The sequence below is a fragment of the Tachysurus fulvidraco genome, chromosome 1 (genome assembly GCF_022655615.1).
Source record: "Tachysurus fulvidraco isolate hzauxx_2018 chromosome 1, HZAU_PFXX_2.0, whole genome shotgun sequence".
NCBI classification, from domain to species: domain Eukaryota; kingdom Metazoa; phylum Chordata; class Actinopteri; order Siluriformes; family Bagridae; genus Tachysurus; species Tachysurus fulvidraco.
Genome location: NC_062518.1, coordinates 31,781,140 through 32,261,139, shown reverse-complemented (window position 1 = coordinate 32,261,139; position 480,000 = coordinate 31,781,140). Strand labels below are relative to the sequence as shown.

General features: G+C 38.2%; 26 protein-coding genes, 4 long non-coding RNA genes, 2 other non-coding genes and 1 pseudogene across 63 annotated transcripts in view; 19 read left to right on the top strand and 14 right to left on the bottom strand.

The window, feature by feature from the left end:
- Positions 1 to 32,394, top strand: part of si:ch73-211e3.1 (mastermind-like domain-containing protein 1) — a 64,396-nt gene extending 32,002 nt beyond the window's left edge. For 2 of the 3 annotated variants that reach the window (XM_027134400.2, XM_047816744.1), the window contains exons 2-5: positions 7,728 to 9,377; positions 29,510 to 29,620; positions 29,825 to 29,897; positions 30,053 to 32,394. In XM_027134400.2, the coding sequence (XP_026990201.2) occupies positions 7,728 to 9,377; positions 29,510 to 29,620; positions 29,825 to 29,897; positions 30,053 to 31,050 (2,832 nt within the window). In that variant the 3' untranslated portion in view covers positions 31,051 to 32,394. Of the gene's footprint in view, positions 1 to 6,577; positions 6,643 to 7,727; positions 9,378 to 29,509; positions 29,621 to 29,824; positions 29,898 to 30,052 lie in introns of those variants that run through there. The other variant, XM_027134401.2, reaches the window with a different exon arrangement.
- A 3,639-nt stretch (positions 32,395 to 36,033) lies between these two features.
- Positions 36,034 to 62,640, top strand: mtm1 (myotubularin 1). Of its 4 annotated transcripts, none has more exons than XM_027134366.2 (15): positions 36,034 to 36,153; positions 40,885 to 40,976; positions 47,089 to 47,161; positions 48,742 to 48,836; positions 50,175 to 50,285; positions 50,538 to 50,639; positions 50,831 to 50,914; positions 52,644 to 52,793; positions 53,334 to 53,519; positions 55,769 to 55,954; positions 57,216 to 57,419; positions 57,567 to 57,659; positions 58,350 to 58,463; positions 59,305 to 59,481; positions 60,662 to 62,640. In XM_027134366.2, exons 2-15 carry the CDS (start codon positions 40,908 to 40,910, stop codon positions 60,839 to 60,841), a joined length of 1,824 nt encoding a protein of 607 aa, XP_026990167.1. In that variant the 5' UTR covers positions 36,034 to 36,153; positions 40,885 to 40,907; the 3' UTR covers positions 60,842 to 62,640. The 4 variants fall into 4 exon arrangements, with proteins under 4 accessions (XP_026990167.1, XP_026990165.1, XP_047661912.1 ...); XM_027134364.2 differs by having other exon boundaries at positions 58,350 to 58,484; XM_047805956.1 differs by having other exon boundaries at positions 36,112 to 36,153; positions 40,882 to 40,976; positions 58,350 to 58,484.
- An 865-nt stretch (positions 62,641 to 63,505) lies between these two features.
- On the top strand, positions 63,506 to 78,456 carry mtmr1a (myotubularin related protein 1a). Of its 8 annotated transcripts, XM_027134354.2 has the most exons (18): positions 63,506 to 63,803; positions 66,430 to 66,535; positions 66,714 to 66,737; positions 68,326 to 68,349; positions 70,545 to 70,613; positions 72,402 to 72,480; positions 72,577 to 72,671; positions 72,765 to 72,872; positions 73,103 to 73,204; positions 73,311 to 73,394; positions 74,178 to 74,327; positions 74,607 to 74,795; positions 74,992 to 75,177; positions 76,070 to 76,276; positions 76,409 to 76,501; positions 76,866 to 76,979; positions 77,103 to 77,279; positions 77,710 to 78,456. In XM_027134354.2, exons 1-18 carry the CDS (start codon positions 63,685 to 63,687, stop codon positions 77,872 to 77,874), a joined length of 2,091 nt encoding a protein of 696 aa, XP_026990155.1. In that variant the 5' UTR covers positions 63,506 to 63,684; the 3' UTR covers positions 77,875 to 78,456. The 8 variants fall into 8 exon arrangements, with proteins under 8 accessions (XP_026990155.1, XP_026990157.1, XP_026990156.1 ...); XM_027134356.2 differs by lacking the exon at positions 66,714 to 66,737; XM_027134355.2 differs by lacking the exon at positions 68,326 to 68,349.
- A 2,709-nt stretch (positions 78,457 to 81,165) lies between these two features.
- On the bottom strand, positions 81,166 to 93,063 carry cd99l2 (CD99 molecule-like 2). Of its 4 annotated transcripts, XM_027134396.2 has the most exons (12): positions 92,817 to 93,063; positions 90,315 to 90,365; positions 90,046 to 90,084; positions 89,807 to 89,884; positions 89,006 to 89,107; positions 87,572 to 87,631; positions 86,075 to 86,125; positions 85,679 to 85,750; positions 84,791 to 84,871; positions 84,537 to 84,656; positions 84,377 to 84,442; positions 81,166 to 83,844 (listed from the first exon to the last, which is right to left on the bottom strand). In XM_027134396.2, the coding sequence occupies exons 1-12, from the start codon at positions 92,872 to 92,874 to the stop codon at positions 83,783 to 83,785; spliced, it is 840 nt and encodes a 279-aa protein (XP_026990197.1). In that variant the 5' UTR covers positions 92,875 to 93,063; the 3' UTR covers positions 81,166 to 83,782. The 4 variants fall into 4 exon arrangements, with proteins under 4 accessions (XP_026990197.1, XP_026990198.1, XP_026990199.1 ...); XM_027134397.2 differs by lacking the exon at positions 86,075 to 86,125 and having other exon boundaries at positions 92,817 to 93,062; XM_027134398.2 differs by lacking the exon at positions 89,006 to 89,107 and having other exon boundaries at positions 92,817 to 93,061.
- An 8,983-nt stretch (positions 93,064 to 102,046) lies between these two features.
- arrb2b (arrestin, beta 2b) lies at positions 102,047 to 143,101 on the top strand. The gene is made up of 15 exons (XM_027134413.2): positions 102,047 to 102,181; positions 130,836 to 130,866; positions 131,262 to 131,322; positions 132,702 to 132,746; positions 133,078 to 133,274; positions 133,977 to 134,036; positions 134,183 to 134,250; positions 134,416 to 134,551; positions 135,254 to 135,338; positions 135,903 to 135,975; positions 138,449 to 138,586; positions 140,031 to 140,114; positions 140,448 to 140,524; positions 140,700 to 140,754; positions 140,834 to 143,101. Exons 1-15 carry the CDS (start codon positions 102,159 to 102,161, stop codon positions 140,931 to 140,933), a joined length of 1,233 nt encoding a protein of 410 aa, XP_026990214.1. The 5' UTR covers positions 102,047 to 102,158; the 3' UTR covers positions 140,934 to 143,101.
- A 1,692-nt stretch (positions 143,102 to 144,793) lies between these two features.
- Positions 144,794 to 162,782, top strand: pelp1 (proline, glutamate and leucine rich protein 1). Of its 2 annotated transcripts, none has more exons than XM_047811655.1 (17): positions 144,794 to 145,032; positions 146,384 to 146,448; positions 147,264 to 147,369; positions 148,294 to 148,443; positions 149,045 to 149,116; positions 149,208 to 149,267; positions 149,400 to 149,556; positions 150,548 to 150,680; positions 150,965 to 151,052; positions 151,609 to 151,697; positions 151,814 to 151,927; positions 152,061 to 152,211; positions 152,419 to 152,581; positions 152,665 to 152,720; positions 153,187 to 153,414; positions 154,198 to 155,556; positions 162,663 to 162,782. In XM_047811655.1, the coding sequence occupies exons 1-17, from the start codon at positions 144,892 to 144,894 to the stop codon at positions 162,765 to 162,767; spliced, it is 3,237 nt and encodes a 1,078-aa protein (XP_047667611.1). In that variant the 5' UTR covers positions 144,794 to 144,891; the 3' UTR covers positions 162,768 to 162,782. The 2 variants fall into 2 exon arrangements, with proteins under 2 accessions (XP_047667611.1, XP_026990185.2); XM_027134384.2 differs by lacking the exon at positions 162,663 to 162,782 and adding an exon at positions 156,287 to 156,970 and having other exon boundaries at positions 144,803 to 145,032; positions 154,198 to 156,012.
- Positions 157,959 to 165,313, bottom strand: LOC125140899. Its single transcript, XR_007140216.1, has 5 exons — positions 165,175 to 165,313; positions 164,930 to 165,000; positions 164,354 to 164,859; positions 162,540 to 162,821; positions 157,959 to 158,707 (listed from the first exon to the last, which is right to left on the bottom strand). It is a non-coding gene; the product is annotated as an uncharacterized LOC125140899 (long non-coding RNA).
- A 90-nt stretch (positions 165,314 to 165,403) lies between these two features.
- Positions 165,404 to 174,026, top strand: alox12 (arachidonate 12-lipoxygenase). 4 transcript variants are annotated; one of them, XM_027134388.2, is made up of 16 exons: positions 165,508 to 165,526; positions 166,111 to 166,175; positions 167,046 to 167,189; positions 167,449 to 167,650; positions 167,753 to 167,834; positions 169,237 to 169,359; positions 169,508 to 169,614; positions 169,812 to 169,984; positions 171,068 to 171,211; positions 171,296 to 171,499; positions 171,579 to 171,665; positions 171,867 to 172,036; positions 172,174 to 172,295; positions 172,511 to 172,611; positions 173,089 to 173,259; positions 173,548 to 174,026. In XM_027134388.2, exons 3-16 carry the CDS (start codon positions 167,046 to 167,048, stop codon positions 173,725 to 173,727), a joined length of 2,010 nt encoding a protein of 669 aa, XP_026990189.1. In that variant the 5' UTR covers positions 165,508 to 165,526; positions 166,111 to 166,175; the 3' UTR covers positions 173,728 to 174,026. The 4 variants fall into 4 exon arrangements, with proteins under 4 accessions (XP_026990186.1, XP_026990189.1, XP_026990187.1 ...); XM_027134386.2 differs by lacking the exon at positions 165,508 to 165,526 and adding an exon at positions 166,560 to 166,614 and having other exon boundaries at positions 165,760 to 166,175; XM_027134385.2 differs by lacking the exon at positions 166,111 to 166,175 and having other exon boundaries at positions 165,404 to 165,526.
- Positions 173,959 to 175,880, bottom strand: rnaseka (ribonuclease, RNase K a). The gene is made up of 3 exons (XM_027134389.2): positions 175,669 to 175,880; positions 175,245 to 175,327; positions 173,959 to 174,560 (listed from the first exon to the last, which is right to left on the bottom strand). Exons 1-3 carry the CDS (start codon positions 175,744 to 175,746, stop codon positions 174,416 to 174,418), a joined length of 306 nt encoding a protein of 101 aa, XP_026990190.1. The 5' UTR covers positions 175,747 to 175,880; the 3' UTR covers positions 173,959 to 174,415.
- A 751-nt stretch (positions 175,881 to 176,631) lies between these two features.
- Positions 176,632 to 181,632, top strand: si:dkey-6n21.12 (schwannomin-interacting protein 1). Its single transcript, XM_027134508.2, has 7 exons — positions 176,632 to 177,225; positions 177,668 to 177,889; positions 178,962 to 179,068; positions 179,154 to 179,244; positions 179,379 to 179,528; positions 179,648 to 179,765; positions 180,883 to 181,632. Exons 2-7 carry the CDS (start codon positions 177,680 to 177,682, stop codon positions 180,981 to 180,983), a joined length of 777 nt encoding a protein of 258 aa, XP_026990309.1. The 5' UTR covers positions 176,632 to 177,225; positions 177,668 to 177,679; the 3' UTR covers positions 180,984 to 181,632.
- A 126-nt stretch (positions 181,633 to 181,758) lies between these two features.
- On the top strand, positions 181,759 to 184,734 carry si:dkey-6n21.13 (P2Y purinoceptor 3). The gene is made up of 2 exons (XM_027134507.2): positions 181,759 to 182,037; positions 182,854 to 184,734. Exon 2 carries the CDS (start codon positions 182,997 to 182,999, stop codon positions 184,281 to 184,283), a length of 1,287 nt encoding a protein of 428 aa, XP_026990308.1. The 5' UTR covers positions 181,759 to 182,037; positions 182,854 to 182,996; the 3' UTR covers positions 184,284 to 184,734.
- Positions 184,735 to 185,828: 1,094 nt separating this feature from the next.
- On the top strand, positions 185,829 to 191,139 carry LOC113635214. Its single transcript, XR_007144767.1, has 3 exons — positions 185,829 to 186,244; positions 189,887 to 189,997; positions 190,294 to 191,139. It is a non-coding gene; the product is annotated as an uncharacterized LOC113635214 (long non-coding RNA).
- Positions 191,140 to 193,083: 1,944 nt separating this feature from the next.
- On the bottom strand, positions 193,084 to 197,144 carry zgc:92664 (uncharacterized protein LOC436695 homolog). 2 transcript variants are annotated; one of them, XM_027134505.2, is made up of 6 exons: positions 196,659 to 197,144; positions 196,428 to 196,522; positions 195,925 to 196,026; positions 195,423 to 195,640; positions 195,188 to 195,292; positions 193,084 to 194,274 (listed from the first exon to the last, which is right to left on the bottom strand). In XM_027134505.2, exons 1-6 carry the CDS (start codon positions 196,677 to 196,679, stop codon positions 194,210 to 194,212), a joined length of 606 nt encoding a protein of 201 aa, XP_026990306.1. In that variant the 5' UTR covers positions 196,680 to 197,144; the 3' UTR covers positions 193,084 to 194,209. The 2 variants fall into 2 exon arrangements, with proteins under 2 accessions (XP_026990306.1, XP_026990307.1); XM_027134506.2 differs by lacking the exon at positions 195,925 to 196,026 and having other exon boundaries at positions 196,659 to 197,141.
- A 1,537-nt stretch (positions 197,145 to 198,681) lies between these two features.
- Positions 198,682 to 212,965, bottom strand: ache (acetylcholinesterase). 2 transcript variants are annotated; one of them, XM_027134455.2, is made up of 5 exons: positions 212,683 to 212,965; positions 203,027 to 204,484; positions 202,671 to 202,863; positions 202,369 to 202,547; positions 198,682 to 201,259 (listed from the first exon to the last, which is right to left on the bottom strand). In XM_027134455.2, exons 2-5 carry the CDS (start codon positions 204,414 to 204,416, stop codon positions 201,138 to 201,140), a joined length of 1,884 nt encoding a protein of 627 aa, XP_026990256.1. In that variant the 5' UTR covers positions 204,417 to 204,484; positions 212,683 to 212,965; the 3' UTR covers positions 198,682 to 201,137. The 2 variants fall into 2 exon arrangements, with proteins under 2 accessions (XP_026990256.1, XP_026990257.1); XM_027134456.2 differs by lacking the exon at positions 212,683 to 212,965 and adding an exon at positions 212,493 to 212,602.
- A 4,646-nt stretch (positions 212,966 to 217,611) lies between these two features.
- On the top strand, positions 217,612 to 272,159 carry LOC113635158 (mucin-5AC-like). The gene is made up of 11 exons (XM_047811874.1): positions 217,612 to 217,812; positions 219,905 to 221,088; positions 221,227 to 221,911; positions 249,284 to 249,555; positions 250,948 to 251,001; positions 270,307 to 270,368; positions 270,682 to 270,809; positions 270,997 to 271,203; positions 271,401 to 271,461; positions 271,691 to 271,782; positions 271,993 to 272,159. Exons 1-11 carry the CDS (start codon positions 217,734 to 217,736, stop codon positions 272,157 to 272,159), a joined length of 2,991 nt encoding a protein of 996 aa, XP_047667830.1. The 5' UTR covers positions 217,612 to 217,733.
- Positions 272,160 to 275,021: 2,862 nt separating this feature from the next.
- LOC125140929 lies at positions 275,022 to 280,259 on the bottom strand (annotated as a pseudogene).
- A 4,588-nt stretch (positions 280,260 to 284,847) lies between these two features.
- Positions 284,848 to 286,583, top strand: LOC125145671. The gene is made up of 3 exons (XR_007144100.1): positions 284,848 to 284,898; positions 285,221 to 285,336; positions 286,364 to 286,583. It is a non-coding gene; the product is annotated as an uncharacterized LOC125145671 (long non-coding RNA).
- Positions 286,584 to 286,960: 377 nt separating this feature from the next.
- Positions 286,961 to 288,217, top strand: LOC113657406 (mucin-17-like). The gene is made up of 5 exons (XM_047819444.1): positions 286,961 to 287,015; positions 287,120 to 287,294; positions 287,455 to 287,610; positions 287,744 to 287,835; positions 288,047 to 288,217. Exons 2-5 carry the CDS (start codon positions 287,143 to 287,145, stop codon positions 288,211 to 288,213), a joined length of 567 nt encoding a protein of 188 aa, XP_047675400.1. The 5' UTR covers positions 286,961 to 287,015; positions 287,120 to 287,142; the 3' UTR covers positions 288,214 to 288,217.
- A 2,794-nt stretch (positions 288,218 to 291,011) lies between these two features.
- LOC113657613 (snRNA-activating protein complex subunit 2-like) lies at positions 291,012 to 301,997 on the bottom strand. Of its 3 annotated transcripts, none has more exons than XM_027169538.2 (5): positions 301,846 to 301,997; positions 294,957 to 295,165; positions 294,695 to 294,868; positions 293,485 to 294,058; positions 291,012 to 291,599 (listed from the first exon to the last, which is right to left on the bottom strand). In XM_027169538.2, exons 2-5 carry the CDS (start codon positions 295,158 to 295,160, stop codon positions 291,175 to 291,177), a joined length of 1,377 nt encoding a protein of 458 aa, XP_027025339.2. In that variant the 5' UTR covers positions 295,161 to 295,165; positions 301,846 to 301,997; the 3' UTR covers positions 291,012 to 291,174. The 3 variants fall into 3 exon arrangements, with proteins under 3 accessions (XP_027025339.2, XP_047675392.1, XP_047675389.1); XM_047819436.1 differs by having other exon boundaries at positions 301,876 to 301,970; XM_047819433.1 differs by having other exon boundaries at positions 301,829 to 301,941.
- Positions 301,998 to 310,730: 8,733 nt separating this feature from the next.
- Positions 310,731 to 312,964, bottom strand: LOC113657480. Of its 3 annotated transcripts, none has more exons than XR_003444173.2 (3): positions 312,601 to 312,964; positions 312,319 to 312,424; positions 310,731 to 310,980 (listed from the first exon to the last, which is right to left on the bottom strand). It is a non-coding gene; the product is annotated as an uncharacterized LOC113657480 (long non-coding RNA). The 3 variants fall into 3 exon arrangements; XR_003444174.2 differs by having other exon boundaries at positions 312,675 to 312,964; XR_003444172.2 differs by lacking the exon at positions 312,601 to 312,964 and having other exon boundaries at positions 312,319 to 312,543.
- Positions 312,965 to 313,116: 152 nt separating this feature from the next.
- LOC113657479 (mucin-5AC-like) lies at positions 313,117 to 324,484 on the top strand. Its single transcript, XM_027169342.2, has 12 exons — positions 313,117 to 313,306; positions 316,211 to 319,861; positions 320,046 to 320,161; positions 321,381 to 321,442; positions 321,586 to 321,654; positions 321,790 to 321,917; positions 322,011 to 322,070; positions 322,188 to 322,362; positions 322,560 to 322,721; positions 322,855 to 322,946; positions 323,156 to 323,313; positions 323,923 to 324,484. Exons 1-12 carry the CDS (start codon positions 313,246 to 313,248, stop codon positions 323,971 to 323,973), a joined length of 4,785 nt encoding a protein of 1,594 aa, XP_027025143.2. The 5' UTR covers positions 313,117 to 313,245; the 3' UTR covers positions 323,974 to 324,484.
- A 1,555-nt stretch (positions 324,485 to 326,039) lies between these two features.
- LOC113657478 (snRNA-activating protein complex subunit 2-like) lies at positions 326,040 to 333,682 on the bottom strand. Its single transcript, XM_027169340.2, has 5 exons — positions 333,568 to 333,682; positions 329,593 to 329,801; positions 329,331 to 329,504; positions 328,133 to 328,706; positions 326,040 to 326,627 (listed from the first exon to the last, which is right to left on the bottom strand). Exons 1-5 carry the CDS (start codon positions 333,638 to 333,640, stop codon positions 326,203 to 326,205), a joined length of 1,455 nt encoding a protein of 484 aa, XP_027025141.2. The 5' UTR covers positions 333,641 to 333,682; the 3' UTR covers positions 326,040 to 326,202.
- A 2,059-nt stretch (positions 333,683 to 335,741) lies between these two features.
- Positions 335,742 to 345,594, top strand: nat16 (N-acetyltransferase 16). Of its 2 annotated transcripts, none has more exons than XM_027169562.2 (4): positions 335,742 to 335,984; positions 339,058 to 339,327; positions 339,571 to 339,795; positions 340,334 to 345,594. In XM_027169562.2, exons 2-4 carry the CDS (start codon positions 339,118 to 339,120, stop codon positions 340,898 to 340,900), a joined length of 1,002 nt encoding a protein of 333 aa, XP_027025363.1. In that variant the 5' UTR covers positions 335,742 to 335,984; positions 339,058 to 339,117; the 3' UTR covers positions 340,901 to 345,594. The 2 variants fall into 2 exon arrangements, with proteins under 2 accessions (XP_027025363.1, XP_047676894.1); XM_047820938.1 differs by having other exon boundaries at positions 335,745 to 335,984; positions 339,109 to 339,327; positions 340,334 to 345,593.
- A 9,132-nt stretch (positions 345,595 to 354,726) lies between these two features.
- On the top strand, positions 354,727 to 359,853 carry si:ch211-196f2.6 (immunoglobulin domain-containing protein). Its single transcript, XM_027169524.2, has 5 exons — positions 354,727 to 355,006; positions 356,486 to 356,845; positions 356,957 to 357,104; positions 357,712 to 357,766; positions 358,264 to 359,853. The coding sequence occupies exons 1-5, from the start codon at positions 354,955 to 354,957 to the stop codon at positions 358,519 to 358,521; spliced, it is 873 nt and encodes a 290-aa protein (XP_027025325.2). The 5' UTR covers positions 354,727 to 354,954; the 3' UTR covers positions 358,522 to 359,853.
- A 147-nt stretch (positions 359,854 to 360,000) lies between these two features.
- nat16l (N-acetyltransferase 16, like) lies at positions 360,001 to 363,097 on the top strand. The gene is made up of 4 exons (XM_047822866.1): positions 360,001 to 360,520; positions 360,983 to 361,178; positions 361,439 to 361,663; positions 361,848 to 363,097. Exons 2-4 carry the CDS (start codon positions 360,990 to 360,992, stop codon positions 362,427 to 362,429), a joined length of 996 nt encoding a protein of 331 aa, XP_047678822.1. The 5' UTR covers positions 360,001 to 360,520; positions 360,983 to 360,989; the 3' UTR covers positions 362,430 to 363,097.
- Positions 363,098 to 375,986: 12,889 nt separating this feature from the next.
- Positions 375,987 to 381,827, top strand: vgf (VGF nerve growth factor inducible). The gene is made up of 2 exons (XM_027169124.2): positions 375,987 to 376,232; positions 378,093 to 381,827. Exon 2 carries the CDS (start codon positions 378,125 to 378,127, stop codon positions 380,072 to 380,074), a length of 1,950 nt encoding a protein of 649 aa, XP_027024925.1. The 5' UTR covers positions 375,987 to 376,232; positions 378,093 to 378,124; the 3' UTR covers positions 380,075 to 381,827.
- Positions 381,828 to 389,848: 8,021 nt separating this feature from the next.
- Positions 389,849 to 396,882, bottom strand: ap1s1 (adaptor related protein complex 1 subunit sigma 1). 3 transcript variants are annotated; one of them, XM_027169391.2, is made up of 6 exons: positions 396,563 to 396,882; positions 395,263 to 395,294; positions 393,562 to 393,740; positions 391,934 to 392,042; positions 391,541 to 391,678; positions 389,849 to 391,017 (listed from the first exon to the last, which is right to left on the bottom strand). In XM_027169391.2, exons 3-6 carry the CDS (start codon positions 393,738 to 393,740, stop codon positions 390,970 to 390,972), a joined length of 474 nt encoding a protein of 157 aa, XP_027025192.1. In that variant the 5' UTR covers positions 395,263 to 395,294; positions 396,563 to 396,882; the 3' UTR covers positions 389,849 to 390,969. The 3 variants fall into 3 exon arrangements, with proteins under 3 accessions (XP_027025192.1, XP_027025191.1, XP_027025189.1); XM_027169390.2 differs by lacking the exon at positions 395,263 to 395,294 and having other exon boundaries at positions 396,563 to 396,861; XM_027169388.2 differs by lacking the exons at positions 395,263 to 395,294; positions 396,563 to 396,882 and adding an exon at positions 395,934 to 396,124.
- An 883-nt stretch (positions 396,883 to 397,765) lies between these two features.
- Positions 397,766 to 401,043, bottom strand: serpine1 (serpin peptidase inhibitor, clade E (nexin, plasminogen activator inhibitor type 1), member 1). The gene is made up of 9 exons (XM_027169387.2): positions 400,892 to 401,043; positions 400,042 to 400,283; positions 399,699 to 399,923; positions 399,388 to 399,582; positions 399,030 to 399,228; positions 398,844 to 398,941; positions 398,674 to 398,760; positions 398,493 to 398,576; positions 397,766 to 398,407 (listed from the first exon to the last, which is right to left on the bottom strand). The coding sequence occupies exons 2-9, from the start codon at positions 400,280 to 400,282 to the stop codon at positions 398,361 to 398,363; spliced, it is 1,176 nt and encodes a 391-aa protein (XP_027025188.1). The 5' UTR covers position 400,283; positions 400,892 to 401,043; the 3' UTR covers positions 397,766 to 398,360.
- Positions 401,044 to 412,838: 11,795 nt separating this feature from the next.
- trnat-agu lies at positions 412,839 to 412,912 on the top strand. Its single transcript has one exon. It is a non-coding gene; the product is annotated as a tRNA-Thr (tRNA).
- A 1,066-nt stretch (positions 412,913 to 413,978) lies between these two features.
- Positions 413,979 to 424,907, bottom strand: zgc:77439 (uncharacterized protein LOC378987 homolog). 3 transcript variants are annotated; one of them, XM_027169453.2, is made up of 9 exons: positions 424,889 to 424,907; positions 419,845 to 419,946; positions 417,532 to 417,750; positions 417,192 to 417,330; positions 416,814 to 416,956; positions 416,187 to 416,239; positions 415,538 to 415,662; positions 415,028 to 415,342; positions 413,979 to 414,732 (listed from the first exon to the last, which is right to left on the bottom strand). In XM_027169453.2, the coding sequence occupies exons 3-9, from the start codon at positions 417,744 to 417,746 to the stop codon at positions 414,379 to 414,381; spliced, it is 1,344 nt and encodes a 447-aa protein (XP_027025254.1). In that variant the 5' UTR covers positions 417,747 to 417,750; positions 419,845 to 419,946; positions 424,889 to 424,907; the 3' UTR covers positions 413,979 to 414,378. The 3 variants fall into 3 exon arrangements, with proteins under 3 accessions (XP_027025254.1, XP_027025253.1, XP_027025252.1); XM_027169452.2 differs by lacking the exon at positions 424,889 to 424,907 and adding an exon at positions 420,189 to 420,321; XM_027169451.2 differs by lacking the exons at positions 419,845 to 419,946; positions 424,889 to 424,907 and adding an exon at positions 418,326 to 418,450.
- trnas-uga lies at positions 419,457 to 419,538 on the bottom strand. The gene has a single exon. It is a non-coding gene; the product is annotated as a tRNA-Ser (tRNA).
- Positions 424,908 to 429,242: 4,335 nt separating the features above from the next.
- On the top strand, positions 429,243 to 470,579 carry zanl (zonadhesin, like). Its single transcript, XM_027169155.2, has 87 exons — positions 429,243 to 429,357; positions 430,202 to 430,227; positions 430,798 to 430,944; positions 432,229 to 432,494; positions 432,891 to 432,975; positions 433,072 to 433,224; positions 434,036 to 434,206; positions 434,338 to 434,435; positions 435,010 to 435,088; positions 435,201 to 435,389; positions 435,471 to 435,664; positions 435,757 to 435,898; positions 436,064 to 436,308; positions 436,420 to 436,568; positions 436,866 to 436,994; positions 437,119 to 437,257; positions 437,351 to 437,492; positions 437,678 to 437,874; positions 437,966 to 438,104; positions 438,236 to 438,352; positions 438,576 to 438,700; positions 438,922 to 439,067; positions 439,372 to 439,515; positions 439,670 to 439,777; positions 440,052 to 440,221; positions 440,355 to 440,557; positions 440,777 to 440,918; positions 441,040 to 441,195; positions 441,277 to 441,470; positions 441,561 to 441,702; positions 441,868 to 442,112; positions 442,223 to 442,371; positions 442,669 to 442,797; positions 442,922 to 443,060; positions 443,154 to 443,295; positions 443,481 to 443,677; positions 443,769 to 443,907; positions 444,039 to 444,155; positions 444,379 to 444,503; positions 444,725 to 444,870; positions 452,772 to 452,915; positions 453,075 to 453,182; positions 453,628 to 453,797; positions 453,931 to 454,133; positions 454,383 to 454,524; positions 454,646 to 454,801; positions 454,883 to 455,076; positions 455,167 to 455,308; positions 455,486 to 455,730; positions 455,842 to 455,990; positions 456,288 to 456,416; positions 456,541 to 456,679; positions 456,773 to 456,914; positions 457,073 to 457,269; positions 457,361 to 457,499; positions 457,631 to 457,747; positions 457,971 to 458,095; positions 458,338 to 458,483; positions 458,876 to 459,019; positions 459,174 to 459,281; positions 459,556 to 459,725; positions 459,857 to 460,059; positions 460,321 to 460,462; positions 460,559 to 460,815; positions 460,931 to 461,108; positions 461,246 to 461,354; positions 463,128 to 463,222; positions 463,327 to 463,503; positions 463,732 to 463,934; positions 464,171 to 464,315; positions 464,710 to 464,951; positions 465,112 to 465,276; positions 465,462 to 465,589; positions 465,833 to 466,104; positions 466,291 to 466,499; positions 466,710 to 466,854; positions 466,983 to 467,230; positions 467,315 to 467,444; positions 467,532 to 467,733; positions 467,919 to 468,080; positions 468,255 to 468,385; positions 468,968 to 469,170; positions 469,271 to 469,406; positions 469,581 to 469,706; positions 469,849 to 469,939; positions 470,154 to 470,212; positions 470,296 to 470,579. Exons 1-87 carry the CDS (start codon positions 429,284 to 429,286, stop codon positions 470,367 to 470,369), a joined length of 13,380 nt encoding a protein of 4,459 aa, XP_027024956.2. The 5' UTR covers positions 429,243 to 429,283; the 3' UTR covers positions 470,370 to 470,579.
- Positions 470,580 to 470,614: 35 nt separating this feature from the next.
- Positions 470,615 to 480,000, bottom strand: part of trappc14 (trafficking protein particle complex subunit 14) — a 14,272-nt gene continuing 4,886 nt past the window's right edge. Inside the window, exons 2-11 of one of the 2 annotated variants that reach the window (XM_047810545.1) lie at positions 479,280 to 479,375; positions 478,386 to 478,515; positions 477,887 to 477,973; positions 475,901 to 476,021; positions 475,441 to 475,588; positions 475,019 to 475,253; positions 473,822 to 473,958; positions 473,497 to 473,696; positions 472,607 to 472,774; positions 470,615 to 471,544 (exon numbers count right to left, since the gene is read on the bottom strand). In XM_047810545.1, coding sequence (XP_047666501.1) covers positions 472,621 to 472,774; positions 473,497 to 473,696; positions 473,822 to 473,958; positions 475,019 to 475,253; positions 475,441 to 475,588; positions 475,901 to 476,021; positions 477,887 to 477,973; positions 478,386 to 478,515; positions 479,280 to 479,375 — 1,308 coding nt within the window. In that variant the 3' untranslated portion in view covers positions 470,615 to 471,544; positions 472,607 to 472,620. Of the gene's footprint in view, positions 472,775 to 473,496; positions 473,697 to 473,821; positions 473,959 to 475,018; positions 475,254 to 475,440; positions 475,589 to 475,900; positions 476,022 to 477,886; positions 477,974 to 478,385; positions 478,516 to 479,279; positions 479,376 to 480,000 lie in introns of both variants that reach the window. The other variant, XM_027169156.2, reaches the window with a different exon arrangement.

The window sequence follows — 480,000 nt, the reverse complement described above, 5'->3', positions numbered from 1 at the left end:
CATACACGGAACAGACTTATTTATAAAAATGTCGGTGTGTCTGTTAAAAACCTAGTGAGCTCAAAGTGAACAGTAAAGTTGACTATGACTAAAATTGACCTGTTAATTGCTAACACAGGAAATGAAAAACAGGGCAAAAACATGAATTAAATTTTTACCGTCTCTATAGACTGTCAAAACCAACCGTACACACACACACACAGAAACCCAAGCACACTCACAAAGCCACAAAGCCCAATGTTGTCATCCTTTTCATTCTTTCTTTGTCTTAGTCCTGTATTTATTGACTGTTATGCAAAGGCCACACATCCGACTAACAAACCATCCCCCCCCCCACCCAACACACATATACAAACACCCCACCACCACCACCACCACCACCACTCTTTCTCTGCAAAGTTCATTGACATTCATTGAACACAGCGCATAGAGATTCAGACCTTCCGGCACTCTTCACCCATAAGCAGTGTGTGTGTGTGTCTCTCTGTGTGTGTGTGTGTGTGTGTCTCTGTGTGTGTGTGTGTGTGTGTGTGTGTGTGTGTGTGTGTGTGTGTGTGTGTGTGTGTGTGTGTCTGTGTGTGTGTCTGTGTGTCTGTGTGTGTCTGTGTGTGCACCTATCTTTATGTGTGCTTGGGGTTTTACTGTTTTTTCTCACTTAATATAATACATATAAAGAAATGTGATAACTCATCACCCTGCTTGAAGCAAACTCATTCTTTTTGACTTGCATGTGCATAGTGTGTGTGTGTGTGTGTGTGTGTGTGTGTGTGTGTGTGTGTGTGTGTACACTCGTGCAGGAGATCCCCTCAGTTTAGATCTCTTTCTCTTACCTAGGAAATGTCAGTTTCTGAAATCAAACCAGAAAAAAAAACCCAAACTCCACTCCCACACAAACACACATGTGAGAGTACTTGACGAGAACAGAAAGCTAAGTCGAAAGTAAGAGCAGTGAACTTATCTAAACACTACACATCCCTCTCTACACAACTCTCTCCCTTTCTCTCGCTCATGCTTTTCTTCTCTTCTTCCTCTGCTCGACGAAAAGAGCAGCAGAAGAGAGAAGGTCAGTGTTGAGACATCAATAAACTAAGAAAAGCAGAGTATGCCACAAAGACTGTCTATTGATTTTGGAGCTGTTTTAAACTGTTATTTAAAATCTACATTGCTTTACTGTCGTCCTAGAAGCTTAAGGGAAAACAAGGGGTGGGGGGGGGGTGAAGTATGAGTTCAGCTTGCTTAGAAATGATGATAGAGGCGCTCCTTCTTTAGACCTAAATAACTGTCACAAATAATTAGAGCACACCTGATGTGAGAAAATCCCTCTGACTCGTTACATCAGCACAGTAATCACTCCTATCAAATGTTTTCATTCCATCCTGCCGTCAAAAAAGTACAGAAGTCGAAGTGAATGAGTGTATATGTAGCTGGCCTCAGTGTGTCAGCGTGTTTTCCTAACTCTGATTAGAGCAGTACAGATGTCCTGCAGTGATGATTTCCAGTACACTCAGCGGAGGGGGCGGATGACGGGGAGTGATGACGTAGCCGCTGAGGAAAAAGTGAGGCTGCCGTGTGTGGTCAGCAGTCACACTGTGTGCTGACGACTAGAGCCGAATCCGACTTCGCCTAACTTTTAGTTCCTAAAAACAGTAATCTGATCTCTCACATCTAAATCAGCTTCATTTGTTTTGTGGTTGCAAAGGCACTGCTTGGGTTTAGACTTTTAGTCATTCAGAGGAAAAATATAACCATTGAGGGCCTCTCCATCTTTCTGTCAGGATCTCATTTTAGTGGTGTCTTAAATAGTATACTACAGATTTTCTTTCAGTCTGTGGTGTCTTCACACCGAGAAATACTACACGTCATCTTCAACTTGTCTCGGTGTGAATTATTTCTAACTGCTGTATTTATTTTATGAACATAATACGCTACTATTCAAATATTAATCATGTTCAGGAAATATGCAGTATCATATTTATTTATTGGGGACATTTGGGATTTTTATTTCTAAATATTTCATCTGTGGACACACAGCACTGTAATACAATATACTCTTGAAACATTTTTGAGGCGGCATATAAACCACTTTATTTATTTATTTATTTTTATAGTTTTATTCAAATTCCAGGAGATTCAGGTTTCTATACTTAATCAAGATATACTTGCTTTTCAATTTTTGAGCTTTATTATTCAAAAGTATGTTGAATGATAAAAGCATGTTTCTTTAATACTGAACTGTAATAACTTAATAATAACTATACTATAATAATAGGGAAAAAAACAACATAATGGACTAACAGCAGGATGGCACATAACCTAGGAAAGTCTCCTCCTAAAATAAAAGCACAGATGTAATGTATTTGATGAAGAAGTGCTGTGTGTTGGTGATCACTTATTTTCCTGTATGCAGCAGAAGGAAAAAGGCTTGTAGCAGATAACAGCTAGTGCTAAACGTCTGCCAGTGTATTAGGTGGAACATTTCGGTTCGGTTGCGGCTCTTCTGTCTCCGTCTCGAGTTTAATTGTGATTGTTAACGAATCGTGTCAAAATAAAAACACAACAATGTTGGATCAGTTAGACAAGCTAACAGTCTGGAATTTTTTGCGTGTGTCATTGATGCAAACTTGCTATTAATTGAATTGAATTAATCTCATAAACAAACCAATATGTTCTATGTTTCAGATATGAGGTTATTGTACAGCTTTTCAGACAGATTTCCTTTGTTCCTCTGTGGTGGTGCAGGCTGGAGGCGTGCGTCTAAATCTTCTTTAGCCTGTCCGAGACCTGTTCCATGTCAGCTCACATCTGTGCTCGCACACATGATTACACACACATACACACACACAGACATCTTCATTTTCCAACACAGACACTCACTACCCTACCTACCATCTAAGTATGACTCGAGCACTGACCAGGTAAAGCCTAAAAACACATTATTACATGTTTTAAATGGCCTTTCTTATAAATAAAAATGCCATACATATGAAGGAATATTCATCAATTTAATCCAGAGCATCAACGCATATGTTTTAACATCAGAGTCAGCTTTATTCTTCTTTTTCTAAGAACCTTTAAGATTTAAAGGCCAGGTTTCAGCATAATCTCCCTAATATTTTAAAGCCACATTATACATTAAAATAAAGGCAAGTAATATTATATATACTATGGTAGTAATCCTGTGTAAAACTGATGAAGATGATGATGAAGAACAGCATTTCAACTGAAGGCTCCTGAAGATACAGCTCCCACATAGAGTACAGTGGCAGATGACTGTTTTTTTTAGCATAGCTCCATTGTCTGAAGCAGGGAGAATATTTTTAGAGCCAGTTGTACTGTGTTCCTCGCAAGTGGTTAAGGCTGTTCTGTCCTTCTCTCTCGCTTCCCTGCTCCCGTGTGAAAGCCATCACTCCAAACTGCTGTCTTGTGTGTGTGTGTATGCATGGATGCATGTGTGTGAGAGTGTGGTGAGTGTATGTGTAGCACGTGGCTGGCGGGCGGCTCTTTGTTTATTAGCATATCGAAATGACAGTGGCAGCATAGAGACTGAAGTAATTAAGGGCACAACAATGGTGCTCCTAATGATGATTGACACACCATTACATGCCATGGGGTGGGTGAGAGAGAGACAGAAAGAGAGAGATTACAGTGGAGTTTAAAGAGAAAGGTTTTGCTCTCTAAAGTATAAAAGCTTTTGCAAACATGATCTCATGAAATTTTGTGTGTGTGTGTGTGTGTGTGTGTGTGTGTGTGTGTGTGTGTGTGTGTGTGTGTGTGTGTGTGTGTGTGAGAGAGAGAGAGAGAGAGAGAGAGAGAGAGAGAGAGAGAGAGAGAGAGAGAGAAAGGGTGGGGGGAAGAGCTTTTGTGTATATTCCTAATGGCGACTGTTTTCTTTGTACATGTTACACCAGTGTATAGACTAATTGCTGTTTGCTTGGACCTACTGAAGAGTGTGTGTGGGTTAAAACCCTCCCTTACTGTTTCTTTTGGCTCAAACTTCCTCCTACCTCTCTTTCTTTCCTTTACACACATACATAAACAGACACACACACACACACACACACACACACACACACACACAAACACACACACACACACACACACACACACACACACACACATACACACACACACACACACACACACACACACACACACACACAGCCCTCATCCTGTTGCTGTGTTCTCTGAGGGAGTGGCTTTGTCCTCAGTTGCCCGTTCTGTACAGCAAAAAATATGAACCACCAAAGCCCATACTCTCTATCATTTCTCAAATACACAGCTTAATGCCCCCAGGGGAGGCAACAGGATCTAAGGTCTAGCTATCCACCTACAGTGAAGGCACTGTTGTGGCCATAATTGAACACAACTTCATTTATATAATTAAAAAATTACAGGTATAAAATTGGGCTCAGGAAGATTATTTCATCTTCTGCTTTTTCATGAGGGATCAGAAAAGACCATTTTTGTTGTAACATACTTCTCTATATTTGAAAAATAGAAAGTATTTACTTCTCAGTTTAAATTACCTAATCACCTGACCATATAATTTGAGCTCAAAACTACAGCTGTTACATTCATCCTTTCATTCATCTTCAGGACCTTCAGGACCCTTTAACCTTGAGGCAGTTTAGAACAGTCATTCCACTTATCAGCATGTTTTTTGGAAAGTAGGAGGAGTCAGATAACCTAAAGGAAACCATGTGATCACAGCAAGAACATGTGAACTGCACACTGACAGTAACCTGAGGTCCCCAGTATTGAAGTGGAGACCTAAGAGCAGTGAGGCAGCTACACTCACTGTGCCACCCAACAGCTAGCAACAAAGTATGAAGCGGTTTTGAGAGAAAGTCTTACCAAAGCTTTTCTTAAACATAGTTTTTTTTCCAGCAATATGGTTTAATCCAGTAATATGGTAAAAAGTAGCAACTGACAAACTTACTTACTTACTTTTCTTAACGTATCCAGGTATAAGCTGTTTAAAGACTCTCTGTTTATAATGCACAACCACAAATCCTTATCACCAGTGCCATCTCTTATAGGAGGATTTATATATAGAATAAGAACTTAAATAACACATACACTGAAATATTTTCATATTTAATATTTATTGTCTGCCTCCAACAACTGCCCTTCTATTAAAATTTAATACTAAGGACATATTTAGCATTGTTAGCATTTTGAGTAAAATCACATATTTAGAGATTATTGCCAATGGTGTTCATACATGCACTGCATTAGCATTTGTTTGGAAAACAAAAATTTTAAATAAAGATGCAAACACTGACAGGCTTTAGGTTGGGTCGCCACCTGGTAGTGTTCAAAAAGCCTTCAGCAAGTAAATTGATTTGATTTAGTTCACATAGCAGAGAAGGACACATTGGTCTGCACTGAGCTGGATCAATAAAAGCTTTTATGGAAGGTCCACTTGTAAGAGTAATAATAGGATCTAGGCTATAACTAAGATTAATAGCTATGGAATGATGAGGAGAAAACACCAGATATAAATCATTAAATGCCCCTATTATGTTTGAAATATCTTCATGACAAGAATATACAAATCCAGATGCGTCTATATTGAGATTATTAGACGTTATATTAGAAGCACAGAAATGCAATTTAAACCCAAATGTTATTACATTAATAATTGAATTGCATGATATAGGCATGCATTGGTGGTATGTTGTGCACATGCTGCCATTTTCTGATACATTATATAATCCGATTAACAGTAACTGTAGTGGGGTGTGTGGTTTATACATTAATTATTTGGATTAACATACAGATGCCAATCAGCATTCCAGACTGCTGGAAGGGAAATCAAAGATATACAAGAGTAAAAGTATTTGTTTGCATATTTTAAGACATTAGTGTAGACAGATAAAGTAGCCTTGAACTCATATAGCAAAAATGTTCATCAAAAAATGAACAGGAGCCAAACTCATTACTGACACCAAAATGGCAGTAAGCTGTTGCTTACATATGAGGTGGTATGTGTTTATGTGTGTTTTCCTACATAATAATGGAACTCACAACAACCTCTCTGCACCATCTCTCAAGAGCCATAATTATGAAGTATATGCATAGGATCATAAGGTTTGGATGACAGGTCTATGTACTGTCTCTTTTCTTATAATGTGCTCACACACACACACACACACACACATGCCTGCTCTCGGCGGTGACAGATGGTGGTGTCAGTCATAATGAGATAAATCCGATTGCTGCCGAATGAAAGATGTCCCTCCAATGCAGAAGGAGGGGGGATGAAGAGGGGAGGAGAGAGAGCATCGATGTGTCTGTGTCTGTATTGATGTGTTTGCTTAGAGTAAAATTGGCATGGAGGAAAAATGTGTGTGTGTGTGTGTATGTGTGTGTGTGTGTGAGAGAGAGAGAGAGAGAGAGAGAGAGAGAGAGAGAGAGAGAGAGAGAGAGAGAGAGAGAGAGAGAGAGAGAGAGAGAGAAAGAACAGCAACACTGAAATGATGGTTGAAGTAATTCATATTCTGTTACACATGCAGACACCCTTCCCCTTTGTCACATGTCTAGCTTGCACAATCCTACTCGTCTCTCAACTCACACACATACACAATACACGCAGCACAGCAGGGTGGACACTGCAGACAGCTTGGCGATACAGGGAAGGTGTGTCGACTGAATTCTATTGTTTTAGAATCTATAAGAAAACACATCTTGAGGGAAAATAAAAGAAACAGTGTGATGAGAGGTGGAGGAGGAAGAGTGGAACGGAAAGAGTGTGCGTGTGTTTAGGAAGTTGATTACATGGGTCACACCTCTTCCATTTAGACAAATATACTGTGCATGTACAAACACACTGTATCTTGCATTTGTATAAAGTAAACATATTTCTGTCAAGGAGATGACTAAAAATGTCTTTTAATATTTGTGTGCTTTTTCTTGGAGACACTTTTTGAATGAGTTCTAAGACATTGAGGTGTAATGGTATCATGTTGTTACTATTATTAAAGAAACTCATCCACTGTGCTTCTCTCTTTCCTACACACTGGATTATGTCTCTGTAAAGACACCACTTTTTTCCCTGACATTCTAAACGTATCCTTAGGCCATTTTTTTCAATTTCACACATATTTAACTGGTCTTCAGCTTACTTTATCCACTATCACAGTTTTGACCTCTCAACTTTTCTTTTCAATGTGTACAATGTCTACATCTTTATCTATGCCAGTAGGCATCTTCACCAGCCTGTATGGCTGCAATACTATAGTTAGTTCCTGGTATGCATGGTTGCAAACATCTTGACATCACTGAATGTCAGCAAGTGCTTTATGACTTGGTGGCACTGTAGTCTTAATCCACCATGAGGGCTGTTTAAAGATCTGGGATGTGGAACTTGGGTAAATGTGGTAGACTGACAAAGTGATGAGTGAAGCAGTAATGTAAATGATTTGATGAATTATCTCTCTTCTGAGACACCTAGAAAGGCAGCTTAGTTACTGTGATAGGTTTCTATTCATCGGTGATTATACCTCACATACATATAAACTGTAAATGTGGAATATTACATGTTTAAATTCTGTGATTAAATCAGATTCTCCACTTTTGAGTACCATAGCATTTTGTGCTCATCCAGTTCCTTGTCAGATTTTCAGGTGTAATTTCATGCTTCTATAGAAATTATAATTGGAAGTATAATAGATGGCAATAAAATAGATGTGGTTTCTAACAGTGTTATCTCTCTCTTCCCTAAGCTGCCAGGAGTGAAGAGGAAGCTAACTGGTGCTGTGGATGGTGCTGCTTCAGTAAACGGGGTATCTGATACCTCAATGACCCAGAGCAGTGCCAAGCGTCTATGCCTTGATGATGTTACCTTGGCCATGGGGCCAAACTATCCCCAACACCCATTTCCTTCTGGACCTGGAATGGGCAATCAGGGAAGTGGTCTAGAAGGAAACAGACTGAACAGTAACAATAATGGTTTGGGTTCTCCTTACACTATGCCTCCTAAGCCCAACCCTGGATCAACAGCTGTAGGTTCAGGAAGTCTGGCATCTACCTATAATCCAAATGGGAACTCAGCAGCTCCTTCTGTAGAACAGGAGCTTCAAGAGATTCTTGATGAACTTACAAAGAACCCCGACCCTTCTTTATCTGAGCTTGACATTGAGAAGATCTTAGGAAACAAGGTAGATGAGCAAACACGTAGTGCTGGAAGCTTTTCCCACCTAGAGGGGAGTGGAACTCCCAAACGTTCCCCACAAAGAGCTTCTCACCTGGAAGCCCACCTTACACAATCCCCTGGTTTTCCACAGGCAGGCTCTCCCCAAATGGGGCCTAGTCCAACTGGCGCACCTTATACCCTACCACTTCCATCCAAACCAGTCCCTTCCCCACTTTCAGCATCACCCCTTTCATCTTCTTCCTCCCAGGGCCAGAATCAAGCTCGATCACCAATGCTTTCAGCTGCACTTTCCAACCGATCCACTTCTATCTATACTTCTCGTGCTCAGCAGCTTCAGCAGTTGGCATCCAACAGTAAGCACCATTCCACCAGCAGTGGAGGGCCACCACCTGCTCAGCCAGGTTTGCCCTCACTGGGCCAGCAGGGATCCTCCTGGGCTGGTCCATCTCCCCCTTATCGGCCAGGGGACAAGCTTCCCAATTCATCCCCCCACCAGCAGCCCTTCAGCCCAGCCAGCAGCATTCAGAGTCCTCAAAGCTCTCTCATCTCCAGCATAACTCCAGCTCAATCTGCAGGACCTTCTCCACCATATAGACCAGAAAAGCTTGCCAGTCCAGCTCTTGCTCAGCCACCATTTAGTCCACAAAACCCAATTCATCCAGGAAGTACTCCATCTGTAGGCTCAAATTCTGCTGTCCAAGGCTCCCAAGCAAATTATCTGAGTGGTATACCCCAAACATCAGGTTCCACAAGACCGTCGCCCCCTTACCGTACAGAAAAACAACACCCTAGCCCAGCTGGTCCAACTCAGCCTGGAACCCAGCCTTCCACACAAGGATGTCCCTTCAATTCACAGAACAGTCAAGCACCCAACATGTCAAGTCAGCTCTACAAAGCCATCACAGCCAGCCAGCCTTCTAGCAACAGTCTTAAAATGCTCATGCAACAGTCACAGCCAAAAGCTGCTCAGATGCAGCTCAGCAAAGGCACCCCCTGCAACATGGGTCCAGAAACTTTCTCTTTGAACAACACCAAGCCTTTACGACATTTTGATCCTGAACCTCATGCTTCCAAAATGGGGACCATTCCTTTGGGTGGATTCCACAATGGAAGCATGCAGTCCATAGCACCCACATCAGCAACAAGTCACGTACATTTGCTTCAGCAACGCATGCAGAGAGGGATGCAGGCAGATAGCATGTTACCCCATTGTGGAGAGGTGAGTACTTTCTAGTTTCTTTGTTCATTATTTTGTTTATTGAGGTAAAGATAACAGGCACATTAGGCTAGCTAATAGAGTAGCTTACCAGTACCTGTGCAACATCTATGTGTGAAAAACAAATCCTGATCATCTTGTAGAATCTTGGAACCTAGATATTTTGTTTGTCAGAAACTATAGCAATATTTTAAAAGGTCTACAGACTAAAGCAAATTGTTGATGCCCATGATAAAAACATTTCATTTGACTGGTAGTAGTTAATGAATAATCCAAGGACATCATAAGAAGAGTGTGAGAGAGAAAGCAATATGTCTCAGTGCTATTCCACGTGCTTGCTAAGGTTTAGGTATGCCTGTTTAATGCATACTCACCAGGAAAGGTCATTTGAAATGAGGCGGTTAGGAAAGGAGGGAGGGAAAGTCTGGCACCACGCAGCGTGTCTTGCTCTTGTGCAATCGTCATTAAAGAATGTTTATATAGAAGTATGTGTGCAAATGGGGGACTGGTGGACTAGGAAGCATCAGTGGTTAATTGAACGGACAACGGAATAGAGAGAAGAGGAATGTGAGTCTTTGTATGGAATGCACATGCACAGTGCATCTATGTTAATTAGGACTGGTCCAACAGTGCTTCATATAACAGTTTTTGGTCTCTAAAGAGAAAAAAGATTTGATTAGAACAGGGGTGGAATTAGAGAACAGAAAGAGGATGAAATACTCAACATTTTTAATGTACACTGACTCAGTTCATTAATGACTTAAGAAAAACTTGGACTAGCTTGTCCGAGTTGCTTAGCTTATTTGTCTGTCTACATTGTTAGCTTATTTATCTGTCTACATTGTTTGTGTGTTTCTCTTTAGCGAGAATTATGTCTTACCTCTGTGTGTGTGTGTGTGTGTGTGTGTGTGTGTGTGTGTGTGTGTGTGTGTGTGTGTGTGTGTGTGTGTGTGTGTGAGAGAGAGAGAGAGTTCATGTGTGAGAGTTCGTGTGGCGGTATGTGTGTGTTCGTGCCTGCGCGTGTGCTTGCACAGGCTAATGGGAGAAATTATGTGATAATCTGTGTGCATTAAAGAGAGAATGAGAGGGTGCCTCTTGATGGGTGTGTGTGTTGGACAGACACTAAAAAGAGAAAGAGCGTGTGTGTGTGTGTGTGTGTGTGTGTGTGTGTGTGTGTGTGTGTGTGTGTGTGTGTATATAGAGTTTCAAAGTACCGCCACAGCATTGTCTGTCGCAGGCTGGCGCTCTGTTTGAAGACACAGTCCACCTCTTTGAGCCCAGTAACACTCTTTCATCACTCCAATAAAAGATAATGAATTTTAGAGGAGGCGGGGGCCGCACTTTGGCAAGCATAGCCACAAGCTTAAAGAGGCCCCTCTGACATGTGGGAGAACAAACCTGTTAAGTCTAAATACACATATACACATATGTACACTGATGGAACTTCTATACTTTAGCTGCTTATATAAATTGGTATATTTGATTAACCTTTTGGTTGTGAACATTATAAATCAGGATAGTCATCAGCTGATTATATATTTACAGTACAGATATGTTGTTAATGTTTATATGTTTATACCTCCTTTGAACACTGTATCGATACAGCAGTACAATCTTATTATAATAGTCAGTTTATATATATATACCAAATATAGTAATTGTAGTGTGACAGCTTTTACTTCCTATTATGGATATCTGAGGCAGACATTGTTTTTGCCGGATGCTTTTTGGTAATGTGGCCAATTTCACTGCCCACAAGACAATGTTTGCATGAAATCAAGACACACTGATAATTAATATTATCACTTGTTTTTCAGTGAGAAAAAAGTACACAAACAACAGTGATTAGAGGTTTAAAACCCAACACAAAGGGTGAAATTATGATTGGCGGAAGTAAGTAGGTCACCTTATATAAAGCATGTATTGCATACATAAACCTGTGTAAACACAGCCCAGTATTTTGCCTGTAAAAAGTGAAAAAGATGAATCTGTTTACAGTAAAATGAGGACATGAAGAAGAAGTGAACCGTTATTGAGGTGTTTTTGTGAAAGCTCTACAAGAATGCAGTCGTTTTCCCAGCAGGAGATGCTTTCTCGGATTTGTTTACTGAAGTGGGGATCCCCTCCTCCCTCCCTTCCTCCCTACGTCTTTGTCTGCATTTCTCTCTCTCTCTCTCTCTCTCTCTCTCTCTCTCTCTCTCTCTCTCTCTCTCTCTCTCTCACACAGTCGTGTACTCTAGCTGAGGTTTGCATGTCAAGCCAGGCGGTTTGTAAAGGAAGTCTGTGCCTCTGTGTGAACAGAACAGAGGTGAGCTTGTCTTTATCTGTTCTATTTATCTCTGCCTGTTCATTTTCATCCCTTCAGGCTGAGTGGAATCATAAAGTGTGCATTTTCACTCACATGCAGAAAACAACAGTTTGTTGCTTTTTAATATTTGCCATCCATCTTTCACCTGTGCTGCCTTATTAGTTCTTCTTTCCATAATTTATTGCTGTCCTTTCTGCCATGTTATGATATATTAGCCTGTGTGTGTGTGTGTGTGTGTGTGTGTGTGTGTGTGTGTGTGTGTGTGTGTGTGTGTGTGTGTGTGTTGTGTTTCGTTGTGATTAATACTGTTTATGAAGCTTCCCAAGAATATTTTTGCCCCTTCCTACCCTTGACCACACACACACTGTCAGCTGGTCTGCTTGTATCCCTCACGTATGTTCAGTCAGAGTGGGAACAATTCCACCACCAGCAACTGTAATCCAACTATCAGTGAAGAACAGTTGCACTGGATAAAAGCTGGCACTGAGTGTGTTTATGTGTTAGGCAGTGAAAGTGAAGCTAACTCGTGTGCAGAGAGGATAGAAGTTAGAAGAGGAAGGAAACAAGGGGACACACACACAAACTTTGACCTCAAGTTTCTTTCACCATTTCTAATGCCTTGTCCCCCACCCACTTACAATCCAGTGATTCTTCTCTCTCTCTCTCTCTCTCTCTCTCTCTCTCTCTCTCTCTCTCTCTCTCTCACTCATTCTGTGTTGATGTCCTTCCTCCAAGGCTAAAAGGGGGAGGGTTTGAGACATGGAGACAGCACAGGAAGAAAAAATATTGCATGCCTGTACCCTCTCCTAACAGACACATGCACGCTCGCACACCCATGCTTGTACACAGACAGACATACAGCACACACACATATTTAAGGGTAATCTCAGCAGGGAGCTGAGAGAGTAAAATTGTTCTTATGCTTTAAACATCTCTGTGTCTGAAAAGTGATTTGAGGACCTGTAACTTGAATGTATGTGAGAGAGAAAGACAGACAGACAGACAGACAAAGGATTCTATATGTTCTTCATGGTGTCTCTCCTGTCCTAAAGCACATGTAATAAGTAGTTAGCAAACTAACTGCCAAGACTGCATTATAGTTTAAACCTTGGCTTAAGGTCACGTCATAAAGAACAAGCGGAAATAGGTAAAAGTGCATGTTTTATTGTTGTCAGTCCAAACAAAATAGCATCCTTGTTTCAGCTGAGACAAGGATATCATCAAGATAGAGCAAAGTTCACCATGAACACTTCTGTATCAATATTTAGAATTAATATATGATTTCCAATACTGTACAAAATGTCAAACTATTGTTCTGGTTTCATTTGTTCACTATTAGTTTAGTAAGTAAGCCACCATGCTGTGAGACTCACTTCATCTCTACATAAAGGTGCTCTGATGCAGCAGAGCTTTATTCCTTTAGTACACTCTGCTCAATCATCTGATAATACCATCGTCCTCCATCAGCATTGTGCTCAATATTCCGTATATCACTAACTAGCCGAGCAGATTTGCTCTGCAAAATCTCCTTAATTTCTGTTGGATTTCTCGATTATTATAACATTGAATATCACTGAGCGGGACAAGAAGCTGATGCTCATGTTTCCTTGGTCGCTAACAATTTTACTGTTAACACTTATTTTTGTGATCGCTTATATTTTCTCCTGTTAACACCACTGTAACTGAATTAGCAATAGCTCCCCAGTGGTCTAATGGAGAAAGAACTCACCGCTAGAGCCTCAGCTCGATTCCCAGCCACTGGGGGATGCACAAGCCAGTGCAAAATAAAAAAACCTAAACCCAGATAAAAACATGAGGGTTACAGATCAGATGATCCTCTGTGGCCATCCATAACAGGAGCAGCTGAAAGAATAAGATGTTACTGAGCTAGCAGTGTCGTCGTCCACCCAGGACATCAGAGCAAATCAAAACAGCTAGCTTTCCAAGGGATTAACAAAAATGCAGCATCAACTAATACAATCAACTGTCTACAATTATGCCAATATGAACATATTCAATGTGATTTAGGGTGGAGATTTTCTTGAAGTTCATTTGAAACAGCAAAATGACTCAAACCATCTGATAAGTTTGTTCCGTCAGCATCTTTCCTCATGACAGAATAGAAGCTCCTCCTAATTTCCCTCCGCTATACGTCATTACTAACCGATGACTGTTCAGGAAGTCAGCTCATTTAGACATTTCCTGAACTGCCATGTGTCTGCTTTATTTCCGCACCATTTCCTTTTGATGTCATTTATCTTATCATCAGGACTTACATCAATATCGTACGTCATTGTCGTATCTCACAGCGCAGCAGATCGGGCAGGTGGACACTGTAGGTCAGTATATCAGAAATCAGAGAGAGAATTCTCATTACAAGGAGAGAAGATCGTGTGAAGGAAAAGACTGAGAGAGGGACAGAGAGGGGGCGACTGTGCAGAGACAGACTAGGTGCAATTCACTAGGGTCCTATTATTTTATGATCTGGATAAGAAAGATTGCTTTACCGTTACAAATTCTGTGCTTTCTTTTTGATATAGAAATGTGAAAATATGAAAAGATTAAAAACACAAAGTAAGAGTTAAAACTGCAATACAGAAATCATTTCTCAACACTACAATATATCACTCTCTCACACTCTCTCTCTCTCTCTCTGTCTCTCTCTCTCTCTCTCTCTCTCTCTCTCTCTCTCTCTCTCTCTCTCTCTCTCTCTCTCTCTCTCTCTCTCTCTCTGTTGTCATCATACTACAAATTCCTGTTTTAGTCTAGACTCCAGACTCCAACAGTGGAGTCACTCTGCTGGGTTTAGTACCTTTCAGACAATTACTCACTGCATTTGAGTGTTTGTGTGTGTGGGGTGTGTGTGTGTGTGGGGGGGGGGTATGAGTGTGTGTGTGTGTGTGTGTGTGAGTGTGTGTGTGTGTGTGTGGTGTGTGTGTGTATGAGTGTGTGTGTGTGTGTGTGTGTGTGTGTGTGTGTGTGTGTGTGTGTGTGTGTGTGTGTGTGTGTGTGTGTGTGTGTGTGAACAGAACAAACATTAACAGCAGAGCTCATGTAGCATGCACATTTGATGAACTACAGAAGCTAAAAACATTTTTCATTTCTTCCTAAACTTCATTATGTCTAACTAATACAGTTTTATTTCCTTAGCAAGATTCTGTTTTGATTTTCTGCAGCTGCAGGTTTCCTGCATTTTGACCTTGTGTTTCTCAAAGTATGTTAAAAAATACTTTAAAAGTATCTAAAAATAAATTTGAGTTTGTATTCTATAAGTTTGTCTTCTCTCACATGACTCAGTATCCTAAAGTAATGATTAGATCGAACCGTAAAACACAGGTAGATGAGCCAGTGTGGCTGAATCTCACATGGTGTTGTATTCACTGTGTACTGTATAATCACTACCTAGAGTATAAGGTAGTAAATATGTAGAACCTTTACACATGTGGATCCTACATAGAACATACATCTGACACAATATCTGCATCAAATCTGACACAATATTTAATAAGAACTGAATTTATTATGAGACAAAATGTTTAGGACCATCACATGTGACAGTAGATCTGAAATTAAAAATAAATTAAAGATAGTGTGTGAATGTGCATGTGTGAGGGTGTGTGTGCGTGTGTATGTATGAAGTATTATTACACTGTTTTGATTTAATCACTGATGTGGTAGTTTGGACATTAGTTTCCCTTATAATGGATTTTTTTCATAAATGTAGAGAAAATATATGGTATTTTCTCTCTCTCTCTCTCTCTCTCTCTCTCTCTCTCTCTCTCTCTCTCTCTCTCTCTCTCTCTCTGTGTGTGTGTGTGTGTCCTTGATACTTATGAGGCCATCCATCAGAGAGCTGAGATTGCTCTACTGCTGCATTTGTTCTGCACGAAGGCACTTTCCTGACAGGAGCCATCCAGTATTCAAAGACACACACACACACACACACACACACATCCATAACACACACACGAAATACCAACACACACACATCCATATCACACTCACACACACACACACACACACACACACACACACACACACACACACACACACACACACACACACACACACACACACACACACATGCAGTTTCTCCTGTTACCTCCTGATTCAGTCTCTTTTCTGCATGCTTCATTGGACTTCTGCAGGTTTGTTTCATCTCTCTCTCTCTTTCTGTCATATTTTCTACTCTCCCTTTATTCTGCCTGACAGGCACTCATTTCTTGTTGTCTTTCCTTGCTTTCCATCAGAAGCCTTTTCTGAGGCATCCCACAGAGAGAATGATGGATAGAGGGCACAGAGAGAGTGAAAGAAAAGGAGAGATTGTGAAAGTAAATGAGTTTTCAGTCTCTTGTTGCTCATTTTTACTGAATGTATTTATTTTTCAAAATTCATGCAGGACTGGGGATGATTAGAATTTTTACACATTTGTGTGTGTGTGTGTGTGTGTGTGTGTGTGTGTGTGTGTGTGTGTGTGTGTGTGTGTGTGTGTGTGTGTGTGTGTGTGTGTGTGTGTGTGCTCAAATTTGCTCTGGCCAGTTAAAATAAAAACATAGAGTATTATAAGTGTTATAGAGTATTATCTATATAAAAAGATAATAAATAAATTGCTATCTTCAAAATATTCTATAACACTTCCAGAGTGTTCTGAAATCAGATAAAAGAATCTTTTCAGGTTGTGTTTTTCTCCTCATATTGTGACACTGTAAAGTAGATATCTAATGCTGGTGCACATAACACACACACACACAGCCTGCTCTGTAGGTCAATACACAAAGTGTTCACCCGCACAAGTATGTATTGTTCTGAAAGACTACAGTCTACAAGTGTTGAAAGAGTGTGTGTGTGTGAGAGAGAGAGAGAGAGAGAGAGCGAGAGAGAGAGAGAGAGAGAGAGAGAAGGACATGTGCAGTGTGGCGAAGGTTCAGTCATAACATCGTGGTTAGTGTTTGGCAGTTCTGAGTGTGAGGTCATTGACTGTGGGTAGTTTCCATCCTGTAAGCTCATTGGTTCAGAGGGAGACAGGGGTGTGTCTGTGGTCTGGGAGTCAAACACAGGACTGTGTGTGTGTGTCTGTATGTATGTATGTATGTATGTATGCGTGTGTGTGTTTTTGTGTGTGTGTGTGTGTGTGTGTGTGTGTGTGTGTGTGTGTGTGTGTGTGTGTGTGTGTGTGTGTGTGTGTGTGTGTGTAAAGGAATCACACGACCATGTTCATTTCTCACACCCTTGTTATATGAGCATATGGACAAAAGTAGGCCATGCATAATTAACGAGTTTCAAACCAAAAAAAAAAGGTTTTATCCTTCAGAGAAATTGATTGATTCATCCAACACTCCTGATGTTTGCTCTCCAGTAAAGCACTGGCACTTCTCTTTAATAATTGTTGTAACGACCTATTTAGTCATTAAATTGCTGTATTCAAGATGAGAGTGCTAATAAGTGCATATTTTATTGTCTGTGAGTGCCTGCTGAGTTGTCGCGATGTGTTCTGGCGCTCAGTATGAGGATCTAATACAATAATGGGCTGGAGAGAGAAAATAAACTGACAGAGATACAGTACCTATCCTTTTCTGCTTGACGAGAGAAACGTGTCATAAAGTGGAGTGAGGACGGAGTGTGTTGTGTGTTTATGTGTATGGACATCTGTCAGTCCTCACCCTGTGGGCGCAAAAACCTCAGGCTTTGGCATGCAAAATCTCCCAACCAATTTAGCAAATGAGAGCGTGTGTGAGTCCTGAATCACACGGAGAGAGAGAGAGAGAGAGAGAGAGAGAGAGAGAGAGAGAGAGAGAGAGAGAGAGAGAGAGAGAGGAATCACACATTCTTCACAATGAAGCTAATTCATTAAAGACTGCTATGCTGAATACTAAAGGAACAATGGAGGCGAAAAGGGGAAAGAGAAAGGAAATGGGAGGGAAGGTGAAAACGCACTCAAAACAGACAGAGAGAGCGAGCAGGGAAAAAAGAGAAGGGGGGTCTTGATGGGGCAGTTGGAGCTACAGGGCTGGCTTTGGTCTTTTTATTCTCTTTCAAACAGAGGGGTCCAGGATTTCCTCGTCGTCTCTTTACTAATTAGACAGAGGTGTCAAGCAGAGATTTGTGTGCCTGCTGAATCTGCTGGCTATGGAAAACACACACACGCACACACGCACACACACACACACGCACACACACACACACACACAGACAGAGAAAGAGAGAGAAAGAGAGAGAGATCTACAATGGAGTGCTTGTGTTTTTTTATAGTGCTTCCTTCCTACACTACACAGCAAAAAAGTGTTGGATTAATGGCTAGTGAGTTAAATTAACAGCTAGAGTGTTGAATCCAGTCTTTGCAGTTCACACAGAGAAGTGTTTGTGAAGCATCCTAAGGTCATCTGTCTCACAAAACAGATTCTGTTTGAACTAAAGCAGCATTTCTGTTCTATTTATTCAGACAGAGAATAAGTACACATTGTAGGTACTCATTATTACTGATACTGATGTAACCTATTTAGTAATTAAAAAAAAATCAGAGGTGTCATTGAACATTCGATTTAGCTGCAGGCTTCTTCTTCGTTTTAATCTTGACTAATTCCCACCCACCCACCAGCCAGCCAACTCTGCTGTCATATGACAGGCTACAAACTGAAGAAGGCTGAAACATGCTTCCTTCGAGACACATGAAGCCAGTCATCTACATCTTGGCAGGATGGTACACTCAGAGGAAAGCTTTCTATCCTCTTCTACCAACTGCCTACCGTCAGGAGAGAGAACTCCGTCCTTTCCCACCCTGATGAAAAGGCGAACGTGTTTCTGTTGCGCCACTCGGGAGCCTGTAGTTTAGTGCTGTGTGTGTTCCTTGTGTTAAGTTTTATGTTTCAGATGTTATGATGTAGAAGTCTTTAAAAGCGAGCGTAAGGGGTGGTGAGGTGAGCTGAGCACTCAGAGCGGTATCAGTAAAAGGGGGCATTAAAAAAACAAAAAAAATAGCACATGGTGCTGTGAAGTTCACTTTGAATTAAGAGTCTGTTCAGTATACACCAGTTTTATAGTTGTAGTAGCACATGGTACTGGATGCTGATATTGGAGTAGTTTTTTACAATAACATGTAAATAAGCATAATATCAGACTTCTCTACTCTAATATCTGTATCGATGCTTCCCAAAAGTTTATTGTTCAAGTCCACAGCAGCTCTGTGAGACGCACACTCATTATCTCCTGCTGTGTGAGCATGTTGTGAGATCCATTTAAATCACACACTCCCACCCACTCTCCAGATTATTTTTAAATCAAGATTTATTACCGTGAGATTATAATAATTCATTACACCGACATGGGTAATGAGAATAAAGACTTTATTTACTGTTCAACTGTCTTTTATCTATGTGCTAGTGTACTTCTTATGTATTCTAACTCTTTTGGTGGGGCATATGTGTGGATTGTGGGATTAGATTGTGTGTGTGTGTGTGTGTGTGTGTGTGTGTGTGTGTGTGTGTGTGTGTGTGTGTGTGAGAGAGAGAGAGAGAGAGAGAGAGAGAGAGAGAGAGAGAGAGAGAATTGGATGATAATAAAATGCATAATGTGTGTTATATGCTCAGAAACATGCAGGACTTCTGAAATACTGGCATCCCTCCGGTGGACTGTGTGTGTGTGTGTGTGTGTGTGTGTGTGTGTGTGTGTGTGTGTGTGTGTGTGTGTGTGTCTCTACAGAAGTGATTTATTTTGGCAGCTTTAATCCTAACACACTTTCACAACATCTGCATGTGTGTGTACACAAGGTCATGACAGGAGCATGACAGCAACAGAAAGAGGAGTGGGGGAGGGGGAAGGGGGTAGTGAGTTTGGTTGGTGGTAGTTTTGGTGTTGGTAGTGATGGTGGTCTGGGGACCAACAGAAACTAGCTAAAAACAAATATTGGAAATAGAAAGCAAAATAGGTCTTTATAGGTTCTTAATAGGTTTTTTTATGTACATTAAATTGTTGCACTGATGTTATTGATATTGATGATTGTATCAGTCATTTTTTTTCTCAGATCAGTGAAAAATTGATTGTAATTTTCCTCAATCAATCAATCAATCAATGTAGTAACAATTTAAATCGTGTAGCGACAATGTCTTATATATCACAGCTCATAATCTACAAATGATTCTCAAATTCAGTTGCAGCATGTATTTATGTGTGTGTGTGTGTGTGTGTGTGTGTGTGTGCGTGTGTGTGTGTGTGTGTGTGTGTGTGTGTGTGTGTGTGTGTGTGTGTGTACATAAGTGCGTGTGAATATACTCTTGGGAAAACATGCTGCATGTCACACTGTAGCTGTGAGTGATGTTTAGCCCTTACCCCCATCATTGTGTGCTAGTTTACACACACACACACACACACACACACACACACACACACACACACACACACACACACACACACACACACACACACACACACACACGGTTTAGAGGAAGGAAGTGCTGGAGTGCTGCTGATACGTTCCTGCAGGGTGCGAACCAGAGGAGGATTGAGTGTAGATCACCACATTGTAAAAAGTATGTTCTAAACAACTCATTGTCTCTGGAGAGAGAGAGAGAAAATAGAGATGGAGCTGTTGTGATCTGCTGTCGGATGTGTAAATGTATTATGTTATCATGTTATTCCATTAGTAACAAAACAGGCAGCGTTGCTCAATCATAATCTCACACATGAGGAATGTGAAAAGAGTGTTTATAAAAAGGTGAACTGGCCTTTGTTTAAACCAGACTTCATCACTGTCAAGCTCCATAAATCCTCTGATATCTCTATGATTACAGTGTAAACACATCTGTGCTTATATTCTAGCTATATTACTGTTATGTCACTTTGCACATATTATATTCTTGTGTTTACACTTCAGCAGCAATTTTTGTGTTGTGGTGTAATCAATATTTATTTTATTTTAGTTATAATCCTTTGTGTGCGTGTGTGCGTGTGTGCGTGTGTAGAGTAGCTGTTGTTTTTTTTTTTTACCTGCAGCAAAAATGTCTCAGTGTATTAATCTTTCTGTTGACATCAGAGAAGTGTGTGTGTGTGTGTGTGTGTGTGTGTGTGTGTGTGTGTGTGTGTGTGTGTGTGTGTGTGTGTGTGTGTGTGTGTGTGTGTGTGTGTGTGTGTGTGTGTGATACATAGATCATATGGATTTAGAGGAGAAAAGCACTGAAACACCCTGTATAGCTACAGTGAAATACGGTACAAATGAGATTATAAAGATACATTATTATATCTACTGAAATTATTACTTAATAGAAAAGGTTCACATGCAGGTAACTTGCTGCTTAAATTCTCTCAGACCCCAATTTTGATTTACTGCTCAAATCCTTTTTTGTACATTTCAAATCGTCTTTTAAACAATGGCGATATTTTCAAAAAAAAAGATCATGAGCCAGCTCATCGTCCCATGTGTCTATGTGTCTCATTCCTTGGCTCTTTTGTGTTTAAATGTTTTTTCCCTGTATGATTACAGATGATAAAGGTGTTTAATGTCTGCGGCCTTGTATTAATTTCCCAGGGAAACTGGATATGGTTAACCGAAGTTTATCCTAACTGTATGTCTAGTAGATATTTCAGCCTAAAGCAGAAAAACGTTACAACTTAAAACAGATGTGAATAAAATCTACAGGGAGATGAAAGCCAATTCACTATACATCCTCGAACCAAACCTATCCAACCATCTTGGAAGCATGCACCAATAGATATCATGATTCTTGGGTGTGGTCATGTCTTTTTGGAAGACTAAACATGGAGTAACTGCTCATTAGTACAGTCTCAGAACTTTGTCACAGCAGACTGCATTTATTTTAACATTGTTTAATGTGATCCAGTACACTAATGAGCTAAACGATCCAGCTAATAATATTTGATTTAACCAGATAACATGCTATAGTACATTTAGCAGTCTACAAAGATTACTCAACATATTCACTCACAACCAGCAAGCTAGCTCTCTGGAAGTGAACTGAACCAGTAGCAACCACGACCAAATCACGAACAAGTGAAATCAAGCTAATCTGTTTAACGACAAGCTTTGAAGGTTTCATGGTGACTGTGAGGGTATTACAGTGATTGTGGAGCTGTAAAAGAAGTAGTTGCTGCAAATTTCCAGTCAATTTCTGCTTTAGTCAGCTGCAGAAACGAATGAATGTTTAATTCATTACTACAATATGGAAATGAGCATTCTTGTTAATATATGACATCACACGCTTATGTTGAAAGTCATTTGGTTAGCTTTTGCTTCATGCATTAATTCAGTGAACTTTCATTCTGTGCTGTTTTGCAACATGTGATCAGAACCTACTATGCTGGTGTACTGGAATTTAAATGTAGGAGTTTTACCATAAGCCACTAGCACATCAGCCAATCACCGCCGCTGTTCAGGCATGAATCCATGGCAACGGGGTCAATCAGGCCCTCTTTCTTAGCTTAAGAATTCCTTAGTAAATGTTTCTTTAGCAGTTTCTTGAATAGGTTTTAAGAGAAGGAATCTCTTAGTTAAGAACTTTCAGTGCCACTTAGGAAAATTCTTAGTGGTAAGATTTCTTTCTGTATTTCTCTTGAAGCCTAAACCATTCAGTGTCCCATATTCTGGTCCACATAAACACACACACACACACACACACACACACACACACACACACACACACACACACACACACACACACACACACACACACACACACATCCTACTGCGACATATCCAATTCTAACCCTCAGGAGGGCTTCATGGGAACGACGCTCCTCGTCTCCTCTGTAGGTGGTCACCCTTGAACACAAAGGCTGGCTGCCTAAGCTGTCACACTGATGTGTGTGTGTGTGTGTGTGTGTGTGTGTGTGTGTGTGTGTGTGTGTGTGTGTGTGTGTGTGTGTGTGTGTGTGTGTGTGTGTGTGTGTGTGTGTGTGTGTGTGTGTGTGTGTGTGTGTGTGTGAATCAGACCAGCAGACAGAGTTTAAGGGGAAGAAGATCAATAATGATAAAGAACACGCCATTAAACCATAAATAAAGTAAACCTGAACAGTTAAACTTCAGTTATTGTAGAATAATAGATTATTTTCCTTTAAAAAAAAAGATAGAAAACTAATAAATTTTAAGCTATATAAAATCATGGAAGCCCCATAACTATTTTTGTTTTTTTGCTAGTGAGCTAGCTAACAGCTAGCACACTTGTGTCACAGCTAGCAACATGGGGTTTCATTAGCTGAGTTTTTAAGAGTATGGTGCATATTTCTGTATATTTATGTAACAATAGTTTAACCTGTCAAAGATATCATAACACATTTAACTAAATTAGCTAGCACACAATCTCTGTGTCTAAATTCTTTCAGGTAGCACATGCTTCTCTGTTAATTAGCCTGTAGAACACTGAGCTTGAGGATATGACATTCTAAGAATCACTAATTACTGACAAGCATCTGAATACGTTTACACTGTGTTATCTGAGCAACATTATGAACATCATTCTGTCATCCAGAATGAGTTAGCCATTTACAAATGAAAAAATCTTGAGTTATTGAGTTCAGGGTACTTTATTATTTTGTTACTTAAAACCACAGGCACAGTTGAGGCCAGCAGATGAGACTGTCTCTCTCTCTCTCTCTCTCTCTCTCTCTCTCTCTCTCTCTCTCTCTCTCTCTCTCTCTCTCTGTGTGTGTGTGTGTGTGTGTGTGTGTGTGTGTGTGTGTGTGTGTGTGTGTGTGTGTGTGTGTGTGTGTGTGTGTGTGTGTGTGTGTGTGTGTGTATCCCTGCTGACCTTGCCCTGAGGAGAGGGGGAGGAATACAGATGGCATGAGAGATGGTTCCAGGATGATGAAGGGGCTTTTTTAGGAGCAGCACAACCAAACTAGCATCCAGTGGGGAAACAAGGATAAATCCATTAGATTAGTAGCAGTACTCTGCTGTACTAAACTCATACACTAAGATAAATTGATCTCCAGTGTGTGAAACCATAGTAGTTTTTCTTATAGCAGTGTTAATCAGTGCTTTGCCAAATACTCTGTTAAGCCTGAGCTCAGTAAGCTGCACTAATAGGATGAAGGCACTGCTAATGGTATGAATGTTTAGTGTTGGACTGATGATATGAGTGTGTGGGTACTGTTCAAGTTCTGTTAGTTTGGATTCCCAGCACTGCGTGCCTGAACCCAGCTGCAGCTCCAATGAATAGTGAATAAACCAACTGCGCTGCCAAGTTAACACTGGCCTGGCACCAACACTATCAGGTGTGTTTGTGTATGTTTGAGAGAGAGTTAGAGATGGTGCAGGGTTAGTATTCTAACCATGCTGAGAAACAGGAATTATTATATGGTTCTAGCTGGATTTTTCATCAAGGAAATGCTTCTAGCAGAATTTTTTTATGTATAATAAATTGTCTGTCTATTTTTTCAGCTCCACTTTTTCTTTTTCACCTCGTTCATTTTTTTAAAGATGCATTCCGTCCCAATTTCTGGGTTAATAAATTCACACTGGCTTTTGCTGCACGTGATTCTGTATACATCTGTGCGTGTGTGTGTGTGTGTGTGTGTGTGTGTGTGTGTGTGTGTGTGTGTGTGTGTGTGTGTGTGTGTGTGTGTGTGTGCGTCTGTCTGTCGGCCTGTGTTAGACAGAATGTGGTTGGGCAGCAGTGGATAGTTGGCATAAAGGATGGCACAAACTGCCAACTTCAGGCTACACAGACAGGCAGTATTAAACACACACACACACACACATACACAGATTGAGGGTTGATGTGTGTTGTTTTGGAAGTAGGTCAAGTACAAATAAATATTTATTAACATCCCCTTACGCCCAAATTGACCCCATTCCCTGTCTTGTGCTTTCTCTCTCTCTGTCTCTGTCTCTGTCTCTCTCTCTCTTACTACTTCTTGCCCTTTCTTACATACATCCATGCTCAAACAAAGTGTAACTTACTAGATAAATATGCTTCTTCTAGTCATTACACACACACACACACACACACACACACACACACACACACACACACACACACACACACACACACACACACACACATTGTATTTGCTACCAGGCAAAGCAAATAAAAAATGTAAAATCCTACATCAACGAATGTGAAGATTATAATGCAATTATCATCAGGTTTAAAAGTCTTTCTAGACTCACAAACTCCCTCTTAGACTAACTGTGATTCTAAATATTATTATACATTAAAATGAACCGTTTCTTTACTTCAGTTTTTTTTTCTGGCCCTGAAATTTGTCTCAACCCCATAAAGTCTTTTTCCCTAAAAAGCAACCCATGCAGGAGACATATAGCTGTTTGTTTTTTTTCACAAGAGTAAGTGGTGTTGGTTCAGCAGAATGGGATGAGGTGTCGATGCTTTCACTGCTCTGGCAATACTCAAGCAGCAGAGGGCTCTAAAAATGACAAACTGCTCCTTTAACCTTATTAAACTAAAAATTTCATGTTGTCTTCAGAGCATTATCATTCTTTCAAGGACAGTAATGACATTTATTTCCCATGAAACTAGATATACTGGTATAACTAACAATCTGAAAGGATGTTTATATAGAGTAATATTAAAATCACCAAGCTACTGGGAAAACAAATGGAAAAAATACAGTTTGTCTTGCTGTCTGATTTATGATGTTTTCATTCACTTTGTTTGTTGATGACAATTATAACCTGATGATTTCAGTGGGAAAATATGCAAATGACAAATATAAGAGATTACATTTCGTTTGTGTGGAAGGATTTTTTTGTGTGTCTGTGTGTTTGTAACCAACATTTACAAATTAAGTGCACACAAATATTTAGTGAAGAGCTACAGTGATGCACTGGGGAGCTCATGTTACTGTCTCTTTGGAAGTTCTCGGCATGTTCTCTCAGTGTCTGCGTGGGTTTCCTCCTTGTTCTCCGGTTTCCTCCTACCTCCCCAAAAAACATGTGTAGGTGTGTTGTCTTTATGTTCGGACGTTTGTGTGTTTGTCAGATGTTCTGTGATGAACAGGTATCTCATCCGGAGTGTATTCCTGCCTCACGCCCAGTGTTCCTGGCTCTGAATCCATCTTGACCCTGACCAGGATAAAGTGCTTACAAGTGCTTAAAAGCTTAAAGTGCAAGGCTGTGTCGAATCTGATTTATAATGGTTGATGTTACTGTCAAAATTGAGCATGCAATAATCTATTTACTAAGACTACACTTTTGGTCAGTCAGTAGTTATTAGCTGTAGCATTATGCTTGCGCTGCTGCTCATCATTTTATTACAGTCTCTCCATTAAGCATGGTTACTGTGGAGATAAAAGCCTGTTTGCTGTGGCAATCAGTGTGTTTAGTATCTGCTTCTGTTCCAACAGCTGGACCTATGCCAATCCACATACACTCACAAATGCAAGTGCACTGCTCCAGTGCATTATTCTGTCCTACTTTCTCTCTCTCTCTCTCGCTCTCTCTCTCTCTCTCTCTCTCTCTCTCTCTCTCTCTCTCTCTCTCTCTCTCTCTCTCTTTTTCATGTTTTGTTTCCTTTTGTCTTTTTTATAACTGCCTTTATTTCCTCTGCTCCCTTAATTCTATACTGTCACACACTCTCACACCTGCCTGTAAGGAGGTTACAGAAAGACAGTCTCTGTTTGTCTGTCCTTTCCTCTGTCTTCTTCATCACTGTCGCTCACTGTTTCCAATGACAGTTCAACTTTAGCTCGGCCTATGTTTAGCACTACTGGGTATGTGAGTGTGTATGAGCGTGAGCTTCCATGGTGGGATGCAAGAATCGTGCAGATGGCTTACCACTGTATTTTAGCATGCCTCAACAAATGTGTCAGACACACACGTGTGCGCACACACACACACACATACACACACACACACACATACACACACACACACACACACACACACACACACACACACACACACACACACACACACACACACACACACACACACACACACACTGATTCGTCAGTGATTTCATTTAGATCCACTCCAGGATAAGGGGAGTGATGTGGTCAAAAGGGAAAAAAATCTGCCATAAAAAAACACTACATTGTAAAAAAAACAAACAAAAAAGGGGCAAAAACACAATCTTTTCAGAAGGAGAAACGTGAGGCTTTAATGGGTGTCTCAGTGGGTCCATTAAGCTTTTTTGCTCGATCAGCCTCATATGTTTGGTGCAATTAAGGTCTGTCGTCAGTGAGTGGACGTGAGGATAGGTGCATCTACATGGTCACTGCACAATACACAGCGCTGGGAGCAAGGTCAAACACAGGAGGTCAGGGCTACACAAAAGCAAAATGCCTTTAGCTGCCAAACAGCATACAAATGAAGAGAGTAAATGCTACGATTCAATATGTGAACACAATACTGTAAAATAATAAAATAAAAATGTAAATTGTAATGTTCTGTTTGGTTATATAGCTTCAAGTGTATTTCTCCTTAGCTGTTTCATTTCTTAATCTGAATGCCAGCTTTAAGAGAATAACAGCCCTCACACTTGATCAGTTCAGCTTGTTATCTGTACTGTATTGATGGTATACAATCGCTGAATGACAGGGCAGTGTGCTGGTAAAACGATGGCTTTGAGAAAGACACACTATTTAAATTCAAGATTTTCTTCGCTCTACTGGATGCCACAGGGGGGAACTTATCTCTCCCTTTGTTCCTTTTTTATACACACGCACACACACTCTGCCATGGTTGCTTTGTGCCTGCCAGCTAAAGGAGCGGATTGCTTCGATAACCTCCATCGTGATGTCTAACCTATTAAATGCACCCTGAATGCAATGAATGAAAAGCTCAGTGTTATGCATAAAACAGAAGGGGTGTGTGTGTGTGTGTGTGTGTGTGTGTGTGTGTGTGTGTGTGTGTGTGTGTGTGTGTGTGTGTGTGTGTGTGTGTGTGTGTGTGTGTGTGTGTGTTTCATAGGAAAGGTGGTTGCCAGAGGTTGTCATGAGTAAGAAATAGGGAAATTTTTATGTTCCAGTACTGCAACAACAGGAACATAAGTCATCTTCATATGAAGGACCGTCGCTTTTTTCTCCTTCCCTCCTTTTAGCATATATTTCAACAGCTTAGAATAATGAAGCTGAACCTTTTGTGCAAGCAGGAAATGCTTTCTATTGCCTGTAAGTAGGCAGGAAGCAATATGAAAAATTCACAATACAATAACCATACAAACAAAAAGTATCATAGTATTTGTTTACAACTTCACATTATCAAAGTAATGACAGAAAACCGCAGGAGCAGGGCATTTACTGAATTATTTAATAGGGGAAAATAATAGGGTTAAAATGGTTGTTCCTACCCCTACGGCATATTTCAAGGAACGTGTACTTAGAAATAATGTTTATATTGTGGGGTCATTATTGCACAAATGTGATGCATTTATTATGAAAAACTATTAAGTGCTGTAGCATTAACATTGCTGTTTATGAGCTTATAATAGATCAGGATGTGTTCCAATATATCTTATAGATGTCTAACTCTTCTATACAACAAGTGACAGGGATTATGCATGCTTGTCTGCACATAAAAAACTGATGAGTTGTAGTAACTAATGACTCTTGTAGCAACATTTTTCAAGGAACTCATTTCTGAGGTATGCCAAAATCCCTCTCACATATAAATGTGCAATGTGAGTTGATTGCAGAGGAAACTGTTTTTTGGTGATATCAGATAAAGGATTGCCAAATGACTCTTCCGGCCAAATGCCAAAATCTTTTTTATAAAGCACATTTGATTGCAAAAAGCCTAAGTGGGTGGTAAATCATGTAATCTGGAAACATTACCTTCCAAGGCATGTGCTGCTTTATTTGTTTGAAATGGTGCACCTAATGCCATCTAGTGTTCATACAGGAATAAACTGCATATTTCTTGCAGACGCATAAATATCATTCTACTACTATACTATGTATTTAGTACAATTTGTATAGAAGCCCATTAGACAACTATATTGTAAGTAACTGCTTCAGGACTTGGTTGGTAGCCGTTACTCTAACGAGAGGATTTGTCCATTCTTTGTTGTAGCTGCATATTGCCAGGAGTGAGGTGTAAAATCAATAGCAATTATCAGCAGTGCTGCTGCAGACACAGGCCATTCATTTCCCCAACACAAGCAACAAAACTGCTATTCCCTCCCCTCCCCTCCCCTTCATTCCCACACACAAGGCCATTTTAAAGATACCTTAAAGATATTTTAAAGGCACCTTGAAAGGTAACATGCATGGTGGTATTCAGACTGGTGTTTTGGTATTGATTAGAATATAAGAATAGTTAGAAATCAACTGTAAGTTAATTGATTGAGCTAAGTCTATGACTATGGTTAACCAGCCTAGATGAGGCATGGCAGGATGAAAAGAAGGGAGGAGATGTGCTGGAAGTTTGTTTGTTTAGTTGGGGGAACCTGAGTATGGGAATATGGGAATGCCTGCTCAGACTGAAAGACTGGATGGGTGCAGCATTCAAGCAGAGCCAATGCAAACAACAGTCCACTGCTCTGGGAAATGATGGCTGGTTTGAATCCTCTGTCATTATTTACATATATTTGTGGCACAAACATCTGGGAGAAGATGATGAACATGCACGCATGATTGAGGTGTTGTGTGGTGGCAAGAACAGAGATCTTGCTCATTGGCAATTCTTTTGAGATATGAGCTCAGATATAACGTTCATTTGTACATGATTGCCTTTTGAAAATGAAATGAGCAAGCAGAGTGTGATAGACACTGTATTGTACTTCTGCCATCGGAGCATGCATACTTTAGACATTATCAGATGTTTTCCTGTGAGACTGATAACCAAGTATGGAAATGGAATGTAAGCTGACTCTCTCTCTCTCTCTCTCTCTCTCTCTCTCTCTCTCTCTCTCTCATGCAGGAACAGAATGTAGGGATGGTGCCGCATCTTCAAGATCCCTCTGCAGGGCCTCGTCCAGGGCAGGCCAGTAACTACAACATGTTGCTTAGGACTCAACTAATGAGGAAGCAGGTCAGTGCAAACCACAATCCTAAACCAAAAGTGGATATTCTGTAACTCCTTATAGCATTTGCTAAACATTATGCTTAGATTCTGATGATGTGCTATGCTAAATTGTTATCTTACTGCCTTTTTTCAATCTGTGTGAATCTACAGCATCTGATTTTTGCTCTGCTGTTTTTGTGCCGTATTGGTAAAACTTTCTGTCTTGTGTAGGAAAAGCAAAGGCAGATAGAGCAAATGAATGGAGGACAGATGTCAGATTGCCAGCAGGTGGCACCATTTCAAGGTAGTGATACAACAAAGCTAGTAATTGTTTTCATTTTTATTTAAAATTGTGCAGTTCAGATTAAAAAAAAAGGAAGGAAATAAAATAAAGATGTAGAGATGATAGTGGTCTTAAGGCTTTTTTCAAGATTTTGTTTGCTCTTTATTGTCTCACAGGTCAAGGTAGAACTATACCCCCTGAATGTGGTGGTTACCCTATGGGTGCACCCCAGCATCCCAACCCCGCCATGATGGGCCACAGTGGCTCAATACTACCCAATCGCATGAATCTTCCCCCTGGATCCTTATCCCAGGTGGGCCACTCTGGTCCATACATGGGTGGAACTGGCCCCAAGCAACCATTCTACCATTCCTCACAAGACTTAGGGATGCCCATGCGCCCAAGCCAGAGCTTAATGGGAGTGGGAGGTGCTCCAAGGCAGCCTACCCACCCAGGGCATATTGTAGCTCGACCAGTGATGCCTGGACCAAGCTTGGGAGGGGGTCCAACTAACCACCTCCGGCAGGCATTGCATCAAGGCACTGCTATTCCTCCACGTATGATGTGTGCTTCTCAACAGCAACCACACTCACAATCACAGCTCTGGCAGAGCCAACAAGGGGCACACCCACACATGGACCCTGTGAACCACCAGCACCTCTTCCCCAGTGGAGGAGCACCTCCAGTCTGTGGAGCACCTCAGTTCCCACAGAGACCAGGTATGCCAGCCAACTTTACGGTTGGTCAACCTCCACCAAACCAGCTAGCTCCAGGCATGGTAAGCAGACACCTGCAAAAGATGCCCCCTGGGCAAACTCTTCCCACAATGAGCCAGCAGAGCCTTAGGATGCGGGTTCCTCTGACTGCCATGGAAATCATGAAGCCTGGAGCCCCTCTGACTATGATGGACCCAGCTCATGGCATGGCACCCCCAAGCTATCCCTCAGTAGACAAACATAGTCTGACACAAGGCTATAGTTCTGGACCAACTCCAGGAAGTAAACTACCCTCCTATGACTATCCACCCCAGCACCACAGTAATGGAAGCATGGCTGTAGGATCTCAAGGAGTTGGAGGAAGCGAAGTGGACTTCATAGACACTTTAGTGGGTTCAAATGATGACTGGCTCAACAACCTTAATATGATTGATGAATACCTAGAGCAGAACTCATAGGGGAAAGCAAGAAATTATTGGGCAGCTAGAAATCCATCATTTGAGAAGGTACCAAACCAAGCCTGTATAATTGTCCTTTCCAATTGAGAGCTGATAGGTTAGAATCAGACACTGCCATGTGTCTGTAACAAAGACACTGAGATCAGGGCTTTTTTAAGATTTTGCAGTTGTGGCTAGGGTCATTAAACAGTGCCCCTGAAAGGCATTTAAAGTCAACACCTAGTATGCTGGCTGCCCTAAAGTTCTCACATCAAAGATTGCTGTAAAGTTCTCTCTAAATAAATGTACTTTAACTGTCTTTAAGGACAGTTAATAATCTGCTTCCACTGGACTTGGACACTGTGTAATGAGCTGATCAGTGTTTTCACAGCAAAGCAAATGAGGGCATTCATTCATGAAATATAATAACCTGGTGCAGTTCACTTGGTTGAACCACATCAAAAAGGTTGATGGCTTGCTTATCATGGTGGAAATACACATGATGTAGTCGTTTCTAATGTGAGATGTTTGGTGGTATTTCAAAAGGGGCTTAATAATGTACATGGTGAACTATTTTGTAAAATATGTTTTCGTATACTGTAACATATAAAAGGGAAGTACACATATTTATACTTCTTTTGTGCAAATACATTCTTTAGATTTCCTTTGTAAATAATCAAAATGCTAAATATATGAAGAAGACGAAAACAATGTTAAAACAATTCAACTGATCTTGTAAACTCTATTGTAATTTGTAATACGCAAGACAATATTGTTAGTTTTTGCAGTAATACTATGTATTACAGTGTTGAAATATTTGTTATGGTTTTGACATAACTGGACTTCTGGTACTCCTGTGTGGCTAAAAAAAATTGTGAGGTCAATTTCTGACACTACTTGCACTACAAAAGTCCAGTGGTCCCCTATCTTTGTCTTCTGTTCCAACACATTTTGCACTAGACAAATGTCTTTGTCTTTGTCATAATATGTACCATGTGGGGGAATCTGTCTGACAGAGGGGTCACATTATATAGGGATTTTATATCTTTAGGCGCAAGTACATATACATGATCTCATCTATATGTCGACATTAGTGTACAAAATCTACACTAAGACTATTATTTTTTTCAGCATTTGGTAAATACTATACCACCATCCATTATGTAAGAGACCTGCCACAAATACCACTTAAAACAGCATACACTAGCCCCAGTGTTTTGTGCCAGAGTCCTGAGTTTTCCTTTGTTTGTGGTCTTTTGGCTAAGGGCATGATCTTTAGGCCATTCTGATTTGTGTTTTCTCTGTGATTATTCAATTTTGTCTTATTTTTTAGATTGAACAATAAACTGTGTAAATGCAAAAAAACATGATGGGTAATTCTTTCATATTTATTACAGCTTGCTAATTTAGCTTTAGTTATCTATACTTGCACACATCCTGCTTTTGATCCAAAGCTATAGGTGTTTGTCTCCCTACAGGCATTTCACATAGCAGGGAAACAAAGCTCCGACTAACTAATAAATGAGACTGGAATCAAATGCTCCAAGTGATGTGCTTTGCATTATCATTGAGTGATGCATTTTATATTTGTACAAGGCAATGTGTCCTGTAATATCATTCCTTTTCTTACAGCATTACTACTGAACCAAAGATTTAGGCTACGTATATACAGTACTGTGTTTGGAGTAATATTTGGGGACAAAAATTCTACTTACATGTGCTTTGTTATTATTATTGACATTTTCCATTTAATGTTCCCATTCTGAGTAATTGCTAAATTCACAAATCTATTATTTATTTATTTAATAACAAGTAAAGTGAGCAGCTTTTCTGGGTTACTAATCCATCATGATTCCAAATAAAAGATTTTAAATTAAGTCAGAACCTTGTTCTGTGGATAACAACAACTCCCAAATATCTACAGCAAACAGAATCTGCGTGTTTTACATCAGCCAGGTTTCTAGGAAACTTAATTTCTGCCCAAAATATTTTACATGGGCAGTATTGTCATGCAGAGGGTAGCAATGCCACCACAGAGTCACAGCAGTCCTGGTTTGATCTTGTGCTGGGTTTAGGTCTGTGCGGTTAGGTCTAGTGTTGGTTATGTATGTACTTGTTGCACTGTAATGGATCAGTGTTCTAAGGATAGTCTCCAGATTCATCATTACCTTGACAATGACTATCTAAAACATGTCCTTTTATGTACTGTTTAATGTGTATTACAATTAAAATCAATAAAATTGTAAGACCAGCTGTGATGCACTATATGGTGAGAAGCAAGTGGACACCTGACATCAACCCATATATGATTGTTGAACATCCGACTCCATATTTTGTCCCCTTATGCTGTTACATTATATTTTGCCTTCTGTGATGGCTTTGTGGATTTGTTCTCATTCGACCACACAAGCATTAGTGAGGTCAGGCACTGATATAAGGTGAGGAGGCCTGGGGTGCAATCAACAATTTATCCCAAAAGTGTTCAGTGGGGTTCAGGCCAAGACTATGACATTCTATACAAGTGTGTGCTTTCAACTTTGTGGCAATAGTTTAGCAAAGATCCACATATGGGTGTAATTGTCAGGTGTTCGAATACATTTGGCCTTGAAGGGTTTATCTTTGTCAGGGGTGTGTGGATTCAGGAGCATATCCTGGGAACACTAGAAGTGAGGTGAAATTACACGCTGGATGTAACAACTGTCAAAAACAACAACTACAAAAACACACTCACAATCTCATAACATGATCATGTATGGACACGAACTTCATGCATCAAAGTAAAACAGTGCTGGATATTTAGGTTGTACTGAGCTGAATTTAGCATAATTTATAGGAAACACACAGGAACTGCTAGTGAGATCTTTCTTGCCAGCATTCTGGTCACTCAACCACATCTCAGTTCTTTATTTTTGTTTTATCTGTTTCACTTTGAGATAAAATTATTGTTTTGCTTCTACATTTTTGCTGATACATCATTGCACCTGCAGTTGTTCCTTTAAAACTGAGAAATATAGATATACAAACAGTAATGTATGTAAAATGATCTATAATACTGTGTTATTATTAACTACAAACACAATGAATTTACACGCTCAATTGCATAGTGTACAAAGCAAGTCAAAGGCAAAGTGTTCTTTTAGTAATGACAGCAGCTCTGCACAGCTTCACAACTGAGACAGGAAGGAAGTCAGTAATGGCAATGAGACAGCCCATTAACACCTTCTAAAATATCTTGTGATTTGTATATTAAAAAAAGATCCCAACTGTGTGCAAGCAGAAATGAAAGAAAGCAGGCTCAGGGTGTTGCCTAGATCCTGTGTTATTCAGGAAATACAAAATACTTCATGAACTCATATTTGGGAAGAAGTCACTATTACTGCCTCTGTTCTTTGTTTAAGGAGCTTGACACTAAATCACTGACTATAATTTCCTACTGACCATTTTGTGTGTGTGTATGTCTGTGTCTGTGTGTGTTTGTGTGTGTGTGTGTGTGTGTGTGTGTGTGTGTGTGTGTGTGTGTGTGTGTGTGTGTGTGTGTGTGTGTGTGTGTGTGTGTGTGCTTTGCTTTGCTTTGCTTTGTATAACAGACTTTAATTTTAACAAGCTTCGTTGCAACAAACTGACCCAGGTGGAAGGCAAGGCAGATTGTGCTGTGTAGACATAGGAACTTACTTTATGGTTTCCCAGGTGTCACTTTTATGAGACTTAGTACTCTAAACCTGTCCTCTGTTGAGCCATTTGCTTGAGTGTGTAATGTAATGCAATGCAAGTGAGCAGAGCTCTGCTTCCTTTGGTTTATATAAACAAGCAGTCGAGCTGAATTCGACTTTTACTACAGCTAGCTATAAATGTAAACCATACCCTGGCATGATGGAGATAATAACAACAATAATAATGATAATATAATACAGCTTCACACTGCTTTATGGATAATAAGCTTTCATTCAAAAGTTTTAGTTTTTTGGCAGGATTAGATTAGATTAGATTTAACTTTATTGTCACTACACATGTACAAGTACAAGGCAACAAAATGCAGTTTAGGTCTAACCAGAGTACAATAGTAGCAAGTGCAGGATATACTGTTTGTACAAGATTTTAAATAAGTTAAATAAAATGGTAATATGGAAGTAATTTACAGATGTGTATGTACTATGAACATAATATACAGATGGCTATAATTATAACTGAAATTTACAGGGATGTAACAAAATATATGGCTATTACTATAAACAGTAATTTACAGATATGTATGTACTATGAATATAATATACAGATGAATATATATGTACTATGAATATAATATGCAGATGGCTATTAGTATAAACTGAAATTTATACTAATTTATACTTTGTTTTGTTTTGCTATTTTATGTGTACTCCATGTTATACTGTATCATGTATCGTTACCAAAAAAAGATCCAAATGATATACTGATATCATCTTCATACCCAAACTGATTGTGTAGTTACACTATAATATAACGCTATTAATTGATTAAGGAAATAGCCAAGTGGCTAAAGTGTTGGCTACTGATTGGAAGGTTGTGAGTTTGAATCCCAGGTCCACCAAGCTGCCCCTGTTGGGCCCATAAACAAGACTTTTAATTGTTAATTTTAGATCAAATGTAAGTTGCTCTGGATGAGGGTGTCTCATGCAGTAAATAACAAAACTTTTTTTTAAAGTTTCATTAGATGAAGATATAGAGATTTATACTGTATAATAACACATTATAATAATATATTATTATATATAATATATATATAATAATATATATATAATATAATATATATATATAATATATATATTATAATATATATATATATAATAATATATATATGGCTGTAAATATAGTTGCATGCATTAGTATATAACATCTGGATCCACTTCCGAGCTGGGTTTATTTTTACATGTAAACATCAGTCACAAGTTATTACTATTATTATTTTACTCCATACTGATATTTATATTCCGGTCAAAAATCCATCTCCTTTAAATTGTCGGAGTGGCCGTCTTGACAAGCAGCCAATCAGGGTGCTGAGCGCGGTCACGTGACTCGGGCAGAGCGCTTCCTGCGGCGGTGCTAAACAGACTGGCCATTTCAGCAACGGACAATTACACTTATCGGGTGAGTACATGGGTTAGCAAGCGAGAACTAGCGTCCGGCTCACGATCTGTACTTTATACTTGCTTTTATTTCACAATCTTGGTCTGCTGATTTTAAGAGCCTGATTAAACTGTTCACTTGAGAGCAGTCTTTCGGATAGGCCCGAGCTATTTCCTGGTAACAACACTAAACCTACGGGTTTTTTTCTCAACCCGTATTCTGACAAGTCCCGCTTACTTGTTAGAGCTTGACTAACACTTTGTGCTTAGATGCGTCCCATTGATTGGTCAGTGAAATAACAACAAATCACAGCGCAGGGGGCGGGACATGACAAGCCAATAGAAGCTCAGAAGGTTTGGTTTGTCGGAATGTGGATAGGAAAACAACACTGTGCTTCTTTCAAGCTAAATAGTGTTCCATGTATTAACTCGGAATGTTCGCAAACTGTGTTGACGGAACAGTGAGAAGTTGTAAAAGTTCCGTTTTTACACGTGTGCACACTTTGTTGTCATGTTGTTATACTCGGCTTTCTGAGTATTTCGTGTTAAATAGAGTTTTAGGGTTTTATTTTGACCCTAAAAATAGGGGTCCAATATAGTCCGATTTTCCATAGTTAAGGTGTGTGTGTTTGTGTCTGTGTGTTTTGTTTGTGTCTGTGTGTGTGTGTGTGTGTGTGTGTGTGTGTGTGTGTGTGTGTGTGTGTGTGTGTGTGTGTGAGAGAGAGAGAGAGTGTGTGTGTGAATTAGTCAGAACGAACAAGGCAAAGTTTCACTTTTGGAGGATTTTTTCTTATTATAGACTCCCACAGCTAACTTTACTTTGTCGTGCTGTTTTATGACTTGTTTTATCCGGAACAGAAAGTTTAGGTCTAATCCTGTTTTCCTGTTTAAAGAGTTTTACACTTTACTGTGTTAATGGCAGCCAGCTTTCTTTTCCAAGCCACAGTTCATTGCATAGTTAAACTTTCAATTAGGACAAAATAACAAATTACTTCATCCATCAGTGACCCATAATGAAATGACCCATAATCCTCTGACATCCTATTTCTTATGTTCAGTATAAAAATCTCTGATTGTTCTGTCTGTATTGTTTACTTGCAACATTTTGATCTAGGGCCTTTTTTAACGTAAGCAATAATCTGAGTTACAACCGCTATAACAAGCTACTTACATTGGTTCCTTTTTTAAAAGCAAACCTTCCAAAGATTTTGCTATTGAGATCAAAAATAGACCCTGCTGATTGCCCTGACTAATGAACTAGAAAGCTAACTGGGATGCACCCAAAGAATATAAACCCAACATCATAGTGAATTTTTCAATATTTCCACATGGCGTATATGTTTAAATGTACCAAGCTGCTGGATCTGCTCCATACTACACATGGGGTCAACGTGCAGTCATGCTGATTAAACTCTAAGCTGTGGTAATAACTCTCCTGTTACACAGCAAACAGCCACCTCATGGTTAAGCAAAGCAACAAGAAAAAAGTAGACTCTAGCCAGGTAGAATTACCTTTTTTTTTGCGGTGAAAGGAGAGAGAACCACAGTTTGTAGATGATCTTTGGTTGTAAGATCAGTCATGAGGTGCTACACAAGTTGGTGTGCTTCTCCTCTCCTGATAAAGCATCACCCACTTCCTGGGAATCATTAAACATGTTCCTTGCCTTGATGAATACATTTGCTTTGTTATTATTATTATTATTATTATTATTATGGCAAATTATTATTTGTTCACGTCTATGTCTACCCATAAGCCTTTATAACAACATCCATCCTCTTTTTAGTTCCTGTGAGCAGCTTTTAGATCATATGATGCAATAGCTTCTCCAACGATGTCATCTATATAAATAACTATTGCCAGACACTATCAGTGTCCTCACTCTAAGTTACCATCTCAGAATCAGAATAGGCTGTGTGATCTATAGTGTATATATAAAGACAATGACAGTAGTCATGTAGTTACGTTAATGCAGCGAAGCACGCGAGCACAGAGCAGATGGCTGTTTTGGTTGGTGTCGAGTTGTTTTGCATTTGCTCTTAATTACAGACACTGTAAGCTAAATTCAGCATTAGGGGTGACTTCAGGCTTTTAGGCGTTGGTGAAGACTGTTTACTTCTATGGTAAGAAAGCTGCGAGTTGTTTTCTTTGCTACACTCAGGATTTGGTGTCCTGTTCAAATTTCACTACTGAATGTGTTTTACTTTTATATGTTTGGTAGACACTTTCTTTAATCCAGACCTTTTTTTTTTTGCATTTGGGACAGGATATAATGCAAGCTGCTTGAAGCGTTATATCCTGCTCAAGCGTTCAGCCAGCAGCAGCTCTTTATTTGACCGATAAGCACATTTCAGTGTGATTTTGTGAAATATGCCACCTTTAGGGGAAAAAAAGTGGGCAACAATACAGTTGGTAGAGTAATTTCTGAGAGTTTTCAACCTTTTTGTGAAGCGGAAAACCATTTGGGTGATGAACCTATTTTTCAGAGTATAAAATAAACAAAATTTGGTATTTTTTTTACTATACAGTGTGTCAACTAATCACACAAGCATACATGCTTACACATGAAAGGCAATTTAGAGATTCCAGTCAGCCTCCAACACATCTTAGGATCTGGGGAGAAAACCTTCAAAGGACAGGAGAACATGTAAGCTCTTTGTACACAGGGATGAGGCTGAAATCACCTAACCTTGGAGGTGTGAGACAAATGTGCTAAGCCACTATGCCCCTTCACAGAAGAACTAATAATAAACTGATTAGCAGTAGATTTGCTGAAGGGTTCCGTAAAGAGAGGATTATTTTACGTGTACAGAAGGAGTCTCCAGTGTCAGCATTTTGCGTAACGGTTTTCCACCACAAGAATGTGTTCAGGACAGTAAGCTATGCAATTTCTGGTTACTTGGTAACCCGATAAGCTGCATTTGTAGGTCTAAATAACTTCCGCTGAGAGATAAGAGACACTGGTGAAGGAATGCCTGTTGAAGAAAACCTGATAACACGAACTACCTTGTCTTGTGGACATTTCTAGTATAAATGGTTGATAAAATGTGTGATGGGTCGTTCATTAAAAACATTCAAGTTGTAATTGTTGGCAAATGTTTGTGGTGTAAGAGGAATCCATTACTTTGGGACATACTGTGTGTAGGTAAATAATGCAGTTTGGTGTGGTCATGCTACTCCTTACTACATCTCATATTTATTTAATTAAATACATCTAAAAATAAATACATTTTATAAATCCGTTTTATTTATTGAATTAATTTTTACACAGAGTATGTGAAGGATTTCAAGTGAACACAATTTGAACCCTGCGGCACACTTAGACAGAAACTTTCTGGAAGAGCAGACCCTACAAGTAAATGGAGGGACTTGCAGCAAAACTGTACACAGTGTACACATTGTAAGTCCTGAACACAAGGGAAAATCCCACAGGTCAGGACTCTGCCTACACCTAAAGGACAAGGAGCACTTTCTTTACAGAGAAGATGGTAACGACATATTAAACTGGAGTACTCCCATCATGTGTTCTCTGCAACGCTTTCATACTAATTCACACCTCTGGACCCTTCTGTCACTTCACACTCATTAGGTTTGAACTGTGAATCACAATGGGGACTTTTTTTTTTTTTTAAACTGAAAAATGTCATAGTTTCTGCAAACACAGAATCTTTTCATTATTGCTGCCTGAAAGAAAAAACTTTCTACGTCATGTTCAGCTGTCTAACATGGATATGTCTAAGACAGACCAGCAGCTATGTGATATTGAGCAGTAACATCAAATTGCAGTCATCAAGAGCTGAAGTAAGCACTGGTTTGTGATTCCTTTCTCCCCCAAAGCACCTGAAACTCTGGCAAGAAACTGAGGTGTGGAATAAGGGCTGTTGGTGCTCTAAACTCTTCTGACATCTCTGGAACTAGAGTTTTCATTTTCTGTATTTGTCAATGTATATGATCAAGCAGCTACCTCACTGCTAAATCTTTTACTTATTTCTGTCTGTTACAGTTTTTTTTTTTACCTGATCAATTTCCTTCCCTAATTGGTCACCTGCCAGTTCCTGCCACTCTACCAGCCAACTGTCCCATATCGTGCCTAAACCACCGCACAGGGAGTGTGAAGGTTAGCACAGGCTTCACGGAGTCATGTGCAGCCAGCTCAGTCACCTCGGTCACCTTAGGCTTGCTCATTGGAGATAAATATAAACACAGTTAAATACAAGTCTAATATTAATCTTGAACTTTTCTATATTATTAATCATTGTATAACATTAAACTAGTAGCACTGTGATTAACATGGGACAGGGAGTAAACTTTCCCTCATGTCCAGTTTTGTTCACTTGGCTCCAGGTAACAGATGGTTGTGACGTCGTTACCATTCGAACTCATGATCCTCACGTAGGATGTGTCTGGTGTGTTTTAAATGGCTGAGTATTTCTGTGATATTTTTTTGACTTAGGGCAGCATAGAGTGAAAAAGTTTTACTGTAACACCTAGAACTATGACTCATGGATATCAGATATGATGTTCTACATAGTCCCAAACCCACCCATTTCCGCCCTTGTCTCATGCTTGGCTATATTTGGCTGTGTTGAAGACCTCAAATGTGTGTGGCATCAAAACAAAAAATTGGCTCAATAACGCTTTGCTCTGCTTACATTTTGGCCTATTTATCAAACATGTGTCATGTCTTGTATTGGGTTGGATTTTAGCTTATTTGATTTGTAGCTCTGAGGTTCTTTGTTTTTTATTTCGCACTAGTGGTGGAAGCAGAAGTCCCAGCAATGGCCTCAGCTCCAGCTCCTATACCGGGTTACAGCTCCAGCTCTCTGGAGAACAGCTCCAGTCCAAACGTGAGTGCATACTGTTACTATGTTTTCTCAATGTCTCAGTGTCTCTCCGTCACAATGCACAGATATCTACACCTTCTTTCTGTTGGGGCTTAAATTCACTTTTATATTCCCGTGGCTTTTTCAAAGCACATTTCAAAAATACAGGTTACATTTGTTGTCATGTGCAGTGTGAACAATGCTCGTGGTTTTCGCTTTACTCAGTTATAGATGAAGGTGGGCTTGACTTTCTCTGCTCGCATTAATAAAAGATGCTTTTCAGTGTTATCCTGTGCTGTATAGTATCCGCTGTTGCACTGTACAGTAGCAAAATGCATTACCCTGTACCACTCATTCAGACAGGTGTACATATACATTACACTTAATGAAGTGTCCATATTGTATATTCTATAGTGCATGTGCAGAAATACTGTAATTAACACTTAATGTAGTAGCAGCAGTTATATGAGGTATTGTAATGTATTGTGCAAAACAGTAAGTGTTTATTGTACGAGTAATCCGAACTTGTCTTGTGATGTAAAAACGGAAGTAATCATTGGTACATGTGCATCTCACTTACAGTAGAGTTGCGGGAATTAATATTGTGAGAAAAACAGTAGTTGCCTCTCATGATATCTGTCAGCAGATAAAGTTTAGCCTGTGAAAGCACTAGTTTGATTCCTGACTATGCCACAGGCCTGGCTGTGAGCACTGGAGAGCATAATTTGCCGTGATGTCTGGGTTTGAGGGATGGCATTACCATCTCTCTCTGCTGTCAGTCACAATGACACTTAGTCCCTTCAGGATTCTGCAATTTTGCGCTCGCAGAAATGAACTCCAAATCAAGCAAACTCTGACATATTTGGAGCAATTGACAGTTTCTCAAATATTCCGCAGATCTGGGCCAAGACACGTCATGTAGCGTCATCACAACGCACATTTAGTCAAAGAACTCTTTGTTTCACCTGTGTCAAACATGAGTACGACTATTACAGACTGTAATTACATACATGTCTTCACTGCTAGTAGTTTTATAGAAGAATCCCGTGCTTGCGTTTTTGCCCGTTCAAGTAGATTTTTTGCTCATTTTTGGCTGCAACAATCACAAAAAACTAACCAATCACGTACATCTTCTGGCTCACGTATGAGGAAGAAGGTAGACAACACTCTTCTCGGTGTGTTCAGCTGCTTTGGGAAGTAACATGAGCAGCAATACAAAGATATGCAGTAGTTAGCAGGAATTTTATACAATTCTAGTGGGTGGCAGGTAGAAAATCGGAAAGAAAATCTAATCAGGGGAAATCTAAAAACAAACAAAAAATATGAAGATTTAAGATGTCTGCTGGTGAAAGTGATTTTAATGCCTCATGCCTCACGATGGCATTTTTTTTTTCAAAGATTTTATATTGACTTGATATGATGTGATAATACTACATCATTTACGAATGAGCATAACAAGCACAAATCTTACAAGTTTATTCCTTTGAAGATTTTTGATGCTTTTTAGTGAGATTCTGCTCATTCCCATTCCATGTCAAGCATTGAATACGGTTAAAACAATTAGTGCTTTAAGATTTTAATAATGAATTTATTAGTAAACGTGCAAAAATGTAATACAGGTCTGTATCATTGCAATGAAAAATATGATAATAGATAGTCAAGGAAAGATTGGGTTTCAAGATGTTCTAGCTTCACATATACTTATTTGTTTGTTTGTTTGTTTGTTTGTTTGAACAAATATAGCATTATAATTTGTATATAGTAGCCATGTAAATGAACAACTGACTGACTAAATAAATACCAGCTCTTAAGTGGAAATGTCACCTAATCCTACAGAGTAAAACGAATGGGATTTTTAGTTAAACAGGCCTAATTATCTTTCTACTTCATTTAACATGCTTGATTCTCCTCTTCAGCAGATTAACAAAGCTTTACTTGAAGAAGGCATGTTAGTGTTGTACAAAGCAGTACAAATTTGTATAGAAGTGCAACTTACAGGACATATCCGTTTTACACGGAAAAGGATGAACGTTTATACTATATTAGACTTTTCATTTGAATGTGACTCAAGCAGTATTACAATTGAATAGAGCTTGCTGAGCATGAGCACACACACACACACACACACACACACACACACACACACACACACACACACACACACACACACACACACACACACAATGGCATTGTTGGCAGGAGGTGATTTCTTGGCTGAATGTGGAGGGCAGACAGGAAGTTGGCATGCTGGTACACTTTTAGCTGGACCACTGCTGGACTATACATATGTTAGTGCTGCTTCTAACACCTGGCAGGTGAGAGTGACGGTTCTCTGTAGTGCCAGGGTGTGTGTGTGTGTGTGTGTGTATGTATGTATAGTGTGTGTGTGTGTGTCAGTGTCACCTCTGTCACTATTATAATTGCACCCATCCAGCCACCCATGGCTGACTGTCTCTCTCTCTCTCTCTCTCTCGCTTTCTCTTTTCCACACTCCTCCCCACTCACTCTCCTTCTCCCCCTTACCTCCCTCCCTTACTCTCTCTATGTTCAGTAGAAGAGGAAGAACCTTTCTTTACAGCAGAATCAGAGTAATTATCACAAATAAAATCTCTTCATTGTTATGCTTTGTCTGATGTTTTGAAGCAGTTTTTGGTATTTACTTATGTAGTCACCCTGATTATATGTATGATATTACTTTTAAATAAAGGCTAGTAAAAGTTTAAATTCTCTCTCTCTCTCGTTCTCCCTCTCTCATTTTCCTTCTCTCTCCCTCTCGTTCTCGTTCTCTCGCTCTCTCTCGTCTCTCTCTCTCTCTTCTCACTTTCCCCCTTATTCTCTTTTGTCTTTTTCCACTTTTCAATTTTTCAAGCTTTTTTGGGCAAATGCTATTTTACATGGGAAATTTATGTGAAAATCATTTTTTTCATGTGTTTTGCTACCACTTGGTATTAACCTCAGTCTCTGAATACAAGGGCACAGATAAAGGTGTGAACAGGGTCAGATACGTCTTGCGAGTTGCACATGACAGCATTATATTTGTATTATCAGAATCAGAAAGATCTTTATTGCCAAGTATGTTTTCACATTTGCTGATATCAAAAAGTCATCATGGTTTTCTGGTATGACGTCTGGTATGACTGACCCATTTCAAACGTCCAGCTATACCACTGATTCACAGCTTGCAGCAAGAAAGCTCTACCACATACACACCAGAAATCTAACTTTATAATCATTTCATATTGTTACATCCCAACCATACCCCTAAATGTCTTTTGGGGTCGTAACAAATGGGGGCTCGTCCGGGATACATGAACAGTCTCACATACTAAAACCGACTGAACAGCAATAGCCCTCTAACAAATTAGCACACGTCGTCTTTCTCTTTCTGTTTCTTTTTCTGTTTGTGATTCCAATCCTGATTCTGATTCTGGTTGATTGATGGATCGATGGGTAATGTCACGCAGGATAATGAAGACTGACAGATGTCCAATGGTAGGGATCTGCAAAGGTATATAGCGGAGCAAGGAGAGAGGGAGAGAGAGAGAAAGAACAAACAAAACAGCGAACCCACAAACATAGAATGTAACATCACATTAATTAAACCTCATTTATTATTACTTGCATATTGAAGTTTGCGCCTGTCATGTTGTTACCGTTCTCAGCATGAGCTCTGCTTGATTTACTGGATCAAGACTTGTTGTTTCACTAATTGTTCTCTTAATCACAAAGCTATTCTTTGTTCAGGACAATATATGCATGAAAACAGGACACATTTATCACCTTAATGAAATGAAATAGTTATTGAAAGATTTTAAGAATGCTGTATTTGTGCGTAGATGGTCGAATGCTGGAGTGGATTTTCTCTTTGACAGCCCAGATCAGAATCAGAATCAGGTTTATTGGCCGTGTTGACACACACGGGGAATTTGGTTCCAGCTGTTTGTGACTCTCAAAAGTACAGGCATAAATAAGACTATACTATACAAACTATACAAGACAATGCAGACGATGAGATACAATATACACAGAATGAGTATTAAATATGAATATAGAATATGAACATAAAGTAGGGGAGTGCAAATAACAATATTGTGCAATATTATGCTTTTTGTACAATATACAGCAGCAGTAGTGTGTGTAACATATACTGATGATGTGATGACTGACAGTCCTGATAATGCAGTGCTTATAGATATGAAGCAGGGAATATAATTATGGTGAGTTTTTAATCAGGGTGATAAGGGACCTGGGGAAAGAAACTGTTCCTGTGTCTGGCAGTTTTAGTAAGCAAAGTTCTGTAGCGCCTGCCAGAAGGGAGGAGCTGAAAGAGTTTGTGTCCAGGGTGCGAAGAGTCAGTGGTGATTTTTCCTGCCCGGTTTCTGGTTCTGAAGTGTTCATATTGAATTATTCAGAAGTGTGGTGGTGAAGTTAAAGGATGTCTCGCTGTAAAGCTGTTGAGAGCTATAAATGTTCAGAAAGCATGAAAATAAATCACCCTCTTCATGTTTCTGATTGTCGAAACGAAATACGAGTAGATGAGCCAAGACGCACAAGCCGAGAGACAACAGAGATTTTACAGGGCGACGTTGAGCGCCTGATGATTTAATAAAGAAATGCCGCCCAACAGCTAAAGATAAACACTGTGAGTGTTTGGTTTGGTTTTTGGTTCGCACGTTGGTGTTTGGTTTTGAATTACATTCCGGTTGCTCTTGGCAGATTTGGCAGTGTTGCCGTTAATGAAATGTGATCACAAACGTTCTTGTGGAGACGCATCCAAGACTCATGAAAATACCAAGTGTTAACACTTAACTATTTTAGTCATATTCGTGTGCTTGTGAACACTCATCATACATCGCCATGCAAAAGTCTGAACAGAGCCTAAGAAAAACATCAACTGTTCAATTAAAGCAGTTTCTGCACTTCTGTGGTTCAAAATTGTTGCTGTTTTCACCAGGTGTGTAACATCACTGAATTGTTTTGTACATCTCTCATACGGCCCATGTTTATAGTGTAACGTAACACACTGGGAGGAAATCTGCTCTCTTCGACATCTACGAGCTCACAAATGTGTCGCTGTGATTGACAGGAGAGAGAATAAGCCATCCCTAACACCCGGGTCCACAGGTGGCCGTGTCATTGTGACCATCTGAACTCGTAACCCTCAGACTTTTCCTTTTGCTTTTTAGAAAAAATCATTTAAATTTCCATGTCACAAAAGTAAGATGTAAGAAGCAGCACAGTTAAGAACTGGTCATTTTACAGCAACCAGTTTAACAGAGGACTCCACTGTAATCATTATACCAGTCCATTCCAGTCTAAGGTGTGATCCTGATGTCATTACGAGTGTGGATTTGGGTGTGAAAACACTATCAGCTTCTGTTCACAGTCGTTCTTCTGTTGTTTGATAATCCAGTTCCTCTGTGTTCTGAAGAGAGGAACTGCATGTTTGTGTATGTTTGCCTGGTTTATTAGTAATCTCTGTAAAGTAGAGCTCAGAACCCTGGAGCTCTCATGTGATAATGCTTTTCGGTGTATGTGTGTGTGTGTGCATGAGTATGTGTGTGTTTCCTCTTCACTGAGCTTGAACTTCCAACAGGAAAGTGACCAAGAGAAAGGCGATCTGGATCTGTGTCCACATGTGTACACACACACACACACACACATACGGATGCTGGAGTGAAAAAGATCTGTTCTGCTTTGTTCTCGCCCTCCACTACTCTCACTGTCCTGCTTTGACTCTTGCGTTCTCGTTTGCTGAGAACTGTAGCCGTGTTTTTTTTTCTTCCCACCAAATTTAAATTCAAATTTATTTGTAAAGCGCTTTTAACAATGGACATCGTGTCAAAGCAGCTTTACAGAACATAAACATAAAACAAAAGGTTAATATAAAGAATAATATGAAGATTAATAGAATACAAAAATTAAAGATTAATATTAGATATACTTAAATGTATTTGTATTTATCCCCAATGAGCAAGTCCAACACGGCTCCAGAACAGGTTACGCCTCAGGCTGGTCACCGCTTTACAATGCACTGTCACTGTGTAGTGGAGAACCTCTTATAGCATCACTGTAAGATATACACAGAAAGACACACACACCCATGTCAGGCTGATTTTCCTCTGTGTGTTGACAGGAATCCAGGGAAAGTCTGAAGATGGAGCCACTCGCAGATGTTGTTTTACTGCCAGGAGAGGAGAGAGTTATAGGTGAGTGTGTGTGTGTTTGTGTTTGTATATGTTAGCATAACATCTTAATTGCTTTTGCAATTTTATTTAAATTTTACTATGTGTATGTAGATGTTTGGTACTATATCTAAGGATGGTATGTACCTTACATGAGATAATGTACATTATGCAATGCTAGGGATGGAACCATATTTGAATACATTGTTCATGCTAATTATATAACATGCTCTAAACAGTTACAAATACAGATCTGAATAGGGGAACAATGTTTATTTAGTGCTTGCCGGATGCAACAAAAAGTCCCACAAATGAGAGGGTTTTTAATTTCAGGCAGTTTGTAAAGTCGGGTATGAAGCTCAGACAGACAAAGCCCTTGTTCATTGACATGAGCATGCAGCGGTCCTTAGTAACTACATGTCTCTGTGTTACTCTGCTTTATATTGGGCTACCAGTTTATTTATCTTCTGCCAAATAAAACCAACTAAATTTGTCAGTTCTATAATAGAACATCTTAAAAGATATTACGGGCAGATACAAACAAAACCAACTGTGAGTTGGATTAAAAAGTAGAGTAGGCTTTATATTTAATAAAAAAAATATATTTATTTTCAGATTTAAATCTGAATCTCGATCCGGATATTTGGTGCACTAAACGGATGCAGTCGGATACAGTTAGTTCCAGCACTAATACATTTATAAATGATCTTATACAAGTAAAATATCTACTCATAACAAGAATTTCAGCCCATTACTTACTATATTTTGCGATGTTGACTTTAAATATTGGGCATGATTTTGTTTAAGAGGGTTAATATCATTGCACCATGTGATTTGGAAATCGAATCCCATTTCATTAAATAAATGCTTGATTTTTGTAGGTTTTGTGTGTATCTTTCAGCAGGAACTTGAGCTAAGCAAAAACTACCTGTGTGTACATGTGTAACATTCAGCATGTAAAAAAAAACAACAAAAAAAAAACTTTTTTTTTTTTTTGAATAGTATCGAATTGAAGTTTATTGAATAGTATCAAGGAATAATATACAGGGTGTTAAAAAAATTGTCAACATCTAGTGATCTGATTTTGTTAAAGATATGTTTAAGATACCAAGTTCTACTTTTAGTCTGATGCACATCTGAAGTCTTAAAATGTAACGTGTCTGAATAAGTAAATTATTTTACAGTATACAGTTATGGATTAAAAATTATTTATTTACCAACACAAGCCAAGTGACCTTACAGTATTGTTACATGCAGCTAGGAAATGGACCTCAAATGACCTCAAATATAAAGTTAAAACTGGATGGATCCCAGCTAGATGCAGTTATTCTCTAATCAGCCAATCACGTGGAAGCTGCTGATGTTCAGATTTTCACATAAAAGTCTCTAGATAAAAATAAAGTTGTCAGTTGGTGTGTCAAAAGGTCATCGACTAAACAAGGTGTGTAAAATTATGGAAGGAATTCGTTCAAACACTTAATGTAGAATTATTAGACGCAGCTTTAAACGCAAGACTGCATTCTCTAAAACGTTTGCTGAAATATAACGTGACTGTGTATATCTGTGCTACTCCATTTTTACGAGCCTTTTATGTTTTCTCTCAGACAAAGACCTCATCTACATGTGCCCGTTCAATGGAGCGCTCAAAGGGAAAGTGTTCATCACCAATTACAGACTGTACTTCAAGAGCACTGATGCGGTGAGAAGCTGTCACAGAGTTTTATTGAAAGATAGGCACACTTCTCTCAGAGCAGCTCTCAGACACTCCAGATTTCCTATTTGAGGTAAATGTGCTCAGCAGACAGTTTCAGACACTGTGAGTCAGATTGCCTCCCTTCACCTCGCTCCACCTCTTCAGCAGGGTAACATCCAACAGCTTCCCGTCTTTCTGATCACCTGCCAGCTCCGACTGCAAGGTTTTTCTCAGAGCTCTGTCGCTCTCTTCTGTCCTGTTTTTTTTTTTTTTTTCCTTTTTCTCTTTTTACATGTGTCTCTGTCTTAAGAAGGTTTCTGTCTTCGTCCTTTTAGTTAATGCTCTCTTAGCCAGACAGCACGTCATGTTTGTCCTTGTGCTGCAACAGAAAACAAAAGGATAGGCATGGGTAGAAAAAAAAAAGGGAGGGCTGAACGAAGATCTTATGAGGGAGTCTTTCGTTTGTGTGTTGGCACGGTCTGTGGTTGGCACAGGCCAAGACACACCTGCAAGTTTCAGCTGTTAGCTCGATCTGTCGGAGTTCGAACCAGAAAAAGGTGGAACAAAAGAGCTGGATTTTCTAGAGAAATACTTTTAGTGATATTTCCTTTCTCACTGTATGTAGCAATGCTTAAATATGTACAGTTGCCCGAATCAGCTACTGTGCTGAAAACGTATTTGCTGGTTTGTGGCACACTCTGCTATAATAAAGATAAGATTTCTGAGTTTTATGCTACAGGAAGTAATATAAGACTAATAATAGTGTAATAATGCACATATGCCTTATGCAGAACAGCCGTTTAACCATGAACATGTAATTACATTTCTTTCTGTTTTGGATTTGTACAAATGGCAAAGAAGCGACAATAGACAAGGAGATTAATAAACAGTAAACATCGTTCTATAGGATACATTTCCGCTTTTCAAATAGACTCCAGGTTCACCGTATCCTTGACTAGAGATAGATAAAACACGTACTGAAGATGAATGACCATGAATAAAAAGCAGCATTTCTGTCAGTTTTGAGGATAATCCATGCATCTGGCAACCCAGAGCATCATCATGTAAATCTCAGAACAGCTCACATGCAACTGCTTTCCACCTAGTTTGGACAGTGGACAAGGTCATGTGCAGGTTTGCTTTTAATTACCTGATATTTAGTACATTAAACAGTACATTAAACAGAATATGTCTATATCGACCACACCTTCCTTTACATCATGGTTTTGTGTAATCCTCACTCAAATAAATACCCCAACAGGCAGGGTAGTAGATCAGACACTTGGTTTAGGTGATTGGATAGAACACTAGTTGTACTGATTAATGTTGCTGTCTGTATCACAGGACGTCACGGTTGCGCTGGATGTCCCGCTTGGTGTCATAAGCAGGATAGAGAAGATGGGCGGAGCCTCCAGCCGAGGGGAGAATTCTTATGGGCTGGACATCACCTGCAAGGTAGCACACTCTGCTTCAGAACAGTAATCTCACTGATCAGACATATTAGCTGAACAAAATCATCAAAACAGTATAAGTGTAGAGTCTTGCACTGACATTTAAGTGTTTAATTATTAATTTGGAAATGCTCGTTTCTTTCAGTCCTTGTACTCCAGGTGGAATTTGTGTGTAGTGGCTTTACTTTTTGCTGTTAATAAAATCTAGAAGATAACGTGTTCAGCAACTTACATCTTAGAATGTGTGTGTTTGTAGGACATGAGGAACTTGAGGTTTGCTCTGAAGCAAGAGGGTCACAGTCGTCGAGACATTTTCGGGGAGCTCTTTAAATACGCATTCCCTCTCTCTCACGGACTGGTCAGTTCAAGCACACCGCCGTTCGTTCACATTCATAATACATATTATTATTTTTATTATTGTGGTGGTTGTTTATAGTATGCAGGATTCTTGCATAACTTCTAAAGGCTGTGTCCAAAATCCACTCAGTAGAATGTAATTCCATTTTTTTTGTGTGTGTGTGTCTCTCTCTTTCCCACCAAACACCATAGCCACTCTTTTCATATTTGAGCCAGGAGAAATTTGACGAGAACGGCTGGGAAGTTTACAAAGCCCTGGATGAATACAGACGTCAGGTGAGGAACTGAGAAAACCTCCATCCGTTTTCTCAACGATCGGGAAACAGCACACTGTTTTTGCTTTGACGACACGGTCTCTGCTGCACAGCGTTTAATTCACCTCTGGTCTTAGACACATTTTTGTATTAACCTAGATTGTGCAGATTTTACCCCAGACTCGGATCCTAGTATGAGGAGATAGAAACAGTCATGGTCAGGGGTAGGAGCAGGTCTTGTGATTTATTCAGCAAATCCTCTCTTATCCTCTTTTCTATTTATTTATTTATTTATTTATTTATTTATTTATTTATTTATGAACTTGGGCTGATGAATTGGTTTGAATTGATTGCAGTTTTTGCCGTTCCCTGCAGATTTGACAACACATCGTGGCTGGTCTGTAATGCTCTTAGTGGCCATCAGACTTGTCACAGTAAAGCTGCTGAACGAGGTGTAATCTTTTTATTTATTTATTTATTATTTAATTTATTTATTTTTTTATTCCAGTGCAGTTTGGTCAAAATTATCAGGCTTTTCATGACTGAATGCTGATATGGGATTAGTTATTGCTTTTATAAATATGATGAGTTGGACAAGCATGGCTGCTCTTCAACCTGCAACTTTACCAACATGTTTAAGAAATTCAGCTTCAAGATCTCTGTTCATTCACGTTTCAGCAGCTAGTACTGATTCTAGAAACGTTGCAAGTGTCAGTGCACAACTTGCAATATTGTAGCACCGAGATATAAATGTACTTAAGAATATTGCTAAAAGTGTTAATCTCCATAAGTGGTGCAATTCATCATTTTAACTGCAGACAAGCACAGAATGTAAAGGGCAATTTCATGCTTATTTTGTGAGATGCAAAGATGTTCATTCATTTTTTTTGACTTTTAAACTCCAGATTTTTGCCAGATAATTTTTCGTCTGCCTCCAAAATGTCTGTTTCTATTCTTAATTAATCCCCTAGGCTAGTTTTGCATGTATCATCTGCGCAAGGTCTGTCACTTTCACGGTTTAATGTCATTTTAATTGTATAGTGCGTTCAGCAATAGACTCAATAGATGTCTCAGAAATCAGAAACCTGGATGGAGATTTTGATGCCTAATGACCAGAGATGATAACTGAAAGGAAAGATTTACTGAGATGACATGAGGAAGAAACCTGGTGAGAAACTAGACTCAAACTATGGTGCTTTATTTTTTTTTCTTTCCTTCTTTTCGCTCTTCCACTACTGAATAGTGGGATGTGGTAGCTCAGTGGTTAAGGTGTTGGACTACTGTTTGGAAAATTATGAGTTTGAATCCCAGGTCCACCAAGCTGGCACTGCTGGGCCCTTGAGAAGAGACTTAACCCTCAATTGCTCAGTTGTGTAAATTGAAATAAAAAAATGTAAGTCACTCTGGAAAAAGGTGTCTGATAAATGCAAGAAATGTAAATGAATACGAACAGTGCTGTTTGTTCAGATGTGTGTAACTGTGTGTTTACAGAATATATGAAATTATTTTACTGACTCACTATTACAGAAAAAAAAAATTTCATTTAGGAAATTTTATTTTACTTTCATTAAATATACTTACAGTGAGCACTATAGAGGTCCTTACACTTTGTGTGAGATTTCAGTGTGAAATATTTGTGCGATATATTTCAGCATTCATTGATAAAGTTCACAGATTGCATATTTGGCTACAATGAGAACTGTATACACATGCACTAAACACACTCAAATGATCTCCTCTGCTTTTCCTAGGGTCTACCTAACGATAGGTGGAGGATTTCTTTTATCAACTCTAACTATGATCTGTGCGACACTTATCCCACTATCCTTGTTGTCCCGTTCCAAACCACGGAAGAGGATCTGCGGCGAGTGGCCACGTTCCGCTCCCGTTGTCGTATACCGGTGAGCTTAGACCTCAAGTCCTTATTGCATAGACCATCAACCAGACCAGACATACAATATACATCCATATGTACAGTAGCACCCATATTAAACTGTTTACATGCAGGTTCTGTCTCATACACTCCCTTGCTGTTTTGCACACCACATTTCAATACCTTATCCAACTGCTGTTATTACACAAGTGTATATCTGTTTACTAGAACTGTCTTTGTTCAGATTACTCTATTGTTCCACAATGTACACGATATAGAGTACTGTATGTACGCTGGCCGGCGCTATTTTGTGTATTTGTCCCTGTAGTGTTTCGTATTGTCTGTCTTTTCTCTCGCACTGTTTGCACTAGTTTGCACACGATGCACTTAATGTGGCTATGACAACCTACTTTAAGTCCTTAGCTCTGTGTTGTTTTATGTAGCACCAGGGTTCTAAAGAAACGTTGTTTCATATCACTATGTACTGCGTCAGCTATATATGGTTGAAATGACGACAAAAAGCTACTTGACTTGATGCAGTGTGAGTGAGCTTTACCTGTGTGTACAGGTGCTGTCATGGATCCACAGGGAGAAGCAGGCGGTGATAATGCGCTGTAGTCAGCCCCTGGTAGGAATGAGCGGCAAGCGCAATAAAGACGACGAACGCTACCTCGACATCATCCGGGAGACCAACAACACGCCCAAACTCACCATCTATGATGCCAGGCCGAATGTTAATGCTGTGGCCAATAAGGTGAGCGGGTTATTGACAAACTGTGCATGATTGTAGAACTCGACACCTTTTATATTTTCTGTGATATATATATATATATGTACTTTTGTAATAGTTCAAACAGTAATTTCGGCTTCACTTTGGCTTGCAGAAAAATCTTTGCTTTCACAGCTTAGGTTTCTGATAATGATAAGTAGTAACAACCTACAGTGTTTAATCAGCTCTAATTCACTGACAACTGCTAATAATTAAGATGATGTGAAGCTAACCAAGTAGCCACAGAATTAAGGAAAGTCCCTTAAGTCTGTGTAAGAAAACATTTTCCACTGTCTGAGCTGCACGAGAACATCAGGAGTAACAGCAGGCCTTTAATAAATCCATCATCAGAAAACTAACAGGAGAATAAATATTCATCACAGTTACACAAAGTAACAACACCACGTAGAGCTTTGGAGCTGATCATTCTGTGCTCTGTGGTTCCTGCAAAGTGACCACTGCCTAAAAATGTCACTAACTAGGTTTTTTTTTCTCCTACAAATTGCTGGATCTCAAAGCAATTCAGCATCTCTGTACCACCTCGCAAAACCTATTGCTCTCTGTTTTTATTCAATGCAGAAAAAAAATGTTTTTTTTTTCCTACTAGAACTTACCAGATGATGCTGAGTATTTTAATTTAATGCCTCATAAATGTAAGTAACTGAAAAGCATGGCAGATCACCACAGTGTAATGACTCTTACAGCTGTGTTTTGTATATTAGATTTTCTCTTTCATAAGTTATTAGTCAGATTTTAGCCAGTTGATTAATGGCAGTACTTAGTGGGGGATAACCGAGGAGGGAAAAAAAAAATCTCATTTTCATCAAACTTCATACAGTTCCAATATGTTACTTTTATGCAGTAAAATAGGAGAGCAGATTTATTTTTGAATTGCATGCTGTCATTAAAGGAAGCCTTACTAAAGATGTAATGTGCTAAATTCTAAGTTCTGCAGTAGTTGGAAGTGGGTGTGTGTTTATAGGTAAGCTCATTAGTCTACAGATTATGACAGCATGTTTTTCCAGCTGCAAAGCTTTAACATTAGCATATAGCCCATACCAGAGAAGACCGTTAACTGGGTTAACCTAGCAGCCAAGGGGGGCACTCCCAGCAAGTGTATAGCGCTTACACGTTGCCGGTGTGTCTTCGGAGGCATTCATACCTTAGTTTAGTAAACAAAGCACAGTTTGCACGAACAAACTGGTCACATGATAGCGCTCAAGTGCACCATGTTACTGAACCTGAGGCCTGTGGGCCTTGCAGGATGTGGTGTGAGTTCAACTGCACTGGAACTGTGCTACGATTCCTGTGAATGGGTCTGCACTTGTTCAGGAAGTAAAGTTTCCACTACACACATGCACCATAAGTGACTCAGGAGTGGTGAGGTGCCCAAAATAATATTAAAAATCAGACCACAGCAAATGTACCCAGCTTTGCAAAGTATAGGTGCAAAGATAAGAGGACAAACATTTCACCTTAGTCCTTGTTTATTTGCAGACAGATATTATATTTCATTATATTCTGACTTACATTTTGAGGAGAATTTTTGTTTACTTCTATAATTAGCTTGGTCATGTGGAGGTTATGAAAGCATGCACTAGTTTCTCAGGTTTATGTGGGTCAGCATATTTAGGACACATTTTTTTTAAGTGATGATATTGTGCAGGTTTAAATGCGTTACTCATGTGGAAGTCAAATACTATAACAGAACATCTTTTGTATTAAAAGATTCATTTTATATTTGTTTGTTCAAGTTCGGGATCATTGCAGCACTGTTTCTTGTTCACTGGAATATATCTCCATCTTTGACCTGTGAGTGTATGGGGCATTTGCAGGATTGCTGATTAGACATGGACTGCCTGTGTTCTGTTCTGTTCTGATCCTGTTTGTAGGCGTGTTGGTTTTGTCCGCTCGATCCGTTACTCATCATGCCGACTGACATAACAAATGAGGTAGAGTTTAGCAAACAGAAGACGGAACTGTGTGTGTGTGTGTGTGTGCGTGTGTGTGTGTGTGTGCGTGTGGCACAAACTGCCTGAATTGAAACAAGTAGAGCACTAATATTGCACTGATGTATTTAATCTGCGGACAGCATTTTGTAAAAAATCTGCGCTGATTCACTCGTGTTGCTCACTCAGCTGTGCAGAGTCTTGTTGATGGTGGTAAGCATGGTGTCACCTCTCAAATATGCAATGTCCACTTCTTGTTTTGACCTTTAACTTGTTACCTCCTAGGCCACAGGAGGAGGTTATGAGGGTGAAGATGCCTATCAGAATGCAGAACTGGTCTTCCTCGACATCCACAACATTCACGTGATGAGAGAGTCACTAAAGAAGCTCAAGGACATTGTTTACCCCAATGTAGAGGAGTCCCACTGGCTGTCCAGCCTGGAGTCCACTCACTGGCTGGAGCACATAAAGGTAAAACATGGATAAGCTTTAAGTTTATTGCCACTGTTGGAAAGTTTTGAATAATCATGTGGCATAAACCGCATTGTAAATGTGAAGGGCTGAATTCTGGCAAATGACCAAAAAAAGAGCAAAAGTAGGTCTTTTCAGAGACGTTTCAGAAAGGATTTTCACACAAACAGAATCCTGGTTTATCTCGTTTTATCTCATTTCACATTTCACACTGCTCATACATAACCCGGGGTTAAGACTTAATCATGGTTAGTCATAAACTGACATTTCACACTAAACATTCATAAATCCTGGGTTAATTACTCACTTATTCCCATATCTCTGGTGTTTACAGGCAGGAAGCCGAATTTTTTGCTGCTCAGATAAAAAGCGGTATTAACCCCACTTCTTAGAGTTTGGAAGGGCAATAGGGGCAATGTGAAAAGCCGTAGAGAAGGATGTTTTTTTCTTCTTATAACAAACTGCACTCGGGGACACAAAGCCATGAATGTATTTCACCAGAAACTTGCCTAGGTTGTTTTCCTGCAAACATTATGCTGGTTAAGGAGCCAGTTAAACCAGCGTAGCAGTAATCACAGACTGTTGCCTTTAGATGTTTAAACCTTTACTAGCTAGGTGTGATTTCCTCAAACAGTGGACTTGAATATACAAGTATATATATCGCTACCTGTGTGTGCTGTAGTGACATCTACATGAGTCTAATAAATTCAGATCAGATTCGAGATGTCTGAATATCTACGATGCTCTGGCTTGAAAGTCAGAATGAAATTTTTACAATACAAATTCCCCTCCACTCACATTCGAAGGTACTTAGATTTTACAACGAACAAACAACGTAACCTGTGGGTAAAAATAGCATCAAATTATTTCACTATTCATTGCCCTTCTTCGCTGCCATCACACTATTTTACATATTTATAGAAATAATGCTTAAAGCTTAATAACAAAATTGCAATAGATATAGAATGTATTATATAGAGGATTAGCCGTTAGATTTGTTCTTAATGCAGTCTAAAACAAGCATTTCCATTTTTAAAAAGAATTGTCTTAGTGTTTCCTAACGTTTTTAATTGCATTATGTACGATCACTGTTCACGTTGTAACAAAAGAAGCTTTGTGACATTGGACCAATCACATTCAATATGCAAATTAGATTCAAACTGCTACTGCTACAGAGAGATAATGGATGCAGTTAGTTAGTAGTTAGTTGTAATGTTAATATTTTCCTGATTTTCTCTGGTCTGTTCTCATCCTGCTGTAGCTGGTGCTGTCAGGAGCGATTCAGGTAGCAGATAAAGTGTGTTCGGGCAGCTCGGTGGTGGTGCACTGCAGTGACGGCTGGGACCGCACGGCTCAGCTCACCTCTCTGGCCATGCTGATGCTAGACTCATACTACCGCTCATTCAGGGGCTTCCAGGTGCTGATCGAGAAGGAATGGATCAGCTTCGGACACAAGTTCGCCTCGGTGCGTCTACGTTCTCTACACACTTTAACCTGTACTGTTGCTTGTGGTGCATTCTGTATAACCACAAGGTTTATTAGAAAAGTTTATTATTAAACTTTATTACTGTAGCTTCACAAGATCACTTAAGATTAAGGTGTGTGTTTTCAGAGAATCGGCCACGGAGACAAAAATCATGCGGATCAGGACAGGTCGCCTATATTCTTACAGTTCATAGACTGTGTGTGGCAGATGACCAAACAAGTAAGTGGTATTGTGATGTCAGAAATAAAGGTTATTAGTTTATCAGCTAGCACGTAAACCTTATATCAGGAAATGTTACCTTTATCATTCAATTATTTACTTAATTTGAGTTATTATAGCATTATTAATAGTCTGTCAGCACAGTCAGTACTGCTTTACATTCACATTTCCTAATTTACAGCCATTTTTATCACGTGACATACAGTATGATTGAGCTGAACAGATGGAGTACAGGTTAAGGGTTTTGCTTAAGCAGTACACTGGCAGCTCAACAATATCAGGAATTGAATCTTATGATCAGTATTTCAGAGCTCTAAATGACAACAGGTTCGTAGGGTATCTCGTGAGAAATGTAGTGTAATTAATAAGAGTGAATCTGTTCGAACTGATATCAATATTCTAATGTATTATGCCACAATCTCATTTACCTGCTATGCCAGTAAAACAATGAGCAACACCATTACTGCAGTAACAAGTAGCTGGTGGGACAATCAATCCTATTTTAATAATAAATGCTTCTTTTCACCTAGTTTTAATACACGTGTGTATTGTTCTATTGCAGCACTGCCGTTTAGCTGTGAAAGTAATTTGATCATGATGTTTATCTTAAATGTAATCACAACTATCATGACTTTCTACATATCCCCTAGTGTTAATGAAATGCATTTGACCCTTCTGTTCTTCCTGCAGTTCCCAACAGCCTTTGAGTTCAACGAGCATTTTCTCATAACGATCCTGGATCACTTGTACAGCTGTCGCTTTGGCACGTTCCTCTACAACTGCGAGAATGTCCGTGAAAACCTTGTAAGAAACACAAACAGTAATGTGGGTCTCATCAATCCTCTCTCTTGTTCTGGTGGTGTTTTTTTGTTTGTTTGTTTGTTTGTTTGTTTCAGTGTCATGCCTAAGTATTTACCTGCTTAACACTGCATTTTACTTGCGTTAAAACTTGCAACTAAAATGAACTTATTTTGCATTACATATCATGAATCTACACAAAATAGTAATAAATATTTAGTAGGGGATTTAGTGAGAGAGATTTTATGATGGTCATCGACCAGAGATTTATCACTCTAATAAAGAGATCATTGCAGTGGCTGTCCATCACAAGCCTGGTTTGAAATGAGAAATATCGGTTTTTGTCTCTCTCTCTCTCTCTCTCTCTCTCTATCTATCTCTCTCTCTCTCTCTCTCTCTCTCTCTCTCTGTGTGTGTCAGTCTGTCTGTCTCTCTCTCTCTCTCTCTCTCTCTCTCTCTCTCTCTCTCTCTCTCTGTGTCTCTCTCTGTCTGCTGCTCATTGTGTGAAGTAGAGCATGTGATGCGCTTCAGTGCATCTAAATCGGAGCAGGGTGCACTTAAGGGAGATGAAACATTGATTGTGTGGCCCACAGAGCCAAGTGCAACAACAACTGTGTTACCGAATGCAGTCACACTTCACACTCGCACACCTCAGCTCCTCAGAAATGCTTTCCATGTCTAAGTGATGGATTTCTCTCTCATTGCTCATAAATGCCCTCAGTTGTATTTTACCTGATTATGGTTTGACTTATATCACAGTGCACATGTTATTGCATTGATCATGTTAACACAAAGCTGTGGAGGTTGTATTAAATGTGATCTTTTTGTTTAACTTTTTTCCCAACAGAAAGTCAGGCAAAAGACGGTGTCCCTGTGGTCTGTGATAAACAGTGACATGTCATCTTATGTGAACCCCTTTTACACACGCGAAGCCAGCCGTGTGCTTTACCCTGTAGCCAGCATGCGCCACCTAGAGCTCTGGGTGAATTACTACATCCGCTGGAACCCTCGCATACGCCACCAGGTAAGAAGATATTAAGATGATAATTCAGCTTTGGTAGCTGAAGGGCTGCTCAGGTGCATTTGCATGTTAATGTGTTTTTCTGAGTCTACAAGGTGCTTTTAGTGTGCAGACTTCGTGTTTGTGTGTGTGCTTATTCTTGTCCTTATTTCTGTGTCTTTGTTATTGCCTTTGGGTGTGTGTGTGTGAGGGGGAGAGAGAGAGAGAGACAGACTGAATGTGTGTGTGTGTGTGTGTGTGTGTGTGTGTGTGTGTGTGTGTGTGTGTGTGTGTGTTTCAACCTCTCAGCTTCACTGGTGCAGAAAATCCTCTTTCCCTAGTTTAATTACGTCCTGACTGGCACGACAGAGAGCTGCCGCTCACACTGCCTTATCTCCACAACAGACATGCACGCACACACACTCACATGCACAATGTCTCAAAGTTCTCGTGCTCACTGTACAATCACTAATATAAATATAAACCTCAAACAAGCAACACAAATACTCCTTTCCATCATGTTCACTCATTTCTTAAGTATTTTCTTTCGGCCATTTAAAGTATTATGAATTATAAAGTAATTTTTTATAGAAAGCTGAACCGTAATTAAATTTTTGAAATTGCTGAGTTTTAGAAATAGCTTGTGCTGCAGCACAACTTCTTTGGCAACAGAAAGGAGCCGTGATGTGATGGATTGTGTTTTTCTGCACTATTGTTGTCTGTTTCGCCCTCTGGTGGATGAAGGGTGTATTGCAGCCATTATATGTAAACACTTCCACTATAGCAGAGATACATGGTGTAGCAGGACGAATAAGACGGAAGTAGAAAACTTCTAATGCTGTTGCCTTAAAACATCATAATCTGTTGCATGTGGTTATAGATGGTGGACATTCACACAGCCTTAATTCAGCTTCATATTTTCAGTATTATCTGCCACGTAGAAAATTGGATATGGGCAACATGACACAAAAAGGTTACTATTTTATTTAGACAGTGACTGAGATGCTTGATAATAATTTCCACAAGTTCTGTATCTTTCTAGCTCAGAATTATGAAAAGTTGAAATATCTGTCAGTGATGAAGAGCTAGATTACTAGCGTAAATCCAATGCAAATAGTAATACTGTATACTACTACTGTTTAGAGGTTCCAAAATATTGGGGTCCAATTGTGATTCAAGATTTGGTGTTTGTGTATGTGTGCAGCAAAGCCCGGTTGAGCAGCGCTACAAGGAGCTCCTAGCACTCCGTGATCAGTACCTGAAGAAACTGGAGGAACTGCAGCTGTCTGATTCCACTCCTTCCTCCACCCACTTGACTAACAGCTCCACCCCGAACGCTGCCTCTCCCAATCAGCACCTCACGCACCTGCAGACGCCCTTCTGATGTCACAGACACACCTCAACACGCAGGACGTTTTGTACATAGCAATAGTAATAATTATAACGCTGTTAGTAGTGATGTCAGTGATAACCAGTAACAGAAAAATATGCGATTATGCAATAATTATGTCACAGCATGGCCTTCATAGCGCAAAAGTCAGTCAGGGGGGAGCAAGAAGCCTTAATGACGCAGCGGTGTGTTTTTTTTGTTTGTTTGTTTGTTTTGTGTGTGTGTTGCTGGTAAAAGCTCTTCCTGAATTGTAAATACGGTGAAGTTAAGTTCATGAAGGATCAAAATTAAGAATGTGATGTATGCTGGAGTTGTCAGTTTGTCTGTTATGGTCACAAGGCCTTAAGTGTGTGAGGCAGAGTTGGGAAAAGTGTGGTGATGCTTAACGACAGGGTATGAGTATGAGCTAGCTTTATTACGGAGAGAGAGTTTTGGGAAATGGATTAAGGTTCAGGAAGAGCTGTTTACGTTTGCATGTCTGATTTCCGCTCAGTCCGGTATCATCCAGAGATTGTGATTTGTCTGTGTCATAGACTTGGTCGAATTTGTGACTTAAACTCAAAGGTGTTTGAGGGCATAGCATTCGTCTTGAGTTAGATAAGACATGTGCGTGTGCTATTTCAACATTTCAAGCATCCAGGGTATTGTTTGCTCAAAATTCTCATGCAGACTGGGAGGAAAATGTCCTAAAATGCTTTGGATGCGCTTATAATACAGAACCCGGGTTTTGGGGCTACAAAGACCAGTTCTGTGCCTTTTCTATCTGAGGTGCTCTGCAACCTCACATAGACATTTTATAAGCAAAACGATTGTTTTTCTGCAGGCGGCATCGGTGGCAATGAAGGAGAAATTTCTTCTTCCTTCCATTTCTGATCTACAGGGTCACTCTCCAGTCCAGCATCAATGACTTTGGGTTAAGATTTAAGATGCATAAAGTATACTGAGTCTTCAACTCGCATTCAGGTTACTTCCTGTGGACAGAAGCTGCGTGGTCCTTTAGAGCTGAAACTAAAGCTAGTGATTTGGGAGAAGCTGCCCTCTTGAGCTGTTCTAGTGTCAGTACTATCAGACACAAAAACCTGGCATTAAGACTGAACACGTGTAGGAGCAGCTCATCAGGGCACCTGGGTGCCAAAACTAATGCTGCCTCAGAAGAGCTGACCTATTGAAGTCTTTGGCCTCAATGAGGAGATGAAGTTTAAACCATATTGTAAGAAGAATAAGAAAAAAAAACACGAAACACTTTGCTGTTAGTTGTGTTTTTTTGGGGGGAGAATCTATTTTTTATTTTGTACAAGCACCATAATGATGTAATTACCTCAACAAAAGCCTATTTTACTGTTGAAACTTTGTTGTAAAATATAATTATTTTATTCAGTGTAAAATTTGACAGTTTTATAAAAAGGAGAGTAATAAGAAAAACCTGTTTTGATTGAGCTGTTGCTAATTAGTGGACTTCATATTTCTTTGCTGGGCATTTAGATTTTCTTTATACCATTTTTAGAGATGTGAGAGAAATGTCAGAATTGTGTTCAACTATAGGGATGTTTCATTCTCCATCCATTTGCTGTGAGTGTAAAACTGAGTGAAGGAGTGTATGTTGTTTCTTTCTTTCTCGTGGCAATGGGGATATTAATGGGGATAGTATCTGACATTTGGCCTTTTTTTTTTTTTTTTTTTTGGGATCCATCATTTCTGTTTCTGTTTTCTCTCATGTATACTCCACTGTTTGATGACCGCCTCTTGTTCTGTAAATAATGCTGATTAAATTAATTTAAAGATTTTTACACGTCTAAAGATGTCCTGCACATGACTTTCAGTTCTTACAGATTTAAATCCATAAGTGATGATTTTATTGTTTTATTAACGTAACAATTACGGTGAATTTCATTTGTACATTTGGTGTGTTTAAAAGATTTTCATTCTCAAACAACATCCATATCCCAGCATGGAAACTTCACCAGATTTCACCTCACCATTTTAGCAAGATATAGTGCTAATTTTATTTTGTTTTATATATACTGTATAGTGAAATAATATTTAAAACAGTGGGTTACAGAGACCAACAGGAGTCCATGGTACATGACCTGTCCACTTTTGAAATGTATTTTCTCTTTTAAGCCTTCATAACCACAACCTACCATTACCAGTTACATTTACTAATCAGCCCTTATATTTCTTTGGCTGTTTGACTTGTAACTTGACTAAGACCACAGCAGGGGTTCTGTAAAAATATCTGCTCGCCTCCAAAAGTATTGGCACCACAGCATATTGGGAATACTTGCTCCGACAGGCCAACATTTACAGCATTTAGCAGACACTCTTATCCAGAGTGACTTACATTGTCTTATTTCAGTTTATACACCTGATCAATTGAGGGTTAAGGGCCTTGCTCAGGGGCCCTGTAGTGGCAACTTGGTGGATCATGGATTTGAACCAATGACCTTCTGATCAGTAGTCAAAAGCCTTAACCACTGAGCTACCAAATCCCAACATCAAAGTTTGTCATGAATCTAGCTGATAATAACACATCAATGAGGGAGACAAAGACAGAGTGCGAGAGAGAGAGAGAGACCGAGAAAGAGAGACAGAAAGAGACAGAGACACACAGGGAGGGAGAGAGAGAGAGAGAGAGAGAGAGAGATGATTTCCTCGCTCTAAGTAAACAGACGCTATTTGTCACCGGTATAAAAGCAGAAGCGCTTCAGGAAGCGATGACGGCGTTTCCTTTATAAGGGAGGGGAAGAAGCGCGAACACACTGATACACAACTGCCTCGATTTCTGTATAGAGATAAAGCGATAGCGACAAGTATTCAGGAGACAGGAAGCGGAAAACATGGAGAAACAGGCGTGTTCTGGCTCCGAGAATCCCGCGATACCGCCGGTACCGAGAAAACCGCGGACTCTTTCAGTAAACACATCGGGTCTGCAAGACAGCCAAGACTCAGGAGACAGGTGAATATGGCTTCCTCTTTTACACACACTTTATAACAACATACGGGGGCTCGATTATAGGTCGTTTAGATGCACGATGCACAATCGACAGAGCCTGTGATCCTACAACCCGGAAAGGTCTGTGCATCCCTCCGTTTACCATCTGTCTATCATCTATTTGTCTTTTCTTTACCGGCTTTCTGTTTTTACGCTGTTTTTATTTTGAACTTCAGCGCCTCACTTGTCCAGAAATGTAGTGCTTGCATTGTAATGTAATTATAAATGTGTTACAGGACGTTCTGTGTTATCTCTGCTAATAATGGCTCATCACTGTTATCGATGCATGTAGGCCTGTGTGTAACAAATAACCCGAGACATCAGATTCTCACTCATGAAGAAAGAAAACACTCGTATTTCAGTCTGTCAGCTAAAGAGCCTCAATGAAACCAGCTCACATCACATAATATCACCATCACACATCACATCACATCAGATCACCATCACACATCACATCAGATCACCATAACACATCACATCAACATAACACATCACACATCACATCAGATCACCATAACACATCACATATCACATTACCATAACACACAACACATCTTACCACACATGACACCCACATCACTTATCACATCACAAATCACATCACACCTCACCATAACACATCACACCACACATAACATCACAGTCACATCAACATCACACATCACAGTCACATCACAACAACATCACAGTCACATCAACATCACCATCACATCACAAACACATAACACACATCACACATAATACAACACACTCAGACCCACAAGACAGCAGCCTGTTATCCGGGGACACTTAGTCTAAACATGTTATTCGTAGCATTAGTGATATTCATTAGCATTACTATCCGTGATGGTGGTGGCTTTGGATATTTTATCATTTGTTGTCTTTATCTTTTTATTTGGTAGCTTGCTGATTTCCCCAAGAAAATTGTATAATACAAATAAAATAATAAAGTTTGTTTTTGTGAAATCATGTAGCTTTACTTTAGCCAATTTTAAATTTCTAGCATTTAAGGTTACTGACAATTTCACCCAGAAATTAAAACATCCAAATGACATCAATATCAGCTTGATTTTGTTGGTTTTTATTTTTATGTTAAATTTTTATTTGGTAACTTGCTGATTTCACCAAGAAAATGGAAATATCCAAATGAATTCAGTACCATCTTGTTGTTGTTTTTGTTGTTGTATTGTTATTTTTATGTTTAAGTAGGTTTAGTCAAGCCATTCTGAATTACATATCCATATGCACAACCACATAACTGCATCCCTCATCTCTGCTAATTCAGTATTGGATTACATCATTTGTGACAAGTCTGCATACATTTACAGTACATTTACATTTACAGCATTTGGCAGATGGCATTATCCAGACCGACGTACAAAAGTGCTTAAGTCTTTATCATTGGATACATTCACTCTGGTTCACTAGGTTACCATGAGTCTAAAAACATTGTTGACATTTTTTTATTTATTTGTCTTTATAAACATATATGCAACAAACAGGGAAGGAAGTGCTAGTTGAATGTATGTTTCTTGCTACTTAGCAGTTTATTCGTACCACATTACTTTACTAAGCATTGGTTCTCTGTGCTTAGTCTGTGTCTTTGTTCTTTTCTGCTGTTTATTGTACTAACAACAAAACCGTTACTTAAAGGGATCAATAAATTAACCTATCTACAATTTCTGAGCACTTTATTAGGAACCTGGACACCTACTCATTCATGCATTTCTGTTATTTACTCAGTCAAACATGTAGCAGCAGTGCAGCACATAAAATATGAGCAGAAACTTCAGGTAAATTTCACGTCAACCATCAGAATAGGGAAAAATGCGACGTGAGTGATTTGGAACTTGGCATGATTGTTGGTGCCAGTTTGACTGATGATCTCCTGGCATGTGCACTACGGTCTTTAAAGTTTACGCAGAATGGTATATAAAGTAAAAATAGTTAATGAGTGGCAGGACATTGAACCAGATGTGCTACAGCTGCAGAAGACCACATCAGTTTCTGCTTCTTTCAAGCAAGTACAGAAAGGTGAGGTTGCAGTGGACACCAAAACTGGACACTTTAAGACTGTTGTAGCCTGGTCTGATGAATCTCGAATGGTCTGATTAGAATTTGGCATCAACAGCATGAATGTTTAAACCCAACCTACCTTGTGTCAACAGTGCAAGCTGGTTTTTATTGGTGTAACAGTTTGGGGAATGTTTTCTTAGCAGACTTTGGGCGTTTAATACCAATCAATCACTTGAAAGCAACAGACTATGTGAGTATTGTTGTTGATCATGTGCATCCCTTCACATCCAAAATCTTCTAATGGCTTCTTCCAGCATGATAATGTACCATGTCACAAAGCAACAATGAGTTCTTCCCAGTCATCAGATATGAATCTAATAGAGCATATTTGGGATGAAAGCTGTTTTCTGTAGAGCGGAGGCTATTTGAAGAGCAGTGGGATGCACTACCCAGTATTAGTATAATATTCCTAATAAAATGCCTGCATGATATATGCAGGCATATAATGGAAAGTCACTATGCGGCATATTTTGACATTTTTCACTAAGGTGGTGTCTGTGTGTGTGTGTATCAGCCCCACAGGCTCTCATGTTGAATGGTGTAAACAGCTGATCGCTGCCACAATCTCCAGCCAGATCTCAGGCTCCACTATACCTGAGATCGTGACTCGTGACTGCAAGGTGAGCAGCTCCAGTATAGAGTTTTATTTAATATATTAAATGATATGAATGATTTATTATAATTTATGCCATTATTCAAACCTGTTACATGATTTGTAATCTCTGGTTCAAAACAGAGATACAAAATCCTTTTTTTTTACTTTGTGTCATTGTGTGCATGCGTTGTTTTGACCAACAGACTGGGTGGAAGATAGATCATAGGGTAAGACATGATTGTTGATAAGTGTGCTGCTGTATCTGTGTGCTTCTTTAAACTACAAATAGAGTGCATAATATAAAATTGATTAATAGAATAATTCTGAAATCTGATGTTAGGAATGACTCAAATTTGACTTTTTGCTTTTGCTTTGCTTGTGTCTGTTCAACAAATGCTTTACACTCTCTTATTGGTCTAACTGTGCTGTGATCTGATTTGAGTTTTCTGATTGCTTATGACAGATAGGAGTGAAGATGCTTTGTCTGATCATTTGAAAGGATAGTTTGAAGAAAAAACTTTTACACAATGTTCACTTTATTTAGATTTATATTGTAGTTGATTTATTGTTATTATTATTATTAATAATAAAAAAAAATTATAAAATAATAATAATAATAATAATAATGAGGCCTGTATGCTACTATTCAGCACTCATTGCATTGAAGCACTATTGTAGTACAGAAAAATATAATAAAAAAAATCAAAGTTTGTTTTTATCATGCTGCTAAAACATTACAGTTAAGAGCTTACCTGTCTATGTTACTGCACAAAAAATCTCGTCAAACAAAACACTGCATTTGATTCTCATTACTAGATTATTCAGGGGATATCTTTTAGCCCCACAGTGTTATATCTGTATTATTATGAAGCCTTTATTTGATTTTAAAGGCTGAGAGGATTGTCTGTGTAGACATGACATCAGCTCTGTGTGAGAGTTAATCCTCCTGCAATCCTAAAAGCAACCACAGAAATACAAGTAACGTAATACATAAATATCTGCCTCTACTTGCCCAGTTAAAGCTTTTAACTACAAAGTGGCATAACAACCTTTTATTCATATGTAAGCTTGTATTGTAGGAAAAATGTGCTCTGCAAGCCATGCAGGTTATAATCATGCAAACAGTTGTTGAAGTTGTTCCTTGTTAAAACTCTCTAGCAGAGTTACTTAGAACTCAGAAAAGAAATCATTGAATTAAGTTTATATGCTGTATATCAATCACCACTTTGTTTATCATGAAATGATTATCAAAATCATACCAGACATGCCATGGAAATATACAGATATGACCTAAATATAAATGAACAGAGTTAATCCTTGGGTGTGTTAACCCAAGTCATGTAACTGATCCACATTTCTCTGTGCATTATTCTGATCAGAGCAGTTTCAAATTACTGCTTATAATTACATCTTAAAGAAGTCTGCTACGTCAAATCTTCCTTTTCATTGCCTCTTGCCTCCGTTTTCTACCTCAAATTTTTTTTTCTTCAAACCTGACATGGACGAGCCAAGCGGAATTGTACTCTTGTTGCACGTACAGTACAATACAGTACAGTTCAGTGAGGCTCATAATGATAAAACTTTACACAGTCTGAATTTTTCATTGTGTGATGAATATTGTTATACTATACAGCCATGAATCATTCAATGTCAAATTCTCAATTATTTTTAATGTACAATTACACCTTCAAACGCCATTCCACGCATCTGTAGCTCTGTGCTGAGAAAGAAACCTAGTCCACCTTTGTCCCCACTAGTGACTGCATGTTCATCTACCTGTGTATGTGTGTGTCCATGTTTGTCTCTGATTGACAGGTATCCAGGAGGCCTAATTTGAGGGTAAGATAGTCTTTGAGAACTGGCTGTGTCTAATGACTCCTCTTTAAGCTGGACATTGGTTTCTTAAGGACCTCCGCTTTTTATACACTATTTGGCCAAAAGTTTGTAGAGACGTCACTCTCATATGTGAGCCTTATTGAGATAGTTGCCACAATATTCAAGCACAAAATTTTCGAGAATGTCTTTGTATGCTGTAGAATTATAATTTACTTTCACTGAAAATAAAGGGTGGCTCCGACACCTGTACCAGCGTGACAATGCCCCTGTGCACAAAGCAAAATACATAAGGAAATGTTTTGCCTTGTACTTAAATGTCCTGCATGGAGCTCTGACCTGGATGAACTGCACCCTAGGTCTCCTCATGCAATATCAGCCTGACCTCACTGGTGCTCCAAAATCTAGTCTTTCCAGAGGAAAGAGGAGGTTATCACAGCAGACAGGGACTAATATGAATGTGATGGTCAAGTGTCCACAAACCTTTGGCCTTATAGTATGAATTAACACTTAAAACTCTTATTCCCCTGCATGACTTTAGCCATGCAGCCTCTGGTCTTTATACTCACTCACTTACTACTGGCTTTTAGTAATAAATCTGCATGTGATAACTGAATTTGAAGAGGAAAAGCCTACCTTATAGCTGCCACCATTTTCCCAGCCTGGGATGTGTTCATCTGCAAGAGGTATTTAATGTGTGTTGAGCTCTATCTCTTCTTTCTTTCTTTCTTTCTTTCTTTCTTTCTTTCTTTCTTTCTTTCTTTCTTTCTTTCTTTCTTTCTTAATGTATTTGTTTGTTTTAGATTTAGTGCACAGTAGGGGAAAGCGGTGCATTAATTGGAGTGCTGTTTCCCATACAAATACGGAAAACTTAACTTAATTGCATAGGAAGTAGTCTCTACATACTATCCTGGTAAAAGGGATTCAACTCTTTCTTCAAATCGCAGTGGAGATGTAGTCAGAAATCAGCAGGATTGTTGGCAGAAGAACTGGACCGATTCTTCTTATTATTATTATTGTTGTTGTAAAGAAGCTGTGGTGAAGAAATTTGTGGGATTGTGGGAAGTATGCGACCTTTGACTTTTCTGTGCTTTGCTAGAGAACTAGTACCGGGAAATGACAAGTTAAGACAGACCAACCTCCAGCATTGTGATGTTTGTCTGAAGTACAAGGAATAATTGCAATAACTCTGAATGTATTTATTATAGTCAGCTTGATTTATTCTGTTTACACTCTTCCATAGAAGGTCACAAGGTCACATACCTTTTAAGCTTCTTGTATTAATAATGTATAATAAGTTAAATATAGTAAATAATAAGTCAAGCAAAAATGTTTATTATCTTTATTTGATGAACTGCTGTGGAAAGAACAGAATTTATTAGACACTGATTTAGAGTATCTCCAGTATACAGAAATAAAATGCTAAAAAAATGGTTAAACTGAAGGTGGGAAAATATAACATACAGAAATAAAACATGCAAATACTAATGTTATACAATAACATTACATATTGTTTAAAATGAGTTTTTTCTTCATCTCTGGCAGGTTTAATTGTTGATACAGTGGCTTTCAGCTTGCTGCTTAAATCAGTAATGCCTTTAATGTCTGTCAGAGTCTAATAATTTCACTGCAGCCTCTCATTTGTACATTAAACCATCTCAGAAAACAAGACTGAATGGCAGTCCTTTGAAAGCATTTAAAACATTGTTTAAAATCAAGAATATTCTAATAATTTGTGCATATGAATCAGTAGATGAGAATAATAATCACACATACAGTATAAACATTGTATTGTACTATATACTGACTGTAACTATAGTATAATGTAGTTGATATAGCTTCATATCAGTCTCTGTTAACTTTCACCTGCCCATATGATAAACACAGAGTTATGTGCTTTAAAATCGGAAGTAAATTACTGAATAACCTTGGTAGAATCAAAATAACTCATGCGTCATTAACCCCCTAGTGTGGTATGTGTGCTGTCTACTTCCTCCTATCACACTTCCTGTCTCTGTATGTACGTTTGAACTTTTGGCCCGAACAGGGCTCTGTTTACACTGCTGCATTCATCCTTTCTTCTGCACTCTCAGATTTGACTCTTGCACACAATGTTAACTTGTTTTAATTCTCTGTTCTTTTTTCTTGCTCTGTTTTCTTCCTCTGCTGCTCTTTCTATTCCTGCTTGGCTTTCTGTCTAGTCTCAGGACTCTATAGAGGAATATGGCTATGATGGTGACAGTGACACTGAGTTGCCTCCTTATGCTCTGGCAAGTCTCTGTTTAACCCCTAATCATCCTTCTACAACAGCTTCTCTCATCACCTACTGGATATTTACTTTCTGTTACACACACTGACTGACATTATTGCTGTTGTGTGCGTTAATAACAGTCCACTATTGCTTGCTGCATCTCTTGCATCTTAGTGTATCTGCGTTCACTCTTGTCTGAATATTTCACTCTGACTATTTAGAATTACCTTTTATAGCATCCACTATACAGGAAAACAGAATGTACTTGAATACTATCATAGTTTTAAAAAAAATAATTGTATGATCCCAACCATAAAGTGTTACACTGTTCAGCCTGACAGGTGACATAAATAGCATTAGTATCTGGCAAGGTTTGGGATATATCAGGCAGAAAATGATCAGTCAATGATTTTCAAGTGAAAAGTGATATGTTGAAAGCAGGAAAAACGGGAAGAATAAAGACCAAATTGTGACAGCCAGACAGATCTGACAGATCTTTGACTAGATCTGAGGATTAAAAAAAATGCAGGTTTTGTGGTGTTCCCAATGTGTAGAGTGGTTAGAACCAAAGCAAAAGATCCAAGGAAGAAGAACCAGTGAACAAATGAAAGGGTCATGGACACCCAGATCTCACTGCTGGTCGTGTGGTGTGAAGTAGAGGTCTTCACGGGTCCACTTAGATCCGAAAACCCGAGGTCCGACCCGAGACCCGAGCGGGTTCGGGTCTAAAAGTTTCACGTGTATCTCGGACACGGGTTGGGTATAATAATAGCGGCATCGGGTCTCGGGTAATTTAAAATGAATGTGTTTTTACCGAACGGACCCGAGAAGACCCGAACTACTGTATCTCTCGTGTGTGCATCGACTCGAGTCCTTTTCCAACCTCTCTTCTGTTTGCCAAGACCGCTTGCGACATGTGGCTGGTGACGTGTGGCTGGCGGTAAGCTAATTTTCGTTGAAACAGACCTGTCAATCAATTTTGAATCCATGCTGTAGCAGTTACTTTAGTGTAGAGTTGCGCAACATTTGGGTCCAGTCAGGTTTAAAAAAAAAATGCCAACGGGTCGGCTCAGTCTCGGGTCTATTTTTTTTCGGGTTTGTCTCGGGTCAGGTCTTTCTTAAAAAAAAAAAAAAAGATGCACGTCGGGTTCGGGTAAAAAGTGCTTCGGGTCATTTCAGATCGGGAAGCATTTCTTTAGACCCGAGAAGACCTCTAGTGTGAAGAACTGTTTTTTATTATGTATTTTTAATGAATTAGTAATTAGCACAGTTTAAGGTGCAAGTTAACACATCAAAACAACAAAAGCCATAGAAGAATTATGATTTGCTTTTCATGGAAACGGCACACTATTGAGTTCACGGTGCACTATTATCGGGAGCCATTTGTAGCCTTTCCTGAAAGCAAAGTTAAGGATTGTTATAGACTTTCCACAATGCATTGCTTAGTGTCCTCTAAAGGGTATAGAATGGTTAAACACCCGTGTTAGCACTATGTTGGATACAAGGGTGAATAGACACAGGAAGATTCATGTGGTCAATATTAAACTACACAGATTTTTGAAAGCATCATGCTTAGATTAGGGCTGCACTAAATTTATATAAAACATTACAGTGTACTGCAAATTATATGGATACAAGTTCAACATTAGAAAGCAATCACAGATTTAAATTCCCTCAGACTTTAAATGATAGTGTTGTTTTCGTTTAAATTATTGGTTATATGAAAATGTTCTTTTTTGTATTTCTGTGTCAAGGGGAGTCGTATCATTAGACTTTGTTCTAATGGATTTTGGTTATTTTTCTGCAGCAGGCATTTAAAGACATGCAGAGGCCAGTTCCCATGGACGAACTTCCACTAGTCCCTGGGGAGAGTATTAAAATAACTGGTGAGTGTTTTCCTGAACACACTACACAGCATGATATTTCTCATGAGCTGCTTCTTATCTAACACCCAGAAATCTCAGACTGTTCTTTATCTGTAGCTAAAGATGTGATGTACATCTGTCCGTTCACTGGAGCCGTGACAGGCACGCTCACGATCACCGACTACAAGCTTTACTTCATCAGTCTAGAGAGGGTGAGTGCGATGGTTTTAATGCTGTGACAATTAAAACTAATCAGCAAAATCATTTGTGGTTTGAATCATCTTATAATCATGTGCTGTATTTAGGATCATCCCTTCGTTCTGAATGTGAATTTGGGTGTGATAAGCCGGCTGGAGACCATCAGTGTTCAGACTCATGGGGAGAACACACAAGGTTTGGAGATCGTCTGCAAGGTGAAAGATTTTTCTAGAATGTCGACACTGCGTTGCTGTGTGTTTCTAGTGCAAACGACTTGAGGGTGATTTTGTTAAATATTGATGAAGTACAAAAGAGAAAAGTTTGAGTGTTCAGATGGCGATGCACCACATGGACTGGCTTCAACCGTAGCAACATCGTGACAAATCATACCTCCATGTAGTTGTTTCTTTTAGAGATTTGAACTCATACCATTTTTCTCTATCAGGACATGAGAAGTCCTAGGTTTGCCTATAAGAAGGAGGAACAGGGTAAAATGGAAATTGTGGAGACGCTAACCAAGTGCACCTTTCCACTATCCAATGATCTGGTAAGTAAATGTGTCATTGATAATATGCTGACTGTTTCTTTTCTTTTTTTTTTTGGTGCTTGTTCGAGGAGTTGTAAATAATTGATTTCATATTATTTTATTCTAGCCCCTGTTTGCGTTCCAATACAAGGAGAAGTATCCTGTAGACGGATGGAAAGTTTATGACCCAGTATCAGAGTACAAGAGAATGGTGAGACAAGTTCTACATTTTGGTGAACAATGTAAATAGTGCAGAACAGTAAGTAAGAAATCCAAATAAGAAATAGGTTTAATTACACTAAGAAATTGTTTTTCTTTTCTTTGAATCTGTATCTAATTGGAACAATCTAATCCGGATCACTCCTTTTTTTTATTAAACACTTGTAGCACATACTGTACAATATAATCCCTTTCTCATACAGACCTTTCTCCTACTGTCTCTCCGAAAAATAATGGTGTGTTCAACTTTGTGTGAATGTGGATGTGTGAACATAGTATTCTGTAATATTCGTGTTACAAATATAATATTCCAACTAACAGATTTACTAAGTTTATGATATATTTATTTTCTCAAAACTGCAGATTGCACAGATTGTTATAGAGTGTTATAGCTTGGCCAACTATTGTGTCTGTGTTAATTGGCATAAAGTAAATACAGCTGTGATATTTTTGCTCTTGACTGATCGCAGCATTGTTGACTTGGTTAAACGCTGAACTTGGGGTTGATGAAACTTTCCTGACTTTTCGAATTTGTATTCAAAACCGTGTGGTTTTCTAGGTTAAAGGTCGGCAATTCCCAGTTACAAGCTTTAGTCCAATGAAGAACTTTTATATACAAATTAGGCTAACAGACATTTAGGTATTTGATTGGTTTTATGACATAACCAATTTATTTGCCAGTGCTTAAACAAAGTAATTCAGTGTGTTTAAAACCTTTGGACTCATAATGTATTTATATTTATTAGGTTCTTATTGTTTGTTGTCTCCTGTAAAGGGTCTGCCCAATGAAAGCTGGACTATCAGTAAGATAAACAGTAATTATGAAGTGTGCGATACGTATCCTGCTCTCCTGGTCATCCCGACTAGTATCAAAGACGACGAGCTTAAAAGAGTGGCGGCTTTTAGGGCCAAGCATCGTGTACCGGTAAGTAAGTGTATGTGCACAAGTGTGTGTTCTTTAACGATTAAGATACTAATAACACTGGCTTTTTTGTTAGTGGTGTTAATGCTGGTACCTGCAGTAATGACATAGTTTAATCCTACCAGACTGCCCATCCTGTCTTTCTCAATCTGTCTCAAAGATGATCTTTCCTAAAATAAAAACTTCGCCAGCATGCCAGTATATACCATTATTCCTTCATAATGTCTTGCTGTCGCATCTCATTTCTGCTCTACATTATTTTTGGTGCTTGCTCTTTTTCAGGTCCTCTCTTGGATCCATCCTGAGAGTCAGGCCACAATTGTGCGCTGTAGTCAGCCACTGGTGGGTCCCTCAGACCGCCGCTGCAAAGAGGATGAGCGTTACCTGCAGACCATCATGGACGCCAACGCACAGTCACACAAGCTGACTATATTTGACGCAAGGCAGAACAGTGTTGCTGACACAAATAAGGTAAACAGAGATGTTCAGTTTACGATTTCATATAGAAAGAGTTTTAAGTGTGTAAAAATGAAATGCATACATATGTCAACATAGATATACATAAATCTCTATGAAACCCATAGATCTGTACGTGTGACATGTTTTGTGTTGAGATTATTCTAACATTACATTATCAATCACTTCTCTTCTCACTTTTCTTCTCCAGGCTAAAGATGGTGGCTATGAGTGCGAAGGTTTTTATCCCAACGTGGAACTAACTTTCCTGGAAATTCCTAACATCCATGTGATGCGGGAGTCTCTGCGCAAGCTGAAGGATGTGGTCTACCCAACCATTGATGAACCACACTGGCACTCTGCCATAGATGCCACACACTGGCTGGAGTATATCCGGGTAAACACACACACAACTACCTCCTATGAAATAAGCCTTACAGAAGCTGCTTTATAGGAATTCCGGTACACCTGGTGGCAGTACAATGCACAAAATCATGCAGATACAGGTCCAGAGCTTCAGGTAATGTTCACATCAAACATGTGATATCTGTGACTGTAACTGTGGCTGATTTGAGTATTTCAGAAACTATTGTGATTTTCATACACAACAGTCTGTAAAGTTTAAACAGAATGATGCAGAAAAACAAAAAGCATTGAGCGAGAGACAGCCCTGTGTGCTGGAAACTCTTTGATGATAAGGGAGGTCAGGGGAAAATGCGAAGTCTATAGTAATTACTCTTTATATCCAAGGGGAAAAGCATCTCAACATGCACAACACATCCAAACACGAGGTATGTAAGGTAGAACAGCAGAACACCACATCAGGTTTCACTCCTGTCATCCAGAAACAGGAATCCAAGGCTATCACAGATACAGACTCACTGAAATTATTAAAGTGGACAGTGCGAGTGTTTTAGAATTGGTTTCATTTCTAATCTGTATGAATGTATTTTTAATGCTATATACATGCAGAGAGCAGCAATGGCTAGCATTTGTTTTTGTTTTTTAAACAAATATTTAACTACAATTTGTATTGTAGTTAAATATTATGTCTTGAACATAAATCCTTAATAATTATTATTACACTTCTGTTATTATTGACTTTACGTAATTATTCATGGTTTTACTTAATTAATTGTTATTTTCTACATTCCATTTTAGAAAACATTTGTGAATTGAAGATAATGTGCTGTGTGACCCTCAAAGGACAAAGCAGAACTTTTTTTAATCAGTCAGAGTTTTTTTTGACCTGACTGTGTGTGTTTGTGTGAATGTGTACGTGTGTGTAGCTGTTATTAGCAGGTGCAGTGCGTATAGCAGATAAGGCTGAATGCAGTAAGAGCTCGGTGGTGGTGCACTGCAGTGACGGCTGGGATCGCACGGCTCAGCTCACCTCTCTGGCCATGCTGATGCTAGACTCGTACTACCGCTCACTCAGGGGCTTCCAGGTGCTGATTGAGAAGGAATGGATCAGCTTCGGACACAAGTTCGCCTCGGTGCGTCTGAGCAGTGTGTGTGTGCGTACGAGCAGTGAGGGTGTTTGCGTGTGTTTGTGTATGTATGTATGTGTGTGTGTGTAAATGCATGTTTATTTAACCCCATCTTCTCTCTGTGTGTGTGTTTCACAGCGTGTTGGCCACGGAGATGAGAATCATGCCAACTCTGAACGATCTCCTCTCTTTGTGCAGTTCATCGACTGTGTGTGGCAGATGATGAGACAGGTCCGCTATTAATACTTTACACCACAACGCTGTTGAATTCTCCAGTCAGATTAGTCAGAGATGTTCTACTGATGTTCTAAAAAAGGCTTTTTTTTTATTAATTTTGAGAGTGAATTTAGGAAGTTTGTTGAGGAGATGATTGGTTTTTTTTTTATAAAGTAAGAGTAACATATAACCAGGAACTCTATTTTCTCTCAGATGTTGTCAAATATTTTATGTAGTAAAGTAGTGCAATTAAATGTTTTTGAGGTTGAGCAAAATATTCTATGATTATATGTTCGTGTTATTGTGCAGAATCACATTTAAGTAATCATGCAACACCATTAAACTAATAAATCCCACTGTTTTCTGTGTTCTTTTTCAGTTTCCTTCTGCTTTTGAGTTCAATGAACTTTTTCTTATTACCATCCTGGATCATCTCTACAGCTGCCTGTTTGGAACATTCCTCTACAACAACGAGCAAGAGAGAATGGAAAAGGTGTGCTGGACAATAGAAGGCTGTTTGAATTTCCTGAACTGAAATTAACTTGTGAAAGTGTATTATGACTTAGTGTTAGTCTCTCTCTCTCTCTCTCTCTCTCTCTCTCCTTTTCTCATTTAGGAAGTACAGAGTACAACAATATCGCTGTGGTCCTACGTTAACAGTCAGCCAGAGGACTTTATTAACCCTTTATATGTGGACTATAAAAACCAGGTGCTTTATCCATTAGCCAGTCTCCGACATCTGGAGCTTTGGGTGGGTTACTATGTGCGCTGGAACCCACGCATGAGACCACAGGTAATTACTGAAAACACAATGTATGAAACTATGAAGAAATGCTAAAATAGTGCTTCTGAAATGCACTGAACAGCCATAACATTAAACCCATTGACGGGTGAAGTGAATATCATTGATTATCTTGTTACACTGGGCATCTGTCTAGGGGTGGGATAATATTAGACCCCAAGGGAACAATCGGTTTACAGGAAAACATAAAGATTTAAGCAGTTATGACAACGGCCAGATTGCAGGTCAGAACATCTCCAAATCTGCTCACTGATGTGCAGCAGGAGAATTAAACACTTCAGGAATAGCTAGTGATAAAGATTAAACTTAAACCAGTTGGATTACTGAAATTGAATAATGATAAATAAATGTAATGATTTTAAGTCTCAGTGTATCAAAGCTACATTTTAACTGCTTGTGTGCTTTGCCGATTTCGACGTAGGTGCCGGTCCATCAGAATTTGAAGGAGTTATTATTTTTGCGTTCTGAGCTGCAGAAGAAAGTGGAGGAGCTTCAGAGAGAGGCCACATCACGGTCTGTCTCCTCATCCTCAGAACATGCTTCCTCCTCCTCACATGGTGGTACTCCACTTCATACTGCCGTCTGAACACACACTCGCACAACATGTATTTAAGAGCACATACTGCGTTTACTTAGTGAACACACTCTCATGCAAAAGTAGGGAGTGGATGAGAATGAAGAGGTCAACACACACATTCCTGTTTGCATATTTTTAACTATAGTGAAGTAACCTTGTCACGTTTTATAAATCCATTGTTTTTAATCAACTGTGAAAAATGTATCTCGTGATGATACAGTCAGCATGTCTGCAGCATCACTTCATAGTATTCTCTCCCTAGTGTTTGATGTGTAAATATGAGGAAAAATGTATTAATATATTTGTACATACATGTTCATCTGTTGTCTCACATGCTCCTCTGTGCCAACTTGACCTTTTTCATGTTAACATTCAAATGCAGTTCTTAGCTACTTGAAGTTACTTATTTTTATGTGAATAATTCTTCAATTTTTGTATTTTATCATTTTCTTTTCATTTTACGTCCACTTCATCATCACACTGAAGCTTGATTAGTTCTTTCAGTATTATTTTTCCATAGGTCTGTCTTTCACCTTGTTAATACAGAGAAGCACTGAATAAATAATGCATTGTGTCATGTTTCAGTAAGAATGTGTTTCAGCGTAATGTTGTACTGTTCAGTACATGCCCATCATTCCTCCCTGAATTTTCACTGGTATGGTTTGAATAAATTTAACTGGTAATAAAAAATGATGTCACTGACGGGGAAGCAAAGCAGACCTGAACAGATTTGAACATTAAAATCTATTGAATTTGGTAATGAAATTTATGCACCAGTGAATTCACAGCATCATAGCAGTAAGTATAAGTATTTTTGTTGCTGACTTTTTAATTAACCTTTAAATTCAAAGCTCATGTATTCAGACTGCTCATTCCTGTGCTCAGATTTAATGCAGCAAAATTCATTTTGGGAAAAAAAAAAAATAACCCATTCAAAAGTATTTAAACCTGGAATAAGAGACACTGCTGTGCTCTGCGGTCCAGGTATGAGTTCTGCCGTGAGAAACCTAAACATAGTTTTTTGGAATATCTGATTTAATGAAAGTGCTTGTATTTGCATGAACACAAGTGCTTGTATTTGCATGAACACAGAAAAAAATTTGATGAAAGAATGATGATAAAAAAAAATAGATAAACAGTTAAATGTATTATTATTCATTGCTATAAATCCACTGGTGTTGAAATTTGATGCTTTATCAATTAGACTCTGTTTTTCTTCCATATATGCTGCTCTCTAAATGGTTGTGAAGGTCCACTGATGATTCAGAATAAAACATTGGCTGTAATGAAGAGCTGCAAATCATCAGTGCAGGGATAAAACTGGAATGTTACATTTTTCTCCTACCAGCTAACAGATTTTAATCTAAGATAATGTCCCAGTTTCTCAGTGCACACAGGGAGAAAGACAAAATAAAATTATTTTTATATATATATATATATATATATATATATATATATATATATATATATATATATATATATATAAACATATACACACACACACACACGCACAGTGCCTTGCGAAAGTATTCGGCCCCCTTCAACTTTGCGACCTTTTGCCACATTTCAGGCTTCAAACATAAAGATATAAAACTGTAATTTTTTGTGAATAATCAACAACAAGTGGGACACAATCATGAAGTGGAATGAAATTTATTGGATATTTCTAACTTTTTTAACAAATCAAAAACTGAAAAATTGGGCGTGCAAAATTATTCGGCCCCTTTACATTCAGTGCAGCAAACTCTCTCCAGAAGTTCAGTGAGGATCTCTGAATGATCCAATGTCATGATGCCAGAGAGCATCATGAAGAACAAGGAACACACCAGGCAGGTCCGATATACTGTTGTGGAGAAGTTTAAAGCTGGATTTGGATACAAAAACATTTTCCCAAGCTTTAAACATCCCAAGGAGCACTGTGCAAGCAATGATATTGAAATGGAAGGAGTATCAGACCACTGCAAATCTACCAAGACCTGGCCGTCCCTCTAAACTTTCAGCTCATATGAGGAGAAGACTGATCAAGAGATGCAGCCAAGAGGCCCATGATCACTCTGGATGAACTGCAGAGATCTAGAGCTGAGGTGGGAGACTCTGTCCATAGGACAACAATCAGTCGTATACTGCACAAAAATTTGTCTCTCGATGTGCAAAACTGATGGAGACATACCCCAAGCAACTTACAGCTGTATTCGCAGCAAAAGGTGGCGCTACAATGTATTAACTTATGGGGCCGAATAATTTTGCACGCCCAATTTTTCAGTTTTTGATTTGTTAAAGTTTGAAATATCCAATAAATTTCGTTCCACTTCATGATTGTGTCCCACTTGTTGATTCTTCACAAAAAATTACAGTTTCATATCATTGTTTGAAGCCTGAAATGTGGCAAAAGGTCGCAAAGTTCAAGGGGGCCGAATACTTTCGCAAGGCACTGTGTGTGTGTGTGTGTGTGTATATATATATATATAGTACATCCAAATGGTGACCGTAATCCTTCTAAAAGTTTCTGCCAAATCCTGCATCTGATGAGCATACTAATTAGATCCACCCGTCCTTCACAACCTTTGCACTTTGTGTATTTTTTATCCTGTTTATTCATGGATTTATCCAATCAACCAATCATGTAACAGTAGCACAGTGTATGAGCTTCACAGAAGCTGAACCTGCTCTTTTCAGAGTCTGGTTTCGGTGTCTGTAGCCTCACATTACTGTTCTTGGGCAACAGGAGTAGAATAAGATTGTCAAGGTTTGGCTTGTAGTGTATTGTGAGATGCTTTTCTGCTCACCGTGTTAGTTATGAGAGTTTATTTGAGGTTATCATGGCCTTCCTATGAACTCAATCCAGTTTGCCCATTCTCTTTTATCTGTTTCATCAACGTGTTTCTACTCCCAGAACTTCAACTTAGTGGATGTTTTGTATTCGGTTAGAAACGGTTGATCTGAGATTTCCACACACAACACTGTCATAACCAACCCCAGTACATCTGGCAACAACAATCATGACACAGTATTTGGATTACATGTTTTCCCCATTCTGGTGTTTGATGTGAACATTTACTGAAGCTCTTGGTCTGTTCCTGCTGAGCTGCTGCCACTAGATTGACTGATTGGATAAGTGCATGAATGAGCAGATGTAAAAGTTCATAGTCAAGTGATCAGCGAGCAACATCCTCTCTTATCCACCACCGAGGTATTTTAGGATGATGTACCTGACTTTGTCAGAATTGTGGCCAAGCAAAGCTTCTGACATGCCAGTGGAAATAAATAAATAAATGAATGAATGAAACAATCCAAGTCAAATTCATTTTCAGTCTTTTATTGTTGATTTTTCTTCATGTTACTCTCTTTCTATCAGGTATTGCCAGTGAGAGTTGAAACAGATCTTTAGTGACCTATACAAGTAGAAAACTGACTATTGAAGCAGTAAAGATTGTCAGTGGATCTTAATGTCTTGCCTTCACATGATGGGGAGTCTATGACTCAGCGATAAGTCCAGACTGAAGGGAACAGACACTGGTAAGAAAATACAAAGTCCTACTGTATAACGTTTTAATTTGATCTGTGGTGTTGGCGGTAAATGTGTCACTTCACTGGCAGTGCAAATCCAAAAACACTTCAGAAAGGTCTCTCTACAGAACTTGTCCAAACTTCATACGTCAATGCGGTAAGCAAGAAAAAACTGGCTACAGCTAAAGAATCTAAGCATGCATCTGTTTTCACCCTTATAGAAAATGTTTTGCAGTTCCTATCCAAAAGACACAAAGAGCTCAAAATTCCTTCGAAACCAAATGCAACCTCCAACTTGTGGCCTTTTCAATAACTTGATACAGAAGTACCCACACTGATCACAGTACATCTTTAAAATCCACCACATGGCAAAATTAACAGTCAATTACAGTTAATGCATTTTTTGATCAATTGTTCAAAATCTGTTTTCTCAAGGCATTTGTGATTTTAAAATTTCGCTACAAATCAACTCGAAACAGTCGCCAGGTTCTGAGGCAGAAAAAACACAAAGGAACAAGATCATGTCTTCACTGCCTTGTCTTTGGTGTTTGACATTTTTGCCAAAAGTAACACCAGAGATGCTACGTTAAAGTGGTCAAAAAATTGCAGCAGAATAAAAAAAATCTACATTCGGTTAGATTAGAAGCATCAACTGGAACTCTCGATAGGACGTGACGGCGTCGATGTGTTGCGCGTAAGCGGACATTCAACTATATTTAGTAGAAGCGTTGTGGATGTTTGGTCTGTGTTCTTCTGTTATACAGTGGACTGTCCTACCAAGAGTCCTACCTACATACAGATTTAGCTGGAGCTGATACAGTCAGCATACTTAACTCTCTTTTGCGATAGTGCGGCCGCTTAACAGGATAAGGCCTAAGAAGTGAAGCACCAGTGGCGTGTTGCTGAAAAGATAGAGAAGGTACAGCAGGATTGAGCTCAGCAAGGAGGCGACATGTGACAGAAAAGGCTGGGGAACCTCAGGAAGGAAAGCAGGGCTGTGTTCCAAATCTTTTATTGCCACCTCTTCAAACTCCAAACATCTCCAGGCCCTACAGCTAAATCCAAACCTGAGGAACTAAGCAACCATTCACACAGCACGTCTAAGAAAGCCTGCTCAAACACACACCAACTGGAACACAGCCAACACAGCAAAACTGTGAAGGGGTGAAAAGCTTAAGTGGATCAAAAAGACAAAAATCTAAGCCCATACACTTAATATGACTATTAATATGACTGCTAACAAAATCTATTGTACTGTAGCTACACTGCCATAAGTGTATATAAAGATACACCAATACAACCATTTGAGTACAAACATGAATAACACACAAAGCACGTGGAATAAGCACAATATCTTCAAAAACCTTCAAAACGGCAAATTCCCTAATAAGGAAAAAAAGGTACCGTGTTTGTGCTAACATGTAAGACTTCAGTTTCTACATATGCCAGAACAAATAAACCTGGGCGTCTTCGTTACAGTAAGCTCACCTCTGAAAATCTGCTACCAATGTTGTACCAGTAAACACTCACACTCACACACAAAAGAAAGCGAGTTAGCAAAGCGCCATCAACAAGGTTTCTTCAACACAACCACCTTCTGATACACCTAAGCTCACTCACTTTTTTTTTTTTTTTTAAAGCAAATTAAAGCAGTGAGCAGCTATCTTCAGTTTCAATCCAGTTAAGTCCAGATGAATTTCAGGGCACAAAAAACTATATACAATTATTAATTCACTCGGCTATGAAAAAACAGCAGGGCACAAACGTACAAATCATTTTTTTTTTTTTTTTATGAAAAGGGTGCTTGTAAAAAGATAAATCTTCAGCAACCAGGAAGTTTAACTTCAAGGTCACCTTGATCAACATTCAATTTATAAATCAGGGGAAGCTGGCTCTGATCCTGACTTCTTGTAATCAAGCACAGTGTGATGGTGTCTCTCATCTAACACTCTTAAGCCAATGATCCAGACAGTTCAGTCAGGTGTGATTGAGGAAAGTGTACTGGACTGTAATCGTACAGGAACACAGTCAGGTTTCCCTGCTCTAAAGCGCTCCCTATAGACGTACTTCATTTACCGTTATGTGGATAATCCAATGATGGACTGTGGAATAATGATACACGCTAGTTACACAGTGATGCTTTCCCATCAGAGGGTCAAAAAGCTGGAGCAGCACGAATGCATGAACAGCTTGTTCTTTCAATGAGCAACACGTTAAACTTTTTTTCACAATTTCCATCTTCCTAGGAATAATATTGTAAACTGTAGGATTGGTGAAAATGAAGGTAAACACTTAAATAAATATTCACAGATTGGTTGATTTCATGACAAAGCAGATGTTTTTCTCCCCGTTGAGAGCAAGTACGTGTCGAGCACTGCTCCCTCTTCAGGTTGGAAGGCGCAATCAAACGTTACACCGCATTGTCTTCTGTGGGCGGCTCAGCGTTGGGGGGCTGGAGAAGAGTCTGCTGAACTGGAAAAATGAAAACACTTTCATTAGACACCAGTTGGTTTATCACATAGAACAGCAACAACTTCAACAAATTGATCTATACGTAACAAAACATCTGGACACGTGCAGATATCCTGTGTGTTGATTACCCATAATCCCCTGTGTGCATTTCATTAACTGTGCTGTATTTGTTCTTAGAACTATAACTATTAGCACATTATTTTGTCCTGTGTATTCTGTCTTTATGGAGTGACACCTCCACATGGAAAGATTACATGTTCATAGGACACATCATGACTAGATTATTTTGTCTGTGATTGCATTCCTTGCTATAGGCACATTTCAAAAAGGTATAAGTGACGGATTTGTTGATGTCTCAACCTTCATTGATTGAACACACTTAAGAGTGTGTGCATAATACCACATCGTTGTCCACTGATGTGCACCATATATGTGTCTAATGAATTCTTTCAGCATGTCTGTCTGTCTTTCATAAAGTAGTTTAAACCATCTTTCTAACAAAGGAAGGAAAAGAAAGTGACCAAAGCTTCACCTTGAGGCTCTTGAGCCACGACGGCTTCTGGATTCTCTGCTTTAACCATATCTGCATTCAGACTCTCTGTGAAGGAAGACCGGGTCAGTGAGGTACACTGAAAAAGCCAGGACAAATGGACCCTGACAATAAATTGCTAGTTAGACCTCAAAGTCCTTACGCTGTATGCTGAAGCAGAACTTTTTCTTCTGGTAAGAGATATAGCTGCTGACTGCACCAACCAGCGCCATGGCAACAGCACTCACAATGCCAGCGATGGTGCCCGTTTCTGCCATGCTGTCTAAAAACAGTGATCGATTTGGGAAAATTTGTGATCTGTGGAAACTGTTCTGGCTTGACACATTTTCCACTGAAACAATAGACAAGCTGTTCAGTTTTTAATGGATTTAACCAAAATTATGCTATGATTCTTACCATAATCGCCATCATCAGCAGGTTCCACAGGACCGTTCGAACCCCCTGAACCTCCAGAACCTCCTGAACCTTTTTTCCCTCCTACCATGTAGAAATTAGCAGTATGATTACTTGAAAATTTGTAAAACCACATAATTGATTCTATAAAAATGTAATTTATAAAAAGACGTTTTCCCTCACATAGAAAATGAACATTTCCCCTTATAGCCTGCAACAGCATTGCTTTAAGATGGATTATAGACGTCAGACATTTGGTTCTTAAAATAGAGATTGATTAACACAATTAATAACATTGATTGATTAGCTATAAATAGCACTCCGGACTAATTCACTGTAACATTGTTGGGAACACTTCACATTAGACTTCTTGTAAGTAACACTATTTATTTAACACAGCACTTAACATAAACAAAGCATGTACTTCAGCATTAATATGTCACAAGCTATTATTAACCAAGTATATCACACTTGTAATATCTGACATATTTTAAATAATAAACAAATAACCAATGTTTACACTCTGACTAAAAAAATGAGCAGTATGAAACTCTTAATGCTTAATAGGAACCAATACCATAATTACCATAATAATGCATGTTTGACAAAATTCTAAATTAAAGTTAATTTACATGGATTTTTAGTCATGAACTGAATAAACATTCGAGTCAATGCGAGTGTTTGTACAAATAATTTCAAGACTACCGATTTCTTTTTTGAACATTTGTAAATATTGACTCGTCTGACTCATTGACTATTACCACGCAGTTTGTTAGTAGTGTGATAAAGGCAACGAAGATACGACAGAGCTCTGATTTTTTTTTAGTTTTTTACTGTTCCTCTAGAATAATTGGTGTTAAAAAGGGAAAGTGGTCTAATGCACTACTGTACCTGTCCCTTTGTCTGGATGATAGCTGCCATCCTTGTTCAAATCATCCAGATCGTCATCGGTTAAAACTTTTCCTGTAAAATTTGACAAATTCTTAGTCTTGAAGCACCAGATAAATGTTTCTCACATACAGAAAGCTCCCAAAACCATAGAAAACTGTAATAGGCGGCAGGACAAAATCAAAGTGGAGGTTTATTAGTAAGAAGTGCGTCCTACAATGTGCAAGACTATTATCAGGGCCAGACTGCTAATTAGACCTTAGAAATGGCAAAGGTGGATTGCAAATCTCATGCAATAGAAAACCCTTTTAACATCATAGCAGACAGATGACAGAAAGTTGTTAAAGATTTTATTCCCATTACGGAAAACATCACTCAGAAGCGGTGTGTGTTCCTTACCGCCATGGCCACCTGCGATACTGGGGTTGTCACCTCCTCCAAAGTCTTTATCTGAGGAACATGAGAGTCCCTCTAATTTTATTTTCACATTTCTCTCTCATACAAGTCACTTCACTGGAATTAACATATCAAATAATTTTCTTCGTATACCAATCTGCATCACACACACAAGGCAGAGCAGTGTAACACACGTAGTGGAATATCTGCCCTGCCATACAAGAGCCTCTTTAGAAGAAGAGTTGATAATGAATTTGTTTTTTCACATATCTCAGCTTTTTCACATATCCCAACTTGTTAGGAATTTGGCGTCAGCTATGATACAGCGCCCATGGAGTAGAAAGGGTTAAGGTTACCGCAGGGGCTTGAACCTTCACCTTCTAATAAACCTTTTCCCCCTAGTGTCACTGTGATTGACAGGAGAGAGAATGTCATCCCTCTCATCCACATAGTATGGGCAATATTTCTTAGTGAGAGATGGCTGTGGCATTACATTACTTTTACTGCAATTTTTTTTTACCTAATTTTTATTCAACTGAGCAAGTTAAGGGTCATGCTAAGGGGCCCGGCAGTGGTCCTGGGGTCTCTGGTATCTGGGATCTCTGGCTTCTTACAGAGATCACTTGTTTTAGCCCAAATGCTTTTCTGTGACACCATTTGACAACCTTACGTGCTGCTGTTAAAATGTAAAAGCTTTAGCTGGCCTTTAAAGGGCTGTTCTGTCAGGCACTGTTGAGCTCCTGCCACAGAACCCATTACACACTGAGTGAGAATTCTCTGTCTGAAAAAAAGCCCACTGTTTAGCTGATGTTTGAGAAATGATACCTGGTAGGGCAGTAGAATAAGACCACAGAATAAAGAACTGGAGACCTACAGTGTATTTATTCTACTCAGCCACATTACACTCACAGTCCACTTTATTAGGAACACTTGTACACTTATGCAGATAGACCAAACATTAGAATGGTGGAAAAGTGTGATCTCTGTGATTCTGGCAAAGTTTCAGAAGACCAGAAAAAGTCCCAAAGCAGTGGTTTTATATACATAAAGGGAACAAATATAAGAAAAATCTCAAAATTGTTTGAAGACTTTTGAAGGTTGAAGTGTCTTGCTGGCACTGAGATCAACACTAATGGCACTAATCCATAAGCACCACAATCACTGCACCACAATATTTAACCCGAGGCACTGATGTCCTTCCACAGATCTAAATGCACTGGTTGGTTTATTGCCTACTCAACCATTTATACATGCAACAAAGCATGATCCGATGTTAACCTCTTAACCGTATCAAGCATTATCCTTGTGGAGAAGGAAAAGCCAAGCTAGCTGGTTCTAGCTTTCTCTAGCATCGTTGTATAAAATGTGAACTGAATTGGATTTTCTGTTCTTTCTTGTGACTAAGCAGATTTTGGATACAAGATATGTTACAGCATTGCTAATTGCCTAACTGGCAGTATGCTCTCCAATATAGTGAGAATTAATTAAATAAATACTCACCGTTTTGATTTTTCTTGTTATTTTCAGGCAGTGCATCAGCAAGGTCAAAATTAAGCGGATCTAAAAGATAAGGGTTAGATGTTATTGTGTGTAAATATCTTGTTTAACACAGAAGTATATTATGACAATAAATAATATTATGACTGTATCAGTTAAAGGGGGCGTGCACGATCTCTGAAAGCCAATGTTGACATTTGAAATCACCTAAACAAACATGCCCCTAACCCAAATGGGTGTCACCCCTGTTTTTAATAGCTCCGCCACACACATACATACGCAACCCAGGCAACTATTATGGCGGAACCTGTTGGGGCAGCTTGCCGAGGGTATATTTTTTATCAATAAATGAACTCAATGAGTAATACTATGGTAATACAGGTCAAATGTGTTTTTGTAGTACTGTGTGTTGTACCGTGAAAGGTTTAGCTCCGTTTCACGACATTCAACACCTAGAACCTGAGGCAGAGATAACGGCAGAGGTAACGGCAGAGGCAGAGGTAACGGCAGAGGTATCCGCCATGTCAATGTTTCAATCGTTTTTGGCTAATGTCAGACATGCGCACTGAACACTCTCCGCCACATATTGAGAAGACACACCCCTCTCTACTAAATAGCTACACATTTGTTTTGTTAGTCGGCCCGACTCAGTTTTCTGAAGCGTTTTTGAAACATTGTGCACCCCGCCTTTAAGTCTGAATTATGTCACAATGGCACAATATACACGTTTAAACCACAGCACTGCTGAATTCTCATATTCAGAAGAGGCTGACTAATTTTTGCAGAACTGCATGTCTCATGTTTTTTGTTTCTATAGAAACCGCTCATTCACAGCATGGACACTCACATAATTTAAGCCTAACAAATCATTGCTCTGGTAAAGCTTTCTGTAACAAGATGTTATTTAACAGAAAAGCCACCAGAATTTTGTATTTGACAAGCTGTGTTTGTTGTCTTATTTGCTTTAAGAAAGAGAGAGAGAGACAAAAAGCTAAAAGCTGGTGAGAAAAACAACTTTAGACATGTTATAACCAAAATAATAACAAGAACTAACAAAATGTTAGTTAGAATTAGTAGCAATAACTGCTGTGCTATGAAAGGAATAAAACACTTGGAGATTGAGTTGGCACACTGATTGTTTTCCTAGAACTGCTCTCTCTTTCATATGTTTTATATACATACAGGTTATGTACAATGGGAAACAGGGAGTACAACTGGATACAGTGGATGATATAAAAGACTTGAACGGACATATAAAAACATACATACAGGCAACATGCGTGTGACTTTACATGTAGTGAATGAAGAAACATTGGGAAATGGGCAATGGACAAAAAAACAATCTCAGCACTGTGACTCTGCCTCTACAAATAGACACACACAGACTCAGGGACTATGAGTGGCTCCAGTAAGGGACATGGACAACACAATACACACCGGTCTTGTCAGATGGGGCAAAGGGACGAAGGGGTCTGGCGGATGTGCGGGGCAACAAAGCAGACCGCACGGTTGGCCCAAAGAAATCAGCAAGGATCTCCTCTGTCAGTAAAGGCTAGCAGGTTAGTAAGATTAAACACACACAAGAGTTGCTTTATAGATGAACTGAGAAGTTTAAAAATGACTCAGCATTAGTGAAGAGACCCACTGTGTACAAACAACACAAAAGTTGCGCTGAACTTTTTATGCAAGTCCCTTTAAAACAGACATGATTAATGGCTACGACTATTATCATAAAACCCTAATCTCTAGAGTGCCTTTTACAGTCCAATTCTATGAGAATAATACTATCATAGTGCTTATCACAATAGGGTATTGGACAATGCACTACCTGTGTATTCAGGGACACTAATTTGCATTTGATGCCTGATATGAGTGGGACAAGGTGACATTGGTTTCAGTTTAAGACTAACTTCACTTACGCTATGGATCTACTTTTCCTAACACTGTTGGTTTCTGCAAGGTACTTAAGGGTTTCTGGGTTGTTTATGTGCAAGTTACTTTCTATAACCATGCACCACATGGCAACAAAAAAAAATCAATGCACGTGTCAGACAGAGCGTGTTAGTCATAACATAAGATCTGTATTTACGCAAGAACAACACGCTGATTTCTAGGAAATGTGCATAAATTATACAGGCCAAGCTTGAGAAGAAGCAGTGAGAAATAAGCAATTGGAAAATGCCCTCCTATGTTTATCTATATAAAAAAATTAAACTGGTTCATACTGATCACTCTCACCTTTGGGTTTGGTTGTGGGCTTGACAGGCTCTTTGGGCTTGACAGGAGGTCTTTGGGTAGGTTTTTCAGGATTAAATCCTACAGAGAAACACAAATGCCTGTGTTAGAAAAACCACTGTGGAGTATTAATGATCAGTTATCAGACAGTCCTTTAGGACATCAGAGATTTATTACAGTGCAGATAATTCATATAAAATTTAAAGCTATTTATTTAATATAAACAGCTTAGCTCTGATTACCTCCTCCAGGTTTTTCATTTTCCTTTTGCTTTGGAGTAGCTGGAGAAAGCAAAACATCACAGATGTCAATCCTGATCAGATTCTACACTTTGTTTTCTATTTAATTTAAACACAATATGTGTCTCTCTGACAGTAAAGAAATATTATTCTAATTTATTTCTAGCAGATTAATCTTTTTGAGTCTTATCAACATGATCTTTTTTTTAATCCTGTTGATTCTAAAAATGTAATCCAGTGCAAAGAAATATTAAGGAGAAAACTTTGCTTACGAGAAGTTGGACCGTCAAAAGCATCAGACAGATTAATATCATCTGCAAGACCTGAAACACCAAACATGATACGTTTTCTTTTCAATCATGAACAAAAGACAGATTGCTGATAATATTCACTTGCAACACTGACATAAAAATAACCACAGGACAAGAATTTATTTAGATTTATATTAAATCTCCCAAACAAACCAAATCCAAAAATATGTATTCATATTTTTAGCATAATATCCTGAAATTATTCCATTTGAGGACATGTCTCACAGCATGACAAACATTCCAGAGTCTCTCCATCAAAACAATGTGTGCATTGACTGTGCATTGTGTGCATTGACTCTGTGCAAAAGGGCAATATTCATAATGCATAAAAACCCTTTTGTGTTCATATAATTCACAAAGACGATATTCCAAAGAGGATTTTCCTTGTGCTATTTTGATTAAAGAGCTTAAAGTTTAAAGTCTGGGACATCTGGACATTTGTCAGGAAAAAGTGCAAGTCCAAGAATTCATTTTAAATTAAACAAGGCATTTGTCCGTGTGCTGTTTAAATTTAAACTTCACTGGTCTTCATTATATTTAACTTAACATTTTATACACCCTTCAAGAAGCCTTCTATATCTTTCTAACCTGGCTGAAGCTCTTATCTCAAGTCACTCTCTCTGCTGCTATTTTGTTCTGGACAGAGACCTTTGCACTCCATGCCAGGATTAGTAACAGCATTAAAAAACACCATACACTGTGTGCGCTGCTGCCAGACCAGCTCAGCATGTTACTACTGTGTCACATGTCACCAAAACCAAGCGCCTATTGCTTACTCTAGATTTTCCTGCCACAGAAGAGAATTCAATGACTTTTAATTAACAAATGCTCATGGCTGCATTCTATATGTCTCAATACAATAAAAAGCAGCTCTAATTTTTTTGCAATAAATTTCAAATTTGGTATCAAATCTATGGGCTGACCTAATATTTTCCAGTATATCAGTATATTACAATTCTATTAACCGTTCTTGAATAGTTATTGCGTCTGTTTTTGCATCTGCATTGTATTTTTGGTATTAATGTGTATTGTCTTGTTTGCACTGTCTTGTTTGTCTTGTCCTGCACTGTCTTTTGTCCTGCACTGTCTCTTGTTTGCCTTTTGTCCTGCACGGTCTCTTGTTTGTCTTTTGTCCTGCACTGTTTGCACCAGGTTGCACAGTTGCACTTTACGTATCTAGGACTTATTTCCTAAGTCCTTAGCCCTGTCTTTGTTCTATGTAGCACCATGATCCTGGAGAAATGTTGTCTCATCTCACTGTGTACTGCAACAGCTTTATATGGATGAAATGACAATAAAAGCTTCTTGACTTGACTTTTTCCATGTCATTGAGTCAAAGCAGTAATACAGTCAAGTAATAATGACTGGTTGCAGATCTATACGCATCCTTACATAAATAATGAATTCAATAAGATGGGTTTAAAGCACATGGCTTCTAGCATGGCTCTGATTACACACACAGCAGAGGGTGTGGCTGATGGAGCAGAGGAGACAGAAGGCAGATGAGTCCTTACATTAGCTGCAACTTGGGTGGGTAGGACTACTGCAAAATATTAGAGGGGGAAACTAAATCAAGCATATTATCTCCCTACTAACAAGATAAATGTCACTTGCTCTTTACATGTAAATTATCTCCATGGCACCATGTTGGTGGTAGGAAATAAGAAATAGCATTGGAAAGGTTTTTGCCCTTATAAAATAAGGTTAGTGTAGATACACCACCCCTTGACAAAATGCGATGGTATCTTCCCGTATTCCGCAGTCCCCAAAACCCATGTTACTCTCATGTTGCACCTGGTTGAGCAGCGGTACAGCATGCGCATGCGCATTGAGCTCCACCTGCACGCTTCTAGAGAGCACAAGACCGGCGACACCGCTATTGTTAATATGGGCGTGTATCCAGTACAAACCCCATAGGGCTGATTTCATATAGCTTGTAAGCGCATCTTCACATTTTAGCATCTATTCTTTGCGTTATATTGCGGATTTCGAACGTCGGAATAAAAAATCTTCTAAATTGATGTGATGATTAACTGAAAAATATGGGAAGGTGACAAAAACATCACTAGTTTACTGCAATATGACATAAATATCATCATGAATATGTCGCATTGCATAATGTACAACTTTACAGAGGACATATGCTATAAGGAATAAGCTTTGATTTGTAATATTCCCAGACCATGAAGGCAGACAGTCTCGTGTGAAGCCAAACAGTCAAAAGCCAAGCTCAGATATGTCTGATGTGCTACAAACCCGTTACAGAATGTAAACTATGTAACAGACAGACACAGAGAGAGACAGACAAACAGAAAGAGGGAGACAGAGAGAGCGAGAAACAGAGAGAAACATACAGAGAGAGAGAGAGAGAGAGAGAGAGAGAGAGAGAGAGAGAGAGAGAGAAACATGGAGTATTGAAGCGCCGGGGGTTTCAACAAAAGAGGGCCGACGGGCTTCACTCACCTCCCAGTACTAACAGCGAAAAAAGGGCAAAAAAAGCCCACACCGGAAACCCCCTCATGGTTCAAAGTCCGGACGTGTTTTTTATCGGCTTTCGCGTCTAAACGGTTTCTTTCTAAAGCACCGAGTTCGAGAAGCTCTGAGACTGAACAACAGCAGAGAGTCCAAACCTCTGCACCAAACCGCTGCAGTGTGACTGAGCGAGAGGTGGCGAGATTCACGTTACTGCCGCTCACAGGGCGGATCCTCTGCTTTACCCACTGCATAGCTACCAAAATCATTTACATCACATTCATCATTTATACACGTAAGTGGAATGGGACACGTGGGTCTACTTGAGATGCAAAATGGACTCCATATATCCAAAATACATATATACCAGACAGAAGATGTTGAGGTTAAGGCACATTTTCCTATTTATTATAACAGCAATGGCAGCAAGAACAATCATTATAATGATTCTTCAAGAAGCTTAAATCCATACAGCCTTCTATACAAGTAGAGACCAATACTGCATTTATATTAGATTTAGTCACATCCTTAGTCTGATAAGCTGTTAAAACATAGGATGAGCTGTTTAACTTTCATCTTTAGACCATTTTTGTTTATTTTAGATCATTACTTGACTAAACCAAGCATCAGTTTTTCAAGATATGTAAATTTTCTTGCTGTTCATCCAATCATCTAATGTAAAAACTTTATCAGACCAGACTACACACACATTAATTCAGTCCTAATGGAGCATGTTCACCTTCTGGTTTGTTCTTGGACAGTGGAAACCAGAGAACTCCAAAGAAACCCACATGGACACATGGAGAGTAACCTGGGTCATGATCAAACTGCAGGCCATAGAGTTTTGAGGAGGCAACACTAACTGAACATGCCACCCAGCCTTTCTAGTGTATTAACGTTAGAAAAAAATATAATGTCTATGATGTTGCACTAGTGGTAGTAATCCAGTTTAACTTTGTACAGTCGTATGCAAAAGTTTAGAAACCCCAGCAAGTTCCATGATTTTCATTTATAAATATTTGAGTGTTTGGATCAGCAATTTCATTTTGATCTATCAAATAATTAAAGGACACAGTAATATTTCAGTAGTGAAATGAGGTTTATTGGATTAACAGAAAATGAGCAATATGCATCAAAATTAAATTTGACAGTTGCATAAATTTGGGCACCCCAACAGAAAAATCACATCAATATTTAGTAGAGCCTCTTTTAGCAGAAATAACAGCCTCTAGATGCTTCCTATAGCCTGTAATGAGTGTCTGGATTCTGGATGAATGTATTTTGGACCATTCCTTACAAAACATCTCCAGTTGAGTTAGGTTTGATGGTTGAAATGGTTGGTTCAATGGAAATGGATGGTTCAAATCACCCCACAGATGTTCAGTGATATTCAGGTCTGGTAACTTGGATGGCCATTCCAGAACATTGTACTTGTTCCTCTACAGATTTTGAGCAGTGTTTTGGGTCGTTGTCTTATTGAAATATCCAGCCCTAGCATAACTTCAACTTTGTGACTGATTCCTCAACATTATTCTCAAGAATCTGCTTATATTGAGTGGAATCCATGCAACCCTCAACTTTAACCAGATTCCCAGTACCAGCACTGGCTCCACAGCATGATGGAACCTCCACCAAATTTTACTGTGGGTAGCAAGTGTTTTACTTGGAATGCTGTGTTCTTTTGCCGCCATGCATAACGTCCCTTGTTATGACTAAATAACTGTGTTCCAATTAATCAGTGCTAAGTAGTTAAAGTAGTTACAGGTATTCAAATCAACAAAATGGCAAGGGTGCCCAGATTTATGCACCTGTCTAATTTTGTTTTGATGCATATTGCACATTTTCTGTTAATCCAATAAAACTCATTTACTGAACTACTTTAATATTACTGTGTCCTTCAGTTATTTGATAGAATAAAGTTTAAACCATAACACAGAATGGGTTTATTAAGAAGTACAAAAATCTTTTGCAAACCATTAATCTTACAAAAAAATCAATTACCAGACACGGAAATCTCAAATTTATGTGTAGAACTGAATACTACTACTAAATATATACTACTACTAGTGAAGCTATTACTGATAGACATAAATCACTAATATATTTGAATATATTTACTCCATAAATTAATTAAACATATCACACTTTCTTGTAGGAGAGTTTATGTAATTAATCTGTTATACTGTATAGCTTCAGGCATTATGTGTTATTTCAAATAACTCGTGCACAATGTGAAGCAAAATAAATAAATAAACACACCTGTTTCCAAAAACATGATATCCAGTCACTTCAATTTAATTTTATTCATATAGCATTTTTAATTTTAAATTAATCAGAATATAAAATGTAAAAACTCCCTGAGATGACATGAAGGGAAGGGAACCTATATCGTGCGATTGTTAATCACTCCTTTTCTATAACTGTGTAGTGTGAAAAAAATCTAATTCTAAAAAACTAATTGTGTAAAATAAACTTGTTAGAGATTTAAATCTATCCTATCAAACTGAAGTTCAACTCTTAACTCTTCATTGATGGATACCTGAGAGTAAACCATGCTTCATACCATTCATACACACATACATATCATGAAATATATAAATATATTATAATCTGTGTGTGTGCTTGTGTGTGTGTGTGTGTGTGTGTGTGTTATATTTTCTGCTTGGTAAGTATATACAGATTCATTTCACTGTACATAACACTGAGATCTGTAAATGGAATTGAAGTTTTCAATTGGCCTCATCACCATTTATTCCTCAAAGTGGAGGAACAAGGCTTTTAATAGTTGTGGCATCGAGGTTATCTACACAGATCAGCCGGAACTTAGTTGAACAACACATAACCTTTGTTTATTGAACAAGTGTGGGACTCATCTCCTAAACACGGTAAGAGAGAGAAGTGTGTATTCACATCACGCATGTGCAGCAGTCGTTCATGTCAATTTAAATAAAATCAAATCAGATTTTATTTGTCACATACACATACATACAAAGTACGACATTCAGTGAAATAAAAGGAAAAAGGAATGCAATTTGGGATAAAGAATAAAACCAAAAAGAGGTAGAAAAATAAAGTATAAACTATATTTAAAAAACTATATAAAATATGAAAAATATAAAAATATATGTGAAAAATAGTGTATATACATAAATGCGTTTTTATGATTGTCCTTAAAGTGTCCGTATGCAGTATGGTGTGTATAAAGTGTACTGTGCTGTGCAAGTCCAGTGTTAAAGTGACAGTCCAGATTTAAAGTGACATTGTCAAAAGATGGTTGTCCGGTACTAGATCCTGGGTGTTTCCTGGTTTAAACTCTGAATGGCCTATGGGAAGAAGCTTCTCCTCATTATCTCTGTGTTTGCTTTCAAGGAGCAGAAGCACTTCCCTGAACGCAACAAAGAAAAGAGACCATTGTTGGGATGGCTGACATCCTGTGCAATCTTCCTGGCCCTGTCCTGCAGGTCAGGGAGCTCGGTGTGGATGGTGCGTTCAGCTGACTGCACCACCCTCTTGAGGGCTCGTCTGTCCTGCATGGTGCTGTTCCCAGACCAGGAAGTGATCCTACCCATCAGGACGCTCTCAATGGTGCAGGTGTAGAAAGTCTTTAGCACCTGAGAAGGTAGTTTGAAGTCTCGTAAGCATCTCAGATGGTACAGATGCTGCTGGGCCTTCTTCACCAGGGTGTTGATGTGACAAGGCCAAGACAGCTCCTGTGTGATGTGAACACCTAGGAACCGGAAACTGTCCACTCCATCCACTGGGGTCCCGTTGATGTTTAGTGGTTGGTATGACCGCTCCTGCTTTGTGCTGAAGTCCACTATCAACTCCTTGGTCTTGCTGACGTTCAGGAGAAGATTGTTCTCCTGGCACCATCTCTCCAGGTATTTAATCTCCTGTAGGTAGGCCGTCTCGTCGTTGTTCGAGATCTGGCCAAGATCTGGGATCAGTGTCGTCAGCAAACGATGATGGTGGTGGAGTTAGAAGTGGCCACACAGTCATATGTGTACAGTTAGTACAGCAGGGGGCTCAGAACACAACCCTGGGAAGCTCCAGTGCTGAAGGTGAGGGTGGATGAGGTTCGTTTGCCCCCTGTACGGCTTGTGGTCTGTCTGTCATGAAGATGGAGATCCATTGACACAGTGGCAGGCTGAGTCCCGGGACCTCCAACTTAGAGGTGAGCGAGGAGGGAATTATGGTGTTAAATGCTGAACTGTAGTCCACAAACAGCATTTTTGCATAATTCCCTATTTTTCTGGCTCATAGTGTGGAGAAGATGAGAAATGGCATCCTCAGTAGAGCGGTTCTGGCAGTATGCGGAAATGTAAATTCAAACGTTTCCATTTCACATGACAAAAGTGATACTTTTGTTTCAGTAGATGGAGTCAGTCAGTCTTTTTGCAATGAGAGGATTTTGAACGCAAATCTGGATAATCCACAGAGATTATCAACCTAGAATAAAGACATAGCGTTACTGATATGTGACAATCGTCGGCTCTTGTTTCATATAAACCAATTAAACACGTATCTTATTGTTCATTTGTTGATCTTATAAAGTGTATTACTCCTTCACTACTATTAATTATTCAGAAACTACAGTAAAACAAGCAGGAAAGCTATGTAGTTATGACAGTGAGATGCCACCGGTGGTTCCAGAACGTTTAAGAGTTAAGACAATGATTAAGATGATTAAGATGATTTAATTTCTAAACAAAAGCATCACAGACAAAACTTGACCAAAACATTGGTCAGAGTCCAACGTCCTAACCATTACACCAGTTGGTTACTTCTTTAGTAAATGGCTAATAAGTTTATTTTGATCTATGTTTATTTCTCTCTTACAAACCTAAACAAATTTTGAAATTTCATTGTACAGCCATGAGTGGGAATCAAACTTCTCCCATTTCCCTCTAAGGGAATAGAACTCAGGGTTTTGTGGTCAGAGTCCAATGTCCTAACGATTACACCAGATGGTTACTTCTTTAGCAAATGGTGACAGGTAAGCAGGTTATATTAACCTTGTTAATCTGAATATCATGTGCAAGGGGAATGCACAGCAAACTGAAGCATGCAAGACGGCATTAGCCTGAGAAAGGAAAGGGTATTAATATGTGTATTCTTTTTATTTCATAAATGTTGAAATTTCATTCACATGACAAATTGTCTTTAAAAGTAATCCATCCACACAGTCCACAAACCTGTTTTATGAACGATATAAGAAGTCAAAATTAGATATTCTACTGATGCGATGCACAGCGAATCATACATTGAACAATTATTTACATGCTCAAAGTGTAGCACAGACTAGTGTTGTAAACATAAGGCGAAGGCCGGTAACATATAATAGGTTTACTTATATAAACTTAAAAATCTCATACTACACTGCAAAGGAGCAAGGATGAGATATGTATAGTACTTGGATCATGAAAAGAAACAGAAAGTCGAAACTGTCAATGAGAGGAAAAGAAAAGACCTGCAGCAAGAATGTCAATGCAAAAAGACAAAATATAATGCATAGCATAGAAACCATGCAAAAAGAGGCAGATGAAATGGCAATCAGGGCAGAGAGAAAGCATGACTTCACCTTACTGTCAAAATCAAATGCCTATTGAAAAAGTGTCACAGAGAAAAGTGAGGAGTTAGCAGCTCTAGAACAAAGTTTGGAAAACATTGAGTTTGAAACTAAAAAGTTCAAAAGGATACAGCTTAATGCAGTGAATGTTTTGGACAGACAATTAAATGTTGTTTATTCCGTTTGGTAATGCTTCTGCAGTTATTTTATTTATTTATTTATTTATTTGAGAATGCAGTTGGGTGAAGAGGGAAGGGAAAGTTTAACAAGAAGGGCCTTGGCAGTTGTTATAATGTGTTCATTATAATAAAGTGAAGAGTTTAAAGTCAGAAGCCCTGTGGGTGTATATGGTGTTTTTCTAATTTTATAGTTAAGTAATAGCCATAAAGTGTACGTTGTTTTTAAGACTTCTGGAGAGAAGAACAACTTCAGGCTGTGAATCTGTGATCCTTGTCTTTTTTCCTAAATTTGAAATGTCCTGGAAAAGTCCTGGAAATTGATCTCTGAAAAAGAGTGGGAACCCTGACTTCATGTAAGTACATTTTTAGCTGGATACTTTAACTTTTATTTTATTAACAAGTTTATCTATACTTTTATACTTAAAGTATAAACACTTTATGTATAAAAGTATAGATAAACTTTTATTTTATTAACAAGTTTATCTATACTTTTATACTTAAAGTATAAATACTTTATAAATAAATACTCTCTCAATACTTTGTACATACACTAGACACTGTAGGATTTTGACAACACCATAAGCACACACATTAATCCACATTAACAAGCTATCATTACTGTAGAACAAGCATATAAAGTGTGTGAATGTTTTCAGCTTTTGGTAGGTTATGAATTTTATGCTAACTTATCTCATGGCTTTTTCTTGTTTTGTTTGGAAAACATTGTGAAAAAAGCAAGACAGTAAATGTTACCAGACCGATGACCAGGAATTTGAATATAGACAACACTACTAGATACAAACATGCATGTTTATCTGATTAAACCAGCAGAAAAATTAAGAGGTACAATCTAATACCAATTTACTCTCAAAAACCAATTCCTCAGCCTCTTAGACTATTTCCTGTTTTTGTTTTTGAGCAGTAGGAATACACAGAAAGACAGGAACCAGGTGTTTGTGAGAATAAAGGTCAGTTACTCTGAATGAGACTTGAATAGATGCAGCTGCCTACACATGTGTACATGCTCTCTCTCTCTCTCTCTCTCTCTCTCTCTCTCTCTCTCTCTCTCTCTCTCTCTCTCTCTCTCACACACACACACACACACACACACACACACACACACACACTCTCTCTCTCTCTCTCTCTCTCTCTCACTCTCACTCTCGCTCTAATGCAGTTCTGCCTTTTTCTGTGTTCATTGCTTATATAAAGTGTTTCTTTTTACAGAAGTTGTGTTATAAATTAAAATATTATGAACTTTCTGTTTTTTGCTATAACTCTATATATAAATGTTCAGATTCTTTTTTGAGTTGTATATATTAATGCATACTTGGAGACTGCACATTCCAATTGTGGTTATTAATGCAGAGATCAGTTTTTTAGTGCTGATACAGGACAAGCTTGTGTTTTCTATGTTATTAATGAATCATTATGGGAAAACCTGCAACCTTTCTTGAAACAGAGGGGTCATAATGAGGTCATGTTTTCTTGAAAGGAAAATGGGGAAAAGTTCATCTATATGTGCCTATATTGTTATTGAAAATTGGATTTTACTAATAAAGAAAGCAGATTAAAATCATTGCAATGCTTCAACAAAACTATTTTTTACATTCCAATCAATATTACATCAGTGTATATATTTAAAGGAATTCAAATGCAAAATGCCACCACAGTGTATTGCTACTGCCAAATTTTCCTTGTTAGCCAAGAATCTAGCCCTTGTTCAGTTGTACGAGCAGGAGTCCTTTAAACACTAATTCTTTGTCAGCATATTTGACTAATGCTGTGTCTGATGTCAAGGGTTCATGTAGAAGCATCTGATCTAATTTTGCCATTGATATCTGTTGAAGTCAGAAAAAAAATGTGATTCATTATTGACAATTTCAGCATAATATTTCCCTGATCCAGCTAACTGTAGAGAATTCAAACAAAACAGTTCAGGACAGCTCACTTGGTGATATCCCTGTCCCACAAAAACAGTATTCTAGTTTCTCCATGACAATGTAAAGGCTTTCCAGCTTTTGTAGTAGACTGAACATTTTCCCCAAGGCCTAGTTCAGTGATATTTAGATGGTGTAGAGAACTACAAGTTACAAAGCAAAGTTAAATATCAATAGAGATCAGATCAAATGAGAATGGCCAGACAGATTTGAGCTGTCAGGATGCCTATGTTTAACAGAAAAGCATCTCATGAGGCACAACAGTAGCCTTGAGGTGGAAGACCTCATCAGGTTCTGTTCCTGTCAGCCAAGTTCAAGAATCTAAGGCTACAGTGAACACATGCTCAGACATTGGAAGAACATTTTTATTTTTGATGTTTTTTCTTGTTTTTTACTTGCAGCATTCTGTAAACTATAGTACTAGTTTTATGTGGAAAAAAATCCCAGGAGATCAGTAATTGCTAAAATATTCAGACCAGCTGGTAACATCAACCTTGTCAAGGTCACACTCATCAAGATCACATATTTTCCCCATTCTGTTGTTTGATGTGAGCATTATCTGAAACTCTTGATCTGTATCTGCTTGATTTTATTCATTGCACAGCTTCCACATGATTGGCTTACTGGATAATTGCAAGACTGAGCGGTTGTACAGATGTTCTTCAGATCAGTATGTGCCGTTACACTAAATCGCTTCGACAAGAGACTTTTCCTTGAAAACGTTTCCCGAAAAACATCACCGAGCATCTCGTCTCACTGAGTAATTTTGCCATATTACTACAAACCTTCTTCCAAATCATACCAACCCTGAAGCACATGTATAGTATCACAAGCTATGACCAAGCAAAAACGTTTTCTACATGTCAATAAAATCAGAAAATATTTCATTCATTATAGAACAATAAAAATCTAAATACTTTCAGAAAATAATGCCTTTAGGGTAAAAGGGAAAAATGGGAGGAATTAAATAAGCTCTACCAAATACAATATAAATGTATTGTTCACATCCGAACACTAGGTGGCAGCAGATAGCATTTTCAGTCACACTGCAAGTCTATGGGCCTGTTATATAATCCTGATAGATTATTTGCGTAGCAAAAACGTATGAGAAATTAACTTTTATTTGAGGATTTTAAAACTGCAATATTCTAAGAAGGTTCACAATCATAGACGTCAATTATCGTCATTTACGTGGTAGAAAAACACAAGAAGCAAATCATGAGAAAAATAGATCCTATGATCTATCACGTTTTCCCGTCTAAAATCAGAGCAGTCTGTAATGTTTGAGCACGCTCTTGGACATAGTATAGCAATTATTATTATTATTTCCTTTACAGGCCACGCCTACTTCTTAAATTGACGCAAATGAGTTATTTAATCTTATTGGATAATAGAAATGCCAATCACAGGAAAGGGGGCCGGCCTTTGGAGGCTGCTGTCACAAGAGGTAGTGAAACAGAGGTGGAAGTGTCGGGACTGCGGGAAACTACCCTGCGAGGAAAGGAGCAGTGACGACGGGGGAGAGGCAGTAGAAGGGGACCGGAAGGTGTGACTACTTTCGCACTGTTTTTTTTTTTTTTTTTTTTTTTAAATATATATATAAGGCAGCTTTTCAGTTTTCGGTTGAAGAAACAGGCCTTTTGAGATGGGCGACAAAGCGGGGACCAGGTAAGCAGTGTGTTTAGTTTCAGGGTCTCAGGGTTAGAGGTGAGACAGACTTTGATGTCTGTTACATTTCTGACTCGGTATCTAAAGCTCGATACATTGTCTCGGGTGCGGTTACACACCGCCGACCTGCTCTCTCTCTCTCTCTCTCTCTCTCTCTCTCTCTCTCTCTCTCTCTCTCTCTCTCTCTCTCTCTCACACACACTCACACACACAGATACTAAAGTAACGAGATGTTTCTTGCAAGCCGACCGACAAGCAACAGCAGCACCGACTGCTCCGTTTTTACAGCCTTTTAGCTTTTATAGGGAGCCGTCGTGAAGTCAGAGCAACTTGTTTTTGATTACACTGACACTGTTTGTTTGTTTATTTTAGATTATTTTTTAAAACAAAACAAAAATCAGGGCGTTACAATACAAAGACTGGTTAAACAGCATGCAGACTGAGGTCTGGTCCACACTGTGTGACTAGCAACAGACTAAAAGGTGTATTTGTTTTGTTTATTTATAAGGTTTTTGCTGCTGTTGTATTTGTAAAGGGGAAAGAAAGCGGATGCTGCAGGCAGCGTGAGAATCATGTCGATCACTTCCTCAGCTTAGAGAAAAGGCCTTGGTGTTTCCTGTGTAAAAACAATGTGGTTTGGGTTAAAGACCCATTGGCTTTTTTTTATTATTTGCGTGTGCGTGTGCGTGTGTGTGTGTGTGTGTGTGTGTGTGTGTGTGTGTGTGTATACATATATATTTTTTCCCCAACCCCCAGATGTGCTGCATTAGACGTGGGCGAAGGTGTACGTGTACAGTTTGATGAGTAACTGAGCCACCCTTAGTTTAACTCCTACATCTGAGCTCCTTTATTACAAGGATCGGTATTATAACTCCATTCTGTACCCATGCAGTATTACAAAACTAGGTATTCCTCTTTTTTTCGTGTTTTGACGTCACTTTATGACGTATGACGCACAAAGACACGGCCCTCGCTCTGCATTTTTAAAATCCTACAGCTGTATAACTCTATAATAACTTTTATTTTTAATGATAATCGTTTGTTTATTTATTTATTTTTGTATTGAAGAAGGAGCTCTCTAATGCCAGACTTTCGTGTGAGGTCGTTTAAATTGTCCCATGGGGAGATGTGGCTTAAGTGTTGCTAGACTGAGTGTATTGTCCTGACCAGCTGTGTTATTGTTCATCATGAAGGGTTGGAATAACAGAATAAAACACATGCTTGTTGTTATAGGAACGTAATCAAGGGCACGGCGGTGTAATGAGCTTACCGATCATTGTGAAGTGTTTATATTCCTAACATTATATCACAACTTTTGTTTATTTTTATTTATTTTATTAAAGGACATCCTGCATGTATAATCGCTCAGAGGTACACAAGACAAGATTTTTCTGTTATCACTTATGTTATCGCTACTAGGAACAGTTTCAGACACCAGCGTCTTTTTCCTTTCGCTAGTATAAGAGCACCAAGCCCAATTTGCTCAGCCTGTCCTGAATATAAATCCAGGGCTTAAACTCACTCTTTTACAAATCTCTGACAACATTCACTCGTTCCTAAATATCTTCTTAGAGATAGCTTCAAACCGTATCAAAAACTTTGATGTATTGTGCTGTTAAATATCAACATGTTGGTTTGAAATCTGTTAACAGACTTGGATTATGATGTGCCTGTGAATGAGCTGTTACTATAGAAGTTATAACATTTTATTGTGTATAAAATAAACTTGGGATTGAATTAGAGCCAGACTGCTGAAGAACTGAGGGGGGTGGTTTAATAATGAGCACCTTTTGACCTATCAGATTAGCAATGCTGCAAATGGTCTAGTAAGATGTAGGGATGCAACGATGGCCTTCAGTGCTGGAACAGATGGGATCTGATGGATTTCCCCATCTAGTTCACTGACATATTTTATGCTGTGAACACTTGCAATGTTAAATCTAATAAAGTTCTTGCGTGTTGAACCCAGTGAATGTTTCAGCGAGTCCATTTAATCACAGTTGAAGATACCAGTATCAGGTCTCGGGTGTTATTTAAAGCTCTATCTGCTTCGAATTGAACATAGAAAATAGACAGCAGGTTTCCATTGAAACTGGCCTTGATTGAGTAAGGTGAGGTGAGTGGAGTGAGCGTTCTAAAAGAGGATTTTCTGTATAAAGTGTGATTTATTAATTAGAATATAATTATTGAGGAGTTTTCTTTATTTTTGATGGTGTACAAAGTTACACTTACACAATTGGGTACGATTTATTAACCCCTCATTGTAAATATGTTACATAGGTGCCAACATCCACAGTGTAGTCATGTTAATGATTTTTGTTCCTGAAATATAAATTGGATTTTTTTTTTCTTTTTTCCAACAGCAGTCAGAAAAAATAAGAATTAAAAAAAAAAATCCTAACAGAAAGCCAATTCACTAAAGGGGAAAGGACACTGCACATGCAAGACACACTGTTATGGTTGATTTTGCTTTATGACCACATTATGTAGGTGAGCTTTACCTTAGAATTCTTAAGCCTTGATCTTAAGCCAATAGAAACTAAGTGAGCGAGAGCATAGTCTCTTTTTGTTGGTAAAATAAAATAAAAACTAAATTAAAACTGGACATTTTATGGAGCTTCCTATTATTATGTAACAGACACCTCAGTCTGGATATTATTCTTCTTAATATAATTTAAAAACGCACAAACCAAGAAACGCTAGTGTTCTGTGGTAAAATTCTGCTTTCTTTTCTCTCAGCCTGCTTGGATTTTCATGTTTGCCATGTTGGCACCTGCAGTTAATCTAACATGGCAAGCCTGCATGACTGATCGTACAATAAAATCATTTCGCCTTTGTGTGCAGGGGAGCTGTTGTTCATCACCACCCCCGACCAAAGCATCCAGTGCAGAACCAACTTTGTTTGAGCCCCTATTGATTGACACACTTTCATAGCACATTGCATGTTGGAGGTGGAAGTGTCATCACCTCATCTGTGCCTCCGAATTAGATTCACCGACAACTAAATCTGTACCCATCACAAGTCATGCTAGTGCTTCGAACTTTAAAAGATCTGTTTTGAAACCCACTTACAGCATCATGGTATTAGCCATTTGATGCACTGTTAGTGTTTTAGTTTACACACACGAGCTCTCTCCTTTTCTCATGCTTGAAGGTTGTGGGTGCAGTGAAGTGTGGGTGTAGAGTGCATCTGGCTTACTTAACAATGGAGAATGCCTGTAGGCTACAGGAGATTTGGTTGGTTTGCTTTTCTAAACATGCTAAGCTGTCCACTTAACCTCTTTCCACCACAACAAAATCCTTCTTTCAGCTCCCCGATTCATCATCTTTCCCCATCTCATTTATCATGGCTCAGTACTATCTCTCATAATTCTTAACCAGTCTTCTGTATAAGAAGATTCATCAGTGTAAGACGTCCTGTGCTCCTGGGATACATCAGTATGCCTTCTGCAAAGCAAATCTGTAACTTATTAGATATTGAACTTGTCACACCTGAGTGCTCATTGAACTTTAAGTCTGGTTGTATCATTCCCAGGCAGTGGAGGAGCAAAGCTCACTACACGCCTTCATGTTTTGTCTTTAACTAACACAAATATCAGCTATGAAAGGTCATGGGATTTAGCAGAGGTGTATCCGATGTTAGACTCAAGACAGTGTTTGTCTAATCTTAATCTGTACAGGTAGCTTCCTCCCACTGTTTCGTCAGATTCCTGTTTTGCCTCAATGCTCAAGGTCTTGCATGTGCCGAGATGCTTATTTGACTTACCATAGGCTTCCTGTCCACTTGAACCAGACTGGACATTCAAATCTGTTATTTAAGGCATTTAAGATGTTCTTCTTGCAGATCTGCTGCTCAATAGGTGTTTTTTTTTCCCCTGAAGCATCCTATTTAACCTCTAAAATCCCAGAAGATCAACAGTGTCTGGAAATGTTAAACCAGCTTGTTTAGCACACAATCAGCCATGCCATGGTGTACCTGCATGTTTTGATGTATTGTGCTGCTGCAACTTGATTGGCTGATCAGTAATGGCATGAATGTGTGTAAGTGTTCCTAATAAAATTGATGATGAGTTTATATAATTAATGTCTATAAATTACATGTTACAAGTGTTCTAATACACATGGCTGAACACTGTTATCTCCAAGACTGATGAGCTGCCAGTAGGATAATACAGTCCTCAGTGTGTCACACTACAGGATTAGTTTTCTGTCCAGTCATTCAGCATGTTAAAAAGATAGTGATGTCTAGTCACATTTTACAGTCTATAAGAAGCTCACTTCATAGTCTATTTTTTAGTCAGAATAAGGAAGAATTCGCTTTGTTGTCAAAAGTCTGGCCTGTCACGTATCACCTGAACAGGAAGATTTATGACCCGATGCTGATGATTTTAAAAAACTGGCAAATATCGGCTGATGGGTCGGCCTTGACGATGCATCAGTCTACCACTAATAACAATACAGTGAAAATTATTATAAAGTGAAATCCTCTAGCCCCTTGCTTTGTTCAGTCATTCATGGAGATGCAGGAAATGAGAGATGACCAAGACTGATGGTTGCAAAGCAATAAAGATGTAGAGATCTGCTTTAATCTTTTTGGAATTTATATTAAATGTTGCTTAAATGCAAGATGCAATTCAATTACAGTGGATTATTATAGCAGTCAGTCTGGGTTTTAGTGTGTGTGTGTGTGTGTGTGTGTGTGGAGTCACTGGGTTGGGGAAGGAGGTGATCAGAAGCGGTTATCACTCATCCGCATTCAGCCGGTGTGGCTTTAGGTTTTGTTTCCAGCCTGACTCCACTCCTTTAGGCTGTTGATCTTGGTGTGGCTTTAATTTGGATGGAATGAAAAATCTCTAGTCACAACAGGCCTCTGTGGATACAGTTGCTGACCTCTGCTCTGAAAGATACAAAAAACAGCTCTAAATACCAAAGGGAATGTCCACATTTTATAGAGATGTTGCAGTTATACTGTATTTGTAATAGCACCATGCAACAATATACCAGCATTATTTTGTTTATACACTGCTGATATGTTTACAGCATTTTTTACACATTTTTGAGACTTCCAAGATGCCATGGAATACCAGTCTGAGGTATATATTGTGCAGATTTATAGTGTAATGTATAAGTTGCTTATGTCTTTAATAAACTTTACTGAGCTTCTGCCGCAGTTCTTCTGGAGACTTTGGTGCACTTGCTTGTATTTTTTAACACAAAACCCAGCATTCTTTATCAAGTGCGTCACCTGAAAATGGACTGTGACTTTGTATTGTGTGTTCTTTACTCATACAATCATTTTTCTACAATAATGTTTACATGTAATTAAAACCAGAAATCAATTAAATTATTATTTGGGGTTAAGGTATTACATTGTAATGTGGTGTTTTTTTAATGCTAAAAACATTCTCTCACTCTATAACTATTTATTTTTAAATAGTCGTGCTAAAGGACGAATGACGTGCTTGGAATAGAAGAAATGAGATGATTTTAAGCTTGTCTTACACCACTGTAAATCATTAGGCAAAACTTCAAAATCAGAATTGGAAGAATATGAATGTCATACCTGGCTACTTGTGTTAGCATTGCCTGGTCTTACTGCTTGAACGGTGCACGACTGAAATTCTCAAATTTGTACAAATATATTTTTTTGCTTCTCTTTGTTTCACTTTTTTCGCCATGCTCTCCTCTGTCTCCAGTATAAACAGCCCTTTCTCTGTCTCTCTGTAAGTAGATGACCCTCCTAACCTCTGAGGCTTCATCACTCATCACCATAGTAACCGGCTTGTCCACCACCAGTAAAAGGCTGCATACTCATATTGTGTTGTGAAAAAGTGTTTGCTCCCATCTGCTTTTTAGCAAGTGTAAAGCATGGAATGGAATAGCTGATGGAAAGACTTTATGGCAACAATGTTTTCTTACACACCTTAATGCAGTCATGCACGTGCTTCAGAACATAGAAATCACTCCTGCTTTGCTTCACACCAGTCACACGCACTCATGAAAGTATATATTGCTCACATATCTGTCTAATAAAGATGTTGTCGGGTGCAAACAACATTTCCTGGGATGCATCTCTTATACAAAAGCTTTCATTGCTTTAGTTTAACGGGCCTCGATCATGAGAGCTCTCATTGTGTTCAATAACACCACAAGGAAATGCAACTTTGTTTATTTGAATGAGGTTATGTCAGTAAACTTTAGATGTTATGGTTAGTATCCCTGGCAGCTAGTAGTGCAAATATATTCACACATGCAGCTGGAACTGTCACTACATTTTCTCTTAACACTGTATATGGGAGTGTAGTGAGGGGGAATTTATTTTTATTTTAAAGATATGGGTTTTTTTTTGGCCAGAATAATCTACATGCTTTCAAATAATCCACACAATATTGAGTCCTGCTTTTTTTTTCACTGGGAGTTTGATATCTTTTTTTTCTTATTTGTTTTTTACTCACCCGACTTTTTACTTAAATATTACATGGGTATAGTTTGGCCATCAGTGGTCTCTTAGACATGAGGTGAAGATTGTGTTTTCACACTTGACCATGAGCTTTTCTCACACACTGCAGATATTGAGTCAAATATTGTATGTTGCATTTTTTTTACACCAGGAAAGTCACGACTGGACTGGGAGAAGATTAGATGGTGTAATTTTATACACCCCATACTAAGGATAATTGTTTTAGGCCAACCTAAATTCAGGACACGTTGTGGGACTCGACCTGAAGATTGACTTTTTATTTTATTTATTTATTTTATTTTTTTATTATTTGTCCAAGCATAGTCTAGATACGGTGCTGTGGCCTTTTCTTATCAAGCGTGCACAGTGTTGGAACAGCCTGAAATAAGGTTTTCAGCAATGATCATGGAGTCATGTGATAACATAATGATAGCATGTTGAGAAAAAATGTAGGTTGTGTGAACATGAGCTGTTTTTACAGGATGTATTTTTTTTTTTTTTTAAAGTTTGATGTGTGGGTGGAGAAGTGGTAGCTCAGTGGTTAAATTTTTTTGACGACATATCGAAAGGTCATAAATGAGAGAAATGTAAGTTGCTCTGGATAAGGACATCTGTCAAATGCGTAAATGTGTGAAGGCCGTTTAAAAAAATAAAATAAATAATAAAAAAAATCGTATAGTCATGGGTAAAGATTTACATTGTAGAATAACTGTAAACTGTATGCTTGCTATATTTAAAGCAAGAGTTCAACACTTACAATAGTGTGCGACTGTGGAGTCAAGTTTAACACAGAGTCATCGCCATTCTTACACCAAACAATATTAAAATCAGAAAATGGAGCTGTCGTGTGTTTTTAGTTTACTCAGCGCATCTATAACGGAAAAGATGTGAAAAGTTCTGCCTATCCCTGTCAAACCAAAATAGTTTTAAGGTCAACTTGCACCTCGTTCCAGTTGTTTGTTGAATGACTTGTTAACCCCAGAAATTTTGCGCTATACTAGAGAAAGCCCTGCAGGGTTAACTGTTCAACAAAAATCTCCCCAAAAACTAAATTAGCCCACAGAAAAAAAAACACCCACGTTAATACTGTTGCTGTCCCACTGCTCAGAGTCACTTTTGTAAAAAGGAGTAGCAAATTACAAGAAACTGCATGAATGTGTGCATGATTGACGCGTTTATGAGGAAGATGAAATCAAACATCCCTTTTTTTTTTTAAAGAAAAATTTTAAATTAGAAATACTGATGTCATTAAATCTCTCTCTCTCTCACTATTGATTGATTTTTGTATTTGCACTTTTTTGACTGACTGCAACCTTCTTGAAGACTTTAATGTTACTAGTGTCTTTCACAGATACAAAGGTTGAGCCTGGGACAATCTTAGGTCTTTAGTGAGTCACTTTATTGCAAATAGGTGACAGTATCTTAGTGTTGCAGTGTTTAGGTTAAAGATTTCATTCACGATTTAACAAGATTGCCTGCCAGCTTCAGGAAAATGTTAGTGTTTATAAGTTGGTGTCAATCACATGGCACATTTCTCTCAAAGTAGGTGGGCGCGTTTAGTGACGAAAAAGTTCCAGTTCAAGCTAAAAGTCTGTTTTATTCATTTAAATACTGAAATCAACTAGTTTTGGTCGTAATCCCTGCATCATAGGAACCACATAAATCAGACCGCTTTGAAACCTTTTATAGTTTATTCACGAGCCATTTTCCTACTAGTAGTATGAAAAATGTTGGATGAAGTAATAGTCTATTAGTCAGTCACGTGGTACAGTCTCCACTCTGTTTATGATCACTGAGTGAAATCACCTGAATACGTGCAGCCGATTGTTCTGTTTAATGAAGTGAAGCCACTTCAAAGCCTTCGCTCCCACGTACGCTCACAAACACATCGATCGACTACAGTAAGTGTTAAGTGCAGGATTAGTTTTCATACACGCCGCATGGGGTGCTGCGAATCTTCCTTTCATTAAGCCTGACAAAATTATTAATAATAAAATAGTTTTGCTTGTTCAGGTCCCTGGGGGTCTAGTAATGATTACACTAGCAAGCATATTGAGGAAGATGCCTTTATAGAGCAGTATGTTCTACATCAGCAAATCCACTGACTCGCATACATGTGCTTGTGTGCTGATTGCTTTTGATGCAGTTTACCCTTCACAATTTTGGGTATACTGCATCAAATTCAAAGTTTGAGGCTTGCTGTGATTGACTGATTAGGTTAGAGACTGACTGACTGACTGTATGCACGTGTATACACATTCATGAAAATGCATTTAAATGTCTAATTTCATCACTGTAATACATCTGTACTCTTCAAACAGCTACTTAATATTATAAATTCATCTCATTTCTTAAACCATGTGCAGTGGACTCGCGTGGATCTTTGGCTTAATCTCCAATGACTTCCTATTTACTTTTAAGTGTCAAGAGAAATTTTGGCAGTGTCATGAGCTGAAAGTAGAGAATCGTGTCTCAGACTTGAAGGTTAATTCTCACATTATGGAAAGCAGAAGCCCAAAAGAATGGGTCTGTCAGAAATATTTGTCCACAGTGGGAAGCAGCTATGGAAAAACCCATTTATCAGTGCAGCACATCACTGATGTAAAAAGATTTGTTGCTAAGGAGAAAAGGTTTTTAAGTTGAGGCAAGTTGTATAAATGTCCAATTAAAGGGCTGACATTTTCAGGTAGTTTGCAGATGTTCCTCTTGTGTGCCACAACACGTCAGTCTATTCAAATGTGAGAAAATGAGATGTTTGGGTAGATTTCACACAGCACTTTAGGTCAAAAGGTAAAAGTTGACTGTTCAGAGGTGATCACACAGTACTGATGATGTATGTACATCTGCTTAGAGGTGAATAGATCTGTTGCTACTGGCAACCTAGGATTTTGTATGTGTGATAACAGTAAGTGATAATACCCAGAGATCCGCAGCATTTCAGGGATCATTTCTGTGTCTGGAAAACATTTGAATCTCTTACTGAAGCTTGTCTTGCTAATAGCTTATGAACCAACCCATGTTTGACATGGACACAAACTTCAAGTGACCTGAGCAGATTTTCTCTTCATTGTTTGAATGCAGGATCAAGCAGGCTATGCACAGGACAGCTAATCACTACTGAGTTACAAACCTTTTAGAATTATTGCAAAATTGCCTTGTATTGCATCTTCATTCAATTCATCAGACAGCCATTAAATGCCACTTAAAGTACTTCATTTTGACCACCAGCAGCAGCCCAGTGACCTTTTAGTGAACTTTTCTGATCTTTCTGGAACATAACAAAGCCAAAACTTATTACATCTTTTAAATTATTATTAGGTGATTATTGTTCATCAATTATAATGAATTCTCTAACTTACTCGGTCTTCTTAGCTAGAAAGTTTGACAGAAGTATGAGCAGGAATGAACTTGATGGATGAGGAACTACTGAGCATAAGAACAATATACAGAGACTTAAACAACTTTAAGTCCAGTGACGGATACGTTTGTGTATTTGTCTGAAAAAAAAAAAAATGCCGTGGCAGAAATCAATGCATCATTACTCCAGGCCCTTACCTTTTTATGCTGATTTTCATCCACGTTGTTCTTTTTGCAAATTTCTGACGTCAAGAAACGTCACAAACCGAACACGCCATCTGATTTTAATGCAATTTGAAACCACACGAGATGTGGCTTGGAAAACGTCTGATTTCATGTCCTTTATTTTTGTACCATCTGCAGAAAATATTTTCTTTTCAAATTAGCTATTCAAAAGAAATCAGAATTGAGCACAATTCACTTTTTTTATTTTTTATTTTTAGTTATTTTTTTTTAACCATTCTTTTTTTTCTTTTTCTTTCCTGTCTAACTCATGCTTTCGGCACATTTACTACTCTTATCCATCATAATCTTCTTCTTTTGTACATCTTTTTTCCTCATCCGTCTTCCTTATAGGCACACTTTTTTTTTTTGCCTTGTGGCTTGCTGGAATTTGCATGCACTGTGACTTTACATCCTAATTATATGCTTTTATAGTCTGATTTGACTGCATGTTGTTCTACAGTATCTTGTGGTTCTGGGACGATGCTTGTTTTTCCTTTTTTACCTGATTTAGTTTTTTTCCTGCATTGGTAGATCCACTGGTCCCTATTTTGCTGATGGAGACATAAACATATGTAGAAGACATCAGTTTCTTTTGCATCATTTCTCCTGACATTTAAAGTTTAATACTTTTGTTCCTGTTTATAAGAGGCTAAATTTTAAGATTGTGCTAATCTGTTGATAAAGACCTGATGGCTTAACAGTTTTTGTATTATTAATGAAGACCATAATTCAATCAAGGAATAGGAATTAAAATGGCAATATAAGGAATCTTTTCTGCAGTTTGTATTATTGCAGAGTTGTCAAGTAAGTAGCATTGCTGCTTATTGTCCTGGTAGGGTCCTAGTTACTGTATCGCAGTTTAATATGGGTTTATATGGGGTTTTTACAGGTTCTTCATTTTCTTTCTACCTCCTTAAGAACATGTTGGAAGTAGATTTGGTGTGTGTATGATAACAGGCACATTCATTCAACTTCAGTAAAAGGATCTGGACAGGAATATACACACCAAATCTATGCACAGTTATTGTCATTGCTAGTGATGTGCAGAATTGTGTACTGTGGAGTCTAATCAGTACACAGCACACTATGTTCTTATTGTTTTTAAATATTCTTCTAGCTTGCACTGACTTGTCAGTGTTGGGCCAAGTAGGCATTTGGTTATGTTGCACTAAAGGATTGTGGAAGTTTGGTTTAAAAAGATTCTTTTTTTCATGCTCCGTGGAGAGCAACCATTTGAGTCACTGTGTCAGTGTTGGTCAATCAATCAAGCTCTTGCCCAGGCCATCAAGTGATGAGTTAAAATGTTTTTTTTTTCATTGATAAAAGACAGCATTTCTTTATTACAAGTGTTTAACATCTCATTCCAAATCCATGGCTATTAATGCTGAGTTGAGTTTTTTTTTTTTTTCTCCTTTGCAGTTCTAAAAGCCTTTGTGCTTCTGAAAAGTCTTTTTCGGTAGATTTTGAATGTACGAGAGCAGGGGTGTCAAACTCGATGTAATTATATTTGGCCCGCAAGATCATATCAAATGTGCATTACAGCTGGCTAGCTGCATGCTCTGCTAATACTACATATCCCAGAATGCCTTGCCACTGTATTGATGCATAGTCACGAACAGCAAGCGCCCCTCATTCTCTGTTGACAGTCATTAACAAACGTTACAGTCACATCGGGCAAGTTAATTCCACCCTCCACAAAAATGGCCAAACGAAAGATGGACAATAGGAGCTTTCAAGACAGGTGGGAGGCAGATTATCTGTTCACGAATATAAAGGACAGACCTGTTTGTCTTGTGTGCGGCGCTAACTTCTGTAATGAAAGAATATAGCATAAGAAGACACTATGAAACGAAACATTATGAGAAGTATAAGGACGTAAAGCAGAAGCTCCAGAACTCGGAGGAGATGAAAAAAAGTCTGGTTTCCCGGCAGACTATGTTCATGAAAGCAAAATTAAAAATTGAAGCTGCTGTAAAGGAGAGTTTTATTGTGGCAGCAGAGATCGCAAAATCTTCCCAGCCCTTTAATGAGGGACAGTTTGTCAAAAAGTGTATGGTCAAAGTTTGCGAAATGAACACCAGTGATGTGTCCTATTTCAAATTTAATTTCTTATGTGTTTGTAATATCAAGCTCTGGTTGTTCCAAATCCTGTATTTAAGCAAAACTAAAGTTTGTTTCCATATGAAAAAGGTTGAACATTACATAACAGTTGCAGTAAATATTCAGTTTGGCCCGTGACTTTCTCAGTTTTATATTTTGGCCCACTGTGAATTTGAGTTTGACACCCCTGGTCTAGAGGTTGGACATTAATATTTGGAAAGGAAGCTTGATGTAAAGATTTCCAGTTTGTGCCAAAGGTATTCATTGGGGTAAAGTTCAGGGATCTGTGCAGGCCATTCAAGTTGTTCCACTCCAACATTGTGACAACAATGAAGACATGGTGTGCTTCCAACTTTGTGACAACAGCTTGTGGGGGACTCGCATATATTTGCTCAATTGTAGGTGTTAAATCCTCCAAACTACTTCTTGAGATGCATAAGAAGTTCAGCTCTCCATGGGTTGAAAATTTCTACTGAAGTAGCTCCATACAGTAGCTAACAAACATACTGGCTAGTCCAGGGGTCGGCAACCTTAAACACTCAAAGAGCCATTTGGACCCGTTTACCACAGAAAAAATACCACAGGGAGCCACAAAATTCTTTTGACATCTAAAATGAAGAGAACACTGCATATATCGTTTTTTACCTTTATGGAAAGTATAGAAAAAACTGTAGTGTGTTGCATTTATGAAATCAATTAACTGCTACCGAGTAAGCACAATTTTATTTCTGCAAGCAAACAAAAATAGGTTACTTTCAAATAAAATGTTTAATGTATAATTGAGTCCTTCGTATTCATGACCAAGGCTCTCAAGTTTTGAAGACAGGCAAGCATGACATCTCCAACCCCTCGCTTTTTTTCATTGGATGTTGCGTTAAATCTTTCCCAGATAGTGCTATTTTCTGATTGGCTATTGTGTAGCTTCTTTTTCGATTGGCTGTTAAGTGTCAGGCTCGACTAAGAACTGAGATGCGCTTGATTCCTGCCCGGTTCCACAGAGACAATAGTGCGGACTGATACATTTTGGGCGCTGCGGCTTATTAAATATATGAGTTTTTCTGCGTGAGAATACGATGGGCGGCGAGAGAGCGTGAGAAAAGACCGAAATGCGTGACTGTCACTCTCAATGTGTGGCACTTGGCAGACCTGCATGACACAAAAAATTAAACTTGCCGGCTGCAGCAAACCAAAAATGCGCCTGCTTCTGTGTGTCAGATTTCGCAAGTCGGCGGTTATGACGCATATTTTTGTAAAAAAAAAATAATAATAATTAAACACGGTTTACGTTAATGTTACAAGAGCATCATGATCTTAGAATTTATAATTACATTTTTTAAAAACTAGCTAACAAAAATAAAAAATTTAAATTAAATATTTATTTTCCAAATCTACAGGGAGCCGCAGCAGAGGGATGAAAGAGCCACTTGTGGCTCCGGAGCCGCGGGTTGCCGACCCCTGGGCTAGACAGAGTGAAAATACCCTGAGATAAATAATTGCTATTGTACTGATGATAAGCTGAATCCATGGCACAAAACTAAGAAAATTTCTGAAAAGGGGTGAAAATATTTTTGTGGGATGTTTTTTATTCAAACCAGCTTTAGCCCTATGGCTTTTAGTCCCAGTTCTACTTGGAAACACATGCTGATGAGTAGCTGATAAGTTGAATTGCTTTACAAATGAGAAGCATAAAATATGGCATGCAGTGACTGAAAGCTTTAGTCCCAAAGTGCTCAGTGTTTATATGCATAAGCATATTGGTGTGGAAAGCTGATTATGTGCTGCATAGTGATTCATCTTCAACACTTGTCTCTGTAGAACATGTGATAGAAATTTTACCGGAATCTGACAGAACAGTTGTAGTCTACCAGTCTGTAAAGGATGAACACCATTCCTCTAAATAGCATTCACTCCATAGGTGTGTTGAGTGTTGTCTCTCCAAAATAATGATATACAGTACAAGGGATTAAACAATGTTGTCTTTTTTTTTTTTTAAGCTTTATTACCTATAAACAGTTTTTAGACTGACTGTATTCTCGGTCTGGGACCTAGTGAACCAGCATTGATGTATTTATTGATAGAGACTTGTAAGCAGTGCTGTAAGCCTTTCTGGATAAAGGCATCTACCAAGTATTGTTTAATGTAAATGAGTATAAAAGCCTCTATTAAAATGACCGGTTTTTGTCAAGTGATTAAAAAAAACATGATGAACATGTAATCGGTCACCTTGAATATGATTTATTGCATCCAACAAATAAAGACAAAGATTTTAGTAAGTTAAAGAAAAGGGAAATGTCCTTGTTGCATAATTAGCTTATACTGCCTTAAAGCAATTTTTGCTTGTAATACAGCACTGTCTTGATTTGCCAATAGCAAGGGGATCTCCTTTACACTGCCTTCTTAAAACCGTTCCACAGGTTTTTATATCTGACCGAGCCATCCTAAAAAGGTGTTCTTATTCTTCTGAAGATATTTCTTTGTGAACTTCGATATGTGCTTTTTTTTTATGATTCATACTCCATTTTCAGCTGCCTAACGAAGATCTGCAGGTTTTTTTTCTACAATCGATCGGTATTTAGAGACAACCATGATTCTTTCTCTTTACTCTCTCGCTTGCACTCTCCTTACTCTCTCCCACTCTCTCTCTCTCTTTACTCCTAACTAGAGCCTTAGCTTTGAGAATTCTGCCAAATAGTTTCCCCTTGGTCTCATTAGACCAGAACACATTTCATCACCTGGTTTGGGGTGTTTTAAGTTTGTTTTTTTTGTTTTTCTGTTCTTTTGTCCCTTAAGTGTTTTGATTTGTTTTCCACTTGTTGGCTCCCATGTCACATTTAATTAATAATGATTTTGTTTGTTTTAACGTGTGTAGGATTTTTTTTTTATCATTTATTCTTTTTATAAAGCCTGTACATAATTTTTAATACTAACTAAATTGTGACGTTGCATCTAGAAGAGGTTCAGAAAGCTACAGCACAATGTTTAACAGAATTTGCTGAGTGTGCAAACTGTTTTTTTCTGTCCTGCATTATAGAACATATATAATGGTCCTTTCTGTATCTCCTCTCACGCGCACACGCACACAACAGGCTACAGGAACATACACACAGCTTTGGTGACGCAGGCAGTATATTTGGAAAGGAAAGCAACGGATGGCTGACCTGACCTCCTACCCCCATATTCACACTACGCGTGTGTGTGTGTGTGTGTGTGTGTGTGTGTGTGTGTGTGTGTGTGTGTGTGTGTGTGTGTGTGTGTGTGTGTGTGTGTGTGTGTGTGTGTGTGTGTGTGTGTGTGTGTGTGTGTGTGTGTGTGTGTGTGTGTGTGCGCTGTTTCTGTGATTTGTGCTGCTCTTGTGAGTGAAGTATATAGAAAAGTCTATTCATGCTAGCTCTATTTTTCTAACTATGCTCTGTCTGTTAATTATATGTACAGTATAAGTATGAGAACTGTCTTGAAATGTGGGATAGGACTGGACTTAATGGGGAAGCTGCAAAATCCACAAATGTTCTCTTAGTGGTTGGGCTATTTGATTATTATGAAATGGGTTTATAATGTGAGGGAAGTAACCTCAGCCCTAAGACCTTTTTTTAATCATGATTCTTTTAGGATTAATCCTGTCTGTCATTAATGCAGTGCAGTAAATGCTGTGTGTCCATCAATCTACATCTGTGGAAATTTGAACACTTTACATTAAGTTCTTAGCTCATATACAGTATATGTAAGGGTCAAGAATTATAAGCAGACATCAGTATTGTACACTTAAATGTACACTTAAATGTACACTTTCTGGAAGCTCTCCTAAGACCTTGCTGTCTAAGATTTCAGCCTGTTATCGATAATCAAGGTTCAAAGTCTGATTATGCCCCACTGATCTGCAGTCAGCTCGGAGAGCAAAAAAGATTACAGATGAACTGCATGTCCTTTAAAAAAAATAGTGATTAACTCCTCTGATACCTTACTGCATGCTTCATGAATTCAGTTTTCATTTGTAATGGGGTGAGAGTAAGCGAGCTGTATTCTTACTGTATCCAGGGATCAATTCCCCCAAAAAAGTAGTGTTGATGAAAGTGAAAAATGGCAGTCATGGCAAATTAGATGTTTTTGCCCAGAAGCTCTGTAGCTGTCATCTTCTGTAGCTGATATGTGAAATTGTATGTTGCCTAAGGAGTCTACTTATATCAAGTTTTGGCTTCTAAGACAAAGATCATAAAAAGAATAGAAAGGAATCCAATATAGATAAACAGAGGACATTTAAAGGGGGTTTGCTTGCTACTTAATAGTGTTACCTGGAAATTTTCATATTTTTGTAAATTCCTGCAACTTCTATTATGTACTACTGTCACAGTCTATTCAGTTACTGCATTCAAAACTGTGACGGCATACCAACAAAAACCAATAAACATGTGCCAAATGCATTCCAGGTAATCAAAAGAAATTGTAAAAAAAAAAAAAATGTATGAAGTCAGGTTTATAGTTTAAAAGATGAGCTTGACTCTGTACTCTCTGAGCATCTTAGTAGGTACACTTTACTGATGCTGGGTAGTGTTTCACTTTGTTCTCAAAACAGCCTCATTTCTTCATGGCATGGATTCCACAAGATGTTGGAAATATCTGGCACAATAATAATCCCTAACATTACATTCATGCCTATTCATGATGGTGGATGTGAACATGGTTGATGTGGGCAGTCGTGGCCTAATGGTTAGAGAGTCTGACTCGTAACCTCAAGGTTGTGGGTATGAGTCTCGGGCCGGCCACGACTGAGGTGCCCTTGAGCAAGGCACGAACCCCCCAACTGCTCCCCGGGTGCCGTAGCATAAATGGCTGCCCACTGCTTCGGGTGTTTGTGTTCACAGTGTGTGTATTCAATGCTTTGTGTGTGCATTTTGGATGGGTTAAATGCAGAGAACGAATTCTGAGTATGGGTCGCCGTAGGTCACGTCACTTTTAAACATTACCTGAATCTTCTGGCCGTATCTCCATGATTTATTGCATTGTGCTGCTGCCACACGACTGGCTGATTAGATACTTTATTAGATGTTCCTAAAAAGTGCTTGTTATTGTGGAAATTAACTTGCTGGGTCTGGAGCATAAATCTCCAGTGTTCAGCATAAATGGTCCTGATTTACACGAATACAAGCTGTAGCATGACCTCGCCAGTGGCCATGGCAGTTTCTCTATGACACACTGCCTAATGTCTAGGCCTCACGTAACCCTGTGATCGGTTTTAATGACCAGTATTAGGACAAGGATGTATCTGTATGCTTTAGAACTAGGAGAAAACTGAAGATACTTCCATGGGTCATGTGCTCCTATATTAACAGTAGTAATAACATAATTTTTTTTTTTATCAGTTAGCTATAGAAAATAGGCTTTAAATATGTAACCGTTTTATTTCCCTCTCATTTTTCATTGTCACTGTTCATTATTTCTACAAAGTGGAAATCTGCAGTTAAAACAAAGATTTATTTGCTAACATCTCATTTAATGTTCTGAAACCAGTTTGAAACAGAATGTGTATGTGAACTTCATCTTAGACCAATATTCTCATCAATACGTTATCGTACCCAACAAGATGGCGGCGGTGCCGTTCTTTAGTCTCTGACACACTGATGTCATCAAGCTTCTGACACATTTCACAAGTCTTAACAAATGTGTGTGTGTGTGTGTGTGTGTGTGCGCGCGCGTGTGCAGGATTTTGCAGAAGATTTGCTATTTGCATTTAAAAAAAATAAAAATCAAAAAAATCAAATTAAACCAATTAAGGTGCAGTTTGAAAATCACTATTGTATCGTTCACTCGGACTAACATTTAAGGAGTTGTTTTGAGTGTGTGTGGTGCGTATGTGTTTTGTGTGGTATACGCAAACACCTTTTTTATATTTGGAGTTTTCTCACCTATACAATAAGAGCAGGAAATGAGTGGGCTGAAAAGAGGAAGTGTGACCAGCGCGTGATTAAGCAAGTGCACTGACTCTCTTTTACTCTTCCTTCCTCTCGTTCATTCTGTTTCTAAAGTGCTGTCCTTCTATTTTCCAGCCTTTTTTATTGTACGTTTTCTTTTGTCGTCGTTTTCTTGTCGTTGCATCCATTCGTTATTTTGTGTTCATGCCTGCAGCTTTGTATTGTGTTTTTAATGTTTTATGAACAGAGAAATTACATCTTGCACTTTTTCTCCTTCTTGAAGTACTCTGAAGGGAATGTGCTTCAAATGAATTTCTGAACTCTCAGGCTAATCGTTTCCTATATTAAAGGCAATAATTCAGTAACCGCACAAACCAGTAGCAGACTGGACTCTGAAAGGTTGTGGACTCGACATCAACCGGACCTTGTGTTGTTTTTTTGTTTGTTTGTTTTTTTATAAAATCATGTTTTGAACCTCATCTAAGCTGAAGTCAGCATTTTCCTTCCTACCTTCCGTCACATTCTGACACACAGAGTAAAAAAAATATGGTGTAGTATGTGTGAGAGAGAACTAAGGAGGCAGGGCTGGGTTTCCTTGGTTGAACAAGAGAGGAAGTGGGGGATGCAAATGTTTTTGATTATTCTGCAAAAGCACAGGAAATCTCCCATCTAACAGAAAGAAGGAGAAAAATGGCAGAGGGCTTTGCTATTGTTCCACTTTGTGTCGTTCTTTACAGACTTTACAGCTTTCTTGTAGATCAGTAGCTACGATTAAACATAATTGGTAATGGTTTTCCTGCCACATACCAGCACAGCTTTTTCACAGCATGAGAAATGATAATAGCATGTCAGCATATTTCAGTATGAATTGGTGGAAGTAAGTTGACAATGTTTGACTCGCGTCCCTCAATTTATTTTATTCATCTCATGTGGGACAAATAAAGGCAGTCATTTGCAAGTTGGGTTTTTATGAGAAAGCTAATAGGTCAGTTTGAATTTACAAGCTATATTTGAAGTGTGTGTGTGTGTATGACTCTATAATTTTCCCAGCAACATCAGCTCTTTTTGTTAATTTTTTTTTCAATCTGTAACAGCTTCATGTGTTTCTCCAGAATTTCCCTCCATTTTCCAATCTCAGCTGATTTGTGCTCCTTCTCTTAAATGGCAGCACATTTCAACCATATCCGGAGACAAAGTAAATTAGGAAAGTGGAATGAAGATTTGAAGTAAGGCCAACATAGACAAGTGTGCTGTGAAAATGTGGCCTGCTCTGTCAGGATAGGTCATTCATGCGAGGAGAAAGATGTGAGAGACACAGAGAGGAAGAAAGGGATGTAGAGTAAGAGAGTTAGAAAGATGGATCTGTGCAGACAGACAGACCTAGCAAGTGAAAGAGAGGGAAATGGACATAGTGAGCGATGGAAAGAGGGATGAAGACCAGCTCTGTTCCCAACAGGACTTATTAAAGTGATGTGGCTCCATTTTGTGAATCTCACATCACCACAGACTCTTGTTAAAAATGCTACTCATCAAACTCTGTCCCCTTTTAACCCTTCAGTTTTTTGTTCTGCTTCCAGAGAGGAAGAGTTTGAGCAAGATTCAGATCTTTAGTATGGATAATTGTACTGGTTGATTATATTTTTGCTTTTTTTTTGCATTCTTACTGCTGAGTCAGAACTTCAGAGGTTGTTACATCACACCAAGTTACCAACAGCAACATAAATAATGGAATGCTTTCAGAAAGCATTTTTTTTTCTTTCTTAAATTTCTTTAAAGTTTTCAGAATATTTTCTGCCTGTACTAACAGTGTAGGTGTTGGACAATTGCACGGTCAGCTACTTTTATACATGTCTACAAGTTTCCCAGCAAAAAAAAATGAGCCACATACTTCATGTTTCTAACACTCGCTTACATCTTTTCCTCACCTTAATACCAACACTGGTCATGCCTGGTAAAGGTGCCACCATTGTCTCCAATTTTTCTGTTCGTTTTCCTTTCATTTCTTCCACAGGCTGCGGGCAGGGCCGTATTCAAAGTCGGCAAATTTAGTTCAAATGTTACGTCAGTATTTACGTGAGGATTTGGCATTCAGAGCTGGCTTACGCAGGTGCTATATACAAATTTCTGGGCAGCTCACTGAGATTATTAAAATGACCTTTGTCCTACCTATTTACCTGTTATTAAAATTACATGTAGTTGGGCATAAAAAACTAACCAGACATGTCAGGAACAGACTCGCACACACCACAGACAATTTTGAGACAATCAGTCTCAATCTGCCTACAACCCGTGTCATGTACTTGTGGAGGAAACCCAGATAACCTCTACACACGGCGCACAGGGTGGAGTTAGGGTACTGAACCCCCAGCCCCTGGAGGTGTTAGACATACTTGTTAACCGTTACCCTCCATGCTCCAGGTGGGTTGTTTCGTGTGTCAACTGTCCACAATCATACGTAGAAAGTGGTGCTGGATTTAATACAATTCCAATGATTTAGTTTAAGAAAATATGTAGACATATTTAGAGACTCACCTCTGTTAGGTAACTCTGAAAATGTTACTTGATAAGCTTGAACTGGGATTAATACTTCATCTTGGGTTATGTGATCCCAAATGCTCTGGATCACTCAGCCCACACTTTGTATGGGACACACGTGAGCACGTCTTGTGTTCAGAATGTCCAGCCATGCTCTCGGCAAGTCTTAACCTTAAGAATCCTCGGTCTTATACTTACAGAGCAGCTTCAGCAATTCTTCTCTTGTATACAAATTGTATGTTAACATTGAAATAAATATTCTATTGTTTCAGCTGATTTGGCTTATTTATTATTACCGTGTGTTATGACTGTATACAGACTGAACAGTGTGCATGCAGTAATATGAAGTAGTAACAGCCACGGATTTTGGTTTTTAGAACAAATCTTTTCATTTAGAAGTGAAGATAAATGTTGTACGTTACTGAATTAATTTCTTGCAACATTTCCTGTGCTGCTCAAGATTATAGCCTTTCCTCCAAATGAATGGTTTTATTAATAGTAAATGCTTTATAATTAGAGTGAGGTTTTTTTCCATCTCTTTTATTACGTGGGGATAGAAAAGGATTTACTATTAATATGGCAGAATGCACAATTGTCCTGCTGCTTTTAGTTGTAATCGTCTATAACCCTGGTGAAGGCATTATGAGCAATTATAAGAGGTATTTATAGCAAATTGTATCTAAATAATTGATGGGGTTTTTGCTTCTATCGATTAAAAGCCTTTGTTTAAATCTATAGCTGGTGTCAGGATCAAGGTCAGTTTCAAATAATTTCACATTCGGAAACCGGTTCTCTCTCTTTTTTTTTTTTTTTTTTTCTTTTTTTTTTTTCTTTTCTTTTCTGAAATTCATTTTGCTGGTCCTGGTGCTAACCGGAACTGTTTTGTACACATCTCTGTTTAAAGATATAAATATGGTAAAGGTGAAATAAGGGTATAAAATCAAGGTTAAACGTATTGACAAATGTGTAAAAAAAATATAAGGGGAAGTTATAGCTTGTGTGCAGAGATAAACAGAAATGATCTAGCTTATGGCTGTAGAATAATCCAAGCTGGATATGATTACATAAACGATTTAGAGTAAGATGAGAGAAAAGCATAATACATGTAAATCGCTTAGATATATTTAGTATGGTCATTTTCTTAAAAAAAAAAACCTTCTGTATAGTTAATGTGTCCAACTCTAGGTTTATTATTCAATTCGTTATTTTAAAGCTTATTAATCACAAACTCCAGTAAACTAATATGACATGTTATGTAGCTGCAATCCCAGGCACACATACCTCACCCTTGTATAGATAACAAATAATGATGTAGATATGAAATGTAAAATGGTTAGTGTGTGTGTGTGTCTGTGTGCACGGGAGAGATTTACATAAAGGCATCATAAATCAGGAAATGCTTTCTAACAGTTTATAAATTTCTTTTAGCTTAGGCTTTATTGTATAAAGAATTGTACTGGCATTGGTAAACAAGCAAAGTGGGAGTCTAGGACACACACAGTGTGCTCCTAATGTACATGTATGTGTAACATTGCAACACCGCATGCAATAAAACAAGTCATGCACACAATGTGCTCATGGGTTTTTTGACATCTCTCTCTCACTCACACTCACACTCACACACACACACATGCACACACACACTCACATAAAGGTTCTAATGCATGCTCCTTGCCCTGAAAGTTGATGGCGTTTCTTCACTCTGCAGTTTCCAACAGTCTGTCAGCTTCCCTCTCGCTCACACTTCACACTTTTTTTTTGTGTGCATGTGTGCATGCAAGAGCTTGGGTTTATTTTTGTGTGCACGCCTATCAGATGTGGTCAGAAGAGTTTCAGAGGAATGTTAGCAGCCAGAACATGCAGCTATTTTAGGATAATTCTGCTTCAGTGCTTTTAGCTCTGTGTTCTCATAATCAATATTAAAAATTGCAGTCAGCTGCAATGCAAATCCCCTTAATACTTAATGACAACTTGTGTGTGTGTTTGTATATCCTTCATTGGAAAGACCAAATCTCTCCTGACGCAGTAAATAATCACCTATAATAATCTTCAGAACATTGGTGAGTTTTGTTAGGAGGTCTTGGCTGTGTAGTTGGCATAAGAGGAGAACAGACGTGGACGCACATGCACACACTCTCTCTCTCTCTCTCTGTTTCTTTAATCACCTTTGTTTGAACACAGAGAAAATGAACTTGATGGTGTGTTGCTAGTCTAAATCCTCCGTTAATAAGAAGCGTATGCATGGACATGTGTACAGCTGATTGTGGTGGAAGCCGGACGCTTGAAGCATTCACATATGTAAAGGGAATTCTGGGGAACTCTATTATAGAACTGTACAAGCTGACCTAAAAGACTTGATAACTGTAGATATTTTCACTTTGACATGGCTTATTTTAGAAGGAACTGAGAGCTATTGCTAATGCTAACAACTGTTCCATTGGGCATCTTTGACACTTACAAACATAACAGATGTTCAAGACTGTGTAATGTGTTTACATGCTGATGGAAGTGAAGAGAAAAGTGCAAGCTGTACAATGGTCAGCATCGGTTACTTTTCTGCTGTCTGTTGAGATATGCACACTGGTTGCACTCTGCTTTGAGAGTCATGATCTGATACACAGAATGACACCTGATCAGAGTCTCTGATTCACTGGAGAAGAGATGAGATGTTCTGTAGATCATAAGCAATTTATAACCAGTGTGTTAGTGTTTTTTTTTCCTCCCTGCTTCTGAAGAAAGTCCATGTTTTAGTTAATTTCAACTTAAGGCTACTGCTGTTGCTGCTTTGTTCGGGTTCCGATGTCATGGTGGATTTCTTGCATTACAAACATTTACTGTTTTTAGTCGCAGTGAAATAGCAGCTATGCTCAAATGTCCCTCTGTGCTGCTCTAAACAGAGACACTGCACAGAGGTGCTGAGTGGTGCTGCTTACACACACTGCAGAGTGTGTGTGTGTGTGTGTGTGTGTGTGTTTTTAAAACCAGTTATAGAGATGACCTTTTCACCTACATAATGACTGGGTTTTAGTGTTTTGATGTACATCACCTAGTTTCTTTCTTTTGTTCTTTCTCTCTCTCGATTTGACTGTCTGTCGGTTTCATTCTACCTGTCTTTCATTCTGTCTGTCTTTAATCTGTCTTTCTCACTCTGTGTTCTGTCTGTCTACATGTATCTCTCTTTCTCTGTCTCACACTCAATCGTTCCCTCTCTAGTTCTAGCTCTTTCTGTCTGCAGGGGTCTCTCTCTCTCTCTCTCTCTCACAGCCTTGATAAATGGATCTTCATTTGGCTCCTCATCACCCTACTCCGATTAAATTAAGAAAATGAGACCCTGATTGATTTTCTTGCACACAGATGAGTCTTGCTGTTAGCTCTGTGTCTGTCTGTGTGTGTGTGCACTGCAAGTGATGTACATGGACATTGACTAGTCTGGGGCAGGACAGGGATGAAGAAAGGAGTAAAATGTGTAAGTACAGACAGGAGCAGATGGGAAGAATCTAATAGTGTGTAATTACTATAGCATCAGTACTGAAGTACTGGAATAATCTCTTTAGATTTGTAAAGGAAAACAGCACTAGGCAGTGCTAAGAGATAACGACATGAAAATAATGATGCACATAATTTACACAGTTTCCTCCTTTACTCATTTGAATTTACAGCATTTAGCAGATGCTCTAACCCAGAGGGACATTTTTATACAACTGGGCAATTGGGGGTTAAGGGCCTTGTTTAGGGGCCCAGCCGTGGCTCCTCACTGGACCTGGGATTCAACTCACAACCTTCTGATCAATAGTCTAACACTTTAACCACTAGGCTACCACATCCCCAATTAGCTCAAATTATAATCAATCTACCAAGCTGTTTCAGAAGTTATTGAATGTTTGGAGCTAATGAATAAGGGAAGTGTATAGGTTGTAGTTTAACCCTTATTCAGGCTAAATGCTTGAATCTCTGCTGTCTACATGAACATAACTACCCAATTGTGGGTTTTTGTGAGCTCATGTATGTGGACGCATAGCTCTTTCCTCTGTGAGTGATGCAACGGCTGGCTTCATGTGTTATGGAGGACACACAAGCTCGTCTTCATGCTCCCTGGTGGCTGTTGTGCGATAGTGATAGAAAATGCAAGTGGGTGGGAACTGACAGACTGCAAACTGCGAGAAAACTGGTGTACAAATAGATACGAAAAAGTTATTGTGGTGGCAATGTAGTTCCAGTTAACATGCTTTTGTTCTGTTCTTTTATTCAACAGGCAGATATTATTTCTTATCTAAATTATAGTTGATCTTTTAAGTTTAGTTTGATGTAAGCATGCAGCTGATGCTGGTTTGATTGGATGTAAGCGATACATACTCGGCTACTTAGCTGATTTATCCTCAAAGCTTGTGTGCAAATCACATCTTCACTGATCAACTCGACGAATCCTGATTGTGAGGTTAAATCCTCCGCTGTTTCACTGAATACTTGGCTTGTGTTTTGTCTCAATTGTAAATTACTTTGGATTATGAGACAATCTAATCTAAGTCCACTAGGATAAGTCACACTTTGTGATTTCACCCCCTCATTATTCCTTCATGTGCACATGAGAGAGAGAGAGAGTGTCCGAGAGCGTGAGAGAGAGTGTGTCCCAGAGAGAGTGAGTGAGAGTGGGGCTCTGGTGAATGAAGACCCTCTGAGCGCTGTGTACTATCTCTGATCTTCTGTTTGACAGGTCATTCATCACAGCAGAGGAACTGTACATTCAGTGGTGGCTGAGTATCTGTGTGTATTTGAACTCGCTAATATTTGTATTCCTGTTTGGCAGATACACAGTTCTGTACATGCTTGTGTACGTTATCAGTCTGCATTTGTAAATCACAGAACCAGGCTTTTGGCCAGCCTGCACAAAAACGCACGTCACGTTGATTCCTTGTTGTGCCACCACCAAGCAGGGTTCAGAATAGTGCTGCACAGGATATTTGCAGGTTGACGATGAAGAACGTGCAGCTACTTGTTCAGTGATACTTAGGCATCCATGCAAGCGCGCGTGCGCACACGTGTGCACACACAGTCTGAAATCTGGGACTTTAGGCCAGGTTTTATTTGTCCATCTGTGATGTGTGTGTGTGTGTTCAGCTGATTCAGGATACAGGACAGGCTGAGTAAACAAAGCAGACATGGCTTTAATGTAAACTGCACAGTTATTCTGCCAACAGAGGTGTGTAGTAATGTGCGGGTAATAAAGGTGTTTGGGTAAATAAGAGAAACTGCAGGTCTCTGTGTTTCATAATGAAGGATTTTATCCTGCATTATAATATATGATTTACTATACTCTCTTTATCAGTGCTGAATGTACACCCCAAACTGAACAACACGCACACGCACGGGCGTGCACACACACGCTTAGATTGGACAAAATGTTTTGCTCTCTCACTGTCCGTTCGCTCTTGTAGTTTTGGTTTACGTTGTTGTCAAAGGGACGCAAGAAAACCCCCTAGCTGCTATGATCACAAAGTGTGTTTAGATGAATTAAAAAAAAAAAAATCAGAAAGTGGATAAAACAAAAGCTTTTGTTCTGTCTCTCTCCTCTCTCTCACTCTTCTCATGCTTAAGGTATCACTTTAAGTCTCACACTTTTGATTGATTGATTTATTAAATTATTTATACACTTGTTACAGCTGTGAATAATCTATTTGTATATTGTCCGTCTATATGTACATGGAAATAAGCTGAAATTTATTTGTACAAGTCAGGAATTTAAAAATTCACTTGCAATGGCTGAAGAGTGAAACAATTCCCTGAATCCCACTAGCACACTTTCCTGACCCCAATGCAGGATTTCTCTATATTGTATTGTAGAACACGAACCTATTTTCAAGAATAAACAAAGGGGAAAAAAGAAACCAAAATCTAACTAAACCCACCCACCCTCACAGGTTTATCCAGTATGTGCTTATGTAGACGAATTGTAACATGGAACGTGTACAGATAGAAGCATTCCAACATTCTTTCACTTTCTCTCTCTCTCTCTCTCTCTCTCTCTCTCTCTCTCTCTCTCTCTCTCTCTCTCTCTCTCTCTCTCTTTTAAGTAGATGCTTAACTCCTGTCATTAGGGTCCCCCTCTATCTAATAACTTTCTCTCATTTTCCTTTTTCTCTCCCATCATCCTCTCCCACTCACCTCTTTTATCTCTTTCATTATCTCTTTAGATCTTTTTATAAATCCTCTTTTCATTTGTTTGTTAAATCAGATCCCTCTTTTGTAGCTTTTCCACAGTTAATGATATCTCTTTGTTAGCACTCTGTGTCTCTATCTCTTGTTCCCTATTTCTCACAGCGCTGATGAAAGTTTAAAGTGCTATTAAAGTCTGTCGATCTGCCGGCATTCACTAATGAATACATTCTCATTAATATTGAATTTACAACAACAGCCTTAGAGCAAGGGCACCATGCCTGGACGTACACAAACGCATACACACACACACACACACACACACACACATTAATAACAGTAGTGTGTGTGTGTGTGTGTTTTAACAGTATTATTCATTTTGTCTGTTGGTCAAATATTACGTTTTAGGAAACCACACCCATTTGTAGTCATTTCAAAACATGGGCTGTATTTTATATTTATTCACTCACTTAACTGTCTTGTATTCTGCATTCATTGTCCTAAAGATTTCTAGCCATAGCCTTTCATATAAATGATGTTTCATTTCATTTCAAACCACACAACAATGATAGCTTTCATTTAAAAAAATTAAAAAGCTTTAAATACTTTAACACAGAATATATTGCTAAGGTGATAGCAGGCTAATAACATTAGGAAGAAAGGTAACTATTCAACCAGCTATGATTTATGACTAGCCTCCCAAATCTTACCAGGTACATGTTAAAACTGATGAAAAAGTAGAGTGTTTTATAAGTAAGACAACATTTGAAACCATCACAAAATATTCTGTGTATTATAATGTTTTAAAGCTAAAGGAATTGTTTAGAATGACTTTCAGTACATCACAGCTTCACTCCTGTTAGAAATGCGCATTACTAACACACATTACTTGTAGGTACAATAGCACAGTGTCAAAAAAATGCAAATTGTTGTATTTTTATTCATGTACATAACCAGTAGCTAAATATACTGTAACAATCATGATGTTGTTTAGCATTAGTACTGGCTGATGTAACTAACTAGCTTAGCTTGCAGGTTCTGTGTTCAGAACATTGAACCCGTTTCATGTTATCATGCTTTATGAATCATTTTGTTTCCACAAAGTTAAGGGTGTCATCCACAGTCTTCCTCTTTTTTTAACTGTAGACTAGCAGTAGCGTATGAATAAAACTGTAGCTTTTATAATTCACCCGAGTCATGCTGCATTAATGGCACCTTGTGGACAGGGCTAAGAAGTGCACAAGTATTAGAAATGCTTATAGTTGAAATCTTCCCTGTGTTTATTTTGGCAAAATATCACCCATTATACTACCCACTAATAAAACCCATTACTTGAGGGCGATATGATGATTTCACGTATTCTGTCTCTAGCACAAAGTTAGCAACCACATACACCCATTAGTTATTTCTCTTTTTCAGTAGGGCCATGCATGTAGATAGGTTCTCAGTCAGACCACAATGCCTCTATGAACTGCAATAAGGAAAATTATACAGACTGAGACCGAGATCTCTCGGACAGCTCTTTTATCTAAGAAGGGAAAAGAATAAAGATGTTAAGATAAGACCTTGTGAGAGATGTCAGAGGAGAGTGCAGAAGAGACAGGAAAATGTTCTGGAGTGTTAGGGGGAGACCGACGGTGTTATTTTCTCACTCGTTTAATGTGGATAGCTTGGCATGTGAATATGAATGTGAAGTTTCTCACCACAGCTATTTCTACCCCTTACACTGCATTACAATCAGACACGTTGCAACACATACATACGCACACCTCTCTCTCTCTCTTTGCCAAATTTCACTGTCATGCTTTATTTAGAAAATCAGTGTTTAGCTTTAAACCCAGCAACTTTTTTTTCCTCATATTTCCATGGTACTGGAAATCCAATAAGTATACGTAATAATGCATCTTTCTGTTCTCTCTTCCAGAGTCTTTAAGAAGTCCAGCCCCAACTGCAAGGTAATTTTCCTGAATGTATATGTGTACGCATGAAAGCCTCTTTCCTTCTTCTCTCTGTGGACCATCTCATTTTCTGTTGCTTTCTCTTTCTTTCTCCATTATTCAGTCTTTTTGTGCATTCCATTTATTCTCTGTCTCAGTGTTTGTGACTCTGTGTGTTATGGAGAGCTGTGTGTGGGGAAGATGTGTTTTGTGATCTCACTCAATCTGGCAGGGTCCTCTAAAGGAAGGGTGGGGAACAACTTAGGGTCATAATGATTTAGACTTTTTGTTGTATAATCCTGTTGTGTGTTTTATTGTGTGCATGTGTGTGTGGATGTGGTAAATAATACCCAAAAGGAATATTAAGCAGTCTGATTTACATCCTACTTTTGCTTGTGTTTTTCTCCCCTTAGCTTACAGTCTACTTGGGCAAAAGGGACTTTGTGGATCATCTAGATCATGTGGATCCAGTTGGTGAGTCTGAAGAGCTTGAAGACAAATTAATTTCTCATGAATTCAAACTCAATTATTGACATAATTTAACTGAAGTCTTCACTAATTATTAACAATGAATGAAAAAATAAGATAATGGTTATAATGGTTTTCTCAACCCATTTAGTTCATGCTATGGCACAGAAAATAAATAGGAGACTCCCATTCACTTACTTACTCAGTAGCTGTTTTATCCTGGTCAGGGTCTTAGTGAATCTGGAGCCAGGAGTGTGAGGTTAGAGTAAAACCTGCATATATGATTCTCACTGTATGATAGATACTGGAGTATTGAAATGTTTGTCTGGGTTTGTCTTTTGAGTTTGAATCCCAAAGACTCCATCTGTGTGAGTCCAAGAAAGCAAAAAACAGTGACAGTCACTGAGGTCTGTGAGACAACACTTTTCTGAGGGTGTGTTACACTGCCTAGTTCATGAGCAGCAGTTCAAGTAAATTGGTTTGGAAGATCCTTTGGGATAAGCAGTTTCGTTTTATTTTCCACAACGCCTCTTCTTATTACTGATGTGTATGTGTCTCACTGTTGCCATAGCAGCAAATTCTAAGAAGAAACCAGTTTTGTTGCATTTTAGAGAGCGAGAGATGGGATTTTCAGTAATGAAGGTGATTTATAATGTATCTGAATGTGCTATGAAGTTTTGTAATTATCACCTGATTGTTGTAACTGTTCCCTCCTTCTGAAACCATGTGTGTGTGCATTTAAGGAGAGCAGAGAAACAGCATGTTATTGTTGTTGGATTAAGTTGTATTAAAACCGATGTATTAAGACAATTAGGGAGAATTCAAGCATTGCTTAGACTTCAAATGTGTTTAATGTAAGTTCTTTCAGTGTAGTGGTGGTGTGTAAATTAATTACCGACTTTATCGGCTTGATGTTTGGATTGCAGCCTGTCTGGAAGAGTATTAGGATAAAAGGGTTCACTGTATTTATGCAGCCAATCATTTTCCAATCAAGAAAAATGTTCTAGTATGATGAAAACTATGATGAAGACCTATTTCTGAAATTGTGATGGACAAATTGACCTTCATTTGATTTAAAGGAACAGTTTGTAATATTGGTGGATATCATGTTTTGTGAATGTAAATGTAACTAAATTATATCCTTATTTCAGGGCCCAGTTTACAAGACTGAAAATAAATAACGATTATTACATTCTTATTACTTTGATCAAGGACATGAGTATATTACAATAAATAAATAAACAGAGGGATTTTTATGTTTACAATAAATTTTGTAAAAGAAGGTCATTTTGATTCACTTTGTGATTGATGTTTTTAGTAGAGTGTTCCTCAGACTAGCACAGCTGCGCTCACTCCTTCCCTTTTCTTCTCTTTTCTGAGTTTAGATGGAGTACTTTTGGTCGACCCAGAATACCTTAAAGACAGAAAAGGTTGGTGACGATTCGTTTCAATCCTTGTCATTTCAAGGATTCAAACATGCATTAGCCTAGGGGTGTTTGGTTTTATCCACAAAGTGTGCAGGTTTTATTCCAACCCAGCAGGAGCCACATCTTATTCCACCTGTTTAATCAAAGGGTCTTGACTTTCATTAGACTCAGGTGTAGCTTCTGCTCAGATGGATTATAAACCTGTGCTTACACCAGTCCTTACCGGGTTAATACCGGACACGCATGATTTGCCTAAAGCTATCTCATGACTATATCTAAATTTGCATCTTGCATTTTTTTCACATGTCCATTTTTTTCCTCATTTCCTGGTCAGTGTTTGTGACCCTGACGTGTGCATTTCGGTATGGCCGAGAGGATCTGGATGTTTTAGGATTGTCCTTCAGAAAGGACCTTTACATCTCCACCTTCCAGGCTTTTCCTCCACTGCCTGAGGAGCGCAAACCCCTCAGCCGCCTGCAGGAGCGCCTGCTCAAAAAGCTAGGCCAGCAAGCACACCCCTTCAACTTCACTGTAATTACTACTCTCATTCATCTTATTTAACTTTATTCAACAGCCTGCTGTGCAATCTAACATATAAACCTACAACTGCTTATTATTCTTGAAGGATTAGTGCAGTTCACTATCCAATAGTTATTATCCAATACTATAAATGTATTGTATCACTAAATAGAAAGCAAATAAATATAAAGAATATATGTATAATGTAGTGGAACATTTCTGAAGCTAGTAGTTTCCTTTTTATCCGTTTCTTTTTCTCCCTGTCTTTTTAATTGAATAAATTTATGTAGTTTGTCATTTTACTGTGAAACATGATCAAAACAAATCCTGTTAAAGCTGCTACAAACTGCTGACCTCAGCAAAATCAGATTAACAGATTTAAACTATTGAATTAGCTTAAGTATAAAATTGATGACATTGATGACAACTAAATTACAACTGATTCTCCAGTCCTCTGGCGGAAAGTCAAAAACTATGTGGTTGACGTCAGGGCTTTTGCTGCGCCAACCGCTTTTGCATAAATAAAATTTACATTGTTTTTTTTTTTTTTTTACAAGGAAATTCTTATCTATGTTAATCACATTACACTACACTAAAAATACTACCCAAAAAATTTGTATTCAATGTAATGTGTGTGTTCAGTGTCAATGACGAATGTGTAATCTGTCTGTTTTTTTTGTTTATTTTATTTATTTATTTATTTATTTTTTTTAGATTCCTCAAAATCTTCCTTGTTCCGTCACTTTACAGCCAGGACCAGAGGACACAGGCAAGGTAAAGACACAAACACACACACTCTCTCTCTCTCCCTCCCCCCCTCTCTCTCCCTCCCTCACTCACTCACTCACTCACTCACATGGGCTTTCTGACCTTACACATTGGTCACTACTAATATATCTTCAACACATTTCCTCCTTCAGGCATGTGGTGTAGATTTTGAGATCAGAGCTTTCTGTGCCAAAACAGTGGAGGAGAAGATTCACAAGAGGTACGTGTGGGTGTGTGTGTGTGTGTGTGTGTCCTGCTGCCTGTATGTGTATCTGGGTGTCCATGCAGATGTCCCTGTAAATACTAGCATGGGTGTAATGTGTAGGTTTAGATTTAAGATTTCCTGATGTGTAGTGACTGTCGTGCTCCCTTTGTGTTTGTGTAGAAACTCTGTGCGACTGGTGATCCGTAAGGTGCAGTATGCTCCAGAGAAGCCAGGACCACAGCCTATGGTGGAGACCACACGCAGCTTCCTCATGTCTGACCGCTCACTCCACCTGGAGGCTTCTCTCGACAAAGAGGTGTATACAGCATGCAAATACACACACACACACACACTGCCATTCACACACTTATCACTGCTTAACAGTGTTTTACCAGATGATTAATATACAGCATGGAAAAAATCCATTTATTATTCAAATTACACAAGGAAACAACTCGCACCTATGCAAAAGAATACGTCTTTAGCTAAAATGTTTGTGTCCCATGGCAGAATTCAGATTCAGAAAGAATGCTTTCCTCATCTGGGTGACACACACTGGAGAGTGTTATTTAATAATGTCCTTTCTACAACTGTATATAGTCAAGCAGAGTTGTGTTCACTCATGTGCCACTCTAAAGCACAGACATTTCTTTTCCCATGCTGCTCTTAGCAAGCGCTGTGAGTGCCTGTTCAATTTCAAGCTTTGATCAAGCAGTTAATGGGTTTGACATGGAGAACACTGGCTTTACTGTAATTATGGCCCGACAACGTAGCATTGTTCGGGTGCTCATATTCTTTGTAGTCGAATAAAATCTTGGATATTCTCTGCTATGTTTCCTCCCCTATAAACATTTCCTGTAAAATCACAATGCTAATTATTTAAAAAACATTTTATTTTCAACTTTTCTCGTACCAGTGTTATTAACATACAGCCCTGTGTATTTGTTTTGTTATTAGTATTTTTTTTTTCTTTTCTTTTTCCTAAGCAACTTTTCTCACTTTTACTTCTCTCATTTAGCTCTACTACCATGGAGAACCCATCAGCGTCAATGTCCACGTCACCAACAACTCCACCAAAACTGTCAAGCGAATCAAAATCTCAGGTAAAACCCAGTGTCAACCAGTTCTCACTGCTTCCTGATGTCAGATATTTTACTTGTGTGAAGCTGTATACTGTGCTTTGTTTTACAGACCCATGCTTTCTTGCTTTGTGTCTACACTCTTTTTCTCCATGCCTTTTGCTTCCTCTGTTTTTCTCCTACCAAAAGGAATGTTGTTTATCTGTTCAGGGAAGGTCTTGAGTTAATAATTATGTGCATTAAAACAGAAACATCTGTTGGTCAGTGTGTTATTGAGGACGGTATCGAGTTATTCAAGTACTTGAATAGGCGTTTGCTTCTGTTATTGATGGCACCGCGACAGCGTTTTAGATAAGTCTGTTTGTGTTTCCGTGTTAATGGAAATCTCCAGGCATTCAGGTGAATTAGCAGAGAGGGATATTGATAACTTCTGTTATGAGGATGTACAAATATATTGCTGTTAATATCTAGAATATACAGTAGGATGTTTTTATGAACTTCAATGATATTTGCCATTCGTGCGTGTGCGAGCGAGTGTTCTGTCCAGCTTTGCTAACCCTGCTGTGTGTCCCTGTTTTCTCCCTACAGTGCGACAGTATGCTGATATCTGTCTGTTCAGTACTGCACAGTACAAATGCCCCGTGGCTCAGGTAGAAGCCGAGTGAGTACCCCTTCATCTCCCTTTATCCCTCCGTTCAACCCACCTGCCACTCTTCTCTCTACATCAAACTTTATTTCCCGACCTCATATTCCTTTTATTAGGAAGTGATAAACATAACATCCTGATCAACATTCAGTATTTTTTTCTCTTTTTCTTTTCTTCAGCTTCTTACCCTCTGTGTTTTGTGCTTTGAGAATATATAGGGTGTCTATTGCATTTGTGTCCGCCAAACAGGACTTTTTATTTGCAGCTTTCATACATTAATTTAGAGAAGCAGTGCTGAATTAAATCACGTTCGTTCTGAGACTCCAGGCCTTGGAGACTGTCCCAAGGTTCTTCTTTGATTGCTTTTGATGGCCAGGCAGCTCTCTGTCACCGACCCAAAAACCCTGGCAGCAAGCTCACAGCTCTAGCAGCTCTCTCCTACCTTCTTTCACTCTAAACAAGATCAAAACAACCCACAGCCCTATGGCTTCTATATCAGTTACCCAGTTACACCAAACCCTGTGCCCTTATGCTGAAAAAACAGCAGATCCTCTAGTTTTATTCGCACAGCAGAGCATGTTTGTTTATGATTTATTATACAAGAAGGTACATTTTAAATAGCTTGATCAAACTGTAGTCACATTTGCTCAGTTAAATGAAGTTGGTTGTTACGGTAACTAAGAACTAGTTACGGTTAAATGAGGCTAGTATTTTTCAGCCTATGATCTGCTTATATCTTAAAAGAAATCTCTGGTCATGGGTTGAGGTTCATGGTGACGATGCTTGTATAAATTTCGCTGCTAGGAAGACAACACTGGATCGAACAAAACTAATTGAAGAGCTACAAATACAGAAATGACTGCTGAAACTTTAACAAAACTTGATGGACAGAAAACATACCCTTGTTCCATCAGGATAATTTTAAACAATGAGTAAAAACAATGTCTCTAGGATAAGCCCCTTACCTCTCCACATGAGTCACTATACTTTTTAAGCATTTATCTTCCTTTGCATAATTTTGCATATTCAAAGGAACATTCCGGTGGTTTTCAGCCCAATCTCTGTACAGTATGTGTTTACCACAGACAAGCTTTTACACACATTTGCATGTTGTATGTTGAAACACACAGGCAGGATTCTGGGAGTAAATGGTTAAAACCCAAAACCATCCTTATTACACTAACTGTACAGATGTCGGGGCTCAACCAGAAATGACAGAATGTCTACCCAAAGCTGCTGTTATGTGGTTTTATCCAACTTTCAAACACTGGAGCAATACAGTAAACAACTCTTCAGGCTAAACAGTTACTCACACTTTCCTTGAGGTTTTATGGTATCTGCGTTTGATAAAAACTAATGAAATCTGAGTTTGGTTTGTAACACATAACCACACATTCTTCTTTCTGGAAAATTCTCATCTATGAAAGAATTACAAAGCTTTATTCACAAAAGGCATTTCACAAGAAATGCTTTCTTGAAAAAATATTATTGCCTGTCCCAAATGTTGCTTTTTATGCCTACATTAAAATTATTTTAATACTAGTAGTAATAATAATAATAATAATAATAATAATTTCCCTGGTCTTTTCCCACTCTTCTTGACTGATGGGAGAAAAACCTGATGTGGTTTACTACTCGAGGATTGACATTCTGTGTGTTCTTAGAGGCTTTTCTGTGTGCCACATTTGTAAAAGGGTGATTATTTACATTAGTCTTAGGCTTCCTGTAAGTCAGGCTATTCTACTCTTGACTTCTCTCATCAACAAGCTGTTTCTTTCTGCAGAACAGTTTCCTTTCTCAGTGTCCATAGTGTTTGTGCTGATCATATACACACTACAGAAGCAACAGACAGAGATTATGTTGAAGAACGCTAGCCTGTGCCTTGAATTAAAATGATGACTGATGCAGGGAATTCCTGTAAGTTGGTGTAAGATGAAAGGTAGCCCCCGTTTGCTACTGTACATTGCTACTATTTGTCACAGGCTAAAATGATAAAAGACATCAGACCAGACACTTCATGTCTCTCCACGTCTGTGTGAACCCTGTAGATATGAGACCATTATTAGTTTCTCATGGCTTACTTACTGCATCATATTTATACAATTAAATGGCAGGCTGTGTGAAGGAGCCTTTGTTCATCACTATGTCCTTTCTCACTCTCGCTTTCTTTTTCTTTCTCTCTTGCTCTCACCCTCAATCCTCTCGCTTCCTTTCTTCAATGGTTGCATAATTCAATGCTCTGAAAATGCTGCGATTAATCCAGACTTCTTCATAAACACTTAATTTTTTTATTTTTTTTAAACCTAACTCTTTAAGATCTATAGTATTAAAACTAGGCTACCTTTTGTGTGCATCAAGAAATGAGAACGTTCAGCTTTTTGCATGGGTCCCCTAGAACTATAAACAGCTGTGAGGGTGTCCTGGGCAGATAAGGATATGGTCAGAGTGTACAGTATCGCTGACTAATGGCTGTATTACTCATCTTCAGTGATCAGGTGTCCTCCAGCTCCACGTTCTGTAAGGTGTACACGCTCACCCCGACGCTGACCAACAACCGAGAGAAGAGGGGTCTAGCACTGGATGGCAAGCTCAAGCACGAGGACACAAACTTGGCCTCCAGTACTATGTGAGCACTCATCATACACTGACTCGCACATCATACACATGTGTCTCTCACTCACACACACACTCCTTATTTTACTACTTTATCTCAGACTCTAGATTGATTTGAGTGTTTGCATTGGCCAATTTTACAGTGTTACTGGTTAAAAAAGTGGAAATCTCCAAGTGCCATACAGTTATATTGATTCAGAGTGGCAAGATACTAAATAAGTTACTAAACCTTTTAATGTGACCCCCCCTGTATAGCTCATGTTATGTTTGACTGTTTCCCCCCCTGTATAACCTTTTAAAAATAGCTTAGACTTTTTGTTAAAATTTTTTTTGGTAGTTTTAGTTTAGATCTAATTGGTAGTACATCTGCAGTTATATTGTACAGCTAAACTGTTTTATTCAAGAAATACTCAGGAAAGTTAATTTTTTGGGGGTAAAAAATCTTACTTAACTGAACTCTCAATATACTACAAATGCTCTGTATATGCTGCAGGTTCATCCACACCAGAAAACAGGTTCTTTGTCGCTCCATAAACACTCATGTTTGTTACTATTACTCTGTTATCTAACTTAGCGTTCAGTGAAGAACAAGCGACTTCAGCTGTTTGCATACTGCAAGTCCAGCAGCTATGATCAACATAATCCTTATGGAACTAAGACTTTCTATTCGTGCTTTTTTGATGTGCATTGTGGCTGATGTTGTTATATTGCTCAGAGTCTCTACTTTGCAGGTATACTATCTTCTATGTGTAGGCTCATTGAATAACTTTACCCTAATATGCACAATAATTTTTAATTCACATGCATTTAATTAAAGTGAATTAATTTCTTTAAGGTGTTTTTAGGTGTGTTTGTTACACTCTAACCAGTAAAAGGTCTAACCAGGAATGAAAATGTGGTCAAACAAGTGAGGAGTATGACAGCATTTTTTTCATATAGCGTGTAATGAGGCTTAAATATCTTTTATAATGCGCACTTGTTTCATCGTAGTTCAGGTTTGTAATTGCATTTAACACTGTGTGTCTGTGTGTGTGTCTGTTTGTGTGACGGGATTGATAAATCAAACATTTGTTTAGTTAAACATTATAAATGTTTATATTAACATTATAAATTAATGGGTACTATTTATGGTATGCATACGTTTTTGGCAGTTTGAAAATCAGTTATCAAATTCAATATATACTCAAATAAAATACAACACATCATTATGTACTCTAAGTTCAAGGTGCAGTTTACATTCAGGCCTAATGAGAGGAAAATACTGCTATGGGAAAATACATTTAAAATACGTACTGTAATGTTTGCTAAATATCATAAACATTCCAGTTGGCTCTGTTTGTACCGTTTGTGTTAGATTTATATTCCATTCTTATATTCAAATTGAATACCACAATGTTTTGTGTATTGATGCAGAATCTGTTGAAGACTATTAGTGATTCATTCTGTTTCCTTTACAGTGTGAAGGATGCCTCCAATAAAGAGGTTCTGGGTATCCTGGTGTCCTACAGAGTTAAAGTTAAACTGGTTGTCTCTCGTGGAGGGTAAGCACAGGGCACAGGACACACACACGTGTACAGACACTTAAGGATAATTATATAAGTGCTTAGGAAGGCTGGTGTTTATCTGGGAAGACGTTTAGGGAGTACTCTAGGAAAAGGCACAGTAAAACGGCCATGGCACAGTAAAACTTCACAGAGACACTTTTTTCAACTTGACTAATTTTCCTATTCTAATGTCTAAACTGAACTTCAACTGAAGTTCTAGACCTGTATCTGGATAAATGCATGAACACACAGGTTTACAGGTGTACTATTACTATACCAAATATATATACACATACTACATTTACTAAGCTGTTTCTTTTCCCTGTGCAGTGATGTGGCAGTAGAGCTTCCCTTTGTTCTGATGCACCCTAAGCCCTCTGTCAACGATGACTCAAGACCACAGTCAAGTATGTACACTACCTAAGCCACTCGCACACACACCCACTAAATTCACCATCTGGGGTTTGATCCAGCCAAACATAGGAATATCACTTCTGTATAATATTTCTAGCTGCATTTTATTTCACATTCTCTTTTAAAATGTGTCCTAATGAAAGAATATTTATTGCCTCATCCACACAGCTGTGCCAGAGACGGACGCTCCTGTGGACACTAACCTGATAGAGTTCGAGACAAAGTGAGTCTGCTGTTTCTGTGCAGGTGTGTATGACCAAGACTGTCCTTCATATTACTGACCTCTCTATGTGCCTCCGCAGTAACTTCTCTCAGGATGACGACTTTGTGTTTGAGGACTTTGCACGGCTGAGGCTGAAGGGAATGAAAGATGATAAAGATGAGGATGACCACTTCTGCTAACCCTGTGTGGAGAGAGCTGGATCGAAGGGGCTCTGAGTGTCAGTACTACTACACCACCATTCCACTGGGCCGATCTGAAAGAGCAGGACGCTCACCTGAGCATCTTGTCTCCATTTATTAGAAACCTTTTTTGTCCCTTGCCCCTCTCCCTGTACCTTTGCCTATGTGATGCTGTTGTCTTTTAGTTTTTAAGTAAAGGAGCTAATTTGTTCTTTTGAAACCCTGTGAGAAAGGAAAGCTATCAGGCTAAATTAAACTGGTTAGGAAGGTCTATGAACCATCTTTGAACAGAGGATCCATTAATTCAGGGGTGTTTTTTTATCTAGTTTATACCCCCTCCCCTTCCCCACTGCAAATTGAGTGGGCATTACATGCTTTGTAATAATAATGTAATAACAGGTAAAATGTTACTTATAGGGAAGATGAACTTGAGAATTGTATTTCTTTCTCACATTCAGTGTAGACCACAGAGACTTTTTCTTTCAATGTTTTAGCGTATGATTTTATAGTTATGTAAAACATACATATCGCACCAACATATTGAAGAAATGACTGTGTGAATAGGAGAGCATTCAATAGTCGGCCATTAGTTATGGCACCTTCGTGTGAATTGAGCTTGTGTGTGTGTGTTTTAAATAAACACAGACAGACAGTGAAAGCTCTGGTTCCTGAGGCTTATTGCTGTTACATGCAGCATAGTTAACCCATCATCTGGAGCTGCTATGTGTGCTAAAGCCTCTCTAGTTTTAAATTGCCAAATTTAGCACCTAATTGAGTTTGTTGTTCAGGTGTCATTTGTAGCTGCTTCTTTTACCTTTTATTCAAATTCATTTAGTGCCAATCCCTCAATTTAATCTCAGCCCAGTAAAGAGTGCCAGATTTAGATTTTTTTTTAAAACATTTCAATGTTTTAATATTTAACCTACTGATTTAAAGCACTTTTTTTTATTACTTCTGTTGGGATTCATTGTCCGTGAAGACGAACTGTTACACAGGTGTAATCACATGCTGACTCTTCTGCTCCACCTTGTGTCTAATAGAAATGCTCTGCTGTGTTTTCAAGCAACAAGCATCATTCTCCAATTCCTGCTCAGCTGTGTACTCACCCATGATCAACTATTAACCAGCATCTATTATTGATTACTATTTTTATATATAACCTCCATTATTATTGTTCGTTACACTCTCTTTAGTTGAAGAAATATTTTCACTGAAGACATGACCACTGCTAATGAATCTTAAGTCCACATATGTTTTGTTTTCAGTTTTGCTCTTCAAACCTTTTCTTGTTTGAGGAAGTGAGAAACTACTGAGTTGACCACTTATTATTATGTTAAATTCTGGTAAAATAGTTTTTGTTTGTTTTTTGTTGAATGTTTCATTTAAAAAAAAATCAACATCATTAAACTAACCAGAAATTGCTGTATGCCCCATTTTGCTTAGAGCAGAGCAGGTCACAGAAATCATGTACATGATTGTCCATTAAGGCCTGTTATGTTGTATTGTGTTATGTTGTGGTTTTGCCTCCAGACCTGTTCAGTGTTGTGTGAATTATTTTCTTCATTCGTTAGTTCAGCCAACAACACGACAGGAACCTACTTGTGTAACCTCATTTTGAAAAGATTTTTCAAGCTTTTTAGGACTTGTTTTTTAACAGATGTCACAGAATGGTGCTGTACAGAATTAAATAAACAGAAAGTTAGAGATCAGGAGAAGAATGTTTCTTTACCAGACTCGAGCCAGAATCTAGGGCTACACAATTTCTATTGAGATTTCGAGAAGAGTTAGTGGATCTAAGGATATAAGCTCCAGGTCACACAAGAGCACACTGTATGTCACACAATGTTATTTATAGTCACAATAGGAGTTGAAATATGCCATGAAAAACAAATGATTGATTCATGTAATGATGTTTGCATATGTGTAAATTTTGTTGATTGTCTGCTGTCAAATTTTAAAGGCTTTTTAATTTTATCATTTATGTTATAAAATGGCAGGGAGAATATTATCAGATGGACGAAAATATCTTTGTCCTTATGTGAGTGCTTTGCTAGAATGCCATGCATGCATTCAAAGGCAGCAGTAGATTTTGGGAACGTTGTGTTCTTGTGATAGAGCGTGCTCTTAAACCATCTTCATGTATAACCTTTTTTTTTTTTTTTTTTTTACTCCAAATGGAGCCTCATATGTCTGTGAACCAGTCGAGCGTATAAAAGAAATATACTGTATATCTTCCCTTGGATTCTGTAGGGTTTATCTAAGGAAAATGCACGCAGATGTGAGTTTGTAGACTAATAATTTACCATGTCACATCTTTTTGTATTTTATTTTACTCCTCACTACTACTAAAAATTGATATTCTGAAAAATACATACATGAAACCTGGTAATTTAATTCATGGTAAATTAAGATGAGATATATTAATATGAATTCCAAGATACTATATAAGCAATATGTTATTTTAGTCAATAAAATTATGTTAAAAAAATCACTGAAAAAAATGCAAAAGCTTAAAAAAAAAACATGAAAAGATTGAGAAATATATGTTGCTTCTTTATTTTGTACGCCGTTTTAGAAAATAAAAAAAAAATGTAAAAAAAGGAAATTCAGTATGTTGTCATTTTGTTTGTGTGTGTGTAAAAGAAGGACCGATATCAGGGGCTTCCTCGGTTATCAGACCTGTGGCCAACACTGTTTGATGGTGTATACCAATTAATTTGTAATACTACACAAGTCCAGATTTTTTTTCATTTGTAGTATTATCTCTTGTTTTTACTGATTTTTTTTTTCTTTTTTCATCTTATCATCTGTTACCTTAGTATTTTGTGATTCTGTAGAGTTTGTTGTGTCGTACTGATATGGGGCATTGTAAATTATTTTCATCCCCTTCCCCACTGCAAATTGAGTGGGCATTACATGCTTTGTAATAATAATGTAATAACAGGTAAAATGTTACTTATAGGGAAGATGAACTTGAGAATTGTATTTCTTTCTCACATTCAGTGTAGACCACAGAGAGACTTTTTCTTTCAATGTTTTAGCGTATGATTTTATAGTTATGTAAAACATACATATCGCACCAACATATTGAAGAAATGACCGTGTGAATAGAAGAGCACTCAATAGTCGGCCATTAGTTATGGCACCTTCGTGTGAATTGAGCAGTGTGTGTGTGTGTGAGAGAGAGAGAGAGAGAGAGAGAGAGTGTGTGTGTGCGAGAGAGAGCGTGAGTGTGTGTGTATGAGAGAGAGAGAGTGTGTGTGTGTGTGAGAGAGAGAGATTATTTTAAATAAACACAGACAGACAGTGAAAGCTCTGCTTCCTGAGGTTTATTGCTGTTACATGCAGCACATTTGACCCATCATCTGGAGCTGCTATGTGTGCTGAAGCTTCTCTAGTTTTAAATTGCCAAATTTAGCATCTGAGTTTGTTGTTCAGGTGTCATTTGTAGCTGCTTCTTTTACCTTTTATTCAAATTCATTTAGTGCCAATACCTCAGTTTAATCTCAGCCCAGATTTAGATTTATTTTTTTTTAATTCACTTAAGTGAAGGTCACGCCCTGTTACGCGAAACCAAATGGGGGCCGTTATAAGTGCACTTAAATATCCCCACACAGGCATTCACTAAATTCCAGGGGTTTCGTTACCACGACGTAAAGTGGGCGTGTTTCCGAGGGCTTGGAAAAACGTCCTCTTTCAAAATAAAACAGGATACTACGAAGGACAAAACAGTTATACAGGTAGAAAACAAATAAACAACCAAAAACTACGGTTAGGGTTAGATTATCAAATAGGCCACGCCTAGCCGATGACGCAATATCTGTTACGCTGAAATCCCTGGAAATAAGTGCCTGCTATATCACACATACACGTGATTGACTTCGCGTCGCGGACTAATCACGTCATGCGCTCCAAACTCTTCTGTCGAGTGACTTTGACGTAATTGAGAGGCGGCAAGATGGCTACGGCGGCTTTGCTGCATGTCCCTAAGAATATGCGGCTCACTGAAGGTTTAGTGTCCGCGCTGAAAGAAGAGCGACCCGAATATGTACCTGCTCTTTTATCGAATTATCGGGAGCATGGCGTGGTCGGGACGCAGGTGAGTCACCCGATAGTGCTGTTTAGGTCGCAGTGGCTACTGGAGCTGCGATGAAGATGAATATGAGGATGAGGTGTGCTCTTTGTGTGCTCGCTTCACATTCACTTCAGAAATGTTGTGTAGTTGCAGACATACAAGATATAGTTTACATTCCACCTAAAATAATGTTAACATCTTAATCACATAAACACGACCCGGGTGTGAGTAACATCACTGATCTATACAGGGTCCAAATCCTGCTCCTGGTGTAACATCACTGATCTATACAGGGTCCAAATCCTGCTCCTGGTGTGTGTAACATCACTGATCTATACAGGGTCCAAATCCTGCTCCTGGTGTAACATCACTGATCTATACAGGGTCCAAATCCTGCTCCTGGTGTAACATCACTGATCTATACAGGGTCCAAATCCTGCTCCTGGTGTAACATCACTGATCTATACAGGGTCCAAATCCTGCTCCTGGTGTGTGTAACATCACTGATCTATACAGGGTCCAAATCCTGCTCCTGGTGTGTGTAACATCACTGATCTATACAGGGTCCAAATCCTGCTCCTGGTGTAACACCACTGATCTATACAGGGTCCAAATCCTGCTCCTGGTGTGTGTAACACCACTGATCTATACAGGGTCCAAATCCTGCTCCTGGTGTGTGTAACACCACTGATCTATACAGGGTCCAAATCCTGCTCCTGGTGTGTGTAACACCACTGATCTATACAGGGTCCAAATCCTGCTCCTGGTGTAACACCACTGATCTATACAGGGTCCAAATCCTGCTCCTGGTGTGTGTAACACCACTGATCTATACAGGGTCCAAATCCTGCTCCTGGTGTAACACCACTGATCTATACAGGGTCCAAATCCTGCTCCTGGTGTAACACCACTGATCTATACAGGGTCCAAATCCTGCTCCTGGTGTGTGTAACACCACTGATCTATACAGGGTCCAAATCTTGCTCCTGGTGTAACACCACTGATCTATACAGGGTCCAAATCCTGCTCCTGGTGTAACACCACTGATCACAGGGTCCAAATCCTGCTCCTGGTGTGTGTAACACCACTGATCACTGATCTACACAGGGTCCAAATCCTGCTCCTGGTGTAACAGGCACCTGCCCTGAACATTTTACTGTGTTCCTGCTCCACCACACTCACTACAACTAAACAGCTAATTGAGTGACATTGCAGTGCTAAATGGGTGCGTGAGAGGAATAAAAACACTCAACTGTGTTTACTCCAGGACTGCGGTTACAAAGCTGTGTTGTTTTGTGTAGTGTGAAAATGCAGACGTTTCCTCATCACAACTATCTCTCATGTAACTTCTTTGTATTGTTTCTCTATACTGCAGAACTGTGGGACAGTGGGAGGACTTGTAGGCATCAGCAACTCACGCCTTGGCTCCAGCAAAACAAGGTGAGCAGTGAACATCAGTGTCACACACAAACACATCCCTCTTTTCCACTCTGCTCCTGTAGCTCTGGTGTCTGTGCAGTAAAAAGCCCTGTACACAATGCAGTCGTGTTGCTGATGTGGGGACGTGTGGTAGCCTAGTGGTTGGTGTTGGGCTACCAATCGGAAGGTTGTGAGTTCAATCCCAGGTCCGCCAAGCCGCCACTGTTGGGCCCCTGTGCAAGGCACTTAACCCTCAATTACTCAGTTGTATAAAAATGAGATGATGTAAGTCGCTCTGGATAAGGGCGTCTGCCAAATTCTGTAAATGTAAACATAAATTTGTGCAGCTTAACATGTTTAAAGGTGCGATCAGTGATTTTTGAAATCCGAATTCATTGATTTATTCATTTATTTTTGCCAGATTAGGTGATGTTTTCCTTTTGCTGTAGCTGTCAATAAAATATCAGCAGAGAGGAAAATGATTGTGTCTATGTTGTGCCTCTTTGTAAACAAATAGTTAAAAAAAATCATTTGGACCGTTGCAACAACAGTGCTTTCTGTTCTGCTACTGTTTGTTTTGGATGCAAGTGTCCTTTGTCAGCAATGGCCCAGTGTTGTATTGGGAGAGGTGACATGCCCTAAACAAACTGTGCTGGATTTGTTCTCACGTTCATGAAAAATCACTTTTCCAGACGGTTATTTACTTCTGGGGTTTTGCCATGTCAACTAATGTTCTCATATGCTTTAGCATATATTTTTTTTGTTGAGCATACAGAATGCACTAAAAAAAACAAAATGGGTTCAGATATTTAATCAGAATGCCTTGTGTGTTTCAGGTTTGAGGGTCTGTGCCTGTTGTCTATGCTGGTGAAAGACAGCTCAAGTGAGGTGTTCCAGCAGCACTGTCTCTCATGGCTACGCTCTCTTCAGCAGATCATCCAGGTGAGATACTTTACACTTCTGGCAGTATGACACATGAGTGCTGCCCACAGGGTTTCAAGAACTTTGGTTAATTAGTCAAATGGTGTTAATAGTATTTTGTCATTATAATTAGAAGTAAAATATATATTTAATATTAAATATTAGAGTTTTTTTCCTCATCATTACTATTAGCAATACTATATTACACAATAATAAATAATATATTATTAGGTGTTTCGTCTTTTGTTAAATGTTTTCATCTTTTGTTAAATGTTTTGTATTTTTAGTTTGCACTGTCTTTTGTCCTGCACTGTCTTGTTTGTCTTTTCCTGCACTGTCTTGTTTGTCTTGTCCTGCACTGTTTGCACCAGGTTGCACAGATGCATTTTATGTATCTATGACTAACTTCCTAAGTCCTTATAACTTTGTCTTTGTTTTATGTAGCACCATGATCCTGGAGAAATGTTGTCTCATCTCACTATGTACTGCAACAGCTTTATATGGATGAAATGACAATAACCCTAACCCTAACCCTAACCCAGACATTTAATAAACAGACATACTTTTATTGCTTTTCTAGTTTTGCATTAATAATGTTTTTTATAATAATTATTTCTTTAACATCTTTTTATTCTGGTTACAAAATGTAAGAGGAACAATGCAGTTGCTTTAACTATCATCCCTGAGACTCTAGTTTAAACTGGATTCTGATTGACCCTTAAGTGCTGTCGTTGGCTAACAGCATGCTGTGTATAAAACGATTATGACAAACGTTGCAGCTACTTTTATTGGATTATGATGAATGCTAGACCTATTTTACTGTGCAATATAGTTTCTCAGTATGTTATGTCATATTAATAAATAATGATATATTAATGAAATTTTTTCCTCACTCTGTATCTTCTTCACTCTATCCACCTCCTGCTCTTGTAAACACACACACAGTCGCAAGCTCCTCTGCCCTCTGTGCAATTGGCAGTGAATGTGCTACAGGACGTGCTGCAATACTCGTCTCAGCTGCCCGAGCTGGCCAGAGAAGTGGGCCTTAACTCCATCCTGGGCATTCTCACATCTCTACTAGGGCTGAAGTCTGAGGTGAGTCTGTTACACTGCAATATTGTGCTTATGACTAAAAGAAAACAGCAGGTACGCAGAATAATAAGACTTGAGCTTGTATGGATTTAGGGTGTTTTGTTTGAGGGAACAGCTTTTAGTCTTGGTTGAAAATTGGACCATATGTTTGTAATTGTGGAGTCATTAAACAATCAGGAGAGTACAAAAAGCATACAGTGTATTAATCATAAAACCTGCTTGAGAATTATACTTGCTTTCTGTGTTGTAAGTTGTAGATGTGTTCAGTAATGTGGACATTGCCAGCTTGTCCTGTTTGTCTCTGACCAGTGTTTCAGTATCTCACATGCTGGTCTGCATTATAATGACAAGACGTTTAGGACAAATTTCCATTCCAGTTTTGAACAGAGGTTTAGTTTTTGGGTTGTTTTCTTGTTTATTTACATTTCATGCTAGTCCTGTTTTACCTGATGTAAACTTTTCATCCCTTTTTTTCTGTCTAATACATGCTACAGTCCTTGCATTGAATGGCTGGACAGTATAGAAACTATTGCGAAAGAGGAAATATGGACAGAGGTATAGTTTATATAATGCATCATCTGTATTTAATCTGTTTTTGTTTTAGTGCCACCTGGCTGCCATGGAGGGGATGATGGCGTGTATGACATATTACCCTCGTGCATGTGGCTCGCTTAAGGTGAGGGTTGTGCTGCGTATGTTTTCGAAAGTATTGATGTTATTACAGCATCTGGAAGATTTGTGATTACTGTAACCACTTACATGTGCAGGAAAAGCTGGGGGTTTATTTCCTGTCCAAGATGGACTCTGACAACCCTAAAGTGCAGGATGTAAGTGACATTTTTGTAATATGTGAAAAATGTATTTAACTTGTTTACTGAGACCTCTTTTTTTTCTTTGCAAAAAAAAATCGGCTGAGTAAAGTGTGTATTGTCTCTAAATTTGGATTTCTGGATTACTAGGTGGCTTGTAAGTGTTACGGGCGGCTGCCTTGCCTCGGAGGTGTGCTTGAGCGTGGAGGAGGGGGACGCCGGGCTGAGGGATGGACTAGTCAGTTTCACTGTCTTCTGGCATCCGCCAATAGCATTCTGGGACAGTTATACCAGGGAATAGAGACCGGTGAGATCTGTTTGCAGTTTGTCTGTTTTATTTTATTGAGTAGTTTAGTTACCCCAAGTCTGTACATGTTGAGCTTTGCTTGCCATCAGGTTTTATTCTTCTATGGTTTGTGGACTAAGTAGTTTACCCCTGTATACTGTATGTATGCATACTATTGTGCTGCATTGCTTCATAATCCTGGGTTTGTGTACATGTTGTACATTGATCCTAAAGGCATGGTATTTATTCTGTTTTTAAATCCTTCAATTTTCTCCAACAAATTCTGCTAGGTTTATTACAGACAACATTGCCTGTCAAGAAAAAAATGTTTTGTCAGACTGGACTTTTGCCATATTGTTGTCTTTACCAGTGGGAGAAATAAATCCAGGGGTTGTTGGCTGTCTGGTCTAATGTTATTTGCAGTAACACTGTAAAATGTTTAGTGCAAAGGGAAACGATTTGCTGGAATGCTGTGAATCATTATAATGAAATCATACTTCATGTATAATATAGCATTTATTTTTTATGTATTTATTTTGGATATAACATGAATATAAATGTAGGATTCTGTTAAATAAATGTCCAATTAACTGTTTGAGTCAGCAGGGTTTGAATGCTGAACTCACTCTTCTGATATTCATTATACTCCACTGACACATAATGTCAGTCCTAATTAAAGAGAAGTCAGGTCTAGCAATACTTTGATGCAGGAGGTGGCAGTGGTGTTCCATGAGAGGCTTTTAATTTTTTTTTCCCCAACTAATGTTTAAAATTTGTAATGACGACTAAAGAGAAATAGAAAATTAGATACTACAGGTTTATTTTAAACACTTAAAATGACTCAAAGAAGAAAATGAGCACAGCCCGTAGTCGCTGAAATATTTGACTCCAATCTACATTTAAAATCCTGTCAGAAACCTGTATTATAAACGTGTAGCTGTTAAATGCTGTGAAGTCGATGTTAGTTTGAGACAGCTAGGCTTTACATATTATACTGTATTTTGCTCTTCAGAAGAAACCATGCAGTACGAGGGTCCAGGTGTAGAGCTGCCCTTTCTTCCACTGGATGATGTCGATCCCCTGTTGATTCTTCAGCTGCGCCATCGCTACAGATCAGTGTGCCTGGCTCTTAAACATACACTCAGGTGTGTGTATGTGTGTGTGTGTGTGTGTGTGTGTGTGTGTGTGTGTGTGTGTCTTTCAAAACATGTACTCCTTAATATGCTGAGCTTAGCTAGAAATATTTTTTTTATTGCTCACAGGTTGACCAGGCTTCTTTGTCAGTAAATATAAACTATTATAAAATATTATAAAAAAATTATAACGAGTCTAAGTAATTAGAAATCATAAAATGTTGACAAACTTGAATGTACTTTGTCTATGAAAATTGTTCCAAAGATATATCTTTGTGTGTTTCTTTTGTTTGCAGTGTTGATCCAGCCACCTCAGTGCGTCTTCCCATTCAGCATGTCCTTAATCTAGTGTGCCGTGCCCTGGCTGTCGGCATTAAGAATATTGTACGTTTTTAAGATCAGTTTTTACAAATGTATACTGAGAAATAAGCCATAATATTATCATAACTTTCATAATCTTGTTACAGTGACATCTGCCAAGGGTTGGGATATATTAGACAGCAAGTGAACAGTCAGAGTAAATTAGGCTAGTGCCAAATTTTGATGGCTCGATGACTGGGTCAGTGGGTCTCTTTTCTGGTAATGTTCACATCAACTATCAGTGTAGGGGGATTAAGCGTGACCTACTTTTTCTCGTGACATGATTGCTGGTGCCAAATGGGCTGGTTTGAGTATTTCTATTACAAATCTCCAGAGATTTTCACACAAAGCAGTCTCTAGAGTTTATTCTCAATGGTGCAATAAAAACATTCTGGGGACAGAAACAACTTGTTGAAAGATACTGACTTAATATTTAAATGTATACGTACCTGTGAATGTCATTTTTGATTTTGTTTTATCACAGACTTAATTCACAACACTGCTTTTTATGATCAATTATTAATTATAGTGTAATTTTAGAAATGCACTCATTGCTTGTATTGTGTGTTTTACGTCACAGAACGTCACAAGTGAAGGTTGCTTGAAGCTGCTGGTTTTGCCATCAATACACAGTGATACTTTGGAGGTGCTCTCTGCTCTGATTAAAGTGTGAGTAAACACAAACCAGTTAATAAACATATTTCTATGTTTACTGAGTCATAGAATTGAATGGATGTTTGTTAACTAAGTGGATGTGCATAACGCTTCAGTCATGTGTGCTTCAGTGTGGGTGCTGGCCTGGTGCAGTATTGTAATGTGCTGTCCAGGCTTTTCTCTCAGGCACTTTGTGCATGGACGCCTCTGCCAGAGGCCAGCCTTGGCCAGCAAAGAGCATACAGGTAACAGATACAGTGAAGTGAATTGCCTGAAACTAAATTTGTTTTGTCCTTCCTGCAAGTGTGTTATACACAAGATTTAATCACTTCAAAGTCCAGGAGTGAAATAAATTGTAATCTCTTGCCCAATCCATAGTGCTGTACGGGTGGCCCTGTATCACACACTGGAACTGTGGGTATGTGTAGGCAGGGCCTCTTCTTCAGTACTGCAGGGAAGCTCGTCTCACTCAGAACTGCTCTTTGCTCATCTCATTGGTGACATTACACCAGGAACTGAGGCTGTTAAAGTGAGTCAAAAGCATATTTCCTCCTTCAGCATCCACCTTACAGTGTTTTTGTTTCAGACATGTAAAACTTCTAATGATGTTTAATCTGATTTTGAACTGCTTATGTATTTTAGTGTCCATTAGCCTAATGGAGAAGACACAGGGTATGGCATTGCCTTAAATCTGCTAGCTCCTGCTTTACATGGGCTTATTGTTCCCCTCCTCTAGCTCCGTGCCGGACAGACAGCAATGTCTGATCTAGTTTCTGCACCTGGAAAGACGGGACCTCGGCGAACAAAAGGAATGGGTATAGTAGATCCAGGTGGAGTCTCATTGCAAAGAAAGGGTGATGCATTAGCCAATCAGGATACCTGTTTTGCAGCTCTACGAGGTAAGTTGTGAGAAAACTGGGAATCTGTCTTTTTCAATTACTTTAGATTGAAATTATTAATGCTTCTACTTTTTTAATTGTAGTCCTTAGACAGATCGTATTGACCAGTGGCACATTGTTGAAAGAAGATCTACATAAGGTAAATTCATTATTAATTGTGATCAAGCTACAGTCATTAGATTTCCATTTCCAGAAGTCCTGCATTTTTTTATTTATTTATTTTGTGTGTGTGTGTTATACTGATATTGTCTATTTTCAAGCAAATATTGACAATCCCGTTACACTATTGTGCAGTACTGATAATAAAATAATGACTTGGGCACAAATTTTAGCCAAGTGGCTACACACAAATGTTTTTCTTTTCTATACTATTTAATGCTGCAGTATGCAGGTCTGCATGTAGCCACAACTAGTGGCCAGGCATCATCATAGTTTGCTCTTGTGGCTGCTTAATTCTTAATTCTGCTTAAATAAATTGTGCCTATGCTGGCACTTGGGTTTAATGTCACTATGCTTGGATGGAAATTTCTAGTAAATACAATGACATTATTGGTAATGCTTGCTCTCATGTCTCTAATTCCATGTCTCTCTTCTGTCTCTCTCAGAAACTGCAGGATCTGGTGGTGCCACTGTGCGTGAGACTCCAGCAGCAGGCTCAGTGCAGTAACTGGGATGTGGGAGGTGTTAGTGGTCAGTATGGCAGCGCTGCCCCACGTTGTGAGCTCTATGCCTTGCTGCTGGCTTTGGTGCTTGTACCATCTCCACGCTGGCCTGCTCCACTCTCCTGCGCTGTGTGCGTGTTCAGCCAAGGACGCAAAGACCGTAACATCACTGTGAGTGATCAGCACCTCAGATCTGCAATTTATTGTGATATTTGTTGCATCATGTAATATTCAGTGCAGTAAAGCTGCATCTCACAGGAGGGAGTTTTCAGCATTGTTCATGAGCAGTCACGCTGATATTCCTGTGTTTCGTTTGGTAAATCATTTGGATATAACATCCAAATATGCTAGAAGATACTAGATCAATACTAATACTAAATCACTAGAAAGTGTGCCTAATAATAATAACAATAAACAGTTCCCCGAAGCCTGTTATCCTTAATAACATTTTATTATATATCTTAGTCTATTAGCATAAGTCTAAATTAAAGGAACTGTCTCATTATGTACAGTAATAGTATAAAATGACAATTTGTAAGTCATGTTTAATGTATATGTAATCTGTGTTTGTTTATTTTTTGATTTTGACCCAGACATGGTAGGCTTTTTAGGGCTGAAAGGATTTAATGCCGTAACTCTATTATTTTTGCTAGAATTAATTTGATTCTGTCCCAAAACCAAATTGTGTAGACAAAAGCATAAATATACCGACCATATATAGAATATATCTGAAGTAATATAACTGGGGAAATGTTTCCCAGAAATGTTTGAATATCGAATATTGTTGATGATAATATTGTAAATGGCAGTCATAGAAAGAAGCAACACATAATTAGGCCTTTTGAGTTCTGCATGTCAGGATTGGTTTCTTGTGTTCAGGCTTGTGCTCATTCATATTTTTGCTTATTTTCTTATTTAAGATCTGACAGCTATTGTTGTGTTTGTCCTTATTAGGTTTCCTCATACTGTGCTGAGGCATTGACTATATGCAATGCTTTGCTTCATCCAAGGACACCGTCCATCTCCCTCCCTCTACCTCCGCTGGCTCTAAAGCCGACCCCAGCTGCATCTGTCCTCGCCCCTACTCAGAATCCCTCTCTCTCCCTCCCTACACTCCTGGGGGCCCCTGCACCAGGGCCTTCTTTTGCTCCCAGACACCCTCTAAGCTTAGACTCTGCTTCACTCCTGGGTTCTTTGGAGAACCACCTGCCCCTAGGTCCTCCTGTCCTTTCCACACCAGGGGGTGCCACTGGAGTCCAAGGTGAGTTGCTACTCTCCTCCCCTGCCCAGGCAGCTGAGTTGGCAGGATTGACAGCACCTCCTGAAACGCAGCGGCAGGTGTTTGTGCGCTATGACAAAGAGGAGCCAGAAGACGTGGAAATCTCCCTGGAAAGTGATTCGGATGACAGCGTGGTTATCATGCCCCAAGGCATGATGTTGGAGATGCAGGAAGGAGCTGGTAACACGCAGAGTCTTCCTCCACCCCCGGGCAGCACCATGCCTGTGGCAAATGCTGGTCTGGGTAGTGAAACAGGCCCTGTTGAAACCTCGCTCTCTAGCGATCACCCCACAACCATTGGGCATCAGATTCTGCCAGCTGATGGCAACAACATCAACTCCTTTCCAGGGACTAGTCAAACAGAGCAGCTGGTCTCTCTGGTGCCACCTCTAAACTCTAACGCTGTGCCTCTTACAGCATCTTCTAGTGCACTGGGTAATTCATTGCCTGCTGGTGCACAGCTTCAGCAAATGTTGATGCAGACTTCATCAGGTGGACAGCTGTCATTACACATACAACTCCAGAACCAACTAGTACAGTCCAGCCGCCAGCCAGCCGCCAATGAGCAGGACCAGAATGTTATCAACATCAACAGCACAGATGATGAAGAGGAGGAGGAAGAAGAGGAGGAGTTGGAGGATGAAGATGAACTGGGAGAGGAGGAGGAAGAGGAAGAAGGCCTGGAAGAAGATGAAGAGGAAGAAGAAGGCAGTGAATATCCTGAAGATGGGTTCCTCCCAGGAGATGACTTTGAGGGCTTTGATGATGAGGAGGATGAAGGAGAGGAAATAGAGGAAGAAGAAGATGAAGAGGAGGATGACGAGGAAGAGATCCAGGCCTTGGAGGCCGAAAGTCAGAGGGATGTGATTGGTGCAGAAGTGGGGGAAGTAATGATCGAAGAGCAAGAAGAGAGGAGAGTTGGCACATTCCCCATGGAGGGTGAAAGACCTGTAGAAGGAGGAATTGAGGAAATGAAAGCAGTGCAGAGCATCTTTGAGGAGGAGGGAGTAAAGGAGAAAGTGGGCATAGAAGAGATTGAGAACATCGGTGCTGTAGAGAGGAACGAAAGCGTGGTGGGAGAACAGCAAATAGAAACTCATGTAATTGGTGCAGAGGGTGAGCAAAGCGAAGTAAATGCCTCTACAGAAGCAGCTGATCAGGAAGTGCTGCCTCAAGAACAGGACGGCTCCAGACCAGAGTCATTGGTGACTCCAGAGGATTCTGGGATACCATCAGAGGGTCAGGAACAGGAAGTGGCTATAGGGGTCAGAGAAAATGAGCCAAGTGCGGAGGTAGAACAAGAGGAAGTACCTAATCCAAGCACAGCAACCACTTCAGAGGACACTGAAACGAAGCAAGGTGTGGAGACAACAGAGAAAGAGGTGGTTGAAGGGGTGCAGGTGGAGGAGGAAGAGACACGAGGGACAAAGAGGAAAATAGAGGAGATAGAAGAAGGAGAGGTATCTGAACAGAGCAGTGAGAAAAAAAAGGTAAATCTACCTAATTTCAAAGCACCAGTACTGAACTGAATGCTATCATTGTAGTCTTTTAGTATGTTTAAAAAAATAACCATAAATTCAAGTAAAGTAAAAAAACAGAAGTTATGTGGGAGTCAAAAAAATGTGAATGTGTTTATCCATGGGTTAAGTGTTGATACTCTGCAAAATATGTAAACTCTGGCTGCAGGCTCAGGCACAAGTAGTTTTGTAATGCTAATTCATCTTGCTGATATGTTTAGTAAAACTCTCCTACTCTGTCTCCCAGCTGGACGATGAGGCCATGGCTTCCATGTTGGCTGACTTTGTGGACTGCCCCCCAGACGATGAGGACCACGGTGCCTCTCACTCGCATTCTTAAAGTAAAAACTTCTCCAAGAGCCATAACTCATTTGTTGGTGTCATGGACCCCAGAAATTTCCCTCTTAATGTTCATGCATCAATAATTACATACAGATATAATTCATTTAAACCTAAAACCTTTTATCAAATGTAAGTTAACGGTTTTCTATCTGTGATGCAGTCATGATGTACCTTGTGATGTCATTTAAGATGCATCCTTAATGGTATCGTAAGTGTTTTTCTGACTTAAATGTTAGAATTTGTGTTACTATCCAAACAGCTGGTCAGTATTTTGTGTAAATTACTTTTCACTGAGCAACCAGTGGTCTTCCCAGTGTGAGGGAAGATGTACAGACAGGCTTCTTTGTTTTCTGAACATGGGTTGCATGCCTTCAGTCTTCTTACGTGACCGTACAATCGGAGTACTTTCCTTCTCTGTCACATTTACACTAAAGAACTTGGGGATCGCCATGTGGAAAATTATATGGTTATTGTAGTTCTTTATGATTTTTTTCTCCCTCATTTCAGGATTTTTTTCACTATCATTTGTTACATGTCTTTATTTTCTGTTAATTGAACACAAAAGACAATTAAAAGCAAAAAATTCTAATTGTTTTGGTGCCTTTATATAACTAAATACAGAGTTTGAAGTGTCCATCAGGACTGGGAGCCCTTTAGTCCCAACAAAAAAGTAGCTGGAATCTGCTGTTTATACTTGGGTAAGATGTCAAGCTTATAGGGCAAATACCTTGGGAGTATTGCATATTGGACCAGTAGGTTGATTGTGCATGCATGTTCACAAAGATTGGCATAGAGAAACTCTCATTTTGTCCAGAGATATTTATTTAATAATAAGTTCAGATTCCACATATAGTTGTTATTGACAATTAAATCACAGAAGAGAGTGAAAAGACTTTACATATTACCACTGCTCAAACCTCAGTTTGGTATATGGATTATCCTATGGAATCGGTCTCCCCATGTAAAGACCTTCACTCTTCTTCAAAGGCTTTCCACTAGCTTTTGGAGCCTGGCTGTGGAACTTTACCCCAAGAACTTTAGTAAGGCACTGTTGTCAGGCCGCTGGTACCGTCAGCATTCCAGTCTATCCGAAGGTGTTCAATTGGGTTGACGTGCAGGCCACTCTGTTTCTTCCACTCCAACCTTATCAAACCATGTCTTTATGGACCTCAATTTATGCACAGGGAGACTGTGATGCTGGAACAGGTTTGGGTCCCTTAGTTCTTATAAAGAGATTACTGCTACAGTGCAAGATCATTTTTGTACTTAATATTAATCAAAACAATGTTATGCCCATGCAGAGTAGACAGCATGTGTAAACTGAGAGAGTCTGTTAAGGGCACCATCTGTTTCTTCTAACCCATTGTCTTTGAGAATTGAAACACAGCAATCTGACTAAGATAACTGTGTTTTATTAAAATAAGAGATTTTAAAAAAAGAAAAGAAAAAAGTGCTTCAAAACCAGAGCTTCCCAAACTAGGGGTCAATTTATTTACAAATAGGGTCAGGAGTATCTCCTCTTATGCTTCAATCATTTATTTTATTAATGAATATTAGAAAGAATGCATTTTGTGTGCTGATATTTTGAAATGTTACTTGGAGGCACTGTCAGAAAAAAGCCATATTTAAATGAATAGTCTTAATGGGTTTCCAAAGTATTGGCCTAAATGCTGGTTTAATGTTTTTGTGAATTTTTATTTTGTTTGTTTTTTTGGGATGTTTATTTGTTTTTAGAAGTTAGTGAGGCCCATACAATTGTTATATAGGCTCTAATAAATAATAATTAAAAAAGTACTGAAGAAGGGTGTACTTTTTTCCCCAATAGCTTTAAAATCCAGTTGACACATACAGCCTGACCTTACGAGTCTAACTGCTTTTAAGACATTTATGATAAACTTGAATCAGTGATTACAAGACTGATTCAAGACAGATTTTTTTAACCATTTTTTTTTTATTGAATTCACATCTTTCTTTCTTGCATTAAAAATACAAACCAGAACGGCAATATCGGCATAAAGCAAAAAAAATAAATAAAATCACAATACAAATTAGGAGTATGATATTTACATGTTTTTTCCCATGTCACCCAAAACCAGATTTCTTACCAAGAAAAAGATAAACTGGTGAAGATAAACTATAGGTCTTGCAGTCACTAAACACTGCCTTTAATATGTTTGTCTATAGCTGATAGAGTCTTAATCACTGGAAGTGTGGAACCTGGCAACAGCATGTGAGTGTTGTCCTTTGGCTGCTCCCTGTTTGGGGTCACCACAGCAGATCCTCCAATTTGCATATTTGATTTTGGCACAGTTTTACTCCAGATGCTCTTTCATATATGTAAGAAAAATATGCGTAGTGTAAAAATAAGACGATGATGTTGAAGATCTTAATAAAGAACATGAAGTTTATTCCAGCATAGCAGTGACAAAATAGTGACATCATCACTACTTTCAAATTTGTGATGGTGCACATTCTGACCAGAATGCATTTTGTTTTTCTGACTTTGCCAAGTAGTTGAGTAGTTTGGTGAAAAATACCAGGCAAGGAGTTGCACAGATTTTTGAGCTCCTTTCTCAGTCTGTTTACTGTAGCCTGTAACTGGTTTAAATCTGTTTTGGGGCCTGATCTCTTAAGGGAAAATTTGCATTCCCTTGAAATATGTCCCTCTTTGCCACATGAATAACACACCAGGGGGTTATCAGGGTTACGAAGGGGTAGTCTTTCCTTTCTATCTTCAGTAGTGTAGTTCTCATTTTTCCAGGAAACCTGGCTGGCTCTATTCTTATTGAGATTTTTAACACCTACTGTTGAAACAGGATGGGATCTCTTTGAGTTAGCATTGTTGTTGAAAAACTGTGTCATTTGAGCAATGATGTCATTATAATCAGAAAGATGGGTTACAAACATCGACACAGCAGAACGGGTGAGTGAGTCACATTAGTTAATCAAAGCAGATTTAAAACTGACATCATTCGGTGTGATGTCAGGATTGCCACTGAAAGTTTTAAATGTCTCCAATAATCACTCTGAAAATGCTACTGGGTGCTCTCCTTTCCTCATTTGCACATCAGATATCTTATCCCAGTTAATGGACATCACACCTAGGACTTCAAGCAGTGCCTGCTTCCTCTCTAACTTATTGGCAGTTTTAGTTTTGACTTTCTGATTTAATGCTCCAGATAAAGTGCCAGGCAAACACACAGTTAACAACACACACGCATCACCATCTGTGAATTTGTAAATGTCAGCATATAGCTCGAAAACCTTTAGAAAGTCTAATGGATCTTGTTTGGCAGGATCAAATTTACCAATACTTTTAAATCACAGCTTCTAGCTCATTGGGTTTAAACCCTCTGACCATAGTAGTGGTCATTGGTTCCTCCGCTCTTTCACTAGCACGCATAGTCGTAGTCAAGTGAACTGGAGCCATGGGGAACTTAACTGTACAGTCAGAGTATTGACTCCTGACTGACTGAGAATCTCTTTGAGTTCTCATTACTGTCTAACATTTCAGGAACCTGATTACTCCACATGCCACATACAGATGTCTTACTGCTGCTAGTTTCAGATGTGCAATTTTTTATCAGGATTTGACAAGCAGACTTTGCTTCCTCTAAATCGTTGAACAATGTTTCCACAGATGAACTAAGCATGCTGTTGTTAGTTTTAAGGCATGCAATCTCCCTCTGCATCCTAATCTTTTCTTCTTTCCAGAGTATTTCACTCATCTGGTAATCTCTTTTAAATATTATCCCATCATCTAGTCTAGATTGCAGTTGCTCGTTTTCAGCCTTCAATGCATTTAAAGCCTTTCTAGTGACTTTGTACGATGCAAGACCTGCTTGCAGTGCATTGGCAATCTGTCCTTTTTTTTGTTCTTGGTCATTTTGGGATCATTTTCAAACTTAGAAATAGCCCAATCATACGGTTTATCAACCATGTTCTCTATTCCATCAAACATTCCCTGAGAACCGTGTTTAGCAATATACTTAATCAGCTGTTCCATTTTTACAAACTCACAGCTTTCCTTAAATCTGAGTCTTTAAACTTTACACAGTTTCTGTGACTACAAGCTATCTAGTTAACCGTTAGTCTATTTATTCACAGCTCCAGTAGCTACTTCGGACGCAAATGAACAAAACAGCCACAATACGTCGGGCTTTTAAACTCAAAAGTCTCACTGCTTCGGACAGACACACTCCGTCTGGCCTCGAGGTCAACTACAGTAACACTCACAACTCTCAAACTGTCACAAACAGTAACTCACAAACACTTTAAAATGCAACACATTCACAGTTCGTCGGACAAAACCACAGTACGTCAGGTTTTTGTTGTCTTTTAAAAAACAGTCTTCTCAGCCACTGCACTTTTGGACTTAAAACGTTAGTTTAACACTGTCACAGTACGTCGGGTTTCTTTGCATTAAGCCTAACCGTTTACTTAACCACAGTACATGGACTTAAAACGTAACTTTAAAACACTGTTACAGTCTGTCAGACGACAACACACTACCTCGGGTTATTGCTTTAAACTCCACAAAGCCGCGGTGCGTCGGGCTCTTTACACTATCACTGTTTCAGTTACTTTAGAAACACTTTTAGCTATAATTCAACTGCTTCGGTCTGATTCAGTTACTTTAGAATCTTAACAGAATTATAACAAACACACAAGTTTCAGTTACTTTAGAAACCTATCAGCTTAAGCACTTTGCTTCAGTTACTTTAGAAACAACGATTCACATACAACTGTCACCACACTGCGTCGGGTTAATTCAGTTTCGTTAGAATCTTAAACAGAAATGTACAGAATAGGCTTAACAATAACAACTCCACCTGCTTATGATCAGTAAACTATACTCTTATGTTCTATTCTACACTAACATTTCTTTTCCAGGTTTTTTTAAACGAAGGGGTTCCCTGAATAAAAAAAAAACAGCGTAAAAGAAGAAAATACCGCTTTTCTTACCTTTCCCCACTTTTTTTTTTTTTTTTGGAATCCGTCGCTGGGTGGCTCACCAATGTAAGAAAAATATGCGTAGTGTAAAAATAAGACGATGATGTTGAAGATCTTAATAAAGAACATGAAGTTTATTCCAGCATAGCAGTGACAAATACTTGGCGTACTTTGGGCTCGTCGGAGTCGGTAGGAACACGAACCCAGAGCAAATTCTGCTCAAACCTTATATACAGTTTTCCCTTTTGGTAATTTAAATGAAGTTTCTCTTTGAATGTGTATTGAGGGTAAGAACTGAATGTCTCCCAAATGGCTGGGCTACACCTTTTTGTCTAGCTGATGTCTTTAAATGTTAATCATGGTCACGTACACCTTGTCTTGGTATTGTTACAATTGCTAGCACACAAGTGGTCACTTTAAATGGCAATCGCAGCCACGTAGACCTTGGCTTGGTATTGCTATCAACCAAGTGGTCACTTCAAATGGTAATCGCAGTCACGTAGACCCTTTGTTTGTGGTGATCCCTAATGTCCTGCCACCGTCCCCATATTTATAATTGAATCACATTTATACGTTTAGAGTCCTAAACGTATTACCTTATGATACTTCTTAGGAATGAGCTCTTTTAGATGTGTACCTTGGAGTGGAATTTGGGTGCAATTTCTGTAATTTCTTACATACACAACCCTCCCATTTTATCCAGGCTTAGGACCAGCTCTGAGGGTTAATCACCTCAGTGGCTGGGTTGGATCCCTGCTCAGGAATCAAACCAAGGCCACAGTGGTAAGAGCACAGAATCCTGTTGCTGGACTACTCCATATGTATAAGAAATTACCTGTTCCAATGTGACCAAGCCAGTGAGTAAACCTGTAGCAAGTCGATCCAACTGGTTTAAATCCCAGTTATTATTTAGAAGTAATATAACTGGAGAAAGTGTACACTTGTTTTTAGGGCACCTTAAAGTAATACACACACACACAACCCTAAAATCTCTGAGCCTTGGCACAGTTATAGATCATGTACATGAAAGGTCACAGTACTCTGTAACCCTAATGGTCACTGATGCTAGTTTCACAAGATACATTTTGTGAAAGTGACGTACGGCTAAGTATGGTGACCCATACTCAGAATTTGTTCTCTGTGTTTAACCCATCCAAAGTGCACACACACACAGCAGTGAACACACACACACCGTGAACACACACCTGGAGCAGTGGGCAGCCATTTATGCTGCGGCGCCCGGGGAGCAGGGTTCAATTGAGGAAATGAAAGCAGTGCAGAGCATCTTTGAGGAGGAGGGAGTAAAGGAGAAAGTGGGCATAGAAGAGATTGAGAACATCGGTGCTGTAGAGAGGAACGAAAGCGTGGTGGGGGTGCCTTGCTCAAGTGTACCTCAGTCGTGGCCGGCCCGAGACTCGAACCCACATCCTTAGGAGTCAGACTCTCTAACCATTAGGCCACAACTTCCCCATGTGGTCCTCCATGTGCTGTGTGAGAATATAAACTGATTAAATGCAAAAATCTTTTCAGCAGTGTAACAAGTGACAAACCCATTTGTTAGAGGAAAACACTTAAATCTGCTAACAGTCTTTTAACAAAGATTCGATTGCTTACAAAATGACAAAAGGGACATCCATGGTTCTACAAAAACATTAACGATGCAGCTGTATAAGGGGAAAGGGTTGGGCCTTGCTCATCTTACAACCATTGTGAGATTTCAGAATGATGTGTTTCTAAATATTGTGTGGACCTATTGTATAACTGAAGGGTTGTTCCATATCCAGTCACTGTTTTCCATCTTATTGTGTAGTCTTAAGCATTAACATGCTTAGATATTTGCTAAGCAATTTGGACTCATTCAGTTGTGCTTTTTTTGGCACTTCTTTTTAATAGTGTGAAGTGAAGTGACATATGGCTAAGTATGGTGACCCATACTCAGAATTTGTTCTCTGTGTTTAACCCATTCAAAGTGCACACACACACACACCGGGGTTTTCGGTGTCTTGCTCACTGCCCCTTAATTAGGCCACGACTGTACCTTTTTTTAGGCACAGGTAAAAAATACGTCTTTCTGGTCACACTATCAGCAAACAGACTGCCTGGTTTCTTTGTGACGTAAGATTTTTTGTTTTGATTTCCACTGAAAGGTTTGTGTCACAGTAGTAAAATATGTCATGGACCTTACTATAGGACTTCACTGTGTGAGAACAAAGACTATGTTTACACAATGTAAAAGCTCTGATAAAATAGCTCACTTATGGGAAACAGGAGTTTAATGTAAGATGTTATACTAATATTCATTCATTTAGTTTTAGTAGCTGGCAAAGAGAGATATGACACAGCTGGGTGTTCCTAACAATGTGCTGCATTTCAGAACAGTCCGCCTAAACAGGTAATGCAAGTCATCTCTTGTGTGTTAATATTAACCATGATCATGGTTCATGGGACAATATTTTACTTCATTAACTTTTTTCACCAGATTAACAACGCAAGATTAGTGCCACATATTTAAAGAAAAAAAGTTAGTACAATTATATTTTAATTTAATTTAAATCTAAAGCATCTTACTTAAGCATCTTGAAAACACTAAATGCCTACTAGCATAAACAGTGTTTGATGGTGATCATAAAGCTCTTTAGGAAGCTGCTCTGGATAAGGATGTCTGCCAAATGCAAATGGAATTGTAAAATATGTAAATAATGAATATATAACATGCTTTCCATACTGGTACTGTATAACACATCACATGTAAATAACATTGTGTAGAAAATACAGCAGCCATGTGTGAGTATACACACAATATACACTTTAACTGAAACTAATGCGCCCAAACCTGTTTCAGCAATTGACAATCCCCCCCAAGTACAAAGTGAGATTCATAAGGACATGCTTTGCAGTGAATGGATTGGAGAAACCTGAGTGTCCTCCACACATCCCTGAGCTCATCCCCACTGAATACCTTTGGGATAAACTGGTATTACACACCAGGGGGGTATTCCAGAAAGCTTGGTTAACTTACCATTTGATAAATCATAACCTCTGGGTTGATTTACCCCAAACAGGCATACCATGAGTGTGTCGGTTCCAAAACACCTGAGAAGAGTTAGTTTAATCAACCTCCAACTGGTTACCCAGAGTTTATGCGCGTGCACGGTGCATGAATAAAGACATTTTCAATGGATCGCCGATTTCACGAGTCATACATGAAAAGAGTAACATGCCAGACTAAGATCACAGTAGCCTATACATCATATGCAGTTAAATAAAATAAGCCTACATAAAAATTAATCTTGTTCAAAAAGCCTTTAAGTACAATAATAATTAATAATAATTTATTAGGACAAAAAATGAAAACAAATCATAGAGGTAAACTTACATTTCACCATTTTTTCACCCTCACTTGTGGTGCATGGTGTGTGCCAGGAACTGCCCCCTGGAATGCCAGCAACCACTGATCAGATGGGGTGAGGGGAGGTGGTGGTGGGCCCCCGCCAGTTAGACGGGCTTCGGTCTTCTTTCTATTAGCTACATGACAGAATGAATATACTAAATCCTGTTATAATAATAGTTCAGTGATTGTGTAATCAAATATTACCTTTTTGCAGAATGTTTTTGTGTTTTATTTTGATTTGGCTTAAAGATCTTCTGGCTCCAGAAGGATTACACCTTATTAAATAAAAAATATACAGTATTATTTTAAACTAAAGAAATAAATGGCAGGAAAACAAAATGCTTTCATAGTGATAACATATTCAAAAGGATGTATAAGTCATACTTCATTATTTTGCATTATAATATAAAACGGGAGCCAATACCAAATTTGTCATTTAATACACTCACGTATTTACTCTGTCCGTTATTTTTTGCCAAGCCAACTCTCTTGCTTTAGCCGATGATGCTGTATTGCTTCTTTTTAATATTATTGGCTTAAACTCTTCATAAGCGTGCATTAAAACCTCCAACTCCGCCTCTGTGAAATACGCCGCTCTTTTTTTTCGTTTTGAGTTTCCATGGTGACTCGTGAAATCGGCGATCCATTGAAAATTTCTTTATATATGCACCGTGCACGCGCATAAACTCTGGGTAACCAGTTGGTGGTTGATTAAACTAACTCTTCTCAGGTGTTTTGGAACCGACATAATGGTATGCCTGTTTGGGGTAAATCAACCCAGAGGTTATGATTTACTAAATGGTAAGTTAACCAAGCTTTCTGGAATACCCCCCAGGTCTCCTCACCTAACCTCAGTTACTGAATTTCCTAATGCTCTTGTGGTAGAAATTTACACAGAAAATCTAGTGTAAAATCTAGTGGAAAGCCTTCCCAGAAGTCAGAACAATATATATATTGTATATATTTCCATTGTCATGTGTTTGGCCATGTTGTGTATGTAAGTCAGTAGGCTAATAGAGGTTATGTCTCTTATGCCAAATGCTGTAAATGTAAATATTAAAAATAGTGGTTTGCATAGGTCTAATCAAATTTACATATTGCTGAACCAGGGACAGTATACTTCCTTCAAAAGTAGATAGCATAGCTAAAAAAAAAGAAGGTCATTTACATAAATAAGAATGTGTAATGTAGATTGGGGGTTTGTAGATTTTCTGATAACACACATGAGAAAATGTGTTGACCCAGCTGTAGGGTGTAACCACAGAGAAAAAAGGGGAGGGCTGAAAAGAACAACTTCACATATGTGTGAGAGAGTGGGGGAAAAGCCAGTTTCTAGAGTTTGTTAGATAGCAGTGCACTGAGATAAACTTTGTTAAATCATATAGACAGCACAAAAGACAGAGGAAGGAAGCAGAGGAGACGAGATAACTCCACTAACAAGAATTACTAGGTAAAACTTTGCTTTCACTTATTAAACTATCTGCTATTACAATATAAATAACAAAAAGCAACTCATTTCATTCTATTCTCATTGTACAATGCGCATTGATTATTTTATAACAGCTGCTATAGCTTAAGGCACCAAACCATACGGATGTTACAAACCTGTGTAATATTTTACATGTATTTTACATGTGTAGATTAATGTAGATGAGATAAACAAAATAAAGTTGTGGTGAAGTAACAGCACATGAAAGAACAGCAAGTATTCACGTCTCATCACCTGAATCATTTCCTATATTTACTTTGCCTATTCAGTAGCGATGTGACTGTCACTGTCTATTTTAGCATCTGTGTGTTCTTACTTCAGCTTGGCTATCTTTTTAAATTATAGCTGATTTCTATTTAAAATATACCAACTGGGAACCTCAGAATCTCTCTACATATTGGTAAGTGTAAATAAATATGTAAATAAAACAATACATACAAAATCACATAAATATAAATGAGAGTGCTATATGAACAAATGCACAACTAGCACTATTTATTAAAAGCACTAACTGTTTTTGTTTCTGATACTAGCACTTTCAAAGAAATTGTTGCCTTTTACCAATTCATGAGTCAGTGATAAAAATACTTCCAGTATATCCTCCAATAATATGCTCTCAAGCATTTTAAGATTTTCCCTTAAACCTGTGTAAAGATGCAGCCAGGCATGAATAGACATGCTATTAATAGCCAGAGTGCACCTTTATGGTTTCTCTATGAGAAAAAACCTACATATAAAATTCAGAAATCAATCATTTACCATTTAAACAAGAAGCTGTGAGGTTTCGTGTTCAGTTTCTTATCCAAGAGTTGATGTGAATTGTGTGTGCAGATGGAGTACAAAGTAACTGTGGCTACAGGCACCTTAGAGTACTCAGGTACCAATAACTATGTGTATGTAACCCTGGTGGGGGAGAATGGAGAGAGTGAGAGAACACTGTTGGACAAACCAGGCCTGGATCTGTGTAGAGGCGCGGTAAGTAAGAGTATAGAGGCCTATCTATATCGGAAACGTACTTTTATATTTTTTGTCATATGTTATTAAAATGCCATTAACTTTGAACTGAGGATACAACCCAAGCATCTAACTTCGCAATCAGAACTTTCTCAAGGCCCTAATAACAGCCCTGTCATTCATGTTATACTGCATTATGAGACTGCTACTTTTTAACAGGCATTGCTTTCCATGAGAATACGCAAACTGTATTTTCATTCTATCTTATCTTGACTTACAGGTTGATGACTACATAGTCCAGAGCTCAGCTCCTCTGGGCCGTGTGCTTCTGGTACGCTTGGAGAAGCAGAGGTACTTTTTGGAAGATAACTGGTTTTGCAATTATGTGAAAGTCACACCACCTGGAGGGGAAAACATGCAGACATTCCCCTGCTATTGCTGGTTAGTGGGGGATATTAAAGTCGAAGTACGCGAAGGCACAGGTCAGTCCTAGCAAATGCCCCAGTGGTAGGATTTTATCTCAACCTAAATCAAGCTCAGGATTCCTAATGGTGGATGATTCATTCTCTCTTTTTCTTTTACAGCTAAAAAGCTGTCTGATGAGATCCTGCCCCAGGAGCTGGCTCATAGAAAGGCACAACTGAAGGAGAGACAGAATACTTTCCGGTGAGTTTGTCTTTTTGCATTTACATGACAGGAGGCACTACATTGTAAAATTTTAGTCCCATTTTAGCAGTATAGTTCCCATCTAAAGTAACTACACAAAATATAGGTTATGTAGCTATCGTTAAAATTTAAATAACAGCATAATGCTTACTCCTAGGCAAACAAATTATATCGGGCATAATGTTCTCTTTTCATTTATTTTACATGGATGGAAATAACAATTAGACATTTACAAAGAATACAATGTGGGAAATTTCACTAGTGCTGCCACAACTGCTGTAAATAAAAAAAGACTTGGTACAACAATATTCTCTCTCTCTCTCTCTCTCTCTCTCTCTCTCTCTCTCTCTCTCTCTCTCTCTCTCTCTCTCTCTCTCTCTCTCTCTCTCTTTCACACATACATACACTGTGTGTGTGTGTATGTATATATATATATATATATATATATATATATATATAATATATATATATATATATATATATATATATATATATAATATAATTTTTTTTTTTATTGTAAGAAATTACAGAAATTGCACCCAAATTCCACTCCAAGGTTTAGAGTCCTAAACGTATTACCTTATGATACTTCTTAGGAATGAGCTCTTTTTTTTGCCAGGGCTGCTGCAATCTGCAAGGGCATGCATTCTTGCACTGATAAGATCTATTGATGTTATATTAAATGATGATTTATTCACCTGAGGAGAACTAGTGTATAAACAAACCACACAATGTGCCCATTGTGAACCTGTCCTGTCATTGCCCTCTGGCATTTCTGATCATTGTATGTCAGCAGGCCATATGGTTTGCACTCTCAAAAAAGTTTTTTTATTTTATTTGAACATTGTCTCTCTTGACATTTCTACCTGCCCCAGCAGGTGTTGAAAGATAATACTGCTTTTGTTAATAAAGTTAATATTACTTTCTTGTTCTTGCAACTTTCAACATCTGTCTGAGCAGATCTGAGCATTAAGCAAGGGTATGTACTCCTATATGCCTAGACCAAAAGAAAAATGTTGGGGAAGGAGGCCCATTGAAACTGTTAGCATAGTTGTGAATGTTGTGAAAGTCCTGCCCGAAGAGGACTGTCTGTGTACATGAAATGAAAGTCAGTAAAAGCATCAGCAGTCTAAAGCAGTCTGAAGACTGTAACCTAAAAAAACTTCTTCTACTACAGCATGATTTCTGTTTTATTGAATGCCATTTATGTATAAGAAATATGTGATATATTTAATGTGTCAATGTTTAGTTTATTCTGACTGCATTAACTTTAGACAGAATTATGATTTGGAAACTTTTGTACAATTGTTGATCATTTCTTGGGCCTTAATGAAATATAGTTATTATACAGCCATTGTTTGATGTTTGTCTATATTACTGGTGTTTATTTGTGTTATCTTAGATGGCATGCATGGGCTCCAGGAATTCCCAAATGCATAGATGCCAAATCAGAGGCAGACCTACCCCAGGATGTTCGCTTTGCCAATGAGAAACGCAGTGACTTTGAAAGATCACTTCAGTTTGCGTGAGCAATGAATTATTTTTATTTTCTTTATTTTTTACTCTATAAAACCAGTTTTAATTAAATCCTACACATCTTAGTCTCAATAAAACATCTCAACAACGAACGTTTTTTTTTTATATATATATATAAAATGTCTGTACATTTGTAGGCTTTTGGAGCTATCTCTAAAGAAGCTGGTCATTTGGTTTGGAAGGTCATGGGAAGATCTGGATGATTTTAAACAAATATTTTGGAAATTACGGAGTCCCATTGCTGGTATAGTAGCTGTGAACTTAATGTTCCCCTCTTTCAAGTGATTTCTACATTTCTAACATTTTAGAATATTTGCAAAATATTTGCATTTACCTTACAGTGTATTTAATACATTTTGACTATAAATAGAATCATTTATTTATTGCACTGTATGCAACACTATAATATTTAGTAATTGTTCAATATTTTATGCATGATAGAATACACTATGGAACACTGGAAGGAGGACTGGTTTTTTGGCCATCAGTTCATGAATGGGTCAAACCCACGGATGATTCAGAGGTGCAGGCAACTGCCTTCCAACTTCCCTGTCCCTGGAGACATGGTACAGGCCTTCTTAAGCCCCAACACCACCCTGAATAAAGAGCTACAGGTGAGCAGTGGTGTAAAATGTCTGTAGTGATCTCACACTAACTTCAAAAAAATTATATTCATCTTCAGTACCTACTTTATCCTGGTCACCATGCATCCTCCAGTCCATCACAACACACATTCACACCTAGCGGTGTTTAAGGAACTGATTATATGCAGTAAATCAAATCAACAGTCATATAATTTATAATTGGTATCATAAGCTCAAAGAACCCTGGAGCTGTGAGGAGATTACCTATGGCACCACCAGGCCCAGACTGGCCATTTTGGGATCAGGAAATATCCAATTTTCATTTTGGCAAAATGGCTGGCAAATCTTGCATTTCTGATAGATTTTGATGCCCAGAGATTAGTTAAAAAACCAATGGCTAGCCACCACTTTCTTCATTTCTGTAATAATGAAAGAATATACATAAAAACATTAAAAACAAAGCTTTGTAGATGTGCTGAAGAATGGACAAGTAAAGGCACAGTGTAAAATGTCCTCAAGAACATGCGCCAAAATATAGCAAAATAACAGATTTAAAGGAGTAATATTATTTCAGACTATTATGCAACATAGTTATTGTACATAGTTAAACATTATCTAATGAAACTGTATTAACCACAATATCAAACAAGTATATAACAGCTAAGACATCTTAGATTCCACCACATTTGACATTAGTAGGCTGTACAGCTAAACTTGGGTCTACACAGACCAATGTACTGTAATGGCTGAGCTGATTGTTTCAGGAGTGACTCTGTTCTCCTTTTTAGTCAGTTTTATGGAGTTTTACGCTTGTCACTGTTTGTAATGCAAATCCACCAAGCCAGTATAAGTGATGGAAAAGGTTAGTGTGTGTGTCACAGAGGGACAGAATAAAAAGTGGAGATAGACAATGCACTAATTAACATATGATGTCCCTCACCTACACATTATTTGTTAATGTACTTCTGATATTAAGAATGATATTAAGATGTTACAGCATCTTTTGCTAAACCAGACGGTGAAATTAGCTATAATCCATATATTTAACAGTACAATTGTGAGTATATCCTGGTATTTAAAAGGCTTTAAGAATCTCTCTCTCTCTTTGTGAAGGCTGGGAATATATACCTTGTTGACTATGCTATAATGGACGGTATTCCAGAGAATGTGATCAGAGGGAAGAAGCAGTATATAGCAGCTCCTTTGTGTTTACTATATGAACATCCAGACAACGGTCTCATTCCCATTGCAATACAGGTAATGTTTTCAGCAAGTCTGTTCTAAAGAGGAAACATATAGCTAATGAAAAGGCTCATTCTTTCCCCTTTTCCGTTTTCTCAGCTTGAACAGAATCCTAATAAGGAAACACCCATCTTCCTCCCCAACGATCCGCCTCTGGCTTGGTTATTGGCTAAAATATGGGTCCGTCATGCTGAATTTCAGATCTTCCAGGTGCTGTCACACCTGCTGCGAACTCACCTTACAGTGGAGGTGTTCTGTGTGGCTACACTGCGTAACCTCCCTTCGGTCCACCCTATAAACAAGGTTAGTTTGAAAGTATGGAAAAGCTGTCTTTAACACTAAAAATATGAGGTATTACAACAAGTCTCTCTCTCTGCTACAGCTGCTCAATCCTCATCTGAAGTACACTCTGGAGATAAATTGCCGTGGACGCACACAGCTCCTCTCTAATAACGGAATCTTCAAAAGAGTGAGCTTAAGTAAAACAATATCTATTTAATTTAGCATTTTTTTTATTTATAACATTAGGTCTACACATTCACCCACAATCTCTACAACTTTTCTCTATATGTATTGTGTTCAACATATTTGTACTATGTAGTGCCTCCGACATTTCAGACACCCTGTAGATCAGTAGTAGATAATCAGCTACTGTATGCTTTCTCTGAAGGTAGTGTCCACAGGTGGTGATGGGCTGCTGGTGCTGGCCCAAAGGGAGTATAAGGTCCTGACCTATCGCTCGCTACAACCCCGCTACGACTTCATAGACCGTGGAGTTACTAAACTCAATAAATACTTCTACAGAGAGCACAGCCTGATGCTTTGGGATGCCATTGAGAAGTGAGAGTCCAGGCACAAGAGCAACTATTTCCTGTCATCATTAGGCACTGAAATAGTTTTCCATATTCAGTGTTTTGTTTGCATGAGCTTGGAGACAGAACAGGTACTGACATCTCCTCTTTCCTTTTCACTTTCAGATTTGTCTCCAGCATAGTGTCTCTGTATTACGGAAGTGACAATGATGTGGTGCAGGATTCAGAACTGCAGGCATGGATCAAGGACGTGGTTGAGGAAGGCTTTGTAAATGTTCCTCATTTTGGTTAGTTGCCTAAACAAAAATAAAACTACAGTACATGTCATAGCAATAACTGTGGAGCAGTGGTGACTCAGGGCTGCAGGGTCTGGGCTAATTATAAAAAAACAATTAATTACTAATTATTGCACAAGGCATTTCTTTATAAAAGCAGACATTAGTAGACATGTATCCTTATACAGGGTCATTAATATGGTATTTTTATAATTCGTATGTGACAGGGCTGCCTAATGTACTAAAGAATAAACAGGAGCTGGTCACTGTTTTGAGTGTGGTCATCTTTTGCAGCACTGCACAACATGCAGCAACCAACAATGGACAGGTAAGTGATGCATCATGATTGTATTTTTTTTCTCTAAAACCAAGTAGATATGTGTAATAAACCTTACAGGAAAGTTCCAACATAAAATTAAGATTTAATACAGTATGCTATTTGCCATTATTATGCAGTACTGCATTTCTCAGCCAGTGTGATTTGGCAAAATTCACGTTTGCATAATTATTGTATTCATACATCAATGTGCTGCTGCTATAGTATCCAGTTACTTCATAGTGTTATGGTGTAATTACTATGAGCCAATCATTATGCAGGAGGCACAATCAAACCAGCCTGCAAAGCAGTACCAAGTCTCTCAGTATCTAGTTCTAATTGCTGTAAGAAACAACAAAGCAAGTACCAATGTACCGATCATTAAATGTAACAGATTAAATTACATTTTTGCTAGTGTGTCCCTTATAACAACACACACTTCCAATACTGCTGAGAATGACTTTGTGTACTTTTCCCTCTATCTTCTAGTTTGACTTCTGTTCATGGGTGCCCAACACACCTTGCACCATGCGCCAGCCTCCACCCACAGACAAGGACGGTGTCACCATGGAGTTAATCATGAACACGCTTCCTGATATCAGCCAGTCATGTGTAGAGATGGCAATCACATGGCATTTAGGAAGAGCTCAGCCAGACGCAGTGAGTCAAAACGTCCATGAAACGCTCCAAGTGGCCTGCTCCTGTTTACACAATGTCATTTCAAAGCAGGCTAAAAAAATAAAAATAAAAAATAAAACAAGATGTTGGCTGAAAGATTCAAGTAAAATTGATGGCATCCAGCAGAAAATATTCCCATTTACTTACTTGCTTATTCAGTTTCAATTCTATAAGTTATGTCTACAGCTAAGTACTTTTTTTTCTGTCTTATTAGAATTTTATCTTTTTTTTATTTTTAACTTTATCTCCTTTCTGCCCTATCATGCTCAGATACCTCTGGCACAGTACGAGGAACAGTATTTCACTGAGCCAGCAGCCCAAAAGATGATTGATAACTTCAGACAGGATCTGAAGGACATTGAGGAGGAGATTCTGGAGCAGAATAAGGGTCTTGAACCACCATATCTCTATCTGTGTCCTAGTCGAATAGAAAATAGCATTACCATATAGAGAGAGTTGAGAACAATTCTGAATTTTATAATGTACTAGAAAGCTGTCCTAAATGCATTTTATAGACATTATGAAAGATTTGTTGAAAGATTGTTTGAAACAAGAAGAAAGGTATTTGTTGTAAATCTATGTGTTTCATTTTTTGTTGTACTAATTTTACAATCAGAAAAAAATACACTATAAACTGAAATGCATGTAACCACCAACAAAATATAAACAGACTATAGGAACTATAAGGACGACAAATTTATTTCTGTAATTACAAACTGTTAATACCAAATTAAATTAAATCATGAATACTTATGGACATGGACAAAGGTCATTTCTAATTTGTATTTATGTACAGTGCAAAACAGTGGCACTTTTTTAATTCTCAAAAATGTAAACGCATTTGGAATACAATAAACATGGTGAGAAAATGTGTAGAAGGCATTAAGGCACAATCATATAACTAAATACAGCAGTGATCCTTCCATAAATATCAATCCAACACAGAGGCTTTTTTTTGTTAAAGCTCTAAACCTGAGAATGCTTTATACAGAGAAAAGGCACAGTGAAAACGCTCAGACTACAGCTAAAATACCAACAGCAAGGTAATATTATAACACCGGTAAAACAATAAAATTCTTATAGGAAATACAGCAAAATCACTTTCAGGGAATTGGATTTTTCCACCCACCAGAGGGTATTAACGCACAAGATACTCGTTGCGCTTATTGAGTCGGACCTGAACGAAAGACACAAATCCAATCACCACATAGATTCCTGCAGCAATGAAGCAGTTGTAGCCAACTTGGTTGTAGACAGCATAAACGTTCTGCAGCGGGTTCTTACTGTAAAGAAGACACCAAAGCACATGTTTAATACTTTTCAGGAATGATTCAATTCATTTTTGTAAATTAGACAAGAAATGTCACTTACAAATTACAACCAGCCAAAAAAAAAAAAAAAAAGTGGGACAAAAGGAACACCAAGGGTATGTTTCTGTTGAAATCTACATGTCAGTGCAGGGTAAATTTCGGCTTTTGTGGGTGGATGTTTAGGATGAAAAAAAACAACTCATGGCTAAAAAATAAACATGGGGAAGCATCTTTGTCTAATCTTGACTAATTTGTATACTTAGATGGCATTACACTAGAACAATCTATAGCTAGAGAAGCCATGGATCAATGAGATGCATTGAATATAAACACTTTAAAACTTTATAGCGAATATTATTGTCTAACCGTTTTAATGAGAGAGAGAGAGAGAGAGAGAGAGAGAGAGAGAGAGAGAGAGAAAACCCAGTAAATGTTATAGCATTAAATCACTGAGTTGTATAACTTATGTACTTTATTTGGCACCAACTTGAGAGTGAACACTGATATTATCCAATGGCAATATCTTTGCTGCAAATTTGACCTAATAGTACTTGTATTCTATAAGCCACAGATGATGCCTCTGAAGCACTCCATTTTGGTATCTAGTGAGTGACACAATGATTATAACTTCTTTCCAAACATGTGAGATGAACTCACGTGTCTTCATAGTCGTCCTCCTTTAAAGGCACATCCTCAATCAGCACACCCGAATGTACGCTAAAGAAAATCCCCAGCATTGCCTAAAAGAGGAAACCAGATGGTAGAGTAACTAAGGACAGAAGAGGAAGAGTAACTTAGGAGAGAGGAGGAAGAGTAACTTAGGACAGAGGAGGAAGAGTAACACTGCTTGCTACATTTCACAATATCTCTATGTCTCTATACTCTATGTTGTTTACTTTGTGCTTAAAGTCTAAATAAACTTTAATAAAGGTAACCACAAGCAGTGACTTATAAGGCACTTAACAATTCAAAATCAAAATCAATACTTAACAAACAAATGTTAAAAGAACTTTACACAGTAAAGAGAAACTTGTTCAATCTAAAAAGTTACATTTCTTTAAAACAAGGAACATATTCTTACCAGCATAATAACTCCCCACATGCTCATCACCAACATACATGCTGCCAATTTAGGACCACAGATGATAAAAGAGCCCATGTTTAAAGTTATTTTCAAAGCAGTGCAGGCAAAAGCAACTTGGTCATTTATAGAGTTACAACTTTGTTTTCCCAAACCAAGCTTCTTCCTACTTCTGAGACTGTCAATCTGTGCAGGTCAGCTGACTTAGCAATGACTTCCGGTCGGAGAAACAAAGTATTTCACAATAAAAGCTCCCACGATGTTTTTGAAAGTAAATTAAGTTATTAAAGAAAAAAAAAAAGATTTGGTTCTTTAAATTTCACACTGAAGTGCTATAATTATAATGGAGGTTTTATGGAGGTGTTTTATATATATATATTTTTTTATATATTTATATATATATATATATATATAATATATATATATATATATATATAAATATCAGTATATATATATAACCCACTAAAAAACACTTACACACACACACACACACACACACACACACACATATATATATATATATATATATATATATATATATATATATAATTTTAGATACATTATACACTAAACTATAAATGAAATAAAATAGAATAGATAATATTATATTTCATTATAGTATATTGTAGTGTATTATAGTATAATCATTTTAATAGGCCTTTGGGAACATGTCCTTAGCTGCAAAACCCTTTCTTTAAGATAGTGATGCTTACATGGTGAGCAGTTTTACTGTACTGTATGTTATATGATTCACTTTACTGAGTCGAGTCTATAGATCTAGCCGTTCAAGGTGAACCGAACTTCGTCTTTGAGTTTATTTGAGTCTCAAATCACGGGGTGTAAAAAAGAAAAAAGAAAAAAGCTTCTTCATCTCCCAGCACCTATACTATAGTAAAGAGACGGCGATTTGATCAAAGCTGCTACGACTTAACTCAATAAATTGCCCAGAAACAAAGAACCAGGAACCTCCCATCGCTATTTAGTCGTAAATAAGGGGCATGTCCAGACGAGTCGGTTCAGCCTTTATGTACGATCTTTACATTTTATTACGTTTCCTGGCAACATAAATTGTTAGAGCTTGAATGTGATATTATATATCTGCAAATACTGAATCGGGATACATGTCTAAACTCCAGTTTTACTCTCGAACGAGTGAAATCGGACACCCAGTGATTCTTGCTCGGCTCTTTTTCTCCTCCCCAGACTGAAAGAAAACGTTGCGAAATTCCTGAAGTTTTTAAGGCGGTCGTGAGGAATTATTACTTTCCTGGTGTTATTAAAGTCGCACAAGGACTTCTGACCGATTTGTTTTTGTAGAGACGCACGGATTTTTGTTGAATAGACAGTTTTTATTTACAAAGAGGCATCGAAGAAACAAAACGAAAAAGAAAAAAACAAAAAGAAGTGTAAAAAAAAAAGTGAATGAAGACGTGTAACGGGACCAAAAAAGGAGGAGAAGACTAACTTCGGGAAAACTATGGGAACTTAGGCCTTTTTATCGACCAATTTGAAAGCATAAAGATCATTAAACTCTACTTTATTTACATAGACACATAGGTAGGAGACCTGACTTTTTGTGTTTTATTCCCAGAGCATTAACACAGCCTACGTGGCCGAACCTAAAACTAGTCAAGGTTGGGCCTGTTTAACTCTGTCAAAATAAAAACAAAACAGACAAACAAAAAAATCTAAAACAAAACTTATAGATTTTAAGATTTTTACAGTAGAATTGTTTGTTAATTTGGATGTTGTTTTTTGGGGGAAATGAACAGAAGTGTTGACTTTGTTCTTCTCTCAGGTTAAAGTCATGCTTTTTTCCCGTCTATTTTAATCCAAATACTGACTTTTTACTTGTTAGTATCAAAATCTCATAAGTATTGTTTGCTACTCCTTAGATTTATAATCAGATCTAGAGATGATTACATGTCACCTGTCTGTGAAATCTATGTTTCTGGTAGCATCAAAAACACATTGATGGCTTATAAATGTGTCTCTGAAGTGTTCCAGGCATATGATGGATGGAGAGAAGGAGAAAGAAAGGGAAAGGGGGGAGGAAAAGGAGAGTGATGAGACAGAGGAGGATGCCGAAGGTGCAGCCTTGCTGTGGCAAGAAGGATCTTCTGATGATGACCTAGGACTACCCATCATGCACTGGGAGGCTCTAAGCCTGCGTATTGCTCAACTTGAAAAACAAGAAGAAGAACAAAGAGAGAAGAATAAGGTCCGAGTTACAAAAACATACAAAACATGATGGCTTATAGCATATAGGAAGTCATACACGTAGGTATAAATTATGTGAAATTACTAAAATGCTGATTGGCAGTATGGAAAAAATATATATCATGCTCCTTTTTCATCATGTGCAAGTGCACATTTACTATATATGGTATCACTATTAAAGTACAAAGTTCTAAATACCATTTTAGCAAAATAGCATTTAAAAACTAATATCCAACTTGTAATTGACAGTGTGAAGAACAGAATTGACTGGTCTTCAGAAGTACTGACAATATCCACAACACTTTTAGAAAAGTGTCTTGAGATAAAATATAAATATGGCATACTATAGATAATTTCATTTCATTAATTCATTTACAGCCTTTGGTAGACCAAAGCTAATGTAGATCATTTGACTTTGAATCACCAAACCCTGATATTTGCACTTACTCATTTGGCAGATACTTTTTTCTTTCACAATGTGGTCATTTGTCACCAAGTAGCCCATATGTCCTATAACATAACAGCTTTCAAGCTGGAGGATGAAGGCTATCATGTGCTACCCTGAAGACAGGGTCCAGACTGTAGCTCATGCTACATCTCAGGGCAGTTGAAAACAACTGGAAGAAAGCTCTATCTTTTCTCTTCCACATACATAAGCTCATCGATGCCCACAATTGACTAGTGTATTTCTGCCAAGGGAGATAGTATAATGCTATCCCTCCCACCCAGAGATCCTGAAAAGACTTTGCAAGATTCAGACCTGTGATATCATGACAATAAGATCATGGAAATACATTTTTATCCATAATTGAAATTTACAGAAGGCATAATCCTTCTGTAGAGTTGAATGGTTTACATTTAAGGGCCTTGCTCCACAGCCAAGGCAGTATTTGGATTACCTCACAACCTTTGGGTCAGAACTTTAACACCCAAGAGAAGTAGGACATCAGTTTGAGTGATTTAGTAAAACTGGAAGAATACATCCACATCATTGTGTTGTTCAGAGATTGCATATATTGACACTCATATGAAGCAGTTAAAGTAGTGCCTGTATGTTTTCTGTATATTTCAAGGATGTTGTCCAGTGGACAGATAGTTGGCCAGAGTTATATAACCTTACCAGACATCAAGACACTTGTGAGGATGTGGAAGAAAGTCGTCTGAACGCCCTAACATCACGGTACTCATCAGATTGATTCCTTTCGGTTCTATTGTATACTTTGATGTGATATCTGATTATGACTGGATTTTTCTGGTTATTTTAGTCTTCAGAGTCAGATGAACCTGCAGCTCTGCTTCATCAACAACAGTGAGAGTGAGGAGGAGGAGGAGGAGGAGGACAAGGAGAAAAAAGAGGTTTCCAATGACATTTTGTTTTCATTCAATCTGTTACACTGCAGATTTTGGAATGTAACAAATAAATATATCTGTGTTTACCATGTACATAAAAACAAAAATGGTGTAATTCTAAAATGGTATTTCATTCACAGTTGAACAAAGGTTCTAGGAAACAGATGCAGCAGCCACAGCAGCATTCCAGCAATGCATCCAGTGCTAAAGCCAAATCTGGTGGATTTAAGAAAGAGGTCAAGGCCGCTCTCAGCATGCTAAGACACAAGCTGAGGTTGGAGCAAAAACAGGTAATCATACATCAAGATTTTGATTCCCCAAGTTCACAGTAATGTTTTGCTCTCATTTAAACCTGAATGCATACATGGTTGTGGAAAAAATATTAATCGGTTTGACCCTTCTCTTATAGACCAAACCCCCAAGTGATGCAGTTAAAGAGAGAACTCATTATAATCGCAGCGACTTGCAGAAGTTCAGTTTAAAGGAGTTGAATGCACTGAAGACCACACTAAGCAAAGATATTCATAGTAAGATTTTTCTACCTGAAACAGTATTAAATATTTTTTCTCCTAAATGAGTATTGCTCAGCATTTCATTATTGGTTTTTGCAATGTCTGCCAGCATGAGTTTGAAATAACTGGATCTGGATCTAATATCTTTGAACTCTGAAACAAAAATGGTGTAGATGTCAATGCATATTGAAATTCTGTATCATTTGTACAAGGCTTATTGTGATTATTTATACGGCCCTGTAAATGAGGCACAAACATTTAGGCACAGCTCAATTAAAATGACCCAACATGAGCAGTTTTCACATTTTTCAATTTTATTGTGTACATGAAACATACACATGGCTAAAACATACAGTTTGAATAATTTTTATAAATATTAATGGGCAAAGGTTTCTGGGCACTTCATTTTAACACTTACTGTATATGTGCTGGTTGAAACCAATCTAGATTTAGTGTTTTTTTTTTACTGTTCGAAAAACCTCCACACTTCTGCGAAGCAGAATTTCCAGGCTTCTTTCAGTTGTTGTTTGTTTTCGGGTTGTTCCCTTCAGTCTCCTCTTCAGGAGGTATAATTGAAGCCCAGTTGAGTTGAAGTCTGGTGACTGACTTGGCCAGTCTAAACCTACCACTTTTTTGTTGTGTTGCCATTGTGTTTTGTGTCATTGTCTTGCTGCATAACGAAGACCCTCTCAATTAGATTGGAAGTATTTCTTTGTCATTTGTCAGACAAAATGTTCCTTTAAACTTCTGAAGTTATTCTGCTTCTACCATGATGTATTCAAACATCTTTAAAGATCAGTGTTTTGGATCATGAGCAGGTCTTTTCTTTTTTCCACACTTTGGCCTTTCCATCCCTTTGGTAGAGGTTAACCTCTGTGTCTCTCTGCAAATTCCACTCTGGCCTTCTTATTCTTACTGTTGTGACTGTTGTTATGTCTCCAGAAATGATTTTCTAAAATGCCTAGAAAAACTTTACCTTTCAAAAAACAATCTTTTAAAATTGCACAAAATGTAATGCTCTTTATAGTTTATTGTTATTTACAGTACATTTATATACATCTTCTATGTGTGTGTGTGTGTGTGTGTGTGTGTGTGTGTGTGTGTGTGTGTGTGTGTGTGTGTGCGTGTGTAGACCTCAGCTCTGAGTTGGTGGGCCGACTTCTCACAAGAGACCAACTAAGAACTGAGCAGGATGCCATGTTATTGGAGATACAGGATATGACATCACTCTGAGAGAAGAAGTCAATTTCATTAAAGGGACAAAAAGATGCCTTAATAGCTTGAGAACTTATAAACCTGGGAGATCTGCCTGGAAGAATTAACTGTACTGTGAAATGTTTCTTCACACCAAAGGAGTGAATTTAGACTTAAATTGCACAGATTTGTTTCCAATTTAGCTTCTTAATAAGGGTTCTATCAGTATGTTAATATAAAGGTGTTGTAAGGCATTAGTAAGGCAGCACTTAGCTGTTATCACTGTCTAGGACCAACTCTTTTCAGTAATCAAATTGTTTTTGACAAATGAGTATTTTTACTGTTCCAGCCTCTTTTACGTTTGTGTCATTTTTACAACATTTTAGTGATGTACCTCATCCATAATTTAATATTGAATAGTTTACAGTCACATGCAGACACTTTTAGAGCTAATGGATAAAGTAATAATCCCTTGAAGGGATGACATGTTTCACACCTGTGCACACTAATGTAAATTATGTAAACTAGCAGTTATAGAATCAAAGCTGCCTAAAATATGCTCATTAAAGTCTACCTAGAATAAGTAATTTGTATTTGTATGTATACATTTTAGGTAATATTGAGTGGACTGGTGCTATTTGTGAAAGTTTTGCAGAATAAAGGTAGATTTTATTCATATTGCATTATATAGAGCTGGTGATCAGGTTCTCTTTTAAACTAGAACCTAGAATGTTTTCAGAATAAGTACTTTTTTTGCCATGCCTAGTCAGAGTTAGTATGTTCAAAAGGACAACTCAGCAGAAATAAAGGAAAGAAGAAAGACAGGGGGAGGGACAGATGAAGAGGTGAGAGGAGACCGAGAAGAAGAGAGTGATGCATAGAATGGTCCGCAATAGGTATGACAAACAGTCGAGCTGAAGTAGAGCAACAACGTATGGTTTTGAGTTGACCTAGAAAGAACAATAGTTTTGGTACTTTTTCATATCTAATTGCCTGTGCCTTCTTGTTCACACTAATGACGAATGGACAATGATCTATCGATTTTGACTGACATTTGGGATTCTGTTCAAATATTTTTCTTCTGTCCGAATTGGTAAGTTTTCCAGTTTGTAATAACACAAAAACCAGTTGTTAGTATTTATTTACCACTCTAATACATGCCACATGCCTCTTAGACCTTTTTCTTTAAGAACTGTAATCTATAAAGCTTTTTAATATGCAGTCAGCGATTACATTACAAATGTGTATATTCCCTGGAATTGTTTTTGTCCCCATTAAGCCACAAATAGATGATTTATCATAATATGGATGAGTGAACATATCACTGTGTTGACACAATGCCTTATATGTTTCACAAGTGCTGAACAATATAGTCTTTTGCCCTGTGGCTACTCAGCTTAATGCTCAGTCTACAAAAAGAGAAGATAACCATTGTATGACGTGGATAAATTTCAAAGCAATGCTTGATGTTTAAATATAGCCGCTCAACCATATAGAATGTTGTCATTCAGAAAGAGCTAAAATCTTGTAAACTTTGTCGGGTCAAAAGCAGGAAAGAGTTTGAATGGGGTAACAAGTGAGAGTAAGAAAGGGAGATGGATGATGGTACACAGAGGGTAAGTGTGGTTACTGATTGATTAGTTACTGAAGTGAAAAGAGTCTGAATCAGCAGCATATACTCATGCGGCAGGGCGGTAGGGCAAACAGCTTCACAGATTGTGAAAGAAAGGCTGTGGGTGGGGGAGAGGAATAGGCAAATGTGGCTGCCTGTTAGACCAGTAAATAGAAAAGAGCCATCTTGGAATCTTAAATGACTCCAAAATCAAATCAGTGCATCTATTTCTTGTGTAATGTGTGCAAATTTGTATGCTAAACTAAACATAGTGTCAATGCTGTTTAATTTTTACAGAAATTCACATTGAACCACCAGGCTGGAAAAACCAGAAACTTTGACAGTTCCCAGCTTTGAAATCAGCGGCTGTTTTAATGGAAACTCACTGTGATGATGACACCGAATAACATCCTTAATAAGAGATCCAGAAGCAATCAGAAATGGTGACAGACACTCCTACAGACCTGTCTGAAACAGGACAAGGTGCTGACACCCTTTTCCTCTATTCAACTAATTTTTCTAATGCCGCTTCCTGTAACATTGATGAGTCCTACAAGTACATCTTCCTTCCTATCTGTTATTCCTTCACATTTGTCTTTAGCATCAGCCTCAATTCTGTGGTGCTCTATCGCTCCTTTCGCCGTACCAAGCACTGGAATGTGTCCCTAATTTATATGGTAAACTTGGCTACTACAGACTTCATGTATGGTCTCTCTTTGCCATTCCTGGTGGCCAGTTACATCCTGCATGACAACTGGGTCTTTGGAGATTTCATGTGTCGCTTAGTGCGCTTCCTGTTCTACTTCAACCTTTATTGTAGCATTTTTTTCCTCACCTGCATCTCTGTGCATCGCTACCTGGGCATCTGTCATCCCATGAGAACCATCACTCTAGAGACCAAAAGGGCTGTAAAAGGCACTTGCATTTTGGTATGGCTTGCTGTCTTTGCACTTACATGCCCAATTTTTAGATTTGCACAAACAGAGCTTCTTCCTCGTCACAAGGATGGTGGAGCATTAGAGGTACATGAAATGAATAGTGATACACATAAGTCCAATACAACTCCAAGTACTCAGATGTTCCATAACTGCTGGGATGATGCTATTGATAAGGAGTTCCAGGACTATGTTCCTTATGGAATAACCCTCCATCTCTTGGGGTTCTTTGTGCCATTTAGTATTATTGCATGGTGTTACTCACGTGTAGTTATGACTATATTTCGAACACTTCATTCCCAACCTCCTGCTAATGGACCAAGGAAAAGACAAGGAAGCAAGGCAGGAACAGGAGGAGAAGGCATGTCTATTATTCTTGGGGCTCATTCCCCATATGTAAACAGGCGTCGCAAGTCCATCAAAACCATCATAACCATTACTCTCCTCTTTGCTCTCTGTTTCTTCCCCTTTCATGTTACCCGCACTATTTTTTTGGTGCTGAAAGTGACCAGCAGGGTGCACTGCCATACGATGCGGATGGTCTCCATTTGTTACAAAATTACTCGGCCACTAGCATCCTTCAATGCCTGGCTTAATGCTTTGCTCTATTTCCTCACCAAAGAAAAAAGTGGACCCTGCTGCAACAAACCACCACCTTCCCACCATGGGCTCCTTTGGCCTTTACGGATGCTGGGAAAAGGTGGGAATGAGGAGGAGGAAGCTGAAGAGGCAGTGAATCATAAAAACAATGAACTCAAGGCAGAAAACAGCATATTCACAGACTTACCTTGAGACAAAATCTAAAAATATGTAAAATGTATTTGGAATGTTAGTAATATAATTTACCTGTATGTATAGTCATATGTACTGGGGAAATCTTAAAACTGATATGTATACTTTTATTTCCTTGTGCATTCATATAAAAGGGAGGATTTTTCAATTGGTAAACTAATAATGTGACTAAATTGTTATCAGATTGCAATTATAAAATTTGATTAATGTGATTCAGTAATATATTAAATATGATCTGACTCTTGCCCTTTATGCCCAAATTATTTGACATAATACTACCAGCTGCTGGGACACAAAATGTAACTACATGAGGACATGCTTACCTCAATACTGGCCATGGGTTTTTTAATTATATTTTGATCATTTTGAACAGTGAGTGTGGTGTCATGTAAATGATTCGAATAATTAAAATTTCCATGTAATTTTAATCTCACTAAAATACATAAAAAGGTCTGTGTCTCTACTGTTTCTCTGTAACAAGCTTCTGTGTTTAATGGAACAAATTATAATGTATAATTTTTGTTCTTAGAAATGGTTCAGATATGAAAATGCAGAACATTTTAGCCAAAGAAATATCCGTCAAAGTCCATATTAAACCTCACATGCGAGAGGGACAGAGGTCATTTATTTAGCAGAGTTAATTATTTTCCATTTACTTATTGGTCAACTAACAATTAGGGACAATTTTTACCCATATTTATATGTTACTGTAAACACGTAAGATTTCTATTTCTAAAATAGTTTGCTTATTTCAGAAATAATCTATTATGCATATTCCTGTTTCTGAACTGTCTAGGGAGCTGAAGTGGACCTATGTAGAGCTTTCAAATGAGCAGGGAAATTACTAAACTCTGCTGGGCTCTGACCATTTACAGGTCCACAGCTGTGTCCCGGCTCTGAACACATAGATAACATGGAAAACAGACATACATTTCCTCCCATCATCACTGTTTCCTCCCATTAGTCAATGTAACACTGGGCTCCACACTGGGCTCCATCTTAGTTTCATGGTTTCTTTAGGATGTGAATAACCCTTGCTCTCTTGAAAGTAGTTGATACCTGACCAGATGCTATTGATCTAATGAGGTGATAGTGGTAATGAAGGGCAGAAGGTCTTGCGAGATGGTCTGGAGCTGCTCCATACTGGAGCAGATGTGGAATAGACCTCTACTACCTCCCACATTTTAACTAAAAGTTTGTCATTATGAAACCAACAACCTTTGTGCTGCTTTAGTTGAATTAAATGAAAGGCTCCTAGACCTCAACTCCATAATACTTAAAGTTTCTCGTAAAAAAGAACGTTTTATATAACAACACAGCCTGTCATTAATAATTTAAAGCCTTGTTAATGTATGAAAGATAAGATCCTCACTACTGGTGAAAACGGTGGTTTAAACCATGACATTCAGTGATTTATCTAACATGACCACAGCAAGTGTTGAAGCTCCACGGATGTAAGATGCCAGGTTTGTCCAACAGGTGGCGACATGGAGAACGTCCGTTATTTCCAGTTTGGAAATTCAAAACATAACCAGCTAGGCCAGTTCCCGACCTGCACCGCGGCAAAAATAAGCGTTGACCGTTAAAAAAAATGACAAAAAAAATAATTAAAAATTCCTAAAGCGAATATATGCATTAAAAATGGCTGGTTTCGTAAAGACTATTAAAAACTAAAGTTAGCGAGGTGTCGAAATTTAAAAAATTGTAGAGGATTTTTTTTATTTATTTTTTTCCCCCTCTGTGCTTCGTGTCATCACGGTGTAGAGGCGCTGCAGTGAACAGCCGTGGCGCCATTTTCAAAGTTCAGAGCTCGAGTGAATGGAACCTCTTGTTATAGACAAAACTCTTATTTCGCTCTGTTACTCATTTTTAATTTTCTAATCCGTCGTCGTTTTACACCCTGAAGCGAACATACGGACTCCGAGGACGAGGTTTTTTTTTATTTTAAAAAAGGAAAAAAGGTAAATGAATATTTTGTATTTTAAACTAAAAATGTTGAAGGATTGGGTTTTGTTTATTCCTCCTTTATATGATCGGTTTTTATTTGGTCTGTAGGTACTTTGAGTTATTTTTTGAGATGCTGCTGGCACAGCACTTCTTCAGCTCTCTTGGTCGTTTCTAGCTCGTTGGTGTAGACTGATATAAAATGATTTGTGTTGATTTTGTAACGTTGTTTTGTTGACACACAACAGTAGAGTTCGATAGTTGTGTAAGTAGAATAGCTTCAGCTTTGGTTTCTGGTTAAACTGACGAGTAACTCGTTAGGGATCTCTCTCTCTCTCTCTCTCTCTCTCTCTCTCTCTCTCTCTCTCTCTCTCGTGTGTGTGTCACCGGAGCTGTCCACTTACTCCTCTATTTTAACACCTGTGTGTCCTCCGTGTGTGATGAACAGAAATCCACAGCTAATCGTTATGTTTATTCCCATGATAGATTACTTACTTAGTCGATTTTTCGACACTCAACTCCACTTACAAGCAAGTAACTACGTCTAAAAGTGTAACTTTTTAGATCCGATTCTCTCTCTCTCTCTCTCTCTCTCTCTCTCTCTCTCTCTCTCTCTCTCTCGCACACACACGCGCGCACACTTACTTTCCGGTGACATTTTGGACACAATTATGAAGTGAATTTTCTCGCCCCTTCTCCATAGAACCGAAGTTCAAAACCCTCCACAAATGTAGTTTTCGTTGAACTTATGTGTGCACTTCCACATGCCAATCTTTTTTTTTATTTATTTATTTATTTATTTATTTATTTATTTATTTATTTATTTTATTTTACACCTCACAGCCACCACAAACTGTTTGTGCGAGACTGTCACCAATAACTCTGATCCAGTTACTCGGATATTTTTTAATGCGACTAACTTAGATGAACAAAGCTCGGTCATATATATAGTGCTAATATATAAAGTTATATAACCTCGATTTCTTCAGTTTATTGACTTGTAGTTTCACCTTTCCTTTTTAATAATTTTTTCCCCACTTTTATTAACAATCACTTGCTTACATCAGTGCATGACAGGTAAAATTAGTGTTATAAATTGCTATAAATAATGGTAGGTGCAGAAGAGACATTTAATGCATTAAGGTGATAAAATTGTTCTTTTAAAAAATATAGTTTATAAAGTGTGATGTGTGTGTGTGGGTGTGTGATGAGCTGTGTGTGTGTGATGAGCTGTCTGTCTGTGCACATTTGTGCACATGAATAATGTGAAGAGACATAGACCTGATGGTAGACTATCAGGTTGTTGACTTTGGGAGGGGGACCAGGAGAACACAGTGAGTGCTTGATCTTGGTTACTAGTTTGTCAGCAATATGGCATTCTGGTGCTGGTTTTGGAAAACTATTCTTTGCATGACTGACCAGTGAGAATTTTACCCAGGATTTTAATATATACATTTATTTATTTATTTATTTATTAAATGATATGATCAGGACTCATGCTTCAAGGTTTTCCTTCACCTCATTTTTTTTAACAGCACTGTTAGTCAAATGTCATACATTAGATTTGATGCACTGTAACTGATTTAATGTTTAACTTTCCAAATTCTTTAATTATATGGTTATTAGATTGAACAGTTATTAAATATAATCTCTTGGGCTGTGAAAAGGAAGTCTGGTGCTGTTTGAAATGTAGGTTTGTTCTCCATCACCATTTGAATGTACCACAGTGATTAAGTAGAATGTTTTTTGCATCATATTAAAACCAGTTTTGTTTGTTTTTGTGTGTTTTGGTTCATGGCAATTTTTTTAAATCATTTTATCTTCAAAGTTCAAGGTTATTCTTTTCATCCACATAATGCAACTCGGTTTGCTTGAATTTATCATGTTTAATTTTTATCCATGTCTCTTATGCTAGGCCCTGGGCCCGACACTGCTCCTTCTCTGGACTGTTTTTAGTCTTCCTGTTTTTGTGTGTGGTTACTGAGGCTTAGTGAAGACATGTTTTGTGCAGAATGAGCTGATGCATGAAATGTAAGAAAGTATAGTACTTATTTATACACTTGATCAAAAAATATCTAATCAGCATATTGGATCATATTTATATATATTTTTTTATAATCTTTCATATAGACAGGATTTTTTTTTTTTTTTTAGAAAATGTAGCTTTCAAATAATATGACAGTCATTTTATAAAACAACATGGTGTGTGTTGGTACAGTACTTATTTTTCACTTGCTGAGTCTTGTGTGCTGATCTTATAAATAGTGATAAAATCTTACAGGTCCGTCTGGGGCTCTTTCACAAAGTTAGATTGTGAATTTAATTTCATTTGGCTTTTGCTTTTTGGTCATGTATTATTCGCAGAGGTCTTTGTCTTGTCTGGCTGTGTGTGCGTGTGTGCGCGCATGCAACTGTTCAAGCCCAGTTGTCTTTCTCAGTAAACCTATCTGTGGAACCAGATCGACATTTTCTCCACTTTTTGTACCTAGTCTCTCGTTCTATGCACAGCCAACAGTGCCAGTACACACTGCCAAGCTCAGTGTTATGATGAAACTATGAAAACAACATTAAATAACAAGAACAACAGAAAAAGTATATGTTCAGGTTGTTTCTAGTATTTAGTTTGTCTTTCCCTGGTTGCACTTGTATTTTTATTTTAGTTATTGGTTTAAACTCATTCGAAACAAGGCCAAGATTAAAAACGCGTTTCTAAGACCCTCAAGAAAATTTAGGCATTGTAGTAAAAATTATACTGCATTATGGCAAAAAAAAAAAAAGGCACAAACACAACACTTTTTCTTGTTTCTTGTTCCTCTTTCCCTGTGTTTCTACAGTCAAGCCTGCTCCCTCTTTTGTTCCCTCCCTCCCTCCCTTTTCTCTCTGCTGGCTGTGTGAATGCTTTGGCATGGGTACAAGAAATCAAGCAAGCGCGAGCTGCTAGCACTGGCGCGCTGCACACATGAAGTCCCACAAATTAATTTTTTGCCTGGAAACGGTTAAAGCAACAGTCCCGAAATTTTACACCCTTTGAAAGAAACCCTAGGGTGACGCACTAATTTTTTTTGGTATTTTTTCAGTCCCCCAAAAATGTTCATTTTAATTGTAGAATGTGATGCCCCGGGAAAAAGGCTACAACCCCTGCTTTTTATGCCTACCAAGTTCCTCAGGCAGCCTCACTAGCTACAGCTAAGCAGAGGCTGCACACTGCATGGACTGCTGGTCTGGAAGGGAATAGGGGGAGAAAAAGGGTTTAGGGGCTGAAAATAGGTGGTGGGGGACAAAAGCTTTAGGGACTTATTTTACTCCTGGAACCCCCAGCCTGGAATGGGAGACCCAATCTTAGATGAGTGGGTGTATTTTTGATCTCAAATTAAGACTTGGAATGCCAATTGATAAGTGTATGTGAGGATTTCTTTCCTTTTTAAAATCTTTTTCCACAAATATGTTTTAATAGATTTTGCTCTTTTAGTTGATGGTTTTCCTGTTTATATTTCTAGAATTTGCATATTTGCATGTTACAGCCCTTGACTGGTGTCTTTTACCTAGTTTTAAGAAAGATAGTACTTAGAGTCTTAAAATAATTTTTTCTGCCTTTTTCAAAACTAAAACAAGTTAAACCTATTTTAAAGTAATTACTTTAAAGTATTTCCCCTCTCCAGGTGCAGAATTGAATTCAGAGGACGATTGGTGTTCAGTGAGTTCCTTTTGGGATTATCAGCCACCTTCACCTCTCCTCTGTTGCTTAAGAGGGTAAAGAAAAAAGGCTGGGGGTAAGTTAGTTCTTCTCTGTGTCTGCATCAAAGCTTAACCAAAATGGCCCCTGGTTTGAATGGGTAAGAAAAAGTTAGGCCAGGGTGTGTGAGTGTGGGCTTGTACTCCCGTGCTCTCTCTCTCTCACTCTCTCCCGCTCTCTCACTCTCTCCCGCTCTCTCACTCTCTCCCGCTCTCTGTCTGTCTGTCTGTCTGTCTGTCTGTCTGTCTGTCTCTCTCACTCCCTCTGTTCTTTATTGCCTCTTGATCTCCCATTTCTTATGCTTTTTTATTTGCTTTTTCTCTCTGTGAACAGCTGGCAAGAGTAGACAAAAATGAACGCGTTCTTCAGCTGTGCTGACGTGATCATTTGATTGAGACTGCAAATAGGCTGCTCTTTTATCTGATATAACTTCAATCTACAATCTTCTAGTAATACTGTAATGTTGTGTAGTTAGTTAACCTTGCAGAAGGTTATTAATTTTTTAATATTACTTTTTCAGTTAACCCTGAAACCAATATATATATATTTTTTTTATATAAAAACAATCCATTTAAGGTTTGATTACACTACATGGTGGTATATTTCTTAAGATTTATAAATTACACTACATTATCTGCAGTGTAAGTGTACTTTAAATAAATACAAATATTTTGCTGTAAGACTTATAATTTCCCCCATTAATTGAACTACTGCAGAGTTTTGATGTGGTGTGTTTCCTAATTCTTTGTGCTAGAGCCACCATGTAATGATAAAAAAAAAGTATTTCATAAAAGCATCCAAATTTTTCGTCATTGCAGTAATTAGTTTTGATTATCTAGTTACTCAAACATGTATTATTCAGAAGATGAATGTGTATTTGGTTTGTCTCTGTTCATTCACTGTCAAGGTCACACCTTCATGATTTTCAATGTTCTTTTTTTCTTCTTTTTTTTTCTACCTCACCTTCTGCAGTACCTTCAAAATTTGAAAAACCTTAGCAGTTAATTTGAATCATTTACTACAAATCACTATGTCCTGTTAAATATTCCTTTTTATTTTTTAGTTTGGATTTAAAGTTTAGAATTTTTCCATTTTGTGTAGTGTTTTTTTTTATTTCACTATAATTTTTAGTTTTGATCTTTCTTTTTAAAGCATTATTAAAATTGTGCATTTACTCTATTACAGGCTCGGATGTAATTTTATAAAGTAACAGTGTGAATGCTACCAGAGAAGTAAATTAATAAAATAAATTATAATTATATTCAATAGTGGGATCAAAATAATTTTGAAATATCACATATGTATGAATAAGTACAGTTTTAATTAGTTTTTTTTATAGCTACAAAAATAAATGAATTCTACAATTTACATTTTCAATTGTAGCATTTTAACATCACATCAGAAATACATTTTTAAGGAAAAAAACCCTATTTTTGTAAAGATCTCAGAATTCATAGGATCTGTCACAAAAGTGCATTGTATTTTATGATGATTTCAAGAAGTCATATTTCCCCCAGTCTCACTGCATTTTAAATGCGACATTTGCTCATTTAGTAGACTACTGTTTTGTAGTTAACAGACATTTGCTTTCTTCTTGTTCTGCCCTTCATATCCACCATTTTGTTTTTAATTTTCATCATCCAGTTTAAGACACTTGTTTGCTGTTAGTGTGGCATGAAAATATTCGTTTTTTTTATATGATCATATTTTTTATGTACGGATTTTCCCATTTCATATTAAATGCTTTTTCCTTTTTCCCAGTAAAGCAGATATGTTTAAAATCTGAATTGTTTTTTTGTCCAAATCCCAGATTTATGGATGGAGCTCATTTAGTACAGCTTGGTACAGCTAAAGAAACAAAAATAAACAGTGATGCTGATTATAATAGGCTGCTCTTTCTTGAAAAAATGTTTTTTCCGGATGTTTTAAAGGAGCGTCAGCATCTCCCTTGACTCTCATGAGCAAGCCAGAGGGCTCTGTAGCAGCACATCATGGTTTGTAGGTTCCCAGGTTGATTTCCAGATTATTATGTGCTGTTACTGGGAACACTGGTGATACTGCCACTAACAACATTTGCACATTCTTCATGGTCTGGATGGACTCATCACTGTGTGACATTTTTCTAATATTGGCAAAAATATTTCTTTATAGTTCATTATAGAGGTCAGACTGTTATCACATTAACCATAAGTTGCACACTGGCTTCTAGGCCCAGGGAAATTTTTATTTTGCTAAATAACACAGGATGTTTTAATGATTATGTAAACTGCCACACTGGTCACCTTCAGTCTATTTCTAAAGGAAATATAAAGTACTGTATTATTATTAGTAATCTGTGAGGGATCACTAGATATATTCCACTGTGAATTTCTTGCACACTTTTACTGAAGTGGTACAAGGAACAAATCCTTTGTGCATCTCTCTATCCCTTCTCCAGACCACACACTCATGACGGCAGCTTTGTTTCTGTGTGCCTGACATTAGCAGCACATCAATATTGGCAGCTGCCCTCTCCCTGGGTTGCCAGTATGTTTTGTGCTGCTCCCGTCAGACAGACACACTCTTCATCTGTCTAGAATGCAGATCGACTGGACAAAAGCATGTCCTTGAAATCTGATATAGTATGTGCTTTATGCGCCTGTATATAGTCTCAATATTATAAATCATGTAGATACTCTTAATTAGTATTAAAAAAAGATATAATAACTTCGGTGTACATTTGCAATTTGTAATAAGTCTGTTTAACAGGAATTAAAATGTATATTTAAACCTTATTGAAGTTTCATTTTATTTACACACACACCACAAAATGTGAATTCCATGGTTATGTAATGGTCAGATGATTACTCTATGCAGGATATAAGAAATGGGTTTTCATGGAAAATTAAGATGGAATTTGAAATAATGTTCACTTCCTTGTATAAATCATGGCTTTGTGTGCTACAGAAACAGCACTAATGTTTTTGTATAACTGACATTTTACACACAGTAAGTGTACAGACAACTTTGTTGTCTGTCATTCAACATTTGTCACACAGCTGCTTTTAGCAAGTACTTTGGGTTCTGGTTTATTTTATTGGGTTATCAGTGGTACTCAGCTGAAATAATTAGAGCTCAGTGGGCTACGATAAATTGACTTTCTTTATACATGACAGATTTGTCTGATGCCAATTTTTTGCACATTATCTGGATCTACACTTGAATTCATAATATGAATCCAAAAATATGTATCCACTTTCCACATTAATAGGAAAAAAAGGAACATTCTTTGGATATAATGGTGGTCCTTTTCAGATATTGTATTGAAACCAATTAAGCATAGTTTAGAATACACTGTAATACAAGCAACACTAATACTTAATTAGGATGTTTATTTTCGTTCCCCACTAGCTTCTCTGAAGAAAGTGTAAAGCTGTTTTTTTTTTTTTTTTTTTTTAAATTCATATACAATACTTACACATTGGAAAGTAAACCAGACCAGTGTTTAAAGGTGCTGTCACAGAATCTGTTCAGGAATAAATGAACTTGACCCTTTGTTAAATTACTTATGTATAATTGATCAGAAACACAATTATTGACTGTCCCCTGTGAGATTAGACCACCCTACCAAAAGTAAACTAAACATTTTATAATTTCACAAAAAACACTTCAGACTGTATTAGTCATTTTATACATGCGATGGTGACCTTATGCAATCAAGCAAAGAGTACACAAGTGTTGTACTTAGTCACATGCAGAATGCATGCAGATTGCTCTCAATCTGACATAATGGGCAAACTCAAATTAAGTTACATAAGCTGACACCAGTTAAACTGACAAACAGTACAGGAAAATTGCATTATTGTGTATTTATACACATTTGATGGGAACATATTCAAAATATAACAAAAATGAATCGATTTACATGAAACCAAAATATAAAATTTTATTTAAAATGAATGTCGACATAATAATTTTAAGTATTGGTGTCATATGATAAAAACTGTTTAAGACACTAATGCTCTGTTTTAGGCCATTTTTGAACAGACCCAAAGAATGATTATAAAACGAGACACATTTCATCTGCCTTACAAATTTGACCTTGCATGAAAACAATACCTGTTTCAGAATCCATCAATATAGTAGAAACATAGTGACCGGTTCCTGGACTGGGCTGTTTTGAGAAGGTTCAGCCCAGTCTGATGTAATATTCCTTATTTTTTCTTTACAGTTTTTTGTTTTGTTTTGTTTTGTACAGATTCAGCCACGTTCAGCGGGAGAGAAGAGGCAGGTCACTGGAGTTCATGATGAGACTTGAGTCAAGGTTCAGACTTTCTGTGAGACAAATACATGTGGAACAAAACCTTTAAACATTGGTTCCAGTGAACAAAATAACACTCAACAATACACTCAAACTGAAGGTCCCATAAGTCTAACTGTGCTGAAATCATACATTCAAAATATCCAAAGAAAGAGTTTATTTACTACTCTTTTATTCCATTATGTTCTTTAGAACTGAGCACCTGGCTCACTAGAACAAGTAGGGTCAAGAGACCACCAGGGATTTGTGAAGCATGTGGGTACATGCTTTTATTATTATTATTATTATTATTATTATTATTATTATTATGTTTTTTGTTACAGTGGTGGACAGTTAAAGGGGCCACTGGATTGAAAAATATTTAGAACCACTGAACATAGAATACCATAGTTTGGATGCAGACCCTGCAACGTATTTTAGTGGCTCAAACCAAGATCTCGAAAAAAAATACTGCAGCAAACCCGATTAGAGTATGAGGATAAAATAGCTTATCAAGAAAGCTTTCAAGACTTTCAGAATTTTTTCTCCACTCAAAGAGGTGGTGGTGGTGGGGGATCTATGAAAGTCTTACAAAGCTTTCTTGATGAGCCTACCACTCCTTATTTTCTCCTCATATGTTGAGCATGAGGGAGCATGATGAACAGAATATTTAAGAGGAAGAGACAGGAAATTTTTGTACTATTATATAAAAGAGGCAAAGAGAAGTGCCAATGTAAAATAAAACCAATTCAAAATAATGGTTCTTATTTATAGCCATCAACAGAATCAATAATGGTTTAGCTTGAAAAGGTAACCGGCCATGTTAGTATCTCAGTAAGCAATGGATTATATGTAGCTGGACTTTCACAGATTTTAGTGGAATACCCTGCTTTAGAAGTTCTAAACCTTCTCTGTAATAATTATCAAGCATCTTTTCCAGGTTTGTACCTTGATCAAAGTTGAGCTTTTTTGTTGCAGAGCTGTCACCGAGTCCCTCGATGTCTACAAGATCGCTGTTTACATCTGAATCATTCAGAGCACTGAGAGTAACATCTGTGAAATAGGCAATTAATTCATTAATTCATTTTAATTCTGTTGTAAGAAAACTTCATCATAACACCTCCTTTAATGATAATTTACCCGAATGTGATTCATGAAATGTCTTCTGCGTGGTGATACTCACCTGCAGTTTTTGGCTTCTTGATGCTACCAGAACCTGTAGAAGGACCCTGTAATCCTGTTGACACCACGACCTGAGATGGCACGGTTAGGATTGTGGGTGGTAGAGGGGTTGCCGTGGCAGCTGGGACCTTTTTGGTGCTTTTCTTTGGTGAGTCAGAAGATAAAGGAACTCCACTGTCTTCATAAAGCTTCCGCTTGACTGTGGTCTTGATTTGTGCCCTAATCATAAAAAGTTAATTCAAATATCTAGCTAGCCATAAATTAACCTTTACATCTTTTGGTTTACAGATTTATATATATATATATATATAAATAAAAATATAAATACTGTTTTGTTTCTCTTGAATTTTCACAAAGCGTATTCGAATTCCAAGAGGACCGCTAGCGTTTCCATGCAAATCTTTAGCATATATTACAAAATGAAGATCCAAGCACACATCCTGGGATGAGCATTCAGGCCTGGTATAGGTAGTAAAACAAAGTAGAGAGACCTGAGTGCTTACACTGTGCGCTTCTTGATGACCGAGCTGAGTGTGTTCAAGTCGTCACCAAAACGCCTAACAGCTGACCGGAGCATCTCAATCTCTGTGTCCGTCCATTTAGCTCTGCAAGGAGAGACAGGCCTCATGGTGTGACTATACTTCAGGCTGATTATCGGTCTACCTTATGAATTGGTTTACAATGCACAAAATCAATTGGAGTAAAAAAATAACCCATTGTTGTTATTATTATTATTATTATTGAGACAGGATTGGCACTTTGCACATGATCTTTGAAAAATTCAAGAGAAATAAAAACTTGGGAGTTAAGATAAATTGACAAATGTGTGTCAATGTGTGAAATTGAGTGTGTGCTGTAAAACACCCATGTTCAGTTCAGGCAGTGCGTCATTGGTATAACAGGGAAAGGGAAGAAGACCACAAGTAAAAGAAACAGGATTTTTTTTCTGACCACCACCAACAACAAACACGCTTTAGAGAGCAGCAGAACCTTCAGCACTTCTCACCCTGCTGGACTCGAGTCTGCCACCGGGTGCAGCTGCATGGTGAGTTCTCCTAGTTTAGTAAAAGCAGCTCCTGCTGCAGAGAAGATCTCACCAACCTGTGGGTGTGAAGATAAATACACGACTGGGTGATTTATTTTCAACAAGAAAATAAATCATGCAGACATCGCAGCGAATAATAATAATAATAATAATAACATTGCGTTAATGTGTTGCAGCCTGTATATAAAGTACCTTTGTTGATGCCGAGGTCATTGTTCCGTCTGATCTAAACAGCGAAATAAATTAGCGTCCCAGCGTTTGTGGTTTAGTTCACTTATACACAAGGGATGTTTTAGAAACGCTTAATGTTTACTTTTGTCCTGCATAAAATAAAATAATGTTTTGAACCGAATAATAGTATTAGTGCGCCATAAAGGTTCCGCTCGTGTTCTCCGACGTTCATTGGTCAAAATCCTACCTCTGTACGCGATTGGTCGGCTCTTTAAAAGTATTCAAAACAACCAACGTTGCGCTAAAAACGCGCAGGTTGTGGGATTTCTATATATCTCGCCCTTTTCGGTCAGGAGGCAGAAAGCAGTGTTATGATGCAGTGTGATTGGTCTGAATTCTGTTTAACGTTGTATGTCATTTTAAATACTTTGTAGTCAGTAAAAAAAAAACAATTTTTAACAACGTGTGAATGCGACGTTTTATTTTACTTGTGCAAAGCGCCATCTGCAGGACAAAAGGTGCACTGCAGTGTACTAGAATTTAATTGTATTATGTACGAATTTCATTAGTGTCGAAATCAATGTATATACTGAACTATAGCAGCATATGAAGTATATTGTGCTAATATATTTCAGTACATAAATCGATTAAGAAAAATAAATATTTGTAAATAACAAACTCTATTCAAAGCCACAACCAGAACAGCATAGTCTCAGCACAGGCTATTATTTATATACATGCAATAATTTGTTCAGATCTGACTAGAGTCAAAGTGTCACTCTTTTATCTCTTTATTTTTAAACATAATTGTTCATTAAAGTTGTCATTAGATTCTGAATAAAACCCTTTCTATTCAAGTGACCTGGCTAATTAATATAATAACCTAATAATTCATTCATTCATTCATTCATTCATTCATTCATTCTCTACCGCTTATCCGAACTACCTCAGGTCACGGGGAGCCTGTGCCTATCTCAGGCGTGATCGGGCATCAAGGCAGGATACACCCTGGACGGAACCCATCGCAGGGTACACACACTCTCATTCACTACGGGCAATTTTCCAGAGATGCCAATCAACCTACCATGCATGTCTTTGGACCGGGGGAGAAAGGAAACCCGAAGGAAACCCCCGAGGCACGGGGAGAACATGCAAACTCCACACACACAAGGCGGAGGCGGGAATCGAACCCCTAACCCTGGAGGTGTGAGGCAAGCGTGCTAACCACTAAGCCACCGTGCCCCCCTTATAACCTAATAATGAATATATCAGATTTAATGGTTTCTCTAATACTTCCAGTGCCCATTGGTCTGTGGATTCACTGCTCTCCACTATGAGAACCATGAGTCTAAACTATATGAGAGATGATACTGAAATACTCAGAGTTTCTAAATACAAGACCCATCACTTACATGAAACAGACACCATCTCCTGCATAATGTTTAATCATTTGATTACATCAGATGTGCAAGGGCTACAATTTGTGTTGAAATGCAACTGATTAATTAGATAAATTACAGGATTTTTTAAAATAAATCTGAGATAAGCTAATTAATGACAGTGACATTGCACACACACACACACACACACACACACACACACACACACACACACACACACACACACACACTCCGACTGAATGTAATTATTGAGCATAAATATGATTTATTTGACTTATGGAATCATTCCTTTTATTGATTGCAGTACTTATTGTAGGCTTTATTTGCTGGGTTAGTATGCTTTCTACCTTTCCAATAAAGGGGAGTGATACCCTTTATTGAGTTGTGTGGTTGTGTTTTTGTAGTTCCCTTTAATGAAATGATTATAGACTCTTGGCAGAGTGGATTTTACTGCTTTCCTTCTACTTGCATGTGGTGCATGTAAACAGCCTCTGTGCTTCCTTTGTCAGTGAAATGAGCCCATAATTGCTGTGACAGACCACACAAGACAGTATCAACTGGTTTGTGATTATTTAAAAAATGCATTCCATTTCTCTTGAATTTGAATTTTGTTGTTGTTTGTCATCTGCAAAAAAGGGACACAATTTTAGGGTAGTTAGACCTTTTTTTAATGAGGTTTTGTTGGAGGACTTCAAATACAATGGCAAATACAATGCCCAAGAGGCAGCAGTAGTACCATGCAGAGTAGTAGCACAATGCTGTCACCACACAAGTTTGGCACAATGAGCAATGTCTGGACCAAAAAGAATAACGATGAGAATGAAAAATGAAAAAACTCACACTTAAACATAATCACACAATGTTGTGTTCACATTAATTACAGTATATGAGTGATTTCAACAGCACATGAACCAGTAAAGACTCCCAGAATAGTTTTTACTGGAAAAAAACAAAAAAGCCACACATACAACACTTTGTCCAGATAAGATGATTTATCAATCACAATATCACTACCATGTTTAATACCAATGAAATTACTGTCAATTCCAATATATTTCACTGCAAGTATAACCTATTATTGCTAACCTCAATCTCAGGGCTAATAATAATATTTAGTAGATATAAATGTATGATATAATAACATCAGCACTGGAGTATTGTCACAAGGTTTATCAGTCAAATTTGTAAGTACAGAATCTATTGGGGAGGAGATTTAGGACATGCAAAGGTCTTGTCACTGGACAGAAGATAAGGAAAAATTGTCATGAGCAAAAGATGCAAGAGCAGCAACAGACAAGCTTATGCCCCAGCCACAATGCTGGCACATGCATTTAATTCACTTATCTGATTTTATCTCATATCAAAACAATTCCATACAGAATTTTTTCCAGATGATATCTTTTCCATGTACATCTCCCTTGTCCTGTCAGCTTTTGAGGTTACATTTAATTACAGCTAATTGTAATACATGCTGGTGCACGTGCTCTTCCACAGTGTTAAGAACTGATTAAGAGATAAACTATACTGAAATAACAAGTGAATAACTCAGTGGTGTGACTCAAAGCATCTCTAAGCATCCAAATAAACACACTTTAAAATATACAAATATAGTGAGCTAGATACGGTCAGAAGACAAGAGCAAAGAAAATTGTACATTAAATGAGGATAGAGAAAGTGTCCAACAAGTATGTTATAAATATTGTACATAATAATTGAACCAGACAAGAGCAAAGTGAATACACTCTGTGTGCTCTTCTACATTTCATAATAAGTGCAAGCATGCGACTGAAAAGGAAAAAAGGACATACTAAACCATGAGAATGAGTAGAGAACTCTAGCTGGCTCTTGTAAATGTCTGCTCTCTAAGCACTCCCATTTAAACACTCTGCTTTTCTGCATCATCTACCAAATGCATAAGTTGAGTGATGGCAAAGTTGGGGTTAAGATGGCTGACACAGCAGACCATCATTTCAAATGAGCACTAACTAAATTACACTCCTTCCATTACCGTAATGAAAATTCTTTCCTACTGGGAGGGGAGCCAGTAGTGGAAAAAAAGTTATTGACTCTTTGGCACACAGGCATGACACAGTAGTTACAGAGCTCTCTTTTAAGGACTTGCACAGATGCACAAAGTGCCTGCGTAAATATAATGAAAGTGGAGGTGACTTTCACAAGTGGTGTGCTACATATAGACAGGAGATAATGGATACTGACCCGTGGAGGCGCTCAATTCAGATATACTCTTACACAGTCACTTTTTAGCTTGCACACCCTCACAAACACACATAAATAGAGGTGGAACATGCTGTGAGCACCCGTATGCATGCAATAGGTGTATCAAACAAGATGTAAATTCTTTACATATGAGTATAGTACACAGACATGGCATACACAAATATTTCTGGAAGCCAGAACAAAAACATCAGTGCAGTATAGAGCCAGCACATTGAGCATGTTCTGAAATGATTCCCTTATATGTGATATCAAAGAATTGTTCTGGACCCACATAGACAGCAGACAACTGCACATAACCATAGGCCACACATAAAATTTAAACAGTGGAGAGTGTTGACATTATAGAAGAGGAATATAGACAAATGCACATATGGTCAAGCAGCAATTATAGCTTAAGCAAATCAAAGTAAAAAGGAAAACGGGATCCTGAGGACAAGAGTGAACTGTTATAGGTATACTGACACACAAAGACAAAATTATCAGAGGTAATATCGCACTTTTAACATGTTCTCTCATACACCTTCAATGATGACCGTAACTTTTAATAGTCTCTTCCTGCAGTTAACATGCAGTGCAGTCAAACCACTGTCTAGGGTAATTGTAATAATATTTAAATGCAAAATAATACAACAGCTAACAATATACTGGTAAATCATATACTACATAGCTTATAACTGTAACCTTCCCATGTTAAATCTTCTACCTACTCAGCGGAACCCATCAATAAAGGGCATAATCTACAGTGGCTCAGAGACATTCTAACAGATGGCTCCTCAGACTATAGAGTAATATGGTCATCACTCTTCTCTAATTTTTATTTTCTTGCATTCTCTCCAATGCTCCACATTCTCCGCATGTCTATCTACAGATCTGTACAACGCTCTTGCTTGCTGTAGTGGTCGAACTGGCTCTTCCAATGCATCATGTAGGAGCTCCAGCGGTGGAATTCTGCCTTCCATTGCCGTTCAGCATCATCAATGTTGTCTGAGTATAAAGAGAGGAGGAAATAGATAGGGAGAAAGAAATAGCAGTCATTATGTCTAATTTTGCTTAAAAATGTAAAAAGCTCCATGAAAATGAGATGCATACTCAATACTGTGATTAAATAACTACACAATTAGCTTATATAGAGAAAAAATAGCTTATGACTATAAATGACAAATTAAATACATTTCACAAAATGAAAAAACAAACAAACACCAGAATGGAAAAGCAACAAACAGTGCAGAGACCTTCCAGAGATACACCAAGTAATGCCATTAAACAAATTACTTGACAGCACACCCAAACCCCATCCTTTTATTAGAGCAAAGACTCACTATGAAGGATTTGCAGTTTATGAGTTCAGGTCACGGCAGCCAAATTACCTTACACTCTTGGGAAAAATAAGTGGTACATCTTCAGCTTCATGTTCTGGTTCACATCCAGTAGAAGATGACCAGTTGTTTTGTTTTCTTCCAAGATAAACATAAAATGACAAGGCATTTCCTTATGAACTGAAATTCCTTTTGTACTGTGCGGTCTATACGTTATGTTCTCATACACTCTGAAGCAGTTTCATTGCACAATGCCTGCTGTATACAAATAATATATGTGTCAATTATCTTATTTAATTTTAACCTAAACTGAACCGTATTACCTAAGAAAGGAAGGATAAATAAAAACAAAATAGTAGAACCATTTTTGTTTTTCTTATCCCATTTATTTTACTCAGCCCTTCTTGTCTAAACAACATTAAACATAAGTGAGCCATTTCAAACATTACCACATAGGTTGTTTCTCTATCCACTAGTGCTTAACATTCCCAATTTCTCATTTCACTGTTTCCTGTGTCCATGCTCTAAAGGTGAATATCTGTAAGTTAATAAGATGGCAACATTTCAAAGTTTATGGCCTCTGATGATGAAAATTGCACATATAAAATGCATCTAGGAGTTTCAGCATTGGGACAGATATAATCTCAACAATGCACATCAAGTCAAGTCAAGTCAAGTCACTTTTATTGTCACATCACCGCAGCACATGTGCCTTGGTGAGTGAAATTCTTATCATAACATAAATTGAAAAATGTTACTGTCAGTTCCATTAGTTACCAGTTATATTAAGGAGACGAGGCAGAAACCGGTTCCACAGGGCACAAAACTGTGTTTTCAGCCCTTTGTGCACCTTCATTGCATCTGTGTTTAGGCCCACATGCTTCTGCTCTGTTGCTGTGAAGAGAGGCCATCGCCGTCGGCTCTCTACGGATCCATCAATGTTGATATTGGGATTGCTAGGTAAAAGAATAGAAAAGTGAAAATAAAATTATCATCCCATGATTACACTATAGGGCACAGACCAATTTGTCCACATTTTTTCAAGCACACACAAGCTCACATAATTGTATTTCACTCACCCAGTACGAGCAAAATTAGCCCAGTATCTCATTATACGTCGACTGAGCTTCTCCTCTTCTGCAGTGTAGTTAAGCCTCTTCTCCAATGGCAGCCCAAACACAAATTCAATTTCATAGCCATGGATCACTCCCATCCATTCTGGCCAGGCCAGGTTTGAAGCGCGATGGTCAAAGAGGTAGAGGTACACAGAAACTGTGAACCACACAAAAAGGTGCTTGTTAAAAATAAGATGACATTTTAAATACATTTTTAGAACTTTATACCAGTTGGAGAATCTATCTAAATTGCACTAAACCAAAAATATAGAACCTAAATTGCAAATCAAAAGAACTGCATCTATCTACTAGTACCTTACCTTGTGAAGGGCCGCTGTTGCTTGCTGAGCCTGAATTGGCCCAACCAAGGTTTCCTTGAAATGTTGTTCCTGTCTGCTGGGCAGAGTTGGCGTAGGATCTTGCAAAGTGCTGCAGAGGGCAGATTACATTATGGTCCCCCACAATGTCATCCATTGCCTCGCGGTTTTTCAAAGGGTTGTCCTCATCCAACCAGTCTGTGTATTGAAGTATAACAGCCTCCAATCCAATATCATTAGCATGTGGAACACTCATCCTAACACCTTGTAGAAAATCCTCCCTTGATATCAGACTATCATTGTCCTTGCTGAAACCTGGTGCACCATAAATCAAGAAATATGATCCTTCATCCTGGTTTACACCCAAAAGAATTTGAGTATCCTTAAAGTTGCCTGAGCTCAACATGGCGTCAGGGGTATCAGGGAGCACCACACCATCAATCACAGGAACAAACGAAAAACGGAATAGGCTGCTATATGGGAGTACCCGGAACTCATGGTCAATAAGCTCCTGTGGTTGCTTGTTCCTAAGGCAGTCAACAAGCTCAGCATCATCATCATCAGGACAGCTTACAAATTTGGCCAGCTTGATGGCCCTTCTTCGAGCCTCATCAAAGCTGACTGTAGCCCAAGGGCTATTTGGCACACCACTTTGCATAATGGCACGAGTGAATTTGGGGCGACTCTCTGGAGACAGAAGATGCATGCCAACTGAGGCTCCACCAGCACTCTCCCCAAAAATGGTCACCTGCTTAGGATTTCCTCCAAAATATTGAATATTATCCTGGACCCATTGGAGTGCCATTCTCTGGTCTAACAGTCCCACATTTCCAGGAGCCTCAGAGGAGCCATTAAGGGCAAGAAACCCAAATGCACCCACACGATAGTTCATAGATACCACCACAACCTTCTCAGAATGTGCTAGATAGCGACCATCATAGACATCTAAAGAAGAAGAACCACTGTAGAAGCCTCCACCATATATCCATACCATAACTGTGAGGTTGTGTGGCCGAGGGGAAGCAGGAACCCACACGTTTAGGTATAAACAATCTTCACTCATTATCTTGTTGGGGTTCCACATTTCTGTGCCAGGAAAGCCGGGATATGAAGTGTCCACATACTGGTAGCAAGCATTGGAATAATCTGTGGCTTCAAACACATCATTCCATGGCTTTTTAGGCTCAGCTGGCTTAAAACGCTTTTTTCCTACAGGAGGCTCTGCAAATGGAATACCCAGAAAAGCAACAACATGGCTTCGATCTGGCATGGGCAAGCGTAAACCCTGTACACGACCTAACCTAGTTGTTACAATAAACTCAGAGTCGCTTTGTGTAAGGGAATGATGAATAAAGAAAATACAGAAAATAATCGAGAGGAGTAAGGTCTTCATTTTCACTTCTGCTTTTGGTTATTTGGTAAGGTGCTGATTTTTTTTCTGGGCTCAGCTCAGATTATAATCTGTGGAAGACAAAATATATATATATATATATATTACAATAAGAATAAAAACAAATATAAAAAAACAAATATTCTTACAACATAAGCATTCTAAAAGAATAGGAATATAATATATATTTACTACAAAACCACAGAATACTACAAAAATGTAACTACTGCTCTACATTAGTACTAGTAATCTCTCACTTAAGAACACTTGTTTGAAGGAAATGTCTTAACATTCTCATACACCTGTGAGGTTGTTTATATTTTATGTGTTGTTTGGTTGCCATGATGACTGGATTAGTTTGAGAGGCATGGGTAGGGGGAAGGTACGTGACTTTTTCTGCAGCTGTGTTGGGAAGATGCTATTTCTGTTCTTCTGTCCCTGTCGCTTGTCCTGGGTTTTGTGAACTATTCACATGGTTTGAAAGTTTTATGTGGAAGGTTTGGATTTTCTTGTCAATAATCATGTTATTTGTGTAAACAGCTACTACAGAAAACACAAAAAATATAATTTAGTAGTCAGGATTTCCACGTTATGCACTAGAATATATTTGCCTAATATCCATCCTCGATTTTCTAACACTACTTCATGTTTAGGTTTAGGTAAAAGCATTTTTCAGCATTTGTGGCAATAATAAAGCATAATGTAACCACTGATGGTTGGCTCCTAATGTTCTGTTTGTATGTACATGTAAATTACGTTTTATGCAAATTACAAACAAGGTTATAGAATTGGCTGAAATTAACTGTAAGTAATGTGCCATGTTTTTCTCATTTTACATCGGAGTAGATAAGGACGCACTGATTAAATTTTATTATATTTTTACTTTGTTTCTTAAATTAGTTATCTCTCTCTATCTTAGTTTTTTTTTGTTATTTTGTATAATTGTACAATTGTAGTTTTAAGAAGATTAGGTTGGGATAGTATCCATTCCACTCGGGAAGGTGCTGCTCTTATTTTTTGTAGTATAGCTCATAGTCACAGAACAGTCCAAGTTAATCTGTGACAATTCAAGGCCAGGAAGCAGACAAGCAGGCTAAATCAACCATCTGCTAGCTGCACCAAATTGGCTCCATTATATGTTGAGACAGAGTCTGTTCCCCAAACTAAACAAAATGTTCAGGAAAGTTTTAATAATCTAATTAACATAAAATTGTATCAGTCATAAGCACCATTGGCTGTGTATAGGACTGTTAAATATTAGATTGTTTTCATTTAAAGCACTTATTGTTAATGAAACTATTACTGATCATTGTACTTTGTTTAAAAGACACATGGATTAAACCAAATAAGTATGTATCATTAATGATCACACACACACACACACACACACACACACACACACACACACACACACACACACACACACACACACACACACATACCAAAATGACCACTCAAAAATGGTGAATGGTGTCAAACAAAATTGGTATTATTTTAAATAGCATGAAATATAGTTTTTTACTCTGTCAGTATCTTTCTTCATGTTTGTGCATGCTTCCCCCCAAATACTTTTTTATTTTTAGTATGTGAAACTACACACATACTCATTCACATACAGTTTTAAACATTTTTAGATCCTGTCCTTCTGTGTTATTCTTTAGTGTGTGAAATAACACCCAAACAACACAAAAGTATGCACAACTAATCAAATCTGCTAAAATCTTCAACTCAGAATCAGTTTACTCTCCTACAGTTGACTCTCCCAGTTGCATGTGCATCTAAAGATTTTCTCATAGGAACCTGCAAAATATAATTTCTGAGTATACACTCAGCAGCAAATTGTGGGAAGGACCTAAGATATAAATCGCTCTGTGTCACTTTGTATGCATCTCAGCACAATCAGTCCGTATCGCAAAAATAATCTTGGTTCAGAGAGCTTTAGAAAACATTTTAAAAGAGTGGGAAGCACATGTAGGAGTTCTCCTCTTTATAGCTGAAGAACTTTTTGTACATGAGCATGCATTGATGCATAAACGTTCTTAGCACCAGCTCAACAGTACTCTATTTCAAAACAAAGCTTTTTGTCTAAAAATGGTCTTTAATTCTAGGAATGAGCTAGCAAGAATGTACCAAGTTCAAGGTGTACATTTATAAAACAAGCAGAATAAAAATCTGTCCCTCATGTGGTGTGTACATATTTATCACATTTGTCACATGTACTCATTTATTTATTTTTTTAAATGTTTTTTGTGCATAGCTGAACTTCTGCAGTTTACAAATGGCCAAATTAGTAGTGATTAAAACCTTTTATCTTCAAAGTCAAAATAATGATTTGTACCATCACTATCCTTTATAATAGGTTTAAAAGAAACAAGTTCATTTAAAAATATTCTGAGAAAAATAGATAATAACCAAATATAGTGCTTTTACTGCTAGTAAATGAGATTTGTTTATTTTATAAATAAATATAATGAGAATTATTTTTGAGTAATTCAATTCAATATTATTTTATTTGTATAGTGCTTTTAACAATGGACATTGTCACAAAGCAGCTTCACAGAAATAGATAAATTCCACATATTTGTGTTTCGTTATAATATAATTTTTGTTAATAATTCTGTCTTCAATTAGCAAACCAGATTTGGCATTGGCAAGAAAAAATACTAATAGAAAGCCTGTTCCATAAGGCTTTGTATAAGAAAGCTCCCACCCTGCTGTAGCGTGCAATATTGAAGTACTAAAAAATAGTCTTTACTTTTGCTCAATGCAGGCATGCTGGATCATAAAAAACTAGAAGTTTTCTCAGATACTGTGGTGCAAGACCATTCAGTGCTTTATAGGTCAATAGTAGCATTTTATAATTAATGCAAAGTCTGATTTGAAGTCAAAGCAGTTTGTATTAGACAGGAGTGATTTCATATCTTCTTGTTTGAGTAAAGATTCTTGCAGCAAACTTGAGTTTGTTTGAACCATCTGGATCATCTAGACCAGGAGTGTCAAACTCAAATTCACAGTGGGCCAAAATATTAAACTGAGATAAAGTCACAGGCCAAACTGAATATTTATTGAAAAATTAACTGCAACTGTTATGTAATGTTCAACCTTTTTCATATGGAAACAAACTTTAGTTTTGCTTAAATACAGGATTTGGAACAACCAGAGCTTGATATTACAAACACATAAGAAATTAAATTTGAAATAAGACACATCAGTGGTGTTCATTTCGCAAACTTTGACCATACACTTTTTGACAAACTGTCCCTCATTAAAGGGCCGGGAAGATTTTGCGATCTCTGCTGCCACAATAAAACTCGCCTTTACAGCAGCTTCAATTTTTTATTTTGCTTTCATGAACATAGTCTGCCGGGAAACCAGACTTTTTTCATCTCCTCCTTCTGCCTTACGGTTCGTATACTTCTCATAATGTTTCGTTTCAGTGTCTTCTTATGTTATATTCTTTCGTTACAGACACGTTAGCGCCGCACACAAGACAAACAGGTCTGTCCTTTATATTCGTGAACAGATAATCTGCCTCCCACCTGTCTTGAAAGCTTCTATTGTCCATCTTTCGTTTGGCCATTTTTTGTGGAGGGTGGAATTAACTTGCCCGATGTGACTGTAACATGTTTTTAACGACTGTCAACAGAAAATGAGGGGCGCTTGCTGTTCGTGACTACGCATCAATACAGTGGCAAGGCATTCTGGGATTTGTAGTATTAGCGGAGCATGCGGCTAGTCAGCTGTAATGCACATATGATCTCGCGGGCCAAATATAATTACAGAGTTTGACACCCCTGATAGAGATTAAAGTATTACAATAATCCAATAATCAATTTTATTTTATTATTATTTTTTTCCCTTTGTGTCATAGTGTTATATATAGCTCTTATCTTAGCAATATTTGGGAATAAAAGAAAGCCTAGTAATATTATTTAAAAGAGCTTCAATTGACAGATTGGAGTCAAGTGTCTCACCAAAGTCTTTTACTGCTGCACGTCTTTTGCTTGTTTGCTTCACAAACAAAAGGCAAGCCAGAGTTACTATGTAATCAGAAAGAAATATAATATAATCAATGTTGTCATAAACTGAACTACAGGCCAGCAACACAAGCAAAGCAATAGCAAAATCTAGCAATGTTTTAGGGAAAAGATACACAAAAACATGAAGAAAGTGGAGGGAGGATACAGACAGAGTAAAAGGTCAAGAGTCAACAATTTTATCATGGTTACTTCACTATCAACTTCTCTCTCTCTCTCTCTCTCTCTCTCTCTCTCATTTTCTACCGCTTATCCGAACTACCTCGGGTCACGGGGAGCCTGTGTCTATCTCAGGCACACACAGGGCACACACACTCTCATTCACTCACGCATTCACACACTACGGACAATGTTCCAGAGATGCCAATCAACCTACCATGCATGTCTTTGGACCGGGGGAGGAAACCGGAGTACCCGGAGGAAACCCCCGAGGCACGGGGAGAACATGCAAACTCCACACACACAAGGCAGAGGTGGGAATCGAAGCCCGACCCTGGAGGTGTGAGGCGAACGTGCTACCCACTAAGCCACCGTGCCCACCCCCATCAACTTCTCATTACCTCTAAATCCAAACACGCTAAATCTAAATCCATATGTCAGAAATGTTTAGGATGGGTGCAAGTTGAATTAATAATCATAGACTTTAGTATTTTTCATTTTCAAATAATTGAAAATTGGTTCCACAGAAATGAACACAAGGATTATTATACATGTCTAAAAACATGTTTAATAACTATTAATTTTTATTTCTAGTAATTTTATTTTCTTTCAGTTTGAGAACGACTTCTCTGCTTCTTAGAAAGGAATTTGCAAGTATTTTAATATACCTGGTGAATATCAGGGACTTTTATTTTCATGTAGCCCACTGTCTATATTTTGCAACATACATTGACTTGATATATAATCTGTGCTAGCAAATGTAGCTTAACTTTCTGGGACAGCAGTTTTCTTTAATTGAGATATGTTTACTTAGCTATTGTACTTTAAATGTTTAAATACAGGCACAAAAACAGAAGAATTCCTCAGAACATCCATGAAGCTTATTCTAATCCATTGTAAATGGATGATTATATGTTGGATCATTTACATTTACAGCATTTAGCAGACACTCTTATCCAGAGTGACTTACATTTTCTTATATCAGTTTATACACTTGAGCAATTGAGGGTTATGGGCCCTGCTCAGGGGCCCTGCAGAGGCAACTTGGTGGACCTGGGATTCGAACCAATGACCTACCAATCAGTGGTCAAACACCTTAACCACTGAGCTACCACATCTTGACAGCTGTTCAGGTAATTTAAGGAGCATGTGTACAGTGTTTCATATTTTCTACTTTTACTCATATGTTTTTTAATTGATATGTGATGTCCATAAAATAATTCTAAGACAAATTTGTACAGTATGTTCATGTTCTGGGACAATGACTAATCATTATTTAATGATGCCCCATTATAACTACCTAAGCCGCTGCTTAGAGCTAAATAAGCCATGTAGTAAGTACTATATCCATTTAAGAAAAATAGATTGTAGTGGCGCCCAAGTTACTGGGTAACAGGGGTGCCTGTCAGTGTGTCTCAATGGACTTATTAATATCCAAAAGAACAGCTGCAAGCCGGATACAAGGGTAAAGAAAAGGGGAATGAGCATAGGGGATAAACATGGTAGAGAGGCTCAAATTAGACCCTGGAATCTGTGTATGAAGTTCGCAGGGGGATTCATTTTCAACTTGGGATTAAATGTAGTAATATGCACTGTTATATCCTTATATACTCCTTCCCCTCTCCTACCTACTCTGCTTCATTATTTCCAAAATAAACACTTGCTCCCCAGTGAAACAAGTATACTCCTAATTACTGTAAGCTATCATAGTCAGATGATTTAATTAAGTCAAAGTCAAATAATGCACAGTTAGGCTACACAAGTTAAATAGTGACACTTTATGGATTTCTTTTCTACAAGAAATCTTATACCATGAAGTACTTGCACTTTGTTTTTTTCTTTCTCCAGCATTTGTAAAGAATTGTGTTACCACTACAGTGTGTGGTAGCTATAGAAATAGAAAATAAAAAGAGCCCATACTATTAACTGAATCATCTCTGCACACAGTCTTGACACTTGTATTAACATAAGCGCTATACTTGCAAGCTAAAAAGGGGGCAATAAGAGAGTATGATATTATCATGATTATTATAACAATATAAGTTATAATTGTGGCCTAATGGTTAGAGAGTCTGACTCCTAACCCTAAGGTTGTGGGTTCGAGTCTCGGGCTGGCCACAACTGAGGTGCCCTTAAGCAAGGCAACGAACCCCCCAACTGCTCCCCGGGCGCCGCAGCATGAAAATGGCTGCCCACTGCCCCGGGTGTGTGTTCACTGTGTGTGTGTTCAATGCTGTGTGTGTGTGCACTTTGGATGGGTTAAACGCAGAGAACGAATTCTGAGTATGGGTCACCATACTTAGCTGTTTGTAATGTCACTTATAATAAACGCTAATGAAAATATTGTGTCATTTTAAAAACAAAAAAAAAACCTCTCAGATCTTTAAAATTCAAATGTATCCACTTATTAGGTTTACACACAAGGGAACACAACATCCTAGGTTGCCCTCTGCTATCTTCATTTCTGTGGATGTCTGTTTGCTACCAAACATTTCAGTAAGCTCAAGTTAATGCAAGACATTTGTATTGTAGTTTGTATTAGACAGGAGTGATTTCATATCTTCTTGTTTGAGAAAAGATTCTTGCAGCAAACGAGTTCGTTTGTGAACCATCTGGATCATCTAGAGAGTAAAGTATTACAATAATGGTTTAATATCCATTTAGAGTAATCTGGTTTATCTGTTGGATGCAGTGAGTGTTTCTTTGCACTTTTGTGCAGTAATTATAATAGTTTGTTCATTCAGTCACACATAGGCTACACTCCCACATATGACTTACAGTTCACTGACCTACTGATCAACCCACAAATCACACAGATGTTTCCATTTTGCTCTTCCTCCCAAAGCTGGCTAGATGCCAGCAGTACAGAAGAGTGCTATTAGTAAAATGATCCATTGCTCTGACAGAATAAATTATAAAACAAATGTAATACCGACCGTAGCATTTGGTTATTATAATGGACAACTTTGAACAAAAACTGGTTTAGTTTATTTCTGAGTGTCTCAAATGGCCATTAAAAGATGTTGTGTTTCTTTTATATGTTTTAAATAAAACTCTGGATCTAGAATAATCTAGTGATTGCAAAAGGAAGAAATATATATGAGTGTAAAATTGTACACAGCTAATTAAGCAGTTCAGGACCAGACCAGCTGGAAAGGATGTGAGACAGGTGCTTGAGGTAAACAAGAGTTAATTATAGAGCGCACTGCCCCCGAGTGCGCGTGCGTTGGCGTGTGTTCACGAGCCGCCTTAATTCTCTCTCCATATCTGCACCAAGCCTCAACTACTTACATGCATCCAGTCATGCAAAATAATGAAATCACAGAGCGCACGCATATCCATCACCAGCTTCGTGCATGATTTCTGAAGCCTTGCTTTTCCTACGAACTAAACAGACTTACAGGTTGTTCTTTTTAGGTGAACGTTAACGTATTACTTCATATGCACAACCCAGTCAATCTTGTCAAGTTTAATCATAGTGGACAAATTGGCCTCAACAAAGACATACACTTGCAAGCGACACACAGTGTCCACTGCACTTTAGTGACAAAAATTTCCAGTGTTTATATACTGCTACAATTACTAATAGCCTACTACTACTACTACTACTACAACCATAAATAAATAAAATAATAATAGCACTAATATAATAATAATAATAACAATAATAATAATAATAATAAATAGCAAATATAAATAAATAGTTTTAATGACATTTATAAACCGATTATTGCAAGAGGAAATTTCCATCTCATGAAATATCTCGAATTAGTCCAAAGGTCATTAAACAAAACTAAGCATGTGCAGCATTTTCAAAGAGGAACTCAATCGCACCAATCAAATGACAACGTCGAAAAATGAACAAACGCAAATATGTGCAAACCTTAATAAACACACGCAACAGCGCGTGAAGACGCACCACAGGCGCGCACACGGATCCCCGCTTCCTCATATCACTGCGCTGGTCCTGTCTCTGCGCAGTGGTTACTTTCGATTGCAACGGGGTCGTTTTAGCATAACTTGAAAAGAAACAGAGCTCAATTGAAGGTTTAAAGTGGCTGAATGGACTGTACCTGGTAATTCCCGTTGGCGATGCGGCTTGACTCTATCCTTTTCTCTTCTTTCTCGTTCCTGTCCTTGAGCGGAACAAGCCGGAATGATGGCTGTTCGGCTGAATGTGGGTGTAGAAGAGGGCAGCTGGAAAGCACAGAGAATCTCTGCCTCGTCTGCCACGACCAAATTTACTGCCTCGGCCCTTTAAACGCTTGATGTCACCTCTCTCGCAGAGATTTCGACTTGGGGCGATTGGACGTACCGTCGCACTGCACTGCTGTGTCGATAGGGGGAGACTGATAATGAAAAAATGGACAGCATTGAATTCTCGCGAGAAAAAACACCCATTTCTCACATCCATAAGCTGTACTTCGAGATAGACGAAGCTGCATCTGCAACAAATGAACTAAGTGCAATTAGTTGATCCCATTTAGCCAATTGTTTTCTTTATCACACGCATTGACACATTAAACAATCAGTGAAACGCGTTCACAGACAAAACCAAGCGTTTTAAAAAGTGATTTTAGTGCATTTACTTTTATGAATGCTCTTCAATTTACATTTAAACCATGACGGAGAAACAATCCAATGCATCTTAGATCATTCATGAAGCACAAATGTCAGACACCTAAATTACTTTAATATCCTGAATATAAAGTATTGATCAGATTAAAAAGCAAACAAACAAACAAACAAACAAACAAACAAACAAACAAAAAAACCACAGTGTACCTTCTGTGAATTTTCCACTTTGTCATGAATGCTGTGTTATTGAGATAAAAAAAATAGCAGCAGATTAGTCAACCCACAAATCACACAAAACCTATAATTTCACTTGATAAAACGAAGATTTATAAAATTTTTTTAAACATATACTGCCGCATTTCCTAAAAGATAGTTACATTAAAATGTGTTACAACGGCCTTGTGTATGTACCACTCAAATAAAAGTATTATATTATTATTATTATTATTATTATTATTATTATTATTATTATTATTATTATTATTATTAGGTAACTATTATTATTAAATTAAAAAGAAATATTGACTTTAAGAATGTATAAAAAATATATAGGACCATAACCAAAGAAATAGAAATTAGAAATAACCTTTACAAGCAAAGTGCCTCAGATGCTGAAGGTGAAAATTTGTATGCCTCAGTTCAATTTTTATTCTGTCTACATAGCTACTTTATTATTTCATTACTGTTATACCCTTGTAAATACATACTTGTTTCTCACACAATTATGACTGTTTTTGCAAGACAAATGTTGAAAAGACAAAATATTGTGAATTGAATTCATTGCTATTAAATAATAACAAGACATTTCATTAACTGATCTTAATAAAACATGACATTTGAAAAGCATCAGCATGAGCAAGTAAATATATTTAAACAAAACCCACCAAAAGCACACTTATCTTGCAGAAAATTCAGGATAACTTGGTTGATTGCAATCACTCTCAGACTCAAAACACTTAGGACATTGATTATGTGCCTCTGTATATTCTGAATAATGGTGCCACCCAGAATTAATTCTGCTTGATCTAACCACCACCATTACCAATAACATTCAAAATAATGAAAGAGCTGAAGAATGATAAAATAAATAAATAAACAAACAGGATGTTTCTCCATAAACACAATTAAAAATCTTTAGACTGCAGGGGTAGTGTATCCTTAAAAGGCATTGTGTGGTTTTATTAGATTTTTGACAGAAATACTTAAATAAGCTGAAGTTAATAGATATTTGCAGGAATATTTGATTAGGTTTTACAAACTATTATTTTTTTTGTTCATGGACAATATGTTTGTTGCTTGAGTAATGGTGGCAGCCACATAGGACCAGTGTTTCATTAATATTTGTGTCATATATTTAAAGGTCCATGGCAACCTATACCAACAACAGATCCGGTGAAAGATCTGCCATATTAAAAAGCATGACTGTGCCTAGACTGTACTCTATTCCAGTGCTTTAAGCAGTGGACGATTTTATCTGCCTTATTGCATTTAGTAGTTCCTGCACCATCAGCACCAAAACAAATGACTACACATGCACACCCCAAAGAAAGAAAGAGAGAGAGAGAGAGAGAGAGAGAGAGAGAGAGAGAGAGAGAGAGAGAGAGAGAGAGAGAGAGAGAGCATGCATGATACCTGATGACAGAGGGGAGAAAAAAGCCTGCTCAAGGAGAAATCTATAATAGGGACGGTAAAAGTAGCTGTTTGCTGATCCAAAGCTATTATCTAATTGCTGGGCTATTAGTAATTTATTGGACACATCAATCTATCTCCTAGTCTGCTTCCAAGTAACAGGAAACATCCATTGCATGAGATAAAACAGTTATAACAAATTAAAGATTTTGTTGAAACAGAAAAAACAGGGCAAATTTATACATGTAATTCCAACACAGCAAGCAACAGAATGTTAAATCACCATTTTATTTAGCATTTATTATTATTTTTATCATTACATAATTCATATTCAGTATTTCAGTTTCACACACTAACTCAACACTCCCATCATGTGGTGGTCAGTGTGTCAGTGTGTATTTTTGATTTGGAATTAAATTATGTATGTTTTAAGCTAAGGTGCACTTTTCTTAAAGACATTATTTAGTAGTTCCTGCTATAACATAGCAAATTTTAAATAAATGTTTATTTTTCAACAGGGTAAACTTTAGCACGTTTTTAAAATTTCAAGGTACATTTTTACTGTTTAATATGCCCAGCATGTTGGATTAATTATGCATACTGTATATTGGTCTTTTTTTTACATTTACATTTACAGCATTTGGCAGATGCCCTTAAATCTCTATCATTGGATACAATCATTATTTTATAATTATAATAATTATAATAATTTAATAATATAATTATAGAATAATTATAATAATTTTTGTAGCCTAAAAAATCTGATGTTTTAAATGCATTTTCAAAATGTAACAATAAGCTTACCTAGATATTGGCATCGGATCATATTATAACATAATAGCATTTTTCTTCCAAATACAGGATGTACAAATGCAAGAATTATTTTCAGTGTCAAAAGCAGCACAGGACAGTACATTAACCAAATAATATGATACAATACATTCTAATACAATGCAATAAAGTGCAAAGCAGCATAACAAAGTCAGATACAATATACAAAATCTTCATGTGGATACTGCTGATACAGCAAACATGTAAGGGTTGTGTCGGTACCTGATTCACTTTGCCTTTTGTAGGTCACCTTAACTAACAATTTATCAAACATCACTCCTTCACAATCCTACACTTACTGGAGATACGTTTTTAGGCATATAACTTGATTTAAAACTTTGAATCCAGAGCATGCTTGAAAAGAGTTTAACATTTGGCAATCTGTCCAGAATTAAATAAGGTTAAAATCCCCCCTAAAAACCCTCTGTTGCTTCAAATGTTATTTCTGCCTGTTGCATGTGCTGAACTAGTCATCGACTCTCTTTCTATATTCATAATACACTCATTTTAGTTTTTCTATTGACCCACAGCACTGAAAAACATGCTCTATCCTAAATAATGCTGTGTGGAATCATTTTTTACATTTTTATATTTTTCTTTAATTTAATCTATAATTCCCAGGAGAAAAAGAGAGATATCCCTTTGTTTACCAGGTAAAACAATTGTTCAAACAAAATGATGTAGAAGCACTATATGTTTAAATATTCTTGTTTTTCTTATCTTATTATTATTATTATTATTATTATTATTATTATTATTATTATTATTATTATTAGCTTGAAAGGTACAAAAATAAAAATAAAGTCTTTCATCTTTTCCCCATATGCTCATAAGAAATTTTTTGACATTTGGTCCTTCCAATTGTTTTGACCCGATCTTAGGCCAAGGGCAGCATTTCTGGATCCTAAAAAAAAAACGCCAGCCCTGGGAGTTACTCTAACCTTAAATATAAAATAAACATTTTATACAAATTTGAGTTGTGTAAGTGATATAGTGAGTGACACGCGTGTGAGCAAATTGGATTGATTAGGCATTTGTTCCCCTAAATCTTGGTTGTATGATTTTGATTTTAATTTTATACAAAACAAATTAAAGTAGAAATACATGATAGATCCCTATCCCAGGAAAACCCTTAATGACATGCACATTCACAACTAGAAGCATGTATAAATTATATATTCAGACAGTCATACTCTTCTCTATCTATTTGTATGGCATGATAATACAATACTGGTATTCGTTTAGTTATACATTATGTCAAACATCTTGTACCGAATATAATTAAGACATTATATGATAAAATAATTCAGCTATTGCATAAACCACAATTTTTTTCCAACACAGTTTATTGGTGTCAAATATTCCTTTATCAGAATAACCAAAACAACAGAGGAATTTCCATATCTTGGTGTTGCTCTGTACTTTAGAAAAACAACTGATTGAATATGGGTTATCCATAGCAAATAGAGGCTGTTAGGTACTGATAGGTTAGACTATTATATCAACAAATTTAGTTTATGTTATTTTTACTGTATTGTGAGACTGTGTCTGTGTGTACAAAATCACTTTATGGTCAGATTACAGATATACTGTATGCCCTATACTTGAAGTGCAATGTAGTAATGTTCTGTTTATCATCATAGAAAGAGAGGATTTATGAGTCCAGAGGATTTGAGAGTTACGCAAAGATAAGTCACTAGAGATGAAGAAAATATTTGGTCTTATCAGGTACATTGGTTGAGTTATTTATGACTTCTTGTCTTATCTGCTTAAGTCTACATCCCTCTCCATCCTAGGTTCCATAAAATACAATGGTTGAACTGTCAACCATCAATAGCTGATGTGGCACATTTGCTAGTATGTAAAAAAAAAATCATAAGTCTGCCTATCTGTATGTATATGAATAAACGACACCCCCATTTTCTTCTGCTGTAAAGCATTTTCTACACTTACATATTTCAGCAAGAGTTTTAGAGTGAGCAGCCATGAGAAGTGCATAATGAGGGATGAGGAACTCTTTATCATGCTGAAAAACTCTTTATAAGAACCATATACTTTTATAGCACTGTGAATAATATTCATTAGTATGTTAGTATGCGCTACTATGTCTTTTACATGGAAAACTTATTTTATTATTTTGATCTTATTCCAGTTTCAAGTTTCAGGTAAGATAATAGTTTGGTAATTATCATTGTCTGGTAATAGTAGTACATTTTATTAAATGTCTGATTGACCAAATCAGTACATTTCTCTATTCTACCTCGTAAAATAGTGGCTTACCAGAAATTTCTTGTTATTGTTTTTATTAATTATTATTTAATTATTGTTCAATAGGAAAACTCAAGGCACACTAAAGGAATATATAATTTATATTTTATATTAAAAGGATTTCTGAATAATTAATAACATAGATAGACAATATCAAATGTATCTCAATTATATATACAACATTGTGATTTAGTAATGAAACCACTAACAGGCAATGTGGATATATTGGGTAGCAACTGACTGGTGGTTTCTAAGTTGTGTTGAAAGCAAGAACATTTATGAATTTGAACACCTTTGACAAGGGCCAAATTGTGATGGCTAGACAACTGGTTCAGAGCATCTGCAAGGTAGCAGGTATTTTGGAGGATTCCTGCTATGTAGGTAGTACCGACTTAAATAGTTAGTACCCACCAAAATAGTCCTAGGAAGCTCAGTCTGTAAACTGGCAACATTGCAACGGTATTATCTAATGGTATTGGCCTCTTTAAGCAGGATAATGCAACCTGTGACTGCCAATCAAAAAATATTCAGGAACAACCTTATGAGTTTAATGGAACATGGTGTCAAGGTGTTGACTTCCAAATTCCCCAGATCTCAATACAATTGTGTATCTGTGCTGAACAAACAACTACAATGAGTCCAACATTGCAACTTCTTGCAAATTTTAAGTATCTGCTGCAAATACCTTGGTGCCAGAAACATCAGCACAATTTTAGGCATATGGTTTTAATGTTATGGCAGATCAGAGTATAGATCTAATACACTCTGTATTATTAATTATCTTTTATACCAATAGTATGTGCCATTCAGCTTTTAAGTAATTCAATTACTATAGTACAATATATGTACCAAAATATGTACCAGCCCAGGAACAAGGAAAATTACAGTTGGGTAACCTGCAGCAAAAAAAAAAAAAAAACTGCATCAAAAAGTAGCATATAAATTATAAAATAATCTCATTACTTTTTAAAAATTTTTCTTACACTACAGTGCCCACCTCTGTTTTATTTTAATTATTTCTATTAACTTTCATATTATAAATATCAGGAACTAATAGCATCTGGTGTAATTACAGCAACATCATGTGCAATTAAAAAAGGTAGATAATAAGGACATGTTTTTTGGTGATGTGTAGCATATTTTTGGCCAGAGAGAGCATAATACATATAATATACAGAACAGAAACAGAGCCTTAATGGTCTATTTAGTATTTTAGCCTGCAACATGCCCCATTGGCAGCATTAATATATGCTTAGTTATTCTGCATGGATTATAAAAACCATAACCAGAGCAATCCAGTCCAAAGATTGCTGAATTCATCATTTGTAAAGAGAAACTCAAGACTAAGGATACTAAAGAAAATCTACTTAATGTGGAAAAATGTTTGTACCCTGAGAGCTCCTTAAGTAATTTTGCATATATACAGGCTCAATAATGTGTGTGTAGGTATCCAACTGTGTATAGATATTTTTTCAATTATTCCAATTGTATATACGGATTATGATGCAAAGTTTAATTTGCTTTTTTTTTAAAATTGCAAATATGAATTTTTAGAAACATTTGTGAAACTCAGTCACTTCATATGAATGACTTGAGATAAATGTAAAAAGCTGTAATAAAATAAAATATTTAAATATTTAATTCTCAGAAAACAAATGGCACAATGTAAAATGAGGGACTCTTGATGTGTGGCAATACATTTTCAATAGCTGAGCTGCATTAAATGAAGATTTAACACTATTTGCCTTTAGGAGATGCTTTGTTTGGAATTTGTGGAATGTGCATTATTGAATTGAAAAACAATTATGCAATAAATATGCTTTGCAGTCACCCATAGGTGATTGTCATATAATAAAAATATGCATGTGAGAGTAAAAATCATGAAAATAAAGAAAGACATTCTTAAAACGCTAAAGGACAGACTAAGTTTGTAACTGAACATATATAAATAAATGCTATAAAATGACAAAAAAATTTAATTTATTGCAGCTGAGAGTTCAGAATCAACAAGAGACAGTACTGTTACAACTACATCAGATACAACAATACTAATTATTGACTTTGCCACAAGAAGTGAAAGGTCAGAAACAACCACAGCCAACTCTCCGACAACAACTCAAAATGCAACTTTACAAACTAATGACTATGCCAAAACAACTGAGAGTTCAGAAAAAACAACAACCAACTCTCCTACAACTACACCAGATGCAACTAAACCAATAACTGACTCGGCCACAACAGCTGAGAGTTCAGACACAAATACAACCAACTCTCCTACAACTACACCAGATGCAACTATACCAACTACTGACACTGCCACAACAGCTGAGAGTTCAGAAACAACTACAGCCAACTCTCCTACAATTACACCAGATGAGACTATATCGACTACTGACTCTGCCACAACAGCTGAGAGCTCAGAAACAACTACAGCCACCTCTCCAACAACTAAACCAGATGCAATTTTACAAACAAGTGACTCTATTACAACAGCTGAGAATTCAGAAACAACCACATCCAACTCTCCTACAACTACACCAGATGCAACTATACCAACTACTTACTCTGCCCCAACAACTGAGAGATCAGACACAACTACAGCCAACTCTCCTACAACTACACCAGATGCAACTATACCAACAAGTGACACAATTACAACAGCTGAGAGTTCAGAAGCATCCACATCCAACTATCCTACAACTACAACAGATGCAACTATAACAACTAGTAACTCTGCCACACAAACTGAGAGTTCAGAAACAACCACAGGCAGCTCGTCTACAAGTACATCAGATACAGCTATACCAAATACTGACTCTGCCACACAAACTGAGAGTTCAGAAGCAGCTACCGCTATCTCTCCTACAACTACACTAGATGCAACTATACCAACTAGTGACACTATTACAACAGCTGAGAGTTCAGAAACAACCACAGGCAGCTCTTCTATAAGTACACCAGATGCAACTATACCAACTACTGACTCTGCCCCAACATCTGAGAGTTCAGAAACAACTACAGCCAACTCTCTTACAACTACACCAACTAATGACACTATTACAACAGCTGAGAGTTCAGAAACAACCAGCGGCAGCAATTCTATAAGTACACCAGATGCAACTATACCAATTAGTGACACTATTACAACAACTGAGAGTTCAGACACAACTACAGCCACCTGTCCTACAACTACACCAGATGCAACTATACCAACTACTGACTTTGCCCCAACAACTGAGAGTTTAGACACAACTACAGCCAACTCTCCTACAACTACACCAGATGCAACTATACCAACTGGTGAAACTATTACAACAGCTGAGAGTTCAGAAACAACCAGCGGCAGCACATCTACAACAACACCAGATGCAACTATACCAACTAGTGACATTATTACAACAGCCGAGACTTCAGAAACAACCACAGGCAGCTCTTCTACAACTACAGCAGATACAAGTATCCCAACTACTGACTCTGCCCCAACATCTGAGAGTTCAGAAACAACTACAACCACCTCTCCTACAACTACACCAGATGCAACTCTATCAACTAGTGACTCTGCCACAACATCTGAGAGTTCAGAAACAACTACAGCCACCTCTGCTACAACTACACCAGATGCAACTATTCCAACTGGTGACACTATTACAACAGCTGAGACTTCAGAAACAACCAGCGGCAGCGCATCTACAACTATACCAGATGGAACTATACCAACTACTGACTCTGCCCCAACATCTGAGAGTTCAGACACAACTACAACCACCTTTCCTACAACTACACCAGATGCACCTATACCAACTAGTGACTCTGCCACACAAACTGAGAGTCCAGAAACAACTACAGGCAACTCTTCTACAACTACACTAGATGCGACTATACCAACTACTGACTCTGTCCTAACAACTGAGAGTTCAGACACAACTACAGCCACCTCTCCTACAACTACACCAGATGCAACCATACCAACTAGTGACACTATTACAACAGCTGAGACTTTAGAAACAACTACAGCCAACTCTTCAACAACTACACTAGATGCAACTATACCAACTACTGACTCTGCCCAAACAACTACAGCCACCTCTCCTACAACTACATCAGATGCAACTATACCAACTAGTGACACTATTACAACAGCTGAGAGTTCAGAAACAACCACAGGCAGCTCTTCTACAACTACACCAGATGCAACTATACCAACTAGTGACACTATTACAACAGCTGAGAGTTCAGAAACAACCACAGGCAGCTCTTCTACAACTACACCAGATGCAACTATACCAACTACTGACTCTGCCCAAACAACTACAGCCACCTCTGCTACAACTACACCAGATGCAACTATTCCAACTGGTGACACTATTACAACAGCTGAGAGTTCAGAAACAACCATAGGCAGCTCTTCTAAAAGTACACCAGATGCAACTATACCAACTAGTCACTCAGCCCCAACATCTGAGAGTTCAGAAACAACCACAGGCAGCTCTTCTACTACTACACCAGATACAACTATACCAACTACTGACTCTGCCCAAACAACTACAGCCACCTCTGCTACCACTACACCAGATGCAATTATACCAACTGGTGACACTATTACAACAGCTGAGAGTTCAGAAACAACCACAGTCACCTTTCCTACAACTACACCAGATGCATCTATACCAACTACTGACTCTGCAACAACAGCTGAGAGTTCAGAAAGAACTACAGCCACCTCTCCTACAACGACACCAGATGCAACTATACCAACTAGTGACACTAGTATAACAGCTGAAACGTCAGAAACAACCAGTGGCAGCTCATCTACAACTACACCAGATGCAACTATACAAACTAGTGACTCTGCCACACAAACTGAGAGTTCAGAAACAACTACAGCCAACTCTCCTACAACTACACTAGATGCAACGATACCAACTACTGACTCTGCCCCAACATCTGAGAGTTCAGACACAACTACAGCCACCTCTCCTACAACTACACCAGATGCAACTACACCAACTAGTGACACTATTACAACTGCTGAGAGTTCAGAAACAACTACAGCCACCTCTCCTACAACTATACCAGATGCAACTGTACCAACTAGTCACACTATTACAACAGGTGAGAGTTCAGAAACAACCACAGGCAGCTCTTATACAACTACACCAGATACAACTATACCAACTACTGACTCTGCCCCAACATCTGAGACTTCAGATACAACTACAGCCACCTCTGCTACAACTACACCAGATGCAACTATACCAACTGGTGACACTATTACAACAGCTGAGAGTTCAGAAACAACTAGCGGCAGCACATCTACAACTACACCAGATGCAACTATACCAACTGGTGACACTATTACAACGGCTAAGACTTCAGAAACAAGCAGCGGCAGGGCATCTACAACTACACCAGATGCAACTATGCCAACTACTGACTCTGTCCCAACAACTGAGAGTTCAGACACAACTACAGCCACCTCTCCTACATCTACACAAGATGCAACTATACCAACTAGTGACTCTGCCACAACATCTGAGAGTTCAGAAACAACTACAGCCACCACTGCTACAACTACACCAGATGCAACTATTCCAACTGGTGACACTATTACAACAGCTGAGAGTTCAGAAACAAGCAGCGGCAGCACATCTACAACTACACCAGATGCAACTATAACAAGTAGTGACTCTGCCACACAAACTGAGAGTTCAGAAACAACTACAGCCAACTCTCCTACAACTACACTAGATGCAACTATACCAACTACTGACTCTGCCCCAACAACTGAGAGTTCAGACACAACTACAGCCACCTCTCCTACAACTACACCAGATGCAACTATACCAACTACTGACTCTGCCCCAACAACTGAGAGTTCAGACAAAACTACAGCCACCTCTCCTACAACTACACCAGATGCAACTATACCAACTAGTGACACTATCACAACAGCTGAGAGCTCAGAAACAACTATAGCCAACTCTCCTAAAACTACACCAGATGCAACTATACCATCAACTGACTCTGCCCCAACAACTGAGAGTTCAGACACAACTACAACCACCTCTCCTACAACTACAGCAGATGCAACGATACCAACTAGTGACTCTATCACAACAGCTGAGAGCTCAGAAACAACTATAACCAACTCTCCTAAAACTACACCAGATGCAACTATTCCAACTGGTGACACTATTACAACAGCTGAGAGTTCAGAAACAACCAGCGGCAGCACATCTACAACTACACCAGATGCAACTATACCAACTAGTGACACTATTCCAACAGCTGAGACTTCAGAAACAACCAGTGGCAGCGCATCTACAACTACACCAGATGCAACTATTCCAACTGGTGACACTATTACAACAGCTGAGAGTTCAGAAACAACCACAGGCAGCTCTTTTATAAGTACACCAGATGCAACTATACCAACTAGTGACACTTCTACAACAGCTGAGAGTTCAGAAACAACCACAGGCAGCTCTTCTACTACTACACCAGATGCAATTAAACCAACTACTGACTCTGCCCCAACATCTGAGAGTTCAGAAATAACTACAGCCAACTCTCTTACAACTACACCAGATGAAATTCTATCAAGTACTGGCTCTGCCACAACATCTGAGAGTTCAGAAACAACTACAGCCACCTCTTCTACAACTACACCAGATGCAACTATACCAACTAGTGACACTATTACAACAGCCGAGAGTTCAGAAACAACCAGCGGCAGCACATTGACAACGACACCAGATGCAACTATACCAACTGGTGACACTATTACAACAGCTGAGAGTTCAGAAACAACCAGCGGCAGCACATCTACAACTACACCAGATGCAACTATAACAAGTAGTGACTCTGCCACACAAACTGAGAGTTCAGAAACAACTACAGCCAACTCTCCTACAACTACACTAGATGCAACTATACCAACTACTGACTCTGCCCCAACAACTGAGAGTTCAGACACAACTACAGCCACCTCTCCTACAACTACACCAGATGCAACTATACCAACTACTGACTCTGCCCCAACAACTGAGAGTACAGACAAAACTACAGCCACCTCTCCTACAACTACACCAGATGCAACTATACCAACTAGTGACACTATCACAACAGCTGAGAGCTCAGAAACAACTATAGCCAACTCTCCTAAAACTACACCAGATGCAACTATACCATCAACTGACTCTGCCCCAACAACTGAGAGTTCAGACACAACTACAACCACCTCTCCTACAACTACAGCAGATGCAACGATACCAACTAGTGACTCTATCACAACAGCTGAGAGCTCAGAAACAACTATAACCAACTCTCCTAAAACTACACCAGATGCAACTATTCCAACTGGTGACACTATTACAACAGCTGAGAGTTCAGAAACAACCAGCGGCAGCACATCTACAACTACACCAGATGCAACTATACCAACTAGTGACACTATTCCAACAGCTGAGACTTCAGAAACAACCAGTGGCAGCGCATCTACAACTACACCAGATGCAACTATTCCAACTGGTGACACTATTACAACAGCTGAGAGTTCAGAAACAACCACAGGCAGCTCTTTTATAAGTACACCAGATGCAACTATACCAACTAGTGACACTTCTACAACAGCTGAGAGTTCAGAAACAACCACAGGCAGCTCTTCTACTACTACACCAGATGCAATTAAACCAACTACTGACTCTGCCCCAACATCTGAGAGTTCAGAAATAACTACAGCCAACTCTCTTACAACTACACCAGATGAAATTCTATCAAGTACTGGCTCTGCCACAACATCTGAGAGTTCAGAAACAACTACAGCCACCTCTTCTACAACTACACCAGATGCAACTATACCAACTAGTGACACTATTACAACAGCCGAGAGTTCAGAAACAACCAGCGGCAGCACATTGACAACGACACCAGATGCAACTATACCAACTGGTGACACTATTACAACAGCTGAGAGTTCAGAAACAACCAGCGCCAGCGCATCTACAACTCCACCAGATGCAACTATACCAACTACTGACTTTGGCCCAACATCTGAGAGTTCAGAAACAACTACAGCCAACTCTCCGACAACTACACCAGATGCAACTATACCAACTACTGACTCTGCCACAACAACTGAGAGTTCAGGCACAACTACAGGCACCTCTCCTACATCTACAGCAGATGCAACTATACCAACTACTGACTCTACCACAACATCTGAGAGTTCAGAAACAACTACAGCCACCTCTGTTACAACTAGACCAGATGCAACTATACCAGCTGGTGACACTTTTACAACAGCTGAGAGTTCAGAAACAACCACAGCCAACTCTCCTACAACTACAGCAGATGCAACTATACCAACTACTGACTCTGCAACAACAGCTGAGAGATCAGAAACAACTACAGCCACCTCTGATACAACTACACCAGATGCAAGTATACCAACTGGTGACACTATTCCAACAGCTAAGAGTTCAGAAACAACTACAGCCACCTTTCCTACAACTACACCAGATGCAACTATTCCAACTGGTGACACTATTACAACAGCTGAGACTTCAGAAACAACCAGCAGCAGCGCATCTACAACTACACCAGATGGACCTATACCAACTACTGACTCTGCCCCAACATCTGAGAGTTCAGACACAACTACAACCACCTCTCCTACAACTACACCAGATGCAACTATACCAACTAGTGACTCTGCCACACAAACTGAGAGTCCAGAAACAACTACAGCCAACTCTTCTACGACTACACTAGATGCGACTATACCAACTACTGACTCTGCCCTAACAACTGAGAGTTCAGACACAACTACAGCCACCTCTCCTACAACTACACCAGATGCAACCATACCAACTAGTGACACTATTACAACAGCTGAGACTTTAGAAACAACCAGTGGCAGCGCATATAAAACTACACCAGATGCAACTATACCAACTACTGACTCTACCCCAACATCTGAGAGTTCAGACACAACTACAGCCACCTCTCCTACAACTACACCAGATGCAACTACACCAACTAGTGACTCTGCCACACAAACTGAGAGTTCAGACACAACTACAGCCAACTCTTCTACAACTACACTAGATGCAACTATACCAACTATTGACACTGCCCAAACAACTACAGCCACCTCTCCTACAACTACATCAGATGCAACTATACCAACTAGTGACACTATTACAACAGCTGAGAGTTCAGAAACAACCACAGGCAGCTCTTCTACAACTACACCAGATGCAACTATACCAACTACTGACTCTGCCCAAACAACTACAGCCACCTCTCCTACAACTACATCAGATGCAACTATACCAACTAGTGGCACTATTACAACAGCTGAGAGTTCAGAAACAACCACAGGCAGCTCTTCTACAACTACACCAGATGCAACTATACCAACTAGTGACACTATTACAACAGCTGAGAGTTCAGAAACAACCACAGGCAGCTCTTCTACAACTACACCAGATACAACTATACCAACTACTGGCTCTGCCCAAACAACTACAGGCACCTCTGCTACCACTACACAAGATGCAATTATACCAACTGGTGACACTATTACAACAGCTGAGAGTTCAGAAACAACCATAGGCAGCTCTTCTACAACTACACCAGATGCAACTATACCAACTAGTGACACTATTACAACAGCTGAGAGTTCAGAAACAACCACAGGCAGCTATTATACTACTACACCAATTACAAATATACCAACTACTGACTCTGCCCAAACAACTACAGCCACCTCTGCTACAACTACACCAGATGCAACTATTCCAACTGGTGACACTATTACAATAGCTGAGAGTTCAGAAACAACCATAGGCAGCTCTTCTAAAAGTACACCAGATGCATCTATACCAACTAGTCACTCAGCCCCAACATCTGAGAGTTCAGAAACAACCACAGGCAGCTCTTCTACTACTACACCAGATACAACTATACCAACTACTGACTCTGCCCAAACAACTACAGCCACCTCTGCTACCACTACACCAGATGCAATTATACCAACTGGTGACACTATTACAACAGCTGAAAGTTCAGAAACAACCACAGCCACCTCTCCTACAACTACACCAGATGCATCTATACCAACTACTGACTCTGCAACAACAGCTGAGAGTTCAGAAACAACTACAGCCACCACTGCTACAACTACACCAGATGCAACTATACCAACTAGTGACACTAGTATAACAGCTGAAACGTCAGAAACAACCAGTGGCAGCTCATCTACAACTACACCAGATGCAACTATACAAACTAGTGACTCTGCCACACAAACTGAGAGTTCAGAAACAACTACAGCCAACTCTCCTACAACTACACCAGATGCAACTACACCAAGTAGTGACACTATTACAACTGCTGAGAGTTCAGAAACAACTACAGCCACCTCTCCTACAACTATACCAGATGCAACTGTACCAACTAGTCACACTATTACAACAGGTGAGAGTTCAGAAACAACCACAGGCAGCTCTTATACAACTACACCAGATACAACTATACCAACTACTGACTCTGCCCCAACATCTGAGACTTCAGATACAACTACAGCCACCTCTGCTACAACTACCCCAGATGCAACTATACCAACTGGTGACACTATTACAACAGCTGAGAGTTCAGAAACAACTAGCGGCAGCACATCTACAACTACACCAGATGCAACTATACCAACTGGTGACACTATTACAACGGCTAAGACTTCAGAAACAACCAGTGGCAGGGCATCTACAACTACACCAGATGCAACTATATCAACTACTGACTCTGCCACAACAACTGAGAGTTCAGACACAACTACAGCCACCTCTCCTACAACTTTACCAGATGCAACAACACCAACTAGTGACACTATCACAACAGCTGAGAGCTCAGAAACAACTATAGCCAACTCTCCTAAAACGACACCAGATGCAACTATACCAACTGGTGACACTATTACAACAGCTGAGAGTTCAGAAACAACCAGCGCCAGCGCATCTACAACTCCACCAGATGCAACTATACCAACTACTGACTTTGGCCCAACATCTGAGAGTTCAGAAACAACTACAGCCAACTCTCCTACAACTACACCAGATGCAACTATACCAACTACTGACTCTGCCACAACAACTGAGAGTTCAGGCAAAACTACAGGCACCTCTCCTACATCTACAGCAGATGCAACTATACCAACTACTGACTCTACCACAACATCTGAGAGTTCAGAAACAACTACAGCCACCTCTGCTACAACTACACCAGATGCAACTATACCAACTGGTGACACTTTTACAACAGCTGAGAGTTCAGAAACAACCACAGCCAACTCTCCTACAACTACAGCAGATGCAACTATACCAACTACTGACTCTGCAACAACAGCTGAGAGTTCAGAAACAACTACAGCAACCTCTGATACAACTACACCAGATGCAACTATACCAACTACTGACTCTGCCCCAACAACTGAGAGTTCAGACACAACTACAGCCACCTCTCCTACAACTACACCAGATGCAACTATACCAACTACTGACTCTGCCCCAACAACTGAGAGTTCAGACAAAACTACAGCCACCTCTCCTACAACTACACCAGATGCAACAATACCAACTAGTGACACTATCACAACAGCTGAGAGCTCAGAAACAACTATAGCCAACTCTCCTAAAACGACACCAGATGCAACTATACCAACTACTGACTCTGCCCCAACAACTGAGAGTTCAGACACAACTACAGCCACCTCTCCTACAACTACAGCAGATGCAACTATACCAACTAGTGACTCTATCACAACAGCTGGGAGCTCAGACACAACTATAGCCAACTCTCCTAAAACGACACCAGATGCAACTATACCAACTACTGACTCTGCCCCAACAACTGAGAGTTCAGACACAACTACAGCCACCTCTCCTACAACTACACCAGATGCAACTATTCCAACTGGTGACACTATTACAACAGCTGAGAGTTCAGAAACAACCAGCGGCAGCACATCTACAACTTCACCAGATGCAACTATACCAACTAGTGACACTATTCCAACAGCTGAGACTTCAGAAACAACCAGTGGCAGCGCATCTACAACTACACCAGATGCAACTATTCCAACTGGTGACACTATTACAACAGCTGAGAGTTCAAAAACAACCACAGGCAGCTCTTCTATAAGTACACCAGATGCAACTATACCAACTAGTGACACTTCTACAACAGCTGTGAGTTCAGAAACAACCACAGGCAGCTCTTCTACGACTACACCAGATGCAATTAAACCAACTACTGACTCTGCCCCAACATCTGAGAGTTCAGAAATAACTACAGCCAACTCTCTTACAACTACACCAGATGCAATTCTATCAAGTACTGTCTCTGCCACAACAGCTGAGAGTTCAGAAACAACTACAGCCAACTCTCTTACAACTACACCAGGCGCAATTCTATCAACTACTGACTCTGCCCCAACATCTGAGAGTTCAGAAACAACCACAGCCACCTCTCCTACAACTACACCAAATGCAACTGTACCAACTAGTGAGACTATTACAACAGCTGAGAGTTCGAAAACAACCACAGGCAGCTCTTCTACTACTACACCAGATGCAACTATACCAACTACTGAGTCTGCCCAAACAACTACAGCCACCTCTCCTACAACTACACCAGATGCAACTATACCAACTAGTGACACTATTACAACAGCTGAGAGTTCAGAAACAACCAGCGGCAGCGCATCTACAACTACACCAGATGGAACAATTCCTACTGGTGACACTATTACAACAGCTGAGAGTTCAGAAACAACCACAGGTAGCTCTTCTATAAGTACACCAGATGCAACTATATCAACTAGTGACACTATTACAACAGCTGAGAGTTCAGAAACAACCACAGGCAGCTCTTCTACTACTACACCAGATACAACTCTACCAACTACTGACTCTGCCCAAACAACTACAGCCACCTCTGCTACAACTACACCAGATGTAACTATACCAACTAGTGAAACTATTACCACAACTGAGAGTTCAGAAACAACTACAGCCAAATCTCCTACAACTACACTAGAGGCAACTATACCAACTACTGACTCTGCCCCAACAACTGAGATTACAGACACAACTACAGCCACCTCTCCTAAAACTACACCAGATGCAACTATACCAACTACTGACTCTGCCCCAACATCTGAGAGTTCAGAAACAACTACAGCCCCTTCTCCTACAACTACACCAGATGCAACTATACCAACTAGTGACACTATTACATCAGCTGAGAGTTCAGAAAAAACCAGCGGCAGAACATCTACAACTACACCAGATGCAACTATACCAACTACTGACTCTGCCCCAACAACTGAGAGTTCAGAAACAACTACAGCCACCTCTCCTACAACTACACCAAATGCAACTATACCAACTAGTGACACTATTACCACAGCTGAGAGCTCAGAAACAACTACAGCCACGTCTGCTACAACTACACCAGATGCAACTATACCAACTACTGACACTATTACAACGGCTTTGACTTCAGAAACAACCAGTGGCAGCGCATCTACAACTACACCAGATGCAACTATACCAACTACTGACTCTGCCCAAACAACTGAGATTTCAGACACAACTACAGCCACCTCTCCTACAACTACACCAGATGCAACTATACCAACTAGTGACACTGCCACAACATCTGAGAGTTCAGAAACAACTACAGCCACTTCTGCTACAACTACACCAGATGCAAATATACCAACTAGTGTGACTATTACAACAGCTGAGAGTTCAAAAACAACTACAGGCAGCACATCTACTACTACACCAGATGCAACTATACCAACTACTGAGTCTGCCCAAACAATTACAGCCACCTCTGCTACAACAACAACAGATGCAACTATTCCAACTGGTGACACTATTACAACAGCTGAGAGCTCAGAAACAACCACAGGCAGCTCTTCTAAAAGTACACCAGATGAAACTATACCAACTAGTGACACTATTACAACCACTGAGAGTTCAGAAACAACCACAGGCAGCTCTTCTACAACTTCACCGGATGCAACAATACCAACTACTGACTCTGCCCCAACATCTGAGAGTTCAGATACAACTACAGCCACCTCTGCTACAACTACACCAGATGCAACTATACCAACTAGTGAGACTATTACAACAGCTGAGAGTTCGAAAACAACCACAGGCAGCTCTTCTACTACTACACCTGATGCAACTATACCAACTACTGAGTCTGCCCAAACAACTACAGCCACCTCTGCTACAACTACACCAGATGCAACTATACCAACTAGTGAGACTATTACAACAGTTGAGAGTTTAGAAACAAGCACAGGCAGCTCTTCTATAAGGACACCAGATGCAACTATACCAACTAGTGAGTTTGCCACAACCCCTGAGAGTTTAGACACAACTACAGCCAACTTTCCTACAACTACAATAGATGCAACTATACCAACTACTGACTCTGCCCCAACAACTGAGATTTCAGACACAACTACAGCCACCTCTGCTACAACTACACCAGATGCAACTATTCCAACTGGTGACACTATTACAACAGCTGAGAGTTCAGAAACAACCAGCGGCAGCACATCTACAACTACACCAGATGCAACTATGACAACTAGTGACACTATTACAACAGCTGAGACTTCAGAAACAACCAGTGGCAGCGCATCTACAACTTCACCAGATGCAACTATACCAACTACTGACTCTGCCCCAACAACTGAGAGTTCAGACACAACTACAGCCACCTCTCCTACAACTACACCAGATGCAACTACACCATCTACTGACTCTGCAACAACAGCTGAGAGTTCAGAAACATCTACAGCCACCTCTCCTACAACTACACCAGATGCAACTATACCAACTAGTGACACTAGTACAACAGCTGAGACTTCAGAAACAACCAGTGGTAGAGCATCTACAACTACACCAGATGCAACTATACCAACTACTGACTCTGCCCCAACAACTGAGAGTTTAGACACAACTACAGCCAACTTTCCTACAACTACAATAGATGCAACTATACCAACTACTGACTCTGCCCCAACAACTGAGATTTTAGACACAACTACAGCCACCTCTGCTACAACTACACCAGATGCAACTATTCCAACTGGTGACACTATTACAACAGCTGAGAGTTCAGAAACAACCAGCGGCAGCACATCTACAACTACACCAGATGCAACTATGACAACTAGTGACACTATTACAACAGCTGAGACTTCAGAAACAACCAGTGGCAGCGCATCTACAACTTCACCAGATGCAACTATACCAACTACTGACTCTGCCCAAACAACTGAGAGTTCAGACACAACTACAGCCACCTCTCCTACAACTACACCAGATGCAACTACACCATCTACTGACTCTGCAACAACAGCTGAGAGTTCAGAATCATCTACAGCCACCTCTCCTACAACTACACCAGATGCAACTATACCAACTAGTGACATTAGTACAACAGCTGAGACTTCAGAAACAACCAGTGGTAGAGCATCTACAACTACACCAGATGCAACTATACCAACTACTGACTCTGCCCCAACAACTGAGAGTTCAGACACAACTACAGCCAACTCTCCTACAACTACAATAGATGCAACTATACCAACTACTGACTCTGCCCCAACAACTGAGATTTCAGACACAACTACAGCCACCTCTCCTACAACTACACCAGATGCAACTATACCAACTACTGACTCTGTCCCAACAACTGAGAGTTTAGACACAACTACAGCCACCTCTCCTACAAATACACCAGATGCAACTATACCAACTAGTGACTCTGCCACAACATCTGAGAGTTCAGAAACAACTACAACCACCTCTGCTACAACTACACCAGATGCAACTATTCCAACTGGTGACACTATTACAACAGCTGAGAGTTCAGAAACAACCAGCGGCAGCACATCTACAACTACACCAGATGAAACTATGACAACGAGTGACACTATTACAACAGCTGAGACTTCAGAAACAACCAGTGGCAGCGCATCTACAACTTCACCAGATGCAACTATACCAACTACTGACTCTGCCCCAACTGAGAGTTCAGACACAACTACAGCCACCTCTCCTACAACTACACCAGATGCTTCTATACCATCTACTGACTCTGCAACAACAGCTGAGAGTTCAGAAACATCTACAGCCACCTCTCCTACAACTACACCAGATGCAACTATACCAACTAGTGACACTAGTACAACAGCTGAGACTTCAGAAACAACCAGTGGTAGAGCATCTACAACTACACCAGATGCAACTATACCAACTACTGACTCTGCCCCAACATCTGAGAGTTCAGACACAACTACAGCCACCTCTCCTACAAATACACCAGATGCAACTATACCAACTAGTGACACTATTACAACAGCTGAGAGCTCAGAAACAACTACAGCCAACTCTCCTAAAACTACACCAGATTTAACTATACCAACTAGTGACACTATTACAACAGCTGAGAATTCAAAAACAACTACAGCCACTTCTTCTACAACTACACCAGATGCAACTATACCAACTAGTGACACTATTACAACAGCTGAGACTTCAGAAACAACCAGTGGCAGCGCATCTACAACTACAACACATGCAGCTATACCAACTACTGACTCTGCCCCAACATCTGAGAGTTCAGAAACCACTACAGCCACCTCTGCTACAACTACACCAGATGCAACTATTCCAACTGGTGACACTATAACAACAGCTCAGAGTTCAGAAACAACCAGCGGCAGCACATCTACAACTAAACCAGATGCATCTATACCAACTAGTGACACTATTACCACAGCTGAGAGTTTAGAAACAACCACAGGCAGCTCTTCTATAAGTACACCAGATGCAACTATACCAACTACTGACTCTGCCCCAACATCTGAGAGTTCAGAAACAACTACAGCCAACTCTCTTACAACTACACCAGGCGCAATTCTATCAACTACTGACTCTGCCCCAACATCTGAGAGTTCAGATACAACTACAGCCACCTCTCCTACAACTACACCATATGCAACTATACCAACTAGTGACTCCGCCACAACAGCTGAGAGTTCAGACACAACTACAGCCACCTCTCCTACAACTACACCAGATGCAACTTTTCCAACTGGTGACACTATTACAACAGCTGAGAGTTCAGAAACAACCACAGGCAGCTCTTCTATAAGTACAACAGCTGCAACTATACCAACTAGTGAGACTATTACCACAGCTGAGAGTTCAGAAACAACCACAGGTAGATCTTCTACTACTACACCAGATGCAACTATACCAACTACTGAGTCTGCCCAAACAAGTACAGCCACCTCTCCTTCAACTACACCAGATGCAACTATACCAACTAGTGACACTATTACAACTGCTGAGAGTTCAGAGACAACTACAGCCACCTCTCTTACAACTATACCAGATGCAACTATACCAACTAGTGACACTATTACAACAGCTGAGAGTTCAGAAACAACCAGTGGCAGCGCATCTACAACTACAACAGATGCAGCTATACCAACTACTGACTCTGCCCCAACATCTGAGAGTTCAGAAACCACTACAGCCACCTCTGCTACAACTACACCAGATGCAACTATTCCAACTACTGACTCTGCCCCAACAACTGAGAGTTCAGACACAACTACAACCACCTCTCCTACAACTACACCAGATGCAACTATACCAACTAGTGACACTATTACAACAGCTGAGAGCTCAGAAACAACTACAGCCAACTCTCCTAAAACTACACCAGATATAACTATACCAACTAGTGACACTATTACAACAGCTGAGAACTCAGAAACAACTACAGCCACTTCTTCTACAACTACACCAGATGCAACTATACCAACTAGTGACACTATTACAACAGCTGAGAGTTCAGAAACAACCCGTGGCAGCACATCTACAACTACACCAGATGCAACTATACCAACTAGTGACACTATTACAACAGCTGAGACTTCAGAAACAACCAGTGGCAGCGCATCTACAACTACAACAGATGCAGCTATACCAACTACTGACTCTGCCCCAACATCTGAGAGTTCAGAAACCACTACAGCCACCTCTGCTACAACTACACCAGATGCAACTATTCCAACTGGTGACACTATAACAACAGCTCAGAGTTCAGAAACAACCAGCGGCAGCACATCTACAACTAAACCAGATGCATCTATACCAACTAGTGACACTATTACCACAGCTGAGAGTTTAGAAACAACCACAGGCAGCTCTTCTATAAGTACACCAGATGCAACTATACCAACTACTGACTCTGCCCCAACATCTGAGAGTTCAGAAACAACTACAGCCAACTCTCTTACAACTACACCAGGCGCAATTCTATCAACTACTGACTCTGCCCCAACATCTGAGAGTTCAGATACAACTACAGCCACCTCTCCTACAACTACACCATATGCAACTATACCAACTAGTGACTCCGCCACAACAGCTGAGAGTTCAGACACAACTACAGCCACCTCTCCTACAACTACACCAGATGCAACTATTCCAACTGGTGACACTATTACAACAGCTGAGAGTTCAGAAACAACCATAGGCAGCTCTTCTAAAAGTACACCAGATGCATCTATACCAACTAGTCACTCAGCCCCAACATCTGAGAGTTCAGAAACAACCACAGGCAGCTCTTCTATTACTACACCAGATACAACTATACCAACTACTGACTCTGCCCAAACAACTACAGCCACCTCTGCTACCACTACACCAGATGCAATTATACCAACTGGTGACACTATTACAACAGCTGAAAGTTCAGAAACAACCACAGCCACCTCTCCTACAACTACACCAGATGCATCTATACCAACTACTGACTCTGCAACAACAGCTGAGAGTTCAGAAACAACTACAGCCAACTCTCCTACAACTACACCAGATGCAACTACACCAACTAGTGACACTATTACAACTGCTGAGAGTTCAGAAACAACTACAGCCACCTCTCCTACAACTATACCAGATGCAACTGTACCAACTAGTCACACTATTACAACAGGTGAGAGTTCAGAAACAACCACAGGCAGCTCTTATACAACTACACCAGATACAACTATGCCAACTACTGACTCTGCCCCAACATCTGAGACTTCAGATACAACTACAGCCACCTCTGCTACAACTACACCAGATGCAACTATACCAACTGGTGTCACTATTACAACAGCTGAGAGTTCAGAAACAACTAGCGGCAGCACATCTACAACTACACCAGATGCAACTCTACCAACTGGTGACACTATTACAACGGCTAAGACTTCAGAAACAACCAGTGGCAGGGCATCTACAACTACACCAGATGCAACTATATCAACTACTGACTCTGTCCCAACAACTGAGAGTTCAGACACAACTACAGCCACCTCTCCTACATCTACACCAGATGCAACTATACCAACTGGTGACACTATTACAACAGCTGAGAGTTCAGAAACAACCAGCGGCAGCACATCTACAACTACGCCAGATGCAACTATAACAAGTAGTGACTCTGCCACACAAACTGAGAGTTCAGAAACAACTACAGCCAACTCTCCTACAACTACACTAGATGCAACTATACCAACTACTGACTCTGCCCCAACAACTGAGAGTTCAGACACAACTACAGCCACCTCTCCTACAACTACACCAGATGCAACTATACCAACTACTGACTCTGCCCCAACAACTGAGAGTTCAGACAAAACTACAGCCACCTCTCCTACAACTACACCAGATGCAACTATACCAACTAGTGAATCGGCCCCAACAACTGAGAGTTCAGACACAACTACAGCCACCTCTCCTACAACTACAGCAGATGCAACTATACCAACTAGTGACTCTATCACAACAGCTGAGAGCTCAGAAACAACTATAACCAACTCTCCTAAAACTACACCAGATGCAACTATTCCAACTGGTGACACTATTACAACAGCTGAGAGTTCAGAAATAACCAGCGGCAGCACATCTACAACTACACCAGATGCAACTATACCAACTAGTGACACTATTCCAACAGCCGAGAGTTCAGAAACAGCCAGCGGCAGCACATTGACAACTACACCAGATGCAACTATACCAACTGGTGACACTATTACAACAGTTGAGAGTTCAGAAACAACCAGCGCCAGCGCATCTACAACTCCACCAGATGCAACTATACCAACTACTGACTTTGGCCCAACATCTGAGAGTTCAGAAACAACTACAGCCAACTCTCCTACAACTACACCAGATGCAACTATACCAACTACTGACTCTGCCACAACAACTGAGAGTTCAGGCACAACTACAGGCACCTCTCCTACATCTACAGCAGATGCAACTATACCAACTACTGACTCTACCACAACATCTGAGAGTTCAGAAACAACTACAGCCACCTCTGCTACAACTACACCAGATGCAACTATACCAACTGGTGACACTTTTACAACAGCTGAGAGTTCAGAAACAACCACAGCCAACTCTCCTACAACTACAGCAGATGCAACTATACCAACTACTGACTCTGCAACAACAGCTGAGAGTTCAGAAACAACTACAGCAACCTCTGATACAACTACACCAGATGCAACTATACCAACTACTGACTCTGCCCCAACAGCTGAGAGCTCAGAAACAACTATAGCCAACTCTCCTAAAACGACACCAGATGCAACTATACCAACTGGTGACACTATTACAACAGCTGAGAGTTCAGAAACAACCAGCGCCAGCGCATCTACAACTCCACCAGATGCAACTATACCAACTACTGACTATGGCCCAACATCTGAGAATTCAGAAACAACTACAGCCAACTCTCCTACAACTACAGCAGATGCAACTATACCAACTACTGACTCTACCACAACATCTGAAAGTTCAGAAACAACTACAGCCACCTCTCCTAAAACTACACCAGATATAACTATACCAACTAGTGACACTATTACAACAGCTGAGATCTCAGAAACAACTACAGCCACTTCTTCTACAACTACACCAGATGCAACTATACCAACTAGTGACACTATTACAACAGCTGAGAGTTCAGAAACAACCAGTGGCAGCACATCTACAACTACACCAGATGCAACTATACCAACTAGTGACACTATTACAACAGCTGAGACTTCAGAAACAACCAGTGGCAGCGCATCTACAACTACAACAGATGCAGCTATACCAACTACTGACTCTGCCCCAACATCTGAGAGTTCAGAAACCACTACAGCCACCTCTGCTACAACTACACCAGATGCAACTATTCCAACTGGTGACACTATAACAACAGCTCAGAGTTCAGAAACAACCAGCGGCAGCACATCTACAACTAAACCAGATGCATCTATACCAACTAGTGACACTATTACCACAGCTGAGAGTTTAGAAACAACCACAGGCAGCTCTTCTATAAGTACACCAGATGCAACTATACCAACTACTGACTCTGCCCCAACATCTGAGAGTTCAGAAACAACTACAGCCAACTCTCTTACAACTACACCAGGCGCAATTCTATCAACTACTGACTCTGCCCCAACATCTGAGAGTTCAGATACAACTACAGCCACCTCTCCTACAACTACACCATATGCAACTATACCAACTAGTGACTCCGCCACAACAGCTGAGAGTTCAGACACAACTACAGCCACCTCTCCTACAACTACACCAGATGCAACTATTCCAACTGGTGACACTATTACAACAGCTGAGAGTTCAGAATCAACCATAGGCAGCTCTTCTAAAAGTACACCAGATGCATCTATACCAACTAGTCACTCAGCCCCAACATCTGAGAGTTCAGAAACAACCACAGGCAGCTCTTCTATTACTACACCAGATACAACTATACCAACTACTGACGCTGCCCAAACAACTACAGCCACCTCTGCTACCACTACACCAGATGCAATTATACCAACTGGTGACACTATTACAACAGCTGAAAGTTCAGAAACAACCACAGCCACCTCTCCTACAACTACACCAGATGCATCTATACCAACTACTGACTCTGCAACAACAGCTGAGAGTTCAGAAACAACTACAGCCAACTCTCCTACAACTACACCAGATGCAACTACACCAACTAGTGACACTATTACAACTGCTGAGAGTTCAGAAACAACTACAGCCACCTCTCCTACAACTATACCAGATGCAACTGTACCAACTAGTCACACTATTACAACAGGTGAGAGTTCAGAAACAACCACAGGCAGCTCTTATACAACTACACCAGATACAACTATGCCAACTACTGACTCTGCCCCAACATCTGAGACTTCAGGTACAACTACAGCCACCTCTGCTACAACTACACCAGATGCAACTATACCAACTGGTGACACTATTACAACAGCTGAGAGTTCAGAAACAACTAGCGGCAGCACATCTACAACTACACCAGATGCAACTATACCAACTGGTGACACTATTACAACGGCTAAGACTTCAGAAACAACCAGTGGCAGGGCATCTACAACTACACCAGATGCAACTATATCAACTACTGACTCTGTCCCAACAACTGAGAGTTCAGACACAACTACAGCCACCTCTCCTACATCTACACCAGATGCAACTATACCAACTGGTGACACTATTTCAACAGCTGAGAGTTCAGAAACAACCAGCGGCAGCACATCTACAACTACGCCAGATGCAACTATAACAAGTAGTGACTCTGCCACACAAACTGAGAGTTCAGAAACAACTACAGCCAACTCTCCTACAACTACACTAGATGCAACTATACCAACTACTGACTCTGCCCCAACAACTGAGAGTTCAGACACAACTACAGCCACCTCTCCTACAACTACACCAGATGCAACTATACCAACTACTGACTCTGCCCCAACAACTGAGAGTTCAGACAAAACTACAGCCACCTCTCCTACAACTACACCAGATGCAACTATACCAACTAGTGAATCGGCCCCAACAACTGAGAGTTCAGACACAACTACAGCCACCTCTCCTACAACTACAGCAGATGCAACTATACCAACTAGTGACTCTATCACAACAGCTGAGAGCTCAGAAACAACTATAACCAACTCTCCTAAAACTACACCAGATGCAACTATTCCAACTGGTGACACTATTACAACAGCTGAGAGTTCAGAAATAACCAGCGGCAGCACATCTACAACTACACCAGATGCAACTATACCAACTAGTGACACTATTCCAACAGCCGAGAGTTCAGAAACAACCAGCGGCAGCACATTGACAACTACACCAGATGCAACTATACCAACTGGTGACACTATTACAACAGTTGAGAGTTCAGAAACAACCAGCGCCAGCGCATCTACAACTCCACCAGATGCAACTATACCAACTACTGACTTTGGCCCAACATCTGAGAGTTCAGAAACAACTACAGCCAACTCTCCTACAACTACACCAGATGCAACTATACCAACTACTGACTCTGCCAATACAACTGAGAGTTCAGGCACAACTACAGGCACCTCTCCTACATCTACAGCAGATGCAACTATACCAACTACTGACTCTACCACAACATCTGAGAGTTCAAAAACAACTACAGCCACCTCTGCTACAACTACACCAGATGCAACTATACCAACTGGTGACACTTTTACAACAGCTGAGAGTTCAGAAACAACCACAGCCAACTCTCCTACAACTACAGCAGATGCAACTATACCAACTACTGACTCTGCAACAACAGCTGAGAGTTCAGAAACAACTACAGCAACCTCTGATACAACTACACCAGATGCAACTATACCAACTACTGACTCTGCCCCAACAACTGAGAGTTCAGACACAACTACAGCCACCTCTCCTACAACTACACCAGATGCAACTATACCAACTACTGACTCTTCCCCAACAACTGAGAGTTCAGACAAAACTACAGCCACCTCTCCTACAACTTCACCAGATGCAACAATACCAACTAGTGACACTATCACAACAGCTGAGAGCTCAGAAACAACTATAGCCAACTCTCCTAAAACGACACCAGATGCAACTATACCAACTGGTGACACTATTACAACAGCTGAGAGTTCAGAAACAACCAGCGCCAGCGCATCTACAACTCCACCAGATGCAACTATACCAACTACTGACTATGGCCCAACATCTGAGAATTCAGAAACAACTACAGCCAACTCTCCTACAACTACAGCAGATGCAACTATACCAACTACTGACTCTACCACAACATCTGAAAGTTCAGAAACAACTACAGCCACCTCTCCTAAAACTACACCAGATATAACTATACCAACTAGTGACACTATTACAACAGCTGAGAACTCAGAAACAACTACAGCCACTTCTTCTACAACTACACCAGATGCAACTATACCAACTAGTGACACTATTACAACAGCTGAGAGTTCAGAAACAACCAGTGGCAGCACATCTACAACTACACCAGATGCAACTATACCAACTAGTGACACTATTACAACAGCTGAGACTTCAGAAACAACCAGTGGCAGCGCATCTACAACTACAACAGATGCAGCTATACCAACTACTGACTCTGCCCCAACATCTGAGAGTTCAGAAACCACTACAGCCACCTCTGCTACAACTACACCAGATGCAACTATTCCAACTGGTGACACTATAACAACAGCTCAGAGTTCAGAAACAACCAGCGGCAGCACATCTACAACTAAACCAGATGCATCTATACCAACTAGTGACACTATTACCACAGCTGAGAGTTTAGAAACAACCACAGGCAGCTCTTCTATAAGTACACCAGATGCAACTATACCAACTACTGACTCTGCCCCAACATCTGAGAGTTCAGAAACAACTACAGCCAACTCTCTTACAACTACACCAGGCGCAATTCTATCAACTACTGACTCTGCCCCAACATCTGAGAGTTCAGATACAACTACAGCCACCTCTCCTACAACTACACCATATGCAACTATACCAACTAGTGACTCCGCCACAACAGCTGAGAGTTCAGACACAACTACAGCCACCTCTCCTACAACTACACCAGATGCAACTATTCCAACTGGTGACACTATTACAACAGCTGAGAGTTCAGAAACAACCATAGGCAGCTCTTCTAAAAGTACACCAGATGCATCTATACCAACTAGTCACTCTGCCCCAACATCTGAGAGTTCAGAAACAACCACAGGCAGCTCTTCTATTACTACACCAGATACAACTATACCAACTACTGACTCTGCCCAAACAACTACAGCCACTTCTGCTACCACTACACCAGATGCAATTATACCAACTGGTGACACTATTACAACAGCTGAAAGTTCAGAAACAACCACAGCCACCTCTCCTACAACTACACCAGATGCATCTATACCAACTACTGACTCTGCAACAACAGCTGAGAGTTCAGAAACAACTACAGCCACCTCTCCTACAACGACACCAGATGCAACTATACCAACTAGTGACACTAGTATAACAGCTGAAACGTCAGAAACAACCAGTGGCAGCTCATCTACAACTACACCAGATGCAACTATACAAACTAGTGACTCTGCCACACAAACTGAGAGTTCAGAAACAACTACAGCCAACTCTCCTACAACTACACCAGATGCAACTACACCAACTAGTGACACTATTACAACTGCTGAGAGTTCAGAAACAACTACAGCCACCTCTCCTACAACTATACCAGATGCAACTGTACCAACTAGTCACACTATTACAACAGGTGAGAGTTCAGAAACAACCACAGGCAGCTCTTATACAACTACACCAGATACAACTATGCCAACTACTGACTCTGCCCCAACATCTGAGACTTCAGATACAACTACAGCCACCTCTGCTACAACTACACCAGATGCAACTATACCAACTGGTGACACTATTACAACAGCTGAGAGTTCAGAAACAACTAGCGGCAGCACATCTACAACTACACCAGATGCAACTATACCAACTGGTGACACTATTACAACAGCTAAGACTTCAGAAACAACCAGTGGCAGGGCATCTACAACTACACCAGATGCAACTATATCAACTACTGACTCTGTCCCAACAACTGAGAGTTCAGACACAACTACAGCCACCTCTCCTACATCTACACCAGATGCAACTATACCAACTAGTGACTCTGCCACAACATCTGAGAGTTCAGAAACAACTACAGCCACCACTGCTACAACTACACCAGCTGCAACTATTCCAACTGGTAACACTATTACAACAGCTGAGAGTTCAGAAACAACCAGCGGCAGCACATCTACAACTACACCAGATGCAACTATAACAAGTAGTGACTCTGCCACACAAACTGAGAGTTCAGAAACAACTACAGCCAACTCTCCTACAACTACACTAGATGCAACTATACCAACTACTGACTCTGCCCCAACAACTGAGAGTTCAGACACAACTACAGCCACCTCTCCTACAACTACACCAGATGCAACTATACCAACTACTGACTCTGCCCCAACAACTGAGAGTTCAGAAACAACTACAGCCAACTCTCCTACAACTACACCAGATGCAACTATACCAACTAGTGAATCGGCCCCAACAACTGAGAGTTCAGACACAACTACAGCCACCTCTCCTACAACTACAGCAGATGCAACTATACCAACTAGTGACTCTATCACAACAGCTGAGAGCTCAGAAACAACTATAACCAACTCTCCTAAAACTACAACAGATGCAACTATTCCAACTGGTGACACTATTACAACAGCTGAGAGTTCAGAAATAACCAGCGGCAGCACATCTACAACTACACCAGATGCAACTATACCAACTAGTGACACTATTCCAACAGCCGAGAGTTCAGAAACAACCAGCGGCAGCACATTGACAACTACACCAGATGCAACTATACCAACTGGTGACACTATTACAACAGTTGAGAGTTCAGAAACAACCAGCGCCAGCGCATCTACAACTCCACCAGATGCAACTATACCAACTACTGACTTTGGCCCAACATCTGAGAGTTCAGAAACAACTACAGCCAACTCTCCTACAACTACACCAGATGCAACTATACCAACTACTGACTCTGCCACAACAACTGAGAGTTCAGGCACAACTACAGGCACCTCTCCTACATCTACAGCAGATGCAACTATACCAACTACTGAGTCTACCACAACATCTGAGAGTTCAGAAACAACTACAGCCACCTCTGCTACAACTACACCAGATGCAACTATACCAACTGGTGACACTTTTACAACAGCTGAGAGTTCAGAAACAACCACAGCCAACTCTCCTACAACTACAGCAGATGCAACTATACCAACTACTGACTCTGCAACAACAGCTGAGAGTTCAGAAACAACTACAGCAACCTCTGATACAACTACACCAGATGCAACTATACCAACTACTGACTCTGCCCCAACAACTGAGAGTTCAGACACAACTACAGCCACCTCTCCTACAACTACACCAGATGCAACTATACCAACTACTGACTCTGCCCCAACAACTGAGAGTTCAGACAAAACTACAGCCACCTCTCCTACAACTACACCAGATGCAACAATACCAACTAGTGACACTATCACAACAGCTGAGAGCTCAGAAACAACTATAGCCAACTCTCCTAAAACGACACCAGATGCAACTATACCAACTACTGACTCTGCCACAACAACTGAGAGTTCAGGCACAACTACAGGCACCTCTCCTACATCTACAGCAGATGCAACTATACCAACTACTGACTCTACCACAACATCTGAGAGTTCAGAAACAACTACAGCCACCTCTGCTACAACTACACCAGATGCAACTATACCAACTGGTGACACTTTTACAACAGCTGAGAGTTCAGAAACAACCACAGCCAACTCTCCTACAACTACAGCAGATGCAACTATACCAACTACTGACTCTGCAACAACAGCTGAGAGTTCAGAAACAACTACAGCAACCTCTGATACAACTACACCAGATGCAACTATACCAACTACTGACTCTGCCCCAACAACTGAGAGTTCAGACAAAACTACAGCCACCTCTCCTACAACTACACCAGATGCAACAATACCAACTAGTGACACTATCACAACAGCTGAGAGCTCAGAAACAACTATAGCCAACTCTCCTAAAACGACACCAGATGCAACTATACCAACTACTGACTCTGCCCCAACAACTGAGAGTTCAGACACAACTACAGCCACCTCTCCTACAACTACAGCAGATGCAACTATACCAACTAGTGACTCTATCACAACAGCTGGGAGCTCAGAAACAACTATAGCCAACTCTCCTAAAACGACACCAGATGCAACTATACCAACTACTGACTCTGCCCCAACAACTGAGAGTTCAGACACAACTACAGCCACCTCTCCTACAACTACACCAGATGCAACTATTCCAACTGGTGACACTATTACAACAGCTGAGAGTTCAGAAACAACCAGCGGCAGCACATCTACAACTACACCAGATGCAACTGTACCAACTAGTGACTCTGCCACACAAACTGAGAGTTCAGACACAACTACAGCCACCTCTGCTGCAACTACACCAAATGCAACTATACCAACTACTGACTCTGGCCCAACAACTGAGAGTTCAGACACAACTACAGCCACCTCTCCTACAACTACACCAGATGCAACTACACGAACTAGTGACACAATTACAACTGCTGAGAGTTCAGAAACAACTACAGCCACCTCTCCTACAACTATACCAGATGCAACGGTACCAACTAGTGACAGTATTACAACAGGTGAGAGTTCAGAAACAACCACAGGCATTTCTTCTACAACTTCACCGGATGCAACAATACCAACTACTGACTCTGCCCCAACATCTGAGAGTTCAGATACAACTACAGCCACCTATGCTACAACTACACCAGATGCAACTATACCAACTAGTGAGACTATTACAACAGCTGAGAGTTCGAAAACAACCACAGGCAGCTCTTCTACTACTACACCTGATGCAACTATACCAACTACTGAGTCTGCCCAAACAACTACAGCCACCTCTGCTACAACTACACCAGATGCAACTATACCAACTAGTGAGACTATTACAACAGTTGAGAGTTTAGAAACAAGCACAGGCAGCTCTTCTATAAGTACACCAGATGCAACTATACCAACTAGTGAGTTTGCAACACAACCTGAGAGTTCAGAAACAACTACAGCCAAATCTCCTACAACTACACCAGATGCAACTATACCAACTACTGACTCTGCCCCAACAACTGAGATTTCAGACACAACTACAGCCACCTCTCCTACAACTACACCAGATGCAACTATACCAACTATTGACTCTGCCCCAACAACTGAGAGTTCAGACACAACTACAGCCACCTCTCCTACAACTACACCAGATGCAACTATACCAACTAGTGACACTATTACAACAGCTGAGAGTTCAGAAACAACCAGTGGCAGCACATCTACAACTACACCAGATGCAACTATACCAACTAGTGACACTATTACAACAGCTGAGACTTCAGAAACAACCAGTGGCAGCGCATCTACAACTAAAACAGATGCAACTATACCAACTACTGACTCTTCCCCAACATCTGAGAGTTCAGAAACCACTACAGCCACCTCTGCTACAACTACACCAGATGCAACTATTCCAACTGGTGACACTATAACAACAGCTCAGACTTCAGAAACAACCAGCGGCAGCACATCTACAACTAAACCAGATGCAACTATACCAACTAGTGACACTATTACCACAGCTGAGAGTTTAGAAACAACCACAGGCAGCTCTTCTATAAGTACACCAGATGCAACTATACCAACTTCTGACTCTGCCCCAACATCTGAGAGTTCAGATACAACTACAGCCACCTCTCCTACAACTACACCATATGCAACTATACCAACTAGTGACTCCGCCACAACAGCTGAGAGTTCAGACACAACTACAGCCACCTCTCCTACAACTACACCAGATGCAACTATTCCAACTGGTGACACTATTACAACAGCTGAGAGTTCAGAAACAACCACAGGCAGCTCTTCTATAAGTACACCAGATGCAACTATACCAACTAGTGAGACTATTACCACAGTTGAGAGTTCAGAAACCACCACAGGCAGATCTTCTACTACTACACCAGATGCAACTATACCAACTACTGAGTCTACCCAAACAACTACAGCCACCTCTCCTTCAACTACACCAGATGCAACTATACCAACTAGTGACACTATTACAACTGCTGAGAGTTCAGAAACAACTACAGCCACCTCTCGGACAACTATACCAGATGCAACTATACCAACTAGTGACACTATTACAACAGCTGAGAGTTCAGAAACAACCAGCGGCAGCACATCTACAACTACACCACATGGAACTATTCCTACTGGTGACACTATTACAACAGCTGAGAGTTCAGAAACAACCACAGGCAGCTCTTCTACTACTACATCAGATACAACTCTACCAACTACTGACTCTGCCCAAACAACTACAGCCACCTCTGCTACAACTACACCAGATGTAACTATACCAACTAGTGACACTATTACCACAGCTGAGAGTTCAAAAACAACCAGCGGCAGCACATCTACAACTAAACCAGATGCAACTATACCAACTACTGACTCTGCCACACAAACTGAGAGTTCAGAAACAACTACAGCCAAATCTCCTACAACTACAATAGATGCAACTAAACCAACTACTGACTCTGCCCCAACAACTGAGATTTCAGACACAACTACAGCCACCTCTCCTACAACTACACCAGATGCAACTATACCAACTACTGACTCTGCCCCAACAACTGAGAGTTCAGACACAACTACAGCCACCTCTCCTACAACTACACCAGATGCAACTATACCAACTAGTGACTCTGACACAACATCTGAGAGTTCAGAAACAACTACAACCACCTCTGCTACAACTACACCAGATGCAACTATTCCAACTGGTGACACTATTACCACAGCTGAGAGCTCAGAAACAACTACAGCCAACTCTCCTAAAACTACACCAGATGCAACTATATCAACTACTGACTCTGCCACAACATCTGAGAGTTCAGAAACAACTACAGCCACTTCTCCTACAACTACAGCAGATGCAACTATACCAACTAGTGACACTATTACAACAGCTGAGAGTTCAGAAACAACCAGCGGCAGCACATCTACAACTACAGCCACCTCTCCTACAACTACACCAAATGCAACTATACAGACTAGTGACACTATTACCACAGCTGAGAGCTCAGAAACAACTACAGCCACTTCTCCTACAACTACACCAGATGCAACTATACCAACTAGTGACACTATTACAACAGCTGAGAGTTCAGAAACAACCAGCGGCAGCACATCTACAACTACACCAGATGCAACTATATCAACTAGTGACACTACTACAACAGCTGAGACTTCAGAAACAACCAGTGGCAGCGCATCTACAACTGCAACAGATGCAACTATACCAACTACTGACTCTGCCCCAACATCTGAGAATTCAGAAACAACTACAGCCACTTCTCCTACAACTACACCAGCTGAAACTATACCAACTAGTGACACTATTACAACAGCTGAGAGTTCAGAAACAAACAGCGGCAGCACATCTACAACTACACCAGATGCAACTATACCAACTACTGACTCTGCTCAAACAACTACAGCCACGTCTGCTACAACTACACCAGATGTAACTATACCAACTAGTGACACTATTACCACAGCTGAGAGTTCAGAAACAACCAGCGGCAGCGCATCTACAACTAAACGAGATTCAACTATACCAACTACTGACTCTGCCCCAACAACTGAGATTTCAGACACAACTACAGCCACCTCTCCTACAACTACACCAAATGCAACTATACCAACTAGTGACACTATTACCACAGCTGAGAGTTCAGAAACAACTACAGCCACGTCTGCTACAACCACACCAGATGCAACTATACCAACTACTGACACTATTACAACGGCTGAGACTTCAGAAACAACCAGTGGCAGCGCATCTACAACTACACCAGATGCAACTATACCAACTACTGACTCTGCCCCAACAACTGAGAGTTCAGACACAACTACAGCCAACTCTCCTAAAACTACAATAGATGCAAATATACCAACTACTGACTCTGCCCCAACAATTGAGATTTCAGACACAACTACAGCCACCTCTCCTACAACTACACCAGATGCAACTATACCAACTAGTGACTCTGACACAACATCTGAGAGTTCAGAAACAACTACAACCACCTCTGCTACAACTACACCAGATGCAACTATTCCAACTGGTGACACTATTACAACAGCTGAGAGTTCAGAAAAAACCAGCGGCAGCACATCACCAACTACACCAGATGCAACTATGACAACTAGTGACACTATTACAACAGCTGAGACTTCAGAAACAACCAGAGGCAGCACATCTACAACTACACCAGATGCAACTATACCAACTACTGACTCTGCCCCAACAACTGAGAGTTCAGACACAACTACAGCCACCTCTCCTACAACTACAGCAGATGCAACTATACCATCTACTGACTCTGCAACAACAGCTGAGAGTTCAGAAACATCTACAGCCACCTCTCCTACAACTACACCAGATGCAACTATACCAACTAGTGACAATAGTACAACAGCTGAGACTTCAGAAACAACCAGTGGCAGAGCATCTACAACTACACCAGATGCAACTATACCAACTACTGACTCTGCCCCAACTTCTGAGAGTTCAGACACAACTACAGCCACCTCTTCTACAACTACACCAGATGCAACTATACCAACTAGTGACTCTGCCACACAAACTGAGAGTTCAGAAACAACTACAGCCACTTCTCCTTCAACTACACTAGATGCAACTATACCAACTACTGACTCTGCCCCAACAACTGAGAGTTCAGACACAACTACAGCCACCTCTCCTACAACTACACCAGATGCAACTATACCAACTAGTGACACTATTACAACAGCTGAGAGCTCAGAAACAACTACAGCCACTTCTCCTACAACTACACCAGATGCAACTATACCAACTAGTGACACTATTACAACAGCTGAGAGTTCAGAAACAACCAGCGGCAGCACATCTACAACTACACCAGATGCAACTATATCAACTAGTGACACTACTACAACAGCTGAGACTTCAGAAACAACCAGAGGCAGCGCATCTACAACTGCAACAGATGCAACTATACCAACTACTGACTCTGCCCCAACATCTGAGAGTTCAGAAACAACTACAGCCACTTCTCCTACAACTACACCAGATGCAACTATACCAACTAGTGACACTATTACAACAGCTGAGAGTTCAGAAACAACCAGCGGCAGCACATCTACAACTACACCAGATGCAACTATACCAACTACTGACTCTGCCCCAACAACTGAGAGTTCAGACACAACTACAGCCACCTCTCCTACAACTACAGCAGATGCAACTATACCATCTACTGACTCTGCAACAACAGCTGAGAGTTCAGAAACATCTACAGCCACCTCTCCTACAACTACACCAGATGCAACTATACCAACTAGTGACACTAGTACAACAGTTGAGACTTCAGAAACAACCAGTGGCAGAGCATCTACAACTACACCAGATGCAACTATACCAACTACTGACTCTGCCCCAACATCTGAGAGTTCAGACACAACTACAGCCACCTGTCCTACAACTACACCAGATGCAACTATACCAACTAGTGACTCTGCCACACAAACTGAGAGTTCAGAAACAACTACAGCCACTTCTCCTACAACTACACTAGATGCAACTATACCAACTACTGACTCTGCCCCAACAACTGAGAGTTCAGACACAACTACAGCCACCTCTCCTACAACTACACCAGATGCAACTATACCAACTAGTGACACTATTACAACAGCTGAGAGCTCAGAAACAACTACAGCCACTTCTCCTACAACTACACCAGATGCAACTATACCAACTAGTGACACTATTACAACAGCTGAGAGTTCAGAAACAACCAGCGGCAGCACATCTACAACTACACCAGATGCAACTATATCAACTAGTGACACTACTACAACAGCTGAGACTTCAGAAACAACCAGAGGCAGCGCATCTACAACTGCAACAGATGCAACTATACCAATTACTGACTCTGCCCCAACATCTGAGAGTTCAGAAACAACTACAGCCACTTCTCCTACAACTACACCAGATGCAACTATACCAACTAGTGACACTATTACAACAGCTGAGAGTTCAGAAACAACCAGCGGCAGCACATCTACAACTACACCAGATGCAAGTATACCAACTACTGACTCTGCCCCAACAACTGAGATTTCAGAAACAACTACAGCCACCTCTCCTACAACTACACCAAATGCAACTATACCAACTAGTGACACTATTACCACAGCTGATAGCTCAGAAACAACTACAGCCACGACTGCTACAACTACACAAGATGCAACTATACCAACTACTGACACTATCACAACGGCTTTGACTTCAGAAACAACCAGTGGCAGCGCATCTACAAGTACACCAGATGCAACTATTCCAACAACTGACTCTGCCCCAACAACTGAGAGTTCAGAAACAACTCCAGCCACCTCTCCTACAACTACACCAAATGCAACTATACCAACTAGTGACACTATTACCACAGCTGAGAGCTCAGAAACAACTACAGCCATGTCTGCTACAACTACACCAGATGCAACTATACCAACTACTGACACTATTACAACGGCTTTGACTTCAGAAACAACCAGTGGCAGCGCATCGACAACTACACCAGATGCAACTATACCAACTACTGACTCGGCCCCAACAACTGAGAGTTCAGACACAACTACAGCCACCTCTCCTACAACTACACCAGATGCAACTATACCAACTAGTGACACTGCCACAACATCTGAGAGTTCAGAAACAACTACAGCCACCTCTGCTACAACAACACAAGATGCAACTATACCAACTAGTGAGACTATTACAACAGCTGAGAGTTCAAAAACAACTACAGCCACCTCTCTTACAACTATACCAGATGCAACTATACCAACTAGTGACAGTATTACAACAGCTGAGAGTTCAGAAACAACCAGCGGCAGCACATCTACAACTACACCAGATGGAACTATTTCTACTGGTGACACTATTACAACAGCTGAGAGTTCAGAAACAACCACAGGCAGCTCTTCTATAAGTACACCAGATGCATCTATACCAACTAGTGACATTATTACAACAGCTGAGAGTTCAGAAACAACCACAGGCAGCTCTTCTACTACTACACCAGATACAACTCTACCAACTACTGACTCTGCCCAAACAACTACAGCCACATCTGCTACAACAACACCAGATGTAACTATACCAACTAGTGACACTATTACCACAGCTGAGAGTTCAGAAACAACCAGCGGCAGCGCATCTACAACTAATCCAGATGCAACTATACCAACTACTGACTCTGCCCCAACAACTGAGATTTCAGACACAACTACAGCCACCTCTCGTACAACTACATCAGATGCAACTATACCAACTACTGACTCTGCCCCAACAACTGAGAGTTCAGACACAACTACAGCCACCTCTCCTAAAACTACACCAGATGCAACTATATCAACTACTGACTCTGCCCAAACAACTACAGCCCCTTCTCCTACAACTACACCAGATGCAACTATACCAACTAGTGACACTATTACAACAGCTGAGAGTTCAGAAACAACCAGCGGCAGCACATCTACAACTACACCAGATGCAACTATACCAACTACTGACTCTGCCCCAACAACTGAGAGTTCAGACACAACTACAGCCAAATCTCCTACAACTACAATAGATGCAACTATACCAACTACTGACTCTGCCCCAACAACTGAGATTTCAGACACAACTACAGCCACCTCTCCTACAATTACACCAGATGCAACTATACAAACTACTGACTCTGCCCATACAACTGAGAGTTCAGAAACCACTACAGCCACCTCTGTCACAACTAAACCAGATGCAACTATACCAACTAGTGACACTATTACCACAGCTGAGAGTTTAGAAACAACCACAGGCAGCTCTTCTATAAGTACACCAGATGCAACTATACCAACTACTGACTCTGCCCTAACATCTGAGAGTTCAGAAACCACTACAGCCAACTCTCTTACAACTACACCAGATGCAACTATACCATCTACTGACTCTGCAACAACAGCTGAGAGTTCAGAAACATCTACAGCCACCTCTCCTACAACTACACTAGATGCAACTATACCAACTAGTGGCACTAGTACAACAGCTGAGACTTCAGAAACAACCAGTGGCAGAGCATCTACAACTACACCAGATGCAACTATACCAACTACTGACTCGGCCCCAACAACTGAGAGTTCAGACACAACTACAGCCACCTCTCCTACAACTACACCAGATGCAACTATACCAACTAGTGACACTGCCACAACATCTGAGAGTTCAGAAACAACTACAGCCACCTCTGCTACAACAACACAAGATGCAACTATACCAACTAGTGAGACTATTACAACAGCTGAGAGTTCAAAAACAACTACAGCCACCTCTCTTACAACTATACCAGATGCAACTATACCAACTAGTGACAGTATTACAACAGCTGAGAGTTCAGAAACAACCAGCGGCAGCACATCTACAACTACACCAGATGGAACTATTTCTACTGGTGACACTATTACAACAGCTGAGAGTTCAGAAACAACCACAGGCAGCTCTTCTATAAGTACACCAGATGCATCTATACCAACTAGTGACATTATTACAACAGCTGAGAGTTCAGAAACAACCACAGGCAGCTCTTCTACTACTACACCAGATACAACTCTACCAACTACTGACTCTGCCCAAACAACTACAGCCACATCTGCTACAACAACACCAGATGTAACTATACCAACTAGTGACACTATTACCACAGCTGAGAGTTCAGAAACAACCAGCGGCAGCGCATCTACAACTAATCCAGATGCAACTATACCAACTACTGACTCTGCCCCAACAACTGAGATTTCAGACACAACTACAGCCACCTCTCGTACAACTACATCAGATGCAACTATACCAACTACTGACTCTGCCCCAACAACTGAGAGTTCAGACACAACTACAGCCACCTCTCCTACAACTACACCAGATGCAACTATATCAACTACTGACTCTGCCCAAACAACTACAGCCCCTTCTCCTACAACTACACCAGATGCAACTATACCAACTAGTGACACTATTACAACAGCTGAGAGTTCAGAAACAACCAGCGGCAGCACATCTACAACTACACCAGATGCAACTATACCAACTACTGACTCTGCCCCAACAACTGAGAGTTCAGACACAACTACAGCCAAATCTCCTACAACTACAATAGATGCAACTATACCAACTACTGACTCTGCCCCAACAACTGAGATTTCAGACACAACTACAGCCACCTCTCCTACAATTACACCAGATGCAACTATACAAACTACTGACTCTGCCCATACAACTGAGAGTTCAGAAACCACTACAGCCACCTCTGTCACAACTAAACCAGATGCAACTATACCAACTAGTGACACTATTACCACAGCTGAGAGTTTAGAAACAACCACAGGCAGCTCTTCTATAAGTACACCAGATGCAACTATACCAACTACTGACTCTGCCCTAACATCTGAGAGTTCAGAAACCACTACAGCCAACTCTCTTACAACTACACCAGATGCAACTATACCATCTACTGACTCTGCAACAACAGCTGAGAGTTCAGAAACATCTACAGCCACCTCTCCTACAACTACACTAGATGCAACTATACCAACTAGTGGCACTAGTACAACAGCTGAGACTTCAGAAACAACCAGTGGCAGAGCATCTACAACTACACCAGATGCAACTATACCAACTAGTCACACTATTACAACAGCTGAGACTTCAGAAACAACCAGTGGCAGCGCATCTACAACTACATCAGATGCAACTATACCAACTACTGACTCTGCCCCAACATCTAAGAGTTCAGAAACCACTACAGCCACCTCTGCTACAACTACACCAGATGCAACTATACCAACTGGTGACACTATTACAACAGCTGAGAGTTCAGAATCAACCAGCGGCAGCACATTTACAACTAAACCAGATGCAACTATACCAACTAGTGACACTATTACCACGGCTGAGAGTTTAGAAACAACCACAGGCAGCTCTTCTATAAGTACACCAGATGCAACTATACCAACTACTGACTCTGCCCCAACATCTGAGAGTTCAGAAACTACTACAGCCAACTCTCTTACAACTACACAAGATGCAACTCTACCAACTACTGACTCTGCCCAAACAACTACAGCCACCTCTGCTACAACTACACCAGATGTAACTATACCAACTAGTGACACTATTATCACAGCTGAGAGTTCAGAAACAACCAGCGGCAGCGCATCTACAACTACACCAGATGCAACTATACCAACTACTGACTCTGCCACACAAACTGAGACTTCGGAAACAACTACAGCCAAATCTCCTACAACTACACTAGATGCAACTATATCAACTACTGACTCTGCCCGAACAACTGAGATTTCAGACACAACTACAGCCACCTTTCCTACAACTACACCAGATGCAACTATACCAACTACTGACTCTGCCCCAACAACTGAGAGTTCAGAAACAACTACAGCCACCTCTGCTACAACTACACCAGATGCAACTATTCCAACTGGTGACACTATTACAACAGCTGAGAGTTCAGAAACAACCAGCGGCAGCACATCTACAACTACACCAGATGCAACTATGACAACTATTGACACTATTACAACAGCTGAGACTTCAGAAACAACCAGTGACAGCGCATCTACAACTACACCAGATGCAACTATACCAACTACTGACTCTGCCCCAACAACTGAGAGTTTAGACACAACTACAGCCACCTCTCCTACAACTACACCAGATGCAACTATACCATCTACTGACTCTGCAACAACAGCTGAGAGTTCAGAAACATCTACAGCCACCTCTCCTACAACTACACAAGATGCAACTATACCAACTAGTGACACTAGTACAACAGCTGAGACTTCAGAAACAACCAGTGGCAGAGCATCTACAACTACACCAGATGCAACAATACCAACTACTGACTCTGCCCCAACATCTGAGAGTTCAGACACAACTACAGCCACCTCTCCTACAACTACACCAGATGCAACTATACCAACTAGTGACACTATTACAACAGCTGAGAGTTCAGAAACAACCAGTGGCAGCACATCTACAACTACACCAGATGCAACTATACCAACTAGTGACACTATTACAACAGCTGAGACTTCAGAAACAACCAGTGGCAGTGCATCTACAACTACAACAGATGCAACTATACCAACTACTAACTCTGCCCCAACATCTGAGAGTTCAGAAACCACTACAGCCACCTCTGCTACAACTACACCAGATGCAACTATTCCAACTGGTGACACTATAACAACAGCTCAGAGTTCAGAAACAACCAGTGGCAGCACATCTACAACTAAACCAGATGCAACTATACCAACTAGTCACACTTTTACCACTTCTGAAAGTTTAGAAACAACTACAGCCAATTCTCCTACAACTACACCAGATGCAACTATACCAACTACTGACTCTGCCCCAACATCTGAGAGTTCAGAAACAACTACAGCCAACTCTCTTACAACTACACCAGGTGCAATTCTATCAACTACTGACTCTGCCCCAACATCTGAGAGTTCAGATACAACTACAGCCACCTCTCCTACAACTACACCATATGCAACTATACCAACTAGTGACTCTGCCACAACAGCTGAGAGTTTAGACTCAACTACAGCCACCTCTCCTACAACTACACCAGATGCAACTATACCAACTAGTGACACTATTACAACAGCTGAGAGTTTAGAAACAACCACAGGCAGCTCTTCTATAAGTACACCAGATGCAACTATACCAACTAGTGACTCTGCCACACAAACTGAGAGTTCAGAAACAACTACAGCCAAATCTCCTACAAATACACCAGATGCAACTATACCAACTACTGACTCTGCCCCAACAACTGAGATTTCAGACACAAGTACAGCCACCTCTCCTACAACTACACCAGATGCAACTATACCAACTATTGACTCTGCCCCAACAACTGAGAGTTCAGACACAACTACAGCCACCTCTCCTACAACTACACCAGATGCAACTATACCAACTAGTGACACTATTACAACAGCTGAGAGTTCAGAAACATCTACAGCCACCTCTCCTACAACTACACAAGATGCAACTATACCAACTAGTGACACTAGTACAACAGCTGAGACTTCAGAAACAACCAGTGGCAGAGCATCTACAACTACACCAGATGCAACAATACCAACTACTGACTCTGCCCCAACATCTGAGAGTTCAGACACAACTACAGCCACCTCTCCTACAACTACACCAGATGCAACTATACCAACTAGTGACTCTGCCACACAAACTGAGAGTTCAGAAACAACTACAGCCACCTCTCCTACAACTACACTAGATGCAACTATACCAACTACTGACTCTGCCCCAACAACTGAGATTTCAGACACAACTACAGCCACCTCTCCTACAACTACACCAGATGCAACTATACCAACTATTGACTCTGCCCCAACAACTGAGAGTTCAGACACAACTACAGCCACCTCTCCTACAACTACACCAGATGCAACTATACCAACTAGTGACACTATTACAACAGCTGAGAGCTCAGAAACAACTACAGCCACTTCTCCTACAACTACACCAGATGCAACTATACCAACTAGTGACACTATTACAACAGCTGAGAGTTCAGAAACAACCAGTGGCAGCACATCTACAACTACACCAGATGCAACTATACCAACTAGTGACACTATTACAACAGCTGAGACTTCAGAAACAACCAGTGGCAGTGCATCTACAACTACACCAGATGCAACTATTCCAACTGGTGACACTATAACAACAGCTCAGAGTTCAGAAACAACCAGTGGCAGCACATCTACAACTAAACCAGATGCAACTATACCAACTAGTCACACTATTACCACTTCTGAAAGTTTAGAAACAACTACAGCCAATTCTCCTACAACTACACCAGCTGCAACTATACCAACTACTGACTCTGCCCCAACATCTGAGAGTTCAGAAACAACTACAGCCAACTCTCTTACAACTACACCAGGTGCAATTCTATCAACTACTGACTCTGCCCCAACATCTGAGAGTTCAGATACAACTACAGCCACCTCTCCTACAACTACACCATATGCAACTATACCAACTAGTGACTCTGCCACAACAGCTGAGAGTTTAGACAAAACTACAGCCACCTCTCCTACAACTACACCAGATGCAACTATACCAACTAGTGACACTATTACAACAGCTGAGAGTTTAGAAACAACCACAGGCAGCTCTTCTATAAGTACACCAGATGCAACTATACCAACTAGTGACTCTGCCACACAAACTGAGAGTTCAGAAACAACTACAGCCAAATCTCCTACAACTACACCAGATGCAACTTTACCAACTACTGACTCTGCCCCAACAACTGAGATTTCAGACACAAGTACAGCCACCTCTCCTACAACTACACCAGATGCAACTATACCAACTATTGACTCTGCCCCAACAACTGAGAGTTCAGACAGAACTACAGCCACCTCTCCTACAACTACACCAGATGCAACTATACCAACTAGTGACACTATTACAACAGCTGAGAGCTCAGAAACAACTACAGCCACTTCTCCTACAACTACACCAGATGCAACTATACCAACTAGTGACACTATTACAACAGCTGAGAGTTCAGAAACAACCAGTGGCAGCACATCTACAACTACACCAGATGCAACTATACCAACTAGTGACACTATTACAACAGCTGAGACTTCAGAAACAACCAGTGGCAGCGCATCTACAACTACAACAGATGCAACTATACCAACTACTGACTCTGCCCCAACATCTGAGAGTTCAGAAACAACTACAGCCACCTCTCCTACAACTACACCAAATGCAACTATACCAACTAGTGACACTATTACCACAGCTGAGAGCTCAGAAACAACTACAGCCACGTCTGCTACAACTACACCAGATGCAACTATACCAAGTACTGATACTATTACAACGGCTGAGACTTCAGAAACAACCAGTGGCAGCGCATCTACAACTACACCAGATGGAACTATACCAACTACTGACTCTGCCCCAACAACTGAGAGTTCAGACACAACTACAGCCAAATCTCCTACAACTACAATAGATGCAACTATACCAACTACTGACTCTGCGCCAACAACTGAGATTTCAGACACAACTACAGCCACCTCTCCTACAATTACACCAGATGCAACTATACCAACTACTGACTCTGCCCCAACAACTGAGAGTTCAGAAACCACTACAGCCACCTCTGCTACAACTAAACCAGATGCAACTATACCAACTAGTGACACTATTACCACCGCTGAGAGTTTAGAAACAACCACAGGCAGCTCTTCTATAAGTACACCAGATGCAACTATACCAACTACTGACTCTGCCCCAACATCTGAGAGTTCAGAAACCACTACAGCCAACTCTCTTACAACTACACCAGATGCAACTATACCATCTACTGACTCTGCAACAACAGCTGAGAGTTCAGAAACATCTACAGCCACCTCTCCTACAACTACACCAGATGCAACTATACCAACTAGTGGCACTAGTACAACAAATGAGACTTCAGAAACAACCAGTGGCAGAGCATCTACAACTACACCAGATGCAACTATACCAACTACTGACTCTGCCCCAACAACTGAGAGTTCAGGCACAACTACAGGCACCTCTCCTACATCTACAGCAGATGCAACTATACCAACTACTGACTCTACCATAACATCTGAGAGTTCAGAAACCACTACAGCCAACCCTCTTACAACTACACCAGATGCAACTATACCATCTACTGACTCTGCAACAACAGCTGAGAGTTCAGAAACATCTACAGCCACCTCTCCTACAACTACACCAGATGCAACTATACCAACTAGTGGCACTAGTACAACAGCTGAGACTTCAGAAACAACCAGTGGCAGAGCATCTACAACTACACCAGATGCAACTATACCAACTACTGACTCTGCCACAACAACTGAGAGTTCAAGCACAACTACAGGCACCTCTCCTACATCTACAGCAGATGCAACTATACCAACTACTGACTCTACCACAACAACTGAGAGTTCAGAAACAACTACAGCCACCTCTGCTACAACTACACCAGATGCAACTATACCAACTAGTGACACTATTACAACAGCTGAGAGCTCAGAAACAACTACAGCCAACTCTCCTAAAACTACACCAGGTGCAACTACACCAACTACTGACTCTGCCCCAGCAACTGAGAGTTCAGAAACAACTACAGCCACTTCTCCTACAACTACACAAGATGCAACTATACAAACTAGTGACACTATTACAACAGCTGAGACTTCAGAAACAACCAGTGGCAGGGCATCTACAACTACAACAGATACAACTATATCAACTACTGACTCTGCCACAAAATCTGAGAGTTCAGAAACAACTACAGGGACTTCTCCTACAACTACACCAGATGCAACTATACCAACTAGTGACACTATTACAACAGCTGAGAGTTCAGAAACAACCAGCGGCAGCACATCTACAACTACACCAGATGCAACTATACCAACTACTGACTCTGCCCCAACATCTGAGAGTTCAGAAACAACTACAGCCACCTCTCCTACAACTACACCAAATGCAACTATACCAACTAGTGCTACTATTACCACAGCTGAGAGTTCAGAAACAACTACAGCCACGTCTGCTACAAAAACACCAGATGCAACTATACCAAGTACTGATACTATTACAACGGCTGAGACTTCAGAAACAACCAGTGGCAGCGCATCTACAACTACACCAGATGGAACTATACCAACTACTGACTCTGCCCCAACAACTGAGAGTTCAGACACAACTACAGCCAAATCTCCTACAACTACAATAGATGCAACTATACCAACTACTGACTCTGCCCCAACAACTGAGATTTCAGACACAACTACAGCCACCTCTCCTACAATTACACCAGATGCAACTATACCAACTACTGACTCTGCCCCAACAACTGAGAGTTCAGAAACCACTACAGCCACCTCTGCTACAACTAAACCAGATGCAACTATACCAACTAGTGACACTATTACCACAGCTGAGAGTTTAGAAACAACCACAGGCAGCTCTTCTATAAGTACACCAGATGCAACTATACCAACTACTGACTCTGCAACAACAGCTGAGAGTTCAGAAACAACTACAGCCACCTCTGATACAACTACACCAGATGCAACTATACCAACTGGTGACAGTATTACAACAGCTGAGAGTTCAGAAACAACTACAGCCACCTCTGATACAACCACACCAGATGCAACTATTCCAACTGGTGACACTATTACAACAGCTGAGAGTTCAGAAACAACCAGCGGCAGCGCATCTACAACTACACCAGATGCAACTATACCAACTACTGACTCTGCCCCAACATCTGAGAGTTCAGACACAACTACAACCACCTCTCCTACAACTACACCAGATGCAACTATACCATCTACTGACTCTGCCACAACAACCGAGAGTTCAGACACAACTTCAGCCACCTCTCCTACAACTACACCAGATGCAACTATTCCAACTGGTGACACTATTACAACAGCTGACAGTTCAGAAACAACCACAGGCAGCTCTTCTATAAGTACACCAGATGCAACTATACCAACTAGTGAGACTATTACCACAGCTGAGAGTTCAGAAACAACCACAGGCAGCTCTTCTACTACTACACCAGATGCAACTATACCAACTACTGAGTCTGCCCAAACAACTACAGCCACCTCTCTTACAACTATATCAGTTGCAACTATACCAACTAGTGACACTATTACAACAGCTGAGAGTTCAGAAACAACCAGCAGCAGCGCATCTACAACTACACCAGATGGAACTATTCCTACTGGTGACACTATTACAACAGCTGAGAGTTCAGAAACAACCACAGGCAGCTCTTCTATAAGTACACCAGATGCAACTATACCAACTAGTGACACTATTACAACAGCTGAGAGTTCAGAAACAACCACAGGCAGCTCTTCTACTACTACACCAGATACAACTCTACCAACCACTGACTCTGCCCAAACAAATACAGCCACCTCTGCTACAACTACACCAGATGTAACTATACCAACTAGTGACACTATTACCACAGCTGAGAGTTCAGAAACAACCAGCGGCAGCGCTTCTACAACTACACCAGATGCAACTATACCAACTACTGACTCTGCCACACAAACTGAGACTTCGGAAACAACTACAGCCAAATCTCCTACAACTACACTAGATGCAACTATACCAACTAGTGCCTCTGCCACAACATCTGAGATTTCAAAAACAACTACAGCCACCTCTGCTACAACTACACCAGATGCAACTATTCCAACTGGTGACACTATTACAACAGCTGAGAGTTCAGAAACAACCAGCGGCAGCAGATCTACAACTACACCAGATGCAACTATGACAACTAGTGACACTATTACAACAGCTGAGACTTCAGAAACAACCAGTGGCAGCGCATCTACAACTACACCAGATGCAACTATACCAACTACTGACTCTGCCCCAACAACTGAGAGTTCAGACACAACTACAGCCACCTCTCCTACAACTACACCAGATGCAACTATACCATCTACTGACTCTGCAACAACAGCTGAGAGTTCAGAAACATCTACAGCCACCTCTCCTACAACTACACCAGATGCAATTATAGCAACTAGTGACATTAGTACAACAGCTGAGACTTCAGAAACAACCAGTGGCAGAGCATCTACAACTACACCAGATGCAACTATACCAACTACTGACTCTGCCCCAACATCTGAGAGTTCAGAAACCACTACAGCCACCTCTGCTACAACTACACCAGATGCAACTATTCCAACTGGTGACACTATTACAACAGCTGAGAGTTCAGAAACAACCAGCGGCAGCGCATCTACAACTAAACCAGATGCAACTATACCAACTACTGACTCTGCCCCAACATCTGAGAGTTCAGAAACAACTACAGCCACCTCTGCTACAACTACACCAGATGCAACTATTCCAACTGGTGACACTATTACAACAGCTGAGAGTTCAGAAACAACCAGCGGCAGCACATCTACAACTACACCAGATGCAACTATACCAACTACTGACACTATTACCACAGCTGAGAGTTCAGACACAACTACAGCCACCTCTCCTACAACTACACCAGATGCAACTTTACCAACTACAGACTCTGCAACAACAACTGAAAGTTCAGACACAACTAAAGCCACCTCTCCTACAACTACACCAGATGCAACTATACCAACTGGTGACACTATTACAACAGCTGAGAGTTCAGAAACAACCAGCGGCAGTGCATCTACAACTACACCAGATGCAACTATACCAACTACTGACTTTGCCACAACATCTGAGAGTTCAAAAACAACTACAGCCAACTCTCCTACAACTACACCAGATGCAACTATACCAACTACTGACTCTGCCAAAACATCTGAGAGTTCAAAAACAACTACAGCCACCTCTGCTACAACTACAACAGATGCAACTATAACAACTACTGATTTTGCCCCAACATCTGAGAGTTCATATACAACTACAGCCAACTCTCCTACAACTACACCAGATGCAATTCTATCAACTAGTGCCTCTGCCATAACAACTGAGAGTTCAGAAACATCTACAGACATCTCTCCTACAACGACACTAGTTGCAAGTATACCAACTACTGTCTCTGCCACAACAGCTGAGAGCTCAGAAACAACTACAGCCAACTCTCCTACAACGACACCAGATGCAATTATACCAACTGGTGACACTATTACAACAAATGAGAGTTCAGAAACAACAAGTGGAAGCGCATCTACAACTACAACAGATACAACTATATCAACTACTGACTCTGCCCCAACATCTGAGAGTTCAGAAACCACTACAGCCACCTCTGCTACAACTACAACAGATGCAACTATTCCAACTGGTGACACTATTACAACAGCTGAGAGTTCAGAAACAACCAGCGGCAGCACATCTACAACTACACCAGATGCAACTATACCAACTAGTGACACTATTACCACAGCTGAGAGTTTAGAAACAACCACAGGCAGCTCTTCTATAATTACACCAGATGCAACTATACCAACTACTGACTCTGCCCCAACATCTGAGAGTTCAGAAACAACTACAGCCAACTCTCTTACAACAACTCCAAATGCAACTTTACCAACTACTGATTCTGCCAAAACAACTGACAGTTCAGATACAACTACAGCCACCTCTGCTACAACTACACCATATGCAACTATACCAACTGGTGACACTATTACAACAGCTGAGAGTTCAGAAACAACCAGCGGCAGCGCATCTACAACTAAACCAGATGCAACTATACCAACTACTGACTCTGCCACAACATCTGAGAGTTCAGAAACAACTACAGCCACCTCTCCTACAACTACACCAAATGCAACTATTCCAACTGGTGACACTATTACAACGGCTGAGAGTTCAGAAACAACCAGCAGCAGCACATCTACAACTACACCAGATGCAACTATACCAACTAGTAACACTATTACCACAGCTGAGAGTTCAGACACAACTACAGCCACCTCTCCTACAACTACACTAGATGCAACTATACCAACTACCGACTCTGCCCCAACATCTGAGAGTTCAGATACAACTACAGCCAACTCTTTTACAACTACACCAGATGCAATTCTATCAACTGGTGCCTCTGCCATAACAACTGAGAGTTCAGAAACATCTACAGACATCTCTCCTACAACGACACTAGTTGCAAGTATACCAACTACTGGTTCTGCCACAACAGCTGAGAGCTCAGAAACAACTACAGCCAACTCTCCTGCAACGACACCAGATGCAATTATACCAACTGGTGACACTATTACAACAAATGAGAGTTCAGAAACAACCAGTGGAAGCGCATCTACAACTACACCAGATGCAACTATACCAACTAGTGACACTATTACCACAGCTGAGAGTTCAGACACAACTACAGCGACCTCTCCTACAACTACACCAGATGCAACTATACCAATTACAGGCTCTGCAACAACAACTGAAAGTTCAGAAACAACTACAGCCACCTCTGTTACAACTACACCAAATGCAACTCTAACAACTACTTACTCTGCCACAACAGTTGAGAGTTCAGAAACAACTACAGCCAACTCTGCTACAACTACAGCAGATTCAACTATACCAACTGGTGACACTATTACAACAGCTGAGAGTTTAGAAACAACCACAGCCACCTCTCCTTCAACTACAACAGATGCAACTATACCAACTACTGACTCTGCCACAACAGCTGAGACTTCAGAAACAACTACAGCCACCTCTCCTACAACTACACCAGATGCAACTATACCAACTAGTGACACTATTACAACAGCTGAGAGTTCAGAAACAACCACAGGCAGCTCTTCTATAAGTACACCAGATGCAACTATACCAACTAGTGACAGTATTACAACTGCTGCGAGCTCAGAAACAACTACAGCCACCTCTCCTACAACTACACTAGATGCAACTATACCAACTACCGACTCTGCCCCAACATCTGAGAGTTCAGATACAACTACAGCCAACTCTTTTACAACTACACCAGATGCAATTCTATCAACTGGTGCCTCTGCCATAACAACTGAGAGTTCAGAAACATCTACAGACATCTCTCCTACAACGACACTAGTTGCAAGTATACCAACTACTGGTTCTGCCACAACAGCTGAGAGCTCAGAAACAACTACAGCCAACTCTCCTGCAACGACACCAGATGCAATTATACCAACTGGTGACACTATTACAACAAATGAGAGTTCAGAAACAACCAATGGAAGCGCATCTACAACTACACCAGATGCAACTATACCAACTAGTGACACTATTACCACAGCTGAGAGTTCAGATACAACTACAGCGACCTCTCCTACAACTACACCAGATGCAACTATACCAATTACAGGCTCTGCAACAACAACTGAAAGTTCAGAAACAACTACAGCCACCTCTGTTACAACTACACCAAATGCAACTCTAACAACTACTTACTCTGCCACAACAGCTGTGAGTTCAGAAACAACTACAGCCAACTCTGCTACAACTACACCAGATTCAACTCTACCAACTGGTGACACTATTACAACAGCTGAGAGTTTAGAAACAACCACAGCCACCTCTCCTTCAGCTACACCAGATGCAACTATACCAACTACTGACTCTGCCACAACAGCTGAGACTTCAGAAACAACTACAGCCACCTCTCCTACAACTACACCAGATGCAACTATACCAACTAGTGACACTATTACAACAGCTGAGAGTTCAGAAACAACCACAGGCAGCTCTTCTATAAGTACACCAGATGCAACTATACCAACTAGTGACAGTATTACAACTGCTGCGAGCTCAGAAACAACTACAGCCACCTCTCCTACAACTACACTAGATGCAACTATACCAACTACCGACTCTGCCCCAACATCTGAGAGTTCAGATACAACTACAGCCAACTCTTTTACAACTACACCAGATGCAATTCTATCAACTGGTGCCTCTGCCATAACAACTGAGAGTTCAGAAACATCTACAGACATCTCTCCTACAACGACACTAGTTGCAAGTATACCAACTACTGGTTCTGCCACAACAGCTGAGAGCTCAGAAACAACTACAGCCAACTCTCCTGCAACGACACCAGATGCAATTATACCAACTGGTGACACTATTACAACAAATGAGAGTTCAGAAACAACCAGTGGAAGCGCATCTACAACTACACCAGGTGCAACTATACCAACTACTGGCTCTGCCACAACAGCTGAGATTACAGAAACAACTACAGCCAACTCTCCTACAACTACACCAGCTGCAACTATACGAACTACTGACTCTGCCCCAACAACTGAGAGTTCAGAAACAACTACAGCCACCTCTCCTACAACTACACCAGATGCAACTATACCAACTAGTGACAGTATTACAACAGCTGCGAGCTCAGAAACAACTACAGCCACCTCTCCTACAACTACACTAGATGCAACTATACCAACTACTTACTCTGCCACAACAGCTGAGAGCTCAGAAACAACTACAGCCACCTCTCCTAAAACTACACCAGATGCAACTATACCAACTAGTGACACTATTACAACAGCTGAGATTTCAGAAACAACCACATTCAACTCTCCTACAACTACACCAGATGCAACTATTCCAACTAGTGACTCTGCCACAACAGCTGAGATTATAGAAACAACTACAGCCAAGTCTCCCACAACTACATCAGATGCAACTAAACCAACTACTGTCTCTGCCACAACATCTGAGAGTTTAGAAACTTCCACAGCCACCTCTCCTACAACTACACTAGACGCGACTATACCAACTAGTGTTTCTGCCACAACAACCGAGAGTTCAAAAACAACTACAACCAACTCTCCAACAACTACACCAGATGCAACTAAACCAACTACAACTTCCCCAACCACATCCACTACATCTACTATCACAAAACCAATAATATGTGAAAATGGTGGAACTCCAACAGCTAATGGTTGTTATTGCCCCCCTGGTTTTACAGGAAGGCTGTGCACAACTGTAAACAATGAAATCTCACTTCCAGGTATCTTAAAATATTTCTTGTACAGTTTATAGTTTTAAATACAATTATTTTGCTGTTTTAAACAGCTACATGTCAATTATGGTAGTGCGAAGTCTGTGAAACAAACATGATCTATTATTTATTATTCTTATTATACTAATTATTTACTTGCTCCAATTTCATTTTTGGTAATCTTTTTTTCCAGATATAATTGAAACGACAACCACTGCTGAAATAGAAATAAACAAGGAATATGTTCCTCAATACCAAAATACATCCTCACAAGAATATAAAGATTTTGTACAGGTCTTCAAAGTTCAGGTGAATTATGAAGACTTTATCCACCACCTAATTATATTTCAAAGTAGCCCTAAAAATGTGCAAACATGTACTGACAATTGTTCCAATGTTTTAAATGTGTTTGTGTGGAGAAGCCTTGTATACAACTGGTATTAACTTAAGCCTTGATTGCTCAACTCACTTGAAAACCATTGGAATTGGATGTCATTTCCTAATTCGACCATGGCATGTTTTGTGCAGTATCTGCTAAACACATTCTGTGCTTTACTCACCAATCAAACAAGCAGAAAAAGATGGAAATAAGACAATGTAAAAGTTTTGTTGCTGAATTTAAAATTGAGAATTTCAGCTACTGCATAATGGGATTGAAGGCACATGCCCTTTGTGTTCAGGCATTTCCCTTAAAGTTATACAGCTCTCACTAACGAACATATCTAATTAATTAATACACTGTCAAAATATGGTGAATGCATTTCCTAGAAAACCTAAATCTAATTCATATCACAAATGAATCATGAAAATTAAAATAGAGCCACTGAGGTTTACAATTTTATTTATTTATTTAATTTTTGGCCATTGGGTAATATATTGAGAACACCTGTTAATATTTCACGGCTACAAAAAAGCATACCTCAAAGTAAGCCTGTTTTTTCTCAATGGCCGTTCCAACTTCAGAATGACTTTGTGTCATTCCAAGATTAAAATAAAAGATTGGTTTCTAAGGCCACAGTTAATGTTCCTTGGATACGCTCCAGATTCACTGCAACCCTGAGAAGGATACAAATAAAAAAAAAACAAGACAAAAAAAAAGAGACAGGTGTATCACACACAACAGCATGACTGAGATTGTCAAAAGTACCTCAGTCTCATTTGGAAACCATGGGCCTTCAATATTGTCAGAATGCACTGAGACTGGTAAGCATACATAGAGCTATTTGCACCCCGGGGCACCTCCTAAAAGCGTTATGCGTGGACAGATTGCAATTTACCTGTAAGGCACATAAGAATTACACCTTTATACATAGCACTAACTGCTTGTGATATAACCAATCAAGTTGCTACACAAGCTAATACAAATGACCATACTTGATCTAAGAAGTCAGTGAAAGCAACAGTTGTCAAGTTTTAAAGCAACTGAAAAGAATGTCATATCTGTTTTCTTACAGATGATACCGTACTACGAAACCAAGATTGAAAACTTCTTAAATATAACAAATATAACACTGAGGTATATCTGCTCTTTTATAAACAACTACATTGAACCATTATATACAAATAAAATACTATGTTATGTAACTGGTTAGAAATTACAATAATTGTTGTTAAAACCTCTCTAAACCACAGTGACGGAAATTCTTTAATGGGCCGAATGGGGAGTAAATTAATAGAGATGGAAGTATCAATTTCTAAAAGGTAAAAGTCTTAAAACACCAATTCATTGTTTGGAAAAATTAGTTATATCCTCACAAATTCAACATTATTTCTCAGAATCCATGTTTTATATTGAATATCTGATTACCTTTTCCCAATTGTGTCTCCAGTGTGAAGGTTAAGCATGATATTGTTGTACAAATTGAAAACAACAATGTTAATGAAGGCTATAATGAGGTGTTTCAGTCTGTCAAAAATGCTGTTGAATCAGTTACAGAATGCACTCCCACAACCACTGGTATGTTTATTATGCCATTTATAATTAAATGTTTACAAATGAGTTTAATTAAAAAAAATGTGAATAACCTTACAATATCCATTCTGCTCCAGCATGCCCAAACTTTACTGTTACCGATGTCCAGGTCAACAAAACTGAATTGGATGGAAAAGGTATTTTAACACATTTATAACAATCTCTTATACAGAAAAGAATTACTTCTATCATTATAATGCATTTGAATCATATGATGCCATTACACTTTCTTCGTTGTTAGAGTACTGTGATCAAGTTACAGCAATGTTTCCTGAGGAGTACCGTCAGTATTTCATTTCTGCTACTGTGATGGGTAAACTAACATGTATCAACCAATGTCATCCTGATCATCCTACTCCAAAGATCTGCATGAACAAAGGTACCTGTGAGGTTTCCAAGCAAGGACCAAGCTGCTAGTGAGTACTTTTTTGTGAATGATCTTTTGTGAATCAATCATTCAAATTTAATACTATTTTGCAAACATGCTCGTATGAAAACAGTTTTAAAATGTTAAAATACTTTAGAGTAAGAAATTTTGATGACAACTTTGAATGCTTAGTCCTGTGTGCTTTTTAGCTGTCTTCAGACAGATGCAAATTGGTATCTTGGAGAAGATTGCAAGTACCAAGTTCACAAAGTGGGCTTCTATGCTGGAGTGGCAGTTGTCACAGCGGTTTTACTTATAGCTATAGCAATGCTTTCAGCATATGTCATCCTTAATAAAAGGAAAGAAAAGAGGTAGGAAGTTTGTATCTTTATATCTTATATTATATAAATGTTATTGGTATACAAATTATACTTTTCATGTATGTCCCCTTATTATTATAAGTACCACCATATTTCCCTTGTTAAACACTGTTGCACAGGAATAAAGACAACAAGGAAGCTCTTGTGAATCAGTGGATAGATGATGACTTTGAGTGGCCCTCACAAAAAAGAACAAACACATCTCTTTCAGGTACCAGCATGCAAGTATATCAAGTTGTTAATTTTTTTCTGCCATGGCACAGCTATCAGGCATTAAATTATAACTATTATAATCTATACACATTATTAACTGGGTTTTATAACAAAAGCTGGTGTCATGCGGGATGTATCTGTCGTCAGTAATTTTATTGTTTTGACCACCTCTGTGGGTTAAATTAATGACAAACCCATTGTATTGCAGTTCTTAATGAAACCTACGATAATCCTGCACAATCAAATGAGAACTTCAGCCAGAGTACCACAGCTCAGAGAACAACCTCTTCCACAGAACGATACTTCCCCCAATTCAACTTGCCTGAAAATGAAATCTCACTTCCTTCTCTCCACAACAATTACCCTGTAAGTTGAGAAAGATCTAAAACACAATCTCAAATAAATTTATATGAGAGGAAGCTGTAATAAACCTTGAAGTACTAAATCTAGGCAGAACAGTTGAAGCTTATCAGAATATCTGATAATATTTATGAACTCAGTCACCAAAGCTTACTACTAGATGACATTCAACAGAAAGTGCACTTAGTTTTTCAATGGTCTTTCAAATATATTAAATATCTGAAGAGAAGTATATAATCTCACTAGCTAGCAACATGTAGGTAAAAAAAGTACTTTTGTACATTTTGTCCTTTATGTACCAATATGTATCTGATACAAATGCTGAAATGTGAAAAATAAGAACAATAGCATTGGACAATAGGTAAAATGTTCTTCTGACATATTAATATTAATATTATATAAAAAGAAAACCTATTAAAATTAGTGATATAATAAATGACCTTGGGGATAAACCAGATATTTAAAAGATAAGAGAAGAATTGAAAGAAATCAATACATGTTCACACCTCTATGGCCAGAAATGTATAACTTGTACAACTGAATGTATGATGATTAATTCACAAAACTAAAAACTACAAGATGATGGACAGATTCTAAAGGTTTATACCATTTTGTTTTTTATAAATTACAATTGATGCAAGACAAACTCTACACAATCATGAATAAAATGTTTCAATATGTGTGTGTGTGTGTGTGTGTGTGTGTGTGTGTGTGTGTGTGTGTGTGTGTGTGTGTGTATATATATATATATATATATATATATTTTTATATATATATATATATATATATATATATATATATAATGTAATTATTAAAAAATATATTATATATTAATATATATAAGTATTTATTAATTATTTATTCAGACTATGTATCTTTCAACTATTTAGCTGCATATTTTATAATGTCTGTATCAATAATTTCACAACAGTACAGTAACCGTGTATGAGCCACATACTTTATTACCTAATAAAATGAAATTACTTAAAAGTAATAAAGAATAAAGTACCTCCTGATGTTATTTTCTTCTCTCTCTATGTGTGGGAAAGTCATGTCAGTCTCAATAGTCATTTTTGTTCCTACCACTCTGGTTGTATATGAAAAATACAAATGTATTTGGCAGTGAATCTTTAGCATGCTCTGTTCATTGTTTCACCATGGGGTTTGATTCACCATCACTGAAATCAATTTAGAACTCATTCACACAGGTTAAAAGCAAAAGAAAAGACCCGAGCAGTGTATTTAAAACCATGAAATTTCCATCAGTTTGTGATAAATTTGTATAATTTTTTTTGTATAATCATTATGCTCTTTAAGCTGCTTTGAGTGCTATACAAATAAAATTTAATTGAATTGTATTGAAAATTTTACCTGTTATTAGATTTCTTGTCAAATTATACTGTAGAACATACCTAGCTAAATCTTCAAATTGACTACAATAACTCATTTCAGTTTTAATATTGTGATATATACATTTTTATATTTTTAAATACATCAAAATATAATAGTATCCAAAATCATTCATATTACAAAAATCATATGTTATGGAATTTTCTGGAACAAATCAATTTCAATCATGTTTAAATAAATCACTTGCATTCAGCCACCTAAAATGACATCTTAGGTAATAAATAGATTTACCCTTTGAATGGAATTGTGTTAAATTACTCTCAATAAATTAGCTCAGTTCTATTTTTTGTGATATTGGCACAGCTAAAATTTCCATTAATTACACAATGTGTTTAACCTGTGGTTTATCATCACAAAAGAAACTGATTAATGAAAAGAGCAAAACAGCATTTCCAATAACCAGCAATGATGTGAATGGACTTTAAACAGCCAAACAACATGATTTAACTTATATAAAAATATAAAATTGCTTTTATTTACTCTCAATTTTCCTCTTGGAGTTACTCTCTAGGACTTTTCACACTGCTCTTACACGCAGGTTATTGTCAATCTAAACCTTGCTTGTAACCCTTGTTAGAGGAACATGGTCAAGAAGCATTGTTACAGAAAATACTTATTCACATGAAGACTATTTGTTTGCTCATTTAAGCTACCATGAAAGATGACATTTTCAAAATTGTTTAACACTTCGAGATGTTAAAGAGGAAACAATTGACTTTTCACAGCATCTCTTTTGAAGCTGCATGTATTAGAACGGACATGCTCTAAATATACACCTCATACCCTTTGCGATATCTATCAGCAACTACGTGATGAATATTGGACCAGAGAGGTTTCGTTTCACTAAAAAAGGCATAAAGATTTTATGTACAGTTGCAAGATCACAAATAAGGCATACAATCCACAGACTATAAACTGTTAGACATAGAGCAGTAAAACTTAATGACAGGCTGGGTTTGTAAGCATTCTGATGTAACCCTTTGGTTGTAATCTTTATGAGGATCATAAAACATTTACACTTAGCTTACTTTGAACCAGATTAAAAGATATCAAGCTAACATAATTGCCATTGTTTCCAGCATTAATAAATCATACCACTGAAATACGCCCGAGATATAAGCAAAATATTTGAACTTTACTCTTTGATTCATGAGCCACACTTAGTGGATCCGATCATTTCTCTTACAAGCAGAACACTATAATGGCAACTGAAATTATTAACTAGAACATATCTATTATTAAATAAATACAACTGTGTACACAAGCATTTTAAAAGACAAAAAAACAAATAGTGCGGCCATCACACAATAGAACATAACGTGTTTACTACTGCATAAGAAAAGTATAAAATGCTTTCAGTGCAATGTATACTAAAGAAAATGTACAATCAATATTCGTTAAAGTCTGTAAGTTTATTTCACTAATGTCATCATATGCACGGTACGTTGAAAAAAGGAAGGTTGTATGTTATTGTATGTTATTTTTGATTTTTAAGAGCTTTACTGCAGATGACTCTCTTGCAAAATCTCCAGCAGCTAATTGTGATTCTGTGGCCTTCAGTTGCTCAGTTACTGCTCCATTTTGAACGATCTCTTCCCTTGTTTGCAAAGAGACATCAGGTCCTTTAACATGATGATCAGTTCTGGAGGTTTGTGGTACTGTTTCTCTAGTTGAAGATGTATCCACTGCAGGTCCCTTCTCTGAGCTGAGCCTCACTGCAGGTGTGTTCAGATGTGCATGCACTTGAAGCAAATGATTCTGCAGCTCCTTACAGTCCATCAAGGGAAGCTCTTCAGGCAAAGACATCAACAGGTCCAAAAGCACTGCGCTTTCTAAAATCATTAAAATAAACAGTATCACAAGATTGTAATTTTTTTTGGTATTTCACACCACACACACTAACCATAACATTAAGCCCACTGGCAGGCGAAGTGAATAACTAAGACTAAAGTATATTAGGCAGCAAGTGAACAGTCTAGTTCTCAATTCCAGATGTGTTGGAAGTTGGAAAAAATGGGCAAGCGTACGGATCTAAGCAACTTGGACAAAAATGGTCAAATGACAATACTACAGCACATCTTCTCATCAAAACCAGATGAAATAGCTGAATTGTCCAAAGTAACTCAGTGACTTAGAGAGATATAAGATTGGATGAGCTGTAATTTTCTGTTATTAAACTCTGATAAGACAGAAATACTACTTATAGGTTCAAAAACCAGTACACAGAAACTCTCACAAGTTAACTTCCATTTAGAGGGATGTACTGTTACTAGTAGCTAAACAGTAAAAGACCTGGGCATTATATTAGACAGCAACCTGTCCTTTGAAAATCACATCACCCATACTACAAATACAGCCTTCTTCCACCTTAGAAATATTGCCAAGCTAAGAAACATCCTATCTGTATCTGATGCTGAGAAGCTAGTTCATGCATTCATGACCTCTAGACTGGACTATTGTAATGCATTACTAGGTGGTTGTCCTGCAACTTTAATAAATAGGCTACAGTTAGTCCAAAATGCAGCTGCCATAGTTCTCACTAGGACAAGAAAGTATGACCATATAACCCCGATTTTATCATCTCTACACTGGCTACCTGTTAAATTTAGAATTGATTACAAACTGCTGCTACTTACCCACAAGGCTCTTAATGGTTTAGCTCCCATGTATCTAACTAGTCTTCTAACAAGTTACAATCCTTCACGCTCTCGAGATCACAAAACTCAGGACTTCTGCTAGTTCCCAGAATATCAAAGTCTATGGACCTTCGCCTATATCCATTGTCCAACAAAAAGTGGTACAGCTCCCACATACTTTGACACATAGGGGTGAGCCTGGTCTCATTTGAAAGAAGAGATTCTCTAGTTTCAGAAACTATTTTCAGATTGATTCTATTCATAGTCAACCATTGACTATGGTTTCAGATTGATTCTATTGATTCTTACTGGCACAAAGTTACAGGGGTTTGAATGCAGATTTTCCTGTCTGTCTGGGTTGTTTTTCTGATAAACTGATTAATCTTATTTTTCTGGAACATGTTACAGACAAACCAACAACAGAGAGTTATAGCCACATGTCTTGGCTTTCACCAAAAAAAAATTCAAGTCAAAAGACCCAAAAATGGATTTTATATGAATATTTTTCTACGGCCCTGGTCGTCGGGTGCAGCGTTTTTGTGTACTTGTTTACTATATAACTTTGAAATAAAAGGCTGCAGGCTCAGTCTGACAAGCCATAAATAAGCCTAGACTCTCTCTCTATCAATCTGGTGTGAAAACAGGCCTGTAACCTGACACCCTGAGCTGTGAGAGGGACAAAAGGTCAGGGATTACGCAAGAATTCTTCTGCGCATCCAGTTCACGCAGACACAGGCAAAGAATGTAAGGCATGTCATATACCGTTGGAATCGTCTGCTTATTGGCTAAACGGCTGTATAGGTCCCAGCCCATTTCATTGCTATTGGAAGGAGTAATTGTCAGTCAAAGGCGGGTTCCCAAAAATGAGGTCATGCCACCATTGGCTTCTCAGCCGTCTATCTCTGCCATACAAGCACCGATTGGCTCAAATGAGGGCTTATTTGATTCGTTAGGATTCGTTTTTGAATATCCCAATTAGGAGTTAGAGCGGCAAAACGAGATGATGGCGCACTTCTGTTTCCAGATTTCAGAACACTAACGGAATATTTGCGGCGCGACCAGAGTGATTTGGATTAAAAGGCTTACAGATTTCAATTCCTTGGACCTGTGTGGATTTTTGTGGATTATTTGTGTTGGAATATATTACCCCAGTGAAGAAAGAGACGCGTCTAAAGGTAAGGGAAAAACCGGTCTAGCGCCACCTAGGTCAGTTTTGTCCGAAAATTTTTTTCTAATTGTATGAAGGCTGTGAATCATATTGTGCTTTGTGTGTGGGCTTAAAAAATTATTGAGAGTATAAACTTTACTAGGTAAATAGGTTTTTTCGTGTTTTTGGAGGATTTGATGCTTTAAAGTTGAATTGAAGCTTGTTTCTGGGTCATCCCCTAGTGGTCACTGCACGGCACGGCGACCCGTAAGAGGTGGTGGTAGAGCGTTTTCATATTTGGCTCCCAAACTTTGGAATAGTCTTCCTGTTAGTATTCGGGGCTCAGACACACTTTCCCAGTTTAAATGTAGATTAAAAACTCATCTCTTTAGTCAGGTGTACACATAATACATCCCATAATACTGTGCACTGTTATATCAGAATTGCAAATTTTATGAACAGCAGATATGTTGCTTCTCTCTTCTACCCATCCCAAGGCATCCAGAAATTATACCAGCCCCGATCGTCTTCCGTGCAATGAAGATTTTGGACCACAGATGAGGCCGACCCAGCGAACCCTGAGGCATCCAGAGATCTACCAGCTACACTTAGATTCTGCTATACTAAAAAGATGTGAACTCCATGTGAGCTTTTGCATCTATACAACATTTGTTAGACTGTATATTTATAATCACACCCTCCAGTGTTACCCATATGAGGATGGGTTCCCCTTAAGTCTGGTTCCTCTCAAGGTTTCTTCCTTTACCATCTAAGGGAGTTTTTCCTTGCCACTGCTGCCTGAGTCACCTCAGACTTGCTCATTGGGGATATATACGTACACACTGTGAACTAAATCTATCTAATATTAATCTTGAATTTTGTATTCTATTAATCTTTATATTATTCTTATAATAACCCTTTGTTCTATGTTTATGTTCTGTAAAGCTGCTTTGAGACAATGTCAATTGTAAAAAGCTCTATACAAATAAACTTGAATTGAATTGAATCTTCAGAGGCATCCACAGATCAATGACAAGGGTGACTTTCACAATATTAGGTAGATGGTTTTATAGTTATGGTTCAATTCTGTGTACACACACACACAGAATTCATACCAGAAATGTGAAGATAAAACAGGGACATTAATAAGGAACAAATATATATGTAAATTGACAAAGAATAAAAAATAATATGTAGACATAAATTATTATAGCAAGATTACATACCCATAGAAGTAAGAGGCTCAGTATGTTTACTGAAAATGATATTGCTAATAAATTTGTACATCTTTCCAAAATCCACTACACTCTTCATCCCCATTGGTCTGTGTTTCCAGGCTTGCTCAGACTGTCTAATATCAGGTTGCTTATCTGGCTGAACAGAGCCTGATGTGAATGAGGGTACAGCACGTGAAGCAGACACTGGTCGTGTTGGTTTTGAGACAGGTTGACTCACGAGTGATTTAGGGGTGGCTGATGTGAAGGCGAGCCGGTGTAGGATTTAGGCATCGGCTCAGCGGTATAGTGCGCAAGCCTCTGGTCAAAGGACGTTGAGAGTCAGTGGTACGTGGAGGATCTTAGTGCTGGAGGCTGCAGGGCTCTGTGGCAGCAATTACCAACACCTGATTAAATAGAAAGGTCAGCTCAATAAAATTCCTCGACCCATGATGCTGGTCAAAAAGATGAAAATACAGTGGGGTCTGAAAGTCTGAGCTCACTAGTAAAAATCCTTATACTCTGCCTTCTACTTGAGTCAAAAATAGAATATTCAAAATATTTACATGAAATTTGTTGATTTAATGACAAGTGTGTACTCAAGCTGGCATGGACGACTCCAAGTTTGCGCAAATCTTTATGATCCAATATAGATCAAATCCATCAGCCTGCTGTCTGATCATGAAAAATGAGGTAAGAGGATATTCTGACATTTTGTACAACGTTAACATTGTCTATATCATACATTTCTGTTAGCAAAAACATTGGAAATAGTGCAGAATTCTGTATAATAAATATCCAAGATCTTGAACATATATATATATATATATATATATATATATATATATATATATATATATATATATATATATATATATAACTATGTTTATTTCCAACCTTAAGTGGAAACATTTTTAATGTAGTCTCAGACTCCTGGATCCCACTGTACACAGGCACATGCATACAAATCTAAGCAACATATTCTTAGAAAATATTTGTTCTGTATTACAGTATGATAAAACAGAATAAAATCTAGTGGTCTCTTCTGATATAGTCACATGCACATTTTTATGATTACGTACTTGAGAGAAGGCAGAAGATATTGTTTCCACATGAACACCAGCAATTTTCTGTGCTTGTTCTGCCCATAGTTCAATTGGTACTTTGTTTTATTTGTTCCTGACGTCTCTGTCTTTGGACCTGGCGATACACCCGCTTCACCACACACCGCTTCAAAAACTTTAGAAAATTCTGTATCTAAAACCAAACGATACTGATATTACAGGCAAGAATTCTTACAATATTTATATCTTTACCAGACCAAGGGTTCGTTGTGGACACATGCCTGAAGAAGAGACCATTTGGGAGCTTTCTTCCGAAGTGCTAAAAAATCCAATTCTGTATTTAACAGGGGTTTGGGAAGAGTCTCTCTCACACACACACTATGTTTACATTACAGATGTACAGACCTTACAGATACTTACATTATATATATATATATACACACACACACACAACTGAGTAATTGAAGGCCAAGGGCATTGCTCAAGTCATTTTGTGTAGCACAATAAGGGAGATCTAGCATACACACACACACACACACACAAATACATACATACAGGGTTTTTCCTGGGTCAAAATTGGTCTTCAGTGGTGGCTGACCCACATGGTCATCCACACACAGGAAAGAGTACCCTAGTACCCACATGATCCGCAAGCCCAATATTGACAATAAATGTTACATTTAAAATAAATACAAAGAAACAGTTTGTGATTTTATTCTTATCCTATTTATTCATGAAAAAACTATCACTGTCAGGCTGGATAGTAAAAGAAAGCGATTACAACTTATTTTACTTGTAAACATCATTGATACCAAAGTATATTTGAAATGTCAAAGGTATCACAATTTATCTATTTACAAATATCACAGCCTGCAGATGAACATTTAACTTGTCTCTTTTTATTAACACTGTAGAACATTTTTACAAGATCTTTGTAGGCCCTTCCACAGCCACCTTGCAGTATACGTCTAAATGTTGGTCCTTTTTCATTTTAGTACAATCATATCAATTAAAAAGTAGCATTAAAAATGTAGCGTTAAAAGGTGTAATAGTGTAATTTTTTACCATATAAAATGTAATAAAATTAGCAGCTAGCTAGCAACAGCTTGCTTTGTGCTTTGATCTAGTTTCATCGCACTCCAGTCAAACTTTAAACTAAATGATTTTATAGGTACAGGGCTGTCAAGTGTCACGCATTGAGAGTGACAGTCACGAATTTGGGTCTTTTGTCACGCTCTCCCGCCACACATCGTATTTCTCACGCAGAAAAACTTTTTGACTATTTATCATATATTTAATATCCCGCAGCGCCCAAAATGTATCAGTCCGCTGTCTCTCTCCCGGAGTTCTTAGTCGAGCTTGACACTTGTCAGCCAATCAAAAAAAAAGAGGATAAACAATAGCCAATCAGAAAATAGCACTATCTGGGTAAGATTTAACGCAACAACCAATGAAAAAAATACATTCATTAGAGAGGGTATTTTCGATGGTCGGTTTGAACAAAACCTCAACACGAACCAGCTTGTCTCTGGACAGGACATTGTCCTCAATCATGACCCTAAAAATGGCTGGGCTTGAGCCGAACTGTTTTAAATGGGAGCAACATTACAAATGATAAATGAGTCCAAAAAGGCAAAAACACTTACAATAAATAACACCAGTCGTAATCTCTCTCTCTCTCTCTCTCTCTCTCTCTCTCTCTCTCTCTCTCTCTCTCTCTCTCTCACACACACACACAAATTAATAAATGGAAATTAACCCTCCTGCAGACCTCGTCTAAATTCCTATGCAAATTAGGAGCGTCAAGTTGACCTTGTCTGATTTGACTGTTTATAAAAAATTAGGTATATATGATAGCCGTTTTTTTCACCTTTTTTGTCTATCTTGTGTAGAACATATTAATATATATTTTGCAAAACGTTTTGTAACGTAGGGGGCATGGTGGCTTAGTGGGTAGCACGTTCGCCTCACACCTCCAGGGTCGGGTTCGATTCCCGCCTCCACCTTGTGTGTGTGGAGTTTGCATGTTCTCCCCGTGCCTCGGGGGTTTCCTCTGGGTACTCCAGTTTCCTCCCCCAGTCCAAAGACATGCATGGTAGGTCGATTGGCATCTCTGGAAAATTGTCCGTAGTGTGTGATTGCGTGAATTAATGAGAGTGTGTGTGTGCCCTGCGATGGGTTGGCACTCCGTCCAGGGTGTATCCTGCCTTGATGCCCGATGATGCCTGAGATAGGCACAGGCTCCCCGTGACCCGAGGTAGTTCGGATAAGCGGTAGAAAATGAGTGAGTTTTGTAACGTTTTGCCACACAAACTGAGAGTTCAGAAACAACTACAGCCAACTCTCCTACAACTACACTAGATGCAACTATACCAACTACTGACTCTGCCACAACAACTGAGAGTTCTGAAACAACTACAGCCACCACTCCTACAACTACATCAGATGCAACTATACCAACTAGTGACACAATTACAACAGCTGAGAGTTCAGAAACAACCACAGGCAGCTCTTCTATAAGTACACCAGATACAACTATACCAACTACTGACTCTGCTATAACAACTGAGAGTTCAGAAACAACTACAGCCAACTCTCCTACAAATACACCAGATGCTACTATACCAACTAGTGACACAATTACAACAGCTGAGAGTTCAGAAACAACCACAGGCAGCTCTTCTATAAGTACACCAGATACAACTATACCAACTGGTGACACTATTACAACAGCTGAGAGTTCAGAAACAACCAGCGGCAGTGCATCTACAACTACACCAGATGCAACTATACCAACTACTGACTCTGCCCCAACATCTGAGAGTTCAAAAACAACTACAGCCAACTCTCCTACAACTACACCAGATGCAACCACACCAACTACTTACTCTGCCACAACAGCTGAGAGCTCAGAAACAACTACAGCCAACTGTCCTACAACTACACCAGATACAACTATACCAACTACTGACTCTGCCCAACATCTGAGAGTTCAGAAACAACTACAGCCAACTCTCCTACAACTACTCCAAATGCAATTCTATCAACTACTGAGAGTTCAGAAACATCTACAGACAACTCTCCTACAACGACACTAGTTGCAAGTATACCAACTACTGACTCTGCCACAACAACTGAGACTTCAGAAACAACTACAACCACCTCTCCTACAACTACACCAGATGCAACTATACCAACTACTGACTCTGCCATAACAACTGAGACTTCAGAAACAACTACAGCCACCTCTCCTACAACTACACCAGATGCAACTACTGTATACCAACTACTGACTCTGCCATAACAACTGAGAGTTAAGAAACAACTACAGCCAACTCTCCTACAAATACTCCAGATGCAATTCTATGAACTACTGACTCTGCCATAACAACTGAGAGTTCAGAAACATCTACAGACAACTCTCCTACAATGACACTAATTGCAAGTATACCAACTACTGACTCTGCCACAACAACTGAGAGTTCAGAAACAACTACAGCCACCTCTCCTACAACTACACCAGATGCAACTATACCAATTAGTGACACTATTACAACAGCTGAGAGTTCAGAAACAACCACAGGCAGCTCTTGTACAACTACACCAGATACAACTAAACCAACTACTGCCTCTGCCCCAACATCTGAGAGTTCAGAAACAACTACAGCCAACTCTCCTACAACTACACCAGATGGAACTATACCAACTACTGACTCTGCCTTAACAGCTGAGAGTTCAGACAGAACTACAGCCACCTCTCCTACAACTACACCAGATGCAACTATACCAACTAGTGACACTATTACAACAGATGAGAGTTCAGAAACAACCACAGGCAGCTCTTCTATAAGTACACCAGATGCAACTACACCAACTACTGACTCTGCCACAACAACTGAGAGTTCAGAAACAACTACAGCCACCTCTCCTACAACTACACCAGATGCAACTATACCAACTAATGACACTATTACAACAGCTGAGAGTTCAGAAACAACCACAGGCAGCTCTTGTACAACTACACCAGATACAACTAAACCAACTACTGCCTCTGCCCCAACATCTGAGAGTTCAGAAACAACTACAGCCAACTCTCCTACAACTACACCAGATGGAACTATACCAACTACTGACTCTGCCCCAACAGCTGAGAGTTAAGACACAACTACAGCAACCTCTCCTACAACTACACCAGATGCAACTATACCAACTAGTGACACTATTACAACAGATGAGAGTTCAGAAACAACCACAGGCAGCTCTTCTATAAGTACACCAGATGCAACTACACCAACTACTGACTCTGCCCCAACAACCGAGAGTTCAGGCACAACTACAGCCACCTCTTCTACAACTACACCAGATGCAACTATACCAACTAGTGACTCTGCCACAACAGCTGAGATTATAGAAACAACTACAGCCAACTCTCTCACAACTACATCGGATGCAACTAAACTAACTACTGTCTCTGCCACATCATCTGAGAATTTAGAAACTACCACAGCTAACTCTCCTTCAACTACACCAGATGCAACTAAACCAACTACTGACTCTGCCACAACAGCTGAGAATTTAGAAACAACCACAGCCAACTCTCTTGCAACTACACCAGGTGCAAGTATAACTACTACTGACTCTAATACAACAGCTGAAAGTTTAGAAACAACCACAGCCAACTCTCCTACAACTACACCAGATGCAAGTATTCCAACTAGTGACACTATTACACCAGATGAGAATTTAGAAACAACCACAGCCAACTCTCCTACAACTACACCTGATGCAACTATACCAACTACTGACTCTGACATTACAGCTAAGAGTTTAGAAACAACCACAGCCAACTCTCCTACAACTACACTAGACGCAACTTTACCAACTAGTAATTCTGCCACAACAACCGAGAGTTCAAAAACAACTACAACTAACTCTCCAACAACTACACCAGATGCAACTAAACCAATAACTGACTCTGCCACAACAGTTGAGAATTTAGAAACAACCACAGCCAACACTCTTTCAACTACACCAGATGCAACTATACAGACTACTAACTCTGCCACAACTGAGAGATCAGAAACAACTACAGCCAACTCTCCTACAACTACTCCAGATGCAACTCTACCAACTACAACTTCCCCAACCACATCCACTACATCTACTATCACAAAACCAATAATATGTGAAAATGGTGGAACTCCAAGAGCTAATGGTTGTTATTCCCCCCTGGTTTTACAGGAAGGCTGTGAACAACTGTAAACAATGAAATCTCACTTCCAGGTATCTTAAAATATTTCTTGTACAGTTTATAGTTTCAAATACAACTATTTTGCTGTTTTAAACAGCTACATGTCAATTATGGTAGTGCGACGTCTGAGACGTCTTATTGAGAGTGTGTGTGTGCCCTGCGATGGGTTGGCACTCCGTCCAGGGTTTATCCCACCTTGATGCCCGATGACGCCTGGGATAGGCACAGGCTCCCCATGACCCGAGGTAGTTCGGATAAGCGGTAGAAAATGAGTGAGTGAGTGAGTGAGTATTATTCTTATTATACTAATTATTTACTCTCTCCAAATTCATTTTGGTAATCTTTTTTTTTCAGATATAATTGAAACGACAACCATTGCTGAAATAGAAATAAACAAGGAATATGTCCCTCAATACCAAAATACATCCTCACAAGAATATAAAGATTTTGTACAGGTCTTCAAAGTTCAGGTGAATTATGAAGACTTTATCCACCACCTAATTATATTTCAAAGTAGCCCTAAAAATGTGCAAACATGTACTGACAATTGTTCCAATGTTTTAAATGTGTTTGTGTGGAGAAGCCTTGTATACAACTGGTATTAACTTAAGCCTTGATTGCTCAACTCACTTGTGACCACTTGTGCTTGCATTATTTAACGGTTGCTAAATGCACCCAAAACCATTTGAATTGGATGTCATTTCCTAATTTGACCATGGCATGTTTTGTGCAGTATCTGCTGAACACATTCTCTGCTTTACTCACCAATCAAACAAGCAGAAAAAGATGGAAATACAATGTAAAAGTTTTGTTGCTGAATTTAAAAATTGAGAATTTCAGCTACTGCATAATGGGATTGAAGGCACATGCCCTTTGTGTTCAGGCATTTCCCTTAAAGTTATACAGCTCTCACTAACGAACATATCTAATTAATTAATACACTGTCAAAATATGGTGAATGCATTTCCTAGAAAACCTAAATCTAATTCATATCGCAAATGAATCATGAAAATTAACATAGAGCCACTGAGGTTTACAATTTTATTAATTTTTTTAATTCTTGGCCATTGGGTAATATATTGAGAACACCTCTTAATATTTCAATGCAACCCTGAGCAGGATACAAAAAAAAAACAAAAACAAAAAAAAACAAGACAAAAAAAAAAGAGACAGGTGTATCACACACAACAGCATGACTGAGATTGTCAAAAGTACCTCAGTCTCATTTGGAAACCATGGGCCTTCAATATTGTCCAGAATGCACTGAGACTGGTAAGCATACATGGAGCTATTTGCACCCTGGGGCACCTCTAAAAGCGTTATGCGTGGACAGATTGCAATTTATCTGTAAGGCCCATAAGAATTACACCTTTATACATAGCACTAACCTCTTGTGATAATAATCAAGTTGCAACACAAGCTAATACAAATGACCATACTTGATCTAAGAAGTCAGTGAAAGCAACTGAAAAGAAAGTCATACCTGTTTTCTTACAGATGATACCGTACTACGAAACCAAGATTGAAAACTTCTTAAATATAACAAATATAACACTGAGGTATATCTGCTCTTTTATAAACAACTACATTGAACCATTATATACAAATAAAATACTATGTTTTGTAACTGGTTAGAAATTACAATAATTGTTGTTAAAACCTCTCTAAACCACAGTGACAGAAATTCTTTAATGGGCCGAATAGGGAGTAAATTAATAGAGATGGAAGTATCAATTTCTAAAAGGTAAAAGTCTTAAAACACCAATTCATTGTTTGGAAAAATTAGTTATATCCTCACAAATTCAACATTATTTCTCAGAATCCATGTTTTATATTAAATATCTGATTACCTTTATCCAATTGTGTCTCCAGTGTGAAGGTTAAGCATGATATTGTTGTACAAATTGAAAACAACAATGTTAATTAAGGCTATAATGAGGTGTCAGTCTGTCAAAAATGCTGTTGAATCAGTTACAGAATGCACTCCCACAACCACTGGTATGTTTATTATGCCATTTATAATTAAATGTTTACAAATGATTTTAATTTAAAAAAATGTGAAGAACCTTACAATATCCATTCTACTCCAGCATGCCAAACTTTACTGTTACCGATGTCCAGGTCAACAAAACTGAATTGGATCAAAAAGGTATTTTAACACATTTATAACAATCTCTTATACAGAAAAGTATTACTTCTATCATTATACTGCATTTGAATCATAGGATGCCTTTACACTTTCTTCGTTGTTAGAGTACTGTGATCAAGTTACAGCAATGTTTCCTGAGGAGTACCGTCAGTATTTCATTTCTGCTACTGTGATGGGTAAACTAACATGTATCAACCAATGTCATCCTGATCATCTTACTCCAAAGATCTGCATGAACAAAGGTACCTGTGAGGTTTCCAAGCAAGGACCAAGCTGCTTGTGAGTACTTTTTTGTGAATGATCTTTTGTGAATGAATCATTCAAATTTAATACTATTTTGCAAACATGCTCGTATGAAAACAGTTTTAAAATGTTAAAATACTTTAGAGTAAGAAATTTTAATGACAACTTTGAATGCTTAGTCCTGTGTGCTTTTTAGCTGTCTTCAGACAGATGCAAATTGGTATCTTGGAGAAGATTGCAAGTACCAAGTTCACAAAGTGGGCTTCTATGCTGGAGTGGCAGTTGTCACAGTGGTTTTATTTATAGCTATAGCAATGCTTTCAAGAGAAGAGAAAGAGAGGAAAGAGAAGAGGTAGGAAGTTTGTATCTTTATATCTTATATTATATAAATGTTATTGGTATACAAATTATACTTTTTTGTACATGTATGTCCCCTTATTATTATAAGTACCACCATATTTCCCTCGTTAAACACTGTTGCACAGGAATAAAGACAACAAGGAAGCTCTTGTGAATCAGTGGATAGATGATGATTTTGAGTGGCCCTCACAAAAAAGAACAAACACATCTCTTTCAGGTACCAACATGCAAGTATATCAAGTTGTTAATTTTTTTTCTGCCATGGCACAGCTATCAGGCATTAAATTATAACTATTATAATCTATACACATTATTAACTGGGTTTTATAACAAAAGCTGGTGTCATGCGGGATGTATCTGTCGTCAGTAATTTTATTGTTTTGACCACCTCTGTGGGTTAAATTAATGACAAACCCATTGTATTGCAGTTCTTAATGAAACCTACGATAATCCTGCACAATCAAATGAGAACTTCAGCCAGAGTACCACAGCTCAGAGAACAACCTCTTCCACAGAACGATACTTCCCCCAATTCAACTTGCCTGAAAATGAAATCTCACTTCCTTCTCTCCACAACAATTACCCTGTAAGTTGAGAAAGATCTAAAACACAATCTCCAATAAATTTATATGAGAGGAAGCTGTAATAAACCTTGAAGTACTAAATCTAGGCAGAACAGTTGAAGCTTATCAGAATATCTGATAATATGATAATATTTATGAACTCAGTCACCAAAGCTTACTACTAGATGACATTCAACAGAAAGTGCACTTAGTTTTTCAATGGTCTTTCAAATATATTAAATATCTGAAGAGAAGTATATAATCTCACTAGCTAGCAACATGTAGGTTATAAGTACTTTTGTACATTTTGTCCTTTATATACCAATATGTACCTGATACAAATGCTGAAATGTGAAAAATAAGAACAATAGCATTGGACAATAGGTAAAATGTTCTTCTGACATATTAATATTAATATTATATAAAAACCTATTAAAATTAGTGATATAATAAATGACCTTGGGGATAAACCAGATATTTAAAAGATAAGAGAAGAATTGAAAGAAATCAATACATGTTCAATCAATACATATTAACTTGTTCATATTAAATTGTATTAAAGAGATGCGAACCAGCGAGTCTCAGATCCACACCTCTATGGCCAGGAATGTATAACTTGTACAACTGGATGTATGATGATTAATTCACAAAACTAAAAACTACAAGATGATGGACAGATTCTAAAGGTTTATACCATTTTGTTTTTTATAAATTACAATTGATGCAAGACAAACTCTACACAATCATGAATAAAATGTTTCAATGTGTGTGTGTGTGTGTATATATATATATATATATATATATATATATATATATATATATATATATATATAAAATATATTATAAAAATATATATAAGTATTTATTAATTATTTATTCAGACTATGTATCTTTTTTAACTATTTAGCTGCATATTTTATAATGTCTGTATCAATAATTTCACAACAGTACAGTAACCATGTATGAGCCACATACTTTATTACCTAATAAAATGAAATTACTTAAAAGTAATAAAGAATAAAGTACCTCCTGATGTTATTTTCTTCTCTCTCTATGTGTGGGAAAGTCATGTCAGTCTCAATAGTCATTTTTGTTCCTACCACTCTGGTTGTATATGAAAAATACAAATGTATTTGGCAGTGAATCTTTAGCATGCTCTGTTCATTGTTTCACCATGGGGTTTGATTCACCATCACTGAAATCAATTTAGAACTCATTCACACAGGTTAAAAGCAAAAGAAAAGACCCGAGCAGTGTATTTAAAACCATGAAATTTCCATCAGTTTGTGATAAATTTGTATAATTTTTTTTGTATAATCATTATGCTCTTTAAGCTGCTTTGAGTGCTATACAAATAAAATTTAATTGAATTGTATTGAAAATTTTACCTGTTATTAGATTTCTTGTCAAATTATACTGTAGAACATACCTAGCTAAATCTTCAAATTGACTACAATAACTCATTTCAGTTTTAATATTGTGATATATACATTTTTATATTTTTAAATACATCAAAATATAATAGTATCCAAAATCATTCATATTACAAAAATCATATGTTATGGAATTTTCTGGAACAAATCAATTTCAATCATGTTTAAATAAATCACTTGCATTCAGCCACCTAAAATGACATCTTAGGTAATAAATAGATTTACCCTTTGAATGGAATTGTGTTAAATTACTCTCAATAAATTAGCTCAGTTCTATTTTTTGTGATATTGGCACAGCTAAAATTTCCATTAATTACACAATGTGTTTAACCTGTGGTTTATCATCACAAAAGAAACTGATTAATGAAAAGAGCAAAACAGCATTTCCAATAACCAGCAATGATGTGAATGGACTTTAAACAGCCAAACAACATGATTTAACTTATATAAAAATATAAAATTGCTTTTATTTACTCTCAATTTTCCTCTTGGAGTTACTCTCTAGGACTTTTCACACTGCTCTTACACGCAGGTTATTGTCAATCTAAACCTTGCTTGTAACCCTTGTTAGAGGAACATGGTCAAGAAGCATTGTTACAGAAAATACTTATTCACATGAAGACTATTTGTTTGCTCATTTAAGCTACCATGAAAGATGACATTTTCAAAATTGTTTAACACTTCGAGATGTTAAAGAGGAAACAATTGACTTTTCACAGCATCTCTTTTGAAGCTGCATGTATTAGAACGGACATGCTCTAAATATACACCTCATACCCTTTGCGATATCTATCAGCAACTACGTGATGAATATTGGACCAGAGAGGTTTCGTTTCACTAAAAAAGGCATAAAGATTTTATGTACAGTTGCAAGATCACAAATAGGGCATACAATCCACAGACTATAAACTGTTAGACATAGAGAGGTAAAACTTAATGACAGGCTGGGTTTGTAAGCATTCTGATGTAACCATTTGGTTGTAAACTTTATGAGGATCATAAAACATTTACACTTCGCTTACTTTGAACCAGATTAAAAGATATCAAGCTAACATAATTGCCATTGTTTCCAGCATTAATAAATCATACCACTGAAATACGCCCAAGATATAAGCAAAATATTTGAACTTTACTCTTTGATTCATGAGCCACACTTAGTGGATCCGATCATTTCTCTTACAAGCAGAACACTATAATGGCAACTAAAATTAGAACTACTAGAACATATCTATTATTAAATAAATACAACTGTGTACACAAGCGTTTTAATAAATAAAAAGACAAAAAAACAAATAGTGCGGCCATCACACAATAGAAAATAACGTGTTTACTACTGCATAAGAAAAGTATAAAATGCTTTCAGTGCAATGTATACTAAAGAAAATGTACAATCAATATTCGCTAAAGTCTGTAAGTTTATTTCACTAATGTCATCATATGCACGGTACGTTGAAAAAAGGAAGGTTGTATGTTATTTCCGAAAAGATATACATTAATTTTAAACCAGTTATTCTCAACAGTTTTAAAATAAACCAGAGCTGCTTTTGCATGTTCCTTGGATTACATCCGTTTCAGAAGGGCTACTGGCACCATGAATGGATTTAGTGGACATTGGCTAGCTGTGGCCCAATCACCTGTGACTTTTAAGAGCTTTACTGCAGATGACTCTCTTGCAAAATCTCCAGCAGCTAATTGTGATTCTGTGGCCTTCAGTTGCTCAGTTACTGCTCCATTTTGAACGATCTCTTCCCTTGTTTGCAAAGAGACATCAGGTCCTTTAACATGATGATCAGTTCTGGAGGTTTGTGGTACTGTTTCTCTAGTTGAAGATGTATCCACTGCAGGTCCCTTCTCTGAGCTGAGCCTCACTGCAGGTGTGTTCAGATGTGCATGCACTTGAAGCAAATGATTCTGCAGCTCCTTACAGTCCATCAAGGGAAGCTCTTCAGGCAAAGACATCAACAGGTCCAAAAGCACTGCGCTTTCTAAAATCATTAAAATAAACAGTATCACAAGATTGTAATTTTTTTTGGTATTTCACACCACACACACTAACCATAACATTAAGCCCACTGGCAGGCGAAGTGAATAACTAAGACTAAAGTATATTAGGCAGCAAGTGAACAGTCTAGTTCTCAATTCCAGATGTGTTGGAAGTTGGAAAAAATGGGCAAGCGTACGGATCTAAGCAACTTGGACAAAAATGGTCAAATGACAATACTACAGCACATCTTCTCATCAAAACCAGATGAAATAGCTGAATTGTCCAAAGTAACTCAGTGACTTAGAGAGATATAAGATTGGATGAGCTGTAATTTTCTGTTATTAAACTCTGATAAGACAGAAATACTACTTATAGGTTCAAAAACCAGTACACAGAAACTCTCACAAGTTAACTTCCATTTAGAGGGATGTACTGTTACTAGTAGCTAAACAGTGAAAGACCTGGGCATTATATTAGACAGCAACCTGTCCTTTGAAAATCACATCACCCATACTACAAATACAGCCTTCTTCCACCTTAGAAATATTGCCAAGCTAAGAAACATCCTATCTGTATCTGATGCTGAGAAGCTAGTTCATGCATTCATGACCTCTAGACTGGACTATTGTAATGCATTACTAGGTGGTTGTCCTGCAACTTTAATAAATAGGCTACAGTTAGTCCAAAATGCAGCTGCCATAGTTCTCACTAGGACAAGAAAGTATGACCATATAACCCCGATTTTATCATCTCTACACTGGCTACCTGTTAAATTTAGAATTGATGACAAACTGCTGCTACTTACCCACAAGGCTCTTAATGGTTTAGCTCCCATGTATCTAACTAGTCTTCTAACAAGTTACAATCCTTCACGCTCTCGAGATCACAAAACTCAGGACTTCTGCTAGTTCCCAGAATATCAAAGTCTACTAAAGGTTTTAGAGCGTTTTCATATTTGGCTCCCAAACTTTCGAATAGGAACACACTTTCCCAGTTTAAATGTAGATTAAAAACCCATCTCTTTAGTCAGGTGTACACATAATACATCCCATAATACTGTGCACTGTTATATCAGAATTGCAAATTTTATGAGCAGCAGATATGTTGCTTCTCTCTTCTACCCATCCCAAGGCATCCAGAAATTATACCAGCCCCGATCATCTTCCGTGCAATGAAGATTTTGGACCACAGATGAGGCCGACCCAGCGAACCCTGAGGCATCCAGAGATCTACCAGCTACACTTAGATTCTGCTATACTAAAAAGATGTGAACTCCATGTGAGCTTTTGCATCTATACAACATTTTTTAGACTGTATATTTATAATCACACCCTCCAGTGTTACCCATATGAGGATGGGTTCCCCTTAAGTCTGGTTCCTCTCAAGGTTTCTTCCTTTACCATCTAAGGGAGTTTTTCCTTGCCACTGCTGCCTGAGTCACCTCAGACTTGCTCATTGGGGATATATACGTACACACTGTGAACTAAATCTATCTAATATTAATCTTGAATTTTGTATTCTATTAATCTTTATATTATTCTTATAATAACCCTTTGTTCTATGTTTATGTTCTGTAAAGCTGCTTGAGACAATGTCAATTGTAAAAAGCTCTATACAAATAAACTCGAATTGAATTGAATCTTCAGAGGCATCCACAGATCAATGACAAGGGTGACTTTCACAATATTAGGTAGATGGTTTTATAGTTATGGTTCAATTCTGTGTACACACACACACAGAGAATTCATACCAGAAATGTGAAGATAAAACAGGGACATTAATAAGGAACAAATGTATATGTAAATTGACAAAGAATAAAAAATAATATGTATAATATTATATTTATAATATTATATATTATAAATTATTATAGCAAAAATACATACCCATAGAAGTAAGAGGCTCAGTATGTTTACTGAAAATGATATTGCTAATAAATTTGTACATCTTTCCAAAATCCACTACACTCTTCATCCCCATTGGTCTGTGTTTCCAGGCTTGCTCAGACTGTCTAGTATCAGGTTGCTTATCTGGCTGAACAGAGCCTGATGTGAATGAGGGTACAGCACGTGAAGCAGACACTGGTCGTGTTGGTTTTGAGACAGGTTGACTCACGAGTGATTTAGGGGTGGCTGATGTGGATGACATGGCAGGGCCTTTTTTTGCCTTCCTTTTTTCCTTTAACTCACTTTGCTCTTCTTCAGCAACAGCAGATTGAGATGCTACTGTGGTGGTTTTGGCAGAAGGATTGGAAGCTGCATCTTTTCCATGTGACTGGGGGGTTTTACAGGCTTGTTTAGGTGGAATTATCACTGGAGAAGGCGAGCCGGTGTAGGATTTAGGCATCGGCCTCCGCGGTATAGTGCGCAAGCCTCTGGTCAAAGGACATTGAGAGTCAGTGGTACGTGGAGGATCTGAGTGCTGGAGGCTGCAGGGCTCTGTGGCAGCAATTACCAACATCTGATTAAATAGAAAGGTCAGCTCAATAAAATTCCTCGACCCATGATACTGGTCAAAAAGATGAAAATACAGTGGGGTCTGAAAGTCTGAGCTCACTAGTAAAAATCTTTATACTCTGCCTTCTACTTGAGTCAAAAATAGAATCTTCAAAATATTTACATGAAATTTGTTGATTTAATGACAAGTGTGTACTCAAGCTGGCATGGACGACTCCAAGTTTGCGCAAATCTTTATGATCCAATTTAGATCAAATCCATCAGCGTGCTGTCTGATCATGAACAATGAGGTAAGAGGATATTCTGACATTTTGTACAAAGTTAACATTGTCTATATCATACATTTTTGTTAGCAAAAACATTGGAAATAGTGCAGAATTCTGAATAATAAATATCCAAGGTCTTGAACATTTACTTTTTTTTTTATATATATACGTTCTATGTTTATTTCCAACCTTAAGTGGAAACATTTTTAATGTAGTCTCAGACTCCTGGATCCCACTGTACACAGGCACATGCATACAAATCTAAGCAACATATTCTTAGAAAATATTTGTTCTGTATTACAGTATGATAAAACAGAATAAAATCTAGTGGTCTCTTCTGATATAGTCACATGCACATTTTTATGATTACGTACTTGAGAGAAGGCAGAAGATATTGTTTCCACATGAACACCAGCAATTTTCTGTGCTTGTTCTGCCCATAGTTCAATTGGTACTTTGTTTTTTTGTTCCTGACGTCTCTGTCTTTGGACCTGGCGATACACCCGCTTCACCACACACTGCTTCAAAAACTTTAGAAAATTCTGTATCTAAAACCAAACGATACTGATATTACAGGCAAGAATTCATACAATATGTATATCTTTACCAGACCAAGGGTTCGTTGTGGACACATGCCTGAAGCAGAGACCATTTGGGAACTTTCTTCCGAAGTGCTAAAAAATCCAATTCTGTATTTAACCTCTGCTGTTGTTTCAGGGCACGCAGAAGACTCCGCTCTTCCAGCCGCTGGCACGCAGGGCGAAATCTGCTTATTGGTTCAATCTTCTTTATTTCTAAAAAACGAGACGGTATGTTCCGGCTACGAGATGTAGGCTTCATAATGCCTGAAGAAACGCACAAATTATTACTTTTTATTATTATTATCATCATTAGATGATCATCATCATTAGTTATATAATTATAATGATCATTAATGCACTGTACACTTTAACGTTAAATACACTGAAAGTGACGTTTTGGGCAAACTATAAAGCAGGGGTTTGGGAAGAGTCTCTCTCACACACACACACATTGTTTACATTACAGATGCCCTTACCCAGAACAACTTACATTATCTCATTTTATATATATATATATATATATATATATATATATATATATATATATATATATATATATATCTATATATATATATATACACATACACACACACATGCACACACACACACACACACACACACACACACACACACACACACACACACACACACACACAAACAACTGAGTAATTGAAGATAAAGGGCATTGCTCAAGTCATTTTGTGTAGCACAGCAAAGGAGGAGATCTAGCATACATACATCTATTTACAAATATCACAGCCTGCAGATGAACATTTAACTCGTCTCTTTTTATTAACACTGTAGAACCTTTATACAAGATCTCTGTAGGCCCTTCCACAGCCACCTTACAGTATACGTCTAAATGTTGGTCCTTTTTCATTTTAGTACAATCATATCAATTAAAAAGTAGCATTAAAAATGTAGAGTTAAAAGGTGTAATAGTGTAATTTTTTACCATATAAAATGTAATAAAATTAGCAGCTAGCTAGCAACAGCTTGCTTTGTGCTTTGATCTAGTTTCATCGCACTCCAGTCAAACTTTAAACTAAATGATTTTATAGGTACAGGGCTGTCAAGTGTCACGCATTGAGAGTGACAGTCACGAATTTGGGTCTTTTGACACGCTCTCCCGCCACACATCGTATTTCTCACGCAGAAAAACTTTTTGACTATTTATCATATATTTAATATGCCGCGGCGCCCAAAATGTGTCAGTCCGCTGTCTCTCTCCCGGAGTTCTTAGACACTTATCAGCCAATCAAAAAAAAAGAGGATACACAACAGCCAATCAGAAAATAGTCTGGGTAAGATTGAACGCAACAACCAATGAAAAAAAAAACATTCATTAGAGAGGGGTTTTTCGATGGTCGGTTTGAACAAAACCTCAACACGAACCAGCTTGTCTCTGGACAGGACATTGTCCTCAATCATGACCCTAAAAATGGCTGGGCTTGAGCCGAACTGTTTTAAATGGGAGCAACATTACAAATGATAAATGAGTCCAAAAAGGCAACATTATCTCTCTCTCTCTCTCTCTCTCCCTCCCTCTCTCTCTCTCTCTCTCTCTCTCTCTCTCTCTCTCGCACGCACACAAATTAATAAATGGAAATTAACCCTCCTGCAGACCTTGTCTAAATTCCTATGCAAATTAGGAGCGTCAAGTTGACTTTGTCTGATTTGACTGCTTATAAAAAATGAAGTATATATGATAGCCTTTTTTTTCACCTTTTTTTGTCTAACTTGTGTAGAAAATATTAACATATATTTTGCAAAATGTTTTGTAATATTTGGTATAATAAACCTCATTATGCATCAACCACAATATGCAAAAATGCCTCATTTTCTAGTAAAAAAAAAGAAAAAAATTTAGTTATTTTCACTATAGAGGCACAAAAGTTAATGCACAATTACAGGCTGGTATATTTCAAAGCCAGGAGATTGTTTTGAAACCATTTTGACAATTTTTAATGTCAGTAAATAATAAAACCTGTTTTTTTTCCAGGTAAAATTGACTTGAATGTTTATAAATCAAAAATTTTAAAATGATCACCATCCTGTGTGATCAGTTTACATTTGTGAACATTTTACACTTATGTCTATTTTGCCTACCAGATGCCACCTGATCCCCCCAAAACAGGCTACACACACACACCACTCAGAAACATGGCATAATATGATTTGAATATGAAAACACGTGTGTGTGTGTGTGTGTGTGTAAAGCTTGTTGGTAGAAGAAGAGAAGATATTGTCCCCAGCTGGACAAATGCATATAACAAGTGTGAAATATTTACAAATGAGTAGCTTTTGTTTTGTCTAGAGGCCTAATGAAATGCAATGTCCAATTTGTGTGTGTGTGTGTGTGTGTGTGTGTGTGCGTGCATGTGTGTGGTGTGTGAGTGTGTGTTTTGGGTGCGTGTGTTAGTGGACATTTTGTGTGTGCATTTTTGTGTCTGTATGTATGTTCATTGCGATGAAAAGGGAAAAAGTGTGACCTATCGCCCCACTAAATGTGGCCGAGTCAAATTGACTCGGGAGGACTTGAGGAGGAATGTATTTATTTTACGAACACATAAGTTCAACAAAAATAGGCAAAATTAATTTTACTTGCAAAATTCATAATTTGGAACAATCCTGGTAAATTTCAGGCAAATATGTGGAAGGAAACCCAAGTTATGACACATTAAACTTTCCAGATGTGCCAAATAGACCCCATGTCTGCACAAGGGTTAAACAAATACTTAGTATTTGGTTATATTGTAGTCAGTGATCCTTACCAAACAACAAGTCCCCATTATTGTTTTTTTTTTTTTTTTTTTTATGGGGGAGTGGTGGAGACGGAGACGTCACGCTTGCCTGTCTTCAAAACTTGAGAGCACTGTAGTTAAATTACTACACATAGTCATAGGCCTATACATACTGTGGATTATTAAGGCTAAATTTTACTAAACACTCTTGATAAATGGGGTAAACACACTTACTTTCTCATTTCAGATGTGTATGTTCTTCTAAGAAGTAATGATTTGTTATACACTGATTCAGACACTGACGGGCAGACCAATTGCTTTAACCATTCATTATAATGAATCAGCTCAAAGGAGTCATTAGGTCACGAATCGGACTTTAGCGGACATGTTGTGTGGGAATCCTGGCTGTTAGGACATCATAAAAGATTTGTCAACACACACACACTTCCTAACTGGAGAGATTTTTTTTTTTGCGTTTATTTAAAGTTATGTCAGCTGCATGTGCAAAATGCTCGTCATAAGTTGTAAGAGAAGATAAGGCAACTTTTTTTTGACTGCAATTCACACCCAGCAGTAATTCAGCAAAAATATTCTCCAAACGCACGTGAAACATGGATTCGGTCTTCCGACCTTTAGGATTATGGAATAAAAACACTGTCAATAATAATCGTACGTAATTCAAAGCATTTGTGTATAAAATTTAGTTGTGCGTAATTTAAAACTATTGTACGTAATTATGTTTTTTGTGGAGTTGGATCCCAGAATCTACGGCCACGACAGTTTACAGATATGAGATTTTGTGTGTTTGTTCAAGTACAACTCCAAAATGTACGACTATGACAGTTTACACAGACAACGCTTGTTTTCACAACACTTCTTTTTCACACACGAAGTGCGGTCTGCGAAACAACTGTCAAAAATATGTCATCACGTTCACAGGCTTTACTATCCGAGGGATGATGAATCTATTCCACAAAGTGCGCATGCGCCCCGCCCTCTTTTAAAACACTGACGCCGAAATAGCGGATCAGCAGCCAAGCGCTCACTCATCGTCTCAGGTAGGTTGGTTTTTCCTTCCAAATTCGGACATGTTTAAGGGTTAGTTATCACTAATAACAGAGAGGAGTAATATTACAGAGATAGGTTAACTATAGTAAGTAAGATTAGCTCTCAGAATAAGGTTACATTAGGTGCTTAAAGAATACAGCTGTTTAGGAGGTCATCACTGCAGTCTGTAGCGTGATGAGATAGGCCTACATAAAAGAAATAGCAATTTTAAGTGTTAACTTACTAACAGCTGTGTACATGCACTGGAATACACAGGTCATGCAATACAAGTGTTCACTGCTTAAGTGTTAAAGTCATATTTTATTGTTTATCAGGTTCCATCTAGGTGACATCTTGCACTCAGACGATGAGCAGTGTTGTAATGTAACGGAGTAAAAATACTTTGTTACTGTACTTAAGTAGAAATTTCACGTATCTGTACTTTACATCGCTATTTAAATTTATGTGAACTTTCACTTTTACTCCACTACATTTCCTAGATAAAATGTATACTTTTACTCCGCTATATTTCCTAGATAAAATGTATACTTTTACTCTGCTATATTTCCACTAAGCAAGCATCTTCGTTACTCATAAAATAAAATCAGAAGAAATGTTAGTACACTGTTAGTAGAGAATGCACACATACATGAACTTATTTGATTCAAGACTGTCATTACATCATGCATAAAATTTTGGTGTCCACTTTTGCCATTAAATAATACCATAACTTCTGGCTTACTGTGTAGTCATATAATATATAAAACTCTTCTTGTTTTAAATTCTCACTGAGGGCTAAAACCCCTAAAGATGAAATCCTAGAACCGTCCCTGCTCTTATGCCTACCGTAAATCACTGAAATTTTACTTTTTACTTCAAATACTTAAGTACATTAAATATCATAAAATGACTTTTGATACTTAAATACAGTAAATATCAGATACTTTAAGACTTTTACTTGAGTAATATTCTAAATGGTAACTTTCACTTATACCAAAGTTTTTTCTAGTACGATACTTGTACTTTTACTCAAGTATTGCGTTCTAGTACTTTATACAACACTGACGATGAGTGAGCGCTTGGCTGCTGTGCCTCCATTTTGGCGCCAGTGGTTTAAAAGAGGGCGGGACGCATGCACACTTCATGGAATCGATTCATCTTCCCTCGTATAGTAATGCCTGTGAACGTGATGACGTATTTTTGACAGTTGTTTCGCAGACCGCACTTCATGTGTAAAAAAGAGGTGTTGTGAAAACAAGCGTTGTGTGTATAAACTGTCATAGTCGTACATTTTGGATACATTTTTGTATTTGAACAAACACACAAAATCTCTTATCTGTAAACTGTTGTGGCCGTAGATTTTGGGATCCAACTCCACAAAAAACAGAATTACGTACAATAGTTTTAAATTACACGCAACTAAATTAAAATTTACACACAAATGCTTTGAATTACGTACGATTATTATTGACAGTGTTTTTATTCCATAATCCTAAAGGTCGGAAGACCGAATCCATGTTATATATACACATACATACATACATATATATATATATACACATACATACATACATTATATATATATATGTGTGTATATATATATATATATATACACACACACATATACATACACACACACGCACACACATATATATGTGTGTGCGTGTGTGTGTATGTGTGTGTGTATATATATATATGTACCTTTTATGTATGTGTGTATGTGTGTGTGTATATATATATATATATATATATATATATATATATATATATATATATATACACACATATATATGTGTGTGCGTGTGCGTGTGTATGTATATATATATATATGTGTGTGTGTGTGTGTGTGCGCGCGCGCGGGTAATATATATTCTGTCTATGTTGTATTTCATCGTCTGCATTGTTTTCTTGTATAGTATTATTTATGTCTGTACCTTTGAGAGTCACAAACTGCTGGAACCAAATTCCTTGGCTAATAAATCTGATTCTGATATCAGCACATTTCACATTTGCACATTTATCAGCACATTTCACAATTGCACATGTATACATACAAATTGTATATATTGTATACCTCAATTGCACATTTCTCACACTTGCAAATTTGTACAGTATTTTCCGCACCATAAGGCGCACCGGATTATAAGGCGCAGTCTCAATTACGGGGTCTATTTCTGTACTTAACCCATACATAAGGCGCACCGTATTATAAGGCGCATGCTAAAACATACGGTCTACAAAAAAGGTAACAGAAACGAAACATTGAGTTTAGTTGAACTTCATTCTACTATTTAACAACACACACACCTTATTCACACACACTCGCATAATGGTTAGAAAGAAACAAATGTTGTTTGGCAACATACCGGTAGTATACCTACCGGAGAAGTGGCGAAGGTAAGCGTACGTACTGTACGTATTACGTAATGTCCTCTGATTGGTTCATCGCTGCCAGCGTACGTAGTGTACGTATTACGTCCCTGTGTCAGCGGGAAATGGTCCGACAGTCAATCAAGCGGAGCGCTTACCAAAGTCACACAACAACATTTTTACAGATTTTTGGAACTCGGTTCACACAAGGCGCACGGCAAATTTTTGAGAAAATTTAAGGCTTTTAGGTGCGCCTTATAGTGCGGAAAATACTGTACATACAATTGTCTATATTTGTGTATGTATATTTAAACTGCACATTTCACATCTGTAAATGTGTACATACAATTATACTGTATATGTCATTCTGTTAGACTGTGGAGCTTCTGTCACTAAAACAAATTCCTCGCATGTGAAAACATGCCTGGCAATAAAGCTGATTCTGATTCTGATATAGTGTGTGTGTGCGTGTGTGTGTGTGTGTATGCTCGATCTCCTCCTTTGCTGTGCTACACAAAATGACTTGAAAAAGCTTTCACCAGCTGTGTTACAACATTAGCAGGTTGATCCAAAAGATACGATTACAATAATGTGCAACAAGATATCTGGACAACTACGTTCATGCTAATAGCTAGTTAGCAAAACAGCTAAAATTAACCGGCTAATCAAGTGAAAGCTCATTCAACGAAATTACACCATTATGTTAGAGCTTATCTACGGCTTTTCACGGATATTCAACAGAGAGAGGGAAAAAAATGGAATTTACCATCAATTAAAACGTACCGAGCTTAAGATGTATAACAATTTTTTTACCAGATCAAAACAACGACACGCTGCAGTTCTGTGGTCTTTTTGTACAGATCGCTAGAAAGGACAAAAAGCCCCGTGACGTTAAAACTCGTTTGGTGGAGATGTAGGCAAACAGCGGCATCTCTTGGGCTCTGTTGGGAGGACATCTGTATCTGTGAGCTCACTGTTAGTGATGTGCGATACCACTTAATTCCTATTCGATCCGATACCAAGTAATACCCAGGCTGGTATTGCCGATATCGATACCAATACTTTTTACGTATTTTATGTGTAGTGTGATATGACAACTAGTTTAAAGTAAAGTAAAAAGTAGGCTGCAGTCTTACCCATTGCAAATTATATCAATAATGACAAGACAATAAACTACACTCATATTATTTATAAATATAATTATAAATAAAATCTCAGACTTGTAAAACAGGTTGAAAATTACACACAAATAAAAATATTTAACTCTTAACCATGTCACAAAATATTCTATATCCACTTTTTGCTGTTGTTAACAACAAATGTAAATCAGGCACCCTTGAAAATCAGTACCTCATTTTTTTTTACAATAAACATAATACATTTTTTTTACAATAAACATAACATTTGTTTTGAAACAAAATATTCTATATCCACTTTTTGTTGTTCTTTACAACACATGTAAATCAGGCACCCTTGAAACCCATTAACTCAAATTGTTTTCATAAAACATTCATGTTTACAAAATAATAAATAGAAATAGGCTCCACTGAAAATGTTAAACCTGAGCCTGTTCTGAAAACTGTCCTTATTCACAGGTTTTTGTTTAGGATTAAGAGCATGTTTACAGTTTTCCCCCTGACTCTGTTCCATTTTTTGCTCACTACCTAGAATCGTAGCGGGAAAATAAAGGGCTGCAGCGGCCGGCTCCGTCACAGAGCCGCAGTGCACACACACCTGACAGTAGTTCCTTCCCCTAACCGGATATAAATAGACTTTTCTGGTGACAGCAAGTTACTTATGATAACATAAACACTCACTCCAAATTACTGAGTGTAAATATAGATCTTCTTATATCTTCTAAATATCGATAGTTTAGTATCGATCCGCACATCACTACTCACTGTAAATAAAAAAAAATATAGTCCTAATATATATCATGCTTTGCAAACCTCTCTTCCATTCTTAAGTCTAGTGTTTATTATTGCTCATGACCTGTTGTTATATCCCATCATGTCTTAGCACAGGGTTATGATGATGCCACTCCACTATCAACAAAGATTTATACTCCAATATAGCAGTGTGGGTAAAATAGGGGTTGATGTGGTCATTTCTGTCTTCTAAAATAACTTGTTATGCACTTACTGAAACATCCAGACAGCAATAATCTAACGTAGATGTAACAAAATGCTGTAAAAAGCTTTTTTATTTCTTTCTATTTTTATATAGCTTATAGTTAGCTATAGTTATTTTTATATATATTTATATATTAGAAATATATTTTTTCTATATTATGTAATGACATTATATTGCTTATGTAAGCAATAAGAGTCCTGAAGTCATTTAATAGTCATTTATATTATATCAGAGCAGGATCTTACCAGGTGGATTCTGTCTCGCTCTAACAGGCCAGTATTGTCCCTAAAACTAGTCAAGTCAAGTCAAGAAGCTTTTATTGTCATTTCATGCAGGACAAAACAAACAAGACAGTGCCGGACACGACAGTGCAGGACAGGACAAACAAGACAGTGCAGGACAGGACAACCAAGACAGTGCAGGACAAGACAAGACAGTGCAGGACACAACAGTGCAGGACAAGACAAACAAGACAGTGCAGGACAAGACAGTGCAGGACAAGACAAACAAGACAGTGCAGGACAGGACAAACAAGACAGTGCAGGACAAGACAAACAAGACAGTGCAGGACAAGACAAACAAGACAGTGCAGGACAAGACAGTACAGGACAAAACAAACATGACAATACACAAAAGACAATAAACAGAAACAGCCGACAACCAGTGTAAATACAGTATGTTCAAACAATGTTGTGTGTACAGAAATAATAATCAATAATCAATAATCAAAGAAAAAATATGCATCTATATCCATCCTTCTCTGCTGAAAGCAGGCTAACAAAATCCTGTAGATTTGACCATGGGCCCTCTGCAACCACGTAGGCTTCAAGAAACCCTTTCTTTTATTCTTGGATAATCTTACTTGCTCAGTCTTTTTCTAATTACTTTTTCTTTATCTCACCCTAAGGCCATACATGTGGTCAGCTGTCCACAAACCTTAAGCAATATAGTGTCGTTATCCTGTACCTGCATCCTACACCTGTGTGTTTTATTATTTAGCATTCTATAAATTCTAAAAATTCTCAGATTGGTTTTAAAACAAATGAGTAAAAGAAAGAAAGAAAGAAAGAAAAAAAGAAAGAAAGAAAGAAAGAAAGAAATTCCACATGGAACCGAAACTAAAGTGTTTTTCCGTCTGCAGCATCCACATAAACACACACACACACACACACACACACACACACACACACACACACACACACACACACACACACACACACACACACACACACAGACACACAGACACACACACACACACACACACACACACACACACACACACACACACACACACACACACACACAAATGGGGGGAGGCACAGACACACAGAGAGTGAGAGACAGGAGAAAGTGAGAGCATGAGAGGGGACAGACGGGGGAGAGACAGAGAGAGAGAAAGAGAGGGGGAGAGAGAGAGGAAAGAGGAGAGGGGGGAGAGGAGAGACACAGACAGAGAGAGAGAGAGGGAGAGAGAGAGGATGGAGGGATTACGTCTCTCTGACTCTATAGTATAGGGGTGGTGGGAGTGGCCTAAAGTGACATACTGAGAGCCTGTGTGTAGACCCGGTTTAAAATTATCTCTGCAGCTGAGAGGCACTTTAAACCTTCATTTATTCAGCACCTGCGTGGCTGCCTGAAGCCAGTTTTCATCCAGCAAAACCTGCACAAACTGTAAAAGTCCTCCATTCGTCTTTCAAGGTGGGTAAAATTCCCTTAACGATTTCTCTCTCATTCTTTTTTTTCACGATGACATCCAGTGATGTCTTACAGTACATCAAAGGACAAATAATAATAAAAATAATAATAATAAAACGTATCGTATTTTTGAGAATTTGTGAGAAATCAAAAATGTAATCCGATGATGGGTTTTTTGGTACGTTTTTATCTCACAAGCAGCAAAGAATTTAATACATTTGATTTTTTTTCCGTTACAAGTGAACTGTAATGTGGTGGATTGTCTTCTAATTCTCCCTGTGTGTGTGTGTGTGTGTGTGTGTGTGTGTGTGTGTGTGTGTGTGTGTGTGTGTGTGTGTGTGTGTGTGTGTGTGTGTGTGTGTGAGCGAGAGAGAGAGAGTGTGTGTGTGTGTGTGTGTATGAGAGAGAGAAAGAGAGAGAGTGTGTGTGTGTGAGAGAGAGAGGTAGAGAGTCTATAACTGTGTGTGAGTGTGTGTGAGAGAGAGACTCTTGTGAGTGTGTGTGTGTGTGTGTGTGTGTGTGTGTGTGTGTGTGTGTGTGTGTGTGTGTGTGTGTGTGTGTGTGTGTGTGTGTGTGTGAGAGAGAGAGCGAGAGAGTCTGTGAGTGTGCGTGTGTGAGTGTGAGTGTGTGTGTGTGTGTGTGTGTGTGTGTGTGTGTGTGTGTGTGTGTGTGTGTGTGTGAGAGAGAGAGAGAGAGAGAGCTGTTGGGGGTTGTGAGCACGTATGTCAGATATTATGTGTATAATTGTGCACTGTCAAAACTGTACTTTTAAACTGTATCATTTTGATAAATACTTTAAGCAGTGATTTGAATAACTGTATGAGTCTTGTTAAGAATTAGATTTTGCGTGTGTGGTTGTTAACCTTTATAATGACAATAATCAAAACAGGGTAATTAGTTCATATTGTCACAAAAATGCCTGTATTAATCGGATAAGCGGTAGATGAAATGAATGAATGAATTAATGAATGAATGAATAAACAAACAGGATGGTTCTCCATAAACACAATTGAAAATCTTTAGACTGCAGGGGTAGTGTATCCTTAAAAAGGCATTGTGTGGTTTTATTAGATTTTTGACAGAAATACAAAAATAAGCTGAAGTTAATAGATATTTTCAGGAATATTTGATTAGGTTTTACAAACTAATATTTTTTGTTTATAGACAATAGGTTTGTTGCTTGAGTCATGGTGGCAGCCCCATAGGACCAGTGTTTCATTAATATTTGTGTCAAGTAATATTTAAAAGTCCATGGCAACCCATACCAACAATAGAACTGGTGAAAGGAAAGATCTGCCATATAAAAAAGCATGACTGTGCCTAGACTGTACTCCAGTGTATTCCAGTGCTTTAAGCAGTGGACGATTTTATCTGCCCTATTGCATTTAGTAGTTCCTGCACCATCAGCACGAAAACAAATGACTACACATGCACACCCCAAAGAAAGAAAGAGAGAGAGAGAGAGAGAGAGTGCATGCATACCTGATGACAGAGGGGAGAAAAAAGCCTGCTCAAGGAGAAATCTATAATAGGATCAGTAAAAGTAGCTGTTTGCTGATCCAAAGCTATTATCTAATTGCTGGGCTATTAGTAATTTAGTGGACACATCAATCTATCTCCCAGTCTGCTTCCAGGTAATAGGAAACATCCATTGCATGAGATAAAACAGTTATAACAAATTAAAGATTTTGTTGAAACAGAAAAAACAGGGCAAATTTATACATGTAATTCCAACACAGCAAGCAACAGAATGTTAAATCACCATTTTATTTAGTATTTATTATTATTTTTATCATTACATAATTCATATTCAGTATTTAATATTCAGTTTCACACACTAACTCAACACTACCATCATGTGGTGTTCAGTGTGTCAGTGTGGATTTTGGATTTGAATTAAATTATGTATGTTTTCAGCTAAGGTGCACTTTTCTTAAAGACATTATTTAGTAGTTCCTGCTATAACATAGTACTTTCATTTAGTTTTTCTATTGACCCACAGCACTGAAAAATATGCTCTATCCTAAATAATGCTGTGTGGAATCATTTTTTTAATTTTTATATTTTTTCTTTAATTTAATCTATAATTCCCAGGAGAAAAAGAGAGATATCCCTTTGCTTACCAGGTAAAACAATTGTTCGAACAAAATGATGTAGAAGCACTATATGTTTAAATATTCTTGTTTTCATCTTCTTCTTGTTATTATTATTATTATTATTATTATTATTATTATTATTATTATTATTATTATTATTATTATTAGCTTGAAAGGTACAGAAATAAAAATGAAGTCTTTCATCTTTTCCCCATATGCTCATTAGAACTTTTGACGTTTGGTCCTTCCATTTGTTTTGACCCGATCTTAGGCCAAGGGCAGCATCTCTGGATTCTTAAAAAAAAAAAACAGCCCTGGGAGTTACTCTAACCTTAAATATAAAATAAACATTTTATACAAATTTGAGTTGTGTAAGTGATATAGTGAGTGACACGCGTGTGAGCAAATTGGATTGATTAGGCATTTGTTCCCCTAAATCTTGGTTGTATGATTTTGATTTTAATTTTATACATATTAAAGTAGAAAAACATGATAGATCCCTATCCCAGGGATATTCTTCTCTATAAAATTATACCAATTGTATGGCTTGATAATACAATACTGGTATTGGTTTTAGTTATACATTATGTCAAACATCTTGTACTGAATATGGTCTTTTTTCACATTTACATTTACAGCATTTGGCAGACGCCCTTATCCAGAGCGACATACAGAAGTGCTTAAGTCTCTATCATTGGATACAATCATTATTTTATAATTATTATAATTATAGTAATTATAATAATTTAAAAATAGAGTAACATAATTGTAATAATTTTTGTAGCCTAAAAAATCTGATGTTTTAAATACATTTTCAAATGTAACAAAAATAAGCTTACTGTAAGAAATTACAGAAACTGCACCTAAATTCCACTCCAAGGTACACAACTAAAAGAGCTCATTCCTAAAAAGGTTTAAGTATCATAAGGTAATACGTTTAGGACTCTAAACGTATAAACTTGATTTAATCATAAATATGGGAGCGGCAGCAGGACATCAAGGATCGCCACGAACAAAGGGTTTACGTGACCGCGATTACCACTTAACTGTAACAATACTAAGCCAATGTATATGTGACCGTGATTAACATTTAAAGACATCTGGCTAAATAACAAGGTGTGACCCAGCCATTTGGGAGACACTCAGTTCTTATGCTCAATACACATTCAAAGCAGAACCTCATTTAAACTACAAAGAGGAAAAGAGTACAAAATGCTACAGCAAGATTTGCTCTAGGTTCTTACTGACTCAGATGAACCCAAAGTACTTCAGGTATTTTGTCACTGCTATACTGGAATAAACTTTTTGTTCCTCATTAAGATCTTCACCATCATCGTTTTATTTTCACTACCACATTTTTTATTTCTTGCATAAATGTAACAAAAATAAGCTTACCTAGATATTGGCATCAGATCATATTATAAATACAGGGTGTACAAATACAGGAATTATTTTCTGTGTCAAAGACAGTACAGAGAACCAAATAGTATACAATACAGTATGATACAATGCAATACAGTGCAATGCAGCATAACAAAATCAGATACAATATACAAAATCTTCATGAAGATACTGCTGATACAGAAAACATGTAAGGGTTTTGCCTTTTGTACTTTGTGTGGTGAAAGGTCACCTTAACTAACAATTTATCAAACTTCACTCCTTCACAATCCTACAATTACTGGAGATGATATAATTGATTTAAAACTTTGAATCCTAACATTTGGTAATCTGTTCAGAATTAAATAAGGTTAAAATCCCCCCAAACCCTCTGTTGCTTCAAATGTTATTTCTGCCTGTTGCATGTGCTGATCTAGTCATCGACTCTCTTTCTATATTCATAAAACACTCATTTTAGTTTTTCTATTGACCCACAGCACTGAAAAACATGCTCTATCCTAAATAATGCTGTGTGGAATCATTTTTTTAAATTTTTATATTTTTTCTTTAATTTAATCTGTAATTCCCAGGAGAAAAAGAGAGATATCCCTTTGCTTACCAGGTAAAACAATTGTTCAAACAAAATGATGTAGAAGCACTATATGTTTAAATATTCTTGTTTTCGTCTTCTTCTTCATCATCTTCTTGTTATTATTATTATTATTATTATTATTATTATTATTATTATTATTATTATTATTATTATTATTATTATTATTAGCTTGAAAGGTACAGAAATAAAAATGAAGTCTTTCATCTTTTCCCCATATGCTCATTAGAAATTTTGACGTTTGGTCCTTCTATTTGTTTTGACCCGATCTTAGGCCAAGGGCAGCATCTCTGGATTCTTAAAAAAAAAACAGCCCTGGGAGTTACTCTAACCTTAAATATAAAATAAACATTTTATACAAATTTGAGTTGTGTAAGTGATATAGTGAGTGACACGCATGTGAGCAAATTGGATTGATTAGGCATTTGTTCCCCTAAATCTTGGTTGTATGATTTTGATTTTAATTTTATACATATTAAAGTAGAAAAACATGATAGATCCCTATCCCAGGGATATTCTTCTCTATAAAATTATACCAATTGTATGACTTGATAATACAATACTGGTATTGGTTTTAGTTATACATTATGTCAAACATCTTGTACTGAATATAATTAAGACATTATATGATAAAATAATTCATTGCATTATGCTATTGCATAAACCACACATTTTTTTCCAACACAGTTTATTGGTGTCAAATATTCCTTTATCAGAATAACCAAACAACAGTGGAATTTCCATATCTTGGTGTTGCTCTGTACATTAGCAAAACAAACTGATTGAATATGGGTTATCCATAGCAAATAGAGGCTTTTAGGTTAGCCTATTATATCAACAAAGTTAGTTTCTGTTATTTTTACTGTATTGTGAGACTGTGTCTGTGTGTGTACAAAATCATTTATGGTTAGATTACAGATATACTGTATGCCCTATACTCTAAAAAATAAAATGCTGGCTCAATTTAAAAAAAATTAAGGTAACAATTTGCATGCATCTTTTTAAGTAGCTTCAACTCAGTCATTATTAAGTAGATATCATGTACCTTTTATAGTTAGACTAACCCAATTTGTTTAGTACAACCAACATGATTTGACTTAACCTCTAAGAGCTTAATTAAGTTGAAACAACTTAATTTTAATTTCAAAGTTTTGGTGATATTAAGTGGTCAAATTACATAATTTAAGCTATTCTAACTTCTTTATTTTGATTCCATTCTACTTAGATATGTTCATGCAAATTGTTACCTTAATTTTTTTGAGTACAAGTAACTTATTTCACTTCATTCAGGAGAAATAACACAGCAATTCCAGTTTTATGATGAAACTGGTTTATTACAAAACCAATGTCAACTTATGTACAAGAAGAGTGCTTTGACAAAACAATGCTTTGACAAAAAGATAATTATCCAGGACTAAAGTATTTTTTTCAAGTAAAGTCAAGTAAAGAATCAAGTATTTTTCTGGTAGGTACATATCAGAATAAAATAAAATAATAACAATAAATCACAGGGAACATGGAAAATGAATTCCTACAACAGACACAATTGCCAGCTTATTGGGTCCACCTATCTGAAACTAAAAGTTTTCTTCCTTTTGTTTTACTTTTTGCAAAGTATTAAATTTTACCTTCATCACATAAACTACAGCCGCCATAAAGTCTCAAACAAATACAACACTGTAACCTTCATGTAAAAAATTGTCAAAATTACAGCTTCTGTATGCGTATGCACAACAAAACTTTTACATGTAACATTTCAGGAATACAACAGTTTATTGTTTAAAGACATTACCTTCGGCCTAGCTTTCAGACCATCCAGCTCAAGAATTATTTTCTGAAACACCTCAAAAGTATTTTTTAGTTCCTTTGGGTAGCTGAGGTTGAGAGCATATACCAGCCCTAGCAGGGCACAGGCTCTGGATACATCCAGGTCTTGCAAGACTTCCGTTCCCTCAATAATAATACTGGCGTTGGCTGGGTCAAAATTTGTGGCACCTCATCATCCTAAGTAGATCAAAATCAATGTCAGTGTTTTAAGTCAAGGAAAGGAACAGGACATTAGACACATGAGTTAAATCTTAGGAGTTAAAACTTACTACACATGAAAAATTGCAAACTTAAAGAAATGTGTCAGCTGCCTAACCATCAAACATAATGCTGCAGATTGTATATGAAAGAAAAATAAAAACTCAAATGTTGTAATGGCAAATTTACAAAAAGCTCAAGGTTTACAAGGTTACAAGATGGATCAACTGTGAAAACGTCACAGCAGATAAAGATGGCGTGCCCACACATTGTCATGTTAGGTATTGTGCTTAAATGAACTTGCTTATTAGTTAACTATTTAACTTGTTACAGGTTTATGTATGTATGTAAGTATGTATGTATGTATACATACTGTATATATATATGTGTGTGTGTGTGTATACGTATGTATGTATGTATGTATGTATGTATGTATGTATGTATGTATGTATATGTATGTATACATACTGTATATATATGTGTGTGTGTGTGTGTATACGTATGTATGTATGTATGTATGTATGTATGTATGTATGTATGTATGTATGTATGTATATGTATGTATACATACTGTATATATATGTGTGTGTGTGTGTGTGTGTGTGTGTAGTATATATGTATATATGCATACATGTGTTTGTGTGTGTGTGTAGTATGTATGTATATATGCAGGTATGTATATGCATGTATGCATGTGTGTGTGTGTGTGTGTGTATGTATGTATGTATGTATGCAGGTATGTATATGCATGTATGCATATATATGTGTGTGTGTGTGTGTGTGTGTGTGTGTGTGTGTGTGTGTGTGTGTGTGTGTGTGTGTGTGTGTGTGTGTGTAAGTCTTAATCAACCCAGTGTAAACTTTAAATTCGGACGACACTAAACATGTTCGATATCAATTAACATCATTTAGCTGCCACTGTAAAACAAAACATAATGCCCATTTTGAACACACTAGCTAGCTAAACGTCTATTAACTTTAGAATCGATGAATTAGCTTAGGTCAAAATGTCTTTTCAGTTTAGTGTGTGACAACAACGATTTACTTAAGTAAAGTTTGCCGCATTCATTTTGTTTCATATTTAGGTTTATATGTATTTTGTCCACCGTGGAGGAAAGCTGATTTTGAGGAAAACGCGGTTGTAGCCGCCTCACTACATTACTACGAGAGAAAAGAGGTGTAGCGTTTAGATCAGGAGTTATTGACTCGGGAAAATCAAATCTGTGAATCTGCGGACAACTTTACTTAAGTCAACGATTTTTTGTGCATACAGTTGGTAGCTGCTGAGATTAAAACAAAGCAAAAATATTAACTTACCTATATAGCCTCGATTCTCCTGTTTCTCCGGCTCCTAGTAGTCCTTCTCTGGCAGAAAACACGTCCGGGCAAATTCCGCCTTTACTCAGCATTTAAAGGATGCTCACTAGATATACAAGTTTCACTAACTTAATATTTTTCTGTTGTTACGAGAAGGTAAAAGTGTGTGTTCAAAATCGATATATAATTAAGTTAAGACAGTATTCTTTATTTTAATTTTGAAAGACTTAAATGAGTTATGAATTAAATGAATGAATGAATTAAAATGAGTTATCAACTCACCAATACAAGTACATATTACAAACTTAATTATTTTATGCTGAAAATATTGTTTATTTTAAGTTTTACAAACTAACCCCATGAATCATTTTTTTAGAGTGGAAGTGCAATGTAGTAATGTTCTGATTATCATCATAGAAAGAGAGGATTTATGAGTCCAGAGGATTTGAGAGCTACGCAAAGATAAGTCACTAGAGATGAAGAAAATATTTGGTCTTATCGTGTACATTGGTTGAGTTATTTATGACTTCTTGTCTTATCTGCTTAAGTCTACATCCCTCTCCATCCTAGGTTCCATAAAATACAATGGTTGAACTGTCAACCATCAATAGCTGATGTGGCACATTTGCTAGTATGTAAAAAAAATAAAAATAAAAAAATCATAAGTCTGCCGATCTGTATGTATATGAATAAACGACACCCCCATTTTCTTCTGCTGTAAAGCATTTTCTACACTTACATATTTAAGCAAGAGTTTTAGAGTGAGCAGCCATGAGAAGTGCACAATGAGGGATGAGGGAGTGGTGTTACTTCATGCCATAAATCTTGCTACATCATGCTGAAAAACTCTTTATAAGAACCATATACCTTTATAGCACTGTGAATAATATTCAGTAGTATGTTAGTATGCGCTAGATTTGCGCTACTATGTCTTTTACATGGAAAACGTGTTTTATTATTTTGATTTTATGCCAGTTTCAAGTTTCAGGTAAGATAATAGTTTGGTAATTATCATTGTCTGGTAACAGTACTACATTTTATTAAATGTCTGAATGACCAAATCAGTAAAATTCTCTACTCAACCTTGTACAATAGTAGCTTACCAGAAATTTCTTGTTATTGTTCAATTGGTAAATTGAATAATTAATAACATAGATAGACAATATCAAATGTATCTCAATTGTATATATACAACATTGTGATTTAATACTGTAAGAAAAATATGCGTAGTGTAAAAATAAGACAATAATGTTGAAGATCTTAATAAAGAACAAGAAGTTTATTCCAGCATAGCAGTGACAAAATACATGGCGTACTTTGGGTTCGTCGGAGTCAGAAAGAACACGAACCCAGAGCAAATCCTGCTCACACATTTTATACTGTTTTCCTCTTTGTAGTTTAAATGAGATTCTACTTTGAAGGTGTATTGAGCGTAAGATCTGAGTGTCTCCCAAGTGGCTGGGTCACACCTTGTTCTCTAGCCAGATGTCTTTAAAGGTTAATCACGGTCACGTATACCTTGTCTTGTTATTGTTACAATTGTTATCAGTCAAATAGTCCCTTTAAATGGTAATCGCGGCCACATAGACCTTGGCTTGGTATTGTTATCAACCAAGTGGTCACTTCAAATGGTAATCGCAGTCACGTAGACCCTTTGTTTGTGGTGATCACTAATGTCCTGCCGCCATCCCCATATTTATAATTGAATCACATTTATATGTTTAGAGTCCTAAACGTATTACCTTATGATACTTCTTAGGAATGAGCTATTTTTAGATGTGTACCTTGGAGTGGAATTTGGGTGCAATTTCTGTAATTTCTTACAATATTGAAACCACTAACAGGCAAAGTGAATAACTTTGATTACATTGGGTAGCAACTGACAGGTGGTTTCTAAGTTGTGTTGAAAGCAAAAACGTTTATGAATTTGAGCACCTTTGACAAGGGCCAAATTGTGATGGCTAGACAACTAGACAACTTCAGAGCATCTGCAAGGTAGCAGGTATTTTGGAGGGTTCCTGCTATGTAGGTAGTACCGACTTAAATAGTTAGTACCCACCAAAATAGTCCTAGGAAGCTCAGCCTGTAAACTGGCAACATTGCAACGGTATTATCTAATGGTATTGGCCTCTTTAAGCAGGATAGTGCAACCTGTGACTGCCAACCAAAAAATATTCAGGAAGAACCTGATGAGTTTAATGGAACATGGTGTCAAGGTGTTGACTTCCAAATTCCCCAGATCTCAATACAATTGTGTATCTGTGCTAGACAAACAACTACAATGAGTCCAACATTGCAACTTCTTGCATATTTTAAGGATCTGCTGCTAACACCTTGTTGCCAGAAACTTCAGCACAATTTTAGGCATATGGTTTTAATGTTATGGGGGATCAGAGTACAGTATATATCTAATACACTCTGTACTATTAACTATTAATTAGCTTTTAAGTAATTCAATTACTATAGTACAATATATGTACCAAAATATGTACCACCCCAGGAACAAGGAAAATTACAGTTGGGTAACCTGCAGCAAAAAGTAACTGCATCAAAAAGTAGCATATAAATTATAAAATAATCTCATTACTTTTTTAAAAATTGTCTTACACTACAGTGCCCAACTCTGTTTTATTTTATTTATTTCTATTAACTTTCATATTATAAATATCAGGAACTAATAGCATCTGGTGTAATTAGAGCAACATCATGTGCAATTAAAAAAGGTAGATAATAAGGACATGTTGTTTGGTGATGTGTAGCATGTTTTTGGCCAGAGAGAGCATAATACAGATAATATACAGAACACAAACAGAGCCTTAATGGTCTATTTAATATTTTAGCCTGCAACATGCCCCACTGGCAGCATTAATAGATGCTTAGTTATTCTGTGGGGCTTAGTGGTTAGCACGTTCGCCTCACACCGCCAGGGTCAGGGTTCGATTCCCGCCTCTGCCTTGTGTGTGCGAGTTTGCATGTTCTCCCTGTGCCTTGAGGGTTTCCTCCGGGTACTCCGGTTTCCTGAGAGTGTGTGTACCCTGTGATGGGTTGGCACTCTGTCCAGGGTGTATCCTGCCTTGATGCACGATGACGCCTGAGATAGGTACAGGCTCACCGTGACCCGAAGTAGTTCAGATAAGTGGTAGAAAATGAGTGAGTGAGTAGTTATTCTGCATGGATTATAAAACCCATAACCAGAGCAATGAAACTAAAGATTGCTGAATTCATCATTTGTAAAGACTAACTCAAGAACTGGGATACTAAAGTAAATCTACTTAATGTGGGAAAATGTTTGTATCCTTATTATCTCCTTGTGTAAATTTACATATATAGAGACTCACTAATGTAAGTGTAGGTGTCCAACTGTGTATATATATTTTTTATATTATTCTAATTGTATATATGGATTAAGTTTAAGGTTTTTTTTAATTGCAAATATGAATTTTTAGAAACATTTGTGAAACTCAGTTACTTCATATGAATGACTTGAAAGAACTGTAAAGTAATAAAATAAAACATTTAAATATTTAATTCTCAGAAAACAAATGCCACAATGTAAAAGGAGGAAGACTCATGATGTGTGGCAATAACTTTTCAATAGCTGAGCTGCATTACATGAAGATTTAACACTATTTGCCCTTAGGAGATGCTTTTTCAATTATTAATTTTCATTTGAAGCCTTTTTATGGAATTTGTGGAATGTGCATTATTGAATTGAAAAACAATTTTGCAATAAACATGCTTTGCAGTTACCCATAGGTGATTGGCATTTATCAAAAAATCATTAAAATAAAAGAAAAATACATTCTGAAAGTGCTGAAGGACAGACACAGTTTGTAACTGAATGTATATAAATGAATGACATAAAATGACAAATAAATAAAATGTATTGCAGCTGAGAGTTCAGAATCAACAAGAGACAGCACTGTTACAACTACATCAGATACAACCATACTAATTAGTGACTCTGCCACAACAACTGAGAGTTCAGAAACAACCACAGCCAACTCTCTGACAACAACTCCAAATGCAACTTTACCAACTACTGACTCTGCCAAAACAACTGAGAGTTCAGAAACAACTACAACCAACTCTCCTACAACTACACTAGATGGAACTCTACCAACTATTGACTCTGCCACAACAGGTGAGAGTTTAAAAACAACTACAGCCAACTCGCCTACAACTACACCAGATGCAACTATACCAACTACTGACTTTGCCACAATAACTGAGATTTCAGAAACAACTATACCAACTAGTGACACTATAACAACAGCTGAGAGTTCAGAAACAGCCACAACCAACTTTCCAACAACTACACCAGATGCAATTATATCGACTACTGACTCTGCCACAACAACTGAGACTTTAGAAACAACCACAGCCAACACTCTTACAACTACACCAGATGAAAATATAGAAACTAGTGACTCCCTTACAACAGCTGAGAGTTTAGAAACAACCACAGCCAACACTCCTACAACTACACCAGATGCAAATATAATGACTACTGACTCTGCCACAACAGCTCAAAGTTTAGAAACAAGCACAGCCAACTCTACTACAACTACCCCAGATGCAACTACACAAACTATTGACTCTGCCACAACAGGTGAGAGTTTAGAAACAACCACAGCCAACTCTCCTACAACTACCCCAGATGCAACTACACAAACTATTGACTCTGCCACAACAGGTGAGAGTTTAGAAACAACCACAGCCAACTCTCCTACAACTACCCCAGATGCAACTATACCAACTACTGACTCTGCCACAACAGGTGAGAGTTTAGAAACAACCACAGCCAACTCTCCTACAACTACACTAGATGCAACTATATCAACTACTGACTCTGCCACAACAGCTGGGAATTTAGATACAACCACAGCCAACTCTACTACAACTACACCAGATGCAACTATACCAACTACTGACTCTGCCACAACAGGTGAGAGTTTAGAAACAACAGCAGCCAACTCTCCTACAACTACACTAGATACAACTATACCAACTACTGACTCTACCACAACATCTGAGAGTTCAGAAACAACTACAGCCACCTCTGCTACAACTACACCAGATGCAACTATACCAACTGGTGACACTATTACAACAGCTGAGAGTTCAGAAACAACCACAGCCAACTCTCCTACAACTACACTAGATGCAACTATACCAACTACTGACTCTGCCACAACAGGTGAGAGTTTAGAAACAACTCCTTCAACTACATCAGATGCAACTATAACAACTAGTGACTCTGTTACAACAGCTGAGAGTTTAGAAACAACTACAGCCAACTCTCCTACAACTGCACCTGATGCAACTATAACAAATAGTGACTCTATTACAACAGCTGAGAGTTTAGAAACAACTACAGCCAACTCTCCTACAACTGCACCTGATGCAACTATAACAAATAGTGACTCTATTACAACAGCTGAGAGTTTAGAAACAACTACAGCCAACTCTCCTACAACTGCACCTGATGCAACTATAACAAATAGTGACTCTATTACAACAGCTGAGAGTTTAGAAACAACTACAGCCAACTCTCCTACAACTGCACCTGATGCAACTATAACAAATAGTGACTCTATTACAACAGCTGAGAGTTTAGAAACAACTACAGCCAACTCTCCTACAACTGCACCTGATGCAACTATAACAAATAGTGACTCTATTACAACAGCTGAGAGTTTAGAAACAACCACAGCCAACTCTCCTTCAACTACATCAGATGCAACTATAACAACTAGTGACTCTGTTACAACAGCTGAGAGTTTAGAAACCACTACAGCCACCTCTCCTACAACTGCACCTGATGCAACTATACCAACTACTGACTCTGCCACAACATCTGAGAGTTCAGAAACAACTACAGCCACCTCTCCTACAACTGCACCTGATGCAACTATAACAAATAGTGACTCTATTACAACAGCTGAGAGTTTAGAAACAACTACAGCCAACTCTCCTACAACTGCACCTGATGCAACTATAACAAATAGTGACTCTATTACAACAGCTGAGAGTTTAGAAACAACTACAGCCAACTCTCCTACAACTGCACCTGATGCAACTATAACAAATAGTGACTCTATTACAACAGCTGAGAGTTTAGAAACAACTACAGCCAACTCTCCTACAACTGCACCTGATGCAACTATAACAAATAGTGACTCTATTACAACAGCTGAGAGTTTAGAAACAACTACAGCCAACTCTCCTACAACTGCACCTGATGCAACTATAACAAATAGTGACTCTATTACAACAGCTGAGAGTTTAGAAACAACTACAGCCAACTCTCCTACAACTGCACCTGATGCAACTATAACAAATAGTGACTCTATTACAACAGCTGAGAGTTTAGAAACAACTACAGCCAACTCTCCTACAACTACATCAGATGCAACTATAACAACTAGTGACTCTGTTACAACAGCTGAGAGTTTAGAAACAACTACAGCCAACTCTCCTACAACTGCACCTGATGCAACTATAACATCTAGTGACTCTATTACAACAGCTGAGAGTTTAGAAACAACCGCAGCCAACACTCCTACAACTACACCAGATGCAACTATAATGACTACTGACTCTGCCACAACAGCTGGGAATTTAGAAACAACTACAGCCAACTCTCCTACAACTGCACCTGATGCAACTATAACAAATAGTGACTCTATTACAACAGCTGAGAGTTTAGAAACAACCACAGCCAACTCTCCTTCAACTACATCAGATGCAACTATAACAACTAGTGACTCTGTTACAACAGCTGAGAGTTTAGAAACAACTACAGCCAACTCTCCTACAACTGCACCTGATGCAACTATAACAAATAGTGACTCTATTACAACAGCTGAGAGTTTAGAAACAACTACAGCCAACTCTCCTACAACTGCACCTGATGCAACTATAACAAATAGTGACTCTATTACAACAGCTGAGAGTTTAGAAACAACTACTGCGCCTGATGCAACTATAACAAATAGTGACTCTATTACAACAGCTGAGAGTTTAGAAACAACCACAGCCAACTCTCCTACAACTACATCAGATGCAACTATAACAACTAGTGACTCTGTTACAACAGCTGAGAGTTTAGAAACCACTACAGCCACCTCTCCTACAACTGCACCTGATGCAACTATACCAACTACTGACTCTGCCACAACATCTGAGAGTTCAGAAACAACTACAGCCAACTCTCCTACAACTGCACCTGATGCAACTATACCAACTAGTGACACTATTACAACAGCTGAGAGTTTAGAAACAACCGCAGCCAACACTCCTACATCTACACCAAATGCAACTATAACAACTACTGACTCTGACACAACAACTGAAAGTTCAGAAACAACTACAGCTAAATCTCCTACAACTTCCCCAACCACATCCACTACATCTACTATCACAAAATCACCAATAATATGTGAAAATGGTGGAACTCCAACAGCGAATGGTTGTTATTGCCCCCCTGGTTTTACAGGAAAGCTGTGCACAACTGTAAACAATGAAATCTCACTTCCAGGTATCTTAAAATATTTCTTGTACAGTTTATAGTTTTAAATACAAATATTTTACTGTTTTAAACAGCAACATGTCAATTATGGTAGTGCGACGTCTGTGAAACAAACATTATCTATTATTTATTATTCTTATTATACTAATTATTTACTTGCTCCAATTTCATTTTTGGTAATCTTTTTTTTCAGATATAATTGAAACGACAACCATTGCTGAAATAGAAATTAACAAGGAATATGTCCCTCAATACCAAAATACATCCTCACAAGAATATAAAGATTTTGTACAGGACTTCAGAGTTCAGGTGAATTATGGAGACTTTATCCACCAACTAACTCTTTATATTTCAAAGTAGCCCTTAAAATGTGCATACATGTACTGACAGTGATCCAATGTTTTAAATGTGTTTGTGTGGAGAAGCCTTGTTTACAACTGGTATTGTACTGTATACAATAGCCTTGTATACAACATAAGCCTTGATTGCTCAACTTACTTGTGACCACTTGTGATTGCATTATTTAACGGTTGCTAAATGCACCCCAAAACCATTGGAATTGGATGCCAATTTGACCATGGCATGTTTTGTGCAGTTTCTGCTAAACACATTCTGTGCTTTACTCACCAATCAAACAAGCAGAAAAAAGATGGAAATAAGACAATGTAAAAGTTTTGTTGCTGAATTGAGAATTTCAGCTACTGCATAATGGGATTGAAGGCACATGCACTTTGTGTTCAGTCATTTCCCTTAAAGTTATACAGATCTCACTAATGAACATATCTAATTAATTGATACACTGTCAAAATATGGTGAATGCATTTGCTAGAAAACGTAAATTTGTTATTTCATAATATTTATTATCTCAAATGAATCAAGAAAATTAACAAAGAGCCACTGAGATTTTCATTTTATTTATTATTTTATTTCTTGGCCATTAAGTAATATATTGAGAACACCTGTTAATATTTCAAGGCTACAAAGAAAGCATACCTCAAAGTAAGCCTAACTTTTTACTCAATGGCAGTTCCAAGTTCAGAATGACTTTAAGTGTCATTCCAAGATTAAAATAAAAGATAGGTTTCTATGGCCACAGTTAATGTTCCTGGGATACGCTCCAGATTCACTGCAACCCTGAGAAGGATACAAATAAAAAAAAACAAGAAAAAAAAAGAGACAGGTGTATCACACACAACAGCATGACTGAGATTGTCAAAAGTACCTCAGTCTCATTTGGACACCATGGGCCTTCAATATTGTCCAGAACGCACTGAGAATTGTAAGCATACATGGAGCTATTTGCACCTCGGGGCACCTCTAAAAGCGTTACGTGTAACAGATTACAATTTATCTGTAAGGCACATAAGAATTACACCTTTATACATAGCACTAACCGCTTGTGATATAACCAATCAAGTTGCTACACAAGCTAATACAAATGACCTTACTTGATCTAAGAAGTCAGTGAAAGCAACACTTGTCAAGTTTTAAAGCAACTGAAAAGAATGTCATATCTGTTTTCTTACAGATGATACCGTACTACGAAACCAAGATTGAAAACTTCTTAAATATAACAAATGTAACACTGAGGTATATCTGCTCTTTTATAAACAACTACATTGAACCATTATATACAAATAAAATACTATGTTATGTAACTGGTTAGAAATTAAATTCTCCTTAAACAAATATTTTAGATACAATAATTGTTGTTAAACCTCTTTAAACCACAGTGACGGAAATTCTTTAATGGGCCGAATGGAGAGTAAATTAATAGAGATGGAAGTATCAATTTCTAAAAGGTAAACGTCTTAAAACACCAATTCTTTGTTTGGAAAAATTAGTTATATCCTCACAAATTCAACATTATTTCTCAGAATCCATGTTTTATATTGAATATCTGATTACCTAATCTGATTATCCAATTGTGTCTCCAGTGTGAAGGTTAAGCATGATATTGTTGTACAAATTGAAAACAACAATGTTAATGAAGGCTATAATGAGGTGTTTCAGTCTGTCAAAAATGCTGTTGAATCAGTTACAGAATGCACTCCCACAACCACTGGTATGTTTATTATGCCATTTATAATTAAATGTTTACAAATGATTTTAATGTAAAAAAAATGTGAAGAACCTTACAATATCCATTCTACTCCAGCATGCCCAAACTTTACTGTTACCGATGTCCAGGTCAACAAAACTGAATTGGATGGAAAAGGTATTTTAACACATTTCTAACAATCTCTTACACAGAAAAGTATTACTTCTATCATTATAATGCATTTGAATCATATGATGCCTTCGTTGAATCATATGACACTTTCTTCGTTGTTAGAGTACTGTGATCAAGTTACAGCAATGTTTCCTGAGGAGTACCGTCAGTATTTCATTTCTGCTACTGTGATGGGTAAACTAACATGTATCAACCAATGTCATCCTGATCATCCTACTCCAAAGATCTGCATGAACAAAGGTACCTGTGAGGTTTCCAAGCAAGGACCAAGCTGCTAGTGAGTACTTTTTTGTGAATGATCTTTTGTGAATGAATCATTCAAATTTAGTGCTAATGCTCGAATTATTCTTATCACTTTGTTTTAATACTATTTTGCAAACATGCTCGTATGAAAACAGTTTTAAAATGTTAAAATACTTTAGAGTAAGAAATTTTGATGACAACTTTGAAGGCTTAGTCCTGTGTGCTTTTTAGCTGTCTTCAGACAGATGCAAATTGGTATCTTGGAGAAGATTGCAAGTACCAAGTTCACAAAGTGGGCTTCTATGCTGGAGTGGCAGTTGTCACTGTGGTTTTACTGATAGCTATAGCAATGCTTTCAGCATATGTCATCCTTAATAAAAGGAAAGAGAAGAGGTAGGAAGTTTGTATCTTTATATCTTATATCATATAAATGTTATTGGTATACAAATTATACTTTTTTGCACATGTATGTCCCATTATTATTATAAGTACCACCTTATTTCTCTTGTTAAACACTGTTGCACAGGAATAAATACAACAAGGAAGCTCTTGTAAATCAGTGGATAGATGATGACTTTGAGTGGCCTCCACAAAAAAGAACAAACACATCTCTTTCAGGTACCAACATGCAAGTATATCAAGTTGTTAATTTTTTCGGTCATGGCACAGCTATCAGGCATTACATTATAACTATTATAATCTATACACATTATTAACTGGGTTTTATAACAGAAGCTGGTGTCATGCATGATATATCTGTTGTCATTAATTTTAATGTTCGGACCACTTATATGGGTTAAATTAATGACAAACCCATTGTATTGCAGTTCTTAATAAAACCTATGATAATCCTGCACAATCAAATGAGAACTTCAGCCAGAGTACCACGGCTCAGAGAACAACCTCTTCCACAGAACGATACTTCCCCCAATTCAACTTGCCTGAAAATGAAATCTCACTTCCTTCTCTGCACAACAATTACCCTGTAAGTTGAGAAATATCTAAAACACAATCTCAAATAAATTTATATGAGAGGTAGCAGTAATAAACCTTGAAGTAGTAAATCTAGGCAGAACAGTTGAAGCTTTTCAGATTTTCTTATAATATTTATGAACTCAGTCACCAAGGCTTACTGCTAGATGACATTCAACAGAAAGTGCACTTTTTCAACGGTCTACAAATATATTAAATATCTGAAGAGATATATATATTTAAGTACTTGTTGTAGGTTATAAGTACTTTTGTACATTTTGTCCTTTATATACCAATATGTACCTGATACAAATGCTGAAATGTGAAAAATGGACAATAGGTAAAATGTTCTTCTGACATACAATGCAATTTTTTAAAACAAATATTTAGCCTAATTTTAATATTATTTTAAAATTAGTGATATACCTATTAAAACTAGGTATATCACTAAAACTATACCTAGTGATATACCTATTAAAATTAGTGATATAATAAATGACCTTGGGGATAAACCAGATATTTAAAAGTTAGGAGAAGAATTGAAAGAAAGATGCGAGTTTAGATATGTTTTACTGTTCAATCAATACATATTAACTTGTTCATATTAAATTGTATTAAACAGATGCGAACCAGCAAGTCTCAGATCCACACCTCTATCGCCAGAAATGTATAACGTGTACAACTGGATATATGATGATTAATTCACAAAACTAAAAACTAGAAGTGAAAAAAATACTCTGGACAAGATGATGGACAGATTCTAAAGGTTTATACCATTTTGTTTTTAGAAATTACATTTGATGCAAGACAAACTCTACACAATCATGAATAAAATGTTTAAAATTATATATATATATATACACACACACACACACACACACAGAGATATATTATATAAAATATATATAAGTATTTATTAATTATTTATTCAGACTATGTATCTTTGAACTATTCAGCTGTATATTTTATAATGTCTGTATCAATAATTTCACAACAGTACAGTAACCATGTGAGCCACATACTTTATTACCTAATAAAATAAAATTACTTAAGAGTAATAAAGAATGTTATTTTCTTCTCTCTCTATGTGTGGGAAAGTCATCAAATCATGTCAGTCTCAATAGTAATTTTTGTTCCTACCACTCTGGTTGTATATGAAAAATAAAAATGTATTTGGCAGTGAATCTTTAGCATGCTCTGTTCATTGTTTCACCATGGGGTTTGATTCACCATCACTGAAATCAATTTAGAACTCATTCACACAGGTTAAAAGCAAAATCTGCATATTTAAAACCATGAAATTTCCATCAGTTTGTGATAAATTTGCTCTTTAAGCTGCTTTGAGTGCTATACGAATACAATTGAATTGAATTGTATTGAAAATTTTACCTCAGTTATTAGATTTCTTGTCAAACTATACTGTAGAACATACCTAGCTAAATCTTCAAATTGACTACAATAACTCATTTCAGTTTTAATATTGTGATATATACATTTTTATATTTTTAAATACATCAAAATATAATAGTATCCAAAATCATTCATATTACAAAAATCATATGTTATGGAATTTTCTGGAATAAATCAATTTCAATCATGTTTAAATAAATCACTTGCATTCAGCCACCTAAAATGACATCTTAGGTAATAGATAGATTTACCCTTTGAATGGAATTGTGTTAAATTACTCTCAATAAATTACTCAGCTCACTTTTTTGTGATATAGGCACAGCTAAAATTTCCATTAATTACACAATGTGTTTAACCTGTGGTTTATCATCACAAAAGAAACTGATTAATGAAAAGAGCAAAACAGCATTTCCAATAACCAGCAATGATGTGAATGGACTTTAAACAGCCAAACAACATGATTTAACTTATATAAAAATATAAAATTTCTTTTATTTACTCTCAATTTTCCTCTTGGAGTTACTCTCTAGGACTTTTCACACTGCTCTTACACGCAGGTTATTGTCAATCTAAACCTTGCTTGTAACCCTTGTTAGAGGAACATGGTCAAGAAGCATTGTTACAGAAAATGCTTATTCACATGAAGACTATTTGTTTGCTCATTTAAGCTACCATGAAAGATGACATTTTCAAAATTGTTTAACACTTCGAGATGTTAAAGAGGAAACAATTGACTTTTCACAGCATCTCTTTTGAAGCTGCATGTATTAGAACGGACATGCTCTAAATATACACCTCATACCCCTTGCGATACCTATCAGCAACTACGTGATGAATATTGGACCAGAGAGGTTTCGTTTCACTAAAAAAGGCATAAAGTTAAACAGTTGCAAGATCACAAATAAGGCATACAATCCACAGACTATAAACTATTAGACATAGAGCAGTAAAACTTAATGACAGGCTGGGTTTGTAAGCATTCTGATGTAACCCTTTGGTTGTAAACTTTATGAGGATCATAAAACATTTACAATTCGCGAGATATAAGCAAAATATTTGAACTTTACTCTTTGATTCATGAGCCACACTTAATGGATCCGATCATTTCTCTTACAAGCAGAACACTATAATGGCAACTGAAATTATTAACTAGAACATATCTATTATTAAATAAATACAACTGTGTACACAAGCGTTTTAATAAATAAAAAGACAAAAAAACAAATAGTGCGGCCATCACACAATAGAACATAACGTGTTTACTACTGCATAAGAAAAGTATAAAATGCTTTCAGTGCAATGTATACTAAAGAAAATGTACAATCAATATTCGTTAAATTCTGTAAGTTTATTTCACTAATGTCATCATATGCACGGTACGTTGAAAAAAGGAAGGTTGTATGTTATTTCCGAAAAGATATACATTAATTTTAAACTAGTTATTCTCAACAGTTTTAAAATAAACCAGAGCTGCTTTTGCATGTTCCTTGGATTACATCCGTTTCAGAAGGGCTACTGGCACCATGAATGGATTTAGTGGACATTGGCTAGCTGTGGCCCAATCACCTGTGACTTTTAAGAGCTTTACTGCAGATGACTCTCTTGCAAAATCTCCAGCAGCTAATTGTGATTCTGTGGCCTTCAGTTGCTCAGTTACTGCTCCATTTTGAACGATCTCTTCCCTTGTTTGCAAAGAGACATCAGGTCCTTTAACATGTTGATCAGTTCTGGAGGTTTGTGGTACTGTTTCTCTAGTTGAAGATGTATCCACTGCAGGTCCCTTCTCTGAGCTGAGCCTCACTGCAGGTGTGTTCAGATGTGCATGCACTTGAAGCAAATGATTCTGCAGCTCCTTACAGTCCATCAAGGGAAGCTCTTCAGGCAAAGACATCAACAGGTCCAAAAGCACTGCGCTTTCTAAAATCATTAAAATAAACAGTATCACAAGATTGTAATTTTTTTTGTATTTCACACCACACACACTAACCATAACATTAAGCCCACTGGCAGGCGAAGTGAATAACTAAGACTAAAGTACATTAGGCAGCAAGTGAACAGTCTAGTTCTCAACATCCTGTCTGTATCTGATGCTGAGAAGCTAGTTCATGCATTCATGACCTCTAGACTGGAATATTGTAATGCATTACTAGGTGGTTGTCCTGCAACTTTAATAAATAGGATACAGTTAGTCCAAAATGCAGCTGCCATAGTTCTCACTAGGACAAGAAAGTATGACCATATAACCCCAATTTTATCATCTCCACACTGGCTACCGGTTAATTTTAGAATCGATTAGATTACAAACTGCTGCTACTCTCGTACAAGGCTCTTAATGGTTTAACTCCCATGAATCTAACTAGTCTTCTAACACATTACAATCCTTCACACTCTCTGAGATCACAAAACTCGGGACTTCTGCTAGTTCCCAGAATATCAAAGTCTACTAAAGGTGGTAGAGCGTTTTCATATTTAGCTCCCAAACTTTGGAATAGTCTTTCTGTTAGTATTCGGGGCTCAGACACACTTTCCCAGTTTAAATGTAGATTAAAAACCCATCTCTTTAGTCAGGTGTACACATAATACATCCCATAATACTGTGCACTATTATATCAGAATTGCAAATTTTATGAACAGCAGATATGTTGCTTCTCTCTTCTACCCATCCCAAGGCATCCAGAAATTATACCAGCCCCGATAATCTTCCGTGCAATGAAGATTTTGGACCACAGATGAGGCCGACCCAGCGAACCCTGAGGCATCCAGAGATCTACCAGCTACACTTAGATTCTGCTATACTAAAAAGATGTGAACTCCATGTGAGCTTTTGCATCTATACAACATTTTTTAGACTGTATATTTATAATCACACCCTCCAGTGTTACCCATATGAGGATGGGTTCCCCTTAAGTCTGGTTCCTCTCAAGGTTTCTTCCTTTACCATCTAAGGGAGTTTTTCCTTGCCACTGCTGCCTGAGTCACCTCAGACTTGCTCATTGGGGATATATACGTACACACTGTGGACTAAATCTATCTAATATTAATCTTGAATTTTGTATTCTATTAATCTTTATATTATTCTTATAATAACCCTTTGTTCTATGTTTATGTTCTGTAAAGCTGCTTGAGACAATGTCAATTGTAAAAAGCTCTATACAAATAAACTCGAATTGAATTGAATCTTCAGAGGCATCCACAGATCAATGACAAGGGTGACTTTCACAATATTAGGTAGATGGTTTTATAGTTATGGTTCAATTCTGTGTACACACACACACAGAATTCATACCAGAAATGTGAAGATAAAACAGGGACATTAATAAGGAACAAATATATATGTAAATTGACAAAGAATAAAAAATAATATGTATAATATTATATTTATAATATTATATATTATAAATTATTATAGCAAAAATACATACCCATAGAAGTAAGAGGCTCAGTATGTTTACTGAAAATGATATTGCTAATAAATTTGTACATCTTTCCAAAATCCACTACACTCTTCATCCCCATTGGTCTGTGTTTCCAGGCTTGCTCAGACTGTCTAGTATCAGGTTGCTTATCTGGCTGAACAGAGCCTGATGTGAATGAGGGTACAGCACGTGAAGCAGACACTGGTCGTGTTGGTTTTGAGACAGGTTGACTCACGAGTGATTTAGGGGTGGCTGATGTGGATGACATGGCAGGGCCTTTTTTTGCCTTCCTTTTTTCCTTTAACTCACTTTGCTCTTCTTCAGCAACAGCAGATTGAGATGCTACTGTGGTGGTTTTGGCAGAAGGATTGGAAGCTGCATCTTTTCCATGTGACTGGGGGGTTTTACAGGCTTGTTCAGGTGGAATTATCACTGGAGAAGGCGAGCCGGTGTAGGATTTAGGCATCGGCCTCCGCGGTATAGTGCGCAAGCCTCTGGTCAAAGGACGTTGAGAGTCAGTGGTACGAGGAGGATCTGAGTGCTGGAGGCTGCAGGGCTCTGTGGCAGCAATTACCAACATCTGATTAAATAGAAAGGTCAGCGCAATAAAATTCCTCGACCCATGATACTGGTCAAAAAGATGAAAATACAGTGGGGTCTGAAAGTCTGAGCTCACTAGTAAAAATCCTTATACTCTGCCTTCTACTTGAGTCAAAAATAGAATCTTCAAAATATTTACATGAAATTTGTTGATTTAATGACAAGTGTGTACTCAAGCTGGCATGGATGATCAAATCTTTAGGATCCAATTTAGATCAAATCCATCAGCGTGTTGTCTGATCATGAACAATGAGGTAAGAGGATATTCTGACATTTTGTACAAAGTTAACATTGTCTATATCATACATTTTTGTTAGCAAAAACATTGGAAATAGTGCAGAATTCTGAATAATAAATATCCAAGGTCTTGAACATTTACTTTTTTTTTAATATATATACGTTCTATGTTTATTTCCAACCTTAAGTGGAAACATTTTTAATGTAGTCTCAGACTCCTGGATCCCACTGTACACAGGCACATGCATACAAATCTAAGCAACATATTCTTAGAAAATATTTGTTCTGTATTACAGTATGATAAAACAGAATAAAATCTATTGGTCTCTTCTGATATAGTCACATGCACATTTTTATGATTACGTACTTGAGAGAAGGCAGAAGATATTGTTTCCACATGAACACCAGCAATTTTCTGTGCTTGTTCTGCCCATAGTTCAATTGGTACTTTGTTTTTTTGTTCCTGACGTCTCTGTCTTTGGACCTGGCGATACACCCGCTTCACCACACACCGCTTCAAAAACTTTAGAAAATTCTGTATCTAAAACCAAACGATACTGATATTACAGGCAAGAATTCATACAATATGTATATCTTTACCAGACCAAGGGTTCGTTGTGGACACATGCCTGAAGCAGAGACCATTTGGGAACTTTCTTCCGAAGTGCTAAAAAATCCAATTCTGAATTTAACCTCTGCTGTTGTTTCAGGGCACGCAGAAGACTCCGCTCTTCCAGCCGCTGGCACGCAGGGCGAAACCTGCTTATTGGTTCAATCTTCTTTATTTCTAAAAAACGAGACGGTATGTTCCGGCTGCGAGATGGAGGCTTCATAATGCCTGAAGAAACGCACAAATTATTACTTTTTTTTTAAATTATTATTATTATTATTATCATTATCATTATTATTATCATCATTAGATGATCATCATCATCAGTTATATTATTATAATGATCATTAATGCACTGTACACTTGAACGTTAACTACACTGAAAATGATGTTTTGGGCAAACTATAAAGCAGACCATAAAGCAGGGGTTTGGGAAGAGTCTCTCTCACACACACACTAATATATATATATATATATATATATATATATATATATATATATATATATATATATATATATATATATATAGAAAAACACACACACACACACACATACATATACATATATACACACACACAACTGAGTAATTGAAGATAAAGGGCGTTGCTCAAGTCATTTTGTGTAGCAAAGCAAAGGAGGAGATCTAGCATACATACACACGCACACACACACACACACACACACACACATATTTGTGCTGCACGATTAATCATATCGCAATCGCGATATCAAGCCTGTGCGATTATATGACGCAAAATGCTGCGATTTTATGAAATAAATAAATAAATGCATGTGTGGACATGACAACCCATTTTCTCTGAAAGCTGTTTGCCTATTTCATACGCTACACCGCTATCAGCTAATAAAAAAAAGACCAGTGAGTTTCAGTTTTATGCACGTGTGGCGCGTATGGTCATGTTGTGACTTTTTCCAGTGTGCAGCGCGGAACGGGTGAAGATGGATGCCGAGCAGACGGACACTGAACTGGTGGCCAGAAAAAATGCTACCTCTGTTATATGATGATATTTTGGCTATAAGATATCCGACACTGAGCAGAGAGAGGTACTGTGCAGAATTTGTAAAAATAAAGTTGCTACATCATGTGGCAACACGACAAACTTATATCAGCACCTGAAACAGCACAGAGAAAAGTATAATGAATGCATGAAGGTAAAAGCCCAGATTAGTAAAGAAACAACTGAACAAAAAAGAACAATCTGTAAGGCAAAAAAACAAACCACAACTACAGATGTTTTTGAGAGTGTTGCACCATATGAAAGGTCTTCACAGAGATATAGAGAAATCACCAACTCTATAACGCACTGCTTGGCAGGAGACATGTTGCCCATATACACCGTTAGCAAGGGCGGATTTCAGAAAATGATCCGCACACTGGACAAGAGGTACCAGCTGCCCTTGCGGAACTATTTATCTCAAGTTGCAATCCCTGAGCTTTACAACAAATGCCGTGGCGAGGTTCAAATGGAAATGGCTACGTTGACGTTCTTTTCAACAACTACGGACCTGTGGTCAAGCAGAACAACTGAACACTATATTAGCCTAACTGTGCACGTTGTTGACGAGGAGTTTGAATTGAAAAGCCGCTGCCTACAAACATCCTATTTCCCCGACGACCACACGGGAGAGAACATTGCCATGGGCTTGAGAGAGACATTGACTGCATGGGACCTCCGTGAAGAGCGTCAGGTTGACATAACAGACGACGGCACTAACGTTGTCAAAGCGGTGGAGCTTAATCAGTGGACTAGGTTCCAGTGCTTTGGGCATAGACTTCATCTGGCCATCAGTAAGTTAAATTGATTTCATCTTTTGTTATTAGGCTATAGCAATTATTTTATACTATTAAGAGTACAATAGTATAAAATATTATACTATTATTTGGGGTATTGGGGTAGTTGTTAATTTAAGAATAACATCATTTTAAATACAGTGTTATGTGCATAATCATAATATCATTAAAAAATCATAAGAGTGGCCTATTTTATTTAGGGCTGCATATGTATATGGTTGTGTATAAATTACACATCTGCTACAGCTATTTGCCTACTACTGCTCTAACATTTATAGCTTAGAGTGGTGACATATGAATATTAAAGTGTTTGTTGTAATTTTTGTATTAGTGTTTTTATGCTATAAGGCTGGAACTGGGCATTTAAAATGCTTTGCCCAAGGTTCTCTCTGCAGATCGCAAAGTGCGACACCTACTGCCCTCATGGCAGGACCTAGAGGTCCTGGAATCTGTCAACAAAGCACTCAGCCCACTCCAGGACTTCACGGATGCCCTGTCAGGTGAATGCTATGTGAGCATATCTTATGTGAAGCCTGCTCTGCATATTTTGAATACCTCAGTGCTGGCTGAAGAGGAAGAGGACACTGGCCTGACTAAATCACTCAAATCAAAAATTTTGTACTACCTCAACGAGAAATATGAAGTCACGGAGGACCTGCTAAACATGCCCGCATTCCTAGATCCAAGGTTCCAAACACAATAAGCCTCTGCAGAAGAGACCCCATGCCTTAAAGGACCGAGTCATCTCTGAGTTGATAGTGAGTGAAAACACAATCTTTACTTAACTGGCTACAATTCTATGTAACAGATTTCTAAAACATGTGCATTTTTTATTTGTTTCAGGAAATTCAGCAGCAGCAGCCTGTAGCCCAAACATGCAATGCAGCGATGGACAAGGATAGCCTGGATGTGGAAAATCCACCTGCTGCTAAAGCCAAGAAGAAAACTCTGGCCAGTTTCTTCAAGGAAAACACACACAAAACCAACAGCATCAACCATATTTGAGCCCATGATACAATTTAGAGAAGCAGTGGCTGCTGAACTCAACGCTTGCATTTACATGCCAAGTGTAGACCATGGAGAAGACCAACTGAAATGTTGGAAGTTACACAAAATAAACTTCCCTAGGCTATGCAAACAAGCACAGAAATATATGTGCATACAAGCAACAAGCTCTGCATCAGAGAGAGCTTTTAGCACTAGTGGTAATGTTGTATCGAATCATTGCTCCTGTCTGAAACCAGACAAGGTGGATATGCTTGTTTTTCTGGCAAAGAACCTCTCAAGTGATAAGTAGAGCTTTTTAGAAAGAGGATTTGGAAGTAACAGTTTGTTGCTTTGTTTTTGTAAATGACCAACAACAGTTTTAGTGGTTTGAACCACACATTTATATCCAAATTCCTTTCTGAAAGTTTATACAAAAATGTTACATCCAGGTAAAATATCCCTGTTTGGACAGAATGTTCAAAATATCTTATTTTCATGAACATAGAAATCACTTTGTTCTATTTATTATATTTAACTGTACTATTGAGACAATAACAAGTTTGTTAGCAGTAATGCAAATATGTTATTTTGTAAAAATATTTTAATTTGAAAACGTTTTGCATTTGTTTGTTGTTGTTGCTAGTTTGAGTTTAGAAATACAAATTTTAGCATCATCAGTAATCTGTGTGTGTATTTTCGTTGAGAACCAAGCAAGTTGACTCATGATACCATTTGTTTATTATATCGCACTGGCAATATTGACCTCAATAATCGCAATATGACATTTTCCCTAAATCGTGCAGCCCTAATACACACACACACACACACACACACACACACACACACACACACACACATATATATATACATACATACATACATACATACATACATACATACATACATATATATATATACACACACACACACACACACACACATTATATATATGTGTGTGTGGAAAAAAAAAGCTTTCACCAGCTGTGAAAGATACACAAGATACGATTACAATAATATGCAACAAGATATCTGGACAACTACGTTCAAGCTAATAGCTAGTTAGCAAAGTAGCTAAAATTAACCGGCTAATTAAGTTAAAGCTCATTCAACGAACCCCATTATGTTAGAGTCTACGGCTTTTCACGAATATTCACGAGATAAAAAAAATGAGCTTAAGATGTATAACAAATTTGTTACCAGATAAAAACAACGATTCGCTGCAGTCTGTGGTCTTTTTGTACGGATCGCTAGAAAGGACAAAAATCCCCATGACGTTTAAAACGCGTTTGGTGGAGATGTAGGCAAACAGCGGCATCTCTTGGGCTCTGTTGGGAGGACATCTGTATCTGTGAGCTCACTGTAAATAAAAAAATTATAGTCCTAATATATGTCATGTTTTGCAAACCTCTCTTCCATTCTTAAGTCTAGTGTTAATTATTGCTCATGACCTGTTGTTATATCCCATCATGTCTTAGCACACGGTTATGATGATGCCACTCCACTATCAACAAAGATGTATACTCCAATATACAGTAGCAGTGTGGATAAGATAGTGGTCATTGATGTGGTCATTTCTGTCTTCTGAAATAACTTGTTATGCACTTACTGAAACATCCAGACAGCAATAATCTAACGTAGATGTAACAAAATATTGCAAAATTCTGTAAAAAGCTTTTTATTTCTTTCTATTTTTATATAGCTTATAGTTAGCTATAGTTATTTTTTTCTATATTATGTAATGACATTATATTGCTTATATTAGCAATAAGAGTCCTGAAGTCATTTAATAGTCATTTATATTATATCAGAGCAGCATCTTAACAGGTGGATTCTGTCTCGCTCTAACAGGCCAGTCTTGTCCCTAAAACTAGTCAAGTCAAGTTAAATCAAGAAGCTTTTATTGTCATTTCATGCAGGACAAAACAAACAAGACAGTGCAGGACAAGACCAACAAGACAGTGCAAGACAAGACAGTGCAGGACAGGACAAACAAGACAGTGCAGGACAAGACAACCAAGACAGTGCAGGACAAGACCAACAAGACAGTGCAAGTCAAGACAGTGCAAGACAGGACAGTGCAGGACAGGACAAACAAGACAGTGCAGGATGAGACAGTGCAGGACAGGACAAACAAGACAGTGCAGGACAAGACAAAAACCGTGCAGGACAAGACGGTGCAGGACAAGACAAACAAGACAGTGCAGGACAAGACAAAGACATTGCCGAACAAGACAAACAAGACAGAACAAGACAAGACCAAAAAGACAGTGCAGGACAAGACAGTGCAGAACAAGACAAACAAGACAGTGCAGGACAAGACAAACAAGACAGTGCAGAACAAGACAGTGCAGGACAGGACAAACAAGACAGTGCAGGACAGGACCAACAAGACAGTGCAGGACAAGACAATCAAGACAGTGCAGGACAAGACAAAGACAGTGCGGGACAAGACAAACAAGACAGTGCGGGACAAGACAAACAAGACAGTGCAGAACAGGACAAACAAGACAGTGCAGGACAAGACAAACAAGACAGTGCAGGACAAGACAGTACAGGACAAGACAAACAAGACATAAAGACAGTGCAGGACAAAGGACAACACAGACAAAAAATACAAAACAAAACAAAAAAAGACAATATATAAAAGACAATAAACAGAAACAGCCAACCAGTGTGAATACAGTATGTTCACACAATGTTGCGTGTACAGAAATAATAATCAATAATCAAAGAAAAACCATGGGCACTCTGCAACCACATAGGCTTCAAGCAACCCTTTCTTTTATTCTTGGATAATCTAACTTGCTCAGTCAGTCTTTCTTTTTCTAATTACTTTTTCTTTATCTCACCCTAAGGCCATACATGCGGTCAGGTGTCCACAAACCTTAGGCAATATAGTGCCATTATCCTGTACCTACATCCTACACCTGTGTGTTTTATTATTTAGCATTCTATCAATTCTAAAAATACTTTGTTTGGTTTTAAGACGAAAGAAAGAAAGAAAGAAAGAAAGAAAGAAAGAAAGAAAGAAAGAAAGAAAGAAATTCCACATGGAACCGGAACTAAAGTATTTTTCCGTCATCTGCAGCATCCACATAAACACACACACACACACACACACACACACACACACACACACACACACACACACACACACACAGAGGGGGGAGCAGACACACAGAGAGAGAGGGGGGACACAGACAGAGAGTGAGAGACAGGGAGGAGAGAGAGAGAGCAAGAGAGAGAGCAAGAGAGAGGGGGGGCACAGAGAGGGGGGAGAAACATAGAGAGAGAGAGAGAGAGAGAGAGAGAGAGAGAGAGAGAGAGAGAGAGAGAGAGAGACACGAAAGAGTAGGGGGGGGGGCAGACACAGAGAGAGAGGGAGAGAGAGAGGATGGAGGGATTACGTCTCTCTGACTCTATAGTATAGGGGTGGTGGGAGTGGTCTAAAGTGACATACTGAGAGCCTGTGTGTAGACCCGGTTTAAAATTATCTCTGCAGCTGAGAGGCACTTTAAACCTGCATTTATTCAGCACCTGCGTGGCTGCCTGAGGCCAGTTTTCATCCAGCAAAACCTGCACAAACTGTAAAAGTCCTCCATTCGTCTTTCAAGGTGGGTAAAATTCCGTTAACGATTTCTCTCTCATCCTTTTTTTTTTCACGATGACATCCAGTGATGTCCTACAGTACATCAAAGGACAAATAATAATAATAAAATAATAATAATAAAACGATTCAAAGCGAAATCAAAAATGTACTCCGATGATTTGGGGTTTTTTGGTACGTTTTTATCTCACAAGCAGCAAAGAATTTAATACATTTGATTTTTTTTCCGTTACAAGGCCCCCACCCCCACACCCCCCCTCGACACCACCACCCCCAACGGCCATTTTGTGTGGAATTTTACCGGGACTGGAAGGAGATGGCTAACATGTCTACAGGAGACATATTAATTGATGTTTAAGCTATGTGAATATGTGTGTGAATGATGTCTATATATCGTATATTACGGGAGAAGCCATAGTGGTTTGACTTTTGTGGTTTTCTCCATTGATTAATGGCGTATCAATGCACTTTGTGGGTCTCGTAGCCATGAGTAACGCAAGCATCCGACTAATTAAACATTTACAGTCTACACGTGAAACTATCGAGCTTTAATAGCTGAACATATTCATCTATGTTCGGATAATGTTGCTGAGGTCGTTGAGTCTTGAGCAGCTGTTTGTTTCTGTTGAGTAGATCATGACCTATCAGTTTCTGGCACTATTCTCGGATTTGCTCAGCCAGCATAATCGAATAAAATTAGAAGCTCCACTGGAAGAGATGACTTAAGGTGAATTCTGAAGATATGCCACTGATGTCACTGTCAGTATGTTGGTTTTCTCATTACAATCAGGAGCATTGAATAGTGATTAAAATTCTGTGAACTGTAATGTGTTGGATTGTCTTCTAATTCTCCGTGTGTGTCAGAGAGAGAGAGAGAGAGAGAGAGAGAGAGTGTGAGAGAGAGAGATAGAGAGTCTATAACTGTGTGTGTGAGAGAGATAGATAGATAGATAGAGAGAGAGAGAGAGAGAGAGAGAGAGAGAGAGAGAGAGAGAGACTCTGGTGAGTGTGTGCGTGTGTGAGAGCGAGAGAGTCTGTGAGTGTGTGTGTGTGTGTGTGTGTGTGTGTTTGAGAGAGCTGTTGGGGGATGGTTTACAGTGGGCTGTGTGAGCATGTATGTCAGATATGTGTATAATTGTGCACTGTCAAAACTGTACTTTTAAACTGTATCATTTTGATAAATACTTTAAGCAGTGATTTGAATAATTGTATGAGTCTTGTTAAGAATTAGATTTTGCGTGTGTGGTTGTTAACCTTTATAATGACAATAATCAATACAGGGTAATTAGGCATCTATAGATGTCTGTTCGTATTGTCACAAAAATGCCTATATTAATCTGTGTTGAAAAGACAAAAACTCGGTGATTAACGATGAAGTCAAAATGCTGCAGTGACCGTTTTACTGTCCCTGTGCACTGTCGATGCCTCCGAAAATACTGCAAAGTCATTCACATGATCAGGTCATAATGTATACAGTCAACAATAAGCAAGCATCTAATTATGCTTTTGAGTCAAGCCAAGTAAAGTAGCTCTTTATTGTTATATTACCCATATACAATGTACCATATACAGTGAGATGAACACAGTGAATCATACATGCATGGCATATGCGGTGTGGAAAGGACAACAAAGTACAATGAGAATGAAAAAAAACTTGATAATACTAAACACTAATAAACTGATTTTATTAGTTAGTGATTCCTGTGGCATAGCTAACTGATAGATTTATGGTTTATACTGCCCTGAAATATTTTTTCATTCCTGGATAGACAACACAATACTTTTAATAATATAAAACCAAATTCCCCAATTACTAGTATGTTATTTTCAGTCATCACTGCCATAAAGGTATTTTATATCAATGCTACTAATATGTCAAGATTAGTTGACGGTAGATGCACCTTAAATATCGTGCAGTCAAAATTTGTCCAGTCACACCTCCTGCTATGGTCTGGCATTTATCCAAAATGAACAGATGTGTCACACTTATCAGTATAATTGTATAGACCACACAGTCATTTTTATTTAGTATATTAAAGTTTAGGTTTTCATTGATGTACATTTCATGGCAGCAAAATGTGTACTAATGTTCCTATGGGTGGATTTTTGACTTGAATCTGTAACAGTTACATTATTTGAAAGGGATTTTTTTTTAATTTCTATCGTTTTCACTGAAATAAATAATTGCTTTAAGTAAAATATATTTGATTAGAAATTTTATATAACTGTTTGATAGAACTGATATAACTGTTTAGACATGGTTTAGACCTGGCTTCTTTGGGCTAAATTAATTTGGGGTTAGTAATGGTTTTCAACAGAAGTTGAAAAGGGGATAACAGTTTGAGTTTACATTAGATATGCCAAATAAGATATATGCAAGTACATAACTGATTGTACAGATTGTACAGACATATTATAAGTAAAATTACCACTATCCAATCTAAATGTAAGGGCAAATAGTCTTTCATCTGCCCTTCCATTTGTATTGGCTTGAAATCATTCCATATTATCTGACTATCCATGAATAAATCGTTAATGGAATTTTTGTTACGTGACATGTTATTGTGCAGCACCCAAATAAGCTGCCATAAGAATGCTTTCAAGAGCTGTATTACCAACACAACCTCAGAAACCAGTAGATATTTAAAGCCCCACAGTGATATTTATTAGATTAAGGCAACTCTCTAATGAATGAAATGAAAAACCTATAGATAGACACTGGGGAGAAGTAGGGCAAGATGGTTCAGGGTTGCCACTAATTATGCAAATGTATTAGCAGTAAGCAGACTTTACAACATTTATGGCATTTGGCAGACAGCCTTATCCAGAGCAACTTACATTTTATCAAATTTTTATACAATTGAGCAGTTGAGCGTTAAGGGCCTTGCTCAAAGACCCAGCGGTGGACACTTGGCAGACCTGGAATTTGACTTACAAGCTTTCACATTTGTATGTGAAAGTTTTCTTGTGGTTAAGCAGTTCTGAGGAATTTTCTAAAAAAATGAATTCAGCTTAATGTTTACTACATACACGTAATATATACAGTAGCTATATGTTAGATTAATTTCATTATGCAACAGTTAACAGGAATAGAGCCAATGAACATTACTCCTGTCCTGCTTCACTGGCAGCAATAAACAATGAAGATTGAAAACAGCCTGACTTGCCTCCCTGAGGTGCCTCCACACACTGGACTACAGTTCACTGTGGCTACCGAGGAAGACTTTGATGACATCATGGCCATAAGTCAGGGCATCTATGGTGGCCTAGACTACCTTCCCACCCGCTATCAGGCCTGGTTGCAGGAGACAAACCGTACTGTCATCCTTGCTCGCAAGCAAGGCAAAGTGGTAAGATTACAATTTATTTATACATAATGACGTGTATTATTAAGCACTGCAGGGTAATTATTTTTTGTATATTTGTACTGAAAACTAAAATGAACAATATTGAAGTATACTATTGGTACCTAGTTATATTTAATTAGTTTTTTTAGATATTCAAAGCTTTCCAAAACACATTGTTTCCACTGCTGTAAATTTATATTAGAATTTAACACATTGACTTTTAGTACTTTTTCTTGCATTTTCCAGATTGCACTTGAGTCAGTATGTGTTATTGACGATGGAGAAACTATGCTGGTGGAAGGCCTCCGTGTGGCCCCTCAGGAGAGGGGCAAGGGAGTTGCGCGGGTGCTGCTCCGCTTCTGTTCTCAGCATATTAAATCCAAGTATCCTGAAGTTAAAGTGTGCAGGCTGACAAGAGATGACCAGCTGGGGCCCAAGGACTTCCAGAAGTACAGGCTCATCACTAAACAGGTAGGAGTGAACATAAGTCAAGTAAGTGACAACAGTGAGAGATCATGATAGCAAAATAAGGAAATAAATTAACAGTTATTGCAACTTTATCAAATACATTTTTTAATAATAGAAGCCTACTATCAAACATTCCTTTCTCTGCTTTCTTGCAATGGGTAAGTAAATATTGCCACATACCCAACCAGGCTGAATTTTAACAAAGCTGTAAATTATGAACCAACTGCTTGGGCAACTACTGCTGCAAAATGACATAACCGGTAACTGATAACTGATGAAATTCGCATTAAAGAATGGTTGTTACTAAGCATTTTTTGAGCGTGCAATAACTAAAATGCATCTGTATAATCTTACAGTACATCGAATTTTTAGATCAAATTTTGCATTTGTATATAAACTCATTCATTTCTTTCTCATTATGTAAATGCTTTAATTCTTCAAAAACTTCAAATCCACACAGTAGACCGTGTAGTAGACCGTGCTGATCAGGTTATACTGTACTGTACATTCTCTCACACGTTCATGAAACTCCTGTTTAAAGGGAATCCTGCTGGTACGCTTCTGTGCTGAAGACCTAAAGTTACGCCTCACTGATGTTGGGCTTAATGTGGGTCTAGATGGAGATGGCCTTGCTCCTTCCAGCAACCCAGTGAGGTTAGAGTCTGCAGATGTCCAGCAGCTTTTTTTGAGCAGTGAAGCAATGCAGGATGTACTACCTAATGGCACCATTGTGCAAGACTGGCAGCCCTTCAAGCCCATGCCCAGCAATATGGCGATCCTGTTGAAGAAAGACATCGATTGGATGGTGGATGATACCTGTTGCCCATCTATGGCCAGCCTGTGCACTTTCCCCTTTCGTGTACCGATTGGTGACGACTGGTACTACCTCAACATTGACATGTTTGGCAAAGATCTGGCTCTGGCTGTGCAGCAGCTCCTATGTCACCTGAGGTGCCACACTAGCACACTGAAGGGCTATGTGATGTGCCAGGTTTTCCTGGACCCACCTCTGTGGAAACCCATGGCTGATTTCTTCAGGGAGACCTTGAAAGTGGAGCTGGTGAAGGAATACACAGAGCAATGTGTAGTGGAATCCGACTTGGTGTAGCAAGAGGATGGCTGTCAGCTAAAATTTAGGGGTCCGACATTTGGAGGCCAAACATTAGAACATGGAAAAGCTTTGACATCACTCAAATGGTTTCCTTTCATATTTTGCCCCAGAACAAAACCTTTATCCTATATATAGACAAACTAAGAATTAAAAATGTCCTTCTAGAAATTAAGTTAGTATAAATTAGCTTAAGTTAGTTTAATAATGCGTAATCAGTGCAAAAAAGGAAAGCAACAATTTGGTAAAATATAATAAATATGCAACAATTAAATTTGTTAGGGACACTGACCATATTCGAGAATACAGTACAGTGTGTGTGTATGTGTGTGAATAAACACATGCTGAGTTGCAAATAAGACTGCACAATCTTTAGGCACTTTATGAAAATCTAAATATAATATCTCACTGCAGACAGTGAGATGTTTGCTTTAGAGACTGTTTTGTCTGAATGTTGTACAGTAGCTGCTAATGTTAACTTTTTTAATAATCTTATAATACCCAAAATGAAATGTAAAAACCTTTTGTTTTGTTTACTCATATTTTAAGTGGCATTTACTCCAACTTTATTTAACATTAAAAAAAAAACTTTCTGCTGGTTTACTGGTATTTACTGTAATGGCATGCAAAATAGGACAGACAGAGAAGGTTGGTCATAATGTTAGATAAGTCCTTATTTTATGCACTGAACCTTATTTATTAGCATTAATGTGATCTCCTACTATACAGTTGGCAGCTGCAATATGAAGGTTATACAATGTAAACCAAGATATAACCAAGATGTAGTGTATTCAATACAGTTATGCCAATATACCTTTTTGGTCATGTGTTGGATTAGTTTATATGATTCAAAACAAAGTTTGGATTTTGGTTAGTACATTAATATGTTTTTTATTTGCCATTTAACAAAATAATTTAGTTAAGAACCTAATGAACGGGTATATTTATGTAATTGTCATTTAACTGAAAGATTATGATTAAGACAACATGAACTAGTAGCATTTAGAACTAGACATGATCATAACAAGTCACATTGTCACTCTTAATGGGGTTTTGTTAGCAATCCATTTGAGAAGATCTCTAAAGCACTTGTTTTTAGTACATATGAAGAGCCTCATATTTTTGTCCATCAAAATGCTTGATTTTGGGAAATGAAAAACAGAGATTTGATAATGCACAAATATTTTTTGTACCATTGTTGTTATCTACTATTGATTGCAACAGCTTATTCCACAATTAGTTAATCAATTACTGCCTCAGTGAATTCAACCTTCTCATAAGGACACAACTAGAATAATCAAGAACTTGACAGCCATTTTCAATTTCAAAAGAAATGTTTTAGAGTGCGACATTTCCTTCAGCAAGTTAACACCTGAGAAACATTTACCAGCATTTCCCACATTTGAAGCCTCAATTGGTACACGGTACCCTGAAAAAAAAAACAGGAACAGTCACAAACCCAAATTTTACTCCATCTGTCACTGGAAGAATTTGGAAGAATCAACTGCTGAGTGTTTATAAATAGCATGCCATGCAACACAGAACTAAGCCTCTGACTGGTCCTGCAACTGAGAAGACACACAGATGATTTAAAACCAACAGAAACCAAGCAAAGAAGGTTATTGTTGAGCAAACGAAGTCTTTTTGCCATTCTCAGAAAATTACTTCAACTGATCCAAAACATCCAAATAGTACTAAATGTGCAGTCTGCATAAGCAATTATACACAATTATACAATCCTCTCTACCAGCATCCCCTGCCATAAATGGCTAATGGGCTGAGTTTTCCAAAAGTATCACAAAGGTTAAATTCATCTTAAATAAGAAAGCGTGTTCAATATAATGCTGGCTCTACCCTTTGCCAGTGATTTTTGTGCTGTGATGCTTTTGGGGAAGTACGTTCTTGGTTACCAAATTTGGTAAAGTAAATGGTTGTGATTTGAGCATGTACAAACAACCATAATATCTTTACTGGCTATTCTGTCAATGAATTTGAGTAATGAGGATATATGAGATTCCAAAACCATTTGCTAATTATCACACATAATTAGATATTTATACTGGAAAACCTAATTTATACCCTGTTAAAAACCTACTCTCATGAAAAAATCATGCTGGCAAGCGAAGTTTCCCTGTATTCCAATTAATGCACTAAACATGCAAATTGTTCTAATCTGGACCATTTGTAATTTTTCAGTTTAATTCTTAAGTATTAGCATTTAGTTTCTTTCATGAGATAATGTTACCACAATATTCCAATCAAGACAATGTTCCTATAAGGTTAAACGTTTTTCAGTAACTTTTCAGTATCTATTCAGTTTTGTCTTTATGGTTTTATGGTGTTTATGTTTTGTTTTTTTAAACAATGTTTTATCCAATTTGAAAATGAGCTTTCCTTCTCCACCTTTGGACTGCATAATGTGTTGTTATGACTAATATGCACAGTCCATCAAATGTCCCATACACCTGGTCCATCTGATTCTTGTATCAGAAATGTAGTTTGATTTTATCTAACTATTCAAGTTTCTGAGTTTATAATTGTTATGATATATCAAGAGGGACCATCAAAGGAAAGACCTGCTTCTAAACATTTATCCACACTTCATGCAACATCTAGTTATACAGAAACTCTGTGTAAGATTTAGACACGTATAAAGCAGTTTCTCTTGAATAATCATGAACAGTGTAACCATTTATGAAGCTCTAATCAGGATGCATTTAAACACTAAATTTCCAGTCAATTTACTTAATGTATTTAGTATGCAGTACATGAAGAAGTCTAAACAAACAGAACAAAAAAGAGATCAGAAGCAAACTAGATTAAATAAAGCATGGGTTCAACCGTAGTACTGTTTGATATCTGAATAAAAACCGAAGAATCCTAAAAACAGAAATAGGTGTTTAAGTTTAAATTCTGATTAGGGCTGATTATCAATCTGTATTTTCATTTGACAGCATGGTAAGCAAGGTCACATGTTTGGAAAATATACTGTCTTTTTAAAAAAATATATTGGCCTACAGAAATTACTCAACCTGTTACAGTCAGTGAAGGTTGTGTTCATTTATAGGAAAATGATAACCGTTTCATTTCTAATTTATAGTAAAGCAGCACTTTATGGAAATTGGAATTGGAAGTATATTGAAAAACCATAATTTTCAAAGTGGGGTTCGTGAACCACAGCCAGGGGAGGTGTTGATTTTATGTTTTATTAAAGTGGTAGAAATAACAACCCATCATTATCACAGTTATTAAATTAGATAATTTGTTATCATCTTGGATATTTTATAAACAATGTCACCTTCTGTTAAATCTAATGAAAGTTTTAATAAAAATATTCTGTGGATTTGGGAAAGTCTGAGAAGAAAAATTCCTTTGGCTCTACTTAGTAGCCAAAATGGGTCACTGGCTGCAAAGGTTTTTGAATCCTGATCTAGTAAATGGGTAGCTGTGTTCTTGTTGCATATGGAGTAAGATTGTTCTTTAAAAACAACTTTCTAGCATTGTACATTTTCTCTTTTGGGTTTTTTTGCTGGCAAATCTCAAAACAATGTATGAGTAAAGAAGGCAATAGCACCTTTTGAGTGCCAGTGACATATCTGTGCTTTAGTATAGTTTAGTCCATGAGGCAAAGCATTGGTAATTGAATTAAGGATATGGATTGTAAGTGTGTGGTTGTCTTTTTATGTACTTGATTGTATATCATAAACACTATTCATAACAGTGTTCCAACAGCCAGTACCAAGATGGTTACTTGAAATGTTATGAATATCTGTATGATTTTGAGGGGGTCATGGTATTTTTGTCTTGTGGTAATTTTTCCTTTTCCTTTTTCTTTTTGTATCATTGTTTCCCATCCCACTCTTATATGATCAAATTGAAAGAATGGCAGTGGGAGTGATTTATAAGCATTCATTATCTGTGTTATAGGAATTTTGCAAATTGACATTGAAGTGACAGCTATGAGGCACATATAAAGTGGAACCACCTTTCTTGTGTTAGGACAGAAAGTGTCAAAGGCATAACCAGTATAATGAAATTGACAGATGGTACGGATAGGATGTATGACGGATATTATGTTACAAGAAGACAGCTATAGTACATTGGTCGACATAAGCAGTGGTCAGTAATTAATGATCATAGTAATCAGTAGAAAGCAGTAATTCAGTAAATCATAGTCCACAGTTTGTCTCAAAGATAGTACAAGCTTTGAGACATTTATTATTTTCCCAAATCAGTAGGTAAGCTTAGAAAGAGGTAACAAATAAGATCTTAAGAATCCCAAGAGCTTAGATTACCTTATCGTGTCACTAAGACAGAGTGAAACAGGATCTATTGCGTCCTTTGTGGTGTCAACTTGCTGAAATAGAGCCTGTTCAGGGTGGAGGTGCCTTTCAGCAAACCTTCACTCTGGAAACTTGAATGGAAAAAATGACCAAGTGAAGTAAAAGGAATTATCAAGCTCTATTCTTTTCATTTCCTAATTCCTTTGAATGTCATTGTTTGCATCATTATATGTTTAAAAGAAAGGGTATAATATAATGGTTACCATATGGTGTCCAGTAACACTTACAGTGACATAGGCATTTTCTGGGTAAGAATGGATACACCTGTAATAAGTTATTTCTCTGTAATACTGTATGTTTAAGTATCTTGTGTCTGTTATTTTAGAAATCAACTGTATTATTATATTATATTATATTATATTATATTATATTATATTATATTATATTATATTATACATAACATATGTTATAGTATACCTTAGTTCTGCAGCTGCACAACTGAATCCTAATTTTTTTTTATATTATTTTTTTTATTATTATTATTATTTTTATTTATTTTTTTTATTATTAGATTCGATATTTAAAATTCATGCATGTTGCATTCAAAGCACAAGAAACTGTGTGAGTTATACTTTCTTGTAACTTCCTGTACCAGTCATGGTCAATCAGTGATCCAGAAATTTCCTCAGGTGGTTCCTCTAAAGACATAATGTTTTAATTGTACACATTGCATCTAAGAACATTTTCTATTAGGTGTGTATTTCCACAACAACATTGGAAATGTCCAAACTTGTATGAGTTAATACCAAAGGCTTTAGTTTAAGACTAAAGCCAAAGGTGCACCTAAGATTAACATGGACCCTATAGGGTCATTTCACTAATCTGCTCTGTTTAAGAGCAATTAGTATAGATGCCCACATTAAGATAACACATATAAAGTGAAAATGGTTGATGTGCCTGATAGAGATTTCTGTGATTTTATCTGAAAAACAAGTTTTTTTTTACAGACATGGTCATTACCATAATAATGCTAGAGTTTTTATGTCCAACTAAATAACCATAGTCTGGTTTAATGAATTTGGTTTGGAGGTGATAAACACAGTAACTCTTTATAAGTATAGCTACAGTTCTTATTTACTTTTGTAAGGAAGGAGTTTTTGTGTGTATGTAATCCATTCCCTTGATGCAGCAGTAACAGCTATGTTTTTCCAAAAAAAAACTCTCACCATTGCAAATGGATACACAAATTATATTTAGTGTGTTGCTACTCAAAGAAAATCTGGTTTAAATAAAGAAATTACGCAATGATATACTTAAAATGGATCCAGGTGGGATCTCCATGGGAAAACCTAAAGCGTTATTGTACATCGAGGGGGTGAACAGTTCCAATGCCAATGCAATGTGAGGCAATGTGACCTAATTTTTAAACAACACTTTTCTATAACCCAATAAGACTGCTTATTCAAGCAGTGTTTGAAAATGAATTGATTTTTTTTGGTTGAAATTGTGAGTTTTTGAAAAAATTTTTTAACTTTGTGACAAACCAATTTCAAATACATATTTCATAAAAAAAAAAAAAAAAAGAATCAAGCCCCGAGAAATCATTGCCATGTGTTGTGTGAGTTGGGTTGGTGGGGGTTGGTACGGTGGGAAATTCAGGGGTCTGGCAGGTGCTGTCATGAACCATGTGGCTAGGTTTACACTAAGTGTAAGCTATTTAAGTCCATTTTAATTCTAGAGATTTTCTAACACATTCAATAAGATGGCTTCAGATTTTTGACAACATAAGTAAAGCAGTCATTAGGATACAAGCATATAGATTTATCAGCAATAACACACACACACACACACACACACACATTCATTGACATATTTTTTTGTGTGTGTGAACCTAGCCATTCTATATTTTGAAAGCTGTACAGTTATTGGCTCTGGTAAAGGTAAAGATATTAGTAAAACATTTCTTTTTCTTTTTTTTTTTTGTCTGTTTGCATTATATTAATATTGTATAGCTATGTTCTTGTATGCATCTGAACCTCTCTTTATGTAATCTACTCAGTGGTTTAGGAATGTTTGAATTTAAACAATATAAATCCTAGAGATATATTTAGATTTAAGATACATCAGATATAGTTATAACTTAGATATGTTGGGGTAAATTAAACGCTTTAGTTGCTGTTGATTTTGTCATGTAAGTTACAAAAATTATGTACAGAAAAACAAATTCTAGGCTTTAGCTTGTTGTTTTTTGTTTTGCTTTTAATTTTGCTTTTGTTATGTTTTGTTTTACATGTTAACTTCTGTTTGTTTATGCAAGGTGTTAAAAAAGAGAATGTCAGAATATAATTTTAAGCACCTCTATATAATGACAAATAGATAACAAGGTCATTTTGTCAGAATTTCTTTAGCCATGATAATTTGCATGTTTTATAAATTACCCTTAATACCTAATGCAACCCTAATGCATTATGGATGATAGCATCTATTTTGGTGAAATTCGTGCAAAATCATTTTGGATATATTCATCCAAACATGTTAATTTCCTCTTTTTTCTTGTTGGAGTACAGTTTAAGAATGGAAAAACAACACTTAAAGTTTAAAGGTTTTTAGCAAAAATGCAGTTAAAATTTGAGGAAACAAGTGCTTGTTGCACTTTACATTTATATGTTTTGTCAGAAACTAAATTAATTTTGTCATATATAAAATATGGAAATAGTCAAAAAAGTGATATGCAAGTGCATGTTATTTCTTAGAAATCTAAATATAATAACATTTATTGTACTGAAATCTATCATGTGTAGGAACAAACTTTTTAAAGCGGTGATTGTACATCATCATGCTTAAAATATATAATGCCCTGGAGGTATTTTTTGAATAAAAATGATTGAACATGGAGTAAAGAAGCTGCAGTTTCAGAGATACTTAACAAGTCTGCAGTGTTCAGCACAGTGTGTGGTTAATGGAACACCATGTTATTCCAGTCTGTTATTTTTTTGTATTATTTTTTTGGTAGCATTCTTAGGCTGTTGTGTATAAAATTAATATAGTATAAATGCTACATTTGCTGTACTACAAAGTTTGTCAAGATCATGTTAGGTAAGATAACTCATTCAAATTATTATTAAGTACAATATTTGTACAGGCTTATTAGTTCAAAGCCACAATCAGGGATTTAAGAACAAAGAAATATCAACAGAGCACTGGAATGGAAAATATGACTAGTGAAAATCAGATCTATGAGGAAAAAAAACAGTGACATAAGATAACTACATAAGACCAAATGAATATAGTCTAATTTTAGATGATGCACTCTTGCACTCTTCTGGCTGAAATTAAACAGAGCAAAAATCAGACATAAATAGATGATTCACCAATCCCTTATTGTGGCATTAAAACGGGGGCTTTGCTTGAGATTTTGTGACTTATTAATAAAAGTAACATCTAAGGAGCCTGCTGAGGATGTGATAAGTAGGGGGCAAATAGTTCCCATTTTAAAGAACAAATAGCCTTAATCAGAACTGGAGCATTTATTGCTACTTGCTGTGGTTACAATGGACACAGTGTTATATTGTAGCATAGCTGAAGTCTATGTTGTTTATTTTGATAGTGAAAGGTTTTATGTAGTTGCTCTTTAATTAGATCAGATTCAGTGGTAGTATTGTGTGTGTACCTAGTTTGTGAAATGTACTGCAGCACCTAACATTTTCTTTTTAAGTAGAAGATACAGTACCCCTAAAATATTCTTCAAGATTCCTCATTAAACAAAGACGTATACTTGAACTTCTTTTGTAGTGGCCATTTTTCAGTGTTGGCTCTTAGTAACACTGACCTATTTTCCTTTGGGTTTTCCATTAACTCCAGTTATCTGCTTTTATTCATCAGTGTTTGACATTATTCACAGACAGCACATTTATATAAACATGCATAGGTTCAATATGAAGACACGCTGATCTGACACAAGACTCATATTAGACACCATATTTATTGTGCTACAATAAAACTTGGACCTGTACAAAAAAGGGAAAATTCCAGAAATATAGTAAACATTAATAATTTAAAATGAACACCATGCTAAGCAACGTTATTAAAAACCTCCCACTTGGAAAATGAATCATCCCAGTATTTGTTACCTACATGTACATCAGAGAATTATTATTACAAAGTAAGCTCAGTACAATAAATATTTTATAGAGAGAGAGAGCACATTTACATAATGTTTATTATTAGAATTGTTATATTTTGCCTAATTTGTAAATTAAAATGTATCCTAGGTACATACACTATGTACACTCCCTGACAAAAGTCTTTTTGCCTATCCATGTTGTAGGAACAACAAATAATAACTTGACTTCTAGTTGATCATTTGGAATCAGAAGTGGTTTATATGAAAGGCAAAGACCTCTAAATTACACTTATTTTACCAAAATAATATCTTATCATGCCTTGATTTTTAATTATTTAATTAGGACAGAAAGGTCAGACTTTGCTTAGACAAAAGTCTCGTCACATCTTTAAAGGATTCAACCAATCACAGATTAGAGCATCACCTGTGACAAATACTGTAATTAACACATTCCCAGGTGTGTAGAAGAAGAACCCCAACACACCCAACCTTCATTTGAAATGCATCCTGACCTCTGATTGCATGTCAAAGATTCAACCACAGACCAAAGTGCTGATCATCAAGAGCCTGAAAACCAAGTCTCCTGCTACATCTTTAATGAATCTAAACGTCAAGTGGAGAGGATAAGAAAAAGATTTGAAGAAAGACCGACCCTGTAAAACAACTGTTCAAGAGGACCATTTGTTGGTTCGACAGTCCAGGGCCAGCCCTTTTTCAACTGCAGGAGAGCTACATAACAACTGGTCACCAGAAACCCCTGTATCTACAAGAACAGTTTGTTGAATTCTCTCATGCAGTGGTCTCAATGGCCAAATTAGTGCTCAGAAACCAGCATTAAACAGAAGACAACTAAAAAAAACCGTGTTGCATTTGCCAAGGCCCACAGCTTGCAGGAATGATGGACTGTGGAAAAATGGCAGAAGGTTGATTTTTCCGATGAATCATCTATTGAACTGCATCCTAATCATCAGAATACTGCAGAAGACCTATTGGAACCCGCACCGACTCAATATTCACACAGAAATCAGTCAAGTTCGGTGAGGAAAACTCATGGTTTGGGGTTATGTGTATTCAGTATGGGGGCATGCGAGATATCTTCAGAGTGGATGGCAACATCAACAGCCTGAGGTATCAAGACATTCTTGCTGCCCATTACATTCCAAACCACAGGAGAGGGCAAATTCTTCAGCAGGATGGTGTTCCTTCTCATACTTCAGCCTCCACATCAAAGTTCCTGAAAGCAAAGAAGGTCAAGATGCTCCAGGATTGGCCAGCCCAGTCACCAGACATGAACATTATTGAGCATGTCTGGGGTAAGATGAAGGAGGCAATAAAGATGAAACCAAAGAATCTTGATGAACTCTGGGAGTCCTGCAAGAATGCTTTCTTTGCCATTCTAGATGACTTTATTAATAAGTTATTTGAGGCATTGCCGAGGCATATGGATGCAGTCCTCCAAGCTCATGGGAGTCTTACACAATATTAATTCTTTTTCCACTGCACCATGACTTTATGTTCTGTACTGTACATTATTTCTGTTAAATGACTTTCTAAGCAAAGTCTGACCTTTCTGTCCTAATTAAATAATTAAAAATCAAGGCATGATAAGATTTTATTTTGGTAAAATGAGCCATTTCTGATTCCAAATGATCAATTAGAAGTCAAGTTATTATTTGTTGTTCCTACAACTTGGATAGGCGACAAGACTTTTGGTGTTTGCAACTATCCACTCTCCAACTATTTCAGGCATGTGTTGGGGGTCTCGGAACCTCTCCCCCGCAGACACAGGGGTCCTATTGTACAAGGAGATCAGGAGAACAGAAGCCTCAGGATGCTTTATGTATTTCAGGCAACAACAAATGGAAAACATGAGAGGCCAGTTAGCTCAACTCGTCTGACATGAGAAGCAGGTGCTAGTGTTAACACTGACCCCGCAATTCCGACCTCAACCTCCCTCCACTTCTATGTAAAGTTTTCCTTTACATTGCTGTATGCATGTGACTTTGCAGAGTGATGAGAATCAGTGTTTCCTTTTTAGATGTGTCAAAGGCTATCTATTTTTGTTGCTGGTAGCATTAAAAATGGATCTTTGTTGTGCAAATTGGCATTCCTGAAGGTAAACATTTGCATTCTGTCTCTTGCGTACCTAAAGAATATGTTCAAATAAGTGCTTAAAAACACATTAAACTGGGTGCTGTGCTCGATACAGGGTAAATCAGGTTTTAAAACACATACAAAACATTCCAAATTAAATGTTGCTTTTACAGGGTGCTTAAACATATAAAAACACTTTTTACATCTACTGTTTTGCACCTACCTTATATTTAAGCTTATATTTAATTGGAAGCATGAAGGTAAATACATTGAAGGTTGTTTTAAACACATGGACATTTTTTTCAATAGAAAACATCACTGGGAATATATATTGCTGAATATATTTTCTTTCACTTCAGACTATATTCTTTTAAATGTGCATTTACACACAAGACTTTCAACATGGATCAGAGGTTAATATACTGTAAGAGTCAGCAGTGACTGGTGGGCTAACTGAAGTTTCTAAATGTAGCTGAAAATGCATTAAAACTCATTAAATCCATTGCCAGAGACTGAATTTCAACTCCTGTTTCATTCTACCTCTGATCTCAGTAGCCCTACAATATAATTCCTGGCTGTAAACATTAAACCTTACCTTGCCCAAATATAGCTGCAGAAATTATTTTACAATCACTCACTTTAAAATCTATCCTACCCTATGTATTTCTTGATATCTTCATACACCTCATTGTGCTGCTGCATAATGATGTATTTTATGTCTCAAAGATTATACTAGATTCTAACTCACCTTGTTAATCTCATATTATTATTCTAATATTATTTTCAAACACTACATAGTTTTGACTGATGTAAGATAGTCTCTTTTAATGCACTTCTGTAGCAGTGGAAAGACATCAGAGCGAACGGCAAATACGGATCAGGCATTGTGTGTGTGTGTGTGTGTGTGTGTGTGTGTGTGTGTGTGTGTGTGTGTGTGTGTGTGTGTGTGTGTGTGTGTGTTCTCATGCAGAAGTAAGGTTGAAGGGTGAAAGAGTTTGGGGGGCAGGAGGTGGGGTTGTACTTAGCTGGCCCAGCTGGCCTTAGTTTTTCCTAGGCAACCATGCCAGTCACATAACATGGGGGGAAGAGGAAGAATGGAGACCAGAGACATTCTAGGCTAAAAGTGAGTTACGTAAAAAACCCGCACACACGGGATAGCAGCGGAAAACAAATTCATGCAAGTCTTAAAGAGGCCCTAAACATTTACACATAAATGAATGTTGTTATATGTTATTCAGCATTTTGTTTTGCTTGACACTACCCCACACCATCCTCAGTAAAATACCTGCAGTCATGACACAGGACTTCTGCCTCCCTGTACTCCACTGTGGAACAGACAGATGGGCAGTGGGGGATGGAAGAAACGGGGGGGGGGGAGCACAATGTCAAATTTAAGCTAAAAAGAAATGCTTTTGGTCTAAAAACACAGGAGAGCAATTAACAGCTCTTGAAAGACATCTGGGATGCAATCATATTTAAAGTCAATGTTAATGTTAAGCTGTGCTACATTTTCACTGAGAGTTCATGAGGTCTGAATCCTTAATAAATTAGTGTTGGGATTAGAGGATAATTCTGTGTTAGCTTTATTTTCTTTTAAAGGCCAAGCTAAAATGATTTAGAAACAGAGCATTTTTACCCATAAACAAATGAGTGCTCTCTTGGTCAATGATTCTGTGAAACTATTTCTTAAAATAATAGCTTGCAACAAACTGTATAGGATGGCCTTGACGATGTCAAATACTGATTGGCTGTGGTGACAATAAGCCAATAAGTCAAATTCATTGACAAAACAATGAATGTGTATGCCTTTTTCTGAATATTTTAAAAGCCTGTTCTGTAACTCACTCACTCACTCACTCACTCACTCACTCACTCACTCACTCACACACACAGACAGAAGTTTCTCCACAAGAGGGAGCCACAGGATTTGACAAATCCACATAAGTACATATTCACCAATTTGCATCGACATTACATAAATTCCCATTTTAAAAATTCCATTCTTGTACAAGACATATGGATTAAGGCAACAGGTGAGTAGTGTCTTGAGCCATTAACATTAAGGAAATATCTTGGCCAATCTAACTGGTGTGTGAACACAAAGTAGAATTTCACATCCTGGATACAACACAACAGGGTTTATTCAGTTATGGGAAATAAATCAAAGATAATGTTGTGTAACATGGTCTGACACAATGCCAACCCTGGAGTTGATGATTTTCAAATATCAGCATGTCCATAAACTATTATTTTATTCTATTAGACTACTATTAATAGTCCATAGACTACTATTATTCCACCAATTTGCCCACAAGTCACATTTTATCTGTTTATAGTTTAATGTTGTGAACTGAAAATAATACAACTTTAACAGAAATATACAACCATTATATAACCATTCTCAAACCAGTCGCTCTTTGTTCTCTATCTTTAATAAGACATAAAAGAATGCAGCATGCCATGTTAATGAGATTTTCTGTGTCAGACAATTCAAGGTTACAGATTTATCATTGACTTTTTCAAAGCAATAATGCTTCCAAAAGTGTTCAGAAGCATTATTGCTTTATAAAAGTCGAAGGTAAATCTGTAACCTTAGGTTTTCTGATACCTATACCTGATACCTATAGTACACAGGCTCTGTAGTATTCTCACAGATGCAGAGTTCTCAATGGTCTTTAAATTCTGTTATTTCTGCTTGTTTCACTTTCATTACCAGCATAACAACTTCTATATTTAAACCATCTCAACCAAACAATAGCTGCGTAATTGAAGTTATTAGAGAAGAAAGCAAGAGGATGATGACACTGTATGAATACATATATTTATTTACTATGTATGTATAAATATACTATGTATGCATATACTATGTATGTATAAGTAGACAGTAAATGTATCTTTGCATCATCATTAATACAAAATACACAATGAATACTACTTATACTGTCACCATAAAATACATGTACATAGCTGGCTGAATGACTCACATACAGAAGATATTATAAAGCAAACACTTTGTATATATAAACTCCAAACACCACATAAATGTAATAATTTAAAAACAAAACTCGTTTAACAGACCATATTAGGTTTCCCATGAGGTAAGGTTAGTTTAATTAGGGAATTTGTTAATATCTAAATATCTAATATTTAATTATTAGCATATTCAAAGTCTGCAGACCACAGAGCACACGTTCTTTTCTCACATTCTTTTAAATTCCTGGTGTTAAGCTGAAAGTGATAGATCATCACACAACCAGCAGTAGTTTTTGCTGGTACCTTTGTGGTAAGGCCTAAGCTTAATGGAAACTCCCACATGCTACTTCCACGTCATCACTTCCTTTCTCTAAAGACCTGCTGAATTATGTTTTAGCTGACAGCGGAAAATAATAAAAAAAAAGACATCAAGATTTTGATCTGTCACCAACTTTGCAAGATTATTATAAACAAGTTTTTTTTTTTTCTTCTTGTCGCTTACATGTCCCTAGTAAGCTCTTACAGGGGGAATAGATAGAAAAGAGGAAACAGCCCAACATTGTTTTTGTAAAAGAGCAGCCATGAGTAAGAACATTCTCTGTGTGATTTTCATTGTATCCTTCCTGCAAACAGGTACGTGCTAATGCCTAATTTGTACATGACACACATACACATACTGAACATTCCTACATCACTTTATCTTCTTTAACTAGAAATACAGTTAAAACTTAAATACTACTTTAACTCTAGCCCCGCTGCACAAGTGATTGCATTTAAAACCTTTACATTAACATATTTTCTTAAATTTTAATAAAGGCCTGCACTGTCATTCAGATTAAGACTTAATACAATTCAATACTTAAGAAATGTCTTTTTTTTTTAGAATTTTTTTTTTAAGGTTTGGGCTTGATTTGTGCATGACAAGGGCATTTTGATTACTGTTAAGTTTGATGTAAATCAAACCAAATCAATTAATATTGAATTGTACAATTCAGTAGCATTTATTACAAGCATAATAAAAATGGACATAAAATGAAAAGGTGAAATGAAAGTTTTTTGGGAACCATTGAACTAACTGACAGGTTGAAAAGACAAAGTTGAGAGAAAAAAAATCACATAATAAAAAATAAAATACATTTTATTAATAAAATAATATAATAATATAAATAATAGATTAATAATAGATTAATAATAATATAATATATATATATATTTTTTTTTTCAGTTTTGTTCAGTTAATTAAAGGTAATGCTGTGCTCAAAAATGAATAAATCTAGGATATCCATAATTTCCAAATAAAAATTACTTGAAAGTAAATGTTAATCTTATATTCAAAACTTACAAGTAAATAAACAAATAGATAGATTTTCCGCAAGTATAATTAATAATTAATATACATAAAGTGCTCAGGGACTGCTGAAGATTTTCCAAAGAGATTTTGGATCTGGTCTGGTCACTATTGTGACAATATACTGTAACAGAAATCAGAAATTTTATTTTGAAAGTTTTTCAGTATTTAATAGTGCTGAAGAGAAAATGTTAAACAAAACAAACACAAAAATTCTCCAATTATATGAATTGCAAAAAGATTGTAATGTATATATAAACGTCTGATCAAGACATGTGTGTATTAAATCAGGAAAATATTTGCCACAGTACTGAGAATAACTCTGAGAATGCAGGCACAAATCAAATACTGGCCATAACTGAAATGTCAGAAGACACAAAGATATGATGGTTTGGACCTTTTGTAAAACATTTCAGTGAGTCACGAGGTTACAGGAGAGAATGTACTATTAGATACGCAATCCTTCATGTCAAATCCTTTAGACACGCAGTCAGTCTTCACATTTCCAGCTGCTTCAGTCAACTGCTGGGTAAAAAATCATTAGTCAAAATACATAGTAAAACATTAACTATCAAATATTAAATTAGATTCTGGCTACTGGTTTAATGCACAATATTAGAAGTTTCATAAGATATCATTATAAAATATATTGTTAGTTTTGTAGTTATCTGTGTATTGCATATTGCCATAAAAAGAAAGGCAGTTATCTAGCCCAGATCCAACATGCAGGCAGAATAATTCATTTGCCTTTTCTGTTTCTGCAGGCATATCCAACAACCAGATATCTATCAGGCTCAGTCAGGAGGAAGATAACATAATCTTGACCTGTGTCCTGAATGGGAATGACAGTCTAACTCAGGTTAACTGGGAGATGGTACAAGGCTCTAATCACACCAAACTAGGAATCTTCCATCCGGGGCAAGGCTTTCACATCTTCTCTGAGCACTATGGCAATGTAAAGATTCAGGGGCAACAAACCCCCTTGGCATCCTCAAGCCTTTCTTTCCAGAGAAGTTGGAAGTTGTCTAATCTGAAAGAAAGTGGTCGAATCTGCTGTCAGTTTGTCACCTTTCCATCAGGCAGCATGAAGCAATGTACTGACATCAGTGATGCAGTCATAACAAGTATAATGATCTTTATACTAATCTTAATAAATCTACGAAACACTCCTCACATTGGTTATACACAACAAATATTTACAGTTTGTTAAAATGCATGTGTTCACAACTTTCTAGGTGTTCTTATATCTCCAGCTGAACCCCATGATGCAGGTCAAAAGCAGGGTTTATTTGGGCAATTTGGAGCTTTGACTATCGGATGCATTCTTTCTCTTTTATTTCTCACCATTTCCATCTACACATGCCGAAGGTGTTTCTGTAGGAGGTACTTCAATTTACCACTGATGTATATCTATAATGATTTTTGCCAAGCCTATACCTATCTTATATAATAATATATGACAGTTTAATAATCAAATTCAGAAATGCCAACAACATATAATGCTGTGCAAAAGTCTTAAGCATCCTTTAAAATGTCATAGATTGTTATTTTATGACTTCTGCATTATTAAGGAAAAAATAGCATTGTATGTCAGGAAAAAAAGGCCAAATTCTTTATATAATACTGCACCAAGTGTACCTGAGACTGCTGATATACTTTTGAAAAGCAAAGGTTGGTCACTCCATATATTGTGTTGTTCATTGCATTATTGTTTACTACTGTTTGTGGTAGATTGTTTTGGCTAGAGATGTTCAGTATCTTTTAATTTTAAGTCATCTACTGTATGCTTAACAGCAGATGTGCCATGTGTCAGACATGGTAGACATTGGCATAGTGGATATAACACACACATACACACACATGCATATACAGTATGCATATATGAAAGGAGTGTGTGTGTGTGTGTGTGTGTGTGTGTGTGTGTGTGTGTGTGTGTGTGTGTGTGTGTGTGTGTGTGTGTGTGTGTGTGTTCCATATTCTATATTCTTAGAAGGCAAGTGCTTGAGATACAGCATGTGTATACAGACCAATCAACATTTTCAGAGGTAAGATTTCAAGCAATAAATAAATAAAATCAAACAATATTACATTCTAGCTGCACTATCATGTGTTAAGTTTCACTTCTTAACTGACCTTAGATTAAAGAACGTGCACTAGTGTTATCTGTATTTCCTGTTTTTCTGACGCACCGGAACTGTGGTTGAGATTTTTTTGGCCAACCTAGCTCAGCATATTAAACAGAGATAGATAACACTAACATTTTCCATTAAGTAATGGAAAATGCCTTTATGTAAATACTGTAATTATAATGTACTCTTCTTTAAGCTAATAAGATTAATTTATGCTATGATGTAAGCTTTAATTAGCAAATAAAAGCACAAAACTAAGACATGTTAAAAAACTTATTATGTGAAACTGCCTTTAAGTTATTTAATTCAGAATTGGGTTATTTTTTCAATACTAACTATAGTAATACAGAACATTAACATATTCCTCATAAAAATATATAATTAATGCTAATATTTTGTCTATATTTCTTTAGATGTACACAGAAGAAACACGTGAAGTACAACATACCCCCTCTTCCTCTGGCTTTGACCCCACAAAATTATATGCAAAGATTAAAGAGGATTTATATTATGGCCGGCTGTGGAAGTCCTACCAAGGAAAAGCACGAGTAGCAACACAAGGGTGTCTGGCTGGTCCAAGACAGATTTACTATCGTCTAGGAGAGAATCCTCTACTACAAAGGGAGCAGGAACACAAACCAGAAATCCCAGATGCAATGACAAGGCCTTAATCAAACAGCAGTATCTGAATATACTGTCAAGAAAAATGGCTGTTAAAATTTGTCTGTATTACTATGGACCGCATCACAGCCCTTATAGATGAGAATATCTGTGGGTAATTTAATGAATCACAGCATGCATGTGATCCACTAAATTTGGACCAAAATCACACTCTCTTAATGTATTGCAAGGCATGGATCAATCATTACATAATTCAGTGAAAAAAAAAGTTTTGTCTTTATATATGGATTGGGTTTCTATTTGATGCCTTAAGTGCCTGTGAATGTATCAAGAGACTTTCAAGTCACAAATGAGGCAGTTTTTGCACAGTATTTGCTATTTTATGGCCATCCATTTCCAACCACTTATACAGCATATAAAAATATTCATGTCACAATGAAATCCATGGCTTGACTATACGTATCTTAACTTGACTATACTTATCTATTTATCTCTTTTTCCTCTGTGAATACCTTGGGCTGGCTGGGTCTCAGCTAGTTTAAAGGTCTCACTGACAGTTTCTAACTATCTATGGCAGCCACAAATGTGCTGATTTGCGTTATGGTAGTTACAAAAGTATTTACAATATCAAAATACAAGTCTGTTAGCAAATTTAAAAGGATATTTAGACCAAAACCTTACTTGTGCCCAAACTGTCTGGCATTTGGCTAATCTGTGATGTATTTTATGTATGCAAGTGACATATGTCTTCATGATGGCACTGCCCTACTTAAGCAACTGTTTGTGATCTTCAGATAGGAAGTAAGACCTTGGTACCATCTATGGTTTTTCTAGTGGGTAGAACATTCTTGCAGTGTCTTTCCTTAATATGGAGTAGAGTGATTTAAAAAATCCTAGTTAGGAATGTTACTAACATTATATTAAAAAAGGTTATTGTCTTGTGTAACTGATGCTCTGCAAGGTGGCTGTGTGACAGAAGCATTTATTGAAAAATGCATCAAATGTCACTGTGTAACTTTGTTGAAACCTTTCAGTTTTCATGTTTGCACTAGAATTAACAGCTCTGGGGTTCACACAGCTATAGTTACATATGTAGCTATAGTAATTTATATTTATATTTATAATTTATATTGAATCATCCATGATAACACATACCTGGTTGTATGTTATAAAATGTGTATATACAGTATATATCATAATGGTTTTATGTAATAATTTTATACATGAATTTTTTTTTTTTACAAATACTTTGTGACTGAATGTCTTTCTCATTTGTTAGATCAGTTATTCTTGTTATGTATATGAAAAAAAAGACATTTCTTTGGATCTCTAATCTCTGATTTACAAACCAGTAAAAATATCAACATGGATTGAAAACTTAAGGAAGATAGATTGTTCTGCATTTTTGTCATAAAACAGACAGAGGTAGGATTCAATTACAGGTAGAGTTTAATAAACAAACCAAGTGCCAAAATGGAACGGTGGCAAAAGGTAAATGAGGGCCAAAGGGCAGGAACACACAAAAAATTACACAAATTAAAATCTTGATTTAAATCATTTAAAAAATTAAATCACCTTGGCATACTGGAGCTGCTTGTCTACTTATATACTTTTTACTGTAATAATAAACCAAGCAGATTAGGTTTTACATAACTGTCAATATCAACTTCTTTGAAAAGCTCATAAACCTTAGATTTCACAAGTAAAAATTTTTCCTAGTTAAGGTGGACTTTGCTTATGCAAATATAAGTTGAAGAGACGGAACAAAAACGATTTTAAAGTAACATGAGATATTGGCATTTCTTAAACCTAGAGACTTGACTAGAAAATCTCTATTATAATTTTTAACATAATGAAATATATGAAAAGGCAAAGAGTATGGCACTGCAAAAAATAATGATAATAAACCCAGTAATTTATGACTGACAAAGTTATAAGAGGATATCAAGCAGTTGCTAGTGGGTAAAGTCCATCTAGGAAACACATCTGTGAGCTTTGCCCACTTTAACTTTTTCTGCCTGTAATCTAAGGGATACCATTCATTTTGAGGTGAGGAAAAAAAAATCTTAATGCAAATTATAACAATGATATTTAGCAAAACCTAGTATCACTGTTCTATCCCTCTATGGATATTTAAATTTGGCAATAATGAATCGAACTACATCTGTTTATCATTACACATTCTTTTGAATAAGAGACTTCAAACTGGTTTGTGCTGAGGCTGCTCTAGTGTCATAGGATTGACTTTCTTGGATTTTTATCTTGCTTTCTCTTGGCATTCTGGTTTGTTTTTATAGACTTATATATGTATACATGTATACCCAGTAAACCATTCACATACTTTTAAATGATGTGTGTAGCATAAACTCATTGTGAATTCCAATGTGTAAATTTCTTCCTTGACATCTCAAAACATCTCATTGTGGTGAGTCATGGAACATTTAAAATGACAAAAACTGTGCTTCTGTGCTTTTGAAGCATGAATTAATGAATGAATTAATCTATCCTCAGACAAGCAATGGAGGCAAAGTTTGTACATGAAAGTGAGGGTCTAACTTTCTGGCTAGCCAGACCACAAGACTATGAAGAGGTGATGGCCATATCACATGACATCTACCAAGGCAATGACTACCTTCCACATCGTTATCACACTTGGATGACTGAGCATGACAGAGTGGTCATAATTGGCAGGAGAAATGGAAAGCTGGTAAGAAATTTTGTTTAGAATTATCTAGTAATTTCCAATTAGAATGTAAATGACAGCATGGACAAAACTGATCACAAAATAATAGCTACTCTAGTTTCACCCCAAAAACATATCAGAATATGTAATTATAAAATAGTTATTAATTTTTATTACTAAAAACTATTTTTATTTCACATATTTTTATGTCTCAATTAAAACAATTTTATTTTATTTGTATCTCTACATGGCTGAGATATCATGCTCATTCCTTTCGCCTGTAGGTGGCACTGGACTCTGCACTGGTGGTTGATGGAGGGCAAACAGTGGTGTTGGAGGGATTAAGAGTGTGTCCAAGTGAAAGGGGACATGGAGTGGCTGGAGTTATCCAAAGAGTCACTGACAGCTACATTAAGCAAGTGTACCCAAGTGTAACAACCAAACGACTGACAAGACATGATAACCCAGGCCCTGAAAAACTCTCCAAGTTTACTTTTCTGGCTTGCCGGGTGACTTATAATATTCTGAATTTTTTTTTCACTATGACTGATTTTTTTCACATACTGTATTTACAACTCTCTCTTTATTTACTCTCTCTCTCTCTCTCTCTCTCTCTCTCTCTCTCTCTCTCTCTCTCTCTCTCTCTCTCTCTCTCTCTCTCTCTCTCTCTCTCTCTCTCTCTCTCTCTCTTAGGCTGTTCTGTCTTTGTGCGGAGACGCTGAGAGTTTTGAAGGATTTGTCTCAGGCCTGAAATCAAAACTAGAAAAGACAGAGAAATTAAATGGGACCTACAGCAACCAGCAAAAATTATTTGTTCTAAAGGACGGCTATCAGCTTAAAGCTCTACTCTTGGACAATGATCTTTCCTTGAGACTTCAGCTTCCTGGAGGTGCCATCATCCAAGACTGGCAACCTCTGAAACCAATGGAAAGCAACCTGGAAATTTTAGAAAGGCGAAACCTAACTTGGTTGGTTGACTGTTTCAATGAAAAACCAATGTTTATGAGCTTTCACACACCGCCGTATCCTGTGCCATTTAGTGGAGGTGCTTTGCGGTTCAACATAGACATGTTTGGTACTGATGTATCTTTTGCAAGAAAGGCACTGATAGCTCATTTAGAGCAGGTATTTGAGGAGATTCAAGGTACAGTCTTGGTTCATATTTACATGCCCCAAACATTTTGGGAAGACATGAGACAGTTTTGTCATGGAGATGAAGGAGTAAGGCAACATAGGGATTATGGGGAGCAACTATTTCTGGAGAAAGAGATGTGATAATTCATAGACACAATCAGACAGGGAATGAGAGATGGTAGCATCCAGAATAGACAGAACTCTTTAATAAATTCAGTTCACTGATTTATATACAGTTATGTTAATTCACTTTAATTTATCAGTTGTTACAGTACATACATTAAAGTCAACAAAGACTTGTATTTGTCATCAAGCCCTTAGTAATGTCACTGTTTGGTTCCAATCATTTTACTTATTACTGAAATTTAAAAAGTTTTAAAATTTTAAAACTTATTTCAGTTTAAAAAAGCATAACCACAGAATTGTATATTCCACAGAATATTCTGTATTAATTAAATCAATAGAAATCTATTGCACATTTTATTGTCATGCACATGCTCTATATTTTATCAGATTATATCAAATTATTTAATTTTTTAATTATAAGTTTTATTAAAGTGTTTCAGTACTTGTTACAATATACATGCATTCAGTTCAATTAAATTAGTTCACTAATCTCATCCTGCCCAATTTATGAACAACTAATGAAGGTATTTTGTCATTTGATAATCAAATTTGCATATGTAATAAAAAAAACACATCGATATTACACTTGGATGACTGAGTGTGACAGAGTGGTTATAATTGGCAGGAGACATGGGAAACTGGTAAGAGTGGTTTGTACTAATAAATATCTAGATTAATTTTTACAACAGACAAATAAATGTTCTTTATGCTCAACCAATAAAAGAGGAATACCAGCTGTAAAAACATTTTACATGCCTGATTTAATTACTCTGTGTTTGCCTGTAGGTGGCACTTGACTCTACACTGGTGTTTGATGGAGAGATTGTAGTGTTGGAGGGATTAAGGGTGTGTTGTAGTCAAAGAGGACAAACACTGTCTGTAGTTACCCAAAGAGTGGCTGAATGCAACCTTTAGCAGATCCCAAAAAAGTACTTTCTTTCATGGTGAATTATATCATCTTTCACATATTGAATCAATATATTTTGATACATTTGCTTATTACTGTTTTCCCACATATATTGTACCTGCCTATATGTGTTCCAAACAGCTCTGACTTGTTGAGACATAAGACCTCTGAAGGCATGTTGTGGTATCTGTCACCAAGACATTAGCAGCAGGTCCTTTAAGTCCGTAACTCGTGAAGTGAGGACTCCATCTATCAGACTTATTCGAACATCTGAAAGATGCTAATTTGCAGGCAACAACATCAACTCTTGTCATGTTCCTTAAAATGGTCTTGAACACATTTTGCAGTGTTGCAGGATGCATTATCCTGCTGAAAGAGGTCACTCTCATTAAAGAAAACTGTTCCCATGAAGTGTACTTGGTCTGCAATAATGTTTAAATAGGTTGTACATGTAAAAATAACATCTATATGAATGCTAGTACCCAAGGAGTTCCAGAAAAACATTGCTTAGAGTATCACATTGACTCTGCCACTTTCACATTCTTCCCATAGTGTATATTAATGTTTTCAACAATTTATGCTTCACAAGCTCTTCTCTGGGATCGGTCCATATTGTCTAGTCTTTGGTTCATATGGACATCAATGATATAGCAGATAACAATCCCTCCCATTAGGAATGGTCTTGCAATTCCAATACTTTCTTAGGGGCTGGACATCTGACACTTTTGATGCAAATTTGTATAAGTGAAAGTCACTGTGCAAAAGAGCTTATTTCAAAAGTAACTGCATACAACAACAACAACAAAAACAACAACAACAACAACAACAACAATAATAATAATAATAAAAACATCACTGCAAACCACTGTTAAAAAGTTATTAAAAATGTATAAATGTTAACATAATTAATCAATCTTAGATATATTAAGATTAATCTATATAATAGCATGATAATAGCAGGCATAAATGTAGTACTGTCAACTCTTTCATTATGAATAAAATGAAACAGGTTGGAATCTTGCATTGTAGCAATGAAGAGTAAAAGTCCTTTGCCAATATCATGAACAATTTTATAGCGCCTTCTTTAAATTAAATTAGCAATTTGCCCTGACTAATAAACAAATTAAAAGTGATATTTCAGGTTTCAATCCTTAGTATAATGATGATGCTGATGACGATGATGATGATAATTAATTATTATTATTATTATTATTATTATTATTATTATTATTATTATTATTATTATTATTACTACTACTACTACTAGTAGTAGTAGTAATAGTAGTAGTAGAATCTATTAGGTAATTTATTAATTTTTACATTATTTTTCTGTCTGTTTGTTTATTTATTGTTTACATGTTATACTAATGTTTACAGAAATCAAAGGTTCTCTTTCTCTCATTCTGCCATAAACATATTATTTATACTATAAATTTTATTTTTTGATGAAAATGGGGTAAATGTAACTACTTCAAATTCAGCAAATCTATAGCTAAGATAATGTTAGGATATTGTTGTAAGAATGTCTCTGAATGGTTAATGCCAATGCCAAAGTAAGAAATGTAGCATTTGGCATTCATTGTGACTCATTCACATACTGTAATAACTAAGTTGAGAGCAATCATCAGGGCAAGAGGAAGGAGGACAATGATGCATATTACACAACTGCTTGTTGGAAAAAAGATATATTGACTGAAACAGCCAATACAAGAATACAGACACTGCTCACTTTTTAAAGGCAAAAGAGGGAAAAATGCTAAAGGGGAATTTTGCTTTTTCCTATTTTGCCTGTATTTTTGTCTGTATTCTTATATTGTCTGTTTCAGTCAATAAAAGAATACAGACACTGTTCACTTTTTAAAGGTAAAAGAGGGAAAATGCTAAAGGGGAAATTTAGCCAGTCATCAACTCTATTAGGTGAGAGAAAGCCAAATTACATGTTTACCCCTGCTCTCTTATTTTCTTCCTGGTTCTGGTACACACTGACCTAGTCATATGTTGCATCTCAAAGATGGAAGAAATAAAGTAAGAGGGGAGAATGAGGAGGAGTTTCATACAGTAGCTGCTGGAACAGATAATTATTATGCTTATAATAATGGTGATAATAATGGTGATAACCTATTTCCTTCATCTCTTTTTGGTTACACAAAACATTTTACTATTCAGTAAACTCACAATGAAGCTGTAGCATCTCATGCCACTCTAGAACAACTTTGATCCTCATAGTAAGTAGGAATATGCTTTATTATTGTTGTTGTTATTTGTGTTTCTGTTGATTCCATCGTATTTATGAAACCGTACACTGGTGTTTATGATAACTGTTTAGAAAATAGATTTTTACCGAATAGATAGATAGATAGATAGATAGATAGATAGATAGATAGATAGATAGATAGATAGATAGATAGATAGATAGATAGATAGATAGATAGATAGATAGATAGATAGATAGATAGATAGATAGATAGATAGATAGATAGATAGATATTTCCATATCATTCCTCAAGCAGCATAGGGTCCTTTTTCTAATTACTCAGTTCAGCAAAAAACAAAACTGGCCAGGCCAACATTCATTCATTCATTTTCTACCGCTTATCCAAACTTCTCGGGTCATTATTTCTCAAATGAAACAGTCCTCAATTTAGCCTCACTCCTTCTTCAGTTTAGCACAACACTAATTATCTGGCTGCTTGGAGAGAACGGAAGTACTTTAATTGATAAACGTGGGTACATGAGTGTACAGAAGCAACTGCTGTGCCATGACGGCTTAATCACAGGAAATAAGCCCAGGAATGGGGGGCATGAATGCTATTAATCCCAGAGCATGATGGGTAAAGAGGCAGTCATTAGAGAAACATTAAATTAAGTTAATTCTCACTTCGGGAGGAAAATACTAGTGTGATGGTAACAGAGGTAGCAAGAAATGAATGAGCAAGCAAACATGTGTGGGACAAGTAGAAGAAATTGAAGGGATTCTGTCAATGAACCTACACAGTTATAAATAATGAGATATCAAAAAAGGATCAACAAACCCTAGGGATGTAAATAGAACCAAAAATAGAATAGACACAAAAGACATACCAATCTATTTCTGAGCTATTCTGTTCAATATTATTATTTACTGTTTGATTACAGTTTTTCACTGTCATAAAATTTACTCAGAATTTGGCCAGGACAGTAGGAAAGACAGAACGAAAAACTACACTTTTCCACATAACAATACCTGGCAGATGATCAGCTCTGATTTCTCCCGGGTTATCATTAGTTTCTCATTATGCTGATGTCCATAATTCCCTTCTCTCTCTTCCTCCTTCTCTCTCTTTCACATTTAAATCACATGTTATGTGTATGTTTAAATTATGTATATCCCCTCGTCATGTTTCCTTTGTGAAGCCCTATATTTCTCTTTGTTCTCTCTGTGTCTGTTCATGGTATAGCAAATGGACTGCAGGCATTAAACCTCATTACAGAAAGAAGAGTGAGAGGGAATGAGCAAGATAAGAGAGGGTGGGAGAAAGAGAAAAAAACAGACTATGTGTGTGCAGGAGGGGACACAGACAAAGATGAAGGGACAGCAAGATGGCAAGGGACACAGTGAGAGTAAGTGTGTGCGTCTGAGAGAAAGAGAGAGAGATAGAGAGAGGGGGGAAATAAAAGAGAGTGTATACTACAGTACATGATTTATTACAGACCTAGGACTATAGCTAATGAAGGCACTTTGATGTCATTACATAAGAAAAAAAATAGCTCAGTGTAGCGGTAAAATCTTTGACAGCAGTGTTATTTACCACATACTGTAAACAATATACAGTTTATATCCAGACATATATACAGTATAGCAGTATTTATAATTTGAATTTGCGTTTTATGCATTTATCATTCATTAGTTATAGTTCTTACTGAAAACAATATACAGCTGTATTAAATATCATTCATTGGATATTTTCCTTTAGAAAGCGTAATATTGCATGCTGTAGAATATAATAGCAGAATATGCAACCCTGTGTTATAAATGTATGCAACTACGTGTTACAAAATCAAAACCAGAAACATAAGAGGATTTGTCAGCCACAGACATCTTAGGAAACATAATGTCAATTGGCCAAACCATCTGCTTGGACTACACCTTAATTACTAGTTAATTTCAGCCATCTCTTTACCACCGTATGTTTCTGCATTAAGTATTACAATGTCATTTTCTTTACATTCACAGCAGCATTGGCAATATTTTGGTCAATATCTCTGTCAAAATAGTTGCAACAATATTATTTGATGGTGTTCAATTGAAAATGAAATGTTAGCATTTACATATTCTTGTTCACTCTGTAATGGCTTGCAATGCATGTGCATGTAATTTTTGAAACCTGCCAAACAATGCATACTGGCCGCAACAGGCTTTAAGCTGCTTTTCAACAGTATTTAGTATTGCAACAGTATGTCATTTGTAATTGTGTAAATACTGGATGTGTTTGGTACAGTAGAAGCAATGGGATCCATTCCCAGAGAAACAAACATGGCCCTTCACTGTCACTGCAACAAGCTGTTCCCTCGTCTGCTTCAACATTAGTTGTACTGAATGGACAAACAAAAGCAGTATGTCTTCATATACAATCAGACTACATATTTCAACACTGACACAAAAAGCATTGTCCCATAGATATCGCCTTTGCTTTTATATTTTGATTATCCATTTTCCCTTCATTACTGATAGCAGGACCATTGTGTGATCCGTGTCCATGTGTGGAACTAGACTGTGGTTGCAGTTACAGCACTATGCCACTGCTGCATGTGTGTGAGCTCAGGCACAGCTGACCTTTTTCAGCTACTTGATTGTGTGTTTGCACGCGTGTGTGTGTGTGTGTGTGTGTGTGTGTGTGTGTGTGTGTGTGTGTGTGTGTGTGTGTGTGTGTGTGTGTGTGTGTGTGTGTGTGTGTGTGTGTGTGTGTGTGTGTGTGTGTGTGTGTGTGTGTGTGTGTGTGTGTGTATGTGTGTGTGTGTCTGTGTCTGTGTGTGTCTGTGTGTGTGTTTTTGTGTGTACATGTGTGTGTGTGTGTGTGTGTGTGTGTTTGTGTGTGTATGTGTGTGTGTGTGTGTATCTCTACAGTGTGTATAAATTGGCAGGTGGTAATTAAATGCACAGAGCACACTATCTCCTCCTCCAGCCCCGCGCCAGTGACGCACAAGCCAGCAGCAGGAGAATGAGTCATACAGCCCCCGGGGATCCGCACCCCTCTTCTTTCCTCCTATCTCTCTCCACCTCCCTCCCTGTCTCATTTACTGCTTCTGCTCTTGCTTTCTTTCTCTCCATGCTCATTTTGCTCACGTTAACATTGCAAACCCCATAAGAATATCCTTTTATCTTGTTGCCCTTTCACCTGGAGTCATGTTGATCATTTAGATTGTCCTCACTCAGCACTACCCTCCACTGTGCATTTCCCCTCTTATGCACTTCCATCTGTAACTGAGTTTTTTTCCATATAAGTACTGCAACCTGTAAGCTTGTCATACTGCAGACAAACTGCACTACTGACTGTGGTTTTCCTGCTGAGCAAAAAAGCTTTTTTCAGACCTGCTTCGACTGATCTTAAAGTATCTTAGTGTGACTAGAGGTATCTGAATGGCATCACTTGCATACCAACCCTTATAATAAATAGCAGCAAATTTCCTCTAAAAGACAGTGTGAATTACAGGCAATATATTCCCCTTTCTGGTAGTCCAGAGGCAGGATCTTGTGCTGTCATTGCAGCAGTTTAAGAGTGACAGTCACTCTCAGTGCTGGTCTGAAAGCCCGGATAAAATGGGAGGGTTGCATCAGGTAGGGCATCCGGCAGAACATCTGTGCCAAATCAAATATGCAGACCAGATGATCTGCCGTGGTGAACTCAAATAGAAGCCAAGAGGACAACAACATAATTACCTCTGGATATCATATAAATGTACATAGAAAAAAGATAGAAAAATAGAAAGAGAGACATTTGTGGAGTGTCCTAAGAGCACATTTTGGACCTGTGTATGTAATTATCTGTGTAAAAGGTGGTGCTGACACTGAAAAAATGTAGACCACATGAACCACTTGGCTATCCCTCTCTTTCTTCGCCCACACATATGCAGTGATGGGTGAAAATGTGTGGGAGAGAACCCGATAGTAAATTGTCTGTTTTAATAACATCAACTTTCTAACACTGTTTCAGTGAGAGCAGGAGAGAAGAGAGAAATTAAATCAAATTTAGACTTGACAACTGGAAATGGAGGTGAGATACACCATACAATTGTATACTAAGCTCTACAACAATCATCTACATAAAAAAATTGCATGTATGCATACACAAATTTTATTGCATAGGTCATATTAACCTGACAGAATTGCATATAATTTTCCATTCATCATTTCCACTCCACTCTCCGTACTCTGACTTTGTCACACACCATAAAGCTCCCATCTTCCACCCTGCCATCACTTCTAGCTTCCAGACAACTTTCAATTTCAACCCGTTCCATTTTTCTGCTATTTTATATTCACAATAAATCATTTTTCAATCAACTCAAAAAGAGAGTGCTTCAGGCTTGGGTAAAAGTCAGGGACCTTATAAATGTAAAGTTTAGGATAAATGTTAAAAGAAATCTCTCGTTATCTCTTCTACTAGTGATAAAATACAGTTTGATATAGAAGTGGAGACTTCTCTGCCTGGAAAAGAAATTCATTTTTTATGTTGTTGAGTGAAAACATGATTACAAAGTGCTGTGAAATTAATAATTAGAAATAGAATCAGAAAATAGAGGAGGGAAGATAAGCATCAAGATGCTGCAAAAGCTTAAAGTAAAGGGAAGAAAAGGAAAGTGTCAGTGAAAATGACAGGCATGTGTATAAATCTGAGTAATGCATTAGGCCAAGGGAGGATTGATATGAAACAAAACAAAATGTCTCTGGGATTCCTTGCTGTAATATCATGCTAATATTCACTAATGTCATAAGAATGACAATTGATAAAACAAATAATAAAGGAAATTCTAAACCAAAAAATTTGGTTCATATTTTCTGATTACCTGCATCATATGCCCTGTGACTATATGATGTAAGTACATCTATATAACCAGAAGTCTTTTTATCAGCTTGTCTTAACTCCATTTTCACTGCAGTAAAACAGGATGCAGCACAGTTGGAAATTTCCTTGCTCAAAGGCACTTGAGTCAACTCATCAATTAATTCATGGGCTTAATTTGTGTGTTAAGGCAGGGAAATCCCCAAGTTGTGCTATACTCTGCTTCCAGGAGTGTAAGGAACTATAAGGAATTAAGAAAATTATGGATAGGGGCTGCTTGCTATAACTGAACCAATTTACAGTTTTACTGGTTATACAATTGCTTTTTTTTCAGCATCCTTTTACTAAATGATTTATAAAACAAAAATGTCAACATGTCCAAGATTTCAGACTGCATTGTTGTAATGTACTAATAACACTGATATGATGTTTGGATGTTCTCGGACATACCTTTATGGTCCATACTTGCTTTCACATACAGTATTTTAACAAAAGAATGCAGACTTTATAATGTTAGGAAGATAAAATACTGAACACCACAACAAATTTATTTTATGCTGAGTGTTATGATTTTTCTTGCTCTGGCTGCCTGTGTGCAGCACACTGCTGAGCTCTGAGAAAAGCTATATGATCCCAGCCAAGCAGTGAATCATTCATTTATTTATGCAATGATTAAAGATAAAATTCTTTCTGGAGGAAAAAAAAACCTTGAGAAGCTTGGAATGTCTATAATGCAGAAAGTCTGGCATGAACAAAATAAGGTTTAAAAATGATGAGATTATTCCTTTAAAATATTATTGACACCAGTAACAATGGTCCAAAATGCTGATTCAATAAACTGTTTTTAACAGCACTGACATATTTCATCACAAAATAAGATAACATTACATTGGGCCTCTTAAAATACAAATGATAATCTGATGCTTTCTACTGCCATGTGATACATCACCTAGTGCACAAGCTCTCAAACAGCTGCCAATATCAGGAGTTGCGTTACTGAACTATTTGTAATAAATGTCAGATTTTAGTATGAGGAAGATGGGAAAAAAATATGAGCACTAAAGCATATATTGAAGGTGCAAAGTTTCAGTGTGCAGAGATTGTTCACAGCATGCAGTACTATATGGCCAAAAAAATAAATACAGACTTGCAAAAGGATGCTGGGAAAGGAAAAGCCACATGGGATGTGGTAGCTTAGTAGTTAAAGTGTTGGACCACTGGAAGGTTGTGCTGCCTCCAAGCTGCCACTCCTGGGCCCCCAACCCTCAACTGCTCAGCTGTATAAATGACAGTATAGTAAAGTCATACTATTTAAGGTAACAAAACTTCTGAAAGTATTTTATTATGTAGCAAATGTGTTTTCATTTTCTGTTTCTTTAAATGATGTGTTTTTTGGGGTTTGTGACATGGTTTTATATTTTGTTAGATACCAAGGATATGCCCCACACAGGGTCAGTATGTCCTGAGAATCATTGCGAGAAAATAAAATCATTGAGAGAAAATAAATTAAATGTAAAAGAAGAAGAAGAAGAAGAAGAAGAAGAAGAAGAAGAAGAAGAAGAAGAAGAAGAAGAAGAAAAGAAAAGAAAAGAAAAAAATGCTGAACATCGTTCTCAGGGTAGGGATAGGTGTATGCATGACATTGATTAGCTGCAATGTGTGGGTGATGGTGCTGGATTCAGATGCTTACATTAAGAAGAGAATCGTCTTATCTACATGCCTTTTGCAATTCTATCCTCTTCCACGACTGGATGCATTTTCAAACCAATACATACCAGAAATTGTTTTCGAAATATACATAGAAATGTCAACATACACGCGCGCACTATCAGAAAATTCGGGGAAGCCCAGGAAACTCTGCTTCTTTTTGTTTTCTGTTGTCTCGCGCGTGTAGGCGGGTGGCATTACACGACTACGAGTCTCCCACGGGTTTGCCTCAATTATAAATTGGTTAATTTAAAGCAAAGCGCCCTCGGAAGGGTTGCGCAGGGTTAAAAGATGGCTGCCGTGAGTAAGAGATTGATCTTGGCGGTAAGAGCATAACGCCTCATTAACTCCGTCTCAGAGGCGCGAGCGCTGTTGATTGGGCTCCAGCGTCAGCAAGCGCACAAGCCGCCAACGCGGCGAAATGGCCATAGCGGTGTAATGGCAGTATAAAGTTCCACAAACAGATGGCTTCTAATTCTCTGTAGTTTTTAAGATCTTTCGAATGACAGGCTCTGTGTGGGTGACACCAGAGACCCATGTAGCCGACTAGCCCATGCAGCTTGGGGCAGCATTTGCGGCTCAACAAAGCGACAGCTTCTACTGCGGCCAAGCCAATCATATAAAGACCAGTGCAGCCACAAACAGTGAACTGACCGAAATCTCAATACTTTTAAGTAAGGTAAAGGCTAGCATGCTCCCACCAACCTTATGATTGTGCCATAGACCAGCTGCCTGGAATATCACTCCCATAGCTGAATTCAGCCCATGTCATCTGCCAAACAAAGAGCCATGGAAGAGTACATTCAGGAAGTGATATTAGGCTATTTATGTCACCCACATCAACAGGGTTCTCTGTTGTGGCCTAAAAATTGGGTGGCCTTTGGCCGTATGTCAATTACTGGGGCTTAAACAGTTGCACTGTCAAGTAAACCTATCTGCTGCCACTAGTCCACTCAGCCCTTGAGCCGGTATTTCACCGAGCTCAACAACTGTAGAACATACAGTACAGCCTGTTGACAATTATCAAGCGGAAGATTTCATTTAGCACCCTAACCCTTACCCTCTAGTGGTTACTTTGAGTACTCCATAAATGATGTGCTAAGACACATGCTAAGACAGGTTGTTGAGGCTTACAACGATGATATCCTGGTATTTGTGATTTCATCACAGACCTGCTTAATTGCTCAGGCCACACTACAATTCTTGAGGTCATAGGGTCATCCCTTAGCCTGCCCTGCTTTTGCCACTGCTACATTACTTTTTAATCATGTTTTACATTATTTTGATACATGGACCATGATGTATTTTTTGACATAAATGTATCCCTTTCAGCCTTTTGCTACACAATATTCCTCATGCTCTGAATTGATTTAACAATGTCCTCGGATTTTAAAGCTTTCTCTATATCAGCACTGAATCTTTTAAATCATGGCTATTTTCTTGCTCAATGAGATCGTAGATATTTAGACTGTGAAACTCCTTTTTGCAATTACAGTGGCAGCAAATTGCAGAGACAAATGTTTATACAGTCCTGTACAGGACCCTCATTTCAGTTTCACCCCTACCTGACAGGTCTGTTTTATATTTAATAAATGGATTAAAATGTGTTGCTATTTAACCAATGAAACCTATAACAGTAAGGTCTACACCATCCTCATTACATGAGGATGTTTCTTACTTGTTCTAGCTGGGAATCTCATTTTGACTAAATGATCATTATTTAAAATGGTTTCATCATAAAATTAACACTCGTCATTCAAACTAAAATCTTTCAAACTCCACTGAATCTGCTTAACTCTGGATTAAAATTTACTGTTTGTAAATATCAGTATGGCTACATACTGAGCACAGGGTGTGAAAGCTGGCACATTTGACTAGGTCTTGCCATTGCAAGTGCTCTGAACTCAAACCTCAAACCACACCTATGCAATTCATTCAGACTTAATGAAACATAATTAGATTGTGTTGAAATGTAAAGTCATGCATATTTTAATAAAATCTCCTGAATATTGGGAACTAGCATAATGTGCAATGAAGTCAATTCAGTAATGTACAAGTTCCATTTATTTTCCAAGATTTTTTGCAAATGCCATTTTCACTAATACACAGAGAATTCATCTATGAATTCATCTATGATTACACTGACATAATCTAACAGCATAATATGCTACCTAAAGCCTATAAAACATAGGCCTACATCTATTTTAAAATCATTAATAAAAATCCCTCAAACATAAAAAAAATAATAATTGGCAGCACAGGCTAGACCAACCTTCCACACTAAAGCTGAACCTACAACCTCTGGTCACTCACTCACTCACTCACTCACTCATTTTCTACCGCTTATCCGAACTACCTCGGGTCACGGGGAGCCTGTGCCTATCCCAGGCGTCATCGGGCATCAAGGTGGGATACACCCTGGATGGAGTGCCAACCCATCGCAGGGCACACACACACTCTCATTCACTCACATAATCACACACTATGGACTACGGACAATTTTTTCCAGAGATAACCTCTGGTCAAAAACATTAAATCAATACAGCTATATGGTCACTAGCAAAACAACCACTGTAATGCCATTTGTCATGCTTGGGTCCCCATTCCCAGTAAAATAATTTAATGTGAAAAAAGCAACTTTCAAAATATTGATTTAATTGTCAATATATACACATTCACATTCATAACAGTGGTTACAACCTGGAAAGAAAAAGAAAGAAAGAAAATCCATTACCAGGTTATATTCTGGCAGGTCTTTATTAATGTCTTGAAGTTATGCACTTATCTATTGTTCATTTTCTCTTCAGCAAATGAACAATATTGGGTGTTCAAGTGCAAATTTAAGGAGCAAAAGAGAGAGAGAGAGAGAGAGAGAGAGAGAGAGAGAGAGAGAGAGAGAGAGAGAGAGAGCTGAGTCACTGAGTGTGAATAAGTACTGAAACAGCTTATTCTCTGATGTTATGTGGTATTTTATATTCTATAATATAGTCGTACCTACCAACTTGTCATCAACTTTTTCTCCTACAGACTTCCATTACTGTCTAAGTTTAATTATATCAGTAACAATATTCCTGCTGCAGTTCAGATTCACACCAAATTCTAGAGCAAATGAAATGTTATATGAATAATTAATACGGGACACATAACAACAAGAAACATCAAAATATTGTTCTTGTTATTTTTGTGACTGATTCATTTTGGTGGATGTACTGTAACAGCTGATGGTAGCAGCAAAGGCCCCATTTTTACTTTAAACTTTTATTCAAGTGAAGCGAACTCGTGCAAAATACATGTCACAAGCAATTATATGTCACAGCAATCATATGTCACAAGTGATAGGACCTGCAGTGACGACCTGCAAGTGCGCCTATAATAAACTACAGTTAGGTATTGCTAGCCTGTTAGTAATGCTAACCTGTTGCGAAGCTGATGAAAAGCGAAACGTCTTCAAGGTTAAAGAGTATTAATAGGCTAGATTTATTTCTACGAGACGGTTAAAATTAATAACAGTAAACCTTCACAGACACATGCTGTGCCAGCATTCCTCCGTCCAGCGGAGATAAATAACAGTTATTGATCGTCGTGCCCATGACTTCTTCCTTTTCAAATTCTGTGTGCTCACTCTCTATATTAAGTAGTCTTCATTGCTCGCCAACTGGGCATGGGATGGAGTTAAATCTAGGGGGAACAAATCATAAATTTCTTGCGGGAGGGACTGGCCCCTCTCCTTCAGCCGTAGTGTTATCTCTAGGGCACTCTCCAGCAGGAAAATTCTTTATTTCATTCATCTCGTTTCCGTTCATTCATCAGGGCACTGCAGCGTAGCGAGCGCTCGGGCTTAGAGCAACACCGAAATTCTTATCAATGGAGTGCTGACGTCAATGAGCAGCGGTGACGCGCGGTCACGTGTGCTCAGGGGGGTCGAAATATAAACATGAGGAGCTGGCCGTGGTCCTGAAAATATCTACAGCGCCGTCACGAAGACACGAGTCTGAGACTTGAAACGATTCGTATATTTTTTCACTAATCAAGTTAATTCAAACCATACCTTTAGTTTCTAAAAAGAAAAAGAAAGCATATTCGCTAGTAAAGAGAGTATCCAATAGCGAAGTTCGCAGAACAAAGAGCGAAAGTGCGTCGGACCACGTCACGCCTGGGATCCCGGTAAGTCCTCATTTTCATAAAATACCATTATAGCAATGCAGAGAAAGCTTGCTTACTCTGTGGTAGTATGAGTTGTGTGCTTTTGTACCGTTTAATGTGGATCAGCAAAATAAAGTGTCAAATCAATGGGAACATTAAACCTAAAATAAATTTTGTTCCAAACAAAATTTGGGAAAGGAAACACCATATATTCCACAGCAAAATAAACAATCAAACAAACAAACAAAAAAATTAAACATACAACTATCTTCAAAGAACCAACCATTTAATATGGAACTTGGGTGGAGTCGGAACTGATGCATCATCGTCGTGTTCATTTTGATGGAGCTCAGATGTGCCTGTAAATGACGCCATAACTGATTGCTGATGCATATCATGATGACAGTTGTGGAAATTATGTTGATCAGTAACAATCACAAAATACTAACTATCAATGCCCCCAGTCCATAACATTATTTTCCCTATGACCATAGCATATTTTCTCAGCTGTCCTGAATCCTGTTAGATATGCTTGGCAAAACAAGGCACTATATATCAAAAATGTTTTTTTTTATTTTTTTATTATTTAAATAAGGTAATAAACATTATATGCTTTATATTAAGAATATAATCAACGTTTAGTTTCTTCTAATTGTATTAAGTATTGACTCAATTGCAGTAAGTATTTACTACAATTAGCAGGTGATAATGTGATAACATGTATTGATATTTCGGTATATATTTATAGACAACTGCGCCAGGGCTTTCCCCGTCTTTAAAATAGACTGTCTTGGCATGGATGATTATGTGAAGAGACGGCGTCTTAAAGGCGGCTTACTAATGTGCATTAGCGCCTACTGACTGTTTTAGAATTGAAGCAATGAAGCAGATAATACTTACAAGCAACGGTTTCCTCTAGTTCAAAGCATAATGCGGGGCTGCAAACACAATATTGATGGTAGACATAAGAATGCTTTAATCTGTAAACTTGGATGCAGCAGCAAACGTTTTAAGGTTTAAAAAAAATTAACAAATTATATTCCAACAAGTTACTAACAAATTCATAACACTTATTTATTCTGCTCTCTCTGACGTTTGTCCAGATTTGTGCCTTTTTAGACTTTCAGATTACCGGTGTTTTACTCAGTATTGCTTTAATTTAGGCTATTTTAATGAGACCGATAACAAACTCGAACACACATGTACATGTACGTCATGTTTGCCTCAGTGTTCCACCCGCCTCCAAATTCTCCGCTCTTAAGATTTTTCTTCAGGCCAATTGCGCAAAGTGCATACAAAGGCGGTTTTTATGTTAAGTCACATGTTCTTGCCCAAGCAGTACAATCAGTAAACTGTACATATAATTAAAACTACATAAAATTCCTAAATTCGTTCTTTCTGCATGATGATGGTGAGTGATGCTGAAATTCTGTTGCTATGATCTGCAGCCAAGAATCGTACGTGAATAATATGTCCAATAAACAAAATTAATCCAAAAAACATCGTTTATAATAACTGACTATATGGATAAGTAGATAAGTATTTTTTTAAATAACAAGAAAACTTAATTGTGTGTGTGTGTGTGTGTGTGTGTGTGTGTGTGTGTGTGTGTGTGTGTGTGTGTGTGTGTGTGTGTGTGTGTGTGTGTGTGTGTGAATCATGGAAAGGGATTATGATCATCATGATATGGGAACAATGTTATGATATGGGAACAGTGTTATACGTCAAAAAAATCTAATGTTCATGTTGTTCTGTATTTATCCATTGTGTCACCATGGTGATTAGCAGTTGTAACTGTTTTAATCATCAAGCATACAGTGGGCAAAAAAAGATTGCTGTGCTTTATAGCCTATTATTAATATTTTTTTCTTCCTATGTTAGGTGCGTCATCATTTTCCTCACTCCTAATCTGCATGGTCATGATTCGGTGCAAACAAGTCTCTAGAGCCCCACTTGTGCTTCTCTTCTTCCTCTTCAGTATTACATGTGAGCCCACAAGCAGCAATCCTGTGACTAAACACAAATTGGGTAATCAGTATGAACCCTCCTATCCTGAACTTACACAAGCACAGTTTCAGTTTACCCAAACTGAAGATTTTCTGCCAGGGATATCAGATGAAGAAGAGGATGAACTTTTCAAGGATGTTGACCCCAAAACCCTAGCAGCAATCCTCTTAGAAGCCCTCAACAAGCCTCAGGAGGCAAAGAGTAAACAAGAGAAGAGGGAGGGAGAGAATGACATGGTAGATGAGGACAGAAAGGCACAGAATTTTGACAGACAGAGAAATGCAGATCAAGAGCTGGAACTTGTGCGAGCAGCTGCTGAGGCACAGGGTAGAGAAGAGAGAGAAAGAGAACAGGATGAGGAGAGAAAGAGGGAGCATGAAGAGGAAGAACTTCTTACAGAAAAGGTGACTAGTCATACCACCAGTCAAACAGTGCCTGTCAATGAACAAGAAGTAGTTGCAAAGGGGGTGGCAAGCAAGGAAGAGCACCAAGAAACAGAGGGAGTCACTGATGGGAACAAAGATGAGCAGCTGAGTCCAGAAGAGTTAAAGAACCTGGAAACCATGTTAGAGAAATTTCAGAGCTACAGTACAGCCACAAAAAGAGAACGTGATTCCTCATCTGGCATGAGGGAGAGTCGTAGTGATTACTTTGATTATCTGGATCGTAATGGCCTCATGAACAATGAAATCAAACCCAAACCTAAGGGTTATGACTTGGCTCTGTCTAAAAAGAAGCTCAAATGGCAGCAAGAGCAGGAAAAAAACAAGAATAGACCATTGTATGAGGGAGGAAACTTCATGAATGATTTTAATGATAATATTGAAGACCAAGAGCAAGAAAATGGAGAGGATGACGAGGATCTGCTAAGTCCAGAAGAGGAAGAAGCTAGGGCTAAAGCTGAACAGGAAGAGGTGCGTAGACAAGCAGCTGAGGCTCAGAGAGCCAAGGTAGAGGAAGAGAAGCTTGCCGATATTGCATCAGATATGATCTTGCAGTATATGGTCAAGCAAGATGGGAAGAAGTACAGGGACAATAATGCTGCAGAAGACAAACGCTCAGAGGAAGATGGTGCCAATGAGGATGATGACGACATTGACCCACAAACTATTGATAAGTTGATAGAGATCTCTAGTAAGCTGCACTTGCCTGCTGATGATGTTGTAGATATAATCAGTGATGTGGAAAAGAAGAAAAAAAAAGATGCTCCTGAAACTCTGCAATGGCAACGACCTCGTGTACCTCCTCCAGCATCTGATGTCCCATCTTCAGTCTTAAGAGCATCACAACCCTCAAAGCCACCTAAGCCTAACACAAATGTGCTGAAATCATGGTTTAAGGACAGGGCTCCTATTAAGTCCAGTCAACAAGATTTTTGGATCAAGCAACAGTGGCCCTTTTGGACCTACCCTGCCTATCGGCGCTATCAAAAGCCCTACAGTAGTTATTACACCATCTACATGCCTTCTCCCCAGCCTAAATCACGTTATTATGCTAAACCCACCTACTCCTTTAATAGCATTCTGGGGAATTCATTGGACTATGATTACCCTCTGAAACAAAGGTATCTTCCCTGGACACAAAGTCGTCCAAGGGCTCCTCTGTCCTTCCGGCGAAACCTCTACTTCCCTAACTACATTGTCCCTCAACCACAGACTTTCAAAGGCATACCTATGCCCAAACCCCGTTCACCCCTGCGTCATCGATCTGCTTTCTTTTACTCACCCACAGCTCCTGTAGTTGCCACACAGGATGGCTATTATAGCCAGATGGAGCAGCCACAGCCAGACAACAATGAGGAGCTAGGGAACTTTATTGAGAAGGTTTTCCTGAAACGTCCCCGCATGTTTCAGTGAAGGTGTAAATAAAGAGAGAAGTAAAGAGGAAATGTAGGTGACCAAGAAGAGTACAACTGTGAGACTGTTTTGCCACATATTTTGGTTTCATTATCTAGTCTCATTTAACTGCCCTTCCCTCTTCAGTTGAATTGAAAAAAATTGCCTGAAGACTGGTGACTGTTGCCATTTTCAGTGGTGTTTCTCCCTTCCTCATCTATTTGCCTCCTCCCCTACATACACTGATAGACGGTGGAAATGATGTGAAGAAAGATGCTTTTGTCAATTATGTGGGGTACACACATGACTCAAATACCCAAAGACAGTCCTAAGATTTTTCCACACTTCCAGAAGGCCTTTCAAAAAAATAGAGGAAGACAAAAATACAATAGGACATATTTTGTAAGCCTTATATTTTAAAATTGTTTTTATCATTTATAATGCTCAGAAGCCTTTTAAACCATGGTCATTTTCTCTAATTATGAGAAAACAGCAAAAATATTTAAAATAAAACATTTAAAGAATGCATGCATAAACACAGGTTTATTCCATGAAACTCAGTCATCATGAAGTTTTAAGTGCCATATTCTTTAGAAATCTTCATGTTTGGTTCATCCTACCCAACAATTGTCTTAAGTGTACCTTGTAGTATTCGGACACACTTGGTCCTGTACATAGAATTAATTGTCTATAGGCTGACAATTTATTTTCTTTGAAGTGTTTTTAACATTGTTTTTCTACGCGGAACATTGTTGAACATAGTAGGTGCAAAGAATGCTCATACATTCCAAAAATTTCTATTCCTAAGAAAAGCTTTTTCATATAAGCTGTTTTGACAGCAGTTATTTATTGCCTTATTTCCCTTTTACAAGTAGCAGCATTTTTTGTCATTGATGGGTTGGCAGGATTAATCCTAGTCATCAGACCATTTGGAGACAAATTCATGTTAAATTTCTAGAAATTTATGGATTTAATTGTGAAAATAAATATATAAGTTTGGGGTGTAAATACAGCAAAACAACACCTCAATATGCACATTCCCAGTTACCTACTTAAGTTTAAAAAGTTTAAAATGGCATTGACAATCTTTTAATTGAAATCAATCAGAATTTTTTAATGCCCCTTTAAGTATTTGATCAACAGTTACCTTTAAACAAAAGTTTAGTACCTGGTACCAGAATCAAAATTAGGTCAGATTTCATAGTGCAGAATAAAACTGGATAGTGGACAGGATAAACATAGAGGCACTTTAAACTATGCGTTAGAGATTCTTCACCACTCTTAACTAAGTGAAGCCAACAAAGATATTTTGAGCATATTCAGTGCTCAATTGAACTGCTTACAATTTAAGTACCCAAGTTTGTAATACCTTACCCAAAGGACTGTGAGGGAGATGCAAAATGAGTAGAAAAGATAAGAAAAGAGGAGGTGCTTGACATTCTAATTAATTTAAGTAAAATGTGGATTAAGAGATGGACATAGAGGAGACAAGTGTCTGCACGTTTATGTGAACTTGCATCTAAAATGTGTTTCTTCTCTGAAGAAATTATGAGCATTTAAAAAGCATAAAAAAAAATCAAAAGACAAATGTTTAGCATACCAGAGTTAAAAAAAAACAACTGTCAAGTCTTGTATAAAGAAAATCAGCTGTTTGTTAGTTATAGATGTATCTTGTATGTACCTTAATAAACATGCGTTTGCTGGATGTAAATAATCGCATGTTGATGACTAGTTTTGCTACACAGAGATAATTCAATAAAAGTTACTATTTTTTATTAAGATTGGGTTTTTAATTGTGTTTTGAAGAACATGTGAATCTGAGCTCTCATTTATATCAGATCTGATACCAACCACACATTCTATTGTTGCCAGATACAATATTGTTTACCACAAAAAAAGATCATGTTATAATTACCAATTAGGTTGCTGTGTGTCAGAGCAAGTTAAGATAGCATGTCAAACATGCACCACTCATACCAATATGTTTAAATACCAAAAGACAAAGTCCAATTATTTCCAGAGAGATGCAAGTATGAGGCTATTTAAGTGTCTTTTATGCTTTGTAGGGAGTCTTTCATTTCTATCTAGTACATTTGCCAATGCTAAGAGTCTTTGATTCTGCTCAGCAGTCCTGTGGCTTAGACAGTTTGCTTGGATAATTACTTTATTAAGCAAGAATCCCTGCAGCACTATAGAATGATCACACTAGAGCCCATCATTAGTAGGATCCTCAGGTGCTCAAAAGGGAAACATACATATCTGATACTAAATTTAAACTAAAATATATTTCAAAATATATGTAGCAATGTAACAGTATACATATACATTAGTTATACAGTATTATTCATCAATAATTGCATGATGTAAGATGTGTTATTTGTTGCAAACTGTAAACATTGTGAAATTCTTTCAAATAATCGATTCATGATATACCTGGCACTCTTTCATCTCGCCCATGGAGAGCACACAAGATGGCTCCACGTTGTCATTTTGGGCTGAGCCCAACAAGGTTATGTGGGCAGTCAAGTCACCAAACACTTGGCTGTGGACACTAATCTAAGGCCTGAAGGGTGGGTTATGGTAACCTAATCTAGGCAGGGTACATTAAGATCAGTCACCAGGTCACTATGAAACCACCCAATGTTTTAGTGAATGAATAAATTAATAAAGAAACAACACTGATAATAATAACAACAACAATAATAATATTAATAATAATACCACTACTACTATTAATAATAATAATAATAATAATAATAATAATAATAATAATAATAATAATAATAATAATAATAATAATGAGAAAGTAAACGCAAGAGCAAGTAAAGCAAGTAATAAAAACACAGGGAGAAACGAGAGGGCGAGATTGTGGGGGTGGAGAGGTTGATGAGAACAGCACAGCCCACGGAGGTGCAGTAATTCATGAGTCACATGGTTGAGGTGTGAGTCATACTCCTTCCACTGCAGAACCCCCATCCACCGACACACATAAGGTTTGCACTTTTGTCATATTTACTGATGCACGGGCATGTGGTCCTTATAATTAATCTAAATAGGTAACATTCTATTTGACTAAGTTTTTACAAGAGAGACAGCTCACAATAACTATTCAATAGCCATGTATATTTCTGTATGTTGTGTTACACAAAAAATTGATAGATTAAATGCACAAACACACATATCTAGGCACAAACATTTTCGATTATAAGATAATTATGATCTTATTAAATGGAGTCTGAATCATGCAACAAAAGAAATTTTGTTGTTCTCATCAAATATTGATTTTTTCTCCACATTCTGTATGAGTCAACACCAGAGAGAAAGAGAGAAAAATACATAATGGAAAAACCCACAGTATGCCAAATTGCCCAGCTTCCAATACACCACCAGTTCATCAGCATCAGGCCTGTGGCAAATTCAACGCAGTTTTAAATGTTTGGAAGCAGCCTCACCTGCAACAAGCTATATCTGACATTCTGAGACAGAATAACAATATAATGTACAAGTGCAAGCATTATGTTGTTGTTCAACAGTAGATACTGTAGCCAGTTACAGTCCATGCATAATATGGGTAGGCTATAAACCTTGACATTAAAAATTCATGCTGATGAGTGTGGAGGAGCCAGTCCACATGATGTGTGGAAGCAGCAAAGGGCAGAGATTTTTGGCAGAATCTCAGTCACCACTGGAGCTGAGCTCACACCAGATTAATCCAAATATGTTTTTTGTAGGAGAGAGGTAAAGGCAAGTTGATGCAGATCTCAATTTATAGAATTTCAAAGTGGTCTGTTGTCAAAATAAAAATATAGTTTACTTTACAGAGAAGGCATTTCAGATATGTTTATATGTCTATATGTCTGTGTACATATAATCATATCCAGAATTATTCAAATTTTAGAAAATCACCTGCCATAAAATACGGAGGTATAAAATACTGAGGTATAATACTGAATATTGTTGTTTTACCCACACTTTTTAAAGGTCTTTGTCTTGGCAAATGGCAAGGTTGAGTTTGCATTTGTTTAAACAGCCTTGTAAAAATAGAAAGCTGTGAGATCAACAGTGCACTGCTACACAGTACAAAGGAATTCAGTTCTGCTTGGGATCTATCACATGGCATAGTTTCACCACATGTAACATTTGTTACAGCCAATGAGGAGTTTCATTTGTATAATATAGAGTGTTGTCTTATAGTATATAAGAGCTGGAACAAAAACAGCTTGAACTGAACTCTAATAGGTGTTGGATCCGCAGAAAAATGATTAGGCACCAAATGTAGATTTCATATCAAAGATTAAAATGAATTACAATAAAATTTTAATAAAATCTCTTAAATTAACATCTAGACTTGAGAATTTACAAACTTGTGAATTAGTCACACACAGTTCACAGACCATTTTTAATATTTTTTAGATTTTACAGCAGTTTTATATGCCCAGTATTTGTTTTATGCTAGTCTAGGCTCTCACGGAAAAAAAAGCAAAAAAATCTCTGAAAAATAGCTTCTGTCCTTTATACACCATTTCTACACACTTACAAAGTACTTTAAGTCAAAGGCTCATTATTCCATCATTGTAGACATTCCTTTCTGCTTGCTGCTAGCAGCTGTATTAATTATGTTTTGAGATGATGGATTGGCTAATTAGATTTTTATTAATTATGATTGTTTTTGAAATAATTACTGTTATTTTGTGGATAAAAGGCTGTTTTATGGGCAAACAGAATAGTTCTAAAAAACAAATTCACATTCAAAAACATCTCAATGTAATGTTTGTTTCTAATAAGAAGTGCAAACAGGACTATAAATTATTCATAATACATATTACTGTAAAATAATATAGGAATTTATAGCTATATTGTTCAACTCTTCCATTGCTAAATACACTAAAAACTGAAAATTAAATACACTAAATATTTAAGTGTATATTTAAAAAAAATAGTTCATTAAAGCAATCATTTCTGTTCACATAAGAACAAACATAAAATATCCAAGTACACAATAAGAACTTGCTACATTACATAATATTAATAAAATGTTACACAAAAGAGACCGGTGTGAGAATGACCAATGAAAACAGCAATGACAAAATCAGTGAATTACAGTCTGCAAAACTGCAGGTAAACCAAAAAAGCAAACTTGGGGTATCTACATTACACATCTAAATGTGTGTGGACACCACACCTCATCACAGCCTTATGTGGTTCTTCCCCAAAAAGTTATATATTTGTTGTAGCATTACTATTTTCCTGGAGCTAAGGAGCCCAAAGCTGTTCCAAAATGTCCATGTAATGGTCAGGTGTGCTGATAATTTTGGCCATGTTGTGTATTTACTATATCAGACGAGACTGATAACCAACTTGGCTAAAATTACCTTTCTTTTCCTCCAGGTCAAACCTTTTATAATATATGTTTATTATGACATAATAATGGAAGAAAGAAAGAATATCGAAGAACATGTGTTTACCAACTGCCAATTTGAACCATATTAAAAACTTAACAATCGTATATAATCCATGAGCCTGAAGCCTACATATACAGTGGTGTGAAAAAGTGTTGGCCCCCTTCCTGATTTTTTTGCTCACACTTTAATATTTCAGGTCATCAAAAAAATGTAAATATTAGTCAAAGATATCACAAGTAAAAAAAACATGCAAGGTTTTTATAATTAAGGGAAAACAAAACCAAAACCCAAATGGCCCTGTGTGAAAAAAATATTTGCCCCCACCTGTTATAAATGTGGTTTATCACACCAGAGTTCAATTTCTCTAGCCACACCCAGGTCCAATTACTGCCACACCTGTTCGCAATCAAGAAATCACTTAAATAAGAAATAACCTGACAAAGTGAAGTTGACCAAAAGATCCTCAAAAGCTACACATCATGCTGTGATCCAAAGAAATTCAGGAACAAATGAGAAAGTAATTGAGATCTTTCAGTCTGAAAAAACTCCAGCGAGAGCCATTATCCACAAATGGTGAAAACATGGAACAGTGGGGAACCTTCCCAGGAGTACCCGGCCGGCCAAAATTACCCCAAGAGTGCAGTGACTACTCATCCAAGATGTTAAAGCAAAAGACCCCACAACAGCATCCAAAGAACTGCAGGCCTCACTCGCCTCAGTTAAGGTCAGTGTTCATGACTCCACCATAAGAAAGGGACTGGGCAAAAATGGCCTGCATGGCTGAGTTCCAAGACGAAAACCGCTGCTATGCAAAAATAGCATAAAGGTTCATCTCCGGCTCGTCTCAACTGGATGATCCCCAAGGATGATTTTCCCCTTTTGGGAAAATACTCTGTGGACTTACGAGACAAAAGTTGAACTTTTCGGAAGGTGTGTCCCCCATTACATCTGGCATAAAAGTAACACCGCATTTCAGAAAAAAGTACATCACACCAACAGTAAAATATGGTGGTGGTAGTGTGATGGTCTGGGGCTGTTTTGCCGCTTCAGGACCTGGAAGACTTGCTGTGATAAACAGAACCATGAATTCAGCTGTCTAGCAAAAAATCCTGAAAGAAAATGTGCGGCCATTTGTTCGTGACCTCAAGGTGAAGCAAACTTGGGTTCTGTAGCTGGACAATGATCCAAAACACACCAGCAAGTCCACATCTGAATGACTGAAGACAAACAAAATGAAGACTTTGGAGTGGCCTAGTCAAAGTTCTGACCTGAATCCTACTGAAATGCTGTGGCATGACCTAAAAAAGGCGGTTCATGCTTGAAAATCCTCTAATGTGGCTGAATTACAATTCTGCAAAGGTGAGTGGACCAAAATTCCTCCATAGTGCTGCAACAGACTCATTGCAAGTTATCGCAAACGCTTGATTGCAGTTCTTGCTGCTAAGGGCCCAACCAGTTATTAGGTTTAGGGGGCAAACACTTTTTCACACAGGGCCATGTAGGTTTGGATTTTGTTTTCCCTTAATAATAAAAACCTTCATTTAAAAACTGCATGTTGTATTTACTTGTGATATATTTGACTAATATTTAAATTTGTTTGATGATCTGAAATATTAGTGTGACAAACGTGCAAAAAATTAAAAAAGCAGGAAGGGGGTAAACACTTTTTTACACTACTACATACATTTTATATATATATATATATATATATATATCCCCAGTTGCTGGGTTTCTTCCCTGGTGATACTCCACCGAGCCTTTACTGCAGCTGCCTGCAGATCCTGCTGATTTTTAGGGTGTTTGAGGATGACTTTGAAAGTGACAAGTATGCTCAATTGACATCAAGTCAGGTGACTGACATGGCCAATGCAGAACATTCCTCTTCTGTGCCTTAAAAAAGTCTAGGGTTGTTTTTTGACATCTGTCCATCTGTACTGTGAAGCAACATCCAAAACATTGTAATTTGGCAGATAATCACATCATGAATAAATACAATTTGAGCAGTTTCACTGGCAGCCGTACATGCCCACAACTTAAAGTGGATGTTTCAATGCAATGGGGAATGTGGTATTAGTGGTTAAAGCATTCGACTACTGCTTGGAAGATGAGTGAATTTGAACCCCAGGTCCACCTAATGTGATCTATGTAAATTTAAAGGAGGATGAATGTTTGTGCACACTGGGCTGATTTAAGTAATCTTCTAATGGCTTCTTCCAGCATGATAATGTACAATGTCAAAAAGCAAAAGTCATCTCATGAACATGACAATGAGTTCAGGGTTCTTCAGTGTTGTGACCAGCTGTGAATCCAGTAGAACACCTTTGGGATGTGGGTAGAATAGCAGATTCACAGTATGAACCTGTTCCTGAAAAATCTGCATGAATTGTGTGATTTAACCATTTCAACAGAATGTCAAAGGTATATTTCCAACATCTTGTGGAATCCATGCCATGAAGAAATGAGGCTGTTTTCAGAACAAGCGGAGTGCTCAGAAACAACAATATTTATTATGCAGTATTTAATTACTAAATTTATAATTATGTTGTTCATTTAAAACTACACAAGTCTAAGAGTCATTTAAGATTATACCTTTTATACTTTGCAATACATCATGAATCAGTTTCTTTTAATTTAAAAATTAGCATATTAGGAAAAGCAAATACTTGTCATACAAAAAATTGTCATATTCCAGTTATCTACTAAGTACACATTGGCCCCCTTAAGTTGAATCATGCAATTTTTAAAATGAATGCTGCTCTGTTTGATGTCCTTGGTAGAGGAAAGTGCAAAAAATATATGACTCAGCTGTGCCAAATAAGATGGCGTTTATGTGTACGCCCACAGATTATTAACCAGAATCCTATGCAAGTGCAAACCAGAGAGCTAATACAGACATCATATTTTATAAGAACCTGTCAGGAGTTAAGTATTTACATTACAAAACTAAGGTGACTGTTTAAATGTTTCTTTCTTACAAATGAAAATACTAGAATTATGCAGATTGCATGTGATAGGTTTTAATTGGTACCTCTATAACTTTTCTGTCCAAATAGTAAATCTGACAATGTTCAAGACAGTATGGAAACTTTAAATTTTAAACCACGGTTGTACACAAAAAAGGTCTGTTTTTAAGACTTGTTTTACAGGTTTCTTATATTTAATTCCACATCGTGTTAAGAAGTATGCTGTACTCATGAATAGCTTGTGTTGCCCCAGTGTAATACATCAATTTCTAATTCAGTAAAATGTAGGGTAAATAGTAAAATAAAAGAAAGTACAGCTTAAAAATATGCTCTGGTAAATTACTTATTGTATTTGCATCCAAAGATTTCTCAGTGAACTGTTTGAAATTACTTTTCTACTGTACATAGTTAAAATAGTATTTGTGTTGGTTAATGTGAACAGAACACTTCTAGTTGTACTTTTGTTTAATTGCATTAACAATCACTTAATCCAGACATTAACTTATTTTTTTGGACAGTGGGTCAAAGATCCCAAGAGGTAAAACTGCAAAACAATATGAGAAGGAATAAAAATTTAGACTTCCCTTCTCTAAAGTGAAGCACATAGGTGAGTTCAGAGAGTTCAGTGCGTTCCAGTTAATGTGAAAATAGATTTTCTCCACTCTCCCTCACACACATCCTATGTCTTTCTTGTCGTGATGGTGCAGTCAGTTTCACTGCACCACTGTGACAAAAGACTGGTGACTCATCCACTTACATGCTCCATCTCTCTCGATCCCATTTTCTCAGTCACTAACTCTAAAGCAGTGTTACATCTCCTCTCCACACAAACAGTCAAAAACAAAGGACTGGTTTCTATAAAGAAACTGCCATTATTTTCTTATCAAACACAAATTTTATGATAAGTTAATTCAACAGCGTAAAAAAGACAGAAGAAATGTTCAACATAGACCCAAAAAGATGGTAAAAACATTTTAGTCAAAACCAGTTATGGACCAAAAATAGCTATATTATTCAAAAGAAAACACATTTTAAAATGTTTAAATAAAATATTAGGGGCAACACAAAAAATTGGACTGCAGACCATTTCTTAAAGGGTTACTCTATTTTAACACAAAAAAAATTCATAAATACCTCCATAATTTTACCCAGCAATGGCAGACTGTATAATTATGCTGCAGCTGTCAGGAGTTGAAGTTTTAGCATTTAGGTTTTAGTTTCATTTGTGTAATTTGCTATGATTTATTTTTATAGAGCTTATTTCTGTGAGAACTTCTCTTTACATCTAATTAACACTCTTTCAGTTTAAACAGAATCCTCATCTTCATGTAACTTCTTAAGAATCAGCTCCAAAACATGGGACAGGTGTCATGAGCACCAGCAATTTCACATAGAATAGTTCGGTATTAAGGAAGAAACATATACAACACTCCTCAAAACATTTTTTTTATTTCAGACAATACATTAAAAAACTTTTTTGTTTTTAAATTGTATCCTAACTACGTCACAAATGATGCCAAAGCCCTCATTTTTTTAAAAGGAGTTATTCAAATATTATTCCCTTTTTATTCCTAGACTACGCATTTACAGTCAGACGTATCTCTTTGGAAAGCAGGAAGTAGAAACAGACAAAACAAAAAAGAGGTTAGGTACCATTTTCTGGGTATTTTTTCCCCTCTTGTATTAAAATAAACATTCAGACATTGCAGATGTGGTTCATAGAACTAGAACTGAATGAATAGACCATATGCAGCAGTCTATTCAATATTCTACTGACTGAAAGGCCTATTCAATGTTTCTCTTCTATTTCCTATGTCACACATCACAGTTTATTTTTAAATCTGGCTCATGGAAAACTGCTTTAATGGTAGACTGTGCAAGCGAAGAGCACAGATACACCAGATACGCCTCCCACTCACTATAAACACACATACACTTTTTTTACACATACACTCACACATACACAGATTTACTGTGTTGTCCTTATACTGCAGAGCAAGCAGTTCAGGACTGATAGGTTATCTACTTTAAATCTTGCATCACATTTAAAAATAGACATGCATGAACGGTTACAGCCAATCTTTCCTGAGCTGCAAAAATACAATCCAAGTATTTCTGAATATATTAATTTGAGATTGCAGAAATAAATAACTGCTTCTCATTGACTAAAAGCATATAGTACAATTGTCTCCTTTTGTTAACATGATAAGGCTGGATGTACTTTCAGTTCATTACAAATAAATGGCTGTGTATCGAGTTCAAGTGTCTAATCTGTATCACACTCTATAATCTGTATAGCGTGTCTTCAGAAAGAAAGTCCTGGTTAGACGCAGCTATTTAAATATTCTGAATACAAATGGGGCTGAAAAAAGTACAATCACATGCGAAACTCGAAGTATAAAAACCGTATACACACTTTCAAACCATCCCTCTATCCTGTGTCCTTTTTCATCTCATCCTTGACCCTCCCTCCCAAAACATACTCTAATAAAGTTCATTAACCTTGCCGAATGCAGTAGTAGTGGTAGTCCCTTCTAAAACTCAGTAGATTCTATGCCAGGCCCATTTCTTCCAGTACACTCCTTGGTGACTCATCCTCCTACAACAGACCGAAAAAATTAATCAGGCATTTTTGACATGTTTTATGTTTAAAATAAACGTATCAACATGGTATAAAAAAAATCTAAAAATCATTTAAATTTTAATAAAGGTTAGAAATAGTGCATTTGCTCTGCTATTTTTTGCTCATTACTGACAGGTTCACACTAAATCACCACCTTCTCTGGGTTGCTAAATTAGGCAGCATCCGCTGAGATTAGGATATTTTTAAACCATCTTGAGCTGATAAAAAGGCCCATTGTTGGCAATATACACTACACTACAAAAAGTGTAAAAAATCTTATTAAAAAATCAATTATAAATAACAATGACTATATATTTGGATAGTTTAAGGCCACTTTTTTCACTGCATCTCTATATCAACCCATAGCTATATAGGCTGTGTATGTATATATATATTCGAAGTATACAGTCTTAACCAGAATAACCTAACCCTTAACCAAAATTAACCAAAACCTTAACAAATATATTTTGTGTGAAATGGCACACAAATACATACACACCTCTTGCAGCAGGTCAGCCTGTTCAATAGCTTTGAGCACACTTTTTTTTGAAGTGTCCTGAATTTCTCCCCCCATCAGAAATTCATCCAAGATAAAGTAAGCCTTCTCAAAATTAAAAATTATGTCAAGCTCACACACCTAGTGGGGAACAAATTAAAGAACAAATTAAAGAATCTCCTTAGGACTTAAAACAAAAATGCTACAGAGAAAATAGAACCAGCAATGAAGAACAAAATGGTTGGGGGGAAAAAAACCCAGAAGAAATGGTGAGGCCAAAACTATTAAATTTACAGAGATATAGAACAAAGCTAATAGCAAATAGAAAGCACAGGTCAGTGAAAGTGACAAAGAGAGATGGGGGGGGGGGGGAGGTAAAATTGAACAATGACCCACACTGCCAAAGTACTTATCCAGCAGCTCCACAAAGCGATGTATGACTTCTAGGGTAATCAGCTCATTGTCTTGCTCTTCAACTGCACAGCAGAAATAGAGACTGGCATATCTACACACACAAACAAACACACACACACACACTCCACAGGTAAGAACAGAGTCTAACCAACATGTTTCCAACTACACAATTTTATCGTCTTTATTGCGCATGCAATTTACTGATTCAATGGATTCAACCTGAATTACTGTAAAAGTGTTTATCAACTTTCTGCTCTTTTTGAATGTGAAAAGCTTTGTGACATAACAAACAAGACAAAAAGTTAACATTACTTCATTAATACATGTTAGAAAAGGCTACATTTTACTATATGATGGATTGTACGTTATTCCGGCTCACACCGGCTGCATACGCTGAGAAGTCTTTTCTGTAAGAGCCCCCTAGTGGGAAGAACACAAATATGTTCAGTGGAACGTGTCTCGACACGCCACCGAACGTACGATCAAATTTAACATCAGATGCCGTGTATTCTACAGTCAGCCAGATCAACAGTATGAAAGTAATCAAATAAACACTGAGACTGACTGCAGTTAGGTTTGTGCTGGCTCATGGAACTCAGTACAGCAGGTAAAGTGTAATAGGTGTCATGATTTGATGTGATCTGTGGTTCCTCACTGACACAAGTCATCACAGCTGATGTGGCAACTTCTGACATTTAAGATCAACTAAGTCAACAGAACCTCATAGAAGTGCAGAGTTTCACACTTAAACGTTACATGTGAGCATTTTACACAACTGAAGAGAACACAAGAAGAGAGTATTCTTTGCATTTGTACGAGTTACATTTCATCAGCAAATAGCTGAACCTCAATAAGTGGGTACATGTGGCTGTGTATTGTGCAACTACATGTATGAGACATTGTGTGATCTGTAATTAAACGGACAAGCAGGTCACCCATGTGTATACATGTTCACCAATAGACAGTGCAATAGATCTACAAAGGCACTAACTCTATAGCAGCAGTTGAACAGACGATGACAAAATAAAATATCACAATTCATCTTTAACAAAAAAATTATCCTTAAAATCCAAAATTTTGAATGTTTGAATTCAAAACAGATGTACATATAATAAATTAGTAAGTTGGACAAATAGTTCAGAGGCTATAAAATAAATTTAGATCATATTGATTCTGTGGTATCAGCCAGGATAAAATTGTTGCCTTATGAATGAAAGTCCTTTCATTTGGAAGCCTGAGGTTTACACTCCTACTATTTAAGGCAGTTATCTATTTCTGGCTACATGCAAGGAATAGGAAGGAATAATATTTTTTGTACTATTTAAACCACTCGGTAGATACCGAAATATAATATGAATAATGTGTCTTAACAAAAGAAAAACCATTATGATCTATAAATAACTTACGTTTTTATTATACGTTTTTATAAAAAATGCGCGCACACACACAGAGTTATTTTTCAACAAAACTGACAAGGGGTCCAGTAGAATTATGTCAACCAAAGGGAATAATTTAGCAATACATATATAGAGTATAATAAAATAAGCTCTATATATGCCTCACTTAAGCCTCTGTGACACAACGTACATATATTTATTGTGTCACCTCACCTCTTGTAGACTATCTTTAGATCTCTCCACTCCAGGAAACTGCACATTTTGGGCTTCCGAGCCAGCACCACCTGCATGAGTTCTCGCACCATTTTTTTCTTATCACGCTCGGCTGTGGCTGTATACCACTTCTGCAGTCGCAGCTTCCCCTGCCGGCTAAACAACAGCATGAAACGCATCTACATACAGAGACAGATGGGGGAGGGAGGGAGTAGGGGGGGGGGGAGATTAAACAAATAAAAGGACAGTTATTTATCGTTTTTTATTTTTTAAAGTGCAAATTTCCTTTCAAACTAAATGCAGCAGGCTACACCAGGCTACAAGCTGGCACTGCTTACTGACAGTTCTATGCATCAAATCAATCTTGCAATGCAAATAGACCAAAGCATTCTAAGACAGGAAATAAATGTGGCCTAAAAAGGAAAACTGCTAATAAAAATGGTCAGCTTTGGCTTATACAAATGTTAGGTCGTTTGGCTCCTCTGCAGCACAATTTCAACATCATTCATCATTTCAAAATTAGACCATTAGCTGGGTCGATAGTTAAATCTGTTAAATATTTGAGAGAGTTGGAGAGTGCTGCATTAGTCCCTGTGGCTCTGGCCTATATATAACATCCTCCATTGAGCTCACTACATCCCCAGCTAGCAGGATAGGTCAGAGAATCTCAATTCCATTTGTTGTTCTCTACAAGCCACTGATTATAACTGTACTAGGACAGAACACCCCATGTTTAAGTGGACCAGAGTAAATATACACACAACTGACAATATTTCTACCTCCCACAGAGTAAACTAAATAAAACGTGTGTGCTGTGAATCAGTATGGATACACAACATTTATTCTGGATCATAAGCTCAACATGTATGCAGCACTCCTGACTATATGTTAGACACAATACACCTTTAACACAAGTAGCTCATAAAATATTTGCCTGTGGTGATATATGATTAAAACTCATGAACTGGAGGCAGGGTCTTCATTAACAGATGTTTTTAAGGATCAGGGAAGTATACACAAAACAGAATTTAATAGAGGTTGATTTACATATGAAACAACCCTTCAGAAGCTCTGTGTGAAATAAATGACATGTTATGGTCTTCAGTGTAAGAACACTCTTCATAAAAGTGTAATGTTCATACAGATATTATCAATGCCAATTAAGCTAAGTGTGTGACTTCACTATATCCAAACCACATATGTATGTCCACTCACTCTGTCTAATTAATATATTACTGTATCCCAGGAATCATACTGATACAAATTTTTTTTGGGTGTCATCCTTCCTCTAGCCTGGTGTTTTCAGAAGTGTAAGCAAGAGATGAATTGAGGCCATAACCAAAAATAGCATTCTCCAAAGAGGAAAAGTCTACATCGGTCTGCTCATGAAGAACATCAGCTCTGCTTGTTCTCATTTAAAATATATATTTACCAGAATTCATCAAGAAGCATTTTGGCTATAAGAAACACACAGAGATGATAAATCACAACTAAGACACAAATCAAGGCCAATCAGTGAAAGTGATGCCGGAACAGTGTATAATGTGAAAATTAATGACTTTCACAAAAACATGGTAATTAGTTTCAGAAAAACATGCAAAAAAACAAAACATCAGCTTAAAATGTGTTACAGCTACTGTTAATATACAAACATTTGTACAAACATAACCAGACCACAGCTAATCTAATGATCTTACTTACTGGGATGAATGTTCTCTGTTCTTTGTGTATGTCTAGTTTCACAAAGAAAAGGAGAGAGTACTTGTAGTGTAGAAAAATTAAAAGTCTACAAGATTCTAAACTGGCTAAATAATGAAATCATGCTAAAGGAATAAATGTTGAATGCTATTTAGTTCATCAAGTCAAACTAGGTTTAAGAGCCACAAATGAAACCTTATCTTCTTGAACATGAGGGACATAACTTCCTTGCCAGGGTAGCTGTTGAAATACAGGAAGTCTACTGATAAAGTTCCCTCTAAAGTGCACTCTGCCCAGTCATATGACTATGCTTATTAAAAATAAAAATAGTCAAATAAATAAATAAAAAAATTAACAAAATGCATTTTCAGCAATTTGCAAAAATCTATTCCTGCTGGAATTTACATCTGGAGTAAACTACAGCACATCTGGGGAACATTTTGTTCTTATTTGTATGTATATATATATATATATATATATATATATATATATATATATAAACGTCACTAAAGTTATTGTCACTGCTGATGAAAATAATTATTGGTAATAATTATTAGTAATTAATAATAGTAATTATTCATCATTGTTAGACAGAATCTAGGGGAGCTGACATATAACACAGAGCAACAGATGGGCTACGTTCATTAAAAAGTCAATCCTTCGTAAAGTTTTACCTCCTCAAAATGGACCAAAGAATATACTGTATACAAGATAGGTGTAGTGGTGACGTCACTGGGTGCAGATACTGTAGGTTTCCTTGTTTTGTTCACAAAAACTCTGTAGTACACTGAAAGTCTGACATTTAATAAATACATTTTATATAAACCTATTACTACTCTTTCGGGTGATTAGGCCGTGAAACGTAACGTGAACGTGAGAGTTGAAAAAAAAAGTTGGCTTTTATCTAACCGGTTATTTAGCTAGCTATGCTAAACGTTGAACTAGGAAATGAGTGCACGGGCTTTGCTCTAGCTATCGACACATACAGTTTGACACATTCGGCACATCCAACATACTGACCTCTCTCGCGCGCACGCGCATGCATGCATGCATGCATATATATATATATATATATATATATATATATATATATATATATATATATATATATATATATATGAGAGAGAGAGGTCAATTTAGATTAATTTATCCCGTTGTGTTAAAACAGGCGTTACTTTCTTCTCGTGATAATTATGTAGGTTATGATGAGAATCTAAACTAGCTAGCCATAATGCTAGCTTTAGCTCATCCTGTAACGCTAGCCGACAAAGTCTCTCGGTTTCCGGCAGGCGAATTAACTTACCATTTTCTCAGGTTCTCAAGAGCGTCCAGTGCAATCAAAATATACAAGAAAACCGTTTTAACCAGAAAGCTAAAATACTAAGTATTCATGTCTATTTTAGACTCTTAGTAGTTCGGTGGGTTCAAATGCCCCATTGAGACTGGAAAGGAAGCGTCATCAGGCTCCTGTACGCATGCGCACTGCGTAATACCGCTTTAAGACTCTCCTTTTGAGTAGAGAATATTCACATCATGGCTCGGTAACTAAGAGACCCGCCTTCCTGCCGTCACACGTGTGTTTTACGATTGGCTTTACGATTTGGTTTGCAGGCTACAGTTTGCTGCTCTGGTTTTAAATCAGTCTTATTGTATTTGCAATAGCCGTTAGTAAGTGTCGTGAACGAGGTGTTGCCATGACAAACTCGTAGGCTGATTCTGGTTTCCATGGTGACGGACTAGGACGATCTTACGTATGCGTCTGCAGAAAAAAAAGTGTTAACACCGAGTTGATGTGAAAACGTGAGATGCTGTTGTGAACAAGCACATGTTAAAAAGTCCAACTACCAAATGTAGAAGTTGAGCTATAAACCTTTTTTTCTATCCCCACTCTTATTTCAGTACAGTTTGAAACAGATGTTCAGATTCACTCTGATGTCCAAAGGAATGGAGGGTTTGAATGTTTTGTCGTTTTGCATTCATAAGGAATATTCTTCTTGAAATACCTTTGGATAAGCGGTAGAAAATGAATGAAAATACCTCAAAGTAATTGAGCAAGTCCATGTGTACCCCAGTCTTTCCAGATTACCCTTGGACCAATTAGTGTTGTCTCAGAATACTGCAATATTGATTTGATAACCAAATTTAACAATGGCCCCGATCCAATAATTCTCTCTCTCTATCTCTCTCTCTCAAACACACACACACACACACAGAGAGAGAGAGAGAGAGAGAGAGAGAGAGAGAGAGAGAGAGAGAGAGAGAGAGAGAGAGAGAGAGAGAGAGAGAGAGAGTATTGAAATGAACACCAGGTGTCCTCAGTTGCAAATGAAATACTGGACGACTATAAAATCGTGAGTTTGAATTCCAGGTCCACCAAGCTGAAACCGCTGGGCCTCTGAGCAAGGATCTTAATCCTTAATTGTTCAGTTGTATAAGTTGTAAGTCACTCCGGAAAAGGTTAAATACCAGCAATGTAAACACCAAAATGAGCAACAAAGCATGCTGGTTTATTTTTTCATTATAAAGTATGTTTATTATAGTTTAGTTCACTTCATGTACAAATATGCCATCTTCACACAAATAAAAGTATAAAAATCTTCACAAAGAAATAAATATGATCTTTAAAAAAATAAAATTTGCACTGAATATAATATGTAAAGTAAACATTGCACGCATTATGATAATATTTTCTTGCAAAAATCATAAAACAAACAGGTTAAAAATATTGTTTTAGAATACTGTTTTCTTTTTTAAATTAGGGGGACAATGGCTTTATAAAAACCTTAAAAATCTGTCTGTTTTTGAAAGTGCCCATATAAACATAACAGTAACATTTGCTGTGTATTTATCTACAATGGTGTTTTCCTTCATTGACAAAGTCTTCCATCACACACAAGACTTACATTTCCAGTTTAAAAAAATACCTAAATTTAGAAATAATTTGTAAAACTTATTGACCAATTTGTTTTAGGCTTTATAGTGGGGTCTCCTGGCAGCATTTTATATTATTGACTTTTTATATTGTTATCAATCCTGCTTACTCAGTAGTCATTTGTTTGGAGACAGTGACAGTAATCTTGGACTCAGTGCTTCTGGGATTGCTAATGATTTTGAGGTTGATTCACTTGACCTATGAACAGCACAGCACCTGTGAAATTAAACAGAAACGTCAGAATAAGCAACAAGAAACTGTTTACAAAATCCTCCACAAAAAACCTAACAACAAAACTGACCTGTTGGCTTGTGCTGTATGAGAAAGAGGAATGGACGGTTCAAAATATGTTCTGCTATGGCCATGCGAGCGTAGATGATGACACCTACAGAGATACAGAGAAGAGATAAGATTGACCTTCTTTATCAGTTCTTATATTTAAAGAAGCAACACAATTATATTTAGGTAGACGTTATCTGTACCTCCAGCAGAAGATCCTCTGGTTCCCTCTTCATTCACCTCAAACTTTACTTTCTGTAAAATCTTTGATACATACAAAGGCTCTTCAGCTGAGGGTAAAACAGAAAATAAATCATTAATAGCAAATAATAAATATATAAAATGCATAAAGAATATATTTTTCTTTACTTACAAGTAATGCGGGAGAAATCAGCGGTTTTACTGAAGATCTCACCAAGACCCAGTCTGCTCAGTGCTGACTTCAGATCAACTTCTGCATCTAAGGTAAACCTGGACATAAGATGGCAAAAACACCAGTATTAGGCTTGCATATAATAAACTTGAAAGAGATGCCCGTGGTGTAATACATTTATTTTACCTGGGAATCACCAGCTCTCGAGTAACCTTCCTCAACTGATCTCTCCAATCCTGGATTTTGTTGTTGCTCAGCTCTTTAGTTAAAGCAGAAAGTGGTACATCCCACTCAAATGGTGATATGATGAGCATGCTCAGCGAGTCCCCATCATATGGCACCTCAATAACATCATATTCAATGCCTTCCTTTGAAACAAACTCACCTGGGTGGAGAGAGATAAAAACAATAAATAAAACAATATTGGCTGAATACTACTAAGAACTAACCAGTCATTTTTTGTTCATTCACTTATTTACCTATTGTATCTATCCAGCTTAATTTATACATTAATTCCTATTCATACTCATATATTCATACTCACCATAGTTGAACTTCTGTGTTGATCTCATCATCGACACAGACACTTCACTGCCATTAGCTGTGTGGAAGGTCCCTTCTGCAGTCAGCCTAGGGTCAAAAGGGTTCTTCCAAAGCCCATGGAAGTGGAGAGCGTTCAACAGCACCAAACGTGTCTGGTCACTCAGCACTCCAGATTGTAGGAAATTTGGGATCATGCCTACACAAAGGTAAATGAGAAAGAAGAAATTCAAGATTAACTTCAGATTTCGAAAAAAAATATCAGATTCTATGAGTTCAATCCTGCTCCCAAATTTGCATCACACACAAACACACCTCCAGTGTTGTCTGACATCCAGGAGTTGATGACTTTCAGGGCACTGTCCAGATGACTGAAGTCAACCTGGTGTGGTACACTCTGAAATGCCTTTGACATGCTACGTCGGAAGACCTTCTCCAAGATTAGCTTCCTGTCCACAATTACAGCACTTGCCACTTCGACTCCCTCTTCACTCGCCAGGTCTCTCTGAAGAAGCCTCTGTTTCCGTGACATTCCACGATCTGTAAATGTAAGGAAGTATAGGAAGTTGGAGAAATGCATATTGCAAATATTTTACTATATTTTATAATACTACATTTGCAAATTCATTATATTTTAGACTGTTTTCTTCTTTCCTACCTTGCAGAGAGTAGCCCATGTGTTGTTTGAGAGTCTTCAAAGTGGAACCGTGGGCTCCCACCTGAGCCATCCCCAGCAGTGAAGATATGCCATAGGGAGACAGAATGAGATTTTGATGTGGATGGGATTGGGCAGCTTCTGAAAACACACGTAGTCCAAAATCTGTCTGCTGCTCCAGCAGATGGTTTCCCAGAGTTGACCCACTAAAGGTGAGGATCATCAGTAAACACAGTCCCTGCATCCTGCATTATGAGAGATAGCACATGCTTTTATATCATTCAAGAACTAATAATAAATTTAAACAAACAAAGAAATAACATCAGTCAAAAATCAAATCATTCAAATAAGCAGAGCAACCTGGATGATTAAGGATACTCTTACATTCATAACACTAATACAGATTGTTATTATAACATGTTAAAACAAGTGAAAACTGTTAAAATCTGAAGTGCATATGTATATTTGAGAGTTATGCTTTTTCCACTCGGTTACAATATACAAATGGTTTAAAAGCCATGTTTTCATTTGGCTGCCTTTCTTTTTTCTCAAAAACTATTAACAGTTTTATCATACTTTATATTTACTTTATATTTCACTAATTAGCATTAGTGCTTCAATTATTTTCAGAACCAACATAGATAAGAAGATAAAATTTATTTCTCTATTTAGATTACCAAACAAGTCATCTTCACAATATTAATTGTAAGCTGTTTTCCCTTTTCTATCATTCATTAACTGACTGGACAGCAAAGTCAACTTGGCAATACCAGTATGTTTAGACATTTTTAAAATGTGCAAAATATCAAAGCAAACTTCAGAAAAAAACACTGTATGCGAACCAAATCATTACCTGATAGTAAGTTTTGTAGGCTCTTCCAACAATTTAGCCTTGCAGACTGTCTTCTAGATGTGCCTGTCTGGCATGAGTTGAGTCTCAGCAAATTTCTCTGGTATTTAAAGGACTCAGAACTCCTCCTCTCCAGCTAACGGAAGTTATGAAGTCATATCTGTCTCTTTTTCCAGTCTGCCCCATCCCTCCTCCCTTGCTTTCACTTTACTACAGTGAGACTGTAGACAAAACTGAGTCATTGCATTCAACTAATAAATTCACTTCAGCCGAGGATTTGGCAGTCAGTGTAAATTTTGCACGCGCTTCCCAATTTAATTACTAAATAGTTCAGTACATCGGTATTGTCTTGATGCCAGACTAGGGAAAGCAGTTATTCCGCTGACCATAGATTTACATATTACGTATTACTTGGAAGAAACACAGATAAGATAGGGAACAGATTTAATGTGTATTAACAATATTCTAATTAAGCCATTCTTTGGCATCATTAACTATTATTTTGTCATTATGATCAGAGATTACACTGAAATGAATTTCCTGTCTCAATCTGGATCCTACAGTGAAGGTAATAGAGTACTATTATAGTTTGTACAGCATTCCAGGGCACATGCTCATGGAGAGGATCTTCAGAGGCCTGAGTTCACTAAGATGACTGAGCGTCTGGTGATACAGTGATGAGAAAAACAGAACTGATATAAAATTGAGGCAACTGTATTGCGTCACATTTTGGGAAATAGAGCAACAAAAAGTACTACAACACAAAGGTAATAATTAAATGGTTGCGTGTTTGACATAAACTTAAGATTTTGAGGCTGAAGACACCCCCTATAAAGCACACCACCAAATAAAAGTCAAAACACTCTATAAAAGTGGTCACACTCTGACAAATTTCCGAAGTCTACACGAGCTCCATATCACTATATCACATTCATTTCCTTTCCATGTAATCATGAAACTATTTTTTTTTATTATTATGTACACAGTAATTCCTAAATTAGCACCATTCCATATTCCAAACGGAAATAAAGACCTCAAATTCAGACCCCAGAGAGATCGCCCACCTCTTTCACATTACAGACAAACATGGGAACTCACTTTGGCTGATGACTCATTGTAACCATATGGGCCAAAAACCAAGGTTTTTTTTTAAAAATCCATTAATTAAAGCCACATTCTGGAGCAAGTGCGGGATCCTTTTAGATCATTTACAACTATGACATCTCTTTAGTTTTACTAGCTCATTACAGTGTCTAAAGTTTATAGTATACAGTACAAGTTTAACTTGTACACAGTTACAGTTACAAGCTCAATTAACATTACTTTGATCAGCAGTAACAATTTTGGTGTCTATGAAAATCAAATTAATAACTAATAATAAACAATAACTGTTCATTGCTGGAATATTAATATGTAGGATGATGTTCTCCTGAAACATGAATGGATGAATATATAATATAAGTGAATACTTTATAGTAATGTATTAGGGCAGGAAGAATCAAGTATTAAATGTTATCTTGGACAATGCCATGTTCAGACACAACCAGATAACAAAATATTGAATCTGTGGATGAAGAGACAAAATGAATTTGGAATTAAGGTTTATCTCTTGTTGATTTTTAACCCAAAACAGAACCTTGTAATAATAAGGTTATGAAATACATGCATTTAATTGACTATATGACTTCATTTGCAATACCTTTCAGCTGAAAATACAAAATCAATATGCCTTATAATGTTTTTATATATGTTTTTACCTGACACTTTACAATATAATCTCTATAATCAAATAATAAAAATATATTAACCCAATGTACCTTGGTGGATAAAATCCCAAGAAACACTCAGTGAAAGTATCTCAGAGGTGTGTGTTCTCATCTGTTACGATGCAGACAGTTTAAATGTTATTTGAATGCTGTCTCTGTTTGCCTAACTATACTCAACTTTCCATTCCTCAAAAGGCTTATTCACAGTTGTTCTTAAATACACTGGTGACATGAGGAATTCACACAGATACAATTTTTTGTTTGCTTCTATCTATTTAAACTGTTTGTTTGACCAAGTGATCAGATATCATTATGTTCTCCTAAATTTTCAAAATGAACAATAATAAATAGTATTAAACATTTGTAACTGCGAAAAGGGTAACTATTAAAACAGTTGGGTAAGGAATAAATAAGAGAATGTGAGCTTAAGTGAGAGAAGGCAGAAGTAGTGAGGATATGTGTTCAAAGGCTATGAAAGAAAACAGGAAATCTCTTCTGTATGTAACGGACAGCATACACTCCATCAGACCTCTGACCCTAACAGTTACTGTCACAGAAGATAAGATTTGTGTCAGCTAATGATGACTGTACACTTCCACATTTAGTGGCACACCACTTTCACTGAAATATTTTTAACTCAAATAGAAATATCTGTAGATTTTTTTTTAATGCATAAGTCTTAGATGTTCATTAGAACTACTGTGTATCCAAACTCACAAAATGCATTCATAATTACTATATCCCCAAACACACAATCTGAAAGGTCTAAAATGTGAAAAGAGTCTAGAGACATCCTAATGATAAGACGCTTTTAAATATTATGTCAACCTACTGTAAAATCATCAACTAATTAACCGAGACCTTGGGCCAATACACTCAGCATCAAGTAACACAGAATTGCTCAGTAATTCCAAAGTTTCTTAATGCTTAATCAGGTTTAAAGCATGCAGTTTTTGTTAAAACATTCAGCACAGGATGTGACCAATGGAGCAAAAGAATGGAAAAATGCTAAAACCTCTCATGGCATGTACACTCAGAAACAAAAAATGTTCTCTGATTTTATTGTCTTTGCTTTAAGATGAGAGAGGTTAAAAATGAACAAAAAAATAATTAGTCAGTATCTCAGTACGTGTTTCACATTTTCTTTTCATTGTCAAGAGTAAACAGTAACATCTTGTGCTCTGACCATTGTTCATGGATTAAAATTTAATACACCAATGGCACAAGACTGGTGTTGGCACCATGTACTAACATGGTGGAAAAGAATACAGATATATGGGTGGCTGGATCTCAAAATGGGTTCAGATTGTATGAACTTGTTTTGTAGTTGTAGTGACTAAGGCAGGAGGTTGTACATACTGTAAACTGAAGTCCATATCTCTCTCATCTTTACCTACATGAACACACCATTCTGTAGACAGACAATGAGGGGTGAGTAACACATTACATCTACTTTTATGGTCTGTGCTGAAAGCAGGTTTAGAGAGCCTAATATTTATAGATAAGGTTCTTTTTCTTGTAAGTTATTCAGGTAATTTTCATTATCACTGGAAATCATTCAACACCTTCTCTCTAACCCATCTAGGTACATTGCATACAGAAAAAAACTATTAAACTCTTAGAATCTTCTTATTTCAACTCTTATCTGAGTTATATATTCTGTTTACAATGTGATATATACAAACCTTTCAATTGAATTGGAATGTGTCACCTCATTAAGGGTGTGTATTGTGTGTTGCCATGTAATTCCATTAAGGGTGTGTTCCTAGGATGAGTTCTGGATCACCACAACATTCATCTGGATTTGATTTTACCTGGATTATGATAATAACATAATAGTGTAATTTATTTCTGATTTAACCTGGTTGTGCTTACTTTTACTTGTGATTCTCACGTATATGTGAATAAAGTACTTTGTTGTTCGAGTTGAACCAAGCACAGGAGCCACACCTGGTTCTACTTACTGAATCCGTCTTGGCCTTCAGTCAGTTTCTAATTGTGTCTCCTATTTTACTGAAATGAAAACCTGCAGCCACACCACCCTTTTTTGGATATATTTGGACACCCCTGTTATTACAACACACTCAAGTATTTTTCCGACACTGACTACATAAGTATTCACTATCGGGTAGCATGAAACGACTGGGGAAAAAAGGAACTTTGTGCCTTTCACCCTAATCAAAGCACATTCAGCTGCTCACATGTATCATTAGTTGCCACCACATGCCATTTATATGCAAGAGGAAAGACACACAAACACAACAGCTCGGTAACATGTTTTGTTGGTGAACAGTTGGCACTGTTTTGGCTTTTTTTTCCTTGAGTAATACAACACACTGAAAGAAATGAAAAAGAATTAGTCACTGAAGCATTAGTTTAAAGCTCAATTGCTTCAAATTAAAGCTGACTTGATTAAATGTACTCGTATAACCATGTTCCTTTTCCAAACTAATGGCTTGGGACACTAACAAAGCCTTGTGGTACTTTCCTGGTGCACATGAGGTGGTCCAGGAAACAACTTCCAGACAGTTACATAACATTTCTTTGCTCTGTGTTGTCTAGACATGCACCTTGGTGACACACTGAGCCAAGATACACACCCAGTTCACAAATACAAAATACCTGTTAAAACATTTTCCAATATAAAGCAGTTCTAACAGCATACATTCATTTTTACATAAACCAATTGAACAAAGTTTCTAATAAAGATAAAGTACATTACTGTGTGTGTGTGTGTGTGTGTGTGTGTGTGTGTGTGTGTGTGTGTGTGTGTGTGTGTGTGTGTGTGTGTGTGTGTGTGTGTGTGTGTGTGTGTGTGTGTGTGTGTGTGTGTGTGCGTGCGTGCTTGTGTTTTCCTAACAACGGGCTAACACTGCCAAAATCATACCCACGTAACAAATATGACCCTGTCATGGTTTGATGTACTTAAGTAAATATTAAAACTTTGAGGAAAGTAAGTGAAAGGCATTGCCACTGTAATTTTCCACCACAGACAGAAAATTACTTTAATTAAAGTTTGCTAAAATAAATTCTCTAAATACTTTATTTCAAATGAAATGTTGTGGGATGCAATAGATAGATAAAAATACAGCCGTTAATGGCAAAGTAGCAATCAAATAGGAATAATTGCTATGACACTAAGAAAAACATTTCTATAGTGCAATCACTGAAACAATGAGGTCAAGCACTGATGTTAGCTAAGGAGAACTGGGTCACAGTCATCATTCCAGTTCATCCCAATGTTGTTCCATAGAGTTCAGATCAGGGCTCATCCACTGCAGACATGTCTTCTTGGACTTTGCTTTATGCATTGTAAAGGGCATTGCGATACTAGAACAAGTTTGTGTCCCTTAGTTCCAGTTAAGGGAAATTGTAATGCTACGGTTTATAAAGACATAAATAATGTGCTTCTATCATGTGCAATAACATTGCAAGCAATTTTCTATAGTACAGTAGAACATAATACATCCTAGACATACAGGTAGCACAGAACCACAGACCATATTAGTCACTGAAGATGCTAGTAAACATGTAGCTACCAAAGCTATAATAAGGCTTCAGATACTTTTCCTCCTAATGGCCTGGATTATGTATCATTTGTGTAATATCACAGGATTTTATGTTTTTTGTGTTTATTAGTAATATATTACTTATATTATTTTCTGTGCTTTTCATTCATAAATCCAGGTCAAACTGATTTAAATATTTTCTCACAGTGTACATACTGTATGTATGCCTACAACACAACAAACAAGCATGCCTCATGGATTACAGACACTTCTGACTAGTTAATACTAGTTTAGACTGGTTTGAAGCACATTTAATATGTAATTCACGGCCAAAATCTATTGTGCCATCAGACTTCTCTGGTAAATTCCATTAGCAAGTCACCAAACCTTTGTAACACAAAACTTTGTGTCTCTACTTATTGCCAGGTTGCCCAGTAAAAAATGACTGCTGACTCATAATCTGTAAATCTCTAATTTGTAATCATTGTAATTGTGTGCACTACTGAAATTAGTGCCCAGATTTGCCAGTTTCCAAGGGTGATGCTTCCTCAAAAACACCCTGTTTTCACTGTGTAATGTGAATGGTATTCCTTTAGATGCTTCATGCCCAGCTGCAAAACAGACTATAAACAAAGAGGACACCATGTTCCAAAGGGTTTCCTGAGGCAAGGAAAAAATTTTTGGAGCATATGAACAACACAGAGTGGATGAGTAAGTGTGAGACAGACAAAATAGGGAGATTCTTCAGTGTGGAGAAATGTGAGCATAAAACACAACAATGTGACCCTGAGCCATTTATAGAACACTTTTAGATAACGTCTAATAAATGTAAACATAGAATGATATCAGGTATATTGGGGTGTCAGATAAATTCAGATGCTTGTACTGTAGCAGCATTGAGTTTTTGGCCTGTGAAAACTCATCTCTATGCCCTTGCAGTGGAGCTGCTTGATAGGAATAACATGTCCTAATTCATGTGGTATTATATAAGGGAGTGTGGTCAGTATCAAACAGGGAGTTGACTGCAAAAATCTTGAGGCCAGGAAAATACTTTGAAATGTATTTGTTTTAATAAATGAAATAAAGTTTTAATAGTAATAGTATTGTAATAAAGTCTTTCAAAGTTAAAAAGGCAGTAATTTTATTCCAATCTTCCTTGCAGAAGTTCTCCAAATCTATGAGATGGATCAGAGGTTTGCTGCTGCACAGATCTCTTCAAAACATTCCACAGGCCTAAGACCATTCCAAAAACTCTTCATTTTCAATTCCTTTGTTGACTTGGATTTACAGTATGCTTTTGGGCTTCATTGTGCTGGAAATGGAAATTTATATTCATTTGCAGCTGTGTAACAGAGATGTGCAGGTTATGTGACAAAATAGATTACTATCTCAAGCTAGTCATGACTCCCTTCAACTTGACTAGCCCTAGTCCCAGCTGAAGAGAAGCAAGCCCATAAACCAATGCTGCATCCACCATGGTTCACTGTGGGTGTGATGTTCTTTGGGTAATCAAGCAGTCTTGATTTTCATCCAAAGATCTTTTTAGAATCATACACAAAAAGATTTTACCTTGCTTTCATCAGACCAATTTTTTGCCTTTTTTTAATGAGGGCTTCTGTCTAACCTCTGTACCCAATAACCCAGGCATGTGAAGAATACAAAAGATTAGCATGTGTAGAGGATGACCAGTAGTTGCCAGATATTTCTGGAGCACCTTTAATGTTGCAGTAGGTTTCTTGCCAGTCTAACTTATTTAAGTTTTCACCTAGTGCATTCAGCAATTTTAGATGCAAGTCATGTTTGTTGTAACTGTGGTGCTCTATTTTTATCATTGTGAACCTGAACACATTTACCGTTGTTCATTTTCATTTGTGACGAAGTTCTGTCTCATACATTTCCATGTGTTTTACCATTCTCCCATAAAATCTCTCCTGTGAATCATTCCCACAGTCCATATAAACCATATATAATTTTTTATGATACCCCGGCTTACATAATAGCAGTTCCACAAGACAGTTACAGTACTGCACAGAAAAAGAGTGCTCATGTTAGCATAACATAATGTTTGTCTAAAAGTGTTTCTGGAACAACATTCTTTTTAATCAGACACTGGTATCTGACACCTTCAGGGTTTCCCCATTGTTTCCATTCCTGAGCTGGTAACATTCTTATAAAATGCATCATCTTCCAGCTAGAAAAGTGCTTTATTCAGCCCTGCATTCTAACCTTTCTTTGTCCTTTTTTTTTACATGTACTTCTGTGTTTTTTGTGGTCATTTTTACAAAATGTGCAGCTACACAATGTTTTATCACCCTTAACAACAGCATGTTCTGGAGGTAAGTTTTTGAATGGCTCAGCTAACTTTAGGTAATTATGCGTACTAAATAAACACGTTTTTGGGAGTAAATCATTGTCTGCGTCTACCATAATTTTATTGTAAGTTTATTATTATTATATTTTTAATTGTATGAACTGAATGAAGAGCTACACAATAATTTTTGTGTCTATAATCTGACTGTGTGGGGAAAGGTTAAGCAGCTCAGAAGTGGGAGGAGTCTGAGGCTCACACTCATGACTTTAGTGGTAGTAGTGGTTGGATAAAGGGAATGCTATTCCAGGAACAACAAAGGGAAATTGATCCAGTAACATGTCTCACTTAAGGAAACCACCCTCACCAGTATGAATTTACAAAATAATCATGAGTCAACTATTTAAATTTGAAAGTCCTGCATTTTGTCCCTTATCTTATTTTAGGGACTGAGTGGATTCTTTGGTTAGAGTATATCTGGGCTTTGGAGGCTGAATGAACAATTTAAGCATGTACTGGTTAATACACAAAATAAGAACAGAGAAGGACAAAAATAAAAAGCGGGGGTATAAAAATTGACTCACATTTGGTTTTCAGCCAAATGTGTTGGCCTAAATTATGCTTTGATTGTGTTAAAGAATAAAATGTTCAGTAACACCCGTTTTTTAAATCTAATTTCAGAAGAAAACACACAAAATTGGTGGAAATTATGTCATGAAGCAGTCATGTATTTATGACAATCTCTTACAAGCTTTCAACACAAAGCATAGAGCATTTCCTTGAATCCTTTTCATTTTCAGATGTCAAAAATGTACAGAGCAGTAAATAATCAAATATTAAATGGTAATTACATGCTGCACGTAATAAAAATGCTCCATTTAGCAACCTATGGGTTTCTTCTTTTTTCTTGGGGGAGCCCTTGGGTTCTCATGAGAAGCAAAGAACTCTTAAATATACACAAATATTATGACAAAAATGGTACAGATAATGCAAGGTAAAATAGAGATTTTGCCTTGAGACATACTGTAATCCTACCACAAAACTATATTTTTGATAAAAATTCTAATAAAAGAGTTACTGCCATCTATTGTATTAGAGTATTGTTTTAAATTGAACAATTTTTAAGAGTTCTCTGACAGATTTTTTGTGTCCTTTAATTAATTCAATAAAATATAATCAGTTTAAAGACATTTTGAGACACTCCACAGTGTCCCAACACTCCACAGCTAAAAATAACCATAGAAAACTGTGTAAATTACTTATACAGGAAACATATGATTTTAATTTCCTGTGCCATGATCCTAAGTTCCTGTGCAGCACAATTTGACAAGGTTAAGCGATCTATTCAAGTAAACGTGTTCCAGAAATTCTCCATTAGAACAGCTGGAAGTGTGGAAATATCTGTTCAACTATTCCAGACGAAAGAAAGAACAAAACAAAGAAAGAACGAAACAAAAAAACCAAAGAAACAAAGAACAGCAACATATTTCAAACATATTACAAATAAACTGAAATTGACCTACTAACTAATGTGGTTTGAAAGTGGTTTCACAGGAAGCTCCCATGTGATTAGCAACACTTGAATCTTGCACAATTATATCTCTAATGCTGTTTTTGGAAAATATTTTATAATGAGTCATTAGCCAAAGAATTGTGGCTGGTGTGTAATGAAGCCATTTTGTTCCAGTTTTGCTACTGCTCTTCTTTTTGATGATTTGCCGATGATTTATCTTGTTCCAGTCTGAGATTAAGGAGAGTTGTGAGATTAAAATGCTTTCAAAATGAAAGACATTGTTACAAAACACACACACACACACACACACACACACACACACACACACACACACACACACACACACACACACACACACACACACACACACACAAATTCTGGAATTCTGCTTTCCCTACAGGCTTCATAAATGACATTGTATATATAGTGCCTGTCAAAGGGTTTTGATCACTGTCTATTAATATTAAGTTAGATTCAATGAATACATTTAACAGCTAAGGAATTAGGAAATCTAAATAAGATATGTATTGGAAAATGAACATCAATCGTAATAGGAAGAGGGTATCTGGATCACATAGTGTTTACATAGTACACGTTATTCTGACTGATAATGTTTATGCAATGATAAATGCTCTATCTCTCCAATACAGTTCCAGATACTTGTAATTTGGATTTCTCTTAATCCAGTAAAAGCATGCTGCAAATTATTCAACTCTTAAAAGACAGAGGACAGCTTAAACTGATCATAATAACGAATATCCCTCAACCCTAGCAAAAGTCATGGAAAAACATGTGTCATTAAAAAAAGCTATAGCAGTAACTGTAGCAACTAGTCACAAACTGTAGACTCCTGGACTTCCGTGGGTTTCTTGTAATTGAGAGTTACTTACTTATATGGAAATTTTAGACACATGAGCCAGATTTATTTTAGAACATCTGAGTGGGCTTTAGATATTGAGGATGAGTAAGGGAGAGAAAGTGTCTTTGTGTGTGTGTGTGTGTGTGTGTGTGTGTGTGTGTGTGTGTGTGTGTGTGTGTGTGTGTGTGTGTGTGTGTGTGTGTATGTGTGTGTGTGTGTGTGTGTGTGTGTGTGTGTGTGTGTGTGTGTGTGTGTGTGTGTGTGTGTGTGTATGTGTGTGTGTGTGTGTGTGTGTGTGTGTGTGTGTGCGTTTTCTCATAGCAACCATGCTAAACAATTTGAAAAATGTAACCACTGAGTGTAAGATAGTGGTACAGAAATTCACAGTGCTATGAAAGGATCACCATGACCATGCTGTTATGATCATGGCTGATTTAACTGTTAACTGGTTAAGTCAGTATTAGCCCTATGTTGTTGAAAGTTTAAACATTCAAAGAGTTATCTCAATCAGTCCCCTCCCTTCATGCTTCCTATTTCTGTTGAACTTTATTAATGTACTGTCAGAATTGTGCATATCATACCTGTAAAGCGCACAGTCAGATTCACTGTTATTAAATTTTCCACCATTCTGATGTTTCTGAATCATAAGGGCCACAGAAAGTTTAAGCAGTAGTTACAACACTGGCCAAAACCTTTGAGAATGAGACAAATATTAATTAAAGTCTGCTGCCTCAGTTTTTATTAAATTTGCATATACTCCAGAATATTATGAAGAGTGATCAGATGAATTGCAATTAGTCTCTCTTTGCCATGAAAATTAGCTTAACCTCTATACCTATATATAAATCAGCCATTATCGAATCAACAAAAACTTCAAGTTGAGAGGTTTGTTGTGAAGAAGGCTTCAGGGGACCAAAAGTCCAGCAAGTGCCAGGACCATCTCCTAAAATTGATTCAGCTGCGGGATTGGGGTACCACCAGTGCAGCGCTTGCTCGGGAATGGCCGCAGGCAGGCAGGTAAACGCTACCAGCAGTCTTGTGTCATGCCAACATTAAAGCATCCTGAGACTATTCATGTGTGGGGCTGCTTCTCAGCCAAGGGAGTGGGCTCACTCAAAATTTTGCCTAAGAACACAACCATGAATAAAGAATGGTACAAAAACATCATCCGTCAGCAACTTCTCCCAGCCATCCAAGAACAGTTTGCTCACAAACAATGCCTTTTCCAGCATGATGGAGCACCTTGCTATAAGGCAAAAGTGATAACTAAGTGGCGTGGGGAACAAAACATCAAAATTTTGTGTCCATGGTCAGGAAACTCCCCAGATCTTAACCCCATTGAGAACTTGTGGTCAGAACTTAAGAGGCGGGTGGACAAATAAAAACCCACAAATCCTGACAAATTCCAAGCACTGATTATGCAAGAATGGTCTGCCACCAGACAGGATGTGGCCCTGATGTTGATTGACAGCATGTGAGGACAAACTGCAGAGGTCTTGAAGAAGAAGGAGTGACACAGCAAATATTTATTAGAATTGTCAATAAAAGTCATTGACACTTATGAAATGTTTGTAAGGACACTTCAGTATAGCACAGTATCAAGCTTTAACGCCTTTGACATTATTATTACAATCTTACTGCCACCATGTGGCTACCTGGGGAACAACAGTGTATTAAACACACCCAATAGGCTCCTCACTAGTTACTAGTTCGAATAAGTACATTTATAAACAACAAATAAAGAATACGGTTAATTATAATGTTATCTCACCACATCTATTGACTATTTTTAAATAACCAGATAGCTGTGTTGTTAATGCACAAATATTAACAAGATAAGCAGGTTGTTAATAATCTTTTATCTTTTATTTCGGGCTGAATAGTTTAGAACAATTTGTCCGGCGTTCCATTTTAATGATTCTCTATAACCTTTGGCCTAGTCGGACGCTGAAGCGTGTCACGTGTGTTCAAAGACCACTTTTAAGCTAAGTCTGTGGCGCCGTGGCTTAGTTGGTTAAAGCGCCTGTCTAGTAAACAGGAGATCCTGGGTTCGAATCCCAGCGGTGCCTTTTCAGAGGTTCATCGACTCTAACTCACGACCTTACTCCTAATACGTTCCCATATGTTGTAGCGAGACTGATATTCATTGCACGACGTTTATTAGCAGTCACATTAGTTTGCATCCTGATTAGAATTGAATCACCTACATGAAAATTAATTGACAAACTAATGTTCTGGGTATAGCTCAAGTGATTGCTTTAAGACTGTACACTGGAAGCCTGACTTGCATTAAAAATGCTGCAATGAAATATCGGTGTCTACATTATTTAATGATTTTGATGCCTTATTTTGCAAACAAAACGATCACATATCTCACAGCAATGCACATTCATGTAACTCCAACTTGTTCATGTGAAGAGCAGCCTGTGTGAAAATCTCATTTGAAGCCCCAAACACTGCACTAACAAACACGCAGACCTTTATGCCAATTTGCATGGTTAGGAATTCTTGTATTCACTGATTTAGTGGAACCAAAGATAGAAAACTATTTGACGATGGCATCTCCTGGCTTTCTGGAATACCACAGCTGTTTTGTTGGCTATGTGCAACCCAGATTTGAGTCCAGTAGAACACCTTTGTAATGTGGTAGAGCAAAAGAAGGCCATACAAAGCATAAATACAGTCCATTACATAAATAAAGCCCACAATAGAAAGGTTTGCTTACTCTAATTTAATAATCTCCAGCTGCCACTGGCTGACAGACAGCATTCTGCAAAGCTAATAATGAATAATTATGCAACAGACAAAAGAATGGTTTGTGGTTGTTCAAATCAAGGTTTTCCAGTATGTACACTTGGCCTTTACCTGTGATTAAACATGAATGCATTAATTATTTTTCCATTATTTTTCATATTTTTATTCTTTTCACTGATTTACATGGCAGGTGGGTAAAACAGATCTGAGCAAAAGTTTGAACCAGGGATTCTGCATCTTGATGTGGCAACGCTACCTGCTCATAATATACCCAATCTATCTGACTAACCCTGTCAATTTGATTTATCACCGTGGATCAGAATATGTCCTGGCATCACACTCCCAGGCATCATATGCTAAAAAAAACAAAAAACAAACATATTTTCCTCTCCTGTAAAACTGCCCTTTATTGTTTAACACAGTTACAGTTTTCATCCATTAACATTTTTCATCCATTAATATGATTTGTATAAGCACCTTGAACTGGAAAGTGTAAGTGAAATTAGAACATAAAATGAATTGAGTTTTTTTTTTAGTTTCATGTATATTACAGTTATCTAGATCCATAATAAATAAGATCATTTTAAATAATAGAGAATGTGATGTTTACTCTATTATTTAATGGTACTCTCTAATGTGTTGGTTTTGCAGGACTGAGCCCTAAGCAGTTATGATCAAGTCTTTAGGATTAATGGTCACAGTAACTCAAATACAGCAAAAAGCTACTTCATTAATTTTCAGCTAAAGGCTGAATATACACTCCTACATACTGTAGATTTAATTAGATATGTTTAAGTTGTGGTTTCTGCAACTGTTGTCCTTGCAGATTTTTCACCACCCATTCTGTCTCATTAACTACATTATAGTTGTAGGTTTTGTAGTTGAGCATATCCCGGGCACGGAAAACCTTGTTGGATTCATACAGATTGCTCCAGTAGCGAGGAAGCGGCTGGAAGCCGCCCAGGTGGGCTAAATGGTCATTATAGGCCCACTGTTCAGAGTCCAGTTTCAGGATATGTCGGGTGGCGACACCACGAGATCGGCGAGCAGCCATGTCCATCTCAATATCCTTCTCCATTTCTTCACATGAGGGAAGGGTGAACGAACCATCCAGCACAGAGATGGCAAACTTAGTCTGAAAGAGTGAAACAGAATAGGTGGAAAGCTTAGAAAAAGAACATAGACAAAAATGTGATCAAATTAAATAAAAGTCAGAATGAGTCTAGTGCAAACAAAACTGAACACAAAAGTCATCCTTAAACTTAATAAACATCTGCGCCATATCTCATACAGCAATTCATTTATACTGTAGGTAAGATGTAGAAGAGTCATATTTGGTCATTAATCAGTGGACCATGTGGCAAACATTATTGACAAACTCCAGCAGAACACTGCTCAAAGGTAAAAAAGTAAGAGTATATGTGACTCACTTGTATGTGGAAGTGTGGAAATGGGCATATGGCTCTGCAGATTCCTACAATAAAGAGTGATGGATATGCAGGAGGTATCAGAAACTTGTAGAGAGGATAGACCAAGTGCTCTTTCACCTGCACCCCGAGTTGCTCATTCAGAAAAGGGTAGACAAAGTTGTAGCCTGTGCAGAGCATAAACACCTCTGGCTCTGCTCGCTTCCCATCCTGAAACTCCACAATTCCATCCTCCAAGACTTTGCTTACTGGAGGAGCCTGCTCCACACCTTGGGGCATGGGGCAAGTCAGGGGCTTCTGACCATGACTTAGGATCACCTGATTGGTGGATAAATAGTCTGTCACACAATGTGGCTCAATCTTAGCGCTATAAAGAAGTCTTTTTTTTTTTTTTTTTTTACATTTCTAGAGAAATAAACCATTAAGGCATGTGAAACCACATAATCATGTTGACACATGCCTTGGTGCAATAACATGGAAGAGATGGACAGATGATTGAATGCATTGAGAGACCTTAGCATTGACATCAGAGAGCTCCATGGCAATGTCCAGCCCAGATAGACCAGCACCGAGCACTAATACTGACTTGTCTGCAAAAGGCTCTGCACTCCGATAATCATGGCTATGCATCAACATACCTGTAAAAGTCAACATATCATACACAAATCCTAGTCTTTAAAAACCCTAGTGTTCATAAATTGTACATGAAATACAATCAAAATATGCATCCATTAAAAGAAAGAATAAGTCAGAATTAATAGACATAGACGCTGAACAGTTGCTTTTTTGGTTTAAACAAGTCTCGGACTCTCTTTTTCCAATGTAGACTCAACCCTACAAAAAATAGAAGTTTTGAAGTTTTTAGGCTTGTGTGCTATATTGATTTAAATACATGCTACAAGGGTATGGTGTTACACTCAAACCTTCCTTAAGTCCTAATCTAGTGCCAGATTTGCACTTCTATGAATTGATCAAAGACCTGTTGATCTTATATAATATGATAAGATTCATGGACATGGCCTCAGAACAGAAAATCTTTGATCTGAAATCTGCTTGGTCAGTAATTGGCCAGGTTTCAATCCAAAATCTTGGATAGCAGCTGAAACTAATGAACCAAAATCCAACATGATGTTTACATAACATATCAGGCAGGTACACGTACCTTTGAACTTCCCCAATCCAGGTATAGCAGGGATGTATGGGTCATAGAAATGTCTAGTATTTAAAATCATTAGAAAACAAATAGGTACATTAGTCTCACTCTGATTTAAAAAAATGCTACACAAGTTCTCTTGTTGATAATCACAATATTCATAGATTTAAAGAAACAATACAGCAATACGTATTTGACTGGCCTCATTCGGCTTTCAGCTTCTGCAATGTATGAGAGCTGTCTGATTTTTATAAAACATGGAGTAACAGCATGTACAATTTTGTTTACAAGCACAATTTTGTTTGAAAAAGATTACAGCAGATAAACTTTCTGAGCCAGTGTATTTGATTAGCTAAAAACTGATCAACCTTTGGTCTAAAACTAACTGTATGTCTGACATGACCACAACCATGCCATAACCATTTTAACATTCATCTAGGGTCCATTCATAGGACTCGTATCTTTTTGTTCTTTTTTTTTTTTTTTTTAAAAAAACACTTTTTCTAGCGTTGTGGAAAAGATCTTGTATTTTAGAAATCATTGGTGAATTGTCATGTGTTTTATAATCTAAATCATTGTCTATTAATTATTGGTATATTTCTAGGCACACTGAAGGAGAACAAAGGTTATACACACCCATTACACACCATAACAACGTCAAAACGCTCTTTGATGGATTTGCTTCGGTCCACGCTATCACTGCTGGTGATATCCCATGCCAAACCTTTCCAGCCAGTCTTTACTTTTACTGGGTCCACTGCATCCACAGTTGTGCCAAACTGAAAAGGGGATTTCAGAAGTGCTAATAGACATACAGTTTACAAAGTCACTGTACAAATAATAAATACAATTTTTGTACTAATAATCCAATAGAAATGAAAGCAATTCTGCATCTTGCTAACAGGATGCACTTAATGTGGAAATCACAAATAAATGGCCAAGAAACTAAACCAACAATTTTATTTATACATTTTATGCTTGCTTGAAACTTTTGGCAAAAATAAAAAAACATACCCTGATGTGCTCCCGGATGTTAAAATGATCACAGTACTGCTCTAGGTACTTGCGCACCTCTGTATGAGGTACAAATGAAGGGAGATGCTTTGCGAAGGGGAAATCAGGAAACGACATGACCTCTTTAGGAATATTTGTTCTGCCAAATGTGGACAATAATCACTGGTTAAAAAACATGTACAAATATATAGAAAATATTAAGCCAAACTCATGAGTGTCATTGTGTGGGTATCAATTTTGCAATATGGAACAAATCAGACGTTCATGCACAATTAGCTATTTTTAAACCCCCAGCAAACCTTCCACCCCAACACACATGCACACGAAAAAGGTCGTTCACCTGAGGTCCCTGTACATGCTGCTGTGGATGGGCAGACCGTTGTCGTAGTGTCCCACGCGCTCTTCGTAAACCCACGTTCCACCAACATTCTTGGTGAGCTCGAACAGCACCGGTGGTGCAAACAGGTCCTGGCGCGCGAGGAAGTGACGCGCGGCGCACAGACCGGCCGCTCCTGCGCCCACCACGGCCACGCGCAGCTTCTCCATGACAGCCATAATACTACACACATGATCAAGGGGAAAATACACCTTTCTTATACCACAGATTTGCAATGCAACATATAAATATTGCGGACAGAGATTCCGATTTAAAAGACATTCAGAAATGTAACCATGCATTAATAAGTTGACAGTGTCATGGCATCATAGTATCACTTTACATGGATTGCCTAAGCCTTAAATTAGTCTAATACAATTAATAGTATTAATTACTTGACACATTAAAAACCTTTTTTGTCATCCGAATACTTCATATTTTGTCATATGAGTCGTTAACTAATCCTGAAGAAGTTGCAAAATCATTCAATCCAGACATGATCGATGTTTAAAATTATTATTGAACACTAGTAAAATTAATATAAAAAATATGCAACACTGTGTATATTAATAGATAAGGCTACAAACTATAAACTTGCCTGTTATTAATAACCACTAACAATTATTAACGTGATCCTACATGATTCCACACGACCAGAGTCGACAAACTTTTTTTTTAATTATAAAAATTATGTTTCATAAATTGATGGCATGGACGCACAAAACAATGATTCACACCAGATTAATCTGCCTACTTACTGTATTCTAAAACAGTTGAAGCTCTCACGACTTCAGTCCAAATTGAGCCCCAGAGTTAAGAAGGAGGAGGAGGAGAGAAACGTTCGGCTATATTTAAGCACTTTGGCCTCTAGCCAAATACCGCAATACTCAAGACTAATTAACCCTTTAAAACACAGACTGTCTGATTGATTATTATGGTCAGCTATAATGCCAAATCCAACAGTCATCTAACAGCAAAATAGTAGAAAATTGTTTTCAACACTGTTTTTAAAAAATGGTTTGGTTGAACTTGTCACTGACTTGAATAAACTTTAAAAATTTAGTCTGTTAAGGTTATTCCTTTTCACTAGACTGTACTAGTATTACACTATAGTAACATTAACTTTGATTTACTCAACAGCTGAGCCAGGACACTGTACAAATTCTGTAATTTATTTCCAACATACAGTAAAATTATTATACAATATGACTGCAGCACATGAGGGCAGTGATTGAAAAATCCTCATCAACATTACTAAGAACCTTTCTTGAATGTCATTATCTTTAAACTTGTTGCACTTAATTACAAAACAATTACCAATTAAAATATATGCTGTTTAAGTAACGCTTAAAATGACAATTGTGTCTGGGAGGATGGAGAGAGGTGTCACTTAGCCAGACAAAGTTCATTTGTTGCTTTAGGTAAAGTTTCTGGTGACTTATTTTACTGTATAATGCTGTATAATACTGTGTAAATGTTTTTACAATACTGTCCCAGCAGTGTTACTGTATCTGTACAGTAAAGCTTTTGCAAATACGATAATCTATTCTGAAAATAATAGATAACAGTATATTGTTGTATTGATCCCCTTTGTATAAATAAAATTAATAGGGTACAGCAAAGGTTATTGACACACTGTTCCCTATAGATGTGTCTGTTGCTGGAACAGGTCTACATTTTTATTCACAGTACCATGACTTATAATTATTATTATTATTATTATTATTATTATTATTTAGCCGACTGTAAATATAGGGGATATCCAGACTGAGACAATTTTCAGATTTTCATTTTCATACATTTATAGTAAAATAAATGAGTCAAAATCGTATACAGGTGTAATATACGTGCAATATACATGCGCACCTTTAACAAAACACTCGACGATCCGCTGCGAGCAGGGTTCGAACCTGCGCGGGGAGACCCCATTGGATTTCAAGTCCAACGCCTTAACCACTCGGCCATCGCAGCTACACTATAAGGTACCGCAAGTACCACAAGTACCTCAAGTACCAAAAGTACCCGGTACCCAAAGTATATTTTGTGGTGTGTTATAAAGTTATGTTACAATACTCCGTTATGTATTCACACCGACATATAATCTGAATCGGAATTAAAACTTCATAACATACATACTACCGAAAATACAAACGGCATAAGGTCAAACAACTAATGAGACAATGAACAACCACAGTGATATAGAAACACATAAAAATATATAAAAATAGAAATATATAAAAAAGCATGTTTTAGTAAAACATATTGGTCAATACGTACTGTTTTCTGCAATCCGTGATACACTGAAATCTTGGAAACTGAGTATCCAGTATAGACGCTGTCGATTGGCTTGTATCGTCACGTGTGCGCTTATTTATCAAGCTGCAAAAACAACCTCATTTCATTCTTTACATTTTCACTTAAAATTTCAAGCTCTTTTTGTGTTATTTATATCAAGTGATTTTATTCCTTAACGCTGACAACAAAAACATTCATAAAAAAAGACAGGAACTGAAAATTAAATCCAGAACATTGCCTTTCTTTCCTATGTGCACTTTTAAGACTTTGAATATGATAATAAAAATATGATATAGGGATAAATCTGGTACATGTCGTGGCCTTACGCTATGAGCAAACACTATTTCCACATTTCCCGTATCTCTTCCGCGTTGTATGCAACAGAACTGCGTTACAGAGTTGAACCTTGATGCGCACTATTTTCTTACTTGATTGGGGAAGTACAATAAAATGGCTTTCCCCAAACTCAAATTTCACACACAGCTCTGACCTTCAATTTCATACTGACCTCTGCTGGACAGATAAAATATTACAGCACGCATGTCTCACACAAGTGTCTGGTAAGAGGATTCGTATATTTCAAAACTGTATTTGTTTTATTTGACTGGTATTTTGTGTGAATCTGTAGTGGAAAATATTAAGTTTAACTTTATGAGTGTGCGTGTACTATTTTAGTAATTAAAAGAAGTCTGTGTGTATGACCAAGGTTAGGAGAAGAGAATTGTACCTGCAGAAGAGAAGAAACAAGAATTTGTCTTAAGATAAGACAAGTTCGTAAGAAAGGCTTCAACACATCGGTCTGCTGACTTTTTGCAAATGCATTCTAACAAGGAGACTTTTGTAAGCTAATCAGAAGAGATAGTTACTTTCGTGTATGTTTTCAGTAATGTAACATTATCATTTTGAAACAAGACTCCAAAATACCGTTTCACTCTTTCGGACTGTTCTTTTACTTTCGGCTTTTCCCGTTATGGGTCGCCACAGCAAATCATGTGTTTCTAGCTAACTCTATCCTCGGCCTCCTCTACTCTTACACCAATTAACTTAACATCCACTTTTAACACATCCATATACACACGTGGACAAAATTGTTGGTACCCTTTGGTCAATGAAAGAAAAACTCACAATGGTCATAGAAAAAACTTTAATCTGACAAAAGTAATAATAAATAAAAATTCTCTGAATGTTAACCAATGAAAGTCAGGCATTGCTTTTCAACCATGCTTCAACAGAATTATTTAAAAGAATAATCTCATGGAACAGGCCTAGACAAAAATTATGGTACCCCTAGAAAAGACTGAAAATAATGTGACCAAAGGGACGTTAATTCAAGGTGTGTCCACCAATTAGCATCACAGGTGTCTACAATCTTGTAATCAATCAGTGGGCCTATATTTAGGGCTCCAGGTAGTCGCTGTGTTGTCTGGTGACATGGTGCGTACCACACTTAACATGGACCAGAGGTAGCAAAGGAAACATTTGTCTCAGGAGATTAGAAAGAAAATTATAGACAAGCATGATAAAGGTAAGGGCTATAAGACCATCTCCAAGCAGCTACAGTAGATGTTCCTGTGACTACAGTTGCACATATTATTCAGAAATTTAAGATCCATGGGATTGTAACCAACCTCCCTGGATGTGGCCGCAGGAGGAAAATTGATGACAAATCAAAGAGACAGATAATCCGAATGGTAACAAAAAAGCCCAGAAAGACTTCTAAAGAGATCCAAGGTGAACTCATGCTCAAGGAACATGAGTGTCAGATCACACCATCCGTCGGTGTTTGAGCCAAAGTGGACTACATGGGAGATGACCAAGGAGGACTCCATTGTTGAAAACAAATCATAAAAAAGCTAGACTGGAATATTCCAAACTACATGTTGACAAGCCACAAAGCTTCTGGGAGAATGTAATATGGACAGATGAGACAAAAATGGAACTTTTGACAAGGCACATCAGCTCTATGTTCACAGATGGAAAAATTAAGCATACCAAGAAAAGAACACTGTCCCACCTGTGAAACTTGTAGGAGACTCTATGTTCTGGGGCTGCTTTGCTGCATCTGGCACAGGGTGTCTTGAATCTGTGCAGGGTACAATGAAATCTGTCTGACCCTTCATCAGTCAACCTGTCCATCACCATAGCAAACACGAAGGGACTTCAAGCTGATCCTTGATGTACCCGCACCTCCACCTTGTACTCCTCTTCTGACCTACAGCACATCTCATTGCTGTCATACTCCTCTCATACTGTACATATTCTGAACTACCCTGATGTTCTTATCTGCCACTATTGACATCCTCATACAGTACCATAGCATGTGTCTCGGCACCCTGTCATATGCTTTCTCTAAATCCACAAAGACCCCTTCTGACCATCCCTGTACTTCTCCATTAACATTCTCAGAACAAAAACTGCATCAATAGTAAGTCATGGGGGGGGGGAACTTTGAATGATGTTTTAAACTCATGATATCTTAAGTGTGTAACCTAGTGAACCAGAGTTAATGTGTCCAATGATAGACTTAAGCACTTCTGTACGTCACTCTGGATAAGGGCATCTGCCAAATGCTGTAAATGTAAATGCATGAAGCCATACTGCTACTCTCAAATATCCACTTCCTCCACTATTGCCCATAGCATCATTGTGTGGCTCATCAATTTTATATCTCCGTAGTTTCCCCATCACCCTTGTTCTTAGAGATTGGCACTAGAACACTTCTCCTCCATTTCTCAGGCATCATTTCAATCTCTAAAATCCTGTTGAACAATCTAGACAGAAACTCCACTGCTGTCTCTCCAAAACACTTCCACAACTCCACCAACAGCCTGTCCAATCTTGATTCACCTCAGACTTCCTCACCTTATCCTTTCTAATCTTTGCAATTTCTTGCTCTAGAATATTCACCTCTTCCTCCTGTCTTTCCATCTCATTTTTCTCATCAGTCAAAATACTCCTACCATCTTCTCTGCACACTCTCCTCACTTGTTAGAAACATTTCAACCATTTTTAATCATAGTTTTCTGTTGCACATCCTTCCCATCTCTATCCCTTTGTCTCGCTTATCTGTACAAGTCCTTCTCGCCTTCCTTTGTGTTAAACCCGTCGTACATCTCATCGGATGCTTTCTGGCTGGCCTTTGCCATGCCCCTCTTCACTCTGTGCTGCAAATATTGTCTTTTCTTTGGTCCCTTCTAAGTCCCACTTTGTTTTAGCCAGGGTATTCCTCTGAATGCTGCACTGTACCTCCTCATTCCACCACTGTTTCCTTATCCTCTTTTCTCCTTCCAGAAGACACACCTAGCACCCTCCTGTCTCTGTGATCGCTTCTGCTGAAGTTTTAGTCATCTGCAACCTCTTCCTGGCCACCCAAAACTTTCTTAGCTTCTGTCTGAAAATTCTTCCTTTTTCAACTTCCACTGACTACACTCTCTTACCACCTTCCAGTCACTTATCTCTCTCAGATTGTTTCGTCCACATAGAAAGTAGTCTACGTGTGTACTCCTACCTCCACACTTATACTGTATGTAACTCTATGTTCCTCTCTCTTCTAAAAAATAAGTGTTAACTGCAGCAATTTCCGTCCACCACCATCTGTCCTTCTAGGTCCCTTTCCTTAACACCAAACCTGCCCATCCCCTCTGTTCCCCTCAACAACATACCCAAAGTCTGCTCCAATCAATACTCTCTCTCATCTGGGAATACTCTCGATCACCTCATCTTACTCACTCCAGACTCTCTCCTTCTCTTCTAAGTCACAGCCTACTTGTGCAGCCTAACCATTGATGACATTCAGCATTACCCCTTCAGTGTCTTACTTCAAACTGATTACCCTGTCTGACACTCTTTTCACCTCTAAACATTACTCACAAACTTATCCTTCAGGATCACCCCTACCCCATTACACTTCTTATCCACACCACAATAAAACAGTTTGCATGCACCTCCAACACTATGTACTTTGCTCCCCTTCCACCTGGTCTCCTGCGCGCACACACAGGAGGTATATCTACACATTATATAATATTCATTAATAGGAATTAATACCTCCAGTGTATTCTTGTGCCTAAGCATAAATGCATTTAATATCGTAACATGGAAAAAACTGATAAACGCTCATTTTCAAGATTAGCACAGAGGTCATCTGGCACGTTGGTTTAGTATGGGTGTTGCTGTGTTCATGACGTACATTAAGGGCAAGTCGTGACGTACATTCATGGCCTAATGGTTAGAGAGTCTGACTCGTAATCCGAAGGTTGTGGGTTCGAGTCTCGGGCCAGCCCATGACTGAGGTGCCCTTGAGCAAGGCAACGAACCCCTCAACTGCTCCCCGGGTGCCGCAGCATAAATGGCTGCCCACTGCTCCGGGTGTGTGTTCATGGTGTGTGTATTCACTGCTGTGTGTGTGCACTTTGGATGGGTTAAATGCAGAGAACGAATTCTGTGTATGGGTCACCACACTTAGCCGTATGTCACGTCACAGTGATAAACATTAACCTGTAGCTTACGCCACCAGATGGCAGAATATCTGCACTTTCTTTATACTGTTTAAACTACAAAATTTTGTAAGCAGTCCATTGTTCAGCATGTGAACAGACAAAAACAATAAATAAAATAAATCAGGGTCTATAATTTCACCCGGAAGTGCCTTAACCCTTATCTCAATAATTTGAGTTACAGTAGTTGGTAAATAAAGCAAAAAATTAAATTTACCGTACAACTCCACAATTGTATGTATATATTGTATGATCAAACGCACAGCTTGAAGTCGAAGAATTACCATAAACCAAAATACATGTGCAAACAAATAACTCATTTTGTGGTGAGTTACTCAAAATACTCCGTTGTGTTTTCACACCGGCATATAATCTGAATTCGAATTAAAACTTAAAAAAAAATACATTAGTAAAAAATACAAACGGCATAAGGTCAAACAACTAATGAGACGATGAACAACCACAGCGATATAGAAACACAAGTGCATTAAAAAAGCATGTTTTAGTAAAACATATTGGTCAATACGTACTGTTTTCTGCAATCCGTGATACACTGACATCTTGGAAACCGAGTAACCAGTAGGCTACGCTGTCGATTGGCTTGTATCGTCACGTGTGAGCTTATTTATCAAGCTGCAAAAACAACCTAATTTCATTCTTTACATTTTCACTTAAATGGTAAATAAAATTTCAAGCTCTTTTTGTGTCGTTTATATCAGGTGCTTTTCTTTCTTAATGCTGACGACAAAAACATTCATAAGAAAACCTTAGTGGACATCTAAGGTAAAGACAGGAACTGAAAATTAAATCCAGAACATTGCCTTTCTTTCCTGTGTGCACTTTTAAGACTTTGAATATGATACTAAAAATATGATATAGGGACAAATCTGGTACATGTCGTGGCCTTACGCTATGAGAAAACACTATTTCCACATTTCCTGTATCTCTTCCGCGTTGTGTGATTTTCTTCCTTAAAGCTGACAATAAACTTGTTCATTATGTACAGTATATTATCCCCATCTATACAAGTATTATGCAAGTATTATACAAGTATTATACAAGTATCTATAAAAAGTTTTTTTGATGAAGGTCAAAAATATAGTAAGTTTACTATATTTTTGACCTTCATCAAAAAAACTTTTTACAGTAGTTACAGAAGTTGGTAAATAAAGCAAAAAGGAAGTCTAAATTCATTTATATACTGTAACATAATTGAGTAAACATGACCAAACACACAGCTTGAAGTTTGCTAATAGGGGGTTACATGTACACACGTGTTATGCAGGTTTGTAGACACTGACATTGCAGAAACCAACATTAAAAAAAAGGATAGTGAAATAACCAGAAACTCAGAAACAGCAGTAAATACTGTATAATGCAGAAGTGTTTGTGTAAGCAGCTCACTGAGAGCAAGAACTGAAGTGATGCATCTATCAAGCTTATTCTGCTTTATTCATCAAGATAACTATGTAAATCAAACATATTAATATTGTATGTACTATATACATAGTTATCTTGATGAATAAAGCAGAATTAGCTTGATAGATTTGTTAATGTGATTTGCACTTATGTGGCCGAGAAGTGCAAAACACATTAACAAATCCAAAAACACATGAACAAATCCGAAAATACAAGTCAGACAACACGGAAAAGGTAGGTATCGTTTGTGAATGGAAACTTACCGATCATTGGACAAGACACCGGTCATTCAAGATATACAGGTATGGAATCATATGTGTAATGTGTAAAGTTCTCCGTTTAAATATAAGAAAATAACAGAATTAATCCACAGTAAGGACAATACATTTTGTACACTTTTACACATACATTCCAACTTTTCTTGTTGTACTGCCTGTATACTTTGAGTGAAAGGTGTCTTGTCCAATGATCGGTAAGTGTTCCAATCACAAACTACCAACCTCTTCCGTTGGTTGTCTGAATTGTCGTTGTGGTTTCGGATTTGTTAGTGTTTCGTGCAACGATTCAGACAACCCGGAAAAGGTAGGTATCGTTTGTGAATGGAAACTTACTGATCATTGGACAAGACGCCTGTCATTCAAGATATACAGGTGAATGACAGGTGTCTTGTCCAATGATCGGTAAGTTTCCATTCACAAACGATACCTACCTTTTCCGGGTTGTCTGACTTGTTTTCGGATTTGTTAATGTGTTTTGCACTTCTCAGCCACTGTAATATGCAGGTATATACATTACCTGTAAACAGGGACTGGTAATCGGAAATAATTAAATTTCTAGCTAACCTTAGTCAAAAGTGACATTAGCAGTGAGGAAACATTTATGCTTATGTATTAACGAGCTGTTAGCTAGTTACAACTGTTACAGCAGTGAATATTTGTTAGTTTGCTGGTTATTTGCTAAACATAAGTTTACTTATTAATTAGTTTGGTGACTGAGCGAGCGTGATGTGAGCATGAGGTGAGAAGTTTTCACTTCTCCACATTGCCATTAATGGCACTGTATAAGTAACAAAATACACAGTGTTTCTTTCAGTGATGAATAAGCGATGATAGAAAAAGGAGACCATCTAGAGATAACTCTCAGAATCGTTTTCTATTTGCAAATACTAAAAACCTATGAAAACCTATGAAATGAATTGAATCGTTGCATACTTTTTACTAATTACTGCTTGTCCAAGTTTTTTATGTTTCTAAATGATAGCTTACTGTAATTGATCATTCCAGTAGATAGTAACTCCTGTCTGCTGTTTTATATCACCATATTTTATACCAAAACCTCCCCATAGGCCATCTCTATCTCTAAAATTTGACAAAAAAATCGAAAACAGTTTTAAAGATTGCTGAATACTATACACTTACATTGTTTATTTAACATTGTCTTCATTAAAAACTAATACATCGAGCACTCCAGTAATTAAAACGTTGAATTGAGCAGCTTACAGATTGGACAGGTAAATCCTTGCTTTGATTTACAAGCAAACACTAACACTGCACAGGAAGCGTAGCCTTCGTAACTTATAAAATGTCACAATGGTTTAACAGAGATGCTATAAAACTCATCACTCATGCTGTAGCTAATCTTTTTTAATAACAATAATATAGAAAGTCATTGAACATCATCCATAGAACAGCACAGACAAACGTAAAAAATTGTTAGCCAATCCCACCCAGACACGCAGTTTCAGATAAACCCTGCTTACAAGATTACAAGTATTTTTGAAGATTGCTTAAACTTGGATTCTGACAGACCTCTTGAAGTGTAAGGATCTTGTAGACCATGACAGATTCTGAGATTTAAAACATAAGGATCCTGTCTTTTTGCTGTCTAAATTTTTTAACAGGCACAAATTATGCTGTTTATTGCAACTTATTGGCCTGTTTTTTTTTTGTTTGTTTGTTTGTTTGTTTGTTTGTTTTATTTAATTTTACACTTAGCTAAAAGGGTAGACTAAAATTAACATACTGTACTATGTTCCAGTGCCTTATATTAAGGCTTTTTCCCTTATTTGACACACAGAATCTGGAAAGATGTGGATAGAACAGATCAGTTGTACTGCTGGCCATATTTAAAATGCATGGACAAAATTACTGTATACTCACGTGTTAATTTGGAAGAAATACATCTATTATATTGAACTATACCTAGGATTACAGGCAATGAAAATAAATCTGATTACAGTATTATTTATTTCCTAGGTTTCCTTTATTGTGTGTTTAATAAGCAGGAAGTTTTGCACAGCTTAATTGGCACTAAAAGATTGACAGATGCCCTTTGTACCAGTTATTTACCTGACTCATGTTGGGGTAGAGGGGGGGTTTCTCAAGTCCTGGTGAAGTTAATTACAAATAATGAGTTGCAATTTTATTTTGTAATGGAAGAAATTGCAGGAAGAGTAGGGGAACAAAGGCAAGAACAACATTTCATCATGTCCATATTTTGAAATTTGTAAGGTTTTATTCAATACTAACTGAACATTTGTGTAATACAAAACTAACTAATACAAAACTAACTATGTGTAGTAAAAGACCTCAGGACAGGTTAGTGTGTGATACTTTTTCCCCAGTTCATGAACGTGAGATATCAGCTTGGTCTCAAGAAAGTACTGTTTTTTTTATAGCTCTCATAAAACATGTTATCACAGGGTGTAACACCTCTGACAGCAGTGATTCTTCTGCATACGACATATCTTCTGCATTTGAAAATCAGGGCTGGGTTTCGTTGATGGTTCAAATGTTTCCAGTCAAAGCTATCAAATTGATAAGAAATGCGTTCCTTTGTCTCCAAGTTGTACAGTAGAGTCCATAAGTCTAAAACCCCACTGGAAAATATTTTTCCATTTAAACCTGGAAATAAAGAATTTCAGTTCAGAATTACACTATTAATTTAAAGAAATTTGTGACATCTTGTCTAGTCATGAGTGATAAACACTGATAAAAATGATATTTGTAATTAACTATTTCTATTAAACACATTTAACTTGGACACATTTATTGGGCACATTTAAGTGAGATTTGAGCATCAATTGTGTTGTGTTCAACTTATCAGGATTGGCAGCCGTGGCAGCCCAGTTCTGAATTAAAGAGTCACTTTAGTGAATTTAGTAACTCAATTTCTCAAAGAATTCAAATCATATTGAACTGCATGTAGCTCATACTTTGTAATTCTGTTGTGTTGTTAAACACACCCTACTGTGGTACCAAACCCATACAGCTTCCAACAGGACAGTGTTGGCACACCCTGACACTACCACAAACAGTTACTGATTTACTCAAATTGTTGTGCAACATGCTATGTAAGAATATGAAAGAACATGAGATGATATTAACAGACTGCCCCCCACACACAAACACATACACACCTCCTCCCATTCTGAAACACAGGCTGGTCTTTATAAAGCCTGGTTTCTTCATTACATCTGTTTCTAATGCTAACTGTGTCAGTTAGCAATGGGGCCTCTAAATCTAATATTAATTTTAACCTGGATAAGTGGCATCTATTCTTTTGGAAATACTGATAATAGGTGAGTTTATATTAAATAAACATTTAGAAAAAAATGTGGGCAGTGTTACTTGTCATTCATTTTGAAAATTCATTATTTTCATAATTTTTATAATTAATCTCCTATACTATTAAATCTGGCATGCTACAATTATATGTGATGCATTCCAAATAGAATATATAAACATCTTTAAAGAATGTCAGAAAAGAATTAGTATTATTTATATAAATAGTATAAGTAGTATAACTTGTTGGAGGCTTAATATTTAAGTCACCTGTAAAAGGTCTGAAATAATGATTTCATTTGCATATCACTGTTCAGTCATCTTCACTTTATTGATGTTAGTGGGATTTTATTCTCTCTTAAAATGTATTAAATGTATTAACACATTTCAGACAAAAACTAATTAAATATTTGTAATAATTAGTCAGTTACTACTGTTATATCACATAGTTACTGTATAGAATATGCAAATTTTATTTTCAATGTAATTATTGAAGAATGTTTTGATTTATAATGAATGTATTCTAATGAAAATTTATTACATTTGATATTTAACCTTAAAAGTAGTTTTCAACATTTAAATATAATATATAGTCGAAATAGCAGAACACACACACATACACACACGCAGATGTGTACCCACACACACACACACACACACACACACACACACACACACACACACATATATATATATGTGTGTGTGTGTGTGTATATATGTAAATGTGTGTGTGTATATATATATATATATATATATATATATATATATATATATATATATATATATATATATATATATGATTTATTGGTAATTTTGCCATTTTTGTTTCATTATAATAATCTGATATTTTATCTTTTTTAGGAATGATTATATTGAACATGATGCTGGTAGGTTTGCTCCACTAATTATGTTAATATGGTAAAAAAAAAATAATAATAAAAAGGCAGTTAACATGGCAAATGGTGCACACTTATATTCTCTTGATTTGTTTGCGTTATGGCCTAACTTGCTTATGTGCTCTAATGACAACCCATCCTTTGAGTGAGATTAGTTTTATTCTTTCTAAAGTATGGTTCCAAAGTTCTTATGCATCTATGAAACCTGTTTATCACATAACAACCTGCATGCACAGAAGCACAGTTCACATAAATAGAGAGCATAAAAGGGTGGAGTATAGTAAAGTCTTTACAATATAACTGTAATTAGTGTTCTCTAAAACACATTAGCACATTATGATGGCATTGATCCAGTGTTATTCCAGGCTTATAACTCCTATCTGACATTTTGTTATTAAATCATCCTAAATCCTACATTGTATATAGTCATTTGTCACTTTCTCTTTCTCTCTGATATATAAATCTAATTTAAACCACATATCAGTGTTTTATTTAGATTAAAAAATGTGATTGGTCACACAGCATTGTGATCTAAATTCTCTCTTTTCTTGTCCATTACAGTTGTGATAACAGCTTGTGACTTCAATGACAACAAATTGCCCTTCTGTAATTTTCAACAAGACAGCAAAGATGAGAGTGAATGGATTCGCCATAAGGGTCCCACACCCACACCTGACACTGGACCTAGTGGGGACTATCCCGATGGAAGTAAGTCCATTATATTTATATATAAGTATTTATATCAAGATATATATCAATTAAATCTTAAAATTATAATGTGTGTGTGTGTGTGTGTGTGTGTGTGTGTGCACTGTTTCAACATTGCAATGTCATTTATTCAAAAGATAGATGTGTCTAATAAAGTGTCCTGTGTTTAAAAACATCAGCAACATTGTATTTATATGCTTGCTACTGTTGTTCCTTAAAAATGTCTATCCATAAAGCGCACCTACTGTATATGTATCTACAGTGAGTGTATTTGCAATAAATATTAAGTCTACACATTGGTAAAATGGCTGTTTTTTAGAGTTTTTTAGAGATTACTTATACAATGTACAAAATGTACAAAAGTACTGTACAAAAGTAATGTACAAATGTAATTATTCTACAGCTGTCGCCAATGAAAATATTGAGAGTAACACAAAATACAGATAAACTGTTTCTGTAGGATGAGAGCAACTGCTGAAGCCATGGTCCTCAAAGAGCTTACAAAGGATGCATGTTTGTTGATCAAGTACATTACACTTAAGCATGCATTATGGTCTGATGAGACCAATTCTAAAAGTTAATAAAAGCACATCAAAAAACACCATAGCCCTGGTGTCGCATGGTGTGACAGCAGAACTCTGGATTTGTTAAGGTGGAAGAAATAAGGAGTTGATTTTAGTGCAAAACTGTCAGGTGTCTGGTAGTAAGCCAAAGATGGAAAGGAATTTCAGCATAACACTGACCCCAAACAGACCTGAATCGAACTAAAAATCTGTGGGTTGACCTGAAGCAGGCTGTGCTCAGGAGATGCCCTTATGATTTGCTGATTCTAGAATGTTTTTGCAAGAAAGATGTGTTAAGTCATCACCATGCTGATAGACTTTTCTCCAAAAGGACACTTAAAGAGCTTTTGTAATAAAATCTAAAGGCGCATAAACAAATTCTAAGAATAAATGTACATTTGCGACTACTGTAGATTATTGATTATTAAGATTTTTTATTTTTCCTTTCCTCCAGGAAAAAATTTGATATTTACTTAATGTTTATATATTGTAATTTCACATTGAGGGTGAAAATTTTCTCAATTTCTCAAAGAATTCAAATCATATTGAACTGCATGTAGCTCAATAATCTGATATGAATTGTCTTGGTTTCATTTTTTATATCGCAAAAACCTGCCATTTTTACAGGGTTGTGTCATCATTGTATAAAACTGGTATCTAAAGTAATTACTAAAATATGTATATAGAATTAATTTACTTTAACTTCTGTTTCTATCACCAGATGGTTATTACATATACCATGAAGCCGATAATGTCAGTAATGGACAGAAAGCACGCTTGCTCAGTCCTGTGTTCAGCCCCACACAAGCTCACATTTGTGTTCAGTTTCGGTACTACATGTATGGTGCAGATAACAGCAATACTTTGACACTGCTGGAAAAGCATTCTGGTGCAGAAGAAGTGCTATGGCAGAAAACTGGGGTACAGAGTCCATCATGGCTTGGAGCAGCTGTTACTGTGTCCAGACCAGCAGGGCAGTCTATTGAAGTGAGTACATAATAATCCTAGGTGATCGGAAACCAGCATGCCAGTAGCCTGGATACTGGTAACCTTCGATACTAAAAAGTGCAGAAAGTTTGGGTTAAATCATTTTCTGGTAGTAAAACTCTCTTGACCATATAGTAGGACTTTGCTAGTTTGCAAATTGTAGCTTTAGAATTAAAATTATAGATTAAAATTATAGAATAAGATTTCCAGTTTTTAATTTGCTAATCTTGAGGGTTTTTTATATGCTTATACTAGTTCTGTATTGTCTTAGAATGTTTTATAGTGAATAGCAATTTTGGTAGTGATGTAATAAATACTTGTATGAAAGATAAAATTAATTAACATATTTTTTAATATCTGCAATTGCTTATAAGATAAGGTTATCTTATTTTTCAGATTGTATTTGAAGCAAAGCGTGGGTTCTCTTCATCATGTGATACAGCCTTGGATAACATTAACATCACAGAGGGAGCTTGTCCTGGTACATTCATCAATTTATTACATTGAACTAAAAAATAAAAAATTAAAATGACCAAATTTGTGAGATATGTGTGGATATATTCACATGTTTACACAGGGTGTATATCTCAGTGTGACTTTGATGCAACTGATGACCTCTGTGGATGGACAACCGAGGTCTCAGATCCAGACCTGTTCGGTTGGATTTTTTGGAATGGACAAACTGATACACCTGGTACAGGTCCCAATGATGATTTCTCCAAACCAGGCTGTAAGGGAAAAAATTATAAAACTTTCATTACATTCATTGACTTTTGGTTCTGTTTTCTGTGTTCTGCTGTAATTGTTTATTGTTCAAATGTGGCAAATTAACCTTTAAAAAAGTACCTGTACTATAATATTATAGTGATTTATTTAGCTATGTTTTTATATTTGTTCAATGAAAGTTGTGTAAATGGTTATATGCAAGCAGCACTATAATATTCAATCAAATAGAAATATTAAGTTGAGTACCTGATATGTGGTTTTACATGCTTCTTATTGTTTAATAAAATATTTTTGTTGCACTTTTTAATGTTACTAATGTTTTATAATCATATCTCAAATATCAAAACCTACTGTAATTACACTAAATTAAACTTGGTAGCTTTACTAGTGTAAAGCAAGTGCACTGCATTACAAAACCTTAGCAATTCTGTATCTGTCATACATCAAATGCAATCTAATATAAAACCAAAAGCAAATTGTTGACTGTAAGATAAATTTGGATAACCTACCTGGCTCTAAGAATATGTTGAAAGAATGTTCTTCTATCGATACATGGCCATTATATTAGCCTTCTGTTGTACTTGCTGAAAAATCATGAACACGTGACTGATTGAAATGGTAGACTGAGCTCAGCTGGTCTTATACACCAAACAAAAATATTTTGTTTTTGAAACAAAAAAAAATCTTTATTGAGAAAAATATTTTTGCCAACAAAATGTTTTATTTTGTCTAAAAAGCTTATTGGATTTGAGAGTATGTTCAGTATATTCTTCTCTTCAGAATTAAACCGCTAACTTACAAATGTTTTATTACAGTGGGATCATATCTCTTGATGGACTCCTTTGATAGTATCCCGGGAGCCTCAGCTCAACTGTGGAGTCCATCCATACCAGTGCCATCTTCAAACTGCCTGCAGCTGAACTTCCATTATTATATGTATGGCACTGCTGCAGACATGGAACTTAATGTCCATGTTGTCATCAGTGGTAAGCACATACTCTAGAAAAACAGATTACACTTAAAAGGAAATAACTGATTTTTGTGATTAGCTCAGTAGTTATTAAACACTACATAAGCATGTTTATATATAAACAAATGTTGCTGTGAAAATCCTTAGGAGGAGCTCTAGGGTATCCTGTTTTTAGCATCAAGGGAAACCAAGGACAAGGTTGGAAACCAGCAGTGGTCAAATTCATCACTACAAAAGATATACAGGTATGTATTATCCTTTTGTTGTACTAAAATAACGAATTAAGCCTGTATCATGATATCTTTCTGCTGTTTATTTAACTAATAAAAAAAGTCTCTCATATTGATCACATTTGTTGGTTTTGGGATAGGGTGGCTAGAAATAGATTAGATTAGATTAGATTAGATTAGATTAGATTAGATTAGATTAGATTAGATTAGATTCAACTTTATTGTCATTGTGCAAGGTACATGTACAGAGCCAATGAAATGCAGTTAGCATCTATCCAGAAGTGCATAGATGGCTTATTTACAAGTGGAAGTGTAATAAATAAGGGAATGAGGTTATACAGAAGGTGTAGTAATTTGTACAGATAACTGAATAAGGGTGAATATAGAATAAAAATAAAAAATTTTATATGCATTACAACTAGCAATAAATGTATTGCTAGTTGTAATGCAACTAGGCTATTGGATGTTTTTTAATTTTTCCTGTTTATAAAAATCTGCCAGTTTAACAAGGATGTGTATACTTTTTATATCATTTATATAATAAAATTGATTGTATTCATTCTAAAGTAAAAAGCTATCTATGTTTCAGTTTGTAATTGCTGGTGTGTATGGAAGTACAGTGGAGACAGATATTGCAATAGACAGTCTGTGCATCACAACCTGTGATGGTAAGAACTCTACCTTAAGCATCTTAATATGAACATGCATCTCAGTACTCTGTGATTAACATGTGACTTTTAAGCACCTTGAAATTTAAACTGCATTGTTGGTTTGTTTTAGCTCTAATATCGACAACAACAAAGCCAACGACACCTGTTTCGTCTCCAAAACCTCCAACCCCACAGCCATCCACACCCAAACCAACAACCACAAAACCCACTACACCTCAGCCGTCAACCCCACAGACATCCACGCCTAAACCTACAACTACAAAACCAACTTCTCCTTCACCACCAACACCACCACCAGGTACTAAGGATTGGATTTTTCTCTCTACAGTATACCCATCAGTACAATCATGTTCTAACCACTTCTCCTGTCCATTAATAGTGAAGTGTCCTCCTGATGCTGAGTACATAGAGTGTGGTCCACCTTGCATTCCTAGCTGTCAAGAACCCTCTACCAACTGCACTGGCTCCTGTATCAGTGGCTGCTTCTGCAAACCAGGTTTTGTGTTTCGGGGAAAACGCTGTGTTCGCATTGAGACTTGTGGATGTCTGGATGAAGACAATAATTACTACGAGGTATCTACCATACACAGTAGTTAATGTCCAATCCACATTTAGTGGAGAAGCAGCACTGTTCATTGTGTAAGTGGGGCTTTTTTTTTTTGCAGCCAGGAGAGATTGTCTTTGGGAATGGCTGCTCCCAACTGTGTCGCTGTGCAGGCAATTATACATTGAACTGTGTGGACAACAGCTGTGACCCCACAGAAGAATGTCGGGAAGTGGGAGGAATCCATGGCTGCTACCCTAAAGGTGCTGTGTAAAACTTGCCATGATGTGACTGACTTATACAGTATAAGCTTTGTTGGATGTAATAATGATGAAAGATCAGCAAAAGCTACTACATGAAGTTTACTTCTTTTTTTCAATCGTTTGTAATTTGGATTTTTAACCCTTGCTTATCTTTTCTATATACAGACACCTCGACTTGTATCGCCTCAGGTGACCCACACTACACCACCTTTGATAAGAAATACTATGACTTCATGGGCAACTGCACTTACTTAATGTCGGAGCCATGTAACAGCACAGACGTACCTCACTTCGCTGTCTATGTCGATAATGAGAATCGCTACAACATTCCCACGATCAGTTATGTGAGTGCTGTCCATGTCCATGTTCTGGGAGTGAAGGTGTCCATCCTGAAAGGAGGAGATGTACAGGTGAGGAAGCAGAGAAAGGATCACTGTAGAAAATAAAAGAAGTGAAAATCTGCATTTTGCAGTAATGTTGTAAGAAAGTCATTTATGATAGTCTTCTCTAACCGTTCTCAGGTGAACGGAACCAAAGTAAACATACCACTGAGCCCTGTTGCTGGAGTGGACATTTTCAAACAGGGGACACTCTACACAGTGTCCATGAACTTTGGTGTGACAGTTCGCTACGATGGAAACCACTACATGGACATCAAAGTTATCAAAGAGTGAGTGTTGTGTTACATTGATAATGATTAATGTCCTCTTAATACAGTCTACAGCTGGCATGCCCACATGTTTCCATGACAGAAATCCACCTGAGAACAAAACTAGCTTTTTCTTTCTGCAAGTATTTTAAATGAATTAATTCAACAGGTATTTTTTTCCTCTGCAAAAGAAATATTGCATTTGAAGAGTGTCATTTTTTTATTTTACTGATAATGGGAATATAGATCAGACCTGAATTTAAATTGAAGGGTACGTTATTGCTGTAATTCTAATATATCATGCTTTTGTTTGAGCAGCTATAAGGACAAGCTTTGTGGCCTGTGTGGAGACTACAATGGCAACATTAATGATGACTTCCGTACCCCCACTGGTGAACTGGTCAAAAGTCCAGCTGAGTTTGGCAACAGCTGGAACACAGACCCAGAGTGAGCCATTGGTTTTGTATTGTGTATATGTATATATACTGTACAGAGGGATTGGATATTCTTTACTACCTCTATTGTCTGTATAATGAAAGATCAGTAAAACTTATTTTCTTTTACATTTCAGCTGCAATAAAACCCCAGTTGACCCAAATCCAGGCTGCACAGACACAGAACAGGACCTTTATGAGAGTCCCGCTTATTGCGGAATCATATTGGACAGCAAAGGGCCATTTGCCGTTTGTCACCCAAAAGTCAATCCTAACGTAGGTTACTTAGACCAGAGCATGTACAGCCGAGCAGAAGACTGTTTTAGTCACATAAGTTTAAGTCATATCGTTTTGTGTGTTTTTGTGTAGAGCTTCTTCCAAAACTGTGTGTTTGACCTGTGCGCGTTGGGTGGCCCCCAATCCGCATTGTGTGAAGCCATTGAAGCTTATGTAAACGAGTGTCAGGACCGTGGTGTCAACATCGGACCATGGAGGAACAGTACCTTCTGCCGTGAGTGTCAAAGAAATCTGAAATTCACTCTCGGTCCCACTTTGGTCACTTTTGTTCACTGGTTTTTCAAATACTTTTTTATATTGTTATTTAATTAGACGTGTACGCATGTAGCATATCCTGTAACATGATTTTATTTTAAAACCAGTCGGAATACTAGAATAACATTTCGTGTTTTTCTTTAGCTCTTATATGCCCACCCAACAGCCACTACACACCCTGCGTGTCTCCATGCCAGCCCTCCTGTAACCCTCCTCCACCCAGCCAGTGTACTGGACCCTGTTCTGAGGGGTGTGAGTGTGACTCTGGATATGTACTCAGTGGTGACAAGTGTGTGAAGGAAGGCACATGCGGCTGCCTGTATAATGGACAATATTACCAGGTGAGTGAGTCAGTATTTCTTTGCCAAGCCAGCTAATGAGTTCACTGTATGAGTTCTCTGAACTATTGTGCCTTCTGTCCCTGTATGTTAGCCAGGAGACAAGTTCTACACTAAGGACTGTGAGCTGCTGTGCAAATGTGATTCTCCATTCGTCACCTGCAGTGCCACTGAATGCCCTCCCATGCAGCAGTGTGGCGTGCAGGGAGGGGAAATAGGATGCTACCCAGTTGGTTAGTACTTTTTTACAGCATTTATTTAAAATCATTTTTTTGTCTGTATCCCAGGACATTGATGATCTTTTGTGTAAATGACTTTCCTTTAAGAGCATGTGTGAAGCCATCTATGTTCTATTCCCAACTAGACTCACAGGACTGCATTATATCTGGTGATCCCCATTATAACACCTTTGATGGTAAATTCTACACCTTCATGGGCACCTGCACTTACACCCTGGCCCGCAGCTGCAGAAACAACACTGGTGAGTTGTTTTAATCCATCTGAAATGCAGACTTTGTAAACATTACACAAACATTGCAGACAAACTGCATGTGTACACATTTATGTTCATTAAAGTCAGTTAGGCTCTTGCAGTTTATTCAAAATCATCCATAAAATCATAGAAAATGTTTTTCTTTCTTGTATTCTATTTCATGTACAGTTGTAAAGGTCAGGGGTTAGTGTGCTGATTGTGTGTTTTACAGGTCCCTGGTTCTCTGTGGAGGGTAAAAATGAAGAGAGAGGGATCACTGGTGTATCCTATCTCAAGAAGTTGTATGTGACTGTCAGCGGTATCACTGTAACAATGATGAAGAGCAGAACCACTCTGGTCAGTCTCAAAATAGCTTCTTTTTTGCTGTTCTTCTTTTTAATTCCAGCAATGTTAAAAATGTATTTAAATCAGGACATTATTAATCCCCTCACCTTGTTATTTTACAATGCGTTTTGATGTCTTTGTGTTTAATCCCTTCAATTTTATAAATACAATTTATCCCTTAAATCCTCTCTTTTCTCTCTCTGTTTCTCTCCAAATCTTTCACGCCACTGCAGGTGAACGGTCGTAAAGTAGCTCTACCCAACTCTCCGTCTCCTCTAATCACTTTAACTTCAGCTGGGCAGTATGTTATCCTCAGTACTCCTTTTGGTCTGGAGGTGAGCTGGGATGGCAACCACTACGCTAAGATCACTGTGCCCAGGTACTGCTTCACCAATGAGATTTCAAGTCTTGAATACAAACATAGTTTAGTTTTAAGATTAAAAACCCTAAATAATTAAAAATATATGAGATATTGCAAGAATATTGAAAAAGGCAAAAAAATATTTATTTCCCCTAGTTTATAAAAATGGGAAAAAGCTACATCATTTATTTATGGTATACTAAGCTCTTCATATTTGAAAAGATAGACAGGACAAATCAAATTGTAGTAGAACAATGTCCCAGTTATTGATAATTTTCTTGGTTTCATAATCTCTCTCTCTCTCTCTCTCTCTCTCTCTCAGTACTTACTATGATCAGATGTGTGGTTTGTGTGGAGACTACAATGGAAACCCCAACAACGATTTTACTAAGCCAGACGGTTCCCTGGCTGGAAGCTCAGATCAGTTCGGCAACAGCTGGCAAACTGATAAAGATGAAGATGAAACGTTAGTCCATCATGTTTCAATTTTTCGATTTCTCTGTCAGAACTTTTGCTTACTCGGCACAAAAATGTTTTAATTGACAAACACAATGTATATTTGATCCTCACTGGACAACTTGAGCACTAGAATATTAAAAGCATTCATGATGTGTTTGTAGGTGCAAGCCTGATGTCACACCTGACCCACCGTGTGACCCAAGTTTTGAGGCTGAAGTGTCTAAACCAGAGAAATGTGGAAAAATCACTGACACTGCAGGTCCATTCAGGTGAGCAAAAATCACACCAGTAGATTTCAAAAGAATTACGAATCAGTCAAGTAAAATGGCTGGAGACATATCACGAGGCATTCCCTATTGATCTGCTGTTATCCCAAGCATCTCAGCTTTAGTTAAGCTAATCTATAAACAACAGGGACAGAAATATGCTAACTGGAATTGTACATGATATTGAGACTTCTGTTCTAATATTATGTTTTCCTGTTTGTTCTGTATCTCTCACTCTCTGTCATTCCTATTCTCTCTATTCCCTTTACAAACGTAGGGATTGTATAAAGGTGGTGGACCCTCTGCCATTCTTCCAGAGCTGTGTGTTTGATATGTGCCGCTATGATGGACTGCTGCAGACTCTGTGTGACCAGCTACAGGCTTATACTGATGCCTGTCTCAGTGCAGGAGCTCCAGTGCATCAGTGGAGACAGCCAGACTTCTGCCGTGAGTCTCAGCATACAGTAGTTTTCAGAAAGACAATTACACACATATATACTAAAGACCAGAAAAATAATTATGTTACCGTTTTCAATGTTTTCCTTTCTTTTGCAATCATTTTTCCTCTTTTTTTTCACAGCTCTGGTTTGTCCACCTAACAGCCACTACTCTATGTGTGTGAGTTCATGTCCAGAGACATGTGTGGGTGTGAGCGGCCCACCTGGCTGTGGAGAGAAGTGTGTTGAAGGCTGCAAGTGTGATCCTGGCTTTGTCCTGAGCGACAACAAGTGTGTCCCTCTAAAAGACTGTGGCTGTGTGGATCCTGAAGGCTACTACCACCCTGTGAGTTTCACATAAGACTCACACACACACACACACACACACACACACACACACACACACACACACACACACAGAGAGAGAGAGAGAGAGAGAGAGAGAGAGAGAGAAATTACACATGAGGTGAATAAAGATAAATTGAACTGTCTAATGTAATCATATTATTTCAAACGGTACTCCAGCTGGCTACTTGACTCACTAGTGTCTTTGTACATGCGCTAGGTGAATGAGAGCTGGTATCTGGAAGGCTGTGAACACAAATGTGTGTGTCTAAGTGGAAGAACCATTCTATGCTACAATACCAGTTGTTTACCTACAGAGACCTGTCAACTGCTGGATGGAGAGTACGTCTGTAAACCTAATGGTAAAAGAAATTACTACAGCACATTCGTTGATGTTTTACTAATACTAATATTAAGCCAACTGCAGTACAAATATTATGTAACCTCTATGATGTTTTTCCTTCTGACATTTTGCATGTAAAGATGGACACACAACAAAACCTCCAACCCCACAGCCATCCACACCCAAACCAACAACCACAAAACCCACTACACCTCAGCCGTCAACCCCACAGACATCCACGCCTAAACCTACAACTACAAAACCAACTCCTCCTTCACCACCAACACCACCACCAGGTACTAAGGATTGGATTTTTCTCTCTACAGTATACCCATCAGTACAATCATGTTCTAACCACTTCTCCTGTCCATTAATAGTGAAGTGTCCTCCTGATGCTGAGTACATAGAGTGTGGTCCACCCTGCATTCCTAGCTGTCAAGAACCCTCTACCAACTGCACTGGCTCCTGTATCAGTGGCTGCTTCTGCAAACCAGGTTTTGTCTTTCGGGGAAAACGCTGTGTTCGCATTGAGACTTGTGGATGTCTGGATGAAGACAATAATTACTACGAGGTATCTACCATACACAGTAGTTAATGTCAAATCCACATTTAGCAGAGAAGCAGCACTGTTCATTGTGTAAGTGGGACTTTTTTTTTGCAGCCAGGAGAGATTGTCTTTGGGAATGGCTGCTCCCAACTGTGTCGCTGTGCAGGCAATTATACATTGAACTGTGTGGACAACAGCTGTGACCCCACAGAAGAATGTCGGGAAGTGGGAGGAATCCATGGCTGCTACCCTAAAGGTGCTGTGTAAAACTTGCCATGATGTGACTGACTTATACAGTATAAGCTTTGTTGGATGTAATAATGATGAAAGATCAGCAAAAGCTACTACATGAAGTTTACTTCTTTTTTTCAATCGTTTGTAATTTGGATTTTTAACCCTTGCTTATCTTTTCTATATACAGACACCTCGACTTGTATCGCCTCAGGTGACCCACACTACACCACCTTTGATAAGAAATACTATGACTTCATGGGCAACTGCACTTACTTAATGTCGGAGCCATGTAACAGCACAGACGTACCTCACTTCGCTGTCTATGTCGATAATGAGAATCGCTACAACATTCCCACGATCAGTTATGTGAGTGCTGTCCATGTCCATGTTCTGGGAGTGAAGGTGTCCATCCTGAAAGGAGGAGATGTACAGGTGAGGAAGCAGAGAAAGGATCACTGTAGAAAATAAAGAAGTGAAAATCTGCATTTTGCAGTAATGTTGTAAGAAAGTCATTTATGATAGTCTTCTCTAACCGTTCTCAGGTGAACGGAACCAAAGTAAACATACCACTGAGCCCTGTTGCTGGAGTGGACATTTTCAAACAGGGGACACTCTACACAGTGTCCATGAACTTTGGTGTGACAGTTCGCTACGATGGAAACCACTACATGGACATCAAAGTTATCAAAGAGTGAGTGTTGTGTTACATTGATAATGATTAATGTCCTCTTAATACAGTCTACAGCTGGCATGCCCACATGTTTCCATGACAGAAATCCACCTGAGAACAAAACTAGCTTTTTCTTTCTGCAAGTATTTTAAATGAATTAATTCAACAGGTATTTTTTTCCTCTGCAAAAGAAATATTGCATTTGAAGAGTGTCATTTTTTTATTTTACTGATAATGGGAATATAGATCAGACCTGAATTTAAATTGAAGGGTACGTTATTGCTGTAATTCTAATATATCATGCTTTTGTTTGAGCAGCTATAAGGACAAGCTTTGTGGCCTGTGTGGAGACTACAATGGCAACATTAATGATGACTTCCGTACCCCCACTGGTGAACTGGTCAAAAGTCCAGCTGAGTTTGGCAACAGCTGGAACACAGACCCAGAGTGAGCCATTGGTTTTGTATTGTGTATATGTATATATACTGTACAGAGGGATTGGATATTCTTTACTACCTCTATTGTCTGTATAATGAAAGATCAGTAAAACTTATTTTCTTTTACATTTCAGCTGCAATAAAACCCCAGTTGACCCAAATCCAGGCTGCACAGACACAGAACAGGACCTTTATGAGAGTCCCGCTTATTGCGGAATCATATTGGACAGCAAAGGGCCATTTGCCGTTTGTCACCCAAAAGTCAATCCTAACGTAGGTTACTTAGACCAGAGCATGTACAGCCGAGCAGAAGACTGTTTTAGTCACATAAGTTTAAGTCATATCGTTTTGTGTGTTTTTGTGTAGAGCTTCTTCCAAAACTGTGTGTTTGACCTGTGCGCGTTGGGTGGCCCCCAATCCGCATTGTGTGAAGCCATTGAAGCTTATGTAAACGAGTGTCAGGACCGTGGTGTCAACATCGGACCATGGAGGAACAGTACCTTCTGCCGTGAGTGTCAAAGAAATCTGAAATTCACTCTCGGTCCCACTTTGGTCACTTTTGTTCACTGGTTTTTCAAATACTTTTTTATATTGTTATTTAATTAGACGTGTACGCGTGTAGCATATCCTGTAACATGATTTTATTTTAAAACCAGTCGGAATACTAGAATAACATTTCGTGTTTTTCTTTAGCTCTTATATGCCCACCCAACAGCCACTACAAACCCTGCGTGTCTCCATGCCAGCCCTCCTGTAACCCTCCTCCACCCAGCCAGTGTACTGGACCCTGTTCTGAGGGGTGTGAGTGTGACTCTGGATATGTACTCAGTGGTGACAAGTGTGTGAAGGAAGGCACATGCGGCTGCCTGTATAATGGACAATATTACCAGGTGAGTGAGTCAGTATTTCTTTGCCAAGCCAGCTAATGAGTTCACTGTATGAGTTCTCTGAACTATTGTGCCTTCTGTCCTTGTATGTTAGCCAGGAGACAAGTTCTACACTAAGGACTGTGAGCTGCTGTGCAAATGTGATTCTCCATTCGTCAACTGCAGTGCCGCTGTATGCCCTCCCATGCAGCAGTGTGGCGTGCAGGGAGGGGAAATAGGATGCTACCCAATTGGTTAGTACTTTTTTACAGCATTTATTTAAAATCATTTTTTTGTCTGTGTCCCAGGACATTGATGATCTTTTGTGTAAATGACTTTCCTTTAAGAGCATGTATGAAGCCATCTATGTTCTATTCCCAACTAGACTCACAGGACTGCATTATATCTGGTGATCCCCATTATAACACCTTTGATGGTAAATTCTACACCTTCATGGGCACCTGCACTTACACCCTGGCCCGCAGCTGCAGAAACAACACTGGTGAGTTGTTTTAATCCATCTGAAATGCAGACTTTGTAAACATTACACAAACATTGCAGACAAACTGCATGTGTACACATTTATGTTCATTAAAGTCAGTTAGGCTCTTGCAGTTTATTCAAAATCATCCATAAAATCATAGAAAATGTTTTTCTTTCTTGTATTCTATTTCATGTACAGTTGTAAAGGTCAGGGGTTAGTGTGCTGATTGTGTGTTTTACAGGTCCCTGGTTCTCTGTGGAGGGTAAAAATGAAGAGAGAGGGATCACTGGTGTATCCTATCTCAAGAAGTTGTATGTGACTGTCAGCGGTATCACTGTAACAATGATGAAGAGCAGAACCACTCTGGTCAGTCTCAAAATAGCTTCTTTTTTGCTGTTCTTCTTTTTAATTCCAGCAATGTTAAAAATGTATTTAAATCAGGACATTATTAATCCCCTCACCTTGTTCTTTTACAATGCATTTTGATGTCTTTGTGTTTAATCCCTTCAATTTTATAAATACAATTTATCCCTTAAATCCTCTCTTTTCTCTCTCTGTTTCTCTCCAAATCTTTCACGCCACTGCAGGTGAACGGTCGTAAAGTAGCTCTACCCAACTCTCCGTCTCCTCTAATGACTTTAACTTCAGCTGGGCAGTATGTTATCCTCAGTACTCCTTTTGGTCTGGAGGTGAGCTGGGATGGCAACCACTACGCTAAGATCACTGTGCCCAGGTACTGCTTCTCCAATGAGATTTCAAGTCTTGAATACACAAACATAGTTTAGTTTTAAGTTTAAAAAAACCTAAATAATTAAAAATACATGATATATTTCATAAATATTGAAAAAGACAAATAATATTTATTTCCACTAGTTTATAAAAATGGGAAAAAGCTACATCATTTATTTATGGTATACTAAGTGTAACCCACACAAGGTTACTGGAGTGCAACTCTCTACTCTGCCTGTGGGTGGCGCATACACCCCTGGGAGTTCACTTAAGACCAAACACGCTTTTCCTCCGGTAAAGACGTTGATGGAAACGCAAACATGGACTGGTTAAAAGCTGTGAGAGAGAGTTAAGCCGCATGGCATCAAGCTTCTCAAGATACCTCCGATTGTTTTTTTAGAAAGGGATAGACCATCTGAATCTGACCCTAGCGTTCAGTGGCGATCCAACCGCAGAAGTGAACGGATAAGGAGCCCGGTGTGGCCAGCCGTGGCATCTTTGGAACCAGCATCATCCTGTGCATTCATTTGTGATACAGATAAGAACACACTTAAACCTACCCGGGTAGTGAAAAGAACATACTCTAAGAAACACACACATCAAGAACTTCCATGGACTCTTTTCTTTATTTGAGTTTTATTTTGATTTTATTGTGAGCTCAGGAAGCCGGTTTATGTAGGCAGGGACTGTAAATAACTGTCATTCATTTTGTATAATATAATGTTCAAATTTATCCATTTTGTGTTGTCTGTTCTCTGATGACCATTCACTATTTCAGGCTCCATGGTCATATCTAGAGCTTCTGATACTAGCCCAGCTTTAATTTCTCAATATTTAAATTAGGTATTAGTTACGTTAACCTAAGAAGACGGTTACAAGTGGCGAGCCAGCCAGGAGCCTAGATATGTTTCATCAGTGAACCATATTACACGCGTGTGATACATTTTAAGTGTGTAAGTAATTGTCACGTTTATAGATCACTCTTTACCAAACATGGAGTACAAAATGAGCTCAGGGGTAAAAAATCTCCAATGCAGTAGTGGTGAGTGGTTTGCTTGAATCATCAGAAGATGAGGAGATCATAGACTTCCATAAGAAGTATGGGTCCATGAGACTTGCCCCAGTTACTGACATTAACTCAGAGTTTTATTAAAACCTGATCATTGAGTATCAAGATGGCACTGCTATTGAAGCCTTAACCCCTCTTCTGCCCTACACACATGAGCTTAAGGAAAATCCAGATGTAAACTACGTTCAAGCTCTGGCAAGCGTGTACACAACTAAAATTGGCAGCAGTGTTACCAAAGCCTGCCTTGATGAAATAAAGAAGTTAGCAAAACTGAGTGGACGAGGCTTTGAAGAGCTCTGAAAGACATGATGTCAGAGATCAGTGAGGCAATCGAGACTGATGGTAGTGGTGATAATGAGTTTGGAGCTAGACAGCTCAGCACGTCTCTTGACACATTTGAACCCTCACACCCCCAGCTGCTCCCAGATTCTTCTTGGGAAAGGTTCATTCATAGTGGTGCTAAGCCATGCCCACCAGCTGATGCGAAGCAAAGTCGGTCCATTGTGGAGAGAGATCTGAATCCACCTGAAATTCAAAAGGTCTTTGTTGAGCACATTGTGAGGAAAGCTGAATTACACACACATTCACACACACATTCACATCAAGCTTCATTCATTCTCAGACAAGCTCCCCAGACCCAATAGTGAGACAGACTCTGACACATGGCGTTCACATGTTGAGCTTCTCAGGAAAGACCCAGCCCTGTCTAATCTTCAGAAGTCACGAAAAATCTTTGAACGTTTGCTCTCCCCTGCAGCAGATATGGTCAAAAGACTAAGCCCTGAAGCTACTCCTGAAACCAACCTTCAACTGATGGATGCAGCCTTCGGAACTGTTGAGGACGGCGAGAAGCTTTTCGCCCAGTTTATGAATACTCTTTAGGATCCTGGTGAAAAGGCCTCTACTTACCTCTGCCGCCTTCAAGCTGCCCTGAACCTTGCTGTTAAGAGAGGAGGAGCTGCTGCTGGAGAAGCATATAGACACATTCTCAAACAGTTTTGTCACGGGTGTTGCGACAACTTTTTGCTCTCTGACCTCAACCTCGAAGAAAAGAAACGTCACCCACCAGCATTTTCAGAGCTCTTGTTATTAGTTCGCACTGAGGATTATAGGCAGGCAGCTAAAGCCACACGTATGAAGAAGCACCTTGGTACACACCGGCAGTGGGCTATGGCAAGTTCTCAAAATGCATGTGTCTGCAGTCAACAAGCAGCATTCCAGCCTGAGTCAATGACAGAGCTTAAACAGCAGGTGGCATCTCTGCAGAGCCAACTTACCACATTGATGTCTAAGAAAGCCAAGAAAGCCCCAAAGACCAAGGGAAACCCTGAGCATCAGCCGAGTATCAGTTCACTTTCAACCTTCAGTTCAGTTCAGTTTCAACATCAACCTTGGTATTGTATCAGCTGCGGGGAAAACGGTCACATTTCCTCAGCTTGCAGTAACAATCCAAACCCCACTCTTGTCAATGAAAAAGAGATAAATTGAAAGAAAAGTGCCACCTCTGGGAGGCTAAAGAATACTCAACAAATAATAGGGATTTTTAGATGGAGTCTCAGTTGCAGGGCAAACTGAGGCTGAAGCAGTTCACCAATGTCCTGCTAAGGATAAAAGTGATACCAAACCAAAGTTCAGTGCTGTCCTGAACCGATTTAATGTTAGAAAACATCCCTTCAGAGTTCCGAAAAACTTATAGGCACGAAAAGCACAGGCGAAATTACCATCCAAGGCAAACAGTTCACCTGTCTCCTTGACACAGGTTCACAAGTAACCACAGTCACCAAGTCCTTCTATGATGAATACCTACATGAGCAACTGATCGAACCACTCTATAACCTTCTGGAAGTTGAAGGGGCCAAAGGTCAATCTGTGCCCTACCTTGGATATGCTGCGGTCATCATCACCTTCCCAAAACAATTCCTTGGAGCTGAATATGAAGTCCCAATATTGGCTTTGGTTTTTCCACACAGTGACACTTCAGGGTACCAGATACTTGTGGGTACAAACACACTTGATGTAGCATATGGTATGTGCAGAGAGAAAAGTCCAGCAAGCTACTACCCTGTCCCAAATGGCTACAGAACGGTGCTGAAAGTACTTCAACTGAGACAAGAGCAAAGCCATGACCATAACATCGGACTGGTGAGGATGCAAGGCAAAGACAGAAAACTCATTCCAGCTGGGGAAACAGTTTTGGAGGGAGTGGCATCAGTTAAACAGTTCCATACTGAGAGGTCTGCTATCATGGAGTACCCTTCATCCTCTTCTTTGCTGGGAGGGCTGCTAGTAAAGCCATGTCTCATAGATCTACCTGCCAAACTACCAGTTGTGGTCTCAAATGAGTCGGAACACGACACTATTATCCCAGCTGAGAGTGTGATTGCTGAGATCAGTGCAATCCAGGCTATTCTGTCTCATTAACAGAGCGTGATCAATCCAGCTGAACCAGGACCCTCCAAGGCAGCTGACCTAGCCTTTGACTTTGGTGAGTCCTTGGTCCCTCCAGAATGGAAAGACAGAATTATTCAAAAATTGAATAGCATGCCCGAGGTCTTTGCCCAGAACGACACTGACTTTGGAAGGACAGAAAAAGTCAAGCATTGCATCAAAGTGTTTGATGAAACACCATTCAAACTAAGAGCTCGGCCGATACACCCACACGACATAGAAGCTGTTTGTCAACATATTCAAGAGCTTCTTGATGCTGGGGTGATTCGTGAAAGTGAGTCCCCATTCTCCTCTCCAATCGTTGTAGTCAGGAAGGAGAATGGCCAGGTACGCCTTTGTATAAATTACAGGAAACTGAACATACAGACGTTGAAAGACGCCTATGCACTTCCGAGGATGGATGACACCTTCACAGCACTCTCCGGTTCCAAGTGGTTCAACGTCCTGGACCTAAAGTCTGGCTACTATCAGATTGAAGTCGACGAGGTCGACAGGCCAAAAACCGCCTTCATATGCCCACTTGGTTTCTGGGAGTTCAATCGCATGCCTCAGGGAGTGACAAATGCCCCAAGCACCTTACAGAGAGTGCATGGGAGACATGAACTTAAAGGAAGTTGTCATTTTCTGGATGACTTGAAGTCTGAAACTTTAGAAGATCATGAAGCCAGACTCTCCAAGGTTCTCAACTGCCTGAAGGAGTATGGGCTCAAGTTGTCTCTGGAAAAATGTAGGTTCTTCCAGTCCTCAGTCCAGTACTTAGGGCATGTGGTCTCAGAGCATGGCATGGAGAACGACCCAGAAAAGATTGCAGCGCTAAAGACCTGGCCAGTCCCTCAGCATCTAAAAGAGTTGAAAGCCTTCCTTGGATTCTGTGGGTATTATAGAAAGTTCATTAAAGACTATTCAAGTACAACGAAACCTCTGAACCTCTGGCTACCCACCTCTAAGGAAGCATCCAAAGTCCAAGGAAAGGAGTGGCCAATACTACCACCCCAAGGAACCATTTCTGAACCGGTGAACTCCCGCCTGCCAAGAGGCATTTGAGATAATCATCGGCAAGTTGACAACGTCCCCAGTTCTGGCCTTCGCAAATCCTGCACTCCCTTACATCCTTCACACGGATGCAAGTTCCACCTGCCTCGGAGCAGCTTTATATCAGGAGCAGGAGGGACAGCTGCCTGTCATCGCCTATGCAAGCAGAGGGTTATCATGTAGTGAGTCTCGTTATCCAGCTCACAAGCTTGAATTCTTAGCGCTGAAATGGTCTATAACGGAGAAGTTCAGTGACTACCTCTATGGTAATCAGTTCACAGTAGTCACTGACAGCAATTCCCTTACCTACATACTTACCTCAGCCAAACTTGATGCAACCAGCTACAGGTGGTTAGCTGCTCACTCTGCCTTCTACTTTAAGCTCCAGTTCCGGCCGGGAAAGCAGAATGGAGATGCTGACGCACTATCACGATGTCCCCATGGCAACCTGCATGACGACCCCACATCTCAAAAAGAGTGGGACAGGATCCACCAGTTCATACAACACCATCTATCTGATCCAGATAACATTGAGGCTGTGGAACAGGGGGTTGTTCATGCCATCAGTGAGAGACAACTGATTTATTGTTCCAATGATGGAATGGGGAGATGGAAGTATCTCCCTCGTTGAGAGTCTAGCCATCTTTGGAGATGCTGTACCTCATAGTTTTGAGCAGGAAAATGAGCTTGGAGGGCTTCCCATCATCCCACACCTATCAGAGGCAGAGCTCAGAGACAAACAGAGAACCGACCAATGCATTAAACATGTTATCTTCCAGATTGAGCATGGCGAGAAACCACCGCCTGCTGTGAGAACCTTGCTTCCAGACCTACCTCTGTTGTTGAGAGAGTTGACCAGGCTTGAACTGCGGAACGGCATCCTCTATAGAATACGCCGAGAAGAAGGCCAAACACAGTACCAGCTAGTCTTACCTAAAGAACTTCCTGAGACGGTCTTAATGAGCCTACATGACAATATGGGTCATATGGGAAAAGACCGCATGCTGGACTTGGTCAGAGCCAGATTCTACTGGCCAAGGATGGCCTCTGACATTGAGAAGAAAGTCAAGATGTGTAACAGGTGTGTGCTCAGGAAAACCCTACCTGAGAGGGCAGCACCTTTAGTCAACATCATGACAACAAGACCGCTTGCACTGGTCTGCATGGACTTCTTGTCTATAGAACCGGACAGAAGTAACACAAAAGACATTCTTGTGATCACAGATCACTTTACAAAATATGCAGTGCCTATCCCAACACTAAACCAAAAGGCTCAAACAGTTGCAAAGTGCTTATGGGACAATTTCATCATCCATTATGGTATCCCAGAGAAACTGCACAGCGACCAAGGTCCAGATTTTGAGTCGCGATTAATCAAACAACTGTGTGAAGTTGCGGGCATACAGAAAATTCGAACAACTCCATACCACCCAAGGGGTAACCCAGGCTTTGTAAAGCCTTTGGTCCACGCGTATAATTGTACCAGAAGTGAAGTGACTGGGTTCACACTCTATGAGTTAATGTTTTTACGCCAGCCACGCCTGCCAGTCAACCTTGCATTCTGCTTACCTGTCAAAGAAGAGCAACAGAAGTCACACTCCCAGTATGTAAAGCACCTCAAATCCCGCCTTGAGCAGAGCTACAAAATAGCTACAAGGAGTGCTGCCAAGGTAGCTGAAAAGAATGAAACAAGGTTTGATAAGCGTGTGACTCCTTCTGCTCTGGACGTTGGAGACAGAGTACTTGTCAGGAACGTACGCATTCGTGGAAAGCACAAGCTTGCTGATAAATGGGAGTCTACTGTCCATGTGGTAGTGAGGAAAGCTGGAGACCTACCCGTTTATACAGTAAAACCAGAGACCGGAGAAGGCCCCTGGCGCACCCTGCATCGAGACCTCTTGCTCCCATGTGGGTTCCTCCATGTAACACCAGAAGAACAACCCAAACCTCTCGAGCGCTGCAAGACACGCCAGAACATTCTCAGTGACCGAAGAGAGGTTGATCAGTCCTCTGATGAGGATGATATCATGCCTGTTACCTGGTCCCAAAAAGAACCAGTTCCAGAAGTAACCAGATATATTGTCTCGCGAAATGTTCCAAGACACCATGGTCCAAGCCATTCTAAAGAGAATCTGACAACGAACCTCAACAAGGTGATTGATGATGTTCCAGCTAATGAGATTAGCCTACCCGATGTTGCTCCAGTCAACAGAGTAACACAGAACCCGAACTAACCTGGAAATGAACCTGTGGAAATAGAAGACCTACCTGGAAGTGAATCTGTGGAACGAGAGACAAATTTATCTGACAATGTTAACCTTGTAAAAGATTTGGATGAGGACTGCCCTGAACAACTTCCAGTCCCCTCCGACATGCCAGAGGGCGATGAGACAAATGTTCTTGAAAATGAAGGAGAAGAGGAGATTAAGGAGACAGAGGAACAGGCTGATACTGATGACCTAGTCCATGAGAAATCATCAGCCACCTAGGCGGCTGGACTAGGAACCCCCTTAGTCACAGTGGTGATGTCATTCTTTCAAGGGCTGACCACTGTGTGGAACGACCTCTTAAGTGAGAATGATGTATCAGCTTGTCCCCCTGTTTTGTCCCCTCCGGTGATAACTGTTTGAACATTGACATGCACAGGGACGTGCATAAGTTAGGAGGGGAGAGTGTAACCCACACAAGTTTACTGGAGTGCAACTCTGCCTGTGGGTGGCGCAGCAAGCTTCTCAAGATACCTCCGATTGGTTTTTAGAAAGGGATAGACCATCTGAATCTGACCCTAGCAGTCAGTGGCGAACCAGCATCAACCTGTGCCTTCATTTGTGATACAGATAAGAACACAAGTAAACCTACCCGGGTAGTGAAAGGAACATACTCTAAGAAACACACACATACAAGAACTTCCATGGACTCTTTTTTTTATTTAAGGTTTTATTTTGGTTTTATTGTGCGCTGTGCACTCAGGAAGCCAGTTTAGGTAGGCAGGGACTGTAAATAACTTTCATTCATTTTGTATAATACAATGTTTAAATTTATCTGTTTTGTGTTGTCTGTTCTCTGATGACCATTCACTATTTCAGGCTCCATGGTCGTATCTAGAGCTTCTGATACTAGCACAGCTTTAATTTCTTAATACTTAAATTAGGTATTAGTTACGTTAACCTAAGAAGAAGGTTACATAAGCTCTTCATATTTGAAAAGAGAGACAGGACAAATCAAATTGTAGTAGAACAATGTCCCAGTTATTGATAATTTTCTTGGTTTCATAATATGTTCTCTCTCTCTCTCTCTCTCTCTCTCTCTCTCTCTCTCTCTCTCTCTCTCTCTCTCTCTCTCTCTCTCTCTCTCAGTACTTACTATGATCAGATGTGTGGTTTGTGTGGAGACTACAATGGAAACCCCAACAACGATTTTACTAAGCCAGACGGTTCCCTGGCTGGCAGCTCAGATCAGTTCGGCAACAGCTGGCAAACTGATAAAGATGAAGATGAAACGTTAGTCCATCATGTTTCAATTTTTGGGTTTGATTTCTCTGTCAGAACTTTTGCTTACTGGGCACAAAAATGTTTTTATTGACAAACACAATGTATATTTGATCCTCACTGGACAACTTGAGCACTAGAATATTAAAAGCATTCATGATGTGCTTGTAGGTGCAAGCCTGATGTCACACCTGACCCACCGTGTGACCCAAGTTTTGAGGCTGAAGTGTCTAAACCAGAGAAATGTGGAAAAATCACTGACACTGCAGGTCCATTCAGGTGAGCAAAAATCACACCAGTAGATTTCAAAAGAATTACGAATCAGTCAAGTAAAATGGCTGGAGACATATCACGAGGCATTCCCTATTGATCTGCTGTTATCCCAGGCATCTCAGCTTTAGTTAAGCTAATCTATAAACAACAGGGTGCAAGTGTGTACATTAAAAAGAACACAAATACAAAATAACAGATAAAACCAGAATAGGTCATCAAGCTATGAGATTTATAAAGCAAACAAGAACACACAACAATAAAGTCACATCATATGTGTTTAAATGTATAATGCTAATGAGAGAGAAATGGGTAATATAAATATAGACAGAAATATGCTAACTGGAATTGTACATGATATTGAGACTTCTGTTCTAATATTATGTTTTCCTGTTTGTTCTGTATCTCTCACTCTCTGTCATTCCTATTCTCTCTATTCCCTTTACAAACGTAGGGATTGTATAAAGGTGGTGGACCCTCTGCCATTCTTCCAGAGCTGTGTGTTTGATATGTGCCGCTATGATGGACTGCTGCAGACTCTGTGTGACCAGCTACAGGCTTATACTGATGCCTGTCTCAGTGCAGGAGCTCCAGTGCATCAGTGGAGGCAGCCAGACTTCTGCCGTGAGTCTCAGCATACAGTAGTTTTCAGAAAGACAATTACACACATATATACTAAAGACCAGAAAAATAATTATGTTACCGTTTTCAATGTTTTCCTTTCTTTTGCAATCATTTTTCCTCTTTTTTTTCACAGCTCTGGTTTGTCCACCTAACAGCCACTACTCTATGTGTGTGAGTTCATGTCCAGAGACATGTGTGGGTGTGAGCGGCCCACCTGGCTGTGGAGAGAAGTGTGTTGAAGGCTGCAAGTGTGATCCTGGCTTTGTCCTGAGCGACAACAAGTGTGTCCCTCTAAAAGACTGTGGCTGTGTGGATCCTGAAGGCTACTACCACCCTGTGAGTTTCACATAAGATTCTCACACACACACACACACACACACACACATACACACAGACACAGAGAGAGAGAGAGAGAGAGAGAGAGAGAGAGAGAGAGAGAGAGAGAGAGAGAGAGAAATGACACATGAGGTGAATAAAGATAAATTGAACTGTCTTATGTAATCATCTTATTTCAAACGGTACTCCAGCTGGCTACTGTGTCTTTATACATGCGCTAGGTGACTAGTGTCTTTGTACATGCTCTAGGTGAATGAGAGCTGGTATCTGGAGGGCTGTGAACACAAATGTGTGTGTCTAAGTGGAAGAACCATTCTATGCTACAATACCAGTTGTTTACCTACAGAGACCTGTCAACTGCTGGATGGAGAGTACGTCTGTAAACCTAATGGTAAAAGAAATTACTACAGCATATTTGTTGATGTTTTACTAATACTAATATTAAGCCAACTGCAGTACAAATATTATGTGACCTCTATGATGTTTTTCCTTCTGACATTTTGCATGTAAAGATGGACACACAACAAAACCTCCAACCCCACAGCCATCCACACCCAAACCAACAACCACAAAACCCACTACACCTCAGCCATCAACCCCACAGACATCCACGCCTAAACCTACAACTACAAAACCAACTTCTCCTTCACCACCAACAACACCACCAGGTAATAAGGATTGGATTTTTCTCTCTACAGTATACCCATCAGTACAATCATGTTCTAACCACTTCTCCTGTCCATTAATAGTGAAGTGTCCTCCTGATGCTGAGTACATAGAGTGTGGTCCACCCTGCATTCCTAGCTGTCAAGAACCCTCTACCAACTGCACTGGCTCCTGTATCAGTGGCTGCTTCTGCAAACCAGGTTTTGTCTTTCGGGGAAAACGCTGTGTTCGCATTGAGACTTGTGGATGTCTGGATGAAGACAATAATTACTACGAGGTATCTACCATACACAGTAGTTAATGTCAAATCCACATTTAGCAGAGAAGCAGCACTGTTCATTGTGTAAGTGGGACTTTTTTTTTGCAGCCAGGAGAGATTGTCTTTGGGAATGGCTGCTCCCAACTGTGTCGCTGTGCAGGCAATTATACATTGAACTGTGTGGACAACAGCTGTGACCCCACAGAAGAATGTCGGGAAGTGGGAGGAATCCATGGCTGCTACCCTAAAGGTGCTGTGTAAAACTTGCCATGATGTGACTGACTTATACAGTATAAGCTTTGTTGGATGTAATAATGATGAAAGATCAGCAAAAGCTACTACATGAAGTTTACTTTTTTGTTTACTACATTTTTTCAATCGTTTGTAATTTGGATTTTTAACCCTTGCTTATCTTTTCTATATACAGACACCTCGACTTGTATCGCCTCAGGTGACCCACACTACACCACCTTTGATAAGAAATACTATGACTTCATGGGCAACTGCACTTACTTAATGTCGGAGCCATGTAACAGCACAGACGTACCTCACTTCGCTGTCTATGTCGATAATGAGAATCGCTACAACATTCCCACGATCAGTTATGTGAGTGCTGTCCATGTCCATGTTCTGGGAGTGAAGGTGTCCATCCTGAAAGGAGGAGATGTACAGGTGAGGAAGCAGAGAAAGGATCACTGTAGAAAATAAAAGAAGTGAAAATCTGCATTTTGCAGTAATGTTGTAAGAAAGTCATTTATGATAGTCTTCTCTAACCGTTCTCAGGTGAACGGAACCAAAGTAAACATACCACTGAGCCCTGTTGCTGGAGTGGACATTTTCAAACAGGGGACACTCTACACAGTGTCCATGAACTTTGGTGTGACAGTTCGCTACGATGGAAACCACTACATGGACATCAAAGTTATCAAAGAGTGAGTGTTGTGTTACATTGATAATGATTAATGTCCTCTTAATACAGTCTACAGCTGGCATGCCCACATGTTTCCATGACAGAAATCCACCTGAGAACAAAACTAGCTTTTTCTTTCTGCAAGTATTTTAAATGAATTAATTCAACAGGTATTTTTTTCCTCTGCAAAAGAAATATTGCATTTGAAGAGTGTCATTTTTTTATTTTACTGATAATGGGAATATAGATCAGACCTGAATTTAAATTGAAGGGTACGTTATTGCTGTAATTCTAATATATCATGCTTTTGTTTGAGCAGCTATAAGGACAAGCTTTGTGGCCTGTGTGGAGACTACAATGGCAACATTAATGATGACTTCCGTACCCCCACTGGTGAACTGGTCAAAAGTCCAGCTGAGTTTGGCAACAGCTGGAACACAGACCCAGAGTGAGCCATTGGTTTTGTATTGTGTATATGTATATATACTGTACAGAGGGATTGGATATTCTTTACTACCTCTATTGTCTGTATAATGAAAGATCAGTAAAACTTATTTTCTTTTACATTTCAGCTGCAATAAAACCCCAGTTGACCCAAATCCAGGCTGCACAGACACAGAACAGGACCTTTATGAGAGTCCCGCTTATTGCGGAATCATATTGGACAGCAAAGGGCCATTTGCCGTTTGTCACCCAAAAGTCAATCCTAACGTAGGTTACTTAGACCAGAGCATGTACAGCCGAGCAGAAGACTGTTTTAGTCACATAAGTTTAAGTCATATCGTTTTGTGTGTTTTTGTGTAGAGCTTCTTCCAAAACTGTGTGTTTGACCTGTGCGCGTTGGGTGGCCCCCAATCCGCATTGTGTGAAGCCATTGAAGCTTATGTAAACGAGTGTCAGGACCGTGGTGTCAACATCGGACCATGGAGGAACAGTACTTTCTGCCGTGAGTGTCCCACTTTGGTCACTTTTGTTCACTGGTTTTTCAAATACTTTTTTATATTGTTATTTAATTAGACGTGTACGCATGTAGCATATCCTGTAACATGATTTTATTTTAAAACCAGTCGGAATACTAGAATAACATTTTGTGTTTTTCTTTAGCTCTTATATGCCCACCCAACAGCCACTACAAACCCTGCGTGTCTCCATGCCAGCCCTCCTGTAACCCTCCTCCACCCAGCCAGTGTACTGGACCCTGTTCTGAGGGGTGTGAGTGTGACTCTGGATATGTACTCAGTGGTGACAAGTGTGTGAAGGAAGGCACATGCGGCTGCCTGTATAATGGACAATATTACCAGGTGAGTGAGTCAGTATTTCTTTGCCAAGCCAGCTAATGAGTTCGCTGTATGAGTTCTCTGAACTATTGTGCCTTCTGACCCTGTATGTTAGCCAGGAGAAAAGTTCTACACTAAGGACTGTGAGCTGCTGTGCAAATGTGATTCTCCATTCGTCAACTGCAGTGCCGCTGAATGCCCTCCCATGCAGCAGTGTGGCGTGCAGGGAGGGGAAATAGGATGCTACCCAGTTGGTTAGTACTTTTTCACAGCATTTATTTAAAATCATTTTTTTGTCTGTATCCCAGGACATTGATGATCTTTTGTGTAAATGACTTTCCTTTAAGAGCATGTGTGAAGCCATCTATGTTCTATTCCCAACTAGACTCACAGGACTGCATTATATCTGGTGATCCCCATTATAACACCTTTGATGGTAAATTCTACACCTTCATGGGCACCTGCACTTACACCCTGGCCCGCAGCTGCAGAAACAACACTGGTGAGTTGTTTTATTCCATCTGAAATGCAGACTTTGTAAACATTACACAAACATTGCAGACAAACTGCATGTGTACACATTTATGTTCATTAAAGTCAGTTAGGCTCTTGCAGTTTATTCAAAATCATCCATAAAATCATAGAAAATGTTTTTCTTTCTTGTATTCTATTTCATGTACAGTTGTAAAGGTCAGGGGTTAGTGTGCTGATTGTGTGTTTTACAGGTCCCTGGTTCTCTGTGGAGGGTAAAAATGAAGAGAGAGGGATCACTGGTGTATCCTATCTCAAGAAGTTGTATGTGACTGTCAGCGGTATCACTGTAACAATGATGAAGAGCAGAACCACTCTGGTCAGTCTCAAAATAGCTTCTTTTTTGCTGTTCTTCTTTTTAATTCCAGCAATGTTAAAAATGTATTTAAATCAGGACATTATTAATCCCGTCATCTTGTTCTTTTACAAGGCGTTTTGATGTCTTTGTGTTTAATCCCTTCAATTTTATAAATACAATTTATCCCAATTTATACAATTTATTTTATAAATACAATTTATAAATCCTCTCTTTTCCTCTCCAAATCTTTCACGCCACTGCAGGTGAACGGTCGTAAAGTAGCTCTACCCAACGCTCCGTCTCCTCTAATCACTTTAACTTCAGCTGGGCAGTATGTTATCCTCAGTACTCCTTTTGGTCTGGAGGTGAGCTGGGATGGCAACCACTACGCTAAGATCACTGTGCCCAGGTACTGCTTCACCAATGAGATTTCAAGTCTTGAATACAAACATAGTTTAGTTTTAAGATTAAAAACCCTAAATAATTAAAAATATATGAGATATTGCAAGAATATTGAAAAAGGCAAAAAAATATTTATTTCCCCTAGTTTATAAAAATGGGAAAAAGCGACATCATTTATTTATGGTATACTAAGCTCTTCATATTTGAAAAGATAGACAGGACAAATCAAATTGTAGTAGAACAATGTCCCAGTTATTGATAATTTTCTTGGTTTCATAATCTCTCTCTCTCTCTCTCTCTCTCTCTCTCTCTCTCTCTCTCTCTCTCTCTCTCTCTCTCTCTCTCTCTCTCTCTCTCTCTCTCTCTCTCTCTCTCTCTCTCTCTCTCTCTCTCTCTCAGTACTTACTATGATCAGATGTGTGGTTTGTGTGGAGACTACAATGGAAACCCCAACAACGATTTTACTAAGCCAGACGGTTCCCTGGCTGGAAGCTCAGATCAGTTCGGCAACAGCTGGCAAACTGATAAAGATGAAGATGAAACGTTAGTCCATCATGTTTCAATTTTTCGATTTCTCTGTCAGAACTTTTGCTTACTCGGCACAAAAATGTTTTAATTGACAAACACAATGTATATTTGATCCTCACTGGACAACTTGAGCACTAGAATATTAAAAGCATTCATGATGTGTTTGTAGGTGCAAGCCTGATGTCACACCTGACCCACCGTGTGACCCAAGTTTTGAGGCTGAAGTGTCTAAACCAGAGAAATGTGGAAAAATCACTGACACTGCAGGTCCATTCAGGTGAGCAAAAATCACACCAGTAGATTTCAAAAGAATTACGAATCAGTCAAGTAAAATGGCTGGAGACATATCACGAGGCATTCCCTATTGATCTGCTGTTATCCCAAGCATCTCAGCTTTAGTTAAGCTAATCTATAAACAACAGGGACAGAAATATGCTAACTGGAATTGTACATGATATTGAGACTTCTGTTCTAATATTATGTTTTCCTGTTTGTTCTGTATCTCTCACTCTCTGTCATTCCTATTCTCTCTATTCCCTTTACAAACGTAGGGATTGTATAAAGGTGGTGGACCCTCTGCCATTCTTCCAGAGCTGTGTGTTTGATATGTGCCGCTATGATGGACTGCTGCAGACTCTGTGTGACCAGCTACAGGCTTATACTGATGCCTGTCTCAGTGCAGGAGCTCCAGTGCATCAGTGGAGGCAGCCAGACTTCTGCCGTGAGTCTCAGCATACAGTAGTTTTCAGAAAGACAATTACACACATATATACTAAAGACAAGAAAAACAATTATGTTACAGTTTTCAATGTTTTCCTTTCTTTTGTAATAATTTTTCCTCTTTTTTCACAGCTCTGGTTTGTCCGCCTAACAGCCACTACTCTATGTGTGTGAGTTCATGTCCAGAGACATGTGTGGGTGTGAGCGGCCCACCTGGCTGTGGAGAGAAGTGTGTTGAAGGCTGCAAGTGTGATCCTGGCTTTGTCCTGAGCGACAACAAGTGTGTCCCTCTAAAAGACTGTGGCTGTGTGGATCCTGAAGGCTACTACCACCCTGTGAGTTTCACATAAGACTCACACACACACACACACACACACACACACACACACACACACAGAGTGTGAGAGAGAGAGAGAGAGAGAGAGAGAGAGAGAGAGAGAGAGAGAGAGAGAGAGAGAGAGAGAGAAATGACACATGAGGTGAATAAAGATAAATTGAACTGTCTTATGTAATCATCTTATTTCAAACGGTACTCCAGCTGGCTACTGTGTCTTTATACATGCGCTAGGTGACTAGTGTCTTTGTACATGCTCTAGGTGAATGAGAGCTGGTATCTGGAAGGCTGTGAACACAAATGTGTGTGTCAAAGTGGAAGAATCATTCATTGTTACAGCACAAGTTGTTTACCTACAGAGATCTGTCAACTACTGGATGGAGAGTACATCTGTAAACCAAAGGGTAAAACAAATCCTGGAAGACATACTCTGTGTAGTTGATGAACATCTCAGACAGTGTAATCAGTAATCAGGTTCTTTCTGCTTTTTTTTTTTTCAGATCCTACGGGTCCAGGAATCTGCTCTGTGTCTGGGGACCCCCACTACACCTCTTTTGATAAAAGGGTCCATCATTTCATGGGCTCCTGCTCATATACCCTCACCAAGCCCTGTAATGAAACCTCAGGGTTACCCTACTTTACTGTTGACACTCAAAATGAACATAGGAGCAATAACAAGAAAGTGTCTTATGTGAAATCAGTCATTATCAATGTGTATGGAATTAAGATTATTTTGGACAAAGGCCATAAAGTCCAGGTGAGAGACATTGCACAGAATTTATATTATATTGGAGTCATATGTATAAAAAAATTTAGTATAGCATATCTATTTGACAACCAGTAATACAACAGCATTATCTTTGCTATTACAGGTAAATGGAGTTCGGGTGACTGTGCCCATCACTATGCCAAATGGTGTAAAGATCTTCCTAAGTGGGAAGTTTGTGGTGCTGCAGACAAACTTTGGCCTGCGTGTTCGCTTTGATGGCAATCACCATGCCGATGTCAGTCTTCCCTCCTCTTACAAAGGCTTGTTGTGTGGAATGTGTGGTGAGACTGGATGTTCAATCCATTTATATATTTTTTAGAGATATATAGTCAATAGTTATGACTGATATGTTTTATGTCAAAATGTTGGCTAAAATTATCTAGTTATTAATATTTGCATTTTGACTTCGATCTCAAAGGAAATTACAATGACAACCCAACAGATGACAACATTATGTCAGATGGCAAGCCTACAAGCAACACTAATGAGCTTGGAGAGAGCTGGCAGGTGCCAGATGATAGACCAGAGTAAGTGATAGTGCTGTTAACTACTGTATATAATCTAGTAAAGGAAATCACATGATGTGTAGTGTTCAGTCAGCTAAGGTTTTATTTGATCCCCAGCTGATTTTGTACATTTTGATTTGGTAGGTTTATTTTAACAGTGAGAGACAGAATAACAACAAAAAAATCCAGATTTAAATCTATTATAAATAGATTTGCATTTTAATGAGTAAAATAAGATATGATCAATAAAATAAGATCAAATCCCCTATCGAACAGCAAGTTTTCTGGCTCCCAGATGTCTTTAATACAGGTAAATTCTCTTAAATGGAATGTTCCTAATCTCAGCTGTATAAAAGATACCTTTCCACAGAAGCAATCAAAACTCTCCACCATGGCCAAGACTAAAGAGCTGTCCAATGATATTAGGGACAAGATTGTAGACCTACACAAGGCTGGAATGGGCTACAAGACCATCACCAAGCAGCTTGGTGAGATGGTGACAACAGTTGGTGCGATTATTTCCAAAAGGAAGAAACACAAAATAACTGTCAATCTCCCTCTGTCTGGGGCCCCATGCTAGATCTCACCTCGTGGAGTTTAAATGATTATGACTACGGTGAGGAATTAGCCCAGAACTACAGGGAGGATCTTGTCAAAGATCAAGGCAGCTGGGATCTTAGTCACCAAGAAACAATTGGTAACACACTACGTCATAAAGAACAAAAATCCTGCAGCACCAGCACAGGTACAGGCCCGTCTGAGGTCTCTAAATGAACATTTGAATGATTCAGAGGAGAACTGGGTGAAATTTTTGTGATAAGATGAGACCAAATTTAAGCTCTTTGGCATCGGTTCAACTTGCCGTATTTAGAGGAGAAGGATTGCTGCCTATGACCCCAAAAACACCATCCCCACTGTTAGAAACAAGGTGGAAACTTTATGCTTTGGGGTGTTTTTCTGCTAAGGGGACAAGGGGACCACATCAAAAGAACAATAGACAAGGCCATGTACCATCAAATCTTGGGTGAGAACCTCCTTCCCTCAGACAGTGCATTGAGAATAAGTTGTGGATGGGTATTTCAGCATGACAATGACCCAATACACATGGCCAAGGCAACAAAGGAGTGGATCAAGAAGAAGCACATTAAGGTTGTGAGTGGCCTAGCTGGTCTCCAGATCTTAATCCCATCGAAAATCTGTGGAGGATGCTGAAGGTTTGAGTTGCCAAACATCAGCCTCAAAACCTTAATTACTTGGAGAGGATCTGCAAAGGAGTGGGACAAAATCCCTCCTAAGATGTGTGCAAACATGGTGGCCAACGAAAAGAAATGTCTGACCTCTTTGATTGTTAACAAGGGTTTTGCCCCAAGTACTAAGTCATGTTTTGCAAAGGGGTCAAATACTTATTTCACTCATTAAAATGCAAATCAATTTATAACTTTTTTGAAATGTGCTTTTCTGGATTATTTTTGTAGTTCCTATTTCTCACTGTTAAAATAAACTATTAAAATTATAGACTGATCGTTTCTTTGTCAGTGGGTAAACATACAAAATCAGCAGAGAATCAAATTATTTTCTCCCCTCACTGTACATGTTGGTACAAGCCAAATAATTACAAAAGAAACCCTTGGAATAAGGGATTCATGACGTAATTCCCTAGAGAAAGCATGTAAAATATGTTAGGTTTGTTCCGTTCCATTTTCAGTTGTATGTGATCTAACTGATGGCTATTGAATATTCTTATTTTGTTTATTTGAAATGATCTTTCTGTTTCTTTATTATTCTGACTTACAGTTGTATTCATGATGGTGGAGATATTGAATGTAATAAAGATATTGAGAGTGAAGCTAAGAAACCAACCAGCTGTGGAATGATCACTGATCCTGATGGTTAGAACACACTCGATCAGGCAGAACTTCACAGAGCTTAATTTGATTGACAGACTGTATGCCACATGGCTTTGCCTAAGTGCTATTCTGCTTCTGCCACTCAGGAATCTTCAAAGCATGCCATGAAGTTGTGCCACCTAACCCATACTTTGAGAACTGCGTGTTTGACCAGTGTGGCACGGGTGGATCTACTGTGGCTCTCTGCCAGGCTATTGAGAGCTATGCTGACCTCTGTGCCCAAGCTGGTGTGCCAGTTGACTGGAGGAACAATACTTTCTGTCGTAAGTGTTTGTTCAAGGGCATGAGGTGTGGATTATTTTAATTTAGCAAATGTTGTTTCTGGTTATCATTGAGGTAAATGCAGGTCTGATTTTCAACTTTCGTTCCTGTGTATCATTTAGCTGTCACTATCTTCCTTCTTGCTTTTTCAATCCTTTATATATATCTTTCTGCCAATCAAACTGTTTTGCAACCCATAATCAGTATGCTTGTTTCTCAATGTCCTTCAGCCATGAAATGTCCTGTTGGCAGTCACTATGAGCACTGTGCTACTGCATGCCCCCCCAGCTGTCAGGATCCTGGTTCAGCCAGCACATGCATACAACCATGTGTTGAAGGATGTGTTTGCAATGAAGGATTGATATTGAGCGGAGACAAATGTGTGCCCTTCAGTCAGTGTGGATGTACCGATAAGAACAGCAACTACAGACCGGTATGTAATAGTTAATGAATTTGAAAACTTGGATTTAAAGGAGTGTGAATCATTATGTGAGTCAAAGTGTTACAGAAAGTGTTGAAAATGAACCCAACCCTATCTGTGATACCATTAGTGATTGCCTGTTGCTTATGACCTGTTTTGTTGTTTATTGTACAATTCTAATAGTTACATCAATCATGTTTTTTATATTAAAAAAAAGATGTCAATGTTGGCATGTGTGCTTTATTCAGGTGGGCGAAAGTTGGTTTACTAAGGATGACTGCTCTGAACGCTGCATGTGTTATCCTTCGAACAATGTGACATGTGAAGCATGGAAGTGTAGCCCTGCACAGGAGTGTAAAGTCCACGAAGGCCAGCTGGGCTGTGTGGATACAGGTATGCACTTCTCCAATCCAGTCATAGTTCAGAAGTACAGAAGTATTCACACAAGTCACATTCTAGGACATGGTCATCTTTTCACTACATCTAACATACTATTTCTTGACGTTAAAAGTTAAACTGCAAATCACTATTCACTGTTCAAGTTATATAGGGTAACAACAAGCTGACAACCATAATTTAAACTTATTTCTTCATACATCAGTTAATCATTCAGCCGTAGATGTACATATTATAATTTATTGATGTATACAACAATGTTATAGCATTAGAGCACATTATTTAAAAATAAAGATTCTTTCATTAAGATACACAAAATAACATTGTGCTAAGAAAGCATCAATCCACTATAGAAGGAATTTCTAAACTCTCTATATAACTGTGTGCACAGGAGTGGGTATTTGCCACATCGCTGGTGATCCTCATTACTACACCTTTGATGGAATCATGTACACCTACATGGGCACATGTACCTATACTTTGGTGGAAGTTTGCAACAGCTCCATGGTGACTCCATTTACCATTGTGGCCAAAAATGAAGAGCGTGGCCAGCCTGAAGCCTCATACATTCGTTCTGTCACTATCTACCTTCCAGGAGCCAACATCACACTAAGCAAGAGCAAGAGAGTGCTGGTAAGGATTTGAAAAACAGTGTAGATGAGCAAGTAATGAAATGGCATAAAATGTTTTTGTCATATAGGCATGTATATAATGTGGTATCTTGGAGAATATAATACACCTATATAGATCAAAAAGATTTGATCATATAGACTTCTGGTTTTGCCCTCTATAGCTGGATGGCCAAAAAATCCGTACCCCCATGGACATTGCTTTAGCCAAGGCCAGAGTGTTCACTAGTGGAGTCAACAGCGTTCTATCCACGGACTTTGGCCTCATTGTCCAGTTTGATGGCATTCACCATGTGGAGATTACTGTACCTGGAGACTACTTCGACAAGGTCAGAAAACATGCTGGCAAGGGTCAACTGCTCAGTAGCTTTTAGTTGCCTTGTAGAACCTTAGGCAGTATTCCACCACAGATATAACACAATGTATAAATGGACCATTTCAGTCATTTGTAGTCAAGAATTATTGCCATTTCTCTGTGGTTCACATTTTTTCCACTCTTCTACACTGTTGGTAGGTATGTGGCATGTGTGGTAACTACAATGGTAATTTCACTGATGATGACTTGATGCCAAATGGCCAGCCAGCTAAAGATGTCATAGAGTTGGGCAATAGCTGGAAAGCAGAGGGAGACAGCGATCCCGGGTGAGCACCTAATATACTCCTGACATACTTCTTCCGTAGTTTATATAAAGTAAATATTCCTAACTAGGTCTACAATTTAAGTTATAATTAATATTTAGAGACACAAAAATCAGTTACTAATTGAATAATCCCCACAAATCAGGTTCAGAGAAAGATCATTTGCTGAAAAAGCTAATTCATAATTTTGTCCCATAGTTGGTCCTGTCCTTACTTTTATCTCTCTGTCAATCTTTGTCTATGTAGATGCCAGCCAGACACACGGCCCGATGTCCACCCAAACTGCACAGAGACAGAAGAGGAAGTCATCCGCAATCAGTGTACAAGCATTATCATGTCAGACAAGTTTAAACCTTGCCACTCTCTCATCCCTCCTAAGCCCTTCATAGAGAACTGCATCTATGACATGTGCGAGTATGATGGCATGGAGTCAACACTGTGCGATAATGTGGCTGCATATGCCCAGGCCTGTCAGAGCGCTGGTGTCACCATCAGCTGGAGGAACAACACCTTCTGTCGTGAGTTATCCTCAAGCTATTCAAGTGAAGAGAAATGAAGCAGCTTTAATACTGCATGTTGTAATGTCATGTTGTTAATGCTTTGTAAAGTCAGCTAGTGATGTAACAAATGTTAAGTAAAAACACCTCAAATGTATAATGCCTCAGATGTATAACAGTAGCTGCCCTGTCCTGTCCTCTATACAGCTCTTCCATGCCCCCCAAACAGCCACTATTCAGACTGCACACCACCTTGCCCTCCTACCTGTGCAGACCTTTTTCCCATTTTCTGCCCCCTGCCACCAAATAGCTGCGTGGAAGGCTGCCAGTGTAATGCAGGCTTTGTGCTGAGTGATGGAAAGTGTGTACAATTGTCCAACTGTGGATGTGTGGACAGCAAAGGAGAATATCATGATGTAAGTTGCAAGTCACCTTTAATCCATATAAAAGTTAGAATTTGATTGAGCTTTAAAATTGGTGACATGTCTGGAGGAGTATTTGCCTGCTATTCATGCATATAATTAGGTTTCATTGGGAGGCTCAAAAGTTTTGTACCACACACAAACTGCATGCATTTGTGGTGCAGAGAAAACAACTGTGGTCAGTGTTCCTGCTGTGTGTTACAGGTTGGGGATTCATGGCTGACAGAACATTGTGACCAGAAGTGCACATGTAGTCAGGGAGGAGTACTGAGCTGCAAAGACTTTCAGTGCAGTTCCAGTTCTGTTTGTGCCTTGAACAATAACGGTGAACGCTACTGCAAACCCGAGAGTGAGTCCTAGGAAATAATAACTAATAATTTATTTTATCCCACACAGGCCTGTTCTCTTTTGCTATACTTATAACATACATGCATGTGACACTTCTGTAATTATTTTTTTTATATTTTACACTTATAGGTTTTGACAAGTGCATCATTTCTGGGGATCCACACTACCGCACCTTTGACAAATTCAACCACCACTACCAGGGCCCGTATACGTATGTGTTAACCAAAGATCATAATCTACCCACCTTCCTCACTCCTCTTACCGTAACGGGTAAGAACGCCCGAAGAGGTGGCATCAGCCGTGTCTCCTACCTGCTGGAGGTTTATGTGGAAGTGTATGGTGTCAGTGTTCGTATGCTCCAAAAGAAGGGGCTGTTGGTAAGATCTTACGCATAATTTGTGTTACTTTGTGCAGTAAAATTACACATGTTCATGTCTGTGGTGTGTGGATCCCTCCCATAGGTTAATGGTGAGCGTGTGTCCCCTCCATTGAGTCCTAACCAGGGTATCAAGATCTCCTTGAACTCCCGCTACCTACAGCTCACAACTGACTTTGGACTTACCGTGCGCTTTGATGGCAACATGCAAGGAGGTGAGGATAAAGACACCATATGTACATATTTATATTTTAGCCTTGTCTTATGCACATACAATATACAACCCCTTTCCTCCTGAACAGAGGTGATTTTGCCGAGTACCTACAAGACGCATGTACTCGGCCTTTGTGGAAACTATGACGGTCGCACTAATAATGAGTATGTGAAGCCTGATGGCAGCATCACCCGCAACCTAAATGAGTTTGGAGATAGCTGGAGAGTGAGTGACAAGCAAGGAGAGGATTATCATCCTTCGGACCTGCCCCAGCTCAACCGTTTGCATAAGTGAGTGAAGCACTTTTAAATTGGGCCTTAGTTACACCGTTATCATATGATCAGTTCTTACCTCACCTTTATCTTACCTTTTCTTTACTAGAATACACTCATACATTCTAAACAGCTTCTGTATCCCATACCTAGCCATGAAAACCCTGGTTCTAATGTAGTTTCTCTGTCTGTGTTTATCTCAGGAGAGAGATTGAAGGAGATTTAGACTCAGGCTTTGAGACACTCGGATGCACTGAAGCTCAGCTGGAGGAGCTGAATGGGAAGAATCATTGTGGAGCATTAACTGACCCTTCAGGACCGTTTGCTCCCTGCCACAGCACCATTGATCCTAATCCGTTCCAGGAGTAAGTACAGTGACCTGGTGTGTTTGGTGTGTGTGTGTTCTGTACTCCAGGTGACTGATAGTTTGTACTGCAGTGAGTGTTTTGTGTGCAGATAATTAGCTTATTATAAAAAATAAATCATGGTAGAGAAAGTGTACAGTATTCTGACCAGGAATATGTGTGTGTGTGTTGCAGAGACTGTGTGTTCGACTTGTGTGCAGAGCAGAGTAATTCCACACTGCGTTGTGAAAGCTATGCTGTTTATGCCCTGACTTGTCAGGAGCAGGGAATTATCTTAGGGCCTTGGAGAACACAACTGGAGTGTGGTATGTCACAGACACTTGCAGGCAATCCCCCCACCCACCCACCCCCCACACATTAATTTGTAGTAACTTGTTTAGACTGTCCAGATAATTTGTAATACTTACAAATACACATATAGTGTGTAATGTACTTACTACTATTCTTACTATGTAAGAATGATTTTTATTGATTTCTAAAGTAAAATATCCTTTAGGCAGTAGACTGAAATTTATTCTAAATGACCTGGAAAAATATTTGTAACCATTTGACTTATTTGTTCATTACTGTTGTATTGTTGTTCCCAGATGTCTAAGTGTGTTAAAAAGATTTATTTGCAACCCATGCAATAAAGCATGAACAGATTTCTAACTTCAATATGTAATGTAATTTTCATTCAGCATTCATGTTGAAAAAAAATCAATATAGTTATTATAACACAAGGGTGCAAAAGCATCATTCACATTTTGTATAAAATTAGAAATTAATGTACATAAAATAATATATTTGTTTTTTTCTGCCCCACACATACTTTCTGAATTGTGAACAAACACACACACAATATCTTAAACAATAGGTTTTCTCACTGTGCATTCTGTACACTGTAGGTCTGTCATGTGGTGCCAACAGTAGCTACGCATCCTGTATGACTCTATGTCCAGCATCATGTGCTGACTTAGCAGCACCTTCTGAATGTGAGCAAACTTCGTGCTTGGAGGGATGTCAGTGTAATCCTGGATTTACCATGAGTGGCAACGAGTGTGTTCCTTACAATGAGTGTGGATGCAGCTTTTTGGGCCGCTACTACACTGTGAGTCCCCAGTTGTGTGTATCTTGTTTTTAGATAATAATAACTCAAGAATGCATGTGAACAATGTGCATATCACTGTTCTCTTTGCATGCAAACACAGCTGATGGACACATTTGTGACTGAGGACTGTGCTCAAAGCTGTGAATGTACACCCACTGGTGCTGTGTGTCAGCCCAAAGGATGCAAAGACAACGAAGTCTGTACCATCTCCAACACTTTACGTGATTGCTACACCCGTGAGTACCTCCAATTATCACACTAACAACATGCACTTTCTAGTGAGTCAGAAAAACTGTTTAGACAAAACAAAACATTTATAAGGTGTTCACATACAGCCATGCATATTTTGTAACCAATATAGTTGCACATTAAATTTTGTTAAGCAAATATAATTCCTCTGTCTTTCTCAGTGAACCCATGCACAAGCTCACCTTGCTTGAACGGTGGCACTTGTGTTGAAGGAACAGACATCAGCTACACCTGCTTATGTCCAAAAGGTTTTACAGGGAATAACTGTGAGGAAAAAGTAGCCCTAGGTAACCAAACAATAATTAAATATTCAAAATATACCTGAAATTATTAAGCAAAATGTACCTTATTGCTAATATACTAAATATATAAAATAGCTGTAATGTGCTTTAAGGACTGACTGTCATACTGACCCAACTGTTCCAACAGATCAGACAAGAATTATTCTGATTGGAGTCTTGGTACCACTTGCAGTAATCATCATTGTCATAATATCTGTGTTTGTCTGCAAGAAAAACAGGTTTGTCTTTGGAATAAATAAGAACTATGACATTCCCCATAATAATTAAAATTAAAATGTTGTTCCTAATCTATGCATAAATTAATCTAAATGTCACTTTTAATGCAGAGTGATCAGTTATTTTCAGTACATTGTGTAGCATTTGGATTTGAGCTAAAAATAATAATAAAATATGTTAAATGATAATGAATGTGAAATGGTGTTCTCTCCTCAGGCACAGAAAATTAAGTTATGACACCAGTAGCAGTAGCAGTATACCATTGGGGAATAAAGGTAGGTGTGGTGTGTTCCAGTTGAAGTTGTTTCTGATAATACTGAAAAATTATTAAATTTAATTGACTGACATTCGCCAACAGATCTTCCCTATGAAAATTTGGATAAGAGCAGAAGGAGTGTGGACAGCACAGTGATGAAATCGTCCTCGTTCTGAATCATCCAAGTGTTTTAATTTCTATGATTTCATTTTGTATTTATTAAAATGTGACTTCTGGAGGAATTACCAGGTGAACAGGAATTATTCAATTTCAATGAATATATTTTATAATCATCATTCATAACTTATTTGTAAACCTTACTGTAATTGTTGGTATAAAATGTAATACTCTACTGACTTAATGAAATAATACATTTTTAAACCTTGTATGGTGTTATTGTTTTTTAAAGAAAAATTACAAATGCCCATATCCATTTATTTGATTCTTTCAAGTGCATTACCCAGTAGGTAATCATACTTTGTCACAAAGTTTAAACACATTTTGTGATTTAAACACTTCAGATAATAAGATTAACCATCAGCAAACAAATAACAATGACAATCCAAGAGAGAAAACAATTGCAATAAAGTGCTTAGATGGGGGGGGGGGGGAAGACCATCAGTAGCCCATATTAGAAATGTATCAGTTGGATACCTGTGATGTAAAACACAAATAATACAAAATAATAATAAAAAAAAAAACTTCGCACCTATGCAGTCGTACCAACTTCAAGTCTGCTAAGCAAAAATCTGAAATAGATGGACTAAAATTATATAGATTTATTGACCACTGAAATAAAGAGAAAGTCTTCCTACTGAAGCAATGGTATTATAATCACATTTCCATGCCTCATAACAGTAAACTAGATCAGTCACGATCATTTTTGTACATATTGGACCACATTGAACTGCAAGAGAGAGCTTTTAAGCTGGTAGCTGTCTAGCTGAAATTGTGTTACATGAAAGCAAACTTGGCTGATTGTGAATATGTCATCACTTGGTTTAAACAAACACTGAATGTAAATTCACACCAACTCACTCTTCAAAGGGTTAAATCCGATCAGTCGTGGAATGAATGCTGGCGAGGGGGGCTTCATGCCAATTATCAATTTAACGGAGGTATGTCAGAATCTGCCCATAAAGACTGGTACAAAATCAATACACACAAATCAATAACATGGTGCTGGTAGCTTCAGAACTGCACTGAGAGATTTGTGGGACTGAGTGTGATATAAAGAACAGAAATGAGTCAGAACGATGTCAGACAACATAAAGCCCACCATGAGGAACATAAACCGGCTCATCAAATTTCCTGTGGGGATAAGCATAGATGTGTGTGTGTGTGTGTGTGTGTGAGTGAGAGAGAGAGAGAACTATGTCAAAAGGAGGAAACCTTAAGCTGCATATGGCTGAGATCAGGAAACAACATTCCTTTAAATGAATAACAATCATGTATTAGAGAATCAAGCTGTTATGTGTGTTAAATGTTGCTAATATCTAAGACTAGGCTACACTAGAGCACTGTCCTTTCTGTCTTGTGATTGCATATTATTTTGATTTGCAGTTTTTAACCATCATGATTATAATTAGCCAACGAGTCAAAAACTGATGCTGTACTGCTTCAGGAGTTTGCGCTTCAATTTCCCCAAAACAACACTTAAGATTCAAATGTACTATGATACATAGTAGCTATCAATATAAAAACAATCAATTTAAAGGCTCATAAATAATATAATATTAAAAAAAAGAAAAAGAAAAAAGATTTAGCAAAGGAATGGATGTACCACAAAATAAATAAATACATTTACATTCAGTAATAATTTTCTAAAAAAAAAAAAAAAATGTATTCACTGGTGCCGGTCAGTGGAACAGCATAATGTAATACAGAACTGTCATAAAAGACTGAATCATAAATGTTATAAACAAACATTCAGGCAGGTTTCAGACTTCTACTTAATTTGTTTCCTCAGACACGTCTTTACACATTACCCTGAATTAATACAAGGGCCAAATTTAAAACAAGGACTTAAAGTGACTGAACTAATTCAAAATTTTGTTTCTGCGAGTGCTCATTGACCTGCCTTTTAGAATTCAGTCAAACAGAAATTAATCAGTAGCATACTTGGTGCCTGATCTGAAAGGAGATGTGCATGTAAGCCTTAATGCGGAGCACGGAGCCTTAATGCTGTGCATGTAAACAATGAAGGTGCAGAAACAAGGAAAAACCCACCCCTCACTTGAACACTACTAAAACTAATAGACACTGTGTCTGCTACATTACAGAGAACCTTAAACATTCCACTTTTCCAATTTTCCAGAACAAATCAGTTCAAGTTGGATAATTAACAACTCACTACAACTAAGATTTGAATATTAAATTCCAGTGTGACTTCCTATTCTTCCCAGTGATGCATGTGTGTTTGTACATTTAGCTGTGTGACTCCAGCACCAGCACTTTGCACTCTCGTTTGGCGATTTTGTCAAGCGATAAAATGCTCCGCTCCGGGGGGAGGTAGAGTGGCCGACCGACAGGAGAGCCGACAGGAGGAGTGATTGCACGTCGTTCCATAACACTGCCTGTCCTGCATTGAAAAGGAAGAACAACTTTCAGTTTCTTGTATGAATAGACAGAATGTGTGTACTATCACATTTATATAGCATTTGAAATTCCAGCACATTCCATTTTAAAACCCTGTTGGTCTTGTTCAATTAGGTAGGTGAGAACAAACTGCAAACAAACTGGGACATCAAAATAACCAAACAAAAACAGACCATCTATACACTGTGATCTCTGTCTGCGCCCACATTAACTGGAGCATCATTCAACTGCTGTGAGAAGCAATTCTATGCTGCAGGAAGTACTGTAAAGCAAAGATGCTACGTTGTATTTTTGTCGAGCTGTTAAACTGATAAAAGAGGTGTGACGTGAATCGAATGAAGTTTTATTTCGAGCTGAAGAAATGCAGAAATGCAAAGGGGTCTGGCTGGATATTTGAAAAAAAACAAAGAAAAAGCTGAATGTTATGATAAATATGTATGTAATAAAATGTTTTAAACTAGTTATTTAATTATATTCTAATATAATTTTAGTTATACGACTAATTATATAATTATCCAACTGTGTATTTAACACTGGCTCTGTGTTCTCAAGTGAAGTTTTCAACCTTCCGTGCTTTTTTGCTCGTTTTGGGGTTTTGCTTTTATTTTTCTTTGATTATGTGCAGTGACACCAAATAGCAAACAAATGAAAAGTAAACTACTCCATTCACACAAGAGCTGTCTGCAAGTCAGTGTGTGTTCATACCTGGTGAGGTGGGATTTGGAGGGCTGCTGGTGGGAGAAAGACTGTGAGCGTCCCAGACTTAAGCTGGCCTGGTGTCTGTCAAGTATGTCTCGAACAGCAGGACTGGATGGACTGTTCTTACGCGAGAGAGGACGGGCTTCAGGGGGAGGGTTCGACACTGATGCTGTAAACTGCAGCTTTAGTTTCATGTGCTGACTCAGCTACAAGGGGGAAGGGGTTGGATAATGGAAGCAAGGGAAGGTAAAGGAAATGATGAATTGTATTAGCTCTAACAAGATGGAAAACGTCTTCAGTTCATTCATTTTTCAGATGAAACACACATTACCTCAAAGAGGCCAGCTTTGAGGATTTGGAAGGCCACAGACACGGAGAGTGTGCTGCCTTTTCGACAGTAACCAAGGTTACTTAGAGGAGAATGACACACTACTGCATTTACTGCCGGGTCTTCCTTCTGCCCACGGCCTAGAGGGAACAAAGAGAAGGATGAGATTAGCTATAAAATAATAGAAAAAAATGAGGACAAGAGGTGGAGTGAAAATGAAAAGTGATCCCCTGAGCCTAATCATTTTTACATAGTCATGATGTGTAGTTTAAACCATAGCCAGAAATTTACTCCACATTTTCTTCCATCTTCAGGGTCTAGATAATATATATACGGTTTATTATAGCAGGGGAAAAAACTCTGGTGCAACAAGACTGACATCCGGTTATCTAACACACACGCAATCGTGCACACACACAAAAAACACACAATCGCACACTCGATCACATGCACACAAATGCTTTTTCAAGTATCTCTATATGTAGACTGTTAGCAGCTTGCTTTTCATCACGTTATGGTTTTCTTCGTAAACATTTCTTTTCACCACATAGTCTAACACACCTTTAACCACCCAATTTCTTTTCTCAATTTTCACCCAGTTTCTTTTCTCACTTTCTGTACCTCTGCCTTTCGCTTCTCTTTTTCTTTTAATTCTCTTCACATTTCCTCAAGTTGTTTATTACTGTTTTTTCTTCATTTACACTTACACTGTAACTATGATTTGATATCCATTTTTTGATTTTTCATTTCCATATGACTTAGGATGACTTTTAAATTGGGAAACTAGATTTCATTATTTTTTCTTCTTCTTTTCTTCTTTTGACTGCTCCCTGTTCGGGGTCGCCACAGTGGATCACGTGGTCCTCATATTAGGCACAGGTTTTACACCGGATGCCCTTCCTGACGCAAAACTCCCATTTTTTCCCGGCTCGGGACCGACACTGACAGTTAACTCTTCAGTGGCTGGGTTAGCTCCCTGCCTGGGAATTGGACCCGGGCCACGGCAATGTGAGCATGGGATCCAGCCGCCGGACCACCTGGGGCTTCTGGGAAACTCTATACTTCATCCTTTTTGGAAATAAATATTTTGAAGGAAGAATACATCCTAACAGATGAGAAACACTGTGCGGCATAATTTCTTCATCAATCCAGAAGTCTATCAGTTATATTCATCAATCCCTGCATGGCCTTCCTCCTCACCCTCTGGTGTCCAGACGAGCCGTACAGCCAGGAAGTCCTGCAGGTTGTTGAGGAGTGTGTAACGCACTCTGAAGTGCTCATGAGCCCTTACAGCACTGGGGCAGCTCGCAGTCATGATGAAGTGAGGCCGGTCCAGTCTGATGCTAGGCACACTATAGTGTGTGTAGATAGAGCTGGTGAATGGCAGCTTGGGAGTGGACCACTGGAGGACTGCTATCAGAGGCACCTCAAGACCCTGTGGCACAAACATTCACTCAGCTCAACAAGAGTTTTAGCTGGGTTTGCTGCTATATAAGGCACTATAGAGAAAGTACACATATTGCTTTATTAGTTGACTATTAATCAGTTTATGGAATTACTATCAAATAATATTAAACAACATATTACGAAACAGCTCCATTCTCATTATTCTCTCCACACACCTCGTTAGAATCATCTTGCGCCTGGTCACTAAGCTGCAGTTGAAACAGGAAGTTCTGCTGCTCCAGTGCGCTGAGCATGCTGGGAAGGTGACTAGACTCACTGTCCATCCTGTAGAAAGACGCCATGGCAACCTCGCCTGACTGATGGCTGCAGCAGAACGGAGATGGTGAAAATAATTGGCTCATCAACCGGGGACAGTTTACATACTTCAATTATTTAGCAAATATTGTAGTTACACACTTCACTAATTGGAAATTAATATTAAAATTGAAATCAAATATTTATTTCAATATCTTGGATAATTTAAGGCATTTATGTTTTAGAAATGTACCAAGGAGTTTCGGATGAGTTTAGAAGTATCCTCATATTTTTCTTTCATAAGTGCACTAGTGTTTACAGAGGTCTACATCAATTAACACATGCTTAACATTTAGTACACAACGATTAATAAAACCATACCACACATTGTCGACCAGCAGCACGGAGCCATCAGGCATCATGGGTAAATAAGAGGCATTGAAGTTGGGCAGGATTCGGACATCATGTATACACACTTCCTCCTGAGAGCTTCCGTTTAACACTGATACACAATGATGATGTCGCACATATGGGGAAGAAAGCAACACATATGGGGCACTGAGCACTCATCTGCTTATCTCCAGCTGTGTAAAAGCTGACTTCATTCTTATTCTCTAATCACACAATAATACAAACACTCGAGTACGTTCTCTCACTGAGCAACCTGACTCCAACTGCATAAACACTATATTTTATAAAGGATATTGGGAATGAGTCTCAGGAGGGCTTTTTCTATACTAATGTGAAAATATTTCTATTCTCATTTCGAGCAGATATTCTCAGAGGACCTGTTTGATTGCATTTTGCGTCTCAAAGAGTAAAATTACACTCCGCTTAGGTTTAAGCTTTCATTTTAACATAGAGTCCAATGTGATATTTTGCTTGCCGTGGAAGCAAGAGCATTTTTCCAAAGACCCTATATGTCTTTCATTAATGCTTAGAAATTCACAAGGTAATTATGCTTGAATAAAAAAAATAATTGGGGACTTTATCAATCTTCCTCAGATTATCTAGGGTGTGGAACCATCACATCACAGATTTTGCAGATTTCTTAGCATTTACATTTACAGCGTTTGGCAGAGGCTCTTATCCAGAGTCTCTATCATTGGATGCATTAAGTCTGGTTCACTAGGTTACATACTTAAGATACCATAAGCCTAAATCACTGTTCAATTAGTTTTTTTTGTTTTGTTTTTGTTTTTAAATACACATATACAACAAAAAGGAAAGTCAAATCACTTAGCCCTGTTGATACAGTACAAAACCCCAAACATGTTCAGCTTTTACTCGTTAGTTAACCACAGCCATTTTGACTCAGATAGACATAATGACATTACATGATTAAGTTTTTCAAAAAGGATTTCCCCATAATAATTATAGGCCATATCAATCAAAATAAACTCAAATTCTGTCAAACACAGCTTTATGAATGTTGCCCATAAAGCGGTAAATATTTAAATTTAACAACACAGCTGAATAATCTCAAGGGTCTACCAATAAATAATTTCCTTTACCAGAATCTATGAATAAAATTGTGCACAAAACACTGCTCCATTTTCAGTCAGATGCTGCAGCTAAATTAGGATTGTCATTTTCACATAATGCTACAGTGACAGGAAGAATTCAGGATGACCCCAATACTGTTTTACTCTAGTTCCTTCTTCATGACTCCATAAAAACATCCACCAAAAGAAACCATACTTGCAATAGTACAACAAAATGATTTAAGGCCAATTCCACTTAGCAAAGATAATGCAATTCCAGGAAAATGATATTACTTCAAAATCTGCCTTACAGTAATCATAAGAACACTCAATATCTATTAAATCAATTGTTTATACATTCTTCTACATATTTTGGCAAAAAATGCATTAATTTTTCTATTTAAAAAAATAATACTTTCATTTGTGGCTATATGGACAAATCTGCACTTTATTTGTAAGATGAAGTGAAGATAAGGGTCATAAAATCTTTCGAACATACAGTATGTTCCCCTATCACTCACACTGTAACATATGATTCTACTGATTTAATTCACTATAAATGTTTTGATCCAACATAAAACTGCATAATTAAAAAAACTATACCCAGTTTTGTCTTCAGAGACAAATTTTAACATAGCCACCATTTTGTAATGAATGGGACTCGAACTTCTGCATGCATTAACAAAAGGTGAAAAAATTTGAGATGGAGCAGTGGAAAAATCTTCTGCCGCTGGTTGATGGGCTCATCCGTGTAATAGCAGTGTATTCTTGCCATTTTTACCTTTAGTAGCATCACAGTGGATGGAATGATTAAAGTGCTGCCTAAAATATTTTTTCTGCATTAATAACAGAGCAGAATAAAGTAATACGGTTTCCAAAATACCTTTAAGTACAGTTAAGTGTTTCCCAGACACAGTCATCTGCTGACACTTCACTGTGGGTGGAGGAAGGACATTTAGAGTGGTGCTGACTGAAAATAAGGAAAAACAGTAATTAATATCTTCATGACAGTCACAAATAAATACATTTCTATATCTTGTTCTGTACAATAGCCATTATTCTTGGAGATAACTGAAAACAATTAAAAACGCATTAAGCTAATGCTAATGGTCATGGTTTACTAAACAGTAAGGCTGAAATAGAAAGAAGACAATTAAAAAAAGAACAGATTAGCATAAGAATGAAACAGCATTTAGAATGACTAAGCCCAAATAAAACCCAACTCAACTCAGAAATCCTACTCAGGAACTTTGGATGGTCTCTTCAACTCTGCACAGTATCAACAGTACACAAAGTGGCGCTTGCTCAGTAACTACCTGTTGCTAACAAAAGGCAAACATAAAGCATCCTTCAGCGACTTTTAGTAGAAACTGAGCACTTACCTTGCGCTTTAAAAGTGTTGAGGTCCTGGCGGAAAGTTTGGCAAGGGCTCTTCTGCTGAAGAACGCTGAGGTAGCCATGTTCCTGGATCTCAGACTTCTCCTCCTCCTGCTTCCATACAGTCACTATGATCTGAATAAGGCACAAGTAATATAAATCTAGGTACATACAGTTTATGGCTCAAAAATCCCCCCCCCCCCCCCCAAGTCAATCATTATCAAAAGGTGCAAGTACACTATAATCAACAATAAAACTGTTTTTGTTGCAATACTATTTTATATGTATTATATTGTAGTAATTCTTTTTCATTTCAGGAAGAATTCACATGCAAGCAATTTCTCCTTTATTAAATCCATAGACTTAATAAAAAACATGAATATATGAAAACATGAAAATATATATCTTACTGAATAAATCAACAATTATATCAGAACTAATGGCACCAGAGCAAACAGATTTGTCAAGTGAAGAGATGATGAGGTCTGTGATTAAATGCCACATGGCTTTTGCGACATTAAAATGCTTTACCTTTTCTACTGGTTGCTGTACATACAAAAGTGAAACATCTTTCAACTCAGGAAATTCTGTACTGTGCTACTGCCATATATATCGCATGAGGGGGTTTCCTGGATGCTACACACAAACAGCACACTTTTTTATAGCAAAGTTTTGCTATTTGTATAAACTCACAAATGACAGAACCAAATGACAAATGGTAAGTTCGGTCAAGAAAAGGACAGATGAAATCTTATAGACTACAAAGTACAGCCTGCCATCAAGCTGTGCATGTGTACATCTAACTAACGTTCCTAAGCATATAGAAAGAGAGAAAAACCACAGACACACAGCAGCAAATACATTCATTTCCCCCTCGGCTAATAATATGATTTTCTTACCTTCACTTTGAGTGTGTTGACAGGGAGTTTATCCAAGGACACAGTCAGGGGGAAGATGACTTCATCATTCAGAACCACTGGCTCATCCACAGGAGACTGAACAAGATCACAAGTTGAAGAAACACATAGCAGAAATGGTAGTAGGCATGTTGCAACCTCTGACTATATTACTCCTTTCAGACAACTTGCTCCTCGTCCACAACGACAGAGAAGGCAGTGCAAACATTATACAGACTATAAAGACCAGACATTCTTACAGTGTGTCATCATACTTATATTTTAAAGCATACAAGACAATGTTTTTATTAGATTTATTATTTGTGTGTGGTAATATCTTCTTAACAACAGGACTGCAGAGTTACTAGAGTGAGCATTATTGTTTGGTTATAGTCCTTTATAATGCATAGGGATCTATTAATAAGGAAAATCTAAAATCCACAACCCATTTAGAAAACTCCAAGTCTTCGCCTCTCACCACAGGTGTGGATAAACAAATGGTAACTGCAACAAATCTTTTGCTATGTACAGTATGCAATGAAATGTCTATATAGCCACTGGACCACTGCTGACCAGGTGAAATTATTATTATTACTATTATAGTAGGAGGAGGAGGTACGAGGAGGTGTAATTCAGTGATTGATCAATAGAAGCAGAGCAATGATACAGACATGGTAGAAGCCATCGCACTTGTACGAGAGGTTTAGTTTTGATTGTTGTTTTT

Bases quoted from the DNA above. Each gene is read 5' to 3' on its own strand.
- LOC113657406 (XM_047819444.1), top strand. From the start codon at position 287,143: ATGTTTCCTGAGGAGTACCGTCAGTATTTCATTTCTGCTACTGTGATG. The intron at 287,611-287,743 runs GTAGGAAGTTTG...ACTGTTGCACAG, and splicing joins AAAGAGAGGAAAGAGAAGAG to GAATAAAGACAACAAGGAAG. The intron at 287,836-288,046 runs GTACCAACATGC...ATTGTATTGCAG, and splicing joins AACAAACACATCTCTTTCAG to TTCTTAATGAAACCTACGAT.
- zgc:92664 (XM_027134505.2), bottom strand. From the start codon at position 196,679: ATGACCTCGGCATCAACAAAG. The intron at 196,027-196,427 runs GTGAGAAGTGCT...CTCTCCTTGCAG, and splicing joins GCAGACTCGAGTCCAGCAGG to AGCTAAATGGACGGACACAG. The intron at 194,275-195,187 runs GTACAAACCTGG...TTTGTCTCACAG, and splicing joins AAAGCTCAACTTTGATCAAG to AAAGTCTGAACCTTGACTCA.
- mtmr1a (XM_027134354.2), top strand. From the start codon at position 63,685: ATGGAGAAACAGGCGTGTTCTGGCTCCGAGAATCCCGCGATACCGCCG. The intron at 63,804-66,429 runs GTGAATATGGCT...TGTGTGTATCAG, and splicing joins AGCCAAGACTCAGGAGACAG to CCCCACAGGCTCTCATGTTG. The intron at 70,614-72,401 runs GCAAGTCTCTGT...ATTTTTCTGCAG, and splicing joins AGTTGCCTCCTTATGCTCTG to CAGGCATTTAAAGACATGCA.
- arrb2b (XM_027134413.2), top strand. From the start codon at position 102,159: ATGGGCGACAAAGCGGGGACCAG. The intron at 134,552-135,253 runs GTGTATACAGCA...TCTCTCATTTAG, and splicing joins AGGCTTCTCTCGACAAAGAG to CTCTACTACCATGGAGAACC. The intron at 140,115-140,447 runs GTAAGCACAGGG...TTCCCTGTGCAG, and splicing joins CTGGTTGTCTCTCGTGGAGG to TGATGTGGCAGTAGAGCTTC.
- ache (XM_027134455.2), bottom strand. From the start codon at position 204,416: ATGAAGACCTTACTCCTCTCGATTATTTTCTGTATTTTCTTTATTCAT. The intron at 202,864-203,026 runs GTAAGGTACTAG...TGTGGTTCACAG, and splicing joins CAACAGCGGCCCTTCACAAG to TTTCTGTGTACCTCTACCTC. The intron at 202,548-202,670 runs GTGAGTGAAATA...TCTTTTACCTAG, and splicing joins GCTAATTTTGCTCGTACTGG to CAATCCCAATATCAACATTG.
- mtm1 (XM_027134364.2), top strand. From the start codon at position 40,908: ATGGCCTCAGCTCCAGCTCCTATACCGGGTTACAGCTCCAGCTCTCTG. The intron at 47,162-48,741 runs GTGAGTGTGTGT...GTTTTCTCTCAG, and splicing joins AGGAGAGGAGAGAGTTATAG to ACAAAGACCTCATCTACATG. The intron at 52,794-53,333 runs GTGAGCTTAGAC...CTGTGTGTACAG, and splicing joins GCTCCCGTTGTCGTATACCG to GTGCTGTCATGGATCCACAG.
- alox12 (XM_027134385.2), top strand. The intron at 169,360-169,507 runs GTGAGCAATGAA...GTACATTTGTAG, and splicing joins GAAAGATCACTTCAGTTTGC to GCTTTTGGAGCTATCTCTAA. The intron at 171,500-171,578 runs GTTAGTTTGAAA...TCTCTGCTACAG, and splicing joins CGGTCCACCCTATAAACAAG to CTGCTCAATCCTCATCTGAA.
- LOC113657613 (XM_027169538.2), bottom strand. From the start codon at position 295,160: ATGAAGCCTACATCTCGTAGCCGGAACATACCGTCTCGTTTTTTAGAA. The intron at 294,869-294,956 runs GCATGTGTCCAC...GTTTGGTTTTAG, and splicing joins CCAAATGGTCTCTGCTTCAG to ATACAGAATTTTCTAAAGTT. The intron at 294,059-294,694 runs GTACGTAATCAT...CTATTTAATCAG, and splicing joins TATCTTCTGCCTTCTCTCAA to ATGTTGGTAATTGCTGCCAC.
- rnaseka (XM_027134389.2), bottom strand. From the start codon at position 175,746: ATGGGCTCTTTTATCATCTGTGGTCCTAAATTGGCAGCATGTATGTTG. The intron at 175,328-175,668 runs GTAAGAATATGT...TTCCTCTTTTAG, and splicing joins TGTGGGGAGTTATTATGCTG to GCAATGCTGGGGATTTTCTT. The intron at 174,561-175,244 runs GTGAGTTCATCT...TCTTCTTTACAG, and splicing joins GAGGACGACTATGAAGACAC to TAAGAACCCGCTGCAGAACG.
- si:dkey-6n21.13 (XM_027134507.2), top strand. From the start codon at position 182,997: ATGGTGACAGACACTCCTACAGACCTGTCTGAAACAGGACAAGGTGCT.
- cd99l2 (XM_027134396.2), bottom strand. From the start codon at position 92,874: ATGAGGGGGTTTCCGGTGTGGGCTTTTTTTGCCCTTTTTTCGCTGTTA. The intron at 89,108-89,806 runs GTGAGAGTGATC...CTTTACTGACAG, and splicing joins GCCCACAACCAAACCCAAAG to AGGAGATCCTTGCTGATTTC. The intron at 84,872-85,678 runs GTACAGTAGTGC...TCTACATGGTAG, and splicing joins TCATCCAGACAAAGGGACAG to GAGGGAAAAAAGGTTCAGGA.
- LOC113657478 (XM_027169340.2), bottom strand. From the start codon at position 333,640: ATGGGGATTTTTGTCCTTTCTAGCGATCCGTACAAAAAGACCACAGAC. The intron at 329,802-333,567 runs GTAACAAATTTG...GCGTTTCTTCAG, and splicing joins CGAATCGTTGTTTTTATCTG to GCATTATGAAGCCTCCATCT. The intron at 326,628-328,132 runs GTATGTATTTTT...TAATGATTTTAG, and splicing joins TGAGCCTCTTACTTCTATGG to AAAGCGCAGTGCTTTTGGAC.
- zgc:77439 (XM_027169453.2), bottom strand. From the start codon at position 417,746: ATGGCTGTCATGGAGAAGCTGCGCGTGGCCGTGGTGGGCGCAGGAGCG. The intron at 415,343-415,537 runs GTCTCTCAATGC...TCCACCAATCAG, and splicing joins TCTCTGATGTCAATGCTAAG to GTGATCCTAAGTCATGGTCA. The intron at 414,733-415,027 runs GTGAGTCACATA...TCACTCTTTCAG, and splicing joins TTCCACACTTCCACATACAA to ACTAAGTTTGCCATCTCTGT.
- nat16 (XM_027169562.2), top strand. From the start codon at position 339,118: ATGAAGATTGAAAACAGCCTGACTTGCCTCCCTGAGGTGCCTCCACAC. The intron at 339,328-339,570 runs GTAAGATTACAA...TGCATTTTCCAG, and splicing joins CTCGCAAGCAAGGCAAAGTG to ATTGCACTTGAGTCAGTATG. The intron at 339,796-340,333 runs GTAGGAGTGAAC...TCCTGTTTAAAG, and splicing joins ACAGGCTCATCACTAAACAG to GGAATCCTGCTGGTACGCTT.
- si:ch211-196f2.6 (XM_027169524.2), top strand. From the start codon at position 354,955: ATGAGTAAGAACATTCTCTGTGTGATTTTCATTGTATCCTTCCTGCAA. The intron at 355,007-356,485 runs GTACGTGCTAAT...CTGTTTCTGCAG, and splicing joins TGTATCCTTCCTGCAAACAG to GCATATCCAACAACCAGATA. The intron at 357,105-357,711 runs GTACTTCAATTT...CTATATTCTTAG, and splicing joins CGAAGGTGTTTCTGTAGGAG to AAGGCAAGTGCTTGAGATAC.
- si:dkey-6n21.12 (XM_027134508.2), top strand. From the start codon at position 177,680: ATGATGGATGGAGAGAAGGAGAAAGAAAGGGAAAGGGGGGAGGAAAAG. The intron at 177,890-178,961 runs GTCCGAGTTACA...GTATATTTCAAG, and splicing joins AACAAAGAGAGAAGAATAAG to GATGTTGTCCAGTGGACAGA. The intron at 179,529-179,647 runs GTAATCATACAT...CTTCTCTTATAG, and splicing joins TGAGGTTGGAGCAAAAACAG to ACCAAACCCCCAAGTGATGC.
- vgf (XM_027169124.2), top strand. From the start codon at position 378,125: ATGGTCATGATTCGGTGCAAACAAGTCTCTAGAGCCCCACTTGTGCTT.
- zanl (XM_027169155.2), top strand. From the start codon at position 429,284: ATGGGGCCTCTAAATCTAATATTAATTTTAACCTGGATAAGTGGCATC. The intron at 455,309-455,485 runs GTGCTGTGTAAA...TTCTATATACAG, and splicing joins CCATGGCTGCTACCCTAAAG to ACACCTCGACTTGTATCGCC. The intron at 459,726-459,856 runs GTGAGTCTCAGC...CTTTTTTCACAG, and splicing joins GAGGCAGCCAGACTTCTGCC to CTCTGGTTTGTCCGCCTAAC.
- LOC113635158 (XM_047811874.1), top strand. From the start codon at position 217,734: ATGTTAGTATGCGCTACTATGTCTTTTACATGGAAAACTTATTTTATT. The intron at 217,813-219,904 runs GTAAGATAATAG...AATTTATTGCAG, and splicing joins ATTCCAGTTTCAAGTTTCAG to CTGAGAGTTCAGAATCAACA. The intron at 221,089-221,226 runs GCCACCTGTCCT...GGTGAAACTATT, and splicing joins AGAGTTCAGACACAACTACA to ACAACAGCTGAGAGTTCAGA.
- nat16l (XM_047822866.1), top strand. From the start codon at position 360,990: ATGGAGGCAAAGTTTGTACATGAAAGTGAGGGTCTAACTTTCTGGCTA. The intron at 361,179-361,438 runs GTAAGAAATTTT...TTTCGCCTGTAG, and splicing joins GCAGGAGAAATGGAAAGCTG to GTGGCACTGGACTCTGCACT. The intron at 361,664-361,847 runs GTGACTTATAAT...TCTCTCTCTTAG, and splicing joins TTACTTTTCTGGCTTGCCGG to GCTGTTCTGTCTTTGTGCGG.
- serpine1 (XM_027169387.2), bottom strand. From the start codon at position 400,282: ATGCAGGGACTGTGTTTACTGATGATCCTCACCTTTAGTGGGTCAACT. The intron at 399,924-400,041 runs GTAGGAAAGAAG...TTACATTTACAG, and splicing joins CATGGGCTACTCTCTGCAAG to ATCGTGGAATGTCACGGAAA. The intron at 398,761-398,843 runs GTAAGTAAAGAA...TTTTACCCTCAG, and splicing joins TGATTTCTCCCGCATTACTT to CTGAAGAGCCTTTGTATGTA.
- LOC113657479 (XM_027169342.2), top strand. From the start codon at position 313,246: ATGTCTTTTACATGGAAAACGTGTTTTATTATTTTGATTTTATGCCAG. The intron at 320,162-321,380 runs GTGAATTATGGA...GTTTTCTTACAG, and splicing joins TACAGGACTTCAGAGTTCAG to ATGATACCGTACTACGAAAC. The intron at 321,918-322,010 runs GTATGTTTATTA...ATTCTACTCCAG, and splicing joins ATGCACTCCCACAACCACTG to CATGCCCAAACTTTACTGTT.
- pelp1 (XM_027134384.2), top strand. From the start codon at position 144,892: ATGGCTACGGCGGCTTTGCTGCATGTCCCTAAGAATATGCGGCTCACT. The intron at 146,449-147,263 runs GTGAGCAGTGAA...TGTGTGTTTCAG, and splicing joins CTTGGCTCCAGCAAAACAAG to GTTTGAGGGTCTGTGCCTGT. The intron at 152,582-152,664 runs GTAAGTTGTGAG...TTTTAATTGTAG, and splicing joins CTGTTTTGCAGCTCTACGAG to TCCTTAGACAGATCGTATTG.
- ap1s1 (XM_027169388.2), bottom strand. From the start codon at position 396,074: ATGTATTTATTAAATGTCAGACTTTCAGTGTACTACAGAGTTTTTGTG. The intron at 393,741-395,933 runs GTAAAACTTTAC...CTCTGTATGTAG, and splicing joins CTTTGGTCCATTTTGAGGAG to ATGCGTTTCATGCTGTTGTT. The intron at 392,043-393,561 runs GTGAGGTGACAC...TTGTGTGTGTAG, and splicing joins CTAAAGATAGTCTACAAGAG to ATATGCCAGTCTCTATTTCT.